A 470,336-nucleotide genomic window follows, 5' to 3' on the forward strand; every position below is an offset into this window, starting at 1 on the left:
TATATCGCCGTTCCTTCACTGTCGCTGGGTCAAAATCCTGCAACTCCCTTCCTAACAGCACTGTGGGTGTGCCTACCCCACATGGACTGCAGCGGTTCAAGAAGGCAGCTCACCACCACCTTCTCAAGGGCAATTCGGGATGGGCAATGAATGCTGGCCTGGCCAGCGACGCCCACATCCCATGAATGAATTTAAAAAAAGATCGCTGTAGCTATACAAAGCCCTGGTTCGACCACACCTGGTATATCATATCCAGTTCTGGGCATCACACCTTTAGCAGGATGTATTGGCCTTGGAGGGAGTACAGCGTAGATTTACCAGAATATTATCTGGACTCCAAAAGTTAAATTATGAGGATCGATTACACAAGCTAGCATTGTATTTCCTGGAATTTAATAGGTTAAGGGTGATTTGATCTAAGTTTTCAAGGTATTAATGGGGAACTGATAAGGGTAAATAGAGAGTATCCACTTCTGCTGGTTGGGGAGTCTATGGCTAGTGGGCATAGTCTAAAAACAAGAGTTGGACCATTGAAGAGTGAAATTAGGAAACAATTCCAGATGCAAAGGGTGGTAGAAGTTTGTAACTCTCTTCTGAAAATAGCAATTGATGCCAGATCAATTGTTTATTTCAACTCTGAGATTGATAGAGTTTTGTTAACCAAAAGTATTAAGGGATATGGGCAAAGGCGGAGTAGGTCACAGATCAGCCAGGATCTCATTGAATGGTGGAACAAGCTCGAGGGACTAAATGGCCTCCTCCTGTTCCTATGAAAAAAACACCCGTGGCACTCCGATGCCACAGGCCCCATAAGAAGAGTGGTCCAAAGTGTGCATGGGAAGAGGTGAAAATCCATATTAGCAAGTACAGTAACTCCCAAAGGACATGACTTGAAGAATGCAAATAAGCTCGGTTGGTCTGCTAAAGTTGGGCCAAGTACCACAACGTTCTCTTAAATAGAATGCCAAAGCATGCATGTTATGTAATTCTCTTTTAGTTTCTTCACACGAGCTTTCACTCGTTTGAATGTTTAACATGCATCCTCAACAGCTACTGACAATGCTTCCTTCACTCACATCCTTCTGTGTTATTTCTGACATTTTCTGATTTCCTTTGTTTCAGACTGCCAGCATTTGTAGATCTTCCGTTTTGTTTAAGTACAAGTTGTTTAGGGTTGGATTCACAGTCATCGTACTCCCTCATTTATAGCCCCTCTCAAATTTTCCCTCACTGAAATATAGGTGCATTTTTCTTGCAACTCTATAAACGAAATCCTCCGTTTCCTGGCAACGCATAAAATGATGAGTCTTTCTGGGACAATTGGCCTGAGATGGGATAAATGGGTGTAATTATATGGTGCTGCTTTATATGATTGTCAGTCAGGGAGTCAGCAGTACTTGCTTGCTGAGTCCAGAAAACAAGAGTCATCTTTCTGTCCCAGACTTACATAGCACCAGATCTGTTAAAATTTCCAGGCTCCGATGGTCTGTTTACCGTCTCCTCACTGTTTACCGAGCCTCGCCACTTGGCTCCAGCTGAGGAGACCCAGAGACTGATTGCAGACTGATGGGCCTGTACATCCAAGCTTATTTTCTGTATTAAGACTATTAGAATCAATGAGAAGCCAGCAGAAAAAATGCTGCCTGAAGCACGGAGGGGGTTGCTGTCATCTGAGAGGCCACAGAGGTCATCAGGAGCAATCTCTGCAAAGTAATCCGAGAGGCTTTGGCCTACACTAAAGCAGTAGCAGGGACTCTGCCAATTTGCTTAATTGTTTTAATCTATCATTTTTCAGATTCTTTCGGAGAATTCATCAAGTCCTGGCAGAGATCTTTCTGTTGATTTGCAAACAAAAATGAAAAGAAAAAACGTCTTATCCAAGGGACAGTTTCTAAAAGCATCTTCTCAGCAGTGAAGGATAGGTTCCCGGGAACATTCTAAGGAGGGCATCGGATTAGTTTCTCACTTAGAAAGTCAGTTTTAAACTAAACCATATTATTTGAATTGAGAGAGATTGCAGAACTCTACGGTACAGAGGGATCTGAGTGTCCTGGTACGTGAATCACAAAAAGTTGGTGTGCAGATACAACAAGTGATTTGGAAGGCAAATGAAATGATTGCATTTATTGCAAGGGGAATCAAGTATAAAAGTAGGGAAATGTTGCTACAGCTGTACAGGACCTTAGTAAGACCTCATCTGGAGTACTGTGTACAGTTTTTGTTTCCTTACTTAAGAAAGGATAATTGCATTGGAAGCAGTTTAGAGAAGGTTCACTTGACTGATTCCTGGGATGAGAGGGTTATCTTATGATGAAAGGTCAAGCAGGTTGGGCCTATATCCATTGGAGTTTAGAAGAATAAGAGGTGATCTTATTGAAACATATAAGATCCTGAGGGGACTTGACAGGGTGGATGCTTGGAGGATGTTTCCCCTTGTGGGGGAGTCTAGAACTAGGAGAGATAGTTTAAAAGTTAGGGGGTCTCCCATTTAAGACTGAGATGAGAATTTTTTCTCTCTCAGAGGGTTGTTGGTCTGTGGCCAACAGACAGGTAATTGTGTGGGGCCTCGCCAGGGACAGGCGGCTGTGGCAATTAATTCACTTAAGGATGTTTGTCACTTCCGCCACTGCTTTTAAAATTGCAACAGTTGCGGGAAGGTGACAGAAACGGCGCATCCACCTCCCACTCAATGTTACCTGCCCCCGCCCCCCCACCAAGGCCTCCAGCCCGCTCCTGCAGAGGGCGTACAATTCCGGCCAGTGATGAGAACTTTCTGTACTCCTCTCACTGGAGGGGAATATCCACAGTGTCCTGCACACTCCCTGTATGTACTGCTGACTTTTTTTTTAGTAGAGGTGCATTGTGCTTTGGAAGCTTAATCTGTAACAGATATTGATAAGAGAAGTGCAAGAACAACAGGGCAGTAATAGTAGGGGATTTTAACTACCCCAATATTAACTGGGATAGTTTTAGTGTGAAAGGAATTGAGGGAGCAGAATTCTTGAGGTGCATTCCGGAGAACTCTTTTGGCTGGTATGTAGCAAGTCCAACAAGAGAGGGCGCAGCTTTAGACTTAGTTTTAGGAAATGAAGATGGGCAGGTGGAAGGAGTGGCAGTGGGAGAGCATTTTGCTGGTAGTGATCATAATTCAGTCAGTTTTAACATAATTATGGAAAAGGACAGAGATAGGAGTTAGAGTTCTCAATTGGGGCAAGACCAATTTTACTAAACTGAGGAGTGATTTAGTGGAAGTGGACTGGAAACAGCTACTTGAAGGTAAATCAGTGTCAGAACAATGGGAGGCATTCAAAGGGGAGATTCAGGGGGTTCAGAGAAAACATGTTCCCACAAAGAAAAAGGATGAGACAGCCAAATCTAGAGCCCCATAGATGTCAAGGAGCCTACACGGTAAGATAAGGCAGAAAAGGAAAGTTTAAGTCCGACACCGAGAACTCAATGCGACAGAAAGCCAAGAGGAGTATAGAAAGTGAAGGGGTGAAATCAAAAAGGAAATTAGGAAAGCAAAGAGAAGGCATGAAAGAATATTGGCAAGCAAAATCAAGGTGAACCCAAAGATGTTTTATCAATACATTAAGAGTAAGAGGATAAATTACTCCTTATTCTTACTCTTATATAAGGTTTTTTTTGTCACTTGAGCAGGCCTTTACCACAGACAACATGAGGCAAGGAAAACTCCAGTGGTGGAGAGCTTTGGGAACCTAAGCACGCGACACTTAGCATAAGCCATGTCTCAAAGTACTCATATACCATATCCCAAGATATGGCATTTGAATGTATCGACACAATCTGCTTCCCCTGTCTCCCTAGGCACAGATTAGTTTTCAATTTACCCCCTCTTTCAAGGGTAGGCTGTGCCCTCTGTTCCTTCTGTTCTGGATAAAGTGAAACTATCCTTTTAGAATCCTAAAAAACAGCAATGATATCACCTCTCAACCATCTCTTTTCCAGTGAGCGCATGTCCAATTTATGTAGTCGTAATATTGACAGATAGGTTTAATTAATCCACACTGTGATGGCTCCCGGTGACCCACTCAGAGGGCTGAGTTTCACAGCTAGGCCACAAGTCCCGATGTTGACACCTGAAGCGGGGGCTGCTTCCATTCAGGTGGGGAGCAGCCAGCCGTATGTGATATTTTGGCAGCCAGCTGGCTGGTGCTGGTGCTCATAGAGTCATAGAGTTATACAGCACAGAAACAGGCCCTTTGGCCCATCGTGTCTGTGCCGGCCATCAAGCACCTACCTATTCTAATCCCATTTTCCAGCATTTGACCTGTAGCCTTGTATGCTGTGGTGTTTCACGTGCTCATCTAAATACTACTTTTAAATGTTGTGAGGGTTCCTGCCTCTACCACCCCTTCAGGCAGTGCGTTCCAGATTCCAACAACCCTCTGGGTGAAAAATGTTTTCCTCAAATCCCCTCTAAACCTCCTGCCCCTTACCTTAAATCTATGGCCCCTGGTTATTGCCCCCTCCACTAAGGGACAAAGTTTCTTCCTATCTAACCAGTCAATGCCCCTCATAATTTTGTATACAGCAGCCTTCTCTGCTGTAAGGAAAACAACCCTAGCCTTTTCAGTCTTTCTTCATAGCTGAAATGCTCCAGCCCAGGCAACATCCTAGTGAATCTCCTCCTCACCCTCTCCAGTGCAATCACATCCTTCCTACAGTGTGGTGCCCAGAACTGTACACAGTACTCCAGCTTTGGCCTAACTAGTATTTTATACAGCTCCATCAGAACCTCCCTGCTCTTATATTCTATGCCTCGGCTAATAAAGGCAAGTATCCCATATGTCTTCCTAACCACCTTATCTACCTGTGCTGCTGCCTTCAGTGATCTATAGACTAATACACCAAGGTCCCTCTGACCTTCTGTACTTCCTAGGGTTCTACCATCCATTGTATATTCCTTTGCCTTGTTAGTCCTCCCAAAATGCATCACCTCACACTTCTCAGGATTAAATTCCATTTGCCACTGCTCTGCCCATCTTACCAGCCCATCTATATCGTCCTGTAATCTAAGGCTTTCCTCCTCACTATTTACGACACACCAATTTTCATGTCATCTGCGAACTTACTGATCATACCTCCTATATTCACATCTAAATCATTAATGTACAATACAAACAGCAAGGGTCCCAGCACCGATCCCTGCGGTGCACCCCTGGTCACAGGCTTCCACTTGCAGAAACAACCCTCGACCATCACCCTCTGCCTCCTGCCACTAAGCCAATTTTGGATCCAATTTGCCAAATTGTCCTGGATCACATGGGCTTTTAGCTTCTTAACCAATCTCCCATGTGGGACCTTATCAAAAGCCTTACTGATGTCCATGTGGACTACATCAACTGTTTTACCCTCATCTACACATCTAATCACATCCTCGAAAAAGTCAATCAAGTTAGTTAGACACGATCTCCCCTTGACAAAGCCATGCTGACTAACCCTGATTAATCCCTGCCTCTCCAAGTGGAGATTAATCCTGTCCCTCAGAACTTTTTCTAATAGTTTCCCAACCACTGATGTCAGACTCATCGGCCTGTAATTACCTGGTTTATCCTTGCTCCCCTTCTTGAATAATGGTACCACATTCGCTGTCCTCCAGTCCTCTGGTACCTCTCCTGTGGCCAGAGAGGATTTGAAAATTTGTGTCAGAGCCCCTGCTATCTCCTCCCTTGCCTCACATAACAGCCTGGGATACATCTCATCTGGGCCTGGGGATTTATCCACTTTTAAGCCCACTAAAACAACTAATACTTCCTCCCTTTCAATATTAATATGTTCAAGTATATCACAATCCCCCTCCCTGATCTCTACACCTGCATCGTCCTTCTCCATAGTGAACACAAATGAAAAGTAATCATTTAAAATCTCACCTATATCCTCCGGCTCCAGACACAAATTGCCACTTTGGTCCCTAATGGGCCCTACTCTTTCCCTGGTTATCCTCTTGCCCTTAATATACTTATAAAATGCCTTAGGATTTTCCTTTATCTTACCCGCCAGTGTTTTTTCAGGTCGCCTTTTCACTCTCCTAATTACTTTTTTAAGTACCCCCTACACTTTCTATACTCCTCTAGTGCCTCCACTGTTTTCAGCGCTCTGAATCTGCCATAAGCCTCCTTTTTTCCCCTAATCCAATCCTCTATATCCCTTGACATCCAGCGTTCCCTGGACTTGTTGGTCCTACCCTTCACCTTAATGGGTACATGTTGGCTCTGAACTCTCACTATTTCCTCTTTGAATGACTCCCACCGATCTGATGTACACTTTCCTACAAGTAGCTGCTCCGAGTCCACTTTGGCCAGATCCTGTTTTATCATACTGAAATTGGCCTTCCCCCAATCCTGTACCTTTATTTCCGATCCGTCTTTTTCTTTTTCCATAACTACCTTAAATCTTACAGAGTTATGGTCACTATACCTGAAATGCTCCCCCACTGACACTTCTACCACTTGTCCAGCTTCATTCCCTAGGATTAGGTCCAGTACTGCCCCTTCTCTTGTAGGACTTTCTACGTACTGGCTCAAAAAGCTCTCCTGTATGCATTTTAAGAATTCTGCCCCCTTTAAGCCTTTTGCACTAAGACTAATCCAGTTGATATTGGGGAAGTTGAAATCCCCTACTATTATTACCCTATTATTTTTACACCTGTTTGAGATTTGCCTACATATCTGCTCCTCTATCTCTCCCTGACTGTTTGGAGGCCTGTAGTATACTCCCAGCCAAGTGATTGCCCCCTTTTTGTTTTTAAGTTCTCCCCATATGGCCTCATTTGAGGAACCTTCTCAGATATCATCCCTCCTTACTGCAGTAATTGACTCATTGATCAACAGTGCAATACCACCTCCTCTTTTATCCCCTCCCCTTTCATTCCTGTAGATTTTATACCCTGGAATATTGAGCTGCCAGTCCTGCCCTTCCCTCAACCAAGTCTCTGTGATAGCAATAATATCATAATCCCATGTGCTAATCAATGCCCTCAGTTCATCTGCCTTACTAGTAAGACTCCTTGCATTAAAATAGATGCAATCCAGCCTTTCATTTTTCACTTGTGCTTTAACAGGTCGATATTTGTTCTGTCTTCCAGACCGACTCTGTTTCTCTTCTACATTTGACTGTGCAGCACCCCTTACTGAACCTCCACTCTGTATCCCATCCCCCTGCCAAATTAGTTTAACCCCACCCCCCAACAGCACTAACAAACCTCCCTGCAAGGATGTTGGTCCCATTCCATTTCAGGTGCAACCCGTCGAACTTGTACAGGTCCCACCTTTTCCAGAAACAGGCCCAGTGATCCAGGAAACAAAAGCCCTCCCCCCTGCATCATCTCCTCAGCCATGCGTTCTCATGCTCTATCCTCCTATTCCTATACTCACTAGCACATGGCACTGGGAGTAATCCAGAGATTACAACATTTGAGGTCCTGCTTTTTAATCTGCTACTTAGCTCCCTAAATTCTTGTTGCAGGACCTCATCCCTCTTTCTACCTATGTCGTTGGTACCAATGTGTACCACAACCTTTGACTGTTCACCCTCCCCCTTCAGAATATTCTGCAGCCGCTCCGTGACATCCTTGACCCGAGCACTGGGGAGGCAACACACCATCCTGGAGTCACGTTTGCGGCCACGGAAACGCCTATCTGCACCCCTTACGATAGAATCCCCTATCACTGTAGCTCTCCCACTCCTTTTCCTTCCCTCCTGTGCAGCTGAGCCACCTGTGGTGCCACAGACTTGGCTCTTGCTGCATTCCCCTGAGAAGCTATCTCCTCCAACAGTACTCAAAGTGGAAAATCTGTTGGAAAGGGAGATGGACCCAGAGGATCCTGCACTACCTGCCTCGTTCTTCTACTCTGCCTGGCGGTCACCCATTCCCTTTCTGTCTGAGCAGTCTTTACCTGCGGTGTGACCACCTCCCTGTACGTGCTGTCCACAATGATCTCAGCCTCACAAATGCTCCACAGTGTCTCCAGCCACCGCTCCAGATCCGAAACACGGATTTCAAATAGCTGCAGCCAAGGAGACACTTACTGCACACGTACTCGCCCTGGACACTGGAAGTGTCCCTGACCTCCCACATTGCACAGGAGGAGTACTCCACGCTGCCGAGTTGCCCTGCCATGACTTACCTTTAATTGAAATTATCCCCTTAAATTACCCAACAGTTAGATTATTTACAATAGGGACCTTAATTCCCTAAAAAGAACACTACCTACTATGTTAACAAAAAAAATGTAGACCTTTCCCTTCACTTTATTTACTTACCCAGCTATTTAGAGTTATTCCCTAACTGCAATGACTCACCAACCAATCACCTTGCAGCTTTCCTGTGATGTCACCATTTGCTTTTTTTTCAAAACTTAGGCGCGCTTGAAGAGGTCCGACTGCTCTCCGCTCCTGAAGGTAAGTGAAGGCCCCGAGCCTCACGCTGGATTTATCCACTTCCGGTTCACTATGTTTCCACACCAGTCCGACTGCTCTCCGCTCCTGAAGGTGAGTGAAGGCCCCGAGCCTCACGCTGGATTTATCCACTTCCGGTTCACTATGTTTCCACACCAGTCCGACTGCTCTCCGCTCCTGAAGGTAAGTGAAGGCCCCGAGCCTCACGCTGGATTTATCCACTTCCGGTTCACGATGTTTCCACACCAGTCCGACTTCTCTCCGCTCCTGAAGGTAGGTGAAGGCCCCGAGCCTCACGCTGGATTTATCCACTTCCGGTTCACTATGTTTCCACACCAGTCCGACTGCTCTCCGCTCCTGAAGGTAAGTGAAGGCCCCGAGCCTCACGCTGGATTTATCCACTTCCGGTTCACTATGTTTCCACACTAGTCCGACTGCTCTCCGCTCCTGAAGGTGAGTGAAGGCCCCGAGCCTCACGCTGGATTTATCCACTTCCGGTTCACTATGTTTCCACACCAGTCCGACTGCTCTCCGCTCCTGAAGGTAAGTGAAGGCCCCGAGCCTCATGCTGGATTTATCCACTTCACTATGTTTCCACACCAGTCCGACTGCTCTCCACTCCTGAAGGTAAGTGAAGGCCCGAGCCTCACGCTGGATTTATCCACTTCCGGTTCACTATGTTTCCACACCAGTCCGACTGCTCTCCGCTCCTGAAGGTAAGTGAAGGCCCGAGCCTCACGCTGGATTTATCCAGTTCCAGTTCACGATGTTTCCACACCAGTCCGACTGCTCTCTGCTCCTGAAGGTAAGTGAAGGCCCCGAGCCTCACGCTGGATTTATCCACTTCCGGTTCACGATGTTTCCACACCAGTCTGACTGCTCTCCGCTCCTGAAGGTAAGTGAAGGCCCCGAGCCTCATGCTGGATTTATCCACTTCCGGTTCACGGTGTTTCCACACCAGTCCGACTGCTCTCCACTCCTGAAGGTAAGTGAAGGCCCCGAGCCTCACGCTGGATTTATCCACTTCCGGTTCACGGTGTTTCCACACCAGTCCGACTGCTCTCCGCTCCTGAAGGTAAGTGAAGGCCCCGAGCATCACGCTGGATTTATCCACTTCCTGTTCACGATGTTTCCACACCAGTCCGACTGCTCTCCGCTCCTGAAGGTAAGTGAAGGCCCCGAGCCTCACGCTGGATTTATCCACTTCCGGTTCACGATGTTTCCACACCAGTCCGACTTCTCTCCGCTCCTGAAGGTAAGTGAAGGCCCCGAGCCTCACGCTGGATTTATCCACTTCCGGTTCACTATGTTTCCACACCAGTCCGACTGCTCTCCGCTCCTGAAGGTAAGTGAAGGCCCCGAGCCTCACGCTGGATTTATCCACTTCCGGTTCACTATGTTTCCACACCAGTCTGACTTCTCTCCGCTCCTGAAGGTAAGTGAAGGTCCCGAGCCTCACGCTGGATTTATCCACTTCCGGTTCACGATGTTTCCACACCAGTCTGACTTCTCTCCGCTCCTGAAGGTAAGTGAAGGCCCCGAGCCTCACGCTGGATTTATCCACTTTCGGTTCACGATGTTTCCACACCAGTCCGACTGCTCTCCGCTCCTGAAGGTAAGTGAAGGCCCCGAGCCTCACGCTGGATTTATCCACTTCCGGTTCACGATGTTTCCACACCAGTCCGACTTCTCTCCGCTCCTGAAGGTAAGTGAAGGCCCCGAGCCTCACGCTGGATTTATCCACTTCCGGTTCACTATGTTTCCACACCAGTCCGACTGCTCTCCGCTCCTGAAGGTAAGTGAAGGCCCCGAGCCTCACGTTGGATTTATCCACTTCCGGTTCACGATGTTTCCACACCAGTCCGACTGCTCTCCGCTCCTGAAGGTAAGTGAAGGCCCGAGCCTCACGCTGGATTTATCCAGTTCCAGTTCACGATGTTTTCACACCAGTCCGACTGCTCTCTGCTCCTGAAGGGAAGTGAAGGCCCCGAGCCTCACGCTGGATTTATCCACTTCCGGTTCACGATGTTTCCACACCAGTCCGACTGCTCTCCGCTCCTGAAGGTAAGTGAAGGCCCCGAGCCTCCCGCTGGATTTATCCACTTCCGGTTCACGATGTTTCCACACCAGTCCGACTGCTCTCCGCTCCTGAAGGTAAGTGAAGGCCCCGAGCATCACGCTGGATTTATCCACTTCTGGTTCACGATGTTTCCACACCAGTCCGACTGCTCTCCGCTCCTGAAGGTAAGTGAAGGCCCCGAGCCACATGCTGGATTTATCCGCTTCCGGTTCTCGGCCTTTCCACACAGGTCCGACTGAAGGCGCTATATTTAAAGGGCTGCCTGCCCTGCATTTAGTGGTGACTGCCTGCCTGGAAAGCTGAAACTTTAATGGAAGCCTGCAGCAACAATGGCAGAGGGAAGGCCTGGGTACCCCCACTGTTCAGGCTGCAAGGGTAAGGCGGGAGGCCGTCTTTTTATTACTTTTTAGTAACCCTTTGTTGATCTTTAAAAGTTTCCCAATCTTCCAGCCTGCCACTGGCCTTTGCAATATGGTATGCTTTAGTTTTTGTCTTTATGTTATCCTTAACTTCCTTGCTTAGCCATGGATGTTTTTTCCCCCTCTTACAATCTTTCTTCCTCTCTGGAATATATTTTAGTTGGGAGGAATTGAATATCTCCTTAAACATCTGCCACAGTCATCAACTGTCCTACCATTTAGTCTTCCTGCCCAGTCCACTAGGGCGAAATCTGTCCTCATGCCTATGTAATTATCTTTGTTTAACTCCAGAACGCTAGTGTGGGACTCCAGTTTCTTGCCCTCAAACTGAATTTGAAATTCTAGCATGCTATGATCACTTTTCCCTAGAGGATCCTTAACTATGAGATCATTAATTAATCCCACCTCATTACATAATACCAAATCTAGAATAGCCTGCTCCCTGGTTGGTTCCACAACATATTGCTCCAAAAAACAATCTCTAATACATTCAATGAACTCTCCCTTGAGACTACCCTTGCCAATTTGATTAATCCAGTCTATATGCATATTAAAATCACCCATGATTATTGCCGTACTTTTCTTACAAGCCCCCAGTATTTCCTGGTTTATACTGTGCCCCACTGCGGAACTATTGTTCGGGGGCCTATAGATTACTCCCACCAGGGTCTTCTTTCCCTTGCTATTTCTTATTTCTACCCAGACTGATTCTACATCTTGATCTCCAGTGCCTATATCATTTCTCACTACAGCACTGATCTCTTCCTTTACTAACAAAGCTACACCACCTCCTTTTCCTTCCTGCCTATCCTTCCAAAATACTGAGTACCCTTGGATATTCAATTCCCAAACCTGGTTTCCCTACAACCACATCTCAGTAATCGCCACTAGAACATACCCATTCATCTCTATTTGCGCTGTTAACTCATTAATTTTATTCCGAATGCTTTGTGCATTCAGATACAAAGCCTTTAAGTTTGTTCTGTTATCAAATTTCCCAACTCTTGTACAATTCCTTGGTGCAATATGACGTTCACACATTCTGTCCCTACCTTTTATTTTCTGGTAACAATCAGCCTTATCACCAACCTGCACTCCTACCTTTTCCTTTAACTTTGACTTCCTAATTTTCCATGCAACTGAACCCTCCCCCCCACTATTTAGTTTAAAGCCCTATCTACAGCCCCAGTTATGTGATTCACCAGGATTCTGGTCCCAGCATGATTCAGGTGGAGCGCGTCCCATCGGAACAGCTCCCTCCTTCCCCAGTACTGGCGCCAATGTCCCAAGAATTCGAACCCATTTCTCCCACACCAATCTTTGAGCCACGCATTTACCTCTTTAACCCTATTGACCCTGTGCCAATTAGCACATGGCTCAGGTAGTAACCAGAGATTATTACCTTTTCGGTTCTGCTTTTTAATTTAGCCCCTAGCTGCTTATATTCCCTCAGCAGAACATCCATCCTCGTTTTACCTATATCGTTGGTACCTACGTGGACCACGACAACTGGATCTTTGCCCTCCCACTCCAAGTTCCTCTGCAGCCCAGATGAGATTTCCTGAACCGTGGCACCAGGTAGGCAACACAGCCTTTGGGACTCTTGATCCTGGCCACAGAGAACAGTGTCTATGCCCCTAACTATACTATCCCCGATTACGACTACATTTCTCTTTTCTCCCCCCACTTGAATGGCTCCCTGTACCACGGTGCTATGGTCAGTTTGCTCATCCTCCCTCTAGTCCCTGCACTCGTCCACACAGGGAGCAAGAATCTTGAACCTGTTGACAAGGACAAGGGCTGAGGCTCCTGCAACACTACCTCCTGGATCCCTCTACCTGCCTCATTCATAGTCACACCCTCCTGTCCCTGACCACTGGCCGAATTCAAGGTAGTTAATCTAAGGGTCCAGATAACAGCATCCAGGTAACTCTCCTCCTCTCTTGTGTGTTGCAGTGTCCGAAGCTCAGACTCCAGCTCATCAACTCTGAGCCGGAGTTCCTCGAGCAGCCAACACTTGCTACAGATGTGGTCACAAGGAACCACAATGGGGTCCACCAGCTCCCGCATCATGCAGGTACAACACATCGCATGGCCCTGCATCCCTATTTTATTTAATTAGATTTTAATTTGTTTTTTAAATTTCCGACTGGTCTTTAGTTTTTAATCTGCAAAATATTTCTCCTATTCACCTTTAATCTGAAATCAATTTAGAATGGGTAATTCAAATTAGCAGTTACTTACCAACCAATCTTTCTTTGGCCTCCTAGTCTCGAGAGACAATGGGTAAGCGCCTGGAGGTGGTCAGTGGATTGTGAAGCAGCGCCTGGAGTGGCTATAAAGGCCAATTCTAGAGTGACAGACTCTTCCACAGGTGCTACAGATAAAATTGGTTGTCGGGGCTGTTACACAGTTGGCTCTCCCTTACGGTTTTCCTGTGATGGCACTCTTTGTTTTTTTTCACTCTGTTTTTACTCCCTTAAATTACCCAAAAATTAGATTATTTACACTAGGAACCTTGGTTCCCTAAAAAAAAACACTACCTACTATATTAAAAAAGAACTGTAGACCTTTCTCTTTACTTTAGTTACTTACTGAGCTATTTAGAGTTATTCCCTAACAGCTGTTACTCACCAACCAATCACCTTGCAGCTTTCCTGTAATGACACTGTTGACTTTTTTTTAAAAAGCTCTAGCGTGCCTGGACTGCTCTAGGCACAGGTCCGACTGCTCGTCGCTCCCAGAAGGTAAGTGAAGGCCCCGAGTCTCGCGCTGAATTTATCTGCTCCCGGTTCTAGGTGTTCTCACACAGGTCCGACTGCTCGTCGCTCCCAGAAGGTAAGTGAAGGCCCCGAGTCTCGCGCTGAATTTATCCGCTCCCGGTTCTAGGTGTTCTCACATAGGTCCGACTGCTCGTCGCTCCCAGAAGGTAAGTGAAGGCCCCGAGCCTCGCGCTGAATTTATCCGCTCCCGGTTCTAGGTGTTCTCACACAGGTCCGACTGCTCTCCGCTCCCGGAGGTGGTGGGTGGAGGGATGATCAAGTGGGCTGCTTTGTTCTGGATGGTGTCAAGCTTCTTGAGTGTTGTTGGAGCCACACTCATCCAGGCAAGTGGAGAGTATTCCAACACACTCCTGACTTGTAGCTTGTAGATGATGGACACGCTTTGGAGATTCAGGCGATAAGTTACTTGCTGCAGAATTCCCAATCTCTGACCTGCTCTTGTAACCACATTATTTTTATCACAGAATCACAGAAGTTACAGTGCAGGAGGCGGCCATTCGGCCCACCGTGTCTACACCGGCTCTCCGAACGAGCAGTTCACCTAATACCATTCTCCTGTCTTCTCCCCGTAACCCTGCACGTTCTTCCTTTTCGGATAACAGTCTAATTCCCTTTTGAAAGCCTCGATTGAATCTGCCTCCACCACACTCTCAGGCAGTGCATTCCAAATCCTAACCACTCGCTGTGTGAATATGTTTTTCTCCTCATGGTTGGTCCAGTTAAGTTTCTGGTCAATGATAACTCCCAAGATGTTGATAGTGGGGGTTTCAGTGAAGGTAATGCCAATGAACGTCAATTTTTCTAGGGCTCGATGGTGCTACACTCGGTCAAATGCTGTCTTGATGTCAAGGGCAGTTACTCTCACCTCACATCTGGAATTCAGCTGTTTAGTCCATGTTTGGATCAAGGCTGTAATGACATCTGGAGCTGATTGGCTCTGGAGGGATGCAGACTGAGCATTGGTGAACAGGTTATTGCTGAGTAAGCACTGTTGACAACACCTTCCATTACTTTACTGATGTTTGAGAGTTGACAGATGGGGCAGTAAATGGCAGGATTGGATTTGTCCTGCTTTTGTGAAGAGGACAAACCCGGGCAATTTTCCACCTTATCAGGTAGATGCCAGTGTTTTAGCTGTACTAGAACAACTTGGCAAGGGGCACGGCTAATTCTGGAGCACAAGTCTTCAGTACTACAGCCAGAATGTTGTTGGGGCCCCTAGCTTTAGCTGTATCCAGTGCCTTCAGCTGTTTCTTGACATCACGTGGAGTGAATTGAATTGTCTGAAGTCTGGCGTCTTTGATGGTGGGGATCTCAGGAGGAGGCCGATGGATCACCCACTCAGCACTTCTGCTGAAGAAGGTTGCAAATGCTTCAGTCTTGTCTTTTGCATTAATGTGCTGAGCTCTGCCATCACAGAGAATGGGAATGTTTTTGGAGCCTCCTCCTACGGTTATTTGTTTAATTGTCCAAAACTCTGTTTGATTAATTTATTAGAGTTCTTTGAGGAAGTAACAAGCAACGTGGATAAAGGGGAACCTGGGAATGTGTTGTACTTGGATTTCTAGAAGGCATTTGACAAGATGTCACATCAAAGGTTACTAAACAAAATATGGGGGTAACATGTTGGCTTGCATAGAGGATTGGTTAGCTAACAGGAAACAGAGAATAGGCAAAAATGGGTAATTTTCAGGTTGGCAAGCTGTAAGTGGAGTGCCACAGGGATCAGTGCTGGGAACTCAACTATTTACAATCTATATCAATAACTTGGATGAAGGGACAGAATGTGTGGTTGCTAAATTTGATGATGACCCAAAGATAGGTAGGAGAGTAAGTTGTGAAGAAGACATAAGGAGGCTGCAAAGAGATATAGATAGGTTAAGTGAGTGAGTAAAGATTTGGCAGATGGAGTATAATGTGGGGAAGTGTGAACTAGTGGCCGGAAAAATAGAAAAGCAACATATTATTTAAAAGGAGAGAGATTGCAGAACTCTGAGATGTAGAGGGATCTGGGTGTCCTAGTACATGAAACACAAAAAGTGAGTATGCAGGTACAGAATGTGATTAAGAAGGCAAATGCAATGTTGTTGTTTATTGCAAGGGGAATGGAATATAAAAGTAGAGATGTTTTGCTACAGGTGTACAGGGCATTGGTGAGTCCACATCTAGAGTATCATGTACAATTTTGGTCTCCTTACTTAAGAAAGTATATAATTGCATTAGAAGCAGTTCAGAGAAGGTTCACTCGACTGATTCCTGGGATGAGGGTTATCTTATGTGGAAAGGTTGGACAGGTTGGGACTGTATTCACTGGAGTTTAGAAGGATGAGAGGTAATCTTATTGAAACACATAAGATCCTAAGGAGACTTGAGAGGTTTGATGTTTAAAGGATGTTTCCCCTTGTGGGAAAGACTAAAACTAGGGGCCACAGTGTAAAAATAAGCAGTCTCCTAATTAAGACAGAGATGAGAAATTTTTTCTCTCAGAGGGTCAGTGGTTGTGGAACTCTCTTTCCCGGAGAGCGGTGGAGGCAGGGTCATTGAATGTTTTTAAGGCAGGGGTAGACAGATTCTTGACAAACAAGGGAGTCAAAAGGGATAGGCAGGAAAGTGGAATTGAGTCCACAAACAGATCAGCCATGATCTTATAGAATGGTGGAGCAGGCTTGAGGGGCCGAATAGCCTACTCCTGCTCCTAGTTCATATGTCCACAACTGGATGTAGCAGGACTGCAGAGCTTTGATCTGATCCGCTGGTTGTGGGATCACTTAGCTCTGTATATAACATGCTGCTTCTTCTGCTTAGCATGCATGTAGTCCTGTGTTGTAGCTTCACTAGGTTGGCACCCCTCATTTTTACATATGCCTGATGCTGCTCCTGGCATGCTCCAACACTCTTCATTGAACCAGGATTGGCTGAAGGCCTCTTCCAGTTGGTATCTTTTTTCTATGGTTTTGAAAAGCTATCATCTTATCCTCAGCAGTGTGAAACTTTGTAAGCTATCACAGCTGACAGTGTTTGTAGGAAAAATAAGACTGGATGATGGGCAGGAGTATTGGATGCATAGTATCGCACACATTTCTGATGGTTGGCAGGTATTAAAGTTGTGTCATGACACAGGAAGCATGAAGACTCAGACCATCATCCCATTGTGTACTGAGATGTTGACTTGCATTTATGTCACATCTTTCATGATCTTGAGATTTTCCAAAGTGCTATGCAGCCAATGAAGTACTTTTATAACTGATGTAACATAGGACAATGCAGTCAATTTGCACATAGCAAGGTTCCACTAAAAGTAATGTGATAATGACCAGATGTTCCGTTGTTTGTGATGTTGGTTGAAGGATAAATGTTGGTCAAGATACGAGTGAGCACTCCCCTGTTTTACTTTGAAATTGTACCATGGAGTCTTTTACATCCACCTGAGAGAGCAGATGGGGCCTCATTTTAACATCTCATGCAAAATACAGCACCTCCAACAGTGCACTATTCCTCAGTACTGCACTAGAGTGTCCACCTAGATTTTGTGCTCAAGTCTTTGAAATGGGACTTAAACTTGCAGCTTTCTTACTCAGAGGCAACAATGCCAACAACTGAGCCACAGTGCAGACAGGGTCAAGTTTGGTGACCATTTACTAGTTTTGTTCATTGTGCCACTGCCCTGCCTGGGGTGTACGGTGTTCCATAAGCAGTTGCTGTATGGCTAGAATCTGTAAGGATTGATTTTCCTCTGCTGTGCACCCCAAGTGCTTCTAATCACATACTTTCAGTTGTGCTTTGTTGGGCCAACACTTCCTTGCAGCTCAAGATTACTTAAATAGCATTAAAATAGGGGCGAATGGGTCTCATCAGGTCCTGTGACCAGCATTCCTGCATTCCCACCGGCTTTAAGTCAGGGACAGGCTGTTCCCCACAAACCCAGTTCCTGGTCACAATGCTGTGCTTCAGTGGCTGCCAAAATTAAAAGGACAGGCTGAAGGTTGTCTAAATTTGCTTTGATAGTTTTTCTCCATCTGCTGCTAGACTTTGTGGAATCTGTTGTTAGGGAGATGGTAGCGTAGTGGTCTTGTTATTAGATTAATAATCAGGAGGCCTGGACTAATGCTCTGGAGACATGAGTTCAAATCTCACCATGGCAGCTAGTGGAATTTCAATTCAATTAATTAATAAAAATCTGTAATAAAATGCTAGTCTCATTAATAATGAACATAATACTACTGGATTGTTGTAAAAACCCATTTAGATCACTAATGTCTTTCAGTGCAGGAAATCTGCCATTCTTACTTGATCTGTCTACATGTGACTCTAGAGCCACGGCAATGTGGTTGACTCCTAACTAGAGGCCTGCTACCCGTCGGGACCCTATGAGATGTGTCGGGTCAGGCTTGGGGCAAAATCGTAGGGACTCGGGCCAGGTCGGGATCGGGCCTGCTATGGTTCGGTCGGGTTCTTTTTCCTGACCTAAAGCAGGCCTCTGCTCTTAACTGCCCTCTGAAATGGCCTAGCAAGCCGCTCAATTGTATTAAACCATTAGAGGCACACAACGGGCCCTTTTACATTGCTTGACTTTCTTATCCAGTGCAGAATCGGGCTGCCAATTCGCCAGTGTGCAAGATGAATGTATCATAGAATCATAGGATCTTGCAGCACAGAAGGAGGCCATTCAGCCCAATGTGCATGTGCCGGCTATTTGAAAGAGCTATCCAATTAGTTTCATTCTCACATTGTGCCTATAAGTATACTTTCAGATGTAGCAAGGCAAGTGGACAGGAGGGGGCAGGATCAGATTGTGAAGGGCAAATTCAAGACAGACTTCAGGAAGTATTTCTTTACACGAAGGATGACTAACAACTGGAGCAGGTCACCGGAGAAGATGGCCAAGTGGGCTCACCTAAGTAACAGCCAGATGCTGTAATGGAAGATCTGACCCTCTGAAGATCCTTCTTCATCCCAAACTACCTTATGATATTGATTTTTGCTGAAATGTATTTTTGTGCTCAATTATTGAGTTATTATTGGTAAGTAGGCCTGGAACCTTCCTCAGTTTCCCTTCAAGGTCACAAAGCCTACTCAGAACATCTTTCCCTTGTGAACAGAAACAGGTTCTAAACTCCAGCTTTTCACTCTCCTCAAATTATTATAACCATTAAAGACACTGGATTCCATTTTTCATGGAAAAGTGGATTGATGCAAGGAATGAGAGTCCCAAAAATCTTATTAGAACCCTTGAATCCTATGTAATCAAAGCTCCTGATCACTGTCTACTGATTCCTAATGGAAAATGTGTGAATTTAGACGTTGAGAGGGAAGAGGGCAGAGTTGGTTAAGAAACCACAAAGCCAAATTGCCGACTTACTCTACTGCTTTGGGATTGGTGGGGGTGATGTTACCTGTGAATAATAAGCTCTGGGGTGAGGTGCAACCACAAAAGGCACCCCCCAGCAAACATTAGCACCTTCAGCTGACACAAATGGCCTTCTTCTGTGCTGTAAGTTCCTATGATTGCAAACATGAAAGGCCTGCGATTAATGTCTGAAGAAGTAGTTACTGTTCCTTAATTTACCACTGTATGACCCCCTTTCCTTTCCCAACATTAAGGAAATGACAAGGTCCTTCCAGTACTGGGGCTATTTGAATGGGAGAGAGTTAAGGACACCTGAGCCTGGATTACACTCAATCTGTCAATCAGTATTGTGGGAGGAGGTATGTTTGCCAGGACCACAGTGATACAGTATGTTCTGTCTAGCAAGAGTTTCAGGCGCCATACTGAGGCTATCTCTTGTGCTGATCTCATCTGTGCTATCATAAAGCTGTTGAGTGGAATCTCCCATCCCATCCCTGGGCTGATGCCTCCTCCCCTAGTCAGTCTACATTCCTTATAAACACTGAGCTCACCAGCTTGTGCTGTGTTGGTGGCCGATTTAAAGCTCCTCGGTAATGTAATAGTTTACTTTCAAGCCTTGCTGTTTTCTTACTGTCTGGAAAGTTTAACAGGGAGGAGGAAAATAAGTTGTTTCTATCTTTAAGGGAGCTTCCCAGTGCTACACACAAAGAGGGACAGCTGGACATCGCCTCACAGACCTTGGCCAATATTATACCAGCGGTCAGCGACTCAGAGAAAAACATCAGTAATCACAGTCAGTAACACAGGGTGCTGGAGGATGAGTTACGAATGACAGTATGAGGGAGCCAGATTAACATCAGTAGAGATAGTCAGTAACACAGGCTGCTGGGGGAGGGGTTACTGAATGACAGTGTGAGCAAGGTGGATTAACTTCACTAGAGATACAGTCAGTAACACAGGGTGCTGGGGGAGAGGGGTTACTGAGTGACAGTGTGAGAGAGCTGGATTAACATCAATAGAGACACAGTCAGTAACACGGGGTGCTGAGGGAGGGGTTACTGAGTGACAGTGTGAGGGAGCTGGATTAACATCACTAGAGATACAGTCAGTGACACAGGGTGCTGGGGGAGAGGGGTTGCTGAGTGACAGTGTGAGGGAGCTGGATTAACGTCAATAGAGATACAGTCAGTAACACGGGGTGCTGAGGGAGGGGTTACTGAGTGATAGTGTGAGCAAGGTGGATTAACATCACTAGAGACACAGTCAATAACACAGGGTGCTGGGGGAGAGGGGTTACTGAGTGACAGTGTGAGGGAGCTGGATTAACGTCAATAGAGATACAGTCAGTAACACGGGGTGCTGAGGGAGGGGTTACTGAGTGACAGTGTGAGGGAGCTGGATTAATATCAGTAGAGATACAGTCAATAACACAGGCTGCTGGCTGGGAGGGTTATGAGTGACAGTGTGAGGGAGCTGGATTAACATCAGTCGAGATACAGTCAGTAACACAGGGTGCTGGGGGAGGGGTTACTGAGTGGCAATGTAAGGGAGCTGTATTAGCATCAGTAACGATACAGTCAATAACACAGGGTGCTGGCTGGGAGGGTTACGAGTGACTGTGAGGGAGCTGGATTAACATCAGTCGAAAAACAATTAGCAACATTGGGTGCTGGCTGGGAGCAACTCATGGAGAGATTGAGCTAGATTAACCTCAGTAGAAATAAAGTCCGCAGGAATCCACAGCTGCTCCAGCATACTCTCACTGTAGTTTTGGTAGGAGTTGATCAGAACAGCTAGGAACTAGATTGGTATCCAGGTATATTGGGTCCTGGCCTTGTCTCTGGCCATTCTGATGTATACACTAGGTCCAGATCTTGCACTGAATAATCCAGATGGTTTTATGGGAATTGAAGAGCAGAGATGGGAACTCTACATCAGGGAGATGACACATTTGGGCCTTGAAGGGACCTATCGTATGATTGGTGGAAGCACTCCTGGTCAGAGTGGCTGGAAAAGACAAGGTGGAAAAGGGGACGACCTGGCAGCCGCCCTCACTTGTTTCAGTTGGGGGAGGTAATGGGGGAAACAGACAACCCTTCCTGACACTTCTACTTCTGCCAGATGTTCTTCCGCATTGGTATAATTGTTAAGGACCTTTTCACTCACCTTGTGAACTTTGAGGGCATGGGGGATTAGTGTCAGTGACAGAAGTCCTAGGCAGGTTCTTCCTGGGTGGGGTGCACCCCCTAAGATCTTTGAGGCTACAGTCTCACTATTTTCTCTGAGAATACTGGCAGCCATTTGTTCTAGCACACAGCTTACTCATTATCTGGGGCACTGAGCAACAGGCCTGAGACACACAGGAGAACCTGGACCCATAGGAAAATAGTAAGCTAGGAAGCAGTGAGAACAATTTCAGATTGAATGAATGAAATTCCTGCAGGGACTGCCATGATTTACTAAAGTTTGACTGTATAACACAGGTAAAATGGTTGGAAGTATTCATGGAAGGTGTGCCTTCTAGGGTGTTGAATTAGGATATGAGATCTTAATGGCATTAGCAAGTACCCATTGGTCCTAGTCAATAATTCAGTATGACATTTCCCCTCACCCCCACTGCCCCAACACCAGTTACTCAGACTGAAAACATACGCCTAACAAGCAGAACACTGGGTTAGTTAGAACATCAACTTTTATTTGTATTTCCTCCCCACCTCCCACCCTTCAGTTCAGGTACTGCTTTCTCCCCTATCAGCACACCTGGCCCCACTATCTACAAGAGGCCCAGGTGCAGACTCCCACATGTGAAGGTTGTTTCCACAGGGTCTTGGCCTGGGATATAGTGCTTGGTGCAGGGAGAAGGCAACCAACTCATTAACTCTCCCAGGTGGAGAAACTGTTTTACAGCAGAGCTGGAAAGAAAGAAACAAATATGAGAGAAGAGGAGAGGGAAGGTCATGCCTTTATCAATTATTCTATTGACATTAAAGTGTACTCGTTGGAATAAATGTTGCCATTGTCAAATTTTTGATGTCCATGAATGAAAGACAATTTCACTCTAAGACGGCTGGGTGAGTGAAGAATCATTGGGGTAGAATTTGGTATGCAGTGTGCCCATTTTTCGGGCGTAAATGTACACCAAGTGTACCAATGTAGCAACGAGACGTCCTGCTTGCCATCTATGCTGGTGTTGAGCTTACTTCTAAATTTGATAGGTCAGTATTTTAGGAGCCTGGGTGGTCACCTAGAACAGGCTTTCAGCCCTTTGAATATATTAGTGAGGGGCCTAATGAAAGACCCCTCTACCAAATTTGCTACCAATCAACTAAGGATTCTTATGCAGCCACAACTAATGTTTTAGTTTTTCAAAAGCCTTTCTGTGGAGCCAGGAACAACAGGAGTTCTTCCCCCAAATGCACAGTTCTCGCAATCGGACCTTCAACAACGACCCTCCCCCCATCCCAGAATGTACCAAAGGGCCACTGTTGGTAAAGCATGAGGACCAAAGTTGACTTTTCTCATCAGGTGAGCTTCCTCTGGAAGCACAACCGGCACTGGCAGATCTCCTGAAATTTGTAGATGCGGCCTGAGGAGCAATTCTTGGTCAAGCTCAGGCCTCTTGGTCCGGGCATGCTCTGTCTTCAAAGTGCTAAGTCTAGGTCTCAGAAGCAGGTGGCGTGGGAGGGTCGTGCCATCTCGTCAGCTGCTGTGAACTGATGAGCAAGCGTTTCCTTGTAGGTTGGAGCAGCTTCTACTTCATCGGACATTCCTCTTAGGGTGCGCACCTCCGGGCCAGTAGGTAGCGGTGGCAGAGGCTGTGGAGAGCGCCCAATTGGGGCAGTTTTCACCACACAGAATTCCCTTCGGAGACTGGAGCAGTGTCTTTGGTGGACTTGAGGGTGGAGCTAGAGAGCCACGGGCAGCAGGCAGAAGCGTGGGCAGGAGAAGAGCCAGAGGGAGTGGCTGAAGGATGGCAATTGGGAAAAGGTGCTGGTGAGAGGGAATTGGGGTGTGCATCCAGCTACCAAGGGCCACGGAGGACTAGCTAGGGAGCACAGAAGCCCCAGAGATCGAGAACCCTGAGATGCTGAAGAGGCCTCTGATGATCTGGATATCAAGGTAATCTGTGGCTCACGGGTTCATGTGGAGCCAACTACAGGAGGGCCACGAGCATGCCTGCTCTCAGCTTTGCTCTTGCGATGCTTCAAGTACAGTATTTTAAGTCTAAAACCCCCTTGTGAAGAGTGGCGATAAGAGGCTGAGAAAGGTTTAGGATCACTAACCTGCACTCCTGCTGAAGCAAGGCATTCCTGCATCCCATTGTTTAACAAGTCTACAACTCTGCTGATTCAAAACCAAGAGTTAAACTCTCAACGGTTCTCCTGCTTCGGGATGGCGAGCAACAGTCGTCCACTGTCATGAGTTTTTTTTTTAAGGTAAGTTTTTAGTCTTCACGAGTCTACTTTCCTGTTTGGTGCCAGTGTAATAAAGAGGCTGAGTGGAACCTTCACATATTCAGTGTACCTTTTCCTGTATTTCCACAGGCGCAGATGAAAATCTACCCCATTTTGTTCAATAAGCATTGAGAGGGGGAGAGCCAGGTGCTCAGCAGCTCCACTCACACCTACACACTGAGGAGATAACTGAAGGCTAGAGATGGTTTCCTAATTACCCACCCATCGCCAAATGTTACCGCTTGCTTCAGTGACTCATGAAGATAGCTGAGGTAGAGGCCCAGCACATGAAGGCATCTGACTCTCTTCTGAAGTTAGAAACATAGAAAAATTTACAGCACAGAAGGAGGCCACTCCACTCAGCATGTCTGTGACGGCTGAAAGAGAGCTATCTAGCATAATCCTATTTTCCACCTCTTGTCCATAGCTCTTTAGGTTATGGCACTTGAAGTCATATCCAATCACTTTTTTGAATTCAGTGAGGGTTTCTGCCTCTACCCTTTCTGGCAGTGAGTTCCAGACCCTCACCATCGTCTGGGTGAAAAAGTTTCTCCTCAATTCCCCTCTAATCCTTTTGCCAATTACTTTATGTCTCTGCCCCCTGGTTAGTGACTTCTCTGTAAAGGGAAATAGGTGCTTTTTATCCACTCTATTTAGGCCCCTCATAATTATGTACACCGCCATTAAATTTCCGCTCAGCCTTCTCTGTTCCAAAGTAAACAATCCCTGCCTATTCAATCATTCCTCATAGTTAAAGTTCTCCGCTCCTTGCAACATCCCTGTGAATCTCTTCTGTGCCCTCTCTAGTGCGATCACATTCTTCCGGTAATGTGACCAGAACTGAATGCTGTGGCCTGATGAGTGTTTTGTACAGTTAGAACATAATCTGCCTTTTCTTATATTCTACACCTTGTCCAATAAAGGAAAGTATCCTGTATGTCTTCTTGACCACCTTATCTACCTGTGCTGCTACCTTAAGGGATCTGTGGAATACACTCCAACATCACTCTGTTTCTCTACATTTATCAGTATCCTATCATTTATTGTGCACTGCCTTGCCTTCTCTCCCCAACAGCATTACCTCACACTTCTCTGGATTCAATTCCATTTGCTGTTTTACTATCCACCTGACCAGTCCACTGATATCTTCCTGCAGTCACTAACAACAATACGGCCAATTTTCATATCATCTGCAAAGTTTTTAATCATGTTGCCCACATTTAAGTCCAAATCGTTGATATATACAATGAACAGCAAGGGACCCAATACAGAGTCATATGGAACCCCACTGGAAACAGCCTTCCAGTCATAACAATACCCATTGACCATAATAACCCTTTGCTTCCTGCCACTGAGGCAATTTTGGACCCAACTTGCCACTCTCCCTTGGCTTCCCATTGGCTCCTACTTTTCTGGTCGATTTGTCACGTGGGACCTTGTCAAAAGCCTTGCTGACATAGACTACATCAAATGTGCTACCTTCATCAACCCTACTTGTAACTTCCTCAAAATATTCAATTAAGTTAATCAGGCACGACCTTCTCTTAACAAATCCATGCTGACTGTCCTTGATTCAGCATCCGCAGTATTTTGCTTTTATTTACTTGATTAATCTGTGCCTTTCTAAATGATGTTTTGTCCTATCCCTCAGATTTTTTCCCAATAATTTGGCCATCACCGAGATTAGGCTGACTGCCTTGTAATTACTTGGGCTATCCCTACTTCCCTTTTTAAATAATGATACAATGTTAGCAGTCCTCCAGTCCTCTGGCACCATGCCTGTAGCCAGAGAGAGTTGTAAAATTATGTTCAGAGCCTCCGCTATTTCCTACCTTGCTTCTCTTAGCAGCCTGGGATATATTTCTTCTGGGCCTGGTGATTTATCCACTTTCAAAGATGCTAAACCCCTTACTATTTACTCACAATGTTTATACCATCCAATATTTCACACTCCTCTTCCTTAACCACAATGTCTGTACAGTCTTCTTTTGTGAAGACAGATGCAAAATATTAATTAAGAACCATCCCCACATTTTCCACCTCCACAAACAAGTTCACGTTTTGGCCTCCAATCAGCCCTACTCTTTCCTTATTTATCCTTTAGCTCTTTATGTATTTATAAAACAGCTTTGGGTTTTCCTTGATTTTTCTTGCGAATATTTTTTCATGCCCTCTCTTTGCTTTCATAATTTCATTTTTAACTTCACCCCTGCACTTTCTATACTCTAGGCTTTCTGCAATATTGAGCCTTGTGTGAGTGTGATAAGCTGCCCTTTTTTGCCATAACCTACTCTGTAAGCTCATTGACATTCAGGTGGGTCTAGATTTTGGAGTCCCACACTTTTTCTTTCTGGGAACATATTTGTTCTGAATCCTCTTTATCTCTTCTTTGAATGCCTCTCACAGCTCAGACACCGATTTACCTTCAAGTAGCTGTTTCCAGTCCACTTTTACCAAATTACATGTCAGCTTAGTAAACTTGGCCTTTCCCCAAATTAAAACCTTTACTCTTGATCTATCTTTGTCCTTTACCATAACTAAGCTAAGTCTAACTGAATTATGATCACGACCACTGATACCCCTTCCACCTGCCTGGCTTAATTTCCTAAAACGAAATTCAGAACTGCCCCTGCTCTTGTTACACTTGCTACGTACTGGCTAAAAAAAAAAAGTTCTCCTGAATGCATTTTAAGAATTCCACAACCTCTATATCTTTTACACTGATTTTATTCCAATTAATATTAGGGTGGTTCAAATCCCCTGTCATAACTGTCCTATTGTTTCTGCATTTCTCAACAATTTGCCTATATAAATGCTCTTCTATCTCTTTCTGACCATTTGAGGTCTGTAGTATATTCCCAACAGTAGTATTGCCCCTGTTTTGTTCCTCGGTTCAACCCATATGGACTCATTTGATGCTCCTTCTGGTATATCGTCCCTTCTCACAACTGTGATTGTTTCTTTAACCAATATTGTGATCCCCTTCCTTTTTTATTTTCCTCTCTATCCCACCTGAAAACCCTGTGCTGGGAGTGATTTACAGACTAGAGTCTAATTGAGTAGTTTAGACTGTTTATAGATTGACGACTGGCTACCTTAGAGTGATCTACAAGTTGGAATCCAATTAAGGAATTGTGATGGTTTATATATAGAATAATAGACACTGGAGAATGAGTTACAGGCTGGAATCTGATGGAAGGGTTTGAACAGTTTACACAAGAACAACTTATATTTATATAGCACCTTCAATTTAGTAAAAATGTCACAAGGCTTTTCACAGGAGTGTTGACAGACACAATTACACATAGAGTAACAGCTACCTGGGAGGAAGTTACGAACTAGAATCTAATCAAAGGATTTTCATTGGATTTTATCTAAAATAATTAATATCTTTGAAGAGTTACAGCCTGGAACCTAATTGAGGGTTTGTATGGTTTATTTATAGAATTGGTACATAGGATTGAGTTACAGGCCAGAATATAATCAAAGGGTTTGGATGAGTTTTTATATAAAATAAGGGGCACCAGGGAGTGAGTTATAAACTGTAATCTAATCCAGGAATTCATGTGGATTACATATAGAATATTGGTTACCTGGAAGTGAGTACAAGTTGGGATCTAATTGAGGGGTTTGGTTGATTTATATATAGAATGAAAGATAGCTGGGAGTGAATTGCAGGCTTGGGTGGTTTGTATATAAAACATCGGAATATTGTAACAGGAGTAGATTATTTAGCCCTTTGAGCCTTTCTACCATTCAATGAGATTATGGCTGATTTGTGACCTAACACCATATACCCACCTTTGCCACATATCCCTTGGTACCTTTGGTTAACAGCAATCTATCAATTTCAGAATTAAAGTCAACAATTGACCCAGCATCAACTGCTGCTTGTGGAAGAGAGTTCCAAACTTCTACCATCATTTGCTGAAAGGTCTGGGTCTAATTTTTAGGCTCCTAGATTCCCCAACCAGTAGAAATAGTTTCTCGCTGTCTAGCATATCTGTTCCCCTTAATATCTTGAAAACTTAGATGCGATCAGCACTTATTCTTCTAAATTTTAGGGAACACAATCCTGGTTTGTGTAGTCTCCCCTTGTAATTTAATGCTTCGAGTCCAGGTATTATTCTGGTTAATTTACATTGCATTCCCTCTAAGGTCAATATATCTTCCTGAGGTGTGGTGCCCAAAACTGCTCACAGTACTCCAGATGTGGTCTAACCAGGGCTTTATATAGCTGAATCAAAACTTTTAATCCTGTAGATATAAAGGCCAGCATTGCAATAGCCTTTCTGATTATTCTTTGTACCTGTCCATGACATTTTAATGGTCTAACATAACTCTTAAGTCTGTTTGAACCTCCATTGCTTCTAGCTCTCTACTATTTAGAAAGTTCTCTGATCTATCCTTCTTCAGTCTGAAGTGGATGACCTCACACTTGCCGATATTGGAATCCATTTGCCACTGTGTTGCTCATTCATTTAATCTATCAAGATCTCTGTAATATTATGCTTCCATTTACCATTTACACCTATTTATATGTCATCAGCAAACTTGAATACGTGGCTGTCTCACCCATCATCTAAGTTGTTAATGAATACAGTGAATAATTGAGGCCTCAACACTGATTATGCTAATTATGCCAATTAGAGGACCTGTGGATAATGATAGACAGGAGTGCATTACAGGCTGGAATCTAATCGAGGAGTTCAAATGGTTTATATATAGATTATTGGTTATCTGGGCGCGAGTTACAGGCTAATTGAGAGGTTCAGATGTAATTAGCCCCAGCTGGCTTCTAGGTCTGTGGGCACAAGGCAAAGTTTATTTTTCTGTTTGAAATGTCAGTTGATAAGGCTCTCACTTTTGCTGAATTATAATGTGCATCTTCCAGGCCTCTCTTTTCAGAATGATATTTATTAACACTTTATCAACTCTACAGAATAAAACAGCTTAAACCAGGATGTGAGTGTCACCCAATCAGACCACACCACTGTTGGTGCCTGTGAGCATCTTGCAATCATATCAGACTGCAGGCAGTAGATGATAGCAAAATTAACTTGTTACCACGCCAACCAGATTAAGACTCCTGTCGATCAGCTGACAGGCTAGAATGTGAGCTTTTCCTTTCTCAGTTCGGTTTAGTTCTAGACCCCATGTTTGATCTGCAATCTCTTTCTTGTGCCACCCACCACCACCCCACCCCACCCCCAGACATCTCCAAGATCTGTCTGGGACCCCTACATGCTTTTATTTGTTAAACCAAACCCATTTGAAAGTCTGAGTTTACCTGTGGCTTAAAAAATGAGTTCTAAGGTACTAACATCCCTCCCTTTGCCAGGCCCAACATTGACAGTGTTGCTCGCTGGCTGTGGCTATGGCAGTAGAGTTGGGCCACCAGTCAATAGTGTATGGGTCTGGATCTATTTCCTAGCACTGGTACCCATATCCTGAGCCCTACTTGGGGAGGAAGCCAACTGGCAGATACATTGCTGCCTTGGAGGTTTCTATTTTCTTTCCCATCATGTTGTTCTCTTACATTCTTCTATAAGATCTGTTTCCCCACCCTCCTGGTAAGTTAGTTGACCTCAGGCAAGGCAGCTGTTGGCCCACCACAATTGACCTTAACACCACAGGGGTAGGGAGTGGAAAACTAGCCAGGGTTCTCCCAGCTGATTGTTGCCCAGTGTGTGTGGGCACCAGTTGAGTGCAGAACCAAGCTGAGCTGTGATACTCCTCAGTGGTCGAATAGCCTGGTCACATGAGTAAGATACTGAAAGGTCATTGGTATCTGTGAACTTGGCTGCAGCAATGAGACAGCAGCTTCAGCGGAGGAGGTGGAGAGGAAGGAAAGAGACAAAAAAAAGAAAAGATTTGGAATCATGAGGCAAATCTCTGTGCAGTTGGCATGGGAAGATAATTTTACAGTATAAAAATGGATGGGTTTGGGGAACTGCAGAATTGCAGGGATGGTGGGAGAACACCCCATTGTTCACACTCCCAAATCTTGTGAAATATACATTGTATGCTCAATTTTGCAAAGGTGCAGCTTCTTATTTTAAAGACAAATCCAGGTCGCACGCAAATTGCAAGGCAATTTCGAGTCCTAAACTGCATCGTGACATCCTCAAGAGCTTTGAAAACCATTGCAGTTAAGTTCCCCACAGACTGCACACTCACTCAGGGAAAATAATTTCATTAAAATACATGAAAAGAAAGATTTCTCCAGAACATCCCCAGAGATCCATGGCAAAAAAATTCCGGTTAATGTCTTGTTGTCCCCGAGTGCTCTTTGCTATCGGCCCTCATGACTGCAGGAGTAAATTCTTGGTTGATGCGACATGCTGGGGACGGAGCAGCAAGAGGAGTCCGAGAGTGGGAGAGGAGGAGGAGAGAGGGAAATCGAGCAGGCCTGAGGACCCAATACATCGGCTGCTTCTACGTGCCCAGGAAGATCCCTGTGAAATCCGAGCCGCTTTGAATGGTGATAGGAGAACCAGATCTGTTGTCAGCAAAGACGGAGATGTACTGCATGGCCTATGGAGAGAAGAGAGTTGTCAGGTCCAGAGACTCAATTCAGTCAGCTTGAGGGAAACCGCTTCCCACTGAAGGGGGACACGTGTTGGAGATACCGCCTAATCCCATATATTAGATTTCCTGTCAGGCTGAAACAGTTAACAAGTAAAAGGTACATCTCAAGGGTAATTGAACATAATATAACAGCCATGCACAGAATAGTTAAGCCCTCATTGGGAATATTGAATATTGTATGCAAGTTTTGGTTTCTACCAGGGATGAAAGACTTCAGTTATGTGGAGAGACTGGAGAAACTGGGATTGTTCGACTTGCAGCAGAGAAAGTTAAGAGGAGATTTAATAGAAGTGTTCAAAATTATGGTGGTTTTGATAGAGTAAACAAGGAGAGTTACGCAGAGTTATGATCTGGAATGCACTGCCTGAAAGGGCTGTGGAAGCAGGTTCAACAGGAACATTCAAAATGCAATTAGATTTATACTTGAAAAAGAAAAAAATGCAGGGCTCTGGGAAAAGAGCAGAGATAATTGGATAGCCCTTTCAAACAGCTGGCACAGGCATGATGGGCTGAATGGCCTCCTTCTGTGCTGGAAGAGTCTATGAAAGAGAATAAGTATGGCTGTAAATAACGAGACAGAGAGAGATTGCTGAAGCCACTCTGTTGCAGGACACAATATCTGCCGGGAGAATGATGTGTGTCTTTTAAATAATGATGTAAGTGGCTCAGTGTCACACTAATTAAAAGAAAACAATTAAACTCTATCTATTACTGTACAGCTTGTGTATCAGCTCATTTACAGCACACACCAGGTAAAAGGGAATGAATCACTCCTGTCTGTTACTGTATGGCTTATGTGGGTCTCAGAGCAACTCCTGTACATGTAGAATATGCACCAGGCAAAAGGAAACTATTCAGTCCCATCCAATACTTTACAGCTAGGCATAAGTGTCAGTGTGAACTGCTGTATACGTATATCAGACACCAAGTAAATGGGAATACACCATTGTAGGAGACCCAATGTAATCGATGTAAGGCCAGAGTTAAAGCAACGAAGCATTCCTAAAACTCAAATGAAGGAAGTTCCACATTGCAAAGGTTACATTCCCTTCATGTCTTCATGTTTTGTATAATGCTGTACAGTCACAAGGCAAGTTATCTTGTGGTATCTAAAGATAGTCCTATCTAATAGTGATGGAATGTGGAGAGGCACTACATCACAGTCTGATCAAATCACAGTCCTAAATACTGTGCTGATTGAAATCTTTCTTAAATACATTCTACTCTTTCTGTCACACATCATTACAGATTACTAACAACAAGCAGCGTCAGCACAGAGACTAAAGCCCATCCTGGTGCAGTATAGCTGCAGTCATTTACACTGAAAGACTACATCACATACCATTTCCAGGGGCTGGTTCCAGGACTTCTGGTAAACAAGTTGCTGTTGAATGATTACTCCAGGACAATGAATGTATCCTTCGGTATTCTTTGTAAGAATATACATATCTTTAAAAAAATTACTTTGTAGGTGTTATTTGTGGCTCAGTGGTAGCACTCTCGCCTTTATGTCAGAAGATTGTGGTTTCAAGAGACATAGACACAAAATCCAAGCTGAAACTCCAGTGCAGTACTGAGGGAGTGCTGCAATGTCGGAGATGGTGTCTTTCAGATTAGATGTAAAACTGAGGCCCTGTCTGCTCTCTCAGGTAAATGTAAAAGATCCCATAGCACAATTTCAAAGAAAAGCAGGGGAGTTGTGCCAATATTTATCACAGAAACAGATTATCTGATCATTATCATATTCCTGTTTGTGAGGGCTTGCCCTGTGCAAATTGGCTGCTGTGTTCTCTACATTAAAGAGTGAGAAATCCCCAGGACCTGATGGTTTCCATCCGAGGGTGTTAAAGGAAGTAGGGGAGCACATTGTAGATGCCCTAATTATAGTCTTTCAGAGTTCCCTAGATTCAGGAGTGGTCCCTCTGGACTGGAAAGTTGCACATGTCACTCTACTTTTTAAGAAGGGTGAAAGGGGGAACCAAGGAAATTATCGACCAGTTAGCTTGACATCTGTGGTGGGGAAGTTGCTGGATATCAAGGATAGGGTGACTGAAGACCTAGAAAAATTTCAGTTAATCAGGGACAGCCAGCATGGATTCACGACGGGAAGGTCATGCCTGACAAATCTCATTGAATTTTTTGAAGAGGTGACTAAGGTAGTGGACAGGGGAATGTCTATAGATGTTATTTATATGGACTTCCAGAAGGCATTTGATAAATTCCCACATAAGAGACTGTTAACTAAGGTGGAAGCCCATGGAGTTGAGGGCAAATTATTGACATGGTTAGGAAGTTGGTTGAGTGGTAGGCGACAGAGAGTGGGGATAATGGGTAAGTACTCTGATTGGCAGGATGTGACTAGTGGTGTCCCACAGGGATCTGTGTTGGGGCCACAATTATTCACATTAGTCATTGACGACTTGGATGATGGAATAGTAAGTCATATATCCAAACTTGATGATACAAAGTTAGGCAGCATTGTGGACAGTCTAGACGATAGCATAAAATTGCAAGGAGATATTGACAGAATAGGTGAATGGGCAAAACTGTGGCAGATGGATTTCAATATGGGCAAGTGTGAGGTCATCCATTTTGGACCAAAAAAGGATAGAGCAGGGTACTTTCTAAATGGGAAGAGGTTAAGTATAGTGGATGTCCAAAGATACTTGGGTATTCAGGTACATAGATCTTTAAAATGCCGTGAGCAAGTGCAGAAAATAATTAAAAAGGCTAATGGAATGCTAGTCTTTATATCTAGAGGATTGGAGTATAAAGAGACAGAGGTTATCCTGCAGCTGTACAAAACCCTGGTTAGACCCCACTTGGAGTACTGTGAGCAGTTCTGGGAACCACACTTTAGGAAGGATATATTGGCCTTGGAGGGAGTGCAACGTAGGTTTACAAGAATGATACCTGGACTACAGGGGTTAAGTTACGAGGAGAGATTACACAAATTAGGCCTGTTTTCACTAGAATTTAGAAGGTTAAGGGGTGATCTGATTGAAGTCTTCAAGATACTAACAGCAAAAGACAGACTAATAAAGATAAACTATTTCCACTGGTTGGAGATTCTAAAACTAGGGGGCATAGTCTAAAAATTAGGACCAGACCATTCAGGAGAGATGTGAGGAAGCACTTCTTTACGCAAAGGGTGGTAGAGGTTTGGAACTCTCTCCCACAAACAGCAGTTGAAGCTAGAACAGTAGTTAATTTTAAATCTGAGATAGATTTTTGTTAAGCAAAGATATTAAGGGATATGGGCCAAAGGCAGGTATATGGAGTTAGGCCGCGGATCAGCCATGATCTTATTGAATGGCGGGACAGGCTCGAGGGGCTGAATAGCCTACTCCTGTTCGTATCTTCTTATGTTCCTATTACAACACTGACTACACTGCAAAAGTGCTATATAAATGCAAATCTTTTTTTCTTTTGATTAATTTCCTTCTTTCCCAGTTTCTGGATGCGAATCATTGGAATATATTTTCCAATTGCGCCTCTGATCAGACATTTATCAGATGGTGCATTGTAAGCATCCACCTGACGCTTGGTGCATTGACCTGAGCTGATTTTGTGGGCCACCTTCTTCTATTTAACATGGGTGGGCTCTCAACCTCTATTGGGCCTGGAGTTTGGAGCTCACGAGAGGAGGGTGAGCACTGTGTGTAAGTAGCCTGGCTCTGCTGAGTTCGAGTCTGCGCAGTCGATTCCGCACAGGTCATTGCAAGGTAGGTCATGAATATATGAAAAAATGGCAGTGTCAAAACATGAGGCACAAAGCCTCCTCACCAACCAAGTGGACAAAGGAAAGAAACAAAAAGAAACAAGAAAAGGAGTTCAGAAATAGCCTCAAACCTCTACAGGGCTCTTTAAATCCATTTGAAAAAACTCTACCTTATAGTTGCAACACGGGCTGCTGACAGATGGATTTGAATGCCTTAACTCAGTCCCTCCAGGTATCTCATTGCAGTCAGTGGGCAGTAGCACTTTGGTTTGCTGATCTGCCTGTGTGTATACTGGCAGCTCAGGAATATAGGTAGTTTCTTTGTTTGAGTCTCCTGACTTTAGCTAGGTTGAGTGGGTGTGTGAGATTCCTCCCTTTATTGATGGGTGGCCATGTATTAAGTTATTTTCCTGGGTCCAGCTGGCACTACTATTGACCTATGTCCTTACCGACTTCCTGAGGCAGAAATTATAACATTTTGCACGCTGCAGTTAACTATTATCTGAAAATCAGACCATTTGTGTTGTGTTTCTAGAGTTAATGACCAATTGTGGGCTCCTGCACAGAGGCTCACTTTCCAGGAATCCATATAAAAAAAACAAACATGTTGTCAATAAACTCAATTAATCTTAATGGATGGAAACGTATGGGCTGTGATAGATCCTCCTGCCGGGCAAGTCTCCATGCAAGGAGTGCACGATTAGAAAACATAGCCTTCTACATGAGGTTAATTTAAATTAGTAAGTGTAGGAGTCCAAACACATGAACACAAAAACACACGAAATAGGAGCAGAAGTAGACCATATGGCCCATTGCACCTGCTCCGCCATTCAATACGATCAGGGCTGATCTTGGGCTTCAATTCCACGTTCCCCATATCCCTTGATTCCCTGCGAGACCAAAAATCTATCTATCCCAGCCTTAAATGTATTCAATGATGGAGCATCCACAACCCTTGGGGAGGAGAATTCCAAAGATTCGCAACCATTTGAGTGAAGTAATTTGTCCTCATCTCAGTCCTGAATGATAGACCCCTTATCCTGAGACTGTGTCCCCATGTTCTAGATTCCCTGATCAGTGGGAACAATCTCTCAGCTTCTACCCTATCAAGCCCTTACAGAATCTTGTATGTCTTAATTAGATCGCCTCTCATTCTTCTAAACTACAGAGAATATAGGCCCAACTGATCACTGGGGCACACCATTCAACTGCTGCCCAATGTCACTCCTCTAACAAGTGTCTGCCGCTTTCTACACTCCAATGAACCTAAAGGGAAATAAACACAACTTGGACCATTTCTGGCATGTGGCACCTCTTCCACTCACTAAGCTTGCTGTGTACTGTTAATCTGTAGTCAGGATAGTAGCTAAATCCAAAATTTCTCCATCAAGTAGACTTGCTATTCAAGCTCCATTTCCTACCTAGCCTAACACCAATCCAGCTACAAGCACACTTTAAATCTCACCATCAGATCCAACTCAATCCCAACCAACAACTCACCTCCAACTCCAATCCCAAACCGCAACTCACCTCCAACTCCAATCCCAACCCGCAACTCACCTCCAACTCCAATCCTAACCCGCAACTCACCGCCAACTCCAATCCAAACTACGACTCACCTCCAACTCCAATCCCAACCCGCAACTCACCTCCAACTCCAATCCCAACCCGCAACTCACCGCGAACTCCAATCCAAGCCACGACTCACCTCCAACTCCAATCCCAACCTGCAACTCACCTCCAACTCCAATCCCAACCCGCAACTCACCGCCATCTCCAATCCAAACCACGACTCACCTCCAACTCCAATCCCAACCCGCAACTCACCTACAACTCCAATCCCAACCAACAACTCACCTCCAACTCTAATCCCAAACACAACTCACCTCCAACTCCAATCCCAAACACAACTCACCTCCAACTCCAATTCCAACCCGCAACTCACCTACAACTCCAATCCCAACCCGCAACACACCTACAACTCCAATCCCAACCCGCAACTCACCTCCAACTCAATCCCAACCCGCAACTCACCTGCAACTCAATCCCAACCCGCAACTCACCTCCAACTCCAATCCCAACCCGCAACTCACCTCCAACTCCAATCCCAACCCGCAACTCACCTCCAACTCCAATTCCAACCACAACTCATCTCCAACTCCAATGCCAACCTGCAACTCACCTCCAACTCCAATGCCAACCCGCAACTCACCTCACCTCCAACTCAATCCCGACCCACAACTCACCTCCAACCCCAATCCGGACCCACAACTTACCTCCAACTGTAAACCCAACCAAAAACTCACCTCTAACTCCAGACCCAACCCAAAACTCACCTCCAACTCTAAACCCAAGTCACAACTCACCTCCAACTCACATCTGACCCACCTCCATCTCCAAACTCAACCCAAATCTCACGTCCAACTCAATCTCAACCTACCTCCAACTCCAATCTCAATGCCAAAATTGCCACAAACTGAAACCCACCATCATTTCCAACTCCAACCATAACATCAACCACCTCTCCAACCACAACCCAAAGCTCAAAATAACCTCCAATTCGCATCTCAATCCCAAAGCCCATCACTTCCAATTCCGACCGCAGAGTCACCTCCAATTCCAGCCTCAATCCAAAATCGAGCTCTGTCTCGAGCCTTGTTCTCAATACATGGACAATAAGTCTTTCCTAGATCCAATTTACTGTCTCACTAAACTTGCGTCCCAACTCAGAGGCCTAAGGCCTTTCTGCAAACCAATTGAGTAACATAATATATAGTCCAAATAGACTTGGGCAAACCTCGCTCTGTCACTAGTTTCAACTTGTTCCTGTTATTCCGGACAAATTTGTAATGTATTTATCTTTTTCTAAATATTCTTACTCAAATGTTATTTTACAATGAGGGAAAAAGTAGAAAGAGAGTTCAAATCCACACCCCAATGGACTTTTATTGAAATAATATGAGACCTATCTTATTTTGGTGATGAGGTGGTAATAGCAGATTCATCCCAATGTTTAATCTCCATTGAAAAGTCAGGAGAGTAAATGCATCAGTGAATGCCCTCATGTCTAGAAACAAAGCATTTATCTCTTCCACTAACATTCACATATGGCAGCATATGCAGGAAGATTTTACTTTAATATGTTTAGATAAAAATGTATAAACATTTTCTGGAATTCATTGCATCATTTGGTGGAAACATAGGAACAGGCATAAGCCAGTCAGTCCCTCAAGTGTGTTGCGTCATTCAATTACATCATCGCTGATCTGTATCTTAACTCCATCTACCAAAGGATGCCACTCCTGACTGAGACCTCTGGATGACAGGAGAGGGCAGGATTAGTTTAGCTGTAATTGTCCTTAAGGTCAAATAGCATGCAAATACTCACTGTCTTATCTCCCATAAAGCATGGCTACTTAGGTTAGGCTGCTGGTGCTCATGGATTTTTACCCTGGCTATCTTTGGGCTTGGTGGAGAGAAAATAGTAGAAAAGTGATTTGTGAATGATTTCCTGTCTTGTGGCTTGCAAACCTTAAACTCCCAACCTGAGGCTTTGGGTTGAGAGCTGACAGAGCCAGACAAAGGTTCCTGGTAGCTGAGAGACTACTGGATTCCTTTGGTGAGCAATAAAGTTTCAATTCTTATCTTGAGAGCCACCTGTAGAGACTTTCTTCCTCATTAGTCTAGACAGAATGATCCTTTAGCTTAATGGTAACATTAAGAGGTAACACCTCTCATTCAGAAAGTGTAGAGTTCAAACCCCACTCAGACAGCCCTGAGTCAAGAAGTTAAAACAGAAAGTGCTGGAAATACTCAGTTCTGGCAGCATCTGTGGAGAGAGAAACAGAGTTGACATCTCAAGTTGGATATGATGTCTTTTCAGAACCGAAGGTAGAAATGTGATGGGTTTTATGCCATTGAAAGGGTGGGGGGGGGGGGGGGGGGAGGAAGAACAAGAGGGGTGCATCAAAAGGCAAAGGGAGTGGTAATAGTTGCAGTAAAGGACAAAGCATTTGTCCAGAGAAAGCGTTCATGGCAGAAGAGTGAACAGCTCTGTCTGAAAGCAAATACATGAAAATCAAGTTTAAGACCAGCACATGGTTAAAAAAAACCAATCAAAATGGGGGTCATGGACTGAAATTGTTGAACTCAATGTTGAGTCCAGAAGGCTGTAAAGTGCCTAATCAGAAGATGAGGGGTTGTTCCTCAAGCTTGCATTGAGCTTCACCAGAACACTGCTGCAGGCCGAGGACAGAAATGTGGGCACGAGAACAAGGTGGTGAATTAAAATAGCAAGCAACCATAGGTCATGCTTGCAGCTTGAGCAGAGGTGTTCCGCAAAGCAGTCATCCAGTCTGCATTTGGTCTTCCCAATGTAGAAGAGACCACATTGTGAGCAGCGAATCTTTTTTTTTTCTTTTAAAAAAAAATACAGTAGACTAAATTGAAAGAAGTGCAAGTAAATCGCTGCTTCACTGGGAAGGAGTGTTTGGGGCCTTGGATGGTGAGGAGACAGGAGGTAAAACGGCAGGTGTTACACTTCCTGTGATTGCATGGGAAGGTGACTTGGGAGGGGACGAGGGTGTGATGAAGGGAACGGTCCCTTTGGAATGCTGACAGGGTAGAGAAGGGGAAGAGGTGTTTGGTGTTTGCATCAGACTGGAGGTGAGGGAAATGTTAGAGGACGATCTTTTGGATATGGAGGCAGGTGGGGTGAAAAGTGAGGACAAGGAGAACCCTATAGCTGTTATGGGAGGGAGGGGAGGGGTGAGAAAAAAAGCGCGGGAAAATGGGTAAGACACGGATTGAGTCAAGACCAGAGTTCCGGCGCTGAATACTGCGTCCTGTGGATCTGGGTGCCCTGCCCCTGCTGCACAGGACTAAACACACCACTGGCTGGTATAAAGATGGTTCTGGCCATGGAAGAAGCATTCATCTTGTGACCTGTCAGACTGTTAATCAACCTAAAAATCCATCCCCTGCTTCATACTATTTTCAAGAGATGCTGTGAAGATATGAAAAATAATTCAAAGCATTGTGCCAGAGTGCAAAAGGACAGTGTCTCACCCTCTGTACCACTCAGTCCCAGAGTGTGAAAGGACAGTGATTGACACACTGTACCACCCAATTCTAGAGTGTGAATGGACAATGTCTGATGCACTATCCCGCCCAGTCCCAGAGTGTGGAAGGACAGTGTCTGACCCACTGTACCACCCAGTCCCAGAGTGTGAAAGGACAATGTCTGACCCACTGTACCACCCAGTCCCAGAGTGTGAAAGGACAGTGTCTGACCCACTGTACCACCCAGTCCCAGAGTGTGAATGGACAGTGTCTGACTCACTGTACCACCCAGTACCAGAGTGTGCAAGGACAGTGTCTGATGCACTGTCCCATCCAGTCCAAGAGTGTGAAAGGACAGTGTCTGACCCACTGTCCCAATTAGTCCCACAGTGTAAAAGGACAGTGTCTGACCCACGGTACCAGCCAATCCCAGAGTGTGAAAGGACAATGTCTGATGCACTGTCCCATCCAGTCCCAGAGTGTGAAAGGACAGTGTCTGACCCACTGGATCACCCAGTCCAGAGTGTGAAAGGACAGTGTCTGACCCACTGTACAACCCAGTCTCAGAGTGTGAAAAGACAATGTCTGACCCACTGTACCACCCATTCTCAGAGTGTGAAAGGACAGAGTCTGACCCACTGTACAACCCAGTCTCAGAGTGTGAAAAGACAATGTCTGACCCACTGTACCACCCAGTCTCAGAGTGTGAAAAGACAATTTCTGACCCACTGTACCACCCAGTCCCAGAGTGTGAAAGGACAGTGTCTGACCCACTGTATCACCCAGTCCAGAGTGTGAAAGGACAGTGTCTCACTCACTGTACCACACAGTCCCAGAGTGTGAAAGGACAGAGTCTGACCCACTGTACAACCCAGTCCCAGAGTGTGAAAAGACAATGTCTGACCCACTGTACCACCCAGTCTCAGAGTGTGAAAAGACAATTTCTGACCCACTGTACCACCCAGTCCCAGAGTGTGAAAGGACAGTGTCTGACCCACTGTATCACCCAGTCCAGAGTGTGAAAGGACAGTGTCTCACTCACTGTACCACACAGTCCCAGAGTGTGAAAGGACAGAGTCTGACCCACTGTACAACCCAGTCCCAGAGTGTGAAAGGACAGTGTCTGACCCAATGTACCACCCATTCCCAAGTGTGAAAGGACAGTGTCTGACCCACTGCAACACCCAGTCCCAGAGTGCGAAAGGACAGTGTCTGACCCACTGTACCACCCAGTCCCAGAGTGTGAATGGACAGTGTCTGACTCACTGTACCACCCAGTACCAGAGTGTGCAAGGACAGTGTCTGATGCACTGTCCCATCCAGTCCAAGAGTGTGAAAGGACAGTGTCTGACCCACTGTCCCAATTCGTCCCACAGTGTAAAAGGACAGTGTCTGACCCACGGTACCAGCCAATCCCAGAGTGTGAAAGGACAATGTCTGATGCACTGTCCCATCCAGTCCCAGAGTGTGAAAGGACAGTGTCTGACCCACTGGATCACCCAGTCCAGAGTGTGAAAGGACAGTGTCTGACCCACTGTACAACCCAGTCTCAGAGTGTGAAAAGACAATGTCTGACCCACTGTACCACCCAGTCTCAGAGTGTGAAAGGACAGAGTCTGACCCACTGTACAACCCAGTCTCAGAGTGTGAAAAGACAATGTCTGACCCACTGTACCACCCAGTCTCAGAGTGTGAAAAGACAATTTCTGACCCACTGTACCACCCAGTCCCAGAGTGTGAAAGGACAGTGTCTGACCCACTGTATCACCCAGTCCAGAGTGTGAAAGGACAGTGTCTCACTCACTGTACCACACAGTCCCAGAGTGTGAAAGGACAGAGTCTGACCCACTGTACAACCCAGTCCCAGAGTGTGAAAGGACAGTCTGACCCAATGTACCACCCATTCCCAAGTGTGAAAGGACAGTGTCTGTCCCACTGCAACACCCAGTCCCAGAGTGCGAAAGGACAGTGTCTGACCCACTGTACCACCCAGTCCCAGAGTTTAAAGGACAGTGTCTGACCCACTGTACAACCCATTCCCAGAGTGTGAAAGGACAGTGCCTGACCCACTGTACCACCCAGTCCCAGAGTTTAAAGGACAGTGTCTGACCCACTGTAACACCCAGTCCCAGAGTGTGAAAGGACAGTGTCTGACCCACTGTACCACCCAGTCCGAGAGTGTGAAAGGACAGGGTCTGACCCACAGTACCAGCCAGTCCCAGAGAATAAAAGGACAGTGTCTGACCCTCTGTACCACCCAGTCCCAGAGTGTGAAAGGACAGTGACTGACCCACTGTATCACCCAATCCCAGAGTGTGAATGGACAATGTCTGATGCACTGTCCCACGCAGTCCCAGAGTGTGAAAGGACAGTGCCTATCCCACAGTACCACCCAGTCAAAGAGTGTGAAAGGACAGTGTCTGACTCACTGTACCACCTGGTCCCAGAGTGTGAAAGGACAGTGTCTGACCCACTGTACCACCCAGTACCAGAGTGTGAAATGACAGTGTCTGACCAACTGTACCACCCAGTCTCAGAGTGTGAAAGGACAGAGTCTGACCCACTGTACAACCCAGTCTGAGTGTGAAAAGACAATGTCTGACCCACTGTACCACCCAGTCTCAGAGTGTGAAAAGACAATTTCTGACCCACTGTACCACCCAGTCCCAGAGTGTGAAAGGACAGTGTCTGACCCACTGTATCACCCAGTCCAGAGTGTGAAAGGACAGTGTCTCACTCACTGTACCACACAGTCCCAGAGTGTGAAAGGACAGAGTCTGACCCACTGTACAACCCAGTCTCAGAGTGTGAAAAGACAATGTCTGACCCACTGTACCACCCAGTCTCAGAGTGTGAAAGGACAGAGTCTGACCCACTGTACAACCCAGTCTCAGAGTGTGAAAAGACAATGTCTGACCCACTGTACCACCCAGTCTCAGAGTGTGAAAAGACAATTTCTGACCCACTGTACCACCCAGTCCAGAGTGTGAAAGGACAGTGTCTCACTCACTGTACCACACAGTCCCAGAGTGTGAAAGGACAGAGTCTGACCCACTGTACAACCCAGTCCCAGAGTGTGAAAGGACAGTGTCTGACCCAATGTACCACCCATTCCCAAGTGTGAAAGGACAGTGTCTGTCCCACTGCAACACCCAGTCCCAGAGTGCGAAAGGACAGTGTCTGACCCACTGTAACACCCAGTCCCAGAGTGTGAAAGGACAGTGTCTGATCCACTGTACCACCCAGTCCGAGAGTGTGAAAGGACAGGGTCTGACCCACTGTACCACCCAGTCCGAGAGTGTGAAAGGACAGTGCCTGACCCACTGTACCACCCAGTCCCAGAGTTTAAAGGACAGTGTCTGACCCACTGTAACACCCAGTCCCAGAGTGTGAAAGGACAGTGTCTGACCCACTGTACCACCCAGTCCGAGAGTGTGAAAGGACAGGGTCTGACCCACAGTACCAGCCAGTCCCAGAGAGTAAAAGGACAGTGTCTGACCCTCTGTACCACCCAGTCCCAGAGTGTGAAAGGACAGAGACTGACCCACTGTATCACCCAATCCCAGAGTGTGAATGGACAATGTCTGATGCACTGTCCCACGCAGTCCCAGAGTGTGAAAGGACAGTGCCTGACCCACAGTACCACCCAGTCAAAGAGTGTGAAAGGACAGTGTCTGACTCACTGTACCACCTGGTCCCAGAGTGTGAAAGGACAGTGTCTGACCCACTGTACCACCCAGTACCAGAGTGTGAAATGACAGTGTCTGACCCACTGTACCACCGAGTCCCAGAGTGTGAAAGGACAGTGTCTGACCCACTGCAACACCCAGTCCCAGAGTGTGAAAGGACAGTGTCTGACCCACTGTACAACCCAGTCCCAGAGTGTGAAAGGACAGTGCCTGACCCACTGTACCACCCAGTCCCAGAGTGTAAAGGACAGTGTCTGACCCACTGTACCACCCAGTCCCAGAGTGTGAAAGGACAGTGTCTGACCCACAGTACCACCCAGTCCGAGAGTGTGAAAGGACAGTGTCTGACCCACTGTACCACCCAGTCCCAGAATGTGAAAGGACAGTGTCTGACCCACTGTACCACCCAGTCCCAGAATGTGAAAGGACAGTGTCTGACCCACAGTACCACCCAGTCCGAGAGTGTGAAAGGACAGTGTCTGACCCACTGTACCACCCAGTCCCAGAGTGTGAAAGGACAGTGTCTGACCCACTGTACCACCCAGTCCCAGAGTGTGCAAGGACAGTGTCTGACCCACTGTTCCACCCAGTCCCATCGTGTGAAAGGACAGTGTCTGACCCATTGTGCCACCCAGTCCCAGAGTGTGAAAGGACAGTGTCTGACCCACTGTACCACCCAGTCCCAGAATGTGAAAGGACAGTGTCTGACCAAACGTGTCACCCAGTCCCAGAGTGTGAAAGGACAGTGTCTGACCCATCGCACACCCAGCCACAGACTGTCAAAGGAAAGAGTCTGATGCACTGTCCCATCCAGTCCCAGAGTGTGGAAGGACAGTGTCAGACTCACTGCACCACCCGGTCCCAGAGTGTGAAACGACAGTGTCTGACCCACTGCACCACCCAGTACCAGATTGTGCAAGGACAGTGTCTGATGCACTGTCCCATCCAGTCCAAGAGTGTCTGACCCACTGTCCCATCCAGTCCAAGAGTGTAAAAGGACAGTGTCTGACCCACAGTACCAGCCAATCCCAGAGTGTGAAAGGACAATGTCTGATGCACTGTCCCATCCAGTCCCAGAGTGTGAAAGGACAGTGTCTGACCCACTGTGTCACCCAGTCCAGAGTATGAAAGGACAGTGTCTGACCCACTGTACCACACAGTCCCAGAGTGTGAAAGGACAGTGTCTGACCCACTGGACAACCCAGTCTCAGAGTGTGAAAAGACAATGTCTGACCCACTGTACCACCCAGTCTCAGAGTGTGAAAGGACAGTGTCTGACCCACTGTAACACCCAGTCCCAGAGTGTGAAAGGACAGTGCCTGACCCACTGTACCACCCAGTCCCAGAGTGTAAAGGACAGTGTCTGCCCCACTGTACCACCCAGTCCCAGAGAGTGAAAGGAAAGTGTCTGACCCACTGTACCGCCCAGTCCAAGAGTGTGAAAGGACAGTGTCTGACCCACAGTACCAGCCAGTCCCAGAGAGTAAAAGGAAAGTGTCTGACCCTCTGTACCACCCAGTCCCAGAGTGTGAAAGGACAGTGACTGACCCACTATATCACCCAATCCCAGAGTGTGAATGGACAATGTCTGATGCACTGTCCCACCCAGTCCGAGAGTGTGAAAGGACAGTGCCTGACCCACAGTGCCACCCAGTCCCAGAGTGTGAAAGGACAGTGTCTGACCCACTGGACCACCCAGTCCCAGAGTGTGAAAGGACAGTGTCTGACCCACTGTACCATCCAGTCCCAGAGTGTAAAAGGACAGTGTCAGACCCTCTGTACCACCCAATCCCGGAGTGTGAAAGGACAATGTCTGATGCACTGTCCCATCCAATCCCAGAGTGTGAATGGACAGTGTCTGACCCACTGTCTCAACCAGTCCCAGAGTGTGAAAGGAAAGTGTCTGACCCACTGTATCACCCAATCCAGAGTGTGAAAGGACAGTGTCTGACCCACTGTGCCACACAGTCACAGAGTGTGAAAGGACAGTGTCTGACCCACTGTACAACCCAGTCTCAGAGTGTGAAAAGACAATGTCTGACCCACTGTACCACCCAGTCTCAGAGTGTGAAAGGACAGTGTCTGACCCACTGTAACACCCAGTCCCAGAGTTTGAAAGGACAGTGCCTGACCAACTGTACCACCCAGTCCCAGAGTGTAAAGGACAGTGTCTGCCCCACTGTACCACCCAGTCCCAGAGTGTGAAAGGAAAGTGTCTGACTCACTGTACCGCCCAGTCCGAGAGTGTGAAAGGACAGTGACTGACCCACAGTACCAGCCAGTCCCAGAGAGTAAAAGGAAAGTGTCTGCCCCACTGTACCACCCAGTCTCAGAGTGTGAAAAGACAATGTCTGACCCACTGTACCACCCAGTCTCAGAGTGTGAAAGGACAGTGTCTGACCCACTGTAACACCCAGTCCCAGAGTGTGGAAGGACAGTGTCAGACTCACTGTACCACCCAGTCCCAGAGTGTGAAAGGACAGTGACTGACCCACTGCATCACCCAATCCCAGAGTGTGAATGGACAATGTCTGATGCACTGTCCCACCCAGTCCCAGTGTGTGAAAGGACAGTGCCTGACCCACAGCCCCACCCAGTCCCAGAGTGTAAAAGGACAGTGTCAGACCCTCTGTACCACCCAATCCCGGAGTGTGAAAGGACAATGTCTGATGCACTGTCCCATCCAATCCCAGAGTGTGAATGGACAGTATCTGACGCACAGTCTCAATCAGTCCCAAAGTGTGAAAGGACAGTGTCTGACCCACTGTACCACCCAGTCCAGAGTGTGAAAGGACAGCGTCTGAAAGGACAATGTCTGATGCACTGTCCCATCCAATCCCAGAGGGTGAATGGAGTGTCTGACCCACTGTCTCAATCAGTCCCAGAGTGTGAATGAACAGTGTGAACCAGTGTACCACCCAGTCCCAGAGTGTGGAAGGACTGTGTCTGAACCACCGCACACCTGGTCCCAGAGTGTGAAAGGACACTGTCTGACCCACTGCACACGCAGTCCCAGAATGTAAAAGGACAGTGTCTGATGCACTGTCCCATCCAGTCCAAGAGTGTGAAAGGACAGTGGCTGACCCACTGTACCACCCAATACCAGACTGTGCAAGGACAGTGTCTGATGCACTGTAACATCCAGTCCAAGAGTGTGAAAGGACAGTGGCTGACCCACTGTACCACCCAATACCAGACTGTGCAAGGACAGTGTCTGATGCACTGTAACATCCAGTCCAAGAGTATCTGACCCACTGTCCCAATTAGTCCCAGAGTGTAAAAGGACAGTGTCTGACCCACGGTATCAGCCAATCCCAGAGTGTGAAAGGACAATGTCTGATGCACTGTCCCATCCAGTCCCAGAGTGTGAAAGGACAGTGTCTGACCCACTGTACAACCCAGTCCCAGAGTGTGAAAGGACAGTCTCTGACCCACTGTACCACCCAGTCCCAGAGTATGAAAGGACAGTGACTGACCCACTGTACCGCCCAGTCCGAGAGTGTGAATGGACAGTGTCTGACCCACAGTACCAGCCAGTCCCAGAGAGTAAAAGGACAGTGTCTGACCCACTGTAACACCCAGTCCCAGAGTGTGAAAGGACAGTGTCTGACCCTCTGTACCACCCAATCCCAGAGTGTGAAAGGACAATGTCTGATGCACTGTCCCATCCAATCCCAGAGTGTGAAAGGACAGTGTCTGACCCACTGTACCACCAAGTCACAGAGTGTGAAATAAGAATTTCTGACCCACCGCACACCCAGTCCCAGAGTGTGAAATGACAGTGTCTGACCCACTGTCCCACCCAGTCTCAGAATGTGAAAGGACAGTGTCTGACCCACTGTATCACCCAGTTCAGAGTGTGAAAGGACAGCGTCTGACCCACTGTACCACCCAGTCCCAGAGTGTGGAAGGACTGTGTCTGACCCACCGCACACCTGGTCCCAGAGTGTGAAAGAACAGTGTGAACGACTGTACCACCCAGTCCCAGTGTGTGGAAGGACTGTGTCTGACCCACCGCAAACCAGGTCCCAGAGTGTGAAAGGACACTGTCTGACCCACTGCACACCCAGTCCAAGAATGTGAAAGGACAGTGTCTGACCCACTGTCCCACCGAGTCCCAGAGTGTGAAAGGACAGTGTCTGACCCACTTTGCCACCCAGTCCCAGACAGCAAAAGGATAGTGTCTGAGCCACCGGAAACCCAGTCCCAGAGTGAGAAAGGACAGTGTCTGACCCCCTGTACCACCCAATTCCAGCGTGTGAAAGGACGGTGTCTGACGCACTGTGCCACGTAGTCCCAGAGTGTGCAAGGACAGTGTCTGACCCACTGAACCACCCAGTCCAAGAGTATAAAAGACAGTGTCTGACCCAACGCACACCCAGTCCCAGAGTGAGAAAGGACAGTGTCTGACTCACAGCGCACCCAGTCCCAGAGTGTGAAATGAGAGTGTCTGACCCACTGTGCCACTCAGTCCCAGAGTGTGCAAGGACAGTGTCTGATGCACTGTCCCACCCAGTCCCAGAGTGTGAAAGGACAGTGCCTGACCCACAGTACCACCCAGTCCCAGAATGTGAAAGGACAGTTTCTGACCCACTGTACCATCCAGTCCCAGAGTGCGAAAGGACAGTGTCTGACCCACTGTGCCACCCAGTCCCAGACAGCAAAAGAATAGTGTCTGAGCCACCGGACACCCAGTCCCAGAGTGAGAAAGGACAGTGTCTGACCCACTGGACCACCAAGTCCCAGTATGTGAAAGGACAGTGTCTGACCCATTGTACCACCCAGTCCCAGAGTGTGAAAGGACAATGTCTGACCCACTGTACCACCCAGTCCCAGAGTGTGAAAGGACAATGTCTGACCCACTGTACCATCCAGTCCCAAAGTGCAAAACGACAAAGTCTGACCCACTATACCACCCAGTCACAGAGTTTGAAAGGACAATGTCTGCCCCACTGTACCACCCAGTTTCAGAGTATAAAAGACAGAGTCTGTCCCACCGCACACCCAGTCCCAGAGTGTGAAAGGACAGTGTCCGAACCACTGTACCATTCAGTACCGGAGTGTGAAAGGACAAAGTCTGACACACCGCGCAGCCAGTCCCAGAGTGTGAAATGACAGTGTCTGACCCACAGTCCCACCCAGTCACAGAGTGTGAAATGACAACTTCTGACCCACTGCACACCCAGTCACAGAGTGTGAAATGACAACTTCTGACCCACTGCACACCCAGTCCCAGAGTGTAAAAGGACAATGTCTGACGCACTGTGCCATGCAGTCCCAGAGTGTGCAAGGACAGTGTCAGACCCACTGTACCACCCAGTCCCAGAGTGTGAAAGGACAGTGTCTGACCCACTGCATCACCCTGTCACAGAGTGTGAACGGACAGTGTCTGACCCACTGTACCACCCAGTCCCAGAGTGTGAAAGGACAGTGTCTGACCCACTGTACCACCCAGTCATAGAGTGTGAAAAGACAATGTCTGACCCACTGTACCACCCAGTCATAGAGTATGAAAGGACAGTGTCTGACCCACTGTCCCACCCAGTCCTAGAGTGTGAAAAGACAATGTCTGACCCACTGTACCACCCAGTCCCAGAGTGTGAAAGGATAGTGTCTGACCCATTGTACAACCCAGTCCCAGAGTGTGAAAGGACAGTGTCTGACCCACTGTACCACCCAGGCACAGAGTGTGAAAGCACAGTGTCTGACCCACTGGACCTTGCAATCCCAGAGTGTGAAAGGACAGTGCCTAACCCACTGTAGCACCCAGTCCCAGAGTGTGAAGTGACAACTTCTGACCCACCGCACACCCGTCCGAGAGTATGAAAGGAAAGTGTCTGACCCACTGCACACCCAGTCCCAGAGTGTGGAAGGACAATGTCTGATGCACTGTGCCACGCAGTCCCAGAGTGTGCAAGGACAGTGTCTGACCCACTGTACCACCCAGTCCCAGAGTGTGAAAGGACAGTGTCTGTCCCACTGCACACCCAGTCCCAGAATGTGAAAGGACAGTGTCTGACCCACTGTCCCACCGAGTCCCAGAGTGTGAAAGGACAGTGTCTGACCCACTGTGCCACCCAGTCCCAGAGAGCAAAAGGATAGTGTCTGAGCCACCGGACACCCAGTCCCAGAGTGAGAAAGGACAGTGTCTGACCCACTGGACCACCAAGTCCCAGTATGTGAAAGGACAGTGTCTGACCCACTGCACCACCCAATCCCAGAGTGTGAAAGGACAGTGTCTGACCCAAAGCACACCCAGTCCCAGAGTGTGAAAGGACAGTGTCTGACGCACTGTGCCATGTAGTCCCAGACTGTGCAAGGACAGTGTTTGACCCATTGTACCACCCAGTCCCAGAGTGTGAAAGGACAATGTCTGATGCACTGTACCACCCAGTCCCTGAGTGTGAAAGGACAATGTCTGACCCACTGTACCATCCAGTCCCAGAGTGCAAAACGACAAAGTCTGCCCCACTGTACCACCCAGTCCCAGAGTGTGAAAGGACAGTGTCTGACCCACTGTACCACGCAGTGCTCTGGTGTAAAAGGACAGTGTCTGACCCACTGTACCACGCAGTGCTCTGGTGTAAAAGGACAGTGTCTGACCCACTGTACCACCCAGTCCCAGAGTGTGAAAGAACAGTGTCTGACCCACTGTACCACCCAGTCCCAGAGTGTGAAAGGACAGTGTCTGACCCACTGTACCACCCAGTCCCAGAGTGTGAAAGGACAGTGTCTCACCCACTGTACCACCCAGTCCCAGTGTGTGAAATCAATGTCTGACCCACTGTACGACCCAGTCTCAGGGTGTGAAAGGACAATGGCTGATCCACTGACCCACCCAGTCACAGAGTATGAAAGGACAGTGTCTGACCCACTGTACCACCCAGTCCCAGAGTGTGAAAGGACAATGTCTGGCCCACTGTACCACCCAGTCACAGAGTGTGAAAGGACAATGTCTGACCCACAGTACCACCCAGTCCCAGAGTGTGAAAGGACAATGTCTGACCCATTGTACCGCCCTGTCCCAGAGTGTGAAAGGACAGTTTCTGACCCATTGTACCACCCAGTCCCAGAGTGTGAAAGGACAGTGTCTGACCCACTGTACCACCCAGTCCCAGAGTGTGAAAGGACAGTGTCTGACCCACTGTACCACCCAGTCCCAGAGTGTGGAAGGACAGTGTCTGACCCACAGTACCACCCAGTCCCAGAGTGTGAAAGGACAATGTCTGACCCACTGTACCACCCAGTCCCAGAGTGTGAAAGGACAATGTCTGACCCACTTTACCTCCCAGTCCCAGAGTGTGAAAGGACAGTGTCTGACCCACTGTACCACCCAGTCCCACAGTGTGAAAGGACAGTGTCTGACCCACTGTACCACCCAGTCCCAGAGTGTGGAAGGATAGTGTCTGACCCACTGTACCACCCTGTCCCAGAGTGTGAAAGGACAGTTTCTGACCCATTGTACCACCCTGTCCCAGAGTGTGAAAATACAGTGTCTGACCCACTGTACCACCCAGTCCCACAGTGTGAAAGGACAGTGTCTGAACCACTGTACCACCCAGTCCCAGAGTGTGGAAGGACAGTGTCTGACCCACTGTACCACCCAGTCCCACAGTGTGAAAGGACAGTGTCTGACCCACTGTACCACCCAGTCCCAGAGTGTGGAAGGACAGTGTCTGACCCACTGCACGTCACCGTCCATGTAGTTAATTATTTAATTCTTTTTTGTTTTGCTCACGATGTCTTTTATCTGGGTTAACAGCGCATTCACCTTGATCCTTTCTGCATTATCATGAGTACCTGACCTCTACTATCAAATCCTACAATCCAAGTAACCAGTTGCTAAAAATATTAAAAGTCAGTGAAAAGCTTATTGCATGACTATCTTATGCTGACTGGATTTAGAGATGTGTGGGCAACCTGAGCTGATGTACCAGAGTTTTACCTGTGGACAATCTCTGTACCAATATGGATAGTACTCTCATCCTTTATATGTAAAGGTACAGGGTCATCAAGCGATCTGGGTACATCAAGTAGAGAGTAAAAAAAAAACAGCAATGGAGATGTTTGAGAATATCAAAGGCCTTGTGTTTTGGGTAAAAATAGTCAGAGTATGAGGCCAAGCAGTCTAGCAATGCAGGCAGTAACCATCGCAAATTACAAATGATGCCAAACAGCATTTACTTTGCTTTTTTAAATTACATCAGAATGAGGATTAAGTCTTCAGCGTGACATCGAGATTAGCTGTCAGGAGCTGACTGCGCTGATAAGAAATGACACACTGGATCTTCGCAGCTCCACTGTTGTGATAATTGCACCACATAAAACTATGAGCTGACCATTTTACTATGCACTTCCATGTAAATTTGTGCCCGTGCAGGTATTTGTACAGGTATGTGTATATGTACATGATGTATGTCAATGTATTACATAGAAGTACTTTGAATTTTACAGCACAAAAACAAGTTCTTCAGCCCGATTGGTCGATACTGGTGTTTATTCCCCATATGAACCTCCTCCCACCTTCCTTCATTTCACCATACCAACATACCCTTCTATTGCTTTCTCCCTTATGCATTCATCTAGTTTCCCCTTAAATGCATCGATGCTGTTCACCTCAACTAACTCACATAATAGGAAATTCCAGATTCTAACCATTTTTGAATAAAGATATTTCTCCTGAAATCCTAAGTAGATTTATTAGTGTCCATCTTATATTTATAACCCTTAGTTTTAGATTCCCTTCAAGTGGAAATATCTTATCTACATTCACCCTATCAAACCCCTTCACAATTTTAAAGACCTCGAATCAGGTTACCTCCAGCCTTCTCTTTTTAAGAGAAAAAAGCCCCTGCCTGTTCAATTTTTCTTAAGAGTTTTGACCTCTGCTTTCATCCTTGTAAATCTTTTTTTGCACCTCTGCAGTGCCAATATATCCTTTTTTAATATGGAAACCGAAATTGAACACAATACACTCAAGTGTGGTCTAATCATGTTTGTATGTAAATTTAACATAACTTTTCTGCTTTTCAATTCTATTCCTTTAGAAATGAACCCCAGTGCTTTGTTTGCATTTTTATGGCCTTGATATTTTGTGTTGCTTCATTTAATGATGTGATTCTATACCCTCAAATTCCTTTGCTCTTCGACACCATTTAGACTCATATTTTCTAAGGAGTATACGGCCTCCTTATTCCTCTGACCAAAATGTGCAACCTCACATTTATCTAAATTCATCTGCCATATACAAGCCTATACTGCAAGTTTGTTAACATCTTTCTGCATTTTGTCATATCCTTCTCTGTATTAACCATGGCCTCCATTTTGGCATCATCCACAAATATTGATGTTGCACTTCAGATTCCCAAGTCCACATATTTTAAGTAATTGGTGAACAACAGTGGCCCTAGCACTGATTCCTGCGGAATAACACTTCCCACCTTCCGTCTGTCTCAGGAGTTGTCTTTAACCCCGCCCCCTTGCTTTTTGTTTATGTGTATATGTGTACATGTAGGGTGCTTGGTTGTGCCTGTGTAAATATGTACAGGTGTGTATATGCGTTTATAAGTGTATGAATGTGATGCATACATGTGGGTACATAGGTGTGTATATACATTTTTGTAGTATATGTATTTGCATTTGAATTTTTCTGTGAGTGTTCATACAAGCAAGTGTGCAGGACACCAGCAAGTTTGAAAGAATAGGAGTGGAGTTGAGGTAAGTCAGTGATTAGATTTTGTAAAATCTGTAAGACTAAGGGAAGTGAGGAAGTGCATATCTCTCTGGTTCTGGGAAGGAATGAGTTAGAGCAGGCGAGTGCATTGAAGCTTGAGTTCCAACAGCAAGGATCCTGGTTGGAGGAAGAAGATGGGGGATTTGGGGTTTTGGTGGAACAAGAGAGGAAAGGCAGAGGAGCACGAACTATTGTGACAACAGAATAGAGAAGAACAAAAGAGGTTGAGATTGAAAAATTGAGGTGAATCTTGGAGGTAAGTGTGTGATCACCTATTAGCTGATTTCTCGGAGAAGAGGAGATTGGAGTGGGAGGACAACAGATTGGGGGGCAGAATGGAGTGGGGAGAGATCAGAGTGGGGGAGATTGGAATGGGGTTGAGATCGGAGTGGGGGAGATTGGAGCGGGGATGAGATCGGAGTGGGGGGACATCGGAGTGGGGGGAGATCGGAGTGGGGAGGAGATCGGAGTGGATTGGAGATCGGAGTGGAGTGGAGATCGGAGTGGGGAGGAGATTGGAGTGGAGTGGAGATCTGAGTGGAGTGGGGTGGAGATCGGAGTGGGGCGGAGATCAAAGTGGGGGGAAATTGGATGAGGGAGGCGAAAGGAGTGAGGAGGAGAATGGAGTGGGGAGGCGATCAGAGTGGAGGGAGATTGGAGTGGGAGGTCTTCGGAGTGGGGGAAGATTGGAGTGGGGTGGAGTTCGGAGTGGGGTGGAGTTCGGAGTGGGTGGAGATTGGAGTGGGTGGAGATTGGAGTGGGGTGAATATCGGAGTGGGGGGCAGATCAGAGTGGGGGGAAAATGGAATAGGTAGGAGAACAGAATGGGGAGGAGATTGGAGTGGGAGGACATTGGAGTGGGGAAGAATGGAGTGGGAAGGAGATTGGAGTCGGGTGGAGTTCGGAGTGGGTGAAGATTGGAGTTGGGGGAGATCAGAGAGGGGGGAAATTGGAATAGGCAGGAGATCAGAGTGGGGAGGAGATTGGAGTGGGGAGGGGCATGTGGGGAGGAAATCAGAGTGAGGGAAGATCGGAGTGGGGAGGAGATCGAGGCGAGGAGGAGATCGGAATGGCGAGGAGAATGAAGTCGGGGAAGGTTGGAGTGGGGAGGAGAATGGACTGGGGAGGAGATCGGAGTGGGGAGGAAATCGGAGTGGGGAGGAAATCGGAGTGGGGAGGAAATCGGAGTGGGGAGGAGATCAGAGTGGGGAAAAGATCGAAGTGGGGAGGAGATTGGAGTGGGGAGGAGATCAGAGTGGGAGGACATCAGATTGGGTGCAGAACAGAGTGGGGAGAGATCAGAATGGGGAGTGTTTGGAATGGGGGGAGATTGGAGTGGAGTGGAGATCGGAGTGGGAGGACATCAGATTGGGTGCAGAACAGAGTGGGGAGAGATCGGAATGGGGGGTGTTTGGAGTGGGGGAGATTGGAGTGAGTGGAGATCAGAGTGGGAAGGAGATCAGAGTGGAATGGAGATTGGAGTGGGGGGGAGATCAGAGTGGGGGGAAATTGGAATAGAGAGGAAATCAGAGTGGGGAGGAGATTGGAGTGGGGAGGAGATTGGAGTGGGGAGGAGATCGGAGTGGGAGGAGAATGGAGTGGGAAGAGATCGGAGTGGGGAGGAGATCGGAGTGGGGAGGAGATCGGAGTAGGGAGGAGATCGGAGTAGGGAGGAGATCGGAGTAGGGAGGAGAATGGAGTGGGGAGGAGAATGGAGTGGGGAGGAGATCGGAGTGGGGAGGAGATCAGAGTGGAAGGACATCAGATTGGGTGCAGAACGGAGTGGGGAGAGATCGGAATGGGGGGAGTTTGGAGTGGGGGGAGATTGGAATGGAGTGGAGATCGGAGTGGAGTGGAGATTGGAGTCGATTGGAGATCGGAGTGGGATGGAGATTGGAGTGGGGTGGAGATCGGAGTGGGGAGGAGATCGGAGTCGGAGGACATCAGATTGGGTGCAGAACAGAGTGGGGAGAGATCGGAATGGGGGGTGTTTGGAGTGGGGGAGATTGGGGTGGAGTGGAGATCGGAGTGGAGTGGAGATCGGAGTGGGAAGGAGATCAGAGTGGAATGGAGATTGGTGGGGGGGAGATCAGAGTGGGGGGAAATTGGAAATGAGAGTGGGGAGGAGATCGGAGTGGGGAGGAGATCGGAGTGGGAGGAGATCGGAGTGGGGGGGAGATCGGAGTAGGGAGGAGAATGGAGTGGGGAGGAGAATGGAGTGGGGAGGAGATCGGAGTGGGGAGGAGATCGGAGTGGGGAGGAGATCGGAGTGGGGAGGAGAATGGAGTGGGGAGGAGAATGGAGTGGGGAGGAGAATGGAGTGGGGAGGAGATCGGAGTGGGGAGGAGATCGGAGTGGAAGGACATCAGATTGGGTGCAGAACGGAGTGGGGAGAGATCGGAATGGGGGGAGTTTGGAGTGGGGGGAGATTGGAATGGAGTGGAGTTCAGAGTGGAGTGGAGATTGGAGTCGATTGGAGATCGGAGTGGGATGGAGATCGGAGTGGGGTGGAGATCGGAGTGGGAGGAGATCGGAGTGGGGGGAGATCGGAGTGGGGAGAGATCGGAATGGGGGGTGTTTGGAGTGGGGGAGATTGGAGTGGAGTGGAGATCGGAGTGGGAAGGAGATCAGAGTGGAATGGAGATTGGTGGGGGGGAGATCAGAGTGGGGGGAAATTGGAATAGAGAGGAAATGAGAGTGGGGAGGAGATCAGAGTGGGAGGAGATCGGAGTGGGGGGAGATCGGAGTAGGGGGCGATTGGAGTGGGGGGAGATCGGAGTGGGGGGAGATCGGAGTGGGGGGAGATCGGAGTGGGGGGAGATCGGAGTGGGGGGAGATCGGAGTGGGGGGGTGTTTGGAGTGGGGGAGATTGGAGTGGAGTGGAGATCGGAGTGGAGTGGAGATCGGAGTGGGAAGGAGATCAGAGTGGAATGGAGATTGGTGGGGGGGAGATCAGAGTGGGGAGAAATTGGAATAGAGAGGAAATGAGAGTGGGGAGGAGATCAGAGTGGGAGGAGATCGGAGTGGGGGGAGATCGGAGTAGGGGGCGATTGGAGTGGGGGGCAATTGGAGTGGGGGGAGATCGAAATGGAGTGGAGATCGGAGTGGGAAGGAGATTGGAGTGGGGTGAAGATCAGAGTGGAGTGGAGATCGGAGTGGAGTGGAGATCGGAGTGGAGTGGAGATCGGAGTGCGAAGGTGATCGGAGTGGGGTGGAGATCGGAGTGGGAAGATCGGAGTGGGAAGGAGATCGGAGTGGGGTGGAAACCGGAGTGAGAAGGAGATCGGAGTGGGAAGGAGATCGAAGTGGGGTGGAGAACAGATTGAGAAGGAGACCGGAGTGGGAAGGAGACGAGAGTGGGAAGGAGTTCGGAGTGGGGAGGAGATCGGAGAGAGAAGGGAACCGGAGTGGGAAGGAGATCAGAGTGGGGAGGAGATCGGAGTGGGGAGGAGAATGGAATGGGGAGGAGAATGGAATGGGGAGGAGAATGGAGTGAGGAGGAGAATGGAGTGGGAAGGAGATTGGAGTGGGGAGGAGAATGGAGTAGGGAGGAGAATGGAGTGAGGAGGAGAATGGAGTGGAGGGAGATTGGAGTGGGAGGACATCGGAGAGGGAGAAGATTGGATTGGGAAGGAGATCGGAGTGGGGAGAAGATCGGAGTGGGGGAGATTGGAGTGGGGAAGAGGTCGAAGTGGGAGTAGGTCGGAGTGGGAAGGAGATCACTTTGGGAGGAGATTCGAGTGGGGAGGAGATCGGAGTGGGGGAGATCGGAGTGGGGAGGGGTCTGTGGGGAGGAAATCAGAGTGAGGGAAGATCAGAGTGGGGAGGAGATCGGAATGGTGAGGAGAATGAAGTGGGGGGGAGGTTGGGGTGGGGAGGAGAATGGAATGGGGAGGAGATCGGAGTGTGGAGGAGAATGGAGTGGGGAGGAGATCACAGTGGGGAAGAAATCGGAGTGGGGAGGAAATCGGAGTGGGGAGGAAATCAAAGTGGGGAGGAAATCAAAGTGGGGAGGAGATTGGAGTGGGGAGGAGATCGGAGTGGGGAGGAGATCGGAGTGGGGAGGAGAATGGAGTGGGGAGGGGATTGGAGTGGGGAGGAGTTCAGAGTGGGAGGACATCAGATTGGGTGCAGAACGAAGTGGGGGGAGTTTGGAGTGGGGGGAGATTGGAGTGGAGTTGAGATTGGAGTGGGGTGGAGATCGGAGTGGGGTGGAGATCGGAGTGGGGTGGAGATTGAAGTGGGGTGGAGATCGGAGTGGGAGGACATCAGATTGGGTGCAGAACGAAGTGGGGGGAGTTTGGAGTGGGGGGAGATTGGAGTGGAGTTGAGATTGGAGTGGGGTGGAGATCGGAGTGGGAGGACATCAGATTGGGTGCAGAACAGAGTGGGGAGAGATCGGAATGGGGGGTGTTTGGAGTGGGGGAGATTGGAGTGGAGTGGAGATCAGAGTGGGAAGGAGATCAGAGTGGAATGGAGATTCGAGTGGGGGGGAGATCTGAGTGGGGGGAAATTGGAATAGAGAGGAAATCAGAGTGGGGAGGAGATTGGAGTGGGGAGGAGATTGGAGTGGGGAGGAGATCGGAGTGGGGAGGAGATCGGAGTGGGGAGGAGATCGGAGTGGGGAGGAGAATGGAGTGGGGAGGAGATTGGAGTGGGGAGGAGATCGGAATGGGGGGAGTTTGAAGTGGGGGGAGATTCGAGTAGAGTGGAGACCGGAGTGGATTGGAGATCGGAATGGATTGGAGATCGGAGTGGGATGGAGATTGGAGTGGGGTTGAGATTGGAGTGGGAGTTCATCAGATTGGGTGCAGAACAGAATGGGGAGAGATCGGAATGGGGTGTGTTTGGAGTGGGGGAGATTGGAGTGGAGTGGAGATCGGAATGGAGTGGAGAGAGATTGGAGTGGGAGGACATCGGAGTGGGAGCAGATTGGAGTGCGTGTAGGTCGGAGTGTGGAGGAGATCGGAGTGGGAAGGAGATCGGAGTGGGAGGAGATTGGGACGGGGAGGAGATCGGAGTGGGGGAGATCGGAGTGGGGGAGATTGGAGTGGGGAGGAAGTCAGAGTGGGAGGAGGTCGGAGTGGGGGTAGATTGGAATGGGGAGGGGATTGGAGTGGGGAGGAGATTGGGGAGGGGGAGTTCGGAGCGGGCAAGAGATTGGGGTGGGAGTTTTGGAGCAGGTAGGGGATTGGGCAGGGGGAGTTCGGAGCAGGGAGGAGATTGGGGAAGGGGTTTCAGAGCAGGGAGGGGATTGGGGACGGGGAGTTTGGAGCGGGCAGGAGATTGGGCAGGGGGAGTTCGGAGCAGGGAGGAGATTGGGGAAGGGGTTTCAGAGCAGGGAGGGGATTGGGGACGGGGAATTCGGAGCAGGCAGGAGATTGGGGAGGGGGTTTCGGAGCAGGGAGGAGATTGGGGAGGGGAAGCTCGCAGCAGGGAGGTGATTGGGGAGGGAGTTTTGGGGCATGGAGGTGATTGGGGAGGGGGAGTTCAGAGCAGGGAGGTGATTGGGGAGGGGGTTTCGGAGCGGGGAGGTGATTGGGAAGGGGGTTTCGGAGCAGGGTGGTGATTGGGGAGGGATTGTTTGGAGGGGGAACTGATTGGGAAGGGGAGATCAGAGCGAGGACGAGATTGGGGAGGGGGTGTTCGGAGTGGGGAGGAGATTGGGGAGGAGGAGTTCAGAGCGGGGAGGAGATTGGGGAGGGGGTGTTCGGAGTGGGGAGGAGATTGGGGAGGAGGAATTCGGCTTGGAGAGGTGATTGTGGAGGGGGAGTTGGCAGTGGAGAGGTGATTGTGGAGGGGGAGTTCGGAGTGGAGAGGTGATTGTGGAGGGGGAGTTCGGAGTGGAGAGGTGATTTTGGAGGGGGAGTTCGGAGTGGAGAGGTGATTGTGGAGGGGGAGTTTGGAGTGAAGAGGTGATTGTGGAGGGGGAGTTGGCAGTGGAGAGGTGATTGTGGAGGGGGAGTTCGGAGTGGAGAGGTGATTGTGGAGGGGGAGTTGGCAGTGGAGAGGTGATTGTGGAGGGGGAGTTCGGAGTGGAGAGGTGATTGTGGAGGGGGAGTTCGGAGTGGAGAGGTGATTGTGGAGGGGGAGTTCGGAGTGGAGAGGTGATTGGGGAGGTGGAGTTCGGAGTGGAGAGGTGATTGTGGAGGGGGAGTTTGGAGTGAAGAGGTGATTGTGGAGGGGGAGTTGGCAATGGAGAGGTGATTGTGGAGGGGGAGTTCGGAGTGGAGAGGTGATTGTGGAGGGGGAGTTCGGAGTGGAGAGGTGATTGGGGAGGGGGAGTTCGGAGTGGAGAGGTGATTGTGGAGGGGGTGTTCGGAGTGGAGAGGTGATTGTGGAGGGGGAGTTCGGAGTGGAGAGGTGATTGTGGAGGGGGAGTTCGGAGTGGAGAGGTGATTGTGGAGGGGGAGTTCGGAGTGGAGAGGTGATTGTGGAGGGGGAGTTAGGAGTGGAGAGGTGATTGGGGAGGGGGTGTTCGGAGTGGAGAGGTGATTGTGGAGGGGGAGTTCGGAGTGGAGAGGTGATTGTGGAGGGGGAGTTCGGAGTGGAGAGGTGATTGGGGAGGGGGAGTTAGGAGTGGAGAGGTGATTGGGGAGGGGGTGTTCGGAGTGGAGAGGTGATTGGGGAGGGGGAGTTCGGAGTGGAGAGGTGATTGTGGAGGGGGAGTTCGGAGTGGAGAGGTGATTGTGGAGGGGGAGTTCGGAGTGGAGAGGTGATTGGGGAGGGGGAGTTCGGAGTGGAGAGGTGATTGTGGAGGGGGAGTTCGGAGTGGAGAGGTGATTGTGGAGGGGGAGTTCGGAGTGGAGAGGTGATTGTGGAGGGGGAGTTCGGAGTGGAGAGGTGATTGTGGAGGGGGAGTTAGGAGTGGAGAGGTGATTGGGGAGGGGGTGTTCGGAGTGGAGAGGTGATTGTGGAGGGGGAGTTCGGAGTGGAGAGGTGATTGTGGAGGGGGAGTTCGGAGTGGAGAGGTGATTGGGGAGGGGGAGTTAGGAGTGGAGAGGTGATTGTGGAGGGGGAGTTCGGAGTGGAGAGGTGATTGGGGAGGGGGTGTTCGGAGTGGAGATGTGATTGTGGAGGGGGAGTTCGGAGTGGAGAGGTGATTGTGGAGGGGGAGTTCGGAGTGGAGAGGTGATTGGGGAGGGGGAGTTAGGAGTGGAGAGGTGATTGTGGAGGGGGAGTTAGGAGTGGAGAGGTGATTGGGGAGGGGGAGTTCGGAGTGGAGAGGTGATTGTGGAGGGGGAGTTCGGAGTGGAGAGGTGATTGTGGAGGGGGAGTTCGGAGTGGAGAGGTGATTGGGGAGGGGGAGTTAGGAGTGGAGAGGTGATTGGGGAGGGGGTGTTCGGAGTGGAGAGGTGATTGGGGAGGGGGAGTTCGGAGTGGAGAGGTGATTGGGGAGGGGGAGTTCGGAGTGGAGAGGTGATTGTGGAGGGGGAGTTCGGAGTGGAGAGGTGATTGTGGAGGGGGAGTTCGGAGTGGAGAGGTGATTGTGGAGGGGGAGTTAGGAGTGGAGAGGTGATTGGGGAGGGGGTGTTCGGAGTGGAGAGGTGATTGGGGAGGGGGAGTTCGGAGTGGAGAGGTGATTGGGGAGGGGGAGTTCGGAGTGGAGAGGTGATTGTGGAGGGGGAGTTCGGAGTGGAGAGGTGATTGTGGAGGGGGAGTTCGGAGTGGAGAGGTGATTGTGGAGGGGGAGTTCGGAGTGGAGAGGTGATTGTGGAGGGGGAGTTAGGAGTGGAGAGGTGATTGGGGAGGGGGTGTTCGGAGTGGAGAGGTGATTGTGGAGGGGGAGTTCGGAGTGGAGAGGTGATTGTGGAGGGGGAGTTCGGAGTGGAGAGGTGATTGGGGAGGGGGAGTTAGGAGTGGAGAGGTGATTGTGGAGGGGGAGTTCGGAGTGGAGAGGTGATTGGGGAGGCGATGTGATCAGGGAGGTGGAGGTTTGACGAGGGAGTAATCAGAGCACTTCTGCTTCTCTGGCTCTATGTTCAGATAAGATAATTTTTTAACTTATTTGAATTGAATTAGAGATACAGCACTGAAACAGGCCCTTCGGCCCACCGAGTCTGTGCCGACCATCAACCACCCATTTATACTAATCCCACACTAATTCCATATTCCTACCACATCCCCACCTGTCCCTATATATTTCCCTACCACCTACCTATACTAGGGGCAATTTATAATGGCCAATTAACCTATCAACCTGCAAGTCTTTGGCATGTGGGAGGAAACCGGAGCACCCGGAGGAAACCCACGCAGACACAGGGAGAACTTGCAAACTCCACACAGGCAGTACCCAGAATTGAACCCGGGTCGCTGGAGCTGTGAGGCTGCGGTGCTAACCACTGCGCCACTGTGCCGCCCAAATTAATGTAACTTCTTCATTAATTGAATTCAAATTCCACCAGCTGCTATGGTGGGATTTGAACCCATGTTCCCAAGACTTTAGCCTAGAGTTATGAGTTAATAACTCAGTGACAGTACCACTACACCACCATCTCCCCTCTATTTATTTGTTGGCAGCCACTTGCAGTTCCTTTAAGGATGGCTGGTTAATCTGCTTTGTGCCTGAGGGAACTGACTGCAGCACGCAGCATGCTATACTCAGACACCAACCAATTTTGAGAAGGGCCTGAAATAAGCATTTGGTCCCTGTTTCAAGCGGATGCCAAGGAACAACTACAAGGCATCCTTATCCTGTCGCGGAATAAGCGCAGGCAAGTCCCACACTACATTGAACCTTTCAACATATCTTTTATGCTGACCCAATTTCCATGCTACAAACTGTGACAGAATTCTTCCCACTTATATGTGCTGTACAGGCACAGGAACTGAAAGCGAGATACACAGTCACCATAGAGTACCAAACAGGAGTCAATTGTTCTCTTTTACCCTCTGTGATTTCTACAGGCACTGGAGCCGATGCTTGGATACACATAATCTGTATATACCCAGCAGGAGTGAATTTTACTGTGTGCAGTATACGTGACACAAGCCGGGACTGGAGTTACAATCTGATGTGGAGGGCAGATTTCACTTCATGATGTGCACTACACTCTTACCTGCAGATAGAGGGCACCACTGACAAAAATGGTGAATATATGACTGTTGCTATCCAGGCCATAAACTGTTTCCAGGGAGCTGTAGGAGAGGCAGAGAGATTGTTCTATGTTATTTGCAATGATCTTGAAAGAGAATCTTTAACCGATTAACTCACCCTGTTCCTCAACCTGCCCAGCCCCCCTCTAATTTTCCCTTGGAAAAGCTTGCTTTCCCAAGTGACTGAGATGGCACACTGAGCAGGGTAGGATGAGTAGCATAGTATGTCCCACTGCTCCATGGCCCTCCAAGCTGTGTTCCGCCTTCTAAACTTTAATTAGATTATAGAAAATGCCTCTTGGTGACAGGTATTGGGGGATATTTAACGTCAACATCTTACTCTATAACACAAATTGCAGAAGGCGGGCAGGTCTGGCAGCATCAGTGGAGATAGAAGCAGAGTTAATGTTTCAGGTCTGTGTCACTCTGCTTCTCTCTTCACAGCTGCTGTCAGACCTGCTGAGTATTTCCAGCACTTTCTGTTTTTATTTCAGATTTACAGTATCTGCAGTATTTTGCTTTTATTACAGAAGGAGGGTATTTGCCCATTGTAAATATGCCAATGTTAACTCTTTGATTGGAGCTATTACTCTAATCCCTGCACTTTCCCCGTATCCTTTTTTATTCTTCCTTTTCAAGTAGTTATCAAATTCCATTCTTCCTGTTCTATCTTAATAAACCTCACAGTAAAATGCTTCAAACATTCTATTTTCTCCTTTCCAGAACTCTAAACCTCCTTACTTTCTACGAGCAATTGAAGGACTTTATGCACACTGGAATAGATACTTACCCAACGTGTACCCGTACCTGTATGGAAGCCTACACTGAGATGTGCACGAGCTGTACAGGAAGAGATGGCGAATCACCCCCATTTATCCTATTTGTACAGTACTCATAATGTTTTATTGTAGTGATATAGTAATGTATGCTTGTCATGTAGTGATACTGTATGACATTTTGCATGATTTGCAATATAGTACCATTGTAATATAATGCAGTGATAGGTAGTAATATAGCAATGTATAGTTACAATATAATAATGTTTTACGGTAGTAATATATAATTATAATATAACAATTTGGTTATAATGCAGCACCATTTGCATTCTTTTGAATATATTAATAGCTCAATATTTAAATATACTACCATGGTATGGTTGTAATACTGAATGTAATATAACAACATTGTACATTTGCAATGTAGTAATACTGGATGGTTGTAATACAGTAACATTGTGGGCTGAATTTTGTGCTCATCCCGATGGTGGGTTTCATGGCGGGGGGGTCTCAGAGAATCGGGGCAGAAATGCCCACCACGGAACCTGACACCGGGAATCCCAGTTTTGATCCTCCCGGGAGCGGGATAGGCCAACAAAGGCCTTCCCGCCCAGAGGCCAAATAAAGGCCTGTTCCCACAGCCGCTGAGATCTTACCAGCAGCGGGGGTGTGGGTGGGGCTGGGGGCGGGTGCCTCCGCCATATGGGGAGGACACCTTGGAAAACGAGATGTCCTCCCTGTGGGCTTGTGGCGGGTGGGGGGGGGGGGGGTGAAATCCCTCCTTTGTGGGCAATTTGTGGCCACTGGAACAAATGTACCACCCAGGACCTGCTCCCCTGGACCAAACGCTCACCCCCCACGACGGGGCCTTCTGGACTGGCCTGGGTGACACCGCCTCACTTACCTGAGGTCCGCAGGGGGGTTCCAGCACTGGGCCTGGGTCCGAGGCCTTTGCAGTACCAGCAGCCAATACTGCTGAGCTGCCTGCCCTCTGACTAGCTGGCAGCTCTTGGGAATGGGACCCATCCCTATTAAGTGTTGAAAGAGACGGGGATCCCGCCTCCTAAAATTTTGACCCCAAAAGACCAGAGGATTGCTCTGGGGGTCAGAAAGAATGCAGAGGCAGGGTACCCCCGATTTTTCGGCCCATTGCTGGGAGCCCCGCCTCCTGCACAAAATCCAGCCCTGTTTGTATATGATTGTAATTCCCTCTCTAAACCTCTCTATCTTGATCTCCTCCTTTAAGATGCTCCATAAAACCTACCTTTTTGACTAAATTTCTGTACAATTGTCCGAATATCTCCTTACGTGGTTCGAACCACACTGGGTCATTTTACTATGTTAAATGAATTATATAAATCAAAGCTAGTGCAGCATTCTAGTAATGGTCCTGAACTCACAACTCAGATGCTATGAGTTCAAATCCCAGAACGGTGAGTTGTGACAGTGCCTGACAGCAAGATGCACGCAAATCCCAGATAGGATTGAATTGTCACTCATATCCGAATATCAGGGGGTGTGCAGTATATACAAAAAAAAAAAAAATTTTCTCACCACAAGACAAGAGTCTGTTTCATGACTCTTTTCCTTCTAGTTGCTGCTTGTCCAGACAGGGCAACATCAATAGTGTGCATCTGGGATAAGAGCAGCAAAAGACTGCAGGGCTAAACACTGCCAGTGAAAGAGGATCTGTTTTTACATACAGACAGGGCTGAGCTTTGTTTGAATTTTTGTTGCAGACAGTGAAAGGGATGAGAGGAAGATGCAGAGATTATGATCTGTCCACAGTAACTGCAGATCCTGTAAATAGATCTCATTCAGATCATTTAAACACAAACAAGGGGAATGTGGGCTGCTTTTCCTGCCCAGGTTCAGGGAAGCTGCCGTAGGACAGAAGAAAACCTTTCTAGCTATTTCTGCAAATATTATGTTCAGTCAGGTAAGGGAAGTCAGTGCTGGAGAATGAAACTCTTTCTATTTCAGGCCACTCACTGTAAGCAATAATCACTCCCAAGTCAGCTACAATACAGGTTAAATGCAGGGCAAATATACATCTACAATATTCCTTCAAATACTCCCATATCATGGGCAGCATCATAGGAATTCTAGAATCATTACAGCACAGAAGGAGACCATTTGGCCCATTATGTCTGTGCCAGCTCTCTGCAAGAGCAACTCACCTAGTCCCACTCCCTCGACTTTTCCCCTTAGACCAGCAAATTCTTTCTCTTCAGATAATTATCTACTACCCATTTGAAAGCCATGATTGAATCTGCCTCCACCACACTTTTTAGCAGTGCATTCATATCCTAAACACTCTGTGCATAAAGGCATTTTTCCTCATGTCACCTTTAATTCTTTTGACATTCACCATTGTCATGCTAGGCCCCCACCTGCCAAGAATGAGGCACATTAATTTTGTCGTGAACATTGATTTTAAACTGTTACTGGAGTGAAGAAAGGACTCGTTAAACAGATCAGCCGTGGCTGGAAAAGACATTTGCATATTATCAGATGGTGATTGGAAGGACAAGGACCATTCCTCACACATTCAACCCACAATGGACCTTGATCACCAGGGATTGTGTGTAAGAGGAGCATTCCAGAGACTGTTAAGGTGATATAATCCAAGACATGGTCAGATCAGTTAGTCACATGACTAACCTGCTTGGCAACCTGGAGTTTTCTGAATTGTACAAACAGTTACAACTCAGAGACTGTTGGTTTGCTCCTGGACTGAGAAGATCTCTCTCCTGTCTGCTCCCATCTTTTTTCTCACAAGTCTCTGAATCCACTGAAGACACATGAACCCCAAGAGAGAAAAGTCTCCTACAGTGAACAAAGTTTAAGAAGAATACTGGGTCCCAACGAAAAGCAAGATATACCTACAATCAAGGACTCTAAGAACCGTAACAAAAACTCTTCAGATATTGCCTCAAACTTTTCCACTTTATTTTACTGCTGCTCTTTTCTGTCTCTATTCGCATGTGTATATCGCATATACATGCTAGCGTGGGCATGTCGTGTATCCGTAGGCATTAACCGAATTAGAGTTTTCAGTTTAAGTTTAATGAATTTCAACTTTTCTTGTTTAAACCAAAGAAACCCTGTTTGTGCTGGTTTCTTTGCCTTATAATTGGAAAGCAGTGAACAAGGATTCATCAAGGTGGAGCTAAAAACATGGTGTGTTTAAAATTAAACCCTGTTACGGTAAGACCAGGTGAAGGCTGAGAGGGAACCCCTAGACCCTTTCCTCACCTGGTTGTAACATCATAAATTGGTGTCCTCTGGTTCTCGAGCCTTCCAACAATAGGAACAGTTTCTCCCTATCTACTCTGTTCAGACCCCTGCATGATTTTGAACACCTCTATGAAATCTCCTCTCAACCTTTTAGAACACATCCAGCTTCTCCAATCTATCCACATAACTGAAATCCCTCATCCCTGGAACCATTCTTATAAATCTTTTCTGCACCCTCTCTAATGCCTTCACATCCTTCCTAAAGTCGCGGAATTGGACAGAATACTCCAGTTGAGGCCAGACCAATGTTTTATAAAGTTCAGTTCCGATCCAACCCTCATGCTTGTGTTTCATTATAAACAGGCTACAATCTGCTAGCATACACTTCTGAGTATTCCTCCTCCCCACTGCAAAGATTGTGCCATGATCTTTTAAATGGATCAGTCCTTCCGTACCCACAAGCTTCTCCAATGTGCCGCTTAATATCGTCCCAAGTTACCGTGGGTTGGGTGTACTTGGTGTCTTGGGATAGCCCAGCCACAACCACCCCATCCAGGCTAAAAAGCAGACACCTTTTTTTTCGGATTCGTCGAAACCCTGCATCACAGCCATAATTTCTAAGTACTTTTCATCATCCCCGCAGGAGTTCCTCAGGGTAGTGTCCTAAGCCCAACCACCTTCAGCTGCTTCATCAATGACCTTCCCTCCATCACAGCATCAGCTGGATCAGAGTAAAGTCACTCTACATTGCCAGCTAAAGCTCTCCCAAGTGAGGTACAACACAGCTTAGATACAGAGTAATGCTATACTATCATGGCAAACTCTCCCAGCTACATCTTAGTTACTGAGTAAGGATGTCTCTATATTATTCCATCAAGTATTCCCAGGTTAGGTACACTGTGAGTTAGATGCAAAATAAAACTCTCACTACAGTATCAACTTAGTTGAATTTTTCAAGGAGGTCATTAATGTGGTAGATGAGGGAATGTCTGTAAATAATATTTATATGAACTTCCAGAGGCATTCAGTAAGGTTCCACACAAGAGACTGTTAGCATAAGTGAAAGGACATGCAATTGGAAACAACAGTTAGGACCGATTTTAACTTTTTACAAGTCGGTGGGTTTTGAATGGATTAAAATCAGGCCCAAAAGTTTTGATATAGGTAGGGAATTAGCTAGGAGGTAGGAGACAGAGTAGGGATAATTGATATGTACTCCAATTGGCAGGATACGACTAATGGTGTCCCCCAAGGGTCCTTGGCTTTTCACTATAATTATCAATAACTTAAATGAAGGAATAGAGAGCTGGATATTTAAATTTGATGTTGACTTTGTTAGGTGGCACTGTAGATGGTGTTGACGGGAGAAGAAAGTTGCAAAGGGACATCTATAGATTAAGTGAGTGAGCAAAACTATGACAGATGGAGTTCAATATGGGCAAGTATGAGGTCATCCACTTTGGATCTAAGATAGATCAGAATATTTTCTTAATGGTGAAAAGCTAGGAATTGTGGAGGCGTCCATGTATAGAAATCACAGAAAACTACTGAACAGGTATTTAAAAAAAGCTAATGGTTTGTTGGCCTTCCTCTCAAGGGGGCTGGAATACAAAGCAGTGGAAATTATGCTGCAGTCTTATAGAGCTATGGTTATACTGCATCTGGAGTACTGCGTTCAGTTCTGTGCACCACACCGCAGGGAGGGTATATTGACCTTGGAGGGGGTACGGTGCAGATTCACCAAAATGATACCAAGACTAAAAGGATTACATTTTAAGGACAGGTTGCATACACTAGGCTTGTAGTCTGTTCAACCTTGGATTACCTTGCCAAGGTCAAAGCTGACCTACTGTTTCTGCAGGAGTGTGGAATACCACACCTCAGCACCTACAGGCAGTGGTCGCGATGGTGGTCCCACGGGCCATCGATCTGGTCGGGGGGTAATGACTGCCGTTCCTCCGGCCTGGGTATTCTGCTGCGGGGAGGTAACTTCACCATCTCCGAAGTTAAGGAGGTGGTGGGCGGCCGCCTCCTCGTAGCAGACGTGATGTACAACAACGCTCCGCTCCGGTTGATCAACGTGTACGCCCCGGTACAACGCAGCGAGCGGCTGACCGTCTTCCAGCAGCTCCCACTGCTGCTGGCGACGTCCAGGCCGGTCATCCTAGGCGGTGACTTCAACTGCATCATCGATGCGGCTGGACGATCCGGCAGTGACGACAGCAAACTGGACGCTACGTCCAGATTCCTAGTAGAAACAGTTAAGGATGCCAAACTGCACGACGTCTTCAGCAAACCTGCAGACGGAGCGCAGCGCAGATACACATGGTCAAGATCGGACGGGTCTGCCCGTTCCAGGATTGACTTCCTGTTTGTGTCCCGTGCTGTCACGGTCGGATCCACCGACGTCAAGCCGGTGTTCTTCTCCGACCACTGCCTCTTACTGGCCGACTGTCACTTACAGGACGACCAGCGGGTTGGCAGAGGGACGTGGAAGCTCAATGCGACACTGCTGACCCCAGAGAACGTTGAGGAACTCAAAAGGGATTACAATGGTTGGAGGACCGTGAAACCCCTCTTTGAGTCTCCAGTTCACTGGTGGGAAGCGATTAAGGAGAACATCAAGAGGTTCTTCATCCACAAAGGTGTTCAGAAGGCGAGAGAGAGACAGAGGGAACTGTCCCGACTCCAGAAAATTATGCAAAATCTACTCCGGTTGCAGTCAATGGGGGTCGAGGTCAAGGAGGACCTCCAAGAGGTGAAGAGCCAGCAGGCCTCGCTCTTTGCCAAGGAGCCCTCCAAGATCATCTTCCGGTCCAGAGTCCGCTCCATCGAGCAGGATGAGACGTGCTCGCGTTACTTCTTCCAAAAGGTACACAGAGAGAGCTCTGTTATCAGCAGCCTGAAGGAAGAAGATGGCTCGGTAACGTCTTCGCAGTCCGACATACTAAGGATCAGCAAATCCTTTTATGCTGGGTTGTATGACGCGAAGCCCACAGACAGCAGAGCCTCCCAGTCCTTCCTGTCATCTATCACAGAGGTCTTAGACGACAGCAGGAGGGAGGGACTGGACAAGCCGCTAACTCTGGACGAGCTGACAAAGGCCGTCGAGTCTTTCGAGGCGAGTAAAACTCCCGGGAGCGACGGCTTACCGGTCGAGTTGTACTCGGCCCTGTGGGACTGGGTCGGCCCGGACCTGCTGGAAGTATACGAGAGTATGCTCCTGGCCGGCAGCATGTCAGAATCCATGAGAAAAGGCATCATCACCCTCATTTACAAGCAGAAGGGGGAGAGGGTAGAAATCAGAAATTGGCGGCCCATCTCACTGCTTAATGTTGATTACAAGATTCTGTCCAAAGTCATAGCCAGTCGAGTCAAGTCTGCTCTGGAGCTGGTGATTCACCCCGATCAGACCTGTACTGTACCCGGCAGGAAGATCTCTGATAGCCTCGCACTACTCAGGGATACGATCGCCTACGTACGGGACAGGAGGGTGGACACCTGCCTCATCAGCCTGGACCAGGAGAAGGCTTTTGACAGGATATCGCACACCTACATGATGGACGTGCTTTCCAAAATGGGGTTTGGGGAGGGAATCTGCAATTGGATACAACTGCTCTACACAAACATCAGTAGCGCAGTGTCAATCAACGGGTGGGAATCGGAAAGTTTCCCGATCAAATCGGGAGTCAGACAGGGCTGTCCTCTGTCCCCGGTCTTGTTTGTTTGCTGTATTGAACCCTTTGCTGAGTCTATTAGGAAGGATGCGAGCATAAGAGGGGTGACAATCCCAGGCAGCGGAGGCACTCAGGTCAAAACCTCCCTGTACATGGATGACGTCGCCGTCTTCTGCTCGGATCCGCTGTCCGTGCGCAGACTGATGAGTATCTGCGACCAGTTCGAACTGGCCTCGGGAGCCAAAGTTAACCACGGCAAGAGCGAGGCCATGTTCATTGGGAACTGGGCTGACCGATCCTTTGTCCCCTTCACCGTCAGGTCAGATTACCTGAAGGTGCTGGGGATATGGTTCGGAAGGGCCGGGGCGTGCACCAAAACATGGGAGGAGCGAATAGCCAAGGTACGACAAAAGTTGAGCATGTGGGGGCAGCGATCTCTCTCCATTGTGGGTAAGAACCTGGTCATCAGGTGCGAGGCGCTCACGTTGTTGCTCTACGTGGCGCAGGTCTGGCCCATCCCCCACTCCTGCGCCGTGGCAGTCACCCGAGCCATTTTCCGCTTCGTCTGGGGATCTAAAATGGACCGGGTCCGGAGGGACACGATGTTCAAATCTCTGGACATGGGTGGGAAAAATGTACCCAACGTGGCCCTCATCCTGATGACCACCTTCGTGTGCGGCTGCATCAAGCTATGTGTAGATCCCCAGTACGCAAACTCCAAATGTCACTACGTGCTGAGGTTCTATCTGTCCACGGTGTTGCGAAGGATGGGCCTGGTCACATTGCCGCGGAACGCACCATGCAGTTGGGCGGCGCCGTACCACCTATCCTTCGTGGAGCAGTTTCTGCGGAAAAACACCTTTGACCACCGGTCCATCAGGCAGTGGTCTGCACGGAATGTCCTCAAGGCCCTACGGGAAAAGGAAACGGTGGATCCTGTCGGATGGTTCCCCGAGCAGACCGTCAAAGTCATTTGGCGGAATGCCTCATCACCAGAACTTTCAAACAAGCACCAAGACGTAGCTTGGCTGGTGGTGAGAAGGGCCCTCCCCGTCAGATCCTTCATGCACACCCGAAGTCTCGCCCCCTCCGCACAGTGCCCCCGCGTTGGCTGTGGTGGGGAAGAGACGGTCGCCCACCTCCTCCTGGAATGTGCCTTTGCAAAGCAGGTGTGGAAAGAGATGCAGTGGTTTTTGTCAAGGTTCATCCCAAGCAGCTCTGTAACACAGGAGTCTGTGCTCTACGGGCTGTTCCCAGGGACGCACACCGAGACAAACATCAACTGCTGCTGGAGGACTATCAATTCGGTGAAAGACGCCCTTTGGTCTGCCCGAAACTTGCTGGTCTTCCAGCGCAAAGAGTTGTCCACCACCGAATGTTGCAGACTGGCACATTCCAAGGTCCAGGACTACGTGCTGAGGGACGCACTAAAGCTTGGGGCAGCCGCAGCAAAGGCTCAATGGGGAAAGACCACAGTGTAAGGTTCCCCCACCAAGCTGGACTGAGGGGCTGGAACCATGGGAAGCCCCTCGAACTGTATCGTTAATATTCTCAATTGCTGTAAATGTAAAACTGTAATTGACATGACAATTGTGAAACAGAAGGGTTGGGAAGAAACTCATGACATTATTGAAAGAAACTGATCTCTTTTGCAATGTTTGTATTTTTTGGTGCTGTTTGGAAACTGTTTGGCAATGTAATTTTAACAGATTTTTATGAATAAAGTATATTTTGGAAATTAAAAAAAAAGTAGTCTGTTGAATATAGAAGATTAAGGGTTGACCTAAGTGAGCTGTTTAAGATGATTAAAGGATTTGATTGGATAGATGGTGAAAACTATTTCCTCTGGTGGGACAATCCAGAACAAAGAAGGCATAAAACTAGTGTTGAACTGTTCAAGGGTGATGTCAGAAAGAGCTCCTTCACACAAAGGTTACTGAACATCCAGAACTCTCTTCCCCAAAATGCTGTTAAAGCTAGGTTAATTGAATATTTAAAAACTGAGATTGATAGATTTTTGAGAGGTAATCATATGAAGGCATATGGAACTAAGACAGGTAAATGGAGTTGAAGTACAGATCAGCGATGATCTAATTGAATGGGGAAGAGGCTAGAGGGACTGAATGGCCTACTCCTGTTCCCAAGTTCCTATCGTATCATAGTATAGTTATAATATTGTACTGTTGTAATATATTAATATTATACATTTGTATTAGCGTACCCCAGTGAATGGTTGTAATATTATGATAATACTAAAATAAGCTTGTAACATCACTGTTTGCCACAATAACTACCTGAGTCCAATTAGGTCACTGGGTAAAAAAGATCTGGAATGTTTTTTCGTCAGCTTGAGACTTCCAAATCCTCTCTCCCCGAATTCCCATTGCTGGCATGTTATCCATTCTGTCCAGCCTCTGCTCTTTTCCTGGCCAATTCTTCACTCAAGAACAAGCCTCAGATTCTACTCTTCTCTTTCTCCTTTTTTTCTCCTTTTTGAGTATTCCATCTCTGGCTGCACTCCCTCCCTCCCATGAAGGCCACCCTTATTACTGCACCTCTGTTACCTCCCTCATAATAGTTCCAGGTCCCATTGCCCCCAGCTCGCGTTGCTGTTCTGAAGCTCGCGTTACTGTTCCCCAGCTCATGTTACTGTTCCCCAACTCACGTTGCTGATCCCCAGCTCACGTTGCTGTTCCCCAGCTTGCGTTGCTGTTCCCCAGCTTGCGTGGCTGTTCCCCAGCTCGTGTTAATGTTCCCCAGCTTGTGTTACTGTTCCCCAGCTCATGTTACTGTTCCCCAGCTCGTGTTGCTGTTCCCCAGTTCACGTTGCTGTTCCCCAGCTTGCGTTGCTGTTCCCCAGCTTGCGTTGCTGTTCCCCAGCTCGTGTTAATGTTCCCCAGCTTGTGTTACTGTTCCCCAGCTCATGTTGCTGCTCCCCAGCTCATGTTACTGTTCCCCAGCTCATGTTACTGTTCCCCAGCTCGTGTTGCTGTTCCCCAGTTCACGTTGCTGTTCCCCAGTTCGCGTTGCTGTTCCCCAGCTCACGTTGCTGTTCCGCAGTTCGCGTTGCTGTTCCCCAGCTCGTGTTGCTGTTCCCCAGCTCGTGTTGCTGTTCCCCAGCTCACGTTGCTGTTCCCCAGCTCGTGTTAATGTTCCCCAGCTTGTGTTACTGTTCCCCAGCTCATGTTACTGTTCCCCAGCTCGTGTTGCTGTTCCCCAGCTCACGTTGCTGTTCCCCAGCTCGTGTTAATGTTCCCCACCTTGTGTTACTGTTCCCCAGCTCATGTTACTGTTCCCCAACTCATGTTACTGTTCCCCAGCTCGTGTTGCTGTTCCCCAGTTCACGTTACTGTTCCCCAGCTCGTGTTAATGTTCCCCAGCTCATGTTACAGTTCCCCAGCTCATGTTGCTGTTCCCCAGCTCACGTTGCTGTTCCCCAGCTCACGTTACTGTTCCCCAGCTCGTGTTAATGTTCCCCAGCTTGTGTTACTGTTCCCCAGCTCATGTTACTGTTCCCCAGCTCGTGTTGCTGTTCCCCAGTTCACGTTACTGTTCCCCAGCTCGTGTTAATGTTCCCCAGCTCGTGTTAATGTTCCCCAGCTCATGTTACTGTTCACCAGCTCGTGTTACTGTTCCCCAGCTCATGTTACTGTTCCCCAGCTCGTGTTAATGTTCCCCAGCTTGTGTTACTGTTCCCCAGCTCATGTTACTGTTCCCCAGCTCGTGTTGCTGTTCCCCAGTTCACGTTACTGTTCCCCAGCTCGTGTTAATGTTCCCCAGCTCGTGTTAATGTTCCCCAGCTCATGTTACTGTTCCCCAGCTCGTGTTACTGTTCCCCAGTTCGCGTTGCTGTTCCCCAGCTCGTGTTAATGTTCCCCAGCTTGTGTTACTGTTCCCCAGCTTGTGTTGCTGTTCCCCAGCTCGTGTTGCTGTTCCCCAGCTCACGTTGCTGTTCCCCAGCTCGTGTTAATGTTCCCCAGCTCGTGTTAATGTTCCCCAGCTTCTGTTACTGTTCCCCAGCTCATGTTACTGTTCCCCAGTTCATGTTACTGTTCCCCAGCTCGTGTTGCTGTTCCCCAGCTCGTGTTGCTGTTCCCCAGCTCACGTTGCTGTTCCCCAGCTCGTGTTAATGTTCCCCAGCTCGTGTTAATGTTCCCCAGTTCACGTTGCTGTTCCCCAGCTCATGTTACTGTTCCCCAGCTCATGTTACTGTTCCCCAGCTCATGTTACTGTTCCCCAGCTCGTGTTGCTGTTCCCCAGTTCACGTTGCTGTTCCCCAGTTCGCGTTGCTGTTCCCCAGCTCGTGTTAATGTTCCCCAGCTTGTGTTACTGTTCCCCAGCTTGTGTTGCTGTTCCCCAGCTCGTGTTGCTGTTCCCCAGCTCACGTTGCTGTTCCCCAGCTCGTGTTAATGTTCCCCAGCTCGTGTTAATGTTCCCCAGCTTCTGTTACTGTTCCCCAGCTCATGTTACTGTTCCCCAGTTCATGTTACTGTTCCCCAGCTCGTGTTGCTGTTCCCCAGTTCACGTTGCTGTTCCCCAGTTCGCGTTGCTGTTCCCCAGCTCACGTTGCTGTTCCCCAGCTCACGTTGCTGTTCCCCAGTTCGCGTTGCTGTTCCCCAGCTCGTGTTGCTGTTCCCCAGCTCACGTTGCTGTTCCCCAGCTCACGTTGCTGTTCCCCAGCTCGTGTTAATGTTCCCCAGCTTGTGTTACTGTTCCCCAGCTCATGTTACTGTTCCCCAGCTCGTGTTGCTGTTCCCCAGCTCATGTTACTGTTCCCCAGCTCACGTTGCTGTTCCCCAGCTCGTGTTAATGTTCCCCAGCTTGTGTTACTGTTCCCCAGCTCGTGTTGCTGTTCCCCAGCTCACGTTGCTGTTCCCCAGCTCACGTTGCTGTTCCCCAGCTCGTGCTAATGTTCCCCAGCTTGTGTTACTGTTCCCCAGCTCATGTTACTGTTCCCCAGCTCGTGTTGCTGTTCCCCAGCTCATGTTACTGTTCCCCAGCTCACGTTGCTGTTCCCCAGCTCGTGTTAATGTTCCCCAGCTTGTGTTACTGTTCCCCAGCTCGTGTTGCTGTTCCCCAGCTCACGTTGCTGTTCCCCAGCTCACGTTGCTGTTCCCCAGCTCGTGTTAATGTTCCCCAGCTTGTGTTACTGTTCCCCAGCTCATGTTACTGTTCCCCAGCTCGTGTTGCTGTTCCCCAGCTCATGTTACTGTTCCCCAGCTCACGTTGCTGTTCCCCAGCTCGTGTTAATGTTCCCCAGCTTGTGTTACTGTTCCCCAGCTCGTGTTGCTGTTCCCCAGCTCGTGTTAATGTTCCCCAGCTTGTGTTGCTGTTCCCCAGCTCACGTTGCTGTTCCCCAGCTCACGTTGCTGTTCCCCAGCTCGTGTTAATGTTCCCCAGCTTCTGTTACTGTTCCCCAGCTCATGTTACTGTTCCCCAGTTCATGTTACTGTTCCCCAGCTCGTGTTGCTGTTCCCCAGCTCATGTTGCTGTTCCCCAGTTCGCGTTGCTGTTCCCCAGCTCGCGTTGCTGTTCCCCAGCTCGTGTTGCTGTTCCCCAGCTCACGTTGCTGTTCCCCAGCTCATGTTACTGTTCCCCAGCTCATGTTACTGTTCCCCAGCTCGCGTTGCTGTTCCCCAGCTCGCGTTGCTGTTCTGAAGCTCGCGTTACTGTTCCCCAGCTCATGTTACTGTTCCCCAGCTCATGTTACTGTTCCCCAGCTCGCGTTGCTGTTCCCCAGCTCGTGTTGCTGTTCCCCAGCTCGTGTTGCTGTTCCCCAGCTCATGTTACTGTTCCCCAGCTCGCGTTGCTGTTCCCCAGCTCGTGTTGCTGTTCCCCAGCTCATGTTACTGTTCCCCAGCTCGCGTTGCTGTTCCCCAGCTCGTGTTACTGTTCCCCAGCTCGTGTTGCTGTTCCCCAGCTCATGTTGCTGTTCCCCAGTTCGCGTTGCTGTTCCCCAGCTCGCGTTGCTGTTCCCCAGCTCGTGTTGCTGTTCCCCAGCTCACGTTGCTGTTCCCCAGCTCATGTTACTGTTCCCCAGCTCATGTTACTGTTCCCCAGCTCGCGTTGCTGTTCCCCAGCTCGCGTTGCTGTTCTGAAGCTCGCGTTACTGTTCCCCAGCTCATGTTACTGTTCCCCAGCTCATGTTACTGTTCCCCAGCTCGCGTTGCTGTTCCCCAGCTCGTGTTGCTGTTCCCCAGCTCGTGTTGCTGTTCCCCAGCTCATGTTACTGTTCCCCAGCTCGTGTTACTGTTCCCCAGCTCACGTTGCTGTTCCCCAGCTCATGTTACTGTTCCCCAGCTCGCGTTGCTGTTCCCCAGTTCGCGTTGCTGTTCTGAAGCTCGCGTTACTGTTCCCCAGCTCGTGTTACTGTTCCCCAGCTCATGTTACTGTTCCCCAGCTCGCGTTGCTGTTCCCCAGCTCATGTTACTGTTCCCCAGCTCGCGTTGCTGTTCCCCAGCTCGTGTTGCTGTTCCCCAGCTCGTGTTGCTGTTCCCCAGCTCATGTTACTGTTCCCCAGCTCGTGTTGCTGTTCCCCAGCTCGTGTTGCTGTTCCCCAGCTCGTGTTACTGTTCCCCAGCTCGTGTTACTGTTCCCCAGTTCGCGTTGCTGTTCCCCAGCTCATTCTGAATCAAACTGAGCCGCTTTGAAATTGTAGACTCTCTTGCCCACTCTCACTACACTAGTGTCTCTTGGTTTAGCATGCTAACAACCCACTGCAGAAGAGATCCTTGCTACTTCTTCAAAGGGTGCTGCTCCCTCTCAATCTCAGAACACTGAGAAGAAATATAGGGGCTTAGTGATGGGGAGCAATGGGAAAGGGTTCATTCCTAAAAGTACACAGCTGGAGTAATAGGGGTGGGCCTTGTTGGAAGGAGGGCATCTGGAGCCGCAACACTTGGGTTTGGCTGCAGTGAGCAAGCTGAGCGGTACTCAAGCACTTGGCGATAGAGCAAGAGGAGGGGGAAGAGGGGAGGAGGAGGAACTATCGTGATGCCTGAAAATGATTTTTTTTTTAACAATCTGGCCTATGCTAACCAAGTAACACCTCAACCAATCAAGAACATTTTAGGGTCAGTACAATATTGCAATCACACAGATAAGTTTATTCATACAGGTTGACACACAGGAGAGCTCTACCCTCAGACCCCAGTAATAATAAGTTCAGAGTTTGCTGTTCCGAGCATACATTTGGCCTAGTCTTGTCTGTGAATTGGAGGAGACGAATTTGAAGTATTTGGCGAGCCGTTGGCTGGAACCAATTTTAGTACCAACTGCAGGTGTCCAACTGCCGATAGATATTCCGATTGGACAGCCTGTCAATGCAACCTAAGGAAAGGTTGGTGCAGTGCTGATGTTCTGCCACTAGATTCCACTAGCATACTTAGTATTTACTCATTTACAGAACATATACCAGGGGTCTCCAGGAAACAGCAGCATAATTACACCAACTTGTTCCACAGTTTGGTACCTTGGTGAAAATGATCTTTGGCGAAAGCATAAAAGGGGAAATAGCAAATCAGTCCAGCACTTTCTATTTTTATTTCAGATTTCTAGCACCTGCAGTATTTTGCTTTTATTTTAACAAATCAGTTTTTGTTTTACACCCATCATATATTCTTTTTCATTCAAGTATACAGAAAAGAAAACTGGGCAGGGTGTCTATCTAGCTGCCAATTCGCTATCACCTATTTAGTGGATATCCAAGAACCCCCCCCCCTTAAGTCCAGTATTCCTGAAATATGGACATTTGAGTCAGAACTGAAACAAGATTTTATAAGAACAGAAAAAAGAATTAAGCTAACAAGCCCTTCCCATTTCCAAAGACTGACCCATTTACCCCTCTCCTCATATCCCTCAATTCCATTTCTATCCCTTGTCCATTGGCAGTGTGAAAAATTTCCTGGGTCAGGCTTGTTAATTCATTTCACAGTCTTGCCGGTAGATTCCTAGTGTCAGAATCTGAGATCTAGATCTGGTTGGCTTTGCTTGTTGTTCTGCTACAGAATTGTGTTTAATGGTTCCATGGCAATGGTAGATTATCATCACTTACGCATTGTGCTGACAGAGAGATTCAATGCAGATGAGGATTCGGATGTTATCATGAGGTTTGCTGTGCCTTCTTCTCTGATGCTCTCTGTGTTCTGAAGAAAGAGGAAGCGCATTGTTATTAGGGAAAGCATAAAGATTCTCAACTCTGATCAAGGACTTCCAGCACAGTGCCACCCGCAGCAAAGATGTAGGATCTATACTGGAATGAAGTGACCCTTATAACCTCTTGCTCTACTGCTGAAGCCACCATGGTCTTGCCTACTGCAGGGATATGAAAAGCTAAATTCCTGGCACTCCCAGTAGAAAGCATTGCTTGAAAGGGGTGTGGGTCGAGAATCAGCACTACAGTGTTTGCAGCCCTATCTTTATTCTCTGCTCCCCTCAAGTGAGGTCTCCTATTGGGCACTCAGGTTTGTGGATTCATCCTGAAGACTGCCACCCTCATTTTCCATGGGGTTCTCCTGATCTCCTGTAATTTACACTGTCTCTTTTGTGGGGGAGGAGGAAATCGTTCTGCTAATCTCCCACTGAATAAAGAGTGCACTGCCACAGCTGGCTATCACTAAATATCAAAATCAAAAAGAATCACCCACCTTTGCTTGATGGTCCTATATTTGCTGTCTGGATCTAGCAGGAGGGCTTATAATCAGTCAGCACAGTGACGTTGGAAAGTTGCAGATGTGTTTGTAAAATATTGGCATCAAGATAGAGCTAAACAAGTCAAATGGTGTGACAAATGCTAGTCCTCGGTGATAATCACCAATTAGGTCCATTGTGTCCTATGCAGAGCATTGAGTGACCCCTCTATTTGCAGGAGAAAATGCATTATGTCAAGCCTTGGATTTTATTCATCAGTGGTAACTTAGCTGAGTCACAAACAGCAATCATAAATATGTCGACAATGTACTATTTCATTTGAATTGTAGCAAGGTCAAGACTTGGGAATGTTTAGGTGGAAACCACGGCCGCTGTTCCTGGTAAGATTTTCTCTGTTTCTTTGCCGTTGGGTGTGGAGAGAGGTGAGGTGATACAACAGACACTGTCTGGAGTATGAGGGCTGCTTCTCCTCAAAAGGTCTGCAGCATGATTTCAGAGTTACTGTATTCTGCTATTGACTACATCCGCACCTTTCAGGGCGTGCCATAATCAGGTCAGCCTGAACCTGGAGGACCCCATTTCACTTCTTGTGGAAAGTACTACACTGAGCAACTAAAGTTAACACCTGAAAGGGTAGCTCTTCTGCTCCCTGGATATAGATAGGAGTGTGGAGGAGCATCTTGGTTTCCATGAAGCCCTAGAAACTCTGTGCTGGAATGACAGACATCACTTCCCCTTGGTTTTGTTTGACCTCAGCTATCTGCAAATGGTGATTCTCCTGATCATGTTACAACTGAGGCAGGAGGAGTGCACTGTTAATTCAGTCCCACTTCTCCACAGGTCACAATATATATTTAAATTTTCCTACTTACCAAAACAGTCAATCAGATGCTTTATTTGTCCCCAGAATAAAGCACACCGACCATGTTTCTTTAATAAACAACTAAATTATCCATTTATTATAAACCAAGTCTTAACCAATAATGAAGTAAAACATACAAACAAATGGAAATATTAAAGGCCTTTATTTTATCCTAGCCCTCACACACACTTACATACATAACCGGTTAACCGGGAACAAAAATGGATTTTTGTTTACAGCTATTACAAAGAAATAGAAGGAATTAAAAAAACACTTATGCTTAAAAGATATGGAAGTCCTTTGTTTGGCGAGGTGTCCCAAAGTCAAATAGGTGGCTGTCACGAGGAATCTTCCTAGAACAGTTCTTTCCAGGCGATATTGATAACCAGTCTGTTTGGGTAGGCATTCAAAAAGATTCAGCTACAGAAGGCTTCACACAGTTCCTACATCAGGTGTGCAGCAACAAAGGTTTCAATTTGTTTTCTTTTTTCTTGGGATGTGGGTATCGCTGGCAAGGTCAGCATTTGTTGCCCATCCTTAATTGCCTTTGACCTGAGTGGTTTTCTAGGCCATTTCAGAGGGCAGTTAAGAGTCAACCACATTGATGTGGGTCTGGAGTCACATGTAGGCCAGACTAGATAAGGACAGCAGATTTCTTTCTCTGAAGGACATTAGTGAACCAGATGAGTTTTGACAACAATCGATGATAGTTTCATGGCACTATTGCTGAGACTAGCTTTCAATTCCAGATTTTAATTAACTCAATTTAAGCTCCATCAGTTGCCGAGGTAGAATTTGAACCTGTGCCCCAGGGCATTAGCCCAGGCCTATGGATTACTAGTCCAATGACATTAGCACTACGCCACCATCTCCCCCATTCTCATACATTTGATCAAAATTCTTTCAAAGATGCAAGGTTTCTGCAAACATTCAGGATTTCTTCAAATAAAGGAGGCAACAGTACAACTTGATGCAGGATTTGCTTTTCAAGAGCAAGATAAGCAGGGTCTTATTTTCCTGGCAGGTCAATAAGCAAACTCCAACTGCCTGTTTTTAGCCAAACCAACTGGCTTTTCTAACAGTTCAAAATGACAGCCATAAATTCTGACTTATCAATAAGCAAATAGCTCTTCAGGTCAAACCTCCTGCTGTTTATTTGAAATCATTTGCATTCCAGTAAAAACTTGTCTACTGGTCAATCTTCTGATGACCTTCCTTTTAAGAAAAACACCCAAAGTTTAGCTTCTTCAAGATTCCAGAATCCATGAAATCCTATTCAGTTTTTTAAAATAAAGAGATTCTCAAGTTTTAACAAAAAATGGAAACCCTCATAACAATAAGGATCCCCTGTGCAATCAAACCTCTATTTGCAATTTTTGATGCTTTTCTTTTAATATCTTTATAACCCAAACATATTGAGAAACGTTCTACTTTTTGTCAGCTTGACTTAGTTGGATGCATGCTAGCCTTTAACTCACATGGTTGTGGGTTCAAGCCCCCCTCCCAATATGGAAGCCAATCTGTGCACAGCACATAACCTAGGCTTGAAACTTGAGTGTAATACTGATGGATTGCTTCTTTGCTGGGCATGCTGCTTTTTGGATATATAAAACTGAGACCTTGTCCATCTGACCATGGAATAAAAAAATACAATGGCAATGTTTGAAGAGGGGTGGGGACTTTCCAGGGTGTCCTGGCAAACATTCATCCTTCACTCAACACCACGAAAAACAGATTAAGTAGACATTTATCTCATTTGCCATTTAAGGAACCTTGTTGTGCACAAATTGCCTGTATAGCAATAGGTACTACATTTGAAGGGAGTGATCCTTTGGCTTAGTGGTAGCATTGCCACCTCTGTGTCAGAAGGTGCAGGATTCAAACTACTTCAGACAGTCCTGGCATGACCTTCTCATATGCTCAGAAGAGGCTATTATTATCAATGTGGAAGAGGAGGAGGAGGAAGTGCAACAGGAAGTGGAGGAACAGGAAGAGGAAGGGAGGTTACTGTGTAGACAGCCCTTTTCTGTCTGGCCTCTATGTAATGAAATAACTATTGAGCGATACCAGTAAGCTTAACCACACCTCCCCATTCACCAACAGTGCATACTCCTTACCTTTCCTCTATCACTAAGCATCACATCATCCTCTTTCAAGCAACACAAAAATAAAAACTACCGTAAAATACAGATTCCAATCCAAATTTATAAATTCAATCATGACATAATGCACACAAAAATAAACTAATCACTCTTGCACAATGAACAGTGCAGGAAGCACTGGCTGTAGGCAGCACTCATGTAAATCGTAAGCAGCACTGGTGTACTGCATTGGAATGAACGGGCACGGGATTAATCACACACCGTAATCCCAACATCCGTTTTCGGGAGTTAGCCAATTTCTCTCCCATAGAATATAAAAACAAGGAAGTTATACAAAACCTTGCTAAATCACCGGTTAGGCCTTAGCTGGAGTATTGAGTCCAGTTTTGGGAATCACTCTATAGGAAGGATGTAAAGGCCTTGGAGAGGATGCTGAGGAGATTTACTGGGATGGTACCAGGAATGAGGAACTTCAGTTATCTGGAGAGACTGGAGAAGCTGGGATTATTCTTAGAGCAGAGAAAGTTAGGGAGATTTCATAAAGGTGTTCAAAATTATGATGGGTTTTGATAGAGCAAGTAGGGAGAAACTGTTTTCCAGTGGCAGGAGTTTCAGTAACCAAAGGACACCGGATTGAAGATAATTGGTAAAAGAACCAGATGGGAGATGAGCAGAATTTTTATTTTTGCACAGCAAGTTGTGATCTGTAACACACTGCCTGAAAGGGTGATGGAAGTAGATTCAAGAATAAAATTCAAAAGGGAATAATATGTATACTTGAACAGGAAAATCTGCAGGGCTATGGGGAAAGCACAGGGGAATGGGAGCTCTTTCAAGGAGCTGACATGGACACAATGGGATATAAGATTCTATGAAAGAAGAAATTTGTTGATGATTTTTCCATCAGTATAATATATCTTCCAATAACATATACCTGGATGGCTTAAGATTCTCCTAACCGTTTTCTGGCGTGACTGCAAATAAAAGGAAAAGTTCCCCTTTTACAGGTAACAAATGTAAAACCTGGCCAGATCAAGGAATATGCAATCTAGTGATCAAATTTGGCAAGTACATTAAGCCACTATTCAGTGAAAGGTACTCTGTCTGTAAGGCAATCTACATAACACAGGTATACAATAGACTTTTTCCCTATTAGACTTAGAAGAGATTCCCTGTCTTAGAAGAGATGTGTTCCCATTACCAGTCTCTAACATGAATTTTGCCTTATGAGCTCAGGATAAAGCATGGTTAAAAAACACCAATCTTATTATTGCAGCAAACTATGTTTGCTTCAGCAGATGAGCAGCTTCAAAGGGAAAGTAAATTATTTTATCTATCGCAGTCTGATAAAATTGGAGACATTTTGACTGTTCTTATCGGAACTGTTTGAGATATGAATACAATGCATCACTACAGCAACATTTCTCTAATAAATTCACTTAGCCCTTACAGGCAGACATCCAGCTGTCTCTTTATTCCCACACAACCAATTGGTTTCCTGATCTCCTTACCAATATGGAGGTTGGCAGAGAACTGGTAGAATCCTGCCACTGGGGCCACGTATTGGCCACTGGTCAGATTCAGGCCAATTCCTCGCAGGAACACACCGTCTTTCTCAGGCTGAAAGAAAACAAACCTATTTAATAACTAGGCAGGACTCATTTTCAGTGCTTCTCAATCAATAATTCCAACCAAGCAAACCTTAAGGATTAAGATCCCAGAGTACATAGTCTACAGATTTCTCTAACTTCATGCACCTCATTTACTTTAATTAATGCATTAAACCATGTCAAATAAATGGCTTCATGCCTTTGTTAATCTGTGGAATGTCATGCTAATATGTTAAGCATTTGGTAACATCACCAACAGGAACTTTGGATCTAATGTAAGCAGCATGGTTTCACTTTGTATTCTTACTGCAATTAGAAAGAGGCTTCCATTCCATCAAAACAGAAAGTGCTGGAAATATTCAGCAGGTCAGGCAGCATCTGTGGAGAGAGAAACAGAGTTAATGTTTCAGGTCAGTGACCTTTCACCAGACCTTTCAAGGTCACAGACCTGAAACATTATCTCTGCTTCTCTCTCCACAGATGCTGCCTGACCTGCTGAGTATTTCCAGCATTTTCTGTTTTTATTGCAGATTTCCAGCATCTGCAGTATTTTGCTTTTACCTCTGTTCCATCAGTCAGGGTTGGATTGAAATGCAGATCCTTGGCGTGCAGGTCAAATTGGGTGAGACAGCAGCAGAAACAAGAGAATCAGGCAGTGAGATCTACTGCCATGTACACACCTTAACTTCACTCCCCACCCTCACTTGAACCATTGTTGGCCATACACTACATACAAATACCAATGAGGAGGTGCGATGCTTTTTCCCTCTTATCTGCCCCTCATTCCACCTGCTGGTAATCCCAAGGGTATGACCAGGAAATCCTCAAACTCTCAGGTAGGAAGAAGAGGACACCGTATAACATAGAATTATTAGACAGAAGCAGGCCATTTGGCCCATTCGATCCATCCCAGTGTTTATGCTCCACACAAGCCTCCTCCCACCCTTCTTCATCTAACCCAATCAATATAACTTTCTATTCCTTTCTCCCTCATATACTTACCTAGTTTCCTCTGAAATACATCCATGCTAATTGCTTCAAATATTCCTTGTGATACCTTGTTCCACATTCTAAACACTCTCTGAGTAAAGAAGTTTCTCCTTGATATATTAGTGACTATCATATTTATGGACCCCAATTTTAGTCTCCCACAAGCGGAAATATATTTTTACACCTACCCAGTTGCACGCCTTCATAATTTTAAAGATGTCTATCAGGTCACTTCTCAGCCTTCTCTTTGCGAGGGAGAAAAGCCATAGCCTGCTCAGCCTTTCCTGATAGTTATACCCTCTTAGTTATGGTATCATAACTGTAAATCTTTTTGCACCTTCTCCAGTGTCTCTGTGTCCTTTTAATACATGACGTTATACTGTTCACAGTACTCCAAGGTTAACAAGGTCTTAACAAGGTTCTATATAGGTTTAACTTAACTTCTCTGTTTTTGAATTCTTTTCCTCTAGAAATGGACCCCAGTGCTTTGTTTGCATTCTTATGGCCTTGTTAACCTATGTTGCTACTTCAAATGATTTATGAATCTGTAACTTTAGATCCCTTTGCACCTTTACCCTATTTAGGCTCTTATTTTCTGAGGGATATGTGGGCTCCTTATTCCTCCTATCCTATCAATGTACCACCTCACACTTATCCATGTTAAAATTCATTCACCACGTGCACTCCCATTCTGCAAGTTTGCTAATATCTTCTTGCATTTTGTCACAGTCTTCCTCAGTATTAACTGTAATCTCTCCAATTTGGTGTCATCAGCAAATTTTGAAATTGTACTTCTGATTCCTGAGTTCAAATCATTTATGTAAATGGAGAACTACAGAGGTGTTAATCTCTTTTTCCTCTACTGCAACACCAAATACCTACCATAGCAGGCCTTGGTTTTGGCTGAGGCCTACAAAAACCTTAGCGATATTCTTCTTCATCTCCTTTAAGTGGCCCCCCAGCTCCTTGGATGCTGTAGCAGGAAAGTCTGCTGCAGCTCCATAAGGATTTCCTGGACACACAGTGCTGGGCTCCTGGTGTGTGGTGGGTGCCAGCCCTCCATGTTAAGTGACCCTTGACCCAAAATAATGAGTCTGGATCATGCTGGGATCAGGCAGGTGGGTGCAACTCCAGTCCCAATAACTAAAGTTCGATTAAGGGAATGGAACCACCCAGTTCTCCCTCATCAATTATCTTATTAATGCAAGACATGGTATATATTCATGTGTATGCTGCTCACCAACATTAGTGTAGCAAATTACACTGGTCATGGAGGTTGAAAAGTCACTCACAATATGAAAATTCTGCAGCTCCTTCAGACTTTTTCTGTTCATCACAAGGTCATCCTTTAGCTTGCAGTGGAAGGCTGCCTCCAGCCTATGGTGTTGGCCCGTCTCCCTGGGTAACAGAGGGGGAAGGGTGAGACTGCCCTGAACTCCTGGACATTCCTGGCACTTTTCCTGCAATGTGATCCTATTTCTTTCTTCAACCACTTCTGCAGAAATAAAAATCAATCTAAGTTGGATATAGGAGGACAATGTATCCAATCTGTTCATTCATAACTAATTCAATAATGTTTGGATTTTTCTTATGATAGTTTGAAGTTGTGTTATTCTGCATTCCTTCTCTCTTTCCCATTTTCTATATTTCTGTGACATGCACTTTGCTCAGTAGAGAGAGCAGGTAGGAGATCTGGGTTGCTACTGCACCATATATACACATAATTTGGCCATGGGCATAAAGGGACTAATATTAAAATGTGCTGATGATGCCAAACTGGGGGATGCCAAGTCAAGAGATTGCAGATGATAGGTAGGCTTCTGCTGTCGACAGATGCAGTTCAACATGGATAGATGTGAAACAAAAGCAGAAAATGGAGCAAACATGCAGCAGGTCAGACAACATCTGTGGAGAGAATAAGGCAAGTCAACATTTCTGGTGTGGACCCTTGGTTAAAACTGATAAATGCGAAGTCTATTTGGGATAAAGAAGAGAATGGAAATGAACACAAATGGAGTGAAGTAAGAGTCATTCCGAGTACACACACGTTGATCAAGCGGAACACTTACACAGAACAAGGGGTACAAATACACATATCAAAGGGGACAGATACACAGATCTAGAGGTACGGATACACAGAAATAGGTGTACATGTACACAGATCTAAGGATACAGATCCAAGAGTACAAATACACAGATCCATGGGGACAGAAACACAGATCAAGGGGTACAGGAATGCAGATCTAGGAATGCAGATACACAGATTTGGAGGTGCCAATACATAGATCTAAGGGTACAGATAATACAGATCAAGGGCTACAGATACAGAAATCTAGGGGTCGTCACAAGAGCTTTGTTTTTTTAATTGAAAGCTGAGAATTCTGTGTGCTTTTAAAAACTGAGAAAAAGGATTTTTCTCTGTGAACATTGAATGCTGAAAGTTTGTGTTTGAACCGAGTGACCCAGACTGCAAGGCACCTGTTTCCAAGCAGCTCAATGGGGAAATGATAGGAAGATTTACGACTGTCACATGACTTGATTGTGGGTTTTAGTTTTAATTTTGCAGTGTGAAAAAGACCAGGGAGTTGGAAGCAGCTAGCAGTGAGCTGGCTGGGACCTGTGTTTGCAGACCAGAGGTAAAAAACCATACTCTCTAAAAAGATGTGCCTCTCTTGGAAAAAGAATTCGTACATTTGAGGTGTGGTTGTGATCTGCCTGGAGAGAGGAAAAGACCCCTGGCGAGTGGAAAAGACCCAGGAAAAGAGGAGTTGCTACTCTCTGTGGAGAAAGGCTCAGTTGCTGAGAGGAAGCCCTGCATTTTAAAAAGTAACAAATTCCTATTGCCTCCTGTCTCTGAAAATCTCTGCCTCAGGAGTGATCCCTGTTGCCTCTTATGTTTTGGGAGATCCTGAAAGCTCAAGAAAACTTCAATTGCTAGACTGCTATTTCAAAACCCAAGTAGACCTGTTGCTACACACTTTGCTGAAAGAATTGTGTGAAGCCTGCTGCAGACGAAGTGCCATGGATGCCTACCCACCACAGACTGTTCATCAACCTCGCCTGGAGAGACTTTGAGTGACATCTGGCTATTCGACTCTGCGACACCTCACCGACTATCAGAACGTTACACCCAGTTAATTTATTATTCCTAAGAAGCAGTTGGAAAGAGAGAAGGCTTTTTTTCCCAGTTAACCGGTTTTTGAATGTATCTGTGTGTGCATGAGGGTTAGGAAGAATAAGGAGTTATAAAATCTTTTCATATATAGATTTATCTCATTATTATTTAAAACTTAGTTTATTAATAAATAATTAATTTTGTTGTTGTTTGAAAAAACCTGGTTTGGCATGCTTTATTCTGGGGAATAAGTAAAGTGGCTATTTTCTGGTAGGTGGGAAAACTTATTTTTGATATGCTCTGACCTGTGGAGTAGAGAGGTTTCGGGAGGAAATTCCAGAGCTTAGGGCCGAGCCAGCTGAAGGCATGGCCACCAATGGTGCAGTGATGAAAACAGGGATGCTTAAGAAACCAGAAGTGGAGAAGCGCAGAGATTTTGGAAGGTTGTAGTACTAGAGGAGGTTACAGAGATATGGAGGATTAAGGCCATGGAGAGATTTGAAAACATGGATGAGAACTTTTAAATCGATACATTGCTGGATCAGGAGCCAGTATAGGTCAGCGAGCACAGGGGTGATGGGTGAATGGGACTTTGTGCAAGTTAGGATATGGCCTGCAAAGTTTTGGATGAGCTCAAGATTATGGAGGGTTCAAAGTGGGAGGCCAGCCAGGAGAGCTTTGGAGTAGTTGAGTCTAAATGTAACAAAAGCATGGATGAGGGTATCAGCAGCAGAAATGGGCAATGTTACAGAGATGGGAGCAGTCGCTGTTGGTGATGGAGAGCAAATGGGTTTGGAAGACAGTCCCATTTGTATTAATTATTGTTACAATTACAATTTTAAGTATTAAAATGTCACATGTGACTTTACCTTTCAGCATTTCTTTGAATTCCTTCAGTAACACTTCCTGTGTGACAATAGCCCCTGGGGGGCCCTGGGGTCCTGGGGGACCTGGTGGTCCTGGGGGGCCATGCTGGAAAGTACAAACAAAAAAGGCTGTTACTCAGTTTGCAGTAATATTACAGGTTTAGATTGAACCATTGCCCTCTTTAGCCCCAATGTACCATCATATGCACCAACTCAGCTCTCAGTCGCAATGTTGTTCTCACATTGGTGGCGAATATGGGACATAAGGACATAAGAAATAGGAGCGAGAAGACCATATGGCCCCTCAAGCCTGCTCCACCATTGAATATGATCACAGCTGATCTTCTGCCTTAACTCCATTTCCCCGCCCATTCCCCATAGAACTTGATTCTCTGAGAGGCCAAAAATCTGTCTATCTCAGCCTTAAATATACTCAACAATGGATCATCCACAGCCCTCTGGGGTAGAGAATTCCAAAGATTCATAAGCCTCTGAGAGAAGACGTTTCTCTTCATCTCAGTCCTAAATGATCAACCCCTTATCCTGAGACTGCGCCCTTGTATTGTAGATTCCCCAGCCAGGGGTAACAACCTCTCAGTGTCTACCCTGTTAAGGCCCTTCAGAATCTTGTACATTTCAATGAGGTCTCATCTCATTCATATAAACTCCAGAAAGTGCAGACCCAATTTCCTCAGCTTCTCATCATAGGAGAACCCTCTCATCCCAGGACCCAATCTAGTGAACCTTCACTGTACTGCCTGCCATGCAGGTATAACTAACTTCCCTTAGATATGGAGACCAAAACTGCGCATAGTGCTCAAGGTGTGGTCTCACCAAAGGCCTACACAATTAGATTAGATTAGAGATACAGCACTGAAACAGGCCCTTCGGCCCACCGAGTCTGTGCCGAACATCAACCACCCATTCATACTAATCCTACACTAATCCCATATTCCTACCAAACATCCCCGCCTGTCCTTATATTTCCCTACCACCTACCTATACTAGTGACAATTTATAATGGCCAATTTACCTATCAACCTGGAAGTCTTTTGGCTTGTGGGAGGAAACCGGAGCACCCGGAGAAAACCCACGCAGACACAGGGAGAACTTGCAAACTCCACACAGGCAGTACCCGGAATCGAACCCGGGTCCCCTGGAGCTGTGAGGCTGCGGTGCTAACCACTGCGCCACTGTGCCGCCCTTTGTAGCAAGACTTCCTTATTCTTATACTCCAATCTCCTTGCAATAAAAACTAACGTGCCATTTGCCTTCCTAGTTGCTTTCTGTACTTACATGCTAACTTCTGTGTCCCTTGTGTGAGTATACCCAAGTCTGTTTGTAGACCAACATTCAGATGCTTCACGCCTTTTAAAAAATTTCTGCTTTTCTATTATTACTACCAAAGTGGATAACCTTACACTTTGCCACATTATCCTCCATCTGTCACCTTGTTATCTACTCACTTAGCCTGTCTCTATTTCATTGCAGACTCTTTGGCCTGAATTTTCGTTCCGGGGTCGGGAACCCGACACCCAGATCATTTCCAGGTCCTGACCCTACTCTGCAGCAGCGTCACTGACGCGACGCTATTTTTAAATGCAAAGGACCTAATTACCCAGGGGATGAAAGTGCCGTCCAATTTGCAGTGACAGGACCAGCATGGAGGAGGGACTCAGTAAAGGAGGGCCCTTTAAAAAGGCAAGCAGCAGGCATGGCTGGGCTTGCTGCTCACTGAAGAAATGGAGCAGCACAGGACCTCCACAAAAAGGGATAGAACAGGCAGGCATGCAGGGGCAGCCTCATGATTCTCAGACACCTCCCTCAAGGCATTAGCAGAGGCTGACAGTGAGAGGAGAGACATCACCTTTCCACCATGGATGGAGGTGGCGAGTGAGGTCAGCGGCAGGGGAGTGACCCGAAGGACATGGGTCCAGTGCCACAAGAGAGTCAATGATTTCATAAAGCCTGGAAAGGTGAGTAGAGAGCGGCACCTGGTTGACAGGTGACCTGCTCTGTACGCAACTGAATACAGATGAACTGAACTCACAGAATGCCCATAGGTCTCCCTAACATTGTCAGATCATGAGTCCAGTTTGATCTCTGAGACTGCAGCCAACACTTCATATGGGGTGATATTCAGTACGGGGCATCACTGATGAGGGCACCAGTTGATGCGAATGTCATGTTGGAATAGGTGAAGGAGGGCATCATACTCATGAATCTTTCTTTCCTCATCCTGCAGGAAAAGAAAGCCCACAATGCCCATGAAATGGCCAGAATGGGTGGTGGTGTGCCCAAGCTGCACAGTCTAATGCCAATGGAGGAGGCAGTACTGGATATTGCCAGGGTGCCAATGCGCTAGTCCATGGGCAATGGGGAGATGGGAGGCTGAGATCAACAGAGTCATTTGATAGCTCTATCTTGGGGTGAAGGACATGGAGGAGACTCCTGCCCAATGCACGCTTTGGCTCTTCGATCAATGTCTTCTATGGGGTTGGTTGTGTGGGGGCACACGATGAGTAGGCTGACTTCTTATAACCACCTTCTTCTGACTCCCACAGGGCTAGTAGCTAAGGGGGAGTGCAGTAACGAAGGACAAACGTCACCATCCTCCTCAGCAGGGGGAGAGCTACTGGACCCAGCACCGTCACATCATTCCTCAGCACCTTCCACCAACACAGACACACTGACGTTGGTGGGGCCACAAACTAGCTTAGAACGTGGAGCACTGGATGAACCTCACATCATGTGTGAGCAGGAGGGTGAGGCAGAGTCAGCTGTGGGCAGTCCCCCTCAGAGGACGGAGAACAAACACAGTGATGCTCTGCTGGGCGAAGATACTGTGCCTCGAGTGTCACAGACAAAGATGGTCTTCCTGGAAAATCAGAGGCAGATAAATTCCCATTTGTCAGAAATTCCTGAGGAATTGAGGAGCCATGGGCAGGCAATGGAGGAATCCATGCAGTGCATGTGCTTTGTCGTGACTCAGGGTCACATGAGCTCCTCCATTAAGGCAACCTCTTAGAGAGCCATATGGAGCACCACTTTGAGTGGATGCATGAGCAGTGCACAGATATTATCACAAGAGTTTTGTTTTTGTTTTTGTTAAAAGCTAAGAATTCTGTGTGTTCTTGAAAGCTGGGAAAAGGGATCTTGTGAACACTGAACGCTTTACTTGGCATTTGAAGTGTACAGACTGCAAGACCTGTTTCCAAGCAACCAGGAAGATTTATGACTGTCTTGTGAATTGAATGTTGGAAGTTTTAGTTTCGCGTTGGAATTAAAAGAGACCATGAAACTCTACAAGGAGCAGGCTTTGAAATCTTTGCTTTGCCTTGCTTGGAAAGAAAGGAAGACCCAGAAAAGTGTTACCAATCTCTGCAAAAGAAGCCTTGCATCTCTTAGAAAGATATTCTACATTTAAGGTTTGGTTTTGACCTGCCTGAAGAGAGGGAAAGACCCAGGAAAAGAGGGGTTGTTACACTCTGTGGAGAAACGCTGCTTTGGAGAGTGGAAGCCTTGCATTTAAGGTGTAGCAGACTACTATTGCCTCCAGTCTCTCAAGAATCCCTGCCTCAAGAGTGATTCCTGTTACTCCTGTGTTTTGGGGAGATCCTGAAATATCAAGAAAGCTTCTACTGTTAGACTGCTCCTTCAAAATCCAAGTAGACCTGTTGCTACACCCTTTTGATGAAAGATCTGTGTGGCACCTGCTGCAGGTGAATTGCCTTGAATGCCTACCCATCACAGACTGTTCATTAATCTTGTCTGGAGAGATTTCAAGTGGAATCTGACTATTCGACTCTGGGACACCTCACCAACCTGGAAATATCCTACCAGACCGTGACAACCAATCATTTTATAATTCCTAAGAAACAGCTGTAATTCGAAGCATCCTTTTGAAACCGGTTAACCGTTGGGTTTTGAATGTATGTGTGTCTGCATGAGGGTTAGGAAGAATAAGAAGTTATAAAATCTTTTCATATATATATATATTTATCCCATTATTGTTTAAGATTTAGTTTATTAATAAATAGTTAATTTTTTGTTGTTTAAAGAAACCTGGTTTGGTGTGCTTTATTCTGGAAGATAAATAGAGTGTTTAGTTTGGCTATTTTTCGGTAGGTGGGAAATTTTACTAATATGCTGTGACCTGTGGAGTAGTGGGACTGAATTAACAGTGCGTTACTCCTGCCTTGGTCGTAACAATATGCACAGAAAGGGTGAGATACTCTGTTGCATTGACAGTTCAGTGTCGCTGATGGTGCTAAGACACTTGGAGTGAATACCAGCTGCTACCCAACCGATGGCCTCACCCAGCATCCAAGGGCACCAGGAAAGGGCTGAGGCAGTCGAAGCAGCCGATGAAGGGGCGTCATCCTTCGGCACCTCACCCCTCTGACTCAGGAATCATCTGTGCCGCAAGGTCCTGTGACAGAGGCTGCCCCCGCAATGATGCTGGCGTGGCAGCCTGTGGAGGAGCCCCCACAGGCATCTCGGCCAGAGGCAGAGACTAGGGAGCAGGCTGCCTCCATCTCATCCCCTGCCACAAGGGGAGCAACCGACAGAAGTGGTAAGGAAAGAAAGGTGCCACGCCGTTAATTTCTCTTAATGTGTCATCTGGGTGCTGTTTTCCACATTTGTTTGCTGTTTTGTTTTCATTTTAATATCAATTGTTTATGTAATCAAACTGATATGTGTGTTATTGATGCTTCATGTCAAGGGGGATGGAGTCTCAGGGTGGGTGGGGGTAGGAGGGGCCTAGGATTGCTGTGTTATGTTGGAGAATGTTGATGGTGGAAACCTCATTCTCCATGGTTACGGTTGTCAATAGGACTCCTCATATATGGGTCATTGTGGGATGATTGCTCTCCATGCTGGAAAGTGAGTTATGGGGTCATTTGTCATAAGAGTTCAGAGGCAATCAGGTGAAACGCTGCTGATCCAGTGGCCCTTGAGGCTATGCCAGCCTGTTGTTTGCCCTCAGGTCCGGGATGACATCGGCAGGCATCCTCCAATGCCTGGGCACCAGCTACCTCTCGAGCAATCCCTTCCTCCTCCTCTTCTTCCCTCTCCGAGGTGGAGTGGTGTTTTATTTAGAGATACAGCACTGAAACAGGCCCTTCGGCCCACCGAGTCTGTGCCGACCAACAACCACCCATTTATACTCTTCTTTGGCCTCCTTGTCTCGGGAGACAATGGGTAAGCGCCTGGAGGTGGTCAGTGGTTTGTGGAGCAGCGCCTGGAGTGGCTATAAAGGCCAATTCTAGAGTGACAGGCTCTTCCACAGGTGCTGCAGAAAAATTTGATTGTCGGGGCTGTTACACAGTTGGCTCTCCCCTTGCACTTTTGTCTTTTTTCCTGCCAGCTGCTAAGTCTCTTCAACTCGCCACACTTTAGCCCCGCCTTAATGACTGCCAGCCAGCTCTGGCGAACGCTGGCAACTGACTCCCACGACTTGTGATCAATGTCACAGGACTTCATGTCGCGTTTGCAGACGTCTTTGAAGCGGAGACATGGATGGCCGGTGGGTCTGATACCAGTGGTGAGCTCGCTGTACAATGTATCTTTGGGGATCCTGCCATCTTCCATGCGGCTCACATGGCCAAGCCATCTCAAGCGCTGCTGACTCAGTAGTGTGTATAAGCTGGGGATGTTGGCCGCCTCGAGGACTTCTGTGTTGGAGATACGGTCCTGCCACCTGATGCCAAGGATTCTCCGGAGGCAGCGAAGATGGAATGAATTGAGACGTCGCTCTTGGCTGACATACGTTGTCCAGGCCTCGCTGCCATAGAGCAAGGTACTGAGGACACAGGCTTGATACACTCGGACCTTTGTGTTCCGTGTCAGTGCGCCATTTTCCCACACTCTCTTGGCCAGTCTGGACATAGCAGTGGAAGCCTTTCCCATGCGCTTGTTGATTTCTGCATCTAGAGACAGGTTACTGGTGATAGTTGAGCCTAGGTAGGTGAACTCTTGAACCACTTCCAGAGCGTGGTCGCCAATATTGATGGATGGAGCATCTCTGACGTCCTGCCCCATGATGTTCGTTTTCTTGAGGCTGATGGTTAGGCCAAATTCATTGCAGGCAGCCGCAAACCTGTCGATGAGACTCTGCAGGCACTCTTCAGTGTGAGATGTTAAAGCAGCATCGTCAGCAAAGAGGAGTTCCCTGATGAGGACTTTTCATACTTTGGACTTCGCTCTGAGACGTGCAAGGTTGAACAACCTGCCCCCAGATCTTGTGTGGAGGAAAACTCCTTCTTCAGGAGACTTGAACGCATGTGAAAGCAGCAGGGAGAAGAAAATCCCAAAAAGTGTGGGTGCGAGAACACAGCCCTGTTTCACGCCACTCAGGATAGGAAAGGGGTCTGATGAGGTGCCGCCATGTTGAATTGTGCCTTTCATATTATCATGGAATGAGGTGATGATACTTAGTAGCTTTGGTGGACGTCCAATCTTTTCTAGTAGTCTGAAGAGACCACGTCTGCTGACGAGGTCAAAGGCTTTGGTGAGGTCAATGAAAGCAATGTAGAGGGGCATCTGTTGTTCGCGGCATTTCTCCTGTATCTGACGAAGGGAGAACAGCATGTCAATGGTCGATCTCTCTGCACGAAAGCCACACTGTGCCTCAGGGTAGACGCTCTCGGCCAGCTTCTGGAGCCTGTTTAGAGCAACACCGAGTCTGTGCCGACCAACAACCACCCATTTATACTAATCCTACATTAACCCCATATTCCCTACCACATCCCCACCATTCTCCTACCACCTACCTACACTAGGGGCAATTTACAATGGCCAATTTACCTATCAACCTGCAAGTCTTTGGCTATGGGAGGAAACCGGAGTATCCGGCGGAAACCCACGCGGTCACAGGGAGAACTTGCAAACTCTGCACAGGCAGTACCCAGAACTGAACCCACGTTGCTGGAGCTGTGAGGCTGCAGTGCTAACCACTGCGCCACAGTGCTGCCCCGGATCTTCCTTTTCATCCAGCTCCAGGTCTCTTTGTATTGCCAAATTGTGCAGGGCACAGCAGACCACAATACGAGATATTCTGGCTGGCTCATGCAGGAGGGCACCACCCGACTAGTCAAGGCATTGGAAGCGCATCTTCAAGATGCCAATGGTCTGTTCAATGCAGGTCTGTGGTAGTAGATGGCTCTGGTTGTAGCGTCTCTCGCCATCCGTGTCTGGGGAGCAGACAAGTGTCAGGAGCCATCTCTGTAGGGGATAACCCTTATCCCCAGCAGCCATCCACAGAGTCTGGATGTGAGCCTGAAGAGGTACGGCACCTGGGGCTCTCACAGGACAAAGGAGTTCTGACAGCTGCCTGGGAACCAAGCACAGACCTGCAAGATTCACTTTCTGTGGTCACCGACGAGCTGGACATTTAATGAGTGGTAGCCTTTTCTGTTCAGGAATTTGGCTGGCTGGTGTGTTGGTGCAATGATGGCTAAGTGGGTTCAATCGACGACCCCCTGGACCTGAGGGAATCCATCGATGATGGCAAACCCCAATGCCCCCTGTACTTGCACAGGCCCATCTGTCTCAAAATAGGTGTTGTCCCCCGCCATCTGGAATATGGTGTTCGTGACCTGCTTACTGCCACCCAAACCACAGCTGATCCCTGGAACAACCCAGTTGCATAAAAATTCAACACCATTGTGACTTTGATGGCTCTAGGTAAGGGACTGCCATGGGAACAGTGAAGACTCAGGTCATTGTGGACCAGAGCACACAGGACTGAGACTACCTGCCTGGATAGGCGCAGCTTCCTATGGCGCTGGCACTCTGTCATTTGCAGGTAGCTGACTCTTGAGCAATACACCTTATGTCTTGGATAGCACCGTCTTCTCCTTGCAGCTCCGTTGCTGTGTTCCTCTGCCTTCCTGTCCAGAAGGTTGCATCTGCTGAACCTTATCCTGGCTGCTCTGTCCAATGTCAGAGTAGCCTGTTCCCATCTCAACACCCTCAGCTGGCGCTCGTTCATTCACCAGGGCTTCTCCTGCCAACTCCAGCTGCCCAAGTGATGCCAGCAGCCTCACGTCCTTCTCCTGATTCCTACTGCTCATCACTCACAAAGGCAAGTATTTCAGCTCCAATGGCTACTCTGTGCCACAGTTTGAGCAGCTAAGCTTTATTTTGTGCTTCTATAATATGTCAAACAGCCCTTCCAATAGCCCTCATGAGTTAAGGATCAGCCACGATCCTGTTGAATGGTGGAGCAGGCTCGAGAGGCCATATGGCCTACTTCGGCTCCTATTTCTTCCATTCTTTTGTTTTTCTCTGTGACAGCCTATGTTGTTTCACAGCTATCCTCATTTCTTACCTTTATACTTTAAGTCAAGTGTTTTCTTGTGGCAATCTCTCTAGCTTCTTCGGTATCATATTGATGGCCAAGATGATAGTCTTCCACACCTGTTTGACCCTCTGGTTATCATTCAATAACAACACTAACAACTTGCATTTTTGGCACCTTTAGCATTATAAAATATCACAAAGTACTTCACAGGCGCATTATCAAACAGTATTTAACACTGAGTCATATAAGGAGGTATTAGTTCTGGTGACCAAAAACTTAGTCAAAGATGTAGGTTTTAAGGAGCATCTTAAAGAAGAATAGAGAGGTTCAGAGATTAGGGAGAGAATTCCAGAGCTTAGGCCCCAGTTGGCTGAAGGCATAGCCACCAATGGTGGAGTGATGGAAATCAGGGTGCTCAAGAGGAGGAGGATAATTGGAGGAGTGTGGATATTTCAGAGGGCTACAGGAGGTGGAGGGATTTGAAAACAAGAATGAGAATTTTTAAATTGCAGCGTTGCTGGACTGGGAGCCAATGTAGGTCAGTAAGCACAGGGACATTGACCAGAAACGTTAACTTTGTTACTCTCTCCACATATGCTGTCTGACCTGCTGAGTATTGCCAGAACTTTCTGTTTTTATTTCAGATTTCCAGCATCATTTCTCATCACTAAATGCTGCTTCATAACAACTGAGGAACTTTATGTGCACAACACATGCAATAGCCCATCTTACAGCTTCATGGGTAAGAAATTCAATAGTTCCTCCCAGTACACAAGTTGGGATCTAGTGATTAGGAGCCTTAGACAAATGTATCTCAGTGCCTCAAACCTCTTTAGGTTTTATTTCTCCAGCTTTGGTCTTTGGTGTATCTACCCTCCTTTTGCTTCATCATTGGGAACAGACTCTTCAGCTGCATAATAAAAGCAAAATACTGCGGATGCTGGAAATCTGAAACAAAAACAAGAAATGCTGGAATCACTCAGCAGGTCTGGCAGCATCTGTGGAAAGAGAAGCAGAGTTAACGTTTCGGGTCAGCGACCCTTCTTCGGAACTGACAAATATTAGAAAAGTCACAGATTATAAACAAGTGAGGTGGGGGTTGGGCAAGAGATAACAAAGGAGAAGGTGCAGATTGGACCAGGCCACATGGCTGACCAAAAGGTCACGGAGCAAAGGCAAACAATATGTTAATGGTGTGTTGAAAGACAAAGTATTAGTACAGATTAGGTGTGAATATACTGAATATTGAACAGCAAAGTGCAAACCTGAAGAAAAACAACCTGAAAAAAACAGTGGGTAAGCAAACTGAACAAACTAAGATGAAATGAAATAAATGCAAAAAAAGATTGTAAAAAATGTAAAAAGGAATGTAAAAAAAAAGGAAGAAAAAATAACTAAAAATGACTAAAAATGAAAGTAAAGTGGGGGGCTGTCAGACATGCTGTTCCTCGAGCTTGCGTTGATGTTCACTGGAACACTGCAGCAATCCCAGGACAGAGATATGAGCATGAGAGCAGGGGGGAGTGTTGAAATGGCAAGCAACCGGAAGCTCAGGGTCCTGCTTGCGGACTGAGCGGCTGCATTGGCTGCATTATCTGGAACTCCTTTCAGGAATTGCTTTTCCACTTCACGCATCACCTTTAAAAGCCATCTCAAAATCCATCTTCCTGACCAGAATCCTGGAACCCCACTTATTTCTACCTCCATTGCTTGGTGCTGATTTTCCATTTATGAAGCACCTTGAGGCTTTATTTTTATGTTAGAGGCACTTTTATCAGTGCAGGTTATCAGATACACAAATCGAGGATTGGAGTACTATGGATATGGATACAGTAGTCCAGGAGGGCAGATACACAAACTCAGTGGGTGCAGATGCACAGACCTTGGGGTGCAAGTTGTTTTTGTTGTTGGTTTAGTCTGGCTGAGCTACCTGGTGCAATGGCTTTCTCTTTTGAACGGTCGAGGCTTGCTCCAATCGATAGCATCCACTCTGCTGTGATATTATCCTCCTAAGAAACCAGACTCTGTGACTAACATTGAAGCCTCATTCCCTCACACACCAGCCAACCCAACCAATCTGGTGGTGATACCTAATCCTTCTTTTGTTAATGTTCCATGTTCAGTTCATATTAAATTGTCAACAGAACTGCAACCTTTCAAATTTCAAACAAGCTATTAACTTAATTTAACTTATATATGATAACTGTGACTGGCACAAAGTCAATTCATCACCTCATCCTTTGCCACGTGATAATTACCTGTGTTTTACGTCCTCTTCCTTTGTTCTTCTTCCTGTCATTGACACCCTTCTCAGAGTGTTCTACAAACAGAAGCCAGCTGTCGTGTGGGTCCACAGGCATATCTGGTAGCTGCCAGAGAAAAGATGAAAAGTAAAGCTGCAATCCAAATCCTGAGCAAGGAACTGAGTTATGGAACATAGTCATAATTTGGCGTGGACTGCAAAAGCTTTATATGAGCTGAGAATGAACTAATTCAGGTAACATTGGGCAATGTTCCCAGTAGAACTTGAGTTTTATGTCTTTAATATTTAATTCTGGAGACCGGAACAATGTTAACTACTTAGATCAATGTCACTGTCAAGCATTCTCAGACCAGCGACAGCATGGATTAAATGCAGAGTAAAGCTTGCTCAAAACTGGGACATCAACAACTTGCCGGTAAGTTAGATGAAGAGTAAAGCCCATCAAGCATTCTCAGGTTTGGTGCTGCATGGACTAAATACAGAGTAGTGCTGTCTCTGCTCCATCCAAAAATGTACCTGTGCAATCAATCGGGTGCTCGAAAAAGACCAAATAAAAGTGATAGATAATTGGATATCTCATTTCATGTGGACATATACAACCAGAATAAATCTGGGATAGAGCTGGTCTTAGACCCAGAGGTAACAGACAGCATCTGAGCCACTGTACCACCCAGTCCCAGAGTGTGAAAGGACAGTGTCCGACCCACTGGACCACCCAGTCCCAGAGTGAGGAAGGACAGTGTCCGACCCAATGTACCACCCAGTCCCAGAATGTGAAAGGACAGTGTCTGACCCACTGTCCCAACCAGTCCCAGAGTGTGAAAGGACAGTGTCTGACCCACTGTACCACCCAGTCCCAGAGTGTGAAAGGACAGTGTCTTACCCATTGCCCCACTCAGTCCCAGAGTGTGAAAGAACAGTGTCTGACCGACTATACCACCCAGTCCCAGAGTGTGAAAGTACAGTGTCTGACCCACCGCACACCCAGTCCCAGAGTGTGAAGGACAGTGTCTGAGCCACTGTACCACTCAGTCTTAGAGTGTGAAAGGACCCTGTCTGACCCACTGTACCACCCAATCCCAGGGTGTGAAAGGACATTGTCTGCCCCGCTGTCCCACCCAGTCCCAGGGTGTGAAAGGACATTGTCTGACCCGCTGACCCACCCAGTCCCAGAGTGTGAAAGGACAGTGTTTGACCCACTGTCCCACCCAGTCCCAGGGTGTGAAAGGACAGTGACTGACCCACTGTCCTGCCCTGTCCCTGAGTGTGAAAGGACAGTGTCTGACCCACTGCCCCACTCAGTCCCAGAGTGTGAAAGGACAGTGACTGACCCACTGTACCACACAGTCTCAGAGTGTGAAAGCACAGTTTCCGATACACTGTCCTACTCAGTCCGAGAGTGTGAAAGGACAGTGTCTGACCCACTGCCCCACTCAGTCCCAGAGTGTGAAAGGACAGTGTCTGAACAACTATACCACCCAATCCCAGAGTGTGAAAGGACAGTGTCTGACCCACCGCACACCCAGTCCCAGAGTTTGAAGGACAGTGTCTGACCCACTGTACCACTCAGTCTTGGAGTGTGAAAGGACACTGTCTGACCCACCGCACACCCAGTCCCAAAGTGTGAAGGACAGTGTCTGACCCACTGTCCCACCCAGTCCCAGCGTGTGAAAGGACAGTGACTGACCCACTGTACCACCCAGTCCCAGAGTGTGAAAGCACAGTGTCCGATACACTGTCCTACTCAGTCCTAGAGTGTGAAAGGACAGTGTCTGACCCACTGTCCCACTCAGTCCCAAAGTGTGAAAGGACAGTGTCTGACCCATTGTATCACCCAGTCCCAGAGTGTGAAAGAACAGTGTCTGACCCACTGTACCACCCAGTCCCAGAATGTGAAAGGACAGTCTTTGACCCATTGTATCACCCAGTCCCAGAGTGTGAAAGGACAGTGTCTGACCCACTGTACCACCCAGTCCCAGAGTGTGAAAGGACAGTGTCTGACCCATTGTATCACCCAGTCCCAGAATGTGAAAGGACAGTGTCTGACCCATTGCATCACCCAGTCCCAGAGTGTGAAAGGACAGTGTCTGACCGATTGTAACACCCAGTCCCAGAGTGTGAAAGGACAGTGTCTGACCCACTGTACCACCCAGTCCCAGAGTGTGAAAGGACAGTGCCTGACCCATTGTTTCAGCCAGTCCCAGAATGTGAAAGGACAGTGTCTGACCCATTGCATCACCCAAAACCAGAGTGTGAAAGGACAGTGTCTGACCCATTGTAACACCCAGTCCCAGAGTCTGAAAGGATAGTGTCTAACCCATTGTATCACCCAGTCCCAGAGTGTGAAAGGATAGTGTCTGACCCACTGTACCACCCAGTCCCAGAGTGTGGAAGGACAGAGTCTGACCCACTGCACCACCGAGTCCCAGAGTGCGAAAGGATACTGTCTGACCCATTGTATCACCCAGTCCCAGAGTGTGAAAAGATAGTGTCTGACCCACTGTATCACCCAGTCCCTGAATGTGAAAAGATAATGTCTGACCCATTGTATCACCCAGTCCCAGGGAGTGAAAGGACAGTGTCTGACCCATTGTATCACCCAGTCCCAGATTGTGAACGGACAGTGTCTGACCCACTGTCCCACTCAGTCCCAGAGTGTGAAAGGACAGTGTCTGACCCATTGTATCACCCAGTCCCAGAGTGTGAAAGGACAGTGTCTGACCCTCTGTACCACCCAGTCCCAGAGTGTGAAAGGACAGTGTCTGACCCACTGTATCACCCAGTCCCTGAATGTGAAAAGATAATGTCTGACCCATTGTATCACCCAGTCCCAGAGAGTGAAAGGACAGTGTCTGACCCATTGTATCACCCAGTCCCAGAGTGTGAAAGGACAGTGTCTGACCCATTGTATCACCCAGTCCCTGAATGTGAACTGACAGTGTCTGACCCACTGTACCACCCAGTCCCAGAGTGTGAAAGGACAGTGTCTGACCCACTGTACCACCCAGTCCCAGAGTGTGAAAGGACAGTGTCTGACCCACTGTACCACCCAGTCCCAGAATGTGAAAGGACAGTGTCTGACCCACTGTACCACTCAGTCTTAGAGTGTGAAAGGATAGTGTCTGACCCACTGTATCACCCAGTCCCAGAGTGTGAAAGGACAGTGTCTGACCCACTGTATCACCCAGTCCCTGAATGTGAAAAGATAATGTCTGACCCATTGTATCACCCAGTCCCAGAGAGTGAAAGGACAGTCTCTGACCCATTGTATCACCCAGTCCCAGAGTGTGGAAGGACAGAGTCTGACCCACTGCACCACCCAGTCCCAGAGTGTGGAAGGACAGAGTCTGACACACTGCACCACCCAGTCCCAGAGTGCGAAAGGATACTGTCTGACCCATTGTATCACCCAGTCCCAGAGTGTGAAGGGATAGTGTCTGACCCACTGTATCGCCCAGTCCCAGAGTGTGAAAGGACAGTGTCTGACCCACTGTATCACCCAGTCCCTGAATGTGAAAAGATAATGTCTGACCCATTGTATCACCCAGTCCCAGAGTGTGAAAGGATAGTGTCTGACCCATTGTATCACCCAGTCCCAGATTGTGAACGGACAGTGTCTGACCCATTGTATCACCCAGTCCCAGAGTGTGAAAGGACAGTGTCTGACCCATTGTATCACCCAGTCCCAGAGTGTGAAAGGATAGTTTCTGACCCACTGTATCACCCAGTCCCAGAGTGTGAAAGGACAGTGTCTGACCCATTGTATCACCCAGTCCCAGATTGTGAACGGACAGTGTCTGACCCATTGTATCACCCAGTCCCAGAGTGTGAAAGGACAGTGTCTGACCCATTGTATCACCCAGTCCCAGAGTGTGAAAGGATAGTTTCTGACCCACTGTATCACCCAGTCCCAGAGTGTGAAAGGACAGTGTCTGACCCATTGTATCACCCAGTCCCAGAGTGTGAAAGGATAGTGTCTGACCCACTGTATCACCCAGTCCCTGAATGTGAAAAGATAATGTCTGACCCATTGTATCACCCAGTCCCAGAGTGTGAAAGGACAGTGTCTGACCCACTGTATCACCCAGTCCCAGAGTGTGAAAGGACAGTGTCTGACCCATTGTATCACCCAGTCCCAGAGTGTGAAAGGATAGTGTCTGACCCACTGTATCACCCAGTCCCTGAATGTGAAAAGATAATGTCTGACCCATTGTATCACCCAGTCCCAGAGTGTGAAAGGACAGTGTCTGACCCATTGTATCACCCAGTCCCAGATAGTGAACGGACAGTGTCTGACCCACTGTCCCACTCAGTCCCAGAGTGTGAAAGGACAGTGTCTGACCCATTGTATCACCCAGTCCCAGAGTGTGAAAGGACAGTGTCTGACCCTCTGTACCACCCAGTCCCAGAGTGTGAAAGGACAGTGTCTGACCCACTGTATCACCCAGTCCCTGAATGTGAAAAGATAATGTCTGACCCATTGTATCACCCAGTCCCAGAGTGTGAAAGGATAGTCTCTGACCCATCGTGTCACCCAGTCCCAGAGTGTGAAAGGATAGTGTCTGACCCACTGTACCACCCAGTCCCAGAGTGTGAAAGGACAGTGTCTGACCCACTGTCCCACCCAGTCCCAGAGTGTGAAAGGGCAGTGTCTGACCCACTGTACCACCCAGTCCCAGAATGTGAAATGACAGTGTCTGACCCACTGTACCACTCAGTCTTCGAGTGTGAAAGGACAGTGTCTGACCCACTGTCCCACCCAGTCCCAGAGTGTGAAAGGGCAGTGTCTGACCCACTGTACCACCCAGTCCCAGAATGTGAAATGACAGTGTCTGACCCACTGTACCACTCAGTCTTCGAGTGTGAAAGGACAGTGTCTGACCCACTGTATCACCCAGTCCCAGAGTGTGAAAGGACAGTGTCTGACCCACTGTACCACCCAGTCCCAGAGTGTGAATGGACAGTGTCTGACCCACTGTGCCACCCAGTCTCAGAGTGCAAAAGGACAGTGTCTGACCCACGGCACCACCCAGTCCCAGAGTGTGAAAGGACAGTGTCTGACCCACTGTATCACCCAGTCCCTGAATGTGAAAAGATAGTGTCTGACCCATTGTATCACCCAGTCCCAGAGAGTGAAAGGACAGTGTCTGACCCATTGTATCACCCAGTCCCAGAGTGTGAAAGGACAGTGTCTGACCCATTGTATCACCCAGTCCCAGAGTGTGAAAAGACAGTGTCTGACCCATTGTATCACCCAGTCCCAGATTGTGAACGGACAGTGTCTGACCCACTGTACCACCCAGTCCCAAAGTGGGAAAGGACAGTGTCTGACCCACTGTACCACCCAGTCCCAGAATGTGAAATGACAGTGTCTGACCCACTGCACCACCCAGTCCCAGAGTGCGAAAGGATACTGTCTGACCCATTGTATCACCCAGTCCCAGAGTGTGAAAGGATAGTGTCTGACCCACTGTATCACCCAGTCCCAGAGTGTGAAAGGACAGTGTCTGACCCACTATACCACCCAGTCCCAGTGTGTGAAAGGACTAAGTCTGAAACACTGCCGCACCCAGTCCCAGAGTGTGAAAAGACAGTGTCTGACCCACTGCCCCACTCAGTCCCAGAGTGGAAAGGACAGTGTCTGACCCACTGTCCCACTCAGTCCCAGAGTGTGAAAGGACAGTGTCTGACCCATTGTATCACCCAGTCCCAGAGTGTGAAAGGACAGTGTCTGACCCTCTGTACCACCCAGACCCAGAGTGTGAAAGGACAGTGTCTGACCCACTGTATCACCCAGTCCCTGAATGTGAAAAGATAGTGTCTGACCCATTGTATCACCCAGTCCCAGAGAGTGAAAGGACAGTGTCTGACCCATTGTATCACCCAGTCCCAGAGTGTGAAAGGACAGTGTCTGACCCATTGTATCACCCAGTCCCAGAGTGTGAAAGGATAGTGTCTGACCCATTGTATCACCCAGTCCCAGAGAGTGAAAGGACAGTGTCTGACCCATTGTATCACCCAGTCCCAGAGTGTGAAAGGACAGTGTCTGACACATTGTATCACCCAGTCCCAGAGTGTGAAAGGACAGTGTCTGACCCACTGTACCACCCAGTCCCAGAATGTGAAAGGACAGTGTCTGACCCACTGTACCACTCAGTCTTAGAGTGTGAAAGGATAGTCTCTGACCCATCGTGTCACCCAGTCCCAGAGTGTGAATGGATAGTGTCTGACCCACTGTACCACCCAGTCCCAGAGTGTGGAAGGACAGTGTCTGACCCACTGCAACACCCAGTCCCAGAGTGTGAAAGGATACTGTCTGACCCATTGTATCACCCAGTCCCAGAGTGTGAAAGGACAGTGTCTGACCCACTGTACCACCCAGTCCCAGAGTGGGAAAGGGCAGTGTCTGACCCACTGTACCACCCAGTCCCAGAATGTGAAATGACAGTGTCTGACCCACTGTACCACTCAGTCTTCGAGTGTGAAAGGACAGTGTCTGACCCACTGTATCACCCAGTCCCAGAGTGTGAAAGGACAGTGTCTGACCCACTGTACCACCCAGTCCCAGAGTGTGAATGGACAGTGTCTGACCCACTGTGCCACCCAGTCCCAGAATGTGAAAGGACAGAGTCTGACCCACTGCACCACCCAGTCCCAGAATGTGAAAGGACAGAGTCTGACCCACTGCACCACCCAGTCCCAGTGTGTGAAAGGACTAAGTCTGAAACACTGCCGCACCCAGTCCCAGAGTGTGAAAAGACAGTGTCTGACCCACTGCCCCACTCAGTCCCAGAGTGGATAGGACAGTGTCTGACCCACTGTCCCACTCAGTCCCAGAGTGTGAAAGGACAGTGTCTGACCCATTGTATCACCCAGTCCCAGAGTGTGAAAGGACAGTGTCTGACCCTCTGTACCACCCAGTCCCAGAGTGTGAAAGGACAATGTCTGACCCACTGTATCACCCAGTCCCTGAATGTGAAAAGATAGTGTCTGACCCATTGTATCACCCAGTCCCAGAGAGTGAAAGGACAGTGTCTGACCCATTCTATCACCCAGTCCCAGAGTGTGAAAGGACAGTGTCTGACCCATTGTATCACCCAGTCCCAGAGTGTGAAAGGATAGTGTCTGACCCATTGTATCACCCAGTCCCAGAGAGTGAAAGGAAAGTGTCTGACCCATTGTATCACCCAGTCCCAGAGTGTGAAAGGACAGTGTCTGACCCATTGTATCACCCAGTCCCAGAGTGTGAAAGGACAGTGTCTGACCCACTGTACCAACCAGTCCCAGAATGTGAAAGGACAGTGTCTGACCCACTGTACCACTCAGTCTTAGAGTGTGAAAGGATAGTCTCTGACCCATCGTGTCACCCAGTCCCAGAGTGTGAAAGGATAGTGTCTGACCCACTGTACCACCCAGTCCCAGAGTGTGGAAGGACAGTGTCTGACCCACTGCAACACCCAGTCCCAGAGTGTGAAAGGATACTGTCTGACCCATTGTATCACCCAGTCCCAGAGTGTGAAAGGACAGTGTCTGACCCACTGTACCACCCAGTCCCAGAGTGGGAAAGGGCAGTGTCTGACCCACTGTACCACCCAGTCCCAGAATGTGAAATGACAGTGTCTGACCCACTGTACCACTCAGTCTTCGAGTGTGAAAGGACAGTGTCTGACCCACTGTATCACCCAGTCCCAGAGTGTGAAAGGACAGTGTCTGACCCACTGTACCACCCAGTCCCAGAGTGTGAATGGACAGTGTCTGACCCACTGTGCCACCCAGTCCCAGAGTGCAAAAGGACAGTGTCTGACCCACGGCACCACCCAGTCCCAGAATGTGAAAGGACAGTGTCTGACCCACTGTACCACCCAGTCCCAGAGTGCGAAAGGACAGTGTCTGACCCACTGTACCACCCAGTCCCAGAGTGTGAAAGGACAGTGTCTGACCCACTGCCCCACTCAGTCCCAGAGTGTGAAAGAACAGTGTCGGACAGACTATACCACTCAGTCCCGGAGGGTGAAAGGACAGTGTCGGACCCACCGCACACACAGTCCCAGAGTGTGAAAGCACAGTGTCTGACACACTGTCCCACCAGGTCCCAGAGTTTGAATGGACAGTGTCTGACCCACTGTCCCACCCAGTCCCAGCGTGTGAAAGGACAGTGACTGACCCACTGTACCACCCAGTCCCAGAGTGTGAAAGGACTGTGTCTGAACCACTGTCCTGCCCTGTCCCTGAGTGTGAAAGGACAGTGTCTGACCCACTGCCCCACTCAGTCGCAGAGTGTGAAAGGACAGTGTCTGACCCACTATACCACGCAGTCCCAGAGTGTGAAAGGACAGTGTCTGACCCACTGCCCCACTCAGTCGCAGAGTGTGAAAGGACAGTGTCTGACCCACTATACCACGCAGTCCCAGAGTGTGAAAGGATAGTGTCTGACCCACTGCCCCACTCAGTCCCATAGTGTGAAAGAACAGTGTCGGACAGACTATACCACCCAGTCCCAGAGTGTGAAAGGACAGTGTCTGACCCACCGCACACACAGTCCCAGAGTGTGAAGGACAGTGTCTGACCCACTGTACCACTCAGTCTTAGAGTGTGAAAGGACACTGTCTGACCCATTGTATCACCCAGTCCCTGAATGTGAAAAGATAATGTCTGACCCATTGTATCACCCAGTCCCAGAGAGTGAAAGGACAGTGTCTGACCCATTGTATCACCCAGTCCCAGAGTGTGAAAGGATAGTGTCTGACCCGCTGTATCACCCAGTCCCAGAGTGTGAAAGGACAGTGTCTGACCCACTGTATCAACCAGTCCTGAATGTGAAAAGATAATGTCTGACCCATTGTATCACCCAGTCCCAGAGAGTGAAAGGACAGTGTCTGACCCATTGTATCACCCAGTCCCAGAGTGTGAAAGGATAGTGTCTGACCCGCTGTATCACCCAGTCCCAGAGTGTGAAAGGACAGTGTCTGACCCACTGTATCAACCAGTCCTGAATGTGAAAAGATAATGTCTGACCCATTGTATCACCCAGTCCCAGAGAGTGAAAGGACAGTGTCTGACCCATTGTATCACCCAGTCCCAGAGTGTGAAAGGACAGTGTCTGACCCATTGTATCACCCAGTCCCAGAGTGTGAAAGGACAGTGTCTGACCCATTGTATCACCCAGTCCCAGAGTGTGAAAGGATAGTTTCTGACCCACTGTATCACCCAGTCCCAGAGTGTGAAAGGACAGTGTCTGACCCATTGTATCACCCAGTCCCAGAGTGTGAAAGGATAGTGTCTGACCCACTGTATCACCCAGTCCCTGAATGTGAAAAGATAATGTCTGACCCATTGTATCACCCAGTCCCAGAGTGTGAAAGGACAGTGTCTGACCCACTGTATCACCCAGTCCCAGAGTGTGAAAGGACAGTGTCTGACCCATTGTATCACCCAGTCCCAGAGTGTGAAAGGATAGTGTCTGACCCACTGTATCACCCAGTCCCTGAATGTGAAAAGATAATGTCTGACCCATTGTATCACCCAGTCCCAGAGTGTGAAAGGACAGTGTCTGACCCATTGTATCACCCAGTCCCAGATAGTGAACGGACAGTGTCTGACCCACTGTCCCACTCAGTCCCAGAGTGTGAAAGGACAGTGTCTGACCCATTGTATCACCCAGTCCCAGAGTGTGAAAGGACAGTGTCTGACCCTCTGTACCACCCAGTCCCAGAGTGTGAAAGGACAGTGTCTGACCCACTGTATCACCCAGTCCCTGAATGTGAAAAGATAATGTCTGACCCATTGTATCACCCAGTCCCAGAGTGTGAAAGGATAGTCTCTGACCCATCGTGTCACCCAGTCCCAGAGTGTGAAAGGATAGTGTCTGACCCACTGTACCACCCAGTCCCAGAGTGTGAAAGGACAGTGTCTGACCCACTGTCCCACCCAGTCCCAGAGTGTGAAAGGGCAGTGTCTGACCCACTGTACCACCCAGTCCCAGAATGTGAAATGACAGTGTCTGACCCACTGTACCACTCAGTCTTCGAGTGTGAAAGGACAGTGTCTGACCCACTGTCCCACCCAGTCCCAGAGTGTGAAAGGGCAGTGTCTGACCCACTGTACCACCCAGTCCCAGAATGTGAAATGACAGTGTCTGACCCACTGTACCACTCAGTCTTCGAGTGTGAAAGGACAGTGTCTGACCCACTGTATCACCCAGTCCCAGAGTGTGAAAGGACAGTGTCTGACCCACTGTACCACCCAGTCCCAGAGTGTGAATGGACAGTGTCTGACCCACTGTGCCACCCAGTCTCAGAGTGCAAAAGGACAGTGTCTGGCCCACGGCACCACCCAGTCCCAGAGTGTGAAAGGACAGTGTCTGACCCACTGTATCACCCAGTCCCTGAATGTGAAAGATAGTGTCTGACCCATTGTATCACCCAGTCCCAGAGAGTGAAAGGACAGTGTCTGACCCATTGTATCACCCAGTCCCAGAGTGTGAAAGGACAGTGTCTGACCCATTGTATCACCCAGTCCCAGAGTGTGAAAAGACAGTGTCTGACCCATTGTATCACCCAGTCCCAGATTGTGAACGGACAGTGTCTGACCCACTGTACCACCCAGTCCCAAAGTGGGAAAGGACAGTGTCTGACCCACTGTACCACCCAGTCCCAGAATGTGAAATGACAGTGTCTGACCCACTGCACCACCCAGTCCCAGAGTGCGAAAGGATACTGTCTGACCCATTGTATCACCCAGTCCCAGAGTGTGAAAGGATAGTGTCTGACCCACTGTATCACCCAGTCCCAGAGTGTGAAAGGACAGTGTCTGACCCACTATACCACCCAGTCCCAGTGTGTGAAAGGACTAAGTCTGAAACACTGCCGCACCCAGTCCCAGAGTGTGAAAAGACAGTGTCTGACCCACTGCCCCACTCAGTCCCAGAGTGGAAAGGACAGTGTCTGACCCACTGTCCCACTCAGTCCCAGAGTGTGAAAGGACAGTGTCTGACCCATTGTATCACCCAGTCCCAGAGTGTGAAAGGACAGTGTCTGACCCTCTGTACCACCCAGACCCAGAGTGTGAAAGGACAGTGTCTGACCCACTGTATCACCCAGTCCCTGAATGTGAAAAGATAGTGTCTGACCCATTGTATCACCCAGTCCCAGAGAGTGAAAGGACAGTGTCTGACCCATTGTATCACCCAGTCCCAGAGTGTGAAAGGACAGTGTCTGACCCATTGTATCACCCAGTCCCAGAGTGTGAAAGGATAGTGTCTGACCCATTGTATCACCCAGTCCCAGAGAGTGAAAGGACAGTGTCTGACCCATTGTATCACCCAGTCCCAGAGTGTGAAAGGACAGTGTCTGACACATTGTATCACCCAGTCCCAGAGTGTGAAAGGACAGTGTCTGACCCACTGTACCACCCAGTCCCAGAATGTGAAAGGACAGTGTCTGACCCACTGTACCACTCAGTCTTAGAGTGTGAAAGGATAGTCTCTGACCCATCGTGTCACCCAGTCCCAGAGTGTGAATGGATAGTGTCTGACCCACTGTACCACCCAGTCCCAGAGTGTGGAAGGACAGTGTCTGACCCACTGCAACACCCAGTCCCAGAGTGTGAAAGGATACTGTCTGACCCATTGTATCACCCAGTCCCAGAGTGTGAAAGGACAGTGTCTGACCCACTGTACCACCCAGTCCCAGAGTGGGAAAGGGCAGTGTCTGACCCACTGTACCACCCAGTCCCAGAATGTGAAATGACAGTGTCTGACCCACTGTACCACTCAGTCTTCGAGTGTGAAAGGACAGTGTCTGACCCACTGTATCACCCAGTCCCAGAGTGTGAAAGGACAGTGTCTGACCCACTGTACCACCCAGTCCCAGAGTGTGAATGGACAGTGTCTGACCCACTGTACCACCCAGTCCCAGAATGTGAAAGGACAGAGTCTGACCCACTGCACCACCCAGTCCCAGAATGTGAAAGGACAGAGTCTGACCCACTGCACCACCCAGTCCCAGTGTGTGAAAGGACTAAGTCTGAAACACTGCCGCACCCAGTCCCAGAGTGTGAAAAGACAGTGTCTGACCCACTGCCCCACTCAGTCCCAGAGTGGATAGGACAGTGTCTGACCCACTGTCCCACTCAGTCCCAGAGTGTGAAAGGACAGTGTCTGACCCATTGTATCACCCAGTCCCAGAGTGTGAAAGGACAGTGTCTGACCCTCTGTACCACCCAGTCCCAGAGTGTGAAAGGACAATGTCTGACCCACTGTATCACCCAGTCCCTGAATGTGAAAAGATAGTGTCTGACCCATTGTATCACCCAGTCCCAGAGAGTGAAAGGACAGTGTCTGACCCATTCTATCACCCAGTCCCAGAGTGTGAAAGGACAGTGTCTGACCCATTGTATCACCCAGTCCCAGAGTGTGAAAGGATAGTGTCTGACCCATTGTATCACCCAGTCCCAGAGAGTGAAAGGAAAGTGTCTGACCCATTGTATCACCCAGTCCCAGAGTGTGAAAGGACAGTGTCTGACCCATTGTATCACCCAGTCCCAGAGTGTGAAAGGACAGTGTCTGACCCACTGTACCAACCAGTCCCAGAATGTGAAAGGACAGTGTCTGACCCACTGTACCACTCAGTCTTAGAGTGTGAAAGGATAGTCTCTGACCCATCGTGTCACCCAGTCCCAGAGTGTGAAAGGATAGTGTCTGACCCACTGTACCACCCAGTCCCAGAGTGTGGAAGGACAGTGTCTGACCCACTGCAACACCCAGTCCCAGAGTGTGAAAGGATACTGTCTGACCCATTGTATCACCCAGTCCCAGAGTGTGAAAGGACAGTGTCTGACCCACTGTACCACCCAGTCCCAGAGTGGGAAAGGGCAGTGTCTGACCCACTGTACCACCCAGTCCCAGAATGTGAAATGACAGTGTCTGACCCACTGTACCACTCAGTCTTTGAGTGTGAAAGGACAGTGTCTGACCCACTGTATCACCCAGTCCCAGAGTGTGAAAGGACAGTGTCTGACCCACTGTACCACCCAGTCCCAGAGTGTGAATGGACAGTGTCTGACCCACTGTGCCACCCAGTCCCAGAGTGCAAAAGGACAGTGTCTGACCCACGGCACCACCCAGTCCCAGAATGTGAAAGGACAGTGTCTGACCCACTGTACCACCCAGTCCCAGAGTGCGAAAGGACAGTGTCTGACCCACTGTACCACCCAGTCCCAGAGTGTGAAAGGACAGTGTCTGACCCACTGCCCCACTCAGTCCCAGAGTGTGAAAGAACAGTGTCGGACAGACTATACCACTCAGTCCCGGAGGGTGAAAGGACAGTGTCGGACCCACCGCACACACAGTCCCAGAGTGTGAAAGCACAGTGTCTGACACACTGTCCCACCAGGTCCCAGAGTTTGAATGGACAGTGTCTGACCCACTGTCCCACCCAGTCCCAGCGTGTGAAAGGACAGTGACTGACCCACTGTACCACCCAGTCCCAGAGTGTGAAAGGACTGTGTCTGAACCACTGTCCTGCCCTGTCCCTGAGTGTGAAAGGACAGTGTCTGACCCACTGCCCCACTCAGTCGCAGAGTGTGAAAGGACAGTGTCTGACCCACTATACCACGCAGTCCCAGAGTGTGAAAGGACAGTGTCTGACCCACTGCCCCACTCAGTCGCAGAGTGTGAAAGGACAGTGTCTGACCCACTATACCACGCAGTCCCAGAGTGTGAAAGGATAGTGTCTGACCCACTGCCCCACTCAGTCCCATAGTGTGAAAGAACAGTGTCGGACAGACTATACCACCCAGTCCCAGAGTGTGAAAGGACAGTGTCTGACCCACCGCACACACAGTCCCAGAGTGTGAAGGACAGTGTCTGACCCACTGTACCACTCAGTCTTAGAGTGTGAAAGGACACTGTCTGACCCATTGTATCACCCAGTCCCTGAATGTGAAAAGATAATGTCTGACCCATTGTATCACCCAGTCCCAGAGAGTGAAAGGACAGTGTCTGACCCATTGTATCACCCAGTCCCAGAGTGTGAAAGGATAGTGTCTGACCCGCTGTATCACCCAGTCCCAGAGTGTGAAAGGACAGTGTCTGACCCACTGTATCAACCAGTCCTGAATGTGAAAAGATAATGTCTGACCCATTGTATCACCCAGTCCCAGAGAGTGAAAGGACAGTGTCTGACCCATTGTATCACCCAGTCCCAGAGTGTGAAAGGACAGTGTCTGACCCATTGTATCACCCAGTCCCAGATTGTGAACGGACAGTGTCTGACCCACTGTCCCACTCAGTCCCAGAGTGTGAAAGGACAGTGTCTGACCCATTGGATCACCCAGTCCCAGAGTGTGAAAGGACAGTGTCTGACCCTCTGTACCACCCAGTCCCAGAGTGTGAAAGGACAGTGTCTGACCCACTGTATCACCCAGTCCCTGAATGTGTAAAGATAATGTCTGACCCATTGTATCACCCAGTCCCAGAGTGTGAAAGGACAGTGTCTGACCCATTGTATCACCCAGTCCCAGAGTGTGAAAGGATAGTGTCTGACCCATTGTATCACCCAGTCCCAGATTGTGAACGGACAGTGTCTGACCCATTGTATCACCCAGTCCCAGAGTGTGAAAGGACAGTGTCTGACCCACTGTACCACCCAGTCCCAGAATGTGAAAGGACAGTGTCTGGCCCATTGTACCACCCAGTCCCAGAGCATGAAATGACAGTGTCTGACCCACTGTACAACTCAGTCTTCGAGTGTGAAAGGACAGTGTCTGACCCACTGTATCACCCAGTCCCAGAGTGTGAAAGGACAGTGTCTGACCCACTGTACCACCCAGTCCCAGAATGTGAAAGGACAGAGTCTGACCCACTGCACCACCCAGTCCCAGTGTGTGAAAGGACTAAGTCTGAAACACTGCCGCACCCAGTCCCAGAGTGTGAAAAGACAGTGTCTGACCCACTGCCCCACTCAGTCCCAGAGTGGATAGGACAGTGTCTGACCCACTGTCCCACTCAGTCCCAGAGTGTGAAAGGACAGTGTCTGACCCATTGTATCACCCAGTCCCAGAGTGTGAAAGGACAGTGTCTGACCCTCTGTACCACCCAGTCCCAGAGTGTGAAAGGACAATGTCTGACCCACTGTATCACCCAGTCCCTGAATGTGAAAAGATAGTGTCTGACCCATTGTATCACCCAGTCCCAGAGAGTGAAAGGACAGTGTCTGACCCATTCTATCACCCAGTCCCAGAGTGTGAAAGGACAGTGTCTGACCCATTGTATCACCCAGTCCCAGAGTGTGAAAGGATAGTGTCTGACCCATTGTATCACCCAGTCCCAGAGAGTGAAAGGAAAGTGTCTGACCCATTGTATCACCCAGTCCCAGAGTGTGAAAGGACAGTGTCTGACCCATTGTATCACCCAGTCCCAGAGTGTGAAAGGACAGTGTCTGACCCACTGTACCAACCAGTCCCAGAATGTGAAAGGACAGTGTCTGACCCACTGTACCACTCAGTCTTAGAGTGTGAAAGGATAGTCTCTGACCCATCGTGTCACCCAGTCCCAGAGTGTGAAAGGATAGTGTCTGACCCACTGTACCACCCAGTCCCAGAGTGTGGAAGGACAGTGTCTGACCCACTGCAACACCCAGTCCCAGAGTGTGAAAGGATACTGTCTGACCCATTGTATCACCCAGTCCCAGAGTGTGAAAGGACAGTGTCTGACCCACTGTACCACCCAGTCCCAGAGTGGGAAAGGGCAGTGTCTGACCCACTGTACCACCCAGTCCCAGAATGTGAAATGACAGTGTCTGACCCACTGTACCACTCAGTCTTCGAGTGTGAAAGGACAGTGTCTGACCCACTGTATCACCCAGTCCCAGAGTGTGAAAGGACAGTGTCTGACCCACTGTACCACCCAGTCCCAGAGTGTGAATGGACAGTGTCTGACCCACTGTGCCACCCAGTCCCAGAGTGCAAAAGGACAGTGTCTGACCCACGGCACCACCCAGTCCCAGAATGTGAAAGGACAGTGTCTGACCCACTGTACCACCCAGTCCCAGAGTGCGAAAGGACAGTGTCTGACCCACTGTACCACCCAGTCCCAGAGTGTGAAAGGACAGTGTCTGACCCACTGCCCCACTCAGTCCCAGAGTGTGAAAGAACAGTGTCGGACAGACTATACCACTCAGTCCCGGAGGGTGAAAGGACAGTGTCGGACCCACCGCACACACAGTCCCAGAGTGTGAAAGCACAGTGTCTGACACACTGTCCCACCAGGTCCCAGAGTTTGAATGGACAGTGTCTGACCCACTGTCCCACCCAGTCCCAGCGTGTGAAAGGACAGTGACTGACCCACTGTACCACCCAGTCCCAGAGTGTGAAAGGACTGTGTCTGAACCACTGTCCTGCCCTGTCCCTGAGTGTGAAAGGACAGTGTCTGACCCACTGCCCCACTCAGTCGCAGAGCGTGAAAGGACAGTGTCTGACCCACTATACCACGCAGTCCCAGAGTGTGAAAGGACAGTGTCTGACCCACTGCCCCACTCAGTCGCAGAGTGTGAAAGGACAGTGTCTGACCCACTATACCACGCAGTCCCAGAGTGTGAAAGGATAGTGTCTGACCCACTGCCCCACTCAGTCCCATAGTGTGAAAGAACAGTGTCGGACAGACTATACCACCCAGTCCCAGAGTGTGAAAGGACAGTGTCTGACCCACCGCACACACAGTCCCAGAGTGTGAAGGACAGTGTCTGACCCACTGTACCACTCAGTCTTAGAGTGTGAAAGGACACTGTCTGACCCATTGTATCACCCAGTCCCTGAATGTGAAAAGATAATGTCTGACCCATTGTATCACCCAGTCCCAGAGAGTGAAAGGACAGTGTCTGACCCATTGTATCACCCAGTCCCAGAGTGTGAAAGGATAGTGTCTGACCCGCTGTATCACCCAGTCCCAGAGTGTGAAAGGACAGTGTCTGACCCACTGTATCAACCAGTCCTGAATGTGAAAAGATAATGTCTGACCCATTGTATCACCCAGTCCCAGAGAGTGAAAGGACAGTATCTGACCCATTGTATCACCCAGTCCCAGAGTGTGAAAGGACAGTGTCTGACCCATTGTATCACCCAGTCCCAGATTGTGAACGGACAGTGTCTGACCCACTGTCCCACTCAGTCCCAGAGTGTGAAAGGACAGTGTCTGACCCATTGGATCACCCAGTCCCAGAGTGTGAAAGGACAGTGTCTGACCCTCTGTACCACCCAGTCCCAGAGTGTGAAAGGACAGTGTCTGACCCACTGTATCACCCAGTCCCTGAATGTGTAAAGATAATGTCTGACCCATTGTATCACCCAGTCCCAGAGTGTGAAAGGACAGTGTCTGACCCATTGTATCACCCAGTCCCAGAGTGTGAAAGGATAGTGTCTGACCCATTGTATCACCCAGTCCCAGATTGTGAACGGACAGTGTCTGACCCATTGTATCACCCAGTCCCAGAGTGTGAAAGGACAGTGTCTGACCCACTGTACCACCCAGTCCCAGAATGTGAAAGGACAGTGTCTGGCCCATTGTACCACCCAGTCCCAGAGCATGAAATGACAGTGTCTGACCCACTGTACAACTCAGTCTTCGAGTGTGAAAGGACAGTGTCTGACCCACTGTATCACCCAGTCCCAGAGTGTGAAAGGACAGTGTCTGACCCACTGTACCACCCAGTCCCAGAATGTGAAAGGACAGAGTCTGACCCACTGCACCACCCAGTCCCAGTGTGTGAAAGGACTAAGTCTGAAACACTGCCGCACCCAGTCCCAGAGTGTGAAAAGACAGTGTCTGACCCACTGCCCCACTCAGTCCCAGAGTGGATAGGACAGTGTCTGACCCACTGTCCCACTCAGTCCCAGAGTGTGAAAGGACAGTGTCTGACCCATTGTATCACCCAGTCCCAGAGTGTGAAAGGACAGTGTCTGACCCTCTGTACCACCCAGTCCCAGAGTGTGAAAGGACAATGTCTGACCCACTGTATCACCCAGTCCCTGAATGTGAAAAGATAGTGTCTGACCCATTGTATCACCCAGTCCCAGAGAGTGAAAGGACAGTGTCTGACCCATTCTATCACCCAGTCCCAGAGTGTGAAAGGACAGTGTCTGACCCATTGTATCACCCAGTCCCAGAGTGTGAAAGGATAGTGTCTGACCCATTGTATCACCCAGTCCCAGAGAGTGAAAGGAAAGTGTCTGACCCATTGTATCACCCAGTCCCAGAGTGTGAAAGGACAGTGTCTGACCCATTGTATCACCCAGTCCCAGAGTGTGAAAGGACAGTGTCTGACCCACTGTACCAACCAGTCCCAGAATGTGAAAGGACAGTGTCTGACCCACTGTACCACTCAGTCTTAGAGTGTGAAAGGATAGTCTCTGACCCATCGTGTCACCCAGTCCCAGAGTGTGAAAGGATAGTGTCTGACCCACTGTACCACCCAGTCCCAGAGTGTGGAAGGACAGTGTCTGACCCACTGCAACACCCAGTCCCAGAGTGTGAAAGGATACTGTCTGACCCATTGTATCACCCAGTCCCAGAGTGTGAAAGGACAGTGTCTGACCCACTGTACCACCCAGTCCCAGAGTGGGAAAGGGCAGTGTCTGACCCACTGTACCACCCAGTCCCAGAATGTGAAATGACAGTGTCTGACCCACTGTACCACTCAGTCTTCGAGTGTGAAAGGACAGTGTCTGACCCACTGTATCACCCAGTCCCAGAGTGTGAAAGGACAGTGTCTGACCCACTGTACCACCCAGTCCCAGAATGTGAAAGGACAGAGTCTGACCCACTGCACCACCCAGTCCCAGAGTGTGGAAGGACAGAGTCTGACACACTGCACCACCCAGTCCCAGAGTGCGAAAGGATACTGTCTGACCCATTGTATCACCCAGTCCCAGAGTGTGAAAGGATAGTGTCTGACCCACTGTATCACCCAGTCCTAGAGTGTGAAAGGACAGTGTCTGACCCACTGTATCACCCAGTCCCTGAATGTGAAAAGATAATGTCTGACCCATTGTATCACCCAGTCCCAGAGAGTGAAAGGACAGTGTCTGACCCATTGTATCACCCAGTCCCAGAGTGTGAAAGGATAGTGTCTGACCCATTGTATCACCCAGTCCCAGATTGTGAACGGACAGTGTCTGACCCACTGTCCCACTCAGTCCCAGAGTGTGAAAGGATAGTGTCTGACCCATTGTATCACCCAGTCCCAGAGTGTGAAAGGACAGTGTCTGACCCTCTGTACCACCCAGTCCCAGAGTGTGAAAGGACAGTGTCTGACCCACTGTATCACCCAGTCCCTGAATGTGAAAAGATAATGTCTGACCCATTGTATCACCCAGTCCCAGAGAGTGAAAGGACAGTGTCTGACCCATTGTATCACCCAGTCCCAGAGTGTGAAAGGACAGTGTCTGACCCATTGTATCACCCAGTCCCAGAGTGTGAAAGGACAGTGTCTGACCCACTGTATCACCCAGTCCCTGAATGTGAAAAGATAATGTCTGACCCCTTGTATCACCCAGTCCCAGAGAGTGAAAGGACAGTGTCTGACCCATTGTATCACCCAGTCCCAGAGTGTGAAAGGATAGTGTCTGACCCACGGCACCACCCAGTCCCAGAGTGTGAAAGGACAGTGTCTGACCCACTGTATCACCCAGTCCCTGAATGTGAAAAGATAGTGTCTGACCCATTGTATCACCCAGTCCCAGAGAGTGAAAGGACAGTGTCTCACCCATTGTATCACCCAGTCCCAGAGTGTGAAAGGACAGTGTCTGACCCATTGTATCACCCAGTCCCAGAGTGTGAAAAGACAGTGTCTGACCCATTGTATCACCCAGTCCCAGATTGTGAACGGACAGTGTCTGACCCACTGTACCAGCCAGTCCCAAAGTGGGAAAGCACAGTGTCTGACCCACTGTACCACCCAGTCCCAGAATGTGAAATGACAGTGTCTGACCCACTGCACCACCCAGTCCCAGAGTGCGAAAGGATACTGTCTGACCCATTGTATCACCCAGTCCCAGAGTGTGAAAGGATAGTGTCTGACCCACTGTATCACCCAGTCCCAGAGTGTGAAAGGACAGTGTCTGACCCACTATACCACCCAGTCCCAGTGTGTGAAAGGACTAAGTCTGAAACACTGCCGCACCCAGTCCCAGAGTGTGAAAAGACAGTGTCTGACCCACTGCCCCACTCAGTCCCAGAGTGGAAAGGACAGTGTCTGACCCACTGTCCCACTCAGTCCCAGAGTGTGAAAGGACAGTGTCTGACCCATTGTATCACCCAGTCCCAGAGTGTGAAAGGACAGTGTCTGACCCTCTGTACCACCCAGTCCCAGAGTGTGAAAGGACAGTGTCTGACCCACTGTATCACCCAGTCCCTGAATGTGAAAAGATAGTGTCTGACCCATTGTATCACCCAGTCCCAGAGAGTGAAAGGACAGTGTCTGACCCATTGTATCACCCAGTCCCAGAGTGTGAAAGGACAGTGTCTGACCCATTGTATCACCCAGTCCCAGAGTGTGAAAGGATAGTGTCTGACCCATTGTATCACCCAGTCCCAGAATGTGAAAGGACAGTGTCTGACCCACTGTACCACTCAGTCTTAGAGTGTGAAAGGATAGTCTCTGACCCATCGTGTCACCCAGTCCCAGAGTGTGAAAGGATAGTGTCTGACCCACTGTACCACCCAGTCCCAGAGTGTGGAAGGACAGTGTCTGACCCACTGTACCACTCAGTCTTAGAGTGTGAAAGGATAGTCTCTGACCCATCGTGTCACCCAGTCCCAGAGTGTGAAAGGATAGTGTCTGACCCACTGTACCACCCAGTCCCAGAGTGTGGAAGGACAGTGTCTGACCCACTGCAACACCCAGTCCCAGAGTGTGAAAGGATACTGTCTGACCCATTGTATCACCCAGTCCCAGAGTGTGAAAGGACAGTGTCTGACCCACTGTACCACCCAGTCCCAGAGTGGGAAAGGGCAGTGTCTGACCCACTGTACCACCCAGTCCCAGAATGTGAAATGACAGTGTCTGACCCACTGTACCACTCAGTCTTCGAGTGTGAAAGGACAGTGTCTGACCCACTGTATCACCCAGTCCCAGAGTGTGAAAGGACAGTGTCTGACCCACTGTACCACCCAGTCCCAGAGTGTGAATGGACAGTGTCTGACCCACTGTGCCACCCAGTCCCAGAGTGCAAAAGGACAGTGTCTGACCCACGGCACCACCCAGTCCCAGAGTGTGAAAGGACAGTGTCTGACCCACTGTATCACCCAGTCCCTGAATGTGAAAAGATAGTGTCTGACCCATTGTATCACCCAGTCCCAGAGAGTGAAAGGACAGTGTCTGACCCACTGTACCACCCAGTCCCAGAGTGTGAAAGGACAGTGTCTGACCCATTGTATCACCCAGTCCCAGAGTGTGAAAGGATAGTGTCTGACCCATTGTATCACCCAGTCCCAGATTGTGAACGGACAGTGTCTGACCCACTGTACCACCCAGTCCCAGAGTGTGAAAGGACAGTGTCTGACCCACTGTACCACCCAGTCCCAGAATGTGAAAGGACAGTGTCTGACCCACTGTACCACTCAGTCTTAGAGTGTGAAAGGATAGTCTCTGACCCATCGTGTCACCCAGTCCCAGAGTGTGAAAGGATAGTGTCTGACCCACTGTACCACCCTGTCCCAGAGTGTGGAAGGACAGTGTCTGACCCACTGCAACACCCAGTCCCAGAGTGTGAAAGGATACTGTCTGACCCATTGTATCACCCAGTCCCAGAGTGTGAAAGGACAGTGTCTGACCCACTGTACCACCCAGTCCCAGAGTGGGAAAGGGCAGTGTCTGACCCACTGTACCACCCAGTCCCAGAATGTGAAATGACAGTGTCTGACCCACTGTACCACTCAGTCTTCGAGTGTGAAAGGACAGTGTCTGACCCACTGTATCACCCAGTCCCAGAGTGTGAAAGGACAGTGTCTGACCCACTGTACCACCCAGTCCCAGAATGTGAAAGGACAGAGTCTGACCCACTGCACCACCCAGTCCCAGAGTGTGGAAGGACAGAGTCTGACACACTGCACCACCCAGTCCCAGAGTGCGAAAGGATACTGTCTGACCCATTGTATCACCCAGTCCCAGAGTGTGAAAGGATAGTGTCTGACCCACTGTATCACCCAGTCCTAGAGTGTGAAAGGACAGTGTCTGACCCACTGTATCACCCAGTCCCTGAATGTGAAAAGATAATGTCTGACCCATTGTATCACCCAGTCCCAGAGAGTGAAAGGACAGTGTCTGACCCATTGTATCACCCAGTCCCAGAGTGTGAAAGGATAGTGTCTGACCCATTGTATCACCCAGTCCCAGATTGTGAACGGACAGTGTCTGACCCACTGTCCCACTCAGTCCCAGAGTGTGAAAGGATAGTGTCTGACCCATTGTATCACCCAGTCCCAGAGTGTGAAAGGACAGTGTCTGACCCTCTGTACCACCCAGTCCCAGAGTGTGAAAGGACAGTGTCTGACCCACTGTATCACCCAGTCCCTGAATGTGAAAAGATAATGTCTGACCCATTGTATCACCCAGTCCCAGAGAGTGAAAGGACAGTGTCTGACCCATTGTATCACCCAGTCCCAGAGTGTGAAAGGACAGTGTCTGACCCATTGTATCACCCAGTCCCAGAGTGTGAAAGGACAGTGTCTGACCCACTGTATCACCCAGTCCCTGAATGTGAAAAGATAATGTCTGACCCCTTGTATCACCCAGTCCCAGAGAGTGAAAGGACAGTGTCTGACCCATTGTATCACCCAGTCCCAGAGTGTGAAAGGATAGTGTCTGACCCACGGCACCACCCAGTCCCAGAGTGTGAAAGGACAGTGTCTGACCCACTGTATCACCCAGTCCCTGAATGTGAAAAGATAGTGTCTGACCCATTGTATCACCCAGTCCCAGAGAGTGAAAGGACAGTGTCTCACCCATTGTATCACCCAGTCCCAGAGTGTGAAAGGACAGTGTCTGACCCATTGTATCACCCAGTCCCAGAGTGTGAAAAGACAGTGTCTGACCCACTGTACCAGCCAGTCCCAAAGTGGGAAAGCACAGTGTCTGACCCACTGTACCACCCAGTCCCAGAATGTGAAATGACAGTGTCTGACCCACTGCACCACCCAGTCCCAGAGTGCGAAAGGATACTGTCTGACCCATTGTATCACCCAGTCCCAGAGTGTGAAAGGATAGTGTCTGACCCACTGTATCACCCAGTCCCAGAGTGTGAAAGGACAGTGTCTGACCCACTATACCACCCAGTCCCAGTGTGTGAAAGGACTAAGTCTGAAACACTGCCGCACCCAGTCCCAGAGTGTGAAAAGACAGTGTCTGACCCACTGCCCCACTCAGTCCCAGAGTGGAAAGGACAGTGTCTGACCCACTGTCCCACTCAGTCCCAGAGTGTGAAAGGACAGTGTCTGACCCATTGTATCACCCAGTCCCAGAGTGTGAAAGGACAGTGTCTGACCCTCTGTACCACCCAGTCCCAGAGTGTGAAAGGACAGTGTCTGACCCACTGTATCACCCAGTCCCTGAATGTGAAAAGATAGTGTCTGACCCATTGTATCACCCAGTCCCAGAGAGTGAAAGGACAGTGTCTGACCCATTGTATCACCCAGTCCCAGAGTGTGAAAGGACAGTGTCTGACCCATTGTATCACCCAGTCCCAGAGTGTGAAAGGATAGTGTCTGACCCATTGTATCACCCAGTCCCAGAGAGTGAAAGGACAGTGTCTGACCCATTGTATCACCCAGTCCCAGAGTGTGAAAGGACAGTGTCTGACACATTGTATCACCCAGTCCCAGAGTGTGAAAGGACAGTGTCTGACCCACTGTACCACCCAGTCCCAGAATGTGAAAGGACAGTGTCTGACCCACTGTACCACTCAGTCTTAGAGTGTGAAAGGATAGTCTCTGACCCATCGTGTCACCCAGTCCCAGAGTGTGAAAGGATAGTGTCTGACCCACTGTACCACCCAGTCCCAGAGTGTGGAAGGACAGTGTCTGACCCACTGCAACACCCAGTCCCAGAGTGTGAAAGGATACTGTCTGACCCATTGTATCACCCAGTCCCAGAGTGTGAAAGGACAGTGTCTGACCCACTGTACCACCCAGTCCCAGAGTGGGAAAGGGCAGTGTCTGACCCACTGTACCACCCAGTCCCAGAATGTGAAATGACAGTGTCTGACCCACTGTACCACTCAGTCTTCGAGTGTGAAAGGACAGTGTCTGACCCACTGTATCACCCAGTCCCAGAGTGTGAAAGGACAGTGTCTGACCCACTGTACCACCCAGTCCCAGAGTGTGAATGGACAGTGTCTGACCCACTGTGCCACCCAGTCCCAGAGTGCAAAAGGACAGTGTCTGACCCACGGCACCACCCAGTCCCAGAGTGTGAAAGGACAGTGTCTGACCCACTGTATCACCCAGTCCCTGAATGTGAAAAGATAGTGTCTGACCCATTGTATCACCCAGTCCCAGAGAGTGAAAGGACAGTGTCTGACCCACTGTACCACCCAGTCCCAGAGTGTGAAAGGACAGTGTCTGACCCATTGTATCACCCAGTCCCAGAGTGTGAAAGGATAGTGTCTGACCCATTGTATCACCCAGTCCCAGATTGTGAACGGACAGTGTCTGACCCACTGTACCACCCAGTCCCAGAGTGTGAAAGGACAGTGTCTGACCCACTGTACCACCCAGTCCCAGAATGTGAAAGGACAGTGTCTGACCCACTGTACCACTCAGTCTTAGAGTGTGAAAGGATAGTCTCTGACCCATCGTGTCACCCAGTCCCAGAGTGTGAAAGGATAGTGTCTGACCCACTGTACCACCCTGTCCCAGAGTGTGGAAGGACAGTGTCTGACCCACTGCAACACCCAGTCCCAGAGTGTGAAAGGATACTGTCTGACCCATTGTATCACCCAGTCCCAGAGTGTGAAAGGACAGTGTCTGACCCACTGTACCACCCAGTCCCAGAGTGGGAAAGGGCAGTGTCTGACCCACTGTACCACCCAGTCCCAGAATGTGAAATGACAGTGTCTGACCCACTGTACCACTCAGTCTTCGAGTGTGAAAGGACAGTGTCTGACCCACTGTATCACCCAGTCCCAGAGTGTGAAAGGACAGTGTCTGACCCACTGTACCACCCAGTCCCAGAGTGTGAATGGACAGTGTCTGACCCACTGTGCCACCCAGTCCCAGAGTGCAAAAGGACAGTGTCTGACCCACGGCACCACCCAGTCCCAGAATGTGAAAGGACAGTGTCTGACCCACTGTACCACCCAGTCCCAGAGTGCGAAAGGACAGTGTCTGACCCACTGTACCACCCAGTCCCAGAGTGTGAAAGGACAGTGTCTGACCCACTGCCCCACTCAGTCCCAGAGTGTGAAAGAACAGTGTCGGACAGACTATACCACTCAGTCCCGGAGGGTGAAAGGACAGTGTCGGACCCACCGCACACACAGTCCCAGAGTGTGAAGGACAGTGTCTGACCCACTGCCCCACTCAGTCCCAGAGTGTGAAAGAACAGTGTCGGACAGACTATACCACTCAGTCCCGGAGGGTGAAAGGACACTGTCTGACCCACCGCACACCCAGTCCCAGAATGTGAAAGCACAGTGTCTGACACACTGTCCCACCAGGTCCCAGAGTTTGAATGGACAGTGTCTGACCCACTGTCCCACCCAGTCCCAGCGTGTGAAAGGACAGTGACTGACCCACTGTACCACCCAGTCCCAGAGTGTGAAAGGACTGTGTCTGACCCACTATACCACCCAGTCCCAGAGTGTGAAAGGACAGTGTCTGACCCACTGCCCCACTCAGTCGCAGAGTGTGAAAGGACAGTGTCTGACCCACTATACCACGCAGTCCCAGAGTGTGAAAGGATAGTGTCTGACCCACTGCCCCACTCAGTCCCATAGTGTGAAAGAACAGTGTCGGACAGACTATACCACCCAGTCCCAGAGTGTGAAAGGACAGTGTCTGACCCACCGCACACACAGTCCCAGAGTGTGAAGGACAGTGTCTGACCCACTGTACCACTCAGTCTTAGAGTGTGAAAGGACACTGTCTGACCCATTGTATCACCCAGTCCCTGAATGTGAAAAGATAATGTCTGACCCATTGTATCACCCAGTCCCAGAGAGTGAAAGGACAGTGTCTGACCCATTGTATCACCCAGTCCCAGAGTGTGAAAGGATAGTGTCTGACCCGCTGTATCACCCAGTCCCAGAGTGTGAAAGGACAGTGTCTGACCCACTGTATCAACCAGTCCTGAATGTGAAAAGATAATGTCTGACCCATTGTATCACCCAGTCCCAGAGAGTGAAAGGACAGTGTCTGACCCATTGTATCACCCAGTCCCAGAGTGTGAAAGGACAGTGTCTGACCCATTGTATCACCCAGTCCCAGATTGTGAACGGACAGTGTCTGACCCACTGTCCCACTCAGTCCCAGAGTGTGAAAGGACAGTGTCTGACCCATTGGATCACCCAGTCCCAGAGTGTGAAAGGACAGTGTCTGACCCTCTGTACCACCCAGTCCCAGAGTGTGAAAGGACAGTGTCTGACCCACTGTATCACCCAGTCCCTGAATGTGTAAAGATAATGTCTGACCCATTGTATCACCCAGTCCCAGAGTGTGAAAGGACAGTGTCTGACCCATTGTATCACCCAGTCCCAGAGTGTGAAAGGATAGTGTCTGACCCATTGTATCACCCAGTCCCAGATTGTGAACGGACAGTGTCTGACCCATTGTATCACCCAGTCCCAGAGTGTGAAAGGACAGTGTCTGACCCACTGTACCACCCAGTCCCAGAATGTGAAAGGACAGTGTCTGGCCCATTGTACCACCCAGTCCCAGAGCATGAAATGACAGTGTCTGACCCACTGTACAACTCAGTCTTCGAGTGTGAAAGGACAGTGTCTGACCCACTGTATCACCCAGTCCCAGAGTGTGAAAGGACAGTGTCTGACCCACTGTACCACCCAGTCCCAGAATGTGAAAGGACAGAGTCTGACCCACTGCACCACCCAGTCCCAGTGTGTGAAAGGACTAAGTCTGAAACACTGCCGCACCCAGTCCCAGAGTGTGAAAAGACAGTGTCTGACCCACTGCCCCACTCAGTCCCAGAGTGGATAGGACAGTGTCTGACCCACTGTCCCACTCAGTCCCAGAGTGTGAAAGGACAGTGTCTGACCCATTGTATCACCCAGTCCCAGAGTGTGAAAGGACAGTGTCTGACCCTCTGTACCACCCAGTCCCAGAGTGTGAAAGGACAATGTCTGACCCACTGTATCACCCAGTCCCTGAATGTGAAAAGATAGTGTCTGACCCATTGTATCACCCAGTCCCAGAGAGTGAAAGGACAGTGTCTGACCCATTCTATCACCCAGTCCCAGAGTGTGAAAGGACAGTGTCTGACCCATTGTATCACCCAGTCCCAGAGTGTGAAAGGATAGTGTCTGACCCATTGTATCACCCAGTCCCAGAGAGTGAAAGGAAAGTGTCTGACCCATTGTATCACCCAGTCCCAGAGTGTGAAAGGACAGTGTCTGACCCATTGTATCACCCAGTCCCAGAGTGTGAAAGGACAGTGTCTGACCCACTGTACCAACCAGTCCCAGAATGTGAAAGGACAGTGTCTGACCCACTGTACCACTCAGTCTTAGAGTGTGAAAGGATAGTCTCTGACCCATCGTGTCACCCAGTCCCAGAGTGTGAAAGGATAGTGTCTGACCCACTGTACCACCCAGTCCCAGAGTGTGGAAGGACAGTGTCTGACCCACTGCAACACCCAGTCCCAGAGTGTGAAAGGATACTGTCTGACCCATTGTATCACCCAGTCCCAGAGTGTGAAAGGACAGTGTCTGACCCACTGTACCACCCAGTCCCAGAGTGGGAAAGGGCAGTGTCTGACCCACTGTACCACCCAGTCCCAGAATGTGAAATGACAGTGTCTGACCCACTGTACCACTCAGTCTTCGAGTGTGAAAGGACAGTGTCTGACCCACTGTATCACCCAGTCCCAGAGTGTGAAAGGACAGTGTCTGACCCACTGTATCACCCAGTCCCTGAATGTGAAAAGATAATGTCTGACCCATTGTATCACCCAGTCCCAGAGAGTGAAAGGACAGTGTCTGACCCATTGTATCACCCAGTCCCAGAGTGTGAAAGGACAGTGTCTGACCCATTGTATCACCCAGTCCCAGAGTGTGAAAGGATAGTTTCTGACCCACTGTATCACCCAGTCCCAGAGTGTGAAAGGACAGTGTCTGACCCACTGTATCACCCAGTCCCTGAATGTGAAAAGATAATGTCTGACCCATTGTATCACCCAGTCCCAGAGAGTGAAAGGACAGTGTCTGACCCATTGTATCACCCAGTCCCAGAGTGTGAAAGGATAGTGTCTGACCCATTGTATCACCCAGTCCCAGAGTGTGAAAGGACAGTGTCTGACCCACTGTACCACCCAGTCCCAGAGTGGGAAAGGGCAGTGTCTGACCCACTGTACCACCCAGTCCCAGAATGTGAAATGACAGTGTCTGACCCACTGTACAACTCAGTCTTCGAGTGTGAAAGGACAGTGTCTGACCCACTGTATCACCCAGTCCCAGAGTGTGAAAGGACAGTGTCTGAACCACTGTACCACCCAGTCCCAGAGTGTGAATGGACAGTGTCTGACCCACTGTGCCACCCAGTCTCAGAGTGCAAAAGGACAGTGTCTGACCCACGGCACCACCCAGTCCCAGAGTGTGAAAGGACAGTGTCTGACCCACTGTATCACCCAGTCCCTGAATGTGAAAAGATAGTGTCTGACCCATTGTATCACCCAGTCCCAGAGAGTGAAAGGACAGTGTATGACCCATTGTATCACCCAGTCCCAGAGTGTGAAAGGACAGTGTCTGACCCATTGTATCACCCAGTCCCAGAGTGTGAAAGGATAGTGTCTGACCCATTGTATCACCCAGTCCCAGATTGTGAACGGACAGTGTCTGACCCACTGTACCACCCAGTCCCAAAGTGGGAAAGGACAGTGTCTGACCCACTGTACCACCCAGTCCCAGAATGTGAAATGACAGTGTCTGACCCACTGTACCACTCAGTCTTCGAGTGTGAAAGGACAGTGTCTGACCCACTGTATCACCCAGTCCCAGAGTGTGAAAGGATAGTGTCTGACCCACTGTACCACCCAGTCCCAGAGTGTGGAAGGACAGAGTCTGACCCACTGCACCACCCAGTCCCAGAGTGCGAAAGGATACTGTCTGACCCATTGTATCACCCAGTCCCAGAGTGGATAGGACAGTGTCTGACCCACTGTCCCACTCAGTCCCAGAGTGTGAAAGGACAGTGTCTGACCCATTGTATCACCCAGTCCCAGAGTGTGAAAGGACAGTGTCTGACCCACTGTACCACCCAGTCCCAGAGTGTGAATGGACAGTGTCTGACCCACTGTGCCACCCAGTCTCAGAGTGCAAAAGGACAGTGTCTGACCCACGGCACCACCCAGTCCCAGAGTGTGAAAGGACAGTGTCTGACCCACTGTATCACCCAGTCCCTGAATGTGAAAAGATAGTGTCTGACCCATTGTATCACCCAGTCCCAGAGAGTGAAAGGACAGTGTCTGACCCATTGTATCACCCAGTCCCAGAGTGTGAAAGGACAGTGTCTGACCCACTATACCACCCAGTCCCAGTGTGTGAAAGGACTAAGTCTGAAACACTGCCGCACCCAGTCCCAGAGTGTGAAAAGACAGTGTCTGACCCACTGCCCCACTCAGTCCCAGAGTGGAAAGGACAGTGTCTGACCCATTGTATCACCCAGTCCCAGAGAGTGAAAGGACAGTGTCTGACCCATTGTATCACCCAGTCCCAGAGTGTGAAAGGACAGTGTCTGACCCACTGTACCACCCAGTCCCAGAGTGGGAAAGGGCAGTGTCTGACCCACTGTACCACCCAGTCCCAGAATGTGAAATGACAGTGTCTGACCCACTGTACCACTCAGTCTTCGAGTGTGAAAGGACAGTGTCTGACCCACTGTACCACCCAGTCCCAGAATGTGAAAGGACAGAGTCTGACCCACTGCACCACCCAGTCCCAGTGTGTGAAAGGACTAAGTCTGAAACACTGCCGCACCCAGTCCCAGAGTGTGAAAAGACAGTGTCTGACCCACTGCCCCACTCAGTCCCAGAGTGGATAGGACAGTGTCTGACCCACTGTCCCACTCAGTCCCAGAGTGTGAAAGGACAGTGTCTGACCCATTGTATCACCCAGTCCCAGAGTGTGAAAGGACAGTGTCTGACCCTCTGTACCACCCAGTCCCAGAGTGTGAAAGGACAATGTCTGACCCACTGTATCACCCAGTCCCTGAATGTGAAAAGATAGTGTCTGACCCATTGTATCACCCAGTCCCAGAGAGTGAAAGGACAGTGTCTGACCCATTCTATCACCCAGTCCCAGAGTGTGAAAGGACAGTGTCTGACCCATTGTATCACCCAGTCCCAGAGTGTGAAAGGATAGTGTCTGACCCATTGTATCACCCAGTCCCAGAGAGTGAAAGGACAGTGTCTGACCCATTGTATCACCCAGTCCCAGAGTGTGAAAGGATAGTGTCTGACCCATTGTATCACCCAGTCCCAGATTGTGAACGGACAGTGTCTGACCCACTGTACCACCCAGTCCCAGAGTGTGAAAGGACAGTGTCTGACCCACTGTACCACCCAGTCCCAGAATGTGAAAGGACAGTGTCTGACCCACTGTACCACTCAGTCTTAGAGTGTGAAAGGATAGTCTCTGACCCATCGTGTCACCCAGTCCCAGAGTGTGAAAGGATAGTGTCTGACCCACTGTACCACCCTGTCCCAGAGTGTGGAAGGACAGTGTCTGACCCACTGCAACACCCAGTCCCAGAGTGTGAAAGGATACTGTCTGACCCATTGTATCACCCAGTCCCAGAGTGTGAAAGGACAGTGTCTGACCCACTGTACCACCCAGTCCCAGAGTGGGAAAGGGCAGTGTCTGACCCACTGTACCACCCAGTCCCAGAATGTGAAATGACAGTGTCTGACCCACTGTACCACTCAGTCTTCGAGTGTGAAAGGACAGTGTCTGACCCACTGTATCACCCAGTCCCAGAGTGTGAAAGGACAGTGTCTGACCCACTGTACCACCCAGTCCCAGAGTGTGAATGGACAGTGTCTGACCCACTGTGCCACCCAGTCCCAGAGTGCAAAAGGACAGTGTCTGACCCACGGCACCACCCAGTCCCAGAATGTGAAAGGACAGTGTCTGACCCACTGTACCACCCAGTCCCAGAGTGCGAAAGGACAGTGTCTGACCCACTGTACCACCCAGTCCCAGAGTGTGAAAGGACAGTGTCTGACCCACTGCCCCACTCAGTCCCAGAGTGTGAAAGAACAGTGTCGGACAGACTATACCACTCAGTCCCGGAGGGTGAAAGGACAGTGTCGGACCCACCGCACACACAGTCCCAGAGTGTGAAGGACAGTGTCTGACCCACTGCCCCACTCAGTCCCAGAGTGTGAAAGAACAGTGTCGGACAGACTATACCACTCAGTCCCGGAGGGTGAAAGGACACTGTCTGACCCACCGCACACCCAGTCCCAGAATGTGAAAGCACAGTGTCTGACACACTGTCCCACCAGGTCCCAGAGTTTGAATGGACAGTGTCTGACCCACTGTCCCACCCAGTCCCAGCGTGTGAAAGGACAGTGACTGACCCACTGTACCACCCAGTCCCAGAGTGTGAAAGGACTGTGTCTGACCCACTATACCACCCAGTCCCAGAGTGTGAAAGGACAGTGTCTGACCCACTGCCCCACTCAGTCGCAGAGTGTGAAAGGACAGTGTCTGACCCACTATACCACGCAGTCCCAGAGTGTGAAAGGATAGTGTCTGACCCACTGCCCCACTCAGTCCCATAGTGTGAAAGAACAGTGTCGGACAGACTATACCACCCAGTCCCAGAGTGTGAAAGGACAGTGTCTGACCCACCGCACACACAGTCCCAGAGTGTGAAGGACAGTGTCTGACCCACTGTACCACTCAGTCTTAGAGTGTGAAAGGACACTGTCTGACCCATTGTATCACCCAGTCCCTGAATGTGAAAAGATAATGTCTGACCCATTGTATCACCCAGTCCCAGAGAGTGAAAGGACAGTGTCTGACCCATTGTATCACCCAGTCCCAGAGTGTGAAAGGATAGTGTCTGACCCGCTGTATCACCCAGTCCCAGAGTGTGAAAGGACAGTGTCTGACCCACTGTATCAACCAGTCCTGAATGTGAAAAGATAATGTCTGACCCATTGTATCACCCAGTCCCAGAGAGTGAAAGGACAGTGTCTGACCCATTGTATCACCCAGTCCCAGAGTGTGAAAGGACAGTGTCTGACCCATTGTATCACCCAGTCCCAGATTGTGAACGGACAGTGTCTGACCCACTGTCCCACTCAGTCCCAGAGTGTGAAAGGACAGTGTCTGACCCATTGGATCACCCAGTCCCAGAGTGTGAAAGGACAGTGTCTGACCCTCTGTACCACCCAGTCCCAGAGTGTGAAAGGACAGTGTCTGACCCACTGTATCACCCAGTCCCTGAATGTGTAAAGATAATGTCTGACCCATTGTATCACCCAGTCCCAGAGTGTGAAAGGACAGTGTCTGACCCATTGTATCACCCAGTCCCAGAGTGTGAAAGGATAGTGTCTGACCCATTGTATCACCCAGTCCCAGATTGTGAACGGACAGTGTCTGACCCATTGTATCACCCAGTCCCAGAGTGTGAAAGGACAGTGTCTGACCCACTGTACCACCCAGTCCCAGAATGTGAAAGGACAGTGTCTGGCCCATTGTACCACCCAGTCCCAGAGCATGAAATGACAGTGTCTGACCCACTGTACAACTCAGTCTTCGAGTGTGAAAGGACAGTGTCTGACCCACTGTATCACCCAGTCCCAGAGTGTGAAAGGACAGTGTCTGACCCACTGTACCACCCAGTCCCAGAATGTGAAAGGACAGAGTCTGACCCACTGCACCACCCAGTCCCAGTGTGTGAAAGGACTAAGTCTGAAACACTGCCGCACCCAGTCCCAGAGTGTGAAAAGACAGTGTCTGACCCACTGCCCCACTCAGTCCCAGAGTGGATAGGACAGTGTCTGACCCACTGTCCCACTCAGTCCCAGAGTGTGAAAGGACAGTGTCTGACCCATTGTATCACCCAGTCCCAGAGTGTGAAAGGACAGTGTCTGACCCTCTGTACCACCCAGTCCCAGAGTGTGAAAGGACAATGTCTGACCCACTGTATCACCCAGTCCCTGAATGTGAAAAGATAGTGTCTGACCCATTGTATCACCCAGTCCCAGAGAGTGAAAGGACAGTGTCTGACCCATTCTATCACCCAGTCCCAGAGTGTGAAAGGACAGTGTCTGACCCATTGTATCACCCAGTCCCAGAGTGTGAAAGGATAGTGTCTGACCCATTGTATCACCCAGTCCCAGAGAGTGAAAGGAAAGTGTCTGACCCATTGTATCACCCAGTCCCAGAGTGTGAAAGGACAGTGTCTGACCCATTGTATCACCCAGTCCCAGAGTGTGAAAGGACAGTGTCTGACCCACTGTACCAACCAGTCCCAGAATGTGAAAGGACAGTGTCTGACCCACTGTACCACTCAGTCTTAGAGTGTGAAAGGATAGTCTCTGACCCATCGTGTCACCCAGTCCCAGAGTGTGAAAGGATAGTGTCTGACCCACTGTACCACCCAGTCCCAGAGTGTGGAAGGACAGTGTCTGACCCACTGCAACACCCAGTCCCAGAGTGTGAAAGGATACTGTCTGACCCATTGTATCACCCAGTCCCAGAGTGTGAAAGGACAGTGTCTGACCCACTGTACCACCCAGTCCCAGAGTGGGAAAGGGCAGTGTCTGACCCACTGTACCACCCAGTCCCAGAATGTGAAATGACAGTGTCTGACCCACTGTACCACTCAGTCTTCGAGTGTGAAAGGACAGTGTCTGACCCACTGTATCACCCAGTCCCAGAGTGTGAAAGGACAGTGTCTGACCCACTGTACCACCCAGTCCCAGAATGTGAAAGGACAGAGTCTGACCCACTGCACCACCCAGTCCCAGAGTGTGGAAGGACAGAGTCTGACACACTGCACCACCCAGTCCCAGAGTGCGAAAGGATACTGTCTGACCCATTGTATCACCCAGTCCCAGAGTGTGAAAGGATAGTGTCTGACCCACTGTATCACCCAGTCCCAGAGTGTGAAAGGACAGTGTCTGACCCACTGTATCACCCAGTCCCTGAATGTGAAAAGATAATGTCTGACCCATTGTATCACCCAGTCCCAGAGAGTGAAAGGACAGTATCTGACCCATTGTATCACCCAGTCCCAGAGTGTGAAAGGATAGTGTCTGACCCATTGTATCACCCAGTCCCAGATTGTGAACGGACAGTGTCTGACCCACTGTCCCACTCAGTCCCAGAGTGTGAAAGGATAGTGTCTGACCCATTGTATCACCCAGTCCCAGAGTGTGAAAGGACAGTGTCTGACCCTCTGTACCACCCAGTCCCAGAGTGTGAAAGGACAGTGTCTGACCCACTGTATCACCCAGTCCCTGAATGTGAAAAGATAATGTCTGACCCATTGTATCACCCAGTCCCAGAGAGTGAAAGGACAGTGTCTGACCCATTGTATCACCCAGTCCCAGAGTGTGAAAGGACAGTGTCTGACCCATTGTATCACCCAGTCCCAGAGTGTGAAAGGATAGTTTCTGACCCACTGTATCACCCAGTCCCAGAGTGTGAAAGGACAGTGTCTGACCCACTGTATCACCCAGTCCCTGAATGTGAAAAGATAATGTCTGACCCATTGTATCACCCAGTCCCAGAGAGTGAAAGGACAGTGTCTGACCCATTGTATCACCCAGTCCCAGAGTGTGAAAGGATAGTGTCTGACCCATTGTATCACCCAGTCCCAGAGTGTGAAAGGACAGTGTCTGACCCACTGTACCACCCAGTCCCAGAGTGGGAAAGGGCAGTGTCTGACCCACTGTACCACCCAGTCCCAGAATGTGAAATGACAGTGTCTGACCCACTGTACAACTCAGTCTTCGAGTGTGAAAGGACAGTGTCTGACCCACTGTATCACCCAGTCCCAGAGTGTGAAAGGACAGTGTCTGAACCACTGTACCACCCAGTCCCAGAGTGTGAATGGACAGTGTCTGACCCACTGTGCCACCCAGTCTCAGAGTGCAAAAGGACAGTGTCTGACCCACGGCACCACCCAGTCCCAGAGTGTGAAAGGACAGTGTCTGACCCACTGTATCACCCAGTCCCTGAATGTGAAAAGATAGTGTCTGACCCATTGTATCACCCAGTCCCAGAGAGTGAAAGGACAGTGTATGACCCATTGTATCACCCAGTCCCAGAGTGTGAAAGGACAGTGTCTGACCCATTGTATCACCCAGTCCCAGAGTGTGAAAGGATAGTGTCTGACCCATTGTATCACCCAGTCCCAGATTGTGAACGGACAGTGTCTGACCCACTGTACCACCCAGTCCCAAAGTGGGAAAGGACAGTGTCTGACCCACTGTACCACCCAGTCCCAGAATGTGAAATGACAGTGTCTGACCCACTGTACCACTCAGTCTTCGAGTGTGAAAGGACAGTGTCTGACCCACTGTATCACCCAGTCCCAGAGTGTGAAAGGATAGTGTCTGACCCACTGTACCACCCAGTCCCAGAGTGTGGAAGGACAGAGTCTGACCCACTGCACCACCCAGTCCCAGAGTGCGAAAGGATACTGTCTGACCCATTGTATCACCCAGTCCCAGAGTGGATAGGACAGTGTCTGACCCACTGTCCCACTCAGTCCCAGAGTGTGAAAGGACAGTGTCTGACCCATTGTATCACCCAGTCCCAGAGTGTGAAAGGACAGTGTCTGACCCACTGTACCACCCAGTCCCAGAGTGTGAATGGACAGTGTCTGACCCACTGTGCCACCCAGTCTCAGAGTGCAAAAGGACAGTGTCTGACCCACGGCACCACCCAGTCCCAGAGTGTGAAAGGACAGTGTCTGACCCACTGTATCACCCAGTCCCTGAATGTGAAAAGATAGTGTCTGACCCATTGTATCACCCAGTCCCAGAGAGTGAAAGGACAGTGTCTGACCCATTGTATCACCCAGTCCCAGAGTGTGAAAGGACAGTGTCTGACCCACTATACCACCCAGTCCCAGTGTGTGAAAGGACTAAGTCTGAAACACTGCCGCACCCAGTCCCAGAGTGTGAAAAGACAGTGTCTGACCCACTGCCCCACTCAGTCCCAGAGTGGAAAGGACAGTGTCTGACCCATTGTATCACCCAGTCCCAGAGAGTGAAAGGACAGTGTCTGACCCATTGTATCACCCAGTCCCAGAGTGTGAAAGGACAGTGTCTGACCCACTGTACCACCCAGTCCCAGAGTGGGAAAGGGCAGTGTCTGACCCACTGTACCACCCAGTCCCAGAATGTGAAATGACAGTGTCTGACCCACTGTACCACTCAGTCTTCGAGTGTGAAAGGACAGTGTCTGACCCACTGTACCACCCAGTCCCAGAATGTGAAAGGACAGAGTCTGACCCACTGCACCACCCAGTCCCAGTGTGTGAAAGGACTAAGTCTGAAACACTGCCGCACCCAGTCCCAGAGTGTGAAAAGACAGTGTCTGACCCACTGCCCCACTCAGTCCCAGAGTGGATAGGACAGTGTCTGACCCACTGTCCCACTCAGTCCCAGAGTGTGAAAGGACAGTGTCTGACCCATTGTATCACCCAGTCCCAGAGTGTGAAAGGACAGTGTCTGACCCTCTGTACCACCCAGTCCCAGAGTGTGAAAGGACAATGTCTGACCCACTGTATCACCCAGTCCCTGAATGTGAAAAGATAGTGTCTGACCCATTGTATCACCCAGTCCCAGAGAGTGAAAGGACAGTGTCTGACCCATTCTATCACCCAGTCCCAGAGTGTGAAAGGACAGTGTCTGACCCATTGTATCACCCAGTCCCAGAGTGTGAAAGGATAGTGTCTGACCCATTGTATCACCCAGTCCCAGAGAGTGAAAGGAAAGTGTCTGACCCATTGTATCACCCAGTCCCAGAGTGTGAAAGGACAGTGTCTGACCCATTGTATCACCCAGTCCCAGAGTGTGAAAGGACAGTGTCTGACCCACTGTACCAACCAGTCCCAGAATGTGAAAGGACAGTGTCTGACCCACTGTACCACTCAGTCTTAGAGTGTGAAAGGATAGTCTCTGACCCATCGTGTCACCCAGTCCCAGAGTGTGAAAGGATAGTGTCTGACCCACTGTACCACCCAGTCCCAGAGTGTGGAAGGACAGTGTCTGACCCACTGCAACACCCAGTCCCAGAGTGTGAAAGGATACTGTCTGACCCATTGTATCACCCAGTCCCAGAGTGTGAAAGGACAGTGTCTGACCCACTGTACCACCCAGTCCCAGAGTGGGAAAGGGCAGTGTCTGACCCACTGTACCACCCAGTCCCAGAATGTGAAATGACAGTGTCTGACCCACTGTACCACTCAGTCTTCGAGTGTGAAAGGACAGTGTCTGACCCACTGTATCACCCAGTCCCAGAGTGTGAAAGGACAGTGTCTGACCCACTGTACCACCCAGTCCCAGAATGTGAAAGGACAGAGTCTGACCCACTGCACCACCCAGTCCCAGAGTGTGGAAGGACAGAGTCTGACACACTGCACCACCCAGTCCCAGAGTGCGAAAGGATACTGTCTGACCCATTGTATCACCCAGTCCCAGAGTGTGAAAGGATAGTGTCTGACCCACTGTATCACCCAGTCCCAGAGTGTGAAAGGACAGTGTCTGACCCACTGTATCACCCAGTCCCTGAATGTGAAAAGATAATGTCTGACCCATTGTATCACCCAGTCCCAGAGAGTGAAAGGACAGTATCTGACCCATTGTATCACCCAGTCCCAGAGTGTGAAAGGATAGTGTCTGACCCATTGTATCACCCAGTCCCAGATTGTGAACGGACAGTGTCTGACCCACTGTCCCACTCAGTCCCAGAGTGTGAAAGGATAGTGTCTGACCCATTGTATCACCCAGTCCCAGAGTGTGAAAGGACAGTGTCTGACCCTCTGTACCACCCAGTCCCAGAGTGTGAAAGGACAGTGTCTGACCCACTGTATCACCCAGTCCCTGAATGTGAAAAGATAATGTCTGACCCATTGTATCACCCAGTCCCAGAGAGTGAAAGGACAGTGTCTGACCCATTGTATCACCCAGTCCCAGAGTGTGAAAGGACAGTGTCTGACCCATTGTATCACCCAGTCCCAGAGTGTGAAAGGATAGTTTCTGACCCACTGTATCACCCAGTCCCAGAGTGTGAAAGGACAGTGTCTGACCCACTGTATCACCCAGTCCCTGAATGTGAAAAGATAATGTCTGACCCATTGTATCACCCAGTCCCAGAGAGTGAAAGGACAGTGTCTGACCCATTGTATCACCCAGTCCCAGAGTGTGAAAGGATAGTGTCTGACCCATTGTATCACCCAGTCCCAGAGTGTGAAAGGACAGTGTCTGACCCACTGTACCACCCAGTCCCAGAGTGGGAAAGGGCAGTGTCTGACCCACTGTACCACCCAGTCCCAGAATGTGAAATGACAGTGTCTGACCCACTGTACAACTCAGTCTTCGAGTGTGAAAGGACAGTGTCTGACCCACTGTATCACCCAGTCCCAGAGTGTGAAAGGACAGTGTCTGAACCACTGTACCACCCAGTCCCAGAGTGTGAATGGACAGTGTCTGACCCACTGTGCCACCCAGTCTCAGAGTGCAAAAGGACAGTGTCTGACCCACGGCACCACCCAGTCCCAGAGTGTGAAAGGACAGTGTCTGACCCACTGTATCACCCAGTCCCTGAATGTGAAAAGATAGTGTCTGACCCATTGTATCACCCAGTCCCAGAGAGTGAAAGGACAGTGTATGACCCATTGTATCACCCAGTCCCAGAGTGTGAAAGGACAGTGTCTGACCCATTGTATCACCCAGTCCCAGAGTGTGAAAGGATAGTGTCTGACCCATTGTATCACCCAGTCCCAGATTGTGAACGGACAGTGTCTGACCCACTGTACCACCCAGTCCCAAAGTGGGAAAGGACAGTGTCTGACCCACTGTACCACCCAGTCCCAGAATGTGAAATGACAGTGTCTGACCCACTGTACCACTCAGTCTTCGAGTGTGAAAGGACAGTGTCTGACCCACTGTATCACCCAGTCCCAGAGTGTGAAAGGATAGTGTCTGACCCACTGTACCACCCAGTCCCAGAGTGTGGAAGGACAGAGTCTGACCCACTGCACCACCCAGTCCCAGAGTGCGAAAGGATACTGTCTGACCCATTGTATCACCCAGTCCCAGAGTGGATAGGACAGTGTCTGACCCACTGTCCCACTCAGTCCCAGAGTGTGAAAGGACAGTGTCTGACCCATTGTATCACCCAGTCCCAGAGTGTGAAAGGACAGTGTCTGACCCACTGTACCACCCAGTCCCAGAGTGTGAATGGACAGTGTCTGACCCACTGTGCCACCCAGTCTCAGAGTGCAAAAGGACAGTGTCTGACCCACGGCACCACCCAGTCCCAGAGTGTGAAAGGACAGTGTCTGACCCACTGTATCACCCAGTCCCTGAATGTGAAAAGATAGTGTCTGACCCATTGTATCACCCAGTCCCAGAGAGTGAAAGGACAGTGTCTGACCCATTGTATCACCCAGTCCCAGAGTGTGAAAGGACAGTGTCTGACCCACTATACCACCCAGTCCCAGTGTGTGAAAGGACTAAGTCTGAAACACTGCCGCACCCAGTCCCAGAGTGTGAAAAGACAGTGTCTGACCCACTGCCCCACTCAGTCCCAGAGTGGAAAGGACAGTGTCTGACCCATTGTATCACCCAGTCCCAGAGAGTGAAAGGACAGTGTCTGACCCATTGTATCACCCAGTCCCAGAGTGTGAAAGGACAGTGTCTGACCCATTGTATCACCCAGTCCCAGAGTGTGAAAGGATAGTGTCTGACCCATTGTATCACCCAGTCCCAGAGAGTGAAAGGACAGTGTCTGACCCATTGTATCACCCAGTCCCAGAGTGTGAAAGAACAGTGTCTGACCCATTGTATCACCCAGTCCCAGAGTGTGAAAGGACAGTGTCTGACCCACTGTACCACCCAGTCCCAGAATGTGAAAGGACAGTGTCTGACCCACTGTACCACTCAGTCTTAGAGTGTGAAAGGATAGTCTCTGACCATCGTGTCACCCAGTCCCAGAGTGTGAAAGGATAGTGTCTGACCCACTGTACCACCCAGTCCCAGAGTGTGGAAGGACAGTGTCTGACCCACTGCAACACCCAGTCCCAGAGTGTGAAAGGATACTGTCTGACCCATTGTATCACCCAGTCCCAGAGTGTGAAAGGACAGTGTCTGACCCACTGTACCACCCAGTCCCAGAGTGGGAAAGGGCAGTGTCTGACCCACTGTACCACCCAGTCCCAGAATGTGAAATGACAGTGTCTGACCCACTGTACCACTCAGTCTTCGAGTGTGAAAGGACAGTGTCTGACCCACTGTATCACCCAGTCCCAGAGTGTGAAAGGACAGTGTCTGAAACAGTGCCGCACCCAGTCCCAGAGTGTGAAAGGACAGTGTCTGACCCACTGTATCACCCAGTCCCTGAATGTGAAAAGATAATGTCTGACCCATTGTATCACCCAGTCCCAGAGAGTGAAAGGACAGTGTCTGACCCATTGTATCACCCAGTCCCAGAGTGTGAAAGGACAGTGTCTGACCCATTGTATCACCCAGTCCCAGAGTGTGAAAGGATAGTTTCTGACCCACTGTATCACCCAGTCCCAGAGTGTGAAAGGACAGTGTCTGACCCACTGTATCACCCAGTCCCTGAATGTGAAAAGATAATGTCTGACCCATTGTATCACCCAGTCCCAGAGAGTGAAAGGACAGTGTATGACCCATTGTATCACCCAGTCCCAGAGTGTGAAAGGATAGTGTCTGACCCATTGTATCACCCAGTCCCAGAGTGTGAAAGGACAGTGTCTGACCCACTGTACCACCCAGTCCCAGAGTGGGAAAGGGCAGTGTCTGACCCACTGTACCACCCAGTCCCAGAATGTGAAATGACAGTGTCTGACCCACTGTACAACTCAGTCTTCGAGTGTGAAAGGACAGTGTCTGACCCACTGTATCACCCAGTCCCAGAGTGTGAAAGGACAGTGTCTGAACCACTGTACCACCCAGTCCCAGAGTGTGAATGGACAGTGTCTGACCCACTGTGCCACCCAGTCTCAGAGTGCAAAAGGACAGTGTCTGACCCACGGCACCACCCAGTCCCAGAGTGTGAAAGGACAGTGTCTGACCCACTGTATCACCCAGTCCCTGAATGTGAAAAGATAGTGTCTGACCCATTGTATCACCCAGTCCCAGAGAGTGAAAGGACAGTGTATGACCCATTGTATCACCCAGTCCCAGAGTGTGAAAGGACAGTGTCTGACCCATTGTATCACCCAGTCCCAGAGTGTGAAAGGATAGTGTCTGACCCATTGTATCACCCAGTCCCAGATTGTGAACGGACAGTGTCTGACCCACTGTACCACCCAGTCCCAAAGTGGGAAAGGACAGTGTCTGACCCACTGTACCACGCAGTCCCAGAATGTGAAATGACAGTGTCTGACCCACTGTACCACTCAGTCTTCGAGTGTGAAAGGACAGTGTCTGACCCACTGTATCACCCAGTCCCAGAGTGTGAAAGGATAGTGTCTGACCCACTGTACCACCCAGTCCCAGAGTGTGGAAGGACAGAGTCTGACCCACTGCACCACCCAGTCCCAGAGTGCGAAAGGATACTGTCTGACCCATTGTATCACCCAGTCCCAGAGTGGATAGGACAGTGTCTGACCCACTGTCCCACTCAGTCCCAGAGTGTGAAAGGACAGTGTCTGACCCATTGTATCACCCAGTCCCAGAGTGTGAAAGGACAGTGTCTCACCCACTGTACCACCCAGTCCCAGAGTGTGAATGGACAGTGTCTGACCCACTGTGCCACCCAGTCTCAGAGTGCAAAAGGACAGTGTCTGACCCACGGCACCACCCAGTCCCAGAGTGTGAAAGGACAGTGTCTGACCCACTGTATCACCCAGTCCCTGAATGTGAAAAGATAGTGTCTGACCCATTGTATCACCCAGTCCCAGAGAGTGAAAGGACAGTGTCTGACCCATTGTATCACCCAGTCCCAGAGTGTGAAAGGACAGTGTCTGACCCACTATACCACCCAGTCCCAGTGTGTGAAAGGACTAAGTCTGAAACACTGCCGCACCCAGTCCCAGAGTGTGAAAAGACAGTGTCTGACCCACTGCCCCACTCAGTCCCAGAGTGGAAAGGACAGTGTCTGACCCATTGTATCACCCAGTCCCAGAGAGTGAAAGGACAGTGTCTGACCCATTGTATCACCCAGTCCCAGAGTGTGAAAGGACAGTGTCTGACCCATTGTATCACCCAGTCCCAGAGTGTGAAAGGATAGTGTCTGACCCATTGTATCACCCAGTCCCAGAGAGTGAAAGGACAGTGTCTGACCCATTGTATCACCCAGTCCCAGAGTGTGAAAGAACAGTGTCTGACCCATTGTATCACCCAGTCCCAGAGTGTGAAAGGACAGTGTCTGACCCACTGTACCACCCAGTCCCAGAATGTGAAAGGACAGTGTCTGACCCACTGTATCACTCAGTCTTAGAGTGTGAAAGGATAGTCTCTGACCATCGTGTCACCCAGTCCCAGAGTGTGAAAGGATAGTGTCTGACCCACTGTACCACCCAGTCCCAGAGTGTGGAAGGACAGTGTCTGACCCACTGCAACACCCAGTCCCAGAGTGTGAAAGGATACTGTCTGACCCATTGTATCACCCAGTCCCAGAGTGTGAAAGGACAGTGTCTGACCCACTGTACCACCCAGTCCCAGAGTGGGAAAGGGCAGTGTCTGACCCACTGTACCACCCAGTCCCAGAATGTGAAATGACAGTGTCTGACCCACTGTACCACTCAGTCTTCGAGTGTGAAAGGACAGTGTCTGACCCACTGTATCACCCAGTCCCAGAGTGTGAAAGGACAGTGTCTGAAACAGTGTCGCACCCAGTCCCAGAGTGTGAAAAGACAGTGTCTGACCCACTGTGCCACCCAGTCCCAGAGTGGAAAGGACAGTGTCTGACCCACTGCCCCACTCAGTCCCAGAGTGTGAAAGGACAGTGTCTGACCCATTGTATCACCCAGTCCCAGAGTGTGAAAGGACAGTGTCTGACCCTCTGTACCACCCAGTCCCAGAGTGTGAAAGGACAGTGTCTGACCCACTGTATCACCCAGTCCCTGAATGTGAAAAGATAGTGTCTGACCCATTGTATCACCCAGTCCCAGAGAGTGAAAGGACAGTGTCTGACCCATTGTATCACCCAGTCCCAGAGTGTGAAAGGACAGTGTCTGACCCATTGTATCACCCAGTCCCAGAGTGTGAAAGGATAGTGTCTGACCCATTGTATCACCCAGTCCCAGAGAGTGAAAGGACAGTGTCTGACCCATTGTATCACCCAGTCCCGGAGTGTGAAAGGACAGTGTCTGACCCATTGTATCACCCAGTCCCAGAGTGTGAAAGGAAAGTGTCTGACCCACTGTACCACCCAGTCCCAGAATGTGAAAGGACAGTGTCTGACCCACTGTACCACTCAGTCTTAGAGTGTGAAAGGATAGTCTCTGACCCATCGTGTCACCCAGTCCCAGAGTGTGAAAGGATACTGTCTGACCCATTGTATCACCCAGTCCCAGAGTGTGAAAGGACAGTGTCTGACCCACTGTACCACCCAGTCCCAGAGTGTGAATGGACAGTGTCTGACCCACTGTGCCACCCAGTCCCAGAGTGCAAAAGGACAGTGTCTGACCCACGGCACCACCCAGTCCCAGAGTGTGAAAGTACAGTGTCTGACCCACTGTATCACCCAGTCCCTGAATGTGAAAAGATAGTGTCTGACCCATTGTATCACCCAGTCCCAGAGAGTGAAAGGACAGTGTCTGACCCATTGTATCACCCAGTCCCAGAGTGTGAAAGGACAGTGTCTGACCCATTGTATCACCCAGTCCCAGAGTGTGAAAGGATAGTGTCTGACCCATTGTATCACCCAGTCCCAGATTGTGAACGGACAGTGTCTGACCCACTGTACCACCCAGTCCCAAAGTGGGAAAGGACAGTGTCTGACCCACTGTACCACCCAGTTCCAGAATGTGAAATGACAGTGTCTGACCCACTGTACCACTCAGTCTTCGAGTGTGAAAGGACAGTGTCTGACCCACTGTATCACCCAGTCCCAGAGTGTGAAAGGATAGTGTCTGACCCACTGTACCACCCAGTCCCAGAGTGTGGAAGGACAGAGTCTGACCCACTGCACCACCCAGTCCCAGAGTGCGAAAGGATACTGTCTGACCCATTGTATCACCCAGTCCCAGAGTGTGAAAGGATAGTGTCTGACCCACTGTATCACCCACTCCCAGAGTGTGAAAGGACAGTGTCTGACCCACTATACCACCCAGTCCCAGTGTGTGAAAGGACTAAGTCTGAAACACTGCCGCACCCAGTCCCAGAGTGTGAAAAGACAGTGTCTGACCCACTGCCCCACTCAGTCCCAGAGTGGAAAGGACAGTGTCTGACCCACTGTCCCACTCAGTCCCAGAGTGTGAAAGGACAGTGTCTGACCCATTGTATCACCCAGTCCCAGAGTGTGAAAGGACAGTGTCTGACCCTCTGTACCACCCAGTCCCAGAGTGTGAAAGGACAGTGTCTGACCCACTGTATCACCCAGTCCCTGAATGTGAAAAGATAGTGTCTGACCCATTGTATCACCCAGTCCCAGAGAGTGAAAGGACAGTGTCTGACCCATTGTATCACCCAGTCCCAGAGTGTGAAAGGACAGTGTCTGACCCATTGTATCACCCAGTCCCAGAGTGTGAAAGGATAGTGTCTGACCCATTGTATCACCCAGTCCCAGAGAGTGAAAGGACAGTGTCTGACCCATTGTATCACCCAGTCCCGGAGTGTGAAAGGACAGTGTCTGACCCATTGTATCACCCAGTCCCAGAATGTGAAATGACAGTGTCTGACCCACTGTACCACTCAGTCTTCGAGTGTGAAAGGACAGTGTCTGACCCACTGTATCACCCAGTCCCAGAGTGTGAAAGGATAGTGTCTGACCCACTGTACCACCCAGTCCCAGAGTGTGGAAGGACAGAGTCTGACCCACTGCACCACCCAGTCCCAGAGTGCGAAAGGATACTGTCTGAACCATTGTATCACCCAGTCCCAGAGCGTGAAAGGATAGTGTCTGACCCACTGTATCACCCAGTCCCAGAATGTGAAAGGACAGTGTCTGACCCACTATACCACCCAGTCCCAGTGTGTGAAAGGACTAAGTCTGAAACACTGCCGCACCCAGTCCCAGAGTGTGAAAAGACAGTGTCTGACCCACTGCCCCACTCAGTCCCAGAGTGGATAGGACAGTGTCTGACCCATTGTATCACCCAGTCCCAGAGTGTGAAAGGACAGTGTCTGACCCTCTGTACCACCCAGTCCCAGAGTGTGAAAGGACAGTGTCTGACCCACTGTATCACCCAGTCCCTGAATGTGAAAAGATAGTGTCTGACCCATTGTATCACCAAGTCCCAGAGAGTGAAAGGACAGTGTCTGACCCATTCTATCACCCAGTCCCAGAGTGTGAAAGGACAGTGTCTGACCCATTGTATCACCCAGTCCCAGAGTGTGAAAGGATAGTGTCTGACCCATTGTATCACCCAGTCCCAGAGAGTGAAAGGAAAGTGTCTGACCCATTGTATCACCCAGTCCCAGAGTGTGAAAGGACAGTGTCTGACCCATTGTATCACCCAGTCCCAGAGTGTGAAAGGACAGTGTCTGACCCACTGTACCACCCAGTCCCAGAGTGGGAAAGGGCAGTGTCTGACCCACTGTACCACCCAGTCCCAGAATGTGAAATGACAGTGTCTGACCCACTGTACCACTCAGTCTTCGAGTGTGAAAGGACAGTGTCTGACCCACTGTATCACCCAGTCCCAGAGTGTGAAAGGACAGTGTCTGACCCACTGCAACACCCAGTCCCAGAGTGTGAAAGGATACTGTCTGACCCATTGTATCACCCAGTCCTAGAGTGTGAAAGGACAGTGTCTGACCCACTGTACCACCCAGTCCCAGAGTGTGAATGGACAGTGTCTGACCCACTGTGCCACCCAGTCCCAGAGTGCAAAAGGACAGTGTCTGACCCACGGCACCACCCAGTCCCAGAGTGTGAAAGGACAGTGTCTGACCCACTGTATCACCCAGTCCCTGAATGTGAAAAGATAGTGTCTGACCCATTGTATCACCCAGTCCCAGAGAGTGAAAGGACAGTGTCTGACCCATTGTATCACCCAGTCCCAGAGTGTGAAAGGACAGTGTCTGACCCACTGTACCACCCAGTCCCAGAATGTGAAAGGACAGTGTCTGACCCACTGTACCACTCAGTCTTAGAGTGTGAAAGGATAGTCTCTGACCCATCGTGTCACCCAGTCCCAGAGTGTGAAAGGATAGTGTCTGACCCACTGGACCACCCAGTCCCAGAGTGTGGAAGGACAGTGTCTGACCCACTGCAACACCCAGTCTCAGAGTGTGAAAGGATACTGTCTGACCCATTGTATCACCCAGTCCCAGAGTGTGAAAGGACAGTGTCTGACCCACTGTACCACCCAGTCCCAGAGTGGGAAAGGGCAGTGTCTGACCCACTGTACCACCCAGTCCCAGAATGTGAAATGACAGTGTCTGACCCACTGTACCACTCAGTCTTCGAGTGTGAAAGGACAGTCTGACCCACTGTATCACCCAGTCCCAGAGTGTGAAAGGACAGTGTCTGACCCACTGTCCCACTCAGTCCCAGGGTGTGAAAGGACAGTGTCTGACCCACTGTCCCATCCGGTCCCAGAATGTGAAAAGACAGTGTTTGAACCATTATATCACCCAGTCCCAGAGTGTGGAAGGACAGTGTCTGACCCACTGGAACACCCAGTCCCAGAGTGTGAAAGGATACTGTCTGACCCATTGTATCACCCAGTCCCAGATTGTGAAAGGGCAGTGTCTGACCCACAGTACCACCCAGTCCCAGAATGTGAAATGACAGTGTCTGACCCACTGTACCACTCAGTCTTCGAGTGTGAAAGGACAGTGTCTGACCCACTGTATCACCCAGTCCCAGAGTGTGAAAGGACAGTGTCTGACCTACTGTACCACCCAGTCCCAGAGTGTGAATGGACAGTGTCTGACCCACTGTGCCACCCAGTCCCAGAGTGCAAAAGGACAGTGTCTGACCCACGGCACCACCCAGTCCCAGAGTGTGAAAGGACAGTGTCTGACCCACTGTATCACCCAGTCCCTGAATGTGAAAAGATAGTGTCTGACCCATTGTATCACCCAGTCCCAGAGAGTGAAAGGACAGTGTCTGACCCATTGTATCACCCAGTCCCAGAGTGTGAAAGGACAGTGTCTGACCCATTGTATCACCCAGTCCCAGAGTGTGAAAGGATAGTGTCTGACCCATTGTATCACCCAGTCCCAGATTGTGAACGGACAGTGTCTGACCCACTGTACCACCCAGTCCCAAACTGGGAAAGGACAGTGTCTGACCCACTGTACCACCCAGTCCCAGAATGTGAAATGACAGTGTCTGACCCACTGTACCACTCAGTCTTCGAGTGTGAAAGGACAGTGTCTGACCCACTGTATCACCCAGTCCCAGAGTGTGAAAGGACAGTGTCTGACCCACTATACCACCCAATCCCAGTGTGTGAAAGGACTAAGTCTGAAACACTGCCGCACCCAGTCCCAGAGTGTGAAAAGACAGTGTCTGACCCACTGCCCCACTCAGTCCCAGAGTGGAAAGGACAGTGTCTGACCCACTGTCCCACTCAGTCCCAGAGTGTGAAAGGACAGTGTCTGACCCATTGTATCACCCAGTCCCAGAGTGTGAAAGGACAGTGTCTGACCCTCTGTACCACCCAGTCCCAGAGTGTGAAAGGACAGTGTCTGACCCACTGTATCACCCAGTCCCTGAATGTGAAAAGATAGTTTCTGACCCATTGTATCACCCAGTCCCAGAGTGTGAAAGGACAGTGTCTGACCCATTGTCTCACCCAGTCCCAGAGTGTGAAAGGATACTGTCTGACCCATTGTATCACCCAGTCCCAGAGTGTGAAAGGACTGTGTCTGACCCACTGTACCACCCAGTCCCAGAGTGTGAATGGACAGTGTCTGACCCACTGTGCCACCCAGTCCCAGAGTGCAAAAGGACAGTGTCTGACCCACGGCACCACCCAGTCCCAGAGTGTGAAAGGACAGTGTCTGACCCACTGTATCACCCAGTCCCAGAGTGTGAAAGGATACTGTCTGACCCATTGTATCACCCAGTCCCAGAGTGTGAAAGGACAGTGTCTGACCCACTGTACCACCCAGTCCCAGAGTGGGAAAGGGCAGTGTCTGACCCACTGTACCACTCAGTCTTCGAGTGTGAAAGGACAGTCTGACCCACTGTATCACCCAGTCCCAGAGTGTGAAAGGACAGTGTCTGACCCACTGTCCCACTCAGTCCCAGGGTGTGAAAGGACAGTGTCTGACCCACTGTCCCATCCGGTCCCAGAATGTGAAAAGACAGTGTTTGAACCATTATATCACCCAGTCCCAGAGTGTGGAAGGACAGTGTCTGACCCACTGCAACACCCAGTCCCAGAGTGTGAAAGGATACTGTCTGACCCATTGTATCACCCAGTCCCAGAGTGTGAAAGGGCAGTGTCTGACCCACAGTACCACCCAGTCCCAGAATGTGAAATGACAGTGTCTGACCCACTGTACCACTCAGTCTTCGAGTGTGAAAGGACAGTGTCTGACCCACTGTATCACCCAGTCCCAGAGTGTGAAAGGACAGTGTCTGACCTACTGTACCACCCAGTCCCAGAGTGTGAATGGACAGTGTCTGACCCACTGTGCCACCCAGTCCCAGAGTGCAAAAGGACAGTGTCTGACCCACGGCACCACCCAGTCCCAGAGTGTGAAAGGACAGTGTCTGACCCACTGTATCACCCAGTCCCTGAATGTGAAAAGATAGTGTCTGACCCATTGTATCACCCAGTCCCAGAGAGTGAAAGGACAGTGTCTGACCCATTGTATCACCCAGTCCCAGAGTGTGAAAGGACAGTGTCTGACCCATTGTATCACCCAGTCCCAGAGTGTGAAAGGATAGTGTCTGACCCATTGTATCACCCAGTCCCAGATTGTGAACGGACAGTGTCTGACCCACTGTACCACCCAGTCCCAAAGTGGGAAAGGACAGTGTCTGACCCACTGTACCACCCAGTCCCAGAATGTGAAATGACAGTGTCTGACCCACTGTACCACTCAGTCTTCGAGTGTGAAAGGACAGTGTCTGACCCACTGTATCACCCAGTCCCAGAGTGTGAAAGGACAGTGTCTGACCCACTATACCACCCAGTCCCAGTGTGTGAAAGGACTAAGTCTGAAACACTGCCGCACCCAGTCCCAGAGTGTGAAAAGACAGTGTCTGACCCACCGCACACCCAGTCCCAGTGTGTGAAGGACAGTGTCTGACCAACTGTCCGACCCAGTCCCAGCGTGTGAAAGGACAGTGTCCGGCCCACTGTACCATCCAGTCCCAGAGTATGAAAGGACAGTGTCTGACCCACTGTCCCCCCCAGTCCCAGAGTGTGAAAGGACAGTGTCTGACCCACTGTCCCACCCAGTCCCAGTGTGTGAAAGGACAGTGTCTGACCCACTGTACCATCCACTCCCAGAGTGTGAAAGGACAGTGTCTGACCCACTGTCCCACCCAGTCCCAGAGTATGAAAGGACAGTGTCTGACCCACTGTCACCCCCAGTCCCAGAGTGTGAAAGGACAGTGTCTGACCCAATGTCCAACCCAGTCCCAGAATGTGAAAGGACAGTGTCTGACCCACTATACCACCCAGTCCCTGAGTGTGAAAGGACAGTGTCTGACCCACTGCACCACTCAGTCCCAGAGTGTGAAAGGACAGTGTCTGACCCACTGTACCACCCAGTCCCAGAGTGTGAAAGGACAGTGTCTGACCCACTGCACCACCCAGTCCCAGAGTGTGAAAGGACAGTGTCTGACCCACTGTACCACCCAGTCCCAGAGTGTGAAAGAACAGTTTCTGACCCACTGTACCACCCAGTCCCAGAGTGTGAAAGGACAGTGTCTGACCCACTGTACCACTCAGTCCCAGAGTGTGAAAGGACAGTGACTGACCCACTGTACCACCCAGTCCCAGAGTGTGAAAGGACAGTGTCTGACCCATTGTATCACCCAGTCCCAGAGTGTGAAAGGATAGTGTCTGACCCATTGTATCACCCAGTCCCAGATTGTGAACGGACAGTGTCTGACCCACTGCACCACCCAGTCCCAAACTGGGAAAGGACAGTGTCTGACCCACTGTACCACCCAGTCCCAGAATGTGAAATGACAGTGTCTGACCCACTGTACCACTCAGTCTTCGAGTGTGAAAGGACAGTGTCTGACCCACTGTATCACCCAGTCCCAGAGTGTGAAAGGACAGTGTCTGACCCACTATACCACCCAATCCCAGTGTGTGAAAGGACTAAGTCTGAAACACTGCCGCACCCAGTCCCAGAGTGTGAAAAGACAGTGTCTGACCCACTGCCCCACTCAGTCCCAGAGTGGAAAGGACAGTGTCTGACCCACTGTCCCACTCAGTCCCAGAGTGTGAAAGGACAGTGTCTGACCCATTGTATCACCCAGTCCCAGAGTGTGAAAGGACAGTGTCTGACCCTCTGTACCACCCAGTCCCAGAGTGTGAAAGGACAGTGTCTGACCCACTGTATCACCCAGTCCCTGAATGTGAAAAGATAGTGTCTGACCCATTGTATCACCCAGTCCCAGAGTGTGAAAGGACAGTGTCTGACCCATTGTCTCACCCAGTCCCAGAGTGTGAAAGGATACTGTCTGACCCATTGTATCACCCAGTCCCAGAGTGTGAAAGGACAGTGTCTGACCCACTGTACCACCCAGTCCCAGAGTGTGAATGGACAGTGTCTGACCCACTGTGCCACCCAGTCCCAGAGTGCAAAAGGACAGTGTCTGACCCACGGCACCACCCAGTCCCAGAGTGTGAAAGGACAGTGTCTGACCCACTGTATCACCCAGTCCCTGAATGTGAAAAGATAGTGTCTGACCCATTGTATCACCCAGTCCCAGAGAATGAAAGGACAGTGTCTGACCCATTGTATCACCCAGTCCCAGAGTGTGAAAGGACAGTGTCTGACCCACTGTACCACCCAGTCCCAGAATGTGAAAGGACAGTGTCTGACCCACTGTACCACTCAGTCTTAGAGTGTGAAAGGATAGTCTCTGACCCATCGTGTCACCCAGTCCCAGAGTGTGAAAGGATAGTGTCTGACCCACTGGACCACCCAGTCCCAGAGTGTGGAAGGACAGTGTCTGACCCACTGCAACACCCAGTCCCAGAGTGTGAAAGGATACTGTCTGACCCATTGTATCACCCAGTCCCAGAGTGTGAAAGGACAGTGTCTGACCCACTGTACACCCAGTCCCAGAGTGGGAAAGGGCAGTGTCTGACCCACTGTACCACCCAGTCCCAGAATGTGAAATGACAGTGTCTGACCCACTGTACCACTCAGTCTTCGAGTGTGAAAGGACAGTCTGACCCACTGTATCACCCAGTCCCAGAGTGTGAAAGGACAGTGTCTGACCCACTGTCCCACTCAGTCCCAGGGTGTGAAAGGACAGTGTCTGACCCACTGTCCCATCCGGTCCCAGAATGTGAAAAGACAGTGTTTGAACCATTATATCACCCAGTCCCAGAGTGTGGAAGGACAGTGTCTGACCCACTGCAACACCCAGTCCCAGAGTGTGAAAGGATACTGTCTGACCCATTGTATCACCCAGTCCCAGAGTGTGAAAGGGCAGTGTCTGACCCACAGTACCACCCAGTCCCAGAATGTGAAATGACAGTGTCTGACCCACTGTACCACTCAGTCTTCGAGTGTGAAAGGACAGTGTCTGACCCACTGTATCACCCAGTCCCAGAGTGTGAAAGGACAGTGTCTGACCTACTGTACCACCCAGTCCCAGAGTGTGAATGGACAGTGTCTGACCCACTGTGCCACCCAGTCCCAGAGTGCAAAAGGACAGTGTCTGACCCACGGCACCACCCAGTCCCAGAGTGTGAAAGGACAGTGTCTGACCCACTGTATCACCCAGTCCCTGAATGTGAAAAGATAGTGTCTGACCCATTGTATCACCCAGTCCCAGAGAGTGAAAGGACAGTGTCTGACCCATTGTATCACCCAGTCCCAGAGTGTGAAAGGACAGTGTCTGACCCATTGTATCACCCAGTCCCAGAGTGTGAAAGGATAGTGTCTGACCCATTGTATCACCCAGTCCCAGATTGTGAACGGACAGTGTCTGACCCACTGTACCACCCAGTCCCAAAGTGGGAAAGGACAGTGTCTGACCCACTGTACCACCCAGTCCCAGAATGTGAAATGACAGTGTCTGACCCACTGTACCACTCAGTCTTCGAGTGTGAAAGGACAGTGTCTGACCCACTGTATCACCCAGTCCCAGAGTGTGAAAGGACAGTGTCTGACCCACTATACCACCCAGTCCCAGTGTGTGAAAGGCCTAAGTCTGAAACACTGCCGCACCCAGTCCCAGAGTGTGAAAAGACAGTGTCTGACCCACCGCACACCCAGTCCCAGTGTGTGAAGGACAGTGTCTGACCAACTGTCCGACCCAGTCCCAGCGTGTGAAAGGACAGTGTCTGACCCACTGTCCCCCCCAGTCCCAGAGTGTGAAAGGACAGTGTCTGACCCACTGTCCCACCCAGTCCCAGTGTGTGAAAGGACAGTGTCTGACCCACTGTACCATCCACTCCCAGAGTGTGAAATGACAGTGTCTGACCCACTGTCCCACCCAGTCCCAGAGTATGAAAGGACAGTGTCTGACCCACTGTCACCCCCAGTCCCAGAGTGTGAAAGGACAGTGTCTGACCCAATGTCCAACCCAGTCCCAGAATATGAAAGGACAGTGTCTGACCCACTATACCACCCAGTCCCTGAGTGTGAAAGGACAGTGTCTGACCCACTGCACCACTCAGTCCCAGAGTGTGAAAGGACAGTGTCTGACCCACTGTACCACCCAGTCCCAGAGTGTGAAAGGACAGTGTCTGACCCACTGCACCACCCAGTCCCAGAGTGTGAAAGGACAGTGTCTGACCCACTGTACCACCCAGTCCCAGAGTGTGAAAGGACAGTGACTGACCCACTGTACCACCCAGTCCCAGAGTGTGAAAGGACAGTGTCTGACCCACTGTACCACCCAGTCCCAGAGTGTGAAAGGACAGTGACTGACCCACTGTACCACCCAGTCCCAGAGTGTGAAAGGACAGTGTCTGACCCACTGTACCACCCAGTCCCAGAGTGTGAAAGGACAGTGTCTGACCCACTGTACCACCCAGTCCCAGAGTGTGAAAGAACAGTGTCTGACCCACTGTACCACCCAGTCCCAGAGTGTGAAAGGACAGTGTCTGACCCACTGTACCACCCAGTCCCAGAGTGTGAAAGAACAGTGTCTGACACACTGTACCACCCAGTCCCAGAATGTGAAAGGACAGTGCCTGACCCACTGTACCACCCAGTCCCAGAGTGTGAAAGGACAGTGACTGACCCACTGTACCACCCAGTCCCAGAGTGTGAAAGGACAGTGTCTGACCCACTGTACCACCCAGTCCCGGAGTGTGAAAGGACAGTGTCTGACCCACTGTACCACCCAGTCCCAGAGTGTGAAAGAACAGTGTCTGACACACTGTACCACCCAGTCCCAGAATGTGAAAGGACAGTGTCTGACTGACTGTAACACCCAATTCCAGAATGTGAAAGGACAGTGTCTGACCGACTATACCACCCAATCCCAGAGTGTGAAAGGACAGTGCCTGACCCACCGCACACCCAGTCCCAGAGTGTGAAGGACAGTGTCTGACCCACTGTACCACTCAGTCTTCGAGTGTGAAAGGACCCTGTCTGACCCACTGAACCACCCAATCCCATGGTGTGAAAGGACATTGTCTGACCCACTGTCCCACCCCGTCCCAGAGTGTGAAAGGACAGTGACTGACCCACTGTACCACCCAGTCCCATAGTGTGAAAGGACAGTGTCTGACCCACAGTACCACCCAGTCCCAGAGTGTGAAAGGACAGTGTCTGACCCAATGTACCACTCCGTCTTAGAGTGTGAAGGACAGTGTCTGACCCACTGTACCACTCTGTCTTAGAGCTTGAAAGGACCCTGTCTGACCCACTGTACCAACCAGTCCCAGAATGCGAAAGGACAGTGTCTGATCCAATGTACCACCCAGTCCCAGAGTGTGAAAGGACAGTGTCTGACCCACTGTCCCAACCAGTCCCAGAATGCGAAAGGACAGTGTCTGATCCAATGTACCACCCAGTCCCACAGTGTGAATGGACAGTGTCTGACCCACTGTATCACCCAGTGCCAGAGTGTGAAAGGAGAGTGTCTGACCCACTGCACCACCCAGTCCCAGAGTGTGAAAGGACAGTGTCTGACCCACTGTACCACCCAGTCCCAGAGTATGAAAAGACAGTGTCTGACCCACTGTCACCCCCAGTCCCAGAGTGTGAAAGGACAGTGTCTGACCCACTGTCACCCCCAGTCCCAGAGTGTGAAAGGACAGTGTCTGACCCACTGTCCCACCCAGTCCCAGAGTGTGAAAGGACAGTGTCTGACCCACTATACCACCCAGTCCCAGAGTGTGAAAGGACAGTGTCTGAACGACTATACCACCCAGTCCCAGAGTGTGAAAGGACAGTGTCTGACCCACTGTACCACCCAGTCCCAGAGTGTGAAAGGACAGTGTCTGACCCACTGTACCACCCTGTCCCAGATTGTGAAAGGACAGTGTCTGACACACTGTACCACCCAGTCCCAGAGTGTGAAAGGACAGTGTCTGACACACTGTACCACCCAGTCCCAGAGTGTGAAAGAACAGTTTCTGACCCACTGTACCACCCAGTCCCAGAGAGTGAAAGGACAGTGTCTGACCCACTGTACCACTCAGTCCCAAAGTGTGAAAGGACAGTGTCTGACCCACTGTCCCACCCACTCCCAGAATATGAAAGGACAGTGTCTGACCCATTGCATCACCCAGTCCCAGAGAGTGGAAGGACAGTTTCTGACCCACTGTACCGCCCACTCCCAGAGTCAGAAAGGACAGTGTCTGACCTACTGAATCACCCAGTCCCAGAGTGTGAAAGGACAGTGTCTGACCCACTGTACCACCCAGTCACAGAATGTGAAAGGACAGTGTCTGACCCACTGTATCACCCAGTCCCAGAGTGTGAAAGGACAGTGTCTGACCCATTGTATCACCCAGTCCCAGAATGTTTATGGACAGTGTCCGACGCATTGTACCACCCAGTCACAGAATGTGAAAGGACAGTGTCTGACCCACTGTACCACCAACTGGCAGAGCGTGAAAGGACAGAGTCTGACCCACTGTACCACCCAGTGTCAGAGTGTGAAAGGACAGTGTCTGACCCACTGTATCACCCAATCCCAGTGTGTGAAAGGACAGTGTCTGACCCACTGTCCCACCCAGTCCCAGAGTGTGAAAGGACCCTGTCTGACCCACTGTACCACCCAGTCCCAGAGTGTGAAAGGACAGTGTCTGACCCACTGTACCACCCAGTGGCAGAGTGTGAAAGGACAGAGTCTGACCCACTGTACCACCCATTGACAGAGTGTGAAAGGACAGTGTCTGACCCACTGTACCGCTCAGTCCCAGAATGTGAAAGGACAGTGTCTGACCGACTGTATAACCCAATCCCAGTGTGTGAAAGGACAGTGTCTGACCCACTGTACCACCCAGTCCCAGAGTGTGAAAGGACAGTTTCTGACCCACTGTAACACCCAGTCGCAGCGGGTGAAAGGACAGTGTCTGACCCACTGTCCCACCCAGTCCCAGAATGCGAAAGGACAGTGTCTGACCCAATGTACCACCCAGTCCCAGAGTGTGAAAGGACAGTGTCTGACCCACTGTACCACCCAGTGGCAGAGTGTGAAAGGACAGTGTCTGACCCACTGTACCACCCAGTCCCAGAGTGTGAAAGGACAGTGTCTGACCCACTGTAGCACCCAGTCCCAGAGTGTGAAAGGACAGTGTCTGACCCACTGTACCACCCAGTCACAGAATGTTTAAGGACAGTGTCCGACCCACTGTACCACCCAGTGGCAGAGTGTGAAAGGACAGAGTCTGACCCACTGTACCACCCAGTGACAGAGTGTGAAAGGACAGTGTCTGACCCACTGTACCACCCAGTCCCAGAGTGTGAAAGGACAGTGTCTGACCCACGGTATCACCCAGTCCCAGAGTGTGAAAGGACAGTGTCTGACCCACTGTACCAGCCAGTCACAGAATGTTTAAGGACAGTGTCCGACCCATTGTACCACCCAGTCCCAGAGTGTGAAAGGACAGTGTCTGACCCACTGTACCACCCAGTCACAGAATGTGAAAGGACACTGTCTGAACCATTGTATCACCCAGTCCCAGAATGTTTAAGGACAGTGTCCGACCCATGGTACCACCCTGTTCCAGAGTGTGAAAGGACAGTGTCTGACCCATTGTATCACCCAGTCCCAGAATGTGAAAGGACAGTGTCTGACCCACTGTCACACCCAGTCCCAGAGTGTGAAAGGACAGTGTTTGACCCACTGTACCACCCAGTGGCAGAGTGTGAAAGGACAGTGTCTGACCCACTGTCACACCCAGTCCCAGGGTGTGAAAGGACATTGTCTGACCCACTGTCCCACCCAGTCCCAGAGTGTGAAAGGACAGTGTCTGACCCACTGTCCCACGCAGTGCCAGAGTGTGAAAGGACAGTGTCTGACCCACTGTCCCACCCAGTCCCAGAGTGTGAAAGGACAGTGTCTGAGCCACTGTACCACCCAGTGACAGAGTGTGAAAGGACAGTGTCTGACCCACTGTATCACCCAGTCCCAGAATGTGAAAGGACAGTGTCTGACCCACTGTCCCACCCAGTCCCAGAGTGTGAAAGGACAGTGTCTGACCCACTGTATCACCCAGTCCCAGAATGTGAAAGGACAGTGTCTGACCCACTGTCCCACCCAGTCCCAGAGTGTGAAAGGACAGTGTCTGACCCACTGTATCACCCAGTCCCAGAATGTGAAAGGACAGTGTCTGACCGACTGTATCACCCAATCCCAGTGTGTGAAAGGACAGTGTCTGACGCACTGTACCACCCAGTCCCAGAGTGTGAAAGGATAGTGTCTGACCCACTGTATCACCCAGTCCCAGCGTGTGAAAGGACAGTGTCTGACCCACTGTCCCACCCAGTCGCAGAATATTAAAGGACAGTGTCTGACCCATTGTATCACCCAGTCCCAGAGAGTGGAAGGACAGTTTCTGACCCACTGTACCGCCCACTCCCAGAGTGTGAAAGGACAGTGTCTGACCCACTGTATCACCCAGTCCCAGAGTGTGAAAGGACAGTGTCTGACCCACTGTACCACCCAGTCACAGAATGTGAAAGGACAGTGTCTGACCCAATGTATCACCCAGTCCCAGAATGTGAAAGGAGAGTGTCTGCCCCACTGTACCGCCCACTCCCAGAGTGTGAAAGGACAGTGTCTGACCCACTGTATCACCCAGTCCCAGAGTGTGAAAGGACAGTGTCTGACCTACAGTACCACCCAGTCACAGAATGTGAAGGGACAGTGTCTGACCCATTGTATCACCCAGTCCCAGAATGTTTAAGGACAGTGTCCGACCCATTGTACCACTCAATCCCAGAGTGTGAAAGGACAGTGTCTGAACCACTGTCCCACCCAGTCCCAGCGTGTGAAAGGCCAGTGACTGACCCACTGTGCCACCCAGTCCCAGAGTGTGATCGGACAGTGTCTGACCCACGGTACCACCCAGTCCCAGAGTGTGAAAGGACAGTGTCTGACCCACTGTACCACCCAGTACCAGAGTGTGAAAGAACAGTGTCTGACCCACTATACCACCCAGTCCCAGAGTGTGAAAGGACAGTGTCTGACCGACTGTACCACCCAAGCCCAGAGTGTGAAAGGACAGTGTCTGACCCACCGCACACCCAGTCCCAGAGTGTGAAGGACAGTGTCTGACCCACTGTACCACTCAGTCTTAGAGTGTGAAAGGACCCTGTCTGACCCTCTATCCCACCCAGTCCCAGGCTGTGAAAGGACACTGTCTGACCCACTGTCCCTCCCAGTCCCAGAGTGTGAAAGGACCCTGTCTGACCAACTGGCCCACCCAGTCCCAGAGTGTGAAAGGACAGTCTGACCAACGTACCACCCAGTCCCAGAGTGTGAAAGGACAGTGTCTGACCCACTGTCCAACCCAGTCCGAGAGTGTGAAAGGACAGTGTCTGACCCACTGTCCTGCCCGGACCCAGACTGTGAAAGGACAGTGTCTGACCCACTATACCACCCAGTCCCAGAGTGTCAAAGGACAGAGTCTGACCCACTGCCGCACTCAGTCCCAGAGTGTGAAAGGACAGTGCCTGACCGACTACACCAGCCAGTCCCAGAGTGTGAAAGGACAGTGTCTGACCCACCGCACACCCAGTCCCAGTGTGTGAAGGACAGTGTCTGACCAACTGTCCCACCCAGTCCCAGCGTGTGAAAGGACAGTGTCCGGCCCACTGTACCATCCAGTCCCAGAGTATGAAAGGACAGTGTCTGACCCACTGTCCCCCCCAGTCCCAGAGTGTGAAAGGACAGTGTCTCACCCACTGTCCCACCCAGTCCCAGTGTGTGAAAGGACAGTGTCTGACCCACTGTACCATCCACTCCCAGAGTGTGAAAGGACAGTGTCTGACCCACTGTACCACCCAGTCCCAGAGTGTGAAAGGACAGTGTCTGACCCAATGTACCACACAGTCCCAGAATGTGAAAGGACAGTGTCTGACCCACTGTTTCACCCAGTCCCAGAGTGTGAAAGGACAGTGTCTGACCCATTGTATCACCCAGTCCCAGAATGTGAAAGGACCTTGTCTGACCCACTGTACCACCCAGTCACAGAATGTGAAAGGACAGTGTCTGACCCACTGTACCACCCAGTCACAGAATGTGAAAGGACCATGTCTGACCCTCTGTCCCACCCAGTCCCAGAGTGTGAAAGGACAATGTCTGACCCACTGTACCACTCCGTCTTAGAGCGTGAAAGGACCCTGTCTGACCCACTGTACCAACCAGTCCCAGAATGCGAAAGGACAGTGTCTGATCCAATGTACCACCCAGTCCCAGAGTGTGAAAGGACAGTGTCTGACCCACTGTCCCAACCAGTCCCAGAATGCGAAAGGACAGTGTCTGATCCAATGTACCACCCAGTCCCAGAGTGTGAATGGACAGTGTCTGACCCACTGTACCACCCAGTGCCAGAGTGTGAAAGGACAGTGTCTGACCCACTGTCCCACCCAGTCCCAGAGTATGAAAGGACAGCGTCTGACCCACTGTCACCCCCAGTCCCAGAGTGTGAAAGGGCAGTGTCTGACCCAATGTCCAACCCAGTCCCAGTGTGTGAAAGGACAGTGTCTGACGCACTGTCCTGCCCAGTCCCAGAGTGTGATAGGACAGTGTCTGACCCACTATACCACCCAGTCCCAGACTGTGAAAGGACAGTGTCTGACCCACTGCACCACTCAGTCCCAGAGTGTGAAAGGACAGTGTCTGACCCACTGTACCACCCAGTCCCAGAGTGTGAAAGGACAGTGTCTGACCCACTGTCACACCCAGTCCCAGAGTGTGAAAGGACAGTGTCTGACCCAATGTCCAACCCAGTCCCAGAGTGTGATAGGACAGTGTCTGACCCACTATACCACCCAGTCCCAGAGTGTGAAAGGACAGTGTCTGAACGACTATACCACCAAGTCCCAGAGTGTGAAAGGACAGTGTCTGACCCACTGTACCACCCAGTCCCAGAGTGTGAAAGGACAGTGTCTGACCCACTGTACCACCCAGTCCCAGAGTGTGAAAGGACAGTGTCTGACCCACTGTACCACCCAGTCCCAGAGTGTGAAAGGACAGTGTCTGACCCACTGTACCACCCAGTCCCAGAGTGTGAAAGGACAGTGTCTGACCCACTGTACCACCCAGTCCCAGAGTGTGAAAGGACAGTGTCTGACCCACTGTACCTCTCAGTCCCAAAGTGTGAAAGGACATTATCTGACCCACTGTCCCACCAAGTCCCAGAGTGTGAAAGGACAGTGTCTGACCCACTGTGCCACCCAGTCCCAGAGTGTGAAAGGACAGTGACTGACCCACTGTACCACCCAGTCCCAGAGTGTGAAAGGACAGTGTCTGACCCACTGTACCACCCAGTCCCAGAGTGTGAAAGGACAGTGTCTGACCCACTGTACCACCCAGTCCCAGAGTGTGAAAGAACAGTGTCTGACACACTGTACCACCCAGCCCCAGAATGTGAAAGGACAGTGTCTGACTGACTGTAACACCCAATTCCAGAATGTGAAAGGACAGTGTCTGACCGACTATACCACCCAATCCCAGAGTGTGAAAGGACAGTGCCTGACCCACCGCACACCCAGTCCCAGAGTGTGAAGGACAGTGTCTGACCCACTGTACCACTCAGTCTTAGAGTGTGAAAGGACCCTGTCTGACCCACTGAACCACCCAATCCCATGGTGTGAAAAGACATTGTCTGACCCACTGTCCCACCAAGTCCCAGAGTGTGAAAGGACAGTGTCTGACCCACTGTCCCACCCCGTCCCAGAGTGTGAAAGGACAGTGACTGACCCACTGTACCACCCAGTCCCAGAGTGTGAAAGGACAGTGTCTGACCCACTGTACCACCCAGTCCCAGAGTGTGAAAGGACAGTGTCTGACCCAATGTACCACACAGTCCCAGAATGTGAAAGGACAGTGTCTGACCCACTGTTTCACCCAGTCCCAGAGTGTGAAAGGACAGTGTCTGACCCATTGTATCACCCAGTCCCAGAATGTGAAAGGACCATGTCTGACCCACTGTACCACCCAGTCACAGAATGTGAAAGGACAGTGTCTGACCCACTGTACCACCCAGTCACAGAATGTGAAAGGACCATGTCTGACCCTCTGTCCCACCCAGTCCCAGAGTGTGAAAGGACAATGTCTGACCCACTGTACCACTCCGTCTTAGAGCGTGAAAGGACCCTGTCTGACCCACTGTACCAACCAGTCCCAGAATGCGAAAGGACAGTGTCTGATCCAATGTACCACCCAGTCCCAGAGTGTGAAAGGACAGTGTCTGACCCACTGTCCCAACCAGTCCCAGAATGCGAAAGGACAGTGTCTGATCCAATGTACCACCCAGTCCCAGAGTGTGAATGGACAGTGTCTGACCCACTGTACCACCCAGTGCCAGAGTGTGAAAGGACAGTGTCTGACCCACTGGACCACCCGGTGCCATAGTGTGAAAGGAGAGTGTCTGACCCACTGCACCACGCAGTCCCAGATTGTGAAAGGACAGTGTCTGACCCACTGTACCACCCAGTCCCAGAGTATGAAAGGACAGTGTCTGACCCACTGTCACCCCCAGTCCCAGAGTATGAAAGGACAGTGTCTGACCCACTGTCACCCCCAGTCCCAGAGTGTGAAAGGACAGTGTCTGACCCACTGTCACCCCCAGTCCCAGAGTGTGAAAGGACAGTGTCTGACCCACTGTCCCCCCCAGTCCTAGAGTGTGAAAGGACAGTGTCTGACCCACTATACCACCCAGTCCCAGAGTGTGAAAGGACAGTGTCTGACCCACTGCACCACTCAGTCCCAGAGTGTGAAAGGACAGTGTCTGAACGACTATACCACCCAGTCCCAGAGTGTGAAAGGACAGTGTCTGACCCACTGTACCACCCAGTCCCAGAGTGTGAAAGGACAGTGTCTGACCCACTGTACCACCCTGTCCCAGATTGTGAAAGGACAGTGTCTGACACACTGTACCACCCAGTCCCAGAGTGTGAAAGGACAGTGTCTGACCCACTGTACCACCCAGTCCCAGAGTGTGAAAGAACAGTTTCTGACCCACTGTACCACCCAGTCCCAGAGTGTGAAAGGACAGTGTCTGACCCACTGTACCACTCAGTCCCAAAGTGTGAAAGGACAGTGTCTGACCCACTGTCCCACCCAGTCCCAGAATATGAAAGGACAGTGTCTGACCCATTGCATCACCCAGTCCCAGAGAGTGGAAGGACAGTTTCTGACCCACTGTACCGCCCACTCCCAGAGTCAGAAAGGACAGTGTCTGACCCACTGTATCACCCAGTCCCAGTGTGTGAAAGGACAGTGTCTGACCCACTGTACCACCCAGTCACAGAATGTGAAAGGACAGTGTCTGACCCACTGTATCACCCAGTCCCAGAATGTGAAAGGAGAGTGTCTGACCCACTGTACCGCCCACTCCCAGAGTGTGAAAGGACAGTGTCTGACCCACTGTACCACCCAGTCACAGAATGTGAAGGGACAGTGTCTGACCCATTGTATCACCCAGTCCCAGAATGTTTATGGACAGTGTCCGACCCATTGTACCACCCAGTCCAGAGTGTGAAAGGACAGTGTCTGACCCACTGTACCACCCAGTCACAGAATGTTTAAGGACAGTGTCCGACCCACTGTACCACCCAGTGGCAGAGTGTGAAAGGACAGAGTCTGACCCACTGTACCACCCAGTCCCAGAGTGTGAAAGGACACTGTCTGAACCATTGTATCACCCAGTCCCAGAATGTTTAAGGACAGTGTCCGACCCATTGTACCACCCTGTTCCAGAGTGTGAAAGGACAGTGTCTGACCCCTTGTATCACCCAGTCCCAGAATGTGAAAGGACAGTGTCTGACCCACTGTCACACCCAGTCCCAGAGTGTGAAAGGACAGTGTCTGACCCACTGTACCACCCAGTCACAGAATGTGAAAGGACAGTGTCTGACCCACTGTATCACCCAGTCCCAGAATGTGAAAGGAGAGTGTCTGACCCACTGTACCGCCCACTCCCAGAGTGTGAAAGGACAGTGTCTGACCCACTGTACCACCCAGTCACAGAATGTGAAGGGACAGTGTCTGACCTACTGTCCCACGCAGTGCCAGAGTGTGAAAGGACAGTGTCTGACCCATTGTATCACCCAGTCCCAGAATGTTTATGGACAGTGTCCGACCCATTGTACCACCCAGTCCCAGAGTGTGAAAGGACAGTGTCTGACCCACTGTACCGCCCAGTCACAGAATGTTTAAGGACAGTGTCCGACCCACTGTACCACCCAGTGGCAGAGTGTGAAAGGACAGAGTCTGACCCACTGTACCACCCAGTGACATAGTGTGAAAGGACAGTGTCTGACCCACTGTACCACCCAGTCCCAGAGTGGGAAAGGACAGTGTCTGACCCACTGTATCACCCAGTCCCAGAGTGTGAAAGGACACTGTCTGAACCATTGTATCACCCAGTCCCAGAATGTTTAAGGACAGTGTCCGACCCATTGTACCACCCTGTTCCAGAGTGTGAAAGGACAGTGTCTGACCCCTTGTATCACCCAGTCCCAGGGTGTGAAAGGACATTGTCTGACCCACTGTCCCACCCAGTCCCAGAGTGTGAAAGGACAGTGTCTGACCTACTGTCCCACGCAGTGCCAGAGTGTGAAAGGACAGTGTCTGACCCACTGTCCCACCCAGTCCCAGAGTGTGAAAGGACAGTGTCTGAGCCACTGTACCACCCAGTGACAGAGTGTGAAAGGACAGTGTCTGACCCACTGTATCACCCAGTCCCAGAATGTGAAAGGACAGTGTCTGACCGACTGTATCACCCAATCCCAGTGTGTGAAAGGACAGTGTCTGACGCACTGTACCACCCAGTCCCAGAGTGTGAAAGGATAGTGTCTGACCCACTGTATCACCCAGTCCCAGCGTGTGAAAGGACAGTGTCTGACCCACTGTCCCACCCAGTCGCAGAATATGAAAGGACAGTGTCTGACCCATTGTATCACCCAGTCCCAGAGAGTGGAAGGACAGTTTCTGATCCACTGTACCGCCCACTCCCAGAGTGTGAAAGGACAGTGTCTGACCCACTGTATCACCCAGTCCCAGAGTGTGAAAGGACAGTGTCTGACCCACTGTACCACCCAGTCACAGAATGTGAAAGGACAGTGTCTGACCCAATGTATCACCCAGTCCCAGAATGTGAAAGGAGAGTGTCTGACCCACTGTACCGCCCACTCCCAAAGTGTGAAAGAACAGTGTCTGACCCACTGTATCACCCAGTCCCAGAGTGTGAAAGGACAGTGTCTGACCTACTGTACCACCCAGTCACAGAATGTGAAGGGACAGTGTCTGACCCATTGTATCACCCAGTCCCAGAATGTTTAAGGACAGTGTCCGACCCATTGTACCACCCAGTCCCAGAGTGTGAAAGGACAGTGTCTGACCCACTGTCCCACCCAGTCCCAGCGTGTGAAAGGCCAGTGACTGACCCACTGTGCCACCCAGTCCCAGAGTGTGAAAGGACAGTGTCTGACCCACGGTACCACCCAGTCCCAGAGTGTGAAAGGACAGTGTCTGACCCACTGTACCACCCAGTACCAGAGTGTGAAAGAACAGTGTCTGACCCACTATACCACCCAGTCCCAGAGTGTGAAAGGACAGTGTCTGACCGACTGTACCACCCAAGCCCAGAGTGTGAAAGGACAGTGTCTGACCCACCGCACACCCAGTCCCAGAGTGTGAAGGACAGTGTCTGACCCACTGTACCACTCAGTCTTAGAGTGTGAAAGGAACCTGTCTGACCCTCTATCCCACCCAGTCCCAGGCTGTGAAAGGACACTGTCTGACCCACTGTCCCTCCCAGTCCCAGAGTGTGAAAGGACCCTGTCTGACCAACTGGCCCACCCAGTCCCAGAGTGTGAAAGGACAGTCTGACCAACGTACCACCCAGTCCCAGAGTGTGAAAGGACAGTGTCTGACCCACTGTCCAACCCAGTCCGAGAGTGTGAAAGGACAGTGTCTGACCCACTGTCCTGCCCGGCCTCAGACTGTGAAAGGACAGTGTCTGACCCACTATACCACCCAGTCCCAGAGTGTCAAAGGACAGAGTCTGACCCACTGCCGCACTCAGTCCCAGAGTGTGAAAGGACAGTGCCTGACCGACTACACCAGCCAGTCCCAGAGTGTGAAAGGACAGTGTCTGACCCACCGCACACCCAGTCCCAGTGTGTGAAGGACAGTGTCTGACCAACTGTCCCACCCAGTCCCAGCGTGTGAAAGGACAGTGTCCGGCCCACTGTACCATCCAGTCCCAGAGTATGAAAGGACAGTGTCTGACGCACTGTCCTGCCCAGTCCCAGAGTGTGATAGGACAGTGTCTGACCCACTATACCACCCAGTCCCAGACTGTGAAAGGACAGTGTCTGAACCACTGCACCACTCAGTCCCAGAGTGTGAAAGGACAGTGTCTGACCCACTGTACCACCCAGTCCCAGAGTGTGAAAGGACAGTGTCTGACCCACTGTCACACCCAGTCCCAGAGTGTGAAAGGACAGCGTCTGACCCAATGTCCAACCCAGTCCCAGAGTGTGATAGGACAGTGTCTGACCCACTATACCACCCAGTCCCAGAGTGTGAAAGGACAGTGTCTGAACGACTATACCACCCAGTCCCAGAGTGTGAAAGGACAGTGTCTGAACCACTGTACCACCCAGTCCCAGAGTGTGAAAGGACAGTGTCTGACCCACTGTACCACCCTGTCCCAGATTGTGAAAGGACAGTGTCTGACACACTGTACCACCCAGTCCCAGAGTGTGAAAGGACAGTGTCTGACCCACTGTACCACCCAGTCCCAGAGTGTGAAAGAACAGTTTCTGACCCACTGTACCACCCAGTCCCAGAGTGTGAAAGGACAGTGTCTGACCCACTGTACCACTCAGTCCCAAAGTGTGAAAGGACAGTGTCTGACCCACTGTCCCACCCAGTCCCAGAATATGAAAGGACAGTGTCTGACCCATTGCATCACCCAGTCCCAGAGAGTGGAAGGACAGTTTCTGACCCACTGTACCGCCCACTCCCAGAGTCAGAAAGGACAGTGTCTGACCCACTGTATCACCCAGACCCAGTGTGTGAAAGGACAGTGTCTGACCCACTGTACCACCCAGTCACAGAATGTGAAAGGACAGTGTCTGACCCACTGTATCACCCAGTCCCAGAATGTGAAAGGAGTGTGTCTGACCCACTGTACCGCCCACTCCCAGAGTGTGAAAGGACAGTGTCTGACCCACTGTACCACCCAGTCACAGAATGTGAAGGGACAGTGTCTGACCCACTGTACCACCCAGTCACAGAATGTGAAGGGACAGTGTCTGACCCATTGTATCACCCAGTCCCAGAATGTTTATGGACAGTGTCCGACCCATTGTACCACCCAGTCCCAGAGTGTGAAAGGACAGTGTCTGACCCACTGTACCACCCAGTCACAGAATGTTTAAGGACAGTGTCCGACCCGCTGTACCACCCAGTGGCAGAGTGTGAAAGGACAGAGTCTGACCCACTGTACCACCCAGTGACAGAGTGTGAAAGGACAGTGTCTGACCCACTGTACCACCCAGTCCCAGAGTGTGAAAGGACAGTGTCTGACCCACTGTATCACCCAGTCCCAGAGTGTGAAAGGACAGTGTCTGACCCACTGTACCACCCAGTCACAGAATGTTTAAGGACAGTGTCCGACCCATTGTACCACCCAGTCCCAGAGTGTGAAAGGACAGTGTCTGACCCACTGTCCCACCCAGTCCCAGAATATGAAAGGACAGTGTCTGACCCATTGCATCACCCAGTCCCAGAGAGTGGAAGGACAGTTTCTGACCCACTGTACCGCCCACTCCCAGAGTCAGAAAGGACAGTGTCTGACCCACTGTATCACCCAGTCCCAGTGTGTGAAAGGACAGTGTCTGACCCACTGTACCACCCAGTCACAGAATGTGAAAGGACAGTGTCTGACCCACTGTCTCACCCAGTCCCAGAATGTGAAAGGAGAGTGTCTGACCCACTGTACCGCCCACTCCCAGAGTGTGAAAGGACAGTGTCTGACCCACTGTACCACCCAGTCACAGAATGTGAAGGGACAGTGTCTGACCCATTGTATCACCCAGTCCCAGAATGTTTATGGACAGTGTCCGACCCATTGTACCACCCAGTCCCAGAGTGTGAAAGGACAGTGTCTGACCCACTGTACCACCCAGTCACAGAATGTTTAAGGACAGTGTCCGACCCACTGTACCACCCAGTGGCAGAGTGTGAAAGGACAGAGTCTGACCCACTGTACCACCCAGTGACAGAGTGTGAAAGGACAGTGTCTGACCCACTGTACTACCCAGTCCCAGAGTGTGAAAGGACAGTGTCTGACCCACTGTATCACCCAGTCCCAGAGTGTGAAATGACAGTGTCTGACCCACTGTACCACCCAGTCACAGAATGTTTAAGGACAGTGTCCGACCCATTGTACCACCCAGTCCCAGAGTGTGAAAGGACAGTGTCTGACCCACTGTACCACCCAGTCACAGAATGTGAAAGGACACTGTCTGAACCATTGTATCACCCAGTCCCAGAATGTTTAAGGACAGTGTCCGACCCATTGTACCACCCTGTTCCAGAGTGTGAAAGGACAGTGTCTGACCCCTTGTATCACCCAGTCCCAGAATGTGAAAGGACAGTGTCTGACCCACTGGCACACCCAGTCCCAGAGTGTGAAAGGACAATGTCTGACACACTGTACCACTCCGTCTTCGAGTGTGAAAGGACCCTGTCTCACCCACTGTACCACCCAGTCCCAGGGTGTGAAAGGACATTGTCTGACCCACTGTCCCACCCAGTCCCAGAGTGTGAAAGGACAGTGTCTGACCCACTGTCCCACGCAGTGCCAGAGTGTGAAAGGACAGTGTCTGAGCCACTGTACCACCCAGTGACAGAGTGTGAAAGGACAGTGTCTGACCCACTGTATCACCCAGTCCCAGAATGTGAAAGGACAGTGTCTGACCGACTGTATCACCCAATCCCAGTGTGTGAAAGGACAGTGTCTGACGCACTGTACCACCCAGTCCCAGAGTGTGAAAGGATAGTGTCTGACCCACTGTATCACCCAGTCCCAGCGTGTGAAAGGACAGTGTCTGACCCACTGTCCCACCCAGTCGCAGAATATGAAAGGACAGTGTCTGACCCATTGTATCACCCAGTCCCAGAGAGTGGAAGGACAGTTTCTGATCCACTGTACCGCCCACTCCCAGAGTGTGAAAGGACAGTGTCTGACCCACTGTATCACCCAGTCCCAGAGTGTGAAAGGACAGTGTCTGACCCACTGTACCACCCAGTCACAGAATGTGAAAGGACAATGTCTGACCCAATGTATCACCCAGTCCCAGAATGTGAAAGGAGAGTGTCTGACCCACTGTACCGCCCACTCCCAGAGTGTGAAAGAACAGTGTCTAACCCACTGTATCACCCAGTCCCAGAGTGTGAAAGGACAGTGTCTGACCTACTGTACCACCCAGTCACAGAATGTGAAGGGACAGTGTCTGACCCATTGTATCACCCAGTCCCAGAATGTTTAAGGACAGTGTCCGACCCATTGTACCACCCAGTCCCAGAGTGTGAAAGGACAGTGTCTGACCCACTGTCCCACCCAGTCCCAGCGTGTGAAAGGCCAGTGTCTGACCCACGGTACCACCCAGTCCCAGAGTGTGAAAGGACAGTGTCTGACCCACTGTACCACCCAGTACCAGAGTGCGAAAGAACAGTGTCTGACCCACTATACCACCCAGTCCCAGAGTGTGAAAGGACAGTGTCTGACCGACTGTACCACCCAAGCCCAGAGTGTGAAAGGACAGTGTCTGACCCACCGCACACCCAGTCCCAGAGTGTGAAGGACAGTGTCTGACCCACTGTACCACTCAGTCTTAGAGTGTGAAAGGACCCTGTCTGACCCTCTATCCCACCCAGTCCCAGGCTGTGAAAGGACACTGTCTGACCCACTGTCCCTCCCAGTCCCAGAGTGTGAAAGGACAGTCTGACCAACGTACCACCCAGTCCCAGAGTGTGAAAGGACAGTGTCTGACCCACTGTCCAACCCAGTCCGAGAGTGTGAAAGGACAGTGTCTGACCCACTGTCCTGCCCGGTCCCAGACTGTGAAAGGACAGTGTCTGACCCACTATACCACCCAGTCCCAGAGTGTCAAAGGACAGAGTCTGACCCACTGCCGCACTCAGTCCCAGAGTGTGAAAGGACAGTGCCTGACCGACTACACCAGCCAGTCCCAGCGTGTGAAAGGACAGTGTCTGACCAACTGTCCCACCCAGTCCCAGCGTGTGAAAGGACAGTGTCTGACCCACTGTCCCACCCAGTCCCAGTGTGTGAAAGGACAGTGTCTGGCCCACTGTACCATCCAGTCCCAGAGTATGAAAGGACAGTGTCTGACCCACTGTCCCCCCCAGTCCCAGAGTGTGAAAGGACAGTGTCTGACCCACTGTCCCACCCAGTCCCAGTGTGTGAAAGGACAGTGTCTGACCCACTGTACCATCCACTCCCAGAGTGTGAAAGGACAGTGTCTGACCCACTGTCCCACCCAGTCCCAGAGTATGAAAGGACAGTGTCTGACCCACCGCACACCCAGTCCCAGTGTGTGAAGGACAGTGTCTGACCAACTGTCCCACCCAGTCCCAGCGTGTGAAAGGACAGTGTCTGACCCACTGTCCCACCCAGTCCCAGTGTGTGAAAGGACAGTGTCTGGCCCACTGTACCATCCAGTCCCAGAGTATGAAAGGACAGTGTCTGACCCACTGTCCCCCCCAGTCCCAGAGTGTGAAAGGACAGTGTCTGACCCACTGTCCCACCCAGTCCCAGTGTGTGAAAGGACAGTGTCTGACCCACTGTACCATCCACTCCCAGAGTGTGAAAGGACAGTGTCTGACCCACTGTCCCACCCAGTCCCAGAGTATGAAAGGACAGTGTCTGACCCACTGTCACCCCCAGTCCCAGAGTGTGAAAGGACAGTGTCTGACCCAATGTCCAACCCAGTCCCAGCGTGTGAAAGGACAGTGTCTGACGCACTGTCCTGCCCAGTCCCAGAGTGTGATAGGACAGTGTCTGACCCACTATACCACCCAGTCCCAGACTGTGAAAGGACAGTGTCTGACCCACTGCACCACTCAGTCCCAGAGTGTGAAAGGACAGTGTCTGACCCACTGTACCACCCAGTCCCAGAGTGTGAAAGGACAGTGTCTGACCCACTGTCACACCCAGTCCCAGAGTGTGAAAGGACAGCGTCTGACCCAATGTCCAACCCAGTCCCAGAGTGTGAAAGGACAGTGTCTGAACGACTATACCACCCAGTCCCAGAGTGTGAAAGGACAGTGTCTGACCCACTGTACCACCCAGTCCCAGAGTGTGAAAGGACAGTGTCTGACGCACTGTACCACCCAGTCCCTGAGTGTGAAAGGACAGTGTCTGACCCACTGTACCACCCAGTCCCAGAGTGTGAAAGTACAGTTTCTGACCCACTGTACCACCCAGTCCCAGAGTGTGAAAGGACAGTGTCTGACCCACTGTACCATTAAGTCCCAAAGTGTGAAAGGACATTATCTGACCCACTGTCCCACCAAGTCCCAGAGTGTGAAAGGACAGTGTCTGACCCACTGTGCCACCCAGTCCCAGAGTGTGAAAGGACAGTGACTGACCCACTGTACCACCCAGTCCCAGAGTGTGAAAGGACAGTGTCTGACCCACTGTACCACCCAGTCCCAGAGTGTGAAAGGACAGTGTCTGACCCACTGTACCACCCAGTCCCAGAGTGTGAAAGAACAGTGTCTGACACAGTGTACCACCCAGTCCCAGAATGTGAAAGGACAGTGTCTGACTGACTGTAACACCCAATTCCAGAATGTGAAAGGACAGTGTCTGACCGACTATACCACCCAATCCCAGAGTGTGAAAGGACCGTGCCTGACCCACCGCACACCCAGTCCCAGAGTGTGAAGGACAGTGTCTGACCCACTGTACCACTCAGTCTTAGAGTGTGAAAGGACCCTGTCTGACCCACTGAACCACCCAATCCCATGGTGTGAAAGGACATTGTCTGACCCACTGTCCCACCAAGTCCCAGAGTGTGAAAGGACAGTGTCTGACCCACAGTCCCACCCCGTCCCAGAGTGTGAAAGGACAGTGTCTGACCCAATGTACCACACAGTCCCAGAATGTGAAAGGACAGTGTCTGACCCACTGTTTCACCCAGTCCCAGAGTGTGAAAGGACAGTGTCTGACCCATTGTATCACCCAGTCCCAGAATGTGAAAGGACCATGTCTGACCCACTGTACCACCCAGTCACAGAATGTGAAAGGACAGTGTCTGACCCACTGTACCACCCAGTCACAGAATGTGAAAGGACCATGTCTGACCCACTGTCCCACCCAGTCCCAGAGTGTGAAAGGACAATGTCTGACCCACTGTACCACTCCGTCTTAGAGTGTGAAAGGACCCTGTCTGACCCACTGTACCAACCAGTCCCAGAATGCGAAAGGACAGTGTCTGATCCAATGTACCACCCAGTCCCAGAGTGTGAAAGGACAGTGTCTGACCCACTGTCCCAACCAGTCCCAGAATGCGAAAGGACAGTGTCTGATCCAATGTACCACCCAGTCCCAGAGTGTGAATGGACAGTGTCTGACCCACTGTACCACCCAGTGCCAGAGTGTGAAAGGACAGTGTCTGACCCACTGGACCACCCGGTGCCATAGTGTGAAAGGAGAGTGTCTGACCCACTGCACCACCCAGTCCCAGAGTGTGAAAGGACAGTGTCTGACCCACTGTACCACCCAGTCCCAGAGTATGAAAGGACAGTGTCTGACCCACTGTCACCCCCAGTCCCAGTGTATGAAAGGACAGTGTCTGACCCACTGTCACCCCCAGTCCCAGAGTGTGAAAGGACAGTGTCTGACTCACTGTCACCCCCAGTCCCAGAGTGTGAAAGGACAGTGTCTGACCCACTGTCACCCCCAGTCCCAGAGTGTGAAAGGACAGTGTCTGACCCACTATACCACCCAGTCCCAGAGTGTGAAAGGACAGTGTCTGACCCACTGCACCACTCAGTCCCAGAGTGTGAAAGGACAGTGTCTGACCCACTGTACCACCCAGTCCCAGAGTGTGAAAGAACAGTTTCTGACCCACTGTACCACCCAGTCCCAGAGTGTGAAAGGACAGTGTCTGAACGACTATACCACCCAGTCCCAGAGTGTGAAAGGACAGTGTCTGACCCACTGTACCACCCAGTCCCAGAGTGTGAAAGGACAGTGTCTGACCCACTGTACCACCCAGTCCCAGATTGTGAAAGGACAGTGTCTGACACACTGTACCACCCAGTCCCAGAGTGTGAAAGGACAGTGTCTGACCCACTGTACCACCCAGTCCCAGAGTGTGAAAGAACAGTTTCTGACCCACTGTACCACCCAGTCCCAGAGTGTGAAAGGACAGTGTCTGACCCACTGTACCACTCAGTCCCAAAGTGTGAAAGGACAGTGTCTGACCCACTGTACCACCCAGTCCCAGAGTGTGAAGGGACAGTGTCTGACCCACTGTACCACCCAGTCCCAGAGTGTGAAAGAACAGTTTCTGACCCACTGTACCACCCAGTCCCAGAGTGTGAAAGGACAGTTTCTGACCCACTGTCCCACCCAGTCCCAGAATATGAAAGGACAGTGTCTGACCCATTGCATCACCCAGTCCCAGAGAGTGGAAGGACAGTTTCTGACCCACTGTACCGCCCACTCCCAGAGTCAGAAAGGACAGTGTCTGACCCACTGTATCACCCAGTCCCAGAGTGTGAAAGGACAGTGTCTGACCCACTGTACCACCCAGTCACAGAATGTGAAAGGACAGTGTCTGACCCACTGTATCACCCAGTCCCAGAATGTGAAAGGAGAGTGTCTGACCCACTGTACCGCCCACTCCCAGAGTGTGAAAGGACAGTGTCTGACCCACTGTACCACCCAGTCACAGAATGTGAAGGGACAGTGTCTGACACATTGTATCACCCAGTCCCAGAATGTTTATGGACAGTGTCCGACCCATTGTACCACCCAGTCCCAGAGTGTGAAAGGACAGTGTCTGAGCCACTGTTCCACCCAGTCACAGAATGTGAAAGGACAGTGTCTGACCCACTGTATCACCCAGTCCCAGAATGTGAAAGGAGAGTGTCTGACCCACTGTACCGCCCACTCCCAGAGTGTGAAAGGACAGTGTCTGACCCACTGTACCACCCAGTCACAGAATGTGAAAGGACAGTGTCTGAGCCACTGTACCACCCAGTCACAGAATGTGAAAGGACAGTGTCTGACCCATTGTATCACCCAGTCCCAGAATGTTTAAGGACAGTGTCCGACCCATTGTACCACCCAGTCCCAGAGTGTGAAAGGACAGTGTCTGACCCACTGTCCCACCCAGTCCCAGCGTGTGAAAGGCCAGTGACTGAGCCACTGTGCCACCCAGTCCGAGAGTGTGAAAGGACAGTGTCTGACCCACGGTAACACCCAGTCCCAGAGTGTGAAAGGACAGTGTCTGACCCACTGTACCACCCAGTACCAGAGTGTGAAAGAACAGTGTCTGACACACTGTACCACCCAGTCCCAGAATGTGAAAGGACAGTGTCTGACCGACTGTATCACCCAATTCCAGAGTGTGAAAGGACAGTGTCTGACCGACTGCACCACCCAATCCCAGAGTGTGAAAGGACAGTGTCTGACCCACCGCACACCCTGTCCCAGAGTGTGAAGGACAGTGTCTGACCCACTGTTCCACTCAGTCCCAGGGTGTGAAAGGACATTGTCTGACCCACTGTCCCCCCCAGTCCCAGAGTGTGAAAGGACCCTGTCTGACCAACTGGCCCACCCAGTCCCAGAGTATGAAAGGACAGTGTCTGACCCACTGTCACCCCCAGTCCCAGAATGTGAAAGGACAGTGTCTGACCCAATGTCCAACCCAGTCCCAGAGTGTGAAAGGACAGTGTCTGACGCACTGTCCTGCCCAGTCCCAGAGTGTGAAAGGACAGTGTCTGACCCACCGCACACCCAGTCCCAGAGTGTGAAGGACATTGTCTGACCCACTGTTCCACTCAGTCTTAGAGTGTGAAAGGACCCTGTCTGACCCACTGTCCCACCCAGTCCCAGGGTGTGAAAGGACATTGTCTGACCCACTGTCCCTCCCAGTCCCAGAGTGTGAAAGGACCCTGTCTGACCCACTGTCCCACCCAGTCCCAGAGTGTGAAAGGACAGTGTCTGACCAACGTACCACCCAGTCCCAGATTGTGAAAGGACAGTGTCTGACCCACTGTCCAACCCAGTCCCAGAGTGTGAAAGGACAGTGTCTGACCAACTGTCCTGCCCCGTCCCAGACTGTGAAAGGACAGTGTCTGACCCACTATACCACCCAGTCCCAGAGTGTGAACGGACAGAGTCTGACCCACTGCCGCACTCAGTCCCAGAGTGTGAAAGGACAGTACCTGACCGACTACACCAGCCAGTCCCAGAGTGTGAAAGGACAGTGTCTGACCCACCGCACACCCAGTCCCAGTGTGTGAAGGACAGTGTCTGACCAACTGTCCCACCCAGTCCCAGCGTGTGAAAGGACAGTGTCCGGCCCACTGTACCATCCAGTCCCAGAGTATGAAAGGACAGTGTCTGACACACTGTCCCCCCAAGTCCCAGAGTGTGAAAGGACCTTGTTCACCTTCATTGCTTTCTATTTCCCTCCTGGTGTTTGATAAGGTATCTACCAAAACTCGTTTTCACAGCCACATCTCCTTCCTCAGTGACTGTCTCCGGCTCCGACTGATTCCACATGGATTCCAACTGCAGTTTCACCCATCATGCTTTGAAACCACCCAGGATCACAGGTATCTCCGAGAAATACAACGTTCCTCGGACTGCTACTCTCGCCGCATCCTGAGATCTACACTCAGTGCTATGCGCCGCCATATGCACACACTGGACCTCTCTCTCCAGCAGCACCGTCTCACCTTATCTCAAATCTGTTCTACTCCGCAGTTTCATCTCATCTTACGTCTCATCCGACGCATTAACAAAAAACTTTTTTTCTTCCTTTCAGGTGTTAAGGAACGCAAGCTCCAGCAGCTGATGGGGACAAATGCCCCTCCAGATCCTCCTTCCGCTTCACTTCCCTCTGACCCCACCCCTTCTGATCTGACCCCTTGCCGTGTATTCACTATACCCTCTGACCTCCCCCTCTCTGATGCTGAGCGTTCTGTACTCAGCAAAGGACTCAGTTTTATCCCCTTACGCCCCCACCTCAATGAATTTCGCGCTCGGCATGACGTTGAGCTCTTCTTCCGTCGCCTCCGCCTCCGGGCTCACTTCTTTGACCAGGAGTCCTCCCCCCGACCAGCAGACCCATTCACCCGCCTCCAGCATTCTCCCTCTACCTGGACCCCTCACCCTGGCCTCTTACCCGCTCTTGATCTCTTCATTGAAAACTGTCGGCGAGACATTGGTCGTCTCAATTTCTCTGCCGCCCTCACTCACTCTAACCCGTCCCCCTCTGAACTTGAGGCTCTCCGTTCTCTCAGGTCTAACCCCGACATGGTCATCAAACCTGCAGACAAGGGTGGTGCTGTTGTTGTGTGGCGTACCGACCTCTACCTTGCAGAAGCTCAACGCCAACTCACAGACACCTCTTCCTACCTCCCTCTGGACCATGACCCCACCACCGAACATCAAGCCACCGTCCAAAGGAATGTCACTGACCTCATCTCCTCTGGAGATCTTCCCTCTACAGCTTCCAACCTCATAGTCCCACAACCCCGGACAGCCCGCTTCTACCTCCTTCCCAAAATCCACAAACGGGACTGCCCCGGCAGACCCATTGTGTCAGCCTGCTCCTGCCCAACTGAACTTATTTCTTCCTATCTAGACTCTATCTTTTCTCCGCTGGTCCAGTCTCTTCCCACCTACATCCGTGACTCTTCTGACGCCCTACGTCATTTTGACAATTTCCAGTTTCCTGGTCCCAACCGCCTCCTCTTCACTATGGACGTCCAATCGCTCTACACCTCCATCCCCCACCAGGATGGTTTGAGGGCTCTCCGCTTCTTCCTGGAACAGAGGCCCAACCAGTCCCCATCCACCACCACCCTCCTCCGCCTGGCTGAACTTGTTCTCACATTGAACAACTTCTCCTTCAACTCCACGCACTTCCTTCAAGTAAAAGGTGTCGCTATGGGTACCCGCATGGGTCCTAGTTATGCCTGTCTTTTTGTGGGATATGTCGTGCATTCCTTGTTCCAGTCCTACTCAGGCTCCCTTCCCCAACTCTTTTTCCGGTATATTGATGACTGTATCGGTGCCGTTTCCTGCTCCCGCCCCGAACTAGAAAACTTTATCAACTTTGCTTCCAATTTCCACCCTTCTCTCACCTTTACATGGTCCATCTCTGACACTTCCCTTCCCTTCCTCGACTTCTCTGTCTCCATCTCTGGGGATAGGTTGTCTACCAATATCCATTATAAGCCCACTGACTCCCACAGCTACCTCGACTACACTTCTTCACACCCTACCTCCTGTAAGGACTCCATTCCATTCTCCCAGTTTCTCCGTCTCCGACGCATCTGCTCTGATCATGCTACCTTCCATGACGGTGCTTCTGATATGACCTCCTTTTTCCTCAACCGAGGATTTCCCCCCACTGTGGTTGACAGGGCCCTCAACCGTGTCCGACCCATTCCCCGCACCTCTACCCTCACCCCTTCCCCTCCCTCCCAGAACCGTGACAGGGTTCCCCTTGTCCTCACTTTTCATCCCACCAGACTCCATATCCAAAGGATCATCCTCCGCCATTTTCGCCACCTCCAGCGTGATGCCACTACCAGACGCATCTTCCCCTCCCTTTCCCTGTCAGCATTCCGAAGGGATCGTTCCCTCCGCGACACCCTGGTCCACTCCTCCATTACCCCCACCACCTCGTCCCCGTCCCAGGGCACCTTCCCTTGCAATCGCAGGAGGTGTAATACCTGCCCATTTACCTCCTCTCTCCTCACTATCCCAGGCCCCAAACACTCCTTTCAGGTGAAGCAGCGATTTACTTGTACTTCTTTCAATGTAGTATACTGTATTCGCTGCTCACAGTGTGGTCTCCTCTACATTGGGGAGACCAAGCGCAGACTGGGTGACCGCTTTGCGGAACATCTCCGCTCAGTCCGCAAGCAGGACCCTGAGCTTCCGGTTGCTTGCCATTTCAACACTCCCCACTGCTCTCATGCTCACATCTCTGTCCTGGGATTGCTGCAGTGTTCCAGTGAACATCAACGCAAGCTCGAGGAACAGCATCTCATCTACCGATTAGGCACACTACAGCCTGCCGGACTGAACATTGAGTTCAATAATTTCAGAGCATGACAGCCCCCCACTTTACTTTCATTTTTAGTCATTTTTAGTTATTTTTTCTTCCTTTTTTTTTGCATTCCTTTTTACATTTTTTACAATCTTTTTTTGCATTTATTTCATTTCATCTTAGTTTGTTCAGTTTGCTTACCCACTGTTTTTTTCAGGTTGTTTTTCTTCAGGTTTGCACTTGCTGATGTTCAATATTCAGTATATTCACACCTAATCTGTACTAATGCTTTGTCTTTCAAAACACCATTAACATATTGTTTGCCTTTGCTCCGTGACATTTTGGTCAGCTATGTGGCCTGGTCCAATCTGCACCTTCTCCTTTGTTATCTCTTGCCCAACCCCCACCTCACTTGTTTATAATCTGTGACTTTTCTAATATTTGTCAGTTCCGAAGAAGGGTCACTGACCCGAAACGTTAACTCTGCTTCTCTTTCCACAGATGCTGCCAGACCTGCTGAGTGAATCCAGCATTTCTTGTTTTTGTTTCAGATTTCCAGCATCCGCAGTATTTTGCTTTTATTTATGTGAAAGGACAGTGTCTGACCCACTGTCCCACCCAGTCCCAGAGTGTGAAAGGACAGTGTCTGACGCACTGTCCTGCCCAGTCCCAGAGTGTGAAAGGACAGTGTCTGACCCACTATACCACCCAGTCCCAGAGTGTGAAAGGACAGTGTCTGACCCACTGTACCACCCAGTCCCAGAGTGCGAAAGGACAGTGTCTGACCCACTGTACCACCCTGTCCCAGAGTGTGAAAGGACAGTGTCTGACACACTGTACCACCCAGTCCCAGAGTGTGAAAGGACAGTGTCTGACCCACTGTACCACCCAGTCCCAGAGTGTGAAAGAACAGCTTCTGACCCACTGTACCACCCAGTCCCAGAGTGTGAAAGGACAGTGTCTGACCCACTGTACCACTCAGTCCCAAAGTGTGAAAGGACATTGTCTGACCCACTGTCCCACCAAGTCCCAGAGTGTGAAAGGACAATGTCTGACCCACTGTCCCACCCAGTCCCAGAGTGTGAAAGGACAATGTCTGACCCACTGTACCACTCCGTCTTAGAGTGTGAAGGACAGTGTCTGACCCACTGTACCACTCCGTCTTAGAGCGTGAAAGGACCCTGTCTGACCCACTGTACCAACCAGTCCCAGAATGCGAAAGGACAGTGTCTGATCCAATGTACCACCCAGTCCCAGAGTGTGAAAGGACAGTGTCTGAACCACTGTACCACCCAGTCACAGAGTGTGAAAGGACAGTGTCTGACCCACTGTACCACCCAGTGCCATAGTGTGAAAGGACAGTGTCTGACCCACTATACCACCCAGTCCCAGAATGCGAAAGGACAGTGTCTGACCCAATGTACCACCCAGTCCCAGAGTGTGAAAGGACAGTGTCTGACCCACTGTACCACCCAGTGGCAGAGTGTGAAAGGACAGAGTCTGACCCACTGTACCACCCAGTGACAGAGTGTGAAAGGACAGTGTCTGACCCACTGTCCCACCCAGTCCCAGAATGTGAAAGGACAGTGTCTGACCGACTGTATCACCCAATCCCAGTGTGTGAAAGGACAGTGTCTGACCCACTGTACCACCCAGTCCCACAGTGTGAAAGGACAGTGTCTGATCCACTGTACCACCCAGTCCCAGAGTGTGAAAGAACAGCTTCTGACCCACTGTACCACCCAGTCCCAGAGTGTGAAAGGACAGTGTCTGACCCACTGTACCACTCAGTCCCAAAGTGTGAAAGGATATTGTCTGGCCCACTGTCCCACCAAGTCCCAGAGTGTGAAAGGACAATGTCTGACCCACTGTCCCACCCAGTCCCAGAGTGTGAAAGGACAATGTCTGACCCACTGTACCACTCCGTCTTAGAGTGTGAAGGACAGTGTCTGACCCACTGTACCACTCCGTCTTAGAGCGTGAAAGGACCCTGTCTGACCCACTGTCCCAACCACTCCCAGAATGCGAAAGGACAGTGTCTGACCCACTGTACCACCCAGTGGCAGAGTGTGAAAGGACAGAGTATGAGCCACTGTACCACCCAGTGACAGAGTGTGAAAGGACAGTGTCTGACCCACTGTACCACCCAGTCCCAGAATGTGAAAGGACAGTGTCTGACCGACTGTATCACCCAATCCCAGTGTGTGAAAGGACAGTGTCTGACCCACTGTACCACCCAGTCCCAGAGTGTGAAAGGACAGTGTCTGACCCACTGTATCACCCAGTCCCAGCGTGTGAAAGGACAGTGTCTGACCCACTGTCCCACCCAGTCCCAGAATGTGAAAGGACAGTGTCTGACCCATTGTATCACCCAGTCCCAGAGAGTGGAAGGACAGTTTCTGACCCACTGTACCGCCCACTCCCAGAGTGTGAAAGGACAGTGTCTGACCCACTGTTTCACCCAGTCCCAGAGTGTGAAAGGACAGTGTCTGACCCACTGTACCAACCAGTCACAGAATGTGAAAGGACAGTGTCTGACCCACTGTATCACCCAGTCCCAGAATGTGAAAGGAGAGTGTCTGACCCACTGTACCGCCCACACCCAGAGTGTGAAAGGACAGTGTCTGACCCAGTGTACCACCCTGTCACAGAATGTGAAGGAACAGTGTCCGACCCATTGTACCACCCTGTCCCACAGTGTGAAAGAACAGTGTCTGACCCACTGTACCACCCAGTCACAGAATGTTTAAGGACAGTGTCCGACCCATTGTACCACCCAGTCCCAGTGTGTGAATGGACAGTGTCTGACGCACTGTACCACCCTGTCCCAGAGTGTGAAGGGACCCTGTCTCACCCACTGTACCACCCAGTCCCAGGGTGTGAAAGGACATTGTCTGACCCACTGTCCCACCCAGTCCCAGAGTGTGAAAGGACAGTGTCTGACCCACTGTCCCACCCAGTCCCAGAGTGTGAAAGGACAGTGTCTGACCCACTGTCCCACCCAGTCCCAGAGTGTGAACGGACAGTGTCTGACCCACTGTACCACCCAGTGACAGAGTGTGAAAGGACAGTGTCTGACCCACTGTACCACCCAGTCCAAGAATGTGAAAGGACAGTGTCTGACCGACTGTATCACCCAATCCCACTGTGTGAAAGGCCAGTGTCTGACCCACTGTACCACCCAGTCCCAGAGTGTGAAAGGACAGTGTCTGACCGACTGTATCACCCAATCCCACTGTGTGAAAGGCCAGTGTCTGACCCACTGTCCCACCCAGTCCCAGAACGTGAAAGGAAAGTGTCTGACCCATTGTATCACCCAGTCCCAGAGAGTGGAAGGACAGTTTCTGACCCACTGTACCGCCCACTCCCAGAGTGTGAAAGGACAGTGTCTGACCCACTGTACCACCCAGTCACAGAATGTGAAGGGACATTGTCTGACCCATTATATCACCCAGTCCCAGAATGTTTAAGGACAGTGTCCGAACCATTGTACCACCCAGTGCCAGAATGTGAAAGGACAGTGTCTGACCGACTGTATCACCCAATCCCAGTGTGTGAAAGGACAGTGTCTGACCCACTGTCCCACCCAGTCCCAGAGTGTGAAAGGACCCAGTCTGACCCACTGTACCACCCAGTCCCAGAATGCGAAAGGACAGTGTCTGACCGACTGTATCACCCAATCCCAGTGTGTGAAAGGACAGTGTCTGACCCACTGTCCCACCCAGTCCAAGAGTGTGAAAGGACCCTGTCTGACCCACTGTACCACCCAGTCCCAGAATGCGAAAGGACAGTGTCTGACCCAATGTACCACCCAGTCCCAGAGTGTGAAAGGACAGTGTATGACCCACTGTACCACCCAGTGACAGAGTGTGAAAGGACAGTGTCTGACCGACTGTATCACCCAATCCCAGTGTGTGAAAGGACAGTGTCTGACCCACTGTACCACCCAGTCCCAGCGTGTGAAAGGACAGTGTCTGACCCACTGTATCACCCAGTCCCAGAATGTGAAAGGACAGTGTCTGACCCATTGTATCACCCAGTCCCAGAGAGTGAAAGGACAGTTTCTGACCCACTGTACCGCCCACTCCCAGAGTGTGAAAGGACAGCGTCTGACCCACTGTATCACCCAGTCCCAGAGTGTGAAAGGACAGTGTCTGACCCACTGTACCACCTATTCACAGAATGTGAAAGGACAGTGTCTGACCCACTGTATCACCCAGTCCCAGAATGTGAAAGGACAGTGTCTGACCCACTGTACCACCTAGTCACATAATGTGAAAGGACAGTGTCTGACCCACTGTATCACCCAGTCCCAGAATGTGAAAGGAGAGTGTCTGACCCACTGTACCGCCCACTCCCAGAGTGTGAAAGGACAGTGTCTGACCAACTGTCCCACCCAGTCCCAGAGTGTGAAAGGACAGTGTCTGACCCACTGTCCCACCCAGTCCCAGAGAGTGAAAGGACAGTGTCGGACCCACTGTCCTGCCCAGTCCCAGATTGTGAAAGGACAGTGTCTGACCCACTGTACCACCCAGTCCCAGAGTGTGAAAGGACAGTGTCGGACCCACTGTCCTGCCGAGTCCCAGATTGTGAAAGGACAGTGTCTGACCCACTATACCACCCAGTCCCAGAGTGTGAAAGGACAGTGTCTGACCCTCTGTACCACTCAGTCTTCGAGTGTGAAAGGACCCTGTTTCACCCACTGTACCACCCAGTCCCAGGGTGTGAAAGGACATTGTCTGACCCACTGTCCCACCCAGTCCCAGAGTGTAAAAGGACAGTGTCTGACCCACTGTCCCACCCAGTCCCAGAGTGTGAAAGGACAGTGTCTGACCCACTGTCCCACCCAGTTCCAGAGTGTGAAAGGACAGTGTCTGACCCATTGTCCAACCCAGTCCCAGAGTGTGAAAGGACAGTGTCGGACCCACTGTCCTACCCAGTCCCAGATTGTGAAAGGACAGTGTCTGACCCACTATACCACACAGTCCCAGATTGTGAAAGGACAGTGTCTGACCCACTGCCCCACTCAGTCCCAGAGTGTGAAAGGACAGTGTCTGACCGACTATACCACCCAGTCCCAGAGTGTGAAAGGACCCTGTCTGACCCACTGCACCACCCAGTCCGAGGGTGTGAAAGGACATTGTCTGACCCACTGTCCCACCCAGTCCGAGAGTGTGAAAGGACAGTGTCGGACCCAGTGTCCTGCCCAGTCCCAGATTGTGAAAGGACAGTGTCTGACCCACTATACCACCCAGTCCCAGAGTGTGAAAGGACAGTGTCTGACCCACTGTACCACCCAGTCCCAGAGTGTGAAATGACAGTGTCAGACCCAATGTACCACCCAGTCCCAGAATGTGAAAGGACAGTGTCTGACCCACTGTATCACCCAGTCCCAGAGTGTGAAAGGACAGTGTCTGACCCATTGTATCACCCAGTCCAAGGATGTGAAAGGGCCATGTCTGACCCACTGTTCCACCCAGTCACAGAATGTGAAAGGACAGTGTCTGACCCACTGTACCACCCAGTCACAGAATGTGAAAGGACAGTGTCTGACCCACTGTCCCACCCAGTCCCAGAGTGTGAAAGGACAATGTCTGACCCACTGTACCACTCCGTCTTGGAGTGTGAAGGACAGTGTCTGACCCACTGTACCACTCCGTCTTAGAGCGTGAAAGGACCCTGTCTGACCCACTGTCCCAACCAGTCCCAGAATGCGAAAGGACAGTGTCTGATCCAATGTACCACCCAGTCCCAGAGTGTGAAAGGACAGTGTCTCACCCACTGTACCACCCAGTGCCAGAGTGTGAAAGGACAGTGTCTGACCCACTGTACCACCCAGTGCCATAGTGTGAAAGGACAGTGTCTGACCCACTGTCCCACCCAGTCCCAGAGTGTGAAAGGACAGTGTCGGACCCACTGTCCTGCCCAGTCCCAGATTGTGAAAGGACAGTGTCTGACCCACTGTCCTGCCCAGTCCCACATTGTGAAAGGACAGTGTCTGACCCACTGTACCACCCAGTCCCAGAGTGTGAAAGGCCAGTGTCTGACCCACTGTCCTGCCCAGTCCCACATTGTGAAAGGACAGTGTCTGACCCACTGTACCACCCAGTCCCAGAGTGTGAAAGGCCAGTGTCTGACCCACTGTCCTGCCCAGTCCCACATTGTGAAAGGACAGTGTCTGACCCACTGTACCACCCAGTCCCAGAGTGTGAAAGGCCAGTGTCTGACCCACTGTCCTGCCCAGTCCCACATTGTGAAAGGACAGTGTCTGACCCACTGTCCTGCCCAGTCCCACATTGTGAAAGGACAGTGTCTGACCCACTGTACCACCCAGTCCCAGAGTGTGAAAGGCCAGTGTCTGACCCACTGTCCTGCCCAGTCCCACATTGTGAAAGGACAGTGTCTGACCCACTGTACCACCCAGTCCCAGAGTGTGAAAGGCCAGTGTCTGACCCACTGTCCTGCCCAGTCCCACATTGTGAAAGGACAGTGTCTGACCCACTGTACCACCCAGTCCCAGAGTGTGAAAGGCCAGTGTCTGACCCACTGTCCTGCCCAGTCCCACATTGTGAAAGGACAGTGTCTGACCCACTGTCCTGCCCAGTCCCACATTGTGAAAGGACAGTGTCTGACCCACTATACCACCCAGTCCCAGAGTGTGAAAGGACAGTGTCTGACCCACTGTACCAACCAGTCCCAGATTGTGAAAGGACAGTGTCGGACCCACTATACCACCCAGTCCCAGAGTGTGAAAGGCCAGTGTCTGACCCACTGTACCACCCAGTCCCAGAGTGTGAAAGGAGAGTGTCTGACCCACTGTACCACTCAGTCTTCGAGTGTGAAAGGACCCTGTTTCACCCACTGTGCCACCCAGTCCCAGGGTGTGAAAGGACATTGTCTGACCCACTGTCCCACCCAGTCCCAGTGTGTGAAAGGAGAGTGTCTGACCCACTGTCCCACCCAGTCCCAAAGTGTGAAAGGACAGTGTCTGACCCATTGTCCAACCCAGTCCCAGAGTGTGAAAGGACTGTGTCGGACCCACTGTCCTGCTCGGTCCCAGATTGTGAAAGGACAGTGTCTGACCCACTATACCACCCAGTCCCAGAGTGTGAAAGGCCAGTGTCTGACCCACTGTACCACCCAGTCCCAGAGTGTGAAAGGCCAGTGTCTGACCCACTGTACCACCCAGTCCCAGAGTGTGAAAGGACAGTGTCTGACCCAATGTACCACCCAGTCCCAGAATGTGAAAGGACAGTGTCTGACCCACTGTATCATGCAGTCCCAGAGTGTGAAAGGACAGTGTCTGACCCACTGTACCACCCAGTCCCAGAGTGTGAAAGGACAGTGTCTGACCCATTGTATCACCCAGTCCCAGAATGTGAAAGGACCATGTCTGACCCACTGTACCACTCCGTCTTCGAGTGTGAAGGACAGTGTCTGACCCACTGTCCCAACCAGTCCCAGAATGCGAAAGGACAGAGTCTGACCCACTGTCCCACCCAGTCCCAGAGTGTGAAAGGACAGTGTCGGACCCACTGTCCTACCCAGTCCCAGATTGTGAAAGGACACTGTCTGACCCACTGTACCACTCCGTCTCAGAGCGTGAAAGGACCATGTCTGACCCACTGTCCGAACCAGTCCCAGAATGCGAAAGGACAGAGTCTGACCCACTGTCCCACCCAGTCCCAGAGTGTGGAAGGACAGTGTCTGACCCATTGTCCAACCCAGTCCCAGAGTGTGAAAGGACAGTGTCGGACCCACTGTCCTACCCAGTCCCAGATTGTGAAAGGACAGTGTCTGACCCACTATCCCACACAGTCCCAGATTGTGAAAGGACAGTGTCTGACCCACTGTACCACTCAGTCCCAGAGTGTGAAAGGACAGTGTCTGACCGACTATACCACCCAGTCCCAGAGTGTAAAAGGACCCTGTCTGACCCACTGCACCACCCAGTCCGAGGGTGTGAAAGGACATTGTCTGACCCACTGTCCCACCCAGTCCCAGAGTGTGAAAGTACAGTGTCGGACCCACTGTCCTGCCTAGTCACAGATTGTGAAAGGACAGTGTCTGACCCACTATACCACCCAGTCCCAGAGTGTGAAAGGACAGTGTCAGACCCACTGTACCACCCAGTCCCAGAGTGTGAAAGGACAGTGTCTGACCCAATGTACCACCCAGTCCCAGAATGTGAAAGGACAGTGTCTGACCCACTGTCCCACCCAGTCACAGAATGTGAAAGGACAGCGTCTGACCCACTGTACCACCCAGTCACAGAATGTGAAAGGACAGTGTCTGACCCACTGTCCCACCCAGTCCCAGAGTGTGAAAGGACAATGTCTGACCCACTGTACCACTCCGTCTTAGAGTGTGAAGGACAGATTCTGACCCACTGTACCACTCCGTCTTAGAGCGTGAAAGGACCCTGTCTGACCCACTGTCCCAACCAGTCCCAGAATGCGAAAGGACTGTGTCTGATCCAATGTACCACCAAGTCCCAGAGTGTGAAAGGACAGTGTCTGACCCACTGTACCACCCAGTGCCAGAGTGTGAAAGGACAGTGTCTGACCCACTGTACCACCCAATGCCTTAGTGTGAAAGGACAGTGTCTGACCCACTGTACCACCCAGTCCCAGAATGTGAAAGGACAGTGTCTGACCGACTGTATCACCCAATCCCAGTGTGTGAAAGGACAGTGTCTGACCCACTGTCCCACCCAGTCCCAGAGTGTGAAAGGACCCTGTCTGACCCACTGTACCACCCAGTCCCAGAATGCGAAAGGACAGTGTCTGACCCAATGTACCACCCAGTCCCAGAGTGTGAAAGGACAGTGTCTGACCCACTGTACCACCCAGTGGCAGAGCGTGAAAGGACAGAGTCTGACCCACTGTATCACCCAGTGTCAGAGTGTGAAAGGACAGTGTCTGACCCACTGTACCACCCAGTCCCAGAATGTGAAAGGACAGTGTCTGACCGACTGTATCACCCAATCCCAGTGTGTGAAAGGACAGTGTCTGACCCAGTGTACCACCCAGTCCCAGAGTGTGAAAGGACTGTGTCTGACCCACTGTATCACCCAGTCCCAGCGTGTGAAAGGACAGTGTCTGACCCACTGTCCCACCCAGTCCCAGAATGTGAAAGGAAGGTGTCTGACCCACTGTCCCACCCAGTCCCAGAGTGTGAAAGGACAGTGTCTGACTCACTGTATCACCCAGTCCCAGCGTGTGAAAGGACAGTGTCTGACCCACTGTATCACCCAGTCCCAGAGTGTGAAAGGACAGTGTCTGACCCACTGTCCCACCGAGTCCCAGAGTGTGAAAGGACAGTGTCTGACCCACTGTACCACCCAGTCCCAGAGTGTGAAAGGACAGTGTTGGACCCACTGTCCTGCCCAGTCCCACATTGTGAAAGGACAGTGTCTGACCCACTATACCACCCAGTCCCAGAGTGTGAAAGGACAGTGTCGGACCCACTGTCCTGCCGAGTCCCAGATTGTGAAAGGACAGTGTCTGACCCACTATACCACCCAGTCCCAGAGTGTGAAAGGACAGTGTCTGACCCACTGTACCACTCAGTCTTCGAGTGTGAAAGGACCCTGTTTCACCCACTCTGCCACCCAGTCCCAGGGTGTGAAAGGACATTGTCTGACCCACTGTCCCACCCAGTCCCAGACTGTAAAAGGACAGTGTCTGACCCACTGTCCCACCCAGTCCCATTGTGTGAAAGGAGAGTGTCTGACCCACTGTCCCACCCAGTCCCAAAGTGTGAAAGGACAGTGTCTGACCCATTGTCCAACCCAGTCCCAGAGTGTGAAAGGACAGTGTCTGACCCACTGTACCACTCAGTCTTCGAGTGTGAAAGGACCCTGTTTCACCCACTCTGCCACCCAGTCCCAGGGTGTGAAAGGACATTGTCTGACCCACTGTCCCACCCAGTCCCAGACTGTAAAAGGACAGTGTCTGACCCACTGTCCCACCCAGTCCCATTGTGTGAAAGGAGAGTGTCGGACCCACTGTCCTACCCAGTCCCAGATTGTGAAAGGACAGTGTCTGACCCACTGCCCCACTCAGTCCCAGAGTGTGAAAGGACAGTGTCTGACCGACTATACCACCCAGTCCCAGAGTGTGAAAGGACCCTGTCTGACCCACTGCACCACCCAGTCCGAGGGTGTGAAAGGACATTGTCTGACCCACTGTCCCACCCAGTCCCAGAGTGTGAAAGGACAGTGTCGGACCCACTGTCCTGCCCAGTCCCAGATTGTGAAAGGACAGTGTCTGACCCACTATACCACCCAGTCCCAGAGTGTGAAAGGACAGTGTCTGACCCACTGTACCACCCAGTCCCAGAGTGTGAAAGGACAGAGTCTGACCCAATGTACCACCCAGTCCCAGAATGTGAAAGGACAGTGTCTGACCCACTGTATCACGCAGTCCCAGAGTGTGAAAGGACAGTGTCTGACCCATTGTATCACCCAGTCCCAGAATGTGAAAGGACAGTGTCTGACCCACTGTATCACGCAGTCCCAGAGTGTGAAAGGACAATGTCTGACCCACTGTACCACTCCGTCTTTGAGTGTGAAGGACAGTGTCTGACCCACTGTACCACTCCGTCTCAGAGCGTGAAAGGACCATGTCTGACCCACTGTCCCAACCAGTCCCAGAATGCGAAAGGACAGTGTCTGATCCAATGTACCACCCAGTGCCATCGTGTGAAAGGACAGTGTCTGACTCACTGTACCACCCAGTCCCAGAATGTGAAAGGACAGTGTCTGACCGACTGTATCACCCAATCCCAGTGTGTGAAAGGACAGTGTCTGACCCACTGTCCCACCCAGGTCCAGAATGCGAAAGGACAGTGTCTGACCCACTGTACCACCCAGTGGCAGAGCGTGAAAGGACAGAGTCTGACCCACTGTACCACCCAGTGTCAGAGTGTGAAAGGACAGTGTCTGACCCACTGTACCACCCAGTCCCAGAATGTGAAAGGACAGTGTCTGACCCACTGTATCACCCAGTCCCAGCGTGTGAAAGGACAGTGTCTGACCCACTGTATCACCCAGTCCTAGAGTGTGAAAGGACAGTGTCTGACCCACTGTACCACCCAGTCTCAGAGTGTGAAAGGACAGTGTCGGACCCACTGTCCTGCCCAGTCCCAGATTGTGAAAGGACAGTGTCTGACCCACTATACCACCCAGTCCCAGAGTGTGAAAGGACAGTGTCTGACTCACTGTACCACCCAGTCCCAGAGTGTGAAAGGACAGTGTCTGACCCACTGTACCACCCAGTCCCAGAGTGTGAAAGGACAGTGTCGGACCCACTGTCCTGCCGAGTCCCAGATTGTGAAAGGACAGTGTCTGACCCACTATACCACCCAGTCCCAGAGTGTGAAAGGACAGTGTCTGACCCACTGCACCACTCAGTCTTCGAGTGTGAAAGGACCCTGTTTCACCCACTGTACCACCCAGTCCCAGGGTGTGAAAGGACATTGTCTGACCCACTGTCCCACCCAGTCCCAGAGTGTAAAAGGACAGTGTCTGACCCACTGTCCCACCCAGTCCCAGAGTGTGAAAGGACAGTGTCTGACCCACTGTCCCACCCAGTCCCAGAGTGTGAAAGGACAGTGTCTGACCCATTGTCCAACCCAGTCCCAGAGTGTGAAAGGACAGTGTCGGACCCACTGTCCTACCCAGTCCCAGATTGTGAAAGGACAGTGTCGGACCCACTGTCCTGCCCAGTCCCAGATTGTGAAAGGACAGTGTCTGACCCACTATACCACCCAGTCCCAGAGTGTGAAAGGACAGTGTCTGACCCACTGTACCACCCAGTCCCAGAGTGTGAAAGGACAGAGTCTGACCCAATGTACCACCCAGTCCCAGAATGTGAAAGGACAGTGTCTGACCCACTGTATCACGCAGTCCCAGAGTGTGAAAGGACAGTGTCTGACCCATTGTATCACCCAGTCCCAGAATGTGAAAGGACCATGTCTGACCCACTGTACCACTCCGTCTTTGAGTGTGAAGGACAGTGTCTGACCCACTGTACCACTCCGTCTCAGAGCGTGAAAGGACCATGTCTGACCCACTGTCCCAACCAGTCCCAGAATGCGAAAGGACAGTGTCTGATCCAATGTACCACCCAGTGCCAGAGTGTGAAAGGACAGTGTCTGACCCACTGTACCACCCAGTGCCATCGTGTGAAAGGACAGTGTCTGACTCACTGTACCACCCAGTCCCAGAATGTGAAAGGACAGTGTCTGACCGACTGTATCACCCAATCCCAGTGTGTGAAAGGACAGTGTCTGACCCACTGTCCCACCCAGCCCCAGAGTGTGAAAGGACCCTGTCTGACCCACTGTACCACCCAGGTCCAGAATGCGAAAGGACAGTGTCTGACCCACTGTACCACCCAGTGGCAGAGCGTGAAAGGACAGAGTCTGACCCACTGTACCACCCAGTGTCAGAGTGTGAAAGGACAGTGTCTGACCCACTGTACCACCCAGTCCCAGAATGTGAAAGGACAGTGTCTGACCGACTGTATCACCCAATCCCAGTGTGTGAAAGGACAGTGTCTGACCCAGTGTACCACCCAGTCCCAGAGTGTGAAAGGACTGTGTCTGACCCACTGTATCACCCAGTCCCAGAATGTGAAAGGACAGTGTCTGACCCACTGTCCCACCCAGTCCCAGAGTGTGAAAGGACAGTGTCTGACCCACTGTATCACCCAGTCCTAGAGTGTGAAAGGACAGTGTCTGACCCACTGTACCACCCAGTCTCAGAGTGTGAAAGGACAGTGTCGGACCCACTGTCCTGCCCAGTCCCAGATTGTGAAAGGACAGTGTCTGACCCACTATACCACCCAGTCCCAGAGTGTGAAAGGACAGTGTCGGACCCACTGTCCTGCCGAGTCCCAGATTGTGAAAGGACAGTGTCTGACCCACTATACCACCCAGTCCCAGAGTGTGAAAGGACAGTGTCTGACCCACTGTACCACCCAGTCCCAGAGTGTGAAAGGACAGTGTCGGACCCACTGTCCTGCCGAGTCCCAGATTGTGAAAGGACAGTGTCTGACCCACTATACCACCCAGTCCCAGAGTGTGAAAGGACAGTGTCTGACCCACTGCACCACTCAGTCTTCGAGTGTGAAAGGACCCTGTTTCACCCACTGTACCACCCAGTCCCAGGGTGTGAAAGGACATTGTCTGACCCACTGTCCCACCCAGTCCCAGAGTGTAAAAGGACAGTGTCTGACCCACTGTCCCACCCAGTCCCAGAGTGTGAAAGGACAGTGTCTGACCCACTGTCCCACCCAGTCCCAGGGTGTGAAAGGACAGTGTCTGACCCATTGTCCAACCCAGTCCCAGAGTGTGAAAGGACAGTGCCTGACCCACTGTCCCACCCAGTCCCAGAGTGTGAAAGGACAGTGGCTGACCCACTGTCCCACCCAGTCCCAGAGTGTGAAAGGACAGTGTCTGACCCACTGTCCCACCCAGTCCCAGGGTGTGAAAGGACAGTGTCTGACCCATTGTCCAACCCAGTCCCAGAGTGTGAAAGGACAGTGCCTGACCCACTGTCCCACCCAGTCCCAGAGTGTGAAAGGACAGTGGCTGACCCACTGTCCCACCCAGTCCCAGGGTGTGAAAGGACATTGTCTGACCCACTGTCCCACCCAGTCCCAGAGTGTAAAAGGACAGTGTCTGACCCACTGTCCCACCCAGTCCCAGAGTGTGAAAGGACAGTGTCTGACCCACTGTCCCAACCAGTCCCAGGGTGTGAAAGGACAGTGTCTGACCCATTGTCCAACCCAGTCCCAGAGTGTGAAAGGACAGTGCCTGACCCACTGTCCCACCCAGTCCCAGAGTGTGAAAGGACAGTGGCTGACCCACTGTCCCACCCAGTCCCAGGGTGTGAAAGGACAGTGTCTGACCCATTGTCCAACCCAGTCCCAGATTGTGAAAGGACAGTGCCTGACCCACTGTACCACTCAGTCCCAGAGTGTGAAAGGACAGTGTCTGACCGACTATACCACCCAGTCCGAGGGTGTGAAAGGACATTGTCTGACCCACTGTCCCACCCAGTCCCAGAGTGTGAAAGGACAGTGTCTGACCCACTATACCACCCAGTCCCAGAGTGTGAAAGGACAGTGTCTGACCCACTGTACCACCCAGTCCCAGAGTGTGAAAGGACAGTGTCTGACCCAATGTACCACCCAGTCCCAGAATGTGAAAGGACAGTGTCTGACCCACTGTCTCACCCAGTCCCAGAGTGTGAAAGGACAATGTCTGACCCACTGTACCACTCCGTCTTAGAGTGTGAAGGACAGTGTCTGACCCACTGTACCACTCCGTCTTAGAGCGTGAAAGGACCCTGTCTGACCCACTGTCCCAACCAGTGCCAGAGTGTGAAAGGACAGTGTCTGACCCACTGTACCACCCAGTCCCAGAATGTGAAAGGACAGTGTCTGACCGACTGTATCACCCAATCCCAGTGTGTGAAAGGACAGTGTCTGACCCACTGTCCCACCAAGTCCTAGAGTGTGAAAGGACAGTGTCTGACCCACTGTATCACCCAGTCCCAGAGTGTGAAAGGACAGTGTCGGACCCACTGTCCCACCCAGTCCCAGAATGTGAAAGGACAGTGTCTGACCCACTATACCACCCAGTCCCAGAGTGTGAAAGGACTGTGTCTGACCCACTGTCCTGCCGAGTCCCAGATTGTGAAAGGACAGTGTCTGACCCACTATACCACCCAGTCCCAGAGTGTGAAAGGACAGTGTCTGACCCACTGCACCACTCAGTCTTCGAGTGTGAAAGGACCCTGTTTCACCCACTGTACCACCCAGTCCCAGGGTGTGAAAGGACATTGTCTGACCCACTGTCCCACCCAGTCCCAGAGTGTAAAAGGACAGTGTCTGACCCACTGTCCAACCCAGTCCCAGAGTGTGAAAGGACAGTGTCGGACCCACTGTCCTACCCAGTCCCAGATTGTGAAAGGACAGTGTCTGACCCACTGTACCACTCAGTCCCAGAGTGTGAAAGGACAGTGTCTGACCGACTATACCACACAGTCCCAGAGTGTGAAAGGACTGTGTCTGACCCACTGTCCCACCCAGTCCGAGGGTGTGAAAGGACAGTGTCTGACCCACTGTCCCACCCAGTCCCAGAGTGTGAAAGGACAGTGTCGGACCCACTGTCCTGCCTAGTCCCAGATTGTGAAAGGACAGTGTCTGACCCACTATACCACCCAGTCCCAGAGTGTGAAAGAACAGTGTCTGACCCACTGTACCACCCAGTCCCAGAGTGTGAAAGGACAGTGTCTGACCCAATGTACCACCCAGTCCCAGAATGTGAAAGGACAGTGTCTGACCCACTGTCCCACCCAGTCACAGAATGTGAAAGGACAGTGTCTGACCCACTGTACCACCCAGTCACAGAGTGTGAAAGGACAATGTCTGACCCACTGTACCACTCCATCTTAGAGTGTGAAGGACAGTGTCTGACCCACTGTACCACTCCGTCTTAGAGCGTGAAAGGACCCTGTCTGACCCACTGTCCCAACCAGTCCCAGAATGCGAAAGGACAGTGTCTGATCCAATGTACCACCAAGTCCCAGACTGTGAAAGGACAGTGTGTAACCCACTGTACCACCCAGTGTCAGAGTGTGAAAGGACAGTGTCTGACCCACTGTACCACCCAGTCCCAGAATGTGAAAGGACAGTGTCTGACCGACTGTATCACCCAATCCCAGTGTGTGAAAGGACAGTGTCTGACCCACTGTCCCACCAAGTCCTAGAGTGTGAAAGGACAGTGTCTGACCCACTGTATCACCCAGTCCCAGAGTGTGAAAGGACAGTGTCGGACCCACTGTCCCACCCAGTCCCAGAATGTGAAAGGACAGTGTCTGACCCACTATACCACCCAGTCCCAGAGTGTGAAAGGACTGTGTCGGACCCACTGTCCTGCCGAGTCCCAGATTGTGAAAGGACAGTGTCTGACCCACTATACCACCCAGTCCCAGAGTGTGAAAGGACAGTGTCTGACCCACTGCACCACTCAGTCTTCGAGTGTGAAAGGACCCTGTTTCACCCACTGTACCACCCAGTCCCAGGGTGTGAAAGGACATTGTCTGACCCACTGTCCCACCCAGTCCCAGAGTGTAAAAGGACAGTGTCTGACCCACTGTCCCACCCAGTCCCAGAGTGTGAAAGGACAGTGTCTGACCCACTGTCCCACCCAGTCCCAGAGTGTGAAAGGACAGTGTCTGACCCACTGTCCCACCCAGTCCCAGATTGTGAAAGGACAGTGTCTGACCCACTATACCACACAGTCCCAGATTGTGAAAGGACAGTGTCTGACCCACTGTACCACTCAGTCCCAGAGTGTGAAAGGACAGTGTCTGACCGACTATACCACACAGTCCCAGAGTGTGAAAGGACCCTGTCTGACCCACTGCACCACCCAGTCCGAGGGTGTGAAAGGGCATTGTCTGACCCACTGTCCCACCCAGTCCCAGAGTGTGAAAGGACAGTGTCGGACCCACTATACCACCCAGTCCCAGAGTGTGAAAGGACAGTGTCTGACCCACTGTCCTGCCTAGTCCCAGATTGTGAAAGGACAGTGTCTGACCCACTATACCACCCAGTCCCAGAGTGTGAAAGGACAGTGTCTGACCCACTGTCCCACCCAGTCACAGAATGTGAAAGGACAGTGTCTGACCCACTGTACCACCCAGTCACAGAATGTGAAAGGACAGTGTCTGACCCACTGTCCCACCCAGTCCCAGAGTGTGAAAGGACAATGTCTGACCCACTGTACCACTCCATCTTAGAGTGTGAAGGACAGTGTCTGACCCACTGTACCACTCCGTCTTAGAGCGTGAAAGGACCCTGTCTGACCCACTGTCCCAACCAGTCCCAGAATGCGAAAGGACAGTGTCTGATCCAATGTACCACCAAGTCCCAGACTGTGAAAGGACAGTGTCTAACCCACTGTACCACCCAGTGCCAGAGTGTGAAAGGACAGTGTCTGACCGACTGTATCACCCAATCCCAGTGTGTGAAAGGACAGTGTCTGACCCAGTGTACCACACAGTCCCAGAGTGTGAAAGGACTGTGTCTGACCCACTGTATCACCCAGTCCCAGTGTGTGAAAGGACAGTGTCTGACCCACTGTCCCACCCAGTCCCAGAATGTGAAAGGACACTGTCTGACCCACTGTCCCACCCAGTCCCAGAGTGTGAAAGGACAGTGTCTGACTCACTGCATCACCCAGTCCCAGCGTGTGAAAGGACAGTGTCTGACCCACTGTATCACCCAGTCCCAGAGTGTGAAAGGACAGTGTCTGACCCACTGTCCCACCGAGTCCCAGAGTGTGAAAGGACAGTGTCGGACCCACTGTCCTGCCCAGTCCCAGATTGTGAAAGGACTGTGTCTGACCCACTTTACCACCCTGTCCCAGAGTGTGAAAGGACAGTGTCTGACCCACTGTACCACCCAGTCCCAGAGTGTGAAAGGACAGTGTCGGACCCACTGTCCTGCCGAGTCCCAGATTGTGAAAGGACAGTGTCTGACCCACTCTACCACCCAGTCCCAGAGTGTGAAAGGACAGTGTCTGACCCACTGTACCACTCAGTCTTCGAGTGTGAAAGGACCCTGTTTCACCCACTGTACCACCCAGTCCCAGGGTGTGAAAGGACATTGTCTGACCCACTGTCCCACCCAGTCCCAGAGTGTGAAAGGACAGTGTCTGACCCACTGTCCCACCCAGTCCCAGAGTGTGAAAGGACAGTGTCTGACCCATTGTCCAACCCAGTCCCAGAGTGTGAAAGGACAGTGTCGGACCCACTGTCCTACCCAGTCCCAGATTGTGAAAGGACAGTGTCTGACCCACTATACCACACAGTCCCAGATTGTGAAAGGACAGTGTCTGACCCACTCTACCACCCAGTCCCAGAGTGTGAAAGGACAGTGTCTGACCCACTGTACCACTCAGTCTTCGAGTGTGAAAGGACCCTGTTTCACCCACTCTACCACCCAGTCCCAGAGTGTGCAAGGACAGTGTCTGACCTACTATACCACACAGTCCCAGAGTGTGAAAGGACAGTGTCTGACCCACTGTACCACCCAGTCCCAGAGTGTGAAAGGACAGTGTCAGACCCACTGTCCTACCCAGTCCCAGATTGTGAAAGGACAGTGTCTGACCCACTATACCACCCAGTCCCAGAGTGTGAAAGGACAGTGTCTGACCCACTGTACCACCCAGTCCCAGAGTGTGAAAGGACAGTGTCGGACCCACTGTATCACCCAGTCCCAGCGTGTGAAAGGACAGTGTCTGACCCACTGTATCACCCAGTCCCAGAGTGTGAAAGGACAGTGTCTGACCCACTGTCCCACCCAGTCCCAGAGTGTGAAAGGACAGTGTCGGACCCACTGTCCTGCCCAGTCCCAGATTGTGAAAGGACAGTGTCTGACCCACTATACCACCCAGTCCCAGAGTGTGAAAGGACAGTGTCTGACCCACTGTACCACCCAGTCCCAGAGTGTGAAAGGACAGTGTCGGACCCACTGTCCTGCCGAGTCCCAGATTGTGAAAGGACAGTGTCTGACCCACTATACCACCCAGTCCCAGAGTGTGAAAGGACAGTGTCTGACCCACTGTACCACTCAGTCTTCGAGTGTGAAAAGACCCTGTTTCACCCACTGTACCACCCAGTCCCAGGGTGTGAAAGGACATTGTCTGACCCACTGTCCCACCCAGTCCCAGAGTGTAAAAGGACAGTGTCTGACCCACTGTCCCACCCAGTCCCAGAGTGTGAAAGGACAGTGTCTGACCCACTGTCCCACACAGTCCCAGAGTGTGAAAGGACAGTGTCTGACCCATTGTCCAACCCAGTCCCAGAGTGTGAAAGGACAGTGTCGGACCCACTGTCCTACCCAGTCCCAGATTGTGAAAGGACAGTGTCTGACCCACCATCCCAAACAGTCCCAGATTGTGAAAGGACAGTGTCTGACCCACTGCCCCACTCAGTCCCAGAGTGTGAAAGGACAGTGTCTGACCGACTATACCACACAGTCCCAGAGTGTGAAAGGACCCTGTCTGACCCACTGGACCACCCAGTCCGAGGGTGTGAAAGGACATTGTCTGACCCACTGTCCCACCCAGTCCGAGAGTGTGAAAGGACAGTGTCGGACCAAATGTCCTGCCCAGTCCCAGATTGTGAAAGGACAGTGTCTGACCCACTATACCACCCAGTCCCAGAGTGTGAAAGGACAGTGTCTGACCCACTGTACCACCCAGTCCCAGAGTGTGAAAGGACAGTGTCTGACCCAATGTACCACCCAGTCCCAGAATGTGAAAGGACAGTGTCTGACCCACTGTATCACCCAGTCCCAGAGTGTGAATGGACAGTGTCTGACCCATTGTATCACCCAGTCCCAGAATGTGAAAGGACCATGTCTGACCCACTGTACCACCCAGTCACAGAATGGGAAAGGACAGTGTCTGACCCACTGTACCACCCAGTCACAGAATGTGAAAGGACAATGTCTGACCCACTGTCCCACCCAGTCCCAGAGTGCGAAAGGACAATGTCTGACCCACTGTACCACTCCGTCTTAGAGTGTGAAGGACAGTGTCTGACCCACTGTACCACCCAGTCCCAGAATGTGAAAGGACACTGTCTGACCCACTGTCCCACCCAGTCCCAGAGTGTGAAAGGACAGTGTCTGACTCACTGCATCACCCAGTCCCAGCGTGTGAAAGGACAGTGTCTGACCCACTGTATCACCCAGTCCCAGAGTGTGAAAGGACAGTGTCTGACCCACTGTACCACCCAGTCCCAGAGTGTGAAAGGACAGTGTCGGACCCACTGTCCTGCCCAGTCCCAGATTGTGAAAGGACTGTGTCTGACCCACTTTACCACCCAGTCCCAGAGTGTGAAAGGACAGTGTCTGACCCACTGTACCACCCAGTCCCAGAGTGTGAAAGGACAGTGTCGGACCCACTGTCCTGCCGAGTCCCAGATTGTGAAAGGACAGTGTCTGACCCACTCTACCACCCAGTCCCAGAGTGTGAAAGGACAGTGTCTGACCCACTGTACCACTCAGTCTTCGAGTGTGAAAGGACCCTGTTTCACCCACTGTACCACCCAGTCCCAGGGTGTGAAAGGACATTGTCTGACCCACTGTCCCACCCAGTCCCAGAGTGTAAAAGGACAGTGTCTGACCCACTGTCCCACCCAGTCCCAGAGTGTGAAAGGACAGTGTCTGACCCACTGTCCCACCCAGTCCCAGAGTGTGAAAGGACAGTGTCTGACCCATTGTCCAACCCAGTCCCAGAGTGTGAAAGGACAGTGTCTGACCCACTGTCCCACCCAGTCCCAGAGTGTGAAAGGACAGTGTCTGACCCATTGTCCAACCCAGTCCCAGAGTGTGAAAGGACAGTGTCGGACCCACTGTCCTACCCAGTCCCAGATTGTGAAAGGACAGTGTCTGACCCACTATACCACACAGTCCCAGAGTGTGAAAGGACAGTGTCTGACCCACTATACCACCCAGTCCCAGAGTGTGAAAGGACAGTGTCTGACCCACTGCACCACTCAGTCTTCGAGTGTGAAAGGACCCTGTTTCACCCACTGTACCACCCAGTCCCAGGGTGTGAAAGGACATTGTCTGACCCACTGTACCACCCAGTCCCAGAGTGTGAAAGGACAGAGTCTGACCCAATGTACCACCCAGTCCCAGAGTGTAAAAGGACAGTGTCTGACCCACTGTCCCACCCAGTCCCAGAGTGTAAAAGGACAGTGTCTGACCCACTGTCCCACCCAGTCCCAGAGTGTGAAAGGACAGTGTCTGACCCACTGTCCCACCCAGTCCCAGAGTGTGAAAGGACAGTGTCTGACCCATTGTCCAACCCAGTCCCAGAGTGTGAAAGGACAGTGTCTGACCCACTGTCCTACCCAGTCCCAGATTGTGAAAGGACAGTGTCTGACCCACTATACCACACAGTCCCAGAGTGTGAAAGGACAGTGTCTGACCTACTGTACCACCCAGTCCCAGAGTGTGAAAGGACAGTGTCGGACCCACTGTCCTACCCAGTCCCAGATTGTGAAAGGACAGTGTCTGACCCACTATACCACCCAGTCCCAGAGTGTGAAAGGACAGTGTCGGACCCACTGTATCACCCAGTCCCAGCGTGTGAAAGGACAGTGTCTGACCCACTGTATCACCCAGTCCCAGAGTGTGAAAGGACAGTGTCTGACATACTGTCCCACCCAGTCCCAGAGTGTGAAAGGACAGTGTCTGACCCACTGTACCACCCAGTCCCAGAGTGTGAAAGGACAGTGTCGGACCCACTGTATCACCCAGTCCCAGCGTGTGAAAGGACAGTGTCTGACCCACTGTATCACCCAGTCCCAGAGTGTGAAAGGACAGTGTCTGACATACTGTCCCACCCAGTCCCAGAGTGTGAAAGGACAGTGTCTGACCCATTGTCCAACCCAGTCCCAGAGTGTGAAAGGACAGTGTCTGACCCACTATACCACCCAGTCCCAGAGTGTGAAAGGACAGTGTCTGACATACTGTCCCACCCAGTCCCAGAGTGTGAAAGGACAGTGTCGGACCCACTGTCCTGCCGAGTCCCAGATTGTGAAAGGACAGTGTCTGACCCACTATACCACCCAGTCCCAGAGTGTGAAAGGACAGTGTCTGACCCACTGTACCACTCAGTCTTCGAGTGTGAAAGGACCCTGTTTCACCCACTGTACCACCGAGTCCCAGGGTGTGAAAGGACATTGTCTGACCCACTGTCCCACCCAGTCCCAGAGTGTAAAAGGACAGTGTCTGACCCACTGTCCCACCCAGTCCCAGAGTGTGAAAGGACAGTGTCTGACCCACTGTCCCACCCAGTCCCAGAGTGTGAAAGGACAGTGTCTGACCCATTGTCCAACCCAGTCCCAGAGTGTAAAAGGACAGTGTCTGACCCACTGTCCCACCCAGTCCCAGAGTGTGAAAGGACAGTGTCTGACCCATTGTCCAACCCAGTCCCAGAGTGTGAAAGGACAGTGTCTGACCCACTATACCACCCAGTCCCAGAGTGTGAAAGGACAGTGTCTGACATACTGTCCCACCCAGTCCCAGAGTGTGAAAGGACAGTGTCGGACCCACTGTCCTGCCGAGTCCCAGATTGTGAAAGGACAGTGTCTGACCCACTATACCACCCAGTCCCAGAGTGTGAAAGGACAGTGTCTGACCCACTGTACCACTCAGTCTTCGAGTGTGAAAGGACCCTGTTTCACCCACTGTACCACCCAGTCCCAGGGTGTGAAAGGACATTGTCTGACCCACTGTCCCACCCAGTCCCAGAGTGTAAAAGGACAGTGTCTGACCCACTGTCCCACCCAGTCCCAGAGTGTGAAAGGACAGTGTCTGACCCACTGTCCCACCCAGTCCCAGAGTGTGAAAGGACAGTGTCTGACCCATTGTCCAACCCAGTCCCAGAGTGTGAAAGGACAGTGTCGGACCCACTGTCCTACCCAGTCCCAGATTGTGAAAGGACAGTGTCTGACCCACCATCCCAAACAGTCCCAGATTGTGAAAGGACAGTGTCTGACCCACTGCCCCACTCAGTCCCAGAGTGTGAAAGGACAGTGTCTGACCGACTATACCACCCAGTCCCAGAGTGTGAAAGGACCCTGTCTGACCCACTGGACCACCCAGTCCGAGGGTGTGAAAGGACATTGTCTGACCCACTGTCCCACCCAGTCCGAGAGTGTGAAAGGACAGTGTCGGACCCAATGTCCTGCCCAGTCCCAGATTGTGAAAGGACAGTGTCTGACCCACTATACCACCCAGTCCCAGAATGTGAAAGGACAGTGTCTGACCCACTGTATCACCCAGTCCCAGAGTGTGAATGGACAGTGTCTGACCCATTGTATCACCCAGTCCCAGAATGTGAAAGGACCATGTCTGACCCACTGTACCACCCAGTCACAGAATGGGAAAGGACAGTGTCTGACCCACTGTACCACCCAGTCACAGAATGTGGAAGGACAATGTCTGACCCACTGTCTCACCCAGTCCCAGAGTGCGAAAGGACAATGTCTGACCCACTGTACCACTCCGTCTTAGAGTGTGAAGGACAGTGTCTGACCCACTGTACCACTCCGTCTGAGAGTGTGAAAGGACAGTCTCTGACCCACTGTACCACCCAGTGGCAGAGTGTGAAAGGACACTGTCTGACCCACGGTCCCACCCAGTCCCAGAATGTGAAAGGACAGTGTCTGACCCACTGTACCACCCAGTGTCAGAGTGTGAAAGGACGGTGTCTGACCCACTGTACCACCCAGTCCCAGAATGTGAAAGGACAGTGTCTGACCGACTGTATCACCCAATCCCAGTGTGTGAAAGGACAGTGTCTGACCCAATGTACCACCCAGTCCCAGAGTGTGAAAGGACAGTGTTTGACCCACTGTACCACCCAGTGGCAGAGTGTGAAAGCACAGAGTCTGACCCACTGTACCACCCAGTGTCAGAGTGTGAAAGGACAGTGTCTGACCCACTGTACCACCCAGTCCCAGAATGTGAAAGGACAGTGTCTGACCGACTGTATCACCCAATCCCAGTGTGTGAAAGGACAGTGTCTGACCCAGTGTACCACCCAGTCCCAGAGTGTGAAAGGACTGTGCCTGACCCACTGTATCACCCAGTCCCAGCGTGTGAATGGACAGTGTCTGACCCACTGTCCCACCCAGTCCCAGAATGTGAAAGGACAGTGTCTGACCCATTGTATCACCCAGTCCCAGAGAGTGGAAGGACAGTTTCTGATCCACTGTACCGCCCACTCCCAGAGTGTGAAAGGACAGTGTCTGACCCACTGTCTCACCCAGTCCCGGAGTGTGAAAGGACAGTGTCTGACCCACTCTACCACCCAGTCACAGAATGTGAAAGGACAGTGTCTGACCCACTGTATCACCCAGTCCCAGAATGTGAAAGGAGAGTGTCTGACCCACTATACCGCCCACTCCCAGAGTGTGAAAGGACAGTGTCTGACCCACTGTATCACCCAGTCCCAGAGTGTGAAAGGACAGTGTCTGACCCACTGTACCACCCTGTCACAGAATGTGAAGGGTCAGTGTCTGACCCACTGTACCACCCAGTCCCAGAGTGTGAAAGGACAGAGTCTGACCCACTGTACCACCCAGTCACAGAATGTGAAAAGACAGTGTCTGACCCATTGTATCACCCAGTCCCAGAATGTTTAAGGACAGTGTCCAACCCATTGTACCACCCAGTCCCAGAGTGTGAAAGGACAGTGTCTGACCCACTGTACCACCCTGTCCCAGAGTGTGAAAGGACAGTGTCTGACCCATTGTATCACCCAGTCCCAGAATGTGAAAGGACAGTGTCTGACCCACTGTCCCACCCAGTCCCAGAGTGCTAAAGGACAATGTCTGACCCACTGTACCACTCCGTCTTCGAGTGTGAAAGGACCCTGTCTGACCCACTGTACCACTCAGTCTTCGAATGTGGAAGGACCCTGTCTCACCCACTGTACCACCCAGTCCCAGGGTGTGAAAGGACATTGTCTGACCCACTGTCCCACCCAGTCCCAGAGTGTGAAAGGACAGTGTCTGACCCACTGTCCCACCCATTCCCAGAATGTGAAAGGACCATGTCTGACCCACTGTACCACCCAGTCACAGAATGTGAATGGACAGTGTCTGACCACTTTACCACCCAGTCACAGAATGTGAAAGGACATTGTCTGACCCACTGTCCCACCCAGTCCCAGAGTGTGAAAGGACAATGGCTGACCCACTGTACCACTCCGTCTTAGAGTGTGAAGGACAGTGTCTGACCCACTGTATCACTCCGTCTTGGAGCGTGAAAGGACCCTGTCTGACCCACTGTCCCAACCAGTCCCAGAATGCGAAAGCACAGTGTCTGATCCAAAGTACCACACAGTCCCAGAGTGTGAAAGGACAGTGTCTGACCCACTGTACCACCCATAACCATAGTGTGAAAGGACAGTGTCTGACCCACTGTACCACCCAGTTCCAGAATGTGAAAGGACAGTGTCTGACCGACTGTATCACCCAATCCCAGTGTGTGAAAGGACAGTGTCTGACCCACTGTCCCACCCAGTCCCAGAGTGTGAAAGGACCCTGTCTGACCCACTGTACCACCCAGTGGCAGAGTGTGAAAGGACAGTGTCTGACCCACTGTACCACCCAGTGGCAGAGTGTGAAAGGACAGAGGCTGACCCACTGTCCCAACCAGTGACAGAGTGTGAAAGGACAGTGTCTGACCCACTGTACCACCCAGTCCCAGAATGTGAAGGGACAGTGTCTGACCCACTGTCCCACCCAGTCCCAGAATGTGAAAGGACAGTGTCTGACCCATTGCATCACCCAGTCCCAGAGAGTGGAAGGACAGTTTCTGACCCACTGTACCGCCCACTCCCAGAGTGTGAAAGGACAGTGTCTGACCCACTGTATCACCCAGTCCCAGAGTGTGGAAGGACAGTGTCTGACCCACTGTACCACCTAGTCACCGAATCTGAAAGGACAGTGTCTGACCCACTGTATCACCCTCTCCCAGAATGTGAAAGGAGAGTGTCTGACCCACTGTACCGCCCACTCCCAGAGTGTGAAAGGACAGTGTCTGACCCACTGTATCACCCAGTCCCAGAGTTTGAAAGGACAGTGTCTGACCCACTGTATCACCCAGTCCCAGCGTGTGAAAGGACAGAGTCTGACCCACTGTACCACCCAGTCACAGAATGTGAAAAGACAGTGTCTGACCCATTGTATCACCCAGTCCCAGAATGTTTAAGGACAGTGTCCAACCCATTGTACCACCCAGTCCCAGAGTGTGAAAGGACAGTGTCTGACCCACTGTACCACCCTGTCCCAGAGTGTGAAAGGACAGTGTCTGACCCATTGTATCACCCAGTCCCAGAATGTGAAAGGACAGTGTCTGACCCACTGTCCCACCCAGTCCCAGAGTGCTAAAGGACAATGTCTGACCCACTGTACCACTCCGTCTTCGAGTGTGAAAGGACCCTGTCTGACCCACTGTACCACTCAGTCTTCGAATGTGGAAGGACCCTGTCTCACCCACTGTACCACCCAGTCCCAGGGTGTGAAAGGACATTGTCTGACCCACTGTCCCACCCAGTCCCAGAGTGTGAAAGGACAGTGTCTGACCCACTGTCCCACCCATTCCCAGAATGTGAAAGGACCATGTCTGACCCACTGTACCACCCAGTCACAGAATGTGAAAGGACAGTGTCTGACCACTTTACCACCCAGTCACAGAATGTGAAAGGACAGTGTCTGACCCACTGTCCCACCCAGTCCCAGAGTGTGAAAGGACAATGGCTGACCCACTGTACCACTCCGTCTTAGAGTGTGAAGGACAGTGTCTGACCCACTGTATCACTCCGTCTTGGAGCGTGAAAGGACCCTGTCTGACCCACTGTCCCAACCAGTCCCAGAATGCGAAAGGACAGTGTCTGATCCAAAGTACCACCCAGTCCCAGAGTGTGAAAGGACAGTGTCTGACCCACTGTACCACCCATAACCATAGTGTGAAAGGACAGTGTCTGACCCACTGTACCACCCAGTTCCAGAATGTGAAAGGACAGTGTCTGACCGACTGTATCACCCAATCCCAGTGTGTGAAAGGACAGTGTCTGACCCACTGTCCCACCCAGTCCCAGAGTGTGAAAGGACCCTGTCTGACCCACTGTACCACCCAGTGGCAGAGTGTGAAAGGACAGTGTCTGACCCACTGTACCACCCAGTGGCAGAGTGTGAAAGGACAGAGGCTGACCCACTGTCCCAACCAGTGACAGAGTGTGAAAGGACAGTGTCTGACCCACTGTACCACCCAGTCCCAGAATGTGAAGGGACAGTGTCTGACCCACTGTCCCACCCAGTCCCAGAATGTGAAAGGACAGTGTCTGACCCATTGCATCACCCAGTCCCAGAGAGTGGAAGGACAGTTTCTGACCCACTGTACCGCCCACTCCCAGAGTGTGAAAGGACAGTGTCTGACCCACTGTACCACCCAGTACCAGAGTGTGAAAGGACAGTGTCTGACCCACTGTACCACCCAGTGCCATAGTGTGAAAGGACAATGTCTGACCCACTGTGCCACCCAGTCCCAGAATGTGAAAGGACAGTGTCTGACCGACTGTATCACCCAATCCCAGTGTGTGAAAGGACAGTGTCTGACCCACTGTCCCACCCAGTCCCAGAGTGTGAAAGGACCCTGCCTGACCCACTGTACCACCCAGTCCCAGAATGCGAAAGGACAGTGTCTGACCCAATGTACCACCCAGTCCCAGAGTGTGAAAGGACAGTGTCTGACCCACTGTACCACCCAGTCCCAGAATGTGAAAGGACAGTGTCTGACCCATTGTATCACCCAGTCCCAGAGAGTGGAAGGACAGTTTCTGACCCACTGTACCGCCCACTCCCAGAGTGTGAAAGGACAGTGTCTGACCCACTGTATCACCCAGTCCCAGAGTGTGAAAGGACAGTGTCTGACCCACTGTACCACCTAGTCACCGAATGTGAAAGGACAGTGTCTGACCCACTGTATCACCCTGTCCCAGAATGTGAAAGGAGAGTGTCTGACCCACTGTACCGCCCAGTCCCAGAGTGTGAAAGGACAGTGTCTGACCCACTGTATCACCCAGTCCCAGAGTTTGAAAGGACAGTGTCTGACCCACTGTATCACCCAGTCCCAGCGTGTGAAAGGACAGTGTCTGACCCGCTGTCCCACCCAGTCCCAGAATGTGAAAGGACAGTGTCTGACCCATTGTATCACCCAGTCCCAAAGTGTGAAAGGACAGTGTCTGACCCACTGTACCACCCAGTGCCAGAGTGTGAAAGGACAGTGTCTGACCCACTGCACCACCCAGTGCCATAGTGTGAAAGGACAGTGTCTGACCCACTGTACCACCCAGTTCCAGAATGTGAAAGGACAGTGTCTGACCGACTGTATCACCCAATCCCAGTGTGTGAAAGGACAGTGTCTGACCCACTGTCCCACCCAGTCCCAGAGTGTGAAAGGACCCTGTCTGACCCACTGTACCACCCAGTCCCAGAATGTGAAAGGACAGTGTCTGACCGACTGTATCACCCAATCCCAGTGTGTGAAAGGACAGTGTCTGACCCAATGTACCACCCAGTCCCAGAGTGTGAAAGGACAGTGTCTGACCCACTGTACCACCCAGTGGCAGAGTGTGAAAGGACAGAGTCTGACCCACTGTACCACCCAGTGTCAGAGTGTGAAAGGACAGTGTCTGACCCACTGTACCACCCAGTCCCAGAATGTGAAAGGACAGTGTCTGACCGACTGTATCACCCAATCCCAGTGTGTGAAAGGACAGTGTCTGACCCAGTGTACCACCCAGTCCCAGAGTGTGAAAGGACTGTGCCTGACCCACTGTATCACCCAGTCCCAGCGTGTGAATGGACAGTGTCTGACCCACTGTCCCACCCAGTCCCAGAATGTGAAAGGACAGTGTCTGACCCATTGTATCACCCAGTCCCAGAGAGTGGAAGGACAGTTTCTGATCCACTGTACCGCCCACTCCCAGAGTGTGAAAGGACAGTGTCTGACCCACTGTCTCACCCAGTCCCGGAGTGTGAAAGGACAGTGTCTGACCCACTCTACCACCCAGTCACAGAATGTGAAAGGACAGTGTCTGACCCACTGTATCACCCAGTCCCAGAATGTGAAAGGAGAGTGTCTGACCCACTATACCGCCCACTCCCAGAGTGTGAAAGGACAGTGTCTGACCCACTGTATCACCCAGTCCCAGAGTGTGAAAGGACAGTGTCTGACCCACTGTACCACCCTGTCACAGAATGTGAAGGGTCAGTGTCTGACCCATTGTATCACCCAGTCCCAGAATGTTTAAGGACAGTGTCCGACCCATTGTACCACCCAGTCCCAGAGTGTGAAAGGACAGAGTCTGACCCACTGTATCACCCAGTCCCAGAGTGTGAAAGGACAGTGTCTGACCCACTGTACCACCCAGTCACAGAATGTGAAAAGACAGTGTCTGACCCATTGTATCACCCAGTCCCAGAATGTGAAAGGACCATGTCTGACCCACTGTACCACCCAGTCACAGAATGGGAAAGGACAGTGTCTGACCCACTGTACCACCGAGTCACAGAATGTGAAAGGACAATGTCTGACCCACTGTCCCACCCAGTCCCAGAGTGCGAAAGGACAATGTCTGACCCACTGTACCACTCCGTCTTAGAGTGTGAAGGACAGTGTCTGACCCACTGTACCACTCCGTCTGAGAGTGTGAAAGGACAGTCTCTGACCCACTGTACCACCCAGTGGCAGAGTGTGAAAGGACACTGTCTGACCCACGGTCCCACCCAGTCCCAGAATGTGAAAGGACAGTGTCTGACCCACTGTACCACCCAGTGTCAGAGTGTGAAAGGACGGTGTCTGACCCACTGTACCACCCAGTCCCAGAATGTGAAAGGACAGTGTCTGACCGACTGTATCACCCAATCCCAGTGTGTGAAAGGACAGTGTCTGACCCAATGTACCACCCAGTCCCAGAGTGTGAAAGGACAGTGTTTGACCCACTGTACCACCCAGTGGCAGAGTGTGAAAGCACAGAGTCTGACCCACTGTACCACCCAGTGTCAGAGTGTGAAAGGACAGTGTCTGACCCACTGTACCACCCAGTCCCAGAATGTGAAAGGACAGTGTCTGACCGACTGTATCACCCAATCCCAGTGTGTGAAAGGACAGTGTCTGACCCAGTGTACCACCCAGTCCCAGAGTGTGAAAGGACTGTGCCTGACCCACTGTATCACCCAGTCCCAGCGTGTGAATGGACAGTGTCTGACCCACTGTCCCACCCAGTCCCAGAATGTGAACGGACAGTGTCTGACCCATTGTATCACCCAGTCCCAGAGAGTGGAAGGACAGTTTCTGATCCACTGTACCGCCCACTCCCAGAGTGTGAAAGGACAGTGTCTGACCCACTGTCTCACCCAGTCCCGGAGTGTGAAAGGACAGTGTCTGACCCACTCTACCACCCAGTCACAGAATGTGAAAGGACAGTGTCTGACCCACTGTATCACCCAGTCCCAGAATGTGAAAGGAGAGTGTCTGACCCACTATACCGCCCACTCCCAGAGTGTGAAAGGACAGTGTCTGACCCACTGTATCACCCAGTCCCAGAGTGTGAAAGGACAGTGTCTGACCCACTGTACCACCCTGTCACAGAATGTGAAGGGTCAGTGTCTGACCCATTGTATCACCCAGTCCCAGAATGTTTAAGGACAGTGTCCAACCCATTGTACCACCCAGTCCCAGAGTGTGAAAGGACAGTGTCTGACCCACTGTACCACCCTGTCCCAGAGTGTGAAAGGACAGTGTCTGACCCATTGTATCACCCAGTCCCAGAATGTGAAAGGACAGTGTCTGACCCACTGTCCCACCCAGTCCCAGAGTGCTAAAGGACAATGTCTGACCCACTGTACCACTCCGTCTTCGAGTGTGAAAGGACCCTGTCTGACCCACTGTACCACTCAGTCTTCGAATGTGGAAGGACCCTGTCTCACCCACTGTACCACCCAGTCCCAGGGTGTGAAAGGACATTGTCTGACCCACTGTCCCACCCAGTCCCAGAGTGTGAAAGGACAGTGTCTGACCCACTGTCCCACCCATTCCCAGAATGTGAAAGGACCATGTCTGACCCACTGTACCACCCAGTCACAGAATGTGAATGGACAGTGTCTGACCACTTTACCACCCAGTCACAGAATGTGAAAGGACATTGTCTGACCCACTGTCCCACCCAGTCCCAGAGTGTGAAAGGACAATGGCTGACCCACTGTACCACTCCGTCTTAGAGTGTGAAGGACAGTGTCTGACCCACTGTATCACTCCGTCTTGGAGCGTGAAAGGACCCTGTCTGACCCACTGTCCCAACCAGTCCCAGAATGCGAAAGCACAGTGTCTGATCCAAAGTACCACACAGTCCCAGAGTGTGAAAGGACAGCGTCTGACCCACTGTACCACCCATAACCATAGTGTGAAAGGACAGTGTCTGACCCACTGTACCACCCAGTTCCAGAATGTGAAAGGACAGTGTCTGACCGACTGTATCACCCAATCCCAGTGTGTGAAAGGACAGTGTCTGACCCACTGTCCCACCCAGTCCCAGAGTGTGAAAGGACCCTGTCTGACCCACTGTACCACCCAGTGGCAGAGTGTGAAAGGACAGTGTCTGACCCACTGTACCACCCAGTGGCAGAGTGTGAAAGGACAGAGGCTGACCCACTGTCCCAACCAGTGACAGATTGTGAAAGGACAGTGTCTGACCCACTGTACCACCCAGTCCCAGAATGTGAAGGGACAGTGTCTGACCCACTGTCCCACCCAGTCCCAGAATGTGAAAGGACAGTGTCTGACCCATTGCATCACCCAGTCCCAGAGAGTGGAAGGACAGTTTCTGACCCACTGTACCGCCCACTCCCAGAGTGTGAAAGGACAGTGTCTGACCCACTGTATCACCCAGTCCCAGAGTGTGGAAGGACAGTGTCTGACCCACTGTACCACCTAGTCACCGAATCTGAAAGGACAGTGTCTGACCCACTGTATCACCCTCTCCCAGAATGTGAAAGGAGAGTGTCTGACCCACTGTACCGCCCACTCCCAGAGTGTGAAAGGACAGTGTCTGACCCACTGTATCACCCAGTCCCAGAGTTTGAAAGGACAGTGTCTGACCCACTGTATCACCCAGTCCCAGCGTGTGAAAGGACAGAGTCTGACCCACTGTACCACCCAGTCACAGAATGTGAAAAGACAGTGTCTGACCCATTGTATCACCCAGTCCCAGAATGTTTAAGGACAGTGTCCAACCCATTGTACCACCCAGTCCCAGAGTGTGAAAGGACAGTGTCTGACCCACTGTACCACCCTGTCCCAGAGTGTGAAAGGACAGTGTCTGACCCATTGTATCACCCAGTCCCAGAATGTGAAAGGACAGTGTCTGACCCACTGTCCCACCCAGTCCCAGAGTGCTAAAGGACAATGTCTGACCCACTGTACCACTCCGTCTTCGAGTGTGAAAGGACCCTGTCTGACCCACTGTACCACTCAGTCTTCGAATGCGGAAGGACCCTGTCTCACCCACTGTACCACCCAGTCCCAGGGTGTGAAAGGACATTGTCTGACCCACTGTCCCACCCAGTCCCAGAGTGTGAAAGGACAGTGTCTGACCCACTGTCCCACCCAGTCCCAGAGTGTGAAAGGACCATGTCTGACCCACTGTACCACCCAGTCCCAGAGTGTGAAAGGACAGTGTCTGACCCACTGTCCCACCCAGTCCCAGAGTGTGAAAGGACAGTGTCTGACCCACTGTCCCACCCATTCCCAGAATGTGAAAGGACCATGTCTGACCCACTGTACCACCCAGTCACAGAATGTGAAAGGACAGTGTCTGACCACTTTACCACCCAGTCACAGAATGTGAAAGGACAGTGTCTGACCCACTGTCCCACCCAGTCCCAGAGTGTGAAAGGACAATGGCTGACCCACTGTACCACTCCGTCTTAGAGTGTGAAGGACAGTGTCTGACCCACTGTATCACTCCGTCTTGGAGCGTGAAAGGACCCTGTCTGACCCACTGTCCCAACCAGTCCCAGAATGCGAAAGGACAGTGTCTGATCCAAAGTACCACCCAGTCCCAGAGTGTGAAAGGACAGTGTCTGACCCACTGTCCCACCCATTCCCAGAATGTGAAAGGACCATGTCTGACCCACTGTCCCACCCAGTCCCAGAATGTGAACGGACAGTGTCTGACCCATTGTATCACCCAGTCCCAGAGAGTGGAAGGACAGTTTCTGATCCACTGTACCGCCCACTCCCAGAGTGTGAAAGGACAGTGTCTGACCCACTGTCTCACCCAGTCCCGGAGTGTGAAAGGACAGTGTCTGACCCACTCTACCACCCAGTCACAGAATGTGAAAGGACAGTGTCTGACCCACTGTATCACCCAGTCCCAGAATGTGAAAGGAGAGTGTCTGACCCACTATACCGCCCACTCCCAGAGTGTGAAAGGACAGTGTCTGACCCACTGTATCACCCAGTCCCAGAGTGTGAAAGGACAGTGTCTGACCCACTGTACCACCCTGTCACAGAATGTGAAGGGTCAGTGTCTGACCCATTGTATCACCCAGTCCCAGAATGTTTAAGGACAGTGTCCGACCCATTGTACCACCCAGTCCCAGAGTGTGAAAGGACAGAGTCTGACCCACTGTACCACCCAGTCACAGAATGTGAAAAGACAGTGTCTGACCCATTGTATCACCCAGTCCCAGAATGTTTAAGGACAGTGTCTGACCCATTGTACCACCCAGTCCCAGAGTGTGAAAGGACAGAGTCTGACCCATTGTACCACCCAGTCCCAGAGTGTGAAAGGACAGTGTCTGACCCACTGTACCACCCTGTCCCAGAGTGTGAAAGGACAGTGTCTGACCCATTGTATCACCCAGTCCCAGAGTGTGAAAGGACAGAGTCTGACCCATTGTATCACCCAGTCCCAGAATGTTTAAGGACAGTGTCTGACCCATTGTACCACCCAGTCCCAGAGTGTGAAAGGACAGAGTCTGACCCATTGTATCACCCAGTCCCAGAATGTTTAAGGACAGTGTCTGACCCATTGTACCACCCAGTCCCAGAGTGTGAAAGGACAGAGTCTGACCCATTGTACCACCCAGTCCCAGAGTGTGAAAGGACAGTGTCTGACCCACTGTACCACCCAGTCCCAGAGTGTGAAAGGACAGTGTCTGACCCACTGTACCACCCTGTCCCAGAATGTGAAAGGACAGAGTCTGACCCATTGTACCACCCAGTCCCAGAGTGTGAAAGGACAGAGTCTGACCCATTGTACCACCCAGTCCCAGAGTGTGAAAGGACAGTGTCTGACCCACTGTACCACCCTGTCCCAGAGTGTGAAAGGACAGTGTCTGACCCATTGTATCACCCAGTCCCAGAATGTGAAAGGACAGTGTCTGACCCATTGTACCACCCAGTCCCAGAGTGTGAAAGGACAGAGTCTGACCCATTGTACCACCCAGTCCCAGAGTGTGAAAGGACAGTGTCTGACCCACTGTACCACCCTGTCCCAGAGTGTGAAAGGACAGTGTCTGACCCATTGTATCACCCAGTCCCAGAATGTGAAAGGACAGTGTCTGACCCACTGTCCCACCCAGTCCCAGAGTGCTAAAGGACAATGTCTGACCCACTGTACCACTCCGTCTTCGAGTGTGAAAGGACCCTGTCTGACCCACTGTACCACTCAGTCTTCGAATGTGGAAGGACCCTGTCTCACCCACTGTACCACCCAGTCCCAGGGTGTGAAAGGACATTGTCTGACCCACTGTCCCACCCAGTCCCAGAGTGTGAAAGGACAGTGTCTGACCCACTGTCCCACCCATTCCCAGAATGTGAAAGGACCATGTCTGACCCACTGTACCACCCAGTCACAGAATGTGAATGGACAGTGTCTGACCACTTTACCACCCAGTCACAGAATGTGAAAGGACATTGTCTGACCCACTGTCCCACCCAGTCCCAGAGTGTGAAAGGACAATGGCTGACCCACTGTACCACTCCGTCTTAGAGTGTGAAGGACAGTGTCTGACCCACTGTATCACTCCGTCTTGGAGCGTGAAAGGACCCTGTCTGACCCACTGTCCCAACCAGTCCCAGAATGCGAAAGCACAGTGTCTGATCCAAAGTACCACACAGTCCCAGAGTGTGAAAGGACAGCGTCTGACCCACTGTACCACCCATAACCATAGTGTGAAAGGACAGTGTCTGACCCACTGTACCACCCAGTTCCAGAATGTGAAAGGACAGTGTCTGACCGACTGTATCACCCAATCCCAGTGTGTGAAAGGACAGTGTCTGACCCACTGTCCCACCCAGTCCCAGAGTGTGAAAGGACCCTGTCTGACCCACTGTACCACCCAGTGGCAGAGTGTGAAAGGACAGTGTCTGACCCACTGTACCACCCAGTGGCAGAGTGTGAAAGGACAGAGGCTGACCCACTGTCCCAACCAGTGACAGATTGTGAAAGGACAGTGTCTGACCCACTGTACCACCCAGTCCCAGAATGTGAAGGGACAGTGTCTGACCCACTGTCCCACCCAGTCCCAGAATGTGAAAGGACAGTGTCTGACCCATTGCATCACCCAGTCCCAGAGAGTGGAAGGACAGTTTCTGACCCACTGTACCGCCCACTCCCAGAGTGTGAAAGGACAGTGTCTGACCCACTGTATCACCCAGTCCCAGAGTGTGGAAGGACAGTGTCTGACCCACTGTACCACCTAGTCACCGAATCTGAAAGGACAGTGTCTGACCCACTGTATCACCCTCTCCCAGAATGTGAAAGGAGAGTGTCTGACCCACTGTACCGCCCACTCCCAGAGTGTGAAAGGACAGTGTCTGACCCACTGTATCACCCAGTCCCAGAGTTTGAAAGGACAGTGTCTGACCCACTGTATCACCCAGTCCCAGCGTGTGAAAGGACAGAGTCTGACCCACTGTACCACCCAGTCACAGAATGTGAAAAGACAGTGTCTGACCCATTGTATCACCCAGTCCCAGAATGTTTAAGGACAGTGTCCAACCCATTGTACCACCCAGTCCCAGAGTGTGAAAGGACAGTGTCTGACCCACTGTACCACCCTGTCCCAGAGTGTGAAAGGACAGTGTCTGACCCATTGTATCACCCAGTCCCAGAATGTGAAAGGACAGTGTCTGACCCACTGTCCCACCCAGTCCCAGAGTGCTAAAGGACAATGTCTGACCCACTGTACCACTCCGTCTTCGAGTGTGAAAGGACCCTGTCTGACCCACTGTACCACTCAGTCTTCGAATGCGGAAGGACCCTGTCTCACCCACTGTACCACCCAGTCCCAGGGTGTGAAAGGACATTGTCTGACCCACTGTCCCACCCAGTCCCAGAGTGTGAAAGGACAGTGTCTGACCCACTGTCCCACCCATTCCCAGAATGTGAAAGGACCATGTCTGACCCACTGTACCACCCAGTCACAGAATGTGAAAGGACAGTGTCTGACCACTTTACCACCCAGTCACAGAATGTGAAAGGACAGTGTCTGACCCACTGTCCCACCCAGTCCCAGAGTGTGAAAGGACAATGGCTGACCCACTGTACCACTCCGTCTTAGAGTGTGAAGGACAGTGTCTGACCCACTGTATCACTCCGTCTTGGAGCGTGAAAGGACCCTGTCTGACCCACTGTCCCAACCAGTCCCAGAATGCGAAAGGACAGTGTCTGATCCAAAGTACCACCCAGTCCCAGAGTGTGAAAGGACAGTGTCTGACCCACTGTACCACCCATAACCATAGTGTGAAAGGACAGTGTCTGACCCACTGTACCACCCAGTTCCAGAATGTGAAAGGACAGTGTCTGACCGACTGTATCACCCAATCCCAGTGTGTGAAAGGACAGTGTCTGACCCACTGTACCACCCAGTGGCAGAGTGTGAAAGGACAGTGTCTGACCCACTGTACCACCCAGTGGCAGAGTGTGAAAGGACAGAGGCTGACCCACTGTCCCAACCAGTGACAGAGTGTGAAAGGACAGTGTCTGACCCACTGTACCACCCAGTCCCAGAATGTGAAGGGACAGTGTCTGACCCACTGTCCCACCCAGTCCCAGAATGTGAAAGGACAGTGTCTGACCCATTGCATCACCCAGTCCCAGAGAGTGGAAGGACAGTTTCTGACCCACTGTACCGCCCACTCCCAGAGTGTGAAAGGACACTGTCTGACCCACTGTACCACCCAGTACCAGAGTGTGAAAGGACAGTGTCTGACCCACTGTACCACCCAGTGCCATAGTGTGAAAGGACAATGTCTGACCCACTGTGCCACCCAGTCCCAGAATGTGAAAGGACAGTGTCTGACCGACTGTATCACCCAATCCCAGTGTGTGAAAGGACAGTGTCTGACCCACTGTCCCACCCAGTCCCAGAGTGTGAAAGGACCCTGCCTGACCCACTGTACCACCCAGTCCCAGAATGCGAAAGGACAGTGTCTGACCCAATGTACCACCCAGTCCCAGAGTGTGAAAGGACAGTGTCTGACCCACTGTACCACCCAGTCCCAGAATGTGAAAGGACAGTGTCTGACCCATTGTATCACCCAGTCCCAGAGAGTGGAAGGACAGTTTCTGATCCACTGTACCGCCCACTCCCAGAGTGTGAAAGGACAGTGTCTGACCCACTGTCTCACCCAGTCCCGGAGTGTGAAAGGACAGTGTCTGACCCACTCTACCACCCAGTCACAGAATGTGAAAGGACAGTGTCTGACCCACTGTATCACCCAGTCCCAGAATGTGAAAGGAGAGTGTCTGACCCACTATAACGCCCACTCCCAGAGTGTGAAAGGACAGTGTCTGACCCACTGTATCACCCAGTCCCAGAGTGTGAAAGGACAGTGTCTGACCCACTCTACCACCCAGTCACAGAATGTGAAAGGACAGTGTCTGACCCACTGTATCACCCAGTCCCAGAGTGTGAAAGGACAGTGTCTGACCCACTGTACCACCCAGTCCCAGAGTGTGAAAGGACAGAGTCTGACCCACTGTACCACCCAGTCACAGAATGTGAAAAGACAGTGTCTGACCCATTGTATCACCCAGTCCCAGAATGTTTAAGGACAGTGTCCAACCCATTGTACCACCCAGTCCCAGAGTGTGAAAGGACAGTGTCTGACCCACTGTACCACCCTGTCCCAGAGTGTGAAAGGACAGTGTCTGACCCATTGTATCACCCAGTCCCAGAATGTGAAAGGACAGTGTCTGACCCACTGTCCCACCCAGTCCCAGAGTGCTAAAGGACAATGTCTGACCCACTGTACCACTCCGTCTTCGAGTGTGAAAGGACCCTGTCTTACCCACTGTACCACTCAGTCTTCGAATGTGGAAGGACCCTGTCTCACCCACTGTACCACCCAGTCCCAGGGTGTGAAAGGACATTGTCTGACCCACTGTCCCACCCAGTCCCAGAGTGTGAAAGGACAGTGTCTGACCCACTGTCCCACCCATTCCCAGAATGTGAAAGGACCATGTCTGACCCACTGTACCACCCAGTCACAGAATGTGAATGGACAGTGTCTGACCACTTTACCACCCAGTCACAGAATGTGAAAGGACATTGTCTGACCCACTGTCCCACCCAGTCCCAGAGTGTGAAAGGACAATGGCTGACCCACTGTACCACTCCGTCTTAGAGTGTGAAGGACAGTGTCTGACCCACTGTATCACTCCGTCTTGGAGCGTGAAAGGACCCTGTCTGACCCACTGTCCCAACCAGTCCCAGAATGCGAAAGCACAGTGTCTGATCCAAAGTACCACACAGTCCCAGAGTGTGAAAGGACAGTGTCTGACCCACTGTACCACCCATAACCATAGTGTGAAAGGACAGTGTCTGACCCACTGTACCACCCAGTTCCAGAATGTGAAAGGACAGTGTCTGACCGACTGTATCACCCAATCCCAGTGTGTGAAAGGACAGTGTCTGACCCACTGTCCCACCCAGGCCCAGAGTGTGAAAGGACCCTGTCTGACCCACTGTACCACCCAGTGGCAGAGTGTGAAAGGACAGTGTCTGACCCACTGTACCACCCAGTGGCAGAGTGTGAAAGGACAGAGGCTGACCCACTGTCCCAACCAGTGACAGAGTGTGAAAGGACAGTGTCTGACCCACTGTACCACCCAGTCCCAGAATGTGAAGGGACAGTGTCTGACCCACTGTCCCACACAGTCCCAGAATGTGAAAGGACAGTGTCTGACCCATTGCATCACCCAGTCCCAGAGAGTGGAAGGACAGTTTCTGACCCACTGTACCGCCCACTCCATGAGTGTGAAAGGACAGTGTCTGACCCACTGTATCACCCAGTCCCAGAGTGTGGAAGGACAGTGTCTGACCCACTGTACCACCTAGTCACCGAATCTGAAAGGACAGTGTTTGACCCACTGTATCACCCTCTCCCAGAATGTGAAAGGAGAGTGTCTGACCCACTGTACCGCCCACTCCCAGAGTGTGAAAGGACAGTGTCTGACCCACTGTATCACCCAGTCCCAGAGTTTGAAAGGACAGTGTCTGACCCACTGTATCACCCAGTCCCAGCGTGTGAAAGGACAGAGTCTGACCCACTGTACCACCCAGTCACAGAATGTGAAAAGACAGTGTCTGACCCATTGTATCACCCAGTCCCAGAATGTTTAAGGACAGTGTCCAACCCATTGTACCACCCAGTCCCAGAGTGTGAAAGGACAGTGTCTGACCCACTGTACCACCCTGTCCCAGAGTGTGAAAGGACAGTGTCTGACCCATTGTATCACCCAGTCCCAGAATGTGAAAGGACAGTGTCTGACCCACTGTCCCACCCAGTCCCAGAGTGCTAAAGGACAATGTCTGACCCACTGTACCACTCCGTCTTCGAGTGTGAAAGGACCCTGTCTGACCCACTGTACCACTCAGTCTTTGAATGCGGAAGGACCCTGTCTCACCCACTGTACCACCCAGTCCCAGGGTGTGAAAGGACATTGTCTGACCCACTGTCCCACCCAGTCCCAGAGTGTGAAAGGACAGTGTCTGACCCACTGTCCCACCCATTCCCAGAATGTGAAAGGACCATGTCTGACCCACTGTACCACCCAGTCACAGAATGTGAAAGGACAGTGTCTGACCACTTTACCACCCAGTCACAGAATGTGAAAGGACAGTGTCTGACCCACTGTCCCACCCAGTCCCAGAGTGTGAAAGGACAATGGCTGACCCACTGTACCACTCCGTCTTAGAGTGTGAAGGACAGTGTCTGACCCACTGTATCACTCCGTCTTGGAGCGTGAAAGGACCCTGTCTGACTCACTGTCCCAACCAGTCCCAGAATGCGAAAGGACAGTGTCTGATCCAAAGTACCACCCAGTCCCAGAGTGTGAAAGGACAGTGTCTGACCCACTGTACCACCCATAACCATAGTGTGAAAGGACAGTGTCTGACCCACTGTACCACCCAGTTCCAGAATGTGAAAGGACAGTGTCTGACCGACTGTATCACCCAATCCCAGTGTGTGAAAGGACAGTGTCTGACCCACTGTCCCACCCAGTCCCAGAGTGTGAAAGGACCCTGTCTGACCCACTGTACCACCCAGTGGCAGAGTGTGAAAGGACAGTGTCTGACCCACTGTACCACCCAGTGGCAGAGTGTGAAAGGACAGAGGCTGACCCACTGTCCCAACCAGTGACAGAGTGTGAAAGGACAGTGTCTGACCCACTGTACCACCCAGTCCCAGAATGTGAAGGGACAGTGTCTGACCCACTGTCCCACCCAGTCCCAGAATGTGAAAGGACAGTGTCTGACCCATTGCATCACCCAGTCCCAGAGAGTGGAAGGACAGTTTCTGACCCACTGTACCGCCCACTCCCAGAGTGTGAAAGGACAGTGTCTGACCCACTGTACCACCCAGTACCAGAGTGTGAAAGGACAGTGTCTGACCCACTGTACCACCCAGTGCCATAGTGTGAAAGGACAATGTCTGACCCACTGTGCCACCCAGTCCCAGAATGTGAAAGGACAGTGTCTGACCGACTGTATCACCCAATCCCAGTGTGTGAAAGGACAGTGTCTGACCCACTGTCCCACCCAGTCCCAGAGTGTGAAAGGACCCTGCCTGACCCACTGTACCACCCAGTCCCAGAATGCGAAAGGACAGTGTCTGACCCAATGTACCACCCAGTCCCAGAGTGTGAAAAAACAGTGTCTGACCCACTGTACCACCCAGTCCCAGAATGTGAAAGGACAGTGTCTGACCCATTGTATCACCCAGTCCCAGAGAGTGGAAGGACAGTTTCTGACCCACTGTACCGCCCACTCCCAGAGTGTGAAAGGACAGTGTCTGACCCACTGTATCACCCAGTCCCAGAGTGTGAAAGGACAGTGTCTGACCCACTGTACCACCTAGTCACCGAATGTGAAAGGACAGTGTCTGACCCACTGTATCACCCTGTCCCAGAATGTGAAAGGAGAGTGTCTGACCCACTGTACCGCCCAGTCCCAGAGTGTGAAAGGACAGTGTCTGACCCACTGTATCACCCAGTCCCAGAGTTTGAAAGGACAGTGTCTGACCCACTGTATCACCCAGTCCCAGCGTGTGAAAGGACAGTGTCTGACCCGCTGTCCCACCCAGTCCCAGAATGTGAAAGGACAGTGTCTGACCCATTGTATCACCCAGTCCCAAAGTGTGAAAGGACAGTGTCTGACCCACTGTACCACCCAGTGCCAGAGTGTGAAAGGACAGTGTCTGACCCACTGCACCACCCAGTGCCATAGTGTGAAAGGACAGTGTCTGACCCACTGTACCACCCAGTTCCAGAATGTGAAAGGACAGTGTCTGACCGACTGTATCACCCAATCCCAGTGTGTGAAAGGACAGTGTCTGACCCACTGTCCCACCCAGTCCCAGAGTGTGAAAGGACCCTGCCTGACCCACTGTACCACCCAGTCCCAGAATGCGAAAGGACAGTGTCTGACCCAATGTACCACCCAGTCCCAGAGTGTGAAAGGACAGTGTCTGACCCACTGTACCACCCAGTCCCAGAATGTGAAAGGACAGTGTCTGACCCATTGTATCACCCAGTCCCAGAGAGTGGAAGGACAGTTTCTGACCCACTGTACCGCCCACTCCCAGAGTGTGAAAGGACAGTGTCTGACCCACTGTATCACCCAGTCCCAGAGTGTGAAAGGACAGTGTCTGACCCACTGTACCACCTAGTCACCGAATGTGAAAGGACAGTGTCTGACCCACTGTATCACCCTGTCCCAGAATGTGAAAGGAGAGTGTCTGACCCACTGTACCGCCCAGTCCCAGAGTGTGAAAGGACAGTGTCTGACCCACTGTATCACCCAGTCCCAGAGTTTGAAAGGACAGTGTCTGACCCACTGTATCAGCCAGTCCCAGCGTGTGAAAGGACAGTGTCTGACCCGCTGTCCCACCCAGTCCCAGAATGTGAAAGGACAGTGTCTGACCCATTGTATCACCCAGTCCCAAAGTGTGAAAGGACAGTGTCTGACCCACTGTACCACCCAGTGCCAGAGTGTGAAAGGACAGTGTCTGACCCACTGCACCACCCAGTGCCATAGTGTGAAAGGACAGTGTCTGACCCACTGTACCACCCAGTTCCAGAATGTGAAAGGACAGTGTCTGACCGACTGTATCACCCAATCCCAGTGTGTGAAAGGACAGTGTCTGACCCACTGTCCCACCCAGTCCCAGAGTGTGAAAGGACCCTGTCTGACCTACTGAACCACCCAGTCCCAGAATGCGAAAGGACAGTGTCTGACCCAATGTACCACCCAGTCCCAGAGTGTGAAAGGACAGTGTCTGACCCACTGTACCACCCAGTGGCAGAGTGTGAAAGGACAGAGTCTGACCCACTGTACCAACCAGTGACAGAGTGTGAAAGGACAGTGTCTGACACACTGTACCACCCAGTCCCAGAGTGTGAAAGGACAGTGTCGGACCCACTGTCCTGCCCAGTCCCAGAGTTTGAAAGGACAGTGTCTGACCCACTGTATCACCCAGTCACAGAATGTGAAAAGACAGTGTCTGACCCATTGTATCACCCAGTCCCAGAATGTTTAAGGACAGTGTCCAACCCATTGTACCACCCAGTCCCAGAGTGTGAAAGGACAGTGTCTGACCCACTGTACCACCCTGTCCCAGAGTGTGAAAGGACAGTGTCTGACCCATTGTATCACCCAGTCCCAGAATGTGAAAGGACAGTGTCTGACCCACTGTCCCACCCAGTCCCAGAGTGCTAAAGGACAATGTCTGACCCACTGTACCACTCCGTCTTCGAGTGTGAAAGGACCCTGTCTGACCCACTGTACCACTCAGTCTTCGAATGTGGAAGGACCCTGTCTCACCCACTGTACCACCCAGTCCCAGGGTGTGAAAGGACATTGTCTGACCCACTGTCCCACCCAGTCCCAGAGTGTGAAAGGACCATGTCTGACCCACTGTACCACCCAGTCACAGAATGTGAAAGGACAGTGTCTGACCACTTTACCACCCAGTCACAGAATGTGAAAGGACAGTGTCTGACCCACTGTCCCACCCAGTCCCAGAGTGTGAAAGGACAATGGCTGACCCACCGTACCACTCCGTCTTAGAGTGTGAAGGACAGTGTCGGACCCACTGTATCACTCCGTCTTGGAGCGTGAAAGGACCCTGTCTGACCCACTGTCCCAACCAGTCCCAGAATGCGAAAGGACAGTGTCTGATCCAAAGTACCACCCAGTCCCAGAGTGTGAAAGGACAGTGTCTGACCCACTGTACCACCCATAACCATCGTGTGAAAGGACAGTGTCTGACCCACTGTACCACCCAGTTCCAGAATGTGAAAGGACAGTGTCTGACCGACTGTATCACCCAATCCCAGTGTGTGAAAGGACAGTGTCTGACCCACTGTCCCACCCAGTCCCAGAGTGTGAAAGGACCCTGTCTGACCCACTGTACCACCCAGTGGCAGAGTGTGAAAGGACAGTGTCTGACCCACTGTACCACCCAGTGGCAGAGTGTGAAAGGACAGAGGCTGACCCACTGTCCCAACCAGTGACAGAGTGTGAAAGGACAGTGTCTGACCCACTGTACCACCCAGTCCCAGAATGTGAAGGGACAGTGTCTGACCCACTGTCCCACCCAGTCCCAGAATGTGAAAGGACAGTGTCTGACCCATTGCATCACCCAGTCCCAGAGAGTGGAAGGACAGTTTCTGACCCACTGTACCGCCCACTCCCAGAGTGTGAAAGGACAGTGTCTGACCCACTGTACCACCCAGTACCAGAGTGTGAAAGGACAGTGTCTGACCCACTGTACCACCCAGTGCCATAGTGTGAAAGGACAATGTCTGACCCACTGTGCCACCCAGTCCCAGAATGTGAAAGGACAGTGTCTGACCGACTGTATCACCCAATCCCAGTGTGTGAAAGGACAGTGTCTGACCCACTGTATCACCCAGTCCCAGAGTGTGGAAGGACAGTGTCTGACCCACTGTACCACCTAGTCACCGAATCTGAAAGGACAGTGTTTGACCCACTGTATCACCCTCTCCCAGAATGTGAAAGGAGAGTGTCTGACCCACTGTACCGCCCACTCCCAGAGTGTGAAAGGACAGTGTCTGACCCACTGTATCACCCAGTCCCAGAGTTTGAAAGGACAGTGTCTGACCCACTGTATCACCCAGTCCCAGCGTGTGAAAGGACAGAGTCTGACCCACTGTACCACCCAGTCACAGAATGTGAAAAGACAGTGTCTGACCCATTGTATCACCCAGTCCCAGAATGTTTAAGGACAGTGTCCAACCCATTGTACCACCCAGTCCCAGAGTGTGAAAGGACAGTGTCTGACCCACTGTACCACCCTGTCCCAGAGTGTGAAAGGACAGTGTCTGACCCATTGTATCACCCAGTCCCAGAATGTGAAAGGACAGTGTCTGACCCACTGTCCCACCCAGTCCCAGAGTGCTAAAGGACAATGTCTGACCCACTGTACCACTCCGTCTTCGAGTGTGAAAGGACCCTGTCTGACCCACTGTACCACTCAGTCTTCGAATGCGGAAGGACCCTGTCTCACCCACTGTACCACCCAGTCCCAGGGTGTGAAAGGACATTGTCTGACCCACTGTCCCACCCAGTCCCAGAGTGTGAAAGGACAGTGTCTGACCCACTGTCCCACCCATTCCCAGAATGTGAAAGGACCATGTCTGACCCACTGTACCACCCAGTCACAGAATGTGAAAGGACAGTGTCTGACCACTTTACCACCCAGTCACAGAATGTGAAAGGACAGTGTCTGACCCACTGTCCCACCCAGTCCCAGAGTGTGAAAGGACAATGGCTGACCCACTGTACCACTCCGTCTTAGAGTGTGAAGGACAGTGTCTGACCCACTGTATCACTCCGTCTTGGAGCGTGAAAGGACCCTGTCTGACTCACTGTCCCAACCAGTCCCAGAATGCGAAAGGACAGTGTCTGATCCAAAGTACCACCCAGTCCCAGAGTGTGAAAGGACAGTGTCTGACCCACTGTACCACCCATAACCATAGTGTGAAAGGACAGTGTCTGACCCACTGTACCACCCAGTTCCAGAATGTGAAAGGACAGTGTCTGAGCGACTGTATCACCCAATCCCAGTGTGTGAAAGGACAGTGTCTGACCCACTGTCCCACCCAGTCCCAGAGTGTGAAAGGACCCTGTCTGACCCACTGTACCACCCAGTGGCAGAGTGTGAAAGGACAGTGTCTGACCCACTGTACCACCCAGTGGCAGAGTGTGAAAGGACAGAGGCTGACCCACTGTCCCAACCAGTGACAGAGTGTGAAAGGACAGTGTCTGACCCACTGTACCACCCAGTCCCAGAATGTGAAGGGACAGTGTCTGACCCACTGTCCCACCCAGTCCCAGAATGTGAAAGGACAGTGTCTGACCCATTGCATCACCCAGTCCCAGAGAGTGGAAGGACAGTTTCTGACCCACTGTACCGCCCACTCCCAGAGTGTGAAAGGACAGTGTCTGACCCACTGTACCACCCAGTACCAGAGTGTGAAAGGACAGTGTCTGACCCACTGTACCACCCAGTGCCATAGTGTGAAAGGACAATGTCTGACCCACTGTGCCACCCAGTCCCAGAATGTGAAAGGACAGTGTCTGACCGACTGTATCACCCAATCCCAGTGTGTGAAAGGACAGTGTCTGACCCACTGTCCCACCCAGTCCCAGAGTGTGAAAGGACCCTGCCTGACCCACTGTACCACCCAGTCCCAGAATGCGAAAGGACAGTGTCTGACCCAATGTACCACCCAGTCCCAGAGTGTGAAAGGACAGTGTCTGACCCACTGTACCACCCAGTCCCAGAATGTGAAAGGACAGTGTCTGACCCATTGTATCACCCAGTCCCAGAGAGTGGAAGGACAGTTTCTGACCCACTGTACCGCCCACTCCCAGAGTGTGAAAGGACAGTGTCTGACCCACTGTATCACCCAGTCCCAGAGTGTGAAAGGACAGTGTCTGACCCACTGTACCACCTAGTCACCGAATGTGAAAGGACAGTGTCTGACCCACTGTATCACCCTGTCCCAGAATGTGAAAGGAGAGTGTCTGACCCACTGTACCGCCCAGTCCCAGAGTGTGAAAGGACAGTGTCTGACCCACTGTATCACCCAGTCACAGAGTTTGAAAGGACAGTGTCTGACCCACTGTATCACCCAGTCCCAGCGTGTGAAAGGACAGTGTCTGACCCGCTGTCCCACCCAGTCCCAGAATGTGAAAGGACAGTGTCTGACCCATTGTATCACCCAGTCCCAAAGTGTGAAAGGACAGTGTCTGACCCACTGTACCACCCAGTGCCAGAGTGTGAAAGGACAGTGTCTGACCCACTGCACCACCCAGTGCCATAGTGTGAAAGGACAGTGTCTGACCCACTGTACCACCCAGTTCCAGAATGTGAAAGGACAGTGTCTGACCGACTGTATCACCCAATCCCAGTGTGTGAAAGGACAGTGTCTGACCCACTGTCCCACCCAGTCCCAGAGTGTGAAAGGACCCTGTCTGACCTACTGAACCACCCAGTCCCAGAATGCGAAAGGACAGTGTCTGACCCAATGTACCACCCAGTCCCAGAGTGTGAAAGGACAGTGTCTGACCCACTGTACCACCCAGTGGCAGAGTGTGAAAGGACAGAGTCTGACCCACTGTACCAACCAGTGACAGAGTGTGAAAGGACAGTGTCTGACACACTGTACCACCCAGTCCCAGAGTGTGAAAGGACAGTGTCGGACCCACTGTCCTGCCCAGTCCCAGAGTTTGAAAGGACAGTGTCTGACCCACTGTATCACCCAGTCCCAGCGTGTGAAAGGACAGAGTCTGACCCACTGTACCACCCAGTCACAGAATGTGAAAAGACAGTGTCTGACCCATTGTATCACCCAGTCCCAGAATGTTTAAGGACAGTGTCCAACCCATTGTACCACCCAGTCCCAGAGTGTGAAAGGACAGTGTCTGACCCACTGTACCACCCTGTCCCAGAGTGTGAAAGGACAGTGTCTGACCCATTGTATCACCCAGTCCCAGAATGTGAAAGGACAGTGTCTGACCCACTGTCCCACCCAGTCCCAGAGTGCTAAAGGACAATGTCTGACCCACTGTACCACTCCGTCTTCGAGTGTGAAAGGACCCTGTCTGACCCACTGTACCACTCAGTCTTCGAATGTGGAAGGACCCTGTCTCACCCACTGTACCACCCAGTCCCAGGGTGTGAAAGGACATTGTCTGACCCACTGTCCCACCCAGTCCCAGAGTGTGAAAGGACCATGTCTGACCCACTGTACCACCCAGTCACAGAATGTGAAAGGACAGTGTCTGACCACTTTACCACCCAGTCACAGAATGTGAAAGGACAGTGTCTGACCCACTGTCCCACCCAGTCCCAGAGTGTGAAAGGACAATGGCTGACCCACCGTACCACTCCGTCTTAGAGTGTGAAGGACAGTGTCGGACCCACTGTATCACTCCGTCTTGGAGCGTGAAAGGACCCTGTCTGACCCACTGTCCCAACCAGTCCCAGAATGCGAAAGGACAGTGTCTGATCCAAAGTACCACCCAGTCCCAGAGTGTGAAAGGACAGTGTCTGACCCACTGTACCACCCATAACCATCGTGTGAAAGGACAGTGTCTGACCCAATGTACCACCCAGTTCCAGAATGTGAAAGGACAGTGTCTGACCGACTGTATCACCCAATCCCAGTGTGTGAAAGGACAGTGTCTGACCCACTGTCCCACCCAGTCCCAGAGTGTGAAAGGACCCTGTCTGACCCACTGTACCACCCAGTGGCAGAGTGTGAAAGGACAGTGTCTGACCCACTGTACCACCCAGTGGCAGAGTGTGAAAGGACAGAGGCTGACCCACTGTCCCAACCAGTGACAGAGTGTGAAAGGACAGTGTCTGACCCACTGTACCACCCAGTCCCAGAATGTGAAGGGACAGTGTCTGACCCACTGTCCCACCCAGTCCCAGAATGTGAAAGGACAGTGTCTGACCCACTGTACCACCCAGTACCAGAGTGTGAAAGGACAGTGTCTGACCCACTGTACCACCCAGTGCCATAGTGTGAAAGGACAATGTCTGACCCACTGTGCCACCCAGTCCCAGAATGTGAAAGGACAGTGTCTGACCGACTGTATCACCCAATCCCAGTGTGTGAAAGGACAGTGTCTGACCCACTGTCCCACCCAGTCCCAGAGTGTGAAAGGACCCTGCCTGACCCACTGTACCACCCAGTCCCAGAATGCGAAAGGACAGTGTCTGACCCAATGTACCACCCAGTCCCAGAGTGTGAAAGGACAGTGTCTGACCCACTGTACCACCCAGTCCCAGAATGTGAAAGGACAGTGTCTGACCCATTGTATCACCCAGTCCCAGAGAGTGGAAGGACAGTTTCTGACCCACTGTACCGCCCACTCCCAGAGTGTGAAAGGACAGTGTCTGACCCACTGTATCACCCAGTCCCAGAGTGTGAAAGGACAGTGTCTGACCCACTGTACCACCTAGTCACCGAATGTGAAAGGACAGTGTCTGACCCACTGTATCACCCTGTCCCAGAATGTGAAAGGAGAGTGTCTGACCCACTGTACCGCCCAGTCCCAGAGTGTGAAAGGACAGTGTCTGACCCACTGTATCACCCAGTCCCAGAGTTTGAAAGGACAGTGTCTGACCCACTGTATCACCCAGTCCCAGCGTGTGAAAGGACAGTGTCTGACCCGCTGTCCCACCCAGTCCCAGAATGTGAAAGGACAGTGTCTGACCCATTGTATCACCCAGTCCCAAAGTGTGAAAGGACAGTGTCTGACCCACTGTACCACCCAGTGCCAGAGTGTGAAAGGACAGTGTCTGACCCACTGTACCACCCAGTGCCATAGTGTGAAAGGACAGTGTCTGACCCACTGTACCACCCAGTTCCAGAATGTGAAAGGACAGTGTCTGACCGACTGTATCACCCAATCCCAGTGTGTGAAAGGACAGTGTCTGACCCACTGTCCCACCCAGTCCCAGAGTGTGAAAGGACCCTGTCTGACCTACTGAACCACCCAGTCCCAGAATGCGAAAGGACAGTGTCTGACCCAATGTACCACCCAGTCCCAGAGTGTGAAAGGACAGTGTCTGACCCACTGTACCACCCAGTGGCAGAGTGTGAAAGGACAGAGTCTGACCCACTGTACCAACCAGTGACAGAGTGTGAAAGGACAGTGTCTGACCCACTGTACCACCCAGTCCCAGAGTGTGAAAGGACAGTGTCGGACCCACTGTCCTGCCCAGTCCCAGATTGAGAAAGGACAGTGTCTGACCCACTATACCACCCAGTCCCAGAGTGTGAAAGGACAGTGTCTGACCCACTGTACCACCCAGTCCCAGAGTGTGAAAGGACAGTGTCTGACCCACTGTACCACCCAGTCACAGAATGTGAAAGGACAGTGTCTGACCCACTGTACCACCCAGTCACAGAATGTGAAAGGACAGTGTCTGACCCAGTGTCCCACCCAGTCCCAGAGTGTGAAAGGATAATGTCTGACCCACTGTACCACTCCGTCTTAGAGCGTGAAAGGACCCTGTCTGACCCACTGTCCCAACCAGTCCCAGAATGCGAAAGGACAGTGTCTGATCCAATGTACCACCCAGTCCCAGAGTGTGAAAGGACAGTGTCTGACCCACTGTACCACCCAGTGCCAGAGTGTGAAAGGACAGTGTCTGACCCACTGTAACACCCAGTGCCATAGTGTGAAAGGACAGTGTCTGACCCACTGTACCACCCAGTCCCAGAATGTGAAAGGACAGTGTCTGACCGACTGTATCACCCAATCCTAGTGTGTGAAAGGACAGTGTCTGACCCACTGTCCCACCCAGTCCCAGAGTGTGAAAGGACCCTGTCTGACCCACTGTCCCACCCAGTCCCAGAGTGTGAAAGGACAGTGTCGGACCCACTGTCCTGCCGAGTCCCAGAGTGTGAAAGGACAGTGTCTGACCCACTGTAGCACTCAGTCTTCGAGTGTGAAAGTACCCTGTTACACCCACTGTACCACCTAGTCCCAGGGTGTGAAAGGACATTGTCTGACCCACTGTCCCACCCAGTCCCAGAGTGTAAAAGGACAGTGCCTGACCCACTGTCCCACCCAGTCCCAGAGTGTGAAAGGACAGTGTCTGACCCACTGTCCCACCCAGTCCCAGAGTGTGAAAGGACAGTGTCGGACCCACTGTCCTACCCAGTCCCAGATTGTGAAAGGACAGTGTCTGACCCACTATACCACACAGTCCCAGATTGTGAAAGGACAGTGTCTGACCCACTGCCCCACTCAGTCCCAGAGTGTGAAAGGACAGTGTCTGACCAACGATACCACCCAGTCGCAGAGTGTGAAAAGACCCTGTCTGACCCACTGCACCACCCAGTCCGAGGGTGTGAAAGGACATTGTCTGACCGACTGTCCCACCCAGTCCCAGAGTGTGAAAGGACAGTGTCGGACCCACTGTCCTGCCCAGTCCCAGATTGTGAAAGGACAGTGTCTGACCCACTATACCACCCAGTCCCAGAGTGTGAAAGGACAGTGTCTGACCCAATGTACCACCCAGTCCCAGAATGTGAAAGGACAGTGTCTGACCCACTGTATCACCCAGTCCCAGAGTGTGAAAGGACAGTGTCTGACCCATTGTATCACCCAGTCCCAGAATGTGAAAGGACCATGTCTGACCTACTGTACCACCCAGTCACAGAATGTGAAAGGACAGTGTCTGACCCACTGTACCACCCAGTCACAGAATGTGAAAGGACAGTGTCTGACCCAGTGTCCCACCCAGTCCCAGAGTGTGAAAGGATAATGTCTGACCCACTGTACCACTCCGTCTTAGAGCGTGAAAGGACCCTGTCTGACCCACTGTCCCAACCAGTCCCAGAATGCGAAAGGACAGTGTCTGATCCAATGTACCACCCAGTCCCAGAGTGTGAAAGGACAGTGTCTGACCCACTGTACCACCCAGTGCCAGAGTGTGAAAGGACAGTGTCTGACCCACTGTAACACCCAGTGCCATAGTGTGAAAGGACAGTGTCTGACCCACTGTACCACCCAGTCCCAGAATGTGAAAGGACAGTGTCTGACCGACTGTATCACCCAATCCTAGTGTGTGAAAGGACAGTGTCTGACCCACTGTCCCACCCAGTCCCAGAGTGTGAAAGGACCCTGTCTGACCCACTGTCCCACCCAGTCCCAGAGTGTGAAAGGACCCTGTCTGACCCACTGTACCACCCAGTCCCAGAATGCGAAAGGACAGTGTCTGACCTTATGTACCACCCAGTCCCAGAGTGTGAAAGGACAGTGTCTGACCCACTGTACCACCCAGTGGCAGAGTGTGAAAGGACAGAGTCTGACCCACTGTACCACCCAGTGTCAGAGTGTGAAAGGACAGTGTCTGACCCACTGTACCACCCAGTCCCAGAATGTGAAAGGACAGTGTCTGACCGACTGTATCACCCAATCCCAGTGTGTGAAAGGACAGTGTCTGACCCAGTGTACCACCCAGTCCCAGAGTGTGAAAGGACAGTGTCTGACCCACTGTACCACCTAGTCACCGAATGTGAAAGGACAGTGTCTGACCCACTGTATCACCCTGTCCCAGAATGTGAAAGGAGAGTGTCTGACCCACTGTACCGCCCAGTCCCAGAGTGTGAAAGGACAGTGTCTGACCCACTGTATCACCCAGTCCCAGAGTTTGAAAGGACAGTGTCTGACCCACTGTATCAGCCAGTCCCAGCGTGTGAAAGGACAGTGTCTGACCCGCTGTCCCACCCAGTCCCAGAATGTGAAAGGACAGTGTCTGACCCATTGTATCACCCAGTCCCAAAGTGTGAAAGGACAGTGTCTGACCCACTGTACCACCCAGTGCCAGAGTGTGAAAGGACAGTGTCTGACCCACTGCACCACCCAGTGCCATAGTGTGAAAGGACAGTGTCTGACCCACTGTACCACCCAGTTCCAGAATGTGAAAGGACAGTGTCTGACCGACTGTATCACCCAATCCCAGTGTGTGAAAGGACAGTGTCTGACCCACTGTCCCACCCAGTCCCAGAGTGTGAAAGGACCCTGTCTGACCTACTGAACCACCCAGTCCCAGAATGCGAAAGGACAGTGTCTGACCCAATGTACCACCCAGTCCCATAGTGTGAAAGGACAGTGTCTGACCCACTGTACCACCCAGTCCCAGAATGTGAAAGGACAGTGTCTGACCGACTGTATCACCCAATCCTAGTGTGTGAAAGGACAGTGTCTGACCCACTGTCCCACCCAGTCCCAGAGTGTGAAAGGACCCTGTCTGACCCACTGTCCCACCCAGTCCCAGAGTGTGAAAGGACCCTGTCTGACCCACTGTACCACCCAGTCCCAGAATGCGAAAGGACAGTGTCTGACCTTATGTACCACCCAGTCCCAGAGTGTGAAAGGACAGTGTCTGACCCACTGTACCACCCAGTGGCAGAGTGTGAAAGGACAGAGTCTGACCCACTGTACCACCCAGTGTCAGAGTGTGAAAGGACAGTGTCTGACCCACTGTACCACCCAGTCCCAGAATGTGAAAGGACAGTGTCTGACCGACTGTATCACCCAATCCCAGTGTGTGAAAGGACAGTGTCTGACCCAGTGTACCACCCAGTCCCAGAGTGTGAAAGGACAGTGTCTGACCCACTGTACCACCTAGTCACCGAATGTGAAAGGACAGTGTCTGACCCACTGTATCACCCTGTCCCAGAATGTGAAAGGAGAGTGTCTGACCCACTGTACCGCCCAGTCCCAGAGTGTGAAAGGACAGTGTCTGACCCACTGTATCACCCAGTCCCAGAGTTTGAAAGGACAGTGTCTGACCCACTGTATCAGCCAGTCCCAGCGTGTGAAAGGACAGTGTCTGACCCGCTGTCCCACCCAGTCCCAGAATGTGAAAGGACAGTGTCTGACCCATTGTATCACCCAGTCCCAAAGTGTGAAAGGACAGTGTCTGACCCACTGTACCACCCAGTGCCAGAGTGTGAAAGGACAGTGTCTGACCCACTGCACCACCCAGTGCCATAGTGTGAAAGGACAGTGTCTGACCCACTGTACCACCCAGTTCCAGAATGTGAAAGGACAGTGTCTGACCGACTGTATCACCCAATCCCAGTGTGTGAAAGGACAGTGTCTGACCCACTGTCCCACCCAGTCCCAGAGTGTGAAAGGACCCTGTCTGACCTACTGAACCACCCAGTCCCAGAATGCGAAAGGACAGTGTCTGACCCAATGTACCACCCAGTCCCAGAGTGTGAAAGGACAGTGTCTGACCCACTGTACCACCCAGTGGCAGAGTGTGAAAGGACAGAGTCTGACCCACTGTACCAACCAGTGACAGAGTGTGAAAGGACAGTGTCTGACCCACTGCCCCACTCAGTCCCAGAGTGTGAAAGGACAGTGTCTGACCAACGATACCACCCAGTCGCAGAGTGTGAAAAGACCCTGTCTGACCCACTGCACCACCCAGTCCGAGGGTGTGAAAGGACATTGTCTGACCGACTGTCCCACCCAGTCCCAGAGTGTGAAAGGACAGTGTCGGACCCACTGTCCTGCCCAGTCCCAGATTGTGAAAGGACAGTGTCTGACCCACTATACCACCCAGTCCCAGAGTGTGAAAGGACAGTGTCTGACCCAATGTACCACCCAGTCCCAGAATGTGAAAGGACAGTGTCTGACCCACTGTATCACCCAGTCCCAGAGTGTGAAAGGACAGTGTCTGACCCATTGTATCACCCAGTCCCAGAATGTGAAAGGACCATGTCTGACCTACTGTACCACCCAGTCACAGAATGTGAAAGGACAGTGTCTGACCCACTGTACCACCCAGTCACAGAATGTGAAAGGACAGTGTCTGACCCAGTGTCCCACCCAGTCCCAGAGTGTGAAAGGATAATGTCTGACCCACTGTACCATTCCGTCTTAGAGCGTGAAAGGACCCTGTCTGACCCACTGTCCCAACCAGTCCCAGAATGCGAAAGGACAGTGTCTGATCCAATGTACCACCCAGTCCCAGAGTGTGAAAGGACAGTGTCTGACCCACTGTACCACCCAGTGCCAGAGTGTGAAAGGACAGTGTCTGACCCACTGTAACACCCAGTGCCATAGTGTGAAAGGACAGTGTCTGACCCACTGTACCACCCAGTCCCAGAATGTGAAAGGACAGTGTCTGACCGACTGTATCACCCAATCCTAGTGTGTGAAAGGACAGTGTCTGACCCACTGTCCCACCCAGTCCCAGAGTGTGAAAGGACAGTGTCGGACCCACTGTCCTGCCGAGTCCCAGATTGTGAAAGGACAGTGTCTGACCCACTGTATCACCCAGTCCCAGAGTGTGAAAGGACAGTGTCTGACCCATTGTATCACCCAGTCCCAGAATGTGAAAGGACCATGTCTGACCTACTGTACCACCCAGTCACAGAATGTGAAAGGACAGTGTCTGACCCACTGTACCACCCAGTCACAGAATGTGAAAGGACAGTGTCTGACCCAGTGTCCCACCCAGTCCCAGAGTGTGAAAGGATAATGTCTGACCCACTGTACCACTCCGTCTTAGAGCGTGAAAGGACCCTGTCTGACCCACTGTCCCAACCAGTCCCAGAATGCGAAAGGACAGTGTCTGATCCAATGTACCACCCAGTCCCAGAGTGTGAAAGGACAGTGTCTGACCCACTGTACCACCCAGTGCCAGAGTGTGAAAGGACAGTGTCTGACCCACTGTAACACCCAGTGCCATAGTGTGAAAGGACAGTGTCTGACCCACTGTACCACCCAGTCCCAGAATGTGAAAGGACAGTGTCTGACCGACTGTATCACCCAATCCTAGTGTGTGAAAGGACAGTGTCTGACCCACTGTCCCACCCAGTCCCAGAGTGTGAAAGGACCCTGTCTGACCCACTGTCCCACCCAGTCCCAGAGTGTGAAAGGACAGTGTCGGACCCACTGTCCTGCCGAGTCCCAGAGTGTGAAAGGACAGTGTCTGACCCACTGTAGCACTCAGTCTTCGAGTGTGAAAGTACCCTGTTACACCCACTGTACCACCTAGTCCCAGGGTGTGAAAGGACATTGTCTGACCCACTGTCCCACCCAGTCCCAGAGTGTAAAAGGACAGTGCCTGACCCACTGTCCCACCCAGTCCCAGAGTGTGAAAGGACAGTGTCTGACCCACTGTCCCACCCAGTCCCAGAGTGTGAAAGGACAGTGTCTGACCCACTGTCCTACCCAGTCCCAGAGTGTGAAAGGACAGTGTCGGACCCACTGTCCTACCCAGTCCCAGAGTGTGAAAGGACAGTGTCGGACCCACTGTCCTACCCAGTCCCAGATTGTGAAAGGACAGTGTCTGACCCACTATACCACACAGTCCCAGATTGTGAAAGGACAGTGTCTGACCCACTGCCCCACTCAGTCCCAGAGTGTGAAAGGACAGTGTCTGACCAACGATACCACCCAGTCGCAGAGTGTGAAAAGACCCTGTCTGACCCACTGCACCACCCAGTCCGAGGGTGTGAAAGGACATTGTCTGACCGACTGTCCCACCCAGTCCCAGAGTGTGAAAGGACAGTGTCGGACCCACTGTCCTGCCCAGTCCCAGATTGTGAAAGGACAGTGTCTGACCCACTATTCCACCCAGTCCCAGAGTGTGAAAGGACAGTGTCTGACCCACTGTATCACCCAGTCCCAGAGTGTGAAAGGACAGTGTCTGACCCATTGTATCACCCAGTCCCAGAATGTGAAAGGACCATGTCTGACCTACTGTACCACCCAGTCACAGAATGTGAAAGGACAGTGTCTGACCCACTGTACCACCCAGTCACAGAATGTGAAAGGACAGTGTCTGACCCAGTGTCCCACCCAGTCCCAGAGTGTGAAAGGATAATGTCTGACCCACTGTACCACTCCGTCTTAGAGCGTGAAAGGACCCTGTCTGACCCACTGTCCCAACCAGTCCCAGAATGCGAAAGGACAGTGTCTGATCCAATGTACCACCCAGTCCCAGAGTGTGAAAGGACAGTGTCTGACCCACTGTACCACCCAGTGCCAGAGTGTGAAAGGACAGTATCTGACCCACTGTAACACCCAGTGCCATAGTGTGAAAGGACAGTGTCTGACCCACTGTACCACCCAGTCCCAGAATGTGAAAGGACAGTGTCTGACCGACTGTATCACCCAATCCTAGTGTGTGAAAGGACAGTGTCTGACCCACTGTCCCACCCAGTCCCAGAGTGTGAAAGGACCCTGTCTGACCCACTGTCCCACCCAGTCCCAGAGTGTGAAAGGACCCTGTCTGACCCACTGTACCACCCAGTCCCAGAATGCGAAAGGACAGTGTCTGACCTTATGTACCACCCAGTCCCAGAGTGTGAAAGGACAGTGTCTGACCCACTGTACCACCCAGTGGCAGAGTGTGAAAGGACAGAGTCTGACCCACTGTACCACCCAGTGTCAGAGTGTGAAAGGACAGTGTCTGACCCACTGTACCACCCAGTCCCAGAATGTGAAAGGACAGTGTCTGACCGACTGTATCACCCAATCCCAGTGTGTGAAAGGACAGTGTCTGACCCAGTGTACCACCCAGTCCCAGAGTGTGAAAGGACTGTGTCTGACCCACTGTCCCACCCAGTCCCAGAATGTGAAAGGACAGTGTCTGACCCATTGTATCACCCAGTCCCAGAGAGTGGAAGGACAGTTTCTGACCCACTGTACCGCCCAGTCCCAGAGTGTGAAAGGACAGTGTCTGACCCACTGTATCACCCAGTCGCAGAGTGTGAAAGGACAGTGTCTGACCCACTGTACCACCCAGTCACAGAATGTGAAAGGACAGTGTCTGACCCACTGCCCCACTCAGTCCCAGAGTGTGAAAGGACAGTGTCTGACCAACGATACCACCCAGTCGCAGAGTGTGAAAAGACCCTGTCTGACCCACTGCACCACCCAGTCCGAGGGTGTGAAAGGACATTGTCTGACCGACTGTCCCACCCAGTCCCAGAGTGTGAAAGGACAGTGTCGGACCCACTGTCCTGCCCAGTCCCAGATTGTGAAAGGACAGTGTCTGACCCACTGTATCACCCAGTCCCAGAGTGTGAAAGGACAGTGTCTGACCCATTGTATCACCCAGTCCCAGAATGTGAAAGGACCATGTCTGACCTACTGTACCACCCAGTCACAGAATGTGAAAGGACAGTGTCTGACCCACTGTACCACCCAGTCACAGAATGTGAAAGGACAGTGTCTGACCCAGTGTCCCACCCAGTCCCAGAGTGTGAAAGGATAATGTCTGACCCACTGTACCACTCCGTCTTAGAGCGTGAAAGGACCCTGTCTGACCCACTGTCCCAACCAGTCCCAGAATGCGAAAGGACAGTGTCTGATCCAATGTACCACCCAGTCCCAGAGTGTGAAAGGACAGTGTCTGACCCACTGTACCACCCAGTGCCAGAGTGTGAAAGGACAGTGTCTGACCCACTGTAACACCCAGTGCCATAGTGTGAAAGGACAGTGTCTGACCCACTGTACCACCCAGTCCCAGAATGTGAAAGGACAGTGTCTGACCGACTGTATCACCCAATCCTAGTGTGTGAAAGGACAGTGTCTGACCCACTGTCCCACCCAGTCCCAGAGTGTGAAAGGACCCTGTCTGACCCACTGTCCCACCCAGTCCCAGAGTGTGAAAGGACAGTGGCGGACCCACTGTCCTGCCGAGTCCCAGAGTGTGAAAGGACAGTGTCTGACCCACTGTAGCACTCAGTCTTCGAGTGTGAAAGTACCCTGTTACACCCACTGTACCACCTAGTCCCAGGGTGTGAAAGGACATTGTCTGACCCACTGTCCCACCCAGTCCCAGAGTGTAAAAGGACAGTGCCTGACCCACTGTCCCACCCAGTCCCAGAGTGTGAAAGGACAGTGTCTGACCCACTGTCCCACCCAGTCCCAGAGTGTGAAAGGACAGTGACTGACCCATTGTCCAACCCAGTCCCAGAGTGTGAAAGGACAGTGTCGGACCCACTGTCCTACCCAGTCCCAGATTGTGAAAGGACAGTGTCTGACCCACTATACCACACAGTCCCAGATTGTGAAAGGACAGTGTCTGACCCACTGCCCCACTCAGTCCCAGAGTGTGAAAGGACAGTGTCTGACCAACGATACCACCCAGTCGCAGAGTGTGAAAAGACCCTGTCTGACCCACTGCACCACCCAGTCCGAGGGTGTGAAAGGACATTGTCTGACCGACTGTCCCACCCAGTCCCAGAGTGTGAAAGGACAGTGTCGGACCCACTGTCCTGCCCAGTCCCAGATTGTGAAAGGACAGTGTCTGACCCACTATACCACCCAGTCCCAGAGTGTGAAAGGACATTGTCTGACCCAATGTACCACCCAGTCCCAGAATGTGAAAGGACAGTGTCTGACCCACTGTATCACCCAGTCCCAGAGTGTGAAAGGACAGTGTCTGACCCATTGTACCACCCAGTCCCAGAATGTGAAAGGACAGTGTCTGACCTACTGTACCACCCAGTCACAGAATGTGAAAGGACAGTGTCTGACCCACTGTACCACCAGTCACAGAATGTGAAAGGACAGTGTCTGACCCAGTGTCCCACCCAGTCCCAGAGTGTGAAAGGATAATGTCTGACCCACTGTACCACTCCGTCTTAGAGCGTGAAAGGACCCTGTCTGACCCACTGTCCCAACCAGTCCCAGAATGCGAAAGGACAGTGTCTGATCCAATGTACCACCCAGTCCCAGAGTGTGAAAGGACAGTGTCTGACCCACTGTACCACCCAGTGCCAGAGTGTGAAAGGACAGTGTCTGACCCACTGTAACACCCAGTGCCATAGTGTGAAAGGACAGTGTCTGACCCACTGTACCACCCAGTCCCAGAATGTGAAAGGACAGTGTCTGACCGACTGTATCACCCAATCCTAGTGTGTGAAAGGACAGTGTCTGACCCACTGTCCCACCCAGTCCCAGAGTGTGAAAGGACCCTGTCTGACCCACTGTCCCACCCAGTCCCAGAGTGTGAAAGGACCCTGTCTGACCCACTGTACCACCCAGTCCCAGAATGCGAAAGGACAGTGTCTGACCTTATGTACCACCCAGTCCCAGAGTGTGAAAGGACAGTGTCTGACCCACTGTACCACCCAGTGGCAGAGTGTGAAAGGACAGAGTCTGACCCACTGTACCACCCAGTGTCAGAGTGTGAAAGGACAGTGTCTGACCCACTGTACCACCCAGTCCCAGAATGTGAAAGGACAGTGTCTGACCGACTGTATCACCCAATCCCAGTGTGTGAAAGGACAGTGTCTGACCCAGTGTACCACCCAGTCCCAGAGTGTGAAAGGACTGTGTCTGACCCACTGTCCCACCCAGTCCCAGAATGTGAAAGGACAGTGTCTGACCCATTGTATCACCCAGTCCCAGAGAGTGGAAGGACAGTTTCTGACCCACTGTACCGCCCACTCCCAGAGTGTGAAAGGACAGTGTCTGACCCACTGTATCACCCAGTCCCAGAGTGTGAAAGGACAGTGTCTGACCCACTGTACCACCCAGTCACAGAATGTGAAAGGACAGTGTCTGACCCACTGTATCACCCAGTCCCAGAATGTGAAAGGAGAGTGTCTGACCCCCCGTACTGCCCACTCCCAGAGTGTGAAAGGACAGTGTCTGACCCTCTGTACCACCCAGTCCCAGAATGTGAAAGGACTGTGTCTGACCGACTGTATCACCCAATCCCAGTGTGTGAAAGGACAGTGTCTGACCCACTGTCCCACCCAGTCCCAGAGTGTGAAAGGACCCTGTCTGACCCACTGTACCACCCAGTCCCAGAATGCGAAAGGACAGTGTCTGACCCAATGTACCACCCAGTCCGAGAGTGTGAAAGGACAGTGTCTGACCCACTGTACCACCCAGTCCCAGAATGTGAAAGGACAGTGTCTGACCCATTGTATCACCCAGTCCCAGAGAGTGGAAGGACAGTTTCTGACCCACTGTACCGCCCACTCCCAGAGTGTGAAAGGACAGTGTCTGACCCACTGTATCACCCAGTCCCAGAGTGTGAAAGGACAGTGTCTGACCCACTGTACCACCAAGTCACAGAATGTGGAAGGACGGTGTCTGACCCACTGCATCACCCAGTCCCAGAATGTGAAAGGAGAGTGTCTGACCCACTGCACCGCCCAATCCCAGAGTGTGAAAGGACAGTGTCTGACCCACTGTATCACCCAGTCCCAGAGTGTGAAAGGACAGTGCCTGACCCACTGTACCACCTAGTCACAGAATGTGAAAGGACAGTGTCTGACCCACTGTATCACCCAGTCCCAGAATGTGAAAGGAGAGTGTCTGACCCACTGTACCGCCCACTCCCCGAGTGTGAAAGGACAGTGTCTGACCCACTGAATCACCCAGTCCCAGAGTGTGAAAGGACAGTGTCTGACCCACTGTCCCACCCAGTCCCAGAGTGTGAAAGGACAGTGTCTGACCCACTGTACCACCCAGTCCCAGAGTGTGAAAGGACAGTGTCGGACCCACTGTCCCACCCAGTCCCAGAGTGTGAAAGGACAGTGTCTGACCCACTGTACCACCCAGTCCCAGAGTGTGAAAGGAAAGTGTCTGACCGACTGTATCACCCAATCCCAGTGTGTGAAAGGACAGTGTCTGACCCAGTGTACCACCCAGTCCCAGAGTGTGAAAGGACTGTGTCTGACCCACTGTCCCACCCAGTCCCAGAATGTGAAAGGACAGTGTCTGACCCATTGTATCACCCAGTCCCAGAGAGTGGAAGGACAGTTTCTGACCCACTGTACCGCCCACTCCCAGAGTGTGAAAGGACAGTGTCTGACCCACTGTATCACCCAGTCCCAGAGTGTGAAAGGACAGTGTCTGACCCACTGTACCACCCAGTCACAGAATGTGAAAGGACAGTGTCTGACCCACTGTATCACCCAGTCCCAGAATGTGAAAGGAGAGTGTCTGACCCCCCGTACTGCCCACTCCCAGAGTGTGAATGGACAGTGTCTGACCCTCTGTACCACCCAGTCCCAGAATGTGAAAGGACTGTGTCTGACCGACTGTATCACCCAATCCCAGTGTGTGAAAGGACAGTGTCTGACCCACTGTCCCACCCAGTCCCAGAGTGTGAAAGGACCCTGTCTGACCCACTATACCACCCAGTCCCAGAATGCGAAAGGACAGTGTCTGACCCAATGTACCACCCAGTCCGAGAGTGTGAAAGGACAGTGTCTGACCCACTGTACCACCCAGTCCCAGAATGTGAAAGGACAGTGTCTGACCCATTGTATCACCCAGTCCCAGAGAGTGGAAGGACAGTTTCTGACCCACTGTACCGCCCACTCCCAGAGTGTGAAAGGACAGTGTCTGACCCACTGTATCACCCAGTCCCAGAGTGTGAAAGGACAGTGTCTGACCCACTGTACCACCAAGTCACAGAATGTGGAAGGACGGTGTCTGACCCACTGCATCACCCAGTCCCAGAATGTGAAAGGAGAGTGTCTGACCCACTGCACTGCCCAATCCCAGAGTGTGAAAGGACAGTGTCTGACCCACTGTATCACCCAGTCCCAGAGTGTGAAAGGACAGTGCCTGACCCACTGTACCACCTAGTCACAGAATGTGAAAGGACAGTGTCTGACCCACTGTATCACCCAGTCCCAGAATGTGAAAGGAGAGTGTCTGACCCACTGTACCGCCCACTCCCCGAGTGTGAAAGGACAGTGTCTGACCCACTGAATCACCCAGTCCCAGAGTGTGAAAGGACAGTGTCTGACCCACTGTCCCACCCAGTCCCAGAGTGTGAAAGGACAGTGTCTGACCCACTGTACCACCCAGTCCCAGAGTGTGAAAGGACAGTGTCGGACCCACTGTCCCACCCAGTCCCAGAGTGTGAAAGGACAGTGTCTGACCCACTGTACCACCCAGTCCCAGAGTGTGAAAGGAAAGTGTCTGACCCACTGAATCACCCAGTCCCAGAGTGTGAAAGGACAGTGTCTGACCCACTGTCCCACCCAGTCCCAGAGTGTGAAAGGACAGTGTCTGACCCACTGTACCACCCAGTCCCAGAGTGTGAAAGGACAGTGTCGGACCCACTGTCCTGCCGAGTCCCAGATTGTGAAAGGACAGTGTGTGACCCACTATACCACCCAGTCCCAGAGTGTGAAAGGACATTGTCTGACCCACTGTCCCACCCAGTCCCAGAGTGTGAAAGGACAGTGTCTGACCCACTGTCCCACCCAGTTCCAGAGTGTGAAAGGACAGTGTCGGACCCACTGTCCCACCCAGTCCCAGATTGTGAAAGGACAGTGTCTGACCCACTTTACCACACAGTCCCAGAGTGTGAAAGGACAGTGTCTGACCGACGATACCACCCAGTCCCAGAGTGTGAAAGGACCCTGTCTGACCCACTGCACCACCCAGTCCGAGGGTGTGAAAGGACATTGTCTGACCCACTGTCCCACCCAGTCCCAGAGTGTGAAAGGACAGTGTCGGACCCACTGTCCTGCCCAGTCCCAGATTGTGAAAGGACAGTGTCTGACCCAATGTACCACCCAGTCCCAGAGTGTGAAAGGACAGTGTCTGACCCACTGTACCACCCTGTCACAGAATGTGAAGGGTCAGTGTCTGACCCATTGTATCACCCAGTCCCAGAATGTTTAAGGACAGTGTCCGACCCATTGTACCACCCAGTCCCAGTGTGTGAAAGGACAGTGTCTGACCCACTGTACCACCCAGTCACAGAATGTGAAAGGACAGTGTCTGACCCACTGTACCACCCTGTCCCAGAGTGTGAAAGGACAGTGTCTGACCCACTGTCCCACCCAGTCCCAGAGTGTGAAAGGACAATGTCTGACCCACTGTACCACTCAGTCTTCGAGTGTGAAAGGACCCTGTCTGACCCACTGTACCACTCAGTCTTCGAATGTGGAAGGACCCTGTCTCACCCACTGTACCACCCAGTCCCAGGGTGTGAAAGGACATTGTCTGACCCATTGTCCCACCCAGTCCCAGAGTGTGAAAGGACAGTGTCTGACCCACTGTCCCACTCCGTCTTAGAGCGTGAAAGGACCCTGTCTGACCTACTGTACCACCCAGTCACAGAATGTGAAAGGACAGTGTCTGACCCACTGTACCACCCAGTCACAGAATGTGAAAGGACAGTGTCTGACCCAGTGTCCCACCCAGTCCCAGAGTGTGAAAGGATAATGTCTGACCCACTGTACCACTCCGTCTTAGAGCGTGAAAGGACCCTGTCTGACCCACTGTCCCAACCAGTCCCAGAATGCGAAAGGACAGTGTCTGATCCAATGTACCACCCAGTCCCAGAGTGTGAAAGGACAGTGTCTGACCCACTGTACCACCCAGTGCCAGAGTGTGAAAGGACAGTGTCTGACCCACTGTAACACCCAGTGCCATAGTGTGAAAGGACAGTGTCTGACCCACTGTACCACCCAGTCCCAGAATGTGAAAGGACAGTGTCTGACCGACTGTATCACCCAATCCTAGTGTGTGAAAGGACAGTGTCTGACCCACTGTCCCACCCAGTCCCAGAGTGTGAAAGGACCCTGTCTGACCCACTGTCCCACCCAGTCCCAGAGTGTGAAAGGACCCTGTCTGACCCACTGTACCACCCAGTCCCAGAAAGCGAAAGGACAGTGTCTGACCTTATGTACCACCCAGTCCCAGAGTGTGAAAGGACAGTGTCTGACCCACTGTACCACCCAGTGGCAGAGTGTGAAAGGACAGAGTCTGACCCACTGTACCACCCAGTGTCAGAGTGTGAAAGGACAGTGTCTGACCCACTGTACCACCCAGTCCCAGAATGTGAAAGGACAGTGTCTGACCGACTGTATCACCCAATCCCAGTGTGTGAAAGGACAGTGTCTGACCCAGTGTACCACCCAGTCCCAGAGTGTGAAAGGACTGTGTCTGACCCACTGTCCCACCCAGTCCCAGAATGTGAAAGGACAGTGTCTGACCCATTGTATCACCCAGTCCCAGAGAGTGGAAGGACAGTTTCTGACCCACTGTACCGCCCAGTCCCAGAGTGTGAAAGGACAGTGTCTGACCCACTGTATCACCCAGTCGCAGAGTGTGAAAGGACAGTGTCTGACCCACTGTACCACCCAGTCACAGAATGTGAAAGGACAGTGTCTGACCCACTGCCCCACTCAGTCCCAGAGTGTGAAAGGACAGTGTCTGACCAACGATACCACCCAGTCGCAGAGTGTGAAAAGACCCTGTCTGACCCACTGCACCACCCAGTCCGAGGGTGTGAAAGGACATTGTCTGACCGACTGTCCCACCCAGTCCCAGAGTGTGAAAGGACAGTGTCGGACCCACTGTCCTGCCGAGTCCCAGATTGTGAAAGGACAGTGTCTGACCCACTGTATCACCCAGTCCCAGAGTGTGAAAGGACAGTGTCTGACCCATTGTATCACCCAGTCCCAGAATGTGAAAGGACCATGTCTGACCTACTGTACCACCCAGTCACAGAATGTGAAAGGACAGTGTCTGACCCACTGTACCACCCAGTCACAGAATGTGAAAGGACAGTGTCTGACCCAGTGTCCCACCCAGTCCCAGAGTGTGAAAGGATAATGTCTGACCCACTGTACCACTCCGTCTTAGAGCGTGAAAGGACCCTGTCTGACCCACTGTCCCAACCAGTCCCAGAATGCGAAAGGACAGTGTCTGATCCAATGTACCACCCAGTCCCAGAGTGTGAAAGGACAGTGTCTGACCCACTGTACCACCCAGTGCCAGAGTGTGAAAGGACAGTGTCTGACCCACTGTAACACCCAGTGCCATAGTGTGAAAGGACAGTGTCTGACCCACTGTACCACCCAGTCCCAGAATGTGAAAGGACAGTGTCTGACCGACTGTATCACCCAATCCTAGTGTGTGAAAGGACAGTGTCTGACCCACTGTCCCACCCAGTCCCAGAGTGTGAAAGGACCCTGTCTGACCCACTGTCCCACCCAGTCCCAGAGTGTGAAAGGACAGTGGCGGACCCACTGTCCTGCCGAGTCCCAGAGTGTGAAAGGACAGTGTCTGACCCACTGTAGCACTCAGTCTTCGAGTGTGAAAGTACCCTGTTACACCCACTGTACCACCTAGTCCCAGGGTGTGAAAGGACATTGTCTGACCCACTGTCCCACCCAGTCCCAGAGTGTAAAAGGACAGTGCCTGACCCACTGTCCCACCCAGTCCCAGAGTGTGAAAGGACAGTGTCTGACCCACTGTCCAACCCAGTCCCAGAGTGTGAAAGGACAGTGTCGGACCCACTGTCCTACCCAGTCCCAGATTGTGAAAGGACAGTGTCTGACCCACTATACCACACAGTCCCAGATTGTGAAAGGACAGTGTCTGACCCACTGCCCCACTCAGTCCCAGAGTGTGAAAGGACAGTGTCTGACCAACGATACCACCCAGTCGCAGAGTGTGAAAAGACCCTGTCTGACCCACTGCACCACCCAGTCCGAGGGTGTGAAAGGACATTGTCTGACCGACTGTCCCACCCAGTCCCAGAGTGTGAAAGGACAGTGTCGGACCCACTGTCCTGCCCAGTCCCAGATTGTGAAAGGACAGTGTCTGACCCACTATACCACCCAGTCCCAGAGTGTGAAAGGACAGTGTCTGACCCAATGTACCACCCAGTCCCAGAATGTGAAAGGACAGTGTCTGACCCACTGTATCACCCAGTCCCAGAGTGTGAAAGGACAGTGTCTGACCCATTGTATCACCCAGTCCCAGAATGTGAAAGGACCATGTCTGACCTACTGTACCACCCAGTCACAGAATGTGAAAGGACAGTGTCTGACCCACTGTACCACCAGTCACAGAATGTGAAAGGACAGTGACTGACCCATTGTCCAACCCAGTCCCAGAGTGTGAAAGGACAGTGTCTGACCCACTGTCCTACCCAGTCCCAGATTGTGAAAGGACAGTGTCTGACCCACTTTACCACACAGTCCCAGAGTGTGAAAGGACAGTGTCTGACCGACGATACCACCCAGTCCCAGAGTGTGAAAGGACCCTGTCTGACCCACTGCACCACCCAGTCCGAGGGTGTGAAAGGACATTGTCTGACCCACTGTCCCACCCAGTCCCAGAGTGTGAAAGGACAGTGTCGGACCCACTGTCCTGCCCAGTCCCAGATTGTGAAAGGACAGTGTCTGACCCAATGTACCACCCAGTCCCAGAGTGTGAAAGGACAGTGTCTGACCCACTGTACCACCCTGTCACAGAATGTGAAGGGTCAGTGTCTGACCCATTGTATCACCCAGTCCCAGAATGTTTAAGGACAGTGTCCGACCCATTGTATCACCCAGTCCCAGAGTGTGAAAGGACAGTGTCTGACCCACTGTACCACCCAGTCACAGAATGTGAAAGGACAGTGTCTGGCCCACTGTACCACCCAGTCCCAGTGTGTGAAAGGACAGTGTCTGACCCACTGTACCACCCAGTCACAGAATGTGAAAGGACAGTGTCTGACCCATTGTATCACCCAGTCCCAGAATGTTTAAGGACAGTGTCCGACCCATTGTATCACCCAGTCCCAGAGTGTGAAAGGACAGTGTCTGACCCACTGTACCACCCTGTCCCAGAGTGTGAAAGGACAGTGTCTGACCCACTGTCCCACCCAGTCCCAGAGTGTGAAAGGACAATGTCTGACCCACTGTACCACTCAGTCTTCGAGTGTGAAAGGACCCTGTCTGACCCACTGTACCACTCAGTCTTCAAATGTGGAAGGACCCTGTCTCACCCACTGTACCACCCAGTCCCAGGGTGTGAAAGGACATTGTCTGACCCATTGTCCCACCCAGTCCCAGAGTGTGAAAGGACAGTGTCTGACCCACTGTCCCACTCCGTCTTAGAGCGTGAAAGGACCCTGTCTGACCCACTGTCCCAACCAGTCCCAGAATGCGAAAGGACAGTGTCTGATCCAATGTACCACCCAGTCCCAAAGTGTGAAAGGACAGTGTCTGACCCACTGTACCACCCAGTGCCAGAGTGTGAAAGGACAGTGTCTGACCCACTGCACCACCCAGTCACAGAATGTGAAAGGACAGTGTCTGACCCACTTTACCACCCAGTCACAGAATGTGAAAGGACAGTGTCTGACCCACTGTACCACCCAGTCACAGAATGTGAAAGGACAGTGTCTGACCCACTGTCCCACCCAGTCCCAGAGTGTGTAAGGACAATGGCTGTCCCACTGTACCACTCCGTCTTAGAGTGTGAAGGACAGTGTCTGACCCACTGTACCACTCCGTCTTAGAGCGTGAAAGGACCCTGTCTCACCCACTGTCCCAACCAGTCCCAGAATGCGAAAGGACAGTGTCTGATCCAATGTACCACCCAGTCCCAAAGTGTGAAAGGACAGTGTCTGACCCACTGTACCACCCAGTGCCAGAGTGTGAAAGGACAGTGTCTGACCCACTGCACCACCCAGTGCCATAGTGTGAAAGGACAGTGTCTGACCCACTGTACCACCCAGTTCCAGAATGTGAAAGGACAGTGTCTGACCGACTGTATCACCCAATCCCAGTGTGTGAAAGGACAGTGTCTGACCCACTGTCCCACCCAGTCCCAGAGTGTGAAAGGACCCTGTCTGACCTACTGAACCACCCAGTCCCAGAATGCGAAAGGACAGTGTCTGACCCAATGTACCACCCAGTCCCAGAGTGTGAAAGGACAGTGTCTGACCCACTGTACCACCCAGTGGCAGAGTGTGTAAGGACAGAGTCTGACCCACTGTACCAACCAGTGACAGAGTGTGAAAGGACAGTGTCTGACCCACTGTACCACCCAGTCCCAGAATGTGAAAGGACAGTGTCTGACCGACTGTATCAGCCAATCCCAGTGTGTGAAAGGACAGTGTCTGACCCACTGTCCCACCCAGTCCCAGAGTGTGAAAGGACCCTGTCTGACCCACTGTACCACCCAGTCCCAGAATGCGAAAGGACAGTGTCTGACCCAATGTGCCACCCAGTCCCAGAGTGTGAAAGGACAGTTACTGACCCACTGTACCGCCCACTCCCAGAGTGTGAAAGGACAGCGTCTGACCCACTGTATCACCCAGTCCCTGAGTGTGAAAGGACAGTATCGGACCCACTGTACCACCTAGTCACAGAATGTGAAAGGACAGTGTCTGACCCACTGTATCACCCAGTCCCAGAATGTGAAAGGAGAGTGTCTGACCCACTGTACCGCCCAATCCCAGAGTGTGAAAAGACAGTGTCTGACCCACTGTATCACCCAGTCCCAGAGTGTGAAAGGACAGTGTCTGACCCACTGTACCACCTAGTCACAGAATGTGAAAGGACAGTGTCTGACCCACTGTATCACCCAGTCCCAGAATGTGAAAGGAGAGTGTCTGACCCACTGTACCACCCACTCCCCGAGTGTGAAAGGACAGTGTCTGACCCACTGAATCACCCAGTCCCCGAGTGTGAAAGGACAGTGTCTGACCCACTGAATCACCCAGTCCCAGAGTGTGAAAGGACAGTGTCTGACCCACTGTCCCACCCAGTCCCAGAGTGTGAAAGGACAGTGTCTGACCCACTGTACCACCCAGTCCCAGAGTGTGAAAGGACAGTGTCGGACCCACTGTCCTGCCCAGTCCCAGATTGAGAAAGGACAGTGTCTGACCCACTATACCACCCAGTCCCAGAGTGTGAAAGGACAGTGTCTGACCCACTGTACCACTCAGTCCCAGAGTGTGAAAGGACAGTGTCTGACCCACTGTACCACCCAGTCCCAGAGTGTGAAAGGACAGTGTCTGACCCACTGTACCACCCAGTCCCAGAGTGTGAAAGGACAGTGTCGGACCCACTGTCCTGCCGAGTCCCAGATTGTGAAAGGACAGTGTCTGACCCACTATACCACCCAGTCCCAGAGTGTGAAAGGACAGTGTCTGACCCACTGTACCACTCAGTCTTCGAGTGTGAAAGTACCCTGTTACACCCACTGTACCACCTAGTCCCAGGGTGTGAAAGGACATTGTCTGACCCACTGTCCCACCCAGTCCCAGAGTGTAAAAGGACAGTGCCTGACCCACTGTCCCACCCAGTCCCAGAGTGTGAAAGGACAGTGTCTGACCCACTGTCCCACCGAGTCCCAGAGTGTGAAAGGACAGTGACTGACCCATTGTCCAACCCAGTCCCAGAGTGTGAAAGGACAGTGTCTGACCCACTGCCCCACTCAGTCCCAGAGTGTGAAAGGACAGTGTCTGACCATCGATACCACACAGTCCCAGATTGTGAAAGGACAGTGTCTGACCATCGATACCACACAGTCCCAGATTGTGAAAGGACAGTGTCTGACCCACTGCCCCACTCAGTCCCAGAGTGTGAAAGGACAGTGTCTGACCATCGATACCACCCAGTCCCAGAGTGTGAAAGGACAGTGTCTGACCCACTGCCCCACTCAGTCCCAGAGTGTGAAAGGACAGTGTCTGACCATCGATACCACACAGTCCCAGAGTGTGAAAGGACAGTGTCTGAACCACTGCACCACCCAGTCCGAGGGTGTGAAAGGACATTGTCTGACCCACTGTCCTGCCCAGTCCCAGATTGTGAAAGGACAGTGTCTGACCCACTGCACCACCCAGTCCGAGGGTGTGAAAGGACATTGTCTGACCCACTGTCCTGCCCAGTCCCAGATTGTGAAAGGACAGTGTCTGACCCACTGCACCACACAGTCCCAGAGTGTGAAAGGACAGTGTCTGACCCACTGTCCCACCCAGTCCCAGAGTGTGAAAGGACAGTGTCGGACCCACTGTCCTGCCCAGTCCCAGATTGTGAAAGGACAGTGTCTGACCCACTGCACCACCCAGTCCGAGGGTGTGAAAGGACATTGTCTGACCCACTGTCCCACCCAGTCCCAGAGTGTGAAAGGACAGTGTCTGACCCACTGCACCACCCAGTCCGAGGGTGTGAAAGGACATTGTCTGACCCACTGTCCCACCCAGTCCCAGAGTGTGAAAGGACAGTGTCTGACCCAATGTACCACCCAGTCCCAGATTGTGAAAGGACAGTGTCTGACCCACTATACCACCCAGTCCCAGAGTGTGAAAGGACAGTGTCTGACCCACTGTACCACCCAGTCCCAGAGTGTGAAAGGACAGTGTCTGACCCAATGTACCACCCAGTCCCAGAATGTGAAAGGACAGTGTCTGACCCACTGTATCACCCAGTCCCAGAATGTGAAAGGACCATATCTGACCTACTGTACCACCCAGTCACAGAGTGTGAAAGGACCCTGTCTGACCCACTGTACCACCCAGTCCCAGAATGCGAAAGGACAGTGTCTGACCCAATGTACCACCCAGTCCGAGAGTGTGAAAGGACAGTGTCTGACCCACTGTACCACCCAGTCCCAGAATGTGAAAGGACAGTGTCTGACCCATTGTATCACCCAGTCCCAGAGAGTGGAAGGACAGTTTCTGACCCACTGTACCGCCCACTCCCAGAGTGTGAAAGGACAGTGTCTGACCCACTGTATCACCCAGTCCCAGAGTGTGAAAGGACAGTGTCTGACCCACTGTACCACCAAGTCACAGAATGTGGAAGGACGGTGTCTGACCCACTGCATCACCCAGTCCCAGAATGTGAAAGGAGAGTGTCTGACCCACTGCACCGCCCAATCCCAGAGTGTGAAAGGACAGTGTCTGACCCACTGTATCACCCAGTCCCAGAGTGTGAAAGGACAGTGCCTGACCCACTGTACCACCTAGTCACAGAATGTGAAAGGACAGTGTCTGACCCACTGTATCACCCAGTCCCAGAATGTGAAAGGAGAGTGTCTGACCCACTGTACCGCCCACTCCCCGAGTGTGAAAGGACAGTGTCTGACCCACTGAATCACCCAGTCCCAGAGTGTGAAAGGACAGTGTCTGACCCACTGTCCCACCCAGTCCCAGAGTGTGAAAGGACAGTGTCTGACCCACTGTACCACCCAGTCCCAGAGTGTGAAAGGACAGTGTCGGACCCACTGTCCCACCCAGTCCCAGAGTGTGAAAGGACAGTGTCTGACCCACTGTACCACCCAGTCCCAGAGTGTGAAAGGAAAGTGTCTGACCCACTGTACCACCTAGTCCCAGAGTGTGAAAGGACAGTGTCGGACCCACTGTCCTGCCGAGTCCCAGATTGTGAAAGGACAGTGTGTGACCCACTATACCACCCAGTCCCAGAGTGTGAAAGGACATTGTCTGACCCACTGTCCCACCCAGTCCCAGAGTGTGAAAGGACAGTGTCTGACCCACTGTCCCACCCAGTTCCAGAGTGTGAAAGGACAGTGTCTGACCCACTGTACCACTCAGTCCCAAAGTGTGAAAGGACAGTGTCTGACCCACTGTCCCACCCAGTTCCAGAGTGTGAAAGGACAGTGACTGACCCATTGTCCAACCCAGTCCCAGAGTGTGAAAGGACAGTGTCTGACCCACTGTCCTACCCAGTCCCAGATTGTGAAAGGACAGTGTCTGACCCACTTTACCACACAGTCCCAGAGTGTGAAAGGACAGTGTCTGACCGACGATACCACCCAGTCCCAGAGTGTGAAAGGACCCTGTCTGACCCACTGTACCACCCAGTCCGAGGGTGTGAAAGGACATTGTCTGACCCACTGTCCCACCCAGTCCCAGAGTGTGAAAGGACAGTGTCGGACCCACTGTCCTGCCCAGTCCCAGATTGTGAAAGGACAGTGTCTGACCCAATGTACCACCCAGTCCCAGAGTGTGAAAGGACAGTGTCTGACCCACTGTACCACCCTGTCACAGAATGTGAAGGGTCAGTGTCTGACCCATTGTATCACCCAGTCCCAGAATGTTTAAGGACAGTGTCCGACCCATTGTACCACCCAGTCCCAGTGTGTGAAAGGACAGTGTCTGACCCACTGTACCACCCAGTCACAGAATGTGAAAGGACAGTGTCTGACCCATTGTATCACCCAGTCCCAGAATGTTTAAGGACAGTGTCCGACCCATTGTATCACCCAGTCCCAGAGTGTGAAAGGACAGTGTCTGACCCACTGTACCACCCTGTCCCAGAGTGTGAAAGGACAGTGTCTGACCCACTGTCCCACCCAGTCCCAGAGTGTGAAAGGACAATGTCTGACCCACTGTACCACTCAGTCTTCGAGTGTGAAAGGACCCTGTCTGACCCACTGTACCACTCAGTCTTCAAATGTGGAAGGACCCTGTCTCACCCACTGTACCACCCAGTCCCAGGGTGTGAAAGGACATTGTCTGACCCATTGTCCCACCCAGTCCCAGAGTGTGAAAGGACAGTGTCTGACCCACTGTCCCACTCCGTCTTAGAGCGTGAAAGGACCCTGTCTGACCCACTGTCCCAACCCGTCCCAGAATGCGAAAGGACAGTGTCTGATCCAATGTACCACCCAGTCCCAAAGTGTGAAAGGACAGTGTCTGACCCACTGTACCACCCAGTGCCAGAGTGTGAAAGGACAGTGTCTGACCCACTGCACCACCCAGTCACAGAATGTGAAAGGACAGTGTCTGACCCACTTTACCACCCAGTCACAGAATGTGAAAGGACAGTGTCTGACCCACTGTACCACCCAGTCACAGAATGTGAAAGGACAGTGTCTGACCCACTGTCCCACCCAGTCCCAGAGTGTGAAAGGACAATGGCTGACCCACTGTACCACTCCGTCTTAGAGTGTGAAGGACAGTGTCTGACCCACTGTACCACTCCGTCTTAGAGCGTGAAAGGACCCTGTCTCACCCACTGTCCCAACCAGTCCCAGAATGCGAAAGGACAGTGTCTGATCCAATGTACCACCCAGTCCCAAAGTGTGAAAGGACAGTGTCTGACCCACTGTACCACCCAGTGCCAGAGTGTGAAAGGACAGTGTCTGACCCACTGCACCACCCAGTGCCATAGTGTGAAAGGACAGTGTCTGACCCACTGTACCACCCAGTTCCAGAATGTGAAAGGACAGTGTCTGACCGACTGTATCACCCAATCCCAGTGTGTGAAAGGACAGTGTCTGACCCACTGTCCCACCCAGTCCCAGAGTGTGAAAGGACCCTGTCTGACCTACTGAACCACCCAGTCCCAGAATGCGAAAGGACAGTGTCTGACCCAATGTACCACCCAGTCCCAGAGTGTGAAAGGACAGTGTCTGACCCACTGTACCACCCAGTGTTGGAGAAGCTGAAAGGACAGAGTCTGACCCACTGTACCAACCAGTGACAGAGTGTGAAAGGACAGTGTCTGATCCACTGTACCACCCAGTCCCAGAATGTGAAAGGACAGTGTCTGACCGACTGTATCAGCCAATCCCAGTGTGTGAAAGGACAGTGTCTGACCCACTGTCCCACCCAGTCCCAGAATGTGAAAGGACAGTGTCTGACCCAATGTACCACCCAGTCCCAGAATGTGAAAGGACAGTGTCTGACCCACTGTCCCACCCAGTCCCAGAATGTGAAAGGACAGTGTCTGACCCAATGTACCACCCAGTCCCAGAATGTGAAAGGACCATATCTGACCTACTGTACCACCCAGTCACAGAGTGTGAAAGGACCCTGTCTGACCCACTGTACCACCCAGTCCCAGAGTGTGAAAGGACAGTGTCTGACCCACTGTCCCACCCAGTCCCAGAGTGTGAAAGGACAGTGTCGGACCCACTGTCCTGCCCAGTCCCAGATTGTGAAAGGACAGTGTCTGACCCAATGTACCACCCAGTCCCAGAGTGTGAAAGGACAGTGTCGGACCCACTGTACCACCCAGTCCCAGATTGTGAAAGGACAGTGTCTGACCCACTGTACCACCCAGTCCCAGAGTGTGAAAGGACAGTGTCGGACCCACTGTACCACCCAGTCCCAGAGTGTGAAAGGACAGTGTCTGACCCACTGTACCACCCAGTCCCAGAGTGTGAAAGGACAGTGTCTGACCCAATGTACCACCCAGTCCCAGAGTGTGAAAGGACAGTGTCTGACCCACTGTACCACCCAGTCCCAGAGTGTGAAAGGACAGTGTCTGACCCACTGTACCACCCAGTCCCAGAGTGTGAAAGGACAGTGTCTGACCCAATGTACCACCCAGTCCCAGAATGTGAAAGGACAGTGTCTGACCCACTGTATCACCCAGTCCCAGAATGTGAAAGGACCATATCTGACCTACTGTACCACCCAGTCACAGAGTGTGAAAGGACCCTGTCTGACCCACTGTACCACCCAGTCCCAGAATGCGAATGGACAGTGTCTGACCCAATGTACCACCCAGTCCGAGAGTGTGAAAGGACAGTGTCTGACCCACTGTACCACCCAGTCCCAGAATGTGAAAGGACAGTGTCTGACCCATTGTATCACCCAGTCCCAGAGAGTGGAAGGACAGTTTCTGACCCACTGTATCGCCCACTCCCAGAGTGTGAAAGGACAGTGTCTGACCCACTGTATCACCCAGTCCCAGAGTGTGAAAGGACAGTGTCTGACCCACTGTACCACCAAGTCACAGAATGTGGAAGGACGGTGTCTGACCCACTGCATCACCCAGTCCCAGAATGTGAAAGGAGAGTGTCTGACCCACTGCACCGCCCAATCCCAGAGTGTGAAAGGACAGTGTCTGACCCACTGTATCACCCAGTCCCAGAGTGTGAAAGGACAGTGCCTGACCCACTGTACCACCTAGTCACAGAATGTGAAAGGACAGTGTCTGACCCACTGTATCACCCAGTCCCAGAATGTGAAAGGAGAGTGTCTGACCCACTGTACCGCCCACTCCCCGAGTGTGAAAGGACAGTGTCTGACCCACTGAATCACCCAGTCCCAGAGTGTGAAAGGACAGTGTCTGACCCACTGTCCCACCCAGTCCCAGAGTGTGAAAGGACAGTGTCTGATCCAATGTACCACCCAGTCCCAAAGTGTGAAAGGACAGTGTCTGACCCACTGTACCACCCAGTGCCAGAGTGTGAAAGGACAGTGTCTGACCCACTGCACCACCCAGTCACAGAATGTGAAAGGACAGTGTCTGACCCACTTTACCACCCAGTCACAGAATGTGAAAGGACAGTGTCTGACCCACTGTACCACCCAGTCACAGAATGTGAAAGGACAGTGTCTGACCCACTGTCCCACCCAGTCCCAGAGTGTGAAAGGACAATGGCTGACCCACTGTACCACTCCGTCTTAGAGTGTGAAGGACAGTGTCTGACCCACTGTACCACTCCGTCTTAGAGCGTGAAAGGACCCTGTCTCACCCACTGTCCCAACCAGTCCCAGAATGCGAAAGGACAGTGTCTGATCCAATGTACCACCCAGTCCCAAAGTGTGAAAGGACAGTGTCTGACCCACTGTACCACCCAGTGCCAGAGTGTGAAAGGACAGTGTCTGACCCACTGCACCACCCAGTGCCATAGTGTGAAAGGACAGTGTCTGACCCACTGTACCACCCAGTTCCAGAATGTGAAAGGACAGTGTCTGACCGACTGTATCACCCAATCCCAGTGTGTGAAAGGACAGTGTCTGACCCACTGTCCCACCCAGTCCCAGAGTGTGAAAGGACCCTGTCTGACCTACTGAACCACCCAGTCCCAGAATGCGAAAGGACAGTGTCTGACCCAATGTACCACCCAGTCCCAGAGTGTGAAAGGACAGTGTCTGACCCACTGTACCACCCAGTGTTGGAGAAGCTGAAAGGACAGAGTCTGACCCACTGTACCAACCAGTGACAGAGTGTGAAAGGACAGTGTCTGATCCACTGTACCACCCAGTCCCAGAATGTGAAAGGACAGTGTCTGACCGACTGTATCAGCCAATCCCAGTGTGTGAAAGGACAGTGTCTGACCCACTGTCCCACCCAGTCCCAGAATGTGAAAGGACAGTGTCTGACCCAATGTACCACCCAGTCCCAGAATGTGAAAGGACAGTGTCTGACCCACTGTATCACCCAGTCCCAGAATGTGAAAGGACCATATCTGACCTACTGTACCACCCAGTCACAGAGTGTGAAAGGACCCTGTCTGACCCACTGTACCACCCAGTCCCAGAATGCGAAAGGACAGTGTCTGACCCAATGTACCACCCAGTCCGAGAGTGTGAAAGGACAGTGTCTGACCCACTGTACCACCCAGTCCCAGAATGTGAAAGGACAGTGTCTGACCCATTGTATCACCCAGTCCCAGAGAGTGGAAGGACAGTTTCTGACCCACTGTACCGCCCACTCCCAGAGTGTGAAAGGACAGTGTCTGACCCACTGTATCACCCAGTCCCAGAGTGTGAAAGGACAGTGTCTGACCCACTGTACCACCAAGTCACAGAATGTGGAAGGACGGTGTCTGACCCACTGCATCACCCAGTCCCAGAATGTGAAAGGAGAGTGTCTGACCCACTGCACCGCCCAATCCCAGAGTGTGAAAGGACAGTGTCTGACCCACTGTATCACCCAGTCCCAGAGTGTGAAAGGACAGTGCCTGACCCACTGTACCACCTAGTCACAGAATGTGAAAGGACAGTGTCTGACCCACTGTATCACCCAGTCCCAGAATGTGAAAGGAGAGTGTCTGACCCACTGTACCGCCCACTCCCCGAGTGTGAAAGGACAGTGTCTGACCCACTGAATCACCCAGTCCCAGAGTGTGAAAGGACAGTGTCTGACCCACTGTCCCACCCAGTCCCAGAGTGTGAAAGGACAGTGTCTGATCCAATGTACCACCCAGTCCCAAAGTGTGAAAGGACAGTGTCTGACCCACTGTACCACCCAGTGCCAGAGTGTGAAAGGACAGTGTCTGACCCACTGCACCACCCAGTCACAGAATGTGAAAGGACAGTGTCTGACCCACTTTACCACCCAGTCACAGAATGTGAAAGGACAGTGTCTGACCCACTGTACCACCCAGTCACAGAATGTGAAAGGACAGTGTCTGACCCACTGTCCCACCCAGTCCCAGAGTGTGAAAGGACAATGGCTGACCCACTGTACCACTCCGTCTTAGAGTGTGAAGGACAGTGTCTGACCCACTGTACCACTCCGTCTTAGAGCGTGAAAGGACCCTGTCTCACCCACTGTCCCAACCAGTCCCAGAATGCGAAAGGACAGTGTCTGATCCAATGTACCACCCAGTCCCAAAGTGTGAAAGGACAGTGTCTGACCCACTGTACCACCCAGTGCCAGAGTGTGAAAGGACAGTGTCTGACCCACTGCACCACCCAGTGCCATAGTGTGAAAGGACAGTGTCTGACCCACTGTACCACCCAGTTCCAGAATGTGAAAGGACAGTGTCTGACCGACTGTATCACCCAATCCCAGTGTGTGAAAGGACAGTGTCTGACCCACTGTCCCACCCAGTCCCAGAGTGTGAAAGGACCCTGTCTGACCTACTGAACCACCCAGTCCCAGAATGCGAAAGGACAGTGTCTGACCCAATGTACCACCCAGTCCCAGAGTGTGAAAGGACAGTGTCTGACCCACTGTACCACCCAGTGTTGGAGAAGCTGAAAGGACAGAGTCTGACCCACTGTACCAACCAGTGACAGAGTGTGAAAGGACAGTGTCTGATCCACTGTACCACCCAGTCCCAGAATGTGAAAGGACAGTGTCTGACCGACTGTATCAGCCAATCCCAGTGTGTGAAAGGACAGTGTCTGACCCACTGTCCCACCCAGTCCCAGAATGTGAAAGGACAGTGTCTGACCCAATGTACCACCCAGTCCCAGAATGTGAAAGGACAGTGTCTGACCCACTGTATCACCCAGTCCCAGAATGTGAAAGGACCATATCTGACCTACTGTACCACCCAGTCACAGAGTGTGAAAGGACCCTGTCTGACCCACTGTACCACCCAGTCCCAGAATGCGAAAGGACAGTGTCTGACCCAATGTACCACCCAGTCCGAGAGTGTGAAAGGACAGTGTCTGACCCACTGTACCACCCAGTCCCAGAATGTGAAAGGACAGTGTCTGACCCATTGTATCACCCAGTCCCAGAGAGTGGAAGGACAGTTTCTGACCCACTGTACCGCCCACTCCCAGAGTGTGAAAGGACAGTGTCTGACCCACTGTATCACCCAGTCCCAGAGTGTGAAAGGACAGTGTCTGACCCACTGTACCACCAAGTCACAGAATGTGGAAGGACGGTGTCTGACCCACTGCATCACCCAGTCCCAGAATGTGAAAGGAGAGTGTCTGACCCACTGCACCGCCCAATCCCAGAGTGTGAAAGGACAGTGTCTGACCCACTGTATCACCCAGTCCCAGAGTGTGAAAGGACAGTGCCTGACCCACTGTACCACCTAGTCACAGAATGTGAAAGGACAGTGTCTGACCCACTGTATCACCCAGTCCCAGAATGTGAAAGGAGAGTGTCTGACCCACTGTACCGCCCACTCCCCGAGTGTGAAAGGACAGTGTCTGACCCACTGAATCACCCAGTCCCAGAGTGTGAAAGGACAGTGTCTGACCCACTGTCCCACCCAGTCCCAGAGTGTGAAAGGACAGTGTCTGACCCACTGTACCACCCAGTCCCAGAGTGTGAAAGGACAGTGTCGGACCCACTGTCCCACCCAGTCCCAGAGTGTGAAAGGACAGTGTCTGACCCACTGTACCACCCAGTCCCAGAGTGTGAAAGGAAAGTGTCTGACCCACTGTACCACCCAGTCCCAGAGTGTGAAAGGACAGTGTCGGACCCACTGTCCTGCCGAGTCCCAGATTGTGAAAGGACAGTGTGTGACCCACTATACCACCCAGTCCCAGAGTGTGAAAGGACAGTGTCTGACCCACTGTACCACCCAGTCGCAGAATGTGAAAGAACAGTGTCTGAACCATTGTATCACCCAGTCCCAGAGAGTGGAAGGACAGTTTCTGACCCACTGTACCGCCCACTCCCAGAGTGTGAAAGGACAGCGTCTGACCCACTGTATCACCCAGTCCCTGAGTGTGAAAGGACAGTGTCTGACCCACTGTACCACCTAGTCACAGAATGTGAAAGGACAGTGTCTGACCCACTGTACCACCCAGTCCCAGAGTGTGAAAAGACAGTGTCTGACCCACTGTATCACCCAGTCCCAGAGTGTGAAAGGACAGTGTCTGACCCACTGTACCACCTAGTCACAGAATGTGAAAGGACAGTGTCTGACCCACTGTACCACCCAGTCCCAGAATGTGAAAGGAGAGTGTCTGACCCACTGTACCGCCCACTCCCCGAGTGTGAAAGGACAGTGTCTGACCCACTGAATCACCCAGTCCCCGAGTGTGAAAGGACAGTGTCTGACCCACTGAATCACCCAGTCCCAGAGTGTGAAAGGACAGTGTCTGACCCACTGTCCCACCCAGTCCCAGAGTGTGAAAGGACAGTGTCTGACCCACTGTACCACCCAGTCCCAGAGTGTGAAAGAACAGTGTCGGACCCACTGTCCTGCCCAGTCCCAGATTGAGAAAGGACAGTGTCTGACCCACTATACCACCCAGTCCCAGAGTGTGAAAGGACAGTGTCTGACCCACTGTACCACCCAGTCCCAGAGTGTGAAAGGACAGTGTCGGAACCACTGTCCTGCCGAGTCCCAGATTGTGAAAGGACAGTGTCTGACCCACTATACCACCCAGTCCCAGAGTGTGAAAGGACAGTGTCTGACCCACTGTACCACTCAGTCTTCGAGTGTGAAAGTACCCTGTTACACCCACTGTACCACCTAGTCCCAGGGTGTGAAAGGACATTGTCTGACCCACTGTCCCACCCAGTCCCAGAGTGTAAAAGGACAGTGCCTGACCCACTGTCCCACCCAGTCCCAGAGTGTGAAAGGACAGTGTCTGACCCACTGTCCCACCGAGTCCCAGAGTGTGAAAGGACAGTGACTGACCCATTGTCCAACCCAGTCCCAGAGTGTGAAAGGACAGTGTCTGACCCACTATACCACACAGTCCCAGATTGTGAAAGGACAGTGTCTGACCCACTGCCCCACTCAGTCCCAGAGTGTGAAAGGACAGTGTCTGACCATCGATACCACACAGTCCCAGATTGTGAAAGGACAGTGTCTGACCCACTGCCCCACTCAGTCCCAGAGTGTGAAAGGACAGTGTCTGACCATCGATACCACCCAGTCCCAGAGTGTGAAAGGACAGTGTCTGACCCACTGCCCCACTCAGTCCCAGAGTGTGAAAGGACAGTGTCTGACCATCGATACCACACAGTCCCAGAGAGTGGAAGGACAGTTTCTGACCCACTGTACCGCCCACTCCCAGAGTGTGAAAGGACAGTGTCTGACCCACTGTATCACCCAGTCCCAGAGTGTGAAAGGACAGTGTCTGACCCACTGTACCACCAAGTCACAGAATGTGGAAGGACGGTGTCTGACCCACTGCATCACCCAGTCCCAGAATGTGAAAGGAGAGTGTCTGACCCACTGCACCGCCCAATCCCAGAGTGTGAAAGGACAGTGTCTGACCCACTGTATCACCCAGTCCCAGAGTGTGAAAGGACAGTGCCTGACCCACTGTACCACCTAGTCATAGAATGTGAAAGGACAGTGTCTGACCCACTGTATCACCCAGTCCCAGAATGTGAAAGGAGAGTGTCTGACCCACTGTACCGCCCACTCCCCGAGTGTGAAAGGACAGTGTCTGACCCACTGAATCACCCAGTCCCAGAGTGTGAAAGGACAGTGTCTGACCCACTGTCCCACCCAGTCCCAGAGTGTGAAAGGACAGTGTCTGACCCACTGTACCACCCAGTCCCAGAGTGTGAAAGGACAGTGTCGGACCCACTGTCCCACCCAGTCCCAGAGTGTGAAAGGACAGTGTCTGACCCACTGTACCACCCAGTCCCAGAGTGTGAAAGGAAAGTGTCTGACCCACTGTACCACCCAGTCCCAGAGTGTGAAAGGACAGTGTCGGACCCACTGTCCTGCCGAGTCCCAGATTGTGAAAGGACAGTGTGTGACCCACTATACCACCCAGTCCCAGAGTGTGAAAGGACATTGTCTGACCCACTGTCCCACCCAGTCCCAGAGAGTGAAAGGACAGTTTCTGACCCACTGTACCGCCCACTCCCAGAGTGTGAAAGGACAGCGTCTGACCCACTGTATCACCCAGTCCCTGAGTGTGAAAGGAGAGTGTCTGACCCCCTGTACCGCCCACTCCCAGAGTGTCAAAGGACAGTGTCTGACCCACTGTATCACCCAGTCCCAGAATGTGAAAGGAGAGTGTCTGACCCCCTGTACCGCCCACTCCCAGAGTGTGAAAGGACAGTGTCTGACCCACTGTACCGCCCAATCCCAGAGTGTGAAAAGACAGTGTCTGACCCACTGTATCACCCAGTCCCAGAGTGTGAAAGGACAGTGTCTGACCCACTGTACCACCTAGTCACAGAATGTGAAAGGACAGTGTCTGACCCACTGTATCACCCAGTCCCAGAATGTGAAAGGAGAGTGTCTGACCCACTGTACCGCCCACTCCCCGAGTGTGAAAGGACAGTGTCTGACCCACTGAATCACCCAGTCCCCGAGTGTGAAAGGACAGTGTCTGACCCACTGAATCACCCAGTCCCAGAGTGTGAAAGGACAGTGTCTGACCCACTGTCCCACCCAGTCCCAGAGTGTGAAAGGACAGTGTCTGACCCACTGTACCACCCAGTCCCAGAGTGTGAAAGAACAGTGTCGGACCCACTGTCCTGCCCAGTCCCAGATTGAGAAAGGACAGTGTCTGACACACTATACCACCCAGTCCCAGAGTGTGAAAGGACAGTGTCTGACCCACTGTACCACCCAGTCCCAGAGTGTGAAAGGACAGTGTCGGACCCACTGTCCTGCCGAGTCCCAGATTGTGAAAGGACAGTGTCTGACCCACTATACCACCCAGTCCCAGAGTGTGAAAGGACAGTGTCTGACCCACTGTACCACTCAGTCTTCGAGTGTGAAAGTACCCTGTTACACCCACTGTACCACCTAGTCCCAGGGTGTGAAAGGACATTGTCTGACCCACTGTCCCACCCAGTCCCAGAGTGTAAAAGGACAGTGCCTGACCCACTGTCCCACCCAGTCCCAGAGTGTGAAAGGACAGTGTCTGACCCACTGTCCCACCGAGTCCCAGAGTGTGAAAGGACAGTGACTGACCCACTGTCCCACTCAGTCCCAGAGTGTGAAAGGACAGTGACTGACCCACTGTCCAACCCAGTCCCAGAGTGTGAAAGGACAGTGTCTGACCCACTATACCACACAGTCCCAGATTGTGAAAGGACAGTGTCTGACCCACTGCCCCACTCAGTCCCAGAGTGTGAAAGGACAGTGTCTGACCATCGATACCACACAGTCCCAGATTGTGAAAGGACAGTGTCTGACCCACTGCCCCACTCACTCCCAGAGTGTGAAAGGACAGTGTCTGACCATCGATACCACCCAGTCCCAGAGTGTGAAAGGACAGTGTCTGACCCACTGCCCCACTCAGTCCCAGAGTGTGAAAGGACAGTGTCTGACCATCGATACCACACAGTCCCAGAGTGTGAAAGGACAGTGTCTGACCCACTGCACCACCCAGTCCCAGAGTGTGAAAGGACAGTGTCGGACCCACTGTCCTGCCCAGTCCCAGATTGTGAAAGGACAGTGTCTGACCCACTGCACCACCCAGTCCGAGGGTGTGAAAGGACATTGTCTGACCCACTGTCCCACCCAGTCCCAGAGTGTGAAAGGACAGTGTCTGACCCAATGTACCACCCAGTCCCAGAGTGTGAAAGGACAGTGTCGGACCCACTGTCCTGCCCAGTCCCAGATTGTGAAAGGACAGTGTCTGACCCAATGTACCACCCAGTCCCAGAGTGTGAAAGGACAGTGTCTGACCCACTGTACCACCCAGTCCCAGATTGTGAAAGGACAGTGTCTGACCCACTATACCACCCAGTCCCAGAGTGTGAAAGGACAGTGTCTGACCCACTGTACCACCCAGTCCCAGAGTGTGAAAGGACAGTGTCGGACCCACTGTACCACCCAGTCCCAGATTGTGAAAGGACAGTGTCTGACCCACTGTACCACCCAGTCCCAGAGTGTGAAAGGACAGTGTCTGACCCAATGTACCACCCAGTCCCAGAATGTGAAAGGACAGTGTCTGACCCACTGTACCACCCAGTCCCAGAATGTGAAAGGACAGTGTCTGACCCACTGTATCACCCAGTCCCAGAGTGTGAAAGGACAGTGTCTGACCCATTGTATCACCCAGTCCCAGAATGTGAAAGGACCATATCTGACCTACTGTACCACCCAGTCACAGAATGTGAAAGGACAGTGTCTGACCCACTGTACCACCCAGTCACAGAATGTGAAAGGACAGTGTCTGACCCAGTGTCCCACGCAGTCGCAGAGTGTGAAAGGATAATGTCTGACCCACTGTACCACTCCATCTTAGAGTGTGAAGGACAGTGTCTGACCCAGTGTACCACTCCGTCTTAGAGCGTGAAAGGACCCTGTCTGACCCACTGTCCCAACCAGTCCCAGAATGCGAAAGGACAGTGTCTGATCCAATGTACCACCCAGTCCCAGAGTGTGAAAGGACAGTGTCTGACCCAATGTACCACCCAGTCCCAGAATGTGAAAGGACAGTGTCTGACCCACTGTATCACCCAGTCCCAGAGTGTGAAAGGACAGTGTCTGACCCATTGTATCACCCAGTCCCAGAATGTGAAAGGACCATATCTGACCTACTGTACCACCCAGTCACAGAATGTGAAAGGACAGTGTCTGACCCACTGTACCACCCAGTCACAGAATGTGAAAGGACAGTGTCTGACCCAGTGTCCCACGCAGTCGCAGAGTGTGAAAGGATAATGTCTGACCCACTGTACCACTCCATCTTAGAGTGTGAAGGACAGTGTCTGACCCAGTGTACCACTCCGTCTTAGAGCGTGAAAGGACCCTGTCTGACCCACTGTCCCAACCAGTCCCAGAATGCGAAAGGACAGTGTCTGATCCAATGTACCACCCAGTCCCAGAGTGTGAAAGGACAGTGTCTGACCCACTGTACCACCCAGTGCCAGAGTGTGAAAGGACAGTGTCTGACCCACTGTAACACCCAGTGCCATAGTGTGAAAGGACAGTGTCTGACCCACTGTACCACCCAGTCCCAGAATGTGAAAGGACAGTGTCTGACCGACTGTATCACCCAATCCCAGTGTGTGAAAGGACAGTGTCTGACCAACTGTCCCACCCAGTCCCAGAGTGTGAAAGGACCCTGTCTGACCCACTGTCCCACCCAGTCCCAGAGTGTGAAAGGACCCTGTCTGACCCACTGTACCACCCAGTCCCAGAATGCGAAAGGACAGTGTCTGACCTTATGTACCACCCAGTCCCAGAGTGTGAAAGGACAGTGTCTGACCCACTGTACCACCCAGTGGCAGAGTGTGAAAGGACAGAGTCTGACCCACTGTACCACCCAGTGTCAGAGTGTGAAAGGACAGTGTCTGACCCACTGTACCACCCAGTCCCAGAATGTGAAAGGACAGTGTCTGACCGACTGTATCACCCAATCCCAGTGTGTGAAAGGACAGTGTCTGACCCAGTGTACCACCCAATCCCAGAGTGTGAAAGGACTGTGTCTGACCCACTGTCCCACCCAGTCCCAGAATGTGAAAGGACAGTGTCTGACCCATTGTATCACCCAGTCCCAGAGAGTGGAAGGACAGTTTCTGACCCACTGTACCGCCCACTCCCAGAGTGTGAAAGGACAGTGTCTGACCCACTGTATCACCCAGTCCCAGAGTGTGAAAGGACAGTGTCTGACCCACTGTACCACCCAGTCACAGAATGTGAAAGGACAGTGTCTGACCCACTGTATCACCCAGTCCCAGAATGTGAAAGGAGAGTGTCTGACCCCCCTTACTGCCCACTCCCAGAGTGTGAAAGGACAGTGTCTGACCCTCTATACCACCCAGTCCCAGAGTGTGAAAGGACAGTGTCTGACCCACTGTATCACCCAGTCCCAGCGTGTGAAAGGACAGTGTCTGACCGACTGTATCACCCAATCCCAGTGTGTGAAAGGACAGTGTCTGACCCACTGTGCCACCCAGTCACAGAATGTGAAAGGACAGTGTCTGACCCACTGTACCACCAAGTCACAGAATGTGAAAGGACAGTGTCTGACCCACTGCACCACCCAGTCACAGAATGTGAAAGGACAGTGTCTGACCCACTGTACCACCCAGTCACAGAATGTGAAAGGACAGTGTCTGACCCACTGTCCCACCCAGTCCCAGAGTGTGAAAGGACAATGGCTGACCCACTGTACCACTCCGTCTTGGAGTGTGAAGGACAGTGTCTGACCCACTGTACCACTCCGTCTTAGAGCGTGAAAGGACCCTGTCTGACCCACTGTCCCAACCAGTCCCAGAATGCGAAAGGACAGTGTCTGATCCAATGTACCACCCAGTCCCAAAGTGTGAAAGGACAGTGTCTGACCCACTGTTCCACCCAGTGCCAGAGTGTGAAAGGACAGTGTCTGACCCACTGCACCACCCAGTGCCATAGTGTGATAGGACAGTGTCTGACCCACTGTACCACCCAGTCCCAGAGTGTGAAAGGACAGTGTCTGACCGACTGTATCACCCAATCCCAGTGTGTGAAAGGACAGTGTCTGACCCACTGTCCCACCCAGTCCCAGAGTGAGAAAGGACCCTGTCTGACCTACTGAACCACCCAGTCCCAGAATGCGAAAGGACAGTGTCTAACCCAATGTACCACCCAGTCCCAGAGTGTGAAAGGACAGTGTCTGACCCACTGTACCACCCAGTGGCAGAGTGTGAAAGGACAGAGTCTGACCCACTGTACCAACCAGTGACAGAGTGTGAAAGGACAGTGTCTGACCCACTGTACCACCCAGTCCCAGAATGTGAAAGGACAGTGTCTGACCGACTGTATCACCCAATCCCAGTGTGTGAAAGGACAGTGTCTGACCCACTGTCCCACCCAGTCCCAGAGTGTGAAAGGACCCTGTCTGACCCACTGTACCACCCAGTCCCAGAATGCGAAAGGACAGTGTCTGACCCAATGTGCCACCCAGTCCCAGAGTGTGAAAGGACAGTGTCTGACCCACTGTACCACCCAGTCCCAGAATGTGAAAGGACAGTGTCTGACCCATTGTCTCACCCAGTCCCAGAGAGTGGAAGGACAGTTTCTGACCCACTGTACCGCCCACTCCCAGTGTGTGAAAGGACAGTGTCTGACCCACTGTCCCACCGAGTCCCAGAGTGTGAAAGGACAGTGACTGACCCATTGTCCAACCCAGTCCCAGAGTGTGAAAGGACAGTGTCTGACCCACTATACCACACAGTCCCAGATTGTGAAAGGACAGTGTCTGACCCACTGCCCCACTCAGTCCCAGAGTGTGAAAGGACAGTGTCTGACCATCGATACCACACAGTCCCAGATTGTGAAAGGACAGTGTCTGACCCACTGCCCCACTCAGTCCCAGAGTGTGAAAGGACAGTGTCTGACCATCGATACCACCCAGTCCCAGAGTGTGAAAGGACAGTGTCTGACCCACTGCCCCACTCAGTCCCAGAGTGTGAAAGGACAGTGTCTGACCATCGATACCACACAGTCCCAGAGAGTGGAAGGACAGTTTCTGACCCACTGTACCGCCCACTCCCAGAGTGTGAAAGGACAGTGTCTGACCCACTGTATCACCCAGTCCCAGAGTGTGAAAGGACAGTGTCTGACCCACTGTACCACCAAGTCACAGAATGTGGAAGGACGGTGTCTGACCCACTGCATCACCCAGTCCCAGAATGTGAAAGGAGAGTGTCTGACCCACTGCACCGCCCAATCCCAGAGTGTGAAAGGACAGTGTCTGACCCACTGTATCACCCAGTCCCAGAGTGTGAAAGGACAGTGCCTGACCCACTGTACCACCTAGTCATAGAATGTGAAAGGACAGTGTCTGACCCACTGTATCACCCAGTCCCAGAATGTGAAAGGAGAGTGTCTGACCCACTGTACCGCCCACTCCCCGAGTGTGAAAGGACAGTGTCTGACCCACTGAATCACCCAGTCCCAGAGTGTGAAAGGACAGTGTCTGACCCACTGTCCCACCCAGTCCCAGAGTGTGAAAGGACAGTGTCTGACCCACTGTACCACCCAGTCCCAGAGTGTGAAAGGACAGTGTCGGACCCACTGTCCCACCCAGTCCCAGAGTGTGAAAGGACAGTGTCTGACCCACTGTACCACCCAGTCCCAGAGTGTGAAAGGAAAGTGTCTGACCCACTGTACCACCCAGTCCCAGAGTGTGAAAGGACAGTGTCGGACCCACTGTCCTGCCGAGTCCCAGATTGTGAAAGGACAGTGTGTGACCCACTATACCACCCAGTCCCAGAGTGTGAAAGGACATTGTCTGACCCACTGTCCCACCCAGTCCCAGAGAGTGAAAGGACAGTTTCTGACCCACTGTACCGCCCACTCCCAGAGTGTGAAAGGACAGCGTCTGACCCACTGTATCACCCAGTCCCTGAGTGTGAAAGGAGAGTGTCTGACCCCCTGTACCGCCCACTCCCAGAGTGTGAAAGGACAGTGTCTGACCCACTGTATCACCCAGTCCCAGAATGTGAAAGGAGAGTGTCTGACCCCCTGTACCGCCCACTCCCAGAGTGTGAAAGGACAGTGTCTGACCCACTGTACCGCCCAATCCCAGAGTGTGAAAAGACAGTGTCTGACCCACTGTATCACCCAGTCCCAGAGTGTGAAAGGACAGTGTCTGACCCACTGTACCACCTAGTCACAGAATGTGAAAGGACAGTGTCTGACCCACTGTATCACCCAGTCCCAGAATGTGAAAGGAGAGTGTCTGACCCACTGTACCGCCCACTCCCCGAGTGTGAAAGGACAGTGTCTGACCCACTGAATCACCCAGTCCCCGAGTGTGAAAGGACAGTGTCTGACCCACTGAATCACCCAGTCCCAGAGTGTGAAAGGACAGTGTCTGACCCACTGTCCCACCCAGTCCCAGAGTGTGAAAGGACAGTGTCTGACCCACTGTACCACCCAGTCCCAGAGTGTGAAAGAACAGTGTCGGACCCACTGTCCTGCCCAGTCCCAGATTGAGAAAGGACAGTGTCTGACCCACTATACCCCCCAGTCCCAGAGTGTGAAAGGACAGTGTCTGACCCACTGTACCACCCAGTCCCAGAGTGTGAAAGGACAGTGTCGGACCCACTGTCCTGCCGAGTCCCAGATTGTGAAAGGACAGTGTCTGACCCACTATACCACCCAGTCCCAGAGTGTGAAAGGACAGTGTCTGACCCACTGTACCACTCAGTCTTCGAGTGTGAAAGTACCCTGTTACACCCACTGTACCACCTAGTCCCAGGGTGTGAAAGGACATTGTCTGACCCACTGTCCCACCCAGTCCCAGAGTGTAAAAGGACAGTGCCTGACCCACTGTCCCACCCAGTCCCAGAGTGTGAAAGGACAGTGTCTGACCCACTGTCCCACCGAGTCCCAGAGTGTGAAAGGACAGTGACTGACCCATTGTCCAACCCAGTCCCAGAGTGTGAAAGGACAGTGTCTGACCCACTATACCACACAGTCCCAGATTGTGAAAGGACAGTGTCTGACCCACTGCCCCACTCAGTCCCAGAGTGTGAAAGGACAGTGTCTGACCATCGATACCACACAGTCCCAGATTGTGAAAGGACAGTGTCTGACCCACTGCCCCACTCAGTCCCAGAGTGTGAAAGGACAGTGTCTGACCATCGATACCACACAGTCCCAGAGTGTGAAAGGACAGTGTCTGACCCACTGCACCACCCAGTCCGAGGGTGTGAAAGGACATTGTCTGACCCACTGTCCCACCCAGTCCCAGAGTGTGAAAGGACAGTGTCGGACCCACTGTCCTGCCCAGTCCCAGATTGTGAAAGGACAGTGTCTGACCCAATGTACCACCCAGTCCCAGAGTGTGAAAGGACAGTGTCTGACCCAATGTACCACCCAGTCCCAGAGTGTGAAAGGACAGTGTCTGACCCACTGTCCTGCCCAGTCCCAGATTGTGAAAGGACAGTGTCTGACCCAATGTACCACCCAGTCCCAGAGTGTGAAAGGACAGTGTCTGACCCAATGTACCACCCAGTCCCAGAGTGTGAAAGGACAGTGTCTGACCCAATGTACCACCCAGTCCCAGAGTGTGAAAGGACAGTGTCGGACCCACTGTACCACCCAGTCCCAGATTGTGAAAGGACAGTGTCTGACCCACTGTACCACCCAGTCCCAGAGTGTGAAAGGACAGTGTCTGACCCAATGTACCACCCAGTCCCAGAGTGTGAAAGGACAGTGTCGGACCCACTGTACCACCCAGTCCCAGATTGTGAAAGGACAGTGTCTGACCCACTATACCACCCAGTCCCAGAGTGTGAAAGGACAGTGTCTGACCCACTGTACCACCCAGTCCCAGAGTGTGAAAGGACAGTGTCTGACCCAATGTACCACCCAGTCCCAGAATGTGAAAGGACAGTGTCTGACCCACTGTATCACCCAGTCCCAGAGTGTGAAAGGACAGTGTCTGACCCATTGTATCACCCAGTCCCAGAATGTGAAAGGACCATATCTGACCTACTGTACCACCCAGTCACAGAATGTGAAAGGACAGTGTCTGACCCACTGTACCACCCAGTCACAGAATGTGAAAGGACAGTGTCTGACCCAGTGTCCCACGCAGTCGCAGAGTGTGAAAGGATAATGTCTGACCCACTGTACCACTCCATCTTAGAGTGTGAAGGACAGTGTCTGACCCAGTGTACCACTCCGTCTTAGAGCGTGAAAGGACCCTGTCTGACCCACTGTCCCAACCAGTCCCAGAATGCGAAAGGACAGTGTCTGATCCAATGTACCACCCAGTCCCAGAGTGTGAAAGGACAGTGTCTGACCCACTGTACCACCCAGTGCCAGAGTGTGAAAGGACAGTGTCTGACCCACTGTAACACCCAGTGCCATAGTGTGAAAGGACAGTGTCTGACCCACTGTACCACCCAGTCCCAGAATGTGAAAGGACAGTGTCTGACCGACTGTATCACCCAATCCCAGTGTGTGAAAGGACAGTGTCTGACCAACTGTCCCACCCAGTCCCAGAGTGTGAAAGGACCCTGTCTGACCCACTGTCCCACCCAGTCCCAGAGTGTGAAAGGACCCTGTCTGACCCACTGTACCACCCAGTCCCAGAATGCGAAAGGACAGTGTCTGACCTTATGTACCACCCAGTCCCAGAGTGTGAAAGGACAGTGTCTGACCCACTGTACCACCCAGTGGCAGAGTGTGAAAGGACAGAGTCTGACCCACTGTACCACCCAGTGTCAGAGTGTGAAAGGACAGTGTCTGACCCACTGTACCACCCAGTCCCAGAATGTGAAAGGACAGTGTCTGACCGACTGTATCACCCAATCCCAGTGTGTGAAAGGACAGTGTCTGACCCAGTGTACCACCCAATCCCAGAGTGTGAAAGGACTGTGTCTGACCCACTGTCCCACCCAGTCCCAGAATGTGAAAGGACAGTGTCTGACCCATTGTATCACCCAGTCCCAGAGAGTGGAAGGACAGTTTCTGACCCACTGTACCGCCCACTCCCAGAGTGTGAAAGGACAGTGTCTGACCCACTGTATCACCCAGTCCCAGAGTGTGAAAGGACAGTGTCTGACCCACTGTACCACCCAGTCACAGAATGTGAAAGGACAGTGTCTGACCCACTGTATCACCCAGTCCCAGAATGTGAAAGGAGAGTGTCTGACCCCCCTTACTGCCCACTCCCAGAGTGTGAAAGGACAGTGTCTGACCCTCTGTACCACCCAGTCCCAGAGTGTGAAAGGACAGTGTCTGACCCACTGTATCACCCAGTCCCAGCGTGTGAAAGGACAGTGTCTGACCGACTGTATCACCCAATCCCAGTGTGTGAAAGGACAGTGTCTGACCCACTGTGCCACCCAGTCACAGAATGTGAAAGGACAGTGTCTGACCCACTGTACCACCAAGTCACAGAATGTGAAAGGACAGTGTCTGACCCACTGCACCACCCAGTCACAGAATGTGAAAGGACAGTGTCTGACCCACTGTACCACCCAGTCACAGAATGTGAAAGGACAGTGTCTGACCCACTGTCCCACCCAGTCCCAGAGTGTGAAAGGACAATGGCTGACCCACTGTACCACTCCGTCTTGGAGTGTGAAGGACAGTGTCTGACCCACTGTACCACTCCGTCTTAGAGCGTGAAAGGACCCTGTCTGACCCACTGTCCCAACCAGTCCCAGAATGCGAAAGGACAGTGTCTGATCCAATGTACCACCCAGTCCCAAAGTGTGAAAGGACAGTGTCTGACCCACTGTTCCACCCAGTGCCAGAGTGTGAAAGGACAGTGTCTGACCCACTGCACCACCCAGTGCCATAGTGTGATAGGACAGTGTCTGACCCACTGTACCACCCAGTCCCAGAGTGTGAAAGGACAGTGTCTGACCGACTGTATCACCCAATCCCAGTGTGTGAAAGGACAGTGTCTGACCCACTGTCCCACCCAGTCCCAGAGTGAGAAAGGACCCTGTCTGACCTACTGAACCACCCAGTCCCAGAATGCGAAAGGACAGTGTCTAACCCAATGTACCACCCAGTCCCAGAGTGTGAAAGGACAGTGTCTGACCCACTGTACCACCCAGTGGCAGAGTGTGAAAGGACAGAGTCTGACCCACTGTACCAACCAGTGACAGAGTGTGAAAGGACAGTGTCTGACCCACTGTACCACCCAGTCCCAGAATGTGAAAGGACAGTGTCTGACCGACTGTATCACCCAATCCCAGTGTGTGAAAGGACAGTGTCTGACCCACTGTCCCACCCAGTCCCAGAGTGTGAAAGGACCCTGTCTGACCCACTGTACCACCCAGTCCCAGAATGCGAAAGGACAGTGTCTGACCCAATGTGCCACCCAGTCCCAGAGTGTGAAAGGACAGTGTCTGACCCACTGTACCACCCAGTCCCAGAATGTGAAAGGACAGTGTCTGACCCATTGTCTCACCCAGTCCCAGAGAGTGGAAGGACAGTTTCTGACCCACTGTACCGCCCACTCCCAGTGTGTGAAAGGACAGCGTCTGACCCACTGTATCACCCAGTCCCAGAGTGTGAAAGGACAGTGTCTGACCCACTGTACCACCTAGTCACAGAATGTGAAAGGACAGTGTCTGACCCACTGAATCACCCAGTCCCAGAATGTGAAAGGAGAGTGTCTGACCCACTGTACCGCCCACTCCCAGAGTGTGAAAGGACAGTGTCTGACCCACTGTATCACCCAGTCCCAGAGTGTGAAAGGACAGTGTCTGAGCCACTGTACCACCTAGTCACAGAATGTGAAAGGACAGTGTCTGACCCACTGTATCACCCAGTCCCAGAATGTGAAAGGAGAGTGTCTGACCCACTGTACCGCCCACTCCCCGAGTGTGAAAGGACAGTGTCTGACCCACTGTCCCACCCAGTCCCAGAGTGTGAAAGGACAGTGTCTGACCCACTGTCCCACCCAGTCCCAGAGTGTGAAAGGACAGTGTCTGACCCACTGTACCACCCAGTCCCAGATTGTGAAAGGACAGTGTCGGACCCACTGTCCTGCCGAGTCCCAGATTGTGAAAGGACAGTGTCTGACCCACTGTACCACCCAGTCCCAGAGTGTGAAAGGACAGTGTCGGACCCACTGTACCACCTAGTCCCAGGGTGTGAAAGGACATTGTCTGACCCACTGTCCCACCCAGTCCCAGAGTGTAAAAGGACAGTGCCTGACCCACTGTCCCACCCAGTCCCAGAGTGTGAAAGGACAGTGTCTGACCCACTGTCCCACCCAGTCCCAGAGTGTGAAAGGACAGTGTCTGACCCACTGTCCCACCGAGTCCCAGAGTGTGAAAGGACAGTGTCTGACCCACTGTACCACCCAGTCCCAGAGTGTGAAAGGACAGTGTCGGACCCACTGTCCTACCCAGTCCCAGATTGTGAAAGGACAGTGTCTGACCCACTATACCACACAGTCCCAGATTGTGAAAGGACAGTGTCTGACCCACTGCCCCACTCAGTCCCAGAGTGTGAAAGGACAGTGTCTGACCCACTGTACCACCCAGTCACAGAATGTGAAAGGACAGTGTCTGACCCACTGTATCACCCAGTCCCAGAATGTGAAAGGAGAGTGTCTGACCCCCCGTACTGCCCACTCCCAGAGTGTGAAAGGACAGTGTCTGACCCTCTGTACCACCCAGTCCCAGAGTGTGAAAGGACAGTGTCTGACCCACTGTATCACCCAGTCCCAGCGTGTGAAAGGACAGTGTCTGACCGACTGTATCACCCAATCCCAGTGTGTGAAAGGACAGTGTCTGACCCACTGTGCCACCCAGTCACAGAATGTGAAAGGACAGTGTCTGACCCACTGTACCACCAAGTCACAGAATGTGAAAGGACAGTGTCTGACCCACTGCACCACCCAGTCACAGAATGTGAAAGGACAGTGTCTGACCCACTGTACCACCCAGTCACAGAATGTGAAAGGACAGTGTCTGACCCACTGTCCCACCCAGTCCCAGAGTGTGAAAGGACAATGGCTGACCCACTGTACCACTCCGTTTTCGAGTGTGAAGGACATTGTCTGACCCACTGTACCACTCCGTCTTAGAGCGTGAAAGGACCCTGTCTCACCCACTGCCCCAACCAGTCCCAGAATGCGAAAGGACAGTGTCTGATCCAATGTACCACCCAGTCCCAAAGTGTGAAAGGACAGTGTCTGACCCACTGTTCCACCCAGTGCCAGAGTGTGAAAGGACAGTGTCTGACCCACTGCACCACCCAGTGCCATAGTGTGATAGGACAGTGTCTGACCCACTGTACCACCCAGTCCCAGAGTGTGAAAGGACAGTGTCTGAGCGACTGTATCACCCAATCCCAGTGTGTGAAAGGACAGTGTCTGACCCACTGTCCCACCCAGTCCCAGAGTGTGAAAGGACCCTGTCTGACCTACTGAACCACCCAGTCCCAGAATGCGAAAGGACAGTGTCTAACCCAATGTACCACCCAGTCCCAGAGTGTGAAAGGACAGTGTCTGACCCACTGTACCACCCAGTGGCAGAGTGTGAAAGGACAGAGTCTGACCCACTGTACCAACCAGTGACAGAGTGTGAAAGGACAGTGTCTGACCCACTGTACCACCCAGTCCCAGAATGTGAAAGGACAGTGTCTGACCGACTGTATCACCCAATCCCAGTGTGTGAAAGGACAGTGTCTGACCCACTGTCCCACCCAGTACCAGAGTGTGAAAGGACCCTGTCTGACCCACTGTACAACCCAGTCCCAGAATGCGAAAGGACAGTGTCTGACCCAATGTGCCACCCAGTCCCAGAGTGTGAAAGGACAGTGTCTGACCCACTGTACCACCCAGTCCCAGAATGTGAAAGGACAGTGTCTGACCCATTGTATCACCCAGTCCCAGAGAGTGGAAGGACATTTTCTGACCCACTGTACCGCCCACTCCCAGAGTGTGAAAGGACAGCGTCTGATCCACTGTATCACCCAGTCCCAGAGTGTGAAAGGACAGTGTCTGACCCACTGTACCACCTAGTCACAGAATGTGAAAGGACAGTGTCTGACCCACTGAATCACCCAGTCCCAGAATGTGAAAGGAGAGTGTCTGACCCACTGTACCGCCCACTTGCAGAGTGTGAAAGGACAGTGTCTGACCCACTGTATCACCCAGTCCCAGAGTGTGAAAGGACAGTGTCTGACCCACTGTACCACCTAGTCGCAGAATGTGAAAGGACAGTGTCTGACCCACTGTATCACCCAGTCCCAGAATGTGAAAGGAGAGTGTCTGACCCACTGTACCGCCCACTCCCCGAGTGTGAAAGGACAGTGTCTGACCCACTGTCCCACCCAGTCCCAGAGTGTGAAAGGACAGTGTCTGACCCACTGTCCCACCCAGTCCCAGAGTGTGAAAGGACAGTGTCTGACCCACTGTACCACCCAGTCCCAGAGTGTGAAAGGACAGTGTCGGACCCACTGTCCTGCCCAGTCCCAGATTGAGAAAGGACAGTGTCTGACCCACTATACCACCCAGTCCCAGAGTGTGAAAGGACAGTGCCTGACCCACTGTACCACCCAGTCCCAGAGTGTGAAAGGACAGTGTCGGACCCACTGTCCTGCCGAGTCCCAGATTGTGAAAGGACAGTGTCTGACCCACTATACCACCCAGTCCCAGAGTGTGAAAGGACAGTGTCTGACCCACTGTACCACTCAGTCTTCGAGTGTGAAAGTACCCTGTTACACCCACTGTACCACCTAGTCCCAGGGTGTGAAAGGACATTGTCTGACCCACTGTCCCACCCAGTCCCAGAGTGTAAAAGGACAGTGCCTGACCCACTGTCCCACCCAATCCCAGAGTGTGAAAGGACAGTGTCTGACCCACTGTCCCACCCAGTCCCAGAGTGTGAAAGGACAGTGACTGACCCATTGTCCAACCCAATCCCAGAGTGTGAAAGGACAGTGTCTGACCCACTGTCCCACCCAGTCCCAGAGTGTGAAAGGACAGTGTCGGACCCACTGTCCTACCCAGTCCCAGATTGTGAAAGGACAGTGTCTGACCCACTATACCACACAGTCCCAGATTGTGAAAGGACAGTGTCTGACACACTGCCCCACCCAGTCCCAGAGTGTGAAAGGACAGTGTCTGACCCACTGTACCACCTAGTCACAGAATGTGAAAGGACAGTGTCTGACCCACTGTATCACCCAGTCCCAGAGTGTGAAAGGACCCTGTCTGACCCACTGCACCACCCAGTCCGAGGGTGTGAAAGGACATTGTCTGACCCACTGTCCCACCCAGTCCCAGAATGTGAAAGGACAGTGTCTGACCCATTGTATCACCCAGTCCCAGAGAGTGGAAGGACAGTTTCTGACCCACTGTACCGCCCACTCCCAGAGTGTGAAAGGACAGCGTCTGACCCACTGTATCACCCAGTCCCAGAGTGTGAAAGGACAGTGTCTGACCCACTGTACCACCTAGTCACAGAATGTGAAAGGACAGTGTCTGACCCACTGTATCACCCAGTCCCAGAATGTGAAAGGAGAGTGTCTGACCCACTATACCGCCCACTCCCAGAGTGTGAAAGGACAGTGTCTGACCCACTGTATCACCCAGTCCCAGAGTGTGAAAGGACAGTGTCTGACCCACTGTACCACCTCGTCACAGAATGTGAAAGGACAGTGTCTGACCCACTGTATCACCCAGTCACAGAATGAGAAAGGAGAGTGTCTGACCCACTGTACCGCCCACTCCCCGAGTGTGAAAGGACAGTGTCTGACCCACTGTCCCACCCAGTCCCAGAGTGTGAAAGGACAGTGTCTGACCCACTGTCCCACCCAGTCCCAGAGGGTGAAAGGACAGTGTCTGACCCACTGTACCACCCAGTCCCAGAGTGTGAAAGGACAGTGTCTGACCCACCGTCCTGCCCAGTCCCAGATTGAGAAAGGACAGTGTCTGACCCACTATACCACCCAGTCCCAGAGTGTGAAAGGACAGTGTCTGACCCACTGTCCCACCCAGTCCCAGAGTGTGAAAGGACAGTGTCGGACCCACTGTCCTGCCGAGTCCCAGATTGTGAAAGGACAGTGTCTGACCCACTATACCACCTAGTCCCAGAGTGTGAAAGGACCCACTGTACCACTCAGTCTTCGAGTGTGAAAGTACCCTGTTACTCCCACTGTACCACCTAGTCCCAGGGTGTGAAAGGACATTGTCTGACCCACTGTCCCACCCAGTCCCAGAGTGTAAAAGGACAGTGCCTGACCCACTGTCCCACCCAGTCCCAGAGTGTGAAAGGACAGTGTCTGACCCACTGTCCCACCCAGTCCCAGAGTGTGAAAGGACAGTGACTGACCCATTGTCCAACCCAGTCCCAGAGTGTGAAAGGACAGTGTCGGACCCACTGTCCTACCCAGTCCCAGATTGTGAAAGGACAGTGTCTGACCCACTATACAACACAGTCCCAGATTGTGAAAGGACAGTGTCTGACCCACTGTACCACCCAGTCACAGAATGTGAAAGGACAGTGTCTGACCCAGTGTCCCACCCAGTCCCAGAGTGTGAAAGGATAATGTCTGACCCACTGTACCACTCCATCTTAGAGTGTGAAGGACAGTGTCTGACCCACTGTACCACTCCGTCTTAGAGCGTGAAAGGACCCTGTCTGACCCACTGTCCCAACCAGTCCCACAATGCGAAAGGACAGTGTCTGATCCAATGTACCACCATGTCCTAGAGTGTGAAAGGACAGTGTCTGACCCACTGTACCACCCAGTGCCAGAGTGTGAAAGGACAGTGTCTGACCCACTGTAACACCCAGTGCCATAGTGTGAAAGGACAGTGTCTGACCCACTGTACCACCCAGTCCCAGAATGTGAAAGGACAGTGTCTGACCGACTGTATCACCCAATCCGTGTGTGAAAGGACAGTGTCTGACCCACTGTCCCACCCAGTCCCAGAGTGTGAAAGGACCCTGTCTGACCCACTGTACCACTCAGTCCCAGAATGCGAAAGGACAGTGTCTGACCTTATGTACCACCCAGTCCCAGAGTGTGAAAGGACAGTGTCTGACCCACTGTACCACCCAGTGGCAGAGTGTGAAAGGACAGAGTCTGACATACTGTACCACCCAGTGTCAGAGTGTGAAAGGACAGTGTCTGACCGACTGTATCACCCAATCCCAGTGTGTGAAAGGACAGTGTCTGACCCAGTGTACCACCCAGTCCCAGAGTTTGAAAGGACTGTGTCTGACCCACTGTCCCACCCAGTCCCAGAATGTGAAAGGACAGTGTCTGACCCATTGTACCGCCCACTCCCAGAGTGTGAAAGGACAGTGTCTGACCCACTGTATCACCCAGTCCCAGAGTGTGAAAGGACAGTGTCTGACCCACTGTACCACCCAGTCACAGAATGTGAAAGGACAGTGTCTGACCCTCTGTACCACCCAGTCCCAGAGTGTGAAAGGACAGTGTCTGACCCACTGTATCACCCAGTCCCAGAGTGTGAAAGGACAGTGTCTGACCCACTGTCCCACCCAGTCCCAGAATGTGAAAGGACAGTGTCTGACCCACTGTACCACCCAGTCACAGAATGTGAAAGGAGAGTGTCTGACCCCCCGTACCGCCCACTCCCAGAGTGTGAAAGGACAGTGTCTGACCCTCTGTACCACCCAGTCCCAGAGTGTGAAAGGACAGTGTCTGACCCACTGTATCACCCAGTCCCAGCGTGTGAAAGGACAGTGTCTGACCGACTGTATCACCCAGTCCCAGTGTGTGAAAGGACAGTGTCTGACCCACTGTGCCACCCAGTCACAGAATGCGAAAGGACAGTGTCTGACCCACTGTACCACCCAGTCGCAGAATGTGAAAGGACAGTGTCTGACCCACTGCACCACCCAGTCACAGAATGTGAAAGGACAGTGTCTGACCCACTGTACCACCCAGTCACAGAATGTGAAAGGACAGTGTCTGACCCACTGTATCACCCAGTCCCAGAATGTTTAAGGACAGTGTCCGACCCATTGTATCACCCAGTCCCAGAATGTGAAAGGACAGTGTCTGACCCACTGTCCCACCCAGTCCCAGAGTGTGAAAGGACAATGTCTGACCCACTGTACCACTCCGTCCTGGAGTGTGATGGACAGTGTCTGACCCACTGTACCACTCCGTCCTAGAGTGTGAAAGGACCCTGTCTGACCCACTGTACCACTCAGTCCCAGGGAGTGAAAGGACATTGTCTGACCCACTGTCCCACCCAGTCCCAGGGTGTGAAAGGACATTGTCTGACCCACTGTACCACCCAGTCCCAGAGTGTGAAAGGACAGTGTCTGACCCACCGCACAGCCAGTGCCAGAGCGTGAAGGACAGTGTCTGACCCACTGCACCACTCAGTCTTCGAGTGTGAAAGGACCCTGTCTCACCCACTGTACCACCCAGTCCCAGTGTGTGAAAGGACAGTGTCTGACCCAGTGTACCACCCAGTCCCAGAGTGTGAAAGGACAGTGTCTGACCCACTGTACCACCCAGTGCCAGAGTGTGAAAGGACAGAGTCTGACCCACTGTACCACCCAGTGCCAGAGTGTGAAAGGACTGTGTCTGACACACTGTACCACCCAGTCCCAGAATGTGAAAGGACAGTGTCTGACCGACTGTCCCACTCCGTCCTAGAGTGTGAAGGACAGTGTCTGACCCACTGTCCTGCCCAGTCCCAGAGTGTGAAAGGACAGTGTCGGACCCACTGTACCACCCAGTCCCAGAGTGTGAAAGGACAGTGTCTGACCCAATGTACCACCCAGTCCCAGAGTGTGAAAGGAGTGTTTGACCCATTGTATCACCCAGTCCCAGAATGAGAAAGGACGGTGTCTGACCCACTTTACCACCCAGTCACAGAATGTGAAAGGACAGTGTCTGACCCACTGGACCACCCAGTCCCAGAGTGTGAAAGGACAGTGTCTGACCCAACGTACCACCCAGTCCCAGAATGTGAAAAGACAGTGTCTGACGCACTGGATCACCCAGTCCCAGAGTGTGAAAGGACAGTGTCTGACCCATTGTATCACCCAGTCCCAGAATGTGAAAGGACGGTGTCTGACCCACTGTACCACCCAGTCACAGAATGTGAAAGGACAGTGTCTGACCCACTGTACCACTCCGTCTTAGAGTGTGAAGGACAGTGTCTGACCCACTGTACCACTCCGTCATAGAGCGTGAAAGGACCCTGTCTGAACCACTGTACCACCCAGTCCCAGAATGTGAAAGGACAGTGTCTGACCCACTGTATCACTCCGTCATAGAGCGTGAAAGGACCCTGTCTGAACCACTGTATCACCCAGTCCCAGAATGTGAAAGGAGAGTGTCTGACCCCCCGTACCGCCCACTCCCAGAGTGTGAAAGGACAGTGTCTGACCCACTGTACCACCCAGTCCCAGAGTGTGAAAGGACAGTGTCTGACCCACTGTATCACCCAGTCCCAGCGTGTGAAAGGACAGTGTCTGACCGACTGTATCACCCAATCCCAGAGTGTGAAAGGACATTGTCTGACCCACTGTCCCACCCAGTCCCAGGGTGTGAAAGGACATTGTCTGACCCACTGTACCACCCAGTCCCAGAGTGTGAAAGGACAGTGCTGACCCACCGCACAGCCAGTCCCAGAGCGTGAAGGACAGTGTCTGACCCACTGCACCACTCAGTCTTCGAGTGTGAAAGGACCCTGTCTCACCCACTGTACCACCCAGTCCCAGTGTGTGAAAGGACAGTGTCTGACCCAGTGTACCACCCAGTCCCAGAGTGTGAAAGGACAGTGTCTGACCCACTGTACCACCCAGTGCCAGAGTGTGAAAGGACAGAGTCTGACCCACTGTACCACCCAGTGCCAGAGTGTGAAAGGACTGTGTCTGACACACTGTACCACCCAGTCCCAGAATGTGAAAGGACAGTGTCTGACCCACTGTCCCACTCCGTCCTAGAGTGTGAAGGACAGTGTCTGACCCACTGTCCTGCCCAGTCCCAGAGTGTGAAAGGACAGTGTCGGACCCACTGTACCACCCAGTCCCAGAGTGTGAAAGGACAGTGTCTGACCCAATGTACCACCCAGTCCCAGAGTGTGAAAGGAGTGTCTGACCCATTGTATCACCCAGTCCCAGAATGAGAAAGGACGGTGTCTGACCCACTTTACCACCCAGTCACAGAATGTGAAAGGACAGTGTCTGACCCACTGCACCACCCAGTCACAGAATGTGAAAGGACAGTGTCTGACCCACTGTACCACTCCGTCTTAGAGTGTGAAGGACAGTGTCTGACCCACTGTACCACTCCGTCTTAGAGCGTGAAAGGACCCTGTCTGAACCACTGTACCACCCAGTCCCAGAATGTGAAAGGAGAGTGTCTGACCCCCCGTACCGCCCACTCCCAGAGTGTGAAAGGACAGTGTCTGACCCACTGTATCACCCAGTCCCAGAGTGTGAAAGGACAGTGTCTGACCCACTGTATCACCCAGTCCCAGCGTGTGAAAGGACAGTGTCTGACCGACTGTATCACCCAATCCCAGTGTGTGAAAGGACATTGTCTGACCCACTGTACCACCCAGTCCCAGGGTGTGAAAGGACATTGTCTGACCCACTGTCCCACCCAGTCCCAGGGTGTGAAAGGACATTGTCTGACCCACTGTACCACCCAGTCCCAGAGTGTGAAAGGACAGTGTCTGACCCACCGCCCAGCCAGTCCCAGAGCGTGAAGGACAGTGTCTGACCCACTGCACCACTCAGTCTTCGAGTGTGAAAGGACCCTGTCTCACCCACTGTACCACCCAGTCCCAGTGTGTGAAAGGACAGTGTCTGACCCAGTGTACCACCCAGTCCCAGAGTGTGAAAGGACAGTGTCTGACCCACTGTACCACCCAGTGCCAGAGTGTGAACGGACAGTGTCTGACCCACTGTCCTGCCCAGTCCAAGAGTGTGAAAGGACAGTGTCGGACCCACTGTACCACCCAGTCCCAGAGTGTGAAAGGACAGTGTCTGACACACTGTACCACCCAGTCCCAGAATGTGAAAGGACAGTGTCTGACCCACTGTCCCACTCCGTCCTAGAGTGTGAAGGACAGTGTCTGACCCACTGTCCTGCCCAGTCCAAGAGTGTGAAAGGACAGTGTCTGACCCACTGTCCCACTCCGTCCTAGAGTGTGAAGGACAGTGTCTGACCCACTGTCCTGCCCAGTCCAAGAGTGTGAAAGGACAGTGTCGGACCCAATGTACCACCCAGTCCCAGAGTGTGAAAGGAGTGTCTGACCCATTGTATCACCCAGTCCCAGAATGAGAAAGGACGGTGTCTGACCCACTTTACCACCCAGTCACAGAATGTGAAAGGACAGTGTCTGACCCACTGGACCACCCAGTCCCAGAGTGTGAAAGGACAGTGTCTGACCCAATGTACCACCCAGTCCCAGAATGTGAAAGGACAGTGTCTGACGCACTGGATCACCCAGTCCCAGAGTGTGAAAGGACAGTGTCTGACCCATTGTATCACCCAGTCCCAGAATGTGAAAGGACGGTGTCTGACCCACTGTACCACCCAGTCACAGAATGTGAAAGGACAGTGTCTGACCCACTGTACCACTCCGTCTTACAGTGTGAAGGACAGTGTCTGACCCACTGTACCACTCCGTCTTAGAGCGTGAAAGGACCCTGTCTGAACCACTGTACCACCCAGTCCCAGAATGTGAAAGGACAGTGTCTGACCCACTGTATCACCCAGTCCCAGAATGTGAAAGGAGAGTGTCTGACCCCCCGTACCGCCCACTCCCAGAGTGTGAAAGGACAGTGTCTGACCCACTGTACCACCCAGTCCCAGAGTGTGAAAGGACAGTGTCTGACCCACTGTATCACCCAGTCCCAGCGTGTGAAAGGACAGTGTCTGACCGACTGTATCACCCAATCCCAGTGTGTGAAAGGACAGTGTCTGACCCACTGTGCCACCCAGTCACAGAATGTGAAAGGACAGTGTCTGACCCACTGTGCCACCCAGTCACAGAATGTGAAAGGACAGTGTCTGACCCACTGCACCACACAGTCACAGAATGTGAAAGGACAGTGTCTGACCCACTGTACCACCCAGTCACAGAATGTGAAAGGACAGTGTCTGACCCACTGTATCACCCAGTCCCAGAATGTTTAAGGACAGTGTCCGACAAATTGTATCACCCAGTCGCAGAATGTGAAAGGACAGTGTCTGACCCACTGTCCCACCCAGTCCCAGAGTGTGAAAGGACAATGTCTGACCCACTGTCCCACTCCGTCCTGGAGTGTGAAGGACAGTGTCTGACCCACTGTACCACTCCGTCCTAGAGTGTGAAAGGACCCTGTCTGACCCACTGTACCACTCAGTCCCAGGGTGTGAAAGGACATTGTCTGACCCACTGTCCCACCCAGTCCCAGGGTGTGAAAGGACATTGTCTGACCCACTGTACCACCCAGTCCCAGAGTGTGAAAGGACAGTGTCTGACCCACCGCACAGTCAGTCCCAGAGCGTGAAGGACAGTGTCTGACCCACTGTACCACTCAGTCTTCGAGTGTGAAAGGACCCTGTCTCACCCACTGTACCACCCAGTCCCAGGGTGTGAAAGGACATTGTCTGACCCACTGTACCACCCAGTGCCAGAGTGTGAAAGGACAGTGTCTGACCCACTGTACCACCCAGTGCCAGAGAGTGAAAGGACTGTGTCGTGCACACTGTACCACCCAGTCCCAGAATGTGAAAGGACAGTGTCTGACCCACTGTCCCACTCCGTCCTGGAGTGTGAAGGACAGTGTCTGACCCACTGTCCTGCCCAGTCCCAGAGTGTGAAAGGACAGTGTCTGACCCACTGTCCTCCCCAGTCCCAGATTGTGAAAGGACAGTGTCTGACCCACTATACCACCCAGTTCCAGAGTGTGAAAGGACAGTGTCTGACCCACTGTACCACTCAGTCTTCGAGTGTGAAAGGACCCTGTCTGACCCACTGTACCACCCAGTCCGAGGGTGTGAAAGGACATTGTCTGACCCACTGTCCCACCCAGTCCCAGAGTGTGAAAGGACAGTGACTGACCCACTGTACCACCCAGTCCCAGAGTGTGAAAGGACAGTGTCTGACCCAATGTACCACCCAGTCCCAGAATGAGAAAGGACGGTGTCTGACCCACTTTACCACCCAGTCACAGAATGTGAAAGGACAGTGTCTGACCCATTGTACCACCCAGTCACAGAATGTGAAAGGTCAGTGTCTGACCCACTGTACCACCCAGTCCCACAGTGTGAAAGGACAGTGTCTGACCCAATGTACCACCCAGTCACAGAATGTGAAAGGACAGTGTCTGACCCACTTTCCCACCCAGTCCCAGAGTGTGAAAGGGCAATGTCTGACCCACTGTACCACTCCGTCTTAGAGTGTGAAGGACAGTGTCTGACCCACTGTACCACTCCGTCTTAGAGCGTGAAAGGACCCTGTCTGAACCACTGTACCACCCAGTCCCAGAATGCGAAAGGACAGTGTCTGACCCACTGTACCAGCCACTGCCAGTGTGTGAAAGGACAGTGTCTGACCCACTGTACCACCCAGTGCCAGAGTCTGAAAGGACAGTGTCTGACCCACTGCACCACCCCGTCCCAGAATGTGAAAGGACTGTGTCTGACCGACTGTATCACCCAATCCCAGTGTGTGAAAGGACAGTGTCTGACCCGCTGTACCACCCAGTCCCAGAGTGTGAAAGGACAGTGTCTGACCCACTGTATCACCCAGTCCCAGCGTGTGAAAGGACAGTGTCTGACCGACTGTATCACCCAATCCCAGTGTGTGAAAGGACAGTGTCTGACCCACTGTACCACCCAGTCACAGAATGTGAAAGGACATTGTCTGACCCACTGTCCCACCCAGTCCCAGAGTGTGAAAGGACAGTGTCGGACCCACTGTCCTGCCCAGTCCCAGATTGTGCAAGGACAGTGTCTGACCCACTATACCACCCAGTCCCAGATTGTTAAAGGACAGTGTCTGACCCACTGTACCACCCAGTCCCAGAGTGTGAAAGGACAGTGTCTGACCCAGTGTACCACCCAGTCCCAGAATGTGAAAGGACTGTGTCTGACCCACTGTGTCACCCAGTCCCAGCGTGTGAAAGGACAGTGTCTGACCCACTGTCTCACCCAGTCCCAGAGTGTGAAAGGACTGTGTCTGACCCACTGTATCACCCAGTCCCAGCGTGTGAAAGGACAGTGTCTGACCCACTGTCCCACCCAGTCCCAGAATGTGAAAGGACAGTGTCTGACCCATTGTATCACCTAGTCCCAGAGAGTGGAAGGACAGTTTCTGACCCACTGTACCGCCCACTCCCAGAGTGTGAAAGGACAGTGTCTGACCCACTGTATCACCCAGTCCCAGAGTGTGAAAGGACAGTGTCTGACCCACTGTACCACCCAGTCACAGAATGTGAAAGGACAGTGTCTGACCCACTGTATCACCCAGTCCCAGAATGTGAAAGGAGAGTGTCTGACCCCCTGTACCGCCCACTCCCAGAGTGTGAAAGGACAGTGTCTGACCCACTGTACCACCCAGTCACAGAATGTGAAAGGACAGTGTCTGACCCACTGTACCACCCAGTCACAGAATGTGAAAGGACAGTGTCTGACCCACTGTATCACCCAGTCCCAGCGTGTGAAAGGACAGTGTCTGACCGACTGTATCACCCAATCCCAGTGTGTGAAAGGACAGTGTCTGACACACTGTACCACCCAGTCACAGAATGTGAAAGGACAGTGTCTGACCCACTGTACCACCCAGTCACAGAATGTGAAAGGACAGTGTCTGACCCACTGCACCACCCAGTCACAGAATGTGAAAGGACAGTGTCTGACCCACTGTACCACCCAGTCACACAATGTGAAAGGACAGTGTCTGACCCACTGTATCACCCAGTCCCAGAATGTTTAAGGACAGTGTCCGACCCATTGTATCACCCAGTCCCAGAATGTGAAAGGACAGTGTCTGACCCACTGTCCCACCCAGTCCCAGAGTGTGAAAGGACAATGTCTGACCCACTGTACCACTCCATCCTGGACTGTGAAGGACAGTGTCTGACCCACTGTACCACTCCGTCCTAGAGTGTGAAAGGACCCTGTCTGACCCACTGTTCCACCCAGTCCCAGGGTGTGAAAGGACATTGTCTGACCCACTGTCCCACCCAGTCCCAGGGTGTGAAAGGACATTGTCTGACCCACTGTACCACCCAGTCCCAGAGAGTGAAAGGACAGTGTCTGACCCACCGCACAGCCAGTCCCAGAGCGTGAACGACAGTGTCTGACCCACTGTACCACTCAGTCTTCGAGTGTGAAAGGACCCTGTCTCACCCACTGTAGCACCCAGTCCCAGGGTGTGAAAGGACATTGTCTGACCCACTGTCCCACCCAGTCCCAGAGTGTGAAAGGACAGTGTCTGACCCACTGTACCACCCAGTGCCAGAGTGTGAAAGGACAGTGTCTGACCGACTGTATCACCCAATCCCAGTGTGTGAAAGGACAGTGTCTGACCCACTGTGCCACCCAGTCACAGAATGTGAAAGGACAGTGTCTGACCCACTGTGCCACCCAGTCACAGAATGTGAAAGGACAGTGTCTGACCCACTGCACCACACAGTCACAGAATGTGAAAGGACAGTGTCTGACCCACTGTACCACCCAGTCACAGAATGTGAAAGGACAGTGTCTGACCCACTGTATCACCCAGTCCCAGAATGTTTAAGGACAGTGTCCGACAAATTGTATCACCCAGTCGCAGAATGTGAAAGGACAGTGTCTGACCCACTGTCCCACCCAGTCCCAGAGTGTGAAAGGACAATGTCTGACCCACTGTCCCACTCCGTCCTGGAGTGTGAAGGACAGTGTCTGACCCACTGTACCACTCCGTCCTAGAGTGTGAAAGGACCCTGTCTGACCCACTGTACCACTCAGTCCCAGGGTGTGAAAGGACATTGTCTGACCCACTGTCCCACCCAGTCCCAGGGTGTGAAAGGACATTGTCTGACCCACTGTACCACCCAGTCCCAGAGTGTGAAAGGACAGTGTCTGACCCACCGCACAGTCAGTCCCAGAGCGTGAAGGACAGTGTCTGACCCACTGTACCACTCAGTCTTCGAGTGTGAAAGGACCCTGTCTCACCCACTGTACCACCCAGTCCCAGGGTGTGAAAGGACATTGTCTGACCCACTGTACCACCCAGTGCCAGAGTGTGAAAGGACAGTGTCTGACCCACTGTACCACCCAGTGCCAGAGAGTGAAAGGACTGTGTCGTGCACACTGTACCACCCAGTCCCAGAATGTGAAAGGACAGTGTCTGACCCACTGTCCCACTCCGTCCTGGAGTGTGAAGGACAGTGTCTGACCCACTGTCCTGCCCAGTCCCAGAGTGTGAAAGGACAGTGTCTGACCCACTGTCCTCCCCAGTCCCAGATTGTGAAAGGACAGTGTCTGACCCACTATACCACCCAGTTCCAGAGTGTGAAAGGACAGTGTCTGACCCACTGTACCACTCAGTCTTCGAGTGTGAAAGGACCCTGTCTGACCCACTGTACCACCCAGTCCGAGGGTGTGAAAGGACATTGTCTGACCCACTGTCCCACCCAGTCCCAGAGTGTGAAAGGACAGTGACTGACCCACTGTACCACCCAGTCCCAGAGTGTGAAAGGACAGTGTCTGACCCAATGTACCACCCAGTCCCAGAATGAGAAAGGACGGTGTCTGACCCACTTTACCACCCAGTCACAGAATGTGAAAGGACAGTGTCTGACCCATTGTACCACCCAGTCACAGAATGTGAAAGGTCAGTGTCTGACCCACTGTACCACCCAGTCCCACAGTGTGAAAGGACATTGTCTGACCCACTGTCCCACCCAGTCCCAGAGTGTGAAAGGACAGTGACTGACCCACTGTACCACCCAGTCCCAGAGTGTGAAAGGACAGTGTCTGACCCAATGTACCACCCAGTCCCAGAATGAGAAAGGACGGTGTCTGACCCACTTTACCACCCAGTCACAGAATGTGAAAGGACAGTGTCTGACCCATTGTACCACCCAGTCACAGAATGTGAAAGGACAGTGTCTGACCCAATGTACCACCCAGTCACAGAATGTGAAAGGACAGTGTCTGACCCACTTTCCCACCCAGTCCCAGAGTGTGAAAGGGCAATGTCTGACCCACTGTACCACTCCGTCTTAGAGTGTGAAGGACAGTGTCTGACCCACTGTACCACTCCGTCTTAGAGCGTGAAAGGACCCTGTCTGAACCACTGTACCACCCAGTCCCAGAATGCGAAAGGACAGTGTCTGACCCACTGTACCAGCCACTGCCAGAGTGTGAAAGGACAGTGTCTGACCCACTGTACCACCCAGTGCCAGAGTCTGAAAGGACAGTGTCTGACCCACTGCACCACCCCGTCCCAGAATGTGAAAGGACTGTGTCTGACCGACTGTATCACCCAATCCCAGTGTGTGAAAGGACAGTGTCTGACCCGCTGTACCACCCAGTCCCAGAGTGTGAAAGGACAGTGTCTGACCCACTGTATCACCCAGTCCCAGCGTGTGAAAGGACAGTGTCTGACCGACTGTATCACCCAATCCCAGTGTGTGAAAGGACAGTGTCTGACCCACTGTACCACCCAGTCACAGAATGTGAAAGGACATTGTCTGACCCACTGTCCCACCCAGTCCCAGAGTGTGAAAGGACAGTGTCGGACCCACTGTCCTGCCCAGTCCCAGATTGTGCAAGGACAGTGTCTGACCCACTATACCACCCAGTCCCAGATTGTTAAAGGACAGTGTCTGACCCACTGTACCACCCAGTCCCAGAGTGTGAAAGGACAGTGTCTGACCCAGTGTACCACCCAGTCCCAGAATGTGAAAGGACTGTGTCTGACCCACTGTGTCACCCAGTCCCAGCGTGTGAAAGGACAGTGTCTGACCCACTGTCTCACCCAGTCCCAGAGTGTGAAAGGACTGTGTCTGACCCACTGTATCACCCAGTCCCAGCGTGTGAAAGGACAGTGTCTGACCCACTGTCCCACCCAGTCCCAGAATGTGAAAGGACAGTGTCTGACCCATTGTATCACCTAGTCCCAGAGAGTGGAAGGACAGTTTCTGACCCACTGTACCGCCCACTCCCAGAGTGTGAAAGGACAGTGTCTGACCCACTGTATCACCCAGTCCCAGAGTGTGAAAGGACAGTGTCTGACCCACTGTACCACCCAGTCACAGAATGTGAAAGGACAGTGTCTGACCCACTGTATCACCCAGTCCCAGAATGTGAAAGGAGAGTGTCTGACCCCCTGTACCGCCCACTCCCAGAGTGTGAAAGGACAGTGTCTGACCCACTGTACCACCCAGTCACAGAATGTGAAAGGACAGTGTCTGACCCACTGTACCACCCAGTCACAGAATGTGAAAGGACAGTGTCTGACCCACTGTATCACCCAGTCCCAGCGTGTGAAAGGACAGTGTCTGACCGACTGTATCACCCAATCCCAGTGTGTGAAAGGACAGTGTCTGACACACTGTACCACCCAGTCACAGAATGTGAAAGGACAGTGTCTGACCCACTGTACCACCCAGTCACAGAATGTGAAAGGACAGTGTCTGACCCACTGCACCACCCAGTCACAGAATGTGAAAGGACAGTGTCTGACCCACTGTACCACCCAGTCACACAATGTGAAAGGACAGTGTCTGACCCACTGTATCACCCAGTCCCAGAATGTTTAAGGACAGTGTCCGACCCATTGTATCACCCAGTCCCAGAATGTGAAAGGACAGTGTCTGACCCACTGTCCCACCCAGTCCCAGAGTGTGAAAGGACAATGTCTGACCCACTGTACCACTCCATCCTGGACTGTGAAGGACAGTGTCTGACCCACTGTACCACTCCGTCCTAGAGTGTGAAAGGACCCTGTCTGACCCACTGTTCCACCCAGTCCCAGGGTGTGAAAGGACATTGTCTGACCCACTGTCCCACCCAGTCCCAGGGTGTGAAAGGACATTGTCTGACCCACTGTACCACCCAGTCCCAGAGAGTGAAAGGACAGTGTCTGACCCACCGCACAGCCAGTCCCAGAGCGTGAACGACAGTGTCTGACCCACTGTACCACTCAGTCTTCGAGTGTGAAAGGACCCTGTCTCACCCACTGTAGCACCCAGTCCCAGGGTGTGAAAGGACATTGTCTGACCCACTGTCCCACCCAGTCCCAGAGTGTGAAAGGACAGTGTCTGACCCACTGTACCACCCAGTGCCAGAGTGTGAAAGGACAGTGTCTGACCCACTGGACCACCCAGTGCCAGAGTGTGAAAGGACAGTGTCTGACACACTGTACCACCCAGTCCCAGAATGTGAAAGGACAGTGTCTGACCCACTGTCCCACTCCGTCCGAGAGTGTGAAGGACAGTGTCTGACCCACTGTCCTGCCCAGTCCCAGAGTGTGAAAGGACAGTGTCGGACCCACTGTCCTGCCCAGTCCCAGATTGTGAAAGGACAGTGTCTGACCCACTGTACCACCCAGTCCGAGGGTGTGAAAGGACATTGTCTGACCCACTGTCCCACCCAGTCCCAGAGTGTGAAAGGACAGTGTCTGACCCACTGTACCACCCAGTCCCAGAGTGTGAAAGGACAGTGTCTGACCCAATGTACCACCCAGTCCCAGAGTGTGAAAGGACAGTGTCTGACCCATTGTATCACCCAGTCCCAGAATGAGAAAGGACGGTGTCTGACCCACTTTACCACCCAGTCACAGAATGTGAAAGGACAGTGTCTGACCCATTGTACCACCCAGTCACAGAATGTGAAAGGACAGTGTCTGACCCACTGTGCCACCCAGTCCCAGAGTGTGAAAGGACAGTGTGTGACCCAATGTACCACCCAGTCCCAGAATGTGAAAGGACAGTGTCTGACCCACTGTATCACCCAGTCCCAGAATGTGAAAGGAGAGTGTCTGACCCCCTGTACCGCCCACTCCCAGAGTGTGAAAGGACAGTGTCTGACCCACTGTACCACCCAGTCACAGAATGTGAAAGGACAGTGTCTGACCCACTGTACCACCCAGTCACAGAATGTGAAAGGACAGTGTCTGACCCACTGTATCACCCAGTCCCAGCGTGTGAAAGGACAGTGTCTGACCGACTGTATCAACCAATCCCAGTGTGTGAAAGGACAGTGTCTGACACACTGTACCACCCAGTCACAGAATGTGAAAGGACAGTGTCTGACCCACTGTACCACCCAGTCACAGAATGTGAAAGGACAGTGTCTGACCCACTGCACCACCCAGTCACAGAATGTGAAAGGACAGTGTCTGACCCACTGTACCACCCAGTCACACAATGTGAAAGGACAGTGTCTGACCCACTGTATCACCCAGTCCCAGAATGTTTAAGGACAGTGTCCGACCCATTGTATCACCCAGTCCCAGAATGTGAAAGGACAGTGTCTGACCCACTGTCCCACCCAGTCCCAGAGTGTGAAAGGACAATGTCTGACCCACTGTACCACTCCATCCTGGACTGTGAAGGACAGTGTCTGACCCACTGTACCACTCCGTCCTAGAGTGTGAAAGGACCCTGTCTGACCCACTGTTCCACCCAGTCCCAGGGTGTGAAAGGACATTGTCTGACCCACTGTCCCACCCAGTCCCAGGGTGTGAAAGGACATTGTCTGACCCACTGTACCACCCAGTCCCAGAGAGTGAAAGGACAGTGTCTGACCCACCGCACAGCCAGTCCCAGAGCGTGAACGACAGTGTCTGACCCACTGTACCACTCAGTCTTCGAGTGTGAAAGGACCCTGTCTCACCCACTGTAGCACCCAGTCCCAGGGTGTGAAAGGACATTGTCTGACCCACTGTCCCACCCAGTCCCAGAGTGTGAAAGGACAGTGTCTGACCCACTGTACCACCCAGTGCCAGAGTGTGAAAGGACAGTGTCTGACCCACTGGACCACCCAGTGCCAGAGTGTGAAAGGACAGTGTCTGACACACTGTACCACCCAGGCCCAGAATGTGAAAGGACAGTGTCTGACCCACTGTCCCACTCCGTCCGAGAGTGTGAAGGACAGTGTCTGACCCACTGTCCTGCCCAGTCCCAGAGTGTGAAAGGACAGTGTCGGACCCACTGTCCTGCCCAGTCCCAGATTGTGAAAGGACAGTGTCTGACCCACTGTACCACCCAGTCCGAGGGTGTGAAAGGACATTGTCTGACCCACTGTCCCACCCAGTCCCAGAGTGTGAAAGGACAGTGTCTGACCCACTGTACCACCCAGTCCCAGAGTGTGAAAGGACAGTGTCTGACCCAATGTACCACCCAGTCCCAGAGTGTGAAAGGACAGTGTCTGACCCATTGTATCACCCAGTCCCACAATGAGAAAGGACGGTGTCTGACCCACTTTACCACCCAGTCACAGAATGTGAAAGGACAGTGTCTGACCCATTGTACCACCCAGTCACAGAATGTGAAAGGACAGTGTCTGACCCACTGTGCCACCCAGTCCCAGAGTGTGAAAGGACAGTGTGTGACCCAATGTACCACCCAGTCCCAGAATGTGAAAGGACAGTGTCTGACCCACTGTATCACCCAGTCCCAGAGTGTGAAAGGACAGTGTCTGACCCATTGTATCACCCAGTCCCAGAATGTGAAAGGACGGTGTCTGACCCACTGTACCACCCAGTCACAGAATGTGAAAGGATAGTGTCTGACCTACTGCACCACCCAGTCACAGAATGTGAAAGGACAGTGTCTGACCCACTTTCCCACCCAGTCCCAGAGTGTGAAAGGACAATGTCTGACCCACTGTACCACTCCGTCTTAGAGCGTGAAAGGACCCTGTCTGACCCACTGTACCACCCAGTCCCAGGATGCGAAAGGACACTGTCTGACCCACTGTACCACCCAGTGCCAGAATGTGAAAGGACAGTGTCTGACCCACTGTACCACCCAGTGCCAGAGTCTGAAAGGACAGTGTCTGACCCACTGTACCACCCAGTCCCAGAATGTGAAAGGACAGTGTCTGACCGACTGTATCACCCAATCCCAGTGTGTGAAAGGACAGTGTCTGACCCGCTGTACCACCCAGTCCCAGAGTGTGAAAGGACAGTGTCTGACCCACTGTATCACCCAGTCCCAGCGTGTGAAAGGACAGTGTCTGACCGACTGTATCACCCAATCCCAGTGTGTGAAAGGACAGTGTCTGACCCACTGTACCACCCAGTCACAGAATGTGAAAGGACAGTGTCTGACCCACTGTACCACCCAGTCACAGAATGTGAAAGGACAGTGTCTGACCCACTGCACCACCCAGTCACAGAATGTGAAAGGACAGTGTCTGACCCACTGTACCACCCAGTCACAGAATGTGAAAGGACAGTGTCTGACCCACTGTATCACCCAGTCCCAGAATGTTTAAGGACAGTGTCCGACCCATTGTATCACCCAGTCCCAGAATGTGAAAAGACAGTGTCTGACCCACTGTATCACCCAGTCCCAGAGTGTGAAAGGACAGTGTCTGACCCACTGTACCACTCAGTCTTCGAGTGTGAAATGACCCTGTCTGACCCACTGTACCACCCAGTCCGAGGGTGTGAAAGGATATTGTCTGACCCACTGTCCCACCCAGTCCCAGAGTGTGAAAGGACAGTGTCTGACCCACTGTACCACCCAGTCCCAGAGTGTGAAAGGACAGTGTCTGACCCACTGTACCACCCAGTCCCAGAGTGTGAAAGGACAGTGTCTGACCCAATGTACCACCCAGTCCCAGAGTGTGAAAGGACAGTGTCTGACCCATTGTATCACCCAGTCCCAGAATGAGAAAGGACGGTGTCTGACCCACTTTACCACCCAGTCACAGAATGTGAAAGGACAGTGTCTGACCCATTGTACCACCCAGTCCCAGAGTGTGAAAGGACAGTGTCTGACCCAATGTACCACCCAGTCCCAGAATGTGAAAGGACAGTGTCTGACCCACTGTATCACCCAGTCCCAGAGTGTGAAAGGACAGTGTCTGACCCATTGTATCACCCAGTCCCAGAATGTGAAAGGACGGTGTCTGACCCACTGTACCACCCAGTCACAGAATGTGAAAGGATAGTGTCTGACCTACTGCACCACCCAGTCACAGAATGTGAAAGGACAGTGTCTGACCCACTTTCCCACCCAGTCCCAGAGTGTGAAAGGACAATGTCTGACCCACTGTACCACTCCGTCTTAGAGTGTTAAGGACAGTGTCTGACCCACTGTACCACTCCGTCTTAGAGCGTGAAAGGACCCTGTCTGACCCACTGTACCACCCAGTCCCAGAATGCGAAAGGACAGTGTCTGACCCACTGTACCACCCAGTGCCAGAATGTGAAAGGACAGTGTCTGACCCACTGTACCACCCAGTGCCAGAGTCTGAAAGGACAGTGTCTGACCCACTGTACCACCCAGTCCCAGAATGTGAAAGGACAGTGTCTGACCGACTGTATCACCCAATCCCAGTGTGTGAAAGGACAGTGTCTGACCCGCTGTACCACCCAGTCCCAGAGTGTGAAAGGACAGTGTCTGACCCACTGTATCACCCAGTCCCAGCGTGTGAAAGGACAGTGTCTGACCGACTGTATCACCCAATCCCAGTGTGTGAAAGGACAGTGTGGGACCCACTGTACCACCCAGTCACAGAATTTGAAAGGACATTGTCTGACCCACTGTCCCACCCAGTCCCAGAGTGTAAAAGGACAGTGTCGGACCCACTGTCCTGCCCAGTCCCAGATTGTGAAAGGACAGTGTCTGACCCACTATACCACCCAGTCCCAGATTGTGAAAGGACAGTCTCTGACCCACTGTACCACCCAGTCCCAGAGTGTGAAAGGACAGTGTCTGACCCAATGTACCACCCAGTCCCAGAATGTGAAAAGACAGTGTCTGACCCACTGTATCACCCAGTCCCAGAGTGTGAAAGGACAGTGTCTGACCCATTGTATCACCCAGTCCCAGAATGTGAAAGGACCATTGCTGATCCACTGTATCACCCAGTCACAGAATGTGAAAGGACAGTGTCTGACCCACTGTACCACCCAGTCACAAAATGTGAAAGGACAGTGTCTGACCCACTGTCCCACCCAGTCCCAGAGTGTGAAAGGACAGTGTCTGACCCATTGTATCACCCAGTCCCAGAATGTGAAAGGACGGTGTCTGACCCACTGTACCACCCAGTCACAGAATGTGAAAGGATAGTGTCTGACCTACTGCACCACCCAGTCACAGAATGTGAAAGGACAGTGTCTGACCCACTTTCCCACCCAGTCCCAGAGTGTGAAAGGACAATGTCTGACCCACTGTACCACTCCGTCTTAGAGTGTTAAGGACAGTGTCTGACCCACTGTACCACTCCGTCTTAGAGCGTGAAAGGACCCTGTCTGACCCACTGTACCACCCAGTCCCAGGATGCGAAAGGACACTGTCTGACCCACTGTACCACCCAGTGCCAGAATGTGAAAGGACAGTGTCTGACCCACTGTACCACCCAGTGCCAGAGTCTGAAAGGACAGTGTCTGACCCACTGTACCACCCAGTCCCAGAATGTGAAAGGACAGTGTCTGACCGACTGTATCACCCAATCCCAGTGTGTGAAAGGACAGTGTCTGACCCGCTGTACCACCCAGTCCCAGAGTGTGAAAGGACAGTGTCTGACCCACTGTATCACCCAGTCCCAGCGTGTGAAAGGACAGTGTCTGACCGACTGTATCACCCAATCCCAGTGTGTGAAAGGACAGTGTCTGACCCACTGTACCACCCAGTCACAGAATGTGAAAGGACAGTGTCTGACCCACTGTACCACCCAGTCACAGAATGTGAAAGGACAGTGTCTGACCCACTGCACCACCCAGTCCCAGAATGTGAAAGGACAGTGTCTGACCCACTGTCCCACCCAGTCCCAGAGTGTGAAAGGACAATGTCTGACCCACTGTACCACTCCATCCTGGACTGTGAAGGACAGTGTCTGACCCACTGTACCACTCCGTCCTAGAGTGTGAAAGGACCCTGTCTGACTCACTGTACCACCCAGTCCCAGGGTGTGAAAGGACATTGTCTGACCCACTGTCCCACCCAGTCCCAGGGTGTGAAAGGACATTGTCTGACCCACTGTACCACCCAGTCCCAGAGAGTGAAAGGAAGGTGTCTGACCCACCGCACAGCCAGTCCCAGAGCGTGAACGACAGTGTCTGACCCACTGTACCACTCAGTCTTCGAGTGTGAAAGGACCCAGTCTCACCCACTGTAGCACCCAGTCCCAGGGTGTGAAAGGACATTGTCTGAACCACTGTCCCACCCAGTCCCAGAGTGTGAAAGGACAGTGTCTGACCCACTGTACCACCCAGTGCCAGAGTGTGAAAGGACAGTGTCTGACCCACTGGACCACCCAGTGCCAGAGTGTGAAAGGACAATGTCTGACACACTGTACCACCCAGTCCCAGAATGTGAAAGGACAGTGTCTGACCCACTGTCCCACTCCGTCCGAGAGTGTGAAGGACAGTGTCTGACCCACTGTCCTGCCCAGTCCCAGAGTGTGAAAGGACAGTGTCGGACCCACTGTCCTGCCCAGTCCCAGATTGTGAAAGGACAGTGTCTGACCCAATATACCACCCAGTTCCAGAGTGTGAAAGGACAGTGTCTGACCCACTGTACCACTCAGTCTTCGAGTGTGAAATGACCCTGTCTGACCCACTGTACCACCCAGTCCGAGGGTGTGAAAGGATATTGTCTGACCCACTGTCCCACCCAGTCCCAGAGTGTGAAAGGACAGTGTCTGACCCACTGTACCACCCAGTCCCAGAGTGTGAAAGGACAGTGTCTGACCCAATGTACCACCCAGTCCCAGAGTGTGAAAGGACAGTGTCTGACCCATTGTATCACCCAGTCCCAGAATGAGAAAGGACGGTGTCTGACCCACTTTACCACCCAGTCACAGAATGTGAAAGGACAGTGTCTGACCCATTGTACCACCCAGTCCCAGAGTGTGAAAGGACAGTGTCTGACCCAATGTACCACCCAGTCCCAGAATGTGAAAGGACAGTGTCTGACCCACTGTATCACCCAGTCCCAGAGTGTGAAAGGACAGTGTCTGACCCATTGTATCACCCAGTCCCAGAATGTGAAAGGACGGTGTCTGACCCACTGTACCACCCAGTCACAGAATGTGAAAGGATAGTGTCTGACCTACTGCACCACCCAGTCACAGAATGTGAAAGGACAGTGTCTGACCCACTTTCCCACCCAGTCCCAGAGTGTGAAAGGACAATGTCTGACCCACTGTACCACTCCGTCTTAGAGTGTTAAGGACAGTGTCTGACCCACTGTACCACTCCGTCTTAGAGCGTGAAAGGACCCTGTCTGACCCACTGTACCACCCAGTCCCAGAATGCGAAAGGACAGTGTCTGACCCACTGTACCACCCAGTGCCAGAATGTGAAAGGACAGTGTCTGACCCACTGTACCACCCAGTGCCAGAGTCTGAAAGGACAGTGTCTGACCCACTGTACCACCCAGTCCCAGAATGTGAAAGGACAGTGTCTGACCGACTGTATCACCCAATCCCAGTGTGTGAAAGGACAGTGTCTGACCCGCTGTACCACCCAGTCCCAGAGTGTGAAAGGACAGTGTCTGACCCACTGTATCACCCAGTCCCAGCGTGTGAAAGGACAGTGTCTGACCGACTGTATCACCCAATCCCAGTGTGTGAAAGGACAGTGTGGGACCCACTGTACCACCCAGTCACAGAATTTGAAAGGACATTGTCTGACCCACTGTCCCACCCAGTCCCAGAGTGTAAAAGGACAGTGTCGGACCCACTGTCCTGCCCAGTCCCAGATTGTGAAAGGACAGTGTCTGACCCACTATACCACCCAGTCCCAGATTGTGAAAGGACAGTCTCTGACCCACTGTACCACCCAGTCCCAGAGTGTGAAAGGACAGTGTCTGACCCAATGTACCACCCAGTCCCAGAATGTGAAAAGACAGTGTCTGACCCACTGTATCACCCAGTCCCAGAGTGTGAAAGGACAGTGTCTGACCCATTGTATCACCCAGTCCCAGAATGTGAAAGGACCATTGCTGATCCACTGTATCACCCAGTCACAGAATGTGAAAGGACAGTGTCTGACCCACTGTACCACCCAGTCACAAAATGTGAAAGGACAGTGTCTGACCCACTGTCCCACCCAGTCCCAGAGTGTGAAAGGACAGTGTCCGACCCACTGTACCACCCAGTGCCAGAGTGTGAAAGGACAGTGTCTGACCCACTGTACCACCCAGTGCCATAGTGTGAAAGGACAGTGTCTGACCCACTGTACCACCCAGTCCCGGAATGTGAAAGGACAGTGTCTGACCGACTGTATCACCCAATCCCAGTGTGTGAAAGGACAGTGTCTGACCCACTGTCCCACCCAGTCCCAGAGTGTGAAAGGACCCTGTCTGACTCACTGTACCACCCAGTCCCAGAATGCGAAAGGACAGTGTCTGACCCAATGTACCACACAGTCCCAGAGTGTGAAAGGACAGTGTCTGACCCACTGTACCACCCAGTGGCAGAGTGTGAAAGGACAGAGTCTGCCCCACTGTACCACCCAGTGTCAGAGTGTGAAAGGACAGTGTCTGACCCACTGTACCACCCAGTCCCAGAATGTGAAAGGACAGTGTCTGACCGACTGTATCACCCAATCCCAGTGTGTGAAAGGACAGTGTCTGACCCAGTGTACCACCCAGTCCCAGAGTGTGAAAGGACTGTGTCTGACCCACTGTATCACCCAGTCCCAGCGTGTGAAAGGACAGTTTCTGACCCACTGTCCCACCCAGTCCCAGAATGTGAAAGGACAGTGTCTGACCCATCGTATCACCCAGTCCCAGAGAGTGGAAGGACAGTTTCTGACCCACTGTACCGCCCACTCCCAGAGTGTGAAAGGACAGTGTCTGACCCACTGTATCACCCAGTCCCAGAGTGTGAAAGGACCCTGTCTGACCCACTGTACCACCCAGTCACAGAATGTGAAAGGACAGTGTCTGACCCACTGTATCACCCAGTCCCAGAATGTGAAAGGAGAGTGTCTGACCCACTGTACCGCCCACTCCCAGAGTGTGAAAGGACATTGTCTGACCCACTGTACCGCCCAGTCCCAGAGTGTGAGAGGACAGTGTCTGACCCACTGTATCACCCAGTCCCAGCGTGTGAAAGGACAGTGTCTGACCGACTGTATCACCCAATCCCAGTGTGTGAAAGGACAGTGTCTAACCCACTGTACCACCCAGTCACAGAATGTGAATGGACAGTGTCTGACCCACTGCACCACCCAATCACAGAATGTGAAAGGACAGTGTCTGACCCACTGTACCACCCAGTCACAGAATGTGAAAGGACAGTGTCTGACCCACTTTCCCATGCAGTTCCAGAGTGTGAAAGGACAATGTCTGACCCACTGTACCACTCCGTCTTAGAGCGTGAAAGGACCCTGTCTGACCCACTGTGCCACCCAGTCCCAGAATGCGAAAGGACAGTGTCTGACCCACTGTATCACCCAGTCCCAGAGTGTGAAAGGACAGTGTCTGACCCACTGTACCGCCCACTCCCAGAGTGTGAAAGGACAGTGTCTGACCCACTGTATCACCCAGTCCCAGAGTGTGAAAGGACAGTGTCTGACCCACTGTACCACCCTGTCACAGAATGTGAAGGGACAGTGTCTGACCCATTGTATCACCCAGTCCCAGAATGTTTAAGGACAGTGTCCGACCCATTGTACCACCCAGTCCCAGAGTGTGAAAGGACAGTGTCTGACCCACTGTACCACCCAGTCACAGAATGTGAAAGGACAGTGTCTGACCCGTTGTATCACCCAGTCCCAGAATGTTTAAGGACAGTGTCCGAACCATTGTACCACGCAATCCCAGAGTGTGAAAGGACAGTGTCTGACCCACTGTACCACCCTGTCCCAGAGTGTGAAAGGACAGTGTCTGACCCATTGTATTACCCAGTCCCAGAATGTGAAAGGACAGTGTCTGACCCACTGTCCCACCCAGTCCCAGAGTGTGAAAGGACAATGTCTGACCCACTGTACCACTCCGTCTTAGAGTGTGAAAGGACCCTGTCTGACCCACTGTACCACTCAGTCTTCGAATGTGGAAGGACCCTGTCTCACCCACTGTACCACCCAGTCCCAGGGTGTGAAAGGACATTGTCTGACCCACTGTCCCACCCAGTCCCAGAGTGTGAAAGGACAGTGTCTGACCCACTATCCCACCTAGTCCCAGAATGTGAAAGGACCATGTCTGACCCACTGTACCACCCAGTCACAGAATGTGAAAGGACAGTGTCTGACCCACTTTACCACCCAGTCACAGAATGTGAAAGGACAGTGTCTGACCCACTGTCCCACCCAGTTCCAGAGTGTGAAAGGACAATGTCTGACCACTGTACCACTCCGTCTTAGAGCGTGAAAGGACCCTGTCTGACCCACTGTCCCAACCAGTCCCAGAATACGAAAGGACAGTGTCTGATCCAATGTACCACCCAGTCCCAGAGTGTGAAAGGACAGTGTCTGACCCACTGTACCACCCAGTGCCAGAGTGTGAAAGGACAGTGTCTGACCCACTGTACCACCCAGTGCCATAGTGTGAAAGGACAGTGTCTGACCCATTGTACCACCCAGTTCCAGAATGTGAAAGGACAGTGTCTGACCGACTGTATCACCCAATCCCAGTGTGTGAAAGGACCCTGTCTGACCCACTGTTCCACCCAGTCCCAGAATGCGAAAGGACAGTGTCTGACCCAATGTACCACCGAGTCCCAGAGTGTGAAAGGACAGTGTCTGACCCACTGTACCACCCAGTGGCAGAGTGTGAAAGGACAGAGTCTGACCCACTGTACCACCCAGTGACAGAGTGTGAAAGGACAGTGTCTGACCCACTGTACCACCCAGTCCCAGAATGTGAAAGGACAGTGTCTGACCGACTGTATCACCCAATCCCAGTGTGTGAAAGGACAGTGTCTGACCCACTGTACCACCCAGTCCCAGAGTGTGAAAGGACAGTGTCTGACCCACTGTATCACCCAGTCCCAGCGTGTGAAAGGACAGTGTCTGACCCACTGTCCCACCCAGTCCCAGAATGTGAAAGGACAGTGTCTGACCCATTGGATCACCCAGTCCCAGAGAGTGGAAGGACAGTGTCTGACCGACAATACCACCCAGTCCCAGAGTGTGAAAGGACCATGTCTGACCCACTGCACCACCCAGTCCGAGGGTGTGAAAGGACAGTGTCTGACCCACTGTCCCACCCAGTCCCAGAGTGTGAAAGGACAATGTCTGACCCACTGTACCACTCCGTCTTAGAGTGTGAAGGACCCTGTCTGACCCACTGTCCCAACCAGTCCCAGAATGAGAAAGGACAGTGTGTGATCCAATGTACCACCCAGTCCCAGAGTGTGAAAGGACAGTGTCTGACCCACTGTACCACCCAGTGGCAGAGTGTGAAAGGACAGTGTCTGACCCACTGTACCACCCAGTGCAATCGTGTGAAACGACAGTGTCTGACCCACTGTACCACCCAGTCCCAGAATGTGAAAGGACAGTGTCTGACCGACTGTATCACCCAATACCAGTGTGTGAAAGGACAGTGTCTGACTCACTGTCCCACCCAGTCCCAGAGTGTGAAAGGACCCTGTCTGACCCACTGTACCACCCAGTCCCAGAATGCGAAAGGACAGTGTCTGACCCAATGTCCCACCCAGTCCCAGAGTGTGAAAGGACAGTGTCTGACCCACTGTACCACCCAGTGGCAGAGTGTGAAAGGACAGAGTTTGACCCACTGTACCACCCAGTGTCAGAGTGTGGAAGGACAGTGTCTGACCCACTGTACCACCCAGTCCCAGAATGTGAAAGGACAGTGTCTGACCGACTGTATCACCCAATCCCAGTGGGTGAAAGGACAGTGTCTGACCCAGTGTACCACCCAGTCCCAGAGTGTGAAAGGACTTTGTCTGACCCACTGTATCACCCAGCCCCAGCGGTGAAAGGACAGTGTCTGACCCACTGTCCCACCCAGTCCCAGAATGTGAAAGGACAGTGTCTGACCCATTGTATCACCCAGTCCCAGAGAGTGGAAGGACAGTTTCTGACCCACTGTACCGCCCACTCCCAGAGTGTGAAATGACAGTGTCTGACCCACTGTATTACCCAGTCCCAGAGTGTGAAAGGACAGTGTCTGACCCACTGTACCACCCAGTCACAGAATGTGAAAGGACAGTGTCTGACCCACTGTATCACCCAGTCCCAGAATGTGAAAGGAGAGTGTCTGATCCACTGTAACGCCCACTCCCAGAGTGTGAAAGGACAGTGTCTGACCCACTGTACCACCCAGTCCCTGAGTGTGAAAGGACAGTGTCTGACCCACTGTATCACCCAGTCCCAGCGTGTGAAAGGACAGTGTCTGACCAACTGTGTCACCCAATCCCAGTGTGTGAAAGGACAGTGTCTGACCCACTGTACCCCCCAGTCACAGAATGTGAAAGGACAGTGTCTGACCCACTGCACCACCCAGTCACAGAATGTGAAAGGACAGTGTCTGACCCACTGTACCACCCAGTCACAGAATGTGAAAGGACAGTGTCTGACCCACTTTCCCACCCAGTCCCAGAGTGTGAAAGGACATTGTCTGACCCACTGTACCACTCCGTCTGAGAGCGTGAAAGGACCCTGTCTGACCCACTGTGCCACCCAGTCCCAGAATGCAAAAGGACAGTGTCTGACCCACTGTGCCACCCAGTCCCAGAGTGTGAAAGGACAGTGTCTGACGCACTGTACCACCCAGTGGCAGAGTGTGAAAGGACAGAGTCTGACCCACTGTACCACCCAGTCCCAGAATGTGAAAGGACAGTGTCTGACCGACTGTATCACCCAATCCCAGTGTGTGAAAGGACAGTGTCTGACCCACTGTAACACAGTCCCAGCGTGTGAAAGGACAGTGTCTGACCGACTGTATCACCCAGTCCCAGAGTGTGAAAGGACAATGTCTGACCCACTGTACCACTCCGTCTGAGAGCGTGAAAGGACCCTGTCTGACCCACTGTGCCACCCAGTCCCAGAATGCAAAAGGACATTGTCTGACCCACTGTCCCACGCAGTCCCGGAGTGTGAAAGGACAGTGTCGGACCCACTGTCCTGCCCAGTCCCAGATTGTGAAAGGACAGTGTCTGACCCATTGTATCACCCAGTCCCAGAGTGTGAAAGGACAGTGTCTGACCCAATGTACCACCCAGTCCCAGAATGTGAAAGGACAGTGTCTGACCCACTGTATCACCCAGTCCCAGAGTGTGAAAGGACAGTGTCTGACCCATTGTATCACCCAGTCCCAGAATGTGAAAGGACCATGTCTGACCCACTGTACCACCCAGTCACAGAATGTGAAAGGACAGTGTCTGACCCACTGTACAACCCAGTCACAGAATGTGAAAGGACAGTGTCTGACCCACTGTCCCACCCAGTCCCAGAGTGTGAAAGGACAATGTCTGACCCACTGTACTACTCCGTCTTAGAGTGTGAAAGGACCCTGTGTGACCCACTGTCCCAACCAGTCCCAGAATGCGAAAGGACAGAGTCTGATCCAATGTACCACCCAGTCCCAGAGTGTGAAAGGACAGTGTCTGACCCACTGTACCACCCAGTGCCAGAGTGTGAAAGGACAGTGTCTGACCCACTGTCCCACCCAGTGCCATAGTGTGAAACGACAGTGTCTGACCCACTGTACCACCCAGTCCCAGAATGTGAAAGGACAGTGTCTGACCGACTGTATCACCCAATCCCAGTGTGTGAAAGGACAGTGTCTGACCCACTGTCCCACCCAGTCCCAGAGTGTGAAAGGACCCTGTCTGACCCACTGTACCACCCAGTCACAGAATGCAAAAGGACAGTGTCTGACCCAATGTACCACCCAGTCCCAGAGTGTGAAAGGACAGTGTCTGACCCACTGCACCACCCAGTGGCAGAGTGTGAAAGGACAGAGTCTGACCCACTGTACCACCAAGTGTCAGAGTGTGAAAGGACAGTGTCTGACACACTGTACCACCCAGTCCCAGAATGTGAAAGGACAGTGTCGGACCGACTGTATCACCCAATCCCAGTGTGTGAAAGGACAGTGTCTGACCCAGTGTACCACCCAGTCCCAGAGTGTGAAAGGACTGTGTCTGACCCACTGTATCACCCAGTCCCAGCGTGTGAAAGGACAGTGTCTGACCCACTGTCCCACCCAGTCCCAGAATGTGAAAGGACAGTGTCTGACCCACTGTATCACCCAGTCCCAGAATGTGAAAGGAGAGTGTCTGACCCACTGTACCGCCCACTCCCAGAGTGTGAAAGCACAGTGTCTGACCGACTGTATCACCCAATCCCAGTGTGTGAAAGGACAGTGTCTGACCCACTGTAACACACAGTCCCAGCGTGTGAAAGGACAGTGTCTGACCGACTGTATCACCCAATCCCAGTGTGTGAAAGGACAGTGTGTGACCCACTGTACCACCCAGTCACAGAATGTGAAAGGACATTGTCTGACCCACTGTCCCACCCAGTCCCAGAGTGTGAAAGGACAGTGTCGGACCCACTGTCCTGCCCAGTCCCAGATTGTGAAAGGACAGTGTCTGACCCATTGTATCACCCAGTCCCAGAGTGTGAAAGGACAGTGTCTGACCCAATGTACCACCCAGTCCCAGAATGTGTAAGGACAATGTCTGACCCATTGTATCACCCAGTCCCAGAATGTGAAAGGACCATGTCTGACCCACGGTACCACCCAGTCACAGAATGTGCAAGGACAGTGTCTGACCCACTGTTCAACCCAGTCACAGAATGTGAAAGGACAGTGTCTGACCCACTGTCCAACCAGTCCAAGAGTGTGAAAGGACAATGTCTGACCCACTGTACCACTCCGTCTTAGAGTGTGAAAGGACCCTGTGTGACCCACTGTCCCAACCAGTCCCAGAGTGTGAAAGGACCCTGTCTGACCCACTGTACCACCCAGTCCCAGAATGCAAAAGGACAGTGTCTGACCCAATGTACCACCCAGTCCCAGAGTGTGAAAGGACAGTGTCTGACCCACTGCACCACCCAGTGGCAGAGTGTGAAATAACAGAGTCTGACCCACTGTCCCACCAAGTGTCAGAGTGTGAAAGGACAGTGTCTGACCCACTGTACCACCCAGTCCCAGAATGTGAAAGGACAGTGTCTGACCGACTGGATCACCCAATCCCAGTGTGTGAAAGGACAGTGTCTGACCCAGTGTACCACCCAGTCCCAGAGTGTGAAAGGACTGTGTCTGACCCACTGTATCACCCAGTCCCAGCGTGTGAAAGGACAGTGTCTGACCCACTGTCCCATTCAGTCCCAGAATGTGAAAGGACAGTGTCTGACCCATTGTATCACCCAGTCCCAGAGAGTGGAAGGACAGTTTCTGACCCACTGTACCGCCCACTCCCAGAGTGTGAAAGGACAGTGTCTGACCCACTGTATCACCCAGTCCCAGAGTGTGAAAGGACAGTGTCTGACCCACTGTACCACCCAGTCACAGAATGTGAAAGGACAGTGTCTGAGCCACTGTATCACCCACTCCCAGAATGTGAAAGGAGAGTGTCTGACCCACTGCACCGCCCACTCCCAGAGTGTGAAAGGACAGTGTCTGACCCACTGTACCACCCAGTCCCAGAGTGCGAAAGGACAGTGTCTGACCCGCTGTATCACCCAGTCCCAGCGTGTGAAAGGACAGTGTCTGACCGACTGTATCACCCAATCCCAGTGTGTGAAAGGACAGTGTCTGACCCATTGTATCACCCAGTCCCAGAATGTGAAAGGACAGTGTCTGACCGATTGTATCACCCAGTCACAGAATGTGAAAGGACAGTGTCTGACCGATTGTATCACCCAGTCCCAGAATGTTTAAGGACAGTGTCCGACCCATTGTACCACCCAGTCCCAGAGTGCGAAAGGACAGTGTCTGACCCGCTGTATCACCAGTCCCAGAGTGTGAAAGGACAATGTCTGACCCACTGTACCACCCAGTCACAGAATGTGAAAGGACAGTGTCTGACCCAATGTATCACCCAGTCCCAGCGTGTGAAAGGACAGTGTCTGACCCACTGTCCCACCCAGTCCCAGAATGTGAAAGGACAGTGTCTGACCCACTGTACCACCCAGTCCCAGAGTGTGAAAGGACATTGTCTGACCCACTGTACCACCCAGTCCCAGGGTGTGAAAGGACATTCTCTGACCCACTGTGCCACTCCGTCCTAGAGTGTGAAAGGACCCTGTCTGACCCACTGTACCAACCAGTCCCAGGGTGTGAAAGGACATTGTCTGACCCACTGTCCGACCCAGTCCCAGGGTGTGAAAGGACATTGTCTGACCCACTGTACCACCCAGTCCCAGAGTGTGAAAGGACAGTGTCTGACCCACTGTCCCACTCCCTCCCAGAGTGTGAAGGACAGTGTCTGACCCACTGTCCTGCCCAGTCCCAGATTGTGAAAGGACAGTGTCTGACCCACTATACCACCCAGTTCCAGCGTGTGAAAGGACAGTGTCTGACCCACTGTACCACCCAGTCCCAAAGTGTGAAAGGACAGTGTCTGACCCACTGGACCACCCAGTGCCAGAGTGTGAAAGGACAGTGTCTGACCCACTGTACCACACAGTGCCAGAGTGTTAAAGGACAGTGTCTGACACACTGTACCACCCAGTCCCAGAATGTGAAAGGACAGTGTCTGACCCACTGTCCCACTCCCTCCCAGAGTGTGAAGGACAGTGTCTGACCCACTGTCCTGCCCAGTCCCAGATTGTGAAAGGACAGTGTCTGACCCACTATACCACCCAGTCCCAGAGTGTGAAAGGACAGCGTCGGACCCACTGTCCTGCCCAGTCCCAGATTGTGAAAGGACAGTGTCTGACCCACTATACCACCCAGTTCCAGCGTGTGAAAGGACAGTGTCTGACCCACTGTACCACTCAGTCTTCGAGTGTGAAAGGACCCTGTCTGACCCACTGTACCACCCAGTCCGAGGGTGTGAAAGGACATTGTTCGACCCACTGTCCCACCCAGTCCCAGAGTGTGAAAGGACAGTGTCTGACCCACTGTACCACCCAGTCCCAGAATGTGAAAGGACAGTGGCTGATCCACTGTACCACCCAGTCCCAGAGTGTGAAAGGACAGTGTCTGACCCACTGTACCACCCAGTCCCAGAATGTGAAAGGACAGTGGCTGATCCACTGTACCACCCAGTCCCAGAGTGTGAAAGGACAGTGTCTGACCCATTGTATCACCCAGTCCCAGAATGAGAAAGGACGGTGTCTGACCCACTTTACCACCCAGTCACAGAATGTGAAAGGACAGTGTCTGACCCATTGTATCACCCAGTCACAGAATGTGAAAGGACAGTGTCTGACCCACTGTTCCACCCAGTCCCAGAATGTGAAAGAACAGTGTCTGACCCACTGTACCACCCAGTCCAAGAGTGTGAAAGGACAGTGTCTGACCCACTGTCCCACCCAGTCCCAGAGTGTGAAAGGACAGTGTCTGACCCAATGCAACACCCAGTCCCAGAATGTGAAAGGACAGTGTCTGACCCACTGTATCACCCAGTCCCAGAGTGTGAAAGGACAGTGTCTGACCCATTGTATCACCCAGTCCCAGAATGTGAAAGGACGGTGTCTGACCCACTGTACCACCCAGTCCCAGAATGTGAAAGGACAGTGTCTGACCCACTGTATCACCCAGTCCCAGCGTGTGAAAGGACAGTGTCTGACCCACTGTCCCACCCAGTCCCAGAATGTGAAAGGACAGTGTCTGACCCATTGTATCACCCAGTCCCAGAGAGTGGAAGGACAGTTTCTGACCCACTGTACCGCCCACTCCCAGAGTGTGAAAGGACAGTGTCTGACCCACTGTATCACCCAGTCCCAGCGTGTGAAAGGACAGTGTCTGACCCACTGTTACACCCAGTCCCAGAATGTGAAAGGAGAGTGTCTGACCCACTGTGCCGCCCACTCCCAGAGTGTGAAAGGACAGTGTCTGACCCACTGTACCACCCAGTCCCAGAGTGTGAAAGGACAGTGTCTGACCGACTGTATCACCCAATCCCAGTGTGTGAAAGGACAGTGTCTGACACATTGTATCACCCAGTCCCAGAATGTGAAAGGACAGTGTCTGACCGATTGTATCACCCAGTCACAGAATGTGAAAGGACAGTGTCTGACCGATTGTATCACCCAGTCCCAGAATGTTTAAGGACAGTGTCCGACCCATTGTATCACCCAGTCCCAGAATGTGAAAAGACAGTGTCTGACCCACTGTCCCACCCAGTCCCAGAGTGTGAAAGGACAATGTCTGACCCACTGTACCACTCCGTCCTAGAGTGTGAAGGACAGTGTCTGACCCACTGTACCACTCCGTCCTAGAGTGTGAAAGGACCCTGTCTGACCCACTGTACCAACCAGTCCCAGGGTGTGAAAGGACATTGTCTGACCCACTGTCCCACCCAGTCCCAGGGTGTGAAAGGACATTGTCTGACCCACTGTACCACCCAGTCCCAGAGTGTGAAAGGACAGTGTCTGACCCACCGCACAGCCAGTCCCAGAGCGTGAAGGACAGTGTCTGACCCACTGTACCATCAGTCTTCGAGTGTGACAGGACCCTGTCTCACCCACTGTACCACCCAGTCCCAGGGTGTGAAAGGACATTGTCTGACCCACTGTCCCACCCAGTCCCAGAGGGTGAAAGGACAGTGTCTGACCCACTGTACCACCCAGTGCCAGAGTGTGAAAGGACAGTGTCTGACCCACTCTACCACCCAGTGCCAGAGTGTGAAAGGACAGTGTCTGACACACTGTACCACCCAGTCCCAGAATGTGAAAGGACAGTGTCTGACCCACTGTCCTGCCCAGTCCCAGATTGTGAAAGGACAGTGTCTGACCCACTATACCACCCAGTCCCAGAGTGTGAAAGGACAGTGTCGGACCCACTGTCCTGCCCAGTCCCAGATAGTGAAAGGACAGTGTCTGACCCACTATACCACCCAGTCCCAGAATTTGAAAGGACAGTGTCTGACCCACTGTACCACCCAGTCCCAGAATGTGAAAGGACGGTGTCTGACCCACTGTGCCACCAAGTCCCAGAATGTGAAAGGACAGTGTCTGACCGACTGTATCACCCAATCCCAGTGTGTGAAAGGACAGTGTCTGACCCACTGTATCACCCAGTCCCAGCGTGTGAAAGGACAGTGTCTGACCGACTGTATCACCCAATCCCAGTGTGTGAAAGGACAGTGTCTGACCCACTGTACCACCCAGTCACAGAATGTGAAAGGACATTGTCTGACCCACTGTATCACCCAGTCCCAGAGTGTGAAAGGACAGTGTCGGACCCACTGTCCTGCCCAGTCCCAGATTGTGAAAGGACAGTGTCTGACCCATTGTATCACCCAGTCCCAGACTGTGAAAGGACAGTGTCTGACCCATTGTATCACCCAGTCCCAGAGTGTGAAAGGATAGTGTCTGACCCATTGTATCACCCAGTCCCAGAGTGTGAAAGGACAGTGTCTGACCCACTGTACCACCCAGTCCCAGAGTGTGAAAGGACAGTGTCTGACCCACTGTCCCATCCAGTCCCGGAGTGTGAAAGGACAGTGTCTGACCCACTGTACCACCCAGTCCCAGAGTGTGAAAGGACAGTGTCTGAACCAATGTACCACCCAGTCCCAGAATGTGAAAGGACAGTGTCTGACCCACTGTATCACCCAGTCGCAGAGTGTGAAAGGACAGTGTCTGACCCACTGTACCACCCAGTCACAGAATGTGAAAGGACAGTGTCTGACCCACTGTACCACCCAGTCACAGAATGTGAAAGGACAGTGTCTGACCCACAGTCCCACCCAGTCCCAGAGTGTGAAACGACAATGTCTGACCCACTGTACCACTCCGTCTTGGAGTGTGAAAGGACCCTGTCTGACCCACTGTCCCAACCAGTCCCAGAATGCTAAAGGACAGTGTCTGATCCAATGTACCACCCAGTCCCAGAGTGTGAAAGGACAGTGTCTGACCCACTGTATCACCCAGTGCCAGAGTGTGAAAGGACAGTGTCTGACCCACTGTCCCATCCAGTGCCATAGTGTGAAAGGACAGTGTCTGACCCACTGTACCACCCAGTCCCAGAATGTGAAAGGACAGTGTCTGACCGACTGTATCACCCAATCCCAGTGTGTGAAAGGACAGTGTCTGACCCACTGTCCCACCCAGTCCCAGAGTGTGAAAGGACCCTGTCTGACCCACTGTACCACCCAGTCCCAGAATGCGAAAGGACAGTTTCTGACCCAATGTACCACCCAGTCCCAGAGTGTGAAAGGACAGTGTCTGACCCACTGTACCACCCAGTGGCAGAGTGTGAAAGGACAGAGTCTGACCCACTGTACCACCAAGTGTCAGAGTGTGAAAGGACAGTGTCTGACCCACTGTACCACCCAGTCCCAGAATGTGAAAGGACAGTGTCTGACCGACTGTATCACCCAATCCCAGTGTGTGAAAGGACAGTGTCTGACCCAGTGTACCACCCAGTCCCAGAGTGTGAAAGGACTGTGTCTGACCCACTGTATCACCCAGTCCCAACGTGTGAAAGGACAGTGTCTGACCCACTGTCCCACCCAGTCCCAGAATGTGAAAGGACAATGTCTGACCCATTGTATCACCCAGTCCCAGAGAGTGGAAGGACAGTTTCTGACCCACTGTACCGCCTACTCCCAGACTGTGAAAGGACAGTGTCAGACCCACTGTATCACCCAGTCCCAGAGTGTGAAAGGACAGTGTCTGACCCACTGTACCACCCAGTCACAGAATGTGAAAGGACAGTGTCTGACCCACTGTATCACCCAGTCCCAGAATGTGAAAGGAGAGTGTCTGACCCACTGTACCGCCCACTCCCAGAGTGTGAAAGGACAGTGTCTGACCCACTGTACCACCCAGTCCCAGAGTGTGAAAGGACAGTGTCTGACCCACTGTATCACCCAGTCCCAGCGTGTGAAAGGACAGTGTCTGACCGACTGTATTCCCAATCCCAGTGTGTGAAAGGACAGTGTCTGACCCACTGTACCACCCAGTCACAGAATGTGAAAGGACAGTGTCTGACCCACTGCACCACCCAGTCACAGAATGTGAAAGGACAGTGTCTGACCCACTGTACCACCCAGTCACAGAATGTGAAAGGACAATGTCTGACCGATTGTATCACCCAGTCCCAGAATGTTTAAGGACAGTGTCCGACCCATTGTATCACCCAGTCCCAGAATGTGAAAGGACAATGCCTGACCCACTGTACCACTCCGTCCTAGAGTGTGAAGGACAGTGTCTGACCCACTGTACCACTCCGTCCTAGAGTGTGAAAGGACCCTGTCTGACCCACTGTACCAATCAGTCCCAGGGTGTGAAAGGACATTGTCTGACCCACTGTCCCACCCAGTCCCAGGGTGTGAAAGGACATTGTCTCACCCACTGTACCACCCAGTCCCAGAGTGTGAAAGGACAGTGTCTGACCCACCGCACAGCCAGTCCCAGAGCGTGAAGGACAGTGTCTGACCCACTGTACCACTCAGTCTTCGAGTGTGAAAGGACCCTGTCTCACCCACTGTACCACCCAGTCCCAGGGTGTGAAAGGACATTGTCTGACCCACTGTCCCACCCAGTCCCAGAGTGTGAAAGGACAGTGCCTGACCCACTGTACCACCCAGTGCCAGAGTGTGAAAGGACAGTGTCTGACCCACTGTACCACCCAGTGCAAGAGTGTGAAAGGACAGTGTCTGACACACTGTACCACTCCGTCCTAGAGTGTGAAGGACAGTGTCTGACCCACTGTCCTGCCCAGTCCCAGATTGTGAAAGGACAGTGTCTGACCCACTATACCACCCAGTCCCAGAGTGTGAAAGGACAGTGTCGGACCAACTGTCCTGCCCAGTCCCAGATTGTGAAAGGACAGTGTCTGACCCATTATACCACCCAGTTCCAGCGTGTGAAAGGACATTGTCTGACCCACTGTACCACTCAGTCTTCGAGTGTGAAAGGACCCTGTCTGACCCACTGTACCACCCAGTCCGAGGGTGTGAAAGGACATTGTCTGACCCACTGTCCCACCCAGTCCCAGAATGTGAAAGGACAGTGTCTGACCCACTGTACCACCCAGTCCCAGAATGTGAAAGGACAGTGTCTGACCCACTGTCCCACCCAGTCCCAGAGTGTGAAAGGACAGTGTCTGACCCAATGTACCACCCAGTCCCAGAGTGTGAAAGGACAGTGTCTGACCCATTGTATCACCCAGTCCCAGAATGAGAAAGGACGGTGTCTGACCCACTTTACCACCCAGTCACAGAATGTGAAAGGGCAGTGTCTGACCCATTGTATCACCCAGTCCCAGAATGTGAAAGGAAAGTGTCTGACCCACTGTTCCACCCAGTCACAGAATGTGAAAGAACAGTGTCTGACCCACTGTACCACCCAGTCCAAGAGTGTGAAAGGACAGTGTCTGACCCACTGTACCACCCAGTCCCAGAGTGTGAAAGGACAGTGTCTGACCCAATGTACCACCCAGTCCCAGAATGTGAAAGGACAGTGTCTGACCCACTGTATCACCCAGTCCCAGAGTGTGAAAGGACAGTGTCTGACCCATTGTATCACCCAGTCCCAGAATGTGAAAGGACGGTGTCTGACCCACTGTACCACCCAGTCACAGAATGTGAAAGGACAGTGTCTGACCCACTTTCCCACCCAGTCCCAGAGTGTGAAAGGACAATGTCTGACCCACTGTACCACTCCGTCTTAGATTGTGAAGGACAGTGTCTGACCCACTGTACCACTCCGTCTTAGAGCGTGAAAGGACCCTGTCTGACCCACTGTACCACCCAGTCCCAGAATGCGAAAGGACAGTGTCGGACCCACTGTGCCACCCAGTGCCAGAGTGTGAAAGGACAGTGTCTGACTCACTGTACCACAAAGTGCCAGAGTGTGAAATGACAGTGTCTGACCCACTGTACCACCCAGTCCCAGAATGTGAAAGGACAGTGTCTGACCGACTGTATCACCCAATCCCAGTGTGTGAAAGGACAGTGTCTGACCCGCTGTACCACCCAGTCCCAGAGTGTGAAAGGACAGTGTCTGACCCACTGTATCACCCAGTCCCAGCGTGTGAAAGGACAGTGTCTGACCGACTGTATCACCCAATCCCAGTGTGTGAAAGGACAGTGTCTGACCCACTGTACCACCCAGTCACAGAATGTGAAAGGACAGTGTCTGACCCACTGTACCACCCAGTCACAGAATGTGAAAGGACAGTGTCTGACCCACTGTACCACCCAGTCACAGAATGTGAAAGGACAGTGTCTGACCCACTGTACCACTCAGTCTTCGAGTGTGAAAGGACCCTGTCTGACCCACTGTACCACCCAGTCCCAGGGTGTGAAAGGACATTGTCTGACCCACTGTACCACCCAGTGCCAGAGTGTGAAAGGACAGTGTCTGACCCACTGTACCACCCAGTGCCAGAGTGTGAAAGGACAGTGTCTGACCCACTGTACCACCCAGTGCCAGAGTGTGAAATGACAGTGTCTGACCCACTGTACCACCCAGTCCCAGAGTGTGAAAGGACAGTGTCTGACCCAATGTACCACCCAGTCCCAGAATGTGAAAGGACAGTGTCTGACCCACTGTACCACCCAGTCCCAGAGTGTGAAAGGACAGTGTCTGTCCCATTGTATCACCCAGTCCCAGAATGTGAAAGGACGGTGTCTGACCCACTGTACCACCCAGTCACAGAATGTGAAAGGACAGTGTCTGACCCACTTTCCCACCCAGTCACAGAATGTGAAAGGACAATGTCTGACCCACTGTACCACTCCGTCTTAGAGTGTGAAGGACAGTGTCTGACCCACTGTACCACTCCGTCTTAGAGCGTGAAAGGACCCTGTCTGACCTACTGTACCACCCAGTCCCAGAATGTGAAAGGACAGTGTCTGACCCACTGTACCACCCAGTGCCAGAGTGTGAAAGGACAGTGTCTGTCCCACTCTACCACCCAGTCCCAGAGTGTGAAAGGACAGTGTCTGTCCCACTGTACCACCCAGTGCCAGAATGTGAAAGGACAGTGTCTGTCCCACTGTACCACCCAGTCCCAGAGTGTGAAAGGGCAGTGTCTGTCCCACTGTGCCACCCAGTCCCAGAGTGTGAAAGGACAGTGTCTGTCCCACTGTCTCACCCAGTCCCAGAGTGTGAAAGGACAGCCGCTGAAGCAATGTTTTACCCAATCCCTCTCTACTCACTTCTTAAAGCTTGAGGATTTTTATTATCATTGGTTTGCCATTATGAGACGCCGCTTTTTGAACTTATTCGCTCTTAGCAGAGTAGCAAACAGTTGTTAAAATTCAAATTCCTGGACCTTGTCTCATGATCTGTACATGAATATTAATGAGCACATTTCAATCAGGAAGATTTCAATCAGGAAAGATGTGGATGCAACAATGAAAGATCCTCGCTCCGCCCCACCCAACCCAGCACCACTCATTATAACTTTGCCTGATCCAATCACAACATTGAGGTTGTTTTCACCATGCTTGAATAAGTTTTACTGTTCACTTTGTTGTTTACTTCTGCTTATATTTCAGTCATTTTTTGAAAAAAATCATTTGTTTTGGAAAGAGCAAGGTGAAAGCACAGGAAGATTTATTTGACACTTGATGGAAAATGGAGAGAGTTGGAACGTGTGAGAATTTGTCACTCACTCAGAAGCAGCTGGAATACGTCTGCCGAGGCAAGGAAAAGAGCTCAATATTGCAAATCTGAGCATGATGCATGGAGGGTGGGTTTGTAAATTGGCACACACTTTTGGAACAGTTTGGATGTTTGCTTACACTAACTCTTTCACATATCACTTTCAGCGCTGCTTTCATACAATGCTCTTTTTCAGTCCTTAACTTGAGAATCGCTGTTATGTATGAGATGAAATCATCTACCCTCCAGAGTCTGAATACATTATTCTTTTCTCCCGAACAAGCACTTTCTAAATGGGTGTCTGCTGTGCAATTTTTCTCTCCCGCCACCCACCCCAAATGTCTTTCGATCAAACTACCACGTTTCCCAACCTCCAGTTCAGTGTCCGTCTCCCCCACTCCCCCTTCAGACATCTTGTGAAAGGTACAATATAAATGGAGTGTCATCGTTCTTGAAAGTGCTGCCTCCATTAAGAGAATAATAATATTTAATGATAATAGTCTCAGCCATTGTCACCCATCAGGTGGAAATAAAAGCTCCCATGAGTTCTCCGCGTGTCCTGGCTCAATATTATGCTCAACCACACCAAAAACAAATTAGAAGCGTTTTTGTGTGACCTTGCTTTGCACAATTTGGCTGCCATGTCTGTCTCCATAACAACAGTGACTGCCCTTTAGAAGTAATCCATTGGTTGTAAAGTGCTTTGAGAATGTAAGATTCTATACAAATGCAAGCTCTTTACTTTAAAATCCTGGCCATTCATATTCACTTGCTGCATGGATCATCCTTATTCCCCTTACAAACAATGCATTGTCAAAAGATTGTGCCCATATAATGTCTCACTACAGCTAGCTCTATGTCAGCTGTGACTGTTTAGAATCACTCTTGCTTCTGAGTCCAAAAGGTTGTAGGTTCAAGTCTTGTTGTAGATACATGAGCACATAATCGAGGCTGATGCTTCAGTGTTGTACTGAGGGGATGCTGCACTTTTGCAGGTGCTGTCTTTCTAATGCGATGTTAAACTGAGGTCCTGTCTGCTCTCTCGGGTGGATATAAATGATACCATGGCACTATTTTGAAGAACAACAAAGCAGTTCTTCCTAGTGTCCCAGCCAGCATCTATCCCTCAAGCAAAATCACTAAAACAGGTTATCTAGTCATTATCTCATTGCTGTTTTGGGCTCTTGCTGTGTGCAAATTGGCTGCCATATTTAAAGACCTTACAACCGTGACTACTGGTCAAAAAAAGTACATCATTGTCTATAAAGCACCTTGGGGTGTTCTCAGTAACCACAACTGAGAACGTTTAAGGATTTTCTTTCTAGTTGGTTACATGCCTGGCACATTACCTGGACTACTGGAACCATTTTCGCTTTATTTTTTTTCCATTCTCTGCATTCAAATGACATTCCTTGTCAGTTAGGGTGGGAAGGTCAAAGATTTCAGACTTTCCCAAAATTCCATCCTTGCTGCTCTATGATCAGCCACGATGGGGGTAATTTTAACCCCCATAAATGGATGGGTTTGGGAAGATGAGAGAGTTAAAATTGAAAAATTTCAAACTTTATTTATTTAGAGATACAGCACTGAAACAGGCCCTTCAGCCCACCGAGTCTGTGTTGACCAACAACCACCCATTTATACTAACCCTACAGTAATCCCATATCCCTACCACCTACCGACACTAGGGGCAATTTACAATGGCCAATTTACCTATCACCTGCAAGCTTTTGGCTGTGGGAGGAAACCGAAGCACCCGGGAAAACTCATGCGATCACAGGGAGAACTTGCAAACTCCACACAGGCAGTACCCAGAATCGAACCCGGGTCCCTGGAGTTGTGAGGCTGCAGTGCTAACCACTGTGCCACTGTGCCAAGTTGCCATGCACTTGCCTAATTCCATTTTTAATAGAGGCGGGATAACGGAAGGATGACCAATCCACTCGCGGGAGGTGAGTCGGTCGATGAAACATTTTAAGGAGGCTGCGTGCCTCCATTTTAACAAGATTTCTATTTTTAACTATTGTCCACTGAGGCTCCCTGGTCTTAGGAAACCCTACAGAAAAACGGAGGTGAGAAGGGCTGGATCCATAAGGTAAATGCATTTACAGCACTGCTAGTGGACCAGGAGGAGCGGGAGTGTTTCAACCAGGCCCAAAAAACTACCGTGAAAAACTGCTCCTCCCCACCTCCATGACCTCTGACCCCCACTGGCCCTACCACAATCTATCTGACGCCACCTCCACAATCTCTGATCCCCCAATCGTCACTTGACCCCCATTGCATCACTGATTTCCCCCTCCCCCCACCCTTGCAAACATCACCACACCCTTGCCTCCATCTCTATCTCTTACCACTACTAAATATATCTGTGCCTCAGCCTTGTATCACAGCCTTCCATGCCTCACAGTTAGCCAAGCCAATCAATCAGGCTGGCTGTCAGGTGGAAAACCTGGGAAAAACAAACATCAAACACACCCTGAGGTTTAAACTCTTGGGCGATCGAGGAAGTGTACTTCTGGCCTTCCTGTCCTTATTGCCTCCCGCCCACTCTGAACGCACATCTCAGTAAATATTAGGGTCCATGAGACACAGTTAACTCAAGGAAATCTGATCTACAATACGCCATTCTCCTTCCCCAACAAGCTGGCACAAACCAATTTCTAGGCCCATATCTTATTTAAGTTGTTTTTCCTCCTTTCTCAGGCCACTGATGGAGTTGTTCGCCCTCCAGAATGAGCCGAGAGTGTCCAGGGATTAGCGATTAATCCCCAGAACACACTAATCATAGGGGTGCTAACAGAAATAGGATTTTTTAATTTACTTTGCACATTTTTTCTTATTAGTTATAAAATAATTGGCAGTGGGGAGAAAGGGCTGTTTGCCTGAGAGTCAAAAAATCATCCAATTGTGTAAGGAAGAGTCCATTATGGGCATGGGAAATTGGTGCACTGTGAGAATGGACGTCTGGCGGGATTGAAGGGGTGAGGAGTTGGAGGTAGGAGGTCATGTGATGAACCGTCAGGAATACATCCATCCAGAATTGGCAACACGAGGTAAGTCATGTGATGTGTAACCAGCCAGGAAAAGAACTAGGTCCCTGCTCAGCAACTCATTTCAATGACAAAACTTAGAATGTGAATTCACTAATGCAGGCAAGGGGGACTGAAAGCCCTTATTAAATTACACCATGGCACAGTATGTTGGCATGTGGGCACTGCATGCTACTAACATGACCAAGCATCATTTTTCAAGACTTCCTGTACGTAGGTTTAAACCTTTTCAAATAGCCAGCGACAACTTGTATTTAACATTGTATAGCATCCCAAGCTGCTTCACAGGAGCACTATCAGACAAAATTTGGCCCTGAGCCTCAGAAGGAGAGATTAAGTCAGATGACCAAAAGCTTGGTTGAAAAGGTAGGCTTTAAGGAATGACCTAAAGGAGGAGAGAGTGAGAGAGGTGGAGAGGTTTAGGGAGGGAATTCTAAAGGTTAGGGGTTGAGCTGATGAAGGCATGGTCGCTAATGGTGGAGCAAAGGAAATCAAAATGCACAAGAGGTCAGAATTTAAGGAGTGCAGAGATCTCAGTTGGTAACTGCACTACCTAGTGTGGTACTGAGGCAAACAGGCAAGAGATATCCCAAATTCTGTGACTGGTTTATGCTGAGTTAGCTAATCTCACCATGACTGATGACAATTGACCTTCACAGGTAAAAATTTCTTTCCTAACTTTCATCCTGATGCTGCTGGACAGTTGGGTGTTGCATGTTGGATGAGGAAAGGATGAGGCTTAGCTGTGATACTCACCCCCACCCCCATGATGGAACAGCCTGCTGATAGTCACCATTCAGCACAAAGGGATGTCTTTGGGGCAAAAAAATCAGTGAAGAAAATCCTTTCTGGCCCCAGGAAATCACAGCTTGTAATGAAAATGTAATAACTATAAAGTGGTTGCTTCCCTGATGACTGATTGTGTATATGCACGGAGCCACACAGATCAAAAAGGTACCATGTTGAATAAATACATTAGTAATGAAATGTAGTTTCCATTAATATTAAACCTTATTATCTCACAAAAACATGAAACCTAGAAACATGGAACCTAGACCCATATAACCTGGATCCAACAAAAACCTGCACCCTCGAGCCATAGAACAACAGAACCATGGAACGCTACATTGTAGAACCATAGAAATATAGTACCACAGACCACAGGACCTTCAGAAGCATGGAACCTAGAACAATAGAACTGTAGAGGTTTAAGCACAGAAGGAGGCCATCTTATTGTGTCTGTTCCGGCTCTTTGCTAGAGTAATCCAAAATTAATCCTACTGCCCTGTTTTTTTCCCCTAGCCGTGTAACATCCACCGCTTCAAATGAAATACTTTAACCTTAAAAGATACAATGGTTGCTGCCTTAGCTGATCCCTATATCAAAGCTTTCCATGCTCCAACAAATCCCAAAACAATGACACCCCTGTTTCAACTGTTCTTGAAAAATACATAATGTGTATAACATTTATGTAGACCATAAGACACTTGTCATGCCCCCAATGTCCCTGAGATGGCTAACATTGTCCACCTGCACATTACTGGGCTTTGAGCTTTATAAAATATAAAAGTTATGATTCTTTGTTAAATATTTTGTCAAAAGTCCAAATATTAGGGGGTAGTTAATGGTATTGCCTCACTGAGTAATTCTGCTCCTCCTACTCTGGTTCTGGGGTCCAAATGGGACTGGAATTGGATCAGTATCAGTAGGCCATCATTTGGCCTCCCTTCAGGGAGAAAGGAACAAGATGCTCCCCTTTGTCTCACATTTTACACCTGAGTGATGCATTATATCCGACCCTCCAACCTCTTAAAAAGAGACCAGGACCATATCTCTTGTCATTTCATGTCTATACCATGCTGGGTCCATATTGTTGGAACCCAGGGTTGCCAACTTTAGAGGGGGTTAATGGAAACTGCTGATTTTCTGATGTGTGAATAATTTATTTTGCTTCAGACGAGTGTAATCTTATTTTCCCCTGCAGTGCTATCCGAGCTATGCGGTTAGGTAAACAGACTGGCGCCAGGGTCGAGGGGCACCGATTCACTGAATACAATAACAGCAATGTAATCCGCCAATGGAAATGTCTAAAGTAAAATATTCCATTTCATTTTATAAATGTAATAAATTAGGCCACTGGCAAAATTATTATAGGCATAACTGAAAGAGCTAAGATATTTTTAGGATGCAATTTCCCAAAGTCTAGGAAACGTAAGACAGATGTACACGTTCCTTAGGTTCAAGTAAGTGAAACGTATCGTAATGCCATGAATATAATGCACAACGTGGGCTGAATTTTATAAGCCCCGCTGCCAATCTTGGCGGCAGGCGCAAAAAGCCAAAGAATTGCTGCGATTCCAAGCATGGCGGCTCATTTATCGGGGTGGCTCTTTTAAATAGCCAGGGCGGGCTGCCCCACAATCAAATGGAGGCTGACGCCATTTTTAAAGGGCTGTTAGCCCTACTGGCATATTTAAATATTTAAAGAAATATTTAATGAAATTAAATAAATACATTTCTTTTGCCCCTCTTCCACCCCCCCAATAACATTTAAATTAATTATTTGCCCCCCCCCCTCCCACCAACACTTACCTTTTCCATCTGATCTGACCTTCCTCCTAGTGGCTACCCGACCCGAACCCGACTGGGCCCAACGACATGTATCGGGTTCGGGTCGGGTTGCTGTTCCGGGTCCGGCATTCGGGCTTTGGTCGGGTCGGGCTGGGTCGGACACAGTGATAGTCAGGACGTCAAGGTGAGAAACGTGCATATGGACTCCGCATGACTCTGCAGTGAGCGATTCCATCCAAGCTAGAGTGCAACCTCTTCAATAAAGTTTATAATGTTCTGGTGGTCGGGTCGGGCTGGGCGCGGGAAAAAGTCAAAGGACTCGGGCCGGGTTGGACTCGTGTCGGATGTGGTTCTGTTGGGCTCGGGTTGGGTTTCATTTGCAGACCCAAGCTGACCTTTACTTCCCTCCGCCAAACTGCACAAACTTTACACTACAATCCTTCCCACCATCCCCTACACCCATGATGTTAATTTGACCCTGTCCCCCACCCCCACTCCTGCACTGAGAAACTTACCTCCCCCTCCCCACCAGGGTTCTGCCTTGTTTCCCTGGATGGGGATCTGAACGCACGGGCAGCTGGGCCGAAGATCACAGTGGGACATCAAGATTAATGGTAAGTACATGCAAATCTATTCATTTACTTTATTTGCATATAGTGATTGTGCTCCCATCGCTGAGTGTCGGGGGTGGGGGAGGAGCCACGGTGCCCTGCCGCTGCCAGGAGGATTGGGCCTGGCCGGGCCTGCCAGCATTGAGATCCGTAGTGGACCTCATCCGGGGACATCTTCAGGCCCCACCCGCCACGGATCCTGACATCGAGGGCTTCTTAAAATCCAGCCCTGTATGTACAAACGAACGCATTTTAATTTAATGAGGCTGTCTTTGTGTTTGACTTTTCTGGAGCAGACTGAGAAATGTCAAATTCTGTATGATTAACAGGAGTAGAGAACATGGGATAAAAGGGAACAATTCACTCCTGTTTAGTGTTGTACAGTTTGTGTGGGTCTCAGTGTCAGCTTCTGTACATGAAATGTACACAGTGGGTAAAAGGGAACAATTCACTCCTGTATAGCACAGTACGGTTTGTGTGTGTCTCAGTGCCAGCTCCTGTAGATGTATAGTACACAGTTGATAAAAGGGAACAAATCGCTCCTGTTTGGTACTGATGCCAATTTTCTATTTCATGACACAAGCATACTGAGGTATTCCTCCCACCACTATCCTGCCTGAGATCAACACTGCTTGACCCCGGACTTTACAGATCTTACTGCATAAACCAGCTGAACCATCCATAATATCCTGTTGCCCTTATGACAGTGAGCATATCATTGTTCTTATGTTTCACATCTCTTCCTCCATTGGAATAGAGCCATTTGTCCAAGTTTGCTGATGACACTAAGTTAGGTGGCATATAAATAATGTAGATGGGAGCAAAATGTTGCAAAGGGACAGTGATAGATTAAGTGAGTGGACAATACTATGGCAGATGATGGTCAGTGTGGGGAAAGTGTAAGGTCATGCACATAAGAAAGACTTAAGAAAGATAGATCAGAGTATTTTCTAAATGACGAAAAGCTAGAACTCTAGAAGAACAGAGAGATTTAGGGGTCCAAATTAGAAGTCACTAAAAACTAGTGAACAGGTTCAAAAAATAATTTCAATGGCGAATGAAATACAAAGGGGTGGAAATTATGTACAGTTGTATAAAGTTCTGGTTGAACTGCATCTGGAATACTGCATTCATTTCCAGACACTGCCTCTCAGGAAAGATATATTGGCCAAGGAGGAGGTGCAGCACAAATTCACCAGAATGATTCCAGGGCTAAAAAAGTTAAATTATAAAGACTGGTTGCATAGACTAGGTTTGTATTCCCTTAAGTATAGAAGATTAAGGGATGATCTAATTGAGGTGTTGAAAACAATTAAAGGATTTGATAGAGTAGATAGGGAGAAATTATTTCCTCTGGTGTGGAAGCCCAGAACAAGGGGACATAACCTTAAAATTAGAGCTAGGCCATTTGGGGTAATGTCAAAAAGCACTTCTTCACACAAGGGGGAGCGGAAATCTGGAACTCACTCCCCCAAAACTCTGTTGAGGTTGTGGATCAACTGAAAATTTTAAAACTGAGATTGATAGATTTAAATGAGTTAAGCTAGAGTTCAGCCATGATCTAATTGAATGGCAGAACAGCCTTGAGGGGCTGAATGGCCTGCTCCTATTCCTATGTTTGCATACTGAAATGCATTTTGCCATTCTATCCACTTAATTTGCTCAAATCTCTCTGAAATTATCAGTCTCACCAGCATTTATCATCCAAATTTACTTTCTGTTCCCCAGCCAGACAGTTAAGGTTACCTTTGTACCTGAGCCGTAGACGTGGATTTTCATCCGGTGTCCTGCTTAAAATTAGATGGGATAGATGAATGAGAGCTGTCACAGCACGAGGATTCTACGAATGTGTTAACTAGAGGGGTCTGCAATCTGTTTGCCTAGAATCTGCAATGTACACAAACTTACAGAATTGAAGAACAAAGATCTCCTTACATATCGAGAGATCTAATCTTACATATTACAGTGAGTCTTCAAGGTAGCTTTGGTTAGGAAGAATAACCCCTTTGATCTCAATCTGCAACATTATGTTTTCATTATATTGTTTACCTGAGACATGGGGAGGAGGCTAAGGAGGAATGAAGGGCGCCATCATTTCAACGTAGTCCCCAAATCTAGGTAAATATTCAACATAATAAAATCAATTCTTCAATTCAATGCCAAAACTACTGACTGTGAAAACCATGAGGAATGCAGTATCAAACTCTCCCAGGTCAGGTAAAGTACTTCTTAGATACATCTCCCTCTATACTGGCCCATCAAATACGGCATGGGTTAGATACAGAGCAAAGTTCCCTCTACACTGTCCTATCGAACACTCCCAGGTTAGGAACAGGTCATGTTAGATATAGGATGAATCTTCCTCTTACACTGTCCCATCAAACACTCCCAGGCGAGGTGCAGCACAGGTTAGGTACAAAGTTAAGCTCCCTCTGCACTGTCCCATCAAACACTCTCAGGTCAAGTATAGCACAGCTTAGATACAGAGTAAAGCTCCCTACACTTTCCCAATGACATATGTCAGTCCGAACTCCGATAAAATGTCTCTTCCTGCACCAGTGTACCATTACTATTTCCCATGCTGAGTATTCCTTGATATCTCTGAGAGAGAATCTACACCAATCGCGAACACTGAGATTTTATTGTCCCCATCAGTATTTTCCTGCCCTAAATAAACTGGGGTGCCTCTTTGAATTGATATTATTATTGTACTGACTGGTAACATACGCAGTCAGTTTGGCACTGAGATAAGGCTGAGTGGCAGAGAATGCCAGGATTCAGGAATCTTTAAACCACAATTAAATAGGAAAATTTACTAGAATTATTGCTGGTACATGTGATGGAATTCTGGTAACTAATACTGTAATAAGCAAATTCCTGTATCAGTGCAATAACATTTATGTTACTATGAATAGCAAGTATCATGACAGAACTCCAGTATATACTGAGAACTGACCTTTGGCCCAACAAGCATGCACCTCTCATTGGATTATGTACATTTTGACCATCTTGGATCATCTGCAATTCAATTTCATTTCTCAGGGGCAGGACTTCTGAATGTGCCATTGGCTTCAAAGGGCATTGCTCAAATTCACTGATTTTGACCCAATATCATAATCCACCTGATTCAATCCAAAATCAGTTACATTCCTCACATGATATTCCAATATTCCCAATGGGACACAGGAATGCAAGTGTTTATCAGAAGTGTTCAATCACCTCTGTACCTAGCATTAGAATCTACAGTCCTGTTTTCAATTAGATATTTGTGCAGCTGCTTTTTAAAGGACCTAATCTGCACAGCCTGACAGCTGAAAACTTTAGGTAATTGCCAAGAGATCACTGTTGGAGATATTGGTATATAATTACTTGACACGTTCCGATGAGATTTCACTGTCTGCTATTTTAATGAAAGCATAAGCCCGTTTAAAGTGTAATACGAGTTGGTTAAGCAGGATGAGGGTAATGTTGGCAAGGCTGCAATCATTGCCCGTCCCTAGTTGGCAGGAGAAGATGGCGGTGAGCTTTCTCCTTGAACTGCTACAGCCTTGTGGTGATGGTTCTCCCACAATGGTGTTAGGCAGGAAATTCCAGGACTTTAATCCAGCAATAATGAAGGAATATTGTTGTATCTCAAAGTCAGGATGACCTGTGACTTGGAGAACAACTTATATTTGACATTGCCATGACATTGCTGCTTTTGTCCTTCTCTGGGGTAGAAGTTCCAGGGAGGGTGGTCCTGTCAAAGTAACCTTGGTGATTTGCTGCAGTACATCCTGTGGATTGTACATAGTGCAGCCACACTGTGTCACTGGTGGAGAGGATGAATAGAATTAAGTGGCCGTGGCACCAATCAAGCAAACTGCTCTGTTCTGAATGATGTTGAGCTTCCTTGAGTGTTATTGCAACTGCAACCATCAAAGCAAATTTTCTTGCACTCCTGCCTTAAATCTTGTAGATACTGGACTAGCTGGAGGAATCAGGAGGTGAGCCATTCAATGCAGACTGTCCAGCCTCTGCCATGGTTTTATAAGCTTGATGTTGAAATGGCTCGTCCAGTAAATCCAGTAATAGCAACCTCAAGCAAGATGTGAATGGTATTGACCTTGATGATGGTGGTGCTGTTGGAGGTCACTTGGCAGTCCAAGCTGAAATGATATCCAGGTCCTGCTGTTATGGGAAATGACTTGTTGAACAGATCAGCTGTGGCTGGAAAAAACATTTGTATACTAACATGCGGTTCTTGTGTAGACAAAGGACCATTCCCTGACATTCAACCTACAATGGGTGTTGATCACCGGACAGTGAGGGGGTGGGGAAGCGCATTCCAGGACCTTCTGGGGGTGATGCAATCCACAGGGGCCAGGACTGGTTGGACGCGCTGGTCACAGGACTAACTGGCTGTTCCAGGGTTTTTTGAACTGGCCACAGAGTGTTTGAACTCAGAAAGACTGGTTACTCCTAGACTGAGAAGATCTCTCCTGTCTGCTCCCATCTCTTTCGTCTGAACCACTGAAGACACATGAACCCCAGAGAGAAAAGTCTCCTGCAGTGAACAAGGTTTATGAAGAATACTGGGCCCCAACAAAAAGCAAGATCTATCTACAATCAAGGATTCTGCAGTGAGCTCGAAGAACCGTAACAAAAATTCTTCAGATATTGCCTCAAACTTTTCCACTTTATTTTTTCTTCTGTTCTTTTCTGTCTCTATTTGCATGTGTGTATCATGTATGCATACTAGCGTGGGCGCGTCGTGTATCCGCAGACGTCAACCGCAATAGAGTTTAAGTTCAAGTTTAATAAATTTCAACTTTTCTTCCTGAAACCTTTTGTGCTGGTTTCTTTGCCTTATAATTGGAAAGCATTGAACAAGGATTCACCATGGGTGAGCTAAAAACACGATGTGTTTAAAATTAAACCCTGTTACGGTAAGACCAGGTGAAGGCTGAGAGGGAACCCTAGATCTCTTTCTCACCTGGTCGTAACAATAGTTATGTTGCGTCAGGTATGACCCCATCCACTGAAGGGCTTTTGCATTGACACCCAACAGCTTCAGTTTTGTTTTGCTACTTGATACTGTACTCAATCGAATGATGTTGAGAGCAGCTGGTTTCACCTCTATCCTGACATTCAGCTTTTATGCCCATGTCTGGATCATGGCTGTGAAGAGTTTGGAATGAATGCTTTCAACCCTTTACTAATGATTGGGAGGAGGCTGATAGGGTGGCAATTGGCCAGGTTAGATTTATGCTTTTTCTGTGACTAGGATAGTCCTGGACAATCTTCTCACTATCCTAGCTGTACTGGAATAGCATGGCTTTGGAAGTGGCTAGCTTTATTGCACAGATATTCAGTATGACAGCATTCACAGTGTATAATTTTGTGATTGTAGTTTTGCTTAAGTGACCTGCATATGTCTTTTGTGCTTCTCAGTGTTGTAAAGTCCTGGATCGTGTTCCCTATCAGCACTCATTTTTCCAGTTCAATCTGTCAACCAACCCTCTTAATTTACCATTCTAGCCCCAGAATTCTCTTTATTTTTCTTTACTGAACCCACTCTAATCTATCAATGTCTCTTTGAAGGGCGGGTGCCTAAAGCAGCATGTAGCAGTGTATTAACCTGAATAAAGGATAGCTATTCTGATTCTTTGCTCATAGCAAGATACCTTACACACCATAAGCATGCAACAAAAGATAACGTGTCTGCTGTCTGACACTTCCCTCTATTGATTTTAATAAAGGGAATATTGTAGCCGGTGGGAGCTTGCTATGTGTGCACTTTAAATTAGTTTAGTTTGGGGTACAGCCTTCCGTTGAGTTAATAATTATTTCCTATGGAGGAAGGTTCATGTTTAGGTGAGGCCTATAGATACATCAACTGGGTATTCCAAGGTGGCCTTACAACAAAGGCCTGAAATAACTTTTTTAACAATAATATCACACATCTGACACAGATCATAGAAGATCAGTCCATTCATTAATCAGGTCCATATATTAATCGTGTGTAGGGGACCAATCTATTCATTAATTGGGGCAGGGGACCAGTCCATTCATTAATCAGGTACAGGGGACCAGTCCATTCATTAATCAGGTACAGGGGACCAGTCCATTCATTAATTGGGGGCGGGGACCAGCCCTTACACTGATGTCGTGAAAGAGATCAGCAGTCATTGACTGGGCCTCAAGCTTGACAGGAATCTGAATTGGTTTATGTCTGCGAGGGTGATCAGTCATTGCAGCAATTGGATACAAGAGTTTGGTAATTACTGCAATTCAGCCTCTCAGTCAGTGCAGCAATTACAGGACATCACTCAGCACAGGGATATGGATAGCGCCAGGCAGCAGAGATCAGTTATTGCGAGAATCAGATACAAGAGACAGGTCATTAGACTAGTCGGGGTGAATATCTGTCATTGCAGCAGCCAGTTAGAGAACATCAATCAGTCCTGAACTCAGGCCCAGCACCCTAATCACTACATTAATCAGAAAACTCCCCTATCTAGTAGTTACATCTTCACTGCATTTTTTTCTTTCTTTTCTGCCTTTTTTTCTGCTTCCTTCTTCCTCTTCTGATGGTGTTAACTCATGCTGGGGCTCAGCTTCCTGGGTGCCTGTCAGCTAAATGCCTGTGTGTCTCAACATTGAGTGTTGGTAGGATATATGACTGGAGGGGAATCACTGCCAACCCTGAACCTAGCATCCACATTTGCCTTTTCCAAATGGAGGTCACCTACCATAGATTAGGACTGGGGAACCTGACCAATTTCTCCCTTCCTCATAACCACTGAGCCAGTTGTAGTGCCCCTCCCAGTTGACATTGGAGAACTAGGCAACAATTGGTCTACATGAAGTTCAGTTTTGATACTTGATTTCTGTGCAGCGAACAGAATATTACATCATCATGCACTCACATCACATTGGTAAGCTCAAAACTGGGCATCCATGAGGCGCTCTGGGCCATCAGCAGCTGCAGAATTGTATTCAACTACAATATCAAACCTCATGTCCCTGCATATCCCTCACTCTACCATTACCAACAAGCCAGGGACCAATCCTCGTTCAATGAGGAGTGCGGGAAAGCATACCAGGAGCAGCACCAGGCATAGTTTAGAGATACAGCACTGAAACAGGCCCTTCGGCCCACCGAGTCTGTGCCGACCATCAACCACCCATTTATTCTAATCCTACACTAATCCCATATTCCTACCAAACATCCCCACCTGTCCCTATATTTCCCTACCATCTACCTATACTAGGGGCAATTGCTAATGGCCAATTTACCTATCAACCTGCAAGTCTTTGGCATGTGGGAGGAAACCGGAGCACCCGGAGGAAACCCACGCAGACACAGGGAGAACTTGCAAACTCCACACAGGCAGTACCTAGAATTGAACCCGGGTCACTGGAGCTGTGAGGCTGCGGTGCTAACCACTGCGCCACTGTGCCGCCCTTAAAAGTGAGATGCCAACCTGGTGAAGCTATAACACAGGACTACATGCATGCTAAACAGCGGAAGAAGCATGTGATAGACAGAACAAAGTGATCCCATAACCAATGGATTAGGTCAAAGTGCTGCAGTTGTGCCACATCCAGTCATGGCTGGTGGACAATAAAACAACTGACAGGAGGAGGAGGCTCCACAAACATCCCATCCTCAATGATGGGGGAGCCCAGAACATCAGTGCTGAAGGATTTGCAACTATCTTTAGCCAGAAGTGCCAAGTGGATGATCCATCTCGGCCTCCTTCTGAGGTCTGTCCCCAGCATCACGGATGCCTGCCTTCAGCCAATTCGATTCACTTCTCATGATATCAAGGAACAGCTGAAGGCACTGGATATAGCAAAAGCTATGGGCCTTGACAACGTCCCAAGCATACTGAAGACGTGCTCAAGAATTAGCTGCACCCCTAGCCAAGCTGTTCCAGCACAGCTACAACACTGGCATCTACCAGACAATGTGGAAAATTGCCCATGTCCACAAAATGCAGGCCAAATCCAATCCGGCCAATTACCAACCCATCAGTTTACTCTCAATCATCAGTAAAGTAATGGAAGGTATGGTCAACAGTGCTATCAAGCAGCACCTACTCAGCGATAACCTGTGCACTGGTGCTCAGTTTGGCTACTGCAAGGGCCACTTGGCTCCAGACCTCATTGCAGTCTTGGTCCAACATGGACAAAAGAGATGAATTCAAGAAGTGAGGTGAGAGTGACTGCCCTTGAGATCAAGGCAGCATTAGATCGAGTATGGCATCAAAGAACCCTAGCAAAACTGGAGTCAATGGAAATTAGGGGGAAAGCTCTTCACTGGTTGGAGTTATACCAAGCACAAAGTAAGGTGGTTGTGGTTGTTGGAAGTTAATCATTTCAGCCCCTGGACATCGCTGCAGGAGTTCATTGGATCAGTGACAAAGACCCAACCATCTTCAGCTGCTTCAATAATGAACGTCCCTCCATCATAAGGTCAGAAGTGGGGATGTTTGCTGATATTGCACAGTGTTCAGTACCATTCGCAATTCCTCAGATACCGAAGCAGTCTGTGTCCATATGCAGCAAGACATTCAGGCTTGGGCTGATAAGTGGCAAGTAACATTCACCCCACACACTGCCAGGCTATGACCATCTCCAACAAGAGAGAATTTAACTGTCTCCCCTTAATATTCAATGGCATTACCATCGCTGAATTCCCCACTATCAACATCCTGGAGGTTACCATTGACCAGAAACTTAACTGGACCAGCCACATAAATACTGTGCTCACAAGAGCAGGTCAGAGGCTCGGAATTCTGCGACTCTGCTTCTGACTCCTGAAAGCCTGTCCACCATCTACAAGGCACAAGTCAGGAGAGTGATGGAATACTCTCCACTTGCTTGGATGAATGCAGCTCCAACAACACTCAAGAAGCTCAACACCATCCAGAACAAAGCAGTCTGTTTAATCGGCACCCCATCCAACACCTTAAACATTTACTGCCCCCACCACCGACGTACAATGGCAGCAGTGTGTACCATCTAAAAAGTGCACTGCAGCAACTCGCCAAGGCTTTTTAGACAGCATCTTCCAAACCTGTGACCTCTACCACAAGGGCAACTGATGCATCGGAACATTACCACCCGCAGGTTTCTCTCCAAGCCACATACCATCGTGACTTTGAACTATGTTGCCATTCCTTCACTGTCGCTGGGTCAAAATCTTGGAACTCCCTCACTGATTGCACTGTGGATGTGCCTACACTACATAGACTGCACAAGTTCAAGAAAGCAGCTCATCATCACCTTCTCAAGGGCAATTCGGGATGGGCGATAAATTCTGGCCTTGCCAGCAATGCTCACATTGAATAAAAAACAACCAAAAAAATTGGTTTCTTCCCAAAATTCTCCTGTTTATTAAACTGTGTAAGGAACATGCTCTGAAGACATTTCGGTCTCTTTTGGATTGATTCTATTTCTCTTGTCTTTTGTGCCAATTTTTCTGCCTCTGTGTAAGTAAACAAATACATTTAACTCGTAACTTTAGCCTGAATGTGATGGTTTGACAGTGGGTATCCATGAGGTATCTGGTGCAATGTACTTTAGGTAAGGGGTAACTATTAGTCCTGAGGCATATATTCCACTCACAGCATAAGTAAACAGATTCTTAGGAGACGCAGTCTCTCGAATGGAACTGCTATTTGTTGTGAGCACTAGTTTAAATTGTTGGGCGAAAGTATTAACCATTATGCTATAGATCTGGTGTCCAGCACAGGGTTAGATTTCACCCTGATGTACGAGGTGGAGTGAAGGTCATACCATGCAATAGAAATGAAAGTCCATGATTTTTAAAAGCTACTTACAGTGACTGGAATGATACCAGACCATAGCAATTTGGGTTACACGGAGAGTTTTAAGATGTTGCACGTTAGAGGAAAAGTCACTTTAAGATGACCTCACAAATGTTTTCAAAAGTATAAAGGAGCTTGATATGTTGACACTGACAGAAGGCTTAAAAGGTAAGGAGTATTATTTGAAAATTTGGAGTAAATGAATCTACTTCTCAGGAAGGCCATTAGACATAAAATAAATGGGCCATTGAAAGAAACGGTGTAGATGACTTCAAGAAACAACTGGATGTGCTTCTGGGTAGAGTTTATTGAGGGATATGATTAGAATGTGAGTAATCACAGGGATAGTCTTATTCCTCATAATTCTTAAGTTCTAATGCACCACTTTTAGATGCTGCTTTCAACAAAACTAAGGGAGAAATCATCAGATTAACTGCAGCTAGCCTGAACACATAGAAACACATCTTTGTTGGAATAACTGTGTGATACTTCATCATTTCAATCTACTGATGATCTTCTGCATTGCTGGCGTACCTGGCTTCTTGCCTGTGTTTGATGTCAAGTTAGGAGGATCCTGATCATCAGAATCTGCTATAGTTTTGTGACACTGCACCTCACACATTGACCATAGGAAGCATTCAGTGACATCTAAATCAAGAAGTCTGCTGGACCTATGCTGAGATAGTTGTTTATATCCAGATGTGACTTCATAATTTCAATAGCAACAGCTATGCACCTCCCCCAACCCCCCCCAACCTCCAACCCGTGACCTCCACCACCTAGAAGGACAAGGGCAGAAGGTGCATGGAAACACCACCACTCCCAGGTATCTGTCCAAGTCACTCAATATCCTGACTTGGACGTATGTTGCCGTTCCTTCATTGTTGTTCATTCAAAGTCCTGCAACTCCCCCCCTAACAGCACTGTGGGAGCACCTTCACCACAGGGCCTGCAGTGGTTCAAGAAGGCGGCTCACCACCACCTTCTCAAAGGCAACTAGCAATGGGCAACAGCTGAAGGAGCATAGTGATGTCTAAGTAGAACCCTCTTACAAACACAAAGCGTGGGATTAGAGAAGGTAATTCAGTCTATCGAGCCTGTCCACGACACAGATCAAATACAACCTGCTCTCTTGTGGACTCAACCCAATACATTTAAGCCATTAAGGAAAGGTTTTCTAAAATTTGCTTTTCCAAAAATTTCTCAGATCAAATACAAAACCAGCCTACTTAAGAGTACAGGTTTCACGGATGCAGAAAGAAATGCTGTTCCAGATCAGGTGCAGCATGGGCTAGATACAATGTCCCATCAAGCACTCTTAATTCAGGTCTTGCCAGCAATGCCCACATCCGGAGAATGAGTTTTAAAATATCTCATGTGGAACAGGAATGACTGCAGGAGGATTGAATGTTTTTGACATACAAGAACTTATAAAACTTCTCAAGAATCCCAGGTGAAAGGCCAAAACCCAGAGTGAAGGACACCACCAATGCTGAGCAAAGCAGTAGAAATGTCTGGATGAATCAGAATGTAATAGTTCAGAAAGATATTAGGCGGTAGCTTACTGAAGCCCATACAGTGCACATGTACATGTGACTTTTAACAGGAGCCCTCTCTATGGATTTCAGGGAAGGTTAGTGAGGTTTCAGCTTCTGCCCCACAATCTCTAATAGAAAGAAGTGTGCCCTCTACTGGTAGTTGGCAGAATGGCACATGCTCTCCAGCCTTCAGCTTCTTCACCATTTAGGAGTTCATGGGAGCAGGGTTCAAAGGTCAGAAAAAGAGGCTCACAAAAGAAATTGCCAACAACATTCTAGATTGAATAGTGTTCAAAAGACTCAATTCAGTTAATGAACGATCATAAATTGGAAATCCCTGAGCTAACTGCAGGACTCATTTGTTTCTTTCCCAGCTGTGTTACCTCCTAAGATATGTGATGGAAGAGGATCATAACTAGAGAGAATACTCTGTCTTGGGGAAAATTACTCTGTATCTAACTTGTATTGTGTCTGCCCTGGCAGCGTTTGATGGGATAGTGTAACAGAAGCATTACTCTGAATCCATGCTGTACCAGACCTGGGAGTATTTGATGGGACAGTGTAGAGACCTTACTCTGTATCTAACCCATCCTGTATCTGATCTGGAATGAGATTTCACTCTGCATCCGAGAAACCTTTACTCTTAAGCAGGTTGGTTTTGTACTTGATCTGAGAATGAACCATTTGGGAAATCTTTGAAAAGCAAATTTTAGATAACTTTCCACAATGGCTTAAATGTATTGGGTTGAGTCCACAAGAGAGCAGGTTGTATTTGATCTGTGTAGTGGGCAGGCTCGATAGACTGAATTACCTTCTCTAATCCCCCGCTTTATGTTTGTAAGAGGGTTCTATGTAGACATTATCACTATACTCCTTCAGCTGTTCTAAACATAAACTTCACCTATCATTTAAGCAAAGTGGCCTTCATCTCCCTCGGGCACCTTCTGTCCTGCAAATCTGATTAGTGGGGATTAAATTGAAAAGTATCACAAAGTACAAAATACATTGTAATAATCTTCCCAAAGTATCATAAACTGCTTCACTGCCAACCATCCATAAAATATACAGGCCTCTCTTCAATTCTGTTTTCAGATAGCAGTTTAAAAATGTACTTATCTCTATATTTACAGAGCCAATGAGTCAAAGAGGCAGAACTTTACAGCAGGGTCGGAGGTCATCACTAAACTGGGTATGTTCAAAATGTTATTTGAAGCTGGGGTGGAGTAAAAATGTTCGCAATGATTGGCCAGGTAGGCCAGATTGGTCTTTACTAATCCTCTACGTTTCCATGTTCCACCCAGATACCTTCTTCATATTAGAAATATGAAGGGGTGAGTATTCCATCACACTACTGATTTGAGTCTTGGTGGTGGAGTGGTTTTATGGGGTCAATAGGTAAGCCACTTGTCACAGAGCATCCTAACTCTTATAGTCATGGTGTTGATATGGCTGGTCCAATTATGTTTCCGGTCAGTTACGATCTCAAGATGTTGATGATGGGGGACTCAGTGATGATGGTTAAATTGCAGATCAAGAGAAGATAACAGAGCTCGATCTTCTCCTACCACCTCCCTAACCACGTGACTCCATTCACTTTAATACTAGGAATCAATTTTTATAATGAGTCCTTTATATATTGTTTATCACATGACTGATGAATATCCATATTTACAACATCCACCACATTCTTTTTATCCATGATCTCTGACTTCCTCGAAAAATGTTATTAAATTCATCAATCAGGACCTATCCTTTATAAATCCCTTCTTAGTCCATGCATTTTTTAAGAGTTCACTGGTTTAATGAAATTAAACTATATCCATAATCTCTGATTTCTTTTCCTGCTAAATCTTTTATATTTCTTATTGTTGTCTGTATTAGCTCCTCTACATTTATCACATGCCTCATTTTTAAACCTCATTTTCTCTCCAACTTTTATATTGACCCATCGAGTCTCTTATTCTCTTAGTCAGAATGTATATAATCTGTATCTTACCCATCTCATATATCTCCTTCAAACGGTCCACTATTTTATCAGCACTTTTCTAACCAATTAATCTGGGCACGATTTACTGACGTTAGCCCATTTCCAGTCCCACACCTGTACCTTGGGCTCCATTTTGGTAGCTTTTCAATGTGAACATTATCCGGCTCTGGTCATTATAAAGTAAGTGGTCTGCTATTTTTCTGTCACCTACTTGGCCCGCCTCTTTATCCAGAACAGATCCAATGTCGCATCCTTCCTTATTGGAGGTACAGCATGCTAATTAAGGAGACAGCCCTAAGGAATTTATTCTAAGATCCCATTTGGACAACTTTTGTCTTATCCCAGTGTACCTTAGAATAATTGTCCTCTATAATTACATCTCTGCCGCAGCTACAAACCTTCAAAGCTCACTCTCATTTTCTTCCCAACTATTCAATGTTGTGATGTACTCCCAACATGGAAACTGCTCTCTTATCATTTCCTGACTCAAGTCTGACGTTGTCTGACTGTCACCATCAATGAGAACTTTTCTTTCTATGGTTGCATTCATGATTTCAATTAATAAGACCACTCATTCCTTTTCTTCTCTTTCTATCTCGCCTGAAAATGTTTTGGTGACACATTCAGTTTTGCAATTTCACCCTGCAGCAGCAAAGTTTTGATTAAGGCTACAATCTTATGTCCCTCCATTTTAATTATTGTTGCTAGTTCCCAGACTAATGCTTTTCATATTCACGTATAAACACTATGCTTGATCCATTCCAAGTCTTGGGAATGGTTTGTCCTTCTCTATTTTCCTTATTCGTTTCTCAATTTCTATCTTCTCAGCTTCTGTCCTATCTATCCTCAAGAATTTCCATTTATGTAGGTAATGGTGCCATTTGAAGCTTCTGGAATGTATTGCGTGCTGTGGTTTCATACTGTCCCTTTAAGTAGACAGTGGTGTCGTTTGAATATTCTGGAATGTATTGCGTGCTGTGGTTTCATACTGTCCCTTTAAGTAGACAGTGGTGTCGTTTGAATATTCTGGAATGTATCGCGTGCTGTGCCTATCGAGTGATATCAGACTGAAGCTTGGTATCATGTTCATCATCACTGAGCTTTCTTGGCACACAAAGATACCACTAACGCCCTGGGCTGGACAATCCCATCTCTAACAGGCGTGGGCTAAGATTCTTAGCAGGTTTTCGTGAGGTTGCTAGACAAAACAGCTCACCAGTTTACAAACATCAGTGATTTTACCCCTCAGTCTCCACATCTTCATTGTGTCTTTCTTGTTTATCACTGATTAGATCCCAGTCTGTAACTCACTGCTGGGTATCCATTATTATACATGTAAATTATCTAAACCTCATCAAATAGCCTCACTTTCTCAAGCCTCCAGATCAGTAGGAACCTCATTATGGGGCCTCATACTCCCCATGGCCTCAGCCACAGGCTTCCCATTCCACCTGGTCTCAACCGCATGCTCCCTCACAAGTTGTGCTTCCACTCATTCTTCCTGTTCCCCCCCCAAAAATCACTTACTTTCGCTTTTAGCTGTAAGGTACTTCCCATCTTCTTGTATCCTTTCAACCTACTGTCACTTTGTTTCAAAGCAGTTTTTTTACTTTGGCAGCTCCTGAGCAGTATCAGTATCCCTTGGCCCCCAGCTCTGCTCTCCTCCACTCCCAGCCTTTAAATTTCCTCTGCTTTCCCAGTCCCCATCTCCCTGCCACCGCTCCCCCCACCCCAACGCCTCCCCCGCAAGCCATTTTTCCACATTTGTGAACTTTTTAAAAAGGTAAATGGTACAAACTGAGTAAACCAGTATAAGAATATCTGATAGAAGACAATGGGGGATCATATGGGTTACAGGGGGAGTTCAAGGGAAAAATGAGGAATGAAAGACCTGCAGGATAGAGGGGAGACAGACAGCAAGGCAGACTTATAGAGAGAGGGGGTGGAATGAGAAAAAGAGACGGAGGCAAATAAAAGATGGGACAGGCAAACAGTAAAAGCGAAAGGGTGCAAGAGAAGCAGAAAGGCAAAGCTCAATTAACAACTTAGCAACTTTTTGACTAGCATCCAGTCTGTAACTCACTCCTGGGTATCGATTATTCTTTATATATAAGCTACTCAAAACCCATGATTAGATTCCAGTCTATAACTCACTCCGGGGTATCCGTTATTCTATATATCAACTACCCAAACCTCTTGATTAGATTCCATCCTGTAACTTACTCCCGGGTATCCATTATTCTATGTATAAACCATGTGAACCTCTGATTAGATTCCAGCCTGTAACTCGCTCCTAGGCAATATTCCCTCTAAGCTGCGTGACTGTGCAGCAACTCGAAAATTCCTGCACAGGCCGTGCACAAGTCAACCCTTTTAATTTACCACGTGTGATCGGCTGTACAAAAATGTTTAAAGGGCCTGTCACTTAGACAATTTCACGTGCACTACAAAAAAGAATTCGAGGGTATGTTGCTCCTGGATATCCATTATTCGATATATAAAGCACCTGAACCCCTCGATTTAATTCCAGTCTGTAACACACTCCTGCATATCCATTATTCTATTTGTAAACCATATGGAAACTTCATTAGATTTCAACCTCCAACTCACTCTCTCTATCCAATATTCTATATATAAACCATTCAAATCTTTTGATTAATGTCCAACCTGTCATTCACTCGACGAGTGTCTATCATTCTATATGTGAATCATTTGAAGTGCTTGATTAGATTCCTTCTAACTGATTCCCAGGGTGTCTGTTATTTTATATATAAACCATACAAACCATAGGGCAGCACAGTGGCGCAGTGGTTAGCACCGCAGCCTCACAGCTCCAGCGACCCGGGTCCAATTCCGGGTACTGCCTGTGTGGAGTTTGCAAGTTCTCCCTGTGTCTGCGTGGGTTTCCTCCGGGTGCTCCGGTTTCCTCCCACATGTCAAAGACTTGCAGGTTGATAGGTAAATTGGCCATTATAAATTGCCCCTAGTATAGGTAGGTGGTAGGGAAATATAGGGACAGGTTGGGATGTGGTAGGAATATGGAATTAGTGTAGGATTAGTATAAATGGGTGGTTGATGGTCGGCACAGACTCGGTGGGCCGAAGGGCCTGTTTCAGTGCTGTATCACTAAACTAAACTAAAACTTTTGATTAAATTCCAGTCTGTAACCCTCACTCCCAGGCTGCCTGTTAGTTTATACATAAACCATCTGAACTCCTCTATTAGATTCCATCCTGTACCTCACTCTCTGTATCCATTAATCTATATATAAACCATAAAAACCCTTTGCTTATTTCCAGCCTGTAACTCACTACTCCCAGGGTGTCTGTCATTGCAGCTATAAACAATCTGAATACCTCAATTACACTGCAGTCTGTAACACACCACTTAGAAATACAATTCTCTTATTCATTTAAGATTCTAAAACATTCCAAATCTTTTAAAAAGCAGAAAAATAGAACAACGGCTGATTCAAAACATTCGGACTTGCATGCTCTCCCCACTGTGCGCTCGCTGACTTACACACTCACCCACCTGCACATTCACTCACTTATACGCTTGCTCACCTGTACGTTCACTCACTTGCTCGCTTACTTGTGGTTTCACTTACCTGTTGACTGTCTGGAACATTTATTATTTGGTCCAGACCCTTTTCCATTGGCAGAGGTTTTCTCCCCATGGTTCTCACAACACTCCGATCGGACTGCACCAATTTAAACAGTACAAAGTCGACACACAATGTCACAGTCAGGAGCACTGCAAGTGAGGCCGCCATTTGATTCTGCATATGCTACTGTCCACAGCAAGACAAATATAAGCATAAATAAAATGTTGTGAAATTAAACTTTCTCTTTCCCACAGTCTATGAATTCAGTATATTTCACCGCCTTTCACCTGGAGATTGTAGATCCAGTTTACAGTTTACACTGGGGATTGCAGGTTCCTACACAGAGATGTCGAAGACCCACTTTTAGTTGAATCTCACATTCGAAGGTTTTCTTCTTACATGCTGTTACTGTTGATCCACAAGCTGTGTTCTTGAATAAACTTGTAAAAGGAAGAATGAAGTTATGTTGCAAGGAAAATGATCCCTCTTTGGTGTTACTCGTTTTCCTTTAAGCACAGTTCACTTGTGCCTCATTCACTATTTGTCTGAATGTGTCTTTGGATAAAAGTTTGGAGAGAACTGATCTGCCACTGCTTTAAAGAAAAGCTCTGGAAAGGCACTCTAATTGCAAACTCAGTCCAGGCAAATAAACACTTTCCTCATCATTTCTAACAATGAAACCTGGAAGGTGCCTTGCTTTGAGAATCAGCCTTCTCTTTGAGGTGATAGCAAGTTAGTCCCTGAAGTCCAGCTGATGATTGCCTGCCCTCTAATCCTCAGGTGACAGTGCTGCCCTGGCATATTCTGCCTCCCATCTCCTTCGACTAAACATGTAAAGGTTTCTTTCTGCCTCTCACTGCCTCTTGTGGCGTTTCTCTGTGTAAATATCTGACCTTCTGTCAAGCTGATGCTCAGGTTCCCGCCTCAGCCCTGCCAGACAACAACAGGCTTCTTCTCATTCCACACCTACTTCAAGCTACAGAACTTAACTCTGTAACAGCCACAGTGCTCAGCAATACCATTTCTTGTCATTTTTCTGTCTCAGAAGCACACACAGGGTAAAAGGGAACACTTCATTCCTATCAAGTACTGTGTAGTTTGAGTGCATCTCGGTTTCAGCTCCTGAATGTGTACAGTACACCTGAGTTAAAAAGAATGATTCAGTCCTGTCTAGTTTAAGATATGTCTCAGTATTAGCTCATGTATCTGCACAGTCAGTTTTATCCTGTACCTGACCAGTGACAATGTCAAGGGAGCTGTACTCTGCATTACTCCCTCCTATACTTGACTACCAACTTATCAGTGTTGTCATCAAAGTATAAATTTTCCGACTGCATCCTCCTGACCACAGACCCTTGGCTGCTGGAAACATGTATCAGAATCTCATGTGAACATTTAAGTACAGTCCATTAATTTCAGTGAATGGGAAATCATGGACTGCATAATTTCTTCATGTCAGAAGGGAGTTGCAATCTTTAACCTGATAAATACTGTCAGCAACATTTGAGAAAGGCAGTTCAGGCACCAAGGTGGGATACTTCCCTAGTATTGACAATGCTTATCATGAGGGCACTGCATCGCCAGGACTGGCTCTTTCTGACAGAGTCCCGATTGACGAGGGAGCAGGTTTTCTTCGTGACGCTTGGACATGAAGGGTTCCACAGCTACTGTGCTGATAGGAAAATCCGGCACGGTGGAGGGAGAGAAGGGCCTGTATCTCCAACACAGAGGACAGCAATTGTTCAACATACAAAAAACAGCCAGGATGCAAAATAAAGGGGAAAACATAAATTGCTGTCCAGGAAAACTCCACAGGGCCACTCCGCAAAACACAAAGTTCCATGGAGCTACTTTAGATGAGTGGTTCTCAAACCTTTTCATCTGCAGACCACTTAGGACAAAAGATGCCTCAGACCACCTATCGGTCCTGCCCCACTCACTTTTACTTGCCTTCACAGAAAAACTCATCAGAATTAATGGGAAGAATGGCGCTGCTTTTGACGAGACACCAATGAGGTGATGTCTGGTTCCAAACTGGAGAGCTTCAGTCTCATGTCAGGATCCAGGTTCAGCCAGTTCCTCTTTGTTTTCAGACCCACAAGTGTTGAAAATCTGATCTTGCAGTTGTATGTCGCAACAGTAACATAAATCCTGCTTATACAACTACATTGTTGTTGCTCACGCTTATGACGACTTGTGGTGCGCACATGAGAGCCGGTCTGGTTGTGTGATGTCACGCGGTGGTGGGGGATGCGGATGCTGGCCTGTTCTCTTGTATGGCCTCAGCCGTGGTGTTGTGCGTCAGTGACTTGCATTTTGGACCAGCCTGCAGACCACCTGGAGGACCACACTTTGTCAGCCACTGCTTTAGATTAACAAAGGATTCATCAGTCAGGAATCCTCCCAAAACCCACACTCGGAACCAGAGCAAACTATGTTATATAGAATAACACAGAATTTACATCACAGATACAGGCCATTTGGTCTAATTGGTCCATCCTGGTGTTCATGCTCCACAAGGGCCTCCTCCTACCTTACTTCATCTCACCCTATCAATGTGTCTGTTTGGCCTCAAGTGTTTATCAAGCTTTCCCTTAAATACATCCCTACCAATTTGCCATGCCAGCTGTGGCACAATTGGTAGCACCCTTGTCTCGGAATCATAAGGTTCTCAATTCAAATACTACTTGTGCTTATGCACAAAAATCTGGGCTGATGTCTTTTGGATGAGGTGTTAACCCAGTTGACTGCTTGGGTGGATATAAAAGATTCCTTAGCACTATTTTGAAGAAGAGCAGGGTGTTATCTCTGGTGTCCTAATCAATATTTACCCCTTAATCAATCACATAAAAGCACTGACCATTATCATATTGTTGTTTGTGGGACTTTGCTGTGCACAAATTGGCTGCTGTATTTCCTACTTTACACCAGTGACTGTACTTCAAAAGTACTTCATTGACTGTAAAGCGCTTTGAGATGTCATGTGGTTGTGAAGAGTGCTATATAAATGCAAGTCTTTATTTTTCTTTCTAGTCATCTCAATACTCTATATGGTAGTGAGTTCCACATTCTCACTACTTAGATTGACGAGAAGTTCCCCTGAGACTAAAGGAGGTGAAGTTTGAACCAGCTCGTCCAAATATAGCTGTCGACAACATAAGGTGACCAACTCAGGAGCAGAGGATCCCGGAGGGAGTGGATGTTGTGTTAATAATGCACTGAAATCCAACTCAGTCCAGCATAGTCAAACAATAGTCCTGTTTCACAGTAGGAATTGAGCTGGGCTCAGGAGGTCCAGACTTGATTGTCTCTTCAGTCCATAATCAATGTATATGTGTGTCACCAGCCAGACCTTCTTGGAATCCTGTACTGATGAGTGAGCTGTGAAGGTTGATGGTTGGAAGAATTGCTCTGGGTGATGTGTCACCTCCAATAATGCCATTTGAAAACAAAACAAAGGCTTGTATTTTTGCACTGGCACATCACATCTCTCAGAAAAGAATCAAAATGTTCCAGCTGCAAAGAATTAGTTTTCCCTCTGACTTTCCTCTAACAAATGGACTCCCTTAACTGGGTACAGTGCACAGCCTACGGTCATTTCTGCTACTTCAGCTAAGTGGCCACTAGTCGTGAATATGCCTGAACAGCGATTTGCTGACAGGCTTTTCGATTGTATGGGACATTAGGGCTGAGCCCAATTATGCCCCACTTCATATCCAACAATTGTTATGGGGGTAGTGATCAGGTGCATGAATCAGCTTTGGATCATTTAAATGAGGCCTGGGTATTAAAATAGCCTTATGTTGGCACTTTCATAGGTGTCTTCCCACTTGTCCCAGATCTGCACGCCTCCCTTCCTCCCCAGGTTACAATCAGGGCTCATGGCCCAGAGCTGTGCTTCAAATAAAATGGTTGGACCACAAAATCCTTGGTCTCACCATCCTGGCTGTAAGTGTCCTACTTCTGACCTCAGCTTCTGACACCATCATGGTATCCGGGGGCAGGGAGGGGCTCATTTGCTTTAAATATTTTCAGCAGGTGATAAAGATGTATCTTGAGCGGCCACTAGAGGATGGTGGTGGGGGAGAATGCAATGCTGGATGGACACATTGGACAGTCCCCTTGCCTCTAAGTCTGTTAGCAATTGCCCCCAGCTCCCTCCACCCCACCCCACCCCTGTGTGAGGGCCTGTCAAAAAAATGTGACAACTTTCCTTGTTGTTCTAGGTATCCCGGCACCACTGACAAAGCCGGAATTTATTGCCCATTCTTACCTGTCCTAAACTGAATGGATTTCCAGACAACTTCAGAGGCAGTTAAAAGTAAATCACATTGGTGTGTGACTGGAGTCAAATACAGGCCAGGCCAGGTAAGGATGGCAGGTTTCCTTCATTGAAGAACATTAGTGAGCCAGCTGGGTTTTATGATGATACCAGCCTAGTGATCCTGGTGGGCCCCAAAGTGCCCGGGATGATGGTTGATTCCCAGTGCCCGAACGGTTGGAGGTGGGAGCCCCAGGAATTCCAGCAGGGCAAACTGACTTTGCCTCCTTATTGCACCGAGGGGTCTTCCATGGGGACTGACAGATGTTTCAGGTCCTAACAGAAACGGGCCACAAATTCGCTTCTGGGTTGAGATCTGGGGCTTGATTTTTAGGACCTGTTGGGCCCGGGATTGAAGGTGACTGGATGCTCTAAGTAGTGCCTCCTGCCTGTGTGCCAGTTCCCCGGCTCCATCCCACCTATGGGCCATTTTTGCGGAGGCGAGATGGGGGGGTGGGGTGCTGGCAGGGATTTCCAGTTGGTCTCCAGGTTCCCAGAGGCGGTGGGGGCTAGTTTAACTGCCTGGAGGCGGCCTCTTGGCGGCAAACCCGGATGGGGGAGCAGCTAGTTCTCCAGAAAGGCCTAGAGGCCCTCGATGCCTGCCTGGGTGCTGCAGCAGCCACAGGCCGCTCTGTAGAAGGGCTCCTCCCACCGCCCAAGGTAGTGGCCTGGCTGCAAAAGCCACTTTTTAATTTAAATTTTAAAAAGTTGGAGAGAGAGCACCTCCATTTTGATGTGCCCTCTCCCTCACTTACCTTCCACACAGCCTGCTGCTCCTTTCAAGCTGTAAGGCCTCTGATTGGTTTTGATCCAATCTTTAATTGGATGGTGAGCCTGCCTCTGGTCATTAATTATTCACCCCGTGAGTGACTGTTTCCCAAACAGTGTGGGCTTTTGACCTACATTTCAGCCTGACAGCGGAGTTCAGAAGCCTGCAGGAAAATTCCTGCCCTGGTACCTGCAGGTTCTACCTGATCTTGAGCCCCCTCTCACCTCTTTTAAATTCATCTACCCCCAACATCCTAAGCCCTCTACACATTGCACCTCAGACTGCAAGGCAATAAAGGTCTGGATTTTTCACTTGAGTAAGTTGGGCCAGTTGCTGCATTCAAGGATGAAGGCTGGACAATAGCTCCCCTAGTGACTTGGAAGCACAAATCACAAATATGAGCGTATTAGAGAGCAGTGCAAGAGAATAGGAATGTACGGTATAAATAATTGAGGAAAGCACAAGTCTGCACAAGCTGTAAAACATTACATAACTCAAAATCATTTCACAAGTACCATAACTGCTATGATAATGGCTATTTCCAGTTCAGTAATAATTTCACTCAGACAATATAAATAGGACATGATGTTGTTCTTGGCTATTGAAATGGGGCTGCTCTTCATGAAGGAGTACATGTAATACAGTTCTAAAATCCTCAGGGTGGGTGAGATGTCTGCAAGAGTTGACCTCAGTTGCTGAACTGACTGATGAGCCAACTTGTCCTGTCTCTTGCCCTATTTGACCTGTCTGGTGTGACATGTTCTCCAGTAAGGAGATATCAGGCTGGATAGCAACCATAGTTTTCCTATAGTTAGACTGGGAGTTGAGAGTGTCCTGCCTCTTACAAGTCTGTTGGCAACAAATTTAAACAAATGAAAAAGGACAGGAATAGAGCAGCTAGTCCATCCAGCCTGTGCCACAGATATGATGAAGTCTCAATCAACTCATCCACCAGGCACTTACTCTCTCCTGGGAGAGATGGAAAAACAGAGGGAACAAAAAAACCCTCAACTAATTTAGTGAGGGAGAAACTCTGGGAAATCCGTCCCTGAAGGCAATTGAACAGGCTGCAGAAGACTGCAGTGATTCTTACCAATAATTCTCTAAGCTACCTTCTATAACTTTGCATGTCCCCCTACTTTCAGGAAAAGAAGGATAGAAAGATTTTGCATTTATATAACAATTTTCACAATTTCAGGATGTCCCAAAGCGCTTTACTACCGATGAAGTATATTTTGAAGTGTTGCCCACTGCTATGATGTAGGAAATGTGGCAGCCAATTTGCGTACAAGGTTCCACAACAGCAATGAAATAAATAACCAGATAATCTGTTTTCAGGTGTTGCCAGAGGGATAAATGTTGGCCAGATCACTGGGAGAACTCCCCAATTCTTTTTCAAATAGTGCCTTGAGATCTTTTCCATTCAGCTGACAGGGCAAACAAGGTCTTGGTTTAATATCACATCTGAGAGACGGTATCCCCAACAGTGCAACAGTTCCTCAGTACTGTGCTAGCATTATGTGCACAAGTGTCTGAAGTGGGTCTTGAACCCAAAACCTTCAGGAACTCATCCAACTTCTTTTTGAAGGATTGCAGTGGAACCATAATTAATGCAATAATAACCAAGAATTATAATAGTGAAGTATCTTTTTCTCTTGTGTAAATTGCTCCATAATAATGCTTCTGTGCTGCTGATTCTTGGTGCTGATTGCAAAACCTGATTCATCAAGGGTTGATCTTTTGTTATAGATGGTGGAATACGCTGCGTGGCCTCATTAAACCCTACACTGGTTCATTACTGGTCAGGATTATGAATATTGAATCCAGGGAGTAGAACTTGCTATTACAATTCATGCTACCATTAGCAGTCACTTATTGAGTTGGTTTAGCTCTACTGGTGGTAATTTATTTTAACAGTCTGGTTTGCTTTCTGATTTCCAGTTGCGACTCAGAACGTGGTTAATAAAGGTTAATAAAGACGTCGGTACTATTGAGTTACTGCCCAAAGGTTTTTTTTTTTGCCTTTTGTCCACTGCTGGACAAAATAGGACTATATACTGATATACCAACTCCTTTCTGCTTCTGCTCATAGAGTTCATTAAGGCTCGGAAACAGCTTATCTGGGGCTGGATGAAGTCATCCTCGACACAGGAGATCTCAGCTCTTATAAACATGACATTTAAGCTCCTGTACATATGAGATCTCAGCTCCTATAAACATGATTGATCAGTATGTTTCCAGCCTAACAAGGCAGAAGGCATTGCTGGATCAGTTTCTGGGGAATGAGGTGGGTCAAATGGATCAACTGTCAGTAGGGGAAATTTAGAGAACAGTGATCATTGTATCATAAAGTTTATATTAGCCATGGAAAAGGACAAGGAGCAATCTAGAGTAAAAATAATAATTGGAGGAGGGCTAATTTCATTGGGGTTAGAACAGAACTGTCCTAGGTAAATTGGAATCAAAGACAGGCAGGCAAAACTGCAATTGAACAATGAGCTGCTTTTAAAGAGGAGATAGTTCAGGTACAGACAAGGTAAGTTCCTATGAGGAAGAAAGATAGACCAACCAAAGCCAGAGCTCCCTGGATAATGGAAGAGATAGAGAGTAAGATGAAGCAGAAAAAAGGTGCATATGATAGATGTCAGCTTGATGATACAAGTGAGAACCAGGCTGAACAGAAAAGTTCAGAGGGAAACTGTAAAAGGAAATAAGAGAGGTAAAGAGAGAGTATGAGAAGATACTGGCAGCCAACATAAAAGGGAATGCAAAGGTCTTCTAGAGGCATATAAATAGTAAAAGGATTCTAAAAGAAGGAGTGGGGCTGATTAGGGATCTAAAAGGGGTTTTATGCATGAAGGCAGAGGGCATGACTGAGGTAATAAATGAGTACTTTGCATTTGTCTTTACCAAGGAAGAAAATGCTGCTGAAGTCATAGTGAAAAAGGAAGTAATTGAAATACTGGATGGGCTAAAAATTGATAAAGGGAAGGTATTAGAAAGACTGGTTGTAATTAAAGTTGATAAGTCACCAGGATCGGATGGGATGCATCCTAGGATGAGGGAAGTAAGGGAGGAAACTGTGAAACCAGTATCTTCCAATCCTCCTTAGGTGTGGAGCTGGTGTCAGAGGACTGGAGAATTCCAAATATTACACACTTGTACAAAAAAAGACTGTAAGGAAAAACCAGTGACTGCAAGCCAGTTGGTTTAACCTCGGTGGTGGGAAAACTTTTAGAAATTATAATCCTTGACAAAATTAAAAACCATTTGGACAAATGTGAATTAATTAACGACAGCTAGCACAGATTTGTTAAGGACAAATCGTGTTTAACCAAAGTGATTGAGTTTTTTGATTGGGTAACAAGAGAGGATTGATGAAGGTACTGCTGTTGATGTGATGCATATCGACTTCCAAAAGGCATTTGATAAAGTGCCACATAATAGGCTGGTCAGCAAAGTTGAAGGCCATGGAATAAAAGGCAAAGTAGCAGCGTGGATACGAAATTGGCTGAGTGACAGGAAACAGAGAGTAATGGTGAACGGTTGTTTATCGGACTGGAGGAAGGTATATAGGGGGGTACCCCAGGGGTCAGTATTAGGACCACTGCTTTCCTTGATATATATTAATGACTTAGACTTGGGTGTAAAGGGCACAATTTCAAAATTTCCAAATAACACAAAACTTGGATGTAATGTGAACTGTGAGGAGGATAGTGATAAACTTCAAGAGGACATAGACAGGCTGGTGGAATTGGTGGACAAGTGGCAGATGAAATTTAATGCAGAAATTTAATGAGAGACAGGATTAATCTCCACTTGGAGAGGCAGGGATTAATCAGGGATAGTCAGCGTGGCTTTGTCAGGGGGAGATCATGTCTAACAAATTTGATTGAATTTTTCGAGGCCGTGACTAGAGGTATAGATGAGGGTAAAGCAGTTGATGTAGTCTACATGGACTTCAGTAAGGCTTTTGATAAGGTTCCGCATGGGAGATTGGTTAAGAAAGTAAAAGCCCATGGGATCCAGGGTAATTTGGCAAATTGGATTCAAAATTGGCTTAGTGGAAGGAGGCAGAGGGTGATGGTAGAGGGTTGTTTTTGTGAATGGAGGCCTGTGACCAGTGAGTACTGCAGGGCTCGATGTTGGGACCCTTACTGTTTGTAGTGTACATTAATGATTTAGACGTGAATATAGGAGGTAAGTTTGCAGACGAGACGAAAATTGGTGTGTCGTAAATAGTGAGGAGGAAAGCCTTAGACTACAGGATGATACAGAAGAGCTGGTAATATGGGCGGAGCAGTGGCAAATGGAGTTTAATCCTGAGAAGTGTGAGGTGATGCATTTTGGGAGGTCTAACAAGACAAGGGAATATATAATGAATGTTAGGACCCTAGGGAGTACAGAGGGACCTTGGGGTGCTTGTCCATAGATCACTGAAGGCAGCAGCAGATAGTTGGGAAGGCATATGGGATACTTGCCTTTATTAGCTGAGGCATAGAATATAGGAGCAGGGAGGTTATGATGGAGCTGTATAAAATGCTAGTTAGGCCACAGCTGGAGTACTGTGTACAGTTCTGGTCACCACCTTATAGGATGGATGTGATTGCAATGGAGAGGGTGCAGAGGAGATTCACCAGCATGTTGCCTGGGCTGGAGCATTTCAGTTATGAAGACAGACTGGATAGGCTGGGGCTGTTTTCCTTGGAGCAGAGAAGGCTGAGGGGAGATATGATTGAGGTATGTAAAATTATGAGGGGCATTGATAGGATAGATAGGAAGAAACTTTTTCCCTTAGTGGAGAGGTCAAACCTAGGGGGCATAGATTTAAGGTAATGGGCAGGAGGTTTAGAGGGGATTTGAGGAGAAATTTTTTCACCCTGAGGGCAGTTGGAATTTGGAACACACTGTCTAAAAGGATGGTAAAGGCAGGAACACTCACGACATTCAAGAAGTATTTAGATGTACACTTGAAATGCCATAACATACAAGGCTATGGGCCAAGTGCTGGGAAATGGGATTAGTTAGGACGGTGCTTGATGGTTGGCGCAGACGCTTTGGGCCGAAGGGCCTGTTTCTGTGCTGTAAATCTCTATGACTCTATGACTATAAAAGTGTGAAGTTATTCATTTTGGTGGGAAGAATGAGATCAGGCAATATAAATTAAAGGGTACAATTCTAAAGGGGGTACCAGAACAGAGAGCCCTGGGAATATATGTGCACAAATTGTTAAAGGTGGCAGGGCAGGCTAAGAAAGTGTTTAAAAGGCCTACTAGATCCTGGGCTATATAAATAGAGGCAAGATTACAAAAGGCAGGAAGTTATGATGAACCTTTATTAACCATTGATTTTGCCTCCACTGGAGTATTATGTCCAATTCTGGACACCACACTTTAGGAAGATGGGAAGGCTTTAGAGAGGGTGCAGAAAAGATTTATGGGAATGGTTCCAGGGATGAGGGACTTTAGTTATTAAGTTAGTTTTGATAAACTGGTGTTGTTCTCCTTCGAGAAGAGAAGATTCAGAGGAGACTTGATAGAGGTGTTCAAAACCATGTGGGGTCGAGACAGAATAGATAGAGAGAACCAATTCCGATTGGTAAAAGGGTTGAGAACCAGATGACACTGACTTAAGGTGATTGGCAAAAGAATCAATGATGACATGAGGAAAAACTTTTTTACACAGTGAGTGGTTAGGATCTGGAATGCACTGCGAGTGTGGTGGAGTGAGATTCATTCATGGCTTTCAAAGGGATTTGGATAAGCACCTGAAGGGAAAAATTTGCAGGGCTAAAGTGAAAGGACAAGGAGTGGGTCTAGTTAAATTCCACTTGCAGAGAGCTGGCATGGACACTGTAGTATAAGGTGCTGAAAGGGTTAATGATTGAGACAGAGTAAGGAATACATCCCACCATAATGATGTAAGAGATCACTGGAGGGGGATGCAGCATGGCTTCAGAGAGGTCACATATATTGGCGTAAAGCTGTACATAGTTAGAATGTAATAAAGAGTTAATGTTCAAAATACTGATTCTTCTTTGGGCCTCCTTATCTCGAGAGACAATGGATACGCGCCTGGAGGTGGTCAGTGGTTTGTGAAGCAGCGCCTGGAGTGGCTATAAAGGCCAATTCTAGAGTGACAGGCTTTTCCACAGGTGCTGCAGAGAAATTTGTTTGTCGGGGCTGTTGCACAGTTGGCTCTCCCCTTGCGCCTCTGTCTTTTTTCCTGCCAACTGCTAAGTCTCTTCGACTCGCCACATTTTAGCCCCGTCTTTATGGCTGCCCGCCAGCTCTGGCGAACGCTGGCAACTGACTCCCACGACTTGTGATCAATGTCACAGGATTTCATGTCGCGTTTGCAGACGTCTTTATAGCGGAGACATGGACGGCCGGTGGGTCTGATACCAGTGGCGAGCTCGCTGTACAATGTGTCTTTGGGGATCCTGCCATCTTCCATGCGGCTCACATGGCCAAGTCATCTCAAGCGCCGCTGACTCAGTAGTGTGTATAAGCTGGGGATGTTGGCCGCCTCGAGAACTTCTGTGTTGGAGAGACGGTCCTGCTACCTGATGCCAAGTATTCTCCGGAGGCAGTGAAGATGGAATGAATTGAGACGTCGCTCTTGGCTGACATACGTTGTCCAGGCCTCGCTGCCATAGAGCAAGGTACTGAGGACACAGGCCTGATACACTTGGACTTTTGTGTTCCGTGTCAGTGCGCCATTTTCCCACACTCTCTTGGCCAGTCTGGACATAGCAGTGGAAGCCTTTCCCATGCGCCTGTTGATTTCTGCATCTAGAGACAGGTTACTGGTGATATTTGAGCCTAGGTAGGTGAACTCTTGAACCACTTCCAGAGCGTGGTCGCCAATATTGATGGATGGAGCATTTCTGACATCCTGCCCCATGATGTTTGTTTTCTTGAGGCTGATGGTTAGGCCAAATTCATTGCAGGCAGCCGCAAACCTGTCGATGAGACTCTGCAGGCACTCTTCAGTGTGAGATGTTAAAGCAGCATCGTCAGCAAAGAGGAGTTCCCTGATGAGGACTTTCCGTACTTTGGACTTCGCTCTTAGACGGGCAAGGTTGAACAACCTTGAAGACTCAATAATCTCTCTAAACTAGACTAGCCAAGTCTACTAAAGTGGCAGCAGGCAAACCAAACATACAACACGGTGAACAGTGGTGGGATGAACAGCAGTGGATTTTACCATGCAACAATCAGAAGAAGAATTTGAAGAAACACCTTGAAGAAGGCAGACCTAAAAAAGGCGTCAAAACTGCAGAGCTCGAGAAGAGGCTGTGATAAAGCTTCAGAGCTGCTCTGTGGACGAAGGAGGCATGGAGAGTCGGGCACCAGCTTGTGGAGGCATTCAGGCTGCACCACAGAAGCGGGTAGTCTGTGAAAAAATCAATTCTGGTCCAGCAATCGCAGGCTTTGATTCGGAGAACCAAGCAACAATTGGGGATCTGGTGAGGAGTCCATAAAGAGGGTACAAAAAATGTTGTTCCTAACGGCACTAGGCAGGCAGCACTGGGAAAACCAAAAGACCTTAGCAAGGGTGGATCCGAGGTCGTGCCATTACATGTGGAGATCGCAAGGCAGAAAAAAACAGAGGCTACAAATAGTCAACATTCTAAGTGAAGGATGTAAAAAGAAGATAGCAGAAATGCTAAAAAGCTGCATGTAAAACAAGGAGGAAATAAATCCAAAGTCTAGCAGCAGGATTACACAGGGAGAAATGGTGAGCATAGCAGAAGTCAGGAGGAACAGCACAGGAAATGTCTGATACTGGAGGGAAAATTTTAAAAAGAAAGTAACCTGCATAAAAAGCCATGGATCTTAAATTCACAATACCAGAGAGGTGTGGACACATGGAAGGACCAAATCAAATTCAAAATTGGTCTCTCTGGCGAAAAAGATTTTTGAGATGTAGAATTGCTTCCAAAATAGACAGCCAGTCTGAAACAGAGCAAGTCAACGCATTGTTGTATTCCACTGGGGCAATAGCAGACAATGGGCTGGATTTGAAGGGACTGCCGCCGATTTCGGTGACAAGCTCAAAACATGGCAGCCCGCATGTGCGGGCCACACGCCAAAGAGCCGCCACAATCTTCCACATGGTGGCTCATTTAAATAGCCAGGGCAGCCCACACCCCCCAGTCAAGTGGCGGAGGGCGGGCTGGCCTTCGTCAGCAATAGTGTCAGCTGCCTGTGCGCAGGTGCTGGTGCCATTTTTAAAGGGCAACCAGCCCTGCGTGCGTATTTAAATTTTTAAAGATACACCCCCAAAATTTATCAAATAAGTTTCTAACGCGCTTTCCCCCCACCAAATCACTTACCTTTTAAACCTGATCTTTCCCCCTCCTAGACTGCACGAAGTTTAAAGGTCACCCCTTCCCACCATCCGCTACTCCCTTGATATTTATTTGACCCGATCCCCACCCCCACTGAAGATCTTAACTCCTCCCCACTCCCCACCAGTGTCGCAGCAGCTTTCCCCGGATGGGGACTTGAAGGTGTGGGAGTGCCAGCTGCCGCACTGAGGATTGCGGCAGGCCCGGAAGATTAAAGGTAAGTTTATTTAAATTTATTCATCCTGTTTATTTAAATATTGTAATTCAGTTCCCGTTGCTCAGCGTTGGGGGGCCACCATGGAGCCTCCCGGCCACTGGCAGGATTAGGCCGGGCCCTCCCAGTGTCGGCCTTCGTGGCAGGCCTCTGCGGGACGATCTTCCGGTTCTCCCGCCCTCCCGCCACAGTACCCGATGTCGTGGGCTTGGTAAAATCCAGCCTAATGTTATTGCAAGATAGGGCATTAATGAGACATCAGACAAATTTGATGACGTTTTAAAAGGCTTTGATAGTTATTTCAACCTGAAGAACAATAAGATTCTGGAAAGGGCAAGATTTAACAGAAAGGTCCAGAAACCAGGTGAAACAATTGATGCTTTTATTAATGATGTTACGACCAGGTGAGAAAGGTGTCTAGGTGTCTTATTGTAACAGGGTTTAATTCTTAAACACACTGTGGTTTGAGCTCCCCCTTGGTGAATCCTTGTTCGCCGCTTTCCAATTATAAGGCAAAGAAATCAGCACACCAGGTTTTCTTCGATTTAAAGAAGAAAAGTGAAATTTATTAAAACTTAAACTTAAACTCTAATTTGGTTAATGCCTATGGATATACGGCGCACCCATGCTAGCATACACACATGATACACACATGCAAATAGGGACAGAAAGGAGAAGAAAAATAAAGAGGTTTGAGGCAGTCTCTGAAGGGGGTTTCTTGTTACTGTTTCTGTGTTTCCAGCTCACTGTTGAGTCTTTGATTGTAGACAGCTCTTACTTTTTCATTGGGGCCTAGTATTCTTCTTAAACCTTGTTCATGTAGGAGACTTTTCTCTCCTTGAGTTTACGTGTCTTCAATGGTTTCTGAAGCTGGTGAGAATGAGATGAGAACAGACAAGAGAGTACAGGAGTACAAGAGTACAGTACAGGAGTGAACAGCTTTCTGAGTTCAAATTTCTGTGGCCAGTTCAAATTCAAAAAACCAACAGCCAGCCAGTCATGTGACTAAATTCGTCTGACCACTTCTTCAGTGTATTGGGGAAGCAAAGACTGGGTCCCTTGTTCCAACACTGTCTGCTGGCATGCAAATGTCTTTCTAGTCAGGGGCCTGGCAATTCCTTGTGATAGGCCCTCTTTTCTTCCCAGCCACAATTTTAAGTTTTAATGTTCATGTGCTGAAATAATGTGTGCCACATTCTTGGCAGGTGAGAGGGGGGTGGGGGGGGGGGGGTGGTGTTGCCTGACAATGACCTTCACAGATTAGCTGAGGATGTGAATATGGAGACATAAAAGCAGAATTAATAAGAGACTGCACTGTCGTAGGTATTGCTCATTAATCTCTATCAGATTTATTGCAGTCTAAAGAAGACCTCACATTAGACAAAGCAATTCAGCTAGTGAAGCAAGCGTAGGTCTGGAAGAAGAACAGCACAATCCTGAGAGGTGAAGAAAGACCTTGGTTCAGGAAACCTCCAGCCATCATACAGTTCCGTAACCAGAGGGCTGTGAAAGAAGCTCCAGAAAAGAAGGTACACTGGGGGTGCAGGGGGAACTGCAAGGTACTATGAAACCCTGCCAACCCTGTGGTGCCAAAAAGACTAACAGGAGCGAACAGTGTCCTGCAAACAAAGCAGAATGCTTTCATCAGTAAAGTGATGGAAGGTGTCATCGCCAGTGCTATCAAGCGGCACTTGCTTAGCAATAGCTTGCTCAGTGATGCTCAGTTTGGGTTCTGCCAGGGCCATTCAGCCCCTGACCTCATTACAACCTTGGTTCAAACATGGACAAAAGGGCTGAACTCAAGAGGTGAGGTGAGAGTGACTGCCCTTGACATCAAGTATGGCATCAAGGAGCCCTAGCAAAACTGGAGTCAATGGGAATCGATGAAAAACTCTCCACTGGTCGGAGTCATACCTAGCAGAAAGGAAGATGATTGTGGTTGTTGGAGGTAAATCTCAGCTCCAGGACATTACTGCAGGAGTTTCTCAGGCTAGTGCCCTAGGCCCAACCATCTTCAGCTGCTTCATCACTGACCTTCCTTCAATCATAAGGCCAGAAGTGGGGATGTTAGCTGATGATTGCACAATGTTCAGCACCATTCGCGACTCCTCAGATACTGAAGCAGTCCGTGTAGAAATGCAGCAAGACCTGGACAATATCCAGGCTTGGAATGATAAATGGCAAGTAACATTCGCACCACAGAAGTGCCAGGCAATGACCATCTCCAACAAGAGAGAATCTAACCATCTCCCCTTGACATTCAGTGGCATTACCATCGCTGAATCTCACACTACCAACATCCTGGAGTGACCATTGATCAGAAACTGAACTGGAGTAGCCATATGAATACCGTGGCTACAAGGCTAGGAATCCTGAGGCGAGTAACTCATCTCCTCACTCTCCAAAGCCTGTCCACCATCTACAAGGCACAAGTCAGGAGTGTGATGGAATACTGTCCACTTGCCTGGATGGGTGCAGCTCCAACAACACTCAAGAAGCTCGACACCATCCAGGACAAAGCAGCCCGCTTGATTGGCACCCCATCTACAAACATTCACTCCCTCCACCACTGACGCACAGTGACAGCAGTGTGTACCATCTACAAGATGCACTGCAGCAACGCACCAAGGCTCCTCAGGCAGCTGCTTCCAAATCCGTGACCTCTACCAACTAGAAGGACAAGGGCAGCAGATGCATGGCCATCACCTGAAAGTTCCCCTCCAAGCCACACACCATCCTGAATTGGAACTATATCGCCATTCCTTCACTGTCGCTGGGTCAAAATCCTGGAACTCCCTTCCTAACCGCACTGTGGGTGTACCTACCCCACATGGACTGCAACGGTTCAAGAAGGCAGCTCACCACCACCTTCTCAAGAGTAATTGGGCAATAAATGCAGGCATAGCCAGCGACGCCCACATCCCCTGAATGAATAATAAAAAAAATTGTAAGAAAGTTGGCCATTTTGGGAAGATGTGCCAAAGTAAAATCTCTACTCCCACAGGTTCGAAAGAAAAACTCTCCAAACATAGAGTTGTTAACGATGATGAACAATTCCATCAAGAGGGAAATCAGAAAACTTCTTTGGTGCTCCTAATCAGGCATTTTGGTGTGCAGATATATATGTCAATGGGTATATCATTAATTTTAAACCAGACACTGGAGCAAGTGTAACGGTCTTATCAGACAATGAACTGTGGTTATCAATGCATTACCTGCAACTGACAGAGGCTAAGTTGCATGGCCCAGGAGGGATTGAACTGAATGTCAGGGGAAAGCTACAGGCAATACTCCGGTACAAGGGAAAGCAGATATTGGGAACACTGTATGTTCTACAGAATCAGGAATTCTCTCTCTTAAGTAGAAGAACTTATATTGACCGTCATCTTATAAGAAAAGTGGAAGAAGTTCAGCAACAAGAATCCAGGAGTCACTTCCAAAAAGACTTTCCAAAATTATTTACTGGTTTAGGTAGACTGAAGACTGAATATCATATTACTTTTTGAAAAGATGCTAAGCCAGTGTGTCTTTTCACATCTAGGAAGATACCACACCCACTAATGAAGCAAGTCCAACATCAACTAGAAGAGATGACCAGGAGAGGAGTCATTTCTCCTGTCACTGAACCTGCAGTGGTGTTCGGGAATGGTTCCAGTTTCTAAACCTAACGGTACTCTTCGTATTTGTGTAGACTTAACTCAACTTAATAAGGCTGTGGCAAGAGAAGTTCATTCAATGTCCTCAGTGGGTGAAAGCTTGGCAAAGTTATCCGAAAGTACTATGTTCATGAAGCTTGATGCAAATAGTGGCTTTTGGCAAGTTCCATTGGATAGGAAGTCAAAGTTATTGACAACCTTCATTACTTCATTTGGAAGATTTTGTTTTAATAATTTATCATTCGGTATAAAATAAGCAGTGGAAATATTCCAAAGAACTATGTCGAACATTCTACAGGGCCTTAAAGGAGTAATATGCCATATGGCCGACAACTTAGTCCATGGTGAATCTATTGAAGAATATGACCTAAGGGTTAGAGCAGTTTTGAATCATCTACAAGAAGAAGGCCTCGCACTTAATGAAAAGTGTGAATTTTCAAAAATATCTATTCATTTTTAGGACACATCGTCAGTACCAATGGCATAATGGCAAACCCGCAAAAGACAAGAGCCATTCGTGGATTCCCATTTCCTACTTCAGTCCACGATCTTCAATGAATCCTTGAAATGGTTTATCAGTTGGCAAAAATTTTACGCAATCTAGCACAAGTTACTGAACTGTTAGGACAACTATTAAGGAAAACTCAAGCATGCTGTTGGGATGCACATCAGGAGCCGGCAAGTTCAAAAAGCTCCAAGAAATTTGTCATGTTCAAATGCAAGATGAGAAGTGCATCTATATCCACCACTATTGCAAGTGAGGCTGGCCATAGCAGAGTCCCAGTGGTAAGAGGATGAAAATCTTGTTCAACACTTTACTATTGTGGATGATTTGCTGGTATATGACGAGAGGCTGGTGATTCCAGAATCACTGCAGGTAGACATCTTGGAGAAAATGAACCAGGACCACATAGAATCATAGGATCATAGAAAGTGTAAGACACAGAAAGAGGCCACTTGGCCCTTTGTGTCTGTGCTGGCTGAAAAACAATCGGTATAACAAAATTTAGAGCAGAAGTTCAGTCATCCACGTGGTGGCCAGGAATATCGAGAGATGTGGAAAAAATTATTTCTTATTGCCAGGAATGTGCTGTGCACAGGCAGGATCAGAGGGAACCCCTTATTTCACCCCAATTCCCAACCAGACTGTGGGAACATCTGGGGATGGATATATTCATATTTAATGGGAAATCCTACCTGATTGTCATCGATTATTTTTCAATGTGGATTGAGGGTAAATGTTTGTACATAACAACAATGGAGACAGTCATTTGAATGTTACAGGAAATCTTTGCAACACATGGTATACCTGACCAGATAGTTTCCAATAATGGACCACAATTTGCAAACGCCTAACTTTACGCACTTTGCAGAAAACTGTGGATTTGTACATCTTACAAGTTTCCCTAGATATCCTCAATCTAATGGTGAAGCTGAGTGAGGAGTCAAAACTATCTCAGCACTGTTAAAGAAGAATGAAGATTTTTAAACAGCACTACTAAACTACAGAACTACTCCATTGCTTTGTGGATTAGCACCATCAAAATTGTTAATGAGAAGGAAGCTTCGAACACAACTTCCGATCCTACGCCAAAAGTTACTGTTGTATGATTGCCTTTAAGAGTGATCTCCCTTTAAGATCTTAGTATGCCAATGAACCAAGGACCAGGACGCAGTCATGTGACTCAGAGCTAGAGTCACTCTCCAACTGTAACACTCAAGGTAAGGTTCGGTAAATAGTTAGCTCTGTGCTGTATGTAATAGTTCGCTGTAAGAAACCTGTTTGAGATCTTCAACAACCTAGACTCACGCATCACGTTTATGTTGCATCAGACAACATAAAAAGAACTCATTAAATGCTGACAGCACCTCATTACATGGAGGCAGCTATGGTGAGAAGACGGAATCTAAGATTGAAGACCACTGGGAAAACAGCTTTAAAAACAACACTCCTACAGTTAAAAGAGAGAAAGTTAAAAAGGAACACTGGATCAAACAGTGTAAAGAAAAGAAACTTACCTCCAGCTGTAGAAGACAGAGTTCAAAATGACAGGCTGCAAGCAAATTGGGTGAGTCATTGTTCCAACGGTCGATGGATAATGTTTTTTAAAAAAAGCCTTGAAGTCCTTCAAAACATCAATTTTTTCAAAAGCCCCATGTAAAAAAAAAAGTGGGAAGACCTGACTCCTCTCCCAGGCTGATCAGGTTGGCGCCCATTACATGAGGCATCCATTAACAAAAGCATGGGCATCCTCCATTCACGCAGCCCACAGCTAAAGCTATAAAAGAAACCATTAAACCACTCGAATGTTCCAAAGCCGTCACTCACTCAGCCAAAGTTTAAAAAAAGGCTGCATTTGCTGACAACACAACCACTAGGTGGCACAGTAATAGCACATGCGCAAATGTAGCCTCTTTCACTGAAACGTCACTGTCTGCGATGTTCAGGCAGCTGCCAGGATTAAAGATGGCGATGCTCAATTTATCACAGAAAAGCAAATGGAACCCAAACATCCACTCATTGGCAGCCATCGCCACCTCCATCCAACTCTCAACAGTCCTCCGCTCCCCCTTGCCATTGAGCGTCTCTCTTGTGGTCCCTCCTGCGCCCGTCTTCTCGCTGCTGGCTCTCCACTGCCTTCCCTTAAGCCGGCTCCCCCCCTCTGTCAGCCTGTCGCTCCACACTTTGCCACTGCTCCCTGCGCAACCCCCCCCCCCCCACCATCTCGCTCTCTGGCTGCACGCTCCCCACTTCCCCCCTCTCTCCCTCCAGACGCTAGCTCCCACATTCGATCATTCTCTGCACGCCGCCCAAAGAAGCAAGGCTGGCCGCAAGAGGTGACAGGGCAACGAAGGAGCAAGTGGCCGAGAGGAGGGAAGTGGTGCAACCTTGAGCTAGCGGCTGGAAGGGTGGGAAATGAGGAATGAGTGGCCGGAGAATGGGGTTGCGGGGGTGGGGGCTAGTGAGGAGCGGGGAGCAATCGGCTGAGGGGAGTGGGGGAGAAAGTGTGAAGGACTGGAGCAAGTGGCCGAGAGGGGAGAGTGGCCAGTTGGGTGGGAGCGACTATCCGATGCCGTTACAGTATGCAGTGACACTTTACTGCGCATGCAAGAATACCAGGCGCATGCGCGAAGACTGACGAGGTCCCGATATTTGACGACATTTTGCTGTGCATGCGCCAGTTAGTCCTGGCAAGACATAGGCTGCACATGCGCAGAATCTCTCTGAGAGCAGGAGACCATTTGCGCATGTGCGCAGCTTGGAATGCTCCGATGACATCGGCGGGTCACAGCGTTGTCAGGAGTCAATTTGTGAAAAAAAACATAGAACCACTCAACAATAGGTGTATAAACAAACTCTAGCAGAGAAAAAAGCACTTGAAATGCCTATTGCACAACTGTGTAAACAGAGTGTTGGAAGCTAGATAACAGAGAAGCACTGCTAAACACCTGCTCCTGCCCATCAAAGCAGCCAAGAGAGTTTCTTAAAGGGGAAACAGTCAGAATCATGAAGCAAATTTTAAGCAAAAGAACAGCAGGAAGATGGATACCAGAATTCCCAGCGTGAACTGGAAGGCCATGGATATCCTATTTGAGTTCCAGCGGTTGTGCTTCACAGACCACGTAATTGTTGAACTAGAAAAACAAGCTCTAAAAATACTAATAGCAATTAGAAATGAAGGATTTACACAGAATCAACACCTCTGGATTATCTGAAGAGGACCAGAAAGATCCCGCAAGGTGCTGGAAGATCAACTCCAATTAAGAGTGAATTTCAGAATTCACCGCCTGGAATAGATGTCCTACAGGCAACAGCCACAGAAATCAATAGACCAGTTCATCAGTCGATGCTGTAGTAAGAGCAACAAATCTGTCTTCTCAGAAACTGAGCTGTCAGAACGAATAATGGAGCTGGTGATTGTATCAACACCCATTGAAGAATTTCATATAGACCTCTTGGGGAAAAAGAAAGGTCAAAGCATTTATGCACTGCTGGAAGATGGCAGAAAATACAAAGCCATTGTAGATGGACAACAGCACTTGTTAGCACTAGGTGCAGACAACAGTATCAGCACTATAACCAGGCCGGAAAGAGTAAACAAGCTGTGTGGTAAGTGTGGTTTGTCCCACTCACCGTGACGTTGTCCTGCATTTTGAGACCTGTGCAAGTCGTGCGGTGCAAAAGGACACTGGACCCGCCTATGCAAGAATTCTGGCTCAAAAGACACAGCTAGAACTCACAGGAGGTCACAAACAAACAGATCACAGGCACAGAAACAAGGAGAGTGCCAGAGACCTGCATAAACACAAGCGATGCATGAGGTCCACAGCAAAACAGACCTGAGACAAGACCCAGAGAGAAGTAATCGTCAGCCAGAAGACGAGCAAGTATTCCACATTGTGAACCTGACACATCATGTTGATGAAGTCAAGCAACTGGAAGCTTTCGCCACTATTAACATCACTTGCCCAAAGAAAGCTGGCAAACATACACTCAGGGCCAAGATTGACACCGGCGCTAGTGAAAATATCCTACCAGTCCGAATCCTCAAAGATAATCACCGGAGTCATTGGAAATCAATGATACAACCAACAACTGCCAAGCTATCTGCATAAAACGGGTCACCCATCCTTGCACTGGCACACTAACAATGCAATGCAGATACGACAAATCGGCATGGAAACCACAGACATTCTACCTAGCAGACACGAGCGGACCAGCAGTGGCAGGACTACCAGCATGTAAGGACCTCAACATCATAACTATCCACAAAAGCATTGCCAAGGGGAAATCTCCCAAGGACCGGAACCCACTTGCAGACTCTAGCCAGCATCAAATGGTGCAGTCTGGAAACCCAGCAACAGCACGACTATGCTGTGTCTTCACTTCTGCTGTCTCGAGAACAGCCAGCACCACAACGAGCCAGATGGACAGGTATCTCCATGAGATCAAGTACTCTTCCCCCAACAAGTCCTCAACCTTGAGCCCCAAGCCTTCAGACGTGCAGGATGAGGAAAGGTGAAGGACATGCAATGTTCTGAGGAGGCAGAGGAGGAATGAGTTGAAGCAATCAAGATGAGGTGCCGGATCTTTCCAAGAATGACAAGGCCCCAAAAGTGGTTATCTTGAGAAAAGTAACAGAGTATGTTAGCGATCTGAAGGCAGAGCAACAGAAACTGAATGCAGTGAGGGAGAAACTTCAGAAAGAACAGCAACAGATGAGACACAAACTCCCCGAGCAAATGTTGTCAAACCACTGAGACGATATATGGATGGACTTCTGAGCCTCTATGCTTGTAAAGTTCACAATCTGTATCCATGTGTCAATAATTTTGATGTTGTCTAATTTTGTGTATTTTTACTTCTAACATACAAGGCTTATCTTTGGAAAGAAGGGAGATGTTGTATGATTGCCTTTAAGAGTGATGTCCCTTTAAGATCTTAGTATGCTAATGAGCCAAGTACCCAGGCACAGTTTTGTGACTCAGAGCCAGAGACACTCAGCTACTGTAGCATCAAGAGTAAGGTTCTGTAAATAGTTAGCTCTGTGGTATATATAATAGTTAGCTGTAATAAACCTGTTTGAGATCTTCAACAACCTGGACTCCATGCATCTCATTGCATCAGGCAACATAAAAAGAATTTATTATATTTATTTTCAGGGCTGGAAGTCCAACATTATCAGAGAGTTCAAGACAGAGAAAAGTCTTACTGTAAACAATATGCCTTTCATTATAATAGGAAATATCATACCAGGAGTCGACTTAAATTGATGGAAGGAGAAAAGGTATGGGTATGAGACCAAGGCAGAGAAGGAGTAGTCATCTTGAGAGATGAGAATCAACAGAGATCTTATTTAGTACATGCTTCAGAAGGTACTATTCAGCAAAGACGTCAATTGGTCATACATTTGGACGAACCAGACATTGAACCAGGAATTCAGATAGCACCGGATAGTACAAACTTCAAAGAAGGCCGTTCAAGTCAAGAAACAAGAGTTCAGAGAAAGACTACTGATCTTCCAAGTCTGACAACAACACTATCAGGGAGAGTTGTGAAGCCCCCTAACAGATTGAATCTGTGATGTCAGAGACTTTGGGGCAGATGCGGTAGTTGGTAAAACTAAAAAAGTGAATATATAAATGTAAGTGAATGTATAAATATATATACTGTCATGGTCCTGTAGTTTGTTTTTCGGGGGATGTGCGGTGTACCTTTAAGGCTTGCAAAGGATCAGGACTGCTTTAAGAACCAGCAGGCCTCCAGAGTTACCGAGAAGGTGCATTTTCATTGCCTTGGATACAGCCTTTTGGAGACTGTGATTCAAAGGGTGCATTTTCGTTACCATGGATACAGCCACTTGGATTGAGCATCATCCGATACATTTGTGACAATTCAATTTTGAACTGGCTTTTAGTTGGACAGTCTGTTCTAACAGAGAACACAGACAGACAGCTGGTGTTAGCACCTGAAAAAAGATCTCTCAGCCATCTAAACTGAAGGAAGAGAATTTTAGTCTGTTTAATTATTATTATCTCTCAAAATTCTAAAAAAGTCCAATCCAAAGCAGAGATCTCTGATAATTTAAACTGAAGGAAGGGAAGTTAGACGGTGACAATCTTTTATCCCTCAAAAACTCTAAAGTCAAATTGATTCATTTAAAAAGTGTTTGCAAGTCGTTAATTGTTTGAAATTCGCTGAAGGAAAGAAAGCATCACTTACTGCTAGAATTAGACTATGGACTGTTCTACTGTGGAAGAACCTTTTTTCCCAATGAGATGGCTATGAGGACTTCACGCAACATTGGACTGTAAATTTGCAAGGACTCTAATTTTTTCTATTTTAAATGTTGTTTATATCTTCATAATGTTTAAGAATTTAGTATTTCTGATTAAACAGTTAATTTGCTGATCTAAAGACACCTGGTTTGGTTAGCCTCATTCGGTAATTAATAGATATTACTATTTGGCTTTGTCTTTCTTTAATTTAGAAAGTTTAAAATGATATGTTGGACGATCTGTGGAGGGAAGGGATTGAATTAACAGTGTGTTTCTCCCACCACAATCAGAATCGTATATTTTGATTGGGGGCTTTGACTGGAGCGGTCGGTCGTAACAATATGGCTAAAGACTTGGAGGGAGATGTAGTCTGAAAGGGTTAATGTTTGAGACAGTGTAAGGATTACCTCCCACCATGATGATTTAAGAGATCACATGTGGGAGAAACTGGCGGGAGATGCAGCGTGGCATCAGAGAAGGTACACAGACTAGTATAAAGCTGTACTTAGTTAGAATGTTATAAAGTGGTAATGTTCAAAGTACTGAAGATTCAGTAATCTCTCTAAGCTAGTCTAACTAAGTACACTAAGGTGGCAGCGGACTAACCAAACATACAACAGACACGACAAGCCGAATGGCCTCCTTCTGTGCTGTAATCATTCTATGATTCTGTGAGATCTCAGCAACTGTACATGAGACTTCAGCCCCTAAAGAACATGAGAAATCTCAGCCCCAATGCAACAGACTGCAGCAAATCAAGAAAACAAAAATTTGAATCAGTCATTAGGATTAGTTGAACTGCTGGAAGTTTTTAATTTGAGTGTCAGTGGCATTGCAGAGATGCTGGCTGACAAACCTGAAAATTTGGGCAAAGTTATTTGTGGATAAAATGATTTATATAAAACCTCTGTTGCTATGGCCATGAAGATACATCTCGGGACACTGGTGTGTATCACTGTCTTTTTGTCTCGACAACTAGCTCTTGCCACCACCCTTTATGTGTCTCTGTAGCCTTGGTTTTCTGCCTCTATCACTTTTGTTTTTGAAATTGTTTTATTTATTCATGGGATTAGATTAGATTAGAGATACAGCACTGAAACAGGCCCTTCGGCCCACCGAGTCTGTGCCGAACATCAACCACCCATTTATATTAATCCTACACTAATCCCATATTCCTACCAAACATCCCCACCTGTCCCTATATTTCCCTACCACCTACCTATACTAGTGACAATTTATAATGGCCAATTTACCTACCAACCTGCAAGTCTTTTGGCTTGTGGGAGGAAACCGGAGCACCCGGAGAAAACCCACGCAGACACAGGGAGAACTTGCAAACTCCACACAGGCAGTACCCGGAATCGAACCCGGGTCCCTGGAGCTGTGAGGCTGCGGTGCTAACCACTGCGCCACTGTGCCGCCCCTTATGTGGGTATTGTTGGCAAGGCCAGCATTTATTGTCATCCCTAGTTGCCCTTAAGGTGATGGCGAATCTTGGTAAATCTCCTTGGTAAGATTACACATTAAATCACTGTAATCCAGTGTTGCCGAGTGACTTTACTCTTAGTAACTCAACAATCCTCTCTTCACTGAAATTATTATTGATTCCGTAGTTAGATCTGCACTGTTCACCGAGGTAGTTCCCTGCATGGGTGTTTGGCACCACCCAGTGGCCAGCTCTGAGGTTGCAGCATCTTCAAGTTTTTTGCTCCCTCGCCTTTAGTGAGTGGATGGAGAGGTCATACATATATGATTATGAAAAGCTGACCGACACCATCACCCAAACTGACTGACACCATCACTAAAACTGAGCATCAGCTTCACCAAACTGACACCCTCCAGAATAGCTCTGATGATCTCTTATGATCCATGATTTTCCTGAAGGATTAGTGAAGGTGTGGGATGCTCCTGAGGGTGCAGTGAAGATGTGGGATTGTCTCGAGGGAGCAGTGAAGGTGTGGGATTTTCCTAAGGGAGCAGTGAAGATGTGGGATTGTCCCGAGGGTACAGTGAAAGTGTGGGATTCTCCCGAGGGAGCAGTGAATGTGTGGGATTTTCCTGAGGGAGCAGTGAATGTGTGGGATTTTCCTGAGGGAGCAGTGAAGGTCTGGAATTTTCCTGAGGGTACAGTGATGTTTTGGGATTTTCCTGAGGGAGCGGTGAATATGTGGGATTGTCCTGAGGGAGCAGTAAATGTGTGGGATTTTCTTGAGGGGACAGTGAATGTGTGGGATTTTCCCGAGGGAGCAGTGAATGTGTGGAATTTTCCTGAGGTACAATGAAGTTTAGGGATTTTCCTGCGGGGATAGTGAAGTTTGGGGATTTTCCTGAGGTACAGTGGAGTTTTGGGATTTTCCTGAGGGAGCACTGAAGGTGTGGGATTCTCCCGTGGGTGCGATGGGACACAGGCATAACTTGAAGCAGGTGGACTGCCCAACATTCAATCACATTTATTGTAGGGGTAAAATCCTTAAATAATTAAGTAAAAATGCAGTTTGTGGCAATGGTGAACTTTGCGATTACTGAGGGGGCTCAAGAGGGCTGATACTGTGGAATTTACGTTCCACGGAGGATCTGAGGCTTGTTTTAACAGAAAGTTTTGATATTTGGCAGTTTATTTTGTGTACTTTTAGTAAATTGGTGCCTGCTGTATATCTGCTTTTGAAACCAAGGCAAGTTTCTCCTTGGAGGCTTAGAGATATTTCATAAATGAAAATGTGTAGTTCTACAGACTTTGATGCAATTTACATCGAATTATATAGAATTTATAGCACAGAAACAGACCATTCAGCCCAAACTACTCCATGCTGGTTTTATGCTGCATACTAGCCTCCTCCCACCCTACTTCATCTCACCCCGTCAACATATCTGTTGTATGTTTGGTTTGTCCACTGCCACCTTAATATACTTAGTCTAGCTAGAGAGATTACTGAGTCTTCAGTACTTTGAACATTAACACTTTATTACATTATAACTATGTACAGCTCTACACCAGTCTGTGTGACTTCTCTGAAGCCATGCTGCATCTCCCTACAGTCTCTTTAAAATGTGATCTCTTACATCATCATGGCGGGAGGTATTCCTTACACTGTCTCAAACATTAACCCTTTCAGTCCCTTATACTACATCTCCCAACGCCCCCCCCCCCCCAAGTTTTAAGCCATATAAATATTTATACATTCACTTTTTTAGTTTAACTAACTACCGCATCTCCCCCAAAGTCTCTGACATCACAGATTCAATCTGTCAGGAAGCTTCACAACTCTCCCTGATAGTGTGGTGTCAGACTTGGTAGATCAGTAGTCTTTCTCTGAACTCTTGTTTCATGATTTGAAGGGCCTTCTTTGAGGTTTGTAGTATTCGGTGCTTTCTGAATTTAAGGTTCAACATCTGGTTTGTTCAAATGTATGTCTTTGATGAAAAGGAATATTTCTCCTGTTTCTTCCTACAGTACCTTCTGAAGGATGTACTAAATAAGATCTTTGTTGATTCTCATCTCTGGACGATTACTCCTCTGCCTTGGTCTCGTACCCATACCTTTTCTCCTTCCATTATCTTAGTTAGGTTCCTGGCACGATATTTCCTATTATGATTATAAGCTTGTTGCTTTTGTTAAGACTTTTCTCTGTCTTGAACTCTCTGATAATACTGGATGTCTAACCCCGGAAGTAACTTTTGGGGTAGGATTGGAAGTTGTGTTCTAAACTTCCTTCCCATTAACAGTTCTGATGGTGCTAATTCACATTGCAATGGAGTAGTTCTGTAGTTCAGGAGTGCCATTTGAAAATCTTCATATTTCTTTAACAGTGCTTTAATAATTCTGACTCCTCGCTCAGCTTCACCGTTAGATTATGGATATCTAGGGGAACTTGTAAGATGTACAAATCCACAATTTCCCGCAAAGTGCGCGAAGTAGTCATTTGCAAATTGTGGTCCATTATTGGAAACTATCTGGTCAGGTATACCATGTGTTGCAATGATTTCCTGTAACATTCAAGTGACTGTCTCCATTGTCGTTATGTACAAACATTTGACCTTAATCCACATTGAAAAATAGTCAATGACAATCAGGTAGGATTTCCCATTAAACATGAATAGATCCATCTCCAGACGTTCCCACAGTCTGGTTGGGAATTGGGTTCCCTCTGATCCTGTCTGTGCACTGCACATACCTGGAAGTTAGAAATCATTTCTTCTACTTCTCTTGATATTTCCAGCCACCGCACGGTTGACTGAGCCCATGCTCTATATATTTCGTTATACCCATGTGGCCCTCGTGTATTTTCTCCAAGATGTCTACCCAGAGTAACTCTGGAATCACCGGCCTCTCATCATTTGCCAGCAAATCAACCACAATAGTAAAGTGTCTTCTCCCAGAAGATTTTCATCTCCTGGGACTCTGCTGCAGCCAGCCTTGCTTACAATATTGGTGGATATAGATGCATTCCTCATCTTGCATCTGAGCATGACAAAGTTCTTGGAGCTATTTTCAACTTGCCAGCCATTGTGATGCAGTGAACCGAGAATATGACTCAATTTCATTAATAAAATTAACATCCAGTTGTGTAGATGGTCGACAGTAACTCTGGACAATTTATCTGCTTTCGTTTGTTGCTTGCCCTGTACATATACTGTTTCATACGTGAACCTCATTAGCCTCAACTGGAATTTCTGGATTCTGGGAGGCATCCCAGTGAGTTCCTTTTCATCAAGTGAGGAAACTAGAGGTTTGTGTTCTGTCTCTATGACAACCTTTAAGTGAATAATATAATCTGAGAACTTCTCATAAGACCATGTGACTGCGAGAGCTTCTTTCTCTATGACAGTGTACCTCGTCTCAGTCTCAGACAATGCTCATGATGCATAATAAACCAGTCTTCGACATCCATCTGGCTGTTCTTGAAAAAGGACTGCCCTTAACCCTGTAGATGAGGCACCTGTTGCAATTGTTTTGGCAGTGAGGGGTTATATTGCACTAAGATGACTGGTGAAATCAGCATCTCCTTGATCCTTTGAAATGCTTGCTCCTGACGTGTATCCCAGTCCCATGCTTGAGCTTTCCTTCATAGTTGTTGTAAGGGCTCAGTAGCTTGTGCTAGATTGGGTAAAAATGTTGAAAATGGATTAAACGTTCCAAGGAATCATTGAAGATTTTGCACAAAAGTAGGAAGTAGGAAATCGCTAATAGCTCTCGTCTTTTGTGGGTCTGCCATTATGCCGTTGCTACTGACAATATGTCCTAAAACGAATAGACGTTTTCAAAAATTCAAACTTTTCCTTAAGTGTAAAGCCTTCTTCTTGCAGACAATTCAAAACCGCTCTAATCCTCAGGTCATGTTCTTCGATAGATTCACCATGGACTAAGTTGTCATCCATATGGCAGATTACTCCTTTAAGGCCCCGTAGAATGTTCGACATAGTTTTTTGGAATATTTCCGGTGCTGATGTTATTCTGAACGGTAAACATTTAAAACAAAATTTTCTGAACTGAGTAATGAAGGTTGTCAATAACTTTGACTTCCTATCCAATGGAACTTACCAAAAGCCACTATTTGCATCAAGCTTCATGAACATGGTACTTTTGGATAACTTTGCCAAGCTTTTCTCCACTGAGGACATCAGATGAACTTCTCTTGCCACAGCGTTATTAAGCTGAGCTAACTCTACACAAATGTGCAGAGTACCATCAGGTTTAGGAACTGGAACCATTCCCGAGCACCACTCTGTAGGCTTAATGACAAGAGAAATTACTCCTATCCTGGTCACGTCTTCTAACTGATGTTGGCCTTGCTTCATTAATAGGTGTGGTATCTTCCTAGGCTTAAAAGACATACTGGTTTAGCATCTTTTCGCAAAGTAATACTATATTCGGTCTTCAGTCTGCCGATAGACCAGTAAATAATTTCAGGAAGTCTTTTTGGAAGTGACTCCTGGATTCTTGTTGCATAACTTCTTCCACTTTTCTTATAAAATGAAGGTCAAATAAGCTCTTCTACTTAAGAAAAAGAATTCTTGATTCCATAGAACATACAGTGTTTCCAATATCTGCTTTCCCTTGTACTGGAGTGTTGCCTGTAGTTTTCGCTTGTACTGGAGTGTTGCCTATAGTTTTCCCTTGTACTGGACGGTTGCCTGTAGTTTTCCCTTAACTTTAAGTTCAGTCCCTCCTAGGCCATGTAACTGAGTTTCTGTTCGTTGCAGGTAATGCATTGATAACCAAAGTTCTTTGTCTGATAATACCGTTACACTTGCTCCAGTGTCTAGTTTAAAATTAATGATATATCCGTTGACACGTATATCTGCAGACCAAAATGCCTGATTAGGATCATTGATCTCACCGAGGAAGTCTTCTGATTTCCTTCTTGATGCAGATTATTTATAATCATTAACAACTCTATGTTTGAAGACTTTTTTTTCGAACTCGTGGGAATAGTGATTTTATTTTGGCACATCTTCCCAAAATGGCCTACTTTTTACAATGGAAGCATTCTGCTTTGTTTGCAGGACACTGTTCGCGCCTGTTGGTTATTTCTGCGCCAAAATGCTGGCAGGGTTTCATGGCATCTTGCACTTCCTCCCCCCGTATTCCCCTCCCCCACCCCCACCCCCAAACCTTGCCAGACTACCTTCTTTTCTGGAGCTTCTCTTACAGCCCTTTGGTTAAGGAACTGTACGATGACTGGAGATTTCCTGAACCAAGGTCTTTCTTCACCTCTCAGGATTGTGCTGTTCTTCTTCCAGACCTCTGTTTGTTTCACCAGCTGAATTGCTTTGTCTAGTGTGAGGTCTTCTTTAGACTGCAATAAATCTGATAGAGATTAATGAGCAATACCTACTACAATGCGATCTCTTATTCTGCTTTTCAATCTCCACATTCACATCCTCAGCTAGTCTGTAAAGGTCATTAATAAAAGCATCAATTGTTTCACCTGGTTTCTGGACCCTTCTGTTAAACCTTGCCCTTTCCAGAATCTTATTGCTCTTCAAGTTGAAATAACTATCAAAGGCTTTTAAAACTTCATCAGATTTAACTGATGTCTCAGTAATGCCTTGTTTTGCAATAATATTGTCTGCTATTGCCCCAGTGGAATTCAGCAATGTGCTAACTTGCTCTGATTCAGACTGGCTGCCTAATGTGGTAGCAATTCTACATCTCAAAAATCTTTTGCGCCAGAGAGACCAATTTTGAGTTTGATTTGTTTCCTCCATGTGTCCAAACAACTCTGGTATTGTGAATTTAAGATCCTTGCTTCTTACGCGATTTACTTTCTTTTTTAAATTTTCCTTCCAGTATCGGAAATTTCCTGTGCTTTTCAGCCTCCTGCTATGCTCACCATTTCTCCCTGTGTCGTCTCGCTGCTAGACTTTGGATTTATTTCCTCTTTGTTTTACATGCAACTCTGTAGCATTTCTGCTAAACTCGTTCTACATCCTTCAATTAGGGTATTGACTATTTGCAGCCTCTTTGTTTTTTTTGCTTGCTCCAGATGCCATGTGTAATGGTGCTGACGTTGGATCAGCCCTCACGAAGAAGTTTTGATTTTCCCGCTGCTGCCTGCCTAGTGCCAGTCGGAACAAAATTTTTATCTTTACGGATAGCTCACCAGATCCCCAATTGTTGCTTGTTTCTCAGACTCAAAGCCTGAGATCGCTGGACATGAACTTTTTTTTCACAGAGGACCCGCCTCTGTGGCGCAGCCTGAATGCCTCTACAAGCCCCAACTCTCCATGCCTCCTTTATCCATGGAGTAGCTCTGAAGCTTTATACAGCCTCTTCTCGAGTTCTGCAGTTTTGGCGCCTTTTTCAGGACAGCCTTCTTCAAGGTATTTCTTCAAATTCTTCTGGGTGTTGCATGGTAAAAACCACCACTGTTCACCATTCCACTGCTGTTTACAATATTGTATGTTTTATTTGTCTGCTGACCCTTTAGTATACTTGGATAGTCTAGCTAGAGAGATTATTGAGTCTTCAGTACTTTGAACATTAACTCTATTACATTCTAACTGTGTATGGCTCTACACTAGTCTGTGTGACTTCTCTGAAGCCACACTGCATCTCCCTCCAGTCTCTCTCACATGTGATCTCTTACATCATCTTGGTCAGAGGTATTCCTTACATTATCTCAAACATAAACCCTTTCAGAGCTTTTTACTACAATGTCCCTCTATTCATTTCTCCCTCATCTGCTTATCTAGCTTTCCCTTAAATGCATTTATGCTTGTTTTCCACAATTACTCCTTGTGGTAGTGAAGTTATATTCTCACTATTCTCTGGGTGAAGAAGCTTATCCTGAATTCTTTATTGGTGACTATCTTATATTTACTGCCCCTAGTTTTGGAAACCCGACAAGTGAAAACATTTTCTCCATGTCTGCCCTATCAGACTGTTATGACCAGGTGAGAAAGGTGTCTCGGGGTCTTTCTCAGCCTTCACCTGCTCTTGTTGCACAGGGTTTTAATTTTTATACACACCGTGTTTTGAGCTCCCCCTTGTTGAATCCTTGTTCACTGCTTTCCAATTATAAGGAAAAGAAATGAGCACAAACAGGCTTTCTTAGGTTTAAAGAAGAAAAGTGAAATTTATTAAAATTTAAACTCTAATTCGGTTAATGCCTATAGATACACACCGTATCCCATGCTAGCATACATACGTGATAAGCACATGCAAATAGAGACAGAAAAGAGCAAAAGAAAAATAAAGTAGAGAGGTTTGAGGCAATATCTAAAGAACGTTTTTTTTACTGTTCTTCGAGCTCGCTGTAGGGTCCTTGATTGTAGGTAGTCTTGATCTTCGTTGGGGCCCAGTATTCTTCTTAAACCTTGTTCACTGGAGGAGACTTTTCTCCCTTGGGGTTCATATGTCTTCAATGGTTTCCGAAGCTGGTGAGAGTGAGATAAGAGCAGACAGGAGAGAGGTCTTTTCAGTCCAGGAGCTAACAACTTTCTGAGTTCAAATTCTCTGTGGCAAGTTCAAATTCAAAAAACTCCAACAGTCAGTTAGTCATGTGACTAAACTGGTCTAACCACATCTTTTGTGTATTGGGGAAGCAGAGATGGTTCCTTTGTTCCAATACTGTCTGCTAGTATGCAGAAAAGGCCTTTCCAGCAAAAGGGGCCTGGCAATTCCTTGTGATAGGCCCTCTTTCCTTCACAGCAATAATTTGAAGTTTAATGTCCATGTGGCAAAATTATGTGCCTCATTCTTGGCAGGTGGGTGCCTGCATGAAACCTCCACACCCAAGAGACTGAAATGCAATTTGAAAAAACGGCACATTTCATTAAAGGTTTGAGAGAAATATGATGCAGAAAGAAAAACCATACATTTTTCTCATCATTTCCATTCATACCTTTTAAAGCTTATTAAAATCGTCTTTTCTGGGTGCCAGTACTGCTTTAATTTCCCCTTTTTTGGCATCCCAGTAGCCATGTGGTTCTTTGGGAAAGCTTTTCTTCAGTTTGCCCATTGCCATGAATGCCTAGGGTTTTGTTCCTGTTGAAGTCATTTTCTTTTCAGGAGAGTTAGTGGTGGGCAGGTCTATCCTGAACTCTCTCTCTCAGTGCTTTGTTGAGTCATGCAAAGGCTTTTGCCTTCAAGGGATAGGTGGTTCTCTTTTCCTCTGACTGTGGGGGAGGATTCTTTGTTAATCTCCCCTTTGTTCTCTAGGACATTCCTGCCTGCAGGAATGCGCGCAGACTTGACGGGAAGCTCCTGTGGCACTTTGACTAGGTGAGGCATCACCCTCACAGGTTCTCTGCCCCCTGCAGGTCTCTCTTTGTCTCTGCAGGTTCCTGTAAATGCTATAGCAACTCTGGTGGGGTGCTTCTAGAGTCTGAATTTACATAGGAGGATGTGGGGTCTAATTTTTCACATTTTCCTGGGTTGGCTGACCAGACGGTCGGGGTTTTCATCCGGGATTCCTCCTGGACTTCCCTTAACCTGCCCTCTTGGTCACTTATTCCCCTTCTCTTTCTTAACTTTTGCCAGCCGTGTGCCTGCCTGTCCCCTTTTGTTCTAGGTGGGGGATCCTTACATTTCACCAGCCCTCTGCTGGAGGGTCCTTCTAACACAGTACAGGTCTTAGGACTGCATGTTTAACTGTAGGTTGGGGTTTCCCCTCAATCTGGCACAGGTGGCAATTCCTGCAGTACTCCACCACATCTTTGTGGAGTTTTAGCCAGTCAAACTGCTGTCTTATGCGGGTTTTCATATACCGGTATGTACAGCCATTGTAGTCTCGTGGGCCCTTCTTAATTTTTCTCCCCAGTACCTCTGTGGCACCATGAGCTGGTGAACTACTGTCCACTCGTTGCTCTTAGGTCTGTGAGGAGGGCTCCATTTCCTCATCAGTACCTCATTCTTCAAATAGTAGCAATCAGGGACTCCCTCTGCTTCACTTTCAGACTGGACAGCCTGTGCTAACTCTTGCAATACTGGGTCGACTCGCTGAGCCTCAGCTAGGGAAAATCCATTTACTTCATTCCCTGGGTCTCCTAACTTTCCAAAGAAAGTCTCAGACTAAGAATTAGAGTTTAAGTTTAAGTTTTAATAAATTTCACTTTTCTTCTTTAAACCTAAGAAAGCCTGTATGTGCTCATTTCTTTTCCTTATAATTGGAAAGCAGTGAACAAGATTAGTGGTCCCACCTCACATCACAACTGATGCATCCACGAGATTACGGATGATGGTAAGACTAGTGATGGTGATGGTGAGAATCCAAGTTCAAGTGGGCGAGACAATTTTATATTGTCAATGTCACCGAATGCATTGATTCGATCACTCCACTAGAGGCGTTTGCATCTATTCGTGTTCTATGTCGAAAAAGGAGGGCACGCAGGTGCTCTGGGTGAAGGCGGACAAGGGTGCCAGTGCAAATATTTTACCTCAATGCATCTGAAAAGGCACATATCCAGGTAACTGGTGAGCCATGGTGATGTGGACAAACGCCCAACTAACTGCTTACAATGGATTCTCAATCCTGTGTTTAGGATCCATCAAGATTAAATGAAAATACAATGATTCAGATCGTAAATCCCAACTTTTTTACATTGTCCAAATGGCTGTACCTGTTATCCCTGGACTACAGGGGTGCAAGGATTTGAGCCTGATAATGATGCATGGCATTAGGCAGAGTCAAGCAGCACCAGCTCCCTCCAGGCTTCAGACACCGACTCGGAAAGGCCCTGAAGCAAGTGAGCCCAAAGAAGCACATGGTGTCAGAATGATCTGTAACTTTTCCTCATACTGTGGCCGGAAGATGGTTTCAGGATACCTAAAGGAGAGCCTGAGGAAGAGGTACAGCCTGTTACAGCCCAGTCTACAGCATCTCCAGCTCAGACTGTGCCAGTGCAAAGGCATCCAAAACAAAGCTGACCCCTGTGAAAATAATCTACCCTGAAGTTAGGGACGCTCTTTTGGAGCAACAGGGAAGGATGAAAGAGGTGCACGATAGTCATGCTTTCAAAATTAGTGATAGGACAACAGGTCACAATCCCAGATGGAATTGATTGAAGACACTGGACTGAATTTTACAGACCCCCCCGACGTCGGGGGTTGTGGTGGGGGGAGTGGGGGTGGGTGCTGGAAAATGCCTCCAGGAGAGGCCCGCCAGGCTCCCTGCGCCGGGACGGCCTGGCCCCATATTGGCGGCAGCGACAAGGCCTCGTGGTGGCCCCCCGTCGCTCGGCGATAGGAGCCCAATTTAAATATGCAAACAGCTACTTACCTTGCAGCATTGTGCATCCCGCTGCAACTTCTCAAACACTTTCATACTATCAGGTGAACAGGTGTCTCTGACGTGCCTTCCTGTTCCCGACTAATAAAAGCCAGCGGGACAGAAGTTGCAGTGCTCGGAGCCTGTGAAGGTTAGTGTTGCGAGATGGGTCTGAACTCTGCATTGGTCTAGGGAGGTGGGAGGGGGATGGTAGAACCGGGGGCATGACTCTGCAGGCATGAAGGGAGGCACCACGTATACTCCCTTTGTAAAGGGGGGCACTCTGCGCCCTTGACTGTTTGTGGGAGTGAAGGAACAATGTTACTCCAGGAGCCCTTTGTATGGGGAGTGTGCCATTAATAGTAGGTGTTTAAAGGTAATGTGGCTGGTGGGCCACTTGATGCAACTCCTACAATCTGAATGTGGTCATACTGTGCCACTCTTAGTGGAAGCTAAGATAGGCAATGCCATGCCACGCCATATAGTTGATGCATGAAAGCAGCTGATGTACCAGTCAACATCATTCTTTACCCTGTTAGGTACCTTTGAAGAAGTGAAGGAACCGAGTTTAATTACAACTTGGAAATGGAAATGGTGCACCCTGTATTCATTGATCTACTTATCGTGAGGAGCCATATGCACCGCAGGCAGAACCAAGAGACAGGTGCAGCCCACGTAGAAGCCCCGGTCGTGATCAGCAACAGCCCCCGAGGCGAACCCGCCACTATAGAACGCCACGCATCTACAGCCCCGCATGACATACCTGCAGATGTCTGAGCGCCAGTGTCAGAGGCGACTGCGGATGTCGAAAGAGGCGGTGACATATTTTAGTGCCCTGATGAAGGATGACCTGCAGCCCAGGGGCTTCGATGAACATCCTATGCCTGTAGCCCTCAAAGTGACAGTGGCTCTTAATTTCTGCATCATTTCAGGGACCCAGCGGCGACCTACATGGGGTGACACAGTCAGCAGTGCACTGCTGCATCAGGAAGATCCTCGATGCTCTGTACCGGAGGGCTGGTGACTATGTTCGCGTCAGGACCTGAAAGCCAGGCCCAGAGGGCCATCGGATTTGGCTCCATCACAGGATTCCCACAAATGTAAGGGGTCATAGACTCACCCATGTGGTCATCAAGGCTCCCGTTGGGTGACCAGCTGCATAAGTAAACCATAAGGGCTTCCACTCCCTCAACATGCAGCTAGTATGTGATCACCGTAAGCACTTTATGCAAATCGGTACCTGCTTTCCATGCAGCTGCCACGAAGCCTTCATCTTACACCAGTCCCAGGCGCCGTTGCCGTTCAATGAACTGGCTCGGATCAAGGGGTGGCTTCTTGGAGATAAGGGCTATCCCTTGCAGACATGGCTCCTGATGCCGGTGAGAGACCTCACCAGTGAATCAGAGAGAGATACAATGCCTGCCTCGGCATGCTGAAATTGTGCTTCCGCTGCCTGGATAGAACGGGTACGCACCGGAAAGGGTAGCTCGGACAGTTGCTGTTTGTTGTGCTCTGCACAACTATGCACTAAATAGGGGGAAGGCCTTGCAGGATGAGGAGAGACGTGAACAGGACTCCTCCTTGGACGATGAGGACGCAGAGGACTTGCAGCAGGAAAGGCGCATGGGAGGACGTCCTGGCTGCTGGAGCTTAACTCACTGGCCGAGGGGTGGAGGGGCCGGTGTCCACATTGGCATCACCTGGAGGGTGGACCCCAGCTATGGCATGCAGGCTCGTCTCCTTCATCTCAAGTCTCATTTGAACCTCTCTGCTCTCCCGGGAAGGACCAGGGGCAGAGACAGTCTCCATGCCCCTGTTCCCTCTCTCGCCTAGCCACTGCTGATTGGATGTCATGGCCGTGGTGAGGGATTGCAGGTCAGCATGAATTAATAGAATCTGGCTCCCTAAGAAGGCCGCCATCCTCTCCATGGATGAAGCCATGCATTTAAATGCCTGGGACACGGCAGCTGTCATGGCTTGGATGGACTCCCCCATCATCTGCTCAAGGCTGCTCATGGTCTGTGGCATCTCCACCAGATGTTGCCATGACTATCCTGTGCTTTTGACAAAAGAGGGTCATCAGTAGCCTGGGGTTCAGCAGGGGCCTGACCACCCACAGCCCTCTGACTGTCAGGGGTAGGGGGGGGGGGGGTGTTGAAGCTGTTCCGCAGGGATTGGGTCTGTTTGCGGGAGACTGTACAGCTCAGGGGTGCAGGGTCTGGGATGTTTTCGAGATGATGGAGATTAGGGGCATGCATGAAAGGATTCCAATAGTGGAGAGTGGAAATCTGGCTAGCTTGGGAGGCTGACGGTGGGATGGTGCTGGAGTGGGAGTAGGGTAACACTCCTGCTCCATTTGGCCCACAAGCAGTGCTGGAAAATTACTTAGCTGCAGGCACTGGCCCTTCTCAGCTTCCTTGAGCTGCCTGGTTTCCTGAGCTTGCAGATTAGATTTAAAACATAGCTAAAATTGTAAATTGCCCCTAGTGTAGGTAGGTGGTAGGAGAATTGAGGGAAGGCGGGGATGTGGTAGGGAATATGGGATTAAATGTAGGATTAGTATAAATGGGTGGTTGTTGGGCGGCACAGACTTGGTGGGCCGAATGGCCTGTTTCAGTGCTGTTACTCTCTATGACTCTATAAAATCTGAAGCTTGCAGCCTCATTAAGATATTTAAATTAGGTCCCCTGGAGAGCAGGTTAATCGCCCATCCCAAAACACACCTCCATTTAATCCAGATGTGGATTGGGGATTGGGTTACTCTATTTTTGAATATTTAACCCCCTCTACGCCCATCCTGGTGTTGTGTTTTCTTGCTTAACACAAACATACCAATCACAGAGACAAGATTGGTGATTTTTTTTTTTTGAGGGATGTGGGCGTCACTGGCAAGGCCAGCATTTATTGCCCATCCCTAATTGCCCTTGCACTGGGGGGCTTGCTAGGCCATTTCAGAGGGAAGTTAAGAGTCAACTCTTGCTGTGGGTCTGGAGTTACATGTAGGCCAGACCAGGTAAGGACAGCAGATTTCCTTCCTTAAAGGACATTAGTGAACCAGATGAGTTTTTACAACCATCGACAATGGTTTCATGCTCACCTTTAAACTAGCTTTTAATTCCAGATTTATTAATTGACTAATCTCTGGAGCTGCTTCCAACAACTGCCTAGAGATCATAATGATCTGTACATCACATCCTGTCTGGTGATGGACTACCATTTTAGATATGCCCATTAAAGTAATACCACAGTACCCAGAGGTCACAGTAGGTGAAGGATTTCTCCATGTGCATTTTGCTGGTTCTTTATTGAAGCATTTAAAGGTACAGGAATGTGACTGAATCTAAACACAACTGTGGTCACCCAGAGGAGATTTCATTGTATCTGTCTGGGCTGTATTTGAATGCAGGGTGTAGCACTGAATAAGGATCAGCTATGTCCCCGTCCATCTGGTGTTACCTGTGCACCTTCTCGTAGTTCCTAAACTTCACATTTACAAAATGAGTAGACTGAAATTATTGATAGCGGTAGAGTTTATTGAATGATAGAGGGAAACAGAATGAGATCCATGTTGCAGCATGTCTGTTAATAGTAAATTCAGTACATACAAACAATTCAGGCAGACACAGAGGGGATATCATTGTACTGAGACTGATATCGGCCGGAGAGAGTGAAGAATGATTATCCATGCTACCTTGCGAATCGCTGGGTGATCAATGTGGAAATCAAAGCTGACTCACTGTGGGGCCTGACAACGACCAAGGCGATAGATTTCGGGAAAATCTGCAATGGAAAAAGATTTCCAATGAGGCAGCAATAACTGGACATTTTGGTGTTTCCACTTCTGTGCTCATCAGTCTGTGATTTCCACCCGTTTATTATTACAGAGGGAAATTCAGCAGCTGACAGCAATCATAGAATCATAGAATAGTTACAGCACAGAAGAAGCCCATTCAGCCCATCCTGTCCATGCTGGCTCTGTGAAAGAGCAACTCAGCTAGCTCCTTTCACTGGCCTTTGGCTTTGCAATTTTTTTTCTCTTCAGCTGCTTATCCAATTATCTTTTGAAAGCCACCTCCACTTACCTCCACCACACTTTCAGGCAGAGCATTCCAGATCCTAACCACTCACTGCTTAACACGATGTTTTCTCATGCCACCTCTGTTTTTTTTGCCATTCACCTTAAACCTGTGTCCTGTGGTTCTCAACCCTCCGCCAATGGGAACAGTTTCTCTCTATCTACTCGATCCAGACCCATCATGATTTTGAAAACCATGACCAAATCTTCTCTTGCCCAAGGGAACAGCCCTGGCTTCTCTAATCCATCCTCATAACTGAAGTCCCTCATCCTTAAAACTATTCTCGTAAATCTTTTCTGCACTTTCTCCAAAACCTTCACATTCTTCCCAATGTGTGGTACCAAGAATTGGACACAACACATAGTTGAGGCCAACCAGGATTTTAGAAAGGTTCAACCATAAACTTCCGTGCTTTTGTACTCTATCCCTCTATTTACGAAGTTCTGAGCAAAACCCAACATTTGTACAATTCTTTCTTTCCATGGTCTTCCACCATCTGTGACCCACACTGAACAGGAAGATGGAAACTGTGTCACACATTCATGGCCATCCTGAACAGGATGGGTATTAGAAATCTTGAAGACTTTCCTTCAAAAGCTATTGAGCCAAGGGGTCAATTGAAAATGTTGAGACTGAGATTGATAGATTTGTGCTAGAAAAGGCAGTAAAGGGTTAGGGAACCAAGGTGGGTAAATGGAGCTGGGAATTAGATGAGCCAGGATCTAGTTGAATAGCAGAACAGGCTCCAGGCGCTAAATGGCCTCCTGCTGTTCCGATGAGCATAAGATGGAAACTGTGACACTATCCACTGGACCATCACACAATATTTTAACACAGCATTTTATAAAATACTGGTTGAGGGTGAATGGGGCAGACACTGTCCGTCCACACTCTGGGACTGGGTGGTACAGTGGGTCAGACACTGTCCTTTCACACTCTGGGACTGGGAGGTACAGTGGGTCAGACACTTTCCTTTCACATTCTGGGACTGGGTGGTACAGTGGGTCAAACACTGTCCTTTCACAATCTGGGATTGGGTGGTACAGTGGGTCAGACACTGTCCTTTCACACTCTGGGACTGGGTGGTACAGTGGGTCAGACACTGTCCTTTCACACTCTGGGACTGGATGGTACAGTGGGTCAAACACTGTCCTTTCACACTCAGGGACTGGGTGGTACAGTGGGTCAAACACTGTTCTTTCACAATCTGGAATTGGGTGGTACAGTGGGTCAAACACTGTCCTTGCACACTCTGGGACTGGGTGGTACTGTGGGTCAAACACTGTCCTTTCACAATCTGGGATTGGGTGGTACAGTGGGTCAAACACTGTCCTTTCACAATCTGGGATTGGGTGGTACAGTGGGTCAGACACTGTCCTTTCACACTCTGGGACTGGGTGGTACAGTGGGTCAGACACTGTCCTTTCACACTCTGGGACTGGATGGTACAGTGGGTCAAACACTGTCCTTTCACACTCAGGGACTGGGTGGTACAGTGGGTCAAACACTGTTCTTTCACAATCTGGAATTGGGTGGTACAGTGGGTCAAACACTGTCCTTGCACACTCTGGGACTGGGTGGTACTGTGGGTCAAACACTGTCCTTTCACACTCAGGGACTGGATGGTACAGTGGGTCAAACACTGTCCTTTCACACTCAGGCACCGGGTGGTACAGTGAGTCAAACACTGTCCTTTCACAATCTGGGATTGGGTGGTACAGTGGGTCAAACACTGTCCTTTCACACTCTGGGACGGGGTGGTACAGTGGGTCAGACACTGTCCTTTCACACTCAGGGACTGGGTGGTACAGTGGGTCAAACACTGTCCTTTCACAGTCAGGGACTGGGTGGTACAGTGGGTCAGACACTGTCCTTTCACACTCAGGGACTGGGTGGTACAGTGGGTCAAACACTGTCCTTTCACACTCAGGGACTGGGTGGTACAGTGGGTCAGACACTGTCCTTTCACACTCTGGGAATGGGTGGTACAGTGGGTCAGACACTGTCCTTTCACACTCTGGGACTGGGTGGTACAGTGGGTCAGACACTGTCCTATCACAATCTGGGACTGGGTGGTACAGTGTGTCAGACACCGTCCTTTCACAGTCTGGGTCTGGGTGGTACAGTGACTCAGACTGTCCTTTCACACTCTGGGACTGGGTGGTACAGTGGGTCAGACACTGTCCTTACACACTCTGGGACTGGGTGGTACATTGGGTCAGACACTGTCCTTTCACACCCTGGGACTGGGTGGTACAGTGGGTCAGACACTGTTTTTTCACACTCTGGGACTGAGTGGAACAGTGGGTCAGACACCGTCCTTTCACACTCTGGGACTGGGTGGTACAGTGGCTCAAACTGTCCCTTCACACTCTGGGACTGGGTGGTACAGTGGGTCAGACACTGTCCTTTCGCACTCTGGGACTGAGTGGTACAGTGGGTCAGACTGTCCTTTCACACTGTGGGACTGGGTGGTACAGTGGGTCAGACACTGCCCTTTCACAATCTGGGACTGGGTGGTATAGTGGGTCAGAGACTGTCCTTTCACACTCTGGGACTGGGTGGAACAGTGGGTCAGACACTGTCCTTTCACACTCTGGGACTGGGTGGTACAGTGGATCAGACACTGTCCTTTCACACCATGGGACTGGGTGATGCAGTGGCTCAGACTGTCCTTTCACACTCTGGGAATGTGTGGTACAGTGGGTCAGACACTGTCCTTTCACACTCTGGGACTGGGTGGTACAGTGGGTCAGACACTGTCCTTTCACACTCTGGGACTGGGTGGTACAGTGGGTCAGACACTGTACTTCCACACTCTGGGACTGTGTGGTACAGTGGGTCAGACACTGTCCTTTCACACTCTGGGACTCGGTGGTACAGTGGGTCAGACATTGTCCTTTCACACTCTAGGATTGGATGCGACAGGGGGGCAGACTGTCATTTCAAACTCTGGGACTGGTTGGCACTGTGGGTCAGACACTGTCCTTTCACACTCTGGGAATTAGTGGTACAGTGGGTCAGACACTGTCCTTTCACACTCTGGGACTGGGTGGTACAGTGGGTCAGACACTGTCCTTTCACACTCTGGGACTGGGTGGTACAGTGGGTCAGAAACTATCCTTTCACACTCTGGGACTGGGTGTTGCAGTGGGTCAGACACTATCCTTTCACACTTTGGAACTGGGTGGTATAGTGGGTTAGACACTGTCCTTTCACACTCTGGAACTGGCTGGTACAGTGGATCAGACACTGTCCTTTCACACCATGGGAATGGGTGATAGTGGGTCAGACACTGTCCTTTCATACTCTGGGACTGAATGCGACAGGTGGTCAGACACTGTCCTTTCACACTCTGGGACTGGGTGGTACAGTGGGTCAAACACTGTCTTTTCACACTCTGGGACTGAGTGGTACAGTGGGTCAGACACTGTCCTTTCGCACTCTGGGACTGAGTGGTACAGTGGGTCAGACTGTCCTTTCACACTCTGGGACTGTGTGGTACAGTGGGTCAGACACTGTCCTTTCACAATCTGGGACTGGGTGGTACGGTGGGTCAGAGACTGTCCTTTCACACTCTGGGACTGGGTAGAACAGTGGGTCAGACACTGTCCTTTCACACTCTGGGACTGGGTGGTACAGTGGATCAGACACTGTCCTTTCACACCATGGGACTGGGTGATACAGTGGCTCAGACTGTCCTTTCACACTCTGGGACTGTGTGGTACAGTGGGTCAGACACTGTCCTTTCACACTCTGGGACTGGGTGGTACAGTGGGTCAGACACTGTACTTCCACACTCTGGGACTGTGTGGTACAGTGGGTCAGACACTGTCCTTTCACACTCTGGGACTCGGTGGTACAGTGGGTCAGACATTGTCCTTTCACATTCTAGGATTGGATGCGACAGGGGGGCAGACTGTCACTTCAAACTCTGGGACTGGTTGGCACTGTGGGTCAGACACTGTCCTTTCACACTCTGGGAATTAGTGGTACAGTGGGTCAGACACTGTGCTTTCACATTCTGGGACTGGGTGGTACAGTGGGTCAGACACTGTCCTTTCACACTAAAATAAAAGCAAAATACTGCGGATGCTGGAAATCTGAAACAAAAACAAGAAATGCTGGATTCACTCAGCAGGTCTGGCAGCATCTGTGGAAAGAGAAGCAGAGTTAACGTTTCGGGTCAGTGACCCTTCTTCGGAACTGACAAATATTAGAAAAGTCACAGATTATAAACAAGTGAGGTGGGGGTTGGGCAAGAGATAACAAAGGAGAAGGTGCAGATTGGACCAGGCCACATAGCTGACCAAAAGGTCACGGAGCAAAGGCAAACAATATGTTAATGGTGTGTTGAAAGACAAAGCATCAGTACAGATTAGGTGTAAATACACTGAATATTGAACAGCAGCAAGTGCAAACCTGAAGAAAAACAACCTGAAAAAAACAGTGGGTAAGCAAACTGAACAAACTAAGATGAAATGAAATAAATGCAAAAAAAGATTGTAAAAAATGTAAAAAGGAATGCAAAAAAAAAAAGGAAGAAAAAATAACTAAAAATGACTAAAAATAAAAGTAAAGTGGGGGGCTGTCATGCTCTGAAATTATTGAACTCAATGTTCAGTCCGGCAGGCTGTAGTGTGCCTAATCGGTAGATGAGATGCTGTTCCTCGAGCTTGCGTTGATGTTCACTGGAACACTGCAGCAATCCCAGGACAGAGATGTGAGCATGAGAGCAGGGGGGAGTGTTGAAATGGCAAGCAACCGGAAGCTCAGGGTCCTGCTTGCGGACTGAGCGGAGATGTTCCGCAAAGCGGTCACCCAGTCTGCGCTTGGTCTCCCCAATGTAGAGGAGACCACACTGTGAGCAGCGAATACAGTATACTACATTGAAAGAAGTACAAGTAAATCGCTGCTTCACCTGAAAGGAGTGTTTGGGGCCTGGGATAGTGATGAGAGAGGAGGTAAATGGGCAGGTATTACACCTCCTGCGATTGCAAGGGAAGGTGCCCTGGGACGGGGACGAGGTGGTGGGGGTAATGGAGGAGTGGACCAGGGTGTCGCGGAGGGAACGATCCCTTCGGAATGCTGACAGGGGAAGGGAGGGGAAGATGCGACTGGTAGTGGCATCACGCTGGAGGTGGCGAAAATGGCGGAGGATGATCCTTTGGATATGGAGGCTGATGGGATGAAAAGTGAGGACAAGGGGAACTCTGTCACGGTTCTGGGAGGGAGGGGAAGGGGTGAGGGTAGAGGTGCGGGGAATGGGTCAGACACGGTTGAGGGCCCTGTCAACCACAGTGGGGGGAAATCCTCGGTTGAGGAAAAAGGAGGTCATATCAGAAGCACCGTCATGGAAGGTAGCATCATCAGAGCAGATGCGTCGGAGACGGAGAAACTGGGAGAATGGAATGGAGTCCTTACAGGAGATGCTGGGCCTCGGTGGTACAGTGGGTCAGACACTGTCTGTTCGCACTCTGGGACTGGGTGGTACAGTGGGTCAGAGACTGTCCTTTCACACTCTGAAACTGGGTGGTACAGTGGGTCAGACACTGTCCTTTCACACTCTGGGACTGGGTGGTACAGTGGATCAGACACTGTCCTTTCACACTCTGGGACTGGGTGGTACAGTGGGTCAGACACTGTCCTTTCACACTCTGGGACTGGGTGCTACAGTGGGTCAGACACTGTCTTTTCACACTCTGGGAATTGGTGGGACAGTGGGTCAGAGACTGTCCTTTCACACTTTGGGACTGGGTGGTGTAGTGGGTTAGACACTGTTCTTTCACACTCTGGAACTGGCTGGTACATTGGATCAGACACTGTCCTTTCACACCATGGGACTGGGTGATAGTGGGTCAGACACTGTCCTTTCATACTCTGGGACTGGATGCGACAGGCGGTCAGACACTGTCTTTTCACACTCTGGGACTGAGTGGTACAGTGGGTCAGACACTGTCCTTTCACACTCTGGGACTGGGTGGTACAGTGGGTCAGACACTGTCCGTTCACACTCTGGGACTGTGTGGTACAGTGGGTCAGACACTGTCCTTTCACATTCTGGGCCTCGGTGGTACAGTGGGTCAGACACTGTCCTTTCACACTCTGGGACTGTGTGGTACAGTGGGTCAGACACTGTCCTTTCACACTCTGGGACTGGGTGGTACAGTGGGTCCGACACTGTCCTTTCACACTCTGGGACTGGGTGGTACAGTGGATCAGACACTGTCCTTTCACACCATGGGACTGGGTGATACAGTGGCTCAGACTGTCCTTTCACACTCTGGGACTGTGTGGTACAGTGGGTCAGACACTGTCCTTTCACACTCTGGGACTGGGTGGTACAGTGGGTCAGACACTGTACTTCCACACTCTGGGACTGTGTGGTACAGTGGGTCAGACACTGTCCTTTCACACTCTGGGACTCGGTGGTACAGTGGGTCAGACATTGTCCTTTCACACTCTAGGGTTGGATGCGACAGGGGGGCAGACTGTCATTTCAAACTCTGGGACTGGTTGGCACTGTGGGTCAGACACTGTCCTTTCACACTCTGGGAATTAGTGGTACAGTGGGTCAGACACTGTCCTTTCACACTTTGGAACTGGGTGGTACGATGGATCTGACACTGTCCTTTCACACTCTGGAACTGGGTGGTACAGTGGGTCAGACACTATCCTTTCACACTCTGGGACTGGGTGTTGCAGTGGGTCAGACACTATCCTTTCACACTTTGGAACTGGGTGGTACGATGGATCTGACACTGTCCTTTCACACTCTGGAACTGGGTGGTATAGTGGGTTAGACACTGTCCTTTCACACTCTGGAACAGGCTGGTACAGTGGATCAGACACTGTCCTTTCACACCATGGGACTGGGTGATAGTGGGTCAGACACTGTCCTTTCATACTCTGGGACTGAATGCAACAGGTGGTCAGACACTGTCCTTTCACACTCTGGGACTGGGTGGTACAGTGGGTCAGACACTGTCTTTTCACACTCTGGGACTGAGTGGTACAGTGGCTCAAACTGTCCTTTCACACTCTGGGACTGGGTGGAACAGTGGGTCAGACACTGTCCTTTCACACTCTGGGACTGGGTGGTACAGTGGATCAGACACTGTCCTTTCACACCATGGGACTGGGTGATACAGTGGCTCAGACTGTCCTTTCACACTCTTGGACTGTGTGGTACAGTGGGTCAGACACTGTCCTTTCACACTCTGGGACTGGGTGGTACAGTGTGTCAGACACTCTCCTTTCGCACTCTGGGACTGGGTGGTACAGTGGGTCAGACACTATCCTTTCACACTCTGGGACTGGGTGGTACAGTGGGTCAGACACTGTCCATTCACACTCTGGAACTGGGTGGTACAGTGGGTCAGACACTGTCCTTTCACACTCTGGGACTGTGTGGTACAGTGGGTCAGACACTGTCCTTTCACACTCTGGGACTGGGTGGTACAGTGGGTCAGACACTGCCTTTTCACACTCTGGGAATTGGTGGTACAGTGGGTCAGACACTGTCCTTTCACACACTGGAACTGGCTGGTACATTGGATCAGAGACTGTCCTTGCACACCATGGGACTGGGTGAGAGTGGGTCAGACACTGTCCTTTCATACTCTGGGACTGGATGCGACAGGCGGTCAGACACTGTCCTTTCACACTCTGGGACTGGGTGGTACAGTGGGTCAGACACTGTCCTTTCACACTCTGGGACTGGGTGGTACAGTGTGTCAGACACTCTCCTTTCGCACTCTGGGACTGGGTGGTACAGTGGGTCAGACACTGTCCTTTCACACTCTGGGACTGGGTGGTACAGTGGGTCAGACACTGTCCGTTCACACTCTGGAACTGGGTGGTACAGTGGGTCAGACACTGTCCTTTCACACTCTGGGACTGTGTGGTACAGTGGGTCAGACACTGTCCTTTCACACTCTGGGACTGGGTGGTACAGTGGGTCAGACACTGCCTTTTCACACTCTGGGAATTGGTGGTACAGTGGGTCAGACACTGTCCTTTCACACACTGGAACTAGCTGGTACATTGGATCAGAGACTGTCCTTGCACACCATGGGACTGGGTGAGAGTGGGTCAGACACTGTCCTTTCATACTCTGGGACTGGATGCGACAGGCGGTCAGACACTGTCCTTTCACACTCTGGGACTGGGTGGTACAGTGGGTCAGACACTGTCCTTTCACACTCTGGGACTGGGTGGTACAGTGGGTCAGACACTGTCCTTTCACACTCTGGGACTGAGTGGTACAGTGGGTCAGACACTATCCTTTCACACTCTGGGACTGGGTGTTGCAGTGGATCAGACACTGTCCTTTCACACTTTGGAACTGGGTGGTACAGTGGGTCAGACACTGTCCTTTCACACTCTGGAACTGGGTGGTGTAGTGGGTTAGACACTGTCCTTTCACACTCTGGAACTGGCTGGTACATTGGATCAGACACTGTCCTTTCACCCCAAGGGACTGGGTGATAGTAGGTCAGACACTGTCCTTTCATACTCTGGGACTGGATGCGACAGGCGGTCAGACACTGTCCTTTCAGACTCTGGGACTGGGTGGTACAGTGGGTCAGACACTGTCTTTTCACACTCTGGGATTGAGTGGTACAGTGGGTCAGACACCGTCCTTTCACACTCTGGGACTGGGTGGTTCAGTGGGTCAGACACTGTCCTTTCGCACTCTGGGACTGAGTGGGACAGTGGGTCAGACACTGTCCTTTCACACTCTGGGACTGGATGCGACAGGGGGGCAGACACTGTACTTCCACACTCTGGGACTGGGTGGTACAGTGGGTCAGACACTGTCCTTTCACACTCTGGGACTGGGTGGGACAGTGGGTCAGACACTGTTTTTTCACACTCTGGGAATTGGTTGTACTGTGGGTCAGACACTGTCCTTTCACACTCTGGGACTGGGTGGTACAGTGGGTCAGACACTGTCCTTTCACACTCTGGGACTGGGTGGCACAGTGGGTCAGACACTGTCCTTTCACACTCTGGGAATTGGTGGTACATTGGGTCAGACACTGTCCTTTCACACTCTGGGACTGGGTGGTACAGTGGGTCAGACACTGTCCTTTCACACTCTGGGACTGGGTGGCACAGTGGGTCAGACACTGTCCTTTCACACTCTGGGAATTGGTGGTACAGTGGGTCAGACACTGTCCTTTCACACTCTGGGAATTGGTGGTACAGTGGGTCAGACACTGTCCTTTCACACTCTGGGAATTGGTGGTACAGTGGGTCAGACACTGTCCTTTCACACTCTGGGAATTGGTGGTACAGTGGGTCATACACTGTCCTTTCAAACTCTGGGACCGGGTGGTACAGTGAGTCAGACACTGTCCTTTCACACTCTGGGACTGGGTGGTGCAGTTTGTCAGTGTCCTTTTACACTCTGGGACTGAGTGGTACAGTGGGTCAGACACTGTCCTTTTACACTCTGGGACTGGGTGGTACAGTGGGTCAGACACTATCCTTTCACACTCTGGGACTGGGAGTTGCAGTGGGTCAACACTGCCCTTTCACACTTTGGAACTGGGTGGTACGATGGATCTGACACTGTCCTTTCACACTCTGGAACGCGGTGGTTTAGTGGGTGAGACACTGTCCTTTCACACTCTGGAACTGGCTGGTACAGTGGATCAGACACTGTCCTTTCATACTCTGGGACTGGGTGGTACAGTGGGTCAGACACTGTCTTTTCACACTCTGGGACTGAGTGGTACAGTGGGTCAGACACCGTCCTTTCACACTCTGGGTCTGGGTGGTACAGTGGCTCAGACTGTCCTTTCACACTCTGGGACTGAGTGGTACAGTGGGTCAGACTGTCTTTTCACACTCTGGGACTGGATGCGACAGTCGGTCAGACACTGTCCTTTCACACTCTGGGACTGGGTGGTACAGTGGGTCAGACACTGTCTTTTCACACGCTGGGACTGAGTGGTACAGTGGGTCAGACACCGTCCTTTCACACTCGGTCTGGGTGGTACAGTGGCTCAGACTGTCCTTTCACACTCTGGGACTGAGTGGTACAGTGGGTCAGACACTGTCTGTTCACACTCTGGGACTGGGTGGTACAGTGGGTCAGAGACTGTCCTTTCACACTCTGGAACTGGGTGGTACAGTGGGTCAGACACTGTCTGTTCACACTCTGGGACTGGGTGGTACAGTGGGTCAGAGACTGTCCTTTCACACTCTGGAACTGGGTGGTAGAGTGGGTCAGACACTGTCCTTTCACACTCTGGGACTGGGTGGTACAGTGGATCAGACACTGTCCTTTCACACCATGGGACTGCGTGATACAGTGGCTCAGACTGTCCTTTCACACTTTGGGACTGTGTGGTACAGTGGGTCAGACACTGTCCTTTCACACTCTGGGACTGGGTGGTACAGTGTGTCAGACACTCTCCTTTCGCACTCTGGGACTGGGTGGTACAGTGGGTCAGACACTGTCCTTTCACACTCTGGGACTGGGTGGAAGAGTGGGTCAGACACTGTCCTTTCAAACTCTGGGACTGGGTGGTACAGTGGATCAGACACTGTCCTTTCACACCATGGGACTGCGTGATACAGTGGCTCAGACTGTCCTTTCACACTTTGGGACTGTGTGGTACAGTGGGTCAGACACTGTCCTTTCACACTCTGGGACTGGGTGGTACAGTGTGTCAGATACTCTCCTTTCGCACTCTGGGACTGGGTGGTACAGTGGGTCAGACACTGTCCTTTCACATTCTGGGACTCGGTGGTACAGTGGGTCAGACACTGTCCTTTCACACTCTGGGACTGGGTGGTACAGTGGGTCAGACACTGTCCTTTCACACTCTGGGAATTGGTGGTACAGTGGGTCAGACACTGTCCGTTCACACTCTGGGACTGTGTGGTACAGTGGGTCAGACACTGTCCTTTCACATTCTGGGACTCGGTGGTACAGTGGGTCAGACACTGTCCTTTCACACTCTGGGACTGGATGCGACAGGGGGGCAGACACTGTACTTCCACACTCTGGGACTGGGTGGTACAGTGGGTCAGACACTGTCCTTTCACACTCTGGGACTGGGTGGTACAGTGGGTCAGACACTGTCTTTTCACACTCTGGGAATTGGTGGTACAGTGGGTCAGACACTGTCCTTTCACACTCTGCGACTGGGTGCTACAGTGGGTCAGACACTGTCCTTTCACACTCTGGGACTGGGTGGTACAGTGGGTCAGACACTGTCCTTTCACATTCTGGGACTCGGTGGTACAGTGGGTCAGACACTGTCCTTTCACACTCTGGGACTGGGTGGTACAGTGGGTCAGACACTGTCCTTTCACACTCTGGGAATTGGTGGTACAGTGGGTCAGACACTGTCCGTTCACACTCTGGGACTGTGTGGTACAGTGGGTCAGACACTGTCCTTTCACATTCTGGGACTCGGTGGTACAGTGGGTCAGACACTGTCCTTTCACACTCTGGGACTGGATGCGACAGGGAGGCAGACACTGTACTTCCACACTCTGGGACTGGGTGGTACAGTGGGTCAGACACTGTCCTTTCACACTCTGGGACTGGGTGGTACAGTGGGTCAGACACTGTCTTTTCACACTCTGGGAATTGGTGGTACAGTGGGTCAGACACTGTCCTTTCACACTCTGGGACTGGGTGCTACAGTGGGTCAGACACTGTCTTTTCACACTCTGGGAATTGGTGGTACAGTGGGTCAGACACTGTCTTTTACACTCTGGGACTGGGTGGTACAGTGGGTCAGACACTATCCTTTCACACTCTGGGACTGGGTGTTGCAGTGGGTCAGACACTGTCTGTTCGCACTCTGGGACTGGGTGGTACAGTGGGTCAGAGACTGTCCTTTCACACTCTGGAACTGGGTGGTACAGTGGGTCAGACACTGTCCTTTCACACTCTGGGACTGGGTGGTACAGTGGGTCAGACACTGTCCTTTCACACTCTGGGACTGGGTGGTACAGTGGGTCAGACACTGTCCTTTCACACTCTGGGACTGGGTGCTACAGTGGGTCAGACACTGTCTTTTCACACTCTGGGAATTGGTGGGACAGTGGGTCAGAGACTGTCCTTTCACACTTTGGGACTGGGTGGTGTAGTGGGTTAGACACTGTTCTTTCACACTCTGGAACTGGCTGGTACATTGGATCAGACACTGTCCTTTCACACCATGGGACTGGGTGATAGTGGGTCAGACACTGTCCTTTCATACTCTGGGACTGGATGCGACAGGCGGTCAGACACTGTCTTTTCACACTCTGGGACTGAGTGGTACAGTGGGTCAGACACTGTCCTTTCACACTCTGGGACTGGGTGGTACAGTGGGTCAGACACTGTCCGTTCACACTCTGGGACTGTGTGGTACAGTGGGTCAGACACTGTCCTTTCACATTCTGGGCCTCGGTGGTACAGTGGGTCAGACACTGTCCTTTCACACTCTGGGACTGAGTGGTACAGTGAGTCAGACTGTCTTTTCACACTCTGGGACTGGGTGGTACAGTGGGTCAGACACTGTCCTTTCACACTCTGGGACTGTGTGGTACAGTGGGTCAGACACTGTCCTTTCACACTCTGGGACTGGGTGGTACAGTGGGTCCGACACTGTCCTTTCACACTCTGGGACTGGGTGGTACAGTGGATCAGACACTGTCCTTTCACACCATGGGACTGGGTGATACAGTGGCTCAGACTGTCCTTTCACACTCTGGGACTGTGTGGTACAGTGGGTCAGACACTGTCCTTTCACACTCTGGGACTGGGTGGTACAGTGGGTCAGACACTGTACTTCCACACTCTGGGACTGTGTGGTACAGTGGGTCAGACACTGTCCTTTCACACTCTGGGACTCGGTGGTACAGTGGGTCAGACATTGTCCTTTCACACTCTAGGGTTGGATGCGACAGGGGGGCAGACTGTCATTTCAAACTCTGGGACTGGTTGGCACTGTGGGTCAGACACTGTCCTTTCACACTCTGGGAATTAGTGGTACAGTGGGTCAGACACTGTCCTTTCACACTCTGGGACTGGGTGGTACAGTGGGTCAGACACTATCCTTTCACACTCTGGGACTGGGTGTTGCAGTGGGTCAGACACTATCCTTTCACACTTTGGAACTGGGTGGTATAGTGGGTTAGACACTGTCCTTTCACACTCTGGAACTGGCTGGTACAGTGGATCAGACACTGTCCTTTCACACCATGGGACTGGGTGATAGTGGGTCAGACACTGTCCTTTCATACTCTGGGACTGAATGCGACAGGTGGTCAGACACTGTCCTTTCACACTCTGGGACTGGGTGGTACAGTGGGTCAGACACTGTCTTTTCACACTCTGGGACTGAGTGGTACAGTGGCTCAAACTGTCCTTTCACACTCTGGGACTGGGTGGAACAGTGGGTCAGACACTGTCCTTTCACACTCTGGGACTGGGTGGTACAGTGGATCAGACACTGTCCTTTCACACCATGGGACTGGGTGATACAGTGGCTCAGACTGTCCTTTCACACTCTTGGACTGTGTGGTACAGTGGGTCAGACACTGTCCTTTCACACTCTGGGACTGGGTGGTACAGTGTGTCAGACACTCTCCTTTCGCACTCTGGGACTGGGTGGTACAGTGGGTCAGACACTATCCTTTCACACTCTGGGACTGGGTGGTACAGTGGGTCAGACACTGTCCTTTCACACTCTGGGACTGTGTGGTACAGTGGGTCAGACACTGTCCTTTCACACTCTGGGACTGGGTGGTACAGTGGGTCAGACACTGCCTTTTCACACTCTGGGAATTGGTGGTACAGTGGGTCAGACACTGTCCTTTCACACACTGGAACTGGCTGGTACATTGGATCAGAGACTGTCCTTGCACACCATGGGACTGGGAGAGAGTGGGTCAGACACTGTCCTTTCATACTCTGGGACTGGATGCGACAGGCGGTCAGACACTGTCCTTTCACACTCTGGGACTGGGTGGTACAGTGGGTCAGACACTGTCCTTTCACACTCTGGGACTGGGTGGTACAGTGTGTCAGACACTCTCCTTTCGCACTCTGGGACTGGGTGGTACAGTGGGTCAGACACTGTCCTTTCACACTCTGGGACTGGGTGGTACAGTGGGTCAGACACTGTCCGTTCACACTCTGGAACTGGGTGGTACAGTGGGTCAGACACTGTCCTTTCACACTCTGGGACTGTGTGGTACAGTGGGTCAGACACTGTCCTTTCACACTCTGGGACTGGGTGGTACAGTGGGTCAGACACTGCCTTTTCACACTCTGGGAATTGGTGGTACAGTGGGTCAGACACTGTCCTTTCACACACTGGAACTGGCTGGTACATTGGATCAGAGACTGTCCTTGCACACCATGGGACTGGGTGAGAGTGGGTCAGACACTGTCCTTTCATACTCTGGGACTGGATGCGACAGGCGGTCAGACACTGTCCTTTCACACTCTGGGACTGGGTGGTACAGTGGGTCAGACACTGTCCTTTCACACTCTGGGACTGGGTGGTACAGTGGGTCAGACACTGTCCTTTCACACTCTGGATCTGAGTGGTACAGTGGGTCAGACACTATCCTTTCACACTCTGGGACTGGGTGTTGCAGTGGGTCAGACACTGTCCTTTCACACTTTGGAACTGGGTGGTACAGTGGGTCAGACACTGTCCTTTCACACTCTGGAACTGGGTGGTGTAGTGGGTTAGACACTGTCCTTTCACACTCTGGAACTGGCTGGTACATTGGATCAGACACTGTCCTTTCACCCCAAGGGACTGGGTGATAGTAGGTCAGACACTGTCCTTTCATACTCTGGGACTGGATGCGACAGGCGGTCAGACACTGTCCTTTCAGACTCTGGGACTGGGTGGTACAGTGGGTCAGACACTGTCTTTTCACACTCTGGGATTGAGTGGTACAGTGGGTCAGACACCGTCCTTTCACACTCTGGGACTGGGTGGTTCAGTGGGTCAGACACTGTCCTTTCGCACTCTGGGACTGAGTGGGACAGTGGGTCAGACACTGTCCTTTCACACTCTGGGACTGGCTGCGACAGGGGGGCAGACACTGTACTTCCACACTCTGGGACTGGGTGGTACAGTGGGTCAGACACTGTCCTTTCACACTCTGGGACTGGGTGGGACAGTGGGTCAGACACTGTCCTTTCACACTCTGGGACTGGGTGGTACAGTGGGTCAGACACTGTCCTTTCACACTCTGGGACTGGGTGGCACAGTGGGTCAGACACTGTCCTTTCACACTCTGGGAATTGGTGGTACAGTGGGTCAGACACTGTCCTTTCACACTCTGGGAATTGGTGGTACAGTGGGTCAGACACTGTCCTTTCACACTCTGGGAATTGGTGGTACAGTGGGTCAGACACTGTCCTTTCAAACTCTGGGACCGGGTGGTACAGTGAGTCAGACACTGTCCTTTCACACTCTGGGACTGGGTGGTGCAGTTTGTCAGTGTCCTTTTACACTCTGGGACTGAGTGGTACAGTGGGTCAGACACTGTCCTTTTACACTCTGGGACTGGGTGGTACAGTGGGTCAGACACTATCCTTTCACACTCTGGGACTGGGAGTTGCAGTGGGTCAACACTGCCCTTTCACACTTTGGAACTGGGTGGTACGATGGATCTGACACTGTCCTTTCACACTCTGGAACTCGGTGGTTTAGTGGGTGAGACACTGTCCTTTCACACTCTGGAACTGGCTGGTACAGTGGATCAGACACTGTCCTTTCATACTCTGGGACTGGGTGGTACAGTGGGTCAGACACTGTCTTTTCACACTCTGGGACTGAGTGGTACAGTGGGTCAGACACCGTCCTTTCACACTCTGGGTCTGGGTGGTACAGTGGCTCAGACTGTCCTTTCACACTCTGGGACTGAGTGGTACAGTGGGTCAGACTGTCTTTTCACACTCTGGGACTGGATGCGACAGTCGGTCAGACACTGTCCTTTCACACTCTGGGACTGGGTGGTACAGTGGGTCAGACACTGTCTTTTCACACGCTGGGACTGAGTGGTACAGTGGGTCAGACACCGTCCTTTCACACTCGGTCTGGGTGGTACAGTGGCTCAGACTGTCCTTTCACACTCTGGGACTGAGTGGTACAGTGGGTCAGACACTGTCTGTTCACACTCTGGGACTGGGTGGTACAGTGGGTCAGAGACTGTCCTTTCACACTCTGGAACTGGGTGGTACAGTGGGTCAGACACTGTCTGTTCACACTCTGGGACTGGGTGGTACAGTGGGTCAGAGACTGTCCTTTCACACTCTGGAACTGGGTGGTACAGTGGGTCAGACACTGTCCTTTCACACTCTGGGACTGGGTGGTACAGTGGATCAGACACTGTCCTTTCACACCATGGGACTGCGTGATACAGTGGCTCAGACTGTCCTTTCACACTTTGGGACTGTGTGGTACAGTGGGTCAGACACTGTCCTTTCACACTCTGGGACTGGGTGGTACAGTGTGTCAGACACTCTCCTTTCGCACTCTGGGACTGGGTGGTACAGTGGGTCAGACACTGTCCTTTCACACTCTGGGACTGGGTGGAAGAGTGGGTCAGACACTGTCCTTTCAAACTCTGGGACTGGGTGGTACAGTGGATCAGACACTGTCCTTTCACACCATGGGACTGCGTGATACAGTGGCTCAGACTGTCCTTTCACACTTTGGGACTGTGTGGTACAGTGGGTCAGACACTGTCCTTTCACACTCTGGGACTGGGTGGTACAGTGTGTCAGATACTCTCCTTTCGCACTCTGGGACTGGGTGGTACAGTGGGTCAGACACTGTCCTTTCACATTCTGGGACTCGGTGGTACAGTGGGTCAGACACTGTCCTTTCACACTCTGGGACTGGGTGGTACAGTGGGTCAGACACTGTCCTTTCACACTCTGGGAATTGGTGGTACAGTGGGTCAGACACTGTCCGTTCACACTCTGGGACTGTGTGGTACAGTGGGTCAGACACTGTCCTTTCACATTCTGGGACTCGGTGGTACAGTGGGTCAGACACTGTCCTTTCACACTCTGGGACTGGATGCGACAGGGGGGCAGACACTGTACTTCCACACTCTGGGACTGGGTGGTACAGTGGGTCAGACACTGTCCTTTCACACTCTGGGACTGGGTGGTACAGTGGGTCAGACACTGTCTTTTCACACTCTGGGAATTGGTGGTACAGTGGGTCAGACACTGTCCTTTCACACTCTGCGACTGGGTGCTACAGTGGGTCAGACACTGTCCTTTCACACTCTGGGACTGGGTGGTACAGTGGGTCAGACACTGTCCTTTCACATTCTGGGACTCGGTGGTACAGTGGGTCAGACACTGTCCTTTCACACTCTGGGACTGGGTGGTACAGTGGGTCAGACACTGTCCTTTCACACTCTGGGAATTGGTGGTACAGTGGGTCAGACACTGTCCGTTCACACTCTGGGACTGTGTGGTACAGTGGGTCAGACACTGTCCTTTCACATTCTGGGACTCGGTGGTACAGTGGGTCAGACACTGTCCTTTCACACTCTGGGACTGGATGCGACAGGGAGGCAGACACTGTACTTCCACACTCTGGGACTGGGTGGTACAGTGGGTCAGACACTGTCCTTTCACACTCTGGGACTGGGTGGTACAGTGGGTCAGACACTGTCTTTTCACACTCTGGGAATTGGTGGTACAGTGGGTCAGACACTGTCCTTTCACACTCTGGGACTGGGTGCTACAGTGGGTCAGACACTGTCCTTTCACACTCTGGGAATTGGTGGTACAGTGGGTCAGACACTGTCTTTTACACTCTGGGACTGGGTGGTACAGTGGGTCAGACACTATCCTTTCACACTCTGGGACTGGGTGTTGCAGTGGGTCAGACACTGTCTGTTCGCACTCTGGGACTGGGTGGTACAGTGGGTCAGAGACTGTCCTTTCACACTCTGGAACTGGGTGGTACAGTGGGTCAGACACTGTCCTTTCACACTCTGGGACTGGGTGGTACAGTAGATCAGACACTGTCCTTTCACACTCTGGGACTGGGTGGTACAGTGGGTCAGACACTGTCCTTTCACACTCTGGGACTGGGTGCTACAGTGGGTCAGACACTGTCTTTTCACACTCTGGGAATTGGTGGGACAGTGGGTCAGAGACTGTCCTTTCACACTTTGGGACTGGGTGGTACAGTGGGTCAGACACTGTCCTTTCACACTCGGGGACTGGGTGTTGCAGTGGGTCAGACACTGCCCTTCCACTCTCTGGGACTGGGTGGCACAGTGGGTCAGGCACTGTCATTTCACACTCTGGGACTGGGTGGTACAGTTGGTCAGACACTGTCCTTTCACCCTTGGGACTGGCTGGTACAGTGGGTCAGACACTGTCCTTTCACGCTCTGGAACTGGGTGGTACAGTGGGTCAGACACTGTCATTTCACACTCTGGGACTGGGTGGTACAGTTGGTCAGACACTGTCCTTTCACACTCTGGGACTGGTTAGTACAGTGGGTCAGACACTGTCCTTTCGCAATCTGGGACTGGGTGGTACAGTGGGTCAGACACTGTCCTTTCACCCTTGGGACTGGCTGGTACAGTGGGTCAGACACTGTCCTTTCACGCTCTGGAACTGGGTGGTACAGTGGGTCAGACACTGTTATTTCACACTCTGGGACTGGGTGGTACAGTTGGTCAGACACTGTCCTTTCACACTCTGGGACTGGTTAGTACAGTGGGTCAGACACTGTCCTTTCGCAATCTGGGACTGGGTGGTACAGTGGGTCAGACACTGTCCTTTCACACTCTGGGACTGGGTGTTACAGTGGGTCAGACACTGTCTTTTTCAGATCCACACCATGTTCTGTTAACCCATCACCCCTCTATCCATTGACCTGCATTGACTCTTGTTCCTCAAGACCTCCAATCGAAAATTCTCATCCTCATATTTTAATCATGTCTGAAAAGGCTGAAACTGTCAGAACATTTGAAAAGTCCTTGGAAATGCAATTGCCGAAATCTACATGGCTGTAGGCCGAGAGCTAGAAAGTGGGATTAGGCTGGATGGCTACTTATCGACCAGTAGGGACACAATGGGCCAAATGGTCTCCTTCCAAGCTGCATACTTCTATGAATCTCTGATCCATTCATGGATTTGTCCCTCCCTGTCTCCATAACCGCCTCGAGCTCTGCAACTCTCCAAGAACTCGGTGTTCCTCCAACTCGTGGACCTCCCACTTCTGCCTGATCACCGGCAGCCGTGCCTTTGGCTGCTGAAGCTCCCTGCACAGGAATTTCCTCCTTCAACCCTCTGCCTTTCCATATTCCCCTCCTCTTTTAAAACCCTACTGAAATCTGATCTCTGTGACCAAACCTCTCGTCACTCATCCTTCAAACTCCTTCTTTGGCTTGGTGTCCATTTTTTGTCATTACGCCCATGTGAAGCACCTTGGGATGATTTTCTACTTTACAGGTGCTGTATAAATGCAAGCTGTTGTTATTTCCCTCTATAATGTCCCTCTCAATCACTTCCTTCCAAGGCTGAAGATACTGAGTTATTCTAATAAGTATAACAGACTGTGAAAGAGGAAAGAAACTGTCCCTTTTCCTCGTACTCAGTGATTCCAGGCTCCCAAAATGTGATACTTTACTTTGCGCAGTCGTTGCGTTGAATTAAACTTGATGTTTCTGTCATATTTACCAGGAGGTTCACAGGTGTAGAGGCCTTCCATTGCTGTGACATATCCTTCACCCAGGAGCTCTTTGTAATCTGTGGTGGGCACTTCAATGAGACACTGAGTCGACTCTCCAAACAAAAGATGTCTTTGGCGAAACTTGGTCGAATTGAACATTGCGAACTTGTCCTCCTCGGATCCACCACGGCCGTGTTTCAGCTGCATAAAGAAAAAACCCGATTACCAGCGGTGGAAGAAAACATGCTCCCATGGTCTGTAGCTGAATTATCTTCTACTACCAGGATGTGCAGAGACACTGATAGACATCAATATCTAACATGCTTTAATTAACCTCGAGGGTTCTGCATGATGCACCACTCACAAATTGTTGGCTGGGATTTCATCTTTCCACAGCAACTCTCTCTCTCCAATTTTCAATGAGGTCTCTTTTCTGAGGCTGGAGAATGGATGTCACTGGGCAGTGTCACATTTAAATAAACCACACTGCAATGTTCAGAGTTGGAGCCAAGGTAAGTTATTTGCTCCACCAGGTCAGGGGTACCCCAGGTCAGGCACAGCATAAGTCAGATACGAAGTAAAGCTTCCTCTACACTGTCCCATAAAACACTCACAGGTCAAGAATAGCACGGGTTAGATTACAGAGAAAGGCTCCTTTCACACTGTCCCATCAAACATCACACAAATCTGAAATACTAGCACTGAGTACAGGTCAATCCCAAAGACAATAATGAGTATGGATCAATCCCAAACACTTGTCATGAGTACAGGTTGCTCCCAAAGACTCAGAGTGAGTACAGGTTAGTCTCAAACACTGATTACAAGCAAACATTAAACACTCAATGTGGACAGGCAAGTCCCAAACATTTGTATTTAATGCAAGCAAACCACAAATACTCACTTGTTGCTCTTTCAAAAATTGCAGGACTTGATCCCGGTTCTCTGCGCGGGCCATAACAGTTTGAGCTGGTACTTGTGCCAAATGACAAGTCTTGTAATCTGTCACAGCAGTCTGAGAGCCATTTATGCACAGTAGCCTGAAATCACTGGACCTGAGACCTCCAGCCCACTCCTCCTGTGAGTTATCTTGAAGGTTAAACATTGATTGATTTAATATACAGAGCAGTGGTATATCGATTAAAAGCCTTGTCTTCACAGCAACTGATCTTGTTATACTCCAGGCTTACTCTAACAACATGGTTTGATTCCCTTCTTCCTGTCACATGGAACAGAACCACTCAGGAAAGAGGCCCCAAGTGTTTCTGCCAAAACCCCAACAGGAAGGCCTCAGAATGGTTAGTAGAAAATAAAAAATATTTAGAAGTTACTGTTCATTTTTGAGAATAAATTGCAAGAGGAGTGAGTTTGAGACTGTATAAAACTCTTGTACTGGATCAGAAGATGTTTCTGGATCAGGAAGGCCTGATCAGTTCACATAGTTCACTCAACCAGACTAAAAAGACCTCCATCACCTCATGCAGGTGAAATTGTCTTGGTTAGCAAAACAGAAAGGGTGATAGTGAGTTAGCTCTTTTGTTTCACTGCACCTGCTTTTCATTCCCAGTTACTTGGCAAAGATGAATTTTGCCCTTTTGTCTGTTGAATGAGTCTAACATTTTTGTCTTCATTAATCTCATCAGAACCATTCTTCTGACTTCAGTCCTGTTCCTAATCTTAACCCTACTCCCTCAGTACTGCACTAAAGTGTCAGCCTAGAATTTCTGTTTAAGTGTCTGGAGTGAGACTTGAACTCTCAAACTTCTGACTTGGAGGCAAACGTGCTGCCACTGAAGTAATGCCTTTGTTTATTGAGTTTGTCGTTTACATATTCACACTTATATTTATCCAATAGTTCTCCTTGAGCTTGTCACTGACATGTCCCTATGAACTCTGTTTGTTTGGGGGTTAGGCCATTCTGGGGTTTAGAGAGGGAAATTATCAGGACAGGTTGCATAAACTTGGTTTACATTGCCTTTATGGAAAATTGAGGGGTAATCTAATTGAGGTGCTTAAAATGATTAAAGGATTAAGTAGGCTGCAGAGAAAAAAATTCCTTTGGTGGGGAAATCAACGTCAAGGAGATAAAAACTTAAAATTAGAGGAAGACCATTTAGGAAGGAAATCAGGAAGCACTTTATCACACAAATCTACAACTCTCTCCCCAAAAGGCTGTGAATGCTGAGTCAATTGAGCTTTCAAGATAAAATTTTGTTGGATAAAGATATTAAAGGATATGGAGAAAAGGCAGGTTAAATGGAGTTCAGGGGCAGAACAGCCATGAGGTAATGGAATGCTCGAGCAGGTTTGAGGGGCTGAATGGCCTACTTCTGGACCAAATGTTCCAATTCCTTAAAATAATCTACATAAATAAAACTGGACCACCACACAGAAGGTTCATGCATTAAATCACCAGATAATTTAGTTTGTCTCTTTATCACGAACGCCCAGCCTGAGCTGGGTTATTACTGAAAGCTCTATCAGTTCAGTCAGCATTATAGACCCAAGAACTCACACATACCATCAGTGTTCTCAAAGACAGTTTCATGTGTGATGAAAGTAACATCGCCCCTCTCTGCCAGGCACCTGAAAAAAATTCCGATAAGTAATTTAAAAGAAAACACAGCTTTTGATTGTTTTTTTGACTCTAGACAGGTACCGTGGGATCATGATTATGCTAATAGACTGGTAAGCCAGAGAAAAAAGTTCAAATTCAAGAAACTATCAGACTGTCATGAAAACCCAGCTGGTTCACTAATGTCCTTTAGGGAAGGAAACTTGTTGTCCCTACCCAATCCAACCTATATGTAACTCCAGTCCCACACCAGTGTGGTTGACTTGTAGATGCACTCTGAAGTGGCCCAGCAAGCCAGTCTTTCATATCAAATTCAGGGCAACTAGGAATGGGCAATAAATGCTGGCTTTACCAGCAAGGATCACATCCAAAGGACGAGTTTTAAAAATTATGTTTTTCAGCTCTTAAAACTGACAGAGAAATTGTTGAATTTAGGAGGGAACGTTGTAATATATTGACATTTTATTTCACTCTTTCTTTTCTAAACTATATCTCCATTTTATATAGATAAAAAGAGAAAACAAACACATTGTGGTTCAGTGAGTTACTAGACCATACAGAGCAGGAAAGACCTGTGTTCAGTTCTTGACCTGAGCCAACTGATCTCAGTCACAGAGGCAGTGAATTGCTTCAACCTGACTTACCATCCCTGAACCAAACAGGACAAAACCGATCAGGGACCTTGCTGCTACTGAAATGTATGTGTTATTGGACACAGGGCGAGCACATGGTGCATGTGTCTGTGATGGCCTCCACAATCCAAAAGCCGGCCCATATTATTGACAATGGTCAAGGGAGGTTGTCAAATGACCAAGCATTTGAACACCATTGTGAGTCAGCAAGAATTCTGTTGATAAAAAATGACACATTGGGCTAGATCTTGGCTTTGTGGCGGGGAATCAACAGCCTGTTTTACAGTTTTCCCAATTTTTGACTTCCAAATGAAAATATAAATCAGGACAGATGTAAAACAGGCTGATGATTCACTAACACCCAATTAACACTATTGCACAAAGTCAAGATCTACAGTTATCATGTGAATAGAAATAAAGTGTCACCCAGAGAACTCAAACTCATTCAAACCCAATCAGTAATCGGCAGAACAGCACAAGACGAGAGGGCCTACTGCAGGAGCTTCAATAGGGCAATTAGGGATGGTCAGTAAATGCTGGCCTAGCCAGCGACATCCACATCCCATGAATAAATAAAAAAATTACATGAAACTCTGATTCCACCACTTTCTTTTTGTATCTGTGTACATTTTTCACAAATACAGTTTAAGGATATTAGCATCGGCGAATGAAAGTATCCAGTTCAAATGTCCAGTACCTGCATCACCACTTCAATGCAGTATGGGTTAGATACAGAATACAGCTTCATCTAAACAATCCCATCAAACATTCCTAGGATAGTTGCAGCACAGATTAGATACAGAATAAAACTCCCATCAAATGCTCCGAGAACAGGTAAAGTAAAGTTTAGAGTAAAGCTCCCTCCAAACAACACCATCAAACATCCCAGGTCTGGGACTGCAAAAGTTAAATACAGAGTAAAGCTCCTACACTGTACCAATTCCTGAGCCTCAGCCACAAGAATCATGCCCTCTGGCACCAGTAAGGCACCTTTCCATGATATTTTTCCTGCAGTCTCTCTGCATGACACTGTCAATTACATTCTGAATTAATGGCAGCTTCATGCTGTGGAGAACAATGTGTGTGAGTGGAACTGGATCCACTACAAACAAAGACAATAATTGAACAGCCAGCACCGATCAGAATAAAATTGCTTTCATGGTAACTGGACAGGATCCCAGTTGCAGTCATAGGCAAGCTGTGTACCTGAAGGCACCACTGTAGCCAAAGTATCGCTCATTGTAGTTGAAGGCACACTTGTCTTTTCCAGGCACGCTTGAAGTTTCCTGGCCAGCACAGAGAGAGCACAGTTTTGAATCAGGAGCTGCCCCTGGAGCACAGCTTTCACTGAAATATGTTGCTTCATTGAAAAAGAAAATAGAAATTGTCTTAGTTCACAGCAGCAACGGAGATTCAACAGATTTGGCATTTATGCAAAATGGGGAACACATGGGTGCACTGAAATGAATGGGAACAGGTGTGTTTACTTAGTGGAATAGGAACAGGTGTGTTACGTGAATGGAATAGGAACAGGTGTTTACTGAATGGAATAGAAACAGGTGTATTTACTGAGTGGAATAGGAACAGGTGTGTTTACTGAGTGGAAGAGGAACAGGTTTGTTTACTGAGTGGAATAGGAACAGGTGTGTTTACTGAGTGGAACATGAACAGGTGTTTACTGAATGGAATAGTAACAGGAGTGTTTACTTAGTGGGATAGGAACAGGTGGTTACTGAATGGAATAGGAACAGGTGTGTTTACTGAATGGAATTGAAACAGGTGTGTTTACGTAGTGGAATGGGAACAGGTGTATTTGCTGAGTGAAATAGGAACAGGTGAGTTTACTTAGTGGAATAGGAACAGGTTTGTTTACTGAGTGGAATAGGAACAGGTGTGTTTACTGAGTGGAATAGGAACAGGTGTGTTTACTGAGTGGAATAGGAACAGGTGTGTTTACTTAGTGGAATGGGAACAGGTTTGTTTACTGAGTGGAATAGGAACAGGTGTGTTTACTGAGTGGAATAGGAACAGGTGTGTTTACACAGTGGAATAGGAACAGGTGGTTACTGAATGGAATAGGAACAGGTGTGTTTACTTAGTGGAATAGGAACAGGTGTGTTTACTGAGTGGAATAGGAACAGGTGTGTTTACACAGTGGAATAGGAACAGGTGTGTTTACTGAATGGAATAGGAACAGGTGTGTTTACTTAGTGGAATGGGAACAGGTTTGTTTACTGAGTGGAATAGGAACAGGTGTGTTTACTGAGTGGAATAGGAACAGGTGTGTTTACACAGTGGAATAGGAACAGGTGGTTACTGAATGGAATAGGAACAGGTGTGTTTACTTAGTGGAATGGGAACAGGTTTGTTTACTGAGTGGAATAGGAACAGGTGTGTTTACTGAATGGAATAGGAACAGGTGTGTTTACTTAGTGGAATGGGAACAGGTGTGTTTACTGAGTGGAATAGGAACAGGTGTGTTTACTGAGTGGAATAGGAACAGGTGTGTTTACACAGTGGAATAGGAACAGGTGGTTACTGAATGGAATAGGAACAGGTGTGTTTACTTAGTGGAATGGGAACAGGTTTGTTTACACAGTGGAATAGGAACAGGTGTGTTTACTGAGTGGAATAGGAACAGGTGTGTTTACACAGTGGAATAGGAACAGGTGTGTTTACTGAATGGAATTGAAACAGGTGTGTTTACTTAGTGGAATGGGAACAGGTGTATTTGCTGAGTGGAATAGGAACAGGTGAGTTTACTTAGTGGAATAGGAACAGGTTTGTTTACTGAGTGGAATAGGAACAGGTGTGTTTACTGAGTGGAATAGGAACAGGTGTGTTTACACAGTGGAATAGGAACAGGTTTGTTTACTGAGTGGAATAGGAACAGGTGTATTTACACAGTGGAATAGGAACAGGTGTGTTTACTGACTGGAATAGGAACAGGTGTGTTTACACAGTGGAATAGGAACAGGTGTATTTGCTGAGTGAAATAGGAACAAGTGAGTTTACTTAGTGGAATAGGAACAGGTTTGTTTACTGAGTGGAATAGGAACAGGTGAGTTTACTTAGTGGAATAGGAACAGGTGTGTTTACTGAGTGGAATAGGAACAGGTGTATTTGCTGAGTGGAATAGGAACAGGTGAGTTTACTTAGTGGAATAGGAACAGGTGTGTTTACTGAGTGGAATAGGAACAGGTGTATTTGCTGAGTGGAATAGGAACAGGTGAGTTTACTTAGTGGAATAGGAACAGGTTTGTTTACTGAGTGGAATAGGAACAGGTGTGTTTACACAGTGGAATAGGAACAGGTGGTTACTGAATGGAATAGGAACAGGTGTGTTTACTTAGTGGAATAGGAACAGGTGTGTTTACTGAGTGGAATAGGAACAGGTGTGTTTACTGAATGGAATTGAAACAGGTGAGTTTACTTAGTGGAATAGGAACAGGTTTGTTTACTGAATGGAATAGGAACAGGTTTGTTTACACAGTGGAATAGGAACAGGTGTGTTACGTGAATGGAATTGAAACAGGTGTTTACTGAATGGAATTGAAACAGGTGCGTTTACTTAGTGGATTGGGAACAGGTGTATTTGCTGAGCGGAATAGGAACAGGTGAGTTTACTTAGTGGAATAGGAACCGGTTTGTTAAATTGTTGGAATAGGAACAGGTGTGTTACGTGAATGGAATTGAAACAGGTGTTTACTGAATGGAATTGAAACAGGTGTGTTTACTTAGTGGAATAGGAACAGGTGTGTTCACTGAGTGGAATAGGAACAGGTGTGTTTACTGAATGGAATTGAAACAGGTGTGTTTACTGAATGGAATTGAAACAGGTGTATTTGCTGAGTGGAATAGGAACAGGTGAGTTTACTTAGTGGAATAGGAACAGGTTTGTTTACTGAGTGGAATAGGAACAGGTTTGTTCACTGAGTGGAATAGGAACAGGTGTGTTTACACAGTGGAATAGGAACAGGTGAGGTTACTTAGTGGAATAGGAACAGGTTTGTTCACTGAGTGGAATAGGAACAGGTGTGTTTACACAGTGGAATAGGAACAGGTGAGTTTACTTAGTGGAATAGGAACAGGTTTGTTTACTGAGTGGAATAGGAACAGGTGTGTTTACACAGTGGAATAGGAACAGGTTTGTTTACTGAGTGGAATAGGAACAGGTTTGTTTACTGAGAGGAATAGGAACAGGTGTGTTTACACAGTGGAATAGGAACAGGTTTGTTTACTGAGTGGAATAGGAACAGGTGTGTTTACTGAGAGGAATAGGAACAGGTGTGTTTACACAGTGGAATAGGAACAGGTTTGTTTACTGAGAGGAATAGGAACAGGTGTGTTTACACAGTGGAATAGGAACAGGTTTGTTTACTGAGTGGAATAGGAACAGGTGTGTTTACTGAGTGGAATAGGAACAGGTGTGTTTACACAGTGGAATAGGAACAGGTTTGTTTACTGAGTGGAATAGGAACAGGTGTGTTTACACAGTGGAATAGGAACAGGTTTGTTTACTGAGTGGAATAGGAACAGGTGTGTTTACTGAGTGGAATAGGAACAGGTGTGTTTACACAGTGGAATAGGAACAGGTGTGTTTACACAGTGGAATAGGAACAGGTTTGTTTACTGAGTGGAATAGGAACAGGTGTGTTTACACAGTGGAATAGGAACAGGTTTGTTTACTGAGTGGAATAGGAACAGGTGTGTTTACTGAGTGGAATAGGAACAGGTGTGTTTACACAGTGGAATAGGAACAGGTTTGTTTACTGAGTGGAATAGGAACAGGTGTGTTTACTGAGTGGAATAGGAACAGGTGTGTTTACACAGTGGAATAGGAACAGGTTTGTTTACTGAGTGGAATAGGAACAGGTGTGTTTACTGAGTGGAATAGGAACAGGTGTGTTTACACAGTGGAATAGGAACAGGTTTGTTTACTGAGTGGAATAGGAACAGGTGTTTTTACTGAGTGGAATAGGAACAGGTGTGTTTACTGAGTGGAATAGGAACAGGTGTGTTTACACAGTGGAATAGGAACAGGTTTGTTTACTGAGTGGAATTGGAACAGGTGTGTTTACTGAATGGAATTGAAACAGGTGTGTTTACTTAGTGGAATGGGAACAGGTGTATTTGCTGAGTGGAATAGGAACAGGTGAGTTTACTTAGTGGAATAGGAACAGGTTTGTTTACTGAGTGGAATAGGAACAGGTGTGTTTACACAGTGGAATAGGAACAGGTGGTTACTGAATGGAATAGGAACAGGTGTGTTTACTGAATGGAATTGAAACAGGTGAGTTTACTTAGTGGAATAGGAACAGGTTTGTTTACTGAATGGAATAGGAACAGGTTTGTTTACACAGTGGAATAGGAACAGGTGTGTTACGTGAATGGAATTGAAACAGGTGTTTACTGAATGGAATTGAAACAGGTGCGTTTACTTAGTGGATTGGGAACAGGTGTATTTGCTGAGCGGAATAGGAACAGGTGAGTTTACTTAGTGGAATAGGAACCGGTTTGTTAAATTGTTGGAATAGGAACAGGTGTGTTACGTGAATGGAATTGAAACAGGTGTTTACTGAATGGAATTGAAACAGGTGTGTTTACTTAGTGGAATAGGAACAGGTGTGTTCACTGAGTGGAATAGGAACAGGTGTGTTTACTGAATGGAATTGAAACAGGTGTGTTTACTGAATGGAATTGAAACAGGTGTATTTGCTGAGTGGAATAGGAACAGGTGAGTTTACTTAGTGGAATAGGAACAGGTTTGTTTACTGAGTGGAATAGGAACAGGTTTGTTCACTGAGTGGAATAGGAACAGGTGTGTTTACACAGTGGAATAGGAACAGGTGAGTTTACTTAGTGGAATAGGAACAGGTTTGTTCACTGAGTGGAATAGGAACAGGTGTGTTTACACAGTGGAATAGGAACAGGTGAGTTTACTTAGTGGAATAGGAACAGGTTTGTTTACTGAGTGGAATAGGAACAGGTGTGTTTACACAGTGGAATAGGAACAGGTTTGTTTACTGAGTGGAATAGGAACAGGTTTGTTTACTGAGAGGAATAGGAACAGGTGTGTTTACACAGTGGAATAGGAACAGGTTTGTTTACTGAGTGGAATAGGAACAGGTGTGTTTACACAGTGGAATAGGAACAGGTTTGTTTACTGAGAGGAATAGGAACAGGTGTGTTTACACAGTGGAATAGGAACAGGTTTGTTTACTGAGTGGAATAGGAACAGGTGTGTTTACTGAGAGGAATAGGAACAGGTGTGTTTACACAGTGGAATAGGAACAGGTTTGTTTACTGAGAGGAATAGGAACAGGTGTGTTTACACAGTGGAATAGGAACAGGTTTGTTTACTGAGTGGAATAGGAACAGGTGTGTTTACTGAGTGGAATAGGAACAGGTGTGTTTACACAGTGGAATAGGAACAGGTTTGTTTACTGAGTGGAATAGGAACAGGTGTGTTTACACAGTGGAATAGGAACAGGTTTGTTTACTGAGTGGAATAGGAACAGGTGTGTTTACACAGTGGAATAGGAACAGGTTTGTTTACTGAGTGGAATAGGAACAGGTGTGTTTACACAGTGGAATAGGAACAGGTTTGTTTACTGAGTGGAATAGGAACAGGTGTGTTTACTGAGTGGAATAGGAACAGGTGTGTTTACACAGTGGAATAGGAACAGGTTTGTTTACTGAGTGGAATTGGAACAGGTGTGTTTACTGAATGGAATTGAAACAGGTGTGTTTACACAGTGGAATAGGAACAGGTGGTTACTGAATGGAATAGGAACAGGTGTGTTTACTGAATGGAATTGAAACAGGTGAGTTTACTTAGTGGAATAGGAACAGGTTTGTTTACTGAATGGAATAGGAACAGGTTTGTTTACACAGTGGAATAGGAACAGGTGTGTTACGTGAATGGAATTGAAACAGGTGTTTACTGAATGGAATTGAAACAGGTGCGTTTACTTAGTGGATTGGGAACAGGTGTATTTGCTGAGCGGAATAGGAACAGGTGAGTTTACTTAGTGGAATAGGAACCGGTTTGTTAAATTGTTGGAATAGGAACAGGTGTGTTACGTGAATGGAATTGAAACAGGTGTTTACTGAATGGAATTGAAACAGGTGTGTTTACTTAGTGGAATAGGAACAGGTGTGTTCACTGAGTGGAATAGGAACAGGTGTGTTTACTGAATGGAATTGAAACAGGTGTGTTTACTGAATGGAATTGAAACAGGTGTATTTGCTGAGTGGAATAGGAACAGGTGAGTTTACTTAGTGGAATAGGAACAGGTGTGTTTACACAGTGGAATAGGAACAGGTTTGTTTACTGAGTGGAATAGGAACAGGTGTGTTTACACAGTGGAATAGGAACAGGTTTGTTTACTGAGTGGAATAGGAACAGGTTTGTTCACTGAGTGGAATAGGAACAGGTGTGTTTACACAGTGGAATAGGAACAGGTGTGTTTACACAGTGGAATAGGAACAGGTTTGTTTACTGAGTGGAATAGGAACAGGTGTGTTTACACAGTGGAATAGGAACAGGTTTGTTTACTGAGTGGAATAGGAACAGGTGTGTTTACTGAGTGGAATAGGAACAGGTTTGTTTACTGAGTGGAATAGGAACAGGTGTGTTTACTGAGTGGAATAGGAACAGGTGTGTTTACTGAGTGGAATAGGAACAGGTGTGTTTACACAGTGGAATAGTAACAGGTTTGTTTACTGAGTGGAATAGGAACAGGTGTGTTTACACAGTGGAATAGGAACAGGTTTGTTTACTGAGTGGAATAGGAACAGGTGTGTTTACTGAGTGGAATAGGAACAGGTGTGTTTACACAGTGGAATAGGAACAGGTTTGTTTACTGAGTGGAATAGGAACAGGTGTGTTTACACAGTGGAATAGGAACAGGTTTGTTTACTGAGTGGAATAGGAACAGGTGTGTTTACTGAGTGGAATAGGAACAAGTGTGTTTACACAGTGGAATAGGAACAGGTTTGTTTACTGAGTGGAATAGGAACAGGTGTGTTTACACAGTGGAATAGGAACAGGTTTGTTTACTGAATGGAATAGGAACAGGTGTGTTTACTGAGTGGAATAGGAACAGGTGTGTTTACACAGTGGAATAGGAACAGGTGTGTTTACTGAGTGGAATAGGAACAGGTGTGTTTACACAGTGGAATAGGAACAGGTGTGTTTACTGAGTGGAATAGGAACAGGTGTGTTTACACAGTGGAATAGGAACAGGTGTGTTTACTGAGTGAAATAGGAACAGGTGTGTTTACACAGTGGAATAGGAACAGGTGTGTTTACTGAGTGGAATAGGAACAGGTGTGTTTACTGAATGGAATTGAAACAGGTGTGTTTACTTCGTGGAATGGGAACAGGTGTATTTGCTGAGTGGAATAGGAACAGGTGTGTTTACACAGTGGAATGGGAACAGGTGTGTTTACTGAGTGGAATAGGAACAGGTGTGTTTACTGAGTGAAATAGGAACAGGTTTGTTTACTGAGTGGAATAGGAACAGGTGTGTTTACTGAGTGGAATGGGAACAGGTGTGTTTACTGAGTGGAATAGGAACAGGTGTGTTTACTGAGTGAAATAGGAACAGGTGTGTTTACACAGTGGAATAGGAACAGGTGTGTTTACTGAGTGGAATAGGAACAGGTGTGTTTACTGAATGGAATTGAAACAGGTGTGTTTACTTAGTGGAATGGGAACAGGTGTATTTGCTGAGTGGAATAGGAACAGGTGTGTTTACACAGTGGAATAGGAACAGGTTTGTTTACTGAGTGGAATAGGAACAGGTGTGTTTACACAGTGGAATAGGAACAGGTGAGTTTACACAGTGGAATAGGAACAGGTGTGTTTACACAGTGGAATAGGAACAGGTTTGTTTACTGAGTGGAATAGGAACAGGTGTGTTTACACAGTGGAATAGGAACAGGTGTGTTTACTGAGTGGAATAGGAACAGGTGTGTTTACACAGTGGAATAGGAACAGGTGTGTTTACTGAGTGGAATAGGAACAGGTGTGTTTACACAGTGGAATAGGAACAGGTGTGTTTACTGAGTGGAATAGGAACAGGTGTGTTTACACAGTGGAATAGGAACAGGTTTGTTTACTGAGTGGAATAGGAACAGGTGTGTTTACACAGTGGAATAGGAACAGGTGAGTTTACACAGTGGAATAGGAACAGGTGTGTTTACACAGTGGAATAGGAACAGGTGTGTTTACACAGTGGAATAGGAACAGGTTTGTTTACTGAGTGGAATAGGAACAGGTGTGTTTACACAGTGGAATAGGAACAGGTGTGTTTACACAGTGGAATAGGAACAGGTTTGTTTACTGAGTGGAATAGGAACAGGTGTGTTTACACAGTGGAATAGGAACAGGTGTGTTTACACAGTGGAATAGGAACAGGTGTGTTTACACAGTGGAATAGGAACAGGTTTGTTTACTGAGTGGAATAGGAACAGGTGTGTTTACACAGTGGAATAGGAACAGGTGAGTTTACACAGTGGAATAGGAACAGGTTTGTTTACTGAGTGGAATAGGAACAGGTGTGTTTACACAGTGGAATAGGAACAGGTTTGTTTACTGAGTGGAATAGGAACAGGTGTGTTTACACAGTGGAATAGGAACAGGTGAGTTTACACAGTGGAATAGGAACAGGTTTGTTTACTGAGTGGAATAGGAACAGGTTTGTTTACTGAGTGGAATAGGAACAGGTGTGTTTACACAGTGGAATAGGAACAGGTGTGTTTACACAGTGGAATAGGAACAGGTATGTTTACACAGTGGAATAGGAACAGGTTTGTTTACTGAGTGGAATAGGAACAGGTGTGTTTACACAGTGGAATAGGAACAGGTGAGTTTACACAGTGGAATAGGAACAGGTTTGTTTACTGAGTGGAATAGGAACAGGTGTGTTTACACAGTGGAATAGGAACAGGTTTGTTTACTGAGTGGAATAGGAACAGGTGTGTTTACACAGTGGAATAGGAACAGGTTTGTTTACTGAGAGGAATAGGAACAGGTGTGTTTACAGAGTGGAATAGGAACAGGTGTGTTTACACAGTGGAATAGGAACAGGTTTGTTTACTGAGAGGAATAGGAACAGGTGTGTTTACACAGTGGAATAGGAACAGGTGTGTTTACACAGTGGAATAGGAACAGGTGTGTTTACTGAGTGGAATAGGAACAGGTGTGTTTTCACAGTGGAATAGGAACAGGTGTGTTTACTGAGTGGAATAGGAACAGGTGTGTTTACACAGTGGAATAGGAACAGGTTTGTTTACTGAGTGGAATAGGAACAGGTGTGTTTACACAGTGGAATAGGAACAGGTTTGTTTACTGAGAGGAATAGGAACAGGTGTGTTTACACAGTGGAATAGGAACAGGTTTGTTTACTGAGTGGAATAGGAACAGGTGTGTTTACACAGTGGAATAGGAACAGGTTTGTTTACTGAGAGGAATAGGAACAGGTGTGTTTACACAGTGGAATAGGAACAGGTGTGTTTACTGAGTGGAATAGGAACAGGTGTGTTTACACAGTGGAATAGGAACAGGTGTGTTTACTGAGTGGAATAGGAACAGGTGTGTTTTCACAGTGGAATAGGAACAGGTGTGTTTACTGAGTGGAATAGGAACAGGTGTGTTTTCACAGTGGAATAGGAACAGGTGTGTTTACTGAGTGGAATAGGAACAGGTGTGTTTACACAGTGGAATAGGAACAGGTGTGTTTACTGAGTGGAATAGGAACAGGTGTGTTTTCACAGTGGAATAGGAACAGGTGTGTTTACTGAGTGGAATAGGAACAGGTGTGTTTACACAGTGGAATAGGAACAGGTTTGTTTACTGTGGAATAGGAGCAGGTGTGTTTACACAGTGGAATAGGAACAGGTTTGTTTACTGAGTGGAATAGGAACAGGTGTGTTTACTGAATGGAATAGGAACAGGTTTGTTTACTGAGTGGAATAGGAACAGGTGTGTTTACTGAATGGAATAGGAACAGGTGTGTTTACTGAGTGGAATAGGAACAGGTGTGTTTACTGAGTGGAATAGGAACAGGTTTGTTTACTGAGTGGAATAGGAACAGGTGTGTTTACACAGTGGAATAGGAACAGGTGTGTTTACTGAGTGGAATAGGAACAGGTGTGTTTACTGAGTGGAATAGGAACAGGTTTGTTTACTGAGTGGAATAGGAACAGGTGTGTTTACACAGTGGAATAGGAACAGGTGTGTTTTCACAGTGGAATAGGAACAGGTTTGTTTACTGTGGAATAGGAGCAGGTGTGTTCACTTAGTGGAATAGGAACAGGTTTGTTTACACAGTGGAATAGGAACAGGTTTGTTTACTGTGGAATAGGAGCAGGTGTGTTCACTTAGTGGAATAGGAACAGGTTTGTTTACTGAGTGGAATAGGAACAGGTTTGTTTACACAGTGGAATAGGAACAGGTGTGTTTACACAGTGGAATAGGAACAGGTTTGTTTACACAGTGGAATAGGAACAGGTGTGTTTACTGAGTGGAATAGGAACAGGTGTGTTTACACAGTGGAATAGGAACAGGTTTGTTTACTGAGTGGAATAGGAACAGGTGTGTTTACTTAGTGGAATAGGAACAGGTTTGTTTACTGAGTGGAATAGGAACAGGTTTGTTTACTGAGTGGAATAGGAACAGGTTTGTTTACTGAGAGGAATAGGAACAGGTGTGTTTACACAGTGGAATAGGAACAGGTTTGTTTACTGAGTGGAATAGGAACAGGTGTGTTTACTTAGTGGAATAGGAACAGGTTTGTTTACTGAGTGGAATAGGAACAGGTGTGTTTACACAGTGGAATAGGAACAGGTGAGTTTAATGAATGGAACAGGAACAGGTGATGTTACTGATTGGATCCCTCTTCAAGCTATATACTGCTCCTGGGTAATCTGAAACAGCAGAGCCCCTTTTGACCGAGCTGGCTGTATGTTTGGTGGATGATGTAGCCGTGGGGCCAACCAGAACTGTGGCAACTGTTCAAACAACACATGGCTGAGAGGCAGGGCTCCTGACAGGGCGTCCCACTGTTCATGTGAATAAAACCTAAATTAATTGAATAATCCGTGAGCTTTGCCTTATTTCCTACTTGACGGATTATAAAATCTCCATGGCTGGCAAATAGGACGAGGGAAAGACGGAATGGTCTTCTTCCCCATCTTGTGGCCAGTTGCCACTTCAATAGTTATAACAGTCATAGCACTGTTAAATGTACATTCATATGGACTACCTTCTGACTGACCACCCCCAGGTCAAAGTTATTTAATCCTCATGCAAATCAAATTTTGTCTAGTTACTCACACCTCCAATCAAACAGAGTGACTTTCACTTACAGTTATAAAGGCTGCAGTTTTTGATTTTCTCCTGTGTGATCAGCAGCCCCATTGGGATATTCCAACCAGTTCGTCTCAGAGCTGTGTAACATGCCTTCTTGCCTTTCAGGGTGTCCCAGGTCAAAGTCTGATCCTTCACAACAGCCACTATATACGCAACTGGAACAAAACACAACAGCAGTCAGCATTGGTTTGTGATTTTCAAGATCATTCGCGAAACAGATCAGAAAGGAACAGGAGTGAAATGGTTAAATTATGACAGGTTGCATAGACCAGGCTTGCATTCATTTTAGGATTGAAGATTAAGGATTGATCTAATTGACAGGTTTAAACTGATTAAGATGATTTGACATGAAAGGTAGAGAGAAGATCTTGCCAGTAATGTGGGAGCCCAGAACAGGAGCTCAACCTTTAGTTTAGAGCTGGGCTATTCAGGGTTGATGTCAGGAAACACTTTTTCCTGCAAAGAAATCTGGAAAACTCTCTCCCAGAAATCTGCTGAGTCTTCGGGATTAATTGAAATTTCAAAAACTGGGATTGATGGATTTTAGTTGGACAAGGGTGTTCAGTGTAACAGAAGGTGGGTAAATGGAGATATGGTACAAATTAGCTATGATCTAGTTGAATGGCAAAGCACACTGGAGGGACCAATTGGCCCTCTCCTGTTCCTATCTTCCCAGAACAATTTGTCTATTTTCAATACTCTCAGTCCTGGTACTGCATGGGGCTTTTTTTTAAAGAATTGTTTCTCTGGAACAGCCCAGAACAAAAGCTGCATTAATTGTCCATTCCTGGTTGCCCTGAGGAGTTTGTAATGAGCCATCCCTCCTGAGTGATTAGTTTTTAATGCTGACTGCTAGATGACTTCAGAGGACGCTGACTTTATGACACAGTGTAGGACTGAAGTTACATATTGTGAGATAGTGTACAATATAATAGTGAAAATAGGTTCACAATAGAGGAGCCAATATTAATATCTTTTGTATTGTGATAATATAGTCTATGCTAAAGAGGTTAAAGCACAGTTCAGATTCATTCATTAGGATTGCGCTGGGGAATGCTCAGTAAGCAGGTGGTGTAGGTTTATGGTGGTGTAAAAAGGGCGATAGCGAGTTGGCAGCCTGTTTTACACGTCTTCTGATTTTTACTTATCTTGAAGTCAATTGAGATAATTCGGGGGAGAGATATAAAACCAACTGCTGATTTGCTATCACCCATTTTACATCCGCACATAAAATCAAGATCTACCTCAACATGTCTAGGTTTCAATTGTTATAATTCTGGTAAGCTTTGATCTTTAGAACCCTGCATAATTGTGCTATCTTCTATGGATAAGAAATCACCAACATTTCAGTGAGAATGTAGTACAGGCGATGTGACATTACCATCTACTGGTGCATTTATACATAAAGATCATGTGGTGATGATCTCAGAATTGATTGATTCAGACCAAGTTTTCTGACATTATCCATCCAGGTGTATTTCCTTGCCCAGATTGATTAGTAGCCCTCACAAACCTGATATATATCCTACTTGTAAGTATTAATATAAAACTTGTTTGTATTTTTTGTCATTACTAATTAACCAACAAGTTGATTTATTACTGGCATCTGAATTTAAAAATTCGTTCATGGGATGTGGACGTTGCTGGCTAGGCCAGCATTTATTGCCCATCCCTAATTGCCCTTGGGAATGTGGTGGTGAGCTGCCTTCTTGAACTGCTGCAGTCCATGTGGGATAGGTACACCCACAGTGCTGTTAGGAAGGGAGTTCCAGGATTTTGACCGAGTGACAGTGAAGGAACGGCGATATAGTTCCAAGTCAGGATGGTTTGTGGCTTGGAGGGGAACTTGTGGGTGGTGATGTTCCCATGCATCTGTTGCCCTTGTCCTTCTAGGTGGTAGAGGTCATGGGTTTGGCTGGTTCCCTTCCCTGAAGAGCATTAATTAAACCACTTGGGATTTTACAAGTCTTTCATGGTGTTTTTTATGCCAATCAACAAATTTAATATCATATATTAAATTTAGAGTAAAGCTTGTGGATGGGCATTTTATGGGAAGCCAATTCCCAGTCATTTGGCTCCTTTTGAACTTGCTGCCTCTGGCTGCTGAGTCTGATGGAGCTGGTCCAGTGTTTTTTGGTTGATCATCCAGTAATCCAAGAAATGCACTTGTGAGGTCCATCAGGCTCTCTGCTTTGTTTCTTCCAATTTTTGGGGATTTTATTTTGCTCCTTTAAGGGTAACCAGATTCTCTTTCACAGCAGTTGGGGCCAGAATGTAAGCCTTTGTGCCCCTGGACAGCAAGAATCCCCAAATGTCCACAATTCTGCAGTCACTACATTGGATAGTGGGCAGTCAGCCTCATGCTCTGCATGACTGTGGAACCTTGTAAAAATACTCCATTAGTACCACAGACTCACAGTATCTCTAATAATTATTGATAGGAGAGATCCCACAGAATCTGCAGCATTAGAAGTCCAGCCTGCAAAGTGAAAAGTCCAGCACCAGTGAGCAGCTACAGCCCAATCCCAGTAAAGGAAGATCGTGTTGTAATGGTAATGTCACTGAACTAGTAATTCAGAAACCCAGGTTAATGCCCTGGGGACACAGATTCACATCCAACCATGGCAGCTGCTGAAGTTTAATTTCAATTCAATAAAAAAAATCTGGAATTGAAGGTTAGTCTCAGTAAGGTGCCATGAAACTATCATCGATTGTTGTAAAAACTTATCTGGTTCACTAATGCCTTTTAGCAAAGGAAATCTGCTGTCCTTACCTGGTCTGGCCTACATGTGACTCCAGACTCACAGCAATGTGATTGACTCTTAACTGCCCTCTGAAATTCCCTAGCAAACCACTCAGTTATCAAGGGAAATTAGGAATGGGCAACAAATACTGGCCTTGCCAGCAACACTCACATCCCAGGAAAGCTTAAAAAAAGGAGATACCACCCAGTCTCAATGAGGAGGGACAGCTCAGTCCCAGTGAGGAAATACAGTCCAGCTCCAGTGGCTGCACCAAGTCTACACACTTCATTGGAATTCCTACAAATATTTTGGACAAAAATATAACTTCTGAAACTCACATGGCTCTGCGCGTGCTGCTGAGTCCCTGCAGCATTCAAGATTCTCTGTAGACAAAAATAGACAGAATTTACAGAAGATTAACACTTCTTCAGATTGGAGATATGGCCTCAAACTTCTTCTTTATTGAGCAAATGAGCGGTGACCTGGGAGCAGAGGGTGGTGTTGGTTTTGGAAGTGTGTCAGAGGGGGAGGGGTTTTCTAACCACCCAGAGATCCTGCCTGATACACGCCTGGTAACAAATAGTGACACATACGCCTCCAGGAAGCAGAATTGCTGCAACCGAGACAATGCTGACACCTGCTCCCATTGCTCTGTACCAATGCCATGGAGGTGCTGGTGAAATTTCTAGCTTTAGACTAATCTGTCTAGCAACTAATCAGTCATTTGCACCCAACTGTGGAGCTGTTTTTACAGATGTTAGAGCCTGAAATTTGCCCTTAGTGTAGAAATTAAGGACAAAGGTGACCATAACAACCACTGTCATAGCAGTGCACATGGCGGAGGACGATTCACAGTCACATTGCTGTGTACTTGCATCCTTTGTGAATAAAGCCTTGGACACAGTCACTGCTCCTTGATCAAATGCAGATAAGAGTCGTTCTGTCTGTACACTCTGGTGTGGGGTTCCTCTGGAGGGGGGTGGGGTGCCACGTGTCTGCGGTGCGGCTGAGCATCTCTCCACAGCTACTTCCCTTCATCCAACTAGCAAATCCACTGTTCTCTCTCCTGAGTAGCAGCAGAGAAAGGTAACAGGCAGCCTTTGAGAAAATGGCACAAAAGCAGATGGTAAAGTAGGTGGTAACAGTGGTTTAAAGAAACAAACACAAACTTAAACCAAAAACCTGTAAAGATTTGACCAATAACTGCATAACTTGACCCTTTGTTCTTACATCTGCCTTCAGAGTAGTGCCAGACAAGGCCGGATGCCATTTTTGTACAGACATGATTGAGATTCAGCATTGATGAGGTGTAGGATGATTACCTCATTTACATGTGGCAGAAATGCCAGCAGAGCTTTGGGCGACAGTGGAGGGGACCAGGGATCTAGCAGAACAGTTGTTCAATCAATCAGCAGCCCAAGATTAGGCAGAAGGTGGGGGGAATTCACAAATATTAACATCCATGAACACAGGGAAAGGAAGATGAGTCTGTGAGTCAGAGCGGGGACATACACACATACCCACCTTTGTTGTAATATTCGCTCATGACTGGCACTAGGCCACACTTTCCTGCAACAATCATTCGTGAACTGTGAAGAACAACAGCATCAGCTTTAGCCAACTGCAAAACAAAAGGCTGTGTTAGCAAACTGTCCCACTTAAAGTTGCCAGCTGCTTATTTCAATCTGTTCAACCAGTTTGTTACATATTGCTGAGCTTGCCATCAGTCTCTCCTCAGTTGGCAATATGGTTTTAGCTCCTCTGTGTCTCTCTACCCTTCTTCTTCCACTGATTACAACTGAGATATCCTGTCAGCAGGGAGACAGCAGTGGAATAACTTGTGTCAGCATTCTGCTGCCAGAGCAGTAGTGGAGCGTAGTCTTCCTCAGTATCGTTGCAGCTGGGTCCTCAGGGACTGGGGAGGGAAGCAAGCCAGGAAGCTGCAGCCCTCGTCAAGCACTATATGTCAGAGGTGGCAGGTCTGGCTGTAAATTGTTGCAAAGTAGAATCTAGGAAGACCACCATCACCTTGCTTGCTTCACTGTTTCAAGCCATGGGACAGGTATAAACACTCTTGTGGACCCCACTTCCACTGCTATTGAGTCACCTCTTTTCAACTCATGGGATGTGGTCCTTATTGGCAAGGTCAACATTTATCACCCATCCTGAATTTCCCTCAACTAGGACGCTTGCTAGGCCATTTCAGAGGGCAGTTAAGAGTCAATCTCTGCATGTCTGGAGTCACATATATGCCAGACCGAGTGCAGATGGCACATTTAATTCCCTAAAGGACACTAGTGAAACAGATGGATTTTTATAACAATTCAGTGGTTTCATGGCGACAAAAACTGATACTATTTTTTAAATTCCAGATTTATTTATTAACTGGAATTTGAACTCATGTCTTTTAATCATTGCAGAATTTCACAGAATTGTTCCAGCAGAGAAGGCGGCCATTCAGCCCATCATGTCCGCACTAGCTCTCCGAGTGAGCAATTCCCTCACCTTCTCCCCATAGCGCTGCATATTCATCCTTTTCAGGTAATTATCTAATTCCCTTTTGAATGCCTCGATTGAACCTGCCTCCACCACACTCTCTGGCAGTGAATTCCAGATCCTAACCACTCGCTGCATGAGAAAGTTTTTCCTCATGTCACCATTGCTTGTTTTGCCAATTACCGTAAGTCTGTGCTCTTTCATTCTTGACCCTTTCATGAGTGGGAACAGTTTTTCTCTATCTACTCTGTCCTGACCCCTCATGATTTTGAATACCTCTATAAATCTCCTCTCCGCCTTCTCTTCTTCAAGAAAACTTCTTCTTTGGCCTCCTTGTCTCGAGAGACAAAGGTTAACGCCTGGAGGTGGTCAGTGCTTTGTGAAGCAGCGCCTGGAGTGGCTATAAAGGCCAATTCTAGAGTGACAGACTCTTCCACAGGTGCTGCAGATAAAATTGGTTGTCAGGGCTGTTACACAGTTGGCTCTCCCCTTGCGCTTCTGTCTTTTTTCCTGCCAACTGCTAAGTCTCTTCGACTTGCCACGCTTTAGCCCCGCCTTTATGGTTGCCCGCCAGCTCTGGCGATCGCTGGCAACTGACTCCCACGACTTGCGATCAATGTCACAGGACTTCATGTCGCGTTTGCAGACGTCTTCAAAGCAGAGCCATGGACAGCCGGTGGGTCTGGTGCCAGTGATGAGCTCGCTGTACAATGTGTCTTTGGGGATCCTGCCATCTTCCATGCGGCTCACATGGCCAAGCCATCTCAAGCCCCGCTGACTCAGTAGTGTGTACAAGCTGGGGATGTTGGCCGCCTCGAGGACTTCTGTGTTGGAGATACGGTCCTGCCACCTGGTGCCAAGTATTCTCCGGAGGCAGCGAAGATGGAATGAATTGAGACGTCGCTCTTGGCTGACATACGTTGTCCAGGCCTCGCTGCCATAGAGCAAGGTACTGAGGACACAGGCTTTATACACTTGGACTTTTGTGTTCTGTGTCAGTGCGCCATTTTCCCACACTCTCTTGGCCAGTCTGGACATAGCAGAGGAAGCCTTTCCCATGCGCTTGTTTAATTCTACATCGAGAGACAGGTTACTGGTGATAGTTGAGCCCAGGTAGGTGAACTCTTGAACCACTTCCAGAGTGTGATCGCTGATATGGATGGATGGAGCATTTCTGACGTCCTGTCCCATGATGTTCGTTTTCTTGAGGCTGATGGTTAGGCCAAATTCATTGCAGGCAGCCGCAAACCTTTCGATGAATCTCTGCAGGCACTCTTCAGTGTGAGATGTTAATGCAGCATCGTCAGCAAAGAGGAGTTCCCTGATGAGGACTTTCTGCACTTTGGTCTTCGCTTTTAGGTGGGCAAGGTTGAACAACCTGCACCTGATCTTGTGTGGAGGAAAAATCCTTCTTCTGAGGTCTGGAACGCATATGAGAGCAGCAGGGAGAAGAAAATCCCAAACAGTGCAGGTGCGAGAACACAGCCCTGTTTCACACCACTCAGGATTGGAAAGGGGTCTGATGAGGCGCCGTTATACTGAATTGTGCCTTTCATATTGTCATGGAATGAGATGATGATGCTTAGTAGCTTTGGTGGGCATCCAATCTTTTCTAGTAGTCTGAAGAGACCACGTCTGCTGACGAGGTCAAAGGCTTTGGTGAGATCAATGAAAGCAATGTAGAGGGGCATCTGTTGTTCACGGCATTTCTCCTGTAGCTGGTGAAGGGAGAACAGCATGTCAATGGTCGATCTCTCTGCACGAAAGCCACACTGTGCCTCAAGGTAGTCACGCTCAGCCAGCTTCTGGAGCCTGTTTAAAGCGACACGAGCGAAGACCTTCCCCAATATGCTGAGCAGGGAGATTCCACGGTAGTTGTTGCAGTCACCGCGGTCACCCTTGTTCTTATAGAGGGTGATGATATTGGCATCACGCATGTCCTGTGGTACTGCTCCCTCATCCCAGCACAGGCAAAGCAGTTCGTGCAGAGCTGAAAGTATAGCAGGCTTGGCACTCTTGATGATTTCAGGGGTAATGCCATCCTTCCCAGGGGCTTTTCTGCTGGCTAGAGAATCAATGGCATCACTGAGTTCTGATTTTGTTGGCTGTACATCCAGCTCATCCATGACTGCCAGAGACTGGGCAGCATTTGAGGGCGGTCTCAGTGACAACATTTTCCCTGGAGTACAGTTCTAGGTAGTGTTCCACCCAGCAGTCCATTTGTTTGCGTTGGTCAGTGATTGTGTCCCCTGATTTAGATTTGAGGGGGGCGATCTTCTTGACGGTTGGCCCAAAAGCTCTCTTAATGTCATCATACATCCCTCTGATATTTCCGGTGTCAGAGGCCAGCTGGATATGACTGCATAGGTGTTGCCAGTAGTCATTAGCACAGTGCCTGGCTGTTCTTTGTGCAGCGCTTCTGGCAGCTTTAAGTGCTATGGATGTTAACTCGCTGGGGGCTTTCTTGTAGCTCAGCAGTGCAATGCGCTTAGCGGCTACGACAGGTTCCAGCTCTTCATTGTGAGATTGAAACCAGTCTGCATTCCTCTTCACACAATTGCCATAGGTGGGCACTGCTGAGTCATAGATGGCGTCTCTGATGTGGGCCCACTTGGTCCCTGCATCCCCTGTGGGAGTGTTTTGGAAGGCTTTTTCAAGTGAATTTAGAAACTTGCCTAACAGCTGTGGATGAGAAATTCTGCTAGTGTTGATGCGCGGGTGGCCCTTCTGCTTGGAGTGATGCAGCTTCTTTGGTTTAAGGCTAACCTTGCTGCACACCAGGGAGTGGTCGGTGTCACAGTCCGCACTATGGAAGCTGCGTGTGATTTGAACACTATTTAAAGAGGCTCACCTTGTAACGATGAGGTCCAGCTGGTGCCAACGACGTGATCTTGGGTGCCTCCAAGAAACCTGGTGACAGGGTTTAGTGTGAAAGAATGAGTTGGTGATGCAGAGGTTATGATAGCTACATAACTCAAGCAGTCTCTGACCATTCTCATTTATCCTTCCAATGCCAAAGCGCCCAAGGCAGGAAGGCCATGAGTCATGGTCGGCCCCAACCTTGGCATTAAAATCCCCCAGCAGGAACAGATGTTCGGTATTGGGGATGCTACCAATGATATTAAGGAGTTCCTCATAGAACTGATCTTTAACTTCATGTGGGGAGCAGAGTGTTGGAGCATAGATGCTGAGTAGGTGTACTAGACCAAGGCGGGTGAGCAGTCGGATGGACAGTATGCGTTCCGAGCCATTTGAAGGTGGCTCTATCATGCTGAGCAAAGAGTTTCTGATGGCGAAGCCCACTCCATGCTGTCTTGGTTCTTCAGGATCCCTACCCTGCCAGAAGAAGGTGTAGTCTTGCTCTCTTAGAAATCCGCTCGCAGGGAGACATGTCTCCTGAAGTGCTGCAATGTCCACATTGAGTCTACTGAGCTCGTTGTTGATGATGGCGGTCTTCCGAGAATCGTTGATTTGTGTAAAGTCATCCGACAGGCCAGGACACATAGTTCTGACGTTCCAACTTGCAAAACGAAGGGCTGGTACCTTCTGTCCTTTTTTGGTCGTGCTGTTTGGTGCGGTGTTACAGTTCACTTGTCGGGCAATGACCCTGAGCTCCAAGCACCCATTGAAGCAGGTGGACTGTGGCGGGACAGAACCTTACTGCCCGGTTTGTGGCGGGTGGTAGCTGTCCAGTGAGATGCGATGACCTCTCCCACCAACAAAGGCAACCCATGGCGCCCAATCTCTATGCCAATTGAGCTGGACTTATAACCCGTAACTGCTGCCTTCCATGTTGATTTGGTCGCTGTGAGGCGACTATGGAGTGACCTCTCCATGGCGCATGCCTGGGCGGATGTATGGAGGTTGTGAGTTGCCCAAGCGTCAAAACCCCCCTCTCAGCCTTCCTGGTGAGGTCCAAAGGAGCACAGAGCACGACGTTTGGCACCAGTATGGCTGTAGGAACTGCCGGAAACATGCCAACGGTGACACATGACCGCCTTCGGGGTTCCGTTCCGGATTTTCTGTTAGGATTTACTCCCTTCGCCTTGATCTCTCCCGAGACGCCCACAAGGCAGTGGGGTTGTTAGGGCCCCGACACAGGGGTAGGTGAATGCCGGTGGGAGGAGGTGGAGGGAAGTGGGGAAGGGGGTGCATGGGGGGTGGGTGCGAGGCGGAGGAGTGTGGTGGGAAGGGGTGCAAGGGGGGAGCTATGAAGGGGGTGCGAGGAGGGTGAGCTGGGAGCGGGGGGGGGGGTGGTGGCGGGGGAGGGGGTGCAGGTCATAAAACATTGCATCAGCTCCCACCATTGTCCCTTTTACAATGGTGTAATACTACTGGATCAGGATCCGGGAGCCGAGCCGGAGTTGTGGGAAACGTTTGTGTGGAAGCAGGCACATCTCCAGTATTCAGTGATTTCTGGAAGATGTGTTGCAGAATTCCTGCAATTCCCCCCTTTATTTTCTGATGGATACTTGGATGAATCTTAGCCAGCTCCTCAGATTCAGTCACCTCGATTATGCACAGCTGTTCAGGTAGTGATGCTGGTAGTAATATAAAGAGCTGCGCAGAGTCGCCGAGTCAGCGGGAGCCGCTGCCGGACCATGTGGCCGCTCTTCCTCCTGATCGTCACCGTGGACGGGCTCCCCGAACATAGCCAAGTGGCCTTCCAAGCTTGGCCACAACTGGCAGAAAAAACAGTCCCAACTTATCCAATATATCTTTGACATGAAGTTCCTCATTCCAGGAACCATTCTCGTGAATCTTTTCTGTACTCTCTCCAATGTCTTCACATCTTTCCTCAAATGTGGTGCCCAGAGCTGGATGCAATACTCCAGTTGAGGCTGAACCAGTATTTAAACAAGTTTAACATAACCTCCTTACTCTTGTACTCTATGCACCTATTAATAAAGCCTAGCATAGTGCATGCTTTGTTAACCGCTTTCTCAACCTGTCCTGCCACCTACAATGACTTATGCACGTATACACTGTCACGTAGGGCCCCACCTGCCAAGAATGAGGCATATTAATTTTGCCACATGAACATCGATTTTAAACTTACTGGAGTAAAGAAAGAAATTGATTTAATAAAAAACAGACCCTTGACTGGAAAGACATTTCCATATTTACAGACAGTGCTTAAAAGGGACAAAAGATAATTCCCTGACACATTCAATCCATAACGGACTTTTGATTACCAGACATTGAAGGTGGAGGAGCTAGCATTCCAGGTTGACTGCTAAGATGGCTGAATACACAAATGGACGTGGTCCCACCAGCTAGTCACATGACTAACCTGCTGGGCCACCTGAGTTTTTCTGAATTTGAACTTGCCACAGAGTTTTGAACTGGCAGAAAGCTCCTGGCTCCTGGATTGAGAACATCTCTCTCCTGTTTGCTCTCTTCTCTTTCTCACCAACTTTGGAATCCATTGAAGACATAGGAACCCCAAGAGAGAAAAGTCTTCTACAGTGAACAAGGTTTACGAAAAAACTGGCCCCAATGAAAAGCAAGAACTACCTGAAAAAGGACCCTACATTGAGCTCGAAGCACAGCAGCAAAAAAACTCTTCAGATATTGCCTCAAACCTCTCCACTTTATTTTTCTTCTGCTTTTTTCTGTCTCTATTTGCATGTGTGTATTGCATAGGCATGCTAATGTGGGGCATAGTGTGTATGTGTAGGCGTTAACCGAATTAGGGTTTTTAGTTTAAGTTTAATAAATTTGACTTTTCTTCTTTAATCCCAAGAAAGCATGTTTGTGCTAATTTCGTTGCCTAATAATTGGAAAACGGTGAACAAGGATTCACCAAGGGGGAACTCAAAACATGGTGTGTTGAAAATTAAACCCTGTTACAGTAAGACCAGGTGAAGGCTGAAAGGGAACCCTAAACACGTTTCTCACCTGGTCGTAACAGAAATTTGGGGGTTCATCTGAGATTTTACCCACAAACAAACGAGATAACTTGGAAGTGGGAAGTCATTATTCCCAATCAAAAAAAGAGCAACTTTTCATCACAGGTTTTTTTGGTGGTTGTGTGTGCTTGATCACTAACATATCTGCAACTGAAGCTGGCAGTTCTCCAAGCCAGGGTGAAGTAACTTGGGATAAGTTAAAAGCACTGTCTATGGAGGAGTTGAGAAAAATGGCTGAGCAGTGTGGGATCACTGTACGTGGCAAGGCTAGGAAGTCTGAACTCCTAAGACTAGTGGCCAACCATTTTTCCCTTCAATCTGAACAAGCAGAAGCAGAGTTAGAAGTAGAATCCGACAGGGTATTGTTAGGAAAGATACAATTGGAACAGAGGAAACTTGAATTTTAGGAAAGAGAGAGGGAGAAAGAAATAGCATTCCAGATGGAACATGAAAAAAAACAAAGATAGGAGAGGGAACTAGAGAGAGAGGAGAGAGAGAAAGAAAGACAGGAGAAGGAATGAGAGAGAGAAAAAGAATATTCTAAAAAGAGTCCAAAGAAAGAGATTGGAAGAGGCTTGAGTTAACTAGGGGTCGACAGAGTAACCCCAGTGAAAGCATGGCCAATACGGAGGAGCATAATTCAAGGCTGAGTACAAAATTGTTAAAACCCGCGCAACTAATTCCAAAATTCAATGAGGAAGTCGTGGAAGTGTTTTTTGTGTCTTTTGAGAAACTGGCATGCAGCTAAAATGGCCAGCTGAGACCTGGTCTCTTCTACTACAAAGCAAGCTAACTGGAAAAGCCCATGAAATTTATTCCTTCTTGCCAGATGAGAGTTCATCAAGTTATGAGTTGACCAAAAATTCTATCCTCGGGGCATATGAATTAGTACCTGAAGCCTATCGCCAAATGTTTAGAACCCTCAAAAAGCAAGCTAATCAAACCTATCTGGAGTTTGATAGAAGTAAGCAGCTGGCTTTTGACCAGTGGCTGAGGGCTCTTAAACTATAACTCAGCTGTGAGACTCTCAGAGAAGTAATTCTGTTAGAGGAAATTTAAAAACTCTCTCCCATTCTCAATAAAGACCCATATAGAGGAGCAGCGGGATCAGAGAGCCCGGCAAGCGGCCGTTCTGGCTGATGAGTTTGCTTTAATTTATAAGGCGGTTTCCCAGGGAGAACCTTTCCTAATCACTCTCACAAATCCGGAAAGGACAAAGGGTGGGAAGGTGATCTCCACCCATGCAGTCCTGGAGGAGAAAGGAAAGCAGGAGACACAGGGGGCCTTCTGCCAGCCAGAAAAGAAGGTGCTGTGAGTAAGAGTGAGACCCGGATACCAGTGTGCTTCCATTGTAATAAAGCAGGACATTTAAGAGCTGACTGCTGGAAACTAAAGGGAAAACCGGTAGTGTTAATCAGGGCACACCCACTCAGTGAAGACAGGGACCCTGATGGAAAGCACAGCAGAACAACTTGTGGTTTTAACGGCAGTAAGAGCGAGACACAGGACGCTTACTCCGACCAGTGCAATAAAATTTAATAGGATTCCTGAAGGTTTACAGGGTTTTGTGTCTAAAGGGAAAGTAACCCCATACCTGTCGAGTTGGGCAAGCAAGTCCATAATAATTCTCAGGGACAAAGGGGCCACTAGATCCTTTTTACTGGGAAAGGACCTGCCTTTCCCTCAGAGAGTGCAGTGAACACCAAAATGGTTGTGAATAGTATTGGAGGGCAGTGTATGCCTGTACCTGTACACCGGGTGCACCTGGAGTGCAACCTAGTTTCGGGACCAGCGACCGTAGGGTTTCCCTGTGGATGGGGTTGGCCTGCTCCTAGGTAATGATCTGGCGGCAGTGAATGTGGTAGCTCCCCCCCAGTCGTGAAAGAAAGATACAGGAGGTCAGAGAGACAGGGCAGTGGCAGGAGACGGACCCCTGCAGCTTCCCTGAATGTGTAGTGGATCAGGCCATGATCAAACCAGCTCCCCCAGAGGAGACTGCATTGGCACTGCAGGCAGATGACCATGAGGTCTGTCTATCTGAGACTTTCTTTGGAAAGTTAGGAGACCCAGAGAATAAATTAAATGGATCTTTCCTAGCTGAGGCTCAGCGAGCTGACCCAGTATTGTGAGAGTTAGCACAGGCTGCCCAATCTGAAAGTGAAGCAGAGGGAGTCCCTGATTGCTGCTATTTAAAGAATAAGGTACTGATGAGGAAATGGAGTTTCCTCACAGACCTGAATGTAAGGAGTGGGCAGTAGTTCACCAGTTAGTGGTGCCACAGAGGTACCAGAGAGAAATATTAAGAAGGGTATACGAGACTACAGTAGCTGTACATGCCGATGTACGAAAGACCAAAGCCCGCATAAGACAGCAGTTTGGCCAAAACTTCACAAAGATGTGGTGGAGTACTGCAGGAGATGCCACATGTGCCAGGTTGAGGGGAAATCCCAACCTACCATGAACCCTAAGTCCTGTACTGGTGTTAGGAGGACCCTCCAGTAGAGGGCTGGTGAACTCTAAGGGACCCTTGATGAGAACAAAAGGGGACAGGCAGGCACACAGCTGGCAAAAGTTTCGAAAGAGAAGGGGAAAAAGTGACCAAGAGGGCAGGTTAAGGGAAGTCTGGGAGGAATCCCGGATGAAAACCCCTACTGTCCAGTCAGCCCACCCCAAGAAATGTGAAAAGTTAGACCCCACATGCTCCTGTGTAAATGCAGACTATAGAAGCACCCCAGAGTTACTAGCAGCATTTACAGGAGCCGTCAGTGACAAAGAAAGACGTCTAGGAGGCAGAGAAACCGTGAGTGTGAAGCCTCACCTAGTTGATGTGCCACAAGGGAGTGCAGTAGGGTCTGCACAAATACCTGCAGGTAGGAGTGTCTAGTGAACAAAGGGGAGACTAACAAAGAATCCTCCCCACAGTCAGAGGAAAAGGGAACCACCAATCGCCTGAAGTCAGAAGCCTTAGCAGGACTCAACAAAGCACTGAGAGTTCAGGTTAGATCTGCCCACTACTAACTCTCCTGAAAAAAAAAATGACCTTGAACCCTGGGCAGCCATGGAAAGGGGACATTAAAGCATCACTGGCTCCATTTCCCTGGAAGTGAAGGTGTCATGTAGGCCGCCACCTGCCATGAATGAGGCATATTAATTTCGCCACATGAACATCGATTTTAAACTTACTGGAGTAAAGAAAGAAATTGCTTTAAAAATAACACCAGACTCTTGACTGGAAAGACATTTGCATATTTATAGACAGTGCTTAAAAGGGACAAAAGACAATATTTACAGACAGTGCTTAAAAGGGACAAAAGGCCATTCCCTGACATATTCAATCCACCATGGACTTTTGATTACCAGACATTGAAGGTGGAGGAGCTAGCATTCCAGGTTGACTGCTAAGATGGCTGAATACACAAATGGACGTGGTCACACCAGCTAGTCACATGACTAACCTGCTGGGCCACCTGAGTTTTTCTGAATTTGAACTTGCCACAGAGTTTTGAACTGGCAGAAAGCTCCTGGCTCCTGGATTGAGAACCTCTCTCTCCTGTTTGCTCTCATCTCTTTCTCACCAGCTTTGGAATCCATTGAAGACACAGGAACCCCAAGAGAGAAAAGTCTTCTACAGTGAACAAGGTTTACGAAAAAAACTGGCTCCAATGAAAAGCAAGAACTACCTGAAAAAGGACCCTACATTGAGCTCGAAGCACAGCAGCAAAAAACTCTTCAGATATTGCCTCAAACCTCTCCGCTTTATTTTTCTTCTGCTTTTTTCTGTCTCTATTTACATCTTTGTATTGTGTATGCATGCTAGTGTGGGGCGCGGTGTGTATGCGTAGGCGTTAACAGAATTAGAGTTTTTAGTTTAATAAATTTGACTTTTCTTCTTTAAACCTAAGAAAGCATGTTTGTGCTAATTTCTTTGCCTAATAATTGGAAAGTGGTGAACAAGGATTCACCAAGGGGGAGCTCAAAACATGGTGTGTTGAAAATTAAACCCTGTTACAGTAAGACCAGGTGAAGGCTGAAAGGGAACCCTAAATACGTTTCTCACCTGGTTGTAACAACACCCAATTCCCTCTGCTCCTGCACCCCTTTAGAATTGTACCCTTTATTTTATATTGACTGTCCATGTTCTTTTTACCAAAATAAATCACCTCACGCTTCTCCATATTAAAATTCATCTGCCACCTGTCTGTCCATTCCACCAACTTGTCTGTATACTTTTGAAGATCCACAATTGCTTTCTCACAGTTCATGATGCTTCCAAGGCTGGGATTTTATGCTTGCGACAGGGGTCTCGACATCCAGAAAAAGCAACGGCAAGTTTCCGCGTCGCTTCTTCGCCGGAAGTCCCACCGAATCTAGTGTCAATCCGACATTTACATGGAGAGCAGTGAGCCTTGCACAGGATCACGGACTCCGTCGCTGGAAGTCCCACCTTTGGAGAGATGCCGACTAAAAGAGGCCAACAGCACTTCTACTAAGCAGCGCCACCATAAAAGTGGTGGCTGCTGCTGGAAGAACACCTACTGGAAGCCCAGGAGCAGTGCTGGACCCAGGCCACAGTTAGGTCAGGGCAGGAGGGATCTCACGGGGTGGAAGTCGCAGGGGGATCGGTAGCAAGGGCAGGAGTGTAGCTCTCAGTGGGCCGTCCTTTCCCGATGCCAGGTCCTTTGTTCACTCACTAAGTGCCTTTTAACGAGGCATCTTATGCCATCAGCCACCCTTCTCCGCCCCCCTCCCGGAGCTGGGAAGCAGCCCGCACAGTTTTTCATGCCATGCTTCTTGTGCGGCAACAGGGCCGGTCACCGCACTTATAATTGCTGCGGCAGGATGAGGCCCCTAATTTGGGATTAATTGTCCAATTAAAGGCTTCAATTTGCAGTGGGGCAGAAGGCGGTTCACAGGCCTTCCCGCCCCGGACTAAGTTTTGGTGGAGGTAGGATGGTGGTGGAAATCCTTCTGCCACCATCCCACCCAATTTTATGCTCTCCCCGCCTCCAAAAACACCGCGGGGGGGAGCATAAAATTCCACCCCCCACCACACCTCCCAAGTTTTATATCATCTGCAAGTTTTGAAATTGTGCCTTGTACACCATGGTCTAGGTTATTAATACATAACAGGAAGAGCAAAGGTCCCAACACTGACACCTGAGGAACTCCACTACACACCTTCTTCTAGTCCGAAAAACAACCATTGACGACTACTCTCTGTTTCCGATCACTGAGCCAATTTCGTATCCATGTTGCTGCTGTCCCTTTTATTCCATGAGCTATAACTTTGTTCACAAGTCTGTTGTACAATATTGTGTCAAATGCCTTTTGGAAGTCCATGTACACCACATCAACAGCATTACCCTTATCAACCCTCTCTGTTACCTCTTCAAAAAAAATACTCCAGCAAATTAGTTAAAGATGATTTTCTCTTAACAATTCCATGCTGGCTTTCCTTAATTAACCCACGTTTGTCCAAGTGACACTTACTTTTGTCCTGAATTTTTTCATGAGAATAATGATACAATGGAAGTTTTTCACATGATGAAAGGAGGAGACAGGGAAAATAGAAGTAAACTGTTCCCAGTAATTGAGGGGTCTAGAACAAGGGCCAATAGATACACGATTAATAGTCAGAAATTTAGGACAGCGGGCAGGAGAAATTTCTTCACTTAGCAAGTTGTGAAGCTGTGAATTTCAGTTCCAGAGTCAGTGGTTGACACAGAAACCATGTAAACTGGTTAAGATTGGATTGTATCAGTGAATGATAGAAAAGGAAATAAAGGGATGGAGGAACAAGGAAGATAAATGTGATTAGGATCATTTCCTTGCATGAAGGGTAACACCGACATATACTGGTTGGACTGAATGGCCTGGATCCCTGCTGTAACTTCTATGTACTTTTATGTTAGGCCGCAATTGTGCGCTCCCTCCACTGAAGGCACTGCTGCTCCACCAGTGGTAGGAGTGTGTAATTACAGCATGACAAGCTGAGAGTTGCAGCTTCCATTATGAATGCGGACATAGGAACCTTTAACAGAGATATACAAATAAGAACACAATATTTGACTTTAAAATGAGGATTCAATTAACTCTGTGAGCACTGGCCTAGTTATAAGCTGACCGCTATTTCCCTTCCCCAGCTCCACACCTAAAGGCGACTGTTGGCCGAGCCTCCCCATGTGCAACACCATTGGAAAGCAACCAGTATTTGTAAAAAATTATAATATGTCAGAGAAAATGTTGATTTGCTTTAGGAAAATAAAATAAAGAATACCCAATCCAGGTGAGACTACACTACCTTTTCATTGTCGTACATTTGTTGTCTTGACCTTAGTTTACTTGATACAGAAACCTCCAAGCCTCATTTACTGGTTCACATTGTGTCGGGTCAACAGGACCTAGTTCTCTGTGCAGTTACATTTACTGAACTAATACCATGCCCTCATATACCAAACATACCTCTTACATCCAAATATACCCCCCACTTTCCAAATATATACGTCATATTCCAAATAGACACCTCACATTCCAAATATACCCCCACATCCCAAATACATTCCCCCACCTTCCAATATACTTCTCACACTCTGTCCCCATGGCCTAGTTTACATTATTCATGCTGACAACTCAACCCATTTCTTTATTTATTGCTTCCCTGGTAAAAGGTGGCCTTTCTTGTCCAAGTTGGGGACAAGAGCCTGATCCCTGGTCTTAGCCAAAGCCCCTCTGTAACTTAAAGGCCGGGGCTACACAAGACCAGCTGAGGTTCCTTCACCCTGTGCAAGTGCCTCAAACTCATCTGATGTCCCCTTCAGAGATTGGCTGGACAAGATAATGCAGTTCCCTTTTTATACAGTGACGTGTTATTAAATATGCTGGTGACATTTACCGAAACCTTCTGGATACAGTCTTCCTTGGAGCCAGCCTGGACGCAGCTGACTGATGTCCAGTTGTTGCATTTATTCTGTTCTTCTGCACTGATGGTGCACCAACGCAGCCTTTCAACAGGAGATGCAGTGACCTCACCTAGGGAACAGAAACACGTTGACTTCTGTTTCATCACTTTATTCCCCAATATTTATAACTTGTATTTTCAACACACTCCACCATAACATAGGAATCCCTGATTTGAGACTCAGGTAACAAGAGGTGTGGAAGAGCTTGTGCAGTCATTGTGCTTTGTTTCTTACTGTTCCTGTGTGTAGGAAAGCTGCTGCTCTTCTCACCAAGCTCCCTCTGATATATCAAGATTCTGCCCTCTTCTTGTTAATTACCTCAACAGAAGAAATAGTTTCTCTGTATCTACCTTGTGTACACAGGCATACCAGATATACCTGTACTGCAGTACACAGATACACACACAGTTCCTGTACTGGGATACTGGTTCCTGCACTGGGATACACAGATACAGAAAATATACCTACACGTGGTACATAGATATAGCTTAAACTGAAAAAATATTTTCTGTTAAGCATCAACTCCTTTATTTGCAAAGAGCGAGTCAGGTGATGTTTGTTTTCCTTTGTGCTATTGCACTTGATAATTAAAAATTAAAATGCCTTCCCCATGAATGGACATTTCCCCTCTGAAGCAAAAATCTGCACAGTATCCCTAACGTGTTAACTTGAACCGTTCAGGATGAACAGGCACCAAATTGTGAGCACCCAACAAAAATAAACTTAATTATAAAAGAAAGAAAAGAACTTACAAATAATTCCCAAGACCAAAGCTATGAACAGCAGCCTCATCCTGCCCCACATGTTCAAAGACTGGTGAAATTGAGAAACAGTCTGTCACTAGCAGCTCTGAGGAGGTCTCGATTCTCTAACTTCCCTTTTAAAGAGCTCAGAATTGGCAGGAACACTGATGACCAACACTGATCTCTGTTGACTGAGTGTTTTACAAGAACTTACCAGAACTAACCAACCTTTGAAATTCAAACAAATGCTTTATTCAGGAATTCAGAATGATTTTGCTTTAACATTACTAGTTTTCTTATTTCCAAACGCATTGTCAATTTAATCTTGGCCAATACAGAAATGTTTTATAAAGTATGTGCTCAGGAACTGATTTCCAAACTTTTACCTTTCCCAACACTTCCCTTAAATGATTAACCTTTTATTATCTTTCCAATAAATCTTATCCCTGCTTGTCCTGATCTTAGCCCAGTCACCAGTAGGGGCTCCAGAATTAGTTGCATTGGGCTGGGAAAAATCCTTGTGAATGCTGTTGCTTGTCCACTTGAGGACAGGATTGAAGCCCACACAGCTCAGCCCATTGCCTGAAGCAGCTGACCTGTCAGTGCTGGACAGCAGAGAAATCAGTCACTGCTCCTGCTCTTTATGCCGGCTCTGATGGGTGAACCTCAAGTAAGGACAGGTTTGGGCTCAGTTGTGACGACCCCCATGACTGACTGGATGGTTGGCATTCACTGTCCGGCCTCACATTTGTAAAATGGCCACTTGTGTGAGATAATGTAGCAAGAAATCAGAATTCAGGAGGGAGCCAAAATATTGGAGGGAAATAAATTCTCCAATTAGTTGTTTTTATTTTTTCTCACAGAGCAGATAGAAGTTTCCAGAATGAACAGGTTCTTCCAACAAATGAGTCTCCTACCAGCTTTTTGCTGTTTGTTCCTACTTTATCCTGTCAGCTGTTGAAGCCCTCACTCGTGCCTTTGTCACTTGATTATTCAATGCTCTTCTGGCTGGCCTCTATGTGTTTTAATCCAGAAAGCCAGTTGGTTAAGGATAAAGCTGGAGCCAATCTTTACACATTTTTATATTTATTACAGTGTGCACCTCCTAACTCAATATCCATATTTTCAGTCAGTATCGATTTATAGGGGGCTCAAGTGAATCCCCAGTCAATGCCCACCACCTGCATGCAATTAAACAAAATTAATATACAATGAGCACTGTCCGCCACCTTCCATAAACTTCAGCTCAACCAATACTCTCCTGTCCGTATCCTATCCTGCGCTAATTCCCTCTCATTTATCACTCCTGTGCTTGCTTATCCACATTGGCTGCCTATACAGGAACATCCTAAGTTTATAATATTCATCCTTGTTTCTAAATTCTGAAGTGTCTTCATGCTCCCTCTCTCTATAACCTCCATCAGTGATGCAATGCTCCCATTCCTGAACTCTGATTCTCTGATTCTGCTCTCTTGTTCATCCCCTGTACCCTTAACCCTAATCTCTGGAATTCTCTTAAATCCCTCTGCCACTCCACCTCCCTTTCAGATCCTCCTTAAAGGAACCACTGTGACAAAGATTTTGATCACCCCTCTGAATATCTCCTTCTCCGGCATGACTTCCAATTTTTTTCCCCTTGAATTTTTGTGAAACTAGCTTTTTTCTACATTAAACATTTTCACTATATCAACATAATTATCCCTGTTAATTGACTCCAATGAAGGTCAAAGCAAGTGCTGTTCTTTAATTGCTTGCTTCCAATAAATACAACAGGGCATGAATGTGGATTTATTAAAGTTAAGCACCATTGCTGGAAATTTCTTCAGTTGCTTTGCCTCTGTAACTCCTCTGGGGTGATCAGTAGAAAGCCTGTTATGATGTGGGGTAAAGAGGGAGGTGGCCAGAGACAAAGGAATGGAGAGTTAAAAGGGGGAGATAATAGAGATGTGGTGGGGTGAGTTCCTGGATAGATTTTAAACACAGTGATGAGAATTTTGAATTTGAGACATTGAGGCACCAGGAGCCAATGTAGTTAAGTGAGAATAGAGTGATTGGCAAATGGAATTTAGTGCAGGTTTGGACAGGGGCAGCAGAGATTTGGATAAGTTTATGTTTATGGAGGTGCAGAATGGTTGTCCAGCCAAGAAAGCTTTAGAGTAATTATATGTTGGTTTCAGCTGCGGGTGCTGGTAGAGGTGAAAGTAGCTGGTGTCTGTGATGGACAGAAGGTATTTTTGGAAGTTTCGTTGAGGTGATGAACAGTTTGATTTAGTCTGAGACAATGGACAGGGAGGGAAGTGGTGGTGAGAGTACGGAATTTGTATCAGGGCTGAAAACAATTGCTTCAGTCTTCCCAGTGCCTTAGTTTGGAGGAAGTTATAACTCATCCAAAACTGTAAAGTGAGCACCTCACCTGACATCAATTGGATGATTGAACCACTGCCAAGAAATGTTCCTTTGTCACAACACACAATGAATTCATTCAACTCCTTGACAATATTGTATGTCTTGGGCAACAGGTTTTGAGATTGAGTAATTTTCCAGTTTGTGAAATATTGGACTGTAACACTGGGCACCCAGGTGCACTTGTGTATTGCTTACTGTAACTTATATTGTGTTCTGGAGTTGAACTACCAGTCTGATGTGGTTTTGGCATGTTTCTCTGACTTTACCTCTTTATGTTGATGTAAGGTTTTATTTTCCCTAATTTCTCTCATTCTTTCTTGAAGGTGCATTTCTATAAGCATGTAAGGAATAAGAACAGGAACAGGCCACGCCACCCCTTGCGCCTGCTCTGCCATTCAATAAGATCATGGCTGATCTTTGATGTCAATTCCACTTTCCTGCCTAATCTCTAAATCCCTTAATTTCCATAGAGTCCAAAAATATATTGATCCTTGTTTCTCTACCGTTCTATTTTTCGATGTTAAGGAAGGCATTAGCAAGACCAAAATTGCATTAAAGAAGGCTTAGAACCAAATCTATAGTGAAAATGTGGTGGCAATTTTGCATCATCTGCCTCATTTCCACCCAGCCAGTGAACTGTAGCTGAGACCTGTAGATCAGCCGGGAGGGTAATTTGCAAGTGGGGGTTGCAACCATGGATCTCAGGGCAGTCACGGCTCAGATTATTTTTGCGATCCCTGTTCCTTTAGGACCCACAAAATTGTTTCAACATTTATCTTTGCTGGACATCTTCAACTTCTTGGCCTGTGGAACCTATTGAAGCTTGTACCGAGCAGGCTCCAAACAGTTCCAGCATAAAGTGACAACTGAAATCCTATTTACAGCATGGGGCCCTGATTTTCATATTAAACGGGGTCTACCGGCTGGAACTGCGGGTGTTTTGGACACATAGTGGTAGGCCCTTTTCAAAATGGTGTCGGCACAACACAGGGGTTAAAGGAGTGGTAAGAGAACTGACCTCCATTTTGAGACCATTACTATCCATTAATACCAGACAAAGGTGGTGAAAATTGACCCCTTTGTGCTTGTAAAGTTATGGAAAGGAAAAGTGCAACAAAATGTGCAAATTAGTTTTCAGTGGCTTTTTGTTGACTTGTTTGTGGCACACAACACTTCAAGCCATCAGTGTCGGTCACCGTAAAACTCAGAGTTTGATATGGCAAGTGAGAGAAGTGAGGACTGTGTAGGGTGCTGTGGAGATCACCCTTAGTTGAACTGAGTTACTGGATGCCAAGATGTGGAAATTTCAACAGGTGAAGGACAGACGTAGAAAAAAAGTAAATAAACAGTAAATCTTTTGCAACTGAGTTTAAACACAATGAAACATGCCTAGATTACCTTGTAGGATTTTGTGCTGACACACGGCAGATACAGTGTTTACACAGTTTGTTGCAAAGTGCCAGCTGTTTTTTACACTATTATATATCTCTCTGAAGTTTCCAGATTCAGCATGACTTTCCTTGTTTATACTTACGCATATTAAATTCATCTGCCAAAGTTCCCCTCCTGCAATTTGATATTGTCTGTGAATATAACCATTCTGATGTTCCAACACTAAATTTTGTCAATGGGAAAAGTACGAAAGCTAATCTGCTTTGCTGTTAGCTCAGTGGGTAAATGCCCTGTGTGATGTACCGAGCTATTCACAAATGCGCTAGCTGCGTTGGTGCTGAGGCTCACTGTTGGCCTTAACACCCTTAATTTAGGAAAAGACAGTCAGGGTTTCACATACCCTAAATGCTCTTCAGTGGCCTAGGCTGGACATGCATGTTTGTGGAGGTGTGAGGAAACATAGAATTGTATTCCCTGGAATATCCCATGATCGAATGGCAACATCTGTTGTGTTACTGAGTTCTCAACACAAACGTACCAAACAATCTGCAGCTGTAAGTTGAATGAAGAGTTCTTTATTACAAAATAACAGAATTAAAGGAAGAGCTCTAAGATACACATGCTGTTTACTAACGCTGCTCCAACTGCTATATCACATGTTGGCTTCCTGTGATGATGTATACTAAACTATTTACATATTCAACAGTATGTTAACTGGTACTCAAGCAGTTAAAGCAATATCACAACACCCTCTGACCAGCTTCATCCATAAAGACCACCGGTAGAATGGTACCTATCCCTTTGTCGACAAAGGAGAAGGACAAGAAAGGTGAGCACAGAAAGGAGAAACAAAGAGATAGAAACAGGAGGGAAAGAAAGAAAGAAGGAATTGCGGAGAATGTGTGTAAAAGCAGACCACAACATAAATTTGTGTAAGCAAGGAAAATGAATTCAACAAAAGGAATTTTTAAAAAAATCTAAAATCAGCAATGGGAATCAGGGGGAAAACCCTCCGCCGGCTGGAGTCATACCTAGTGCAAAAGGAAGATGGTTGTGGTTGTTGGAGGTCAATCATCTGAGCTCCAGGACATCACTGCAGGAGTTCCTCAGTGTAGTGTCCCGGCTGAACCATCTTCAGCTGCTTCATCAATGACCTTCCTTCAATCATAAGGTCAGAAGTGGGGATGTTCGCTGATGATTGCCCAATGTTCAGCACCATTCGTGACTCCTCAGATACTGAATCAGTCCGTAAAGAAATGCAGCAAGACCTGGACAATATCCAGGCTTGGGCTGATAAGTGACAAGTAACATTCGTGCCACACAAGTGCCAGGCAATGACCATCTCCATCAAGAGAGAATCTAACGATCTCCCCTTGACATTCAGTGAGATTGCCATCGCTGAATCCCCCACTATCAACATCCTAGGGGATACCATTGACCAGAAATTGAACTGGAGTAGCCAGATAAATACCGTGGCTATAAGCGCAGGCCAGAGGCTAGGAATCCTGCGGTGAGTAACTCACCTCCTGACTCCCCAAAGCCCGTCCACCATCAACAAGGCACAAGTCAGGAGTGTGATGGAATACTCTCCACTTACCTGGATGGGTGCAGCTCCAACAACACTCAAGAAGCTCGACACCATCCAGGACAAAGCAGCCTGTTTGATTGGCACCCCATCTACAAACATTCACTCCCTCCACCACCGCGCATAGTGGCAGCAGTGTGTACCATCTACAAGATGCACTGCAGCAACACACCAAGGCTCCTTACAAACCTGCGACCTCTACCAACTAGAAGAACAAGGGCAGCAAATGCATGGGAACACCAAGTTCCCCTCCAAGTCACACACCATCCTGACTTGGAGCTATATTGCCGTTCCTTTACTGTCGCTGGGTCAAAATCCTGGAACTCCCTTCCTAACCGCACTGTGGGTGTACCTACCCCACATGGACTGCAGCGGTTCAAGAGGGCAGCTCGTCACCACCGTCTCAGGGGCAAATAGGGATGGACAATAAATGCTGGCCTGGCCAGCGATGCCCAAATCCCATGAATGAATTAAAAAAACCTGGAAAAAGATTAGTCAGAAGCATCAAAGAGTAAATAGTTGAAAGGAAAGGATGAAAATAAATAAAAAGGGAAAAATGATAAAATACAATGTCAAGCTACATAAGAGAAATTCAAAAAGACAGAGTGATGGGAAAGTGAAAGGACAGGAAGATCCTCTCCCCAACTAAGTAAAGAATAGCAAGACCCTTTATATGAGAGGTATTTAATGAATCTGTTCATCCCAAAACAAAGGGCAGAATTTTAAAATGATAGTCCCAGATGCAGCTTGCGGACCTGTAGCGACCTCAGCCTTGGCATTAAAATCCTGCTTCCAAGTTTCCAGACCAATTAAAAACCACAGGTGTGATGATGTCACACATTTGTCAATGAAGTGCTCTCCATTTAAAGGGACACCGGCAAGGGTCAGAGTCACAGCAAGAAAAGCTGCTTTTGCTGTCTGGAAGATGTGCAGGACATGGGAAGGCTGTCCCCCAGTTCTCAGAGTCTTCCCTGGAGGTCATGCTGGCAGCAGTTCAGATAAGAGGGAAGTGCTGTTTCCAGAAGACGGAAGGAGTAGGCCAGCAACCCTGATGATGCAGTATTGGACAGAATTCACCAAGGCTGTAAGCAGCAGGAGTGTGGAGCTCTGTACCAGGATATAGTGCCAAAAAAGGTTTAATGACCTCATTGGGTCAGGCAAGATGAGTGGCATACCAATATCAGGTGGCAACCAACACTCTATGCATTTCCCAGCAATCCCCTGCACAGCCCTTCTTTGACTAACACACCATTCAGCTCAACTCATACCTCTATGTTAAATCTCCATGTGAACAGTCAACACTGACTCTCACCCTCGTCTATGTGCCATCTCACACCCAACCCTTACAGGCACACTCCACAAATGCTGTCATTCCATCCTGTCCACTCATTTCACTTCTCACACTCAAACTCTCTGTTTTCTCTCAGTGAAGGAGAAGAGAGCAAAGAACTCCAGGGAGAGATAGAGAACTTGGGGTAGACCTGCAGCCATAGCCACCTTGACCTCATTGGAGGAGGATGCCCTAGAGATTAGCAGGGTGGCACAAACATTACATGTCAGTGATGGAGAGAAGGGGGTTGTCCAGAGACCTGGTGTCATTATTTAATACACTGCCCCTGCGCAATTAACAGTCACTCTTAATTTAATGTCACCAGCAACTAAAATGTCATGATATACATTATGTCGAGTTCGTACCCTTTCTCAATTTCAGCACTAACTCATGTCTTTGATCTCCCAGAGGTCCTTCACAGATGACAACAGAGGTGATGAGGGACTAGGCTGAGGAGATCTCAAAGGAGAGCAAGCATTCTGAGGATGTACTGTCACATGATTCATGTGCACCCTCCACCAGAGCAAAAAACACACATCAGTGCGTACGACAGTAGAGCTAGTTAGGTTGTCACAAGGGGAGGCACATGTCACATGTAACCAACAGCAGATATGGGAAACAGAGACACTAGTGGAGAGTCCAGGTCAGAGAGGACAGGACAATCCAAGCGCTGCTGAACTGGAGGTAGATGCTAAGCCTCAGGAGTCATACATCAGGAGGGAAATTGTAGAGCAGCATGAAATGCTTGTGGTTCTGTCAGTATTTTCTGAGGTCATGCACTGTCTTGGAGAGAGATTGGAGGAGTCCATCTCAAACATGAGTGCCATGATGTCTCAGGCATTCACACTGAAGACCACCTCCATGGAAAGAGTGGCCACTTGCATGGAGCATCAGTCGCAGCAGGGAATGGAGTGCATACTGATCCAGATCAACAGCCTGCACACTCAGCCTACCACTTTAAATAGGATGGAGGAAAGCCTCGCCTTGACAGTTGAATGCTTCACTGAAGTTTAGCAAAGTGCTCTCCAGCTACTGATGGGCCATGAGACAGAAGATGGCAAAATGGTACATGGAAGTGTGGACTCTTCTCGAAGTGCTCCCACTTCTCATCCCTCACCACCACTCCTTCCTTCTGAAAAAGCTGCACATGCTACCTCCTGCCCCAATGACCGAGGCTGTCCTGCACAGGCGCAGGTGTGGCAGCCTTTGCTGAGGCCTTGACTGGCTCCCAAACCAGAGGATGTTAGCCATGCACATCCCATGTATCAGAGCAGGGGAATGAGTAGCCTGCCTCTAGCTCTGTGAAAGCTACAGGAATAGCACTATGTGCCAGTGATAGAAAGTGGGAGAGGAAGACTTCTTAGTTGCACATTGTGTGTTTGTAACTATGTAAATGTTGTGTCATTTGTGAAATTGTAAATGAGGAAAGACTTTTTTACATGTTTTGTCCTCATCATTGCTGCATTTCAATTCCCCTTCATCAGAATGGCAACCCAGAGTTGAGTCAGTGCAAACTGTGTGCTTGTGATGGAACAATTTATGGCTGTGGGAATGCTCTGTGCTGGGGTGGGGAGGTTGCGCAGCGCAGGTCATTCAGGGTTATAATGCCATATAGCTTTGGACTTGTACATTATTTGAATCGTGCCTCTATGAAGCCACTGCATGCTTCTCTGGCAGCCAGATTTGCAGCTGCAGCCACCTTGGCCATATTATGCTCTTCTTCCTCTAGCTCCTCTTCCTCCTCCTCCTCCTCCTCATTGAACAATGTCAAGTGGTCTGCAACTTCTCCTCTTGCAGCTCTAGTCCTCTCTGCAGCGCCATGATATGCAAGGCACTGCAGACCTTGACCATTCTGGAGACCCTTGCTGATGCATACTGAAGGAGACCCCCAGATCTGTCAGGGCATTGGAGTCTCATTTTCAGCTAGCCTTGCTCAATGCTCCACCTTCTGGTGATGTGGCTCCTGTTGTACCTCTCCTTGGCATCATTGGCAGGGCTCCCGACAGGTGTCATCAGTCAGGTCCTCAGTGGGTAGCCCTTGTCTCCAAAAGGCCAGCCACTCAATTTGCTTAGAGGTGCAAATACCTGGGGTAGACTTGACTGGCACAGGATTTAAGAGTCATGATGGCTTCCAGGAAATCTTGAGCACACAAACACCAACTTATATTTATATAGCATAATAAACATGCAGAATAAACTTACAAAGGTCACAAACGATCTGCCCGCTGAGGGTGTGCAATTCCTTTCCAGTTGATGAAGACTTAGGATGATCCGACGGTGCCTGGATTGTCACATGTGTACAGTCTATGATTCCTGAACATGTGGAAACCCAGCCAATGTAGAAAAAGCGTCTAACCGACCTCATCAGTGTTAAAGTGCACATATTGGGCAACCCTGGTAAACATGGCATCTGTGAATTGGGATGTGGACTTGTGGGCTGCAGATTGGTGCGATCCTGCAGGTGTCTCCAGCTGATGCCTGAAAGGAGTTAGAGGCGAAGTAATTCAGGCCTGTGGTGACCTTGACAGTCCCTGGCAATGCATCACCACTGGTCCACTGGGAAGGAAGCCTTATTCCAGGAGGCTGCAAATATAAGTAACAACCTACCACAAGAGCCAAAGCCTCCCGAGGAACTGTTGCCGAGGAGGCCGATCCTCTGTCTGTACACCCTGTTTTAGGAGTATCACTTGCTTCGAGCTGGAACTCTATGTCCTTCCCCTCTGTCCTGTGGAGCAGCATGTGGCTGCGGAGAAGGTAGCTGCTGTTGCTTTTGTTGCTGCTCCTGTTGCTGGTGTTGGTGCTGCTGGTTCTCCTATTACTCTTTAGAAGTCGATATAATGGCTGCAGTGAAGGCCGAGGGCAAATAAGTTTAGACCAAGGTGCAAAGTATGTCAGATGGCTTCCAAAAAGTTGTTACTGCCCTGTAAATCAGAGGAATCATGGCTTCAAGACATGTGCTGAGAGTACCAGTCTTTTGCACAGGCATGGCTGCAGCTTTTCAGATTCACTATTTAAACGCTTTCTAGCATGCCAGTTTCAATGCTCAATGACTTTCCACTGTGTTCTCACTGTATGGACCCTGGCAAGATCCATACAGCTCAGGGAACTTATGTGCTGGCTGTTAAAGCCAGAACGATAGGTTCAATTGTCAGTGAATTGCTACTTAATATTTAAATGTTTGACCTGACGCCTTCAAGGGAATTTCCCACGCACTTCTGAAAATGCCCCTGTTAAAGGAGGAGATGAGTGGGAACATGTCGGATTCCGCACATGTCGTCATGTTTTGATCCTTTTAGCTCCTGCAAACATCCAAACCTGCTCCCTTCACAGATAAAATTCCACCCAAAGGATCAGAGTCGAGAAATATATCACTTTTTTATTTAACGGCAGAGTCTGAAAACTTATTTTACATGTTGACCCATCAGTTAAAATAGTGGACAAAGTGTTGCTGCATAGATGTGTGAGGGGTTTGCACAAATGCATTTCTAAACCCAGGATTAATTGACCTTCGAACATAAATGATTGAAGACACTGGAAAGTAAGGAAACCTGTGAATAAAAAGAATAGATAAATAAGTTCAACAAATAAAACTTGCCAGGAAAAGAGTTCACAGAAAAAGCAAAATCAGAACAGCAGCGGGAAATATTTAAAACAGTGATCATTAGAGCTCAGGAGAAATATATATATTTATATACACATATAATATCACCAAAGAACTAGAATGAACTAACCATAATGAAACACCATGGATGAATGAAGAGATGTGGGCAAAATTAAAACTATTATCAGGCAAACCCCACCGGCCAAGACTGAGGCACACATTATTTCGCCACAATGAACATTAAAACTTAAAATTGAAAGCCCTGACAGGAAAGACATTTCCATGGTAACAGCCAATGTTGAAACAATGGGGGTCCAGCAATGGCTTCTCCAATACGCAGAAGTGGTCGGGTCAGTTTTGGTCACATGACTAGCTGGCTGGAGTTTTTGAATTTAAACTTCCATCAAAGAGATTTGAACTAAGAGACAAAGCCGCCTGCTCATGGAGTAAAGACCTTGTCCTGGGTCTGAGAGCATCTCCTCTCCTGCCTGCCTGTCTGTCTGCCTGTTCATCTCTCAGGGAACTGAAACCATTGAAAACACTTGAAACTCAAAGAGAGAAGGGTTTGCCACGTGAACAAGGTTTTAAGGAGACTACTGGGCCCCATTGAAACACAAGACCATATCTTCAATCAATGACTACAACAAGCTCAACAGCTTGTAACAAGAGAAACAGTAACAAGATATTGCTTCAATCTGTTCTACTTGTCTTTTTTTCTGTTCTTTTCTATTCCTATCTGTATGTTTATATCGCATGTGTCTGCTAGCATGAGCACATCATATATCCATAGGCGTGAATTATATTAGAGTTTTAGTTTTAAGGTTTTAATAAATTTCCTCTTTCTGCTTTAAACCAAAGAAAGCCTGAGTGTGCTCAGTTATTTGCCTGATAATTGGAAACTGTGAACAAAGAATCACAAAGGGGGAGCTCAAAACACAATGTGTTTAAAATTAAATCCTGTTACAATAAGACCAGATAAAGACAGAAAAAGACTCCTAGATATTGCCCACCTGGTCGTAACACTAGAGAAAAAGGCTTACACTAAGTACATAGGCAATAAAGAAGAGGATGACAAAAGAGAATACAAAAAGGTTAAGACAGAATTCAGAAAAATTAGGAAGGCAAAGAGGAACTACAAAATTAAGTGATTAAGGAACATAAAAAGAAATAGTATTCTTTTTTTTTCTTTCTTTTGGGCCTCCTTATCTCGAGAGACAATGGATACGCGCCTGGAGGTGGTCAGTGGTTTGTGAAGCAGCGCCTGGAGTGGCTATAAAGGCCAATTCTGGAGTGACAGGCTCTTCCACAGGTGCTGCAGAGAAATTTGTTTGTTGGGGCTGTTGCACAGTTGGCTCTCCCCTTGCGCCTCTGTCTTTTTTCCTGCCAACTACTAAGTCTCTTCGACTCGCCACAATTTAGCCCTGTCTTTATGGCTGCCCGCCAGCTCTGGCGAATGCTGGCAACTGACTCCCACGACTTGTGATCAATGTCACACGATTTCATGTCGCGTTTGCAGACGTCTTTATAACGGAGACATGGACGGCCGGTGGGTCTGATACCAGTGGCGAGCTCGCTGTACAATGTGTCTTTGGGGATCCTGCCATCTTCCATGCGGCTCACATGGCCAAGCCAATAGTATTCTACTGACACGTAAATAACGGAAGGAAAATTGGATAGGGATAGGACCACTCAGAGATGCACAAGATAAACTTGCAAGTAATGACAGCAAAATAACAGAAATATTGAATAATTATTTTGCCTCAGTATTTACTAGGGAGACTAATATGGCGGGCATGACATTAGAAGAGATGAAAAAAGATATCAAGATACTTACAACGCAAAGGAGGGAAATCATTGATAAACAAGTCAGACTTAGAGAGGGTAAAACCCCTAGTCCATATGCATATTAAGAGGAGTCAGTGGAGAAATAGCAGAGGAAATACTACATATACATAAAAAATTATTAGAGAAAGGAATAGTGACAGATGACTGGCTAATGTGATTCCTATATTTAAAAAGAGATAGAACGAGTCTAGGGAAGGACAGACCTATTAGCTTAACAATGGTGAAAGGAAAGATAATGGGATCTTTACTCAAATTCTAATAGAGAAACATCTAGAAACTGAAAATACAATAAAGAGTAGCCAGCATGTATCTCAAAAGCGAAAGTAACAGAAAGAGTAGATAAGGGTACTGCAGCAGATGTGATGTATTTGGATTTTCAAAAGTCCTTCAATAAGTTACCACATAGTTGACTCATGACTGAGGTCAAAGCATATGGAGTCAGGGGTCAAGCTGCAGAATGGTTAGCAAGCATACAAAATAGAAAACAGAGAGTAAGGGTTAAAAGTGGAAGGTGGGAAATGGTGTTTCACAGGTATAGATGCTAGGACCACTGTTATTCACCATTTACATAAATAATATGGACTCAGGAATCAGAAGTACATTTTAAAGTTTGCAGATGACATCAAATTGGGGAGTATTGTTAATACAGAGGAGGATAGTTTGTGAAGGGGAGGTCATGTCTCACTAATTTGATTGAGTTTTTTGAGGAAGTGACAAAGATGATTGATGAGGGAAGGGTGGTGGATGTTGTCTATATGGACTTTAGTAAAGCCTTTGACAAGGTCCCTCATGGCAGACTGGTGCAAAAGGTGAAGTCACACGGGATCAGAGGTGAGCTGGCAAGATGGATACAGAACTGGCTCAGTCACAGAAGACAGAGGGTAACAGTGGATGGGTGTTTTTCTGAATGGAGGGATGTGACTAGTGGTGTTCCGCAGGGATCAGTGCTGGGACCTTTGCTGTTTGTAGTATATATAAATGATTTGGAGGAAAATGTAGCTGGTCTGATTAGTAAGTTTGCGGACGACACAAAGGTTGGTGGAGTTGCGGATAATGATGAGGATTGTCAGAGGATACAGCAGGATATAGATCAGTTGGAGACTTGGGCGGAGAAATGGCAGATGGAGTTTAATCCGGACAAATGTGAGGTAATGCATTTTGGAAGGTCTAATGCAGGTGGGATTTATACAGTAAATGGCAGAACCCTTAGGAGTATTGACAGGCAGAGAGATCTGGGCGTACAGGTCCACAGGCAACGCAGGTGGATAAGGTAGTCAAGAAGGCATACAGCATGCTTGCCTTCATCGGTCGGGGCATAGAGTATAAAAATTGGCAAGTCATGTTGCAGCTGCACAGAACCTTAGTTAGGCCACACTTAGAACTTTGCGTTCAATTCTGGTCGCCACACTACCAGAAGGATGTGGAGGCTCTAGAGAGGGTACAGAGGAGGTTTACCAGGATGTTGCCTGGTCTGAAGGGCATTAGCTATGAGGAGAGGTTGGAAAAACTCGGATTGTTTTCACTGGAACGACGGAGGTGGAGGGGCGACATGATAGAGGTTTACAAAGTTATGAGCGGCATGGACAGAGTGGATAGTCAGAAGCTTTTTCCCAGGGTGGAAGAGTCAGTTACTAGGGGACATAGGTTTAAGTTGCAAGGGGCAAAGTTTAGAGGGGATGTGCGAGGCAAGTTTCTTTACACAGAGGGTGGTGAGTGCCTGGAACTTGCTGCCAGGGGAGGTGGTGGAAGCAGATACGATAGCGACGTTTAAGAGACATCTTGACAAATACATGAATAGGAAGGGAATAGAGGGATACGGGCCCCGGAAGTGCAGAAAGTGTTAGTTTAGGCAGGCATCAAGATCGGCACAGGCTTGGAGGGCCGAATGGCCTGTTCCTGTGCTGTACTGTTCTTTGTTCTTTGTTCTTTGATTGCAACAAAATACAAGAAACGTGCAGAATGGGGGTGTAATTGGCAAATGAATTTTGACATAGATAAGTATGAGCCGGTGCATTTTGGTGGGAGAAATAAGGAGACCACATACTCTTGGAAATTAAGGGGGGAATTTTAACATGGCTATGTGGGACAGATTGGGTGCTGGGTGGGGGTGGTGGTGGGTGTGAGGAGTTAAAAGACCAAATAATGGCACTCTTTGTCGAGCCACGAGGAGCACATGTGCTCCTGGGATCAGATCCCCTTGGCATCAAACCTCCACACCCCAACCTCCCCAGCCTTGTGACGGGGATTGGGCCTATCTGGTCCTGGCCTCTTCTCCAACATTTCCTGCCTGTTTGGAAGCCAAGCCCTTCCATTGATCGGGCTAACTTCCAGGCAGGGAACCTGGCAGTGATGTAAGACTCAAGCTGTGGGGTTAAAACTGCACAGCACGTGGATAAACCCAGACTTTTGGGTTTCCCGCACACTACAGCATCCTGCCCTGTTCCCAGCATGTCCATAAGCTAAAATTCACCCTGAGTGTCGAAATGGGGTAGACGAGAAAAGGAATCCTGGGAGACAGATTTACAATTCATTAAAAGTAACAACACAGGTTAACAGGCCTTAAAAATGCTAACAAAGCACAGGTGTTCATTTATGAAAGAATAGAATTCAAAAGCAGAGAGGCTATGCTAAACTTGTATAGAACCTTGGGTAGACCACACTTATAACCTCTCAGTTCTGTTCTCCATCTTTAAAAAGGTTCTGTAGGCACAAGAGAAGGTGCAAAAACAATTCACAAGGCTAATATCAGAGCTGAGGGGATATGGCCATCAGGAAAAAATAACAGGCTGGGGCTATTTTCATTAGAAAAGAGAAGACTGAGGGGCAACCTGATCAAAGTCTTGAAGATAATTAAATTATTTGATAAGATAAATTTTTCCACTGTGGGGAGACCAAAATGAAAGACCATAGATATAAGATAGTAACTAATAAATCCAATAGGGAATTCAGAAGATACCCGAAGAGTGGTTAGTATGTGGAACTGGCTATCACAAGAAGTGGTTGAGGCAAATAGCATAGATCTATTTAAGGTGAGGCTGGCTCAGCACATATGAGGGAGAAAAGAATAGAAGGGAATGCTGATAGGGTTAAATAAAGTGCAGTGTGAAGCATAAATACCAGCATAGAGCAGCAGGGATGATTGGTCTGTTTTTGTGGTGCAGATTCAATGATGTAACCCAAACAGGCCAACGTCAGTCTTATCGCTCATTCTGATAACGTAATTATTTCTAGACTTTATAAAGGAAAGAGGGAACACAGAACGCCTATCACAGGCCTGCTACACCATTGGTTACTGTCAGAAGACTACTACTTCTCTATTCCTTAAATCCACACTTTGCAAGATGATGTTATGCTGTTATACTCTTGGGAATTATTTGTGTGCATTAAACTTGTCTGTTTTAAGGGAATTTATCTCAAAGTATTTTTCCAGATGTATCATTCATTGCTGGATATTTTTATTTTTAAACTTTCAGTTCCTTACATGAACACAAACAAACATTGGCACCAATACTGCAGAATTAATGTGGTAAAGGGATTTTTTTTATCATAGAAGAAAGATCCAGCGCAAATTCACTGGAGATTTTTTAAAAGTATCATCATCTATAAAAGGATAGAGTGTGTCATGCAGGCCCCCACCTGCCAAGAATGAGGCACACATTATTTCACCACATGAGCATTAAAACTTAAAATTGCTGCTGGGAAGAAAAGAGGGCCTATCACAAGAAATTGCCAGGTTCCCCATCAGAAAGATCTTTTTTGCATACTAGCAGTGTTGGAACCAAGGACCCAATCCCTGCTTCCCCAATACACAGAAGACCAGGTCAGACCAGTTTAGTCACATGACTGTAACAGAGTTTAATTTTTAAACACACTGTGTTTTGAGCTTGGTTGGAGTTTTTTGAATTTGAACTTGCCACAGAGTTTTAAAACTCAGAAAGCTCCTGCCTCCTGAACTGAAAACATCTCTCTCCTGTCTGCTCCCATCTCTTTCTCACGGAACTGAAGATCCATTGAAGACACATGAACCCCAAGAGAGAAAAGTCTCCTATAGTGAACAAGGTTTAAGAAGAATACTGGGCCCCAACGAAAAGCAAGACTACCTACAAAAGGACTACAGTGAGCTTGAAGCACAGTAACAAGAAACTCTTCTGATATTGCCTCAAACCTCTTTGTTTTTCTTCTGCTCTTTTCTGTCTCGATTAGCATGCGCTTATCGCATATGCATGCTAGCATGGGGCGCCGTGTGTATCCGTAAGCGTTAACTGAATTAGAGTTTAAATTTAAGTTTTAATAAATTTCACTTTCCTACTTTAAACCTAAGAAAGCCTGTTTGTGCTCATTTCTTTGCCTTATAATTGGAAAGCGGTGAACAAGGATTCACCAAGGGGGAGCTCAAAACACAGTGTGTTTAAAGATTAAACCCTGTTACAATAAGATCAGGTGAAGACAAAAAGGGACCCCGAGACACCTTTCTCACTTGGTTTTAACAGAAATTTGGGTGCTAGCATCTGGAATTTTACCCATAGACAACAAAAATTGGAACTGGGAGCCGAATTGTTCCCAATCAAAAATGTGCAAGATTAATATAGGTTTTCTTGGGGTTGTGTGTGACTAACATGTCTGCAACTGAAGTGAGTAGTTCTCCAAGCCAGGGTGAAGTAACTTGAGATCAGTTAAAAGCACTGTCTATGGAAAAGTGGCTGAGCAATGTGGGATCACTGTATGTGGCAAGGCTAGGAAGTCTGAACTCCTAAGGCTAGTGGCCAACTATTTTTCCCTTGAAGTAGAAACAGCATTAGGAGCAAAATCCGGCAGGTTATTGTTAGCAAAGATACAATTGGAACAGAGGAAACTTGAATTAGAACAAGGAGAAAAAGAGAGACAGAGGCAAGATAGGGAGAAAGAGAGAGCCTTCCAAAGGAACGTGAAGAAAATGAAAGGCAGGAGTGAGAGAAAGTCAGGAGAAGGAACAAGAGACAGAGCGAAAAAATATTCCAGAAAGAATGCGAACAAAGGGAGTTGCAGCAGCTTGAGTTCACTAGGGGGCGACAGAGTAGCCCCAGTGAAAGCATTACCAATATGGAGGAGCAGAATTCAGGACTGGGTACAAAATTCCTAAAACTCACTCAATTAATTCCAAAATTCAATGAGGAAGATGTGGAAGCGTTTTTTGTGTCTTTTGAGAATCTGGCAAGGTAGCTAAAATGGCTAGCTGAGATCTGGTCTCTCTTATTGCAAAGCAAACTAACCATGAGGTTTATTCCCTGTTGCCAGATGAGAGTTCATCAAATTATCAACTGACCAAAAATACTATCCTCGGGGCATATGAATTAGTACCCAAAGCCTATCGTCAAAAGCTTAGCACCCTCAAAAAGCAAGCTAATCAAACTTATCTGGCTTTTGATCAGTGGCTGAGGGCTCTTAAAATACAGCTCGGCTATGAGAATCTCAGAGAAGTAATTCTTTTACAGGAATTTAAAAACTCTCTCCCCCTTTCGATAAAGACCCATGTAGAGGAGCAGCGGGTTCAGGTAGCCTAGCAAGTGGCCGTTCTAGCCGATGAGTTTGCTTTAAGTTATAACTTGGTTTCCCAGAGGAGAGCCTTTCCTAATTACCTCCACAAATCCGAAAAGGACAAAGGGTGAGAAGGTGATAGCAGCCCAGGTAATCCTAAAAGAGAAAGGAAAGCAGGAGACACAGGGGCCCTCCTCCAGCCAAAAAGGAAGGTGCTGTGAGCAAGAGTGAGACCCGGAGACCTGTGTGCTTCCATTGTAATAAAGCAGGACACTTAAAAGCTGACTGCTGGTAACTAAAGGGAAAACCAGTAGGGTTAATCAGGGCACACCCGCTCAGTGAAGACGGTGACCTTGATGGGAAGCACAGAGCAAGCTGTGGCTTTAACTTCAGTAAGGGTGCAACCAGGAAGCTTACTGCGACCAGTGCAGGAAAAGTTAGTAGGATTCCTGAAAGTTATCAGGGCTTTTTGTCTGAAGGGAAAGTAACCCCATACTCGTCGAGTGGGGCAAGCAAGCCCATAGTGATTCTCAGGGACACAGGGGCCACTAGATCCCTTTTACTGGGAAAAGGCCTGACCTTTTCCCCAGAGAGTGCAGTGAACACCAGAATGGTGGTGAATGGTATTGGAGGGCAGTGTATGCCTGTACCTGTACACCGGGTGCACTTGGAGTGTGACCTAGTTTCAGGATCGGTGACCGTAGGGATTGTCCCTAGTTTGCCTGTGCACAGTGTTCACCTGCTGTTAGGTAATGATCTGGTGGGGGTGGAGGTGGTAGGCCTCCCAGTAGTGAAAGAAAGACTGCAGGAGGTCAGAGAAACAGGGCAGTGGCAGGAGACAGTCCTCTGCAGTTTCCCTGAATGTGTATTGGATCAGGTCATGATCAAACCAGCTCCCCCAGAGGAGACTGAATTAGCACTGCAGGCAGATGACCAGGTCTGTCTGTCTGAGACTTTCTTTGGAAAGTTAGGAGACACAGGGGCCACTAGATCCCTTTTGGTTGCAGCAGCTTTGACAGAGCGGAGGTGCGGAGCGAACTTGCAGCTGGGAGGTCAGTTTCAGTGTGAGTTAAAGTTAATTCCCTTTTGTTTTCGGAGGACCAGGGGACTGCTGGGTAAGTAAAAACTATATATTTAGGTGGTGGCTGTACCCGAGACACTACACATGTAGTGTCTCCCACCCACCCTCCTCCTCTAACCAAAAAAACAAAAAAAAAAGGACTCTGTTGTGTTGATAAGGTAAGCTTTTTATTTAAGAAGTTCTGTCCGTTGGATTGCTAACCTAACAAGTTTTGACTTTTTTTGGGGGGTTTTTCAGTAGATTTGTTGGGAATTTAGAATAGAGGGAATGGAAGTTAAGGCAGTTGTATGTTCCTCCTGCAGAATGTGGGAGGTAAGGGTCACCAAGAGTGTCTCTGCTGACTGCATCTGCGGGAAGTGCACCCAACTCCAGCTCCTCGAGAACCGCGTTAGGGAACTGGAGCTGGAGCTGGATGAACTTCGGATCATTCGGGAGGCGGAGGGGGTTATTGAGAGGAGTTATAGGGAGGCAGTCACACCTCAGGTAAAAGAAGTAGGTAGATGGGTTACCGTCAGGGGAAGGAGAGAGAACCAGCAGGCAGTGCAGGGATCCCCTGTGGCCGTTTCCCTCAACAGCAGGTATACCGTTTTGGATACTGTTGCGGGGGATGACTTACCAGGGGTAAGCAATGGGGTACAGGTCTCTGGCACAGAGTCTGTCCCTGTTGCTCAGAAGGGAAGGGGGAAGAGGAGCAGAGCATTAGTCATTGGGGACTCCATAGTTAGGGGAACAGATAGGAGGTTCTGTGGGAACGAGAGAGACTCACGGTTGGTGTGTTGCCTCCCAGGTGCCAGGGTTCGTGATGTCTCGGATCGTGTTTTCACGACATAGGTAGGAAGAGAGATGGGGATTTAAGACAGAAATTCAGGGAGCTAGGGTGGAAGCTTAGAGCGAGAACAAACAGAGTTGTTATCTCTGGGTTGTTGCCCGTGCCACGTGATAGCGAAGCGAGGAATAGGGAGAGAGAGGAGTTGAACACGTGGCTGCAGGGATGGTGCAGGAGGGAGGGTTTTGGTTTCCTGGATTATTGGGGCTATTTCTGGGGTAGGTGGGACCTCTACAAACAGGATGGTCTTCACCTGAACCAGAGGGGTACCAATATCCTGGGGGGGGAGATTTGCTAGTGCTCTTCGGGGGGGTTTAAACTAATTCAGCAGGGGAATGGGAACCTAAATTGTAGTTCCAGTGTACAGGATGTTGAGAGTAGTGAGGTCAGGGATAAGGTTACAAGGATGCAAGAGGGCACTGGCAAGCAAGAACTTGGTTTAAAGTGTGTCTACTTCAACGCCAGGAGCATCCGGAATAAGGTGGGTGAGCTTGCAGCATGGATTGGTACCTGGGATCTCGATGTTGTGGCCATTTCGGAGACATGGGTAGAGCAGGGGCAGGAATGGATGTTGCAGGTTCCGGGATTTAGATGTTTCAGTAAGAACAGAGAAGATGGTAAAAGAGTGGGGGGTGTGGCATTGTTAATCAAGGAGAGTATTACAGCGGCAGAAAGGACGTTTGAGGACTCGTCTACTGAGGTAGTATGGGCCAAGGTTAGAAACAGGAGAGGAGAGGTCACCCTGTTGGGAGTTTTCTATAGACCTCCGAATAGTTCCAGAGATGTAGAGGAAAGGATAGCGAAGATGATTCTCGACAGGAGCGAGAGTAACAGGGTAGTTGTTATGGGGGACTTTAACTTTCCAAATATTGACTGGAAATACTATAGTTCGAGTACTTTAGGTGGGTCAGTTTTTGTCCAGTGTGTGCAGGAGGGTTTTCTGACACAGTATGTAGACAGGCCAACCAGGGGCAATGCCACATTGGATTTGGTACTGGGTAATGAACCCGGCCAGGTGTTAGATTTAGATGTAGGTGAGCACTTTGGTGATAGTGATCACAATTCGGTTAGGTTTACCTTAGCGATGGGCAGGGACAGGTATATACCGCAGGGCAAGAATTATAGCTGGGGGAAAGGAAATTATGATGCGATTAGGCAAGATTTAGGATGCGTAGGATGGGGAAGGAAACTGCAGGGGATGGGCACAATCGAAATGTGGAGCTTATTCAAGGAGCAGCTACTGCATGTCCTTGATAAGTATGTACCTGTCAGGCAGGGAGGAAGTTGTCGAGCGAGGGAGCCGTGGTTTACTAAAGAAGTTGAAGCGCTTGTCAAGAGGAAGAAGAAGGCTTATGTTAGGATGAGACGTGAAGGCTCAGTTAGGGCGCTTGAGAGTTACAAGCTAGCCAGGAAGGATCTAAAGGGAGAGCTAAGAAGAACAAGGAGAGGACACGAGAAGTCATTGGCGGATAGGATCAAGGAAAACCCGAAGGCTTTCTATAGGTATATCAGGAATAAAAGAATGACTAGAGTTAGATTAGGGCCAATCAAGGATAGTAGTGGGAAGTTGTGTGTGGAATCAGAGGAGATAGGGGAAGTGTTAAATGAATATTTTTCGTCAGTATTTACAGTAGAGAAAGAAAATGTTGTCGAGGAGAATCCTGAGATTCAGACTACTAGGCTAGATGGGATTGAGGTTCACAAGGAGGAGGTGTTAGCAATTTTGGAAAGTGTGAAAATAGATAAGTCCCCTGGGCCAGATGGGATTTATCCTAGGATTCTCTGGGAAGCCAGGGAGGAGATTGCAGAGCCTTTGTCCTTGATCTTTATGTCGTCATTGTCGACAGGAATAGTGCCGGAAGACTGGAGGATAGCAAATTTTGTCCCCTTGTTCAAGAAGGGGAGTAGAGACAGCCCTGGTAATTATAGACCTGTGAGCCTTACTTCGGTTGTGGGTAAAATGCTGGAAAAGGTTATAAGAGATAGGATTTATAATCATCTTGAAAAGAATAAGTTCATTAGAGATAGTCAGCACGGTTTTGTGAAGGGTAGGTCGTGCCTCACAAACCTTATTGAGTTTTTTGAGAAGGTGACCAAACAGGTGGATGAGGGTAAAGCCGTGGATGTGGTGTATATGGATTTCAGTAAGGCGTTTGATAAGGTTCCCCACGGTAGGCTATTGCAGAAAATACGGAAGTATGGGATTGAAGGTGATTTAGTGCTTTGGATCAGAAATTGGCTAGCTGAAAGAAGACAGAGGGTGGTGGTTGATGGCAAATGTTCATCCTGGAGTTTAGTTACTAGTGGTGTACCGCAAGGATCTGTTTTTGGGCCACTGCTGTTTGTCATTTTTATAAATGACCTGGATGAGGGTGTAGAAGGGTGGGTTAGTAAATTTGCGGATGGCACTATGGTCGGTGGAGTTGTGGATAGTGCCGAAGGATGTTGTAGGTTACAGAGGGACATAGATAGGCTGCAGAGCTGGGCTGAGAGATGGCAAATGGAGTTTAATGCGGAAAAGTGTGAGGTGATTCACTTTGGAAGGAGTAACAGGAATGCAGAGTACTGGGCTAATGGGAAGATTCTTGGTAGTGTAGATGAGCTGAGAGATCTTGGTGTCCAGGTACATAAATCCCTGAAAGTTGCCACCCAGGTTAACAGGGCTGTTAAGAAGGCATATGGTGTGTTAGCTTTTATTAGTAGGGGGATCGAGTTTCGGAGCCACGAGGTCATGCTGCAGCTGTACAAAACTCTGGTGCGGCCGCACCTGGAGTTTTGCGTGCAGTTCTGGTCACCGCATTATAGGAAGGATGTGGAAGCTATGGAAAGGGTGCAGAGGAGATTTACTAGGATGTTGCCTGGTATGGAGGGAAGGTCTTACGAGGAAAGGCTGAGGGACTTGAGGTTGTTTTCGTTAGAGAGAAGGAGGAGGAGAGGTGACTTAATAGAGACATATAAGATAATCAGAGGGTTAGATAGGGTGGATAGTGAGAGTCTTTTTCCTCGGATGGTGATGGCAAACACGAGGGGACATAGCTTTAAGTTGAGGGGTGATAGATATAGGACAGATGTCAGAGGTAGTTTCTTTACTCAGAGAGTAGAAGGGGCGTGGAACGCCCTGCCTGCAACAGTAGTAGACTCGCCAACTTTAAGGGCATTTAAGTGGTCATTGGATAGACATATGGATGAAAATGGAATAGTGTAGGTCAGATGGTTTCACAGGTCGGCACAACATCGAGGGCTGAAGGGCCTGTACTGCGCTGTAATGTTCTATGTTCTATGTTCCAGACGCAGGGAATGAATTAAATGTATTTTCCCTAGCTGAGGCTCAGCGAGCTGACCCAGTATTGCGAGAGTTAGCACAGGCTCCCAGTCTGAAAGTGAAGCAGAGGGAGTCCCTGATTGCTACTATTTAAAGAATGAGGTACTGCTGAGGAAATGGAGTTCTCCTCACAGATCTGAGAGCAAGGAGTGGACAGTAGTTCACCAGTTAGTGGTGCCACAGAGGTACCGGAGAGAAATATTAAGAAGGGCCCACGAGAGTACAGTGGCTGTTAATGCCGTTATACGAAAGACCAAAGCCCGCATAAGACAGAGGTTTGACGGCTCAAAACTCCACAAAGATGTGGTGGAGTACTGCAGGAGTTGCCACATGTGCCAGGTTGAAGGGAAACCCCAACCTACAGTGAAACCTGCACCCCTATGTCCTGTACCGGTGTTAGGTGGACCCTCCAGCAGAGGGCTGGTGAACTGTAAGGGACCCCTGCCGAGAACAAAAGGGGACAGGCAGGCACATGGCTGGCAAAAGTTTAGAAAGAGAAGGGGAAAAAATGACCAAGAGGGCAGGTTAAGGGAAGTCCGGGAGGAATCTCGGATGAAAACCCCTTCAGCCAAGCCTGAAAAATGTGAAAAGTTAGACCCCACATCCTCCTACGTAAATGCAGACTGTGGAAGCTGTGGAATGCTAACAGCATTTACAGGAACCTGCAGAGACGAAGAGAGACCTCTAGGGGGCACTGAAATCATGAGGGTGATGCCTCACCTAGTCGAAGTGTCACAGAGTGCAGCAAGTCTGCACAAATACCTGCAGGTTAGAGAGTCCCAGAGAGCAAAGGGGAGATTAACAACGACTTCCCACCCACAGTCAGAGAAAAAGGAAACCACCCATCCCCTGAAGTCAAAAGTCTTTGCATAACACTGAGAGTTCAGGATAGACCCACGCACTGCTAACTCTCCTGAGAAAAAAAAAGACCTCAACCCTAGGCAGTCATGGCAATGGGCAAACTGAAGAAAAGCTTCCCCAAAGAACCACATGGCTATTGGGATGCCAAAGAAAAGGGGGAATTAAAGCAGCACTGGCACCCAGAAAAGACAATTTTAATAAGCTTTAAGATTGATGAATGAGTGGAAATGAATGAGAGAAATGCATGGTTTTTTTTCAAATCGTAATTCATTCCCTTGGGTATGGAGGTGTCATGCTGGCCTCCACCTGCAAAGAATAGCAATACATTATTTCGCAAGATGAACCTTAAAACTTAAAATTGCTGCTAGGAAGAAAAGTGAGCCTATCATAAGCAATTGCCAGGCCCCTCGCCAGAATAACCTTTTTTTGCATACTAGCAGACAATGTTGGAACAAAGGACCCAGTCCCTGCTTCCCCAAAGCACAGAAGACCTGGTCAGACCAGTTTAGTCACATAACTAACTGGCAGTTGGAGTTTTTTGAATTTGAACTTGCCACACAGTTTTAAAACTCAGAAAGCTCCTGGCTCCTGAACTGAAAAGATCTATTTCCTGCCTGCTCCCATCTCTTTCTCACGGAACTGAAGACCCATTGAAGACACATGAACCCCAAGAGAGAAAAGTCTCCTACAGTGAACACGGTTTAAGAAGAATACTGGGCCCCTACGTAAAGCAAGAACTACCTACAAACTGACTCCCACGACTTGTGATCAATGTCACAGGATTTCATGTCGCGTTTGCAGACGTCTTTAAAGCGGAGACATGGATGGCCGGTGGGTCTGATACCAGTGGCGAAGCTCGCTGTACAATGTGTCTTTGGGGATCCTGCCATCTTCCATGCGGCTCACATGGCCAAGCCATCTCAAGCGCCGCTGACTCAGTAGTGTGTACAAGCTGGGGATGTTGGCCGCCTCGAGGACTTCTGTGTTGGAGATACGGTCCTGCCACCTGATGCCAAGTATTCTCCGGAGGCAGCGAAGATGGAATGAATTGAGACGTCGCTCTTGGCTGACATACGTTGTCCAGGCCTCGCTGCCATAGAGCAAGGTACTGAGGACACAGGCCTGATACACTTGGACTTTTGTGTTCCGTGTCAGTGCACCATTTTCCCACACTCTCTTGGCTAGTCTGGACATAGCAGTGGAAGCCTTTCCCATGCGCTTGTTTAATTCTGCATCGAGAGACAGGTTACTGGTGATAGTTGAGCCTAGGTAGGTGAACTCTTGAACCACTTCCAGAGCGTGGTCGCCAATATTGATGGATGGAGCATTTCTGACGTCCTGCCCCATGATGTTCGTTTTCTTGAGACTGATGGTTAGGCCAAATTCATTGCAGGCAGCCGCAAACCTGTCGATGAGACTCTGCAGGCACTCTTCAGTGTGAGATGTTAAAGCAGCATCGTCAGCAAAGAAGGGTTCCCTGATGAGGACTTTCTGTACTTTGGACTTCGCTCTTAGTCCGGCAAGGTCTCTATTTGCATGTGTGTATCGTGTAGGCATGCTAGTATGGGCGCGGCATGTATCCATAGGCATTAATTGAATTAGAGTTTAAGTTTTAATAAATGTTACTTTTCTTCTTTAAACCTAAGAAAGCCTGTTTGTGCTCAGTTCTTTGCCTTATAATTGGAAAGCGGTGAACAAGGATTCACAAAGAGGGAGCTCAAGACACAGTGTGCTTAAAAATTAAAACCTGTTACAATAGGACCAGATGAAGACTAAAAGGCACCCCTAGACACCTTTCTCATCTGGTCATAACATAGACATTAAGGGTTAGAAATTAATATTTAATGGTTAAAATATATATAATAGACTTCATTCTCTAGTTTTTCATGCTCTTGATAATGAATCCTCGGAAATATATTTAGGGAATAAATTTTGTAGATTAAGACTGAAACTTTGTGCAATATAGTTAGAATATGAACTAGCCAGAGGAGTGAATGACAGATTGTAGGATATCTCCTCCCTCTAGTTCAGAATATAAAAGATATCAAGTTATTATAAAGAATTCATTTTTTGTGCATTCATTCACTACATCTTTTATCAAAAAATTTAATCTTCTTAAACCACTGTTTCCAACGGGTACAACTCAAGACCAAGGATTAATCGAGCCCTGCCTTGGGAGAATAAAAATGTTCCTGTCCTACACCATCTTCTCTTGATGTTGCATGTGGTTTTCTTGAAAATCCTTGTAGAATTGGCAGTTTTTCCTTCAAAATCTGCTATTGCACATCACACTATAGTTGAGTTGTTTTTCAATTCTAACTCCAAATAATTTCTTATCAGTTTTTCAGGCTCTGTTTCCTATCACACAAGGGTTTCAAGTCCACTCTTTTAAAACAAATATGGAAAGTCCAGCTTGACAAGCCTGAAGTCATTCAAGAGTGACTTAGTGTTCTGAAAATTGCATTGTACATACAAAGAACAAAGAACAAAGAACAGTACAGCACAGGAACAGGCCATTTGGCACTCCAAGCCTACGCCGATCTTGATGCCTGCCTAAACTAAAACCTTCTGCACTTCCGGGGACCGTATCCCTCTATTCCCATCCTATTCATGTATTTGTCAAGATGCCTCTTAAACGTCGCTATCGTACCTGCTTCCACCACCTCCCCCGGCAGCAAGTTCCAGGCACTCACCACCCTCTGTGTAAAGAACTTGCCTCGCACATCCCCTCCAAACTTTGCCCCTCGCACCTTAAACCTATGCCCCCTAGTAACTGACTCTTCCACCCTGGGAAAAAGCTTCTGACTATCCACTCTGTCCATGCCGCTCATAACTTTGTAAACCTTTATCATGTCACCCCTCCATCTCCGTCGTTCCAGTGAAAACAATCCGAGTTTATCCAACCTCTCCTCATAGCTAATGCCTTCCAGACCAGGCAACATCCTGGTAAACCTCTTCTGTACCCTCTCCAAAGCCTCCACGTCCTTCTGGTAGTGTGGCAACCAGAATTGCACGCAATATTCTAAGTGTGGCCTAACTAAGGTTCTGTACAGCTGCAGCATGACTTGCCAATTTTTATACTCTATGCCCACTTCACTTTACCATGCACACATGAACCAGCTGAGGGAAATGAAAGAGAAAGTGAAAGTAAATCAGAATAAAGAAGACTCCATTATGTTCAACAGTCCTTGCCTCATATTTCTTACGAAATACGACAAAACCTCACTCCAGTCCTGAGTACATCACAGTGGCGATGAGGTAAGCAGAAAATGGATGGTGAAAAACAGGAAATATTGCTTTCAGGTATGAAATTTTTGGAAGGTTTTTGTCTACTTTTACAGACAGCATTTTCAGTTAGAGGCTGTTTAAGAGTGACACACAGGAAGCTTGTAAAGTGTATATACACACACACTGATCTCTTCAAAATAATCATCCAATCAAAAAATATGTATAATCTTGGATCATTACAGAAAAGTTTCCTCTGAAAAAGAATGTAATCCCTGATCCTTGATCAAGCATTATCACTGCATTGCTGATCAATATAGCATTGTCTATGCCCAACCTACCACCTTTTGATGTACATTCAGAGCCATGATCTGTATCCCCACATTGGCAAAGTCGCAGCAACATTTTGAAGGCCTGATGGCAGGTTTCACAATCACAGACGACACAAGGAAAAATGCCTTATTTCTACACTATGGAGGTGAAGAATTAGAAGATATCTTTGAGACGCTTAAGTCTGAGCAGAATGTCTGCGACTCAGCAAAAAATGCGCTGACAACCTACTTCACACCCAAGAAAAATACCAGAAACAAAACTATTATCTTCCGATGCATTAAGCAAGAAGCAAATGAGACAATTGACCAACATTGCATGCGATTGAGGCAACTAGAAACCAAATGTGACTTCAGTAATGTTGAACAGGTTGAACAGGAAATCAGAACACAAATAATCGAAGGCTGTCTCTCCTGTCAACATTGCCGAAAAACACTCGAGAAAGTCAGAAAGCTGTCAGAGCTGCTGGAGTTAGCAAGATCGCTATCGCTCTCAGAGTCCAGAGCTACTGAAATTGAGGCTGCTAACAGTAACTACCACACTCCAAGTTCAATTCCTGCGAACATTGTTAACATGCCAGGAAACCACCTGCAAATCAACAACAGTCATCTCACAGAGTTGCGACTTATCCAAAAAAAATTTCCACAGTGGCATGCTTACCCACACCAGACAGTGTGTCCTGCTACCGTTAAACAGTGTAAAGGCTGTGGAAAATCCAATCACTTTACTCATGTTTGTCACTCATCAGCAAAATAAATTACTAAGACCAATACCAACTGAAGGGTGCCACATATTCATACCTCAGCAAAAAGGTGACAGAATGCAGCCAATGTAGTGCTGGATGACCCCGAACATACTTTTGAGCTCTCTCTCAGACACTACAAACAGCCACGTATGATAATGACTATTGGCTGCTCGTTTGTAGATGCTCTCATAGACACAGGAGCATCTGTCAATGTCATGGGAGACAAAACGTTCAACAAACTTCAGATTGCCCCAATCTCTGCAAACCAGGGAATACGAAGATTTTTCCTAACAGTGACAAACTGCTGAAAATGTTCAGAACTTTCAAAATGCCAGTTTCATTCAAAGACACTAGAATTAGTATTCTATGTCATATCTGGAGAATGTGACACGCTTATCAGTTTCCACACAGCAACAGATCCTCACATGTTTGCAGTCACATACACGATTCTTACGCACAACAAAAACATTCTCAAACTGTATGCTGATCGCTTCACTGGTATCGGCAAGCTGAAAGGTGTTACATGCAAGCTGCATGCAGACATTAATGTAACCCCATAAACGGTGATGAATACCATTCCATGTGAGGAAACACACAAAGAAGGAATTTCAACGCCTAATTGACCTTGACATTATTGAGAAAGTTGGGGATGAGCCGACCCCTTGTGTCTCACCCATACAGGTTGTCAAGAAAGCCAAGAACAAGAACCAGATTAGAATGTGGGTTGATATGCGATCACCAAACCAAGCCATACAACAAGAAAGACACTTGACACAGATAAGCAATGATATCATAGAGAAAGTGAATGGTGCTAAACACTTTGCTAAACTTGATCTCAGTGCTGGATACCATCAAATGGTGCTTGCAGAAAAATCAAGATATTTTACCGTATTCTGTACTCACATTGGACTTTTTGATACAAGAGGCTTAACTTTGGACTCGGCTCAGCAGCTGAGGTATTTCAGCACTTGAGGAAAAGGTTGCCAAACAGCATCTTAACTACGTAAGCATAAATGTGATGCCAAAGTCGCTAAAATTAGCTGACATTAAAGCAGCAACAAAACAAGATGAGGCTTTGCAACTATGTATGAACCCTATGGAATCACAAAACTGGAAAGACATGATCGAGAAAGTATATACAAACGAAATCGCTCACACACTACAAGGTCTTCACAATGTTCGAAATAAGCTCACTGTTACAACCACATCTGATTTTGTACTACGCAACAATTGTATTGCCATTCCACACTCATTGAGGGAACGTGTTGTTAATATAGCACATGAAGGACATTAGGGAATAGTCAAAACCAAACAACTCCTTAGGGAAAAGGTATGGTTCCCAGGGATTGACCACATGGCAGAGCACAATATAAATCAGTGTTTGCCATGTCAAGCAAACACAATATCAAATCTTCTTGATCCTCTCAAGATGTTCAAACTACCTCCAGGACCATGGATTGAAGTTAGTGTTGACTTCACAGATTTGCCTGTTGTCAATGACAACTGCAGCATATTCTAAATTATGGAATTATTTATGTTAACTTCAAAAAAGCAGTCATCCCAAGGCTTGACCAGATCTTCGCCTTGTTTGGAATCTCTCAAACGGTAAGAAATGACAATGGATCCCCATTCAACAGTGATGAATTCAGCAAATTCACAAACTACCTAGGTTTCACTCATCGAGAAATCACATTCCCTTGGCCAAGAGCTAACGGTGAAGTTGAGAGATTTATGCAAACCTTGAAAAAAGTGATATGTACAGCTACAGTTGTGAACAAGTCATGGAAGCAAGAGCTTTATCACTTACTTCATAATTACAGAGGGACTACTCACTCGACTACTGGAAAATCTCCAGCTACACTCATCTTTGCACATCCTATGCGTACATGTCATCCTGGGCTTTCCTGCGGAGCTAGCGATCAGCATGTATGCGAACGTGATCGAGAAGAGAAGGGTTGAATGAAAATAAATACAGAGCGAAAAGTGAAATTTAGAGCTACATCACTAAAGCCAGGAGATAAAGTACTTATGAAACATGACGGTCGTGTTGTAAAACAAACAACGCCTTATGACATCCAACCACTTGTTGTGACCAACACAAAAGGATCAAAGATCACTGATACGCACAGTTCACAAATCATCACAAGAAACAAATAATTCTTCAAAGCACTGAAAATACCATTCGTAAGCATTGAATCCTAATCCAACATCGACATCTCAGATGAAAATCTTGAGTCAAATGAGACTACACCTGATGTCGGATGTGGGCGTCGCTGGCTATGCCAGCATTTATTGCCCATCCCTAATTGCCCTTGAGAAGGTGGTGGTGAGCTGCCTTCTTGAATCGCTGCAGTCCATGTGGGGTAGGTGCACCCACAGTGCTGTTAGGAAGGGAGTTCTAGGATTTTGACCCAGCGACAGTGAAGGAACGGCGATATAGTCCCAAGTCAGGATGGAAGGGGAACTTGCAGGTGGTGGTGTTCCCATGCATTTGCTGCCCTTGTCCTTCTAGTTGGCAGAGGTCTCAGGTTTGGAAGGTGCTGTCTAAGGAGCCTTGGTGTGTTGCTGCAGTGCATCTTGTAGATGGTACACACTGCTGCCACTGTACGTCGGTGGTGGAGGGAGTGAATGTTTGTAGATGGGGTGCCAATCAAGTGGGCTGCTTTGTCCTGGATGGTGTTAAGCTTCTTGAGTGTTGTTGGAGCTGCACCAATCCAGGCAAGTGGAGAGTATTCCATCACACTCCTGACTTGTGCCTTGTAGATGGTGGACAGGCTTTGGGGAGTCAGGACATGAGTTACTCGCCACAGGATTCCTAGCCTCTGACCTGCTCTTGTAGCCACGGTATTTATCTGGCTATTCCAGTTCAATTTCTGGTCAATGGTATCCCCTAGGATGTTGATAGTGGGGGATTCAATGATGGTAATGCAATTGACTGTCAATGGGAGATCGTTAGATTCTCTCTTGTTGGAGATGGTCATTGCCTGGCACTTGTACGGCGTGAATGTTACTTGCCACTTATCAGCCCAAGCCTGGATATTGTCCAAGTCTTGCTGCATTTCTACACGGACTGCTTCAGTATCTGAGGAGTTGCGAATGGTGCTGAACATTGTGCAATCATCAGCGAACATCCCCGCTTCTGACCTTATGATTGAAGGAAGGTCATTGATGAATCAGCTGAAGATGCTTGGGACTAGCACACTACCCTGAGGAAGTCCTGCAGTGATGTTCTGGAGCTCAGATGATTGACCTCCAACAACCACAACCATCTTCCTTTGCGCTAGGTATGACTCCAACCAGTGAAAGGTTTTCCCCCTGATTCCCATTGACCTCAGTTTTGCTAGGGCTCCTTGATGCCATACTCGGTCAAATGCTGCCTTGATGTCAAGGGCAGTCACTCTCACCTCACCTACTCGTGAGAGAAAATGCTCACCATACTTAAGTGACTATGTGACGAAGTAAACTATTTATGTTTAAGTTTATTGTTCACTTTTTCTGGAAACAAACCATTGAAACATCTATGTTTTTCATTTACTAAGAAGGGGAGGGATGTAGGGTTTTGAAAATTGCATTGTGCATATTGTTCATTTGAGGCTACCAATCAGACATGAGCCAGCAGAGTGAGCTGAAAGAGAAAGTGTACGTAAAACAGAACAAGGAAGACTCCATTATGTTCAACAGCATGCTGCTTCTGTCTCAGTCTTTGTTTCATATTTCTTACTAAACTCACTCCGGTCCCGACTACATTGTAAGTGATAAAATCAAAAATGGTTGTTCTTAGAATCATAGAATCACAGAAAGTTCACGGAACAGAAAGAGGCCACTTGGCCCATCATGTCTGCACCAGCCGATAAAAAAGAGCCACCCAGCCTAATCCCACTTTCCAGGATTGGGTCAGTAGCCCTGCAGGTTAAAGCAGTTCAGGTGCACATCCGGGCATCTTTTAAATGAGATGAGGTTTTCTGCCTCTCCCACCCTTTCAGGCAGTGAGTTCTGGATCCCCACCACCCTCTGGGTGAAAAATTGTATCTTCATCTCCCCTCTAATCCTTCTACCAATCATTTTAAATCTATGCTGCCTAGTCATTGACCTTTCTGCGAAGGTAAATAGACCCTTCTCATCCATTCTATCCAGGCCCCTCACAATTTTGTACATCTCAATCAATCTCCCCTCTGTTCCAAGGAGAACAATGCCAGCCTATCCAATCTTTCCTCATAGCTGCAATTTTCCACTCCTGCCAACATGATCATAAATCTCCTCTGTACCTTCTTTAGTAATGCGGTGACCAGAACTGCACACAGTATTCAAGTTGTGGCCTAACTAATGTTTTATATAGTTCCAGAATAACCTCCCTACACTTACATTCTATACCTCAGCTAATAAAGGAAAGGATTCCATATGCCTTCTTAACCACCTTATCAACCAGTCCTGCTGCCTTCAGGGATCTGTGGACATTCACTCCAAGGTCCCTCACTTCCTCTACACCTCTTAATAACTTCTCATTTATTATGTATTCCTTTGCCTTGTTTGACCTCCCCAAATGCATCACCTCACATTTCTCTGGGTTAAATTCCATTTGCCACTTCTCTGCCCACCTGACCAGTCCATTGACATCTTCCTGCAGTCTACAGCTATCCTCCTTACTATCAACTACACAGTCAATTTTTGTGTTGTCTAAAAACTTCTTGATCATCCCCCCTATATTTACATCCAAATCGTTAACAAAAAGCAGGGGACCTAGTACTGAGCCCTGCGGAATGCCACTGGAAACAGCCTTCCAGTCACAAAAACACTTGTCAACAATTGCCCTTTGTTTCCTGCCACTGAGCCAATTTTGTATCCAGCTTGCTACATTCCCCTGGATCCCATGGCTTTTATTTTTTCTAACCAGTCTGCCATGTGGGACCTTGTCAAAAGCCTTGCTAAAATCCATGTAGACCACATCAACTGCACTACCCTCAACAATCCTCCTTGTTACTTACTCAAAAACTTCTTTCAAGTTAGTCAGACACGAACTTCCCTTAACAAATCTATGCTGACTATCTCTGATTAATCTATGCCTTTCTATGTGACAGTTCATCCTGTCTCTCAGAATTGATTCCAATAATTTGCCCACTACCGAGGATAGACTGTAATTATTCAGTTTATTCCTCATTACCTTTTCAAACAAAGGTAAAACGTTGGCAGACCTCCAATCCTCCAGCACTACACCTGTATCCAGTGAGGATTGGAAAATAATGGCCAGACCTTCCACTATTTCCTCCCTGGTTTCTTTTAACAGCCTGGGGTACATTTCATCCAGCCCTGGTGATTTATTCACTTTCAAGGATGCTAATCCCATTAACACTTTCTCTCTCCCTATGTTTTTCACATCCAAGACTTCACACTCCTCCTTCTTAACTGCAATGTCTGCATCATCCCCCTCTTTTGTGAAGACAGATGAAAAGTATTAATTAACAACCACTCCCAGATCTTCTGCCTCCACACATAGGTTGCCTTTTTGGTCTTTTATGGACCCTACTCTTTCCTTAATTATCCTCTTACTCTTAATGTATTGATAAACATCTTTGGGCTCTCTATGATTTTACTTGCCAATATTCTTTCATGCCTACTCTTAGCTTGCCTAACTTCCTTTTCCATTACTTTATTGTAAGCTTTGTGGATTGTGACGAATCGAGATTCAAACCAAGTGATTAAATCCATCAGTTGTGCAGCATTCTTGGCAACAAAATGAATCTCATTAAGCTGAGCATCGTTTAGAAGAGTTACAATGTCTGTTCAGTGTCAGTGTGAGCTCTTCTGAGATTAAGTCTGAGTGGTATTTCAGGTGAGCTGCAAGATGCTGTACTGCCTGAAACCAAGAATTCCATCAACCCGAGAGGAAGGGCTATGTTTAGTTCCCCAATTTCAGCCATTTTGGATGCAAATGCAATGTGTTGCCTGTATCAAAGCTTGTAGCTAGGGCAGTGTTTGAAGATCTTTTTAATGTAGCTGACCAGTTTGTTGACTTTACCAAATTTGTTTTTCCACAGCTCACTGACAAAAGAAATTATATGTACATTACATGTAATATGGACAGCATTAGACATTACACCGAGCAGCACAGATTTGAAAGATTTTGCCATGTAAATTGCATTGTCATGAAGCAGACACTTTGTTGAAATCTGTACTGTATTTTGAAATGGTTTTGATTATCATTTGGGAAACTGTGGTGTAATTAACAGCTTCTAAGTGGAGACAGTCTGCGAGCACTGTTGTTAGCTTTCCTGACTGTACATCTTCAGCCTTACCAGACATAATATCAAACAAAACATGCAACACATCGTTGTCTTGCTCAACGGTGGACTCATCACAAATAATTGCAAAAGACTCACATTAGACATGGTGATTGTGATCGAATTATTTTAGGCTGCATTTGCTGACAACACCACCACTAGGTGGTGCTGCAATGGCAAAAGCACAAACGCAGCCTGTGCGACTAAAACGTCACAGTCTGCGACATTAGGCAGCTGCCAGGATTAAAGATGGCACGGCTCAAATAATCACACAATGGCAACCTAAAGACATGGCAGCACACAATGGCCGGAGGGGAGGGAGGGAGCAGGCCGGCGATGGGGGGAGCGAGCGGGCCGGGGAGTGAGGGGAGTGAGTGGGCCGGGGACGGGGGTGGGTGGGGTGAGCCTGCGGTTGTGGGGGGGTGGGTGGTGCAGGGAGCGGTGAGCAAGTGGACCTGGGGCGATGAGTGAGTGGGACGGGGGCGATGAGCAAGCAGGCGGGCGGAGGGGTGAGCGAGCAGGTGGGCAGGGGAGTGAGCGAGCAGGCGGGGGATGTGGTGAGCGAGCAGGCGGGCGGAGGGGTGAGCGAGCAGGCGGGCGGGGGGGTGAGCGAGCAGGCGGGCGGGGGGGTGAGTGAACAGGCGGGCGGGGGGGTGAGCGAGGAGGCGGGCAGGGGGGTGAGCGAGCAGGCGGGGGGTGTGGTGAGCGAGCAGGCGGGCGGGGGGGTGAGCGACGAAGCGGGCAGGGGGTGAGCGAGCAGGTGGGGGGTGTGGTGAGCGAGCAGGCGGGCGGGGGGGTGAGCAAGCAGGCGGGCAGGGGGTGAGCGAGCAGGCGGGCGGGGGGGTGAGCGACGAAGCGGGCAGGGGGTGAGCGAGCAGGTGGGGGGTGTGGTGAGCGAGCAGGCGGGCGGGGGGGTGAGCGAGGAGGCGGGCAGGGGGTGAGCGAGCAGGCGGGCGGGGGTGTGAGCGAGCAGGCGGGCAGGGGGTGAGCGAGCAGGCGGGGGGTGTGGTGAGCGAGCAGGCGGGCGGGGGGGGTGAGCGACGAAGCGGGCAGGGGGTGAGCGAGCAGGCGGGGGGTGTGGTGAGCGAGCAGGCGGGCGGGGGGGTGAGCGAGGAGGCGGGCGGGGGGGGTGAGCGAGCAGGCGGGCAGGTGGCGAGCGAGCAGGCGGTGGGTGTGGTGAGCGAGCAGGCGGGCGGGGGGGTGAGCGAGCAGGCGGGCAGGGGGTGAGCGAGCAGGCGGGGGGTGTGGTGAGCGAGCAGGCGGGCGGGGGGGTGAGCGAGGAGGCGGGCGGGGGGGTGAGCGAGCAGGCGGGCAGGGGGTGAGCGAGCAGGCGGGGGGGTGGTGAGCGAGGAGGCGGGCGGGGGGGTGAGCGAGCAGGCGGGCAGGGGGTGAGCGAGCAGGCGGGGGGGTGGTGAGCGAGGAGGTGGGCGGGGGGGTGAGCGAGCAGGCGGGCGGGGGGGTGAGCGAGCAGGCGGGCGGGGGGGGTTGGGAGTGGGCAGAGGGAGTAAGGAGGAGAGCCACCAGCAAGATCTTAGGCCGCGCTCTCCCCGCTCCCCAGACCCTCTCTCCCCCCACCCCATCTGCCCCCACCCCAGCTCTCTCTGGCCCGGATCCCCCCACCATCTGCCCGCTTTACGCGATGACGTCTGCGCATGCGCCAACCAGTCCAGGCACTGCGGAACGCAGCGCATGCGCAGAGCGTAGGAACCAATCTGCGCATGTGTGCAGATTGGCGCAGTCAGATGATGTAAGCTGCCGGCTGCGTTGTCAGTGATCACTTTGTTATTTTATTACAGGATTGTCAGGCTGATATGAATAATTAACAGATGGATCGAAGTGAATAGAAATATTAACAATCCTGGAAGGGCTGCACTGTTGCATCTACAGCATGTGTTGTGCCAAAGTTTGCTACGGGCTCTTACTCTCTAATTTGACTGGGATACTAGCATAAGGTGCGGCTATGCTGAATTGTGCCTTTCATATTGTCATGGAATGAGGTGATGATACTTAGTAGCTTTGGTGGGCATCCAATTTTTTCTAATAGTCTGAAAAGACCACGTCTGCTGACAAGGTCAAAGGCTTTGGTGACATCTATGAAAGCAATGTAGAGGGGCATCTGTTGTTCGCAGCATTTCTCCTGTAGCTGGCGAAGGGAGAACAGCATGTCAATGGTGTATCTCTCTGCTCGAAAGCCACACTGTGCCTCAGGGTAGTCATGCTCAGCCAGCTTCTGGAGCCTGTTTAAAGCGACACGAGCGAAGACTTTCCCCACTATGCTGAGCAGTGAGATTCCACGGTAGTTGTTGCAGTCACTGCGGTCACCTTTGTTTTTATAGAGGGTGATGATATTGGCATCGCGCATGTCCTGTGGTACTGCTCCCTCATCCCAGCACAGGCAAAGCAGTTCGTGCAGAGCTGAAAGTATAGCAGGCTTGGCACTCTTGATGATTTCAGGGGTAATGCCGTCCTTCCCAGGGGCTTTTCTGCTGGCTAGAGAATCAATGGCATCACTGAGTTCCGATTTTGTTGGCTGTACATCCAGCTCATCCATGACTAGCAGAGGCTGGGTTGCACTGAGGGCGGTCTCAGTGACAACATTCTTCCTGGAGTACAGTTCTAGGTAGTGCTCCACCCAGCGGTCCATTTGTTTGCGTTGGTCAGTGATTGTGTCCCCTGATTTAGATTTGAGGGGGGGCGATCTTCTTGACGGTTGGCCCGAAAGCTCTCTTAATGCCATCATACATCCCTCTGATATTTCCGGTGTCAGAGGCCAGCTGAATATGACTGCATAGGTGTTGCCAGTAGTCATTTGCGCAGCGCCTGGCTGTTCTTTGTGCAGCACTTCTGGCAGCTTTAAGTGCTATGGATGTTAACTCGCTGGGGGCTTTCTTGTAGTTCAGCAGCGCAGTGCGCTTAGCGGCTACGACAGGTTCCAGCTCTTCATTGTGAGATTGAAACCAGTCTGCATTCTGCTTCACACAATTGCCATAGGTGGTCACTGCTGAGTCATAGATGGCGTCTCTGATGTGGGCCCACTTGGTCCCAGCATCCCCTGTAGGAGTGTTTTGGAGGGCTTTTTCAAGTGAATTTAGAAACTTGCGTAACAGCTGTGGATGAGAAATTCTGCTAGTGTTGATGCGCGGGTGGCCCTTCTGCTTGGAGTGATGCAGCTTCTTTGGTTTGAGGCTAACCTTGCTGCACACCAGGGAGTGGTCGGTGTCACAGTCCGCACTGTGGAAGCTGCGTGTGATTTGAACACTGTTTAAAGAGGCTCGGCTTGTGACGATGAGGTCCAGCTGGTGCCAACGACGTGATCTTGGGTGTCGCCAAGAAACCTGGTGACAGGGTTTAGTGTGAAAGAATGAGTTGATGATGCAGAGGTTATGATAGGTACACAACTCAAGCAGTCTCTGTCCATTCTCATTCATCCTTCCAATGCCATAGCGCCCAAGGCAGGAAGGCCATGAGTCATGGTCGGCCCCAACCCTGGCATTAAAGTCCTCCAGCAGGAATAGGTGTTCGGTATTGGGGATGCTACTAATGATATTATGGAGTTCCTCAGAGAACTGGTCTTTAACTTCAGGTGGGGAGCAGAGTGTTGGAGCATAAATGCTGAGTAGGTGTACTAGACCAGAGGTGGTCCAGTACTGTCAGATGGACAGTCTGCATTCCGAGTCATTTGAAGGTGGCTCTATCATGCTGAGCAAAGAGTTTCTGATGGCGAAGCCCACTCCATGCTGTCTTGGTTCTTCAGGATCCCTACCCTGCCAGTAGAAGGTGTAGTCTTGCTCTCTTAGAGATCCGCTCGCAGGGAGGCGTGTCTCCTGATGTGCTGCAATGTCCACATTGAGTCTACTGAGCTCGTTGTTGTTGATGATGGCGGTCTTCCAAGAATCGTTGATTTGTGTAAAGTCTTCCAACAGGCCAGGACACATAGTTCTGATGTTCCAGCTTGCAAAACGAAGGGCTGGTACCTTCTTTCCTTTTTTGGTCATGCTGTTTGGTGCAGTGTTACAGTCCACTTGTCGGGCAATGACCCTGAGCTCCAAGCACCCATTGAAGCAGGTGGACTGTGGCGGGATAGAACCTTACTGACCGGGGGCTGCCCAGTTTGAGGCGGGTGGTAGCTGTCCAGTGAGATGCGATGACCTCTCCCACCGACAAAGGCAACCCGTGGCACCCAATCTCTATGCCAATTGAGCTGGACTTATAACCCGTAACTGCTGCCTTCCCTGGTGATTTGGTCGCTGTGAGGCGACTACGGAGTGACCTCTCCATGGCGCATGCCTGGGCGGATGTATGGAGGTTGTGAGTTGCCCAAGCGTCAAAACCCCCCTCTCAGCCTTCCTGGTGGGGTCCAAGGGAATGCAGAGCACGACGTTTGGCACCAATATGGCTGCAGGAACTGCCGGAAACATGCCAAAGGTGACACTTGACCACCTTCGGGGTTCCGCTCCAGATTTCCTGTTAGGGTTTACTCCCTTAGCCTTGGTCTGTCCCGAGACGCCCACAAGGCAGTGTGGTTGTTGGGGCCCCTACACAGGGGTAGGTGGATGCCGGTGGGAGGAGGTGGAGGGAAGGGGGGAAGGGGGTGCAGAGGGGGGGGGGTGCGAGGAGGAGGTGTGGGGTGGGAAGGGGTGGAGGGAAGGGGGTGCGGGGGGAGCTGGGAGAGGGGCTGCAGGAGTTAGGGGAGAGGGGTGCAGGGGAAGGGGGTGTGAGGGGGGTGAGCTGGGAGCTGGGGGGGTGGTGGGGGGGGAGGGGGTGCAGGTAGTAAAACATTGCATCAGCTCCCACCATTGTCCCTTTTACAATGGTGTATTACTACTGGGATCGGGATCCGGGAGCTGAGCTGGAGTTGAGGGAAAGTTTGTGTGGAAGTAGCGCGGAGTCGCCGAGTGAGCTGGAGCCGCTGCCAGGACCATGTGGCCGCTCTTCCTCCTGATCGCCGCCGTGGACGGGCTCCCCGAACATAGCCAAGTGGCCTTCCAAGCTTGGCCACAACTGCAGGCACCATGTCCAACCAGTTTCCACTGTCCTTACCAGAGCCCTGATGCATTTGCTGTCAGAAAGCTACCAGGTACCTGTGAAAGGCTGAGCGTTTACACCGTGTATCCTCAAGGTCTCTGCTCACCCCTTCCCATTTTCAGCTTCCCGGTAGTCCTCAATCGCCAGCCCCAGTTTACACCGGTGCATCGAGCTGTTTACTCCCAGGCCCTCTACGACAATATGAAAGGCAGTTGCCAGCGATCGCCAGAGCTGGCGGTTCAACCATAAAGGCGGGTTGAAGCGTGGCGAGTCGAAGAGACTTAGCAGTTGGCAGGAAAAAAGACAGAAGTGCAAGGAGAGAGCCAACTGTGTAACAGCCCCAACAACCAATTTTATCTGCAGCACCTGTGGAAGAGTCAAGGCAATGTAGTACCAGTCAATCTGCAGAGTTCAGTGAAAAGGACAAGCTGTTAAAGACTTGCGAGTGAGGTATTGGGGATTGAAAGAGGAGACCATTACAATCATGTGCAGGTTACTGGAAACTGAAGAAATGAGGGCAGTGACAAGACAAGTGCTGATGGCATGACAGAAAATGAGGTCGTGGTGGTTTACAGTGACAAAAAGTACTAGAAAAGGTGAGAAGTCTTGTGAAATTACTCAGAGAGTCCAGGGATAAGCCTATACCAGACACAGTCCCATAATGCAAAAGTAGAGAGAGTTAGAAAAAAGAGAAATTCGTTGGGACAAAGATGCCGACTGAAAGGCACATGGACATTGTAGTTTTAGGAAAGATGGACACCTATGTGTATCATGATGATAATAACTGTAGAATGGTGAGCTGTTTACGTGAAGCAGAACAGTGCATATTGAAGAAAGTTGGACGAGCTACTAGGGAGTCAATTCTCATAGACCACGTAGGGGTAAATGACATGGGGAGAAATAACATGGGGCAGTAAAAGTCGCATGTGAGAATCCACTCAAAACTCACAGATGGAGTATTCAAAGTAAAGTTCTGGGATATAATTTCAGTATTTGGGCAAGTGTTACGAGAGTTCCATTTTTTTGTTAAAACTTGGGAATCTATGTTTTTAAAAACTAAAAAAGGATTTCATGGACATTGAAACATCTGAAGATAGCTGAATTTAATGGATGCTTTTTAGTTAAAAAAAAAAGGTCAACAAGAGGTTTCTGGTTTTGATTAGTAAACTAGTACTGGAAACCAGGTGATTTCAAGCAAACACCACAGAGGGGACTTAAGAGCTATTCTTTTCTGTGACAAAAAAAATTATGACTGTAACAGGATTGCTGCTGAACGGTTAGTTTCATTTTGTGCTGTTAAAAAAGGCCAGTTGTTTTGGCTAAAGTCAGAAAAAGTTTGCTTATTGACCTGCCACGATTCAGGAGATTCAGCCAGCCCGTCTTTCTCTTGAAAAGCAAATCCTGTATCAAGTGTGGTTCCTGTTGCCTCCTGTATTTGAAGACACTTTTTACAGCTATACTGCTGCTGTAAGACCTAAGAAGATCCTTGTTGCTGATACCGGGTGGAAGACCTATGTGAAGCTTCTGCAGTTGAATTTCTTTGAATGCCTAACCAAACCAGACTGTCTATCAACTTCACCTGGAAAGACTTCGAGTGGCATCCAACTATTTGACTTCGGAACTCCTCACCAATCCAAAGGACTTCCATCTCTTTGCTTCGTTATAAGTTTTTTAAAAATTCCTTTTATTCCTTTGATACAGCTGTAAATAAAAATCCCTTTTTCCCCAGTTAACCGTTTTTTGGGTGAATGTGAGTGTGTGCGAGGGCTAGGATAAAAATAATACAGGGCTTTAATATTTCAATTTGAGTATATATATTTACTTCATTATTGGTTAAGAGTTGGTTTTATAATAAATGGATATTTTTGTTGTTTATTAAAGAAACCTGGTTGGTGTGCTTTATTCTGGGGATACACAGAGTATCTAATTGGCTATTTTGGTAAGTTGGAAAATTTATTGATGTGTTGTGACCTGTGGAGACATGGGACTGAATTGACAGTGCACTCCTCCCGCCTTGGTCGTAACAAAAAGAAAGTTCACCTAGATAATTGAGGATGTAAATAAGTGTCTGGTAACATAGTTTGAAATAAATGATTATGCTTTCATAAGTAATGAGGGACGTTTTCAGGACAACCAATTCTAAATTGGGGAAACTGAAGTTGTCCAGAGTCCAAGCTAGTAAATATAATGCATGCCTGCTTCATGACCAAATATGTCAAAGACGTTGTGAGAGGTAAGATGTGTTTTGACCTGTCAGTTGTAAGTGATCCAGACAACATACAGGGAATGGAAGTTCTGGTACCTCACCATTACTGATCACAGAAGAGTTATATGAGGGTAGGGGAGGTTACTGAGTGCCCCAGTGGTCAGTGTTGGAACTCCGACTGTTTCTAATTGACATTAGCCTTGGTTCCGAAACTGGTCTTCTTCTGTGCTGTAATTTCTGTGATTATTTGTCAATGTTTAAAGGTTGAAAATTTTTCACAGCCGTACACAACTCTCAGATCAATGTGTCAGATTGGAGGATGTCTATGCTGCCTAATTCATCTGACCTAGATCAATACCTAGATCTTATTGAGGGCGTCAGGAGAGGAGATATAATTAGAGGGAAAAACAGATGATGTCCTCAGTAATGGCATTGATTGAAAAGAAGGGAGTTGCTTTCTATTAAAAATATACATGTTTCTCATTCTCAGGAGAGAAAAGCAGATGCCATAACTGTGGATGGTGGAGATATATACAAGGGAGACCTCTTGCCTGAACCTCGCCTGAAACCGATTGCAGCTGAAAATATCACTTATCAAATGCTGACAATAAAACAGTTCTAAAAAAGAAAGGGAGTGTTAGCACTTTATTTATAATGGACCTGATCCCTGCAGTGGCTCAATGCTCACTCCTATTGTGTGTCTGCCACCCGGATCTGCTGCGTGGATTTCCCTGGCAGAGCTCAATGTATTGTCACTGGCTGTTTAGGCAGGAAATGTTGATACAAATATTTGCATCTTTCTCAGTAAGAAAGATTCTGATTGGAAGTAGCATCTTTAATTAATGGCCTGTCCATCATTTAATGTGTCACATGGCTGTTACATGTAGAATTGATTGTTAAAATATTTCACATGGATACAGATTCTGAAGTGAAGCACATAGCTCCTTTTCCCAACCCTAATCTCCCTCTTTATTAAGCACTTTATGTTTCATATTGATGGGTCTGGGTGAAATTTCCCTCAAAGATCTGTGCATCTTCCAAATGTCTGAATCCACTCTAGTCTAACTCATGCCCTTACAATAGTGATCTATTCATTGCTCGACTATGGACCTCTTCAGTTGAAACCAGCTTGTGGTTAAGAGTTTCAATTGGTATATCAGAAAGAGGGTCTGTTTGAGGTAATGGGTCTGTTCAGGGGTGGGTCTGTTCAGGCGGCGGGTCTTTACGGGGGGCATGGGTCTGTTTGGGAGTGGAGTGAAAGCAGGGGCAAGAAATCCCAATCATGGACAGTGGGAAACAGGTGGGCTTGGGAGACTGGGAAGAAATACTCCTACTCATCTTGGTTCACAAATAGTGCTGGAAAATTACTTGCCTGCTGGATCCAGCTCTTCTCGCCTTCCTTTAGCTGCTGGGTTTCCTGAGCTTGCAGCCATTAGATTGAAAACACAGCTA

The 470,336-nt window shown here is 49.4% G+C and overlaps 2 protein-coding genes across 2 annotated transcripts; both read right to left on the minus strand.

Annotated features, from left to right (window-relative positions):
* Positions 1–28,405: 28,405 nt before the first annotated feature.
* LOC137375169 (erythroferrone-like) lies at positions 28,406–333,463 on the minus strand. Its single transcript, XM_068041920.1, has 8 exons — positions 333,299–333,463; positions 97,849–97,959; positions 87,286–87,388; positions 84,594–84,796; positions 82,213–82,321; positions 77,142–77,232; positions 61,359–61,437; positions 28,406–30,041 (listed from the first exon to the last, which is right to left on the minus strand). Exons 1-8 carry the CDS (start codon positions 333,461–333,463, stop codon positions 29,943–29,945), a joined length of 960 nt encoding a protein of 319 aa, XP_067898021.1. The 3' UTR covers positions 28,406–29,942.
* Positions 333,464–372,614: 39,151 nt separating this feature from the next.
* On the minus strand, positions 372,615–427,467 carry LOC137375170 (serotransferrin-B-like). Its single transcript, XM_068041921.1, has 10 exons — positions 427,325–427,467; positions 426,506–426,642; positions 412,730–412,826; positions 411,544–411,588; positions 408,458–408,616; positions 397,286–397,439; positions 395,394–395,458; positions 393,777–393,961; positions 392,884–393,076; positions 372,615–372,882 (listed from the first exon to the last, which is right to left on the minus strand). Exons 1-10 carry the CDS (start codon positions 427,374–427,376, stop codon positions 372,836–372,838), a joined length of 1,134 nt encoding a protein of 377 aa, XP_067898022.1. The 5' UTR covers positions 427,377–427,467; the 3' UTR covers positions 372,615–372,835.
* Between the last annotated feature and the right edge of the window lie 42,869 nt (positions 427,468–470,336).

Source organism: Heterodontus francisci, chromosome 11 (genome assembly GCF_036365525.1).
Source record: "Heterodontus francisci isolate sHetFra1 chromosome 11, sHetFra1.hap1, whole genome shotgun sequence".
Lineage (NCBI taxonomy): Eukaryota > Metazoa > Chordata > Chondrichthyes > Heterodontiformes > Heterodontidae > Heterodontus > Heterodontus francisci.

Bases quoted from the DNA above. Each gene is read 5' to 3' on its own strand.
- LOC137375169 (XM_068041920.1), bottom strand. From the start codon at position 333,463: ATGGCGGCCTCACTTGCAGTGCTCCTGACTGTGACATTGTGTGTCGAC. The intron at 87,389-97,848 runs GTAATTATCACG...TGTACTTTCCAG, and splicing joins GAAGAGGACGTAAAACACAG to CATGGCCCCCCAGGACCACC. The intron at 82,322-84,593 runs GTGAGTGACTTT...GTTTTCTTTCAG, and splicing joins AGCTGCAGAATTTTCATATT to CCTGAGAAAGACGGTGTGTT.
- LOC137375170 (XM_068041921.1), bottom strand. From the start codon at position 427,376: ATGTGGGGCAGGATGAGGCTGCTGTTCATAGCTTTGGTCTTGGGAATT. The intron at 393,962-395,393 runs GTATGTGTGAGT...TTAACCTTCAAG, and splicing joins TGTCTTTGAGAACACTGATG to ATAACTCACAGGAGGAGTGG. The intron at 372,883-392,883 runs GTAAATATGACA...TTTCCATTGCAG, and splicing joins CTACACCTGTGAACCTCCTG to ATTTTCCCGAAATCTATCGC.